The sequence below is a fragment of the Lissotriton vulgaris genome, chromosome 1_1 (assembly GCF_964263255.1).
Source record: "Lissotriton vulgaris chromosome 1_1, aLisVul1.2, whole genome shotgun sequence".
NCBI classification, from domain to species: Eukaryota; Metazoa; Chordata; class Amphibia; order Caudata; family Salamandridae; genus Lissotriton; species Lissotriton vulgaris.
Window position 1 is genome coordinate 1,156,393,306 of NC_141685.1, and position 576,716 is coordinate 1,156,970,021.

A 576,716-nucleotide genomic window follows, 5' to 3' on the forward strand; every position below is an offset into this window, starting at 1 on the left:
AGTGCTACTGTTTGGCCGTCATCCATAAGCTCCCTGATCTTTTCTGTGACCCCGAGCAGGGCCGTCTCAGTAGAAAAACCACTCCTAAACCCAGATTGGGACGAATGCAGGAGATTATTGTTTTCTACATAGGTTGAGAGTGCCTTATGGATGTGCCTCTCTAAGATTTTGGAAAAGGCAGGTAGTAGTGAGATTGGGCGATAATTAGCCAATATAGGTTTAATCCATGTTCCATCGTCCTACTGGTCCATATCCATCTGTTTTCTTTTAATGTTAGCAGACGATCTACATTGGTCCTCCTTTTTGAACCCTTCACGACCTCCAGCACAAACCATTTCTTATCTTTTGGGCCATGTGAGTTTTAAATAAAATGTTCTACTAATGGCGCTGTCAGTACCTTACATCTAATCCGAGATTGATGCTGAACTATTCTTTTCTTCACTTCTTGTGTGGTGTTCCCAATGTATGTAAGATGGCAGGGACATTGTATACAGTAAATGACATTCTTCGTCAAACAATTAGAATGATGTTTAAAAATCACTTTCTTCCCATTTAATACCCAGGATTTTGTCATTGTAGTGGTATCACATGCTACACATTGACCACACGGATAATGACCCACGACAGGTGTTAGTCCCCACTGGCTGTGTATAGTGTTAACACTAGGCTCCCTATAAGTTTTCACCAAATGATCGCGCAAGTTCCTAGCTCTCTTAAATGCAAAACGAGGGAAACTTAACTGTGGTTCAACTTTTTGTGTCAGATGCCAGTTTTTTGATATGATCTTTTTAATCTGATTGGACTCGGTGCCAAAAGTTGTAACACAGGCAATAGTGTTTTCAGCCTTATCCCTTTTCTTGTTCTCATCCAAAAGTGCTGTCCGATCATAGTACCATGCATTATTATTTCAGAGAGGCAAAAATCCTGCAAATGAAACTAGGCGCTAGACAATACCCCTGTAGGCTGGTCAAACGTGCTCTCAAACGTGCATGGTACTATGATCGGACAGCACTTTTGGATGAGAACAAGAAAAGGGATAAGGCTGAAAACACTATTGCCTGTGTGACAACTTTTGGCACCGAGTCCAATCGGATTAAAAGGATCATATAAAAAAACTGCCATCTGATACATAAAGTTGAACCACAGTTAAGTTTCCCTCGTTTTGCATTTAAGAGAGCTAGTGAAAACTTATAGGGAGCCTAGTGTTAACACTATACACAGCCAGTGGGGACTAACACCTGTCGTGGGTCATTATACGTGTGGTCAATGTGTAGCATGTGATACCACTACAATGACAAAATCCTGTGTATTAAATGGGAAGAAAGTGATTTTTAAACATCATTCTAATTGTTTGACGAAGAATGTCATTTACTGTATACAATGTCCCTGCCATCTTACATACATTAGGAAGACCACACAAGAAGTGAAGAAAAGAATAGTTCAGCATCAATCTCGGATTAGATCTAAGGTACTGACAGCGCCATTAGTAGAACATTTTATTCAAAACTCACATGGCCCAAAAGATAAGAAATAGTTTGTGCTGGAGGTCGTGAAGGGTTCAAAAAGGAGGACCAATGTAGATCGTCTGCTAACATTAAAAGAAAACAGATGGATATGGATATGGACCAGTAGGACGATGGAACATGGATTAAACCTATATGTAGAATGGCACAGTTTAGCGACCCTTTAATGTGGGCTACAATGACTACTATACCACAGTACATGTGGTGTGATTTTGTGCTATGATTACTCTGTAATTTCGACTGTAAATAGTGAGGTATTCTATGACTGGTCCATTTTAGAGGTGGTTCGCCCCTTGATTGAGGTCATTGCCTTTCCCACGTTGTTGAGTGATACTGACTGTGGTTTTTAAGCAGGTGTATACCTTAGACTCATAATGCACTTTTAGGAAATGTTGTTATATTTTTTGCGTTATATTTATTTTTGGTATATTCATGTATGCACTCTGGGCAACCCTTTCTTTCGTATGGTCTTTGGTGATTCATTTTCACCCTTCTAAGATGGCCGCCAATTTTTCACGCGCGCTGCTAAGCTTTTGCCCGAACACCACGTGGTTATGTCATATGTTAACCTCCGTAGCCGCTGAGTCGTGACGCTGATTGAGAGAGACGAGGAGTAATCCTGCCAACAGCCGGGCATACGAGTGAGTACCAGTGTTTGGCCACAGCTTAATTCAGAGGCAACCTCTGTTAACCATAGTTGGCTCTGCATATATCTGATAGTAGGCGCTTTCGTTTCTGTCTTTTAGGTGACATGGTATGCCCATAAATTCAACAGCGGACTTATCCCGATTTATTGTGCTACCTTGACACTATTGTGGGAGGTAAGCAACGCTCCAATTAATTTATAAAAACGAGCAGGTCTAGTGATATTCTGAATGGGCATTTCTTGACTTTATCTATATACAGGTGTACTTTTGAACTATAATGGTCTTCGGTGAGAAGCCCTAATTTGATCTTGAAGGCTTGTCTGATTTATATCAGTTCAGTGAGTATCAGACACCCCATGGGGGTTTGTCATTTGTGGTGCTTTTTGTATTGTCACACCGGGTGTGGTGACGGTTAGTTTAATGTTAGCAGACAATCAAGTATATTGGACATGAGTAGTAGGATCTAGTGTACTAAATGTTTATATATTGTATATTTTTGTAGATATTGTGTGCAACGTATAGTCCTGAGGATGGTCTTGGTGTGAATTTTGCGATAAAGACCGAAACGTTGACGCCCCTATACCGTTTGGTTTGCAATCACCAACAACAGGATTTGTACAAATTATTGATTAATCAGCTGACTGATGTTTCAGGAGCACTTTATGTATATATATGTCTGATACATATTGTACCAACGGTATAATGCACTACAAAAAGATGCATTGAAGATGGTAGTGTTTTCTGTTGCCTTGTCTTTGTAATAATTTTTGTAATAACTCTTGACATACATTTGTCTAAAGTGTGATATAAATTTGAACAAGAGATACCGTGTTTCTTATGTTCCTTTCAATCAATGGTACATATCTATGACTTGATAAAAAACGAATAATTGTATGAAATAATTCCTCAAGGTCCACTTAAAAGGTGGCACACTTTCAGTGCACCCCTCAGAACAGTCCTCTGCAAGGGGTAAAGGGGGACTGTCCTATGGACCCCCCAGACATCTCCTTGCAGGCAGGTGCAGTCACTCTCTGCACCCGCCTCCAAGGGGATCTCTAATCCCCTTTAAAAGTGCAGTGGGTGACACCTGCACTATGAAAACACAGAGCTGCTTTAAAGCAGCCGCTCTGTTTTTCACCTGAATGCGATGGGGCAGCGTGAGTTCGCGGCTGCCCTGGGGACAGTGCATTCATCCTAATACTGTGCATTTTCCTTGATTGCACTGAGTGCACCTTTTAAAAAGTGCACCTGGCGCAAACAAGGTAAATATGCCATATCTATAATACGTCCCAAGTGTACCCCTTTAGTTCTTGACTTTCTGAACAGAGACAAAAAGCCTTCTTTTCATTGGCTTTCTTCCAACCAAGGTTTCGGAAGTTTATAATCACATTTTTTCACCAGAAAAATGAAAATTCAGCTCATTAATACATTTGTTTCTGCCAAGATGGATTGTTGCACTGCCCTGCATGATAAATGAACCCCAAATGGTACAGAGCGCAGCAAATATGCTGATATGAAAATCAGGAAATACGACCCTTGTCCACCATGCTTAGCTATGTTACACTTCCTTATCTTAACCAAAGAATTAGGTTTTAAATAAATCACAAGGATTGGCTCATAAAGTGCTTCGTGGCCCATTCCTTTAACAAACAGATGTCATTCTACAATGTCTTAGACCTGGAAAGGTCTTTTTCTGGAAAGTTCCAAAGGTTCAGTCAAGTTACACTCTGTAGGAGAAGCTTCTTGGTGGCCACGGTGCACTGTGGGGCAGCATACTATAAGAACTGCAAGATGAAACCTATTTGTAAAGTTTAGAATACTCCCCAGGGCATTGCTTCAGCCTTTGCCTCGGCATTTTGCCTAAACTTACGGTATTTGAATAGTGATGGTTAAACAGTTTTCAGGGACTTAACTAGCACCATGGTGGGATTTCGCACTGAACAAATTAGAAAAATGAATAGATAAAAAAAAATGGTGGTGCTCTGGAGTTAGCGACCCAGAACTCAGAAAAGCACCAATGTACAAAGTATTTTTCTGTGGTGCTCGCTAGCACCAATGAGTGTGCACCCCTCAACTTGGGCACACAGCCAGCAGTCAAGTTTGGCTGCAGGCACAGTTTTCCTAAGATGCAGCTCAGCAGCCACATGCAGCAGTCATGGTTTGAGAAAAGAGTACTGTCTCCATGAGCAGCTCTGAACGGGGGAGCCGCTCACCACCACTCACAAAAGTGTCCTGCGTTCAAAAGAAGTTCCACCACCAGATTGAGCCTGAAGAGTCATCCCCAATGGGAGTGCGGATCCTGACACACCACACAGACGCTGAATGGAGATCCTCCTGGTGCACACACCCTTAGGACTAAAGATGAAACCAGGGGGGACATTTTACAATTGTCAGAGCACAGTGTTATGCCAAAATTGGTAATGTTGCACTCTGACATTTTTTTAACTCACGTGATGCGCCGTATTAACAAAAATGCAGCGCACCCCTGCGTTTCCCTTAGCGCTGGTGCTAAAAAAGCTGTCTAGCACCAGCATAGACAACTTTGCACCATGTTGCAAGTGTGCCCGTGCTGCAGGGGCAATTGTTTATGTGCGGGAAGGGACACCTTCCTACACATAAACAATCTTAAAAGGCTATTTGCTCCTTCTATGTGTGCAGCATTCTCACACGTAGAAAATGCAAAATACAAGGAGATATTAAGGATTTCTCCTCGTGTCTTCATCCTAAAACCAACTTTCATCTGGCCTTAGTTTTTAGCGCTGCTTCAGCCCTGTAAATATGGGGCAGCGTCAAAAAGCAATGGGTGTTGCGGCAGAACGCCCACTGCAACACCCATTGCACGCCCCTTTCAGACAGAGTGAAGAGTGAAAAGGGACCTTATTTACAAGGCGGCGTTAAGCTACGTAAACTGTAAATACGGAGGAGGGGATATTGCCGCCGAGCGTCACTAAAAGTGATGGTCAGGTGGCAATATCCGCTTGTAAATATGTCCCCAGGGCTTCAAAGGATTTCACTCAAATCATATCTCAGTAATTGTTAATCATAGTTATGATCTCCCCGTTTAGGCATGTGCAAAGCTAAAGGGGCTTTATTCAAGGAAGTCTCATTGTGATTGACTGTTTATGTCGCTAGGGGTGCCACACCATTTGGGGGATGCAGGCAAGGGAGAATAAAGCAGTCACAAGCCAGGGCTTCAAAAGCTGAGAACTCTGCATCCACGCCCTACATTTCTGTGTGGTTTGAGGTGTGGCAGCCAATCAGATCTCAACTTTCTCTCTGGCTACCTCCAGGCCAGGAGATAGGGCTCAGGTAACCATCAGGGCCCTACAGCGGTAGCAGATATACGGGCAGGTGCTGAGAAAAAGGGGCTCACCACAAGATTTTGAAGGTGCTGAACTTTACCTTGAGACCCAAGGAGTGAAGCTGGTACATGTTGGTTCTGCTCCTAGCACAACCTCTGGTGATCTGATACACAGTATCCACGGGTCTATACAGACAGTTAGAATCACAAGAGAACTAAGAATCGCAACCATTAACCTATAATAATTCTAGCAGGCTACAGAGGAAAAAACCTTTTAAAAGGATGGAGTCCCATCACTCACCAGTGGTGACATTCTTCATCATCTGGGTCTCCTCCTAGATAGAGGCCATCTCCCACCAGCCCAGCTGCAGAGGTGGGCAGGACGACCTTCAATTACAGATAGTGTATATCCAACCTTAGAGTTGAAACTTATCTTACTGTACTCCTTTTTTTAGCTGTATGAGCCTGGAATTTTCCATTCAGGGCGGTGCCTTCGTTGTTTTGAAATGTACTTAATGTATTATTACGCGGGTTGAAGACAGTCCTTCTGCAGCAATCCAAGAAGGCTGGTCAGACCGGAGTCCACTGAAGTGTACTTTAATAAAATACCTTTGGTTTGCATTCTCTACTGTCTGACCGACTCTTCATTTGTGAGGAAGGCTGAGAGGGGGTCGCGAGTGACCCTAATCAGGTCACTTCCTTCATTTGGTGCCCGAACAGTGGCTCCAACGGATGACCCATCCTCGCCCGTGGACGGGTGAGGAGGTCAGGCCGAGTCGGGTCGGACGGGCGGACCGGGGATCCCTGCATGAGAGAGTCTTGAACTCGCAGCTGCCCCATCTATCTGACCGGGCGGTGCCCTGCCCAGCAATCATTCCGACTGGGGTCCTGAATGGCGAAACCCTTTGTTCTGACCATTTGGTCCAAAGAGTCGGCAGTGGAGAATAAATTTGTTTGACCTGTGTGCACCAGGTGAGTTTGCTTTAGTTCTTTGTGGATATGGCGCCATTTTTGTTTGTATTTGATACGGTCTGAGGACCGTCTTTGGACAAGCGCTTGAATTTGTTTGAGTTCTTTATGTACATGGTACCACTTTGATTTGTATCTGATGAGGTATGAAGATCGCCTTTGGGAAATATATTTGCAAATATCTTCTAGACATAAGTAGTGAACCTGTTTTCTTTTGGAAATGCTGTGTCTTAGTAAGATGTTTTGTTTGGGCTGTCGTTGTTGTTCTGCTGATGCTCGATTGAAAGAAAGTCAGCCAGCGCCTCCAGAAGGCACTCCAAATTTTGATATGTTATGTTACGTTAGTATGAATTTGTAGAGCGCACGTTCAACCCAGGGTTTCTTGGCGCTGTGTGCCGCTGGGGAACCCATCCTGGCTTTCCCTGCGAGATGGTCCCTATTGGGCACCCCCAAGGTGAAGCCAGGCATCCCCAGCAGCGAGGGGGTCGTTGTGGAGATTAAGCAAGCTATTGCCCAGAGTTGCAGCGTGTGACCCATGGTTAGAGAGGCACCGAGGCGAGATTTATCGAGCCCGCTGACATTGGTTCCGTACTCTGCCGCGTCGGGAATTGAACCCTGGTCCCAGGCCGACCTCTGCTTCTGGGTCTGCCGGGACAATGCCGAGTTGCAGTGGCCGTGGATGGGCACTTTTATTGAACAGAAAATTAATTTTCAACAGGAGAAATTGTTTGCAAAAAGGAATAGGAGTCAATGTTTGATTCCCTCAGAACATGGTAGAAGGAGGCTAAACAGAGACGAATGAAAGCAGAAATATAGCCCGGAAGGGGAAAATGCAGACATCGACTCAGAAAGCTGTTGCGCATGATAGAGAGAAAATAGAAAAGGGAATAGAGTGTGCCGATAGAAGATTTCGATTACAATGTGAAAAGTCTTATCTTGCTCAAGAAGGAACCGACACCTTTGTGGAGGAACTGTTAGATACTGGACCTCCACCCCCATACGCCTGCAGAGAATATACCCTGTCATGCCACAGCCTCAGTCATCCATTCCTCCTGTCTCTGCTGCTTCTGGTTCTTCTACTATTGATCAAGCTGTTTCAACCACAGCATTTCCTGCCCTTTCTTTGACTTCGCCTTCTGCGGCTATGATGACTGCCAGTCTCCCTGCTAAGCCTATTGTTTCGGCATCCCTCTCACCAGCCCTTATACTTATGACTCAGCCTGCAGCAACATTGGTGCCTGTTACTTCTGTTGGTACTCCCACCCTATTCTTCCATCCCGACGTTATTGAGTAGTGGAACGCCGGTGCATGGACTAGGGGACGGAGACTGGGCGACAGCTAAGGAGCGACTGTGATGGATATTGATACAATCTGACTTGGGAGATGAAGAGAAAAAGGTAGTAGCCAATCCAGCCTCCCCTTGGGCTCATAACCCCATTTACAGTGTGGAAGATGTGTGGCATGTGATGAACGATTATGACCCTTTGTGCAGCAGCATGCCCTTAAGGACATGTCGGCTACTTTGTTTGGACTGTGGGAACAGTGTTTCAATGATGTAGCACCCCAGGTTATTTATGACATTAGGGGTCATGTATATGCTACTGATATGGCACATGGTAAAGTTTTTGGTAATGTCCAAGTGCCATCTGCAGTCCCTCTCAGGAGGTAGGTGGTGAAGGGCTCCCAGATTTCACAGGCTTGAGCGGGGTGGGATCAGTTCGGCATATATGGTGGAGTGGTGTGGCACACTGGTTAGAGGTGGCAGACCCGGAAGCAGAGGACAGCCCAGGACCAGGGTTCAATCCCCGATGCGGCAGGGTCGTGAACCAGAGTCAGCAGACTCGATAATTCTCGCCTCGGTGCCTACTCTAATCAGGGATCACACTCGGCAACTCTGGGCATTAGCTTGCCTCATCTCCACAAAGGCCCCCCACAAACGCCAGGGATGCCTGGTTTCACCTTGGAGAAACCCAGGAGGGAACATCTCACAGGGAAAGCCAGGACGGGTTCCCCAGCGGTCTATAGCGCCAGGACGCCTCCGGGTAGCAGTGCGCTTTACAAGACACACACATTTACATTACACATTACATATAAGTTGTTTTGCACCTGGCAATAAGTGAGATCAGCTAGCCAGTCCTTAAATTTAGGTGCCCTGCCCCTCCCCATCTGCATGCGGCTTTTCATTTGGCAATGAGGAGGCCCATCGCTAAGAATCTTTTAATACCTCCTGTGTACCCGGAGAGGTATCCTAGGAGACCCATTTCAGGAGTAAGTGCAAGCTGCTCTCCCAGGGCTGCCTTAACCTTATCCCAGTATTGAGCTATGGGCCTGCATTGCCAGGCAACATGTAAAAAACCTGCTTCCTCCTGCTGGCAGCCGTCGCTTCTGTCACTATCACGTAATGGAAGTTTATGCAGTTTCACTGGGGTGTAGTACATTCTGTGGATAAATGTATGATCCGAAATCTATTGGTGGCTGTGATTTTTTCGGTTTGCTGGCAGCAATACACCCAGGCCTCCTCTATAATTGGGTAACCCAGTTCCGCTTTCCACCCCTGTTTTGCTTTCAGAGTATTATGTGTCCCCGCCCCTATGGTGGCTTTATAGATATGTGACACGGCATGTGGTGCCCCTGCATGCAACGTTTGGTGCAGTGGAAGCAGTGTGGGGGTTTCCTCTTGGAATGCAGGCATGGTGGCTTTAACGCCCTGTCGCAAGCGAATATACAGGAATTGGTTCATAGTAGTGGGGGGGGGGGGTGTTGCCAAAAAACTCTGCTGCCCCCTTGAATTGCCTCAATTGGTACATATCTCCCCAGGTGTTCAGGCGTAGTTTTAGGAGCATGAGCTTACATATGCCTTCCTGCATGACCGAGAGATTACATTGTTCTCGTAGGGGAAGTAACAGGGAATATAGCACAGGAGTTTGGGACCGTTGAGCTATAGCGCACCATGCATTATTAGTGCAAGCTGTTGAGGACCATTTTCACCCATCTGTTTTATCGTCTGTTCCCAGGAACCCCACGAGGGGTATGGATGCCATAAGTCCCTGCTCCAGACCACCACCAAGTGTGTCATGAAGGGCGGGGGCTCAAGCCTATATGCGGCGTAGTGTGCCTGAGTGCTGAGATAGTAAAGTTCTGGGTAGGGCGCTTCAATCCTGCCCTGAGCGAACGGTAGCCTGAGGGTACTCCATTGGATCTGAGGCTGTTTCCCACCCCACGCCATACGGATGAGCTGACTCTTCAGTTTTGTAAAGAAGGGTCGGTCAGGGGAGAAGGGGATGTTTATAAATAGATATGAACATTTTGGCATGATGACCATTTTCATTAAAGCTATGCGGCCTGCAAGGGAAAGCAGAAGAGCTATCCATCTGGTGATCATGTCTTCCACCTTGCTAAGGGCCAATCCGTAGTTTGCCCTCAATAGTTTGTCTCTATCCTTGGTTAAGTTGATGCACTCCATTGCAATGGGTTGTCCATTGGGAAGGGGGTGGTACACCAGGTGAGCGTAATGACCTGAGATTTCCCCCAGTTTACAGTAATACCTGAGTAGGCCCCAAATGTTATTATTTCATGAATCATGGCGTTTAACCCTTCTGCGGGATCACGCACATATAGCATAATGTCGTCAGCATACAACAACATTTAAAAAAGTCCATGTAGGGTAGTCAGCGCATACTGTTTATGGTGCTGTCGCAGCATGGCAGCTAGTGGCTCCATTGCTATCGTGAATAGCAGGGGTGAGAGAGGACACCCCTGCCGCTTGCCTCTGGAGATGCTGAAAGTGGGAGAGCGTTCCCCGTTCAGGAGTAGTGTGGCATGGGGACAGTGGCAGAGCAGTTTAATCCACACGAGGAATCCGGGGGGAAATCCCATATGTGTCAAGACCCCTAAGAGATACCCCCATTCCAGGGAGTCAAAAGCTTTGGTAGTGTTGAGGAAGACTGCCACTGCCTGGTCCTCATGATCGATGCCAAGCATTATGGAGAAGAGGGTCTGTAGATTGTGGGAGGTTGACCGACCAGGTATGAAACCTGCTTGATCCGGTCTGATGAGGTTGCCCATTAAAAGCATGAGCCTGTTGGCCAGCACGTTGGCTAATATTTTGACGTCGCAATTTATTAGGGACAGAGGCCTATACGAGTCCGGGGAGTCAGGAGGTTTCCCAGGTTTCAACAGCGAGACCAGCATTGCTTCCCAGCCACGGCCGGCAGTGGGAGTACCTGCAGGGCGGTGACGTGGGGAGGGGGAGGGCCAGGGTGGGTGGTAGTAATGTATGGACTACGGTGTTTTACAGGTAAGTAAACATTTAAATAAATAAAATGAATTTTGTTGCGCGCACTGCATCGCATTTGGGGATGCAGTGCACTCAACGAAATTCGTTTTATGGATTTAAATGTTTACTTACCTGGGATGCTCTGTAATCCATACATTACTACCCCCCACCCTGCCCCTCCCCCTCCCCACGTCACCGCCCTGCAGGTACTCCCACTGCCGGCCGCGGCTGTTGCTTCCACATGGTGGATGGGACTGTTTCCGATTGGGCCGCTTCTTAAAATACCTCTTTTAGGAAAGGGGCCAGCACATCAATGTAGTTCTTATAAAATTCAATGACGAGGCCGTCGGATCCCGGCGCCTTGCCATTTCCTATTTGCATTATGGCTTCCCGGATTTCGTCAACCCCATGGTCGGTCCCTAAAAATTCACGCTGCCTGTTACTTAGCCAGGCTAATTCTCTCTGTTGCAAGTATTGCGAAGTTTCGGCTTGACTCGCAGCACAGGTCGAATATAGGGTTTGATAGTGAGTGGTGAAGACACCCATTATGGACGGAGTGTCCCAGTGTGTCATGCCCTCCCCATCCCGGAAGACCAACTCCTGGTTCGCTGTTTTTGGTGGTCTGATGGTCTCTGCTAGTGCTTCGCCTGGACGCTCCCTCTCACCATATCTACACGGTGTATGGTATTTACTGCTGAATAGGCATTTCCGTTCCCCTTCTGCCTGATACTCTGTAAGGAGTTCGCGTATCTTGGCCAGGACAGGACCCTCGTGTGCCCCTTAAGCTTTTGGTTCCTGCTGCTTGATCTGGTGCTCTAGGCTAGCGATGGTTGTGTGGATGGCTTTAAGGATACCCCCTGTTTTAGCCATGCTGTGTCCCTTAACTGTAACCTTCAGCGCTTCTCACACGGTGGTCAAGGATGGCACTGAGTCTATGTTGAATCGTAGGAATTCTTCTAAAGTGTCCCCCAGTTCCGTCTTAAAGGCCTCATTGAGGAGCGCTGTGGGTTGTACGCCACAATTGCAGTTAGGCCAATAAGCCCGGAGGCGTCAGCAGCATGAGCACCGGGGAATAGTCTGAATAAGTGTGCGCTAAATGACGAGTGGAGGTGGCATGTACTGCTATGTCCTGTGATGCAAGCCAAAGATCCAGCCTTGATCAGTGTTATGTACTGCTGAGTGGAATTTTCCCTCGCACTGGGTGAAATGATGGTGGCACTAGACATCCACCAGCAGGTTATCCGTCATTATTTGTTGTAGTTGTGGTTGCGCCTTGGAGTAGTGGTGTGGCAGCGGATGGGAGCGGTCTTGTGCAGGGTAAGGCGTTAAGTTGAAATCCCCTCCCCATATGAGATGGGTTGAGCCTATGTTTACTATGGCCGCCCATAAGGCGACAAAATAGTCTTCGTCATCCACATTAGGCCCATAGCTACACACTAATGTAATGGAGGCGAACGCCAACCTACCCCATGTCATTCAGTACTTGCCCTGGGGATCGAGTGCAGAGCCCTCCTCAATGTATGGCACCATTCTTTTGATTAGGATAGCCGCGCCTCTCGAGAAGGCTGAGTGAGAGGAAAAGTATCTATGGAGGCCCACTGTTAGACTTGGCATCTTTTGGCGTGTTTCCCCTGAGTTTTTGCTTTCTGCCCTCCAGGTTTTGACTCTGTTTTTGCTGGCATAGTGTTTCTGCGCACTTTTTGCACTGCTGATCAGTGGTAAAGTGCAAGTGCTCCTGTGGTAAAGTATATTATGGATTGGTGTTTCCATGATTGGCTGTTTGATTTTCTTGTCAGCCCCTAGTAAAGTACACTGAGTGTGCCAGGGCCTGGGAACCAAATACTACGCGTGGGCCTGCAGCACGGATTGTGCCACCCACGTGAATAGTCCGGAAAAGATGCCTCAGACTTGCCATTACAGAGTCTGCTCGCAGTTTGCAACTGTCATGTCCACTTGGCCCGTGCACACACTGGCCTGCCCCATACCTTCTCTTTTCTTACATGTCAGGCACCCCTAAGGTAGGCCCGAAGTTACCCTGTGGGCAGGGTGCAGTGTGTGTGGCATGTCCTGATAGTGAATTACAGCCCATTTCGTTTTTTACTATTGCAAGGCTACCTGTACCCCACAGGACAGAATGGGAAGTTTGTTTATAACATTATAAGCATAACTGGCGCTGGGAACTAGGTGGGAAAATAAAATGTAGTATGCCTGAACTCAGAATCTAACGATGCATCTTTTAGAAAAGGTGAATTTTACATTCTGTGTTTGAAAATACATCTTTTAGGAAGTAGGTATTTTCTTGCTCAGCCATCCTGTGTGGCTCTGCTGGAATGGGGATTGCATGTCTGGGTTTTGGACGACAGATGGCTAGGAAGCAAGGGTGGCTCCCGATAGTCTAGGTAGGTCAGGAGAGGGCTGAATAGACCAGGGCTGCAATGGGGGAAGAGGGAGGAGATTTCCTTGCACCTCAAAGGGCCTGGTCTGCCTCTGACAATGCCGTCTCCACCCCCTGCTGGGAAATTACACCAGAGAAGGCAGAACTGGTTCTGGCTGGGCACAGACATTCTCTGCCCAGAGGATCAAAGGATTTTTGGAAACAAATACTGGGGCCAGACCCCTGAACTTTAGAACTCACCTGGATCAAGAAGAATGCCAAGAAGAAGCTGTATGGAGGAACAACCGCTTTGGTAAGTGCTTTGCTGGGCTGACCTGCAGTGGCTGCTTCTGTCTTGGGCAGTGAAAGGCCTTGACTGGACTTTCTGCAACCTAATTTGTGAGTCTCTCCAAGGGCTTGAGCTAGAGCTTGCTCCCCTTCACCAAGTCTCAGGAACCGCAAAGACTTCAAGCTCTTCTGCCCGCAGCACTCGGGACTGTGTGTTTTGTGCTGCAACAAAGGAAAAGTAACTTTACGACGTATACAACGCTGCTGTGGACTCCATGTCCTGATGGCACCGCAGAGGACACCACCGCAAAGCAGCACTGTGACCCTGGTCTCACCGATGATGCCTGCTGATGCCACCACCGAGCCGCTGCTCGCACCATGACCTGTGGGCACAGCACTCCTCACCGCCTTGCTTCACGCCCATGCGTGGGCACTGCAGAGAGCACCGCAGAAAGCACCGATGCATTGCCGCACCGCGAGCTTGGTCTCACTGACGATGCCTGCTGATGCCGCCACTGAGCCGTTGCCCGCACTGCGACCTGTGGGCATCGCACTTTGCACCGCCACGCTTCACGACAACACCTTGGCCTCTCTGACGATGCTGCTCCATGCAGAAATTAACGCCGCTGCTTGCACCATGGTTCGAAGGCACCACTCGTAAAGCTACATGACACACCGACCTCATCCCGCACAGCAGCCTTGGCCTACCGACGACGGCATCATAGACTCTCATTCATCAGCCGACTACAGCACTTCAGGAACTTCGATGCTGCTGCTTGAACCGTGACCTGCCAGCACCGTGAAGAGTACCACCTTCACCTCACACGCAACCTTGGTCTCGCCGCCGCCGCCATCTAACGCCGCCACACAGCCGCTGCTCGCACCACAACCTGAGAGCACCACACGCTGCACTACTGCACTTCGCACCGCAGTACCCGATGTCTGCTGACGCCAGCGCTTCTGATCCCAACAGAGAGGAGCTCGACCTGCAACGCGAGTGACTTCAAGGGCCTCGCCGCCCCGCATCTCTAACAGGTACTCTTTGTGGGTCTTCCCGACACCGTAGCAGGTCCGCAAAGCCGCGACCAGCCTGAACTGAATTTGTTTGCTCACAACTCCGTGATAGCCCCAGATGGAGCTATCGACATCAAGGAACTGTTTTTAAAGCGTATTTTGATGACTGTAGATGTTTAAGTATTGCATTGTGGATTCTTATGGTTTTTGGTCTTGTATATAAAAATATAGCCTATTTTTCTAAAATTGGTGTGGTGCCCTTTTGTAGTGCTTACACTGTATTACTGTTGGTTATGTGCAAATGTTATACACACTGCCTCTAAGATAAACCTGACTGCTCGTTCCAAGATACCAAGGGGGTGAGCAGGGGTTATTTTAGGAGTGTAACTCCCTTATCCTGACTAGGAAGAAGGGTCCCTACTTGGTCAAAGGTGCAAGCCCTTGCCAACTAGAGACCCCCATTTCTAACACCCACCTAGAGGCGAACTGAGACTGTTGTGTGGGGAGAGTGTGCGTCTCCTGCAGCATAGCAATACTGACATGGTGCCTGTCCAAATAGGCTAATATGTGCCTGTTGGACTTGGCCTTTTTCCCCCAAAATTTTTCGCTTTTGACCCCCTTATCTGGATTGTCTCCCCCATGGGATTAAACCTGTATAGGCCATGAGTGGTGTGAGACCCCTTTTGAAAAATGTAAATTACCTGACATAATGTGAGACACTTTGTGAAGATGTAAAATTACATGTTGTAAATGGTGCACTTGTAAATATCCCCCATTTTGAAAACGCACCTGACTGAAATGTATTGTTTTTAAAATGGATGCCATGGCCATGGGTTTTGCCACCTGACTGACATAGGTCAGCTGTCTAGATAACATTACCCAGCTACCCCTAGTTTTGGAGGGAAAGCCTGGCACCCAGGGTGCTCACCCCCTCCCCTAGAACCAGTTTAGGCTAGATGTGCCAACATTCTAGAAGGTCCTGGCACTGCCTGGGAGGAGGGTATAAATAGGGGAAAGTGTCACCAGAGGTTTAGTCAGCGCTGGGACAAGGAAGGGAGGGGGACCTGCTGTGAGGTGCGACCGCCACATGGGCCTGTGAGCTGGGCCCTGCACCCCTATAAACCCCCCCGCTGCTGTCCCCATGGGCCCCTGACAAAGGAGGGCCCCTACCCAGGTCACTGACGCCGTTTTGGACCAGGTACCACGTCAGCGCTGCGTGAAGAAGCGCCCAGGAGGTGAGGAATGTGCCCCTGAGGAACTGCTGTGGGACTGTCTGCCCCTTTGAAGCACCATGGGGAAGATCGTGCCCCCAAAGGAAATGCTGCTGGCTGAGGTGCTGTGAGGCCCTGTGAAAGCGCTGGGCCCTGGGACTGTTGTGGCCCCCTAGAGCTGTGAAGCCTATCTGACAAGCGCTATAACTGCGAAGCGCTGAGGAAGTGCTAGATTCCTGCCCCCCTGCGTAGTCTGAGGAAGGAGCTGAGGTGGTGGGCAGAGGGAGGAGCAGTGCGCTGTGAATAGCGCCGTTTTCGCTATTTTCTGAGGAGACTGGCAGCCTGTGAATAGCGCTGTTGTGGAGGCGCGCTTTGGCCGATATAAATAATTAATTAAAAAGGGAGCCTACCCCTTGTCGCAGCTGGAGATCACCGTCGCAGCCCGGGTGCTGAGGAGACTGTGAGGGGACTTTATACAAGAAAGGGAGCCTACCCCTTGTCCTGTCCTCGCGCTGTGTGGCAGCGCCGAAAATCACCGCCGTGGCCCGGCGCCGCCTTGAGGAGACCCCCCCTGCTGGGGTGATCGTTGCGGCGGCCCCCGGTACCAGGAGAGGGCCGCCGAGGTGAAGAGAGGGCCGCGCTAGGCCCTGAGGCCGGCAGATCCCCCATCACGTGACGGGGGCCCGGCCGCGTCATCGGCCCGCCCCCGCCGCGCACTGATTGGCCTGCGCGGCCGTGACCTTTGAAGGCCGCGCAGGGATTGGTTATCGGCCGAGAAGGCCGGGAGAAGGGAAATCGAAGCCCCGGGTCCCCGTGAGGTAGGAGGGGGACCCGGGTGAAGCTCCGTTGCGGGGTCCCCATGACGAGGAGGGAACCCCGAGTGAAGCGACCGTCGCGGGAGGCTACCCCGCTGGTCTGTGCCCCCCACGAGGGGCCGGTGGAGAAGGCGGGGCCGGGGCACGCTGTCGGTGCCGGCCCGCCAGATCGAGGAGAGCGTCGCCAAGCCCTAGGTCCCCGTGAGGCAAGGGGACCCAGGTGAAGTGTTGGTGTGGGGCCCCCGTGCCGAGGAGGGAGCCCCGGATTGGAGCGACCGGAGCGGGAGGCCACCCCGCCGGTCTGCGGCCCTGAGTGAGGGGCTGGTGAGAAAGGCGGGGCCGGGGTACATTGTCGGTGCCCGCCCCGCCCCCTCCAACGAAGCCGGCTGAAGGGGCAGACTGCCTGTGGGGCTCCCACGCAAACGAGGGAGCCCCGATTGCGCTGCAGGAGCCGTGTGACGTGGGAGGAAAGCCAGGCAGGCTTCCCCCACGGGTGCCCAGACACCGTGTTGAAGCCCCAGGCCCCTGTGAGAGAAGGAGGCCCGGGTGAGGCGAGTGTGGCCGTCCAGAGGCCGTCTTGGAACCCCTGGGCCCCGGGTGACGCCGCGGAAAGGGGGGCCTCGAGGCACATTGTCGGTGCCTGGTCCCCCCCCTACAGAGGAGACCCCAAAGGACGCCCCGCAGGACCTACTGAGCCCGGTGAGTGGAACCTACGCTTAACGGTGTGGGGGACAGAGAGGGCAGCGGGGTACATTGTCGGTGCCCGCCCCGGGGACTGAGTTGCTTTATCAGGTGCCCAAATGACAGGGGGCACCTGCGACTTGGGCTCCAGATTTGCTGAACTGCCCTGACGTTCCTGAAACTAACTGCCCTTCTAGACAACTCAGGAGCAAGCTGGTTGTCCTTATAGCATATTCTGGGGTAGAGAGTTTTATTCTCCCTTAGTGCAAGTATAGGTCCCTGCTGTACGGGTTGCCCTGAGGTCCCCAGTTATTAAGGAACCCTGGGGAAGGAAATGTCTAAGGGAGTCCAGAAGTAAGGAGGGTTGACTGCTGTGTACACCCTGATGTTGATACCCCTTAGTTGATGGTAAAGGGAGCCTAGTTGAGTCCTGACAGGTGTTCCTGATCTAGGAGGAGGGCCCCTACCTGATACCTATGCTGGGCGATGTATGTTCCGCCTAGGTTGGTCAATGGGTTGGCCTGATGTTATTCCAGGCCCTTGTTATGTACCAGATTGATGGGCCAGATAGGCTGATTTATTGCAGGTGTTCCTGCCCATGTTATGCCGTGATGCCCTAATGTTTTCTTTCCCTAACAGGGTTGGGTTGGTGTTAACGTGCATGAGGTATTTCTATGCTAATGTAGAATTTTGCAATTACAGCCTTCCCTGTAGGATGAGACCCTGAGTTGGCCCCGCCAGATTGGCCCCAGGTCTAATGTTCACTTAACCAACCATTTTTATTACAGCATGGACTTTGGACTCAACCCTTTTTGTCCCATGTAAATAATTCCCCAGGATGTACTTGGCTCTGGCGCCAGTTGGCGCCTTGTTGTGATTACCAGTGTATTTTTCCTTTTTGCCTTGCAGGTTGGAGATACTAAACTGCTTAATTTTCCAACTCAAATTGGTGTCCCGCCTCTTGTGTAGTGTGCCTGGTGCGTTGACTGAGGGTACTGCGTGAGTGCTTCACATGTCCTCCAAGTTTGGCCTACCCGCTTGATGCCATGCTACCCCCTTTGAGACTTGGGCAACCCCCAATTCCAACATTTGGTGGCAGAGCGGTGGGATAGGACTTGTGCTTGCGCAGTACCACAGCGGCCACAGGTTACACTGCAAATAGAGCTTGGAGGTAATCTGAGCCTTGTTGTGGGGATTATTGTTTTTTTAATTGCTTCCTCCAGAAGAGTGTTTTGAATTGTCCCCTTGTTCCACTGGGAGGGTGTGTCCCGGGTGTACCTCGCCACGATGGGGTTGATCTACCAGGAAGTGGAACTGATGGAATACACCGAACAGGAGGTGATAGACTTCCTCCTGGAGAGAGGGATACCCCCAGTAGGGAACATTAGGAGGAACCTGTTTCTCTATGAGGCCCTCAAGAGGGGAGAGCCCTTAGAGATTGATGGGGACTTATCTGACTACCCCCCCGAGGTGTTGAAGGGTCAGTGGGTTAGAGACCAGAAAGAGGGCTCCCCATCCAGAACCCTGGGAGGTAGTTATTCCGAGGAGGAGGAAGAGTTTAACAGGGCGGAGACGCCAGTAGCTGTGGAGGACACCGAAGATAGGGAGTCTCGCACTGGGTCCAGTCCCGGGGGCACTGCCCCATCCCTTTCCCTGTCCCCAGAAGAGTGGGTAGATAGGAGGGAAGAGAGGGAGTATCAGCTGGCGCTGGCAAAGCTCAGGCATGCCGAGGGCTTAGCGCAGCTGAGGGTAGAAGAGCAGCGACTAGAGACTGAAAAAGTCCTAGCGCTGGAGAGGATGGCGGAGGCGGAGAGAGCCTTTGCCAGGGAGAGATCAGCTCAGGTGGGTAGTTTGTCCCCTGAGAGTGGTTTTAGGAGTCTGGATTCACCGAGGTGGGTGGGATCCAGTGGTGGCAGCGAGTGTAGGTCCAGTGCAAGGTGTCCCACTCCCGAAGCCCAGGAGACTGTGCCTGATTCCCCGGAGGAGGAGGACGGGTTAGTGTTGAGGGGCAGGGGAAAGCTGTCCCATCAGTCCTGGGGAGAGTTTGAGGAGGAGTGTTGGACTGTACTGGAGGATTGGGTGGTGAGGAGAGCAGTGGAGGATTGGGAAGGGCTGTGCCATGCCGTTATCCGGGAGCACATGCTGAGGAGTTGTTTCCCAAGACTGCGTCACCATCTGTTGCAGTGCGGGTTCTCAGACCCCAGGGAACTTGCACGGGAGGCAGACCTCTGGGTAAGTGCCAGAGTGTCTGGGAAGGCTGAGGGGAATGATCCCGAAGGGAGTGAGACGGGGAGGTGTCCCAAGGTACCCCAGCTGCGGCCACCAGGCCTGGAGTGTTCTTTAAGAGAACCCCAGCTTGGGAGGCTAGGCTGCCCCGATGTGTCACCCAGAGGGAGGGATCCCCTTATGTCAGGAGAACCCGGAGCATCATTAATCAGAGCTCCGGTGGTTCGGGGGACGGACCAGTCACAGGGTCTAGATCCTGGACTGGGGTTCCGGGTTCAGGAGTTGCCTGGCCTGGAGGGTGGGGTTCCTGTAAAGCAGGTCCCTACCAAGTTGACTCCCAGGGGTACCACTTCCAGTGGGAGGGTGCAGAACTCTGGGAGGGGGTGCAGAGGGAGGAAGGTCTCTTCTCTGTCACCAGCTCAGCCACAGGGCGCAGATCCCGGGTTGGGTGGCCAGGGACAGGAGTTGCCTGCCCTGGTGGGAGGGACATCTGTAATCAGAGTCCCCCCGGAAGTGACTCCCAGGGGTACTTCTCCGGGTAGGAGGGTGCAGAATTCTGGGAGGGGGTGCAGGGAGAGGGAGGACTCGCCCCTGTCACCGGTTCAGCCTGTGAGTTTCGACTCCAGGTTGGGGAGAGAGTTGTGTGAGGGTGTCCCCAGGCGTAGGAGATGGAGGAACCCAAGGAGGAGAAGTAGGGGGAGGGGAGCCTCGCCCCTAAGGGCTGGTCATTCCGAGGGTATAGACCCCAGGTGGGTGGACCAGTGGAAATTTGGAGAGAAGAGAGTGGTTCCAGAGTATCACAAGCCTGAGGCTAGTGCCTCCCACTCTAGGAAAGAGAGACATCCCACTAGGGAACACCAGTGGGGTGGTTCTGTTGGTGAAGGGAGGGTTGCGAAAGAGAACCATTGGGTTCCAGAGTGGAGGAGAGACTGCAGGTGCTCCTGTAGTTGCAGGCCTGCGTCCACCTTTTTCCGCCCCAAGCAGGGAAGCCCATCAAGGCATTGATCGGTCTACCCTGGCTTTTGGCTGGGGGGGAGTCGTGTTGGACTTGGCCTTTTTCCCCCAAAATTTTTCGCTTTTGACCCCCTTATCTGGATTGTCTCCCCCATGGGATTAAACCTGTATAGGCCATGAGTGGTGTGAGACCCCTTTTGAAAAATTTAAATTACCTGACATAATGTGAGACACTTTGTGAAGATGTAAAATTACATGTTGTAAATGGTGCACTTGTAAATATCCCCCATTTTGAAAACGCACCTGACTGAAATGTATTGTTTTTAAAATGGATGCCATGGCCATGGGTTTTGCCACCTGACTGACATAGGTCAGCTGTCTAGATAACATTACCCAGCTACCCCTAGTTTTGGAGGGAAAGCCTGGCACCCAGGGTGCTCACCCCCTCCCCTAGAACCAGTTTAGGCTAGATGTGCCAACATTCTAGAAGGTCCTGGCACTGCCTGGGAGGAGGGTATAAATAGGGGAAAGTGTCACCAGAGGTTTAGTCAGCGCTGGGACAAGGAAGGGAGGGGGACCTGCTGTGAGGTGCGACCGCCACATGGGCCTGTGAGCTGGGCCCTGCACCCCTATAAACCCCCCCGCTGCTGTCCCCATGGGCCCCTGACAAAGGAGGGCCCCTACCCAGGTCACTGACGCCGTTTTGGACCAGGTACCACGTCAGCGCTGCGTGAAGAAGCGCCCAGGAGGTGAGGAATGTGCCCCTGAGGAACTGCTGTGGGACTGTCTGCCCCTTTGAAGCACCATGGGGAAGATCGTGCCCCCAAAGGAAATGCTGCTGGCTGAGGTGCTGTGAGGCCCTGTGAAAGCGCTGGGCCCTGGGACTGTTGTGGCCCCCTAGAGCTGTGAAGCCTATCTGACAAGCGCTATAACTGCGAAGCGCTGAGGAAGTGCTAGATTCCTGCCCCCCTGCGTAGTCTGAGGAAGGAGCTGAGGTGGTGGGCAGAGGGAGGAGCAGTGCGCTGTGAATAGCGCCGTTTTCGCTATTTTCTGAGGAGACTGGCAGCCTGTGAATAGCGCTGTTGTGGAGGCGCGCTTTGGCCGATATAAATAATTAATTAAAAAGGGAGCCTACCCCTTGTCGCAGCTGGAGATCACCGTCGCAGCCCGGGTGCTGAGGAGACTGTGAGGGGACTTTATACAAGAAAGGGAGCCTACCCCTTGTCCTGTCCTCGCGCTGTGTGGCAGCGCCGAAAATCACCGCCGTGGCCCGGCGCCGCCTTGAGGAGACCCCCCCTGCTGGGGTGATCGTTGCGGCGGCCCCCGGTACCAGGAGAGGGCCGCCGAGGTGAAGAGAGGGCCGCGCTAGGCCCTGAGGCCGGCAGATCCCCCATCACGTGACGGGGGCCCGGCCGCGTCATCGGCCCGCCCCCGCCGCGCACTGATTGGCCTGCGCGGCCGTGACCTTTGAAGGCCGCGCAGGGATTGGTTATCGGCCGAGAAGGCCGGGAGAAGGGAAATCGAAGCCCCGGGTCCCCGTGAGGTAGGAGGGGGACCCGGGTGAAGCTCCGTTGCGGGGTCCCCATGACGAGGAGGGAACCCCGAGTGAAGCGACCGTCGCGGGAGGCTACCCCGCTGGTCTGTGCCCCCCGCGAGGGGCCGGTGGAGAAGGCGGGGCCGGGGCACGCTGTCGGTGCCGGCCCGCCAGATCGAGGAGAGCGTCGCCAAGCCCTAGGTCCCCGTGAGGCAAGGGGACCCAGGTGAAGTGTTGGTGTGGGGCCCCCGTGCCGAGGAGGGAGCCCCGGATTGGAGCGACCGGAGCGGGAGGCCACCCCGCCGGTCTGCGGCCCTGAGTGAGGGGCTGGTGAGAAAGGCGGGGCCGGGGTACATTGTCGGTGCCAGCCCCGCCCCCTCCAACGAAGCCGGCTGAAGGGGCAGACTGCCTGTGGGGCTCCCACGCAAACGAGGGAGCCCCGATTGCGCTGCAGGAGCCGTGTGACGTGGGAGGAAAGCCAGGCAGGCTTCCCCCACGGGTGCCCAGACACCGTGTTGAAGCCCCAGGCCCCTGTGAGAGAAGGAGGCCCGGGTGAGGCGAGTGTGGCCGTCCAGAGGCCGTCTTGGAACCCCTGGGCCCCGGGTGACGCCGCGGAAAGGGGGGCCTCGAGGCACATTGTTGGTGCCTGGTCCCCCCCCTACAGAGGAGACCCCAAAGGACGCCCCGCAGGACCTACTGAGCCCGGTGAGTGGAACCTACGCTTAACGGTGTGGGGGACAGAGAGGGCAGCGGGGTACATTGTCGGTGCCCGCCCCGGGGACTGAGTTGCTTTATCAGGTGCCCAAATGACAGGGGGCACCTGCGACTTGGGCTCCAGATTTGCTGAACTGCCCTGACGTTCCTGAAACTAACTGCCCTTCTAGACAACTCAGGAGCAAGCTGGTTGTCCTTATAGCATATTCTGGGGTAGAGAGTTTTATTCTCCCTTAGTGCAAGTATAGGTCCCTGCTGTACGGGTTGCCCTGAGGTCCCCAGTTATTAAGGAACCCTGGGGAAGGAAATGTCTAAGGGAGTCCAGAAGTAAGGAGGGTTGACTGCTGTGTACACCCTGATGTTGATACCCCTTAGTTGATGGTAAAGGGAGCCTAGTTGAGTCCTGACAGGTGTTCCTGATCTAGGAGGAGGGCCCCTACCTGATACCTATGCTGGGCGATGTATGTTCCGCCTAGGTTGGTCAATGGGTTGGCCTGATGTTATTCCAGGCCCTTGTTATGTACCAGATTGATGGGCCAGATAGGCTGATTTATTGCAGGTGTTCCTGCCCATGTTATGCCGTGATGCCCTAATGTTTTCTTTCCCTAACAGGGTTGGGTTGGTGTTAACGTGCATGAGGTATTTCTATGCTAATGTAGAATTTTGCAATTACAGCCTTCCCTGTAGGATGAGACCCTGAGTTGGCCCCGCCAGATTGGCCCCAGGTCTAATGTTCACTTAACCAACCATTTTTATTACAGCATGGACTTTGGACTCAACCCTTTTTGTCCCATGTAAATAATTCCCCAGGATGTACTTGGCTCTGGCGCCAGTTGGCGCCTTGTTGTGATTACCAGTGTATTTTTCCTTTTTGCCTTGCAGGTTGGAGATACTAAACTGCTTAATTTTCCAACTCAAATTGGTGTCCCGCCTCTTGTGTAGTGTGCCTGGTGCGTTGACTGAGGGTACTGCGTGAGTGCTTCACATGTCCTCCAAGTTTGGCCTACCCGCTTGATGCCATGCTACCCCCTTTGAGACTTGGGCAACCCCCAATTCCAACAGTGCCGTTTTTTCCTGGGATCGCCTAGCCCCCTAAGATTCCATGTGAGGAGACCAATGTGTGCTGTGGTATCAGCTCATTGTCCCTCACCCGCCATTGCCTAGTGTTGCGTGCATCTGAATGTGTTGTGTACGTGTGCCTATTTCTCAATATGTACTGTACCTACGTAGCCAGTTGTCTTGAGCACGTTTAGTAATGCCCACCCTGGTGCCCCAACCCTCCTCCCACAATGGCGACCCCAACTTGCCATCACGGTTCCCTCCCATCACAACAAAACCAGAAAAACCCACAGAATCTGTGTCACAATTCCCCCCGTGTAGACAGTCCCCCATCTATGTTGCGGTAATACAAAGCATGGGCGATATAAAGACCTGTTTACATAATGACTTGGGGGCGCTTCTAGCATGGAGGATGAATAGAGATCAGCTCTCGGGGTCACTAATGAAGCATATCTGAACTATCCCCCTATATAACCACTACAAAGGCAACAGCCTAACAGTTCAACTCCCAGTACTGAAAGAAAGGGGAGCACGCTTCGAGACGTGTGTTCCAGTGGGCGTAACAGCACCTCCCACTCTGACGTGTCGTTCAGGAGGGGGCCCCGGAGCACCGGTTTAATATCCTGCCGGGGTCACACTGTCTTCAGTGTAAAATAGTGCCAGTTGAGGAGAACACTCAAGGACAACATGTATCGTTACCTGCCACTGGGAACGAGCGACCCTGCATTCAATGTCCCCATTCAAACCTGTAGGTGTTCGTCAGCAGAGTCGCAGCATACTTTCTAGACATCTTCATGATGTGCTGATCTGTCCCTATAGCTTGACGGGGATCGCGTTGCTCTCTTGGCAGCCAGTACTGTCTTTCTGAAGAAGTTTGCTGCCTGTTGTGGGGAGTTGCAAATGTGGTGCCTGCCATCATAGGTGATTCGTAAGCGTGCGGGGTAGAGCATGGCATACTCCACTCCTTCTTGCTGCAGCTTCTTTTTAATGGGTACAAATTCCGTCCGCGCCTCTTGGACGTTAAGAGTAAAGTCAGGGTACAGAGATATAGCATGGTTCTCAAAGATGACGTCTTTCAGCTCCCTTGCCTTGCGTAAAGCAGTATCTCGGTCGCAGTAGTTCAGTAATCTAGCGACTGTGGGCCGGGGCGGTGCTCCCGGAGGGGGTCTTGCCACCAATGTGCAATGCGCCTGCTCCACGATGAGCATGTGCGAGAAGGACTCCTGTACGAAGCATGTGGTGAGCAGCCTTTCAATGTATACTTCCAGTTTCCCTGTATTAGTTGTCTCCGGGACCACAGTAATACGCATATTATGCCGCCATGAGCGGGCTTCAATGTCCTCATTTTTTGTAGCGATCACTTTTAGTAGCCGATCAATATCCGTCAGTTTCCCAGACGCCTGTTCATGTCCGTCTTCAAGGGTGGAGATTCCCGTTTCGGCCTCATTTATTCTGCCGTCTTACTTTTCGATCTTTTGGGTGATCTGATCCATTCTGGCACCATTGGAGTCCATTTTCCCTTCGATTGAGGCGAAGCTAGCTTTCATTCTATGGAGCAATGTCTTCATGTCCACCTCATCCATGCTTTGGTTCTCTTGCCCCATGCCGTTGTGATCCATGGCAGGAGGCTGCTCTCTGGGCTTTATGTGAGTATCAAACGTAAGCTTGGGTTGTTTGCCATCAGGCTTCCCCATCATCGAGCCAGCTTGGACGGGTGGCAGAGGTCCTGGAGGTTGTTTAACAGATATCTCATGCACAGGACAGCACAGTTGTGGTCCGATGGCTCCAGGATTCTCTGCAAGTGCCCTGGTGAGGTCTGATATTTCAGCGAAAAGTTCCATTAAGCATTCGAAACTCCCTGGCGCACCTTTGTCTGGCTTAACAAATGTTTCCGTTGGATTCTCTGGCGCCCCCGTTAGCAATCCAGTCTCGTGCCCTTTGCCCCTTAAAATTGGGCCTCGTGAGCTAGAAGCTCCGTTGATTTTAACCACGGGTTGTGGTGAAAATCTCTTGGGCCTGGATTTGCTCAAACGTTTGTATGCGACTTTGTATTGTTCTCCTGCGGGTGTAAAGCTTACGTTGGGAGAGAGGGTTGTCTCTCCCATGTACTTGTCTCTCGATAAGCTTCCACCGGAATTGGGTTCTCTTCCTGCGTCTTTGTGGGCGACAGGTCCCAACGATGTGAGCCTACTTGATATCTCACCATATGTTGTTCAGTTGAAATCTAATGTGCGATTGCCACGTATTCCCCAATATCGTGTCTCCCTTGATGGTGAACGAGCACTGTTAGCGATCATCTGTGATTTGATCGAGAAAGATGTTATTGAAGAGACTCGGGGAAACGTGTGCAATAGTCCTGTACTGCCTATTCTAAAACGTACTGATCCTTCGAAACCACCTGTTTATCGTTTTGTTATCGATTTACGGGAGGTGAATAAAATTGTGATTCCTCAGTTCCCCGTTGTGCCTGACATCACGGCGCTACTGACTCTGATTCCAGCTTCTGCATCGTGGTTTTCGGTGATTGACTTGAAGAATGCATTCTTCAGCATCCCGATTGCAGAAGAGAGCAGAGACCTTTTCGGTTTCTCTCTTGGTGGACGCAGCTTCCGGTTTAAACGCGCTCCTCAGGGCTACTGTGAAAGTCCATCGATTTACAGTCAAGCCTTGAAGGGTCAACTGGATGCGTTTAGGTTGCCGGCTGGTGCGGCTTTAATCCAATATGTCGATGACCTATTGGTAGCTGCTGATACTCAGGACATTTGCAAGATTGCTACGGTGTCGTTGCTGCAACATCTCTGCGAGTTAAATCACAAGGTGTCACCTTCTAAACTCCAATATTGTTGTCAAGAAGTAACCTATCTAGGTCACTTATTGTCAAAGGAGGGAATGCGGTTGACCCCAGAGAGAATTGCAGCAATTGCGCGAATGGCTGTGCCACAAACCCAAAGAGATGTGCGTGCCTTTCTAGGTATCACGTCGTACTGTAGGCAATGGATTCCAAATTTTTCATTGCTAGCGAAATCATTAGTGGCTCTTACGTGCAAGGATGTTTCAACTCCTTTACCATGGACGGAGGAATGTCAGAAAAGTTTTTCTGAATTACGTGATTCATTGTGTTCGGCTCCTGTGTTAGGTACTCCTGACTATAGCAAGCCGTTTACATTATATGTTCACGAGAGAGAAGGTTGTGCGTTGAGTGTTTTAACGCAACCTTTTGGTGGTAAGCAACGTCCATGTGCATATTTTTCCTCGACCTTGGACCCGGTAGCTAGAGCATTGCCGAGTTGTTTACGAGCAACAGCGGCAGCCGCGGTCTCCATCCGACAATCAGCAGGATTGGTCATGGATAATATGCTTACAGTGATGGTTCCGCATGCAGTCGATACTCTTTTGAATCGTACGAAAACTCAGCACTTGACGAGTGCGAGGTTGTCTGGTTACGAGTTGACGCTGTTGGCAAGCCACATTCAAATAAAACGTTGTAATGTCCTGAACCCGGCAACTTTGTTACCAATTAGCTCAGAGTCAGATGAAATAACAGAACACGATTGTTATTTGAGGACGGAAGAGGAAACGAAAGGTCGAGTGGACCTTAAAAACACCCCATTGGAAGAACCAGATGGTACACTGTATGTGGATGGTTCATGTTTCAAGTTGCCGAATGGTGATGTGACTACTGCTTATGCTGTTGTAACGTTGAATACTGTTGTTGAGACTGCAAGATTAAATCAGAATTCTGCCCAAGCTGCAGAGCTGATTGCTCTTACTAGAGCGTGTGTGTTAGCGAAAGGGAAACGTGTGAATGTGTTTACCGACAGCCAATATGCATTTGGCGTCGCACATAGTTTTGGACGTTTGTGGAGAGAGAGAGGTTTTCTAACATCGCATGGTACGAAGATTCAGCATGGTCAGCTTGTGAATGATCTTTTGGATGCACTTACGTTGCCTAAGCAAGTGGCGATTGTTAAATGTAGTGCGCATCGTAAGGTGACGGATGATGTGGGTCGTGGTAATGCGTTTGCGGATGAGACCGCTAAGGAGACTGCCCGGAACCTTAGCACTCGAATGTATGTGACGAGTTCGGTTAGGTGGCCTACAGAATCGAGTATGTGTGAGGACACTATCGAGAGTGTAAAGGCAATTCAGAATGAGGCTACCGAGACTGAAAAGACGAAGTGGAAAGAAAGTACGGGAAAGTTGGATGCGAGTGGTTGTTGGATTGATTTGTCGGATCAGAAAAGATGGATGTTACCGGATGCGTATGTACTGGCCGTTGTGACAATGGCGCATGGGTTAGCACATATTAGCGCGAAAGGTATTTGTAAATTGCTGTCCCCTGTGTGGAAGAATGATGGTATTACGAAGTGTGCTGAACGCTTGGTTAAGAACTGTATGGTATGTATGATGTACAATCCTGGCAAGGGAACCCCAACTCCTCCTGGCAGTTTTGCTCCCCCTTCATGTCCCTTTGAGGTGATTCAATTGGACTTCATCCATATGGAGCGATGCAATAACCTGAAATACGTTTTAGTTGTGGTTTGCGCATTCTCCCGATGGATCGAGGCCTATCCTCTCAAAGACAATACTGCTTTGTCTACTGCGAAAATCCTACTGAAGGAATACTTTCCTCAGTACGGAATGCCTAGAATCGTGTGGTCAGATAACGGAAGTGAGTTTGTGGGGAGTGTGATGAAGAGTGTATGCAAGGGCCTTGGAATTAATCAGAAATTCCATAGTGCCAACCATCCCCAGTCAGCTGGTTTGGTTGAAGGATATAACGGCACCCTTAAACTAAAACTAGCAAAGATTCAGGCTACGACTGGTCTTTCGTGGCCTGACGCTTTACCCTTAGCATTACTGTCAACTAGGGCGACTGTACACTCCCGAGTAGGGCTGAGTCCCTACGAAATAGTGTTCGGTCGTCCTGCGAATGTTTGGGGGGTTCCTAGGCCAGGTATTTTTCGTGATCTTGAGTATCCAATGTTGATAGATTATCTTCATGACTTGACTGCTAAACTGAGGTTAATTCACCAACAGGTTCACGAAGCATTGCCGACGCAGACGGAGGGTCCAGGCCACCAGCTCCAGCCCGGAGATTGGGTGGTGACGCGGAACTTTTCGCGCAAGACTAACTTGGACCCGAGGTATACTGGACCCTACCAGGTCCTCCTTGCCACGAGAACTGCAGTTCGTCTTGAGGGGCGGAAGAATTGGGTGCACGCCACCCACACGAAGAAAGTCCCTATCCCGTTGCCAGCAGACTCGTGGGTGAGGAAAGGCATTGCATCAACCGAAACCGAAGGATTGTCGGCGTTTGTACCTTTCAGCGACGCACAACCTGTCGGAGAATCCTCAGTGCAGCAGAAAGACACTGTTGAACATTTGTCAGCAAAAGACTCAAGACCAAAACATTCAGCTGATCAAAAGGACGCTGTCCCTTCAACGGATCCTTTGTTTGACGAACAGACACGTCCTGGGAAAACCCGATACTTTTTGCGATCTAGCACCAGAGACTAATAAAAGATCCTGTTCTGTCTTTTGATAATTGCATTATCCCGTTTTCCACGATCAGTTTGAACATTCGTACCATTGTAATTATTTTGTACATATTCATTGAGCTTTGTTCCTTACACTTTTTGCTTCCACAGCTGAGAGACATTGTTTTTGCATATACACTTGTGAAATAAAGGCCGTAGGGCCGCGCGCGTACTTCTTTCTGGTTAGTAGGTCTTGACGCTAGGTTAAAGACCGTCGGTTCCTGGGAACTCCTAGGGATTGACTATTGCTACACAGAACGAAGTGCGTCAAGAAACGTTGCGGACGGTCATAGGGAATGGCATTCTCGAAGCTGAAGAATTTGGAAGGAGCTCAGGCTCATAGATTCAAGCTGCAGCAACTCAGTCGTACCAAATGTTTTATATTCCAAATATTCGTATTGTTTTTGACTGTTTCTGCATTATTGGCGGGTGGGGTGTATTACACGATGTTTTACTTCTTACCTACTGCTACACCTACTCCTACCCCTGACCCTAAACTTACCTCCACTGCTTCTCCTCATTCTTTCCATATCTTACCTGAACACGAGCAGGCTAGACGTGCAGAATTCCGCAACAATTCCTTTATTCAGCTCCTTCATCAGCATCAGTTAGTGGTTAACACTACTAATTGTTGGGTGTGTGGGTTGATGCCACATACTACGGATAAGGGAATTCCATATCTGGTGTTACCGTATAGTTCCCAAGGGTCTGCGCCTCGAGCATTTCAGACAATGTTTCGAAGCGCACTGGGTTTCCACCCCATTCGAGAGCCACGTTCCCCCTACTCTGGTCCTACCTCGTATCAAAAACCTTTGTCTATAGCAATAGAGGATTTAGAAAGCGATATCTATGATCCCGCGCTTATTCCTGAAGAAGAGGTACAAGCTTATAGGGTCCTAAGTAGAGGCGAATATAGTGTGTTCACCAGTGAAAAGCAGCTTAAAAGCTCGCCCCCGATATGGGTCGTACCCCACATTGGTAATTTTTGTCTCATAGGTCGCGGCCGAAGATCGAAAGCCCGACTTGGAGAGAGTGCTTGCACTGAAAATTACATTCTGCCGATGGTCTCGTCCCCTGTGTTCCTGGCTGCCAAGGGTACATACTTTATCTGTCATGATCGTGCATATGCATGGTTGCCCTCTGACTTCATGGGCTCATGTTTCATCGCAAACTTGTTGCCTCCGACGTTTACTGTAGATGCAGATTATCACAAGACTAGAGTTGTGAGAGGCGTAATTAGCGAAGAGGATACTGCCGGTCAAGAGGCAGGAGACTTTTTCAAGGGTTTCCTCCCGTTTTGGGGACCTATGGTTAACAGTAGGAACCTGAGACAGTTGACTCGAGTGGTAGAATCAACCGCTAATATTACTGCCAGTGCCCTTGGTAATATCACCACTGAACTTCAGGCGGATAGGCTTATGACGTTACAAAACCGTATGGTTTTAGACGTGATCTTAGCAGATCGAGGTGGGGTATGTAAGGTGATCCATTCGAGCTGCTGTATTTTCATTCCTGATAATGCTCCGACTGTCTATCAAGCCATCTCGAAGTTGCATAAGATCTCCGAATCCATACACGTGGATGTAGGGGATTGGACGCTACTTGGGTGGTTTTGGGGCCTAATGTCGACTTGGGGTTGGAAGATTCTGATGATCATCAGAGTCGTTGTGGCGTTCCTGTTCACGTGTTGCCTTTGTGTGCAGTGCGGTCCTGCCTTATGTGGCCTCTGTGCTACAACGTGTATGAGACAGCCACCTGTTACCAAGGGGACTCGGTTGGACAGAGCTATGCTACAGCAACATCTCGATGGTTTGATGAATATCGAATATGATTCCGACTAGTGCTTGCCTACATGAGGGCAAAAGGAGCGTCTGAGGTTCCGTGACAATTGTAAGTGGTGTTTTCGACTCTCACGAATATGGTCGAGTCTGGTATCTATGAACCGTAAATGACGAGTTTAGTAAGTGTGCGCAGTTTCGCTGTGCTAACTTAAACCGTTCGTTTGTTATGTGGGTTTTTCATCTGTACCCACGGGTTCCATCTTAGATACGGCATCCATTTTGTCTCTTGCCCTCAAGTAGCCAGCGAACGGACGCTGTCCGCTTCGCGACCCTGGGACTCCCAAGATATTTGCGTAAGACACATGTTCTTTGTAAGTGTCTTTATGACGAGGGGGATGATGCTGTAAGGCAGATGGCCCCGCTCGAGGCTCATCTTGCCGTGTTGGTTTATTGTCTCAGCCGTGCATCTCATTAGGCACGTCCCTTTGATGCCTGTATCTCGTGTTTCCCGATACCTCCCCTTTTACACCCTTTCCGATCTCCCCACTGTCTCCGTCTTCCTCTGCACCTGTCTTTGTTCCTATTTCGATCTGTTTTACTGCCGATTGGAATGCACTAATGTTGGGAAGATGGGTTTTTACAGTTGGGAACCGCCAAATGTTTCCGCACTTATGTTCCGGACCTTATGTGTATCAAAGTGACCAAAGCGACCCCTCCGGGGGATAATTATGGGAACCGGGTTGTAAACCTTTGTGTATCATGTTGTCCTATGGGTAAAATCTGTATAAAAGGAGCGATCCACAGAACCAATTTGAAGCAGTCTCCCCAAGTTGCACATGTTGTACTTGTCGTGACTTCTGTGTTCCCTGCAGTAAATAAACCTTGAATCTTTGACGCCGAAGGAAGTGTCCCGTGTCTCTGTCATTCGTACGCCGGAGCAGGTTACCCACGAAGGTTTCAGGTGTTGTGCCCTGGCACCGCTGGGTCTTAAAGAACCCAGTCCTTCAGTGGTATCTCAATGTGGTGCTCGTGCGGCGTTCTGCGTGGGCTAGGTTTCCCAGGGCCATGCGCTAATGCTTGAGTACCATGAAGTGAGTAAAGCAGGTCAGGACCCAGTAGGCATGGGGTCCTCACATGCCTGGTTCTGCGGTGAATGAGAGGGCTTCCCCTTGTGCCTCAATCCATCTCTAGGGCGAGTTGTTAGTCTGGCAGCAGCCGGGAGCCGATTTGCCCAATGGAGCTTGTCCTCCGGCCTCTTGCAGCACAGGAGAAGGGTTCCCATCCAGAGTAGTGGTGCAGGGTATTGCAGGGGCTTCTGTGCCGCAGAGTGGGGCAGACTGGAAGAACTCTGGTGGCGCAGCCAGTGGCGAGTGTCGGGCGGCAGCGGGCCTGCCAACAGCCAAGGCAATATAAGCTGGCTCTGCAAGAGGGTGGCCCCATGGGGATCTTGTACATGGCTGCTGGGGCGAGGCAGTGTATTTACCTGTTGCCCTTCTGTGCATCCAGCTGGAGAGGGGGGGCTGGCCCCACGCACTTCTTCGCCCCTCAGATGCACGAAGTTGTTATCCCGCCGGAGCCTCCGGTGCACGTCGGATCCACTATGCAAGGCAGGGGCCTGGCAGTCCTCGCCCCACCCGCCGAGCAGGGAGCAGCCCCGCAGATGCAACAGGGAGGACAGGGATATTCAGTTGCGACCTGGCAGACCGAGGCTCGGGGTCCAGCCGGGGTGTTGCAGGGTAATGTGCGAACAAAGGGTGATCTTATTTTTTCAGCTTTGTATCTGTAGCCACCCGGGGCACATCACCTGCACGTCCGCAATGCAAGGTGCGGGCCCCAGGTTTGCCGATTGTTGTGGACTTCTCGCTGGGCCAGTCTTGCAGCCCGTGCAGACCACGGTAGGCGCACACCCTTCCAGACGTTGCCATGGGCCCCAGCCGCCGGGCCGCCGCTGAGGCCCAGATGGACAGTGCATCTCGCAGGAAAGGCCTGAGACTGTGGCCTCACGTGGATGTCTCTCCTGCGCGGGTGCCCCCAGGTCAGTCATCAGGCCCAGCACACTGGAGCCACCAAGCAGCTCGACCGCCCCACAGCTCCTCTGCTTCACAGTCAGGAGATCCACTGGCCGGTCACTGGTGTCCTGCAGCTGGAGTGGGCTATCACTGGAAAGCGAGCACAGCTCGTTGGTGCAGCAGCCTCTCTCCGCTCGCGGCCCAGCCGGCATCTCCTCGCTGGGCAGGCCGCAGATATGATCGGCGTCAAACTGGGTCCACTCAGCAGCCCGCACTCCGTCGAAGGGCTATGCTGCCGCCGCCGACCCTCTGCTGCTCGCCAGGAGATTCACAGCAGGAGATGGCCCCGCAGGTACAGGATGTATATTGGATTAATTCTCAGGGGCGGACGGAACCTCACTAGAGTGTGGCCATCTTGTCCGCACGCCCCCTAGTGCCCCGGAGTTGCCCATCATTTTTGGCGGCTCGGGGCAGAGATAGGGTTTCTCACTTCCCATAGGATGAAGATCGAAGATGGTCCTCTTACACATAGGCTTTTGTCAGCTTTGATACTCCCCAAGAAATTGGCGATAGTGAAGTGCAGCGTCCATAGGAAAATTACTGACAATGTGAGTAAGGGGTCTTTGCAGACCAGACAGCCAAGGAGGCAGCCCGAACAAAATTGAAAAGGATATTTAAAGCAGGTCCCGCTAGGTGGGTGCCCGAGGTCACCATGTTCGAGGATAGACCAGAGAATGTTAAAAAAAACAGAGTGAGGCAACAATAGAGGAATTAGCAATATGGCAGGAAAGCACAGCATGTTTGGACGAGGAGGGGTGTTGGACTGATAAGTCAGCGAATCAGAGATGGATGCTACCAGATGCATATGTTCTTCCCGTAAGCACCATGGCGCACGGGCCAGCTCATATCAGTGCTAAAGGCATTCATAAGTTGTTAGACCCTATATGGCATAATGATAATATCCCAAAGATAATTTGGTAAAATATTGTATGGTGTGCATGATACATAATCCTGGGAAATGCACCCCTACGACACCTGATAATTTTGCACCTCCCACTTTCCCTTTCGAGGTCCTTCAAATAGACTACATTGAAATGGATCAAGTCAATAATTTGAAATAAGTGTTAGTGGTTTTATTCTATTAATATATTGTGTGATTTTCTGCAATGCAACTGATGTAAAGTGCTCCAATACCCTTGGGTCAGGTCAACGTTATATAAAACTTCTTAAATAAAAAATATATAAATAAAAAATAGATAGCGTGTACCCAGCCTTAGAGTTTAAATGTATCCTACTGTACCCCTTTGTTTTAGATGCATGAGCCTGAAATTTTCCATTCTGGGTGGTAATTTCGTTGGTTTGAAATGTACTTAATGTATCTTTACGTGAGTTCAAGCCAGTCCATGTGCAAAAATCCAAGGAGGCTGGTCAGACCGGACTCCACTCGAGTGCACTTTAATAAAATACCTTTGTTTGTATTCTCTACTGTCTGACCGACTCTTCATTTGTGAGGAAGGCTGAGAGGTAATCGGGTCACTTCCTTCAGGATCTCTTCCAATCAAATCCTGCATGTTTCCTGCATGATGAGGGTGTTAAAAGAGATGTTTCACGGGCAGCCTTCTTGTGAGTGGTTTCAGCGAGTTTAGGTGTTGAAGTGAACTGAACTCAGATGGTCTGGCCAGATCCATGCGATACAGATGAGGGGCGCAGAACTGGGAGCACTCTGACAGTTGAATCTGGAGGCAAACACAAAGGGAGGAATTTAATGCCCCCTGCTCACAGCAGATTTGATCCCACTACAGTGAACCTCTGGGGGAAGGGATGGGATGATCCAATGTAGGCTCCAAAGTTAACTACTTATGCACCCTTACCCAAGGCCCTTCACAAGCCTGCTGCATGCAGCCACGCTTGGGGTGGGTTACAGAAACACAGGGTGAAAGGGCATACAGGCATTACTGGTCTCCAGATGTGGCAAGTGGGTCTTTTTACTGCTGATGTTCAAGGGCCATCTTAGCATTAGACTCAAAACTGAGCCTCCAAAAAAGCCCAGTAGCACTTGACCCGCATGGTAGGTAGGCAGAGTAGTTCAAAGCGTGGTCAGGGTGGTGGTGAGGATTAGAGTCTGATAACTCAGCACAGCACAACAAAATATAAAACAACGCCCAGACAGTGGTTTGTCTTGGAAAAAAATATTGTATTCTACATAAAGCTAAGCATTGCACATAGAAAATGTTAATGCACATGAACAAGCAACAAGAATTTAAAGACAGGGAGATGTTTTTTTGCAATCAGCAGTTTCAGCCTACTGACTTTAACAGAGGGTTTATCATCATAATTAATTCTGTGCTTATGAGCTTTGGCATGAGGCTGCACTATCAATGTTATGGCATCATTTTCAAATGTTATTTAGCTCTTGTGCCCCACTGACAGTCACCATTGCTGAGGCTGCTCATGATATTGCATGTTTTCTATGCTTTCAAACATGGGCGCAGCTACCAGTGATGCAGTCAGTGCAGGGGCACCGCGGCCCAGAGGAGTAAGAATGCCCTTTAAGCCACGCATCATCTGCAGCTGCTTAGGTCGTGCATACTGGAAAATGCATGCACTGTCTGTTGCGAGGCATATTGTGACTTACCAAGAACAAGAACCGTGTTGGGCAGGGAGGGGAGGCGCGGAGAGAAAAGCAGCAGACTGGCCCCAGACAAACAGCAGAATGGAGCGCAGAAGTCAGAGATTCTGGCCAAGGTTACCTGACACTTTCGTAATTCAGACCTTGTGCAAAGTGTTGTGATGGCCGTTACTTTCTGATACAAATCAGGAATTGCTTGAAAAGTTGCCTAAAGTAATACAAAGTACCACCATGTGCTACTTTGTCTCAAGGAGGCCCTCCAAGGGTGGTACATGAGCATTCCTGTGAAATCACCCATGCGTTTTGACATAAATCCCTTTCTACTAACTGTTGTAGACAGGGATTTGTGACACCTCCTCGGGGCAGGCTTAATGCAAGAGAAATGTTTCCATTTCTCCATACTTTTCAAACTTTCCATGTGTGCTGCATTGTACAGCACACTACAAAGCAGGAAAAGTGTTAAAACATAGCTTTATACTGGAAAGCTCTCCTTCCAGTACGAAACCTATGCTTGACAATATGCACAAGGGGGTGTGCTTTGGTGCATGGCAGCCTCAAATGAAATGATAGAAAATGTATATAGCACAGCTTATCACCCGTGAGGGCATCCAGGCATTGTCCATGGGCACGGGGATATTAAGTCATTTGCCCCAAATCATAGGATGTAGAGCCGACGCCCAGACTTGAATCCAGATCTCCAGCTGCCAAGTCAGCAGCCATAACTGCTGTCCCACATTGTAAATGCACCAGTGCTGGGGGAGAGAACAATGTCATATCTTAGTAGATATGGTGCAGTGCTTCCCTCTCCCATTGAAAAACAGCACAACACTTTTGGTTGCTATTTTGTGTTGAGTCAAATTTCCAATAGGTTTCCCTCACTGCATTCCCAGCAGGAAAGGGGTGGACTCCTGACTAACAAGTCCAAGTGGTTTCATAATAGGATGCCTGCACCATAAGTCACCCAATTAAACGACAGTGCAACTCTAGCGCACGCGCGGCTCAGTGCGAAGAAGGTGAAGCAGAGCAGTGACTGCTTGCATGTGGGACTGCTGAGATGGCTGATGGCTGGTCAGTGTGAGCACCTGTGTGCAAAAATGTCTGAGTGACAGGGGCAGAGTTTTACACAGAAATAGTCCTCCATTGGTCACCATGGGTAGTAATTAGAAATCGACTTCGAATTAGGTCCTTACTGGGTCAAATATTCATGGTCTTAACTTTAAAGGCAAACAAATAAAACAATGACCTTGAAATTAGTGTTAAAAACTCTTAATGAGGTCATTCTTGCCAGCGATGCAAGCCCTGTTTGCATTTCAAATGCTTCACTTTAACTTGCACTACCAAAAACGTTTTGTTTGTTCCAGATGTTGCTGTCTGCAGTTTTGTTTTTCATCGAACAATCTCTTTTGTATGCTGCATACTGAAAACTGAGGTGCCTCCAGGTAACTGGGTGGGTTTAGTTGGTGGATGAGTGTTCCTAATGAGGTACAATTGAGAGCTCTGGAGTTGAGGCTGAAAATAGTGCAAGTTTCTCACCTGAGGCCAGTCAATGGGTCATGGGTGTTCAGAGCACGCTCATTCAATCCTTGACCTCTTTGCAGAGTGCACCGAGTCATGGTTATGTATGTGGCAATTACAAACAACATTCTATAGAAAAGTTAGTGAAGGAGACATGCATAACTGTTGAAATATTGAAAGTCTCAGAAGAAAAGAAAACGGTGCGTGTGTCGGGGCATAACTATCGTGGGTGCTGCTGGTGCAGGGAATCAGGAGCGAGAGGTGGGGGCGGCCTGCTCAGTTCTAGCTTCACTCTGTTTAACTGCCATCCTCATCTTTATGTTTTTTGCCTGGGGTGCGGACCTGTGATTGGTCTTCCTGGAGTCAGTGTTACGACCAGGGAGACACAGAGGTGCAGCGGCAGTTTCCGAGGTTGTACCTGGAAAGCACAAGTGGCCCCCTGAGCCTGAATTGTAATTGCATTTTACTACCATGCAATAGTCCCGGGGGTGTGTGTGTGGGGGTCATTTTCCCATTTCCTTGCTTACACCAGGGCCCAAGGCGATCTTGCTACAGCACTGCTTTTAAAGTAGAAGCTGCCAATAGCAAGGACTTCTTTGAAGCTTGCCCTGAGCTTTATGGCCCATACCAAAAGTACCCGCCTGCAGGGTCGGACTTAAAAAAAATGTCCGGGCACCAAAATAAAAGTGGCCCCATTAGTGAATTGAATAGCCAAAAAAGCGGCCCGTTTGCAACTTGGGGCAGCTTTGATCTTGTTAAAACAATCTGTAGGTGTTTTTTTTTTTTCCCAAGGTATGGAAGAGTGCATGGAAGTGAGCTTACTGCTTACTGACCAGCGGTCTACTGTGCAGAGATACTCCTTCGGGAGTCGATGATTCTAGCGCATTACAAACCCACAAATAATTAATTAATTAATTAACTGCAGGAAATGTTTCTTTTAGTGTCTGGGAAATCAGCAATAAAAACTAGCCCAGAAGACCATAAAATAAACCCACCAACAACTTAAACAAGCATTTACAATGCAACGGTTTCGCCTTCGGAAAAGTTTGAGCTATTGGCATTGTAAATGACAAACTTTTTATTTATGTGTTGGTTTTGAAAACAGATAAATAAATGGCATTCTCATTTACAATGCCAATAGCTTACTCTGTCGCAAATGCAAGACGTATTGCATTTGCACACACACACCCACACAAGAGCCCCCCACACACACACACACAAGAGCCCCCCACACACACCACACAAGAGCCCCCCTCACACACCAGAGCCCCCCACACACACACGCAAGAGCCCCCCACACAAACACACACACGCAAGAGCCCCCCACACAAACACACACACGCAAGAGCCCCCACACACATACGCAAGAGCCCCCACACACACGCAAGAGCCCCCCCCCCCCCCACACACACACACGCAAAGAGCCCCACACACACGCAAAGAGCCCCACACACACGCAAAGAGCCCCACACACACACAAAGAGCCCCACACACACGCAAAGAGCCCCACACACATGCAAAGAGCCCCACGCAGAGGTCAGGGGTGGCACAGAAGCAGAGTTTCACCAGCTGAGGCTCGCATGAAGCCTCTAGCATGAAATAGAGGGAGGGTGAGGGAGAAGTGATGAAAGAGAGGAGGTAAACAATGAAGGGAGAGCTCCATACGTGGGGCGGGGGGTCGAACTTGGCCAGAGGTGGAGGAGGTGTACCCCAGATTCGAGGGACTGCCCCTTCCAGCAATCTAGGAAGCTCTTTTCAGGAGAATTTGTTTGAAAAAGCAGGTGGAGCAAGTTGTTCCAAGGGGAATAGCTGTTTTTATTATTACTGCTGATAAGTTATCTGTGCCACCTGCTCTTGTAAGTTTTAGCATCTCAGTTGTTTTCTTAATGATTGGTATTGAGAACCCCTCTTTGATCTCTTTATTAGCAAGAAATGTTATCAGGCTATAAAGTAGTGTCCTCCAACAGTGAGAAATGCCCTGCGTGGCCAAAACAGGTCGGTGTGACAGACTGGCTCTGTTTACTTAATTAAATACCTGAAGTGAAGGATTTCTGAGTGCGGCGTATTTTTGCTAAAAAAATATATATATATATATAATCCTGCTATTGTTGTATACACACAGCTTGTCAACTAGTAGCAAGGTGATCCTCATAGCTATATGCATTGCGTAACTCATACAAAATCATTATAGGTTTCTTTGATGAAGCAAGGTAATAGTGTATTGCCTGTTGCACAAAACGGTGAAGGTTTAAAATCATATGATGTATTAATCAATACAAGACAGGTTCCTTTTAAATCCAAGTACAGTTTGAAGTAGAAACCCCAAACTGAAACTGCATATTAAAAAGATTTAATTAAAAAAAAAAGAATGACTGGTGCAAACTAAGTCAGACTGTATTATTCATTCAACCACATATCGCTTGTTCTTTTTCAAAGAAAAGGAATACTGAAGAAAATATTTAGAGCGCACATAGAAATCATTTTTTCACCACTTAGTACAAGGTCTGGAGCAAAGTCTGCTTTGATGCCGCTAAGAATTAGGAACAACGTTTTTTTCCGTTTAACGTCCTCCGTGCATGAAAAGCATAGGACAAAATAATTCCAATGGGTTAATGTCTCTATGGTTACCAGGTCACAAGCTCAAGCTCGAATGCCATCCCAGGATCCCTGGCTGACATCAAAGGGGCTGATTTACTGTAGCTGCTACTTCCTCCAGAGGCAGGCAGATGGCGTGGCCGCCTCCACGGAAGTGTGTTCTTAATCTGGGGCCCTGAGTTTTAGCTGCGATAGTAGTTTGTGCAGGGGTCCTCAACGAAAACATACACCTTAGCGATGCCTATGCAATGCATGCATGAGGAAACATTATGCAGTACGTTGTATCGAAAATATTGGCGTTTCTGAAACCTTTAATGTTGCTGTGAGGAAAATATATATATAGAATACACAGTATCGTTCCGAAAAAGGCCACGTCGACCAAAGTGCTTTACTGCCGGTGGGAAGTCTGCGTTCTTAACTTAAACATAGAAACCTGCCACATATCACCACGGAATGCTTGTAACGTCAAATAAATATACAACAATAAGCTCCACTGCGGTGCCGAATATAAAAGCGATCATACTAAGAGTGCGTGCTGCACTTGAATGGGCGCCGTTTCTCATTGGAGAACCTGTTACTGAGTATCATCCCTGGGGTACAGGGGGAAATGCATTGTGTATGAACGTCCAATTGAAGAGTTGCTGGTGAACCCCTGTATTCTAAAGGCACAGTTGAATACAATCAGGAAGCAGTTGGCCCTCCCCTTAATCGGTAGGTAGATTACACACATCCAGAGTTGAAGGCATAGGATTCCTTCCATATCTCTGACAGCGGTGTGTGTGCAACACTACCACTGCCTACGCACACAACTTAACCATAAAGTAAACTATCCAGATGAATAGGATGAAAGACCACGAGCAATTAAGCAGATTAACGTGCAGTGTACGAATAGGGCCGACTGTGGGCGGACACCTTAGACCACAACAACGATTCCAAAAAACACACTTAGATGCGAACTAGTTCCCAAGAAGGCACTCGTCTGCTGTACAACCGATAGTAATATTGGAGAGCACGAATGGATGAAACGAACTTCTACATAAATGCACTGACTAGAAACAAACAGCCCTGCAAAACACAGTGCTTAAAACACCTGCTACCCGCCCTTCAATAAAATGTGTTAAACCCCATGGTAATGAGTCGCCTTAAACGACCGCACACACGAGTTTATAGTCTACATATTTATTTCGTGCAGGGATGGAATTGCACGACAACGTTTATAAGGGGTCAGACACATCACAATGAGAAATAAACTAACCCTCAATTCTAAGCCAAATGAGCATCTTAAACAGGGAAGCATGAATAACTATAAAAACCTATCCCAGGGCGGCGTGAACACCCGAGCAACACAGCACTCACCGTGGGCGGAGGCGCGGGGCTGCAGCTGTCCTACTCGGCAACACCTGCCCGGCAACGTCCTCCGCTTCTTCCGGGGCTCCCTCCAGGCAGGCCACGGGAGCCCCGCGTGGGCCGCCATACTTCTTGTGGGCCGCCGTCTTCCTTCTTCCCCTGGGCGGCGGGGGGGCGGGGGTCTCTAGTTGGCAGAGGTAAGTACCTTAGACCAAGTAGGGACCCTTGCTTCTAGTCAGGGTGAAGGAATACACACAGTAGATAACCTCCGCTCTCCCTCTAGGTAGCTTGGCGCGAGCAGGCAGGCTTATCCCCAAGGCAATGTGTATAATATTTGCACTCAACACAACAATAATCCCCAATCCACCACAAACTGAGACCACACAGGTAAGTATTTTATAAAAATATAAATAACTTTTATCTGGTTTGCAGGCAGAAAAAGGCAGTAATACGATAATCACTTTTTCAGGTAAAGGTTGCACTTAATCTTAGTGGTTGCAAGTAATTTCAGGAAGTTCTTATGTCATCAATTGTCTCAAGTCTTTAAAAAATATAGAACGTAGTAAATTGGTAGGATCTTAGCACTCAAAACGTGCTTCCTAATCTTTGTTCTGCATTTGTAGAAGCAGCGCTCCTGCCTCAGCTGGTTTCTCCCCTCAAATCAGGGAGATCGGGTATTGGGCTGTTATCCCCGGGTCCCACGCGCAATGTGGGGCACTCGGGAGGCGAGGCGCACGTCCGTGACGCTTTGGCGAGCGAGCGCACAGCCCCCCAGCGCTTCCTCTCTTCAGCCGGTGTCAATACCGGGTGCGGGGTGGAAGGCGATCTCCCCCAGCCAGAGGCGTAGCTAGAGCTTCTGGCGCCCGGGGCTACCCCCCAGACGGCCGCCCATGGCAGGTAGTGGCGGGGAGGGGGGGGATCTGGGTAAAACCGCAAGCAACCGGGGTGGATTGGCAGGGTTTAAGTTACGACGCCACTCTACTCCACTGCATTAAGAAAGGGTGTGAAACTGCTGCGTAAGCATAGAGCAAACCTCAAAGGTCAAGTCTCAGTTGATGAAGGCCCATCATCACTAAAATGGTAGCTAAACGCATAAGTAAATGCATCCCTACCTCCTCTTTACACCACTCCATACTTAACTGCTGCTACAAGACCAGAGCAGTAAAACCACCTACTAGACATCAAGCACAACACCGAAATCCCACATAGGTCACACTCTACACCCACCCTGTACACCACCAGAGGAGAAAAAACACTTTTACACCCTAAACAATGGCATTATGCCTTTCATGTTCACTTTCCTTCCTCCCTCTCCCCACACCCCTCAAGCTCCCGGGTGTGCTCTGGCCACCCATCTCGGCTCCTTAATCAGGCATATGTTTGACAGCCTATGTTATGTTATCTTATGTTGGGGCACTTACAGCGCAGCGACTCACACCCAAATGTGTATCTCGGCGCTTTGAATCTTGGCAGTTGGTGGCAGAGGGAGGCTGTGGTCACCTGTGTTCTTTTATTATGTGCGTACAAAGACGTTGGTCGTCAGAGGGTCTCACTGAGAGAGTGGGGGACTTTGAAGAAAGGGTGTGGGATCATTGTGGCCCATGACGCCCCCTCCCTCAGCCCCTATGTCTTAATCACGCCCATCTCTGCCATAATTTCTCACTGTCTCCCCTTATTCTCTGACCTGCCCTCTCCAGAACTCTTCTCTCCCAACGATGTATTATAAGCCATTTCATTGCGCCTTGCAGCTGTTCACCCCCTACCACTCTGAATATCAACCCCACCACCACCACACAAGTGAGGAGTTTATAATGCCTAAAAGTGAAAGTAAAGTCCAACGAAGGAAACCTTGTGATACAACCCTGTCTGTGTACACATGACACATGCAGCTGCTGCACTGCTTATCTTTCGTTTCCCTTAAACCCTTCCCAGTTCCTGTGACTCAGAGTGATGTGGCACACAACATGGTCACTGGTGGAATCTGCAAGACACAATGAGGGAGGGGGGGTATCGACTGAGGGGCTGGTGGTTCATTTCCATCACATGCTTTGAATAAAACACAACCAACTGAACGATAGGCGTATGATAAAAAAAAGAAAGACCAACACCAGTTTGCTACAAATAAAGTTTTAACCATGTCTCATCCTCGTTCTGCAGCATCACACGCTATTCCGGTATTAGGCATTATCTTCAGTGCTCACGTAAAACAAAGTATTGGAAAACATGGGGATGTGAAAGTACATTAATCCTGTCGATCACACCTAATTTATTGGGACTGGTACCCACATACACTTAACAATGCGCCTCATCCCTATCCCTCGGCAGCGCTCATTTCAATCCATATATTTCATTTTGTAAACTGCAATCCTGCCCTCTCCTCCATCAACTTGCTATTATTACAGTAGAAATGGTTAGCCCAATGAAACTCAGCCTTGACCCGTAGAAGTCCTAACTATTGCTTAACCATGCACATTTAAGCTAATACACTTCAATGCAGCACACCCTTCTATTCACCGTTTAGAGGGAAATTATTCAGGTTAAACAAATTCCGATCTACAGCTCCACATCCTATTTTTAATGTGATCGAGAATTCAATTTAAAATGAACAGGTTATGCATTTAAATACCACCTACTTACTGATGGCCAGGGCGGCCGATCAGGAGAGGCGAGCGTCACGTGTGATGCGTCACTCCTGCCGTGGTGCTGCGCTACGTTCCAGCACGAGGGCTAGCCAAACCCAGGGCCGTCATTGGTAGCGCTTTCGCGCGCTACATGATTGACGGCCCTGGGGCTTGAACCACAAACTGGGTAGGTCGCTTCTTAACAGTGCGAGGGCTTGCTGTTCACACGGGGCAGGCACTGGCGGCCGTTATCATTTATCTGGGGACACGGACACTACTGAGGAGGACTGAGCCTCCAAATAAATGATAAAGGCCGCCGCCACGGGCCACCGGCACCAGTGCTGCGCGGCCGCCGCCCGCACAATAGTGCCGCCTGGGGCGGACCGCCCCCCCTCGCCCCCCCCTAGCTACGCGGGTGCCCCCAGCTTCTGGGCCGAAGACTCACCCTCGCAGACACGGCCCCCGTCGCAGCTCCCACTGGCCTCCGCTGACGTCGAGGGTTCCCCCGGAGTCAGCCACTCACAGCGCGGCTCCCGGGGCAGATCCTGATGACGCGGCGAGGCTCCAACCAACGGCGGCGCAGCTCACGGGGACAGGCCCACTGCAGCGGCCAATCAGAGCGCGCCTCTGCCGACGAGCCTCCGAAAAGCCACCAATGCGGTCGCAGCCCCTTCGTGCCTCGGCCAAGGTGCCGAGCAGCTGCCGGTTGACCCCCGGGCGGGACGGGATACCACAATTTGTGAGGACAGGGGGGGGGGGGCGGGCGGGAGAGGACGAGGGGAGGAGGGACACAAGGCAGGACAGCAGCAAGCACGGCCCGGCCGGACACAAGGCAGGACAGCAGCAAGCACGGCCCGGCCGGAGGAGACTCGGGGGCGTTCCCGGCGTCGCGTGACGTCGGCAAAAGCCGAAGAATCTCGGGAACGCCCCCGTGTCTGGTCCGGCCATGACGGACGCCTCTCTGTTCCAATGGCTAGGCTCCATTTATGGAGCTAGCCAATGGGAAGGGGGGGGGCGTGTTCCAGAGTGCTTACTGTACTCAATAGATTTCTCTGGAGGCGGAGCCTAACGGCTCCGTCCCCCAGCGAAACCTAAAAACGGTCCACACACTGACCTGTCAGACCAGCCTATTGGGCACTGCCTGCCAGTCCGACCCTGCATGTTAAACCAAGTACACCCAAGCTCACAAGACGGGCTAGCAGTGGCGCCTAACAGCAGAGAAGCTTTCCAGATCAGGTGCACTGAGGGAACAAGGTGCATGGTCGCCACTGCTTCCCCTGCCTGGTCCTTAGCCCAGTGCCACTCCCTCATGAATCCGGTCCTACTTCCTTCACCCAGAGCCCAAATCTCAAACAAAACGCAAAGCCTAAGTGAGCGGGATTTGACTATCCTTCACAAAGTAGTGGGAGTGTGGCCCCCACGAGTGGTCTTGATGGGGGACTAGAGTTGTTTGTTGGTGCCCCCACACCCGGGCCAAGCAATGAAGGGGCTAAATAGCGAAGCACGAGACCGCTCAATTGGTGGGAGAGCTAGGGGCCAGATTTACTAACATTTTGCACTGCATTAGCTTAACTTAATCTGCACAAAATGTTTTTTTCCTAATATACTTTCCAGAGAAAACGTGTTTTGTGCTGGAAAGTACCCTGAAAGTAATGCCAAGGAGCACAAAGCACTCCGTTGCGTAACTTAGCGTCAAGGGTGAGTAACATGAGTGTTACAAAGGCGTTTCCATTCTACCACCCATTTCTTTTGATGCAAAACCCTATCTACAAACAATAGTACACTGGGTTTAGTGCCAAAAGTTAACACCATTTAAAAGGAGGTGTAAAGAGGAGACATATTTTTATTTCTTCTTTCTTTTCCAGTACACGACTTGTGCTGACTCTGCCTCGTGAGGCAGAGTCAGCACAAGTCGTGTAGGAAAGACACAGTAGGACCCCCCACTCTCCATGGTGACCTGTTGAGGCACTAATTAAAAGTACTAAAAGGTACCTTAAGACCTATTCATGAGAAGAGTTAATACATCCATCTCACTCACCATATTCCATATTAACAGCCAATACTGTTCATAGGTTACCATATTCACTGAGACGCCCTCGGTCTCTTCTCACCCTTCACTTGGTCCTGAAGGAAGCCCACTTGACCCCACCAGGCAACTAAAGGCTGAAACATGTCGACCCCTTTTTAACAATATTCAGAGTGTGTGAGAGTCGTTATCCCTCTCCTATACACACCAACAAACTTTTTAAAGAATATACTCGAATCCAGACCCATTAAAGATACTCTTCTGGCTGTACAAGTTTTTTAATAGGACTTAACCCACATATCACTGATCACTACTGTTTTAACCAAGGGTAAAACCTCCGGCTGGAGGATGCATAACTACTAACCCTGTGATTATGCAAACATGTGATCAAGCAGCGGAGAACCAAGATATACCGCTCTAACGTCAATTCTAACACGTGTATGAGGGTTTTTAATTTGGGACAAAATCGGTACGCGACCTGCATACCCGGTTATGCAGGACAAGTGATCCTTCCCCATGATTAAGAGATACTGAATATTAAGGAAGCTGAATGGATCACGTCTTCCTTCTCCCTCCACAATTGATTTTTTGTACTCCCAACCTGTACCCAGCATGCTGCTTCCCTCACCATAAATCCAGAGAAAATCTATTTGTATATATATATGTATATAGAGATAACTCTAACCACTAGTATATGTAGTAGACCTTTTACTCACTACCATTCCTATGTGATTCTTAGAGTGTATCCATTTGTATCTCTTCCTTGAGTGACTTTACAACTTGTACATTTGCAAAAATAATTCTGTTTGTGTCTCTTCCTTGTGTGACTTTACAACTTGTACATTTGCAATTTTTCCAGTTTGTATCTTTTATGTACCTCATGTAATCCTAAGTCCTTATGCATCCCAACTGTTTCTTATGTAAAGCGCTCCTACACCTTCGAGTAATGTTCACTCTATATAAAATAGCATTAAATAAATAAATGTTGAGCTGGATAAGCTCTAACAGAGGAGGGGATGTTAGATATGTGTGTGCTCTAACAGGGGTGAGGGGTTGGTACTGGGTGTGCCGTAACAGGGCAGGGGGTGGAGCTGGATGTGCTCTAACAGGAGGACGTTGGAGCTGGGTGAGTTCTAGCAGGGAAGAGAGGGTTGGAGCCTGGGGTGCTCTAACAGAGGAAGGGGGGATGGAACTGGTAGTGCTCTAACAGGAAAGGGGTTGGGTCTGGGAGGGATCTAACAGGGGGAGGATGGGTTGGAGCTGGGTGTGCTCTAACAGGGGAGGGGGGTTGGTACTGGGTGTGCTTTAACAGGGCATGAGGTGGAACTGGGTGTGCTCTAACAGGAGGGGGTTGGGACCAGGTGAGTTCTAACAGGGGAGGGAGGGTTGGAGCCGGGTGTGCTCTAACAGAGGAAGGGAGGTTGGAGATGGCAGTGCTCTAACAGGGAAGGGGTTGGATCTGGGAGTGCTCTAACGGGAGAGAAAGAGTTGGAGCTGAGGGTGCTCTAATAGGGGGTGGCTGGAGCTGGGTGTGGTCTAACACTGCGAGGGGGTTGGGGCTGGCTGTGCTCTAACAAGGGAGGGGGGTTGGAGCTAGGTGTGATTAACAGGGGAGGGGTTGTAGCTAGGTGTGTTCTAACATTGGTAGGGGGTTGGAGATGGATATGCTCTAATAGGGGGTGGGGGGTTGCAGCTGGCTGTGCTCTAACAGGGATAGGGGGTTGCAGCTGGGTGTGATCTAACAGGGGAGGAGTTGGAGCTGGGTGTGCTCTAACAGGTTGTTTGATTTTAAATGCCCTTTCGTACCGTGTAATTGTTATGCTATGTTAGGTTAGCAATGTTTGGCAAAAATAGATGCCATTTGTATTCACGTTATGTAACCCACTGAATTATCATTGCCGCATGTAGGCCTTAGTTAGCCTGTATGACTCCATTTTGTATTTCGTAACCATTAGAAGACTGCTTAGGCTGTGCTCACATCAGGCCTTGATTCCCTAACACGCTTGCCTCAACAGAAAACTGTACTTCATTATTATTCTCTTTTGTTCAAGGCTGTAATTCGACTTGCTAATTAACTGTTATGCTCTTTCACATTCCAATCTCACCATGTATTTCTGCACCCCTCTGGCAGGTGCAAGCTCATCTCTGTGTACCTCCTTTGTTCATGCCCGGCTCAAGCCGGTAATTTTTGACCAGAGGCATGGCCGAATGATCCAGAAAGGTTTATTATGTATTAGTGTACCCTGGGGAGTCAGTTCCCTCGACAGACATCTTAGGGTGAAGGTCTGACTGGGCTCCTCTGAAGAGTACATACCTGAATAAATGTAAGTTTCCATTCTCTACTGTCTGATCGACTCTTCATTTTGGGAAGGCATAGCAGGTGATCGTAAGAACCCGCGTGGCCCTAGAGGGCACCGTCCTTCAGTTGGCGCCCGAACAGGAACCCCATGAAGTGTGGCCCCCTCACCAGGATTCGGGTCGCAGGGGCCGGGATGGTGTCTGGTCTGTCTGGCGGATCGAGGCCCCACATCCATAAGACCGAGCTTGGTTCTCACAGCAGCCCCACCCTTCCGATCGGGCGGAACCTCGGCTTGTGATCACTGGCTGGGGTCCTGAGAAGGCAAAACCTTGGAGCTGACCGTTTGGATCTGAAGAGTCGGCAGTGGAGAATAACTTGACTTAACTTGTGTGCACCTGGTGAGTGATTTGATTCTTGGACATTGCGCCTTGCTTAAATGACACGAGCTTTCGGGCTGTGTCTGGAATAGTCTGCGGACTGTCTTGTCTTGGACTTGGTGGGTCTGCGGACCCTTGAGGGACACAGAGCGCTTGTGAGCAGTCTACCACACCAACTAGTAATTGGACTCTGTGAAAAGGTCTGCGATCGTTCACAGGTAATCAGCCAGACCAACTGGTAACTGGATTTGTTCTTGAAAAGGTCTGGGGCTGAGGCCTGTCCTTTTGTATCGGTACAGTCTCTGGAATGTCTTAAGTGCAGTTTGCGTACTGCCTTGCTTGAAGACATGAATCGACGGGCTGAGTCTTGGTACGGTATAATACCGTCATGGTTTCGACTTGGTGGGTTAGCTGACCCTTGTCATTCTGAGTGTGAGGCAGCCTTTGGGCTGATGCGTGATTCATTTGTGTGTATACCATTGATGAAATGCTTGGTTAAGTGAGTAGTGACTATGCTCTCCGGACAGTTGGTTGAAAGCGATTTTATTTTTTTCCTTTTAGTGAAGTTGTTAGTGTTGTTTGTTTGTTAGTGTTGACAGTGCATGTGTCTTATATTAAGATGCCTTGCTTAAGTAAGTTAGGATGTTTTGGATGTCAATGTTGTTCTACTGAAGCTCGGTTGGAAGAGAGCCAGCCAGCACCTCCGGAGGGTACCCCGATTTTTGACATATATGTCAAGCACAGTATTAGCCCTATTATGTTTAGCACATTGTGGAATAAATATACGAGGGACAATGCTGAGCTGCAATGGCCACTTACTGGCTTGTTTGATGAGCAGAAAATTATTTCCTGCAGGACAAATTATTTTCTAAGAGGAGTATGCCGTCCATGTTTGATTCCTTGAGGGTATGGCAGAAAGAAACGAAGCAGCGATGCATGCGAGCAGAGAAAGAGGTTCGAAGGAAGCAGACACAAACTATTACACAGAAGGCAGTAGCCTACGAAAGGGAAAAGACCAAGAAAAGCATAGAGTGTGCAGATAGGAAGTTTCGGCTGCAGACTGACAAAAGTTACGTTGATAGGGAGGAAGGAGATGAGCTTGTTGAGGAGGTCTTGGATTCTTGCCCCCCACCACCATATACCCCACATCGGATATATCCCACGGTCCCCATATCTTCATCTCCGACCTCCGGGCCTGTTCCTTCTGATGCTTCTGGTACTGCTGCCTCGGCCCCAGCCCCATTGGCTTCTGCAGTCTCAGCTACACCCCCACTTGCCTCCCTCATATCCCCGCCGGCCACAGGGGCGGACACTACCATTTCCCTTCTTCTATCCCTTCCCTCTCCTGCCCCGTCTCTTGGTTCTACCTCGACTACTAGGCTCCCTTTTACACCTACTGCTCTGTCTCCCTACATGATGGTGCCTGTCTTTACGTCTGCCCTTTCCCCTGTAAGTGTGACACCCCAGACACCGTTGAATGCTGAAACGCCTGTGCATGGTCTTCCTGGGGCAATTGGGCAGCAGCGCAAGACCGCATTGAGAAAGTGTTGGTGCACTCTGCTGTGGGTACTGAGAAGAAACAGATGGTGGTGAATCAGGCAGCCCAATGGGCCCAGCACCCAATCTATAGCTTGGATGATGTGTGGAGTGTGATGAAAGATTATGAGCCCTTTATACAGCAGCATGCCCTTAAGCACATCGGCCACTTTGATAGAATTGTGGGAGCAGTGTTTCCAGGGTACCGCACCGTAGATCATCTATGACATACAGGACAGAATGTTACAGACATGGCCCTGAATTAGGTTTTCAGTAATCTGTCTACGTTGGTGGGTTACCGTGGCAGGTTACTCCAGAAGGTTCTGATGCTAGGGTAACAGCACCCCATGAGGAAAGTCCATCCTATTTATCATCCTGAAATACCAGAATTGAGCTACTCTACGGATACAGTAATAAGACCGCAAGTCGATGCTCGGTTGAAGGAGCAATGGATCTATATTCCTTGGAAAAGGAGTGAGGTCCTTTACATAAAGAGCCAGTTGCCAGACCCACGGAAAAACCCAACTGCATATTGTTAAGAACTGACAGAGGTGGCGTCCTCCACAGTGATGACGTTAGCTGACATACAGTTATTTTTTGGCTTTTTGGTACTGGTAGACATATGGAGACAGGTCCACACGAGGACCATGCTCTGGAGTTGGGCGGCACATGGGACGTTTTTTGGATTTCTTTACCAGATTCGAAGGGGTGTTTCTCGACTTTAGTGGTCAGGATTAGTCACAAGAGGGTGGTGTCCGTTTGTTTGTGAACAGATTACTCACTAACTTATTCCCTGAGGTAGCACTAGGCTGCAGGCTTTGGAAAGTACTTCGACAACATCCTCCCTGTTTAATATGGGGGTCTCTAGTTGGCAGAGGTAGGTACCTTTTACTAAATAGGGACCTTAGTCAGGGGCAGGGGCTAAACTCCTAAAATAACCCCTGCTCACCTCCTTGGTAGCTTGGCACAAGCAGGAAGGCGTATCTTAGAGGCAGTGTGTAAAGCATTTATGAACATACAATAATACAGTGACAACACTACAGATGGACACCACACAGGTTGTATTATAAAAATAAGTATTTTCATGTCGACTTAACACAAGACCAAATTACAAAAATCCACAATTCTGTACTCACGATATGCTTAAAAATCGGTTGTTCACTTAAAATCAGTCTCTAGCAACAGAGAACTCCGACGTGAGTTATCACGGCGTCGTGACAGGAGAAATCCCAAAGTACAGTGCCGACCGCGAGGTGCGCGGCGTCGGGCACGGACTCAAACATACCCCCAAAGAACAGTACCTTGGAAAAGCGATGAAAAACAAAGACAGCTCACAGCATCGAGAAGGTGTGGCTTTGTTGGTGCTGCGTTGCATCATTCCTTATGACCCCAGGGGAGGTGTAGACTCAGTTCCTTACTGCAGCACAGGGGAGGTGAGACAACGGTTCCTCACTGCATCAGGGAGGTGACATTCGGATGGTGCCTAAATCACGATTCCTTACAATGTCATGCTGTCGATGGATTCTCGGGCACCCACGTCGAGGATTGGCACTGCGATGTCGATGTCAGTTTCAGAGTCGATGCGGCCCAGCAGCAGGCGTCGGGACCCCGGCATAAGTCAGAGCAGCGCTCTCGGCTTCGGGCAGGTTACGGCGTCGCTCGCTGGCATCGATGTGGCACGGCGGCCGGCGTCGCAAAAAAGTGTCACTTATATTCATTGGAATGTCACTCATAATTGAACTGAAATTATTAAAATGTCACACTTGGCAATCTCAAACCTTGGCAGTTATGGACCCGCTTGCGCCTACCTCTGAAGTCAGAGTGAAGCTGCAGCCCAGGGCCATGCCCGCCCAGCCCTGTAGTGTAGTTCCTAGTTTCCCACTAGGCCCTGCGCATTGGAATAACATAAACAGTAGTATCGACGTGGAACTGCGGATATTCCAGGCCTCCACTGACTATGCTAAACTTAATTGGGTGTGTTACCAACTAGCTCAGAGGTCACTGGAAACTTTCTTCTCTGCATGGGAAGTGATCAGCTTCCCTGGCACAGACAAGAAGGGATTCAGCTTTCCAACAACCGTGCAACATGACAACTTTGCTCCTCAGATCAAGAGTCAATCTCTAGGGTCGTGTGAAACAATAGACATGTATTTCACTCAGTCAGTTTAGTGCAGTTTACTTTCACGAGATGTAGAGAATAGAGAGACGGGCGTTTGTCAATAAAGGGTTAACATTTATTGAACAGTCTTTCTTCTCGTACAAGAGAAATGTATTGCCACAATTGCAAGACTTGTTATGATAAAAAGTACGTACAGTAAGATAAGGATTGCGAAATAGAACTGTAAAAGCATTGATATGGTTTCTTAGCCATACAATGGTTTAAAAGTAATAAAACATATATACAGTCATATATACATTAGGCTAAAATACTCAACTGGTGCTTCTAACTAAGCCTACCCCAGTGTGCCTGACCTGAGCCTAACACGTGGAAGGGGAGTAAGTAAGTAGCTTTAAGTTAAGTTGGTTTTGCCAAGGTTTGCTTCAAGAATTCTCATCTAAGGGTTTAGTCAACACCATACCTCTGAAAAGAATGATGGAAGTCTGGTATTTCCTTCAGGGGGCACTCAATATCCCAGTCACCCGCGAGGGCAGACCGGAAACGCTGGAGCTGGATTTCTCTGCAGGAGAAAGGCAGCAGCTCTTCTTCAGCGCGTCGGGAGGAGGAGGGGGGACAGCGTCCGCGGCAGCTGGAATCTGCTGGGCTTCTTTCGCAGAGGGACGGCTGTTCAGCTCCTAAGCGTACTGCACCATCGTTCGCGCTTTAGCAGCGATAATGGTATCAGTAGCTTCACCACCAAGGGACAACAGCAGGAGCGTACTGCCTGCAGCAGCAATGGGATGCACAACAGGGTGCACGGCAGCTTACGACAGCACGACAGCTCTCAGCTCACAGCTCACAGCTCACATTGCTTAAGGCAACGTTGGTAATATTTATACCTGACAGGTGCCGGGTTTGACGCAAGTTTGCTGGACATAAGACGTCAATAAAAGATGTCACTAGGAAGTGATAGCTATCAGTTGCTCATTAGAGTTCCATTACTAATCAAAACACAGCAAGCGGGGATTTCCAGGTTTGCTGAGTTTTTATCTTGTTGAAGAACTCGTAGTGTTAATCTAGGAATATCAGATAGTGACTTCTGCTCTGTCATTGCACTAATTGGTTGCAAAGGAAGTGGCAGAGAACTATGCTGGAATGTGGCTCTGTTCGTGTGAGGCCAGAGATGACTTTCTGAAAATCGCACTCGAACGGTTATGCCAATATAGGGAATAAATGGATTTATAGCCGAATAGGGGCATAAGGTCGCAGTATCGATCAGGAACCTAGATAAACACGCAACACCCACTCCACATTTTCATGTCCATCAAATTACTAAAACTAGAGCAATTAGATGCATGTGTAACATTGCCCACCCCAAAATACATAAATGCATTCGAAATAGGCGTATATTGTAATACGTGAAATTTAGGTACTGTACGTTTTTGAAGCATAGAAATCATTCAAAAATTATTGCATATGAAATCAATGAACGATTATGCAAAAAAAAAAAAAACACATGAAGTATCTCTGACAGAAGAAGGGCGAGATAAATCATCACATAAAAATGCATTGTAATAACATGTGCTAGAGGCTGATGTAATGTTGTTATGTCTCTAGATGTGATTAGAAATAGAAGTGTGAAGCTTCTGTTCTCTAAGAATAGTTTTTACGTTAAGCAAAGAATTGTTCGTGCCAAAAAAAAGGTGAATATTACAAATGTCCAATTCAAAAGAATTATTGCTTGACCGGGGAAATAGAGTTCCAACGCTTTTAGCAGTTTTTGTTGATCAAAACTGAAGGCCGAATTCAGAGTTCATGGGAACGCTGTGTGTCGGAAAGCTTCTCCAAAGTTATTGTTTCTGTATGGGTGAGAACATCGTATCAGACAGGCTCTCAAAGAATTGGTCTACAAATTCAGGTGACAGTTCAACCAAATTCGATAGTGCTGTAACTTGGCAGGTGTGAGAATGATTGCTGTCATCATGTTCGGGACCAGCAATGCTCACAGATGGTCGTACCTGTGTGATGTTGCTTTTGTCACTCGCTCCACTGTTACCACTTGGTTGTAGCACAGGAGTCTCCACGAATGCCGTCATCAGGATTGGTAGCCGCTGGGGACAACACAATGCGTGAGCCGTTATTGGACTGAGCAAAGTATTGACGTCCATTGGTACTGCTGATGGAAGTGAAAGACAGATGTCCAACACGCATTCATCGCCGCAAAGCATACATCTTAGTACCGGTAAGATACAGTTCTGCCATATAGGTCTGAATGAAAGGAACCAGGTCATGTTTAGATCTCTCAGCCTGGCCAATCCAAGGACGTTAGTTATCCTGTCCCGGTAGCGCATTGCTAGGATTGTCTCTTCCATTCCCATGGGAGCTATGTCTGAGCCGAGGCTTGCCATAACGAAGCAGGAGGGTCAAAAATAAAATCCCTGCTACAAGTCCCACAAATAATGGTATGCCGCCAAAAACAGAGTGTACAAAATTAGGAACGATTCCCAAAATTGCCTGAAAAGGTGTTAGCAGTCCCGTAAAGACTGTCTTAAATATGCCTGGGATGCTTGTTGCACTAGACATGTTAAGGAGTTGGCTCAACATTTCCACGAAATGCACGGGGCAATTTGTTGATAAAAGGTCATGAACTTCAGTAGCTGTCCTTGCAACTAGAAGATCATACGTCTCTTTTGATGACGTTATAGGCACTGTTGTCTGTAAAAGTACAGATTTCATTTTGCTTAATGTATCAATTCGTATAGAATAGAGATTCAGACGAGGCCAGATGGGAGTCACTGTGTCTGCAGGCCCACTCGGGAACAATGCTTGCATACAGCATTTGACCATGGATGTTACTCTTACTAGATAACTTTTCCCTGGCACAAGGCCCCAACATCTGTGATCCGTTCTAAGAATGTAACTCCCGTTTGCGAGTTGCATAAAGAAGGGCTCTATCTGAGTTGCAGGTGTGACTAGCTGGTGGCATGAAAGGTTGTTTGAATTTCCATCACATGCTCCGTGTAAATTAATACCCTGACACAAAAGTATACCGCTTAGTGAATGTTTACAATTTTCACCACTAAGAAATACATTTTTGTCGCTGTCACTATAGCAAGAATGTGTGTATGGTAATTTCCATTCAGATTTTACATATCGTTTACCCAATTGTTCATACTGGCCAGCAGGTATGTACTCAAGGCACTTTTTAAATCGGAAAGTTGTTATCGGAATGGTGATAATTCCGTGTATTATCCATTCAATGACAGGACTCTCTGACATTGTCAATGGTAATCTCTCAAGTTTTTCGATGCTCAGGATTGTATAGTCTGCTCCTTTCTGTGCCAAACTGATCTGTTTATCAGTAAGGTTAAAAATGGAAAATAATGACGTTGTGTTGATTAAACGCCAAGGCACATAGCCTGAACAAAGATTTTGCAGCGTCCAGCCTAATTCTATAATAGAACGTAATTGCGACTGGCCATGTTGTAACATTAGCAAGTCTCTGTCTATCACATCAAAGGCAGAGGATACAATATTGTCCAACGAATATATTCTGGAAGACAGAGTCATTAACCCATTGTCTACTACAGAAAGTGATTTCTCCAAATTAATACGATCAATTTCTCGTATTTTTTCAGCAGTTTCAATTTGCTTTACTTTCCAAGCCTCGTTGTAAGCAGCATAGATACTGGTCGCTATGAAACGCTTTTGACGCTGTTTGCGTGCTCCAAGAATGAAATCGCGCAAATCAGCACCATCTTTTAGTAAAGACAAGTGTTGCTTAATTTCAGCCAGTGTGGATGTTGTTAGCCATTCAAGGCAGAGTTTCCCTACACTGTATGTTGTTATAATCCCTGGATGTTGTCTCTGGGAATATCTCGGGTCTAGTCTGGTCATTTTTAACCCCTGTGTTTTATTCAGGAATCTATCTTGACAGCTGTTTGTGTCAGTAGGCCAGATTAGCCACTTTTTCCAATCAGGATGTGTTCTGTTGAAATGTAAAATTTGTGACACGTCTAACTCAATATCTGTAGTTGCATTTTCAGGTATTGGCTTTGGTATAGACGGTGTTTTAAGGTCTTTGATCTTAGCCAGGCCAAGACAGGATGTTTGGTGTATTGTGTCATTTAAAAACAACATTTGTTCTGGTATCATGCAGGTTCTAAATAGTGCTTCAATGCCCTGTACCTGCCAATCTTTTGTACCCCAAATGGTTTTCGTTTCAATATTATTTTTCCAATAATCAAAACCAAATGTCATCATTTTGTCATAAAATGCTTCTGAATATATCAATTTAGAATTTGTCAGCATTGTTTTCATTCCTGTTTTATCTAACAGTTTGTAATAAAATGTTTCTGCATCACTGGTGTTAAACCCTGAGAAGTATTTGAATTTCTCAAAAAATGCTTTAGAACTGCTTTTAGGTGGTGTAGAACAATGTTCCCATTGATTATACATAAAAACATTTCTAGGCTGTGCAGATTTATGCAGGTAATGATCCCCATAGTGTGTGTAACAGAATAACTGCTCATAACTAGATGAACCTTGTAAATAATCATGATCTGTGAATCTAGCTGACATTACTAAATCAGACATCATGTCATTAATACTGTTAAAGTCCCAATCATCAGAGAATGTACTAGGCGTTACAAAGTCACTTAAGGAAACCTTCAGTTGATGAGGATACTTCAGGATTTCGACCGGACCATAGATCTCATAGTCTGTTTTCTCCCATACTACCCCACCAGGTATTGGAATTGCTGTGACATTTACTGTTGACAGTTCTCTTTTCTTCACGTGGGATGATCTGTGTGGTTTCAGGACTAGGTAGATGTTCTGACTTGCTGTGTCCATTCAATTGTAATAAACTTCCCTAAAATTAAAGCTAAAATTAGGCATAGTAGGAGTATGAATACCCCTGAGATAATCCAATGCTCAATCAACGGTGAATCCAGATATAATTCTTTGATTTGTTGAAGGAGTCCTGTAGTATTTTCTTTAGAATACTTTTTTGTTTCTGGCATCACTTCGGGGTCGTTTTGATCTTCAGAGAAGTTGTCGAAGTTGATGAAATAACCAGAGGCAGTTCTGTCAATTGATGGGATTGTTCTTTCAATCTGTCTTTCGGTAGCACTTTCTGATGCCACATCATTGTAGACTGGTGTTTCTTGACGAACTGTTTCAATCTGTGTTCCAAGAGGCACGAGTTCCATGGCATTATTGCATAGTCCTTCATTGTGCACTGTAGGCTGATCGAATGTGATTAATCTTTCAGTTTGAACCTCTTGGATTGTTGCAAGTTTGGGTATTCTGTTGTTTCTTGGGAGTCCACTGGGCCTACTGTTGATTATAGGCCACATGCTTGTGGTTTTACCAGGTCGATGGACACGACTCTGTTCTCCTTTTTACCAGCAAGGGGCGGTAGCACAACTGATCTTGTTCCGGTGACTGCCTAGACAGGTATTGCTTTTCTGTAAGAAGGCCCAAATTCCTTCTTAACCGCGATCTTTTCTCTGACTAGATCCCCAATATTTGGAATCCAGACAGGCCTTGCTGGGGCTGTTGCTGGTGGTGCCTCGTCAGTGGTACTTGGCTGTTGCTTTAACTTTATGTTGCTTAAGGATTTTCTTGTTTCATTCAGTTCCTGTAAAACAGCCAAACGATCCTTTACATCAAAGTGCGTTGTTTCTTCTTGTACCACTGACATCTGACTATCGAGGTCCTGAATACGCATTCTAATTCCGAACAATAGTTCGTATGGGCTGAAACCTTTTAGAGAATTTCTTGGCATGTTGTTAAGACTAGTTTCGACACTTATTAAATGTTTGACCCACCCAGCGCCTGAACCTAATACCTTCGCTGTTATAGATTGCTTTATGTCACGGTTTTTTTCTTTCTACTACACTGTTCCCTTCGGGGTGCGACGGACAAGAATACCGCAACCCAATTCCCATGCTGGCCATGGCCTCCTTATAAGCTCGAGAGCTAAAAGCAGGACCCTGATCAGAATGGAACGTGGTAATTGCGTATGTGCCGATAAAGACTCGCAAATCTTTTATAACCGTTCTAGCGTCAGCCGAGCGCTGGGGGCCTCATTATTTAAGTGTGTTTAGCCTTAACTGTGTACAATGGGACGCGCTTATCTTCTTTGATTGCGCAGATAGACCGCCTTATGCTGTCCTGAAACTACACTGGCCTGTTCATTACTGCGATCTCTGTTGCATTTTTCACAATTTTGAGCAAAACATTGAATATCTATGCTCATTCCTGGCCACCAGTACTCTGATTGTAATTCTTTCAGAGAAACCTTAATTGTTTGGTGTCTCAGACCCAACCCCATGTGAGCTTCCAGTAAGAGGAAGCCCCTCCTGCTCCTGTTTGGAATTACTCTGTCCCCCACTCCAGGGATTCGAGCAAAAGGAACGGAGTTTGCATCGATTATGTATGCATAATTGAGTGGATAGTTTACGGGTAGTGCTGCACAGTCGCCTTTTACGGTCGTTTTTACTGCCAGCATGGTTTCCCCGTCTATGTATTTTTCTGTACGCTTTTTTGTGGCTACGGTAGCCAGTTTAGTTGCTTCCGCTGTGGCTGTATTAGCCAATGAATTCCCTGCAACGTGAACGCCATCACGTCGAAGACTCTGTGCGTGAATCACGTGAGTCTTTTGTAGTTCTTTGTCTAAAAGAGCTACCTGTTTCCATAGCAATTTATGCTTTATTGTGGCACCTGTGTCATCTTTGTAATCGTTTTCAATCCAACTCTGCAGTTTATTGTTGTAAGAGTTGACGCAAAAATGAGAATCGCACACTATAAGTGTCGGGAATTCGCGATCGGTATTTTCTAGCGCCATCTTAAATGCTACTAATTCAGCTCGTTGAGCCGAGCAATCTCCTAGAGACTGTGTTTTGGTGACCATTGGTCTAAATTTACCTTTGTGCCAGCGACCTTTAACAATCGCGCACGCAGCACTGTAAGCTTGCTTACCCCCAACCGCGGGTTGTGCTGATCCGTCAGTATATATAATACTTCCGTATTCTTCGAGAGGCAGGATTTCAATTGGCAGAGGACATTCATATTCATATTGTAAAAATTCCTGTGTTTTTAAGTTAGGATCAAATTCGTAAACTACGTCTGTTGCAGCAAGTGAATTAACCCACTGGATCCATCTCGGATGCAAAGCTTTAGCATTAGGAATGCTTGCTTTAGTTACCGCTTCTAAAGCTGGTATAGGTGTTACGATTATTATTCGTTTACCTTGTGCTAAGGGCCTTTCTTTCGCTACAGCAGTCTGAACCGCAGTTAGAATTTTCTCAGTTGAACTGAATTTTATTTCAGCCTTTGTGTACAAATGTGATTTGTAAGCTATTGGTACCTTTTCTCCCTCATTAGAGGTCAGGTACGTGAATCCGCATCTTCCTGGGATGACTCGGATTACAAGATCACGTGTGTTGTCACATGTATCTAATTTTGTTTTTGCTAACATGTCTGTTTGCAGTGATCTCAAAATTTCTGTGTGTTTTTGAGTCCAATTGATTTGTTTAAAATCAGGTTTAATTAGTTCGTAGAGAGGTTTAACCCTCTCTGCGTAATTTAGAATGTAAGTTCTTCCGAAATTCAGAAAACCTAGAATGGATTGTAAATTTTTCAGCGTTTTTGGAGCTTGGAGTACAGCGCACTTCTCTAAGAAGTTGTCCGCTAGGCTTTTCCCTTCACTTGATACTTCGTACCCTAAGAACAGTACTGTCAGATGGGCAATTCGAGACTTTTTAAAGTTGAATTTGTAACCCTCTGCTGCGAACCCAAGTATAATGGTGTTCACTCTTTTCAAGTGAGTATCCAAGTCGTCGTCTGTGAGATAAATATCATCTACGTAAGACAATGCTTCATCATCATAGATTTGTAGTAACTCTGTTACCCTAGCTGAGAATAGTCCTGGGCTGTTCTTGAACCCCTGTGGGAGTCGACAGAATTTTTCTGTGACCCAAATGCAGAGAAAGCGGTCAAATATCTGCTTTCTGGTGCAATGTTTTGACAAAAGAAACCATTAGATATATCTAGTGTCGTTTTATATTTTTTCCTAACTATGTTATTCATTAGGGCTGCACTATGCGAGTTTTGTACTGCAAAAGTTTTGCAACATGTATTAAGATGTCTGTAGTCCAAAACTAGACGATATGAATTGTCTGGCTTGGAGACAGGAAACAAAGGATTGTTCATTTGAGAGGTGCATGTTTCAATCACCCCCTGGTATTCAAGTTGATCTAAGATCTCCCTGACTTGTTTTTTAGCTTCTTGCTTTATGGGATACTGCCGTTGGGCAGTTGGTTCACTTTTTAATTGGATTTTGTGAGGAGGAGAGTCCTCATCCCATCCTACATGATTTTTATATAATGCAGGTGCCTGGGCTACTGCCCATTTCCTTGCATATGTATATTTTTTGTGAATCGGAATGTGATTCGAGAATGCAGGCATAATCACTTCTTCGCCACGAGGGCACTCCCTGACAAACTCCGGGGGCCAATCTTTTTCAGCTAACAGAATATCATAGCCTTTTGAGAGCTTATCCCAAAATAGACCCTTAATTTTCCTAGTCTTATCACCCTCTATACGTAATGTTATTTCGTATATTTTATGGGGCTCGCTAAGTCTGGTGTCGGCAGTTTCAACCTGAATGTATTCATTCGTGTCCACTGTCTCCAGATGACTCATCAAGATCTTGCGCGCTATACTGATTTCTGCTGCACTGTCCAACATTGTCAATGCCCACTCCCCGTTTTCAACTGTGTCCTCAGTATCCTCGGCATGGTTGATTACTCTAATACTGGCTACCTTCTTTTTCTGAAATTGAGATTTCTTATTTTGTGCAGGTTCCTTGTCTTTGGACTTGGTGTGCTCTCCTGGGTCTGACCGTCCTCTTCTTTCCGAATTCTGTGGAAAAGATCGAGAGGGATGTGTATCAATGCTTTGATATCTATCAGGTTTTTTCAGATTATCCCTATTTCTAAGGTTATATCTTTTCTCAGAGGGCTCCCTCTGGGGAGACTGGCGTTCTCGAGTCGGAGTTCTTTCCCTTCCGTCGAGGAGACCTTCCTCTGGACTGGAAAACTTTTTCCTTGGGAATGGATTGTTTATTTCCATCCCAGCTCTTTTTAGGAGTGTTTGAATTATTTTTAACAAATAATTTTTCTGGATTTTTGAGCAGTTGGGGCTTTACCGGTTTCCCACCCAAGCTGTCTCTACCTAATTCTTCATAGCATTTTTCTATGATTTTTGCAAGCTCAACAGGATCTTCTATAACTGTTTCCTTCAACTTCTGGCGAATCGCCACAGATGCTGTTTCTCCTTTTATGTTGGCTAATAATATAGCCGAGACCTGCTTGAAGTCTTTCAGTAATTTCATACCAAGATTTAAAGCGGGCTCTGGACCGTATTCATTTTGAATCTGTTTTAGCACTTCTGGTATTACCGCCATAGACGGAACACCGTGTGTTTTTGTGTAAATGGAAGCAAAGACTGTACCCCAAGTGTCACAGTCCTCCACGTGTGGTGCGATTCCCATAGGAAGGCAGATTGTCAAGATTCTGTGTTTCTCTATAGGGGTAGTATCAGGAAATACTGCCTCTATTTGAGTGATTTTCTGTGCTAACCAGAAAGGAATTTGTTCCAGTTTTACGGGTGTTTTACCAAGACATGACTGTATGTTCTGTGGTGTAATTTTATTAGTGTTCCCCTGATGAGGGGTCAGCTGTGGTACATTAACAGCTGGTTGGACTGTTGCAGTCCGCATTACATATTGGACTAATTGCCTATGTATTTTAATTAGTGTTTTTAGCTGTACTAACAGCTCTTCCTTAGACATTTTTACAATGTCCGGATGTGGTGTGTAGCTGGCTAGAACCGGCCACGTTGCTCCTGGTCTACCTAGTGGACCGAGCCTGGTAATGTGATCATTATGTTTTAGGGCGCCATTAAACCAGAGCAGGTGCTCTTGAAATTTAAGTGGAATTTCAATCTCCTCGAAAGGAGCGTACTCTTCCGGAGGTTCCTCTATTTTGTAATAGTGAAACTCTTTTGTTATAGCGTTTACCGCTGGAAAGTTTATCCATGAATAGAATACCTCTGTCTGCCGATATTCGTGAGCCTCTATCACGAAAATTACTGTACCACCTTGAGGTGTCAGTCCGTTATCTATAAGTTTTAATGTTATAGATCTTCTTAAGTGGACCGGGATGATAATAGCATCCGGGTCTGTCTGTAGGAGACTCGAGTCCTCCTCTATTAGTAGGGATGCCAGTCTAACTGTTTCCCTTTCTTCTTCACTGTCTGTCATTTTATATAAATGCAGGCTTTGCAGAGTTGGTCTCCAAGGAGACAAAGATTAGGTGCACAATATTTTGGAACACTGTATCCTTCAACGTTGAATAAACCAGAGCTTTACATAGGAATCTCTTCCTACTGAGTTCGGGCGGATTTTAACCTTTCACCCACTCCAGACGTCTATTGGAGTATTTACGGGAGAAAGGGGTCTGTGTGAAATATGCACGACTGAGTTACTCTAACGTCTTGCGTTAGTTTATCGCCTTACCAAACGTTTGGGCGCCATGTAGTGTAGTTCCTAGTTTCCCACTAGGCCCTGCGCATTGGAATAACATAAACAGTAGTATCGATGTGGAACTGCGGATATTCCAGGCCTCCACTGACTATGCTAAACTTAATTGGGTGTGTTACCAACTAGCTCAGAGGTCACTGGAAACTTTCTTCTCTGCATGGGAAGTGATCAGCTTCCCTGGCACAGACAAGAAGGGATTCAGCTTTCCAACAACCGTGCAACATGACAACTTTGCTCCTCAGATCAAGAGTCAATCTCTAGGGTCGTGTGAAACAATAGACATGTATTTCACTCAGTCAGTTTAGTGCAGTTTACTTTCACGAGATGTAGAGAATAGAGAGACGGGCGTTTGTCAATAAAGGGTTAACATTTATTGAACAGTCTTTCTTCTCGTACAAGAGAAATGTATTGCCACAATTGCAAGACTTGTTATGATAAAAAGTACGTACAGTAAGATAAGGATTGCGAAATAGAACTGTAAAAGCATTGATATGGTTTCTTAGCCATACAATGGTTTAAAAGTAATAAAACATATATACAGTCATATATACATTAGGCTAAAATACTCAACTGGTGCTTCTAACTAAGCCTACCCCAGTGTGCCTGACCTAAGCCTAACACGTGGAAGGGGAGTAAGTAAGTAGCTTTAAGTTAAGTTGGTTTTGCCAAGGTTTGCTTCAAGAATTCTCAGCTAAGGGTTTAGTCAACACCATACCTCTGAATAGAATGATGGAAGTCTGGTATTTCCTTCAGGGGGCACTCAATATCCCAGTCACCCGCGACGGCAGACCGGAAACGCTGGAGCTGGATTTCTCTGCAGGAGAAAGGCAGCGGCTCTTCTTCAGCGCGTCGGGAGGAGGAGGGAGGACAGCGTCCGCAGCAGCTGGAATCTGCTGGGCTTCTTTCGCAGAGGGACGGCTGTTCAGCTCCTAAGTGTACTGCACCATCGTTCGCGCTTTAGCAGCGATAATGGTATCAGTAGCTTCACCACCAAGGGACAACAGCAGCAGCGTACTGCCTGCAGCAGCAATGGGATGCACAACAGGGTGCACGGCAGCTTACGACAGCACGACAGCTCTCAGCTCACAGCTCACAGCTCACATTGCTTAAGGCAACGTTGGTAATATTTATACCTAACAGGTGCCGGGTTTGACGCAAGTTTGCTGGACATAAGACGTCAATAAAAGATGTCACTAGGAAGTGATAGCTATCAGTTGCTCATTAGAGTTCCATTACTAATCAAAACACAGCAAGCGGGGATTTCCAGGTTTGCTGAGTTTTTATCTTGTTGAAGAACTCGGAGTGTTAATCTAGGAATATCAGATAGTGACTTCTGCTCTGTCATTGCACTAATTGGTTGCAAAGGAAGTGGCAGAGAACTATGCTGGAATGTGGCTCTGTGCGTGTGAGGCCAGAGATGACTTTCTGAAAATCGCACTCGAACGGTTATGCCAATATAGGGAATAAATGGATTTATAGCCGAATAGGGGCATAAGGTCGCAGTATCGATCAGGAACCTAGATAAACACGCAACGGCCCCAGTCCTCAGGTCAGGAAGTGAGCCTACGTCCAAGGCTCAGAGCCTAAGCAGGAATGGTCCGTGGGTGGTGGAGTCTCAGTGGGTGGCGGGTGGGGATTCGGATGCCATCATTTGGAATGAGGGAGGCCATCGTGGTGAGGTCCGGCCGGGAATAAAAGGAAAACATAGTGTATGCCCACCAGGGAGTAACACAGGCCCCACATTGAGTCTGTGTTGGTGGGGGGTGCAGGAACCCTTCTCTCAGTGAACCAGCATCAAGCCTTTTCATTATTAAATAAGGTGCACAAGTTCGGGTCCCGGCCGAGCCTCTGCCTCAGAGAGGCTCTTCATTATAAATGAGATAACATACATCTCCTCACTGTTATCCCTTCCTTTCCTCATTAGGTCTTCCTATTATACCCCATCCTGCTTACAGGCACTCATCACCAACTTCATTCTTTCTCCCCACTACCTGCTCTGCTCACTTGTGTCATTTTTGTTACCTTCTTCTCAACCCTGTCCTCCTTTTCAACTTCTGAGCTCTCCATCATTTCAGTCCATTCACAACCCCTCTTCAATATCCCCTCATCTGATTCTTCTTTTCTTCTCCAAGTTTTCATTCTTTTTCTCCCCACATTGGTGGGGTCACTCATTTGGATCCATATTTAAATGTCACACACATGCGCAAACACGTCAGCACACACAAAATTTGGCAGCTATGGATATATTATGGGGTTATTTAGCCTTGGTCTAAGATATACATGGTTCCTTTTCTAATAATGCAAACTTTATTGTAATAGCCCAGGACGCAAACAGATCGAAGAGGGTAGTGACTCCAAATGCCTCCAACTGAGAAATGGAGTCAGTCAGTGGAAACATTGACACCTTTTGTGACACCCCTCTACCGGTTTCATGGCAATTAATCTAAGAAAGACCAGCGTAACTACAAAGGGTATCCAAGAATTATGGGCACAGCTCAAGTGCTTTATGTACGCAAAATAAGAATTTTGAAAGAGGACTGATATGGTCTCACTACAGATCAACCTGTTCTGTGGCCCTTTCTTTGTTCTCCAAAAGGACCATTGTCCTCCCTGAGTGAGAGTATCAAAAGAATTAAACTAATAGAAGTAAGGAAAAAAACGTGAATAAGTTCTCATGGAAATGACATAGAAATTAATGCTAGATTAGTATTCAGGTAAAGCTACAAATTTACATTAAACATTGATTAAAACTAATATATGTGCCCACCGTCTAGTATAACATAAAATAGAAAAAATACATTTTGCAAAATATGTTTTTAAACCACAAAACAGCTGGATACCTTTTCAGTCTTGCTTTGCCAGTCAAAAGGAAGTCCTGTGAATCTGAAACCAACCTCCAATGTAGGTCCCCATGCACTCATTCTCCTCAGCATTGCCTGTCATTTCCAAATTTGTATTCCATTTCATGTTCCTGATCTGTGTAGCCAGTCTTGACACTTGTCACGCACAGCAGCACTCAGATGGCTGCCACTGGGCATCATATTCACTTGCACATAGATTCCACAAACCACATATTGACACACTCTACTAAGGGTCAATTTTGCTTGCAATTATGAGGCTGACTGGCATAAGGTAACTTTCATGAGCAAAGCACTAGGTCTGTCTTGAATTTTTAATGATAGTCCAGACCTATTGGCTTTGCTAATGTTTGTTTTTCCTCAGTGGAAGAAAGGTTTTGCTGATGGTTGTAGTTTAATCCAAGATGGACTGCCTGTAGTTGCTGTGCAGGCTTGTCGGCCATAACCACTGCTGCTACCCCTTCTCCCTACTTTACGTTTTAGTCATGGAGCCCAAGGAGGGCAAGGGAATGATAGAGGGGGATAGAAACAGAACTTGATAAAATGTGCTTATGTCCAGAACATTCTTGTCAACGTTTCATATTCTCATTCTTGCATTAAAACTGTATTTAACCAATGTGAGGGCTGCTTGAACATATATTCCACATCTGCAATGTTTATTCTTCAGGTTAACACAATATCCTTAGAGGAATCCTATTCTATTTACTAATTTGCTCTGTCCCTGTATGTATTCATGTTTTACCCTATTGGGCTCCCTCCAAATGGAATTGCAACAAACAGGTGTACGTTTAATATATCCTGCCCCATCTCCTCTTGGTTTCTCTATGCTGCATATGGTAAAGGGAGGGAACCAACCTATAAGTGATTCCCCTTCATCTCTTAAGAATCGATTTTTGTATGTAGTGTTTACGACCGCAAATGTGTCTTTTCTTATCACCATCAACAAGTTACTATAAGTAATGAGTCACAGTGTTTTCATCACAGAAAGATGAGAGGCCAAGAAGGCCCTTTTAAGATTTTAGTTGGTATCTTGTTTGCTGAACACAGTACAGCCGCCATTGCTTCACCGTTTATCTTCCGACCCCCTTCTGTCTTCTGTTAGCACTGCAAAAATACTGCCTATTTGTTCATGTTTTGAGATTATGACTGGGAGATAAATTGATGCTTGGATAAGAATGCCTGTAAAATTCCACCATTGTTTTTCAACATGGCAAATCTGTCTTTGAATATTTGTATTATCTTGTAATTAGTTTACACAACTTTAAAATACTTTTAAAGTGCTTTGAACTTGTATTTGCTATTTTGTCAGCTAGAAATTACAGCAAACCTAACCACACTACACCGGATGGTTTACTCCCATTGAAGGTGAACAACATCAGAGGAGGTGATTGGGCAAAGTGGTAGGTGGTGGGCCGGGCTGCCGTTGGGGCCCCCTCCATGTGCTTTGCAGGGGGGGCATCAAGATTCGTTATGCCACTGAGGACAGGCACACTGCGACGAAGTACAAAGCGGGGCGGCCACCCAGCGGGAAGGCCCGCACAAGCATGGGGCTGTAGGTGAGACTAGCGTTGACTTCGGGCTAATTGCGGTGTTTCCTGCCGAATTCTCCGGTTGAGGCTGTGTAGTTTTATGAGCCACCACCCCCGTCGCCAGTGTAGCGGGCCTCGGGGACAAGGCAGCCTCAGCGTCGCAGTGCAGAATAGGGCTACACCCACACACCGCTTGGGTACGGGCAAAAGACCTCGTGCAGTCCTTGGCTTGCCCTTCTATTACATAGCCTCTGGCCACGCCTGGCCAGAGAATGGTACAGGGTGTCACTTCCGGGTCACACCAGCACAACGAGGGCGGTGCTCGGATCATTACATCACGCATTTAGGTAAAGCAAAAAAAAACTACAACTACTTTACAGCGAGTTGCTGGGCATTCAGCATGGTGCATTTGCTCTCGATAGACAGCAGCAAGGCAGTGGGAGAGGTGGAAAGGGGACCAGAGCTTCACTGGCGTTGGCGGGATGAGAGAGGGTGAAGGATGTGAGCAAAGGAGGCTGGCAGAAGGTAAAAGGCAAAGGGAGAAAGGCCGCAGTGGAGCCCGAGAAGTGCTGTAAATGAGGAAGCAGGGAGTAGCACATCTGGGCAGGAGGAGAAGAACGAGACAGTGCTTGATTTGTAAAAAAAAAGTTCGTTTCCCCAAGTTATTTCATTGGAGACAGTGCAGTTTACACACGCTGTGCTGCCAACTGCAGTGTGGCCATTACCTACTAACCATCGCATTTCAACAATTGTGACAATTAGAATTATTTCATGTCACCGAAGCTGTAAGAATGGTCTGGATGTGATATTCTTATTTTAATATGTGTTGAAGCTTTAAGCGATCTGATGAACTGCTCCTCTGAACAATAGACAGCGCCACCAGGTGGTGGGTTGTCGGAAATAAGTGCTGGTGTTGACAAATAAGAGCAGTGCCGAGCACCAGCAAACAGCTACACAAATTAAGCACTGGAACCAGGGCAGCAAATAACCAGGTAGAAGGAGAGGAGGGAGGAGTGCATCAGAGGAGCAGGACAGGAGGGGAGAACAGGGGAGCATGTCAGGAGAAGAGGGATCTGTGGCAACAGCGGGCAGGTGGGGAGGGATCTTAGGGGCAGTTTAGCTGGAGAGACGAGAGTGCAGGGCAGAAGTGGGGCAGAAGTGGAGAGGGCATGGTAGCAGTGTGGGAGAAGAGAAGAGGAAGAAGAAGAAGAGGAAGAAAAGGAAGAAGAAGAAGGGGAAAAAAGAAGAAGAGGGGCAAGGAAAAGGAGAATAAGAAGGAGGAGGAGAGGAGCAGTATTTAGGATGCATGTTGACGTTGGAGCAGGGCAGCAGGAGAAGGGGGTGGGGGCGAACAATTTGGGGTGGTAAACCAGGGAAAGAGAGCGAAGGAGGTGGAAAAAATGGCTAATGGGAAGAGGGAAATTAAGTGGGGGGTCACTGGAACCCGAACAACTATTTAAATGGGTGCTGGCAAGAGGCCGTGCCAGAGCTTGGACGCCTATCAAATAAGAACCAGGGGGTAGTTAGAGTGGGGTGAGGGCCAGAAAGAAGAGAAAACTCCTCAATTTGTTGCAAGAGAGCCGCGAACAGAGCGACACGAGCAAGGGAACACAAGGAAGAGAACCAATTAAGTGAGCCGAGATCACTCTTCAAATAAATGAGGGCTGAGCTGAGACCACTCCGCAAATAACTGAAGGATAGAAAATAATCCTCTGTTCAAATAAATGAAAGTCGAGATTGGGGACCACCCCTGAAATAGAGGGGACAGCAGAGGAGGGGCCTCAAATCGAGGAGATTATTACGCAGGAGTCTCTCCACGAGTAAATGAGGGGACGGCGTGGAACGCTCCTCAAACAACCCAAAAAAGCAGCGGCGACCACCCTCAAATGAAATATGTGACAACCGACAGAGGCCACGCGGAAATAAATGAGCAACGAGAAAACAGACCACTCCTCGCATAAAAATAAATTAGGCGAGAGGACAAGACCGTCCCCTAAATCAATGAGCTGACAAGGGCGGCTTCGAACATAAAGGAAAAGTGGGATGAACTGACTCCTAACAAAACTCCTCAAATAAATGAGGAGAAAGTGCACCTGAAAGAGCATTCACAAACGTCTCAATACTCCCTAATTAAAAGACAAGCAAATAAAAAAAAGAATATCGAGAGTAGAGATCCCTAATTACCATTTGTGCAGTACAGAGCTGGGAAAAAAAGCCTCACTAAATGAAAAGAGAGCTGAAGTTACTCTTCACATAAATAACGGGAGGAGGCTCTTTCTCAAATAAAGGTAGGGGTGGATGGGATCTGGTTCAAGGACCCGCTCCCAATTAAATACATGGATATCTAGTACCCCTCAAACAAATCAATAAACAGAACATAGAACACGCCAACGATTATCTGGAACCTGGGACCACTCCTCAAACAAAGGCGCAACGATGACTTACCAAATGAAACCGAAAGAGAGCAGAGAACATTCCAGAAAATACTTCCGCGGGTTTCATGCGTGCCACGCATGCATGGAAGAACTGGTAGAGCCCACTCCTGGATGCTGGAGCATTGCTGGCTCAGAGCCCCCCCACCCCTTTTGTCGTGGGGGGGGGGGGGGCGGGTGCTCTCGGTTTGTCTTCCAGGCTCTGTCACAACAGCCTGCATCACCGAGCTCAGACCCACTGCAGGACCCCAGGGGTGAGACGGGCAGCTCTGCGCGGGCTCTGCTGACACCCACCAGATTTGGCAGGAGCAGCCGAGGGCAGTGAAGGCGCCAGCTGGGGCTCCGAGGTGAGGGGCAGAGCAGAGACGGCAGCCCTCACGAGAACTCGATTTACAAAACAGCTCTGCGGGCAGGGAAAGCCAGAGAGCAGGTGGCAGGCAGAACTACAGCTCTGGAGGATGAGCCAGGCCTCTGGGAGCAGGGCCCAGTGAAAACTCAGAATCCGACCCAGAACACCTATGAAGGTAGAGCTGGGCCTGTGAGGACGGGGACCATCTTAGAACTCGGATTCTGACAGAAAGCTGTCGTTCTAAATCAGACGTAGAGAATTTCCTACCAACGTTCAGAAACTGCTCCAAACTACGCATCTCAAGAAAAAGGGCGGGAAAAGAACTCTAACCACCTTAGGACCCAGAAGCTGTCCCAGCCCGATGGCTCTAGAGCAAGGGTCGGCTTGCGGGGTAGCTCAATGGTCATAACCGGCTCCAGAGCTGAAGCAAAGAAAATGAGCGACAAGAACAAAAACTAGGCACCTGCAAGTCTAAAACGGCAGCTCCACAAGAGGAACGAGCCAATCAGGGACAGTTTAGTGCTCATAGCCAGATCAAAAACTAGAGCTGTGGAGGGAACTAGAGATCCGCTAGAGCAGGAGATCAGGCCAAGAACCTGGTTCAGAACTGCAGCTCTCGTGTGAAGGTGTGACCCGACTCAGAGAGCAGCCCTGATGGAAAAAGGTGACCCGCAGGCCAGGGGACTAGTCCACTACGAGAAGGAAGAGAATGATATGTGTGCAGTCTGCAGCTAAGCGACAGCTCCAGAATAACAGCCCTGAAGAGAGAGGGGGCAAAACAGGAGTGTTGGGGACCTGCGCCTGACCAGCTCCAAAACCACAGCATAGAGAGCGGGAACAGGCGAGGATTGGGTTCCTGAGACCAACTCCTCCTTTTGTCGAAGCAACAAAGTTGAAAGGGGAGCGCGTAAGCCAGTAGCACCCCCTCACAGACACATGGTTCATCCTCGGGGCGCGTGCTCTGGAATCCCAGACAGCAGCGGGGGGGACCGAGGGAGCCGCTGTCATCGGAGGCAGGAGGCGCAACACTGACCGACCCCCACCCCTCGCAACGCGACTCTCGGCTCGGAGAACCGGCGCACAGAGCTCAGACTGAGAAGTAAACTACCGCCCGCAGCCAGCATCTTATCCGAGCTCTGAGGGGGACCGTCAAAGAACAGGAGCTCCGGGTCCTCCCCGAGCTCGAGAGCCCAAGGGAACGCGGCTCCCGGCTCCTCATTTGATCAACTTTGAGGAGCTCCTCTCGAGAACTAGCACCTCAGACCGTATCCAGTTGCTTAGGGGGGACCCTGGAAGCATCAGAGCTCAAGCACACTCGACTCACCGGCGCTCTGACCGGGCTCCGGAGCCCCCACTCGAGCTCGAGAACCGTCACAAAAAAGAAAAGGACACTCTCTAAAGAATCCGAGCTCTAGGATTCTCGCATCACCCGAGCCGTGAAGAAGACGTGTAGCATCCGAGCCCTGAGAGAGAGGATCCGAGCGCTGGACACCATCAGAGGACCGGAGCGCGGACCAGCATTTCATCGATCCCCGAGGGAAAACTCAGACCCGAGCACTGAAAACACTCAAGAACCGGAGTGCCAGGATCCACATCTCACGCGAGCTCGGAGGGGGGGCCATCGGAGTGGAGAGGCACAGGGACTACATCTTAACCGAAGACCCCTCAAAGACCGGAAAAAGGACAGCAGCTTCCAGAAGCTCGGGCCATCGGGGCCAGAAGCGCAGTTCCAGTTCCACAAAGTTTTTGCAGCCGGCACCTGTTGTTGGGAAGCAGGAGCTGGAGCAGGAAGAGTGAGGCAGGGCTGGCGGGTACTCTGCGAGAGTCTGGGCTCTGAAGGGAAGGACTGGGGGTCTCCCGGCGAGAAGAGGGGGGGCAGGAACCGGGAGCTGGTAGCAGCCGGGGCGCCGTCTCAAGACAAGGGGCTAAGGCCACCTTTAACAGAAAGTGCTAGTTGGGCCTCTCTGCAAATGTCCTAGCGCCAACTCATCCTTCTCTGGGGGAGAGGGTTCTTTTAGAAAAACGTGTCCCCTTCTAACAAGAACAGGCCGCACCTCTCGCCCCTCTGGTACACAGTGGCCTGAGGGACTGGTGACCCCGAAAGAAAGAGCAGGTCGGGCCGGGGGGCTCAGGGGAGTACTGGAGGTAGGTGCAGAGATCTCCTGGAAGTAAGGGCAGCATTTCCAGGCTGAGGTCCGCTGACTGGCAGGGAGTGTCTTTGGGATTTTGAATCCGCGCTACTGGGCGTCTGTGGGTGATTCCGAAGTCAGGGCAGGGAGGAGCTGGAGATCCACCAGAATTAAGAACAGGTGTAGGTCTAGGAGTTCTTATAGGGGGGCAGTGGGTAGTATTTCGAGGTGCCTTGCAAAAAACAGCAGACTGCGGCTTGGGGCGAAGGGTTCTCTGGAAATAAGAGGGGTTCGGTTAAGAACTGGGGGTTCTCTGCGGTAACCGCAGGTGGGGGCGAGGGGCCATTCTCACGTAGCAGACGTAGAGGCTGGGAGTGAGCTGATAATACTGCGGCTAGGACATGGTGGTCTTCAGGAAGAGAGGTGTAGGTAGTGCCAGGGGGGTCTTGGGACAGAAGTGGCAGTGAGTGTAGGGTGTGCTCTACATTAGGAAGGAAGTAGTAGTGTGAGTAGGGGGATGCGGACACAGGGAAGGAACAGAAAGGAAAGCCAGGGGCTCTCTTCCCGGCTGAAGGGGGAGCATATCGGGGCTTTTGGGTCCTTACGAAGGTAGGATAGACTGGGCTCCCTCCCCTCGACCTGCCGGCATCCTCCGAACGCCTGGAGCCCAGATCAACTGGTTGGTGCCAGAAGCTCGTTCGTCATCAGCGTTGTCAGCAGTGTCCGTCAGTGGCCGCTTCCGGGGTTTGTAGCCAGCCCCGAGGAGGTCTTCGTCGCTGTTGATCCCTAGATGTCTGTGGTGTGCGCTCCCCTCCGAAGAACGTGGCTGCTGACTATCTACGGGTGGTCTGACCATTGAGTGACCCCTGAAACTTGTCCTTTTTGGCACTAGTGGTCTTCAGAAGTTTCTGGCCAATCTTCTTCAAGAGTTATGGGCAGGTTCCAGCATCTGGTAGTCCAGGACATCTGCTAAAGAAAGGAAGTGTTGGTCAGAAGTCCTTGGCTGGAGTAGTACTGTCCGAAGGTCATTGGCCGAAGTTCTCTGAAGGCTCTTGGCTGACACTGAGTGGGGATGTGCTCCCTGGAGGTTCTTGACTGGTGGGCCTGCTAGATACTTGGACAGAAGGTACTCATAGTGCCTTGGCAGGTGCTCCCCAAAACCATTGTCTGCGTATCCCTCGCAGGACAGCTTTTTTTGAAGTTGTGGACTTTCATGGTCTGAGGCCAGAGTGGTGTTCCTCAGAGGTCCTTGGCTGTTGTGGTGCAACACTGAAGTATTTTGTTACATTGACTCTCCTCAGAGATCATTGACTGGAGTGGTGCTCCTCAGAGGTCACTGGCCCGAGTGGTGCTCCTCAAAGATCATTGGCCGCAGTGGTGCACCTCAAAGGTCATTTGCTGGAGTGGCGCTTCTCAGAGGTCATTGGCCCGAGTGGTGCTGCTGAGAGGTCTTGACTGGAATGGTGCTCGTCACAAGTATTTGTCTGGAGTGATGCTCTTCAGAAGTCCTTGGCCGGAGTGGCGCTCTTCAGAAGTCATTGGCTGAAGTGGTTCTCCTCAGGGATCATTGGCCGGAGTGGCGTTCACCGAGGTCCTGAGCTGGGGTGTTGCTGTTGCTGGGTGCTTCTTGGCAAAGACAGGGGTTCCTCAAACCCCTTGAGAACATTTCACCATTACTTCCAAAAGTGAAGACGACTTCCTCACCCTGGCGGCCACCAGACTGAGCCGCAAGAAACGGGTGATAGGGGCGGCCATCGGCGTGGCCATGGTGTTGGTTTTGCTTGTCGCCATTCCGCTGCTGGTCCACAGCTCAAAGACCACCAACCACTATGAGATGTTGGGCAGCTGCAGGATGGTTTGCGACCCCTTCACCCCCCAAACCTCAGGGGAGTCCAGCCAGGAGCTGGCTCTGGCCTCACCACCCACCTACCTTCAGGGGAGCCACAGCAAAAAGGGCAAGCTGGGCACGAGGGGACTGCCGGGGCCACCGGGCCCTCCTGGACCGAGGGGCCCTCCAGGGGAACCAGGAAGGCCGGGGCCACCAGGACCTCCTGGACCAGGTCCTGGGGGTTACGTTCCTTCCTACTACAGCCCCAAGATCGCCTTCTATGCCGGCCTCAAGAAACCTCACGAGGGCTACGAGGTGCTCCGCTTCGACGATGTGGTGACCAACGTGGGCAACTACTATGAGCCGGCCACGGGCAAGTTCACCTGTCCTCTCCCCGGCATCTACTTCTTCACCTACCATGTGCTGATGAGGGGGGGAGACGGCACCAGCATGTGGGCAGATCTATTGAAGAACACACAGGTAAGAGGGGCCCAGTGCCCATCAAAGATAGTACTACTGCCTTTACTACTGCGTTGTAACTGCACTTACTATTGCCTCATCTCTGCCCCTTTGAGTGCCACATCACTCCTTCTGCCACTGCCTCCTCACGGTCTCACTACTGACTCATTACTGTCCCACTACTGTCTCATCACTGCTCACTACTGTCTCATCACTGCTCCTACCACTGCCTCATCACTGACTCACTACTGCGTCATCACTGCCCCACTGCTGTCTCATAACTATTCACTACTGTCTCATCAATGTGGACTACTGCCTCACCACTGCTCCTACCACTGCCCCTACCACGGCCTCATCACTGTCCCATTACTGTCCCACTACTGTCTCATCCCTGCTCACTACTGTCTCATCACTGCTCCTACCACTGCCTCCTCACTGTCTCACTACTGACTCATTACTGTCCCACTACTGTCTCATCACTGCTCACTACTGTCTCATCACTGCCCCTACCACGGCCTCATCACTGTCCCATTACTGTCCAAATACTGTCTCATCCCTGCTCACTACTGTCTCATCACTGCTCACTACTGTCTCATCACTGCTCACTACTGTCTCATCGCTGCTCACTACTGCCTCATCACTGACCCACTACTGCCTCATCACTGTCCAATTACTGTCTCATCACTTCTCACTACTGTCTCATCACTGCTCCTACCACTGCCTCATCACTGCTAAACTACTGCTTCATCACTGCCCCACTGCTGTCTCATCACTGTTCACTACTGTCTCATCACTGCCTCATCACTGCTCCTACCACTGCCTCATCACTGACTCACTACTGCGTCATCACTGACCCACTACTGCCTCCTCACTGTCCAATTACTGTCTCATCACTGCTCACTACTGTTGCATCACTGCTCACTACTGTCTCATCACTGTGCACTACTGTCTCATCACTGCTCACTACTGTCTCATCACTGTGGACTACTGTCTCATCACTGCTCACTAGTGCCTCATCACTGCTCCTACCACTGCCCCTACCACGGCCTCATCACTGACCCACTACTGCCTCCTCACTGTCCAATTACTGTCTCATCACTGCTCACTACTGTCGCATCACTGCTCACTACTGTCTCATCACTGTGCACTACTGTCGCATCACTGCTCCTACCACTGCCTCATCACGGACTCACTACTGCTTCATCACTGCCCCACAGCTGTCTCATCACTGTTCACTACTGTCTCATCACTGTTCACTACTGTCTCATCGCTGCTCCTACCACTGCTTCATCACTGTCTCACTACTGCTTCATAATGTTGACTATTGTCTCACCCCTGTTCACTACTGACTCATCACTGCTCCTATCACTGCCTGACTACTGCTTCATCACTGTACCATTGCTCAATAGTGCCTCATCACTGTTCACAACAGCCTCATCACTGGCCCACTACTGCCTCATCACTGCTCCTACGACTGCCCCTACCACTGCCTCACCACTGGCTCACTACTGTCTCATCACTGCCCCACTGCTGTCTCATCACTGTTCACTAGTGCCTCATCACTGCCCCACTACTGTCTCATCACTACTCACTAGTGCCTTATCACGGCCTCACTTGCCTCATCACTGCTTCTTCCACTGCCTCATCAGTACCTCACTACTGCCTCACCACTGTATCACTGCTGTCTCATTACTGTTCACTAGTGCCTCATCACGGCATCACTGCTGACTCATCACTACCCCACTGCTGTCTTGTCACTGGTCACTACAGCCTCGTCACTGGCCCACTGCGGCCTCATCACAGCTCCTTCCACTTCCTCATCATTCCCTCACTCTGCCTCATCACCGTATCACTGCTGTCTCACTAGTGCCTCCTCACTGCTCACCAGTGCCTCATCACTCCCTCACTGTTGCTTCATCACTGCTCACTACTGCCCCCATCCCTACCAGAGTAGCTTTGCACCCATCACTGTTCCTCCCACCGCCCCAGCATTGCTAGTACTCCGACCGTGCCCACCAATTCCTTTACGTCTACCTCCACTAGTGCCATCCGCACTGCCCCTGCTAATACTGCCCCAGCACTGCCACGACGACGGTCTCTACTGGGCCACACCTGCTCCTACTACCACTGTGCCCACCACCTTCCCTACTACTAACATAACTACTGCCCAGGACTGACCTCAGTGGCAAGTTCGGGATCGCAGGGCCTGCACGCCCCAGAGTGCGTAAAAACACGCAAAAAGGGCGCCCGACGCTCTCCACCACAGAGTAGCGGCGCTGCCCACTGGCTGCATTAAAGGACAGTGACCTTCGACCTTTTCCAGGTGTGTAAGTAACACTCTTTAGTCAGCTGTAATCAGCAGACCCAACCTAAAGTCCAGCTTTGTTTACTCTGCCCCCCCCGTGAGTGTATTCTGCTTCTTTATACAACTAAACACTCATACCCAACCCCTGAGGGGGGGGCGCTCCCCGGTGCACTCAGCGCTCACCCCAGGACGAAGGGAGCGTCTCAGTCAATGCACCTCAATGCTGCCTGGACCATGCCTGGCCGCGACAAGGGCATGCCATTCACAGGGCTCCCATGATGCACCTCTACACAGGTGAAACATTCACCAGGCATGGATCTCCCAGGAACGCCGGAAACGCGCTCTGCCTGACCTCTCCCGCACCGCTGTACCTTTACTGACATATCCGCCTAGCGCCTCTAGACCAGAGGCGCAACTAGAGCCTAATTTCGGGAGGGGCTAAGAAACGATTCGGGGCGGGGGGGGGGGGGGGCTAAACCTTTAATCACTAGGCAGAGTGGAGCTGCAGGGCCTCCAAGAAGGGGTGAAACAACAGCAAGGCCTAATTAGCATTCAAATGGTCTTTTAAAGACCTGTGAAACGTTCTGGTCTTTTAAAGACCTGTGAAACGTTCGTTCGGGTGTGTGCCCGAGATCTGTCTCATCCCGGGCTGCCACACACGACGGGGGAGGGGTGGGGGCGGAAGCCCGGTGAGTCCAATGGGTGTTATGCGCCTGCTCTAGACTGACCGTCACCGGGTACGGATCCTCACCCACTACACACTCAAAATTCACCTTCGCGTGCTCGGGTATCCCAGCATGAGACTCGGCAGAGTTATCACACTGTCCCGCTGATCTGACTTGTACCGTGCACTGACACTCACTCAGAGCGTGCACGAATGCTCCAGTATTGACACTGCGAGGGGGTTCTCATGATACAGCCATGCAAGAAGTTGCACAGTGCACTCTTTGTATCGGCCACTGATATTCCATTACTTGCACACTGGGAGGGTTCTCATGATACACCCCAGCCAGAGCAGAGACAAGGCAGTACTTTACCCCAGTATTTACACTTCTACAAGAACTTGCATTGTGCACTGACACTCCAGTATTTCCAGCCCTACAAGAACTTGCACCGTGCACTGATACTCCAGTATTTCCAGCCCTACAAGAACTTGCACCGTGCACTGATACTCCAGTATTTCCAGCCCTACAAGAACTTGCACCGTGCACTGATACTCCAGTATTTCCAGCCCTACAAGAACTTGCACCGTGCACTGATACTCCAGTATTTCCAACCCTACAGGAACTTGCACCGTGCACTGATACTCCAGTATTTCCAGCCCTACAAGAACTTGCACCGTGCACTGATACTCCAGTATTTCCAGCCCTACAAGAACTTGCACCGTGCACTGATACTCCAGTATTTCCAGCCCTACAAGAACTTGCACCGTGCACTGATACTCCAGTATTTCCAGCCCAACAAGAACTTGCACCGTGCACTGATACTCCAGTATTTCCAGCCCAACAAGAACTTGCACTTTGCACTGATGCCCCCCATACTTACACCCCTACAAGAACATTCACTGGACACTGATACTCCAGTATTTCCAGCCTACAAGAACTTGCACCTTGCACTGATACCCCAGTATTTACACTTCTACAAGAACTTGCACTGGACACTGATACTCCAGTATTTCCAGCCCTACAAGAACGTGCACTGGACACTGATGTCCCTCCCCCTATTTACACACCTACAAGAACTTTCACTGGACACTGATACTCCAGTATTTCCAGCCTACAAGAACTTGCACCTTGCACTGATACTCCAGTATTTACACTTCTACAAGAAATTACACTGTGCACCAGTTCTCCAGTATTTACAGCCCTACAAGAACTTGCACCATGCACTGATACTCCAGTATTTTCACCCCTACAAGAACTTGCACCATGCACTGATACTCCAGTAGTTACACCCCTGCAAGAACTTGCATAGTGCACTGATACTCCCTCCAGTATTTACTCCCTTACAAGAGCTTGCACTGTGCACTGATAATACCCCAGTATTTACACCCCTACAGAAACTTACACTGCGTACTGACACTCCAGTATTTACAAGCCCACAAGAACTTGCACCGTGTACTGATAATACTCCAGTATTTACACCCCTACAGAAACTTACACTGCGTACTAACACTCCAGTATTTACACCCCTGTAAGAACTTCAATGTGTACTGATACTCCAGTATTTACACCCCCACAAGAACTTGCACAGTGTACTGACTTGAATTGTGTACTGATGCTCCAGTATTTGCACCCCTACAAGAACTTGCACTGTGTATTGATGCTCAGGTATTTCCAGCCCTACAAAAAACTTGTGCTGTGTACTGATGATACTCCAGTATTTACACCCCTACAAGAACTTACACTGCATACTGACACTCCAGTATTTACACCCCCACAAGACGTGCACGTGCACTGACACTCCAGTATTTACACCCCTACAAGAACTTGCATCGAGCACTGATACTCCTGTATTTACACCCCTACAAGAACTTAAACTGTGTACTGATACTCCAGTATTTACACCCCTACAAGAACTTGCAACGTACACTGATAATACTCCAGTATTTACAGCCCTACAAGAAAGTTCACTTTGCACTGATACTCCAGTATTTACACCCCTACAAGAACTTGCATCGAGCACTGATACTCCAGTATTTACACCCCTACAAGAACTTGCATCGAGCACTGATACTCCAGTATTTACACCCCCATAAGAACTTGCACCGTGCACTGATGCTCCAGTATTTGCACCCCTACAAGAACTTGCACTGTGTATTGATGCTCAGGTATTTCCAGCCCTACAAAAACTTGTGCTGTGTACTGATGATACTCCAGTATTTACACCCCTACAAGAACTTACACTGCGTACTGACACTCCAGTATTTACACCCCCACAAGAACGTGCACGTGCACTGACACTCCAGTATTTATACCCCTACAAGAACTTGCATCGAGCACTGATACTCCAGTATTTACACCCCTACAAGAACTTAAACTGTGTACTGATACTCCAGTATTTACACCCCTACAAGAACTTGCAACGTACACTGATAATACTCCAGTATTTACAGCCCTACAAGAAAGTGCACTTTGCACTGATACTCCAGTATTTACACCCCTACAAGAACTTGCATCGAGCACTGATACTCCAGTATTTACACCCCTACAAGAACTTGCATGGAGCACTGATACTCCAGTATTTACACCCCTACAAGAACTTGCATCGAGCACTGATACTCCAGTATTTACACCCCTACAAGAACTTGCTTCGAGCACTGATACTCCAGTATTTACAGCCCTACAAGAACTTGCACCGTGCACTGATGCTCTAGTATTTACACCCCTACAAGAACTTGCATCGAGCACTGATACTCCAGTATTTACAGCCCTACAAGAACTTGCATCGAGCACTGATACTCTAGTATTTACACCCCTACAAGAACTTGCATTGAGCACTGATACTCCAGTATTTACACCCCAACAAGAACTTGCATCGAGCACTGATACTCCAGTATTTACAGCCCTACAAGAACTTGCATCGAGCACTGATACTCCAGTATTTACAGCCCTACAAGAACTTGCATCGAGCACTGATACTCCAGTATTTACACCCCTACAAGAACTTGCATCGAGCACTGATACTCCAGTATTTACAGCCCTACAAGAACTTGCATCGAGCACTGATACTCCAGTATTTACACACCTACAAGAACTTGCATCGAGCACTGATACTCCAGTATTTGCACCCCTACAAGAACTTGCATCGAGCACTGATACTCCAGTATTTACACCCCTACAAGAACTTGCATCGAGCACTGATACTCCAGTATTTACACCCCTACAAAAACTTGCATCGAGCACTGATACTCCAGTATGTACACCCCTACAAGAACATACACTGCGTACTGACACTCCAGTATTTACACCCCTACAAGAACTTGCATTGAGCACTGATACTCCAGTATTTACATCCCTACAAGAACTTGCATCGAGCACTGATACTCCAGTATTTACACCCCTACAAGAACTTGCATCGAGCACTGATACTCCAGTATTTACACCCCTACAAGAACTTGCATCGAGCACTGATACTCCAGTATTTACACCCCTACAAGAACTTGCATCGAGCACTGATGCTCCAGTATTTGCACCCCTACAAGAACTTGCACTGTTTACTGATGATACTCCAGTATTTACACCCCTACAAGAACTTACACTGTGCACTGATACTCCAGTATTTACACCCCTACAAGAACTTGCATCGAGCACTGATGCTCCAGTATTTGCACCCCTACAAGAACTTGCACTGTGTACTGATGATACTCCAGTATTTACACCCCTACAAGAACTTACACTTACACCCTTACAAGAACTTACACTGTGTACTAACACTCCAGTATTTACACCCCTACAAGAACGTGCACGTGCACTGATACTCCAGTATTTACACCCCTACAACAACTTGCATCGAGCACTGATACTACAGTATTTACACCCCTACAAGAACTTGCATCGAGCACTGATGCTCCAGTATTTACACCCCTACAAGAACTTGCACCGTGCACTGATGCTCCAGTATTTACACCCCTACAAGAACTTGCTTCGAGCACTGATGCTCCAGTATTTACAGCCCTACAAGAACTTGCATCGAGCACTGATACTCCAGTATTTACAGCCCTACAAGAACTTGCATCGAGCACTGATACTCCAGTATTTACAGCCCTGCAAGAACTTGCATCGAGCACTGATACTCCAGTATTTACACCCCTACAAGAACTTGCACTTTGCACTGATTTTCCAGTATATACACCCCTACAAGCACTTGCATCGAGCACTGATGCTCCAGTATTTAAACAAGAGGATTCCCATAATGCACATAACATTTACATAACAAAATGAGGGTTATATGCTGAAAAGGTGTGAATGGTAGGGAGAAAAAAAAGAGATGGGATATAAAATGTAACTCAGTGATTGTGGTTGTCTGTACGAACACGGCTTTATTAATTCTCAATTGACCTTCTTTACAATATTAGAATACCAACTGAGATAAAAACCCAGCAAGGTTCGAGACCCAATGCAGCAGAATGCAGCTCCTTGATGCCGGTAAATAGATCACTGTGCTTTATCATGCATGCCAAAGACCGGTTGTTTGATTAATTCAACTCCTTGCAGCAACAAACACTTCCAGTGCCTCGAGACCTTCACGGGTGATTTGCCGCGCTGAATAAGAGGTGATTGATTGATTGCAATTTATAAACTGGAAGTAACACAATGATCCCAGCGTCAAAAGCAGTAGTGCACTTATATATCTAAATAAAATACAATTCTGTGATCTGCATATTGCACGATGTGCTTCGAAGCAGGCACATTAACACGCTATCTGCTTTATGAGTCGAAACTGTGAATGGACAAAACACAGAACTCTTGTGATTCTCAATTAACCGCCAGAGTTATCTTACCCTGGTATAAACTCCTCGAAATTGCTGGCCACACGAAGATCTCTGCAGCAGGTATCTTGCCCCCATTTTAAAATGCAGCCTCTTTATGACCAAGGAATTATTCTAGAACAGATTTACTGCCACATAGGTCCTTGTTGCCAATTTCTTTGCAGCAGATTTTTTTAAAACAAATATTAAGTTGACTGTCGGAATGCTTTTCAACTTACGCCCCTTGTGACTCCACCACCTTCCCTCTGCCACACTTTGACCCACAATTTATGGGCCCCTTAAATATATTTTTTCAAATTCCAGCACTGCTCATGTACACGCCTAGAAGAAGGTGCACTGTGCACTGATATGCCTAGAGATGGGCGAGCCACTGAAAGCTGGAACCAGAAGCCTGGCTCTGGTGCAGCTCGAGGTCCTGTTGGAACTTAGTCTGAGTTACTGCACATGGAAGTGGAGAACCAGGTTCAATTTTTACACTTAATCTACCCATGCCTATAAACAATGTATTTAATGTAATGTAACTGTTACTCTTCTAAAGCGCTGGCCCTTCGGGTAGATTTTGCACTACATTTAAAAACTGCAGAAAAATACACTAAGCAGTAAAAACAAAGCCTTAATATAAGGTAAGACAAATAGAGACCCATTCACTGGTGGATCTTTACAAAGTGAAACCAGAAAACCTGGATAAATTCTGGCTTTCCTGCTTAAATTGTATGATCTTAGGCTCAAGTTCAAGTTCAAAAGACCTTTATTCGAATTTCATAAAATTCATAAAAGTACCACAGTTAAAACAGCAATTCATTTACATTTATACATGATTACAAAAATGTTATGATTAAAAAATATCATAGTTCGAAGTTTAAGTCAGTTCAGCTCTATTAGGACTAATTTCAGGGATTTTCCATCGTTTTGCGCACTCGTATTATCAATCTCAGAAAAGTGATGGTGCGGGAAAATAAGTTCATCAGAGTCCAGGGAAACCAACATTCTATAAGATTCATTAAGTGATAATGGCCTATGTTTCTTAAAATAAGGAGTTAAAAACCATTTAATATATCTGAGATAAAATTTACAAAAGAATAGGAAGTGCAAATCATCCTGTGAGCTAACACCATCGCAGGGGCACGGGTTATAATCAATACTGTGTCGGTAACCCAATGGCAAAGCCAACAGAAATTTCACTGATCCCGCTCTATGATCTTAGGCAAATATTTTATTTCATCAAAACCTTTTTTCTTCATTGTCGCACATGAATGCACTTTAAAAAATGTGAGTTCAGGCTACAAGTAGTACAGAACGATCACTTTTAATAAGCATTTTTCTGTGCCATACTTAAAGAAATACACTTTTTTGAATTTTGAAGAGACTTTATAATACTTTATCTGGTTTGTTTCATGATTTACATAACAAATATTTTCAGGGCTCGGCTCCTACTCTGCTCCAAGATCCGAGCGAGACTAGGCTCGGCTCTTGCCTGGCTCTCCCTGTTAACTTGCGACCGCACCCACCTCTATATATTCCTCTACTGACACATACAGGACTTCTAGAAATGTGCCTCTATGCTTCACTGCTCCAAGCACTCCTGTCTAACTACTGAGACTGCCATAAAAGTCTTACAGTGTCACTCTGTCCATTTTAAAACTTCCACCATTCACGAAGCCATTTTTCATGCTCTTGTCATGCACACATACTCAGACCTGCAGGCTGCATTGTGGCGCTTTAGGTAAAACACCTTTAAAAACATCACATTACGCAGGGCTTTAAGTAGGCCGGGTCCTGCCAGTGCTCTGCACCGGCAGTTCTTAACCTCATGGGTGCTGCTGACGAGCTCAGCTCGTCGTGGGGCACAGCAGAGCTGCCCTCATGATGAGCTCAGCTCGTCACGGCCGTTCGAACGTTCGCACGCGGGTATAATTTCCCCGCTGTGCTGAACGTTCCAAAAACGGGTGTGGCTGGGACGAGCTCAGCTCGTCATGAGGGCAGCTCCGCTGTGCCTCATGATGAGATGAGCTCGTCACCAGCATGGCGGAGCCGCGCGCGGCCCCATCCCCCCGCACATCGGGGGGGGAAACACCCTGCAGCGAAGGGGTTAAAAGCAGAAGTCGAGACAGGTCCCTGTCTCCATTTCGTCCTCCCTCTCAGAATGGAAAAAAATTCTTAACTCTGAAGCAGTTCACTGTTTTTGATGTAACTTGCATTATTTTACAGTTCTATATTGCAAAACTCGAAGTGCTTTACATGAGTGCCAACAAGAATATACTCATTTATTTTTTGGTAGGCACGGGCGATTAAGTGATATGACAAGAAATAAGCAGGATGTTGGGTCGACGCTGAGACTCAAACCTGTTTCCTCAGCTCCAAAGTTGGCAGCCCTAGAAATTACGCCACAACCTCTCACGCAAGAACTACAGCATTTTCAATATTATATACAACGAAGCTATAGTTGTATGTACGCATGTAGTATATTTATCTTATGCAACTAACAACCTTTGACAAAGCCAACAGTCCTGGCTTGTTGTATTTGTAATCTTACTTGTATAATATATGTGGAGGCAATAACAGAAGTACCAGTTGTGGGGCACATTATGCCGAGCACAGATTTTTAGCATAAATGTTTAAGCCACGCCCTTATTATTTCGACCACGCCCATTTGAGCGACCCCGCCGCCCCGCCCGATTTTTCATCCCACTTAAAGCCCTGACATTAGGTGATAATCGGTCCGGAGGCAGCATCTGTGTTTCAAGGCTCCTGCAGTACATTTTAAACTCCCGCTCTGATTGCCAACCAGACACAGCCCTCCCCCCTTCCATACCCATACCTCTGGCACGCGCAGTGCATCCTCGTCTAATGCCAAGACGAGGCGAGAGGCGGGTCAAACGCAAATCGTATGCAAATGAAGTGAAGATCAGCTTGAGATAGGCTTAATTACTGCGTGCCTTATTGCGCAATGACAACGCTCCGCCGTCCTCTGTTGTAGTGGTGAAGACGGAAGCACACTCCAGCTGCAGGATTGGCAGAGCGCGCACACACGTGTGATCCTTGGCAAACGGTAAAGTGCGTAACCCTTGGCAGACGAGTTTATGTTGCTGTACCTCAACGCCCCAAGTGCAACATTTGGAAATAGGTACAGGTAAATTAGCCCAAAGTAAGTCACAAAAAACGCTTCCCTCACACACAGCTAAATCGAGTGTAACGTTTATCCATGCATTATTTTAATGACGAGTTACCTAACACATGCAACGGTTAGAACCTTTTTTTTGTCTCAAACACAGCAAAGTCGACTAGGCATTCTCTCTTCAATATTCCTCAAAAAATGTTTAGAAACGATAATAAGTGTCACTCCTGGAATTAATTCAACATAAATTATAAAATATTGTCTAGTATTTTCATTTTAAGTAATTCGTCATAGTTTAGCTGTCATCTGATGTATGATTTATATGAGGGCACTGATACATTCGCCTAATTTCCCTTTGTGTAATTACGTAAAATTTCAAGAAGATTATAGAAAATTAATTACAAGTATCACAAATTCGGCCTTTGGTGCCATTTTTCAAAACGAAATGTGGCCTTCCGTCGACTGTGGGTACGAGGACGCAACCTGCATTAAAAATAGCACCAAATCACAAGTTCATGTCAAACGGCGTCTGCTTACATTCTGGTCCCTCATTTCAAGCATTAACGGTAAAAAGCGTCACGTGAAATGTCGGGAATGATGCGCAATAACACCAGGTAATGAACGTTTTGTAGGAGTTTAATTTATATAATGGGATATAGATGTTTTGGGTCATCGTTTTGGTGTGAGGACTGAACCAGGGTCCTGGCTCAGCTCTTCAGGTGAACTTACAGCCCGCCCACCCTCAACTGCCAGTTGACTGTGTAACAAGTTCTGCAGCCTCGGCTTGGTAGTCCAATACATTTCTCACGCTGGGATTTTCAAGTACGTACTTACAAAAAAGGAAAACTACAAATCCCAGAATGCGCCATTATTACCTAAATATCCGTAACGGGCTCAAGGGGCCTCGCGTGACTTCTTGGCAGTTATGAGAGTTGATTTAAAATGTAATATATGCAGGAGCCGCGTTAAAAAAAAGAAACGTTTTACTTTGTTATCATTGTACTTTTTTCTCCCATTTAGGGCAGAAGGGTTAGCAGCACGTTTATTACTGCCCATCCTTGCCCTACTGCTACTTCTGCGTCCACCACGGGCCCATCACCTCCCATATGCCATGATAGTAGTCTTTCTGCTGCCCTATCATAGTCCACACCTCTGTTCCTACTACTGGCGCTCCGACGGCCCACCTTCACTGTCCCTGTGGCTTCCCACTGCCCCTACTAGATCCCACCTCACCACCTCTCTAACAGCTACCCCACTGCCCCACTGTTACCTGTACCATGTCCCACGTCACTGCTTCTACGAGTGCCTCCACTACAGCCATCACCGCAGCTTACCACTACTTCATCACTACCCCTACGATGGCTCCCATCACTCCCCAAATGGTGCCTCGTTTACTAATGAAACAATCACTGTCCCTACTGCTGCCCTATTACTGCCGCTACTGCTTCCACTACCGTATAGCTGCACCTACGACTGCCTCTACTGGGGCCCTACAGCTTCCTCTACTGTGCCACTACAGCTTGTCCTACTGCTGCCCCTTCAGCTGTCCCTACAACTGCCTCTACTGTGGCCACTACAGCTTCCTCTGCTGTGCCCCTACAGCTTTTCCTGCTGCTGCCCCTTCAGCTGTCCCTACAACTGCCTCTACTGTGGCCACTACAGCTTCCTCTGCTGTGCCCCTACAGCTTTTCCTACTGCTGCCCCTACTACTACCCCAGGTCTGCCTCTTCTGCTGCCCCTACTGCTTCATCTACTGCTACCTCTACACCTGCCCCCACGACTGCCTCTACTGCGGCCCCCTACAGCTGCCCTACCGCTACCTCTACTACTGCCCCTACCGTTGCCTCTAGTGCTGTCCCTCCAGCTTCCCCTGCTACTGCCGCCTCTGTCACGGATTAAGTGGTGCGAGGTCTGCGATCAAGTGGCAGTGAGCGATCCTTGTTCTTGCCAAACGTGGCACCCCGCAGTGACGTGGGGTGGGGGGGGGGGGGGGGGGGAGGGAGGGTGGGAACACAATGACTGATGAAGATCGAAAGGACGGAGAGAGAACTGGTACAAAAATAAAGAACGAATCTTCTACCATATGTGCGAATGGGCGAGTGACAACTGGATTAAAACGCCATGAATGCACGAACGAAGGGAAAACGTTCGACTCACTGAAAGAAGAAACTGAAAACTAATAGCACGAGTGAAAGAGAGAAAAACTCTCGATTAAATGAATACATAAATAAAGATGAGAACGAACCTGCGCCAAAAGATTACCTAAATAGCTAACACACATAAAATGCATGCTGTACAAACAAACAAACAAACAATCAATGAATGGACGGCAGGAATGCACAGGAATTAAACTATTGAACGAATAAATTACAAAACAAACTGCTTATAAAGAAACGAACGAACTGAAAAAGAATGGATGAATGAGCAAAGAAGCAACCTGTGAACGTATATATGAAAACGAATGGCTCGTGAACCTATAACATGTTACAATTAGTAAGACGTTCACTGGACCTGCAAGGCGTGAACAAATAAAAAAGCCTTTATGACTTGACGCAGAAACAAATAAAGGAGTGAACGAACAAAAGAATGCGATTAAAAAAATAAACAATCGCACCCAGCCGATGGGGCGCCTCTAGGCGCTGCTAAGAATGTCTTACAGAGCAGGTGCAGTCTGTTGGATTTCCGTTACTTTCCAAGACATTGTCTTTATTTCAAGAGGTCCATCTGTCAGTCATCGGCCTCAACCTGGAAACAGACTACACTGTGAAAAAAACCTTGGGTGGCAGTAGGCACAAAACCAACCAATAGTAAGCCTGGCGCCACACCATCGGCGGGCACCCATGTCCCCCATTGTCGAGAGCGCCTGGCCTGTCTGATATCATTTATATCTAGCGCTCCTCTCGTACCAGGTGACGTTTTGGCGCTATACAATCAAGTGACTGGGGGAATATGCGATTGTTCTTTTTCAAGCTCGCGCAACTGTCCCTGTGGCAGCCATTACACGCACATCTAATGCCCTGGTCAGCCCGAGCTCACAAATATGTGATGCCAAAGTGGCAGTTTGGCAATATCGAAAATCCGAGTCAAGAGGACACCCAGGGCAGCTCGCGCGGGCAGTCTTGATGATAAATAGTGCCAGAGGCGCACCGCGCACCCCACGGAATGAATTGTCTCTTTGCAATTAAATAATCGGCCATAAAGCAATCTTTTACGGTTGGGTTAAAGTAGGGGTCTGTCCTGTAGGACTTCAGACCCATTATTAGTTACACAGCCACATCGCAGCAGCTGGCGCGTTAGCCTCTTGAGCTGTATTTCTGCATTGGAACCAAGGGCCCGCACCCACACACATCGCAGCAGCAGGCATAGTGACCTTTAAGCTATCTTTATTAGTTAAAGAGGGCGCGATAACCCGCGCGCCTTGTTAGGCTCCAGGCCCAACAGGCAGTGAGCCTTTACCAGCCACCTGAAGGGTGCCAGCTTTTAGCAGTACGGGCATACATATTCTCGGCAGTACACACATATTTGCCGCCCTGAAGGAACTTAAACATGCACCCCCCACATGCACACCGATTGAAATGTAAGCCCTGTGACGGCGAGCTATGGCCAACCGCCCCCACAGAACCTAACAGAGTCCACGCAGAACCATGGCTGACCAAAATGGCTGCCCATAAACCGGGTGAGGCTGACCACTAGCCTTGTGACCGCAACCGGCCAGCGCCAAGAAGTCCTACAGAGCTACCGAGAACCGCTCTGCTGTGACTGGAGCTGGTGACGCCTTCGCCGCTCGTTTCACAGTGAACGTTCAAGGCACTGAGGTGCAGAGTTCTCCCCTCCTGACCCCAACTGCGCCCTCCTCACACTTGGGACAAAATAACAGCCTCCACCTCCCGGCCTCGGCCTCCACAGCGTGTGACCCTGCCGGCTCCCCGTCCAGACTATATGAAGGTGTTTGTGTCCTAAATACTGCAGTGTGCCTGACGCATTAGTTTCAGCAGGCGTTTACAGTCTTAGAAGTGGCCCCCTGTATAAATTATGATTGATTAAAAAACATAATGGCTGAAATAGCCACACATGAACTGCATTAGGCAGCCTATGTAAACAAGCATTTGCAATGCAATAGGTCTCGCATTAGGAAACTTTGAGGTATTGGTATTGTAAATGACAATTTTTTTATTTATGTGTTCGTTTTGAAAATAGCGAAATTAATAGCTTTGTCATTTACAAAGCCAATAGTTTTAACTTTCGCAAATGTGACACCTATAGCATTTGTATTGCAATATGTGTTGTATTTACGTGACTTAGATGTATTGATATTACAATTAACAATAGCGTTTCATTTTTTTAAATAATTAATACTTAAATAAAAGTTATTGTAATTTATAATAGAAATAGCTCAAACTTTTGTAAATAACTTTTGTGGAGATTATGTTCAGTGTATTTTATGGTGACGAAAATCCAAGAACAGAAGTGAAATATTGACATCTTTTTGTGACATTTGTAATAAAGCTTGAAACATTGAGAGAACATATTTGAACCAGTTGTTGTTGAATGGTTGCACAGATTGATGCTGTGGTGGCGCTGAGTGATGTGGTAGCGACGAGTGATGATGTGGCGTTCAGTGATGCAGTGGTAGCGCAGAGTGATGTTGTGGTGCCCCTGAGTGATGATGTGGTGCCCCTGAGTGATGTTGTGGTGCCCCTGAGTGATGTTGTGGTGCCCCCGAGTGATGTTGTGGTGCCCCCGAGTGATGTTGTGGTGCCCCCGAGTGATGCTGTGGTGCCCCTGAGTGATGCTGGGGTGGTGTGATAGATAGATAAATAGAGTGAGGGCGATAGATAGACAGAGTGAGGGCGATAGATAGATAGAGTGAGGGCGATAGATAGATAGAGTGAGGGCGATAGATAGATAGAGTGAGGGCGATAGATAGAGTGAGGGCGATAGATAGAGTGAGGGCGATAGATAGAGTGAGGGCGATAGATAGAGTGAGGGCGATAGATAGACAGAGCGAGGGCGATAGATAGACAGAACGAGGGCGATAGATAGACAGAGCGAGGGCGATAGATAGACAGAGCGAGGGCGATAGATAGATAGAGTGAGGGCGATAGATAGATAGAGTGAGGGCGATAGATAGAGTGAGGGCGATAGATAGAGTGAGGGCGATAGATAGACAGAGCGAGGGTGATAGATAGACAGAACGAGGGCGATAGATAGACAGAACGAGGGCGATAGATAGACAGAGCGAGGGCGATAGATAGACAGAGCGAGGGCGATAGATAGATAGAGTGAGGGCGATAGATAGATAGAGTGAGGGCGATAGATAGATAGAGTGAGGGCGATAGATAGAGTGAGGGCGATAGATAGATAGAGTGAGGGCGATAGATAGATAGAGTGAGGGTGATAGATAGATAGATAGCTAGATAGATAGATAGAGTGAGGGCGATAGATAGAGTGAGGGCGAACAGCGCATTCTTTCTTTTTCCGTTGCAAAATATGTTCACAACTCCATCTTTTTTCTTGGTTTAAACCTTTTTATTTTTCCTCGGGGAAAAAACACTGCTTTCTCTTTGAGATCTGAAGAGGGCAAGGGAATACAAACACTACAATATGCAGAATAAAAAAGAAATATGTTGCAACAAAACCCCTTTTGAAGATACTATTAGTAGCTATATGAACCAATAAATGGATTTCATCGCCTGCACGTCCCACTGAAGCCAATAGGATGGCTGCCTAAATCTGCCTGTTCTGCTTCCTGAGGAGGTGGATCACTGGAGAACCCGTGGGTCAGCAAAATAACTCAGAAATGTACAAGAGGCCGCTTCCTGCGATGCTGAGCCTTTTTAAACCTGATAGACTGAAGAGCAAGGACTCAATAATCTCGGCGTTGACTCAACAGCCTGTGATTTTGGGCAAATCACTTAATCTCCCCGTGCCTACAAAAAACCAGACCGAGCCGCTGTACGCTCCTAAAAGCTATGGACGTCAGCAAGAGGAGAGGCGGATAGAGTATCGTTGGGGATTGAGAAATGATGGTAAGTGGGGAAGAGGAGGAAGTGGTGGTGCAAACAAGGAAGTGGATAGCAAATTGAAAGGAGGAGGGAGGAGAGGTTAGACAGAAGAAGTGGTGGTGGCTGATTGGTACACCTGTCTGTGAGATAACTGTTCAAAATATCAATATTTGCGTACAGCCATCCCGGGGAAAGATGTTCCAATCTGCATTAAGACTTCCATCGAAAACCACGTTTGTTCAAAAACATTTAAGAAACAGGGCTGCTGCATTAGAAAAACATCAAAAAGAAGACTGCTTTTTGCATGTATTGCATAAATCATTTTATGTGTGATGACTGGCTGTAAAATAGTCTGTCATGCATTTCTCATGAATTGCAATGCAAGCCTTCAATAGGCAGACTGATAACCAAACAGCCAATGCCATGGGGAGAAACAGCAATACTCCTGTGGGTGGGCCCACAATACCCCTGTAAGCATCAATCAATCAATCAATCAATCAATCAATCAATCAATCAATCAATCAATCAATCAATCAAAGCATTTATATAGTGCACTACTCACCCAGAGGGTCTCAAGGCGCTGGGGGAGGGGGGTCCGCTACTGCTCGAACAGCCAGGTCTTGAGTTGCTTCCTGAAGGCAAGGTGGTCCTGGGTCAGGTGGAGGTGAGTCGGGAGGGAGTTCCATGTCTTGGCGGCGAGGTAGGAGAAGGACCGTCCCCCTGTGGTGGCTCTTCGGATGCGGGGGACGGCGGCGAGGGCGTGGCCGGTCGATCGAAGCTGGCGTTTGGGAGCGTAGAAGTTGAGGCGGCTGTTGAGGTATCCTGGGCCTTGGTTGTGTAGGGCTTTGTGTGCGTGGGTGAGGAGTCGGAAGGTGATTCTCTTGTTGACCGGGAGCCAGTGCAGGTCTCTCAGGTGTCCGAAGATGTGGCTGCGACGGGGGATGTCCAGGATGAGTCGTGCTGAGGCGTTCTGGATCCGCTGGAGTCTCTTCTGGAGTTTGGCGGTGGTTCCGGCGTAGAGGGAGTTGCCGTAGTCCAGCCGGCTGGTGACGAGGGCCTGGGTGACCGTCTTCCTGGTCTCGGTGGGGATCCACCGGAAGATCTTACGTAGCATGCGCAGGATGTTGAAGCACGACGAGGAGACGGCGTTGACTTGTCTGGTCATTGAGAGGGAGGAGTCCAGGATGAAGCCCAGGTTGCGTGCGTGGTCTGTTGGTTTGGGTGCGCTGCCTAGGGCGGGGGGCCACCAGGAGTCGTCCCAGGCGGAGGGTGAGGATCCCAGGATGAGGACTTCCGTCTTGTCCGAGTTCAGTTTCAGGCATGTGTTTAAGAATTACTAACAAATCATTTGCTAGATAGATAAAACTGTCATTCGTCAGTTTTAAAAATATGGGGCATAGCACTTTTGAACACTTTTTGTATGCAAGTTAAAAACTGTATATTCAGCTACAGGTGAGACTGGTCGGGAATACTGCCTGTGTTGACACATGGGTGCGCACCACTAGGCCTGTCCGCACATATTGGGTAATTAGAAGCATGTGGTTACTAGTGTGCTAGATTATTTTTTACTTACAACTGTGCCAAAGACACACCATTTCCCTATTTGTTGCTAAGAAGGGAGCGGAGGAAACGGGACGGAGAATAACCATAATAACTTTAGGACTATAGGACGGGGTATCCAGGGGAATCAGTGGAAAGAAGGCTATGGCGCAAAGGATTTAAATATTATATTTACTGCAACACCTCTTTTACAGCTCTATTTCAAGGAACAGCAACCGCAAATGTACCACTACTTTTGAGTCCTTAAAAGGAAAACCCTTGTGAACAAAGAAACTACTGTATGCCCTTAAATGCTTGTGTTTAGAATAATAAGTGCTGAGCAGAAATGCTATGCTGACTGTTACCTCCTTCTATGTATGTCATCACATGCCCACACTATTGCCACGTACTTCACCAAATGCACTACTCAATCACAAGCCACATACTCCATCACAGAACTCAGCAGCCTCAGAGGGAGCTAGCCTGCACAAGCGGCATAAACGGCCATGACTACAATAAGCGCAAAAGTAATTAAACTATCCAAACTTTAAAACGCGCCCACCCAGCCTTACACATTCCACCAACGTTGATGTTTGCATCGACTCCTGAATACTGACAGGCCCTTAGCAAAAGAACGTTCTCAAAGGAGGAGGTATTAAAGAAGCAATACAATCCGAGCAATATCTAGTACATGTTAGAACTTAATTTAATATTTGCCAGTTTCACCTATTCTCCATTAAATGTTCAACAATAGGTGTTAATGTATGAAACAAATACAACATTTACAAACGTGAGCAGGCGTCTTAAAAAGTAAATTCGTCCGCACTGGTCATACTGATCATTCACCTCGAGTAGCAGAGCGGATTGCCGTTCTTCCTTTTGTCTTTTTCATTCTTTTATGTTTAAATCCACAAAATATTAATACAAACGAAATTGAAAGCGCCAGAACCCAGAACAGTAAAGCATTTGTCTCTGGAAAGAAGTGTTACAGGCGTGTTCCTAGCCTGACAGCCACTTAGCCCGCACATCTAAGACTAGTTCTTGTCGACGCTGAAGATTAAACTGTATTTGGAACGAGCATGCTCTCAAATGTGTAAACAGTCTTAGAGATGGTACGTCTACACTATCTCAAGCGCCGAGTATAGGGTCACTAGCGCTATTAGAATTTCACATGACAGCCCCTGGTGCACGATTGAGGCAGCCGGGCAGTCCATTTTGAGCACTAAGCAGGGGAACCAGATTCTCTTTCTGGCTGCATTCACGAGAGGCAACAATTACCCGCATGTGTAAACAACGGAGGTGGGTGTAGAGCCAAAAACGGTTAACGAGGACCCAGTAGAAGTGTGACTTAGACAAATAAAAAAGAATTCCCCTTCCCTTGCTCTCTGACCTACTCCTTAAAACGCTACGAAAGCTACAGCGCAGAGCCGCCACGCCTGATTAGATGGAACCTGCCCCTAAACACGCAGTCCTTCGGAGATGAGGATTTACAGCAGCAGATGCCCCTTAGTGACCCGGACAGTACCGCATATAACAGAACAGAGGCGGCGACTGGAACTTTACACTTCAAACGAACACGCTGAGGGCACAATATGGGCGGATAAGTATAGACTGAAGCAGGGGCTGCTTGAAAACCTACCTGAACTTAGATGCAAGGAGCGATGCCGTCATTAGATTAAAGAGAAGTTAGAAAGAAACCTAACTCTCTTTTAGTGGCCATATTTCAATTATGGTATTTACATACCTTTGAAACGTGAGATGCGCACAATCTAGAAGGACTTCGGTAAATGTTGTGGCCCAACAGCCACGGCTGCTGACTTTGGATCGGGAGATCCTAGTTCGAGTCTCGGACTCGGCTCAGCGTCCCTACCCAAAACAAGCATTGGCACTGCGCGGCTGTAAAAGTGACGCCGCGTGGTAATAAAAAACAAGCAATCGTGATCGGAAAACAAGCTCTTTTCAAAAATGCCCGCCCCCTTTAGCAATAACGAAACCTGATCAAAAACTAAACCTGCCGTGGGGCGGGACTTCCGTCTTCGGGAGCCCGCGCCCACGGAGTGCCTGGACAGAAAAGCAGTGCTGGTGATGCGAGGCTCCCATGCCGAGGGAGAGCCCCACGGAGGCTGCAGAGTCCGGCGATGCGGTGAGTGGGGTTGATCAGGGGGTCGTCTTTATGTGGGGGGGTCATCTTTATGTGGGGGGGATTGTCTGAGTGTGTACTCTCGTGTGTGGGCGGGGGCGGCGGCGGCGGCGGGGGGGGAGTGGCTGGGGAGGTGTGGTGTGTGTCTGTATGTGTGCGCTCGTGTGTGTGTTGTGTGTGCCTGCCTGCGTGTGCATGTGTTGTGAACAGCCTGCCGGAATGTATGTGTGTGCGCGCACATGCGTGAGTTTGGCTGTGTGTGATTGAGAGAGGCTGCGAATGTGAGGCAGGGGATGTGCACGGCGACGTGCGCGCCCTCGAGGAGGAATCTGAGACAGCAGAGGCGCGCGCACGAACGCTGTCTCAGATTCCCCCAAAACCGCCGACAATAGGTCCTTCGCTACGCTCGACCTAAAAAAAAAAGTCGAAGAAGTGGGAAGGCTCCTGGAGAGGCACACTCTCTTCTAGTATGAACCGTGGTTGGAGGACATAAGGCCCCTCATAAGAAGGGGTCGGCTAGGCCCAGAAAGTGCTGGATAACCCTCAGACAAGCCTGACTTAGGATTCGTGGTTAATAATAAGACGCACAGGCGGTAGGTCTCCTTCTCAGCACGACATGTGCAATCCTTATCTCTGAAGGTCATGGAGCAGACACGCAGCAGCGTCCATGACCGCAATGAAACAGTCAGAGTCGGGAAGAAAGGGGTCTTGAGGAAGACAAAAAGCTGAAAACGAAGAAACGCTCATCTGTTACTCTTGCATAGAAACGATTCCTATCACCTTTAATGATCCTGTGAGGTTGCGCAGGGCACGCATGCCGCGTGTCACTGATGACAACATCAGAATGTGACCGAAAGTTGCGTGACCAAACCCGAGGGTATGACCAGTCTAGATTACACAGGCTGGGAGCCCGGAGAGGTAGAGTGACCAGATTTCCAGAAGAAAAAACCTGGACAGGCCAGACATAAAAGTAGGACTAATGTCATCAATCTTACTTCTATGTCTGGCCTGTCCCAATTTTTTGAGGAAAAAAAAACCTGCACGAGCGGTACATTCGCATAACATTAGCTGTGGCAAGAATTCTAGCCTCTTCTACCCCGACTACCCCTGCCCTCATTTCCTCTCTTTCTCCCCTCTGCTGCAGTATGTATGCGGCTGAGGTCAACCTGCAGCTGCCTGAAACAGATACATTATTTAACGAAAGCATACCTTTTAATCCTCCTTTGCAAGATGACTTGACCTTTGTCCCAAAAACCGGGACATGTATTTAAAATGAATGAAAGCGTTGGAATACTTCGACAGTCCACTGAAAACTGGGACTGTCCCGGGAAATCCGGGTCATCTGGCCACCCTACGGCGGCGAGGGCCCTTTTTTCGGTCTCGCCTGAGCCAATGCGCTTGCGCATTGCTCCGGCGAGATTATAGTAAGCGGGAAAGAACAGTCTACCAAAACGGCTGTGGATCGCATACAGTTCATGTGATCTATGCGCGTGCACACATAATGCAGGCCACATAACACACCACCATTTGTCTGTGCCTCGGCATCAGACTTCCCCCGCCCCCCCCGCGTGCACATGGCGCACCACCATTTGTCTGTGCCTCGGCATCAGACTTCAAAGGCTGCAGCTCCCCAGCCCCCACCCCCCCCCGCCACAGCAATGCTGCAAGCTTGTTTCTGGACAAAAGTGAAAGCCTACCGTGCTTGTTTACAGTAGCCTTGCTCCTCAAATGCTTCTGTGTTGCCATATCTCTAGGGACACTTAGCTTGAAAACACTTGACTTGCTAGCTGCAATGCTACATCCACTATGCTTTGCCTTTGGACACGTTGATCCCTCGCAAACTGTGCTGACTCTGCCCCTCCTGATTTTGAAACTGACCAACGCAGTCACCATGCAGTCTCTTCTCTCTGTCTTATGATGTCTGCCTTGCCACCATTTACTTGGGACCCTCACCCTCACACCTCCTCACCCTCACACCCCTTCACCCTCACCTTCACACACCCTCACACATCCTCACTCACCCTCACACCCTCACCCACCCTCACACACCCTCACTCACCCTCACAACCTCACACCCTCACACCCCTCCCCCTCACCCTCACAACCCTCTCACCCTTACTCACCCCGCCCCCTCACACCTTCACACACCACATCAATCAGGAACACCACCAAATCACTCAGGGACACCACCACTTCACTCAGGGGCACGACCACATCACTCAGGGACACCACCACATCACTCAGGGACACCGCCACATCACTCAGGGACACCACCACATCACTCAGGAACACCACCACATCACTCAGGGGCACCACCACATGATTCAGGGACACCACCACATCACTCGAGAAACACCACCACATCACCCGGGGACATCACCACATCACTCAGGAACACCACCACATCACTCAGGAACACCACCACATCACTCAGGTGCACCACTCAGGGGGAGCACCATGTCACTCAGGGGCACCACCACATCACTCAGGGGCACCACCACATCACTAGGGGACACCACCACATCCCTCAGGGACACCACCAATTCACTCAGGGACACTACGACATCACTCATTGACACCACCACATCACTCAGGGACACCACCACATCACTCGGGGTCACCAACACATCACTTTGGGACACCACCACATCACTCAGGAACACCACCACATCACTCAGGGGCACCACTACATCACTCAGGGACACCACCACATCACTCAGGGACACCACCACATCACATAGGAACACCACCACATCACTCAGGGACACCACCACATCACTCAGGAACACCACCACATCACTCAGGGACACCACTTCATCACTCAGGGACACCACCACATCACTCAGGGATACCACCACATCACTCAGGGGCACCACTCAGGGGCACCACCACATCACTCAGGGACACCACCACATCACTCAGGGACACCACCACATCAGTCAGGAACACCACCACATCACTTAGGAACACCACCACATCACTCAGAGACACCACCACATCACTCAGGGACACCACCACATCACTCGGGGACACCACCATATCACTCGGGGACACCACCACATCACTCAGGGACACCACCACATCACTCGGGGACACCTCCACATCACTCTGGGACACCACCACATCACTCAGGGGCACCACCACATCACTCAGGGGCACCACCACTTCACTCAGGGACACCTCCACATCACTCAGGGACACCACCTCATCACTCAGGGACACCACCACATCACTCAGGGATACCACCACATCACTCAGGGGCACCCCCACATCACTCAGGGGGGCCACCACTTCACTCAGGGACACCACCACATCACTCAGGGGCACCACCACATCACTCAGGGGCACCACCACATCACTCAGGGACACCACCACATCACTCAGGAACACCACCACATCTCTCAGGGACACCACCACATAACTCAGGGACACCACCACATCACTCGGGGACACCATCACATCACTCGGGGACACCACCACATCACTCAGGTACCCCACCACATCACTCAGGAACACCACCACATCACGCAGGAACACCACCACATCACTCAAGGACACCACCACATAACTCAGGGACACCACCACATCACTCTCGAGCAGAGTGGTCGCTCCCCTGCCTCCCTGGCGTCCCGTGGTATCGTTGCTCCGCATATTTGATCAATTACTGCCTCATATTTGTTGCCTGCTGCCTGCACTGATCGCCGCTTTGTAGTTGCATTTGTTTAAAAAGCGCTATCACCTGTATCTGTACTATTGCGCATTTCTCCCCAAGCGCTACGCTCTGTTAACCCCTCCGCTGCCATTTTGTGTGTTGTGCTCGCCCTCTAGAGACCGCCCCGCCTCCCAGCTGAGACGCCCTCCCACTAAGTAGAAGCAGCGCTCCGCCAGCCCTTCGCGCTGTGACTCGCTTCGCTCTCGAGCAGAGTGGTCGCTCCCCTGCCTCCCTGGCGTCCCGTGGTATCGTTGCTCCGCATATTTGAACAATTACTGCCTCATATTTGTTGCCTGCTGCCTGCACTGATCGCCGCTTTGTAGTTGCATTTGTTTAAAAAGCGCTATCACCTGTATCTGTACTATTGCGCATTTCTCCCCGAGCGCTACGCTCTGTTAACCCCTCCGCTGCCATTTTGTGTGTTGTGCTCGCCCTCTAGAGACCGCCCTGCCTCCCAGCTGAGACGCCCTCCCACTAAGTAGAAGCAGCGCTCCGCCAGCCCTTCGCGCTGTGACTCGCTTCGCTCTCGAGCAGAGTGGTCGCTCCCCTGCCTCCCTGGCGTCCCGTGGTATCGTTGCTCCGCATATTTGATCAATTACTGCCTCATATTTGTTGCCTGCTGCCTGCACTGATCGCCGCTTTGTAGTTGCATTTGTTTAAAAAGCGCTATCACCTGTATCTGTACTATTGCGCATTTCTCCCCAAGCGCTACGCTCTGTTAACCCCTCCGCTGCCATTTTGTGTGTTGTGCTCGCCCTCTAGAGACCACCCCGCCTCCCAGCTGAGACGCCCTCCCACTAAGTAGAAGCAGCGCTCCGCCAGCCCTTCGCGCTGTGACTCGCTTCGCTCTCGAGCAGAGTGGTCGCTCCCCTGCCTCCCTGGCGTCCCGTGGTATCGTTGCTCCGCATATTTGAACAATTACTGCCTCATATTGGTTGCCTGCTGCCTGCACTGATCGCCGCTTTGTAGTTGCATTTGTTTAAAAAGCGCTATCACCTGTATCTGTACTATTGCGCATTTCTCCCCGAGCGCTACGCTCTGCTAACCCCTCCGCTGCCATTTTGTGTGTTGTGCTCGCCCTCTAGAGACCGCCCCGCCTCCCAGCTGAGACGCCCTCGCCCCTCCCCCTCCACCATCCATATATGACAGTTCTTCCCGCGCGCAGCGACCGCGCCCCATTCGCGCCGAAGGTGCGCCAAAGGTAAGCCCGTCTACGCCCGTCCGCGCCTGGACCGCGCCCAGCGCCAGACCCCCTGCCCCTCGTGCTGCCCAGCCCTCCCGCATTACCTACGATGCCGCCACCCTCCTAGCCCTCGACCCCGGTCGCGCCCACAACTGCGTCCAAGCCGCTCCTGGACACACCCATGGCCCTTTCTCCTGCTACTCCTGCAAATTCAGCGGCACCGACAACATCTCTGATACGACCACACCACAGATTCCCGACCCCAACCACCTACAATGCATCCTTCTCAACACCCGATCGGTCCACAGGCATGCCATTGACCTATGGAATCTACTAGACACCATTTCTCCGGACATCGCCTTCCTTACGGAAACATGGATGAATGCTTCCTCCGCACCAGACATCACCATTGCCATCCCTGAAGACTATAAGATCACCCGCAAAGACCGTACCAGCCACACAGGAGGAGGAATCGCTATCGTCCACAAGAAATCCATCCGCATCTCAACCAGCTCTGACGTCATTCTCGCCAACTCCGAACATCTTCACTTCCAGATCCACATCGACCCCAAAACAACACTCAGAGGCACTCTCCTCTACAGACCTCCAGGACCTCGCGCAAAATTCAGTGAAGACATCACGGACTTCATCACCCCACACGCGCTCCCCTCCAAAGATTACATCCTTCTGGGAGACCTCAACTTTCACCTTGAAAAGACCAACGACCGCAACACCACCACCCTCTTGGACAACCTCGCCAACCTCGGACTTAAACAACTAGTCACTTCCCCCACCCACATCGCAGGTCACACACTCGACCCCATCTTCACATCCAGCAATCATGTCTCCTTCAGCCACACCACGGATCTCCTCTGGACCGACCACAGCTGCGTTCACTTCATCTACAACAAGCCGAAACCCTTCAACCACTCCCAACCTACCCTGCAAAGAAACTGGAACAAAATCACCACAGACCAAATCTCCGCATCGCTCCTTCGAAACTCCCCAGCCATCTCTTCTAACGCCAACGAAGCCGCCGCCAACCTCACCCTATGGTTATCCAACACCGCCGACACCTTAGCTCCACTGAAAAAACGTCAAAGCAAACCTGGCAGCAAGAAAGCCTCATGGTTCAACGATGATCTCAAGAAGTCCAAGAAACTCTGCCGCTCCCTTGAAAAGGCCTGGAAAAAAGACCCAACCACCAGCACCAAGGACGCCTTCAAAAGCGCCACCCGCACTCACCACCAACTGATCCGAAAAGCCAAGAAAACAGCATTCAAGGATCGACTTGACAACAACGCCCACAACAGCAAGGAACTTTTCAACATCGTCAAGGAATTTTCCAATCCCTCGGCCAACTCCAATGACATCACCCCCTCTCAAACCCTCTGCGACTCCCTAGCCTCTTTTTTCCACAACAAGATTGCAGACATCCACAACAGCTTTGACAACCAACCCGGAAACCAACCCACCCTACCATCTGCTGACCATCTTCCCCCCGTGAACACCCTCAACGCTTGGAACCCAATCTCCACTGAGGACACCATCTGCCTGATGAATTCCATCCACTCAGGATCCCCCACAGACCCATGCCCTCACCACATCTTCAACAAAGCAGACTCCGTCATAGCACCGCACCTCCGAGACGTCATCAACTGCTCCTTCAACTCCGCTACCTTCCCAGAAGACTGGAAACACGCTGAACTCACTGCCCTTCTGAAAAAACCAACAGCGGACCCCACCGAACTCAAAAATTACCGCCCCATCTCGCTTCTTCCATTCCCGGCAAAAGTCATCGAGAAAGCCGTCAACAACCAGCTCGCCGCTTTCCTCGAAGCCAACAAATCCCTCGACCCCTCACAATCTGGCTTCCGAGCAAAACACAGCACTGAGACCGCCCTCATCGCAGCAACAGACGACATTCGAACTCTACTGGACAATGGAGACACAGTCGCCCTCATCCTCCTCGACCTCTCTGCAGCATTCGACACAGTCTGCCACAGCACCCTTCTACAGCGCCTCAATAACATCGGAATCCAAGGAAAAGCACTTGAATGGATCACCTCGTTCCTCACCGGAAGAACCCAGAGAGTCCGCCTCCCTCCATTCAAGTCCGAGGCCTCTGAAGTCATCTGCGGCGTACCTCAAGGATCCTCACTCAGTCCCACCCTCTTCAACGTATACATGAGCCCCCTCGCGGCCATCGCACGCCAACACAACCTCAACATCATCTCCTACGCGGACGACACTCAACTAATCCTCTCTCTCACCAATGACCCCAGCACCGCCAAAACTAACCTACACGATGGAATGAAAGAAGTTGCCGAATGGATGAAACAAAGCCGTCTGAAACTGAACTCAGACAAAACAGAAGTCCTCATCTTAGGTACTTCCCCCTCTGCATGGGACGACTCCTGGTGGCCGGAAGCCCTCGGAAAAGCACCCATCCAGACAGACCACGCACGGAACCTTGGCGTCATCCTGGATTCTTCACTCTCAATGAACAGACAAGTCAGCGCCGTATCCTCTTCCTGCTTCAACATTCTTCGCATGCTCAGAAAAACATTTCGCTGCATCCCCTCCGAAACAAGGAAAACAGTCACCCACGCTCTGGTCACGAGCCGACTGGACTACGGAAACACCCTCTACGCGGGTACTACCGCAAAACTCCAGAAGAAACTCCAACGAATCCAAAACGCATCAGCCAGGCTCATATTAGACATCCCACGCAACGAACACATCTCTGGTCACCTTAAAGACCTCCACTGGCTACCCGTCAATAAGAGGATCACTTTCCGACTGCTTACCCACGCACACAAATCACTCTACGACATCGAACCAGATTGCCTCAACTCTCGACTGTCCTTCTACACCCCCTCCCGCCAACTACGGTCTTCCAACCAAGCCCTCGCCACTGTACCTCGCATCAACAAGACCACCATGGGAGGCAGATCCTTTTCATACCTGGCTGCTAAAACATGGAACTCACTCCCCGCCTACCTTCGCCTCACCCAGAACCACCTAGCGTTCAGAAAGCAGCTTAAAACGTGGATATTTGACAAATAATCCTCCTCCCCTTCCTGAGCGCCTTGAAACCCTCTGGGTATGTAGTGCGCTATACAAATTTTATGACTTGACTTGACTTGACTCGGGGACTCCACCACATCACTCGGGGACACCACCACATCACTCTGGGACACCACCACTTCACTCAGGGACACCACCACATCACTCAGGGACACCACCACATCACGCAGGAACACCACCAAATCACTCAGGGACACCACCACATCACTCGGGGACACCACCACATCACTCGGGGACACCACCACATCACTCAGGAACACCACCACATCAGTAAGGGGCACCAATCAGAGGGACCACCACACCACTCAGGGACACCACCACATCACTCAGGAACACCACCACATCACTCGGGGACACCACCACATCACTCAGGGACACCACCACATCACTCAGGGGCACCCCCACATCACTCAGGGGCACCACCACATCACTCAGGGGCACCACCACATCACTCGGGGAAACAACCACATCACTCGGGGACACCACCACATCACTCTGGGACACCACCACATCACTCGGGGACACCACCACATCACTCGGGGACACCACCACATCACACAGGGACTCCGCCACATCACTCAGGGACACCACCACATAACTCAGGTACACCACCACATCACTCAGGGACACCATCACATCACTCGGGGACACCACCACATCACTCAGGTACACCACCACATCACTCGGGGACAACACCACATCACTCAGGAACACCACCACATCACTCAGGAACAGCACCACATAACTCAGAAACACCACGACATCACTCGGGGACACCACCACATCACTCGGGGACAACACCACATCACTCAAGGGTACCACCACATCACTCAGAGGCACCACCACATCACTCGGGGACATCACCACATCACTCAGGAACACCACCACATCACTCGGCGACACCACCACATCACTCGGGGACACCATTACATCACTCAGGGACACCACCACATCACTCAGGGGCCCCACCACATCACTCAGGGACACCACCACATCACTCAGGGGCACCACCACATCACTCAGGGACACCACCACATCACTCAGTAACACCATCACATCAATCTGGAACACCACCTCATCACTCGGGGACACCACCACATCACTCGGGGACACCACCACATTACTCTAATAAACCACATCACTCAGCCCAACCACAACATTACTTAGCACCACAACAGCACTGTCCTTGCTTGCTACCAACAAGCATTGCCATAGCCAATAGGACTCGCATTAGGAAAGTGTAAGCTATTGGCTTTGTGAATAACAATGCTATTCATTTATATATTTTCAAAGCCAACACAACTCAGGAACACCACCACATCACTCAGGGACACCACCACATCACTCAGGGACACCACCACATCACCTGGGGACACCACCACATCACTCAGGGACACCACCACATCACTCAGGAACACCACCACATCAATCGGGGACACCACCACATCACTCGGGGACACCACCACATCACTCGGGGACACCACCACATCACTCTGGGACACCACCATATCACTCTGGGACTCCACCACATCACTCAGGGGCACCACCACATCATTTAGGGGCACCACCACTTCACTCAGGGACACCACCACATCACTCAGGGACACCACCACATCACTCAGGGACACCACCACATCATTCAGGAACACCACCACATCACTCTGGGACACCACCACATCACTCTGGGACACCACCACATCACTCAGGGGCACCACACCACATCACTCAGGGACACCACCTCATCACTCAGGGACACCACCACATCACTCAGGGACACCACCACATCACTCAGGGGCACCCCCACATCACTCAGGGGGCCACCACTTCACTCAGGGACACCACCACATCACTCAGGGGCACCACCACATCACTCGGGGACACCACCACATCACTCTGGGACCCCACCACATCACTCAGGGGCACCAGCACATCACTCAGGGGCACCACCACTTCACTCAGGGACACCCCCACATCACTCAGGGGGCCACCACTTCACTCAGGGACACCACCAATTCACTCAGGGGCACTACCACATCACTCGGGGACACCACCACATCACTCAGGGACACCACCACATCACTCAGGGAAACCACCACATCACTCAGGAACACCACCACATCACTCAGGAACACCACCACATAACTCAGGGACACCACCACATCACTCGGGGACACCATCACATCACTCCGGGACACCACCACATCACTCGGGGACACCACCACATCACTCAGGGACACCACCACATACTCAGGGACACCACCACATCACTCGGGGACACCACCACATCACTCTGGGACACCACCACTTCACTCAGGGACACCACCACATCACTCAGGGACACCACCTCATCACTTAGGGATACCACTACATCACTCAGGAACACCACCACATCACTCAGGAACACCACCACATCACTCAGGGACACCACCACATCACTCGGGGACACCACCACATCACTCAGGAACACCACCACATCACTCAGGGGCACCACTCAAAGGGACCACCACACCGCTCAGGGACAACACCACATCACTCAGGAACACCACCACATCACTCGGAGACACCACCACATCACTCGGGGACACCACCACATCACTCAGGGGCACCCCCACATTACTCAGGGGCACCACCACATCACTCGGGGAAACCACCACATTACTCTGGGACACCACCACATCACTCGGGGACACCACCACATCACTCGGGGACACCACCACATCACGCAGGGACTCCACGACATCACTCAGGGGCACCACCACCTCAATCAGAGGCACCACCACATCACTCGGGGACACCACCACATCACTCGGGGACACCACCACATCACTCAAAGACACCACCACATCACTCGGAGACACCACCACATCACTCAGGAACACCACCACATCACTCAGGAACACCACCACATAACTAAGAAACACCAACACATCACTCGGGGACACCACCACATCACTCGGGGACACTACCACATCACTTAAGGGTACCACCACATCACTCAGGGGCACCACCACATCACTCGGGGACATCACCACATCACTCAGGAACACCACCACATCACTCGGCGACACCACCACATCACTCAGGGACACCATTACATCACTCAGGGACACCACCACATCACTCAGGGGCCCCACCACATCACTCAGGAACTCCACCACATCGCTCAGGGGCACCACCACATCACTGAGGGACACCACCACATCACTCAGTAACACCACCACATCACTCAGGGACACCACCACATCACTCGGGGACACCACCACATCACTCGGGGACACCACCACATCACTCTGGGACACCACCACATTACTCTAATACACCACATCACTCAGCCCAACCACATCATTACTCAGCACCACAACAGCACTGTCCTTGCTTGCTACCAACAAGCATTGCCATAGCCAATAGGACTCGCATTAGGAAAGTGTAAGCTATTGGCTTTGTGAATAACAATGCTATTCATTTATATATTTTCAAAGCCAACAAAACTCAGAGACACCACCACATCACTCAGGAACACCACCACATCACTCAGGGACACCACCACATCACTCAGGGACACCACCACATCACTTGGGGACACCACCACATCACTCAGGGACAACACCTCATCACTCAGGAACACCACCACATCAATCAGGGACACCACCACATCACTCGGGGACACCACCACATCACTCTGGGACACCACCACATCACTCTAGGACACCACCACATCACTCACGGACAACACCACATAACTCAGGGACACCACCACATCACTCGGGGACACCATCACATCACTCGGGGACACCACCACATCACTCAGGGACACCACCACATCACTCAGGGACACCACCACATACTCAGGGACACCACCACATCACTTGGGGACACCACATCACTCTGGGACACCACCACTTCACTCAGGGACACCACCACATCACTCAGGAACACCACCTCATCACTCAGGGACACCACTACATCACTCAGGAACACCACCACATCACTCAGGAACACCACCACATCACTCAGGGACACCACCACATCACTCGGGGACACCACCACATCACTCGGGGACACCACCACATCACTCAGGGGCACCCCACATTACTCAGGGGCACCACCACATAACTCAGGGGCACCACCACATCACTCGGGGAAACCACCTCATCACTCGGGGACACCACCACATCACTTGGGGACACCACTACATCACGCAGGGACTCCACCACATCACTCAGGGGCACCACCACCTCACTCAGAGGCACCACCACATCACTCAGGGACACCACCACATCACTCGGGGACACCACCACATCACTCGAGGACACCACCACATCACTCGGGGACACCACCACATCACTCAGGAACACCACCACATCACTCAGGAACCCCACCACATAACTCAGAAACACCACCACATCACTCGGGGACATTACCACATCACTCAAGGGTACCACCACATCACTCAAGGGTACCACCACATCACTCGGGGACATCACCACATCACTCAGGAACACCACCACATCACTCGGCGACACCACCACATCACTCGGGGACACCTTAACATCACTCAGGGACACCACCACATCACTCAGGGGCACCACCACATCACTCAGGGACACGACCACATCACTCAGTAACACCACCACATCACTCAGGGACACCACCACATCACTCAGGGACACCACCACATCACTATGGGGCACCACCACATCACTCGTGGAAACCACCACATCACTCGGGGACACCACCACATTACTCTGGGACACCACCACATCACTCGGGGACACCACCACATCACGCAGGGACACCACCACATCACGCAGGGACTCCACCACATCACTCGGGGACACCACCACATCACTCAGGAACACCACCACATCACTCAGAAACACCACCACATCACTCGGGGACACCACCACATCACTCGGGGACACTACCACATCACTCAAGGGTACCACTACATCACTCAGGGGCACCACCACATCACTCGGAGACATCACCACATCACTCAGGAACATCACGACATCACTCGGCGACACCACCACATCACTCAGGGACACCATTACATCACTCAGGGACACCACCACATCACTCAGGGGCCCCATCACATCACTTAGGGACACCACCACATCACTGAGGGGCACCACCACATCACTCAGGGACACAACCACATCACTCAGTAACACCACCACATCACTCAGGGACACCACCACATCACTCGGCGACACCACCACATCACTCTGGGACACCACCACATCACTCTGGGACACCACCACATTACTCTAATACACCACATCCCTCAGCCCAACCACATCATTACTCAGCACCACAACAGCACTGTCCTTGCTTGCTACCAACAAGCATTGCCATAGCCAATAGGACTCGCATTAGGAAAGTGTAAGCTATTGGCTTTGTGAATAACAATGCTATTCATTTATATATTTTCAAAGCCAACAAAACTCAGAGACACCACCACATCACTCAGGAACACCACCACATCACTCAGGGACACCACCACATCACTCGGGGACACCATCACATCACTCGGGGACACCACCACATCACTCAGGGACACCACCACATCACTCAGGGACACCACCACATACTCAGGGACACCACCACATCACTCGGGGACAGCACATCACTCTGGGACACCACCACTTCACTCAGGGACACCACCACATCACTCAGGAACACCACCTCATCACTCAGGGACACCACTACATCACTCAGGAACACCACCACATCACTCAGGAACACCACCACATCACTCAGTGACACCACCACATCACTCGGGGACACCACCACATCACTCGGGGACACCACCACATCACTCGGGGACACCACCACATCACTCAGGGGCACCCCACATTACTCAGGGGCACCACCACATCACTCAGGGGCACCACCACATCACTCGGGGAAACCACCTCATCACTCGCGGACACCACCACATCACTCTGGGACACCACCACATCACTTGGGGACACCACTACATCACGCAGGGACTCCACCACATCACTCAGGGGCACCACCACCTCACTCAGAGGCACCACCACATCACTCAGGGACACCACCACATCACTCGGGGACACCACCACATCACTCGAGGACACCACCACATCACTCAGGGACACCACCACATCACTCAGGAACACCACCACATCACTCAGGAACCCCACCACATAACTCAGAAACACCACCACATCACTCGGGGACACTACCACATCACTCAAGGGTACCACCACATCACTCAAGGGTACCACCACATCACTCGGGGACATCACCACATCACTCAGGAACACCACCACATCACTCGGCGACACCACCACATCACTCGGGGACACCATTACATCACTCAGGGACACCACCACATCACTCAGGGGCACCACCACATCACTCAGGGACACGACCACATCACTCAGTAACACCACCACATCACTCAGGGACACCACCACATCACTCAGGGACACCACCACATCACTATGGGGCACCACCACATCACTCGGGGAAACCACCACATCACTCGGGGACACCACCACATTACTCTGAGACACCACCACATCACTCGGGGACACCACCACATCACGCAGGGACACCACCACATCACGTAGGGACTCCACCACATCACTCGGGGACACCACCACATCACTCAGGAACACCACCACATCACTCAGAAACACCACCACATCACTCGGGGACACCACCACATCACTCGGGGACACTACCACATCACTCAAGGGTACCACCACATCACTCAGGGGCACCACCACATCACTCGGGGACATCACCACATCACTCAGGAACACCACCATATCACTCGGCGACACCACCACATCACTCGGGGACACCATTACATCACTCAGGGACACCACCACATCACTCAGGGGCCCCACCACATCACTTAGGGACACCACCACATCACTCAGGGGCACCACCACATCACTCAGGGACACAACCACATCACTCAGTAACACCACCACATCACTCAGGGACACCACCACATCACTCGGCGACACCACCACATCACTCGGGGACACCACCACATCACTCTGGGACACCACCACATTACTCTAATACACCACATCACTCAGCCCAACCACATCATTACTCAGCACCACAACAGCACTGTCCTTGCTTGCTACCAACAAGCATTGCCATAGCCAATAGGACTCGCATTAGGAAAGTGTAAGCTATTGGCTTTGTGAATAACAATGCTATTCATTTATATATTTTCAAAGCCAACACAACTCAGGGACACCACCACATCACTCAAGAACACCACCACATCACTCAGGGACACCACCACATCACTCAGGGACACCACCACATCACTTGGGGACACCACCACATCACTCAGGGACACCACCACATCACTCAGGGACACAACCACATCACTCAGGAACAACACCACATCAATCAGGGACACCACCACATCACTCGGGGACACCACCACATCACTCTGGGACACCACCACATCACTCTTGCACACCACCACATCACTCAGGGGCACCACCACTTCACTCAGGGACACCACTACATCACTCATGGACACCACCACATCACTCAGGGACACCACCACATCACTCGGGAACACCACCACATCACTCGGGGACACCACCACATAACTCGGGGACACCACCACATTACTCAGGGACACCACCACATCACTCGGGGACACCACCACATCACTCAGGGACACCACCATATCACTCAGAGGCACCACCACATCACTCAGGGGCACAATTCAGGGGCACCACCACATCACTCAGGGACACCAACACATCACTCAGGGGCACCACCACATCACTCGGGGACACCACCACATCACTCAGGGACACCACCATATCACTCAGGGGCACCACCACATCACTCAGGGGCACAACTCAGGGGCACCACCACATCACTCAGGAACACCACCACATCACTCAGCCCAACCACATGGCCACTCAGCGCCACAACAGCACTGTCCTTGCTTGCTACCAACAAGCATTGCCATAGCCAATAGGACTCGCATTAGGAAAGTGTAAGCTATTGGCTTTGTGAATAACAATGCTATTATTTATATATTTTCAAAGCCAACACAACTCAGGGACACCACCACATCACTCGGGGACACTACCACATCACTCAAGGGTACCACCACATCACTCAGAGGCACCACCACATCACTCGGGGACATCACCACATCACTCAGGAACACCACCACATCACACGGCGACACAACCACATCACTCAGGGACACCATTACATCACTCAGGGACACCACCACATCACTCAGGGGCCCCACCACATCACTCAGGAACTCCACCACATCGCTCAGGGGCACCACCACATCACTGTGGGACACCACCACATCACTCAGTAACACCACCACATCACTCAGGGACACCACCACATCACTCGGGGACACCACCACATCACTCGGGGACACCACCACATCACTCTGGGACACCACCACATTACTCTAATACACCACATCACTCAGCCCAACCACATCATTACTCAGCACCACAACAGCACTGTCCTTGCTTGCTACCAACAAGCATTGCCATAGCCAATAGGACTCGAATTAGGAAAGTGTGAGCTATTGGCTTTGTGAATAACAATGCTATTCATTTATATATTTTCAAAGCCAACAAAACTCAGAGGCACCACCATATCACTCAGGAACACCACCACATCACTCAGGGACACCACCATATCACTCAGGGACACCACCACATCACTTGGGGACACCACCACATCACTCAGGGACACCACCTCATCACTCAGGAACACCACCACATCAATCAGGGACACCACCACATCACTCGGGGACACCACCACATCACTCAGGGGCACCCCACATTACTCAGGGGCACCACCACATCACTCAGGGGCACCACCACATCACTCGGGGAAACCACCTCATCACTCGGGGACACCACCACATCACTCTGGGACACCACCACATCACTTGGGGACACCACTACATCACGCAGGGACTCCACCACATCACTCAGGGGCACCACCACCTCACTCAGAGGCACCACCACATCACTCAGGGACACCACCACATCACTCGGGGACACCACCACATCACTCGAGGACACCACCACATCACTCAGGAACACCACCACATCATTTAGGAACCTCACCACATAACTCAGAAACACCACCACATCACTCGGGGACACTACCACATCACTCAAGGGTACCACCACATCACTCAAGGGTACCACCACATCACTCGGGGACATCACCACATCACTCAGGAACACCACCACATCACTCGGCGACACCACCACATCACTCGGGGACACCATTACATCACTCAGGGACACCACCACATCACTCAGGGGCACCACCACATCACTCAGGGACACGACCACATCACTCAGTAACACCACCACATCACTCAGGGACTCCACCACATCACTCAGGGACACCACCACATTACTATGGGGCACCACCACATCACTCGGGGAAACCACCACATCACTCGGGGACACCACCACATCACTCTGGGACACCACCACATCACTCGGGGACACCACCACATCACGCAGGGACACCACCACATCACGCAGGGACTCCACCACATCACTCGGGGACACCACCACATCACTCAGGAACACCACCACATCACTCAGAAACACCACCACATCACTCGGGGACACCACCACATCACTCGGGGACACTACCACATCACTCAAGGGTACCACCACATCACTCAGGGGCACCACCACATCACTCGGGGACATCACCACATCACTCAGGAACACCACCACATCACTCGGCGACACCACCACATCACTCGGGGACACCATTACATCACTCAGGGACACCACCACATCACTCAGGGGCCCCACCACATCACTTAGGGACACCACCACATCACTCAGGGGCACCACCACATCACTCAGGGACACAACCACATCACTCAGTAACACCACCACATCACTCAGGGACACCACCACATCACTCGGCGACACCACCACATCACTCGGGGACACCACCACATCACTCTGGGACACCACCACATTACTCTAATACACCACATCACTCAGCCCAACCACATCATTACTCAGCACCACAACAGCACTGTCCTTGCTTGCTACCAACAAGCATTGCCATAGCCAATAGGACTCGCATTAGGAAAGTGTAAGCTATTGGCTTTGTGAATAACAATGCTATTCATTTATATATTTTCAAAGCCAACACAACTCAGGGACACCACCACATCACTCAAGAACACCACCACATCACTCAGGGACACCACCACATCACTCAGGGACACCACCACATCACTTGGGGACACCACCACATCACTCAGGGACACCACCACATCACTCAGGGACACCACCACATCACTCAGGAACACCACCACATCAATCAGGGACACCACCACATCACTCGGGGACACCACCACATCACTCTGGGACACCACCACATCACTCTTGGACACCACCACATCACTCAGGGGCACCACCACTTCACTCAGGGACACCACTACATCACTCATGGACACCACCACATCACTCAGGGACACCACCACATCACTCGGGAACACCACCACATCACTCGGGGACACCACCACATAACTCGGGGACACCACCACATTACTCAGGGACACCACCACATCACTCGGGGACACCACCACATCACTCAGGGACACCACCATATCACTCAGAGGCACCACCACATCACTCAGGGGCACAACTCAGGGGCACCACCACATCACTCAGGGACACCACCACATCACTCAGGGACACCACCACATCACTCGGGGACACCACCACTTCACTCAGGGACACCACCATATAACTCAGGGGCACCACCACATCACTCAGGGGCACAACTCAGGGGCACCACCACATCACTCAGGAACACCACCACATCACTCAGCCCAACCACATGACCACTCAGCGCCACAACAGCACTGTCCTTGCTTGCTACCAACAAGCATTGCCATAGCCAACAGGACTCACATTAGGAAAGTGTAAGCTATTGGCTTTGTGAATAACAATGCTATTATTTATATATTTTCAAAGCCAACACAACTCAGGGACACCACCACATCACTCAGGGACACCACCACATCACTCAGGGACACCACCACATCACTCGGGGACACCCACACATCACTCTGGGACACCACCACATCACTCTGGGACACCACCACATCACTCAGGAACACCACCACATCACTTGGGGACACCACAACATCACTCGGGGACACCACCACATCACTCAGGGACACCAGCACATCACTCCGGGACACCACCACATCACTCAAGAACACCACCACATCACTCAGGGGCTCCACCACACCACTCAAGGACACCACCACATCACTCTGGGACACCACCACATCACTCAGGAACACCACCACATACCTTGGGGACACCACCACATCACTCGGGGACACCACCGCATCACTCAGGGACACCACCATATCACTCGGGAACACCACCACATCACTCTGGGACACCACCACATCACTCAGGGGCACCACCACATCACTCAGGGGCACCACCACTTCACTCAGGGACACCTCCACATCACTCAAGGGCACCACCTCATCACTCAGGGACACCAACACATCACTCAGGGACACCACCACATCACTCAGGGGCAACCCCACATCACTCAGGGGGGCCACCACTTCACTCGGGGACACCATCACATCACTCAAGGGCACCACCACATCACTCAGGGGCACCACCACATCACTCAGGGACACCACCACATTACACAGGAACACCGCCACATCACTCAGGGACACCTCCACATAACTCAGGGACACCACCACATCACTCGGGGACACCATCACACCTTTCGGGGACACCACCACATCACTCGGGGACACCACCACATCACTCAGGGACACCACCACATACTCAGGGACTCCACCACATCACTCGGGGACACCACCACATAACTCTGGGACACAACCACTTCACTCAGGGACACCACCACATCACTCAGGGAAACCACCTCATCACTCAGGGACACCACCACATCACTCAGGAACACAACCACATCACTCAGGAACACCACCACATCACTCAGGGACACCACCACATCACTCGGGGACACCATCACATCACTCGGGGACACAACCACATCACTCAGGAACACCACCACATCACTCAGGGGCACCACTCAGAGGGACCACCACACCACTCAGGGACACCACCACATCACTCAGGAACACCACCACATCACTCGGGGACACCACCACATCACTAGGGGACACCACCACATCACTCAGGGGCACCCCCACATCACTCAGGGGCACCACCACATCACTCAGGGGCACCACCACATCACTCGGGGAAACCACCACATCACTCGGGGACACCACCACATCACTCTGGGACACCACCACATCACTCGGGGACACCACCACATCACTCGGGCACACCACCACATCACGCAGGGACTCCACCACATCACTCAGGGGCACCACCACCTCACTCAGAGGCACCACCACATCACTCGGGGACACCACCACATCACTCAGGGACACCACCACATCACTCGAGGACACCACCACATCACTCGGGGACACCACCACATCACTCAGGAACACCACCACATCACTCAGGAACACCACCACATAACTCAGAAACCACCACCACATCACTCGGGGACACCCTCACATCACTCGGGGACACCACCACATCATTCAAGGGTACCACCACATCACTCAGGGGCACCACCACATCACTCGGGGACATCACCACATCATTCAAGGGTACCACCACATCACTCAGGGGCACCACCACATCACTCGAGGACACCACCACATCACTCGGGGACACCACCACATCACTCAGGAACACCACCACATCACTCAGGAACACCACCACATAACTCAGAAGCCACCACCACATCACTCGGGGACACCACCACATCATTCAAGGGTACCACCACATCACTCAGGGGCACCACCACATCACTCGGGGACATCACCACATCATTCAAGGGTACCACCACATAACTCGGGGACACCACCACATCACTCGGGCACACCACCACATCACGCAGGGACTCCACCACATCACTCAGGGGCACCACCACCTCACTCAGAGGCACCACCACATCACTCGGGGACACCACCACATCACTCAGGGACACCACCACATCACTCGAGGACACCACCACATCACTCGGGGACACCACCACATCACTCAGGAACACCACCACATCACTCAGGAACACCACCACATAACTCAGAAACCACCACCACATCACTCGGGGACACCCTCACATCACTCGGGGACACCACCACATCATTCAAGGGTACCACCACATCACTCAGGGGCACCACCACATCACTCAGGAACACCACCACATCACTCGGCGAAACCACCACATCACTCGGGGACACCATTACATCACTCAGGGACACCACCACATCACTCAGGGGCCCCACCACATCACTCAGGGACACCACCACATCACTCAGGGGCACCACCACATCACTCAGGGACACCACCACATCACTCAGAGACACCACCACATCACTCAGTAACACCACCACATCACTCAGGGACACCACCACATCACTCGGGGACACCACCACATCACTCGGGGACACCACCACATCACTCTGGGACACCTCCACATTACTCTAATACACCACATCACTCTGCCCAACCACATCATTACTCAGCACCACAACAGCACTGTCCTTGCTTGCTACCAACAAGCATTGCCATAGCCAATAGGACTCGCATTAGGAAAGTGTAAGCTATTGGCTTTGTGAATAACAATGCTATTCATGTATATATTTTCAAAGCCAACACAACTCAGGGACACCACCACATCACTCAGGAACACCACCACATCACTCAGGGACACCACCATATCACTCAGGGACACCACCACATCACTTGGGGACACCACCACATCACTCAGGGACACCACCACATCACTCAGGGACACCACCACATCACTCAGGGACGCCACCACATCACTCAGGAACACCACCACATCAATCAGGGACACCACCATATCACTCGGGGACACCACCACATCACTCTAGGACACCACCACATCACTCTGGGACACCACCACATCACTCAGGGGCACCACCACTTCACTCAGGGACACCACCACATCACTCAGGGACACCACCACATCACTCAGGAACACCACCACATCACTCGGGAACACCACCACATCAATCGGGGACACCACCACATCACTCGTGGACACCACCACATCACTCGTGGACACCACCACATCACTCGGGGACACCACCACATCACTCGGGGACACCACCACATCACTCAGGGAAACCACCATATCACTCAGGGGCACCACCACATCACTCAGGGGCACAACTCAAGGTCACCACCACATCACTCAGGGACACCACCACATCACTCAGGGACACCACCACATCACTCAGCGACACCAACACATCACTCAGGGACACCACCACATCACTCGGGGACACCACCATATCACTCAGGGACACCACCATATCACTCAGGGGCACCACCACATCACTCAGGGGCACCACCACATTACTCAGGAACACCACCACATCACTCAGCCCAACCACATCATCACTCAGCACCACAACAGCACTGTCCTTGCTTCCTACCAACAAGCTTTGCCATAGCCAATAGGACTCGTATTAGGAAAGTGTAAGCTATTGGCTTTGTGAATAACAATGCTATTAATTTATATATTTTCAAAGCCAACACAACTCAGGGACACCACCACATCACTCAGGGACACCACCACATTACTCAGGGACACCACCACATCACTTGGGGACACCCCCATATCACTCTCGGACACCACCACATCACTCTGGGACACCACCACATCACTCAGGAACACCACCACATCACTCGGGGACACCACCACATCACTCAGGGACACCAGCACATCACTCTGGGACACCACCACATCACTCAGTAACACCACCACATCACTCATGGGCTCCACCACACCACTCAAGGACACCACCACATCACTCTGGGACACCACCACATCACTCAGGAACACCACCACATCACTTGGGGACACCACCACATCACTCGGGGACACCACCACATCACTCAGGAACACCACCACATCACTCAGGGGCTCTACCACACCACTCAAGGACACCACCACATCACTCAGGGACACCACCACATCACTCAGAAACACCACCACATCACTCAGGGGCACCACCACATCACTCAGGGGACACCACCACATCACTTCGGGACACCACCACATCACTCTGGGACACCACCAGATCACTCTAATACACCACCACATCACTCTAATACGCCCCCACATCACTCAGCCCAACCACATCATCTCTCAGCACCACAACAGCACTGTCCTTGCTTGCTACCAACAAGCATTGCCATAGCCAATAGGACTCGCGTTAGGAAAGTGTGAGCTATTGGCTTTGTGAATAACAATGCTATTAATTTATATATTTTCAAAGCCAACACATATTTAAAAAAATTGTCATTTACAATACCAATAGTTCACACTTTCCTAATGCGAGACCTTTTGCATTGCAAATGCTTGTTTTGTTTACTCACTCCATGGAACATGAGTGATAACAGAGGCCCTGGTACCTGACTGACTCCACACGGCTCATCCCAGGCCATGGAAGCCAGCCTCTCTGCGGGGATGCTTGCAATCTCCAACACTTACCTTGTCTTGAGTTCTTGCATTGATTCTTGTCACAGGTGCACTGACTTCTGTGTGGCTTTGGCAATATTTTGCTGCCCCATCAGACACTGCTCCTTGTGTGTTCTTTGAAGGGCTCTGCTGGGATCCTAGGTTGCTTCCAGTGCCAAAGGTATGGAGTCTAAACATTTATTTGAAGCTGGAACTGAATGCAGCATCCTCAGGCCACAGGTGAGTGTAGTGTGTATTTTTCCTTTGTTTTCCCGCACAGTCTGCCTGGAGAGGTCTGCCAGTGGTAGCCAGTTTGTCTCCAGACACGGGCATATATTCAAAGACAAAGTAGCATTTCCCTAAACTTTTTGCTTTTTCTGCCTGACTTTTGCTGAATCTCTTGTGGGTCTCTGGGCAATGGGCACTTTACCACTGTAAATAGTGTGAAGATGCATACACTCTTCCTACCAGTGTTGGGAGGTGGAACTGACTTGTTCTAAACCTTGGGTCGATCAGCCATCGCCGATCAGTGTTTGCGCACTACCAGCTATTGTGAATAAACTCATGAGCTGGGACAAAATACTGCATGATTATAGTGCTTTGAGACCTGTGGGTGAACTTCCAGAGTGGTTGCTAATCTTCCCTTGTTTATGACTCCCTCCTAAATAATGCTAACTTTTTGGTGCAGGTGCAAAGCCTTAAGCTTGCTCAATATTATTTTTGAAAAGAAATTCTGTCAATTGTTTCGGGTGCTCCACGGGGGACGTCTAGTCATAACTGATAAAAGTGCTTCTAATGAACCATTAGTTGCATCCCCCTGGGCACTCCTTCAGGTTCCCTGTCAAAGAATTAGGACTCCAAAAGTTCTATATCTTTGCTCAAAACGTTCACTTTATTTTTTATCCAATTTTTCAAACTTGGTTAATGAAATGTATTCATCATTTCATTCTCATTGTATGGCATCGTTGCTTTATTTAGCTCCTATGCATTTCGGGCTGGAAGCCCTTCCTCAGGGAGCATCGCTATAATTAAAAAAAATGACAATATAACCATATATACATCATCTGTTATGAATTGTCAAAAAACATGTACCTGATTCAAACAATATTGCCATACTGTCAACACCTGTATCAACCGTTATCAACGTGATCTAAAAAATGTAATTCAAAGTGAGCAATCATGTGTATGTTTTGAAAAAAGTACCGGTCTACTGTGCTTTTGTGCCCGTGTAAAGTATTAACGCATACAAAAGTACTCGCGTTTGAGTGATAACATGAGGTCAGGACTTACATGCCTTTTCCTCAATTCGTAATCGTGCTTCTAAAAAAAACTGAACGTAAAAACAACATTCTCGTCAAATGTCAACAATGCGCTTTTTAGGTCTCGGTAATATCCGGTCTGCCGAGAATGAATGTCAGTAAGAGGGCTGCTTTATCCCTCCCTCTTTTTGGCTCTCCCTCCATTGGCTGGCTTCCTAAACGGAGGCCAGTCATTGGAGGAGAGAGCCGTCCCTCCGAATAGGCTCCGTCTTTTTCGGATTTGGGGGCGTCATTTTTGCTGTTCTTTAGCTCGTGACGTAGCCCGTCACTCAGGACAGCAAAACCACGCCCCCAAATCCGAAAAATATCGGAAGCTTATGGGCGCCATTTTTCTGCACAGTAAGATGAGGTAGGTCGCCTGCTCCCGCTGTTCGTAGCTCCCGCCCCCTCCCGCTGTTCATGGCTCCCGCTGTCGCCCCTCCCGCCCCCTCCCGCTGTTCGTGGCTCCCGCTGTGGTAGGTCGCCTGCTCCTGCTGTTTGTAGCTCCCGCCCCCTCCCGCTGTTGTGGCTCCCGCTGTCCCCCCTCTCGCTGCTCTTACGACACGAAACCTGACAGGTGCTTGGGAATGAGGCGTGAATGTAAGAGGATGTCTCAAACTTCAGGAAAATATGTTGGTCCAATGACCTTGTACGGTGTTCGACACAGTACGAACCGAGGTAACAAAAAGAGACTGTGACGAACGATGCCGTCCTACCAAATGTGGCAAACATTTGCAGTTTGAAAAATGACCCTGGCATTCTACGCTTGAGGTGAACTGCCTTCTCAGCGAAGCTCCCAGTATTCTGTGTTTGAGGTGATCGGCGCGATGTGCAAAGAGCCTGGCATTCAGTGTTCGAGGTAACCTGCGGCAATGTTTTAGGTGACTTGGACCCGATCCAACTAGGAGGCGATAGCTTCCCTTAAAACAATCCCAGTGGAAACTGCAGTTTACGTGGAGAAGGGACTGGCTGATATTAGGTGGCCCTGAATTGAGCATATTTTTGGGAGGTGTCGTTAGTTGAGCTTGACGGGCCCGAAGCCGGGTTGTCAATGGTCGTCCCTTCCACAGACCATTATCGGAATCGAGCGTTTATCCACCGGGGCTCAGGAACAATCCCCGTTAGCTTAAAAGCTATGGAGGGTGTTAGACGGACCGGGAGGGTCGGCCGAGGACAAGGGGAGAGGTCTCCAGGGAGAGCCGTCTCCAGCGATCGTACAGACAAGTAACTTCCCCCCCACAGACGTACACCACACCAGATAAGGTTTAACGCTCTTTATATGCAATCTTAAAGTACGGTGAAATGGTACAAGGAGGTCTGGACTCAGGGGTCCCCTCGATTCTTAGTCTCTTGAATGGGAAAGGGGGTAGCGGGACAGTCTTACTACCAATCTGGTAGATGCGATGGTTTGATGGATAGCTCACAATCCTCGAGCTCGGCGTTCTGGAGGGTCGGGCCGCGGCGGAGCCAGCAGGTCCCGAGATGATCGAAGGTAGCGACGGTCCGCGGCGGCGCCAGCAGGTCCCGGTGAAGATGGTGGTTACAACGGTCCGCGGCAGCGCCAGCAGGTCCCGACGAGGATGTAGGTTTCAGAAGGTTGCGGCAGCGCCAGCAGGCAGGACGATAGTTCGCAAGGCAGGGCTACGGCAGCGCCAGTAGTCTGTCAAGGATGAGTTCTTCACTGCGTCTCTCGACTCCAGGATACAACTGCCTTCCTGCTCTGGAGCTGCCCCAGTTATAGGTCTGGCGCCCTTTGATGTCCGGACCCTCGCACTTGGAGGTCGGGAGGTCCGGGATGAGGGAGTCCAGACACCCAGCAGGGGGGTGGAGCCAGCACCCGGGGGAGCTGGGTGCGATCGGCACCTGGCGGGGGAGAGCCATCGACACTTCTTTCTCCCATTGACCTGCCAAGTGGTCCGCTCACCTCCTGGGTGGATGGTGGTGCCGGGATGTCGGGGCCTGGCCAGGCCCAGGGTTAGGGTCGATCTGAGGCCACGCGGCCTCGTGGTGCAGTGTCCAAGATGGCTGCCAGGCCGGGCGCGGGGGACCGGTAGGGATTCGGCCCAGTGATGCAGAGATGTCCGGGGCAGGAGTCCCGTATGGGACGGGAAGCGGGTTGCTTTTGTGGGTAACACCTAGAGGGCCGGGGCTCGGGCCCTGTCATGCGGGGAGGGACAAAGCCCTTCACGTGGCCTGTCCAACATGCGTCCCCCCCAGCTGAAGGCGGGGAGAGTCACCCATCCTCTTGGGGACTCTCCTCGTCGAGGCGGAAAAAGCGTGACAGGCCATCTGCGTTGGCGTGGTCTTGCCCAGGTCGATGTTCCACGGTGAAGTCCATCCCCTGCAGGGAGATGGACCAACGCAATAGCTTTGGGTTTTCCCCCCGCATTTGCATTAGCCACTGCAGGGGCCGATGATCCGTCTGCACCCGGAAGTGGGTGCCGAAGAGATAAGGCCGGAGCTTTTTGAGGGCCCACACCACTGCGAAGGCCTCCCTCTCGATGGTGCTCCAGCGTTGCTCTCGGGCCAGGAGACGTCTGCTGATAAAGGCCACTGGCTGGTCAAGTCCTTCGGGGTTTAACTGGGAAAGGACTGCCCCAATGCCATGGTCGGAGGCATCCGTTTGGACGATGAATTCCCGACTGTAGTCGGGGGCCTGAAGCACAGGGGCGGAGCACATGGCGGCCTTCAGCTTCTCGAAGGCCGCTTGACAGTCTGGGGTCCAGTTGACCTTCTTTGGGTGGTTTTTGGACGTGAGTTCCGTGAGGGGCCCCACAATGCTGCCATAGTCCCTCACGAACCGCCGGTAGTAGCCTGTGAGCCCCAGGAAGGCGCGGACCTCGGTCTGGGTGATGGGAGGCTGCCAGGACTGGATGGCAGCGATCTTGAGTTGAAGAGGGGCCACCAGACCGCTTCCCACCTGGTGCCCGAGATAGGTCACGGACCCCTGACCAATTTGGCATTTGCTGGCCTTGATCGTGAGGCCGGCTCGTTGGAGGGCCTGCAGGACCTCTCGGAGGTGGTGGATGTGGTCGGACCAGTGGCGGCTGTACACAGCGATGTCGTCCAAGTAGGCGGCACTGAATTCCACGAGTCCCGCCAGGACCTGGTTCACTAGTCTCTGAAAAGTAGCTGGGGCATTCTTCATGCCGAATGGCATGACCTTGAAGTGGTAGTGGCCATCAGGAGTGGAGAAGGCGGATCGTTCTTGGGCCCGGGGGGTGAGACCGATCTGCCAGTAGCCCGCTGTCAGGTCGAAGATGCTGAGGTAGCGGGCTGCTCCCATGCGGTCAATCAGTTCATCCGCTCGGGGGATGGGATGTGCGTCGGTTCTGGTTACAGCGTTCAAGCCCCGGTAGTCGACGCAGAATCGGAGTTCGGGAGTGGTGCCGGGGGCGGCAGCTTTGGGGACCAGTACCACTGGGCTGGCCCAGGGGCTGTCTGAGGGCTCGATGACCCCGAGCGTGAGCATCTTGGACACCTCCTCCTGGATGCAGGCCCGTACCCGATCTGGTACGCGGTAGGCCCGATGTCGGACCGGGGGACTGTCCCCAGTGTCAACGTCGTGCAAGCACCAGGGAGTGACCCCGGGGGTGAGGGAGAACAGAGTTGCGAACTGCAGCAGGAGGTCTCGGCAGTCTTGGCGCTGTTCCGGGGTGAGGGCCTCCGAGAGTCGGACCCCGTCCACGGAACCATCTTTCTCCCGGACCTTCAGCAGATCGGGGAGGGGCTCGGAGTCTTCTTCGGCTCCGCTGTCTGTAGCCATCAGGAGACTGAGCTCAGAGCGCACAAAGTGGGGTTTCAGTCTATTGGCGTGGAGGACCCGGAGGGGGTTCCGTGCAGATTCCATATCGATGAGATAGGTGACAGGGCTCTTGCGCTCGACCACTTTGAAGGGCCCTGTCCATTTGTCCTGCAAGGCACATGGTTCGGTGGGGGACATCACCCACACTTGTTGGCCAGGTTCGAATTCGATGGAGGAGGCATTTTGATCGTACCACTTTTTCATGTCCTCCTGACTGGCCTCTAGGTTCGCTTTTGCCATCTCCCTGAACCGCCTGGTCTGATTGCGTAGGGTCAGGAGGTACTTAAAGACATCTGGAGGGTTCTTTAGGGGGGGCATCTCCCAACCTTCTTTGACTAGGCTGAGGGGCCCTCGCACAGGGTGTCCGTATAAGAGTTCAAACGGGCTGAAGCCGAGGGACTTCTGGGGGACTTCTCGATATGCGAAGGGGAGGCACGGCAGTAGCACATCCCACTGGCGACGGAGGGGTTCTTCCAACCCCCCGATCATCCCTTTGAGCGTACGGTTGAACCGCTCGACTAGTCCGTTTCCTTGAGGGTGATAGGGGGTCGTGAATCAGTAGGTGACCCCGCACTGTTGCCAGAGGGACTTCATGTACTTTGAAATAAAGTTCGTGCCTCTGTCGCTGACGACTTCTCGGGGAAAGCCCACCCGGGAGAAGATCCCCATCAAGGCTCGGCCGACCACCGGGGCTGTTACTGTGCGCAAGGGGACAGCCTCGGGGTAGCAGGTGGCGTGGTCCACTAGTACCAGGATGAACCGATGTCCTTGTGCTGTACGGGGGTCCAGGGGCCCCACAATGTCTATCCCCACCCTCTCGAATGGGGTTGTGACAACTGGGAAAGGCTGCAGAGGGGCTTTCAGCTTGCGGCCGCTCTTCCCGCTGGCCTGGCACGTGGGGCAAGACCGGCAGTGATTGAGTACGTCGTTCCTCATCTTGGGCCAGAAAAAGTGGGTCACCAGGCGACTGTAGGTTTTGTCCTGACCCAGGTGACCAGCCAGGGGGACATCGTGGGCCAGGTTTAGCAAGAAGTCTCTGAAGCGGAGGGGCACCACTAGCACTCGACCAGCCCCTAACTCCGCGATTCTCTGTTCACTGTACAACAGGTCGTTGTCCCAATAGATCCAATGGGCTCCGGAGGTATCCCCTGCGCTCTGGGCGAGGGCTTGCTGACGGAGTCCCTCGAGGGAGGGACAGGTCTTCTGCTCTTGGCGGAACTGTTCCTGTGTGGGCCCCCCTTCCTGCCGCCACTGAGCCAGGTCGGGAAGGTCCTGGGGCTGAGCGAGCCCTTCGGGTGGTGGCTCTGGGGGGTCGGCATGGTTGGTGTCTTCTGCTGGAGCGACCGGGGGAGGAGGCGCTGGCCATTCAGGTTCTTCGGGTTGGGGGACGGTACGGGCAGCCATGGACCGGGTGGTTACGCACGCCCAGTCCGGGAGGCCCAACATCCCCAGGTGCTCTCGTCTCTCTACGGCAGCCCACGGAGAACTTTCAAGATCATTCCCCAGGAGACAGTCCACGGGGGCATCATCTCGGACCGTCACCTTCAGCATGCCGGAGACTCCTCCCCACTCGAAGGGGACGCAGGCCATCCGACACAGGCTCTCTGAATTGTCGGCTGAACGGACAGGGCAGAGAATGTTCGGCAGGATCTGTTCGGGGGTCACCAGGTGACAGCGGACGGCTGTCACACTGGCCCCGTTGTCACGTAGGGCTTCAGCCCTGCGCCCATTAATGTTCACCCACTGACTATACTTCCGGGTGTTGGCGGGAAGGGGGGCCCGCGGGACCATGTCTCTTCCCCCTAGGCACGCTAAAACCATGGCGGCTGGTTCCCACTCCTGGTGTTCCTGTTCGCATTCCTCTTGTTCTGCTGAGATTTGTTCTTCCCCCAGGGCGGCGGCAGCCATCTGGCGGGGTTTCGGAGTCTGGTTCTGTGGACAGTTCGGGTCATTTGCGTAGTGGCCGACTCGCTGGCATCGGTGACACGTGACATTGGCTCTGTACCCCGGGCGCGCCGGGGGGTTGCCCCGGTTGGCCAGGGGTGGTGTGCTGGCAGCAGAAGCGGCTGGGGCGGTGTCTCTTCCTCGTCCCTGGCCGCCTCCTCCTCGGGGACGGTGCTGACCTTGGTTGCTCCGGTTCTGTTCACGCGGCCCATTCCGGCCTACTCGGGTAATCTCCCACCGATCAGCCTCGGCGAGTTGTCGTGGATCGGTCAATTTACTGTCGAGGAGGTGCTGCCTGAGCTCGACGAAGCAGTTGTTGGAGAGGTGCTCCCACACCATGAGATTAAAGAGTTGTTCATAGGTCGTTACGTTGCTCCCCTTGATCCAACCCTCGAAGGCTCGGCTGAAATAGTTTACATACTCCACCCAAGTTGTACCCGGGATCCGGGTGCAGTCGCGGAACCTCTGGCGGTACATTTCGGGTGTGAGTCCATATCGGGTGAGGAGGGTCGCCTTCATGTGGTCATAGGAGGTCATCAAGTGGTCTGGAAGCTGTAGCAGGGCATCGCGGCCCTCATTGACGAACCTCCCCCATAGACCGGCTCCCCAGTCACTTCGATCGATCCGGTGGGAGGTCATGGCGATCTCATAGGCCTTGAACCACTGTTGTATGTCGTCATCTCGGAAATACTCTCGAACGACATCCTTGGGGATGTGTACTTTCTTGTCTGTCGCTCCGGGAGTGCGCGGTTGCTCGGGCACCCCCAGTTCTTTGTTCTGCTTTCGTAAGTCTATTTCCGCTAGCTTGCGCTCGTGTTCATACGCTAGTCTCTTTTCTTCGAGCTCTCTTTGTCTCTGTTTTTCTTCCCGTTCTTCTCGGAGCCGTAGATGTTCTAGGTTCAGTTTTTGTTCGGCTAATTTGAGTTCACCGTCCATTTTGAGCCGGGCCATCTCTAATTCATGTAGTCTGTTTTTTTCTCTCTCTTGGATCTCTTCCTGCGAGAGACCCGTTCTTCGCTCCTCGGGAACCGTGGTGTTCCTCTCTGATGCTGCAACATTTTGGTCCGGGGGTCTGACGGCCCCGGTTTCTGCCCATGACTCAATGGCGTGCTTGAAATCGTCTTTAGTACTCAGGCCGGTGGTAGCGATACCTAGTTCAATGCAGAATTGTTTCAACTCACAATGGTTGTATTCTTCCAATTTCTCCATCTGGAATTTCTCGGTGGATCCGCTTTCTTTGGTTGTCATTGTGATTCCGTCGTGGGGTGAGCTACTCTCTGTACGATTACGCGTTGATCCGGATCGCGCCGCTGGCCACCAATGTTAGACGTCCCGGGAGGGTCGGCCGAGGACAAGGGGAGAGGTCTCCAGGGAGAGCCGTCTCCAGCGATCGTACAGACAAGTAACTTCCCCCCCACAGACGTACACCACACCAGATAAGGTTTAACGCTCTTTATATGCAATCTTAAAGTACGGTGAAATGGTACAAGGAGGTCTGGACTCAGGGGTCCCCTCGATTCTTAGTCTCTTGAATGGGAAAGGGGGTAGCGGGACAGTCTTACTACCAATCTGGTAGATGCGATGGTTTGATGGATAGCTCACAATCCTCGAGCTCGGCGTTCTGGAGGGTCGGGCCGCGGCGGAGCCAGCAGGTCCCGAGATGATCGAAGGTAGCGACGGTCCGCGGCGGCGCCAGCAGGTCCCGGTGAAGATGGTGGTTACAACGGTCCGCGGCAGCGCCAGCAGGTCCCGACGAGGATGTAGGTTTCAGAAGGTTGCGGCAGCACCAGCAGGCAGGACGATAGTTCGCAAGGCAGGGCTACGGCAGCGCCAGTAGTCCGTCAAGGATGAGTTCTTCACTGCGTCTCTCGACTCCAGGATACAACTGCCTTCTTGCTCTGGAGCTGCCCCAGTTATAGGTCTGGCGCCCTTTGATGTCCGGACCCTCGCACTTGGAGGTCGGGAGGTCCGGGATGAGGGAGTCCAGACACCCAGCAGGGGGGTGGAGCCAGCACCCGGGGGAGCTGGGGGCGATCGGCACCTGGCGGGGGAGAGCCATCGACACTTCTTTCTCCCATTGACCTGCCAAGTGGTCCGCTCACCTCCTGGGTGGATGGTGGTGCCGGGATGTCGGGGCCTGGCCAGGCCCAGGGTTAGGGTCGATCTGAGGCCACGCGGCCTCGTGGTGCAGTGTCCAAGATGGCTGCCAGGCTGGGCGCGGGGGACCGGTAGGGATTCGGCCCCGTGATGCAGAGATGTCCGGGGCAGGAGTCCCGTATGGGACGGGAAGCGGGTTGCTTTTGTGGGTAACACCTAGAGGGCCGGGGCTCGGGCCCTGTCATGCGGGGAGGGAGCAAGCCCTTCACGTGGCCTGTCCAACAGAGGGGATATCCCAATCTCCTGGGAACAGCTGGTGTCTGCGGGCCCTCTCGGACTCCCTGTCGCTGGAGTGCCCTCCCTCGCCCTGCATTGCAGGGTTGGGGTTTCTAGCTGTGCAGGGACCGCCGAGGACGGCTGCTTAAATTAGTCCGAAGGAAGCAGCAGTGCTTCCCACAAATGGGCAATACAGCCGTCAGAGCCGGCCACTTGAGTCTGCAGCAGGCAGCTTGTTCCCTGGGCGGGCTTTGGTGCTCCAATCGGGCTGTCTCAGCTAGAAAGTCCTGCTCGAAAGAGCAAGGTCCGAAGTACAGCTGTAGTGAACTCTGGTGCTTGGTGACCTGCTTGCAAAGCCCCTAGTGCAAACTTGTTACCGCCTCTATGCGCTGTAGGGTGGGGCAATGGGAGGGAAAGTAGTCAAAGTACTTGGTTGTATGTTAATCGATAATGTATACACAGTTAGGCAGTAATATGGATGTGCAATGTCGGCTAGTTCTTATAATTTGATATCTGCATCTATTGAAATGGCTGCTTTTTATGAAAATATAACAGAATGAACCCATTCTGAGGAGGTTGGGAGAACACTGGCTCACATGGTAACTTGTCGCTACTAATGATGTTAATTATGTGCATTGCTGAATACACGCACCTGATTGTGAATAAATGACAATGCCATTTATTTAGGGATACAAAAAAAATAAAAAATAATGAGCAATGCCAATAGCTCTACCTATAATATTGCCGAGACCATTGCATTGTAAATGCTTGTTCAATCATGATTCGGCGCGAAAAAATAGTGCGGAATACACTCCCTGCATGTACGAAGTTCCGAACTACACAAACAGATTCTCACCGCTTTCACAAAATGCTTGCAGCGCTTCCGTGTTTCTGCCTTCAAATGCCACAATCAGATGCCTGCGGTTAGGGCTCGTACCTGTTGCATTGTGTAGTGGTGCTGAGTGAGTGTGTGTGTGTGAGAGTGGGAGTAACAGTCTGCGGACAGCCTATGCTTCATGACACTGGCCAGTGGTGCCACTTTATACGTTGACTTCATGCCAAAAGCACAGTACATTTGTCATTGGTTTTACCCATGTGGCTCCGGACCACGGTCCTGCTAAAAAGTATGTATGTACATAGCTTTGACATCGTTGTAACCCAGGGTTTCCCCTAATACCACGTAGGACTGTATTATCAGGATTGCTAGAGTGGGCCTGGGATGGCTAGCGTGTCGCATTACACAAGGGTGCACTTCTTCTATTGGAGGGGGTGGGGTGTTAGATTAGGAATTGTCCACAGTGTGTATATTATTGACATCATAACTGTACGAGTGGGTCTAGTACTGGTAGTAATATTTCTAAATGAGTTGTATGCCCAAAAGTATATGTTGTTCATGTTACAATGATTGACTACGTATGTTGATTATAAACTTTATTTACATACATCCCATGTGAAGTCTCCTTTGTGATGCTCAGTGTATTTAACGACTATGACTGCTGTGTCTTTGCTTTACATATTGCCTCTGAGGAAAGCCTGACTGTTAAGTGCCAAACTACCCCCTTTTATACCGCTTTGTTCGCCATAAGTTGGCAGGGTATGCTCAGACGTGAGTCCCTTGCTCACTTTGCCACTGGATTCAAGCAAGCCTGGCTGAAGACGTCTGGAATGCCAGAAACCGGTCCTAGGAAGCTTGTTTCCGGTCCAGGGAAGGCATGGCTTGGCAGTTTGGGCTGGACTGTTCCCATGAGGCACAGGGTCAGACTGATTTGCATATGGCCATGTCTGAACTGGGGTGGCAGAGTGGGCTAAAGAACGGTGATGGATTAAACCCAGATCTGTTGACTGGGTGTGAGTGTTTGATTGGTTCAGATGCTCCGTCCATCACCACCCCCTTATTTACAAGCTACCCAAGGGTGAGCACATATTATACGGCAAGTGTAATCACTGACCCTTGACAGGAGAAGTAGGTTCTTCCTGGCTGGGGGAATCAGACAACCAGAAAGTGCCAGTTCCAACAGCTAGGCAACAGGGTTGTAGCTGGTGGTGCAGGCCTAGGCAATCAAGTAGGCCTTGCAGCAGGACACTGACCTAAAACATGCATACACACAGTTACGGTGTCTGCAATGGCCATGGGTGACCACCTGCCCCTTTATTTATCTCCTTGGGCCGAGCCTGGCCCTCGGATTGAACGGTGGATACTTTGTATTGTAAAGGCTGGGTGGCACTCTACATTTCTCTCATATTTTGAAATGTTTGAAAATAGGGAATCAGGCCACACATGTGAAACACACAGTGGGGATCCCAGTTTGTTTGAGGGGGCAATTTACTGTCTTCAATCCTGCCGCAACTGTGCCGCCACAGAGTCCTGCCGCCAGCGCAGCCATTCCGGGACTCCAATACCCGGCAGCACCAGCGGCGAGCACGGCGCGCATACCGCCCATGACCACAGCAAGCGCCAGGCGGCGCATATAACGGGGACAGGGCTTCGGTGGAGCGGGAGCCCTATTTGTTTGAGGGGGCAACTTACTGTCTTCAATCCTGCCGCAACCTTGCCGCCACAGAGTCCTGCCGCGAGCGCCACCATTCTGGGACTCCAATACCCAGCAGCACCAGCGGCGCGCACACCGCCCACGACCACAGCAAGCGCCAGGAGGCGCATATAACGAGGACCGGGCCGGGCGAAGCCCGGGCCAAGGGTGGGCCCGTCGGAGACCGGACGAGGCCGGGCTGGGCCCATTTACTAACATCTTACCATCAGGTTAGTTTATTTGCATTGAACGCCAAATCATCTTATTCGCGCAATCTTATACTCTGTTGAACGTTGGTCTTGGTTTCTTTCATTTTGTTAAAAATGAGCAAGCGGGACGCGAAGAGGCCAGATGGCCCTATTGGTGGAAGCATTACAGGGACTTTAGATCAGTTTATAATTAGAGCATCATCGGTCCTAGAGAAGGAAATTGCGCCTGTCTTAGGACCCATATTTGTTGAAGAGATCGTCGCTAGGTCTAATTGCTGCAGCACTCTCCCCGGTTAATCCTCGGAACAACGTAACTACAGTTTTAACCCCTAATGAGGATAGTACCTCCGCGTCTGTTCCATCAAGTCCTCAGGATAACTTGGGTAAACTCCCTATAGCTGCAGCTACTGCATCCACTGTAGCTAGTGCCCCATTAAGATCATCAGCTAGATCCTTGGAAAAGAATAAAGCAAAGAACAACAAATGCTCACCTGATCCACCAATTAAAAGGAGAAGAGGGAACGGCCCTTAGAGGCCGACTATAGCAAAAGCATCAAGGATTAAATTAATACAAATGGAGGTCGCATTCAGTCAGCTCGAGCACTGAGGTAATAACATCCCCAGACTTTGATTTTAAAGCATTGGGGAGTCACTGTACGAACCCCAATGAGGACATGTGGAGAAGGCTGGAGAAACTTTTATCAACTCTACTATCCCCTATCACTTATAGACTGACCCGATTGAAAAACGACTTGTTAATGTTGAAGCTCAGGTTATATCAAGCCTCTCGGCCATTGAGGGCCTTTCCACCCATCTAAAATCCACATCGGAGCTCTCCATAAATCATTTAGCGAACTCCTTGCAAGTCCCGAATCTGTGCATTCTAATTGCCAACCTCTGCCTGAATCTGCCTCTAATCGATCTATAAGACTGACAGTAGCAATTGAGAGGAATTTACCTTCTAAGGATAATTGTGAAGTTCCAGTAGGTAATCTGTCGAGTGAGTATGCCCAGATAATTATTAGCCCGCCTGCGAATGGCAGAACCTATACGAGAACAGTATCACCAAAGGTCATCATTTGTGATACTTGTCCTCCACTAAGGCAATCAACCCATCCCATAGACAATCAACGACTAGGAGAAGGGGGATATAATGTCGCATTTTCCGGGACCTCGACCCTCCATCTCCCTCCAGCAGCCATCCCTTTAGTGGTTGTTCTAGCAAATGTACCACCATTACGGGCTAGGCAGACTGAAACTACTGAACAATTAATGTTAAAAGTTCTGCATTGGTTTACAAATAGTCTAAAGGATGCTGGGTTTTGGGAGGGGAATCTGGATAGACATGTGATAATGGCGAGACGCACATCGTGGATTGGCCACTTGAGGAAAGAAGGAAACAGTGATTGTGTAATTGTTAATTTTAATAACCCTTATATGCCTAGATTTTTATTGAATAATCTGGGAGGGGTGGATGGGAGATATATGGACACGGTGTTTATTTTACCCTTAGGGTTTTTTTATAGACCTGTGTTGTATCCTCCAGCTTTTGTGGAGAGGGCAGGCAACCCCTGGTTTTTAAAAATGATGTGCCTGGACTGTTAGAGGTTCCTCTGACCAACAGATGTACCCCTCTATCTGGCCTAGATTGTTGTGATTGACTGCTCTTGACCAGTTCTGAAAGGGGTCCATCTGGTGATAATGAGCGGCCCCCCTAGCTGTACCTTCGTTGATGGTGAACTAACTCTGATTGATATTCCCAAAAATTGTTCATTTGTAGGGCCTACCCCCAAAGATGATGTGGGAAAATTAAAGGTGTTATCTCATTCACCTCCCTATAGCCTCCCATAATCAATACTTGCCACCCTGTTCAAAATCAAGAGTCCTATCATGGAATATTGCGGGTCTGAATAATAAGATAGACGACTCGGATTGGGAATCTTTTATTGGCCAATTGGAGATCGGCATGCTTCAGGAAACCTGGGCCCGAGGGGAAGCTTTTAAGTCAGGCTTTGCATCATTTAGTACCCCGAACATCCGGGGGTAAAGGGAGACCTTCTGGTGGTCTTATGACATGGGTGGGAGTTCATTTGGGTTGTACTGCAGAAAAGATCGACACAGGTTCTAATGACATATTATGTGTCATATTGAAATTTCCATCCTCAATTTCGGTAGTCCTCCTAAATGTTTATTCTAGACCAATACCCCAGGGCAAAGAGTCTTCCACGAATGCAGGAATTAATATCATTCTTAGGCTCCATAGCTGTCAACCATATGGTGATCCGAGGTGGAGACTTTAATTGCCAGTTTGAGCCCCTAGAGGGTATGCTACGGGATATTCTAGATGATGAGGATGACTTTTGGGCAATTCCGGAGACAAGGTGCCCAAAAGTTAAAAAATGGTCACCGCTGGTGATTCAGTTGAATTCCCTTGTCCTGAAATACTCATTAAGAGCGTGTAATGGGGGGGGAGGAGCCAAGATGGCGCTCGGATCGGACGTGTAGTCCCTCGGCTCCGGGGACCTTCTCCTCCTTCGAGACTATCCTGCCGGAGATCCTGTATTGCAGTAGCCGATTTCGACAGAGGAAGCGCTCTGCCGACCCGCCGCGAAATCCTGGGGCTTTTGCTTTCCTGCAAGTGGAAGATACGCTCGGGCAAGGTTTGCACCCGCTTTGGCACGTAGGCCGGGACCTCGTGTGAACGTTGAGGCCGGCCGTCAGGCTCACGACATCGGGCTTGGCGACTGGAGAAGGTGGATCGGCATTTACCAGGGGGCAGTGTACCCTGCGACCTGCGTCCCGCTGCACCGCCGGTGCGGAGACGAGCGAGCCTGGAGATCTGTTCGCTCCAATCCTCATGCTATGGGCACCCGGATAGCTGCTTGTGTTACCTTTGCCTGCACGTCGGCCCGCTAATGGCGGCGAGCCCCCGGCCTGGCCGACTACACGGAACCTGCGAAGACGACATATTGGGCGGATTGTGCTTTGTCTACGCTCCGGCTCAGTCATCTGTTCCTCGCAATGCGGCGCTTTGATATTTTATGGTGCGCAGCCTGCTCTGACTCGGCGTTTCCCTGCCTGATGCTGTGGTGAGAATAATGTTACGCCTTCTAAAACATCGGATATGATTTGTGTTTCTGCACGGGGAGACATGTTTGGACCATTGGTTGCTACCACTCATGGCTATGGCGTCTTATTGGCAGCGGTTCTTTCCCTCCGCTCTGACCTGATACATTCTGGCTGCACCCTGATGGACAAGATGGATGACATGCTCAGTGTATCGGGCCGCTCCAAGATGGCCGACGCACAGGCACCCGACATCGCCCTTTGTTCCACCTCCTCCTGTGTTGAGATGGCGACCTCCGGCGACAGTTGTGCCTTCGTGGTCTCGAGCCTTCCACCGCCTCCCGCCGCGGGAGGTCGTCTCCCGAGACTGTATGTTCCTTCGAGCTTCTTGCCACGGCGTGAGCCTTCCCCCCGTGCCGAGCTCGCAGCTCCCCGAGACCCGACTTGGGGGGTTCTGGACACTGCGATCTCCCTCCCTGCTCCGGCTGTGTTCAACAAGTTACAGATGGCGTACTTTGCTCCTTCCCTGGGACTGCTGACTTTGCTTGATCCGGACACGTCGAGTTGCTCACACCTCGGAGGCGCTTTTCGGCTGCCCGCTACACCTGCATCGACCACATTGATTTGCGGTGGTAAGGAGAAAACGGGACAGGGATAGACATTTTTCATCTCGGACTGGCTGATTCCTCGTACTTGATGTGGGCGGCTGGAGGAACTGTTGTTAATATTGACGGAGTGGTGGGTTGACTCTGCGGTGGTAAGGCGACAATGGGACTGGGATAGTCACTTCTCATCTCGGACTGGCGGATTCCTCGTTATCGATTGGGACGGCTGGGGGAAATGCTGTTATTACTGACGATGTGATGGGTTGATTCTGTGCTTCATTCTGTGCTCTGTGAACTGCCGTTTTATTACTTACTTTTTACCACCAGACTACCACCTCCTGTTTTTGCATTGTTCTTGCGGGAGAGGGCGGCCGGGGGATAGTTTTTTCTGGGTGTCCGGGGCTCGCATTGATGGACCGTAAAAGATGGGTCGGGGGCACACGCTTGCGTACATGGCTTGGGGATCTCCTTGGTGCTGCCCTGGGCATATGTTTTGGGTGTTGTTACATTGCTTGCCTTGTGCACTGCTTTTGGGCCTCCATTTCTTCTGAGTATCGTATGTGGTATTATTACTGGGCGTCATGCTTTGTGTTGCTACTGGCCACACGGGAGAGCGGAGCCGGGGGACGGGTGGTGGGCTCCTCCCCACTTTTCTTATTTTATGAGAGTTTTAGGATAGATTCTTTTTCTTACTCTCTATATTTCGGGACTCCTTTTATTGGGCGACAAGCACACTGCTAGGGGGGGGGTAGGCCGCAGCCAGCTGCAGGGGTGCAGGGTGGGGGGGCGGACGGGGGGGGGGTTGTTTTTTATTTTTGGTTCTATGGGCCTTCTATTCTTTTTCTTTTTCTTTCCTTCGGTTTAGACGTTCCTCTTCTGGGTTATGCGCAGCGACTCCGGTGGTTTTCTTCCTGTGTGTGCTTGTATATCCTGATTATACTACACCGGAACTGACTCGTTGTGCCATGTTATCCTGCTTCAGTCTATCCTCCAGGACAAAACTTTTAAAACTAGACCTCAGCCATTCTGTAATGGATCCTTTGCGCTCTTATTATGCTGTACTGTATTGCATGTGTGAGCCCTCGGGCTCTTCGCTGAGCTGTATTTGCCTTTTTCCATCAATAAAGATCTTCCAAAAATTAAAAAAAAAAAAAAAGAGCGTGTAATGGGAGAACCCCTTCAGATACATCCAATGGTTTTACGTTCCACAGAAAAGATCGTGGTTCCCTATTAGACTATATCATAATCAACTCCAAATCATGGGGAAGATTGATTGATTTCAAAATTGTGCCACGATTGGATGCGATCACCATGCGCTTGTACTTGAACTAAAACCATTCATCTCAGGGAGTATGTCCACTTTGGACAAACCTATGGATCCCAGGTTGACAATCTCCGATTCCAGGCGGAGAGTACGATGGACTGATTTCAGTCAATCAGAAGATAAATTAAGCCCCTTATATGAAGCTATACTGCCAGTGCTTTTGACGGCCTCCACCTCAAAAACTCATAGTGGAGATGGCATAGACTTAGATACGGTTGAGATGAATCACTCTAGATTAGGTGAAGTTGGATTGAACTTTTTATCCCAAAAAAAACAATTGTCCCAGTTGGACCCCTCCCCACCCTTGGTATAACGATCTTTGCCGTAAGGCTAAAAGATTACTAGTAGCTTCTATTAAAGCCAATGATCACCCACAAATAAGATCTGCAAGGAAGGCATACAAAGTGTCAATTTTAGAAGCTAAAAAAGGGTGGGAAATAGAAAAATGGAATACATTGAGAATTGCCCTGGGAGATAGGGACATGAGGACTTTTTGCCTTGTGGTTAACACTGGTAGCTCTGTTTCAAACACACAGGTAGATCCGAACCTGAACGAAGAGATCTGGCGGGATCACTTTGAATCTCTCTATACTGAGGTAGAGACGATGAATGGTGTCTCGTCTGATGGAAGCATTTTGGGGAATTATGCTCCCCTCTCCCAAGGGGAACGTAACTTCCCAGAGGAAGACAGCTCCAGTAAAGGTATACGTTTAGATGAAGTAAATGGAGCTCTAGCAAAAATAGCCCCAGGTAAAGCTCCAGGCCTGGATAAGATTCCCGGGGATCTCTTTCGAAGCGAACCATCTGTCTGGGTTCCCTATTTTTGGGTGTTATTCAATGCAATTTTCCAGGGTATGAAGATTCCCGCCAGCTAACTTGGCGCGGAAATAATTCAGATTTTTAAAAAAGTTCACCCCTCTTACCAACTAATTATAGACCAATCAGCCTGATAGACATCTCACAAAAATGTTTTGCACATATTTTGCTACTCAGGCTACAAACCTGGATGGAAGAAAAGGGGATATTATCCCACTGACAGGCAGGGTTCAGGGAGAAGATGTCCATCCTGGACCAAGTACTTAGGCTACAAATGTTGTACTGGAAGAACGTGAGCCTGCAGGGGGGTAGTCTCTACTTAGTGTTTGTAGACCTGAGGTCAGCCTTTGACTTGGTCCAGAGGGAAAAATTATGGTTAGTATTGTGCGAGATGGGGGCTCCAGCATACTTAATCAATTTGATTAAACGGCTCGATCAGAACAACTTCGCGGAGATCAGGTTTGGTAGGGATGGGAAGTTAACTGCATCTATCCCGATCAAGCGTGGCATGGGCCAGGGTTGTGTGCTGGCCCTCACTCTATTCAGCCTATACATCAATGGCTTGATAGACTCCCTGTTAGCAGAGAAAGACCTTGATGGCCCGAAGCTAGCCTCCTGCTTAATCCCGGCAATGATGTTTGCCGATGATACTTTATTAGTATCCAAATCTCCTATGGGGAATCAAAGGGTTCTTAATAAATTTGAAGTTTTCTGCAATGAAAGAGGTTTAGAAATGAATCTACAGAAAACCAAATTTATGGCATTTAATTGTCCAAAAAGTACACGTCAAAACCCTTCATTAAATGGCAAACCTCTTGAAAGAGTATTCTCTTTTATTTATCTCGGCATAACCATCACTGAATCCATGGATTGGGGGGCCCACATTATTAATTCATCTTTAAAACTGGCACAATCATCAGGTGGCATCATGAGAGTCTTGTGCAAGTCCAGTCAGAAACCAGTCAGCTCAGCAATTGAAATATACAGCGCCCAAGCAAAGGGAGGTGCGCTTTATGGTGACGAATTATGGGGCCACTCCAAATTTGAGAATTTATCGCAGTTCGAGAATCATTTCCTTAGACAGTTGCTAAGACTCCCACGGAGCACTCCATTAATTCTGCTCCGATTAGATCTGGGGATAATGGCGATTGCAGACATACTGAATTTTAAACCTTTAATGTACTGGCGTCGCCTGTGGACACCCCTGATCTTTTATCATACAGGGAGGAACTGCTAGAAGTACTGAACTTGAGGGGGGCTGTTAAATTGCAGTGGTTGGCTCACATCAAATTTATGCTAACCAGTATGGGGTTGAGAGATTGTTGGGATGCTCCTGAGTCTGCATGTCTATTAATCACAAGAAAAGAACTGAAGGCAAACTTTGCAGAGTATAGGTTGGCTTAGCTCCATAGCTGCCCCATACAGGCAAATTAACATCAGTTTTTTTAGAAATTAAAGATACATCATGTTTCGAGCAGGCTCTAGATGTCATCAAACCTGTAGCTGCTAGAAAGCTTTACCTACAGTTTATCAAATAACAAGAACAAGGTGCCAATACTGATATCAATAATTCAAATCACAACTGGTCGTCCAAATCAAGAAAGACAATTCAAAAATGGGAATCACTATTTAATAGCAGTTTATTTCAATGTTAATACAAAACACTAATTTCTAAATTCATTACATAGTAACCTAGGAACATTGAAAAATTTATAGGACACACCACACTATCATCACTTAAAAACATCCATTCAAAAACTCAGGCATATCACAGTCAAACAAATCAACACACTCGTACAGAAATATTCACACACGTTGGAGAGACTACTAAGCCACAGTAAAAAGGACCTGGGTCTGCTTCTGTTTTTAAACTCAAAAGTGAAAAGTCACTTTACACTAGTACATTCCTATGTATCTATCATGTTTGATGACAACCAATACAATGAATCACAATAAGGTAATGTACAACATGGAGCTCCAGGTTCAATTATTTAAACACCCAGATAATCAAGCAGACCAACTAGGAATGGGCCTACGCGTTTCGAATCCCATATCATTCATGAGGGATTCTCCTCAGGGCCTCGACATATCTGTGAGAAAAAATGAAAAATATACAAAAAGCAATGTTAGAGAGGCAGTGTTTGGAAAAATAAATAAAACCAAAAGACACATCAAGAACACTACATTGCACTACTACACCAGCCTCCGCAGTCAGCTTACCCGAGTTACTAGGAGCATAGGGCGTTCCTTGGTATATACCCAAACTGGTGGAAAGGGGGCCTCGAAGGACTAATTTTGAGCCTAAAATGAAAGGGTGTCTTTTATTATAATTCTGCACGAGATGTCTAATTACATGCTGGGTTGCGTTATAGAAAAACGGGAAAAGATGTAAGCTTACCGGCGATAACATCAATGGTTTCGCGCTTGAAAATACAAGAAGGGGGTTATGACGACAGTCGAGTGGCCTAATAGATACGCATTATGAGACTCCATTAAGTCAGGGTTTAGCATAAAGTTGACAAACATCAACGATGTCCATACATAATAGTATACTCACCAATTGTACAGTGTTCTTTGACATACGAAGGACGAACTCGGTAAGCGTTTTTACCTGCAGAGGTTTAACATTAAAGTAAGCGTTAGCCAGGGACGATGCTCCGTAGCAGGGGAGAAGAAAGATTTATTGCGGGACTCTCTTACCAAGTCCTGTGTTCCTCGTATCTTCTATTTCCCGATGCTATTACTCAAAGCAATATGTGGTGACATGGCCTGAGGATGGAAATGCATGGCCAAATTATTAAACGTGATGGGAGGAATCTTTACGATTTCATATATATCCACACCAGCGAAGCGTGTCTTACCACTACTATTTTATGTGGTTGTTTCGGGACCGGTATTGATGTAAGCAGTCATACCGTTTTAACACTCGGTCTGGAATAAGATAAACATCACGTCATCTAACTGAACAGATGCGCGTTGAAGAATCAAAGTTCGAAACAAGGAGTGGTTCTTACCGCTACTATTTCATGCAGTAGTTTCGGGGCCGGTATTGGTGTAAGCAGTCGTACACTCTGTCTGGAATAAAGTTGACATCACGTTACCTAACTACATAGATAGACATGGGGAATCAAAGTTAGGAACATAGAGTGGTTCTTAGTGATTAAGACTATTGGTGTTTTAAGGGCATTAAGCGGTCCTGCAAAATGTCCAGAATATTCTCTCTTCTACGGCACCTCTACGGGAAAATAAAGTAGATAGCTGTTACGACGGTGCATTACTGATGAACCGGGAGGGGACGGGAAGCATTACTTACCCGGGGTCAGAACCTCACGACGATGTAAATGGCGTCTACACGGGCACTACTTCCTCGCGCATGCGTGCTACAAGCAGGTGCGGTAGTGTGCAATTTAACTGAACACGTCAAAATGCGACGCCCACAATGGGCGTGGCCTCGCTCGGCTGAATATTACTATCTGGCCATCAATTGGTGTAAAAAAATTTGATATATATAAAAAAGGTTTTTTTTTTCATTCACCGGATTTCATTAAATGGAATCGCAACCACTGTTCAATGCACAATCTGGGGGCGGCCGATATTCAAACAAATAAAGACCACCGTTTCATGAGGGTGCTCAATAATGCAGGTAGAAGACAAGGCTTCAATCTAAATGAGGCAGGCCTTTCTGGTACTCACCAGTATAACCCGAGGTGTTGGATACATTATACAGGACACAGTTATAATTTATAAATTTCGGACAGTTCATTTAAGCCCGACACAGCCGTGTCGAACTTGACAATAAGTAGTGCTTCCCTTTTGTATGATTTGAGATTCCAATCGCCCCAGCGGGGATCCTTTTCTACTTTGTAAATCACAGTCCACTTCAAATCACTAAGTTGATGTTGCATCTTAGCCCAGTGATTTACCAAAGGTGCGTTTTCTACCTTTCTTTTGAGTCTGGATTTATGTTGGGAGATGCGTTGGCGCACTTCTTGATTGGTTTTGCCAATATATAGGCGATCACAGGGGCAGTATATCCCATACACCACAAACTTTGATTTGCAGTTGCTGAATGTCTTGTTTTTCCAGGATATGCCTTTGTGCTGGAATACGGTCCCTTCCACTGTGGTCTCACAACACAAGCATGTTCCACATTTGTGGTGCCCTAAAATTGGGGCCAATCCCATCATTTGGCGCAGGGATGGTTTGGTTTCTAGTTGCATCGCTGCTTGCACTACATGGTTTGCAACACTATTCTCTTTTTTAAAAGCGAATAGCGGTGGGTCTTTTAGGCTCTCATCTAGATTCTTTACCAGATGCCAGTTTTGTCCAATAACGCGTTTCAGCTGGGTGGCATTGGGACAGTATGTCGTGACACAGACATGGCGTTTTAGATCTGGTTTCTTTTCACATTCAAGAAGTGTCTCTCTAGGGGTCCACCTCGCTCTTTTCATGCAATTTTTTACAAATCTTTTTGGGTACCCTTGGTCACAGAGTTTAGCATGTTGATGGTAATCTTCATTATACGTGCAATTTCTGCGCACTCGCAGAAACTGGCCATAAGGGAGGTTTTCCTTGAGGCTTCTGGGGTGGTTACTTTCAAACAGTAAAGCCTTGTTGCGGTCAGTTGGTTTGACAAACACTTCTACGTCAAGAAATGGAATTCTAGTTTCAGAATGTGAGAGACTAAACTGTATGTCGGTTGATCTTGAGTTCAACCATTGGTGGAACAGGGTCAAGTTGTTAATTCCCCCTGTCCACACCACGAACACATCATCTATGAAACGCAGCCACGTTCCAATATGATGACTGAATGGATTATTATTATGTATGTGGGTGTTTTCGTACATAGACATAAATAATACAGCCAACTCTGATGCAAACGGGCAGCCCATTGCCACCCCCTTTACTTGATAATAAAACTCCCTGTTGAAACAAAAGTAATTTTTCCTTAATGCAAAGGATGCTAGGTCGACTAGGAACTTTGTCGGCACTCTCACTGGTCTGGGACGTGAGTCTAAGAAGGATGAAAGCACTGCCACTGGTTCATCCTGGGTGACTTGAGTGTAAAGGGACGTCACATCTAAGGTGACCAATGTGTCCGTCCCTTCACAAAAATTCACTGTCTCCAATTTATTTATAAAATCGGTAGTGTCCTGTAGGTACGAGATAACCTGATTCATTAATTGTTTCAAAAAACAATCTACGTACTTAGCGATGGGCTCCAGTAGAGAACCACATCCTGCCACGATGGGTCTCCCTGGCGGTTTGTCCTGATTTTTATGGACCTTTGGCAGTACGTAAAACATTGGTGTTTTAGGATGTTTGATCTGTAAGTACTCTAGTTCTTTGGCTCCAACAAACCCTTGTTCAAATCCATCTTGGATTATTGCGAACAACTGATTTTGTAGCTCACTTGCGGGATCTTTACCTATTTTGCGATAACAACTAGGGTCATTCAGTTGTCTCATTATTTCATTCGTATAGTCGGTGGTATCCCACACTACTATTGACCCGCCCTTATTGGCCTGCTTTATAATGACCGTTGGGTCATTTCTTAGGGTTGTAAGAGCAGTCATTTGTTCTTTAGTAGTGTTGAATTTCACAAATTTCTTTTCTCTTTCCATCTCAGAAATGGCAGATAGAACACTTTTTTTGAAAATCACAAGTTCTTTAGGGATCTTATTCCCTGGTGGACAAAAGGTCGACTTGTTGCGTAGACCTGTTACTTCAGTCGAAAAGGGGATAGGATTCTCTAAGAAAAACATTGTTAGTCTTAATTTGATGCAGAATTCAATGAATTCGGTTTTCATTCTGACAAAATCCGTCTCTTTAGAGGGCACAAAGGATAATCCCTTTGATAATATACTTTCCTCCACTTGTGTTAGCACTCTTTTAGAGAGGTTGAAAATAGGGGATACTGTTAGTTTTTGTAGTGCTGGCGGCGGGTTTTCATCTCCCAAGGTATCGTATATCTCACCCTGCCCCTGGGGCGAGTCTGGCCTCTCAATAAAAAAGGATTCGGTGATTGCCCTTGTTGTTGCTGGTTTGAATTCCAATTCCGATTTCTATTAGGGCGATTATTATTACTACTAGAGTCGCTATCAGTGCCTGAAGATGATGTAGTGTCAAAAAATGAGATGAACTGTTTCCTTGATCTACCCTGATTATCAGATAGGTAGCGTCTCGAGTCTAGTTTAGTATAAAAATCCGCCTTCAAATATGGATATACGTTATCCAATGAAAAACTCTTTTTGTCTTTCTCAAATTGATGTTTTCTGCGTAATCGTATAGTCTTTAAATTCCTGTATCTCTTTCTCAACTTTTTCTTGTAATGCCTTCGCATCAACTATAGTAGGGTTTGTACTAATTTCAGCTTCTAGTTTGGCAATTTAGTCCAATTCTTGTTTCGAGATCCTGACTGCAGTCTCTACTGTCAGGACCATAAGGTCCCTGCTGCACTTGCTTTCAAACAAAGAGAAACCTTTTTTAAAAATGGGGTCTTCAGTGAAGATTACTGGGATAGTTTTAATTTGTAACCCACCTGGAATAGTCCCTTCACGTAAGTGCTGCAATAAAAAATGACCATGAAGGTCTGTTCTAATTTGCTTCTTTTTTAAGCGAAGCAGTTTATCAGATTTGTTCCGGGAAGTAGCAGACACACTCAAGTAAACTGAAGCAAAAACGGGTGGAGCGCTCAGCAGGTTCTTGATGTGGTCCTCAGTATAGGCAAACGTGTCCTTGTCTGCCATTACTAAAACAAACAAACAATAAAAAGGAAATAGGAACAATAAAGAAACAATAAGAAAGACAGAACAGATTTATAGGATGCTATGTAATCAACCAAAACCTGTAGTTGGACGGAGATCTGAATACTCCTTTACTCCAATTCAAATGGAGCTTCAAAACAAGCCTCGCAGGCGATCGCCCGCTATTATAACGCAAAACAAACACGGGCTGGCTCTAATCAGTAAGGCTGAGCCGGATATTCCAGGCGGATTTTTATACTAATCTAGACTCGAGACGCTACCTATCCGATAATCAGGGTAGATCAAGGAAACAGTTCATCTCATTTTCTGACACTACATCATCTTCAGGCACTGATAGCGACTCTAGTAGTAATAATAATCTCCCTAATAGAAATCAGAATTGGAATTCAAACCAGCAACAACAAGGGCAATCACTGAATCCTTTTTTATTGAGAGGCCAGACTCGCCCCAGGGGCCGGGTGAGATATACGATACCTTGGGAGATGAAAACCCGCCGCCAGCACTACAAAAACTAACAGTATCCCTTATTTTCAACCTCTCTAAAAGAGTGCTAACACAAGCGGAGGAAAGTATATTATCAAAGGGATTATCCTTTGTGCCCTCTAAAAGGACAGATTTTGTCAGAATGAAAACCGAATTCATTGAATTCTGCCGCAAATTAAGACTAACAATGTTTTTCTTAGAGAATCCCATCTCCTTTTCGACTGAAGTATCGGGTCTACGCAACAAGTCGACCTTTTGTCTACCAGGGAATAAGATCCCTAAAGAACTTGTGATTTTCAAAACAAGTGTTCTGTCTGCCATTTCTGAGATGGAAAGACAAAAGAAATTTGTGAAATTCAACACTACTAAAGAACAAATGACTGCTCTTACAACCCTAAGAAATGACCCAACGGTCATTATAAAGCAGGCCGATAAGGGCGGGTCAATAGTAGTGTGGGATACCACCGACTATACGAATGAAATAATGAGACAACTGAATGACCCTAGTTGTTATCGCAAAATAGGTAAAGATCCCACAAGTGAGCTACAAAATCAGTTGTTCGCAATAATCCAAGATGGATTTGAACAAGGGTTTGTTGGAGCCAAAGAACTAGAGTACTTGCAGATCAAACATCCTAAAACACCAATGTTTTACGTACTTCTAAAGGTCCATAAAAATCAGGACAAACCGCCAGGGAGACCAATCGTGGCAGGATGTGGTTCTCTACTGGAGTCCATCGCTAAGTACGTAGATTGTTTTTTTAAACAATTTATGAATCAGGTTATCTCGTACCTACAGGACACTACCAATTTTATAAATAAATTGGAGACAGTGAATTTTTGTGAAGGGACGGACGCATTGGTCACCTTAGATGTGACGTTCCTTTTCACTCAAATCCCACAGGATGAAGCAGTGGCAGTGCTTTAGTCCTTCTTAGACTCACGTCCCAGACCAGTGCGAGTGCCGACAAAGTTCCTAGTCGACCTTGCATTCTTTGCGTTAAGGAAAAATTACTTTTGTTTCAACAGGGAGTTTTATTATCAAGTAAAGGGGGTGGCAATGGGCTGCCCGTTTGCACCAGAGTTGGCTGTATTATTTATGTCTATGTACGAAAACACCCACATACATAATAATAATCCATTCGGTCATCATATTGGAACGTGGCTGCGTTTCATAGATGATGTGTTCATGATGTGGACAGGGGGAATTAACAACTTGACCCTGTTCCACCAGTGGTTGAACTCAAGAACACCCGACATACAGTTTAGTCTCTCACATTCTGAAACTAGAATTCCATTTCTTGACGTAGAAGTGTTTCCTAAAGCAGGCAAATTAGCAACATCTTTATTTGTCAAACCAACTGACCTCAACAAGGCTTTACTGTTTGAAAGTAACCACCACAGAAGCCTCAAGGAAGACCTCCCTTACGGCCAGTTTATGCGAGTGCGCAGAAATTGCACGTATAATGAAGATTACCATCAACATGCTAAAAATTTGGTATCTAAACTCTGTGACCGAGGGTACCCAAAAACACTTGTAAAAAATTGCATGAAAAGAGCGAGGTGGACCCCTAGAGAGACACTTCTTGAACGTAAAAAGAAACCAGATCTAAAACGCCAAGTCTGTCACGACATAGTGTCCCAATGTCAACCAGCTGAAACGCGTTATTGGACAAAACTGGCATCTGGTAAAGAATCTAGATGCGAGCCTAAAAGACCCACCGCTATTCGCTTTTAAAAAAGAGAATAGTGTTGCAAACCATGTAGTGCGAGCAGCGATGCCACTAGAAACCCAACCATCCCTGCGCCAAATGATGGGATTGGCCCCAATTTTAGGGCACCACAAATGTGGAACATGCTTGTGTTGTGAGACCACAGTGGAAGGGACCGTATTCCAGCACAAAGGCATATCCTGGAAACATGAGACATTCAGCAACTACAAATCAAAGTTTGTGGTGTATGAGATATACTGCCCCTGTGATCGCCTATATATTGGCAAAACCAATCAAGAAGTGCGCCAACGCATCTCCCAACATAAATCCAGACTCAAAAGAAAGGTAGAAAACGCACCTTTGGTAAATCACTGGGCTAAGATGCAACATCAACTTAGTGATTTGAAGTGGACTGTGATTTCCAAAGTAGAAAAGGATCCGCGCGGGGGCGATTGGAATCTCAAATTATCCAAAAGGGAAGCGCTACTTATTGTCAAGTTCGACATGGCTGTGTCGGGCTTAAATGAACTGTCCGAAATGTATAAATTATATCTGTGTCCTGTATAATGTATCCAACACCTCGGGTTATACTGGTGAGTACCAGAAAGGCCTGCTTCATTTAGACTGAAGCCTTGTCTTCTACCTGCATTAATGAACACCCTCATGAAACGGTGGTCTTTATTTCTTTGAATATCGGCCGCCCCCAGATTTTGCATTCAACAGTGGTTGCGATTCCATTTAATGAAATCCGGTGAATAAAAAAAAAACCCTTTTTTATATATATATCACATTTTTTTACATCAATTGATGGCCAGATAGTAATATCCACCAGAGCGAGGCCACGCCCATTGTGGGCGTCGCATTTTGACGTGTTCAGTTAAATTGCACACTACCGCGCCTGCTTGTAACACCCATGCGCGAGGAAGTAGTGCCCGTGTAGACGCCATTTGCATCGTCGTGAGGTTCTGACCCAGGGTAAGTAATGCTTCCCGTTCCCTACCAGGTTCATCAGTAATGCACCGTCGTAACAGCTATCTACTTTATTTTCCCGTAGAGGTGCCTTCGAAGAGAGAATATTCTGGACATTTTGCAGGACCGCTTACTGCCCTTAAAACGCCAATAGTCTTAATCAGTAAGAACCACTCTATGTTCCTAACTTTGATTCCCCATGTGCATCTGTGTAGTTAGGTAACGTGATGTCAACTTTATTCCAGACCGAGTGTACGACTGCTTACACCAATACCGGCCCCGAAACTACTGCATGAAATAGTAGCGGTAAGAACCACTCCTTGTTTCGAACTTTGATTCTTCAACGCGCATCTGTTCAGTTAGATGACGTGATGTTTATCTTATTCCAGACCGAGTGTTAAAACCGTATGACTGCTTACATCAATACCGGTCCCAAAACAACCACATAAAATAGTAGTGGTAAGACACGCTTCGCTGGTGTGGATATATATGAAATCGTAAAGATTCCTCCCATCACGTTTAATAATTTGGCCATGCATTTCCATACTCAGGCCGTGTCACCACATATTGCTTTGAGTAATAGCATCAGGAAATAGAAGATACGAGGAACACGGGACTTGGTAAGAGAGTCCCGCAATAAATCTTTCTTCTCCCCTGCTATGGAGCATCGCCCCTGGCTAACGTTTACTTTAATGTTAAACCTCTGCAGGTAAAAAGTTTACCGAGTTCGTCCTTCGTTCGTCAAAGAACACTTTACAATTGGTGAGTATACTATTATGTACGAACATCGTTGATGTTTGTCAACTTTATACTAAACCCTAACCTAATGCAGTCTCATAATGCGTATCTTTCAGGCCACTCGATTGTCGTCATAACCCCCTTCTTGTATTTTCAAGCGCGAAACCATTGATGTTATCGCCGGTAAGCTTACATCTTTTCCCGTTTTTTTATAACGCAACCCAGCATGTAATTAGACATCTCGTGCAGAATTATAATAAAAGACACCCTTTCATTTTAGGCTCAAAATTAGTCCTTCGCGGCCCCCTTTCCACCAGTTTGGGTATATACCAAGGAACGCCCTATGCTCCTAGTTACTCGGGTAAGTTGACTGCGGAGGCTGGTGTAGTAGTGCAATGTAGTGTTCTCGCTGTGTCTTTTGGTTTTATTTATTTTTCCAAACACTTCCTCTCTAACATTGCTTTTTGTATATTTTTCATTTTTTCTCACAGATATGTCGAGGCCCTGAGGAGAATCCCTCATGAATGATATGGGATTCGAAACGAGTAGGCCCATTCCTAGTTGGTCTGCTTGATTATCTGGGTGTTTAAATAATTGAACCTGGAGCTCCATGTTGTACATTACCTTATTGTGATTCATTGTATTGGTTGTCATCAAACATGATAGATACATAGGAATGTACTAGTTTAAAGTGACTTTTCACTTTTGAGTTTGAAAACAGAAGCAGACCTAGGTCCTTTTTACTGTGGCTTAGTAGGCTCTCCAACGTGTGTGAATATTTCTGTACGAGTGTGTTGATTTGTTTGACTGTGATATGCCTGAATTTTTGAATGGATGTTTTTAAGTGATGGTAGTGTGGTGTGTCCTATAAATTTTTCAATGTTCCTTGTTTACTATGTAATGAATTTAGAAATGAGTGTTTTGTATTAACATTGAAATAAACTGCTATTAAATAGCGATTCCCATTCTTGAATTGCCTTTCTTGATTTAGACGACCAGTTGTGATTTGAATTATTGATATCAGTATTGGCACCTTGTTCTTGGTATTTGATAATCCGGCTCAGCCTTACTGATTAGAGCCAGCCCTTGTTTGTTTTGCGTTACCTACAGTTTAGGCATGGGACTCTCCCTCTCCGTTGTTTTACATCTAAATGGAAGGGTTTGCAAGCAGTGAATTGCCCGGCATGCGACTGCCCCGAGGAATCTGTACTCCACATCTTTTTTAGCTGTCCTGGCTATGATAAAGCAAGGAGACGTTGGTTGAAGCAGATTTGTAGGAACCTTGGCAGCAGGCAATGCTCTGAGGCATTCAGGATACTGAAGTATGACACCAGTATACCGATTGTCTACTCAGTTGCAGGTTTCGTATTTTCTATGTGATGTACTCGCAGGATCTTTATGAAATGAATTCATGATGCTGCAGTACGCCGTTGAGGGGGTATAACATTAAGTGTATTCTAAACAGCTGGGAATAATATTACCCGGCAGTTGGCCCTGACATTTTACATAAAAGTTTGGCTTGTGATTGGGTAAGAATGAAATTAATCACTGGCAGTGGTTGTCTGGCTGCTAGGAAATGGCAAATTGTTAGTTTAGGTCATCAAAACTCACTAAAACTTCTGTATAAGAGTGATTTGTAGATCTGGGGTAGCCAGCGCAAGTACAAATTATTTTTTATTGGACAGATGGGAATAACGTTGGTCATTCTGATTATGATCTTATTTTTATGTACTTATTTATTTATTTATTTATTTATTATATGCACATTGAAGTGTCCTTTGTCTCCCGTTCAGAATTAATTATTGAGATTTTTATACTGTTTTCTTCTAAATATATGTAACTGTTTCCATTTTTATGCATTTTTTGTCTTTTTTTTTATTTTTTATTTTTTTTAAATTTTTTTATTCCTCATATACCAATTTGGGTGCTCTAGACGGAGATCCTCTCCCCTCCCCCTGGCATCACGATGTTATGCCCACAGAATTCGATGCCAGAGAAGGCCGGAAAAAAGATACTCCCCTCTAGTGTTTACTGTTTGCTTTATCCACCTCAGCCTCTGTGACTTGGCGACCCTCGGATTGGTTGAGGACTAAGCACCGACAGTACCCAGGTGAAATCATCGGAATACTCTCATCTGTTCCGCCATGCCACAAGGAGCTCCCAGATCTTAGACTCTGAGGAATTATCACATGCTATATCAGACTCACTAATATAAATAATATACCTTAAACAATCAGAAAAAGTGGGAGCATCTTCAGATTTCCATACTTTACATATTTCTCGTCTTGCCAATAACATCACATAGAAAATAAATTTAGTCTGCTGATTCGCAAGATGGTAATCCGTCTCCAAACCGAACAGAATCATTGCCGGTGAAACCACAATCCGTGTTCCTAGCACATCCATCAAAAAACCCTCAATTTTTTTCCAAAACAGGTTAAGGCTAGGGCATTCTACAAACATATGCAAATCATCTGCCTCTAAAGATTTGCACCTTGGGCAGCTATATTGTAGGTTTGTGATCCTTGTCAGTCTTTTTGGGGAGAAATACACCCTGTACAGTGTGAACAGATGGTTTCGTTTAAGAGGAGCTGATTTTACTATTCCGTTCACCAGACTAAAAGAATCCCCCCACAAGTCTACCAGTTTGTTACTATCCAGCCCCACAACATTTCCCCAGAGATTCTGAAGTTCCAAATCAGTAACTCCCTCTTTTTCCATCAAAGTCTCATACCAAAAAGCGAGCTCTTTATCCCAACGCCCCTTTCTATTTACAAAATCAAATTTCGGGTTAGATGTACAATCCCATATTTCCGTAGACCACCAGCTTGACAACTGGTAATATTTAAATCTTGTAAGGGTTCCTCCCGTCAACAGAGAGAGGGAATCCCACCCCAATAGCTGTTGATCATTTTGTAAATCTCTCCACTGCATTAACCCTGCTAATTTGAGAGGGGTTGACAGTTGGTCTCTAAGACATTCTGGGGTCCCTGGAGAGTCCCATATTGGGGCCTGAGAGGCGTAGTATGGAATTTGTAATTTTTTCCTGAAGAAAACCCAATTCTTCAGAGCTGTGACTAAAACCTTTAGCCTGACCTTTTTGTAAAATCTGGGGTCTCCAAACTTGAATAGGAAGTATTCGTGGCCTTGGGGGATACCATGCAATATTGCTTGAAACAAACGTCCCAAAAAAGATGTATCTGCCTTACCTGCCATAACTCTGAAATTTTTAAAGTGGAAGGAATGGGCATAATGCAAGATGTCAGGTAGCGCCAGACCTCCCATTTTTAATTGTCTTCTTAACTTTTTAGCAGAAATTCTGGGCATTTTGGAGTTCCAGATGAATTAACCTATTTTTCCTTGTAGTTTTCCCACCGCCTTTGTGTCAAAAGATAAGGGTATTGAATTAAACAAGAAAGTTACCTTTGGTAGTATAATCATCTTTATAAGATTAACCCTCCCGAAGATGTTTAATGGGAGCCCGGACCAACGCTGTAATTGTCCAAAGATTTCCTTATACACCTTGTCCAGATTAACTTTCGATATCTGAGTAATGTCCTGGACTAACTGAATCCCAAGGTACCTCATCCTTATTTTTGTTTCAGGCAACACTGCCTCCTGGTTCCATTGCATGATTTCCGTTTTATCCTTATTTATTCTATATCCAGAGGTCTTTCCAAAAGCTTCTGCATGTTCAAAAAGTCTAGGTATTGCTACCTCAGGATTGGAAGTGAACATTAAAAGGTCATCTGCATATTGGGCGAATTTTAGATCCAGATCGTTTATTGAAAAGGGTTTTATTAAATGATCTGTCCTTAATTTATTCACTAATGGCTCGATATATAAATTAAACAATAGGGGGGAAAGGGGGCACCCCTGCCTAGTACCCCTTGATATTTGAACCCAATCTGAGAGCGTCCCATTTACAAAAATCCTTGCCTTTGGGTTCAAGTACAGTGCTTTTATAGAGGTGATGAAGTTAGTAGGTAAGCCGAATGCGGACAGTACATCCCAGAGATAATCCCAATTTACCTGATCGAATGCCTTTGCGGCATCTATTGCTACAATGGTCAACGGAAGTTTCTTATCAGTAGCATAGTCTATTGCTGTGATGGCCTGAAAAGTCAACTCGTTAATCTGCCTACCTGGCATGAAACCCCTCTGATCCTCATGTACAATAGTTTTAATCACTTTGGCCAGCCTCGCCGCCAATACTCCTGCAAAAATTTTGTAGTCACTGTTCAGCAGGGAGATCGGCCTATATGATTCAATAGTCTGGGGGTCCTTATTCGGCTTCAAAATTAAAGCAACTGAGGCCTCCAACCAGGTCTTTGGAATAGGTTCACCAGCCAAATATATTTTATTAAACAAAGAAGTGAGAACTGGGACAATTATCTCCGCACCAATTTGATATACCTCCACAGGGAGTCCATCCGGGCCCGCAGCTTTCCCTTTTGCCATCTTCTTTATCTGATTATGAACTTCCCCCTCTTTTATCTCAGATTTTACAAAATCAAAGTCGTCCTCCTGACACTGCGGAAGTCTGACCCCCTCCAACCATCCATCAACAACCAGATTAGATTTATCCTTGGTTTCAGAATATAGGGTCTGCATGTATCTTCTTGCCTCTTCCGATATTACCTCATTAGCATAGGAGACATCACCAGAGCTTTGCACTTTAAGGCCGTTGATTTGATTTCTTGCTCTATCAGACCTAACCTTCCATGCAAGAAGGCGGCCACATTTTTCCCCATATGAGAAGTTGCTAAGTTTACTTGAATCCCATTTCTCTTTAATGATCTTATCAAGATTCGCCTGATATTTCGCTTTCAAATTTTCTAATTCTTGTTGTAAGATGTGTATGTTGGCATGTTGTTCGAGTGAAGCCTTCTGCAGTTGTTGCTCCTTTTGCTTAATCTCCTGTAATGAATTCCTCTCTGTTTCCTTCCTATTCTTACTTCTCTTAATCATTATAGTAGTAAAAAAACCCTTAAGTAGGTCTTGAAAGCTTCCCACACTATTTGTTCTGGAGCAGTTGCCTTGTTAAACATAAAATATTCATCCATTTGTCTCCTCAGATCTCCCCTTATTTCCTCCTGTTGTAATAACGATCTGTCTAATGTCCACCTTCTGGCCTGCCCCCCCTGTGGAATCTTTATTGACAGGGTTACTACTGAGTGGTCAGATAATATTGCTGGAACATAAGAAGTGGTCATGACTTTGGATAAGAGCTCTTGATCGATTAAGAAAAAATCTATACGTGAATGATGTTTATGCCTGTGGCTGTAAAATGAGTAATCTCTATTTTTCTGGTTTTTGACTCTCCATACATCTAACAGACTAAATTCTTTCATGATAGTTTTAAGCTCTCTCTTCGATTTAGGTAGAGAAAAAGAAACGGCCCTAGAAGTACGATCAAGTTTTGAATCAAAAACTAAATTAAAATCCCCTCCTAAAATAATAGGTGTATCTTGCTCCAACAGACTGGTTTTTAAGCTAATTAATGCATCTGGACAGTCCTGGTTTGGACCATAGTAGACTCCACATGTCAACCTTATGTTATTAATAGTTATAAAGGCAGTCAGCCATCTTCCCGTGTCATCAGTATCGTACTTTTCCACCCTTACCCCACTATTCACTCTAACAATGATTGCCACACCCCTTATTTTGCTGGTTTGATTAGAGCAGAGGAGATCTTGTATCCATCTTTGATTTTTGAAGGCAATTTTACATTCTTTCTGGTCTAAATGTGTTTCGTCTAGCATAATAATATGAGCATTTTTTTTCTTTTAAATTATATTGTATGTACTGTGTTGTACTTTATAGGTCACATTGACCGAAATACATTTGTTTGAATACGAAACACACAATCATGTCATTTCTGACTAAGGGCAGGGTTTGGCAGAAGACCATACTTCTGGCTCTGGGAGATGTTTCCAGTCCCACACGCTGCAGAACCATTGCCTCTGGTTTCCCCGGCGGGGGTGCTTGTTAGTTGACAGTGTCTATCAAGGGGCCTTTTGTTGGAGTTGTCAGGGCTTCCACTTTTGGATTGCCGTGATTTGGCACTCATCCACTGGAATGCTGGCTGTACGGATACTCCTCTGGTTGCAGTGTTTTTTCCACACATTGATCAAGGATATCTGAAACTTCCTTGAACCACAAAACATTTCTTGTGACCAGTCAGTCTCCTCGCTGTACAGTGATCATTGTTCCGTCAATCTTGTTGACCTTTTAGAACTCTGGCTCATACAGGGTGTCTGTCCTTCATTATGACTGAGGCTCCAATCCGTAGTGCGGGATCTAGCACCTCGCAATGCCGTCTAGCTTTGTTTTTGGTGACTCTTCTTTGGGCCTGGGTAGTCTCAACATCGATGTCTACAGGTAATCACTCATTGTCTGCTGGGATGCTGTCTTGGGTCCGCTTCCTGAGTAGTAGGTTTGCTGGAGCACAGTTAGTTGTGGGGTTTGTCAGTATGCCCACAAGAACTTATGCAGACAGTATTTTGCATCCTCATCAAGGGCCAACCCTATCCTTAGGACCTGGCTGAGAGTCTGCATGATTCGTTCCACCTCCCAGTTGGCTTGTGGCCATTAGGGGTGATATTCTGGTGAAGGATGGCAAGCAATTCTAGGTAGTCTTGAAAATCATGTCCCCAAGAAGGGTGGCTCATTGTCTGACTTTATTTCTTCTGGAAGGCCCATCCTCTCAGATGTTTTTTCCAGGGCAGGCTTGACATGCGAGAATGCAGTGGATGGCACCACCTTCATAATGGGAAATGTCTTGTACAAGTCTATTATCACCACAGTGATGTGTTCATCTGGAAAGCTTTTAAAGTCAATACTGACTTTTGACCAGGGCTTGAGGCAAAGTTCCTCCAGCAGCATACGGGCAGGTGATGGGTCTCTGCTCATTATGGCACATGAGCGGCAGTTGCACACCATCTCGTCGACCATTATATGATATCCCTGTCTGGGAACCACCCCTTTCTGCATAGCTGTGCTTTTGTATTTGCTGTTCCTTGGTGTCCCTGGTGAGCCAGGTTAAACGCACTGGACCATAGACTCTTTGGCATCACAATCAGCTGTTCACATAGTAGCAGACCATCTCAGCTTTCACTGAGCTCATTCCTCATCCGCCACAGATTTTGCCTCGCCATCTGTTTTTCCGGCGTCAGGGTGCACACGCGTCAAGGAAATGCTGCCATTGTCGTCCGGCCAGTGTCTCTTTCGCTCGGGTGAGGCTTCCATTGGTACTGGTGGCCTTGCAGATATCTTCAATCATCAACACCTTGTGACATGCATAATTCACAATATTTTGAATAAACTCACCTGTCTTTTCTTCTTCTGATGTCAGGTTCTTTTGTTTCTAGGGGTGACGGATGCTGTGACAGATATTCTGTGGGGTTGTTGGGCCCGGGGTGGTAGATCACATCAAATGCATAGAGCTGCAATTGCACCACCCACCTCTCGATTTATGGAAAAGCTAGACGAGTGGTACCAGCAAGGAGGTGAAGGAGGGGCTTATGGTCAGTGACAATCCTGAATTCATGGCCATAAAGATGTAGGTGAAAATGTTGGCATGCCCACCGATGGGCAGAGCCTCGTGCTTGATCTGCACATACCGAGTTTCAGTCTCTGACAGTGCCATACTGGCATACGCTACCTGGGCCTATTCCTGATCTGCTACCTCCTGCATGAGGACAGCCCCAAGGCCTACCGGGTTGGCGTCAACTATTAGTTCAGTTTTACTCTGTGGATGAAAATAGGCCATGGTGAATTTGTCAAGGCATGCCACCTTCCTGTCTCTGAAGTCTTTCTCCAATGTGGGTCTCCAGTCCCACAGGACAGCAGCACGAGTGAGTGCCTGAATCATGGCAAGGTTGGGGATAAATCTCATGCAGTATGTCATAATCCCCAAAAACTGTGGACTTAGTAGGGTTTTGTGGCACAAGTTCTCGCAGTATGGCCATGCTTTCCTTGGATTGACTTACAACCCTTCCCTCTCTAGAGAAGATGATCCAAAAAAGTCTATGGAGTCCTGATAGAAGGAACATTTACTTTTGTGCAGAGTCAGGCCACTGTCTGCCAGGCCCTGGAGGGTGGCTCTCAAGTGTACATGGTGTTCCTTTAGACTTTCTGAGAAAATGAGAATGTCATCACTCAGACTGAGGACTCCTAGCAGGCTGGAGAGGGTTTCTTTTATAGCATTTTGGAATACCTCTGCCGTGGATGATACACTGAAGCTCAGTCTCTTGTATATCCGGAGGCCTATATGTGTTGAAAAAGTCATGATGAAAATACTTTCTGGGGCAAGTTCTAGCTGGTGATTGTAGGAGAGTAGGGTCTGCAATCCTATGATCACCCAGATTTTTTGCTTTTGTTTCACTGGTTTACGACTTTCTCTGGCTGTGGGCCTGCTAATCAGACCCACAGCCTGGCTGTTCTCTTTCTAAATTACGATATGTACCCTAGGTGCATTTACCAATTGGTACTGGGCCACCTTGTCAGACCCTGTAACTCAGGGCATAGGTGTACCCAGGGCCGCCAGGGGCTGCAGCATGTATTATGCCACCCCTGGCTGGCCTCCTAAATTTGACACAACTGGCTGCATGACAGCTGGGGCGAAGTCGTGTAATCACCCTTTGCTTTAGATATAGTAGCTCTATATCTAACCATACAATGGACACCCGAGTTCCTATCAGTCACTCCTATGGCAGGCCTTGACAATCCTGAAGGCAGAGTGCATGGGCTCGTGTGAACTGTGTTCTGGCCCGAGCCGAGCCGGTTGCAGCTTGCGAAGAAAAGACCCAATGGCTGTTCCAGGATAACGCGTACCACATCGGTAACTTCGGTGTCGCGTTATCAAGACATGTCGAGTAAGGTGTCATACGAATCGGGGTGCTGCCCTCTCACCAACCCTGGCGACGAGGTTAGCATTCCGCCCTTCTAGAGGAACACGACATGTACGTAACTGTGAACCCCGGTTAAAGTTAACGAAAGCCTCAGCTCCACAAAATGGATGCTGCCACCACAGACACGAGTCTGACCTCCTGCTGCTGGGAGTCTTTCCAGCGAGGAGCGCTTGGACAAAGGGTTTCCTGTCGAGGGCGGTGTTCGCACCGTCCCAGACAGGGTTTGTGTATTCTGGGTAGGTAGGGCTTTTGCGAGAAGGTGACTGCGGAGTGGCACCCCGGTGCTCACTACGCATCTGCCGGTTAGAACCAGTTCCAGGGGCGACAGCCCTGGCCTGGGGAAAGTCCGTCAGGGGAGAGGGGTGTAACTACCCCCCTTCCTGGTCCCACCCTTAGGGCAGGACCTAGTCATGTACCCACCCCTTTCTTTAGAATAAAGACCGGAGCGGGGACCCTTCCAAATTAGATCATCTTTGAATCAAGAATACTTTCTACGAAAGGACTTCAAGACTCTTCTCAAGATTTCTCCCTTGTGGCTAAGGAGTAGTCACCCTGCATCAGCGGGCACCATCTAAGAACTCTGCGGTTTGCTGCAAGTCCTTCCTCAAGGAATCCGACGGCCCAGCTCGACGAGAACCGGCTTCCCTGGCACCTCTGACCTCTACCCACGTCATCAGCTCAGCTGTGATCTGTGGGTGCGACGAGACCTCGAGGGACCGGCCATCATCAGAACCTGCACGCTCTTAAAACCAGCACGACCATCGAGGTAACTCTCTGGTGAGTGCTCTGGGGTCCGAGAAGCCCCGACCCTGAGCCGCTCCAGCTCCGAAGTGCAGTCTCCCAGCATCTCCACGATCTGCGTGGGGCCCTTCTGCTCGCTGCTCAGCACGTTGTCTGGTCACTAGCCGCTGGCTTGTGTCCTTCTGTGACGACATCCGAGAATCATCACCGCCGGTCTGGTGGCTCCAGACTGGCCCTTGCTTCCATCTTTTCGAGAAGCACCCCGGACCCTCCTGGTCCACTCAAGACGCCATCTTAGGCCCACCACGTGGCCCTGAGATTTGCCGAGGCTTGTTGCCCCATCCTGGGCCCAGCGACGCCGACAGCATCATCCTTCGTGGGACAGCTCGCACCTCCACCGTGGTCGCCGACAACGCCTCCTGGTCCGTGAGACTGCAGAGCCTAGCGTCGCCCACTCACCTGGTCGAGGTGACGGCCAACCGGTGCCTTCCTGGTACCCTCTGACTACTGGCTAGTAGTACGAACTTGGTCCCCTCTGCTTTCAGGTTTCTTCAATCTCCGATCCAGGCTTGGATCTCTACGAACTATTCAGCACTGGTCGCCGGCCAGCAACTCCTTTTCTTCCGGCTCCTGGCTCGTCAGCGAAGACCCCGACGCCTGTAAGACTTGTGCAGCCGCAGCCCTCGTGGCTAGGTAACTCGGCATTTCGGTGCCTGCATAGCCTCCTTACTCTAGGGTCCCGAGTCCCTCGCTTCCGACTTGCCTTAACCTTTCCGTGTCCTCGGACACTTGTTTAAACGTGCACTTGAAGTATTTGCTAAAGAGATTTGGTTTGTGCTTAGTACCCTGTCCTCATAAAGAGTACAGGGCTGTTGTGATTCTTAATAAATATACTGTTTATTTTCATAACACTTGTGTGGTGTCCTTTCACTGGGTGTTCAAGGGGTACATGTGTGGTAAACAGCTGGCTTAACGCGCCCTCTCGAGTCTTTAGCCTTAGACTGCTCGTATCCACGCTACTAGGATAGCTGGTCTATAGGTTGACTTACAACCAAACACCATAAGGGTCGTTGGAACGATACATAGCGGTCGCTAGAATAGCGAACGTTGCATATCGGGCCAACTTCTCACATTGGTGAGCAGCGGTTGGGATTTGAGCTTGCTGTTGTTTTACCACACGTATCCTAAGAATATCTTGTTGAAAGATCGCACAAGTACTGTTAGTACATATAACTAAAAGCTTAGAATACTCTGAGTTCTACTGAACCAGCTGTTGTAGCTCCTCAAGGCTTAGCACACCTTGGCTACAACTCTTAGCAAGGGAACAGTAGGAAAACACATAGTGTAGGTAGGTGCATCACTTACACCACACTAGAAACAGTATGTCGGGCCAAGGAGGAAACTCTGAGTCTCCCCTTGTGTCAGTTGACCCTCCACAGGTCATCCCTTCAGGATATACTGTGCTGAGCTTCAAGGAGTTAAGACGACTGTGTCACTCCAGGAAGATTCAGCAGGGGTCTAACCCCACAACGTCTTTTCTGATTGGTCTCTTGGAGACTTATGATGCCAGGAGAGCTGAGAAACTTCGTAGCTCTTCTAATCCAGAAGGAGACATGCCTCCCCTCGAGGGAACCCGAGACGATCCTGACCTCATTCACCTCGCAACCGAGAACGAGGATGTGGAGGAGGATGAGGATGAGGATCTCTCTGGGGACGAGGCAGATAAGGGACAGGTAGAAGTCGTCAGACTAACACGGTCCAACTTAAGCAAACATGATAGCGGTACTGGGGGAACCCCGGCGCAGCTGTCAGGTCCGCTTAACATGGGAAATGGACGAGCCAGATCTCTGTCAAGAGACTCTGGCAGATCCCTTCATACCAACGGCTCTCACAACTCTTCTCAAAGAGGGATGACGTCCCCTCAGAGGAGAGTGTACGAAGCGAAGGAAAGGGCAGCTAATCTGAGGATTGAAAGGGAAGAACTTGCCCTGGCCAAGGAAAAGCTTGCTTTTGCTAGAGAGCAACAGTTAAGTGGGGTAGTCCCCACTGGTGGCAGCAACGTACCTAGTAATAGGGAAAAGAGTTTCGATACGAAACACCTTGGGAAGATAGTGCCCCCCTTTAAACAAGGGGACGACATCCACAAATGGATTACTGCTTTGGAGAGGGCCTGCACTGTGCAGGGTGTTCCCCAGAGTCAGTGGGCAGCTATCTTGTGGCTCTCCTTTGAAGGAAAAGGAAGAGACAAGCTCCTCACCACAAGGGTAGAGGACGCTAACAATTACCAAGTCTTGAGGAATACACTCGTTGAAGGGTTCGGCCTAACCACTGAGCAGTACAGGGTGCTGTTCAGGGATACCCAGAAAACGCAGTCTCAAGATTGGTCTGACTTTGTCGATTGTGCCACTAAGGCTTTTGAGGGCTGGTTGCTGGGCAGTAAGGTTACTGATTACGAAGGATTGTATAATTTGATGATGAGAGAACAAATTTTAAACAATTGTCAGAACCAGTTGTTGCATCAGCATCTTGTCGACTCGGATCTGACCTCTCCCCAAGAATTGGGAAAGAAGGCAGACAGATGGGTTCGTACGAGAGTTAAACAGAACCAGGGCCAGAATCAAGGTGGTCAGAAGAAAGCAGACCAGAAGGGTAAAGATTCAAAGGGGGAACAAAATGACCAGAAGTCTTCGACAGGTCCCCAACAACCCAAAGAGGGTGGGGGTCAGGCTCCCCAAAAGAAGAAAGAAGGCCAATCCAAAAGATGGTGCCAGTACTGTAAAAGTAAATCTCACTGGTTTAGTGAGTGCACCAAGAAAGGAGGAGGGCAGACTCCTGCCACTGCAGCCCCTAAGGCACCTGTGCCCCCTAGTACAGTCAGCAGTGGTAGTGCGCCTCCCAAGGGTTTAGTAGGGTTAACCCTGGGTTCTGAGGGGCGTGACAACTTAGTTGGTACACTCACTCAGGCTGTCCTTGTCAGTACAGGGGACGCAGACGTATCCCCTGACGTAAGCCCCAATACTTTGGGCAAATACCGACAGACGCCTTTCATAAATGGAAAGATGGCTCAGGCCTATAGGGACACTTGTGCCAGCGTCACCATGGTGACGCCTAACTTTGTGGACCCTGGACAGATCATGCCAGGCACAGAATTCCTGGTGACTAATGCAAGCAATGTCACTACCAATCACAGTATGGCAATTGTAGCTTTCTCCTGGGGAGGGGTAACTGGCCAAAAGAAGGTTGTAGTTAGTCCAGACCTCCCAGTGGATTGTTTGTTGGGCAATGATTTGGAGTCGTCACAATGGTCAGAAGTGGAGCACCGGACTCACATGGAAATGTTAGGTTTGCCAGCACATGTGTTCGCTGTGACTAGGTCACAGGTCAGGAAATGCCCCACTGAACAGGTGCTGGATCCTGGAACAACGGACCAGACACCTCCCAAGAAAAAGAGCGGTAGGGTTAAGGCTGCGCCTTCCCCCTTGCCCCAGGTCGTGGATCAAGTCTCAGAGGAGGCTGACCTACAGGAATTGAGGGAAACTGAGCCTAGGGAATTCGAACTTGATCAAGTTGAATTCTTGGGTTCAGGGGGACCCTCAAGGGAAGACCTGGGGAAGGACCAGTTAGACTGCCCTTCTCTTGAACCCCTCAGACAGCAGGCTGCTGCTGAGGCTGCTGGGAACGCCACAGGTACCCACAAGGTATACTGGGAAGATGGACTCCTGTACACTGAGTCAAGAGACCCCAAGCCTGGCATGACCAGGAGGCTGGTCGTACCCTTGTCTCAGCGTGGTTTCCTACTTACCTTGGCCCACGAGATTCCCTTAGCAGGTCACTTAGGCCAGACGAAAACGTGGGACAGGCTTGTCTCGCACTTTCACTGGCCTCACATGAACGAAGATACCAAGGAGTTTTGCCGCTCCTGTGTCACTTGCCAAGCCAGTGGTAAGTCAGGTGGCACGACAAAGGCCCCCCTTATACCAATGCCTGTGGTGGGGGTGCCCTTTGAACGGGTGGGGATCGACATCGTCGGTCCTATGGAACCACCGACAGCCTCAGGGCACAAGTTTATACTGGTGGTAGTGGATCATGCCACCAGGTATCCTGAAGCTATTCCCCTTAGGACCACTACAGCACCTGTTGTGGCAAGAGCCCTAGTTGGAGTATTCTCCAGAGTGGGCTTCCCTAAGGAGGTCGTCTCCGACAGAGGTGCAAACTTTATGTCGAGCTATTTAACTGCTATGTGGAAGGAATGTGGTGTCAACTACAAGTTCACTACACCCTATCATCCACAATGCAATGGGCTTGTTGAGAGATTCAACAGGACCCTAAAAGGGATGATTCATGGACTACCGGAAAAGCTTCGGCGTAGATGGGACGTCCTGATCCCCTGCCTCTTGTTCGCCTACAGAGAAGTCCCACAGAAGGGGGTTGGTTACAGCCCTTTTGAACTTTTGTATGGGCATCCTGTAAGAGGACCCCTGTGTTTGGTGAAGGAAGGATGGGAGAGACCTCTCAAAAAGCCTGCAGCCAACATAGTGGACTATGTGCTTGGCCTCCGCTCGCGGATGGCTGAGTACATGGAGAAGGCATCCGAAAACCTTAAGGCCAGCCAAGAACTCCAAAAAGCTTGGCATGACCAAAAGGCTGTCTTGACTGTTTACCAGCCCGGACAGAAGGTGTGGGTGTTGGAGCCAGTGGCCCCAGCAGCACTCAAGGACAAATGGTCCGGGCCCCACACCATCCTGGAGAAAAAGGGAGAGGTCACCTACCTGGTCGACCTGGGAACTCCCCGGAGCCCCCACAGGGTGCTTCATGTCAACAGGCTAAAAGCATATGTCGACAGGAAGGACATGAGTTTGCTCCTGGCCCTAGATGAGGGACAGGAAGAGGAGAGTGACCCTCTCCCCGACCTGCTCACTCAGAATCCTGACGATGGCTCGGTAGATGGTGTTGTCTTTTGTGGCAGCCTCTCCGAACATCAACAGAGCGACTGTAAACAGGTTCTTCAGTCGTTCCGACATCTGTTTTCTCTGACACCCAGCCAGACCGATTGGTGCACCCATGAGGTCGACACTGGTGACAGCTTGCCCGTAAAGAGTAAAATCTACAGGCAGCCTGATCACGTTAGAGACTGCATCAAAAGTGAAGTGCAGAAAATGTTGGAGCTGGGAGTCATTGAACCCTCGGATAGCCCTTGGGCTAGTCCCGTAGTTCTAGTGCCGAAACCTCACACCCAGGGTGGTAAGAGAGAGATGAGGTTTTGCGTAGACTACAGGGGTCTCAATGCAGTCACTAAGACTGACGCCCACCCAATACCAAGGGCAGACGAGCTTATCGATAGATTGGCTTCGGCCAACTACCTAAGTACGCTTGACCTGACAGCTGGGTATTGGCAAATCAGGTTAGCTGAGGACGCCAAGCCTAAAACCGCATTTTCAACCCCTGGTGGGCATTACCAGTTCGTGGTGATGCCCTTTGGTCTGAAAAATGCACCTGCCACCTTCCAACGGTTGGTGAATCAAGTCCTTACTGGGCTGGATGACTTATGTGCGGCGTATCTTGACGATATTGCTGTCTTTAGCTCCACCTGGGAGGATCACCTGGTCCACCTGCGGAAGACGTTAGAGGCGCTGCAAGCAGCAGGCCTCACTATCAAGGCCACCAAGTGCCAGATAGGGCAGACACAGGTTGTATACCTGGGCCACCTTGTAGGTGGAGGCCAGGTTCAGCCACTGGAGAGCAAGATACAGTCAATCAGGGACTGGGCTCCTCCAACCACCCAGACTCAGGTTCGAGCTTTCTTGGGCCTGACTGGTTACTATAGGAAGTTTGTCAGGAACTATGGTTCCATCGTGACACCATTAAATGAACTGACCAGTAAGAAAATGCCAAAAAAGGTTCAGTGGACAGCGAGCTGTCAAAAAGCATTCGATGACCTAAAGCAGGCCATGTGCAAGGCGCCTATCCTCAAGAGTCCGGACTACTCCAAACCATTCATTGTCCAAACAGATGCTTCTGAGTTGGGTGTGGGAGCTGTTCTTTCTCAACTGAATTTTGATGGTCAAGACCAGCCCATTGCTTTTATAAGCCGAAGGCTGACCCCTAGAGAGAAGAATTGGTCAGCTATTGAGAGGGAGGCCTTTGCTGTGGTTTGGGCCCTGAAGAAGCTGAGGCCATACTTGTTTGGCACTCACTTCAAGATTCAGACCGACCATAAGCCCCTCTTGTGGCTAAATCAGATGAAGGGTGAAAACCCCAAACTGCTTAGGTGGTCCATTTCCCTACAGGGGATGGACTTCACAGTGGAACATAGACCTGGTACTGATCATGGCAATGCCGATGGGCTCTCCAGATATTTCCACTTAGAACAAGAAGACTCACCTGGTCAAGGTTAGCTAGTTGTTCCGACGTTTGGGGGGGGGTCATGTAGGAGAGTAGGGTCTGCAATCCTATGATCACCCAGATTTTTTGCTTTTGTTTCACTGGTTTACGACTTTCTCTGGCTGTGGGCCTGCTAATCAGACCCACAGCCTGGCTGTTCTCTTTCTAAATTACGATATGTACCCTAGGTGCATTTACCAATTGGTACTGGGCCACCTTGTCAGACCCTGTAACTCAGGGCATAGGTGTACCCAGGGCCGCCAGGGGCTGCAGCATGTATTATGCCACCCCTGGCTGGCCTCCTAAATTTGACACAACTGGCTGCATGACAGCTGGGGCGAAGTCGTGTAATCACCCTTTGCTTTAGATATAGTAGCTCTATATCTAACCATACAATGGACACCCGAGTTCCTATCAGTCACTCCTATGGCAGGCCTTGACAATCCTGAAGGCAGAGTGCATGGGCTCGTGTGAACTGTGTTCTGGCCCGAGCCGAGCCGGTTGCAGCTTGCGGAGAAAAGACCCAATGGCTGTTCCAGGATAACGCGTACCACATCGGTAACTTCGGTGTCGCGTTATCAAGACATGTCGAGTAAGGTGTCATACGAATCGGGGTGCTGCCCTCTCACCAACCCTGGCGACGAGGTTAGCATTCCGCCCTTCTAGAGGGACACGACATGTACGTAACTGTGAACCCCGGTTAAAGTTAACGAAAGCCTCAGCTCCACAAAATGGATGCTGCCACCACAGACACGAGTCTGACCTCCTGCTGCTGGGAGTCCTTCCAGCGAGGAGCGCTTGGACAAAGGGTTTCCTGTCGAGGGCGGTGTTCGCACCGTCCCAGACAGGGTTTGTGTATTCTGGGTAGGTAGGGCTTTTGCGAGAAGGTGACTGCGGAGTGGCACCCCGGTGCTCACTACGCATCTGCCGGTTAGAACCAGTTCCAGGGGCGACAGCCCTGGCCTGGGGAAAGTCCGGCAGGGGAGAGGGGTGTAACTACCCCCCTTCCTGGTCCCACCCTTAGGGCAGGACCTAGTCATTTACCCACCCCTTTCTTTAGAATAAAGACCGGAGCGGGGACCCTTCCAAATTAGATCATCTTTGAATCAAGAATACTTTCTACGAAAGGACTTCAAGACTCTTCTCAAGATTTCTCCCTTGTGGCTAAGGAGTAGTCACCCTGCATCAGCGGGCACCATCTAAGAACTCTGCGGTTTGCTGCAAGTTCTTCCTCAAGGAATCCGACGGCCCAGCTCGACGAGAACCGGCTTCCCTGGCACCTCTGACCTCTACCCACGTCATCAGCTCAGCTGTGATCTGTGGGTGCGACGAGACCTCGAGGGACCGGCCATCATCAGAACCTGCACGCTCTTAAAACCAGCACGACCATCGAGGTAACTCTCTGGTGAGTGCTCTGGGGTCCGAGAAGCCCCGACCCTGAGCCGCTCCAGCTCCGAAGTGCAGTCTCCCAGCATCTCCACGATCTGCGTGGGGCCCTTCTGCTCGCTGCTCAGCACGTTGTCTGGTCACTAGCCGCTGGCTTGTGTCCTTCTGTGACGACATCCGAGAATCATCACCGCCGGTCTGGTGGCTCCAGACTGGCCCTTGCTTCCATCTTTTCGAGAAGCACCCCGGACCCTCCTGGTCCACTCAAGACGCCATCTTAGGCCCACCACGTGGCCCTGAGATTTGCCGAGGCTTGTTGCCCCATCCTGGGCCCAGCGACGCCGACAGCATCATCCTTCGTGGGACAGCTCGCACCTCCACCGTGGTCGCCGACAACGCCTCCTGGTCCGTGAGACTGCAGAGCCTAGCGTCGCCCACTCACCTGGTCGAGGTGACGGCCAACCGGTGCCTTCCTGGTACCCTCAGACTACTGGCTAGTAGTACGAACTTGGTCCCCTCTGCTTTCAGGTTTCTTCAATCTCCGATCCAGGCTTGGATCTCTACGAACTATTCAGCACTGGTCGCCGGCCAGCAACTCCTTTTCTTCCGGCTCCTGGCTCGTCAGCGAAGACCCCGACGCCTGTAAGACTTGTGCAGCCGCAGCCCTCGTGGCTAGGTAACTCGGCATTTCGGTGCCTGCATAGCCTCCTTACTCTAGGGTCCCGAGTCCCTCGCTTCCGACTTGCCTTAACCTTTCCGTGTCCTCGGACACTTGTTTAAACGTGCACTTGAAGTATTTGCTAAAGAGATTTGGTTTGTGCTTAGTACCCTGTCCTCATAAAGAGTACAGGGATGTTGTGATTCTTAATAAATATACTGTTTATTTTCATAACACTTGTGTGGTGTCCTTTCACTGGGTGTTCAAGGGGTACATGTGTGGTAAACAGCTGGCTTAACGCGCCCTCTCGAGTCTTTAGCCTTAGACTGCTCGTATCCACGCTACTAGGATAGCTGGTCTATAGGTTGACTTACAACCAAACACCATAAGGGTCGTTGGAACGATACATAGCGGTCGCTAGAATAGCGAACGTTGCATATCGGGCCAACTTCTCACAGTGATAACCTAAATTCAAATCTAGTTTTGAAAACTATTTCACCCCATTGAGATCTGCTACAATGCCATCTATTGTCGGTGTAATATGGCATTCAAGCCACATTGCCTGATTCAGCAGCTTCATGTCTACACACAGTCTTATGGCGCTAGGCTGTAAAGGCTTTGATGAAATGACAACTGGAGGCACCCAGGACATTGGGCCAGTCATCTTATCAATGACTTTGAGCTCCTCCAGCGCTTGCAGCTCACGCTCAACCTGTGGTTGTAAATGGAAAGGGACCCTTCAGTGTCTCAGAGCTGTGGGCTTGATGGATTCATCTATGTGCAACTTAACTTGCTTGCCTTTCAGCAATCCGAGGCCTTGGAAGAGATGCAGGTACTTGGCAAGTAGAGGTTCAGCATTTGACTCATGCACCTGCTTCACAAAAAACACAAACTCAAGGTCTTTGGCTGTGTGACAGCCAAGCAGCATACCTTTCTCACCTTTGGTAACGTGGAACTTTGCCCATGCAACACACCCATTGCAGGTGATATCTACTTCAACGGTTCCTTGGAGGGCCAATGGCTTTGTTTCTCCACAAGTGTATATCTTCGCCCAGCTGGGAGAGAGCAGCGGGCATGGTGTCAGTCTTTTGTATTGTCGAATCCATCACATTCACAGATGCGCCAATGTCCATGAGCGCTCTCTTTGAGGTACCTCTAATCTGAATGATGCACATTGGGAGTGGTCGCCGCCTGTGTCCCGCTCTTCCAGCAAACAAGACCACAAAGATGTTGTTGTCTTCTTCGTTCGGACATGTACTCACCTCATTATCTTTAGGTTCTCTCTCTGCTGTGGTGTTCTCCAGTGACAGCTGGTGCAGGGCTTCAGATGTTCCCGTCTGGTTATCGATAGCAGGCTGGAACCTCCTACCATGGCACACTTTTGCGCAGTGGTTGTATTTTCCCGTCTTTTGAACATGACTTTCCCTTGGCGGGGCACATGCATGGCACCCTGAGTTTAGGCCACAGTTTTCACAGCTCCCTCCTGGTTTCATGCTTGGCATCATGTGTGTGAGGTCTGGGTGCTAACGAATGGCATTGACCCCTTCCATTTTGATGGTGGGTGCTTTTTGGCGTCCAGAAGTGGGAGTCGCATTGCTCAGGGCTGCTTCCATCTGGTTGGACTGAGTGTGTGATGGTTCGTGGGGAAAACAACCTTTACAATGTGGTCAAAACACTGCAATACATTTACATCGCTGTTTTTAAAACACAAGTCTTTACAAAGACATCTTCTGGAGGGTGCTCTAGACTAAGGAATAGTGTAATTTACTATTCCAACACCTCCCTACTGTACGTAGACTGGAGTTGGAATAGTAAATCACACTGTTCCTAAGTCCAGCACCCTCCAGCATAAGTCGTTGTAACGACTTGCGTTGTAAAAACAGCGATGTAATGCACCGCGATCTAAATGATCGCACTGTATCATCATACATCTTTTCGTGGGAGTAGGCCAGTATGAGGATACCTTCAAGCGAGATGTCAGGTTGCCGTAGGATGAGGTGCCGACACCCTTGTATAATTTGTGGCCTGATCTCCTCTTGTTGGTCTGTGCTGGAGCAGGAGCTCGCCAACTTCCATAATCAAGCATAGAACATAACCGATTCAGTGCTAGTCTGGGAGGCTTGGTGCTATTTAAAACATTTGTAATCGGGGTTGAGTTAAGGGTCAAAGTGTTGGTTTTGCTCCTATCGCACTCATGGTGACGCATCTTCAACCTTTGATGAGTTTGTTCAGTCAGTTTTCTTTGTTCTATACAGTGCTGTAGTGTTATTGCCGCCTTGACTATACATAAGAAGATGCAGTGACCATGAGGGAGCCATGTGATAGCAGGCCGGGATTGCAGGATGACCCATGGCAGGAAAATAGTGCACACAGTCTATTACAGGTCACACTACGCTTTGCAGCCTCCATTCCCCATGCAAACCAAGTCACGTTCTGCAGCCAATTGTACCACATCTGACTTAGTGGTCTAATCAATTTGTGCAGGCCTGTGTGGGCAGCTCACATTCACAAGCTAGTAGCCGTAGTCAGCAGACACTCTTGACTTTCCCCCATTTCCAGGTGACACATGCTTCAGGCGGCAGCAGAGGTAGGGAGCAGCAATCAGGTCGCAGTGGTGAAGATATGCCCAACGGAGCACTGTGGTCGCAGCGCCGGCTGTCAATAAAGTAGGGTGCAGTAAGCCATACGAAGAGAACAGGTGGGCACGGCCGCAGAGTCAGGGGCCGATGAGGCCGCAAACAGGAGGCAGGAGGGCTTTTGCAGGCAGAGTGCCGGCAACAGAACAGGCAGGTAACTCACGGCTGCCAGGATTAAACAAATCCAGCTTCAGGTAGGATCTAGTTGAGCAGGCAATGAGATGGGGGAACAAACTGAGGCGTCCTGCTGATCATCAACTGTCGGGTGCACGCTCACCCCTGGGGCCAGTGTTGCATGGCCCCATAGGCAGCACAGAGGTGCGACACCACCCAGGCGAGTTCTCACTGAAGGAGCGAGGAAAGTAACACGCCTTGAGCAATGCACATAGAGCTGCACCGGCCTCATTGGCAGTGTAGCGGACGGAGCAGAAGCAGGCCTCGCAACAGGATGCCGACATGAAATACGCACACACAGGTACAGTGTCGGCAGTGGCATGAGCGACCATCTGCCCTTTTATTTTTCTCCTCGGACCGAGCCCGGCCCTCGGAGTGAAAGTGGATGCTTTGAGTTGTAGAGGCCATGTGTTACTCTACAAGGGTCTAGAGCGCAAGTGAAGCACCACCGTGGTATCCTTACAAAAGAAACTTTTAGCAATCTTTCTGACCCAAACTACAGAATAGGGGCTTCATTGGAGGGGAAAGGCAACGCCCTGTTCTTCCCCAAGATCAAATATGGTGTTTCTAATACTGTAGGAGCTCAGAAGAACAATGGGACTAGTACAGTCTTCCACAGAGGCCACCAGCCTCGCCAGAGGCCAAATGTGTCTTCATAGCTCTCTGCTCAAGTTCTACACTTAGAATTAACTCCCACAGGTAGGGTGACCAGGTGTCCTGGATTTTGGCTCATGTCCCGGTTTTCAGAGGGTGTCAATTGAAAGCAGTGAGAGGCACTTGTTTAACCACATGGCTGCTGGCCGTTTTCCCCGCCCTGTGCTGGAAAATGCCATTTTAGTGGCACCATGACGAGCTCAGCTCGTCATCAGCACACGACACCCCTGGGTGATGACGAGCTGAGCTCGTCATCAGCATCGAAAGGGTTAAGTGTTCAAGCACTGTGCTAGTTAGCAGCTGTTATATGTAAGCAATTTAATTAATAGGTATGATGCTGGTTGTAGAAATTACATTTTATTTATTCCCTTAGTGCCTCTTCTGTGATACTATCTTGGTGACATCTGTCATTCTGTGCCATTCTCTTGATGTACAATTGTAATCCTTCCTCTATTTTTGCAAAAAGTCCCAGTTTTTGGTTTTCAAGATCTGGTCACTCTACCCACAGGTCTTCCACCACGTCCCTCCCATAGGGCATAAAATGGGTGATTTTAGGGACATGCGGAAGAGAACCTAGAAGGAGGGGGATGATGATGTTCTAATCTAGAGAAAGCAGTTCTCCTTCTCCAGCAGCTTCCTCTTCCTTCACAGTGCTCACGTGACCACGTGTTCACATGAACTCAGAATTCCCAACGAGCCCAGGTTCCATACAAGGTGCACACGGGAATTTTAGTGCCTCCTGATCAGAGTACATAAGAAGCACCGACCAAACACACATGTACAATACAGTGCAGAACAAGGAATCAAGTGCGAAGCTTTATGCTACATAGGCACAGTGGCGGCTCCTCCACTATGGCGGAGGAGCATTGCCCTACTGCTTTTAAGAAGTGTGAAATAGAAACATAAAATGGTAGTTTTACTATTTTATGTTTCTGCTTCTCGCACTGCGAGAAAGCAGTGGTGCAATGCTCCTCTGTTTCGAAAGGAGGAGCCGGCCCAGCCCAAGCCAGGTGGTCTTAGGGGGAGGGGTGTGCCGTGGGAAAGGGAATGGGGTGCTAAGCCCCTGCCCACCAAAGTTGTTCCACTGTGCCTGACGTGGGGAGCCATATTTCTGTCTCCCCGCTGAGTTTCTCAAGATGAGTGCCGTTTTCCCAAATATTCCAAGATGTGTGTTCCCAGCTCTAGGTGAGGTGTGGATAAATGTTCCCAGCAGGCACGGTACGTCCATTGGGGCGTGGGGGCGTAGCCCCCTCGCCCGCAGCTCCCTCGGCGCGCGTTAATCTGAACTTAGATAAACTGAGTTTACTTAAGTTCAAAGATGCGACGCGGGCCAAGGCGGGAGAACTCAACTGACAATCATGTCAGTCAGCATGACGTCAGACCGCCCACCCCCTTCAAAGTCTGAAGGGGGTGGGCGGTCTGGCATCATGTTGATTGACATGATTGTCACAGGGCAACAGCCAGGCAGCAACACAAGTGCGCATGAGTTGGGACGGAGGGTGAATTTTTTACCCGTGCCCACTCCTGCGCACTTGTGTTTGCTCTTTTTTCGCATGCCCATTAGGAGCCATTCGTTCTCCTAATGGGCGTGCTGCGTACGAGTAGTAAGCTGTGTCCCAAGCCAATCCTGGCGCTGCAGTAGCGCCTCGATTGGATGAGATGGACTGCCATTCCAGTGCCACCATTCGTGACGTGAAGGCGCCAAGGGGAGCAGAGGTGGCGCGGACCCGGACCAGCGGTGAGTAAGCTAGTTTTGCTTTTGTTTTATAATTCCCCCCCCCCCCACCCCCCTGGGTGACATCCCCCTTCCCCTCTGGCGATCTTCGACTCAGCACGTGTATGGCTGTTGATAGTGATTTCTCCCGTTATCAGTCTGGGGGAGGGCGAGGTTCCAAATTCACCAACCATTATGCTATTGTCTGCTAAAAAACACGTTGTCAAATCCAGACTGCTTAACTTATCTGCCAGTGCCACTGTTGACCTGTTTGTGACCTCCCTCTTTCTCTGGTTGTCACCGATAGCTGTGTTAAAGAAAGTTGCTTATGTCTGAAGTTGGTAAAGGGGACGGGGGGCTTTGAAAGAAAGAACGAGCATTACTCAGCGCACATTTTCAGCAACACTCCTCCTGCGCCTTTTGTTGAGATGAAAACTTCTGTTTCTATACTCCCTTCCTCTTGGTGGAGCCAGCAGAAAGCTCTTTATATTAATAGTCGGGTGTGCCTCTCAGATGAATTTTAATTAAAGTGGTGGCCCATCTGTGTGCAAATCTCTCAGCATGTCTTGTTGATGGGAAGGAGAATGAGTGAGGTTGAAATGGACCAGTTTACAGGGTCAGAATTTGTCTATGTCATGCGGTCAGTATTTTAAGGGAAACAGGTGAAATGCCACTTGTTTGAAAGTTGTGCCCATGGATTCATAGGAAGATGATATCACACATTTTACTCCTGAGTACTATATGAACCATTAATAACTTGTTTTCTAGAAATTATTCCCACTGAAGTTTTTGTAATAAATTACCATCTGTGTGCCTACGAACCACTCCTTCTCATTTTACATCTGTTCCGTACTCATGAATTCTTTGTAATATGCAGCCTCAGTAGTCATCACACCAGACATCATTATCATACCAAATCTCTTTATTGATGTCATAACTACACTTTCACAGTTGCATCATTATCCTCATTGCTTTCTCAGATTCGTTTGAAAGTCCACCATTTGCCGACTCCTTTTTCTAAATTTTCTCAGGCGGAGAACCCCTCCCCCCAAAACCTCTGTACAGCAGTCGGACTTGCTCCCTACGCTCACTCGCCACCAGCCACTTACCCAAAACGTTTACGCCCCACCACTTTCAAATGTCCCCAGCCTCCACTGGTTCCCAGTCCCTGGGTGTCTCCACATACGCCCCCTCCGCGCCTCAGTTTGTCAAGATGCTCACCCCTTCTTGTGAGTATTTGTGGATGCAAGCCTGGGGAAGCCGACATACGTGGTCCCAGCTTATCCCAAATGCGAATGTGTTTCTTCTGCTCCTGAGTAACCCCAAATGTGTTCTCCTACCTGCAGATTACACCAGGATGCATACACAGCACCTTAAATCCTGGGGCACTGACCCTCTGCTCGTATTTATCCCTGGATGGTACTCTTTGCCCCTCAATATTCTGGGATGTGCACTATCTTCTCCTGAGAATGCCAGGATGCGTGCCCTCTTCGGAGTAGCCTCTTCTACTGGGGATGCCACAATGTGCACCACCTTCCCCTGAGCATCCTAGGACAGCCTCGCATTCCAGGGTGCATGATCTCTACTCCTGAGTATTATAGGGTGCATGACCTCTACTACTGAACATTCCAGGGTGCATGCCCTCTAGTCCTGAGCATTCCAGAGTGCATGACCTCTACTACTGAGCATTCCAGGATGCATGACCTCTAGTCCTGAGCATTCCAGGGTGAATGACCTCCACTCCACAGCATTCGAGGGTGCATGTCCTTTGCCACTGTCTATCCCAGGATGTATGCACACAGCTTCAGATGATCCACGAAAACATGCCCCCAGCTCCTTGTTATCCTAGAGTGTGTGCCCTCAGCTGCTGATAATCCAAGTGCTACATTCTCTCTGCTCATGATTGTCCAGGGGTTCATCGTGTCTGCTCTGATTAACCGGGTAGCACTGTCTTTGCTCCTGAGTATCCTCTTGTGGCACTGTCTGCCTCTATGTATCTGGGGGGCATTCTCTCTGCCCCTAAGTATCTGGGGGTGCATTCTCTCTGCCCCTAAGTATCTGGGGGTGCATTCTCTCTGCCCCTACGTATCTGGGGGTGCATTCTCTCTGTCCCTACGTATCTGGAGGGTGCATTCTCTGTGCCCCTAAGTATCGGGGGGCATTCTCTCTGCCCCATAGTATCTGGGGCGCATTCTCTCTGCTCTTGAGTATCTCAGGGCATTCACCCTCTGCTCCTAAGTATCCGGGATGTATTTCTCTGTTCCTGAGTATCTGGGGGTGTATTCTCTCTGTTCCTGAGTATCTGGGGATGTATTCTCTCTGTTCCTTAGTATCGAGGTCCATTCTCTCTTCTCCTAAGTATCTGGCGGTGATTTATTTCTGTTCCTGGGAATCCGGGGTGCATTTTCTCTGCTCCTAAGTATCTGGGGTGCATTCCCTCTGTTCCTAAGTATCTGGGGTTGCATTCACTCTGTTATTGAGTATCTCAGCGCATGCACCCCCTGCTCCTAAGTATCTGGGGTTGCATTCTCTCTGTTACAGAGTTTCTGGTGGTGCATTCTTTCTGCCCCCTAAGTATCTGGGGTGCATTCTCTCTGTTCCTGAGTATCTCGGGCCATGCACCCTCTGCTCCTAAGTATCTGGGGTGCATTCTCTCTGCTCCTAAGTATCTGGGGGTGATTTCTTTCTGTTCCTGAGAATCTGGGGTTGCATTCTGTCTGTTCTTGAGTATCTCGGGCCATGCAGCCTCTGCTCCTAAGTATCTGGGGTGCATTCTCTTTGCTCTTAAGTATCTGGGGGTGCATTCTCTCTGCTCTTAAGTATCTGGGGGTGAATTCTCTCGGCTCTTAAGTATCTGGGTGTGCATTCTCTCTGCCCCTAAGTATCTGGGGGTGCATTCTCTCTGCCCCTAAGTATCTGGGGGTGCATTCGCTCTGCTCTTAAGTATCTGGGGGTGCATTCTCTCTGCCCCTAAGTATCTGGGGGTGCATTCTCTCTGCTCTTAAGTATCTGGGGGTGCATTCTCTCTGCCCCTAAGTATCTGGGGTGCATTCTCTCTGCTCCTAAGTATCTGGGGTTGCATTCTCTCTGCTCTTAAGTATCTGGGGGTGCATTCTCTTTGCCCCTAAGTATCTGGGGGTGCATTCTCTCTGCCCCTAAGTATCTGGGGGTGCATTCTCCCTGCCCCTAAGTATCTGGGGGTGCATTCTCTCTACCCCTTTGTATCTGGGAGGGGGCATTTGGTTTGCTCTTGAGTATCTCAGGGCACACACCCTCTGCTCCTATATATCTGGGGTGAATTCTCTCTGCTCCTCAGTATCTGGGGTGCATTCTCCCTGTTACTGAGTATCTGGGGGTGCATTCTCTCTGCTCCTCTGTATCTGGGGGTGAATTCTCTCTGCTCCTAAGTATCTGGGGGTGAATTCTCTCTGCTCCTAAGTATCTGGGAGTGCATTCTCTCTGCGTCTGTGTATCTGGGGGTGCATTCGCTCTGTTCTGAGTATCTCAGGGCATGCACCCTCTGCCCCTAAGTATCTGGGGGTGCATTCTCTCTGCTCCTAAGTATCTGGGGGTGCATTCTCTCTGCCCCTAAGTATCTGGGGGTGCATTATCTCTGCTCCTTAGTATCTGGGGGTGCATTCTGTTTGCTCTTGAGTATCTCAGTGCATGCACCCTCTGCTCCTATGTATCTGGGGTGCATTCTCTCTGTTCCCGAGTATCTGGGGGGCATTCTCTCTGCTACAACGTATCTTGGGGTGAATTCTCTCTGCCCCTAAGTATCTGGGGGTGTATTCACTCTGCCCCTGAGTATCTGGGGTGCATTCTCTCTGCTCCTAAGTATCTGGGGGTGCATTCTCTCTGCCCCTAAGTATCTGGGGGTGCATTATCTCTGCTCCTTAGTATCTGGGGGTGCATTCTGTTTGCTCTTGAGTATCTCAGGGCATGCACCCTCTGCTCCTAAGTATCTGGTGGTTCATTTTCTCTGATCTTGAGAATCTCAGGGAGTGCACTCTCTACTCCTAATCATCTGTGGGGTATTCTCTCTGTTCCCGAGTATCTGGGGTGCATTCTCTCTGCTCTAAGCATGGGCGAATTTTGCGAATCTGGCGTTCGCGAATTTTGCGAATTTGCGAACTCGCAATCTGCAAAATCCGCGAATTCTTGCGAATTTGCGGATTTTTTTGTGTTCGCAAGGATTTCTGCCAGTTCGCAAGGATTTCTGACAGTTCGCGAGGGTTTTGTAACAGTTCGCAATCGTGAACTTACATGTCGGCTCGCAACGGTCACGATTATGTTGTTTCTGCGTCTGGTTCATCATCATAGGTTCCCAGCACCCTCTGTTTCACCCCTGCCACCCTCTGTTTTACCCATGCCACCCTCTGGTACATAAATGCCTTATGCCACCCTCTGGTTCATCATCACTGTAGATTATGGGGGGAAAAAGCAAGCACACCTGCCTGCTTCAACTGGCATGAATTAATTTGGGGTTGATTTATTAATGTGTCACTGTTTTAAAATTCCAGTCTGGCACCTGCATCCTTATCTGTAATTTGCTTTCTGTTGCAGTGCAATTTTTTTTTCCAGGACCTTTGTGGCCTACTTGTAGCTATTCTATGAGCCTGCTGTGAGGGTCAGAGCAGGGTCATACAATTGTTGCAACTAGCAACTGAACAATTGTTGCAACTAGCAACTGAACTTTGGAGGGGCCCTTGTCAGGAAGCACTACAGGGAACGGTTACTAATGATGAGTTTGAACTTTTGAACCTGCTTTCACTTTTGCAAAACTCGTTTTTCTGCAGAGCAGCATTACAGCAACTTTAATGCCCCACCAAGCTTATATGAGAAAGTTGATTTCTAATCCAAAAGTTATCCAAAGAAAATCAAAAGGCCTCAAATCTAAAAAAGTGCAGGCAAATGTCAACCTGAGGAGTTATTCTGATAAAAATAATCATTTTCAGAAGGTCTATGCTTCTTGCTAGTAGATTTCTTGTGCGGAATTGCAATTTTTGTAATTTTGCGAGTGCGAGATTGTTGCTGCCCGCCGCACCTACATGTTCGCAATTGCGAACTTACACCGCAAAGAAAAAAAATCCGCTGCGTGCGAATTTGCGTATTTTGCGGGAAATTCGCGAATCTCGCGGATTGCGAATTTACCGAAAATCCGCAAAATCCGCGAGCGTAACGGATTTTACGCCCATGCTTACTCTGCTCCTACGTATCTAGGGGTGAATTCTCTATGTTACTGAGTATCTGGGCATGCATTCCATCTGCTCCTGAGTATGTCAGTAGACAACTAAAGAGGGTTTGGCTTAAGCGCAGTAAGGCTGTGCCAGCTATATAATCAACAAAAACAATTGCCAGTACTGCTCAGCTTGTTGAGACCTGTATCAAAATGAGCAACTAATCTCTCATTTCTATAGATCACTCTTTCAGTCCAGGAAATAAATCTCAAAAAACTTTTTATTTTGGTTTTACCATTGGTTAGAATTCATTTTTGTATTACAAGAAGACTTTGATATTTGCTCAGTCAAAATATCCTTCTTTAAGACATAGGAGGGGGAGGATGGCTCCTAATACTAAAATCTATTTGTGAATGTTTACAAGAATGTGGTGCAAAGGTAAAGTTAAATATAGAGACTAACAAACATGCTATTCTGCTCAGAATCATACAACCACTTCATACAACGTTTCATTCACAGCATACATCCATGAGTATAAGAACTCAGAAAGGAAGGAAAAAGTGAAGTGTGTGTGTGAGAATGATGTGCCTGCACTAATTCTATTTGCATCGGGCAGGTGACAAAAAACCACATAGGCAAAATTCAAAGTTTCTGTTTTTGACACAATCTACAATTAAGCCATCATACAATTTTAAACATTAACCAGAGTTTCAAAAGATTGGCCTAAATAAAGAAAAAAGGGTCGACACGTTTCGAATCCCCAAGATTGGTGGGATTCTCCTCAGGACCATATGTGAAATCAATCTGGTCGGATTCTGATGTCTTGGTAAAAGGTGGAATAAATCGGAAGTGAACCCTTCTTATGTAACCTCCAAGTGCGCTGGCGCTCTGAAAATTTCTTTATGCGACGGAAAACAGGTTACGTTTGAACAGCGTTTTTCGATTCAATCAATGCCATAAGGAGACTCTACGCGTCAAACTAAAGATATGACGATATCCCTTGCTCCCTTTGCCACTGGATTCAAGTAAGCCGGGCTGAAGATGGCTGGAATGCCAGACACCGGTCCTCGTAAGCTTGTTTCCGGTCCAGGGAAGACATGGCTTGGCAGTTCGGGCTGGACTGTTCCCTTGAGGCACAGGGTCAGACTGATTTGCATATAGCCATGTCTGAACTGGGGTGGCAGAGTGGGCTAAAGAACGGTGATGGATTAAACCCAGATCTTTTGACTGGGTGTGAGTGTTTGATTGATTCAGATGCTCCGTCCATCACCACCCCCTTTTGTACCGCTTTTTGCCGCCAAAAGTGTGGCAGGGTATGCTCAGACGTGAGTCCCTTGCTCACTTTGCCACTGGATTCAAGCAAGCCGGGCTGAAGACGGCTGGAATGCCAGAAACCGGTCCTCGGAAGCTTGTTTCCGGTCCAGGGAAGAAATGGCTTGGCAGTTCGGGCTGGACTGTTCCCTTGAGGCACAGGGTCAGACTGATTTGCATATAGCCATGTCTGAACTGGGGTGGCAGAGTGGGCTAAAGAACGGTGATGGATTAAACCCAGATCTTTTGACTGGGTGTGAGTGTTTGATTGATTCAGATGCTCCGTCCATCACCACCCCCTTTTGTACCGCTTTTGGCCGCCATAAGTGTGGCAGGGTATGCTCAGACGTGAGTCCTTCCTCACTTTGCCACTGGATTCAAGCAAGCCGGGCTGAAGACAGCTGGAATGCCAGAAACCGGTCCTCGTAAGCTTGTTTCCGGTCCAGGGAAGACATGGCTTGGCAGTTCGGGCTGGACTGTTCCCTTGAGTTACAGGGTCAGACTGATTTGCATATAGCCATGTCTGAACTAGGGTGGCAGAGTGGGCTAAAGAACGGTGATGGATTAAACCCAGATCTTTTGACTGGGTGTGAGTGTTTGATTGATTCAGATGCTCCGTCCATCAGCACCCCCTTTTGTACCGCTTTTGGCCGCCATAAGTGTGGCAGGGTATGCTTAGACGTGAGTCCCTTGCTCACTTTGCCACTGGATTCAAGCAAGCCGGGCTGAAGATGGCTGGAATGCCAGAAACCGGTCCTCAGAATCTTGTTTCCGGTCCTGTGAAGACATGGCTTGGCAGTTCGGGCTGGACTGTTCCCTTGAGGCACAGGGTCAGACTGATTTGCATATATCCATGTCTGAACTGGGGTGGCAGAGTGGGCTAAAGAAGGGTGATGGATTAAACCCAGATCTTTTGACTGGGTGTGAGTGTTTGATTGATTCAGATGCTCCGTCCATCACCACCCCCTTTTGTACCACTTTTGGCTGCCATAAGTGTGGCAGGGTATGCTCAGACGTGAGTGCCTTGCTCACTATGCCACTGGATTCAAGCAAGCCGGGCTGAAAACGGCTGGAATGCCAGAAACCGGTCCTCTGAAGCTTGTTTCCGGTCCAGGGAAGACATGGCTTGGCAGTTCGGGCTGGACTATTCCCTTGAGGCACAGGGTCAGACTGATTTACATATAGCCATGTCTGAACTGGGGTGGCAGAGTGGGCTAAAGAACGGTGATGGATTAAACCCAGATCTTTTGACTGGGTGTGAGTGTTTGATTGATTCAGATGCTCCGTCCATCACCACCCCCTTTTGTACCGCTTTTGGCTGCCATAAGTGTGGCAGGGTATGCTCAGACGTGAGTGCCTTGCTCACTATGCCACTGGATTCAAGCAAGCCGGGCTGAAAACGGCTGGAATGCCAGAAACCGGTCCTCGGAAGCTTGTTTCCGGTCCAGGGAAGACATGGCTTGGCAGTTCGGGCTGGACTGTTCCCTTGAGGCACAGGGTCAGACTGATTTGCATATAGCCATGTCTGAACTGGGGTGGCAGAGTGGGCTAAAGAACGGTGATGGATTAAACCCAGATCTTTTGACTGGGTGTGAGTGTTTGATTGATTCAGATGCTCCGTCCATCACCACCCCCTTTTGTACCGGGATTCTCCTCAGGACCATATGTGAAATCAATCTGGTCGGATTCTGATGTCTTGTTAAAAGGTGGAATAAATCGGAAGTGAACCCTTCTTATGTAACCTCCAAGTGCGCTGGCGCTCTGAAAATTTCTTTATGCGACGGAAAACAGGTTCCGTTTGAACAGCGTTTTTCGATTCAATCAATGCCATAAGGAGAATCTACGCGTCAATCTAAAGATATGACGATAAGGATCAAACTGAACCACGTCGTTGTATGAAGTGGTTGTATGATTCTGAGCAGAATAGCATGTTTGTTAGTCTCTATATTTAACTTTACCTTTGCACCACGTTCTTGTAAATATTCACACATAGATTTTAGTATTAGGAGCCCTCCTCCCCCTCCTATGTCTTTAAGAAGGATATTTTGACTGAGTAAATATCAAAGTCTTCTTGTAATACAAAAATGAATTCTAACCAATGGTAAAAACAAAATAAAAAGTTTTTTGAGATTTATTTCCTGGACTGAAAGAGTGGCCTGAGTATCTCAGGGCATGCACCCTCTGCTCCTCAGTGTCTGGGGGTGCATTCTCTCTGTTCCTGAGTATCTGGGGTGCATTCTCTCTGTTCCTGCGTATCTGTGGGTGCATTCTCTCTGCTCCTGAGTATCACAGGGCATTCACCCTCTGCTCCTCAGTATCTGGGGAGCGTTCTCTCTGTTCCTGAGTATCTGGGGAGCGTTCTCTCTGTTCCTGAGTATCTAGGGGTGCATTCTCTCTGTTCCTGAGTATCTGGGGTGCATTCTCTCTGTTTCTGAGTATCACAGGGTGCATTCTCTCTGCTCTTGAGTATCTCAGGGCATGCACACTCTGCTCCCAAGTATCTGGGGGTGCATTCTCTCTGTTCTGGAGTATCTGGGGGTGCATTCTCTCTGTTCATGAGCATCTGGGGGTGCATTCTTTCTGCTCCTGAGTATCCCGGGGTGTGCATCATCTATTTGTTAGCATGCAAGGGTACATTTTCTCTGTTCCTGAGTATTCAAGCTTGCAATCTCTTTGCTCTTGAGGATCTGGGGGTGGATTCTCTTATCTCCTGAGCATCCTAGGGTGACACCGTCCGCTCCGGAGTATTTGGGAGGGCATTCTCTCTGCTCCTGTGTATCCGGGTTGCATTCGGCCTCCTAAGTACGCGGTGGGCCATTCTCTCTACTCCTGAGTATCTGAAAGTTCATTCCCTCTGCTTCTGATTTCCAGGTGTGCATTTCATCCGCTACTAAGTATCTGGAGGTGTATTCCCTCCGCCACTGAGTATGTGGGCATGCAACCTCTGCTCCTGGGTTTCTGGTGGGATATTACACTGCTCCTGAATATCAGGGTGCATTCTCCCTTCTCCTGAGTATTCAGTGTTGAATTCCTTCTGTTCTTGAGTATCCAATGGGTCATTCTCTGTGCTCCTGAGTTCCTGGGAGTGCATTCTCTATGCTTCTGAGTATCTGGGGTGCAATCTTTCTGCTCCTGAGTATCTCAGGGTGTGCATCCTCTAATCCAGAGTATCTGGGGGTGTATTCCCTCTGCTATTGAATATGTGGGCGTGCAACCTCTGCTCCTGGGTATCTGGTGGCATATTTACACTGCTCCTGAATATCAGGGTGCATTCTCTCTTCTCCTGAGTATCTGGTGTTGAATTCTCTCTGTTCTTGAGTATACAATGGGACATTCTCTCTGCTTCTGAGTGTCTGGAGGTGCATTCTTTCCACTTCTGCGTATCTGGGGATGCAATCTTTCTGCTCCTGAGTATCCCAGGGTGTGCATCCTCTACGCAAGAGTTTTGGGTGTGCATTCTCTTTACTTCTGAGTATGTTCTGGTGCATAATTTCTGCCCCTGAGAATCCAGGGTGCATTCTCTGCTTTGTAGTATCTGGTGGTGAATTTTCTCTGCTCTCAAGTATCGTGGGGTGCATTCTTTCTGCTCCTGCGTATCCGAGAGTGCATTCTCCCTAATCTTGAGTATCACAAGGTGGCCCCCTCTGCTCCTGAGTATGTGGGTGTGCATTCTCTCTATTCCTGAGTACCTGAGGCATATTCTCTCTGCTCCTAATTATCAGGTTGTGCATTCTCTCTGCTACTAAGTATCCCTGGGTGTGCACCCTTTGCTCCTAAGTATCTGAGGGTGCAGTCTCTCTGCTCCGGAGTATCCCCGGGTGCAGTCTCTCTACTCCTGGATATCACCAGGTTAATCCCTCTGCTTCTGAATATGTGGGGTACATCTCTTTGCTCCTGACAACCTGGTGCGTATTCTCTCTGCTCCTGAGTATCAGGGGTGCATTGTTTCTGTTCCTGATAATCTGGGGGTGCATTCTCTCTGCTCCTGTGTATCTAGAAGTGCATTCTCTCTGCTACGCAGTATTTCAGGGTGTGCATCATCTGTTCCTGAGTATCTGGGGGTGCATTTACTCTGCTCCAGAGTATCTTCGGATGCATCTTTCTACTCTTGAGTATCTGGAGGTGAAATCTATGTGCTTTTGAGTGTCTGGGGTGCATTTAGTGTGCTACTGACTACAGATTATATCAGAACAGAGTGCATTGGCGTAGAGTAAAGTGTTGTGGAGTGCAGTGATGCAAAGTACAGGGGTGAAAAGTGGAGAGGTGCCGAGTAGAGTGATGCAGAGAGCAGTGGTGAAGAATATAGTGGTGCAGAATAGAGTGATGTACAGTGGCATAGAGTGCATTGGTGTAGAGTGGAGTAGCATGCAGTGGTGTAGCGTGCAAGTGCATAGCGTGTTGCAGAGTAGAGTATAGTGGTGCAGAGTGCAGTGGTGCAGAGTAATGGGGTATATTGCAGTGGCGTAGAATGCATTTGTTTTGAGTAAAGTGGTAAAAAGTGCATTAGCATACAGCACAGTGGAGTACAGTAGCACAGGCTACAGTGCAGTGGCATAGAGTGGGGTTGCGCAGAGTGGAGCAGAGTGGTATAGAGTACACTGGCATAGAGTAGATACTTTCAGAGTAGAGTGAAGTGGTGCAGGGTAGAGTACAGTGGCAGAGAGTAGCCGCGTAGAGTGCAGTGGCATTGAGTGCAATGTTGCAGAGTAGAGTTGCTTAGAGTTGAGCGGTGTAGAGTGAAGTTGTGCTGAGAGAGTGTAGTGGCATAGACTGAAGTGGTGTAGAGTGTAGTGGTGAAGAGTGCTTAGATAGTAAAGTGGGGTAGAGTGCATTGGCATAGAATAGAATGGTCTAGAGTAGAGAGGTGTAGAGTGCAGTGTCATAGAATACAGTGATTCACAGTAGATTAGAGTGGCGTAGAGTGGATTGGCACAGATGGAGTGTAGTGACGCGCCATGCATTGACTTTGAGTGCAGTAGAGTGGCATAGAGTAGAGTGAGGTGGCATAGAGTGCAGTGGCATAGAATGAAGTGGCATAGAGTGCAGTGGCACAGAGTAGAGTGGTGCATATTATGGTGTCATAGAGTTCAGTGGCAGAGAGTGCATTGTTGCAAAGTAGAGTGCTGTGGAGTAGAGTGGTGTAGAGCGCAGTGGCATCGAGTGTAGTAGAATAGAATACAGTGGTGTTGTAGGAGGCTGGTTCTCTGTGCACTGTACTAAAATGAATTACAATATTAGAGAATCCCAGAATCCTCATGAAGTAAAATAGATAGTACTATCGCTCTATTTTTATGGTGGTGTGGGCAGCAAGCAGTTAGGCTTTTCCCGGGGTTGTGCTATGCATTTTTTGTCACACACAGAGGCAATAAGCGAAACACACATTCAACAATTAAGCTGAGACCAATTTGTATATAAATAACAGAGATTTTTTATATATATTTATTAAGCAAGAGTTCAGGTCGGAAAATACTTTGTACAGTGTAAAGTACTTTAGTAAATACTTTATAGACTGTAGGAATCGGAAGGAAAGAAATGAAGTTCAAAGGTATGCAGTACTTTTTGTATCTAGGCACTCGGTGGTCGATGCTGTCAATATGTCTACCCACGCAGTCGGCGGTGAGTCATGTAAGTGAATGATGTTCAGTAGCCTGCCAACACAGTTATAATCGCCGGTCGCCAGCAGCAGGTCACTGGAGTTCAATGGAGGCACCGCCAACCTAGCGGTGTCGGTTTCTAGGATGAAGATGCTGCTTTGGATGGAGGAGTACTGCTGACTCAGTTCCTGTTGAGGTCCCTGGAAGGAGGGGTCCGTCATGCAGTTCCGTAGACCACGCTACCCTGGAAGACTGGAGGTCTTCTTTTCCATCCCGATGAAGTTTGTTTGGGGCCCAGGACTTGCTTACAGCAGGCTGTTGTGAAGTACCTGATGCAGGGGTACCAGTGGTCTTGGGCAATTGTTAAAAGGGGTTCAAAGACAACCAGTAACCAAAGACCCCTTTATGTTGCCCGGCGGTGTCGCCTCTATGACCCACCAATATTAATCAATGAAGAAGCAGGCGCTGGAGACTGGAAGGCAGGAAACGAGGATTTTATTCTCTCCGGAGGAGAACACATCAATTCAGACAGCAAGTATCGTCACGAGGTGCTCTAACCACATCTCTGAGGCCTGGCCTCTTATACTAGGGTTTATGACCTTTATTGCACGTAACACATTCTCGCAACACTTTGATATTTGAAAGAACATCCTCGGAATCTCCCCTTCAGGCCCGTTCCCACATACATTTACAGTTGAATTCCCCACCCCGGTCACAACAGGTGATGATTGTCGCGCAGCAGGGCATTCCGCCGGTTCACGGAATGCGTGGAGTTGATCGGATCTCATAGGGTGGGGGCTTTGATCAGCTCGAGGGTCTTTTGATGGGGAGGGGAAGCTTCCTACTGTACAGGGTGATAAACAGTATCCGCAGGGCCAGGTGGTGGCCTGGGAACAAGGAAGACAAACGGGGACACAGGAAAAAGGGGTTTTGCATCAAAGGACCTGAGACCATGAAAGGAATGAAGGGAGGTGTCGCGCTGGGAACAGGATGGGATTCTGTGGCGGAGCTGCGCTGAAGAGGGGTTTATGACCCAAGGCATGAGAGAGCGGGGGTTGTCAGCGTGCGGGGGGATGCTTGCGAGGTTAGGAGAGAGAGAGAGAGACGCGCCGGCTATCAGCGAGGGGCAGGGAGGCCATGGTGTTTAAAATGGCTGCTGCTTATGCGCAAGGCATGTGAGAGTGGGAATGACCGGTGCGTGGGGGTCTTTCGTGAGGGTGATTCTGATCGTAATGGCTAAAATATGGCGGATGTGTATGACGAAAAGTGTGGCATCGGCAAAAGGCAAGATGGCGTAGATAATGTTCACCAAACTGTATTAATTTTCCACAGTCCTCCCTTTAACATTTCCAAGACATCTTGCTGGCCTATTTCCTATCTATACCTATTGCAGTGGTCATAAGTAAGGGAGAGGGGACTTAGGCAAAAGAACTGTACATAAACATCACATTATAAACATCACATTGAAAAATCTCATCATCTAGTAGGCGGGTTCATCGTTAAGTTGGTTGCAGAAAAAGTCATAGTACTGCAATATCAGACTAGAATTATGTAGCGAAGGCGTTGGGTACAGATCATAGATACTTATAGTCATTTGGAATAGGAACTGGTAAGTTATCATATAAGTAAGTCCTTTTTGTACTCGGCGGGAGCATAGTCAGTCCAATGGTGGTTGGGAGAGAAATGAGATATAATAAAAATAAAAATCAGAGTTCTCAGTGTCTTTGTCGTCTTCTGTTGGCACTGTTAAGCACCTGGATTACAATTCGTTCTGTCAACAGGAATGTTCATGTGGATTGAGTCGTTGGAGGTCTGCGGGCAGGGGTACATTTTGTTTTGTTTCGCCAGACCTCATAGGAGAAATGCGTTACGGTTTTGGAGCAGGTGCATTTTCTTCCGTAACCCAGAGCATAGTTATTAGGAGGCAGAAAAAGGATTGTGATGAAAAGTGCAATTGTCTTTGAGTTGTGGGGTCTGTTTGTTTCTTGAGTCTCTGTGGTGGGTATTTCCTGTTGCTTCCATCATCATCGAGGCGTTCAGCAGCGGGTAGAACCACATACTTCGTTCATCTTCTCTTTAGGGGCGACCCTTGGTGGAGTTCTAGGTCACCGTTCTGAGATTAACATAGTTCGTGGTCTACTTAGTCGGAGCTCCCTCCCTTTTGACGCAGGGAATACCCTTCTCTGGATAGCTCAGTAGGATTTGGAGGAACTTGGAAGTTCAGGTGGAAAGGTGTGTGTGTGAACAGTCCTTATGGTAGGTCGGAGGAGGAGGGGATGGAGCAGGGCCAAGTCGGGAACAGATCAGGGGGACGGAGAATTTGAGACAGGCGGGTCCATAACCAGGTTCAGAGAGCGGGGACTTTTTTGGCACACGTCGATCATAGAGCAGGGGCTTCAGGTCAGCCCTTTCCTTAGCTTTGTCTGAAACAGTGCCTCGTCCTGCGACTCCTTACTGCTGTGGTCTCGCCTTGGCCTCCGTCGCTGAGGTTCCACGATCCGCAGTCAGGCCGCGTGCTCCCACATCCGGTCTCTTTCTCCTCCGACAGTGGTACCCTTAAATGAGTTCGAAAAGACAGTCTTTAGAGATTTTGCAGAAGAAGGTAATTACATAAACCTATTTCTCTCCCAACACCAAGCAACTGGGGTAAACATCCGCTACATTGAGGTTTGCAGCCAACGTATAAACAATTGATGATGGGTTTGCTGGATTTCCTACAACTTCCCTTTGTGGCTAATTCTTTGGCGTTTTGTTGGTTATTACATTCATTTGTCGTGGTACGAGGTCTGGTACCCATTCATTGCATTCGTCTATTACAGTAGATGTCAGTTCTTCTGGTAGAGACCCATTTCCCTAGTACGAGTCTTGCAAGGCTAGGCCGGTCTTCAGGGCTTTGTATCTTACGGAAAAGTGCAACGTGCTATTCACCATAGTCTGATAGGCATCCTTCTGAGGGATGAACATAGGCTAAACGACTCTCCATTACATCAATGCGTCCTATCTTTTAGCTAAACATCCTATTTTCAACAAGGTTTACTGCAACAAGTTCTTTCAGTTTTCGATCTAATTTTAACTTTGCACACATCTTTCTAACTTTCTATATAGATTCTCGCAACCTGGCTACTACAAAAACTCGGGGGGCTTGCGATAATTATTAAACTTATCCTTGGGGTGGGTGGGATCTTATGGAAAACAACTAGGAACACAGCGAATTGGAGCAAGGGGCGTTTTTCAGATTCTCGTTCAGGGCAGCTGATACCAAACTGGGGGCATTTTGGGAAGACGGGGGTGTCTCGATCATTTCTTACTGCTTGGGGTATGGAGACAATTTGGAATGGGGAAGGTCGCATTACCACAGACATTTTTCTCTTTTTTTTTTTTATAGAAGCCACTGACAAATAGTTCCCTGACTGTGGGTCAAATTTAGGGAACCTTAGTCGTCTTACCTGTCCCTTTCCTTTTGGCCAATTTAATTTTCATCCATATTTAGCAGAAAAGGAGAGGTAGTAACGTGGTATCGATACAATTTTATTTAGGACGAATTTGTGCAAATACTTGTGGTATTTGGGGCCAATCAGGAGGTGCACCAGGTTCGCCAATTAGGTGCCAGTCGCTAGGAAGAGGGAAAGTGTGGAGGGGTGAAAGAGAGAGAGAGAGAGAGAGAGAGAGAGAGAGAGTAACAATAGGCCAAATAGTACACGTGTGACATGGAGAATGACCGTGTATTGTTTGGGCTATTCAGTGCATTACCCAACGTTAGACGTTTCGGGTCTGTGTTAGGATGTAGAAAGCATGCAGTTTTGGGACGGAAGAGCATTAGGTCAGGTACAAAAAGGTCGCGCATTGAGTAGGGCGTCTTTTTGTGTCGTCTTGCAGCGTTAGTCCGTTTTCATGCATCGGGCGTGACGTGGCTCCAGATCCTTTACGATACCCTAATCGGGACTCCAATGTAACCTGCAGAGGGAAAAAGGAGGAAAAGGGAGGGGGAACAACATTCGAGCACATCAAATGTACGGGCACGAAAGTTCTTTACTTACCACATACTCGTACTTATCTCCTCGGGATATAATCCCTAGGGTCTTGGTTTCTGAAGTCAAGGGGGCGGGCAGTGTGATAGGTGGTTCATGGGGGGGTTCGAGGGTGGCATTATGGATCGTGTGTAGGGAAACGCTAAAAAGAGGAATCAGAGGTGCCTAGCGCGAGGTACCTGGTTTTGTAGATGTATCTGGCCATCGGGATCCTTAAATCATTCCCAAAGCTGTGATGTTCTAAGGCATATCAGTTCTTCGGTCAGCCCTGTCCCTTAGTACCTTCGACCACCATACCTTTATAACATTCTATCAATCACACCGCTTTACTTTACCCATTCTCAGAAGTCGAGGTCCTTCTTCATACGTTAGTTCCTGAGCTTAGTCGCATATTTTGGAGGCAGCGTATCATACCTTTGATTCGATCATCAATCCAGGGCCGAACAACCATTTTTCAGATAACCTTAAAAAAAGAGCAGAACGGTTGCGCACAGAAAAAGCCCTCCCACCAATTCCCACATTTACAAAAGTATGTGATGCCTATTCATAGTTTGGAAAACCTTTATTTGCATAATCGTTCAGTACGTAAAATGTGAGAGTGCAATCATATTTTGGCCGGACATGTCGACGATGGAAGCACATACAGTAGGGGGTTATTTTGCGGCACAAGAACATGTTAGAAAGGCCTAATTAATTATTTGCAAGTAACTAAAAACGTTTCATTGCGTGATGAGGGATCAGGGGCATTTCAGTTCATAAATGGAAACACAGTCAAGCTCATCGTAATCACATTTCCTAGATGTATACCGTGGGTGTGCATCATAAGCGACGTTATGTACCAGTTACAATAAATATCAAAATAAATCGTTCATTGAAATCAACATTTTTACGGGACCCCTTTCAAATGTTCGTCAAGTGAACCCTCCTCCCTTTTTCATCAAGTGCGCAAAGGTTCGTATATAAATCTTAGTACATCAAGTTTCATTAGCTAAGGAACACCACGAGGCATCCGTTAGTTCCTATTGATACCGGCGCCATTTTGGGCGAGGCCGGTTTAGTCCGGAAGTAGCATCAGGGGCAAAAATGTCTCCGACGATTGGCGGTTGGACCAGGGTCCCTTTCGGCAGTTCAAAAAACCTGTGCTAACAGAGGGGCTGGTGGTGTGGACCGTCAATCAAGAGAGGGAGGGAGGTAGAGTCTTTCTTACCGGGTCATGTTGATGTTCAGCCGGAACTTACTCGAGTTCGTTAGCCCATAATGTTCCTGGGTGGTTCAGACGGAAGCTGATGCAGACACGAGAGCACCGCCATCTTGTTGCTGTGCCGTGGTTATTTCATTAGTGATCAATGCAACTGTTCCCCACCGGAAGCCTGAAGGGGCTGAGGGCTCTTGGGACTTTGGTAGAATCTTCAAAGTCGAGGGGATGTTTGTCGATGGTGGGGGCTTGCGCCCAGGTGGGCAAGTGCCCGAGTTGCAATTTCGGACAAAGTTACTCCAGCGGCCTAGACCCGCCTTCCGAGGGCCCAGACGCCATTTTGAGACCCTGCGGCAGCCGCCCTCCGTCGTATCTTTCAGGAGTGGAAGAAACTTCTTGTGGCGACAAAGACAGAACATCATGCTGTTGGAGCAGGACATTTTGGTTCGGGGCGCCAGGGTGCAGCAGTGGAGCCTTCATCTGGGGAGGTGAGGGAGGCTCGTCCGTGCCGCCTCCCTCTCCCGGCGCATCCCACGCCGTCCCTTTGAATCAGGGGTGCACATGATGACCACCCTACACCCCTGATTCCGACTCTTGGGGGACCATTGTACGTCCGGTGCTGCGTAAATATACCCGTCGGACATTGTATGTCCTGTGCTGCGGAAATATATGTGCGTCGGACATTGTAAGTTCTGTGCTGCGCAGGTATATGGCCGTCGCCCGGCTGGAGGACATCGGCGCCGGGCCAGGGCTGGGAAACCTCCTACCTGCGGAGGCGGGAGAGGCTCGTCCGCGTCGCCTCTCCCTCCCTGCCCACCCTGCATCAGTTCGATGGAGGAATTTGTGATGGCCGGACCAGGAGATACGAGGGAGGGGGTCATTTGCATCCGCCCCCTCCCTACTCGTGGCCCGGGGGACGCCATCCCTGGAAGGGTAGTATGGGAAGACCATTTCATTGCCTGCTTTGAGGAGCCTCCTGTACCTTCTCGCCGGCGATCTCTTTTGGTCTATGGCTGTTGGCAGGCCCCGCCCCACACGTGCTATGTGTTTCGGGTGGGCGGGACCGTCGAACTGTTACATTTCGAGGACTTCCGGAGTGAGCGTAATATGTTTTGTATTTCTCCTATTAGTACAGTTTGCTTTAGAGAGTGTTCTACTAGTTATTCTATTTACCGTTGGTTGTGTGTTATCTTTACCGTAATTAAATCCTAAGTTATATAACAGATGCTTGGCTTCCTTGAGTCCTTTCTCTAACGGGGGTTGTTTACACTGGCCTGTAATTGTGTTTGTTTTTCAGAGTGGGGGAGCAACAGAGAGCAATCAGTCCCAGAACTCTAACATGTCGTTAAAATTGGTCTGACGAAATCTGTGCCATCGAGCATAATCAAACGGGGTGGTTCTATCTGTTCTGTCTGCACTAGTCTGATTGGTTTTTATCTCGCGCCTTTTCCCTTTCTGTCGGCCTGTTCTTTCTGTCGACCCTCCGTTCTTACCTATGCTCTGTAGAGTCGGGCATTGGGCTTTCCAGTGCCCGAGACATCTACAGAAAGCACATTGGTTTTGTTTTAAATCTGTTCGTCCTGTGCATAGTGTCGGGGGATTACTTTCGGGTCGTTGTGTCCCGGGGTTGTCCTGTCGGCACATCCCTTTACACCGTTCCCTTTTCATGTCTACTCCTCGGAACTGTGCCATCGCTGGCCCTTCCCTTTGCCTACTAGACGTTTGGAGGGTTGTCCGTCGTGTCTCTTCACCCTTTCTGACTTCATCGCTTTCCTTTCGTCGTGTGGCTTCTTTGCGCCACATACCGAGACTATCGAGCATAATAGGTGTTGTTTCATTCCTACGAAGGGTTATTTCTACCGTTTCTATTTTGTCAAGATCGAAGGATCCTATCAGTGGCCACTGACTTTCTCGATCCCTTTTCGTATATTTATGCCACAGCTCGCTATAGGCTATAGCGATCAATCCATGCTTCATGAACATGTCCTTATTAGGGGTGCCTTCCAGCGGAGCCGGATGGTTCATCTCTAATAAGCGGTCCGGGCTAAACAGGCTACTAACCAGTGGGGAGAAGACAGGCATGACGGATCACAATGGGGATAATAGTCAGCACTACCTATCTTATCACTGCGTGCAAAGACTAGACAGAATATTTCTATTCTACGTTGTTTGCAGGCAGTGAATACCTCATGAACCAATCTTGAGCAATCAATGTTAGGTCGAAAATAAAAAATCAATATGGTCAATGGGGAGAATAAGTAGGCTCGCAAAGGTCCGCGTCACCTACCCTTTCACTATCTGCAAAGAGGGGACCTATTCTTCCCTGTTTGCAGACAGAGAATCTCCAGAAAACAATCTATAACAGTTAATCAATGGGGGAGGGGCAATTTGTTCAGTGGGGGAGAAAGATAGGTCCGACGGATGCGTACCTATCCTTCACTGTTTATAAAGGGAGAGCCTGTTGTTTCTCCGTTTGCAGACAGTGAATCTCCAAATAAATTAACAAAAAGTAATACTAGTATTTTCTCATCAATTATCAATCACTTTCGCAATTCGTCGTGTTTACACGACCTTACCCGGACCGCATGGACAGTTTCTTGTCTTCCGAATCCAGCGCCCGATCGTCCTCTTCTCTTCGTACTTCTTGTGGCACTCCTGATGGTTCCCAGTCAGGACCGCAGATCACTCGAGAGAGGTCTGTTCGGAACCAGTGAAGTTCGGATGATCGGCTGTCAGACGAGGGTCTATCGGACAGGGTACCTTCCGATCGTTGCAGTCATTCACTCTGTCGTCAGGACCTCTCCCACTGGATCCACGAGTCGCTGATGGGCCCCACGCTTGGGACGCCAATTGTTAAAAGGGGTTCAAAGACAACCAGTAACCAAAAACCCTTTATGTTGCCCGGCGGTGTCGCCTCTATGACCCACCAATATTAATCAATGAAGAAGCAGGCGCTGGAGACTGGAAGGCAGGAAACGAGGATTTTATTCTCTCCGGAGGAGAACACATCAATTCAGACAGCAAGTATCGTCACAAGGTGCTCTAACCACATCTCTGAGGCCTGGCCTCTTATACTAGGGTTTATGACCTTTATTGCACGTAACACATTCTCGCAACACTTTGATATTTGAAAGAACATCCTCGGAATCTCCCCTTCAGGCCCGTTCCCACATACATTTACAGTTGAATTCCCCACCCCGGTCACAACAGGTGATGATTGTCGCGCAGCAGGGCATTCCGCCGGTTCACGGAATGCGTGGAGTTGATCGGATCTCATAGGGTGGGGGCTTTGATCAGCTCGAGGGTCTTTTGATGGGGAGGGGAAGCTTCCTACTGTACAGGGTGATAAACAGTATCCGCAGGGCCAGGTGGTGGCCTGGGAACAAGGAAGACAAACGGGGACACAGGAAAAAGGGGTTTTGCATCAAAGGACCTGAGACCATGAAAGGAATGAAGGGAGGTGTCGCGCTGGGAACAGGATGGGATTCTGTGGCGGAGCTGCGCTGAAGAGGGGTTTATGACCCAAGGCATGAGAGAGCGGGGGTTGTCAGCGTGCGGGGGGATGCTTGCGAGGTTAGGAGAGAGAGAGAGAGACGCGCCGGCTATCAGCGAGGGGCAGGGAGGCCATGGTGTTTAAAATGGCTGCTGCTTATGCGCAAGGCATGTGAGAGTGGGAATGACCGGTGCGTGGGGGTCTTTCGTGAGGGTGATTCTGATCGTAATGGCTAAAATATGGCGGATGTGTATGACGAAAAGTGTGGCATCGGAAAAAGGCAAGATGGCGTAGATAATGTTCACCAAACTGTATTAATTTTCCACACAATGGTGGTTGGCGTTCCCCTGCAGGGGTCAGGCCACAGGTGAGTTGTATGGCAGACCGTCACAGAGGAGAGGTGGTCGTGCTGGTGTTGTGGTCATAGGCCGTCAGAACCACTGGCAGGAGGGTACAGGCTCTCAGGAACGGGGCTCTTACCAGGGTTTGTTGTCTTTCTGAGAGGATCCCTCCAGTTGATGGAGGCCTTGGAGACTGTAACCTTGCTTGGGCAGTGGAGAGTCACGAGGACACAAGTGTTCCGGTCCTCAACCGCTATGGTTTTTATACCAGCGGACCCCAGGGACTAGAGCCTCTAGCCCAAAGGAAGGTTTGCACGGTTTTGCGGAGGCTGCAAGGTCTCCCACGTTTCTTGGAGGATTTGCAGGTTTCAGAAAGGTACAGCTAGTCCAGTTGTTGAGTCTTCCTTGCAGCTGATAGGGTTTCCGCCAGCTTCTGTGCAGCAGGACTGAGTTCACAGTCTGCCAGCGGTTTTCTTCCTTCTTCTTCTTTGGTCTGTCGAATCTGAAGTCAGGTTCTCAGGGATCACCTTTAAATACTGAATTATGGGGTGTGTTTAGGTGAGGACAGGTAGTAGTCAATGGGCTGCTTACCTTTAGGGTGCCTAACCCTGTTTATGCTCACCCCACATGGGGAGTGGGCATACCCTGACTTCAAATAGGCTACTGTTCCCATCCTCAATGGGAGGATAGTGAAAGCGGGGTCTACCTCATCTGTCCCACCCACACCTAAAGGGTGGTACGAAGGAGGGGGGTACACACACCTCCTAATTTAAGTAATTTTCTCGACAGTCCTCCTGCCAATAATGGGGCAGAACTGGGAGTTGCCATCTGCTACCAGCAGATAGCTGAGGACAGGGTTCAAAGGGCAGAATGTCCTTTGAACTCCCCGCTTCTTCTGAAGCAGATCTTACAGGGCGGAAGTAGTGACCACTTCCACCCAGAGCAGACTTTGTTCTTGGACTCAGAGAGCTATGTCTGGTAGTGGCAGACTGGCTAAAACTAGTCAGGAAGCACACCAGGGATCAGTAGTTTTCAGGGGATCCTCTAGCAGGATCTCCTGGGAGAGGTTATCAATGAATCCAACACTAGGGCCAGCTAGGATTTATTATGACGAGATGTTTGGTACCAAACATCCCCTTTTACAGTGAAGCCATCATGAATGTAGGATACTCATGTTGATGGGCATCCAGCCCATGTACTCCTTATAGCTTCCCTGTGCACTTACAATACTCCAGAATGTACTGATCATTGTAGGGGCACCCCTGCTCATGCTCGGGGCTTACACCTAGGATATATTGCACCCTGCCTTAGGGCTATTAAGGCCTTCCAGAGCGGTGACCTATCTATACCTTAAGCAGTGCTACGGAGCATGGCACACGGGGCTGTGTGTCATATCAACTCTTTGGTTTGGTCCTGCAACTGGACACGCAGCCTGCGATAGCAGCACTGCCTTGTCTGCATGAGGGGTCCCTAGGGGACCTTCTCCCATCCCCGTGCCCAAGGTACCCGGAGTACCATTTACCAGGGACTTGTAGGGGAACAGAAGCTGTGCCAATCGTGGTACATATTTATGGGAAAGAGATCGGGTGCTGGTGACCTGGTTGGCAGGGCCCCAGCACGCATACAGTTTTAAGTTACATCGGTCATCAGGCAAAAAGTGGGGGCTAACCATGCAAAAAGAGGCACTTTCCTGCAGGCGTACAGTGAAATGGTGCAGAGTAGATTGACGTAGAGTACAGTGGCGTAGAGTGGTTTGGTTATGAGTAAAGTGGTGTAAAGAGCATTGGTGTAGCGTGCAATGATGTCGAGTGCAGTGGCGTAGAATAGAGTAGCACAGAGGACATTCCAGTGGCGTGGAGTGATGTAGAATGGAATGGCACAGAAGAGTGGAATAGAGTGCAGTGGCGTAGAGTAGAGTGTCAAAGAGTGCAGTGGTACAGAGAGGGTTAGAGTGGCTTACAGTGTATTGGCATAGAGTGCAGTGGTGTAGAGTGTAGTGACATAGAGTGTAGTGGTGCACAGTGAATTGGTGTACAGTGCAGTAGAGTGGCGTAGAGTAGAGTGACGCAGAGAAGAGTGCAGTAATACAGAATACAGTGGTGCGGAGTAGAGTGACATATCAATCAATCAATCAATCAATCAAAGTACTTGTAGAGCGTGCTACTTACCCGTGAGGGTCCCAAGGCGCTGAAGGGAGGGGGAGGGAGTGCTGCTACAGCTCGAAAAGCCAGGTCTTGAGGAGTCTTCTGAAGGTGAGTAGGTCTTGGGTCTGCCGTATGTGGGTAGAGAGGGTGTTCCAGGTCTTGGCGGCGAGGTAGGAAAAGGATCTGCCACCGGAGGTTGTTCGTTGGATGCGGGGGACAGTGGTGACGGCGAGGCTGGTGGAGCGGAGCTGGCGGGTGGGGGTGTGGAAGCTGAGTCTGCTGTTCAGGTAGGCTGGTCCGGTGTTGTGGAGGGCTTTGTGTGCATGGGTGAGGAGTTTGAAGGTGATCCTCTTGTCAACGGGGAGCCAGTGTAGGTTTCTCAGGTGGGGGGTGATGTGGCTGCGGCGGAGGATGTTGACGATCAGTCGGGCGGAGGCATTTTGGATGCGGTGTAGTCGTCGTAGGTGTTTGGCTGGGATTCCTGCATAGAGTGCATTGCCCTAGTTCAGTCTGCTGCTGACGAGGGCCTGTGTCACTGTTCTTCTTGTTTCAGTCGGGATCCACTTGTAGATCCTGCAGAGCATGCAGAGGGTGTTGTAGCAGGAGGAGGAGACGGCGTTGACCTGCTTAGATTGCGTGCGTGGTCGGTGGGTGTTGGTGCTGTTCCCAGTGTGGTCAGCCACCAGGAGTCGTCCGAGGCTGAGGGGGTGGATCCGAGGATGAGGACCTCCGTCTTGTCCGAATTCAGCTCCGGACGTCTGCTCCTCATCCAGTCGGCGATGGCCTTCATTCCTTCATGGAGGTTGGTTTTGGCAGTGTGTGGATCCTTGGTGAGGGAGAGGATGAGCCTTGTGTCATCGGCATAGGAGATGATTTTGAGGTTGTGATGGCTGCCCACTAGTGCGAGGGGGGCCATGTAGACGTTGAACAGCGTCGGGCTGAGGGATGAGCCCTGGGGGATGCCGCAGATGATGTTGGTGGCTTCGGCTCGGAAGGGTGGGAGGTGGACGCTCTGGGTTCTGCCGATGAGGAAGGACGTGGTCCAGTCAAGGGCCTTCTCTTGGACTCCGTCTTCTAGGTGGTGTGTCTTTAGAGTGCGATGGGAGACCCTGTCGAAGGCGGCTGACAGGTCTAGGAGGATAAGGGCTGATGTTTCGCCGTTTTTCTAGTTGGCGCCTGATGTCGTCTGTGTCGGCGATGAGGGCTGTCTCGGTGCTGTGGTTACGTCTGAATCCTGGCTGGGATGGGTCCAAGATGTTGTTGTCTTCCAGGTGGCGGGTCACTTGCATGTTGACGAATTTCTCGATTACTTTAGCCGGGAATGGGAGCAGGGAGATGGGCCAGAAGTTCGTGAGTTCCTTGTGGTCTGCTTTGGGCTTCTTGAGGAGGGCGTTGATTTCGGCGTGCTTCCAGCTTTCCGATAATGTTGCTGTTTCGAAGGAGATTTTGATGACCTTCCGTAGTTGGGGTGCGATGGCTGCGTCTGCTTTGTTGAATATGTGGTGTGGGCACGGGTCAGACGAAGATCCTGAGTGGATGGAGTTCATGACCTTGCGTGTCTCGTTGTCGGTGAGGTTGGACCAGGAGGTCAGGCGGTTCGAGCTGGTGGTGTTCACAGGGGAGGTGAAGTCTGGTGTAGTTGGGGAGGTCGTGGTGTTGAAGCTGTTGTGGGTGTCTATGATCTTGCGGTGGAAGAAGATGGCCAGTGAGTCACACAGTTCTTGTGAGGGCGGGATGTCGTTGGCGTTGGCGCTGGGGTTGGAGAGTTCCTTTACGATGCTGAAGAGCTCTTTGCTGTCGTGTGCGTTGTTGTCCAAGCGGTGTTTGAAGGAGGATCTCTTGGCTAATCTGATGAGGTGGTGATGTCAGCGGGTAGCGACCTTGTGGGCTGCGTGGCTGTCTGACGAAACCTTCACCGCCGCCGAACACCTGCACTTCCAGATACACACTGACCCCAAGACCACCCTCCGAGGCACCCTCATCTACAGACCACCGGGACCACGCACACAATTCAGAGAAAACATCGCAGACTTCATCAGCCCGCACGCCCTTCCCTCCGCCGACTACATCCTCCTAGGGGACCTCAACTTCCACCTGGAGAACAACAACGACAGAAACACCACCGCCCTGCTGGACAACCTCGCCAACCTCGGACTCAAGCAACTGGTGAACACCCCCACCCACTACGCCGGCCACACGCTTGACCCCGTCTTCTCATCCAGCAAGCACATCTCCTTCAGCCACGCCACGCCACCGGACTCCACTGGACCGACCACAGCTGCGTCCACTTCAGTTTCAGAAGAACCACGACCCACCACCACCCGCAACAGGACCCCGCCGAAGCTGGATCAAGATCACCGCCGAGCAGCTCACCGCCTCCCTCAGCCAGAACACTCCCACCAGCACAACGGACCCCAACGAAGCAGCCAGCAACCTCACCAAGTGGCTGACCGCCTGCGCCGATGACCTCGCACCACTAAAGAACCCTTCCAGCAGACCCAGTAGCAAGAAAACCCCCTGGTTCACCGACGAACTCAAGGAATCCAAGAAGAACTGCCGCACCCTCGAGAAAGCCTGGCGGCTCGACCAGACCACAGACAACAGGACCGCCCTCAAGCACGCCACCCGCAAACACCATCAGCTGATCCGCGCCACCAAGAAGACGGCACTCAAGGAACGACTGGACAACAACGCCCACGACAGCAAGGAACTCTTCAGCATTGTCAAAGAGTTCTCCAACCCCAGCGCTGGTAACAACTAAATCACTCCTTCGCAAGACCTCTGCAACTCACTTCCCTCATTCTTCCACCGCAAGATCGCTGACATACACAACAGCTTCGACGCACAGACCACGCACCCTACCACCGAACCAACGCCTGCCACCACCACCCTCTGCAACTGGACCCCGATCAACACCGAAGACACCACTCGCACGATGAACTCCATCCACTCCGGATCACCAACCGACTCGTGCCACACCACGTCTTCGACAAAGCCGATGCCATCATCGCACCCCATCTCCGAGACACCATCAACTCCTCCTTCCACACCGCCACCTTCCCGGAGAGCTGGAAGCACGCCGAGCTGATTGCCCTCCTGAAGAAACCTACGGCGGACCCCACCGACCTCAAGAACTACCGTCCCATCTCGCTCCTTCCTTTTCCGGCCACAAACAGCTTGCCGCCTTCCTCAAGACGAACGGATCCCTCGACCCCTCGCAGTCCGGTTTTCGGGCCAACCACAGCACCGAGACCGCCCTAATCGCAGCCACTGACGACATCAGAACCCTGATCGACAATGGGGAAACAGCGGCTCTCATCCTCCTGGACCTCTCTGCAGCTTTCGACACTGTCTGCCACCGCACCCTAGTGAAGCGCCTCAGCAACATCGGAATCCGAGAGAAAGCGCTGGAGTGGATCATCTCGTTCCTCACCCGAAGAACCCAGAGTGTCCGCCTCCCTCCGTTCAGATCCGAGGCCACCGAAGTCATCTGCGGCATACCACAAGGATCTTCACTCAGCCCAACCCTCTTCAGCGTCTACATGAGCCCCCTCGCAACCATCGCACGCCAACACAACCTCAACATCATCTCCTACGCCGACGACACCCAGCTCATCCTCTCCCTCACCAACGACCCCACCACCGCCAGAGCCAACCTACACGAAGGAATGAAAGACGTCGCCGACTGGATGAGGAACAGCCACCTTAAACTGAACTCAGACAAGAAGGAAGTCCTCATCCTGGGATCATCACCCTCCGCCTGGGATGACTCCTGGTGGCCCCCGGCCCTGGGCACCGCTCGCAAACCAACGGACCACGCACGCAACCTGGGCTTCATCCTGGACTCCTCCCTGTCAATGACCAGACAAGTCAACGCCGTATCATCCTCGTGCTTCAACACCCTGCGCATGCTTCGCAAGATCTTCCGATGGATCCCCACTGAAACCAGGAAGACCGTCACCCAGGCACTCGTCACCAGCCGACTGGACTACGGGAAGACCCTCTACGCCGGAACCACAGCCAAACTTCAAAAAAGACTCCAATGCATCCAGAATGCCTCCGCACGACTCATCCTGGACATCCCTGGACACAGCCACATCACCGGACACCTGAGAGACCTGCCCTGGCTCCCCGTCGGCAAGAGAATCACGTTCAGACTCCTCACCCACGCACACAAGGCTCTCCACGACCTGGGCCCCAAGTACCTCAACGACGCATGACCTTCTACACGCCCACCCGCCAGCTACGATCGACCAGCCACGCACTTGCCACCGTACCACGCATCCGCAGAGCCACCGCCGGAGGAAGATCCTTCTCCTACCTGGCAGCCAAGACTTGGAACTCCCTCCCCACCCACCTTCGGCGAACCCAAGACCATCTCTTCTTCAGGAAGCAGCTCAAGACCTGGCTGTCCGAGCAGTAACATACCCCTCTCCCCCAGCGCCTTGAGACCCTCCCGGGTGAGTAGCGAGCTTTACAAATGCCGTGATTGATTGATTGATTGATTGGTGTGCATTTGTGGAGCCATGTCTTCATCAGTTTTCGGCATGCACGTTTGGAGGCCTGGAGCTCGTTGGTGAACTATGTGGCTCTTTTGCTGCTGTGGCTGTTGGAGGGTTTCTTGAGCGAGGGGAGGGTGTTGGCGCAGTCATCGATCCACTGTCTGAGTTTGAGGGCTGCGGCGTCAGAGTTGGTGGGGTCGGTGGGTGGGTTCTTGGTGAGGAAGGTGAGCAGCTGGTCTTTGGTGACTTTGCTCCAGTAGCGGCAAGGCAGCTGTTGGGTGCGATGGTGCGTGGTTGGCTTCTTGAAGGAGAAGTGGATGCAGCGGTGGTCGAGTCTAGTGGAGTTCGGTAGTGTTAAGGCGTAGTGGGAGCCTGTGGAGAAGATGGGGTCAAGCGTGTGGCCGGCGATGTGGGTGGGTGTGGTGACGAGTTGTCTGAGGCCGAGGTTGGCGAAGTTGGCGAGGTTGGAGATCAGGGTGGCGGAGTTGGCGTTGTTGTTGTTCTCGAGGTGGAAGTTCAGGTCCCCGAGGAGGATGTAGTCCGTGGAGGCGAGTGCGTGGGTGCTGGTGAAGTCGGCGATGGAGTCGCTGAACTGAGCCCGGGGTTCGGGGGGTCTGTAGATGAGTGTTCCTCTGAGGGTGGTGGGGTCGGTGTGAATCGGGTTGTGCAGGTGTTCGGTGGTGTTGAGGGTGTCTTCTGCGTGGGTGGTGACTTTGAGGGTTGACTTGTGGATGATGGCTATTCCTCCTCCAATTCCTTTGGCGCGGTCCCTGCAGGTGATCTTACAGCCGTCCGGGATGGCTATGGCGATGTCGGGTGCCGAGGAGTCGTTCCACCAGGTCTCGGTCCGGAAGGCCACGTCTGGGGCGGAGGTGTCGAGCAGATCTCAGAGCTCGACGGCGTGTTTGCGTGCGGAGCGGGTGCTGAGGAGTATGCAGAGGAGGTGGTTGGGTCCATTCCGTGGCGTTCGCAGGGTCCAGGGGTTCTGGTGCTGGGCGAGGTCCAGGCCCGAACGGGCGCAGACTGGCGTGCCTTGGGCGCGCCTTGGGCGCGCCAGCAGCACGCCCGCTGCATGCATCCGCTGCATGCATCCGCTGCATGCATCCGCTGCATGCATCCGCTGCGCGGCCGCTTCTCGGCCACTTCTCGGCCTGCATATGAGGATGCTTGGGAGGTAGGAGCAGCTGGGAGGCGGGAGTGGGAAGTCCAATGGGTGCGCTGGGGGGCGGGCCGCAGGGAGGCAGCGGCGGGGAAGCCTGGTAGGGAGCGGTAGGGGGCGGGGGGAAGACGGCGGCAGAAGTGTATAGGAATCGACAATGCGAGCGAGTTAGCAGGTGATGAGTAGCAGTGTGGGGGCGAAGGTCGCTCCCGTGTACCATCACTCGGCCTGTATTTAGAGGAGGCCTGGGAGGGAGGAGCAGCTGGGAGGCAGGAGCGGTCGAAAGCGGGGAGACCATTGGATGCGCTGGGGGGCGGGCCGCAGGGAGGCAGCGGCGGGAAGGCCGGGTAGGAAGCGGTGGGGGGCGGGATGGAAGACGCGGCAGAAGGGTACAGGATTCGGCAATGCGAGCGGGTGAGCAGGTGACAAGTGGCGGTGTGGGGGGCGACCTGCCTGCAAGCAGGGTCAAAGGTCAGAGTTCAGTGTTCAGTGTTGGAGAGTGCAGTGCTGCAGAGTAGAGTAGAGTGGTGTGGAGTGAAGTGACATAGATTTGAGTGATGCAGAGTTGAGTGGAGTAGTGCAGGGTAGAATGCAGTGGTGTTGAGCGGACTGATGCAGAGTAGAGTGGCATAAAGTGGAGTGCCATAAAGCGCATTGGTGTAGAGTGTGACAGAGTAGTATGCAGTGGCATAGAGTGTAGTGGCATAGAGTGCGGTGGCATAGAGTTCAGTGGCAGAGAGTGTAGTGTTGAAGAAGAGGCTGTCTTAGAGTGCAGTGGTGTATTGTAGAGTGGCGTAGAGTGCATTGGAGTGGAGTGCAGTGGTGCAGAGTAGAATGGTGCAGAGTAGAGAGGCATACATAACATTGGCATCAAGTAAAATGGCTTAGAGTACAGTGGCATAGAGTGTTGCAGAGTAGAGTTTAGGGGCATAGTGTGCAGTGACGTGGAGTGATGTTGAGTGCAGTGACGAACAGTGCATTGGTTCATAGTAGTGTGGAGTATAGTGCATTGACATAGAGTAGAGTGGTGTAGAATAGAGAGGCATAGAGTGGAGTGGTGCAGAGTAGAATGCAGTGACGCAGTGTGGAGTAGTGTGGAGTGGGGTTGTGATAGTTGGTGCACAGTAGAGTGCAGTGGCATGGAACGGTGCAGACTAGAGTGGAGTAAGGAAAAGTGGAGTATGCATGGTGTGGTAGTACACTGCCATTAGTGACAACAAATCTTCAATTGAAAAACCAATACAGTACAGACATACAGTTTTTCTGCTGAAAGTATGCGGCATACAAACAATAATGTGTGGAAATATCCTCACCTAGTGTATTGATTTGTTTGGATCATATTCAAATATTTGTTTCTGCAAATGTGCTTCATTTGTGACGTCTTAATTCTGATATATTCTCACATATCTATACAGTTCATTTACCAACATTTAAATGTTGTTGTGTGCTAGAAAAAAAAATCCTACAGCCTTCCAACCAACACACTCGCACTAACCAGCATGATTGTCACATAAATCCTCTTGAAGTCAGAGAGAGAAAAGTAAACACCAAGCTTCCTCGGAAGACAGAGCCTGACATTTGACCTCTGTCTTTGAATACACAGCAAATGTGCAAGCTGAGGACAAGTTCAAAGGCCTGTTTACAGAAATTCAGTTCTAGCTGAAGAATACAGTAACTAGGTTTGGGCAAGGGAGGGATGAACTCAAGCTAGACAGCCTAAAACAAATACAGCCAGTAAATAGCCAGAAAATGTGAGTTACAAAACCATAAAGACAGTGGTAAGCAGGTCAGAATTTATTCCCAGGGAAGATTTTCGAATGTCCCAACGTGTCATCAGGAAACCAGACTGCTGCGCTGTCTGCTCGGCTTTGACCTTAAAAGGCTGTGTACAAAGACAAAACATGGCGTATGGGGTGAGTTTTGATACGTGTACTGCATACCATTTTTGGCCAATGTCAGGGCTCTTTTGGGTTTGTGATCACAGAACCATAACTAACCTTTGACTTAGATTTTTAATAATTATAAATAATTAACTATATACATGAAAAAACACACACTTGCGCCTAAATACATATCATACAGTACACACATAAATTGTCGATTTCACATAGGTGTCATGATAAATGGAGCACAATGTGTAAGTCTGAACATTTGAATATATTAATTAACTCGCTTCCATTTATAACGTATGCCTTTAGTTGCAAATTCTTGTGTTCTCCCTCCAGATTATCCGCACTGTATGAGTGCATTGTGAACTCAAGTTTTTCTTTAACATAACTCATTTTTTCCTATTCACAAAATCGCATTGTATCGTAGTTTATTGTAATTGCATGTATATAGCGCTTACTACCCCTGACAAGGCGTCGAAGCGCTATCTTATGTTTCTTCTTCGTAAAGAGGGCGAAGCTGTTAGGATAATGTCTAAAAAGAGGGACCCTAAACCAGTGGCGGTGCGTCCATTGGGGGCGTTGGGGCGTTGCCTCACTAGCCATGGACGCGACCGCACGGCACTGCCAACATTATTAAAGTTAAAGTATGCTTTTAAATAAATCTGAGCAGCGCGCACACTTAAACTGCGCACTACCGGCCCCGGCGGGAAAAGCCCGACAGAATCGGGCAACGCATTAGGAAGTGGGCCGTGGGGGGCGGGGCTGCGGCAGAGAGTGGCAGGCACACAGTGCGCAAACCCCTCTCCGTCCTCCCCACATGGAAGGTGCTAGAGCCCTGGGGTAGGTTTTTCCTGGGGTAGGCAGGGGCATAGGGTTTTTACGAATAACCAGTTTCCAAATTGCGCGCGCATTTCTGCATCCATTTTTGAGGGGTGTCCCGCAGAGGCGCAACTAGAGCCAAATTTCGGGGGGGGGGGGGCGCTAAGAAAAAATTTCGGGGGGGGGGGGCTGAACCTTTAATCAGTAGGCAGAGTGAAGCTTCAGGGGCTCTTAGAAGGGGTGAATACACTTCAAGGCCTAATTAACATTCAAATGGTCTTTTAAAGACCTGTACAACGTTCGGGTGTGGCTCTGTGTGCCCGTGATCTGTCTCATCCCGGGCTGCCACACACGATGTGGGGGGCTGAAGCCCGGTGAGTCCAATGGGTGTTGCGCGCCTGGTGTCCCGGGTGTAGGGTGACCAACCGTCCGTAAATTTCACGGACAGTCCGTAATTTTGGCTGTCTGTCCGTTGTCCGTGAAGGATTCTTTAACGGACGCCATTTGTCCGTAATTTTAACCGGGCACAGCTTCCACCCACCTCCCTTCTTGACTCTGATGCTGTATGAAAGCTCAGACCCCCAGCAGCACTGTAGAGGCACAGCGGGATGGCAACCCTCACACCTCCAGCCCTTGATGAGCTGTTAAGAGGTGCTTGAAGGTGACAGAGGGGGGGGGGGCAGCTTTGGAGCAGGAGGCATCCATTCACATGCAAACAGCCCTGAATGCGTCTTGTATCTGCTATTTAGAGGGGGGCTCACACATTCCATTTCTACCCAGGGCCCCAAACATCATAGACTCGGCCAGATTACACCGAGGCAGCACGTGGTTCTCTTCGCAGAGCTTAATTACTGTCACTAATTTGTAAGCAAACCTTGGTTCTTCAAACATGCATAATGTAATACAATAAAGAAACGGCACAATCGCACCCACACTGATTAACAAAGTATGGAGGACAATCAGTTCAATCAGTTCTCTCGGAGTATCTCCTGTAAGTACTGTATATCATAGTGGGGGATGGCATTTTGGACAGAGAGCCTGTCTTCTCGTTGTCTTGTGCAGGAGGGGGCGAGAAGACCAAGATGATACTAGAATACTGCATGCCCACCCCTGTGCCCACCCTGGTGGATCACGTTCCCTCTCCTGTGATGACTCCTGCTCCTGTCCCCCCATGTTGTGGCTCCAGTCCACCCCCGCCTGTGATGGCTCTTGTCCCCCCCTCTGGTGGATCCTGTCTCCGCCCTGGGTGGCTTCTGTCCCAGTCCTGGAACAGCCCCTGCAGCGAGGGTGAAGTTCTTGATGGGCCTCTTCTCAAAAGGGCTCAGCTCAAAATTAATATGGAAAGGTGGGCGTGTAAGTAAGTGAAGGGATGTGTGAATGGCTGGATGAATTAGTGAAAGGGTGAATGGATGAATGAAAGATTGAATAAATGGATAATGAGAGAGGATAGATGGATTGATGAGTGAGGGGAAGGATGGAGAGAAAATGTAAATAGCTGGATGTATGGGTGGAAGGTTAGCTGGATGATTGATGAGGGGAAAGATGGATGAGGGGAAGGATGATGGATGGAGGGGCAGTATGGTTGGATGAGGGGAAGGATAAATGGATGAGGGGAAGGATGGATGGATGGAGGGTAAGGATAAATGGATGGGATGGATGGATGGATGGGTGAGGGGAAGGATGGATGAAAGGAAGGATGGATGAGGGAAAGGATGATGGATGGAGGGGAAGGATGGATGGATGAGGGGCAGGAAAAATGGATGGGATGGATGGATGGGTGAGGGGAAGGATGATGGATGAGGAGAAGGATGGATGGATGGATGGATGAGGGGAAGGATGGATGGATGAGGGGCAGGATAAATGGATGGGTGAGGGGAAGGATGGATGAAAGAAAGGATGGCTGAGGGGAAGGATGGATGGATGACGGGAAAGGATGTATGATGAGGGGAAGGATGGATGGATGATGAGGGGAAGGATGGATGGATGGATGGATGGATGATGAGGGTGGGTGAAAGGATGGATGGATGGATGATGAGGGAATGGATGGATGACGAGGGGGTGGGTGAAAGGTTGGATGGATGGATGATGAGGGGAAGGATGGATGGATGGATGATGAGGGGAAGGATGGATGGATGGATGATGAGGGGAAAGGATGGATGGGTGATGAGGGAAAAGGATGGATGGATGATGAGGGGAAGGATGGATGGATGAGGGGCAGGATAAATGGATGGGATGGATGGATGGGTGAGGGGAAGGATGGATGAAAGGAAGGATGGATGAGGGGAAGGATGGATGGATGACAGGAAAAGATGGATGATGAGGGGAAGGATGGATGGATGGATGGATGATGAGGGGAAGGGTGGATGGATGGATGGATGATGAGGGGGTGGGTGAAAGGATGGATGGATGGATGATGAGGGAATGGATGGATGGATGATGAGGGGAAGGATGGATGATGAGGGGAAAGGATGGATGGGTGATGAGGGAAAAGGATGGATGGATGATGAGGGGAAAGGATGGATGGATGATGAGGGGAAGGATGGATGGATGATGAGGGGATGGATGGATGATGAGGGGAAGGACAGATGGATGGATGGATGGATGGATGATGGGTGGGTGAAAGGATGGATGGATGGATGGAGAGTGGGTGAAAGGATGGAAAGATGGATAAGTGGGTGCGTGAAAGGATGGATGGATGATGAGTGGGTGGGTGAAAGGATGGATGGATGGATGATGAGTGGGTGGGTGGGTGGGTGAAAGGATGGATCAGTGGATTGGATGGTGGGTGGGTGAAATGATGGATGAGTGGGTGGGTGGATGGTGGGTGGGTGGATGATGGGGTTAGGTGGATGAGTGAAAGGATGGATGGATTGATAAGTGCAAGGGTGAATGAATGGACATATGAGTGAAAGGGTGGGTGTAAGGATGGATGAGTGAGTGAAAGTGAGGGTAGATGAACAAAAGGATGAATAGATGTGTGAAGGAGTGAAATGATAGATGGATGAGTGATAGGGGCAATGGATGGATTCATGAGTGGATGAGTAGATGGATGGATGGGTGGGTGGATGGATGGATGAAAGGAAGGCTAAGTGAAAGGGTCGATGGAGAGAGAAAGGGAGGATGGATGGATGACTAAAAGAGTGGATGGGTGGAAGAATTAGTAAGTGAAAGGATGGCTGGATTGGTGAAAGGGTAAATGGCTGAATGGATGGATGGATGGGATGAAGAGTGGATGGATAAGTGTACAGATGGATAGGGTGAAAGGGTGGATGGATGGATGGATGGATAATGGAGGATGAGTGAAAGGATGGATGAGGGGATGGATGAAGGGATGGATGAGTGAAATGATAGATGGAAGGATACATGATGGATAGGTTTGCAAATGGTTGAATATGTTTGGAAATGGCTGGGCTTACTTATATACTATTGCGCGACCTCTGATGTGTCTGTAAAACGTACCTATTGTCCTGAAGTTTTGTCCTGAATTTTGACCTCCTGTCCTGAATTTGTGTCCTGAATTTTGACCCTTTGTCCTGAATTTTTACACTCACCGTCCTGAATTTGCACCAATGCCAGTTGGTCACCCTACCCGGGTGAATGCGTGCGTGTTTCTGTTACGGACAACAATGTGTGCGACCCCGCCCCCATCCCCAAAGGATGGCAATGGATCTGCCCACGCCTGACCTGTCAGGACTCATTGTATTTTATTTCACTTCACAGTCTGCGTTGTCCCCAGGTGTCAAGGTCGCCCCCTCACCATCCCCAGAGTCAGCCATCTCCTGCAGCAGGCCTTCCCTCCCCTTCACTCCCCCCGCGCCTCGCGCGAGCCCGTCTCGTGCAGCAGAGGTGATATTTTATTTATGTAGCTATCTTATCGGGAAATGAAGCCCTTGTTGATTCTTGTCTTATTTGCAAACTGAGAGGAGGGGCGGGTTGAATGATTGCTGGCGGTAGAAAATAAGATGTAAACTGGGACGAGATAAAGAGTCCGAGGTTAAAGGGTCTGTTTGAGGGCAGAGGGCCTGGGCCCCAGGGCATCTGGAAAACCCACAGAGGCAAATCCTCTGATATCGAGCCGCTGATCACCGAAACAGGACCCGATTCATCAGAACCAGGGAAAGTATTCAGTAAAAAAAAAGGCTTTAAAAACCCAGGGACAAGGTGAGCTACTTAGAAACAATATTGAGATATTCAGAAACAAAAGCAAGTGATGTAGGAATCGGAGGGAGTTATTTGGATACATGACTGCGATATTCTGTAGATTTCAGGAACAAAGGCACGTTATTCAGGTACAAGCAGGTTCTATCAGGTCCTCAGTTCATGCACTTCTTTAATTTTGAAGGGATAGTACTAGCAATTCTCAGCAGCAACCAGGGACTGGGACAAGGAGTACCCGCACTTCTATATTTCCATTTCAAGCACTGAGTACAAGAGGGAGAGTTTCAGGAATAGGAGTGAGGTATCTAGGAACAATGGCGAGCTCTTTAGGAGCAAAAGTGGCATGACCTGGAGTACGATGGTGGGATATTCAGAAAGGATGTCAATATTTTCAGGAAGAAGGGTCCGATGTGCAGGAACAAGAAAGAAGGTTGTTCAGGAACAATGGCGAGAAATAATATAAGAAGGAGAGGGAATTCAGGAACAAAAGCAGGGAATTCAAGAACAAGGATGGAAGATACCTGAATAACTTTAGGGAATTCACAAAAAGGGGAGCATATTCAGTAAAAAAAGGGATCTATAACCAGGGTCAAAGGGTAAAATATTCAACCTTATGTATATAATATTGCAGAACAAAGAAAATGCATTGGCAATATTATGAAGATAATAAGTGATGTTATCAAGGAAATATATAGCAAGATATTCAAGAACAAGTTTTTTTGGGGGGGAGTTTTGTGTAGCGCAAACTCGACTCGAAGGTATCAGAGCGCTTTACTTGAGCACCAGTTGCGTTACCGACGGACACATTCATTTGGTGAGGTAGGGGGAGATTAAGATGTTTGACCAGAATCACAGGAACCTCTTTACCCAGCTTCAAGGTCGTTTGCTCTGGCTGTTAGGCCACACCCTCTCCCCCAAGGAGAAAACATAATAATGAGAACAAAATATTCAGCAATGCTATGCAAGATAATCAGAAATGCTCAGAAATAATAAGAAAAGGTATTCAGAAACAGGGCCAGAATGAGAACTGAAACCGGCCGTCCCCCCTGGGGAGGGTGGGGAGGTGCGGCCAAGCTGTTTGCTAGGGCCGGTTTCACCCGATTTTGTTACAGGCTGCCGATACTACCTACCCCGGTAACAAAAAAGGCCCCCTGGGTGCCCAAAACCAACCCCCACCCTGGCGGCCCACCAGGGAAACACCCGGTGCCCGCTACGGCCAGTCCGGCACTATTCAGAAATTAAAAGTGAAAATATTAAGGGGCAACAGAATAAGATAGCTAGAAAAATAGGGAAAGGTGTTGTAGGTAAAAAGGGTAGAGTGCCCAGGAATAAAAGGTCGATATATTCATCATCAATGAGGAGGTTTTTAGGGAGGACAAAATATTCAGCAACAAGAAACAAGGTGGTCAAAAAAAAGATGAAATATAGATGAAAAGATGTTCTAGATTTTCAACCAAAAAAGAGCTAGATGTTCTGGAACAATAAGGAAAGGACATCCGGAACAGTAGAAGGAGGATTTTTAGGCAAAAGAGCAAGATATCGCTGCAGATACACTGGGTATGTGGAGACAAGTGAAAAGATATGTAGGAATTAAAAACTAAGGGGTATGTTCACAATGTCATGGCGCGGAGCCACAAGCAATTGTGCTGCGCTGAGCCATGTCATTTAAAAAATGCAGGGATGCACCGTATTTACAAGAATATGGTGCATCCCAGTACTCTTCTCTGCACACAATTAACAGCTGTGCGCAAATGGAGGCACCCTTGCACCATGTGCCTGCGTTGCAGGGATGATTGTGTTTTTGCAGGAAGGGATACCTTCCTACACAAACCCATTCATTAATGGCGTTTCGCTCCTTCTGTGTGTGCTGCAGACTGTAGCACACACAGAAAGAGAAAAAACGAAAAGAAATATAAGTATTTCTCCTCAATGCGCCATATTAACGCTGCCCCTGGAAAGGCTTTCGTTTTTGGCGTTGCCTCTGATTTATGAATCCTTGTAAATCTAGGGCAGTGTCAAAAAGCCATGAGTGTTGCGTGGGAACACCCACAGCAACACTCATGACTTGCCCTTTTGACGCAGAGGGCTAATATTACAAATCTGTGTAAAGGCATGCAAAGCAACTTTGCATGGCATTGTAAATCTGGACGAGCATGTTAAAAAATTGAAGCTTTGGTGGCACTAGGGGCTTGTAAATATGGAATAGGCCACGTTACAACGCATGCGAATATATCGCAAGCCATTACAATGCGGTCATTACAACAACCGCGTCGTTACATCGCATACCATTACAATGCAAGTCGTTACAACGACTTGCTGTAGGGGGCGCACTGAATTTTGGAATAGTATGATGTACTATTCCAACTCCAGCGTGTGCAACAGTAGGAAAGGTGTCGGATCTTAAACCCAACACCTTCTCCCCCCTACAGCAAGTCATTGTAACGACTTGCATTGTAATGGTTTGCGATGTAACAAAGCAGCCGTTGTAATGACCACGTTGTAATGGCATGCGATGCATTGCATGCATTGTAAACGATGTTTCCCGTAAAAATGCCCTTAAGTATTCAGGAACAGTGGACGATTTAAGGAAAAAATAGTGAAAACAGTTGATGAAAAAAAGAAGATATTTATTAACAAATGGGAGAACGTCAGGAAAAAAAAGATGATATTCATGAGTAAGAGGAGAAACTCTACGTAAATAAGAGTAAAATATTTAGAGAATATGAAAATATTCATTAACAAAATTGCGTGATATCTGGACAATAGGAGGATGTTCAGAAAGTAAGGCTATACATTTAGGGCCAGATGTAGGTGGGAGATTTTGGCCATTTACCGGCCGGTAACGGCCGAAATCGGCCGTTACCGACCGGTAAATGGCCATGGAGATGTAGGGGGTAAAAAACATGCATTTTCGGTAATTTTACCGAATCGGTAATTTTACCGATTCGGTAAAATTACAGAATCGTTAAAATTACCGATTCTGTATATTTTACCGAATCGGTAAATATACCGGTCGGTAAAATTACCGAAAATGCATGTTTGGTATGTAGGTGCCAATTTTAACATTGACACAGGGCTTTGAAAATCGGTATTTTACCATGCAATACAATTGCATGGTAAAATACCGATTCAGGTGTACATGCACATCTGTGCATGTACACCTGTGCCATGTGGCGCACATACATGCCCTAAGGGCATGTATGTGTGCCACATGGCACACAAGCCTAAAACAGGGGTGCCAGAGGGTGTCAAAGTGACACCCCCTGCATCCTTGCAAAATTCGGTATTTACCGATTCGGTAAATACCGAATCGGTATTTGATATTGAATCCTATGAGCTTCAAGGCCCATAGGATTCGATAGCAAATACCGAATCGGTAAATACCGAATTTTAAGGATTCGGTAAAGAATCCAGATGTTGGGACCTACATCCCATTTACCGATTTTGAAATACCGAATCGGTAAGATTCGGTATTTCAAAATCGGTAAATGGGATTTACCTACATCGGGCCCTTAGATTGCAAGTCTGACATTGATAGCAGGTCCAGTGAACCAAGGTGGATAGGCTTTGTTAATTTTTAAAATGTATTAAAGTGCAGTTCCAGTTTAAGAAAGAATTTAATGCCTCCTACGGCTCAGGCTCCACCAAGCACCGCTTTGCTTGTTTTGCAGGCTGTGGAATCTGATCTGTTTCACTGGACTGAACTCAGACCTTTCTCACAGAATAATACTGGGTATTTGTTCATGTGTTTTTATTATTTGGTCAAACTTGAGCTGTATTTCGATAAAAACGTTGTGTAACATTTTTAATGTATTTTATAACAGGGTATTTCTACTTCTCTCTACTTTAGCCATTATTAATCAAAAACGGTTAATTTAGAGAGCTTCAAAATACTTTGTAGTGAATCCTCTTATTTTGCTGTTTTAAGATTTCAAAGTCGAACAAGAACTAGCTGATTTAAAATAACTGGCATTGGCAATATAATACCAGGCTTGTTGGTTAAGTATTTGCAATGTGTCAACCACAACTGCATCAAAGAAAGAAGGAATCGCTTTCTGTGGCTAAATCAGGGACAAACATCACATGACGCAAGTTTCTGTGATGTCATCAAGGCTAAAGACCATGTGATGTCTCATTCGGTCAAGTCACAAGGTCAAACGTCATATGATGTCACTACCTCTACCCTGACATTTTGGAGAATCTGCATCCATGAACTGACAGGCACGTATTCAGAACCAATTTTCTTTTTTTTTAAATTCAATTTTACTGGTGGAAAAAAGTGGAAAGTGTCCGAATAATTAAGCTAAATTACTCACGGGGACAACAATTGCTACTACTATTGATTTATTTGAATACCTGGAACATATTTCTAGTGCCAAGAGAGCCAGAGCAGGAACATTATTAAACCATGAAGAGCTGTGCACCATCTGATCACCGTGTGCATCTACAAAGCATTTATTTGTCTGCCAATTCACGAGGTGCAGTGATGTGAGGAAAAGAGTTGATTTGCCCAGAATCACATGATGTTCAGCTGACGTCGCAAAGCGAAATCAAGGGGGTTTCCCTGTTCCAAAGTCGGCAGTTCCGCCCATTAGGCCACATCTCCTCCCCAGTTCTCATATGAAATATGACAACACTATAAGAGAAGAGGTTTTTGTGAGTAAATCAGGAGGACAAGATGAGTTTGAACTAAAGAGATGCCCAGACAACTTGTGCAAGAAGTCTTGTGTTTTTTAACTGTAAAATGTGTGTTTTCCTATTCCTGTGACTGTAACATTTTCACTTTTTAATATGTATGTGACATCATGTTTTAATAGATATAAGCTGTACTAAAGACATTGCAGCAAGTTATATGATCAGGAACAGCCCTGTTCATCAAACAAGCAGAACTGACTATAGATGAAATGCTGAAAAAGAACCCGATGTGGCCTGGACGCTTAAGTATAAATGGTTGAGTTACAGCAATACAAAACCCAACTTTAAAAATGTAAATAAAGACAGGGCTCTTCAAAACTGGAGACTAGGCACCCTTATATTTTCAATGCGTTGCTGCAAGTGTTGCTTCACCCTTACATTTTTGCCTGCAGACTTCTCCTATTTTATTTGTGAACTCAGGAGCCTTTGCGATGTAAACATTTGGATGCACAGAGCACAGCAGTTGACATGTAATGTAAGGGTGGGCAGAGAACTCCGCTCCGCCAGCAGAGTGTGCAGAGATTTGCCTACTCCGCGCTCCGCTGAGAACGCAGAGTATAGGACAAAACTCCGACTCCGAATTGGCGAGAGTAAGCCAGCCCCCCCTACTAAATAGGCTCCCCGCCTCCACCCCCAATAAAAAATATTTAAAAATCAATTTAAAAAGAAATAAAATACACTTACTGGTACTGCGGCGTCCCGGGCTGTCCTCCTCCTCCCCGCCGTCTCTCTCCTGCGTCGGACATACACGCCGAGGATGAGGAGGGCAGCCCGGGGATGCCACAGTACAGGTAAGTGTGTTTTATTTCTTTTTAAATTAATTTTTAAATATTTTTTATTAGGGGTGGAGGCGGGTGGCTGAGCGGAGTGCCACAGAGTTTTTTCGCAACTCCGTGGACCTACGCCTATTGGCACTGCGCCAGCTCCGCCTGGAATTGCACCTCTGTTCCTACTTGGTGTGGCATGCATGCCACACCGTGCAGGAACCTGCTGCAGGCGCTGTCATGGCGGCAGGCTGCATGTTAGGCTCTCCTATGAGCCTAACAGCCACTGCAGTGAGACTGCTGTCGCAACCCCCCTTTGACCAGGATTGAACCCTTAATTGGCTGGGCAGGTGCATCACGACTATGGCAGTCCTCCAGCGGATGCGTGGTGCCAGTTCCCGCTGGAGGACTGCCAAAGTTGTAATAGGGCCCTAGCTACATTATGCATACTCATCTGACACTCACCTATTCCACTGCAGCTCCATTGCAAGCGTGGCCCTGGAGCAAACGGCAGGTCACACTAATCCCCAAGCCAAATGCAGCTGCTGACCAGGAGGGCCGCATAGAATGGTCTGCGAGCTGTGCAATGAGTATCAGTGCTTTAGAGGCACTTTAGAATAGTATGAATAAGGCTTAGTTTTAGTTTCATTAACTCCAAAATGCATATGTTCGCTCAGTCTATTCAGTCTTACCCCCTTCACAGGATGAGTACACACTCTCAGGATTGTTTATATGCTGCCTGGTGTCTGATGGAGTGCCCACACACTCGGAAGAGCAGCAGTGCACCAGCAGTCATCAATGGAGGTCCTTTGGCACCAGGAACAGGGCTGTGTTCAGCGGTATTCCTGAGCTGCTTTCCCTTAGTGGTCATCTGAAGATTGACAGTCCTGAGGTGGCGTGGTCCCAGTTGGACTGTCAGAAGGTGCATTCCCATGGGGATCCTCAGGATGGGCAGTTGTATCCCATGCCGGGGCCGATTGGACAGCAGGGATGGCCCCCAACTGGCCCTTCCACACTTCAACATATGGCGCGCTGCATGAGCCGTTCAGCAATTCGGCTGCTATAGCCATGCCCGGGCTGTTCAGCAATGTCGCAGATGGAATCCCTCATGGACCATTTAACAATTTGGCAGCTGCAGCCTCACATGGCCAATGATCAACATGTGATAACAATCCCGACCGGGCCTGGGCAAGCACGTTGCCACAGAGTCACTGTTCCCACCTGGAAATGACTGGAGAGTGTGGGAGCCCCATGAGATTCCAGGGTCCTCCTAGTTCACCCTCTAGAAGTTTGCTTTTTCTGTTCAACACATATCCCTGGGGAGATTTTGGAACTCTTTCCTTCCTGGACACTCTCTCCTCTTGCGAATAGACAGTCTCCTTGCCTTGCTCAGCATACAGGCAGGTTACTAGGCCCTTCGGGACAGGTGCACAGCTCCTCAAGCAAGTGATCGAGACTTCATGGATGTCCCCTCACATCTAGGAGACTGGCTATTGACAGCCCTCAGGTTCGGTTGGAGCAATCCCTTCCTTGGTCATAGAGCTCATGAAGCTGGAACCAAGTGGCACAGTTTTAAATACCACTTTCCCACACAAACTGGCAGACAGGCGAGTAGATCAGCTGCCTCAACCTGTACAACCGGTTTGGATTGGTTCTTCTTTCAAGTATCCTTTCCAGTCTGTTCTCCAGACTCAGTTTTGTGTAGAGTGATGCTGAACAAAGCAGTCTTGTCTCCACCCTAGAGCATACACAACAGAGACACTAAGATATTACTCCATCAGGCTGTCATCAGTCCAACTGAAGAAGTAATTAGGGAAAGACAAAAGGGCAAACCTCATCTCATGCTTCCTCCTCTTTCAAAGGAGTCTGCAGCCTCATCCTTTATCCTTACCATCCACTAGACGGCAGTGTTCAGGAAGACTAATCAGAAGCTCCTTGCTAACCAAAAGTCCTTATAAAATATCTAAAGGAGCTCTGTCCCCACTGCCCCCCCCCTCAAGGTCTAGGTCGCCTCCCCCAATCTACAGCAATGTGAGCGTTACTCTTCTACTGTCTGGGAGCAGAGCCCTCAACCTCCATCTTGTGCAAGGTGAGGACAGGGGCATCCAAAATGGATACCACTTGCCTGCGTTAATCACACTCACACATACCATTCATGCACCACTTGGGCTACTCACACATACATGTTTAACATACATGCGGGATATTAGCACAAAGGACTGTGCAAGTGCATAGAAGAGAGAAGTTAAATATATGAGCCAATAGCCTTCCAATCTAATGGTACAGATAAAAAGGTCTGGTCACAGTGCTGATGCTTTAAACATGTAATGCTGTCACCTCTGCTTTACTACACTCGCTGATAGAGATAGTAGTCCTCAGGTGCAATGGGGGCATGCTTGGTGCCCAACCTCAGCTCACAGGACAAGTCCAGGACCTCTCATAGTCAGGGACAGGCCTAGGCCTCTATGCAAACGCTAAGATTAGCATGTGTCACTGTCAGATCTAAGTGAAAAAGTCAGGATACGTGAAACACGCAGTCTGGTCCTCAGGCCCTGGGAAGACACCCGATGAGGGGGCATTCCTGTCCCAACTTTAACATTTTCAGGAATAAGGAAAGGACAGTCAGGAGTATGGGTAAACTATTCAGGAACAAGCATTTACAATGCAACGGTCTCGCCTTCGGAAAAGTTAGAGCTTTTGGCATTGTAAATGGCAAACTTTTTATTTATGTGTTGGTTTTGAAAACAGATAAATAAATGGCATTGTCATTTACAATCCCAATAGCTTAATCTCTCGCAAATACGAGACCTTTTGCATTTGCACCACACCCACACACAGAGAGCCACACACACACACACAGAGCCACACACACACACACACACAGCCACACACACACACACACAGAGCCACACACACACACACAGAGCCACACACACACACACTGAGCCACACACACAGAGAGCCACACACAGAGAGAGCCACACACACAGAGAGCCACACACACAGAGAGCCACACACACAGAGAGCCACAGCCACACACAGACAGAGAGCCACACACGGAGAGCCACAGCCACACACAGACAGAGAGACACACACGGAGAGACACACACACACACACACAGAGCCACAAACACACACACACTCTCACACACACATACACACACACACACACACACACACACACACAGACCAACAAACACCCCCCCACTGCTCCGACCAGACTGTTTGGTGCATTTCGTTTTCAGGAACTGGAGAGTTGGGGAGAGAGAGACTTTTTTCTTTACCCCTTCTGTCGCTAGTTCGTTACAACTTTCATTCACGCCTTCAATCGGCTTAAAGACATTGTTTTTATTGACTTCGCTCCTCTGCCGAAGTTATTGATTGGTAGCTCTCGGATTATACATTTAAATGTAATCCTTGCATTCTGGTGTTTGACAGGTTGTTCTGCTCTCGCATTTTAGTATAGGACTTTACATCCGAGCGAACTATCTTGACGTTTTAGAAAACAAACAAATAAAGCATTTGCAATGCAATCAGTCTTACTTTTGTGAGTGTTTAAGCTATTAGCATTGTAAATGACGATGCCTTTTATTTATGTTTTAAAAACCAAATCATAAATAAAAGCCATTGTCATTTACAATGCCAATAGCTCAAACTTGAGAAAATGCGAGACCTATTGCATTGCAAATGCTTGTTTTCACTGGGTGTGGTTTTCAATGCGAGTATCATACTGGCACTGTTGAAGAGGATGCTCAGGAGTGGGGGTTGTGTATTTTTTTGGGCCTCTCTCTGCAGTTTGTCAAGGAATGTATTGAGGCATCCAATGCTTATGATGTGAAACTAGCCCAGGTATGGCATCATCACTGTGAAGATCAAACCAGAAAATTGTCTTGTTCACAGGAGTGGTACACCCCTTGTGTAGCTTGGAATAGGGCCAATTGTGAGACCTTCAGTGGAGGACTGGTAACAGACAAGCTGCCACCCAATGCCAGTTTCCAGGATACCTATTATTGGTTCAGATGGAGCTGTGCATCATCTGCATTAATATAAACACTATGTTAGAAGTTTGAAAGACTCAGCGTCTGTGTCATTGTTGAGGAGGGTGGGTCAGGTGGGCAACACTTGAGAAACTCCACAGGTAATTCAGTTTTTTGACAAAAGGGATCCAACACCACCCAAACCGGTTTTGCAAGGAACAAAGCAAGCCACTTTAGAGATGTACCTCTGATTGTCGCCAACCTAGCTAAGCACACTATTGGTTAATAATGGCTGATAATGTAACAGGTTGATGAGAAATCTAACCAAATGGCTGTGTGCGCGTCTCTCACTGCAAGTATTTACAGTATCTCTCTGAATATTTAAGAGTTGCCTGCAGAGGCTGGGAGCCATACTACAAATTGCTACACTGACAGCTGCCTAGGTAATATCACTTATTCAAGACCATGCTGCCGGCCACCCAACCAAGAATTACCACATGCTACCCCAATCTCTGCAATCCTACCTAATAGCCCTAATCAGAGCAATGCCACCATGCTCTCCTATCATTCAAAGGATCCTGAACTGCAACCATGGCAGCAATATCAACCACCCCTCACAATCTGGCAACGTTCATACCCCAAGTCTTAACAAATGTCATTCGATCCCCTTCTATTTGGTGACGTCACATGACTACCCTGCCGCAGCAATGCCACCTGTCTGCAACAATCACAAAAGGTGTACTCCATGCTGTGGGTGCAGCACTTGTACCCCCAATTAAGCAGTTCCAACAACCTAACCCTCCCACCCATCCTTGGCAGTAACACTTGCTCCACTGAATGGATGTAATATAATTTGCTTCAGACCTCACCAAACACCATCTTCCCACTCAAAATGGGGAAAAAACACCTGGTCGGTACACATTTTTTTAAAGCAGTTCTGCCACTTGTCCAACCGAGCACCCACCAGGTCTACACCACCCATTCACAACATTAGCTCAGTGACCAGCGAATCTTAAAGATCAAGAACCAGAGTACATCAACCCTTGTACAAACATCACTTGAGTCTGGCTTCTTGGTGGGGTGGAAATGGAATTCACAGTACGAGGTTCTTTGTAGTCCAGCAGCAAAGAGGAGGGGCCCTGCATCTCCGGAATCTTGGGTGGTACTGCTCCTCTCTAGCCATGCCAAAAGAATTGAGTCAGCGAGTGTACTGCTCTGTCTGGGTACATTTGTAAAGCAGTCAGTCCTACATTTTCTCATTGGCGTCTGGATTTTGGAGTCTCCATGGTCACAACCCTCATCTGAGAACTGAACTGCTCTGTGGCCACTGCAAGGACCGAATATTTTACCCGTGCTATGCTCATTTGTCATTGCTTGGACTAAGATCACACTGAACTATACGCTCCTTCGTCACCGGAAGCGCTGAAGATCATACTCGTGCTATATTTCGTCAGTGCTTGGTCATTAGCACTTTGTCGCTGCATGGACTGAGGTCTGACTCGTGCTCTACTCCATTATTGTATAGACTGAGAACCGAATCCGCGCTGTCCTGCTTTGCCGATGAATGGAATAACGGGCATGCTCGTAACCCTCCTAATAATAATAATAGTTTTGTTAAAACAATTACTGGTCGCCTCTGTGTCCCTGCACATAGCATCCCTGTGCATGCATCACTGCTTGGTAACAAGCCGTGAGCGTGCACATTCCCGAACTTCCGGTTTCGGAATGTGCACGCTCACAGCTGTCTTGGGGCGGGACTTCAGTCTTTGCGAGAAGCCCGCGCCCACGGAGTGGATGGCCCAGAGGACCGATGGCAGCAGAAGTCAGGAGTGGCGGCTGAGGCTGAGGCCGCTGATGCGGTAAGTGGGGCTTGGCACGTGTGTGTATGTGTCTGCGCGTGTGTGTGTGTCTGCGTGTGTGTGTCTGCGCGTGTGTGTCTGCGTGCCTTCGGCAGGCCTGCGTAAGCTCGTCCACAGACCCTGGTAGGCTCGTGCACCGCTCTGTCTCCCTTGAGAGGCAAGTGGGCGACAATAGGTCTCGAGAGCAAGACCTAAAAAGGCACTGGCTAGTCAATCAATACAAAAGGCTCTTAATCCAAATAAAGGCAAAACATCATTGGCAGAAGAGAACACTAAGCTAAGTTAGAAGCCAGCACCATTTACTGTCCAACACAAGGCAAATGAGAAATAAAGAGCATTTGTCATAAGCACTGCTCAGTTAACAACAGTACAGTAGAAGAGCAGAGAAGGTCTCTGGCTCATTTTACCCAAAGGGGACCTTTTTTAGACTGAGAAACTGTACAGTCAAAGTGCCCTGACCGAGACAGGAAGTTGCATTGAGGTACCTAATAGTAAAATAAAAACACATCACATGGCAATAGGTTTGTAGGCTACATCTTTTGATTAATTCTATATTATGCCCTACAATAAAAACAAGGACACATTAAAAATACAACAGCATCTCCATTTGGCCAAAGGAAGTGGACTTCTATGTGTACACACTTGTAAATCCGCCCTCTGCAGGAACATCAGGAGCAACATGAGCAGAAATGAATACATTTTAAAAGTGTAACACTGAAAACAGACCAGAGGACTGACTACTACATCGCATACATTTTATTGAAACATTGAGGGTCACATTTGAGGCTTCCCTGCACACCAAGAAAAATAAAACAAACAGGCCAGGCTGTGCTACACGGATTCGGAATGTGCACCTTTGAAGACGGGAGTGGGTCTAGTTAAAAACTCTCATCCTAATAAACACAGTTTAGGCATTGCATTTGCTGTGTTCTACTGTTAATTAGAATACAAAATTGCTAATTGGAGAATCAGTGTTCACAATCCCGTCCTGGCTTGAATACAAAACTCCAGCACCATCCGCGGTGCAATTATGAGGGGAAGCGGATATTTCAAATTTACTCCCTCACAACTGTACGTCTTGATTTCAGTAAAAAAAATATGGATTTTTCACATATCAGACATGAATACGCTTTTTTACACTGAACACTGCAGGGTCTCTAAACGCTCCAGGCTGTCGGATCATAAGGGGAGTAAGGTGCAAGAAATACATTGATTTGCCGAACTTCACATTTGGCCAAGAGTAGAAGCCGAGATTCTATTTCCATTGGCTGCAATTGTACTATTTGTCTACAGACAGAAGTGCTTCCCGGCATGGTTTCATAAGGGTGTGGGGGGCTGTGGGCTGGTGGCATCCATTTTGTGCACCCGTGAATCACTTGTATTTTGGGGGCTAGTGGATCCTCTGGGGTCCCTGCTCGTCTCTTAGGCGGGTGAGTCGGTGGCTGATGCTTGATCTGTTTCACCTCACTCTCTCCCAATGTCCGGACTCGTGTGTTTGGGCCTGGTGAGCAGTACTTTGGCACCAATGACGGCATTGGTGATGCATTAACAATTCCAAGGCTGCTCTTCGCGCCCACTATTGTCCTCGGCGACTCGTACCCCTTCCTGTGCTGACACGCGCACCTTACACCAGAGATAAACTATGAGGCGGCTCCGGGCACGCGCTGGGTCGCTTTGTCACCCTCAGTGCAGCGGCCTGTGGTACCGGGAGCGCGTAGGTAACAGCGTTGACACAAAGCAGCAGAGAGCTGGAAATAAAAGGGGCGCCCCTTAATCTCCGTGCTGTGTTAGGGTGCAAGTTTTTAACTAAACAGTTTGGCCAAAAAAGCGGCGGGACAGCAGAATGCTGCCTGCTTTTCTACTATATTTGATAACTCTGATAGAATTACAAAAGTTCCTTGTAGCCGCAAAAGCGCCATACACACCAGCTTTGGTCATATTCTAGTCTAGTATAAAATAGTGGGGTTTTAGTCTTTCAAACTTATTTTTGTAAATAATTACCCCGTGAGCGTATGAAATAATAATTAGAGACACGTATCTATCTATCTAATAGAATATATATATATATATATATATATATATATATATATATATATATATATATATATATATATATATATATATATATATATATATATATATATATATATATATATATATATAGTTTTGTATTTTAATGAAATTATAAATAATGTGTCGTATTTTCCTCCAGTGTTAAAATTACTTTGGCGTTATAAAAAGAAGAAAAGCACAAATATTCCTTGTGTTTTTGGGGAAATGAGCCTCACTGCCAATGGCCTCCAGTTTATCCTCTGGACACGCTTGCCTTTCTTGGTTACGTCCACAATGGGGGGAGACGGAGGCTGGTGTGAACGATGACACGAGGAGCGAACAGTCCAAGGTCGTGTCCGAGGCTTCGACTTTTAGTCGCAGGTGGATTTCTAAGGCGATTACAAGGCGACAAGCGATGATTCTTTAATCAGCCGAGCATCAGAACTTCTGTGGTTACACATGGGGCGATTTTATTGTTTACATTGCTGTTTTATCTTTGTTCAGCTTGTTAGCGGAAAATATTATCAATATTATTAATATAATTTTAATACGATTTTGTTGTATATAGTGACTGGAACAGTATAAAAAAATTATAATATAATGTGCCATACGGAAAATATTTAAAATGTAAAAGGGTTGAACAAAATGATCAGCTACGTACAGGGTAGTGTTGTAATTTATTATTAAGTATTTTCTATATAAAACAAGCAAATTAAAGCCACCACCTCACGTCGTTGCACCGAAGCGCTGCCTCCTCCGCCCCCCACCATGCTTCCGTAATAGCCCGATTTGCTTAATCCCCAAATTAAAAGCTATTTGGTGCACAGGCCCGGCGTTATTGCTCTCACTGCTCCGAAGAACATTTTCCCTGCCGAGGACAATTTGAATTGGCATGTGGGTATGTCCGCCCACTAGTGTACCTTCATGTGCTGGGAAATAGTTACGTTTTGTCATAAGATAAATAAAAGGCGAGATTGTCTGCCCCGAGCTGTAAACTGCTGCGTGTGCTGCTGAAAAGACGAGGTAACAATGACAGACAAACACACGCACAAAAAACAAGCATTGGCTGCGCAGCAGTAAAGCTGCACGGCCGTGAAAGGATCATTTGCACATGAAAAAAAAGCCGCGAGCGTGCACTCTCCCGAACTTCCGGTCTCGGGATGTGCACGCTCACGGCAGTCGTGGGGCGGGACTTCCGACTTTGAGAGAAGCCCGCGCCCTCAGAGTGGATGGCAGCAGAAGTCAGGAGAGGCGGCTGAGGCGGTAAGTGGGGCTTGGCACCTGTGTGTGAGGTGTGTATGGTGTGTGCGTATGGTGTGTGGTGTGTGCGTGTGCGTGTGTGTGTGTGTGTGCGCGCGCACGCGATTGAAAGGCTGACTGGCTGTGCAAAGTTGGAGCAAGAGATGTGCACGGCTGGGGGGGGCGGGGCCAGAGGGGGCGCGTCCACGAGATGTAATCGGCGCTCGTGGCCAGATCTAGGTCGCTTCACAAGGAACTCGGTAACAATAGGTCTAGCGAGACCTAAAAAGGGCTGGATATTCAGAAACAAAAAAGTAAACATTAAGGGAAAGAGCTAAGATACGCACAAACTGGGCAAAATGTTGAAGCACAACAGCAATATACTAAAGACCAAAGGCAAGAAAACACAGTACTGAGGAGCTATGACAAGACATTCAGATACCAGAGCAAGACACACTAGGACAAGGGAAGAATATTCATGAATAAAATGGCAAGATATTGAGATACAAGAGAAAGATATTCAAGAACATCAGGTTATGATAGCACAGAGGACAAAATCTTTAGGCGTAGGTGGAAAGACATTATGGAAGAACTGGGGATTTTCAGGAATAACACAACAGGATATTGAAGTGCAAAACAACCAGCAACCTACAAACAAAGAGGCAATCTAATCAGTTGACGAGCATAACATCTGTGAAAAAGGACAAAATGTTTTAAACATGGGAAAATATATATGAAGAGGTTCAAGATAAACAGCATTAAAAAAGAAGACATTCAAGTGATAGAGCGCGCAGGTCACCCGGGTCACAGAGTTTACCAATTTTCCACGCACTGGGCCCTGGCGTGCATATGACTGCCAGTGTTTGCGTGAACCGGGTGAAATCCTTAGCACGCTACTATGAGTAATTCGGGGGGTGACTTTTACACCACTTACTGTTCATGTACCTGACTTACCACAGGCACATTACTCCTGACGGATCAGGAGCTAGCAGTGGATAGGTGACAAGATTCCTAAAGGGAGCAAAACTTTTATAAACCAAATACATTTATCCACACTTTATACTGTAAAATGACCACAGACACCTGATGAGTTTTAAAGATTTATCAAGAAATGTCAGAATGAATATGTCAAGATAATGAGGCAAATACAAATCAACACATCAATTATTAAAAACTAATGCCACAATGTAACTATTGATTAGGGCAAGTACCATTAGAGTAATTGGGAACACTACAGGGTAAGAGTATTAGGAACAGAGTTATTCACCATAAGTTTAAACTAGGGCATGGGACATGAACGGGACCTAAAATGTGTACTTGAACTAGGCTACTTATGCTATTCTTACTAAGTTCACTGCAACCATGCTAAAGGGAAGGGGAAAATGGAACACACTAATATAATACGATAATTTAATAATATCCTACAGGTAGGGAGAGAAGTGTAACATTTCTAATAAACAATTGCATATAATTTGCATTCAAAAGGTGATAGGGCAATATCACAGGCAAGAGTGCTTTATTAAGAAGAGAAGAAAGAGAGATAGAAAGACGTAAACCCACAGATTAATAATTACCTAGATAGGAATGAGGACTAACCCTGGTCACGGGTCAGTTTGGAAAGACGGGGACAAGACCCTCAAGGAATGGTATACCAGAATGCGAGCAGGTACAGCTCACGGACAGCCAGGACAGGATACCCCTCAGGTTTTGGGTCAGGACTGGGCTCACCAAGGTACGACCAACACCCACAGCTTTGGATGCAACGCCTGCGTTACCCCTCTTTGCAAGTACACCGCCAGTAACCCCGATTGGGTTTTTGAATTTCCTCAGCAAAGTGCTTCGCCAGCACTTAGGACTATTTCCACCCCTAGGAGCTTGTGGAAAGTATGGACAGAGTGCTCCACAGCACTCTAGATTGATCACCTCTAGAGTTCTTAGGGTCAGTGACAGGTCTGCTACTCGGACAAGTCGGACAATTTCTCTAAGCTACACTAGGCCAGTTATACGGTTTGGGGACCCTTAGACCACCCACAAATGTTGCAAGTGACAGTTTCCCACATTATGATTGGTCAGGAGAGGTGACTTGGTCATTGTCACCTCCTAGAATTCAGTGTTCACATCATCAATATTACATTTTGCATACCCGCCCCTTGGGTTCACGTTCCCAGGCATAGGAATATAGAAGACAATGCAAGTGCACAGTATATAGCAACAGTGTAGCGCGGTCAAGGTAGACTGCAGCATCTTCGAGATGGGTTCCCAGGCGCATCGTGCTTCAGGAGCCAGCTGGCTTGTTTTAGCTTCTGCGCAGTGGGGTTTCTCCCATGTCACATGACAGGGTTCAGAAGAGCTTCGAGTATGGCGCAGCTCCCGTTCCCCCGGCCCATAGATACGGGGTACATGAAAAGTAAGCGAAAACAAATTAGAATCATACGAAAAAAATGATCACACTGGATACCGTTATAGACTTCACTGCACCCCTTACTTTATAATATCTATAGCATTAAAGTTTAGTGCAAAAAGACAGATAGGCAGAAGCAGCGGTGGCAAGCAGAGAGCGTGGTGAGAGACAAGCGGCCATGTTTGCAACAGTGCGCATGAGCAACAAAATCCCTCCAGAATGCGAGTGCGTCACATCACGTGAGTATGACCGACGCATGCGCAGACTGGATTTCTGCAAAGCAGCCATTTCCGTAGTGCAAGCATAGTTAGGATGAAAAGACACACAGGCAAGCCTCCTGGGGACACCCGCGTGTTGGGGAGATTGCTAAATAAATGACGGACAGGTTTAATTAATATGATTACAAGTTAGGCGAGGTTCTTGAATCAGATCAAGTCGCTTTACGTGCGAATCCTTGCTCCATCAATCCCCTCTTTGATGATATTTACTATCATCACTATAAAGGAAACAGATGCCAACTTTCATTCTTCCATATCATGCATTTCGATTTCAACAAACTTATTGTTGAGTTTTCTTTCGGCTTCTCTATGAGAGTGGTGATTCTTTGCTTTTTTGTAGATTTGATTCCTCAATTCTTCTAATTCTAACTCATCAATATTACGTTTTACTCCTTTCTTATTTACAGTGTACTTTTTGCATTTTTGACATTTACAGCAGATGAATATGATCAGTGCAACCACACCTATTCCAGCTATTGGCATCAGTATTTTCCACAGAAGATTTTTACCTAAGTTAGAAAACCAACTACCTATAGAGGAGAGACCTCCAGTAAGTCTCGTCCAGGCACTGTCAACCTCTAATGGTTTGAGTTCTTTTTCCAAATTAGTTATGTTCCTTACATATTTCTTAAGTTCGATACTTTTGTCAGGTATGTAGGTGCAACAATGTTGCGCCTTCAGCATTCTACAGACTCCGCCCTCTTTTGCTAATAAGGTGTCAAGAGCAAGGCGATTCTGTAAAACCATTGATCTGATCGCAACCATCTCAGTATTGACCAGCAGGAATCCAGCAGCAGTGTCAGTTGATAACCGATCCACTACTGTAGACAATTTGCAGATTCTGTGAGTATTCAGAACTACCCCCATTCCAGGTATCAGTGCACTAAAAATATCACCTATAATTTCGCCTACGCTTTCACGTTTTCTACGCGCTAAGCCATTAGTCTCTTCATTGCTTCCAGCAGCATTATTCACATGGTATACTTTCGGGAAAACAATGCCAAAGTAGCAGCTTTCATACCAGTGATCCGGCAATTTGAAATAAGCCTTGTTCCCACATATATAATAAATTCCGGGAAACACAGGTTCTGACCCATTTTTGAAACCCCAACCTCCAATTACCTTGTAATTATGTTCACACTCGCTGGAACCGATGAATACATTGTTATAATATTCTGTCCTTTCTCTATGGAGACAAAGTTTCCCTTTCCGTTCAAAATCCAGCAACAAAGCAGGAGTAGCTTCGCTTTGCGAGGTGTTGTCCATGTGCTCTGCCACCTAGGGACTCTATCCTTTTCGTCATTTGCCTTTTCTGAAACTTCTCCCTCCTTCTGTCTGCCATTTTTATAAACATCTTTTCCTGCTCTTGCAAAGAACAGGTCAGATTAGCTTGTCTTGCTTCATTTAAGTCTATGTCACCTATAGTCAGGAAATATTCTCCCATATAACGGGTTACCTCGCTCCTAATATATACAAGGTTCAGGTGTCCCCTAATAGGAAGTTCAGAAAAGATTACGTCAGCATTTGAATTGTAGTACTGTAAAGTGCTTCTATAAAACAAGCTTGCCAATATACTACAGGAAATTCCGTAGGTTAGGGGTAAGTGGTGATATGTCACACCTTCAGCTACAGAAGGGGTTGCTTCATGCAGACATAACAATCTTCTATTTCCATAGCCTCTACATAATGCACTAAAAGGTTAGCGAAAACATTTAAATGTGTCCGGTTTCTCATCTTGTGAAAATGTAGTCCACCCTCATCTGATGCTTCTAATTTTGGTCGTGTGTGTCTCAGACTAACTGGGTTGTCACGTCGTTCTAAGCTTCGTGGAGTTTCTACAGTCTGTACAACGTCTGTGTCTAACGTTTCAGGTTCAGTAGGGGACAAGTTAGGATCTTTACTCATCATAAAAGGTATGAAGACTGTTAGTCCTATCCACATCACTATCAACATAGCTACACTACATAAGCATATTTTACAGCAAGTTTTGCAACACCTAAATCTGGATCTTCCAGTTACGCTTGAATCAGATATTATAGCTTACAGGTGGCTTTTGCAACCCCTCTTTGTCTTCTTACACCAAGAGTTCACTCGGGTTTGTCTCAAGGAGGGTCTTCGTCAGAACTCCGATCAGCACTGGACTCTTCGTCACTTTTGCCACTGTGGTTGGGCTCATCAATTTCTTCCAACACCAAGTATGTCCATTCAGGGCTCCGATACAGCCTGTTCTGTTTCTTTACTCTGTCGCTCTTTCTCAGAGACTTGCCTCGGGCTGCTTTTCTTTCACTTTCAGCCCTTTTTCGGTCTTTTAGTTTTTCTTCAACTGTCTTTATTCGGAGTCTCAGCCTTTTGATGTATCGGGGTTCACCCTTGCTTCTGTGACTTTCAGTGGTCGAGGAAACTTGGCCTTCCTCGTGCACTCTTTTTATTTCACTTTGTTTTTGTTCTTTGGGTTTGACAGTGTCTATTTCCCTTCCTGTCTGACTAGTTCCAGGTCTTTCATCTATTTCTTCTGCCTGGTTTCTAGGCTAGCCTTGTTCAGGTTGGCTTTGTATGTGTTCTTTGCTTTCAGGCGATCTGGATTCTGTCTCCTGAACACGTTCATCTATCTCTATCTGCTCCTGTTCATGCACTTCGTTCCCTTCATTTTCTTCCGCATGAACTTCAACTTTAACCACTATCTGTCCCTTTCCAGACTCCGGAGTTTCAGGAGGAGTGTCGATGTCTTGATCTGTCCCTACTTGGCCTACTTCCTGATCAGGTGTGATGTGAGTCTCGCTGACCTGACCTTCGTCCTCTAGTTCTGTCTCACCTGGACTATCCCACTCACTGTCTAGGTAGGAATATTTCCTGGTTCGTATTGGATCAAGAACCTGGTCGTCGGCAGGGAACCAATCAACGTCTCGACTTGTGCTCGGCAGTTCGATGTCAGCGAGATCCGGACCCTCTTCGGGAGTCTCCTCAGCTGTGCTGCCTTCAGCTTCAGTCGCGTTTTCTCCAGTTACCCGCTTCGTGTGGCTGGCATGGATCCACTTCGGTACACCAGCACACTTTACAGCAGTAGTGGTGACAAGGATCACTTGTCTTGGCTTTCCCCACTTTGGTCCAAGGCAACTCTTCCGGGTGTGTTTCTTTAACACCACCCAATCACCTGGTTGCAGTTTATGTGCTGGAGTCTTGGGCCAGTCGTCAGATGTCTCTCCAATCTGGTGAGAGAGAGAACGCACTTGGTCACCCAGCTGCTTGCAGTATTCTAGCACCAAATCATCAGAAATGCTTAGCAGTTTGTGTCCAGGTACCCATGCCTGTCGCATCACTCTCCCCATTAGCACTTCATGGGGGCTCAGGCCTGTTTTTCGATTCGGAATACTTCTCAAACTCATCAGCACAAGGGGCAAAGCTTCTATCCAGTTCATTTTGGTGGAATCACACATCTTCGCCAGTCTGGACTTGATCGTACCATTTATCTGCTCAACTACCTCAGAAGCCTCTGGATGGTATGCACAATGCAGCCTTTGCTTCATCTTAAATGCTGTACAGAGTTCGTCCAAGACATCGTTGGCAAAATGCCCACCTTGGTCTGTTACAATCGTCTCAGGAATTCCATACCTAGGTATCAACTCCCTGAGCAACAGTTTGGCTATGGTTAGGGCATCATTTTTCTTTGCTGGGTAGGCCTCCACCCACCTGGAAAACAGGCAAACTATGACCAGGACATATCTATATCCTTTGCACCTGGGCATAGTTATAAAGTCCGCCTGCATCCTGGCAAAGGGACCTACTGCCTTTCTAATGGTACTCTGTTCTACTACAGTCCTCTTTCCTGCATTGAATTGCTGACACACTAGGCACCTTTGGCAAAGCCTTTCCGCTTGGTTCCTGAACTTTGAATTATAGAACACCTTGTCAAACACACGACACATTGCGTCTCTTCCCATATGTGTTGGTTCATGTATCATTCTGACCATGGGATCTACTAGGCTGTCGGGCAGTACAGGCACCCCTGTTGAGTTCACCACCACACCATCATTCCTTATTCTGCATTTGTTCGCCCTCCATCTGCCTTTCTCTTCCCTGTCTGTTGCCTGTTGTAAGTCTCTCAGTTCTTCCCACGTTGACACATTTTCAAACAACATCAGTTGGCAGCTGTTTCCACCACCCCATAACCCAATTTGGAGGGACATTTGGTGTCGGGCACAAAACTGGGCGATTTGGTCAGCGTATCTATTTCCGGTTGTCACATCATCATTTCCGGATCTGTGAGCCGCACACTTGACCACAGCCAATTCTCTGGGCAATTGAATAGCTTCCAGTAAGTTTTGTACCACCTTTCCATTCCTGATAGGGGTACCTGAGGAAGTCATGAATTCTCTTTGTAACCATAGTTGGCCGAAGTCATGAACAACCCCATAACAGTACTGGCTGTCGGTATAAACAGTTATTCTTTTGTTTTTACCCCCCTTACATGCTCTTGTCAACGCGATGAGTTCTGCTACTTGCGCAGATTTTACTTCGCATAGGTAAGATGCTTCCAGGGTGTTCGTCAATGTGACTACAGCATAGGCAGCACACAGACCTCCACTCTCATGTCTTAAACACGAGCCATCCACAAAGATTGTAAGATCCCCATCAAGTAAAGCTATTTCTCGGATGTCAGGACGGGGCTTAGTGCTGAATTCTGTTAAATCGATGCAGTTATGCTCCATTTCATCCTCGGCTTCTACATCCAGAGGAACAGGTAACAGTGTTGCAGGGTTTAAGACATTGCACCGAGAAATTATTACATTCTCAGCACCAATCAAAATTCTCTCATACTTAGTCAGCCGACTAGGTGTGAGATACTGGGTCTTGGTTCTCGTCAGTAGGATTACAACAGAATGTGGAACATATACGGTGACAGGATGTCCCATGACAATATTCTCACTCTGTTCTAGACTGACGCAAGTGGCAGCTACTGCCTTCAGGCATCCGGGTAATCCAGCAGCCACTGGATCTAGAGTGGCCGAAAAATAGGCCACGGGACGCCTGACCAGCCCATGCTCTTGGGTCAGGACTGAGAGAGCACAATTTTCTCTTGTGTCACAGAACAGCTCAAAGTTCTTGGAATAATCAGGCATACCCAATGCAGGAGCGGTACATAGACAATTTCGCAATGTTACCCAAGCGGACATGCTTTCACTGTCCCAACTGACTGGGTCTTCCACTCCTTTCTTGGTCATTTTTATCAAAGGTTTGGCTAGAGCTGCAAATCCTACAATCCATTGCCTGCAGTACCCCACCACTCCTAGGAACATTCTTACTTCTTTCTGAGTTCGGGGTAGGTCCATTGTTTGAATTATCTTGATTCTCTCTGTAGTGACTTTTCGGATCCCTTTCTCTATCTGGTGCCCCAGATATTTTACTGAATTTCTACAGAACTGTAATTTGTCAGGTGATACTTTATGTCCTCCCTTTCCTAGGTGATTCAGCAAGGCAATGGTGTCTGTGACACAGTCAGTTTGAGTTTTAGATGCCACTAACAGGTCATCTATGTACTGTACCAAAACGGACTCTCTTGGCAGTACTAAAGATTCAAGGCATTTCTTTAGGATCTGGTTGAAAATCGATGGACTTTCAGTGTACCCTTGAGGGACACGATTCCAGACATAGACATGGCTGTCAAATTCAAAACTAAAAAGGAACTTGCTTTCTGGGTGCAATGGGATGGAAAAGAATGCATGGCACAAGTCAATGACAGTGAACCATTCCGCATTCCAAGGAATCTGATATAGTATCACTGCAGGGTTGGGCACAATGGGACAGCAAGGTACAACAATTTGGTTTACCTTGCGTAGGTCCTGCACTACCCGGTACTTTCCACTAGGCTTTTTAATCCCAATGATGGGCGAATTGCAGGGACTGCTCATTACTTCCTGTATGATGTCTGCTTCGAGCAACCTGTTAATTTCAATTGCGACTCCTGCTTTTACTTCTGCACTTATTTTGTACTGTCTTGTTCTGGGGTATACAGCATTTGTTTTTATTGCTATTTTAACTGGGTCCACATTTGCCATTAAGCCTACATCTTTTCCCGTGAAATCCCATACTTCGGGTACCACTCTTAACTGGAGCTCTTCAGGTAAGTCTTCAACAGACAAGGGTCTAATATCAGTGTCAGGTCTCACTAACATCAGTTTGTACAAACCATCTTCATCGGGGGTCTGAATTTCGACACCTTTTGGTGTGCAAAAGATGGTGCAGTTCATTTTGCACAACAAATTGCGTCCTAACAGGTTCACAGGACTGGAATCACAGACCACAAATCTGTGCATTTCTTTAAAATTTCCTATAGAGATTTCCATGGGTTCAGTTACTGGAGTACTGATTATTTGATTGGAGACACCCACTACTTGGATTGCTTCTCCCGAGAGGGGTAGGTTAGGAACATCCACTGTTCTCACAGTGGACCGGGTAGCACCAGTGTCCAACAGAAAGGTGACGTCTTTTCCCTCAACCTTTCCTTCAATGTATGGTCCAGTCTGGTCTACCGGTAAGGAGGCGCCAAGCACGCACTCCTTGTCCTCCCCCCTCAGGCCCCGTCAATCTTGATCATCACAGAGGAAAGAATCATTTAACAAGTACTGCGGAATTGCTGCATTTCTCTCATTCTCTCCTTCCCATACCTCCGCCCTTTCATTCTGCTGACCCTGATTCTTTTAATTCTGTCTAGGAGCGCGAGGTACTGGAGGTAGCTTTACCTGTTGCTGGTTCTTTCTTGTCCCCTCTTTCTGCACCTGTGGATTTAAACCATTTATAGGGGCATTACCGGCCTGTAGGTGTGGACACTCGTCTCTCCAATGCCCTATCTGGCCGCACCCGTGGCAGGGGAACTTCTTCATAGCCTCTTCCCGACTCATTTTTACCCGGGGCTTTCCTCCTCCCCCAGCATTGGTATTCTGGGCATTATTATTAGAATTCAATTTACTTAACTGTTTTTCTTGCTGTTCAGCCAATTTCACTTGTGCCCACATAACTTTCTCCTTGAGGGCTTTCTTTTTATTTTCTATTTCATCCTCGCAGTACTTGGCGTACTTAAGGACATCATCTATGGGCTTTCCCTGCCAACTGATTTTATTGTCTCGAATCCATTGGGATATTTCAGGCCTTAATCCTAGCACGAATCTGTAACTGAAATGGGTCATGTCCTTCATGTCCACATTATCGATTCCACTGTAAGTTTTGAATACTTGTAGCAACCTTTCATAAAAGGAGTGGACAGTTTCATCGCGCTTTTGGGTAGTTCTATCAATCCGGGTCCAGTCGGTTTCCTTTGCGGGCACCTTTTTCTTGAGGTATTGTATGACTTGATCATACTTCCTCATTACTTCGGGTGAGGGAGCCCCTGTCCTGGGGTCTCTCGCATACTCATCATTGGGCCAATCAATTTCAATTTTGCATTCGGTCCACAAATCTACAGGCACCACAATGTCGAAAAACCCATCCAGGTCTTTTAGGAGACATTTCTGAACCTTTATGAAGCGTTCGACCTGTCTGTACCAATCAACTGGTTTTTCCCGTAATTTTGGAAAGTCATTTGTAAATGACACAATATCCTGTCGGGACCAAGGAACATGGACGTATTTTCCCCCCGGGACCTCTCTCATGGGACACAATTTTTCTGCGGGACCTACTTCTTTGAGCACGTATTCTGAAGTTTGAGACTTAGCCCTACTGTCTTCCTTTTTCTTTGCCCACCGGGTTCTCCATTTTCCTACATCCCCCCATTTCTGTAAGAGTTTCAGTAATTCTTTTATCTGGATCTGTTTTCCTACCACATTCAAGCTCTCTAAGTCTTTGTCTGAAAAATCTACTCTGTAGGGTTTCTGAAGGATTTTGGAGCGACTGACATCGATTCCCATTTCTGTGGCAGTGTCCATCAATCTCTCATGGAGTAATCTAGCGTTCCGGGTAAGGTTTTTGCTGATGAACAGTAACTCTTCTTCGCTAAAGGAGTTTAATCGGTCTAATCCTACATTTCCAGCCATTAGTTCCTCTATTTCTATCCTTAATTTATAGATTTCTAAGTGTTTTGGTTGGGGTGTGGTCTCTTTTTCTAACTCTTTGGTCCATCTGTCCAATTCTTCTGGAGATACGACTGTGGCACTCCTAACCCCTGATGTGCTTTCAATCAGAACTTCTTTTGCCCTACTCTGACTTCTTGCCTCTGGCATGCTTGTTCTAGGTTCCCTAATGGGCATATCCATTAAGACCACTGATTTGCATTCGCTTTCTTGATCATCATCTATGGCACTTCTTTTCTCGGGAGTGGAATGCTAGGAGTTGGCATATTTGGGGTCATAACAGGAGGTCGTGGACTAGCCAGTCTATCTCCGTAAAGAGGAATAGCCGGGCCAATAGTTACTGGGATAGTCAGTGAATCTGGATGGGGATGTATCTGGGCTATGGTCCGAACTAAATCATCTCGCTGTTTAGCCAGGGCTTCCTTCTCTCGCTCACGTAAAGCCTTTTCTGCGGAATTGTCGTGCAATACTTGGGGGACCAAGGGAGGGTAAATACTTGGGGCTGTCGGAGTAACCAACCGAGGTGGGTCTTCTCCAAACGGGCGGTAATTCGGGACCGTAGAACTAGGTTTGCAAAACCCATCCCCATCACTGGTTTTACTATCCGTTCCCGTTCCATCTGTCTCACTATCCCTCCGACATCTAGGATATCTAGAAAACGGGTTTGGTGAACTCAGGGGCTCTGATTCTGCAACATAGGGAGGGGGGTTTTTCATCAACAAATCCTCTAGGTGTTCATCTTCAGAGTCCCCCACGGCCATCAAGTGATGGGTTTTCTCTTTACATTTCCCTTTCCCTTGTTCTAATACCCCCATCATTGGAAACAATCCCTCTACCATCATGTTTTGTCTCCAGTGTTTCATTTTCTGCTCTTTGGTTTCTCTGTGGACCCTCGGATACCATTTGCTTACTCCCTTGTCCATCCGGGGTCTATCTCTTTCCAGAGCCTCAATTTCCCATTCTTCTAGGGCTTCGTACTGGGTTAATCTGGGTCTGGGATGTAATTCATTCATGCGGGTCCTCAAATTAAACAAGATTCTGCCATTAAACGTACCATCAATAGGAAATGCTAGAACTCATCTGCAGTGTACTTTGCCCAGTTCTCTAGCCATACACAGGTATGATACCCTTTTTCAAACAACATGAAGGAGGCAGGAGTATTTGGTGGAGGGATGATCACCCCCTCCCTCGTTCTAATGGGCTTGTCCGTTTTAAAAAAGTTCTTTATTTTATCGGCAAATGACATTTTTCTTTTTACTCCATACATCATGTGCGGTCTACCTCGTAAAATCTGTTCCTTATAGAAGCCTAAGTTTTGTGGATTAGGTAAGAACTCAGGATACCACATACACCTTTCCAGACCCCTCTCAAGCTCCTGTTGATTAATTTTGTTTACCTTTGTGCTTCCAATGCTAATGCGACTTTTATTTCGTAGTAACCAATCAACACTGTGATTACAAAAAAATCCTTGTCCAATGGGTGCGTGGCCTTTTCGCGAGACGAGGTCTCACGCTCCGGCACTCACCCCGCCCTTACAATTTCAGCTTCACTACACACCCGCTGTCTCGACCAATACCAGCGCGGCACGGAGTGACGTCAGAGCAGTCTTCCGACCGACTCCCTCCTTCACAAGGTAACGGAAACTTTTAACTTTTCCTAAAGTGCGAGTGCAAATTTTAGTCAACAACACACAACGTTTGCCACTGTGTCTGAGTGTTCTAAACAGATAGAAAAATTTCTTCTCACTACAAGTAAACCACTTCTGTCTACTTTTCATTCACTCCGGATAGACTTCTCTGTCTAACCTCCCACACGAGCAATATAGAACCTGCTACTCCCCTGACTCTTCCACTTCTTTCTGGGATATATACTGAGCCAGGCTTTCACCAGCGGACTAATTTACTTACCATTCAAGCCTCGGAGACCCTATTACTCCTTCCGCATGTGACCCTTACTAGGTGATATCACAATGGAAGTTTTATACAAAAGGACTCGTAGCTATCATTTATTCAGATGCAAAAAGATCCTAATTAGTGCTTCCAGGTATTCCTAACCCTGCACTAATGACTCACGACAAGTGACCTTATCAGCTAACCGGATTCTGCTCACCGTTAGCTATGTACTTCCCCGGGGATTCGGACTACACTGAACACTTACAAACAATTTCTGTTAATGTAACATGTAACACTTATAGCAGCAATGCAAAATCATATACATATACATATAAATCCTTTAAACAATTGCGCAATATTTGAAACAATGCAATCAATATAGCAGCATAGAAACTTCAGCAGCACATTTTATTTTCACGGTTTGTTTATCAACTACCCTGTCTACCTATCTTAACTAGTCCTAACCATACTACTGCTACCAGAAAACTACTGATAGAGCGTGCAGGTCACCCGGGTCACAGAGTTTACCAATTTTCCACGCACTGGGCCCTGGCGTGCATATGACTGCCAGTGTTTGCGTGAACCGGGTGAAATCCTTAGCACGCTACTATGAGTAATTCGGGGGGTGACTTTTACACCACTTACTGTTCATGTACCTGACTTACCACAGGCACATTACTCCTGACGGATCAGGAGCTAGCAGTGGATAGGTGACAAGATTCCTAAAGGGAGCAAAACTTTTATAAACCAAGTACATTTATCCATACTTTATACTGTAAAATGACCACAGACACCTGATGAGTTTTAAAGATTTATCAAGAAATTTCAGAATGAATATGCCAAGATAATGAGGCAAATACAAATCAACACATCAATTATTAAAAACGAATGCCACAATGTAACTATTGATTAGGGCAAGTACCATTAGAGTAATTGGGAACACTACAGGGTAAGAGTATTAGGAACAGAGTTATTCACCATAAGTTTAAACTAGGGCATGGGACATGAACGGGACCTAAAATGTGTACTTGAACTAGGCTACTTATGCTATTCTTACTAAGTTCACTGCAACCATGCTAAAGGGAAGGGGAAAAATGGAACACACTAATATAATACGATAATTTAATAATATCCTACAGGTAGGGAGAGAAGTGTAACATTTCTAATAAACAATTGCATATAATTTGCATTCAAAAGGTGATAGGGCAATATCACAGGCAAGAGTGCTTTATTAAGAAGAGAAGAAAGAGAGATAGAAAGACGTAAACCCACAGATTAATAATTACCTAGATAGGAATTAGGACTAACCCTGGCCACGGGTCAGTTTGGAAAGACGGGGACAAGACCCTCAAGGAATGGTATACCAGAATGCGAGCAGGTACAGCTCACGGACAGCCAGGACAGGATACCCCTCAGGTTTTGGGTCAGGACTGGGCTCACCAAGGTACGACCAACACCCACAGCTTCGGATGCAACGCCTGCGTTACCCCTCTCTGCAAGTAATCCGCCAGTAACCCCGATTGGGTTTTTGAATTTCCCCAGCAAAGTGCTTCGCCAGCACTTAGGACTATTTCCACCCCTAGGAGCTTGTGGAAAGTATGGACAGAGTGCTCCGCAGCACTCTAGATTGATCACCTATAGAGTTCGTAGGGTCAGTGACAGGTCTGCTACTCGGACAAGTCGGACAATTTCTCTAAGCTACACTAGGCCAGTTATACGGTTTGGGGACCCTTAGACCACCCACAAATGATGCAAGTGACAGTTTCCCACATTATGATTGGTCAGGAGAGGTGACTTGGTCATTGTCACCTTCTAGAATTCAGTGTTCACATCATCAATATTAAATTTTGCATACCCGCCCCTTGGGTTCACGTTCCCAGGCATAGGAATATAGAAGACAATGCAAGTGCACAGTATATAGCAACAGTGTAGCGCGGTCAAGGTAGACTGCAGCATCTTCGAGATGGGTTCCCAGGCGCATCGTGCTTCAGGAGCCAGCTGGCTTGTTTTAGCTTCTGCGCAGTGGGGTTTCTCCCATGTCACGTGACAGGGTTCAGAAGAGCTTCGAGTATGGCGCAGCTCCCGTTCCCCCGGCCCATAGATACGCGGTACATAAAAAGTAAGCGAAAACAAATTAGAATCATACCAAAAAAATGATCACACTGTATACCGTTATAGACTTCACTGCACCCCTTACTTTATAATATCTATAGCATTAAAGTTTAGTGCAAAAAGACAGATAGGCAGAAGCAGCGGTGGCAAGCAGAGAGCGTGGTGAGAGACAAGCGGCCATGTTTGCAACAGTGCGCATGAGTAACAAAATCCCTCCAGAATGCGAGTGCGTCACATCACCTGAGTATGACCAACGCATGCGCAGACTGGATTTCTGCAAAGCAGCCATTTCCGTAGTGCAAGCATTGTTAGGATGAAAAGACACACAGGCAAGCCTCCTGGGGACACCCGCGTGTTGGGGAGATTGCTAAATAAATGACGGACAGGTTGAATTAATATGATTACAAGTTAGGCGAGGTTCTTGAATCAGAGCAAGTCGCTTTACGTGCGAATCCTTGCTCCATCACAAGAACATGATTAGGAGGTCAATATAACAAGGGACAAGAGAGAGAGAGAGAGAGAGAGAGAGAGAGAGATACATTCAGGTTCAAGGGCACTATATTGAGGAAAAAAAGTGCTATTTAGGTTCAATGAAAAGATAGTGAGAAACAAGTGCAATTTGGTTAGAAATATATGGACAATATATCCAGGAACACAGGGTAAAATCTTTCAGGAACAATACCAGTATATTTAAGAACAAAGGCAAAATATTCAGGATCATAGTGAGAGATTTTCATGATCGGTAAGGCAGTATCAAGGAACAAGGCAGGAATCTACTGCTGTAGAAAAGGGGCAAGATATCCACGAAGGGTAGAGAATGAATAAAGTGACAGACATTCAAGAAGAAGGGGAAGGTTCGAATGAACAGGAATATTGTCATCAGGAATGAGGGGTAAAATCTCTGCAACACGGGCCATTTTCTAATGTACTAGGACAAGATGTCCAGGAAAGAGAAGGCAAGATACTTCAGAACATGAGCAGGTTATAGACCAAGAGAGGTGGAATTTCAAAAACTAAGGGAAGAAAGTTAGTAACAAGTGCAGGATATTTGGCAACATGGGCTAATACGTCTTGGTGCAAAAGGCTGTGCTGTCCAGGAAACATATAGAGAAATTTGAAGGAAATAGTATATATGTTAAATAGGCTGGCATATTCAAGAATAGGGGACACAATATTGTGAAACAAGGATAATGCCTTTAGAACAATAGAGGACGCTGTTCAGGCATAACAAAGCAGCATACTGTGGTGCAGTTGGGTAAGATACCAATGAATAGAAGGGCAAGGTACATTTGCTAACAAGGGCAAGATATTCAAGACAAATAGCAAGATTTTTAGGAACAAGCGGGCGCCATATCCAGGAACAGATACAAGTAATATATATGCTGGTGCTATAGCTCCAACAGTTGGGATATTTCTTTGTACTGTTGTTAAATAAAATAAAAATGAATACATTCAACTTAAAAAAAACATGTCTGAGAATAAGAGGGAGAGTATTTGGGGAAAAAGAGGGAAGATGTTCAGGAACAAAAGGGGAAATATTAAGGAACAATGGTAAATAGGCAATGGCTAGAAAAGCTCTCCCACCAGCCTTTCAGCTAATACTTTTAGGCCTCCCATCAAAAATAAAGAAGAATAAGACGGTACGTCGGGACGTATCTTAATATCCTGCTCACAAGTGTGTCTGCCCCACTCTTCAGGCATTTTCACAAACAGCTTTATTTACACTCACCATAGATTTAAACTTAATCGGCGAGGCTAGAGTCGCCCAATGCCGCTTTCTTTGCAGCCCTAAAATGTGCATCATAGGAAGATTGGGTGCTGTTCATGCTGTAGAATTTCGCAAGATCCGGAGAGTATTCGTATTGATTTAGATGTTGCAGCTAGCAACAATTGTCCATAGTTTAGCGTTGAGACAATAATGCCCCCTGCTGCTGCTACTCGGCTAATTGGTACCTGGCCATCAGCAGCTTAAGGTGATCATGTGAGAAGATAATTCTGTTAAAGTGAGGACCCATGGGAATTCTATGATCCAATCTAACCCCAACATCATGACTTTCTCGTTAATGATAATGCTTGAGTTCTCGGTGTTAAAAGGGGTTTTTTAAACTCTCATCACTTTGAGACAGTGTTCTTCCCTCCAAAAGGAACTCTGGGGGATATGGTTAAAACCAACTAAAATCCATCCAGCATACCATTTTGCCAAATGACTACGTGAGCCTTGTTGTGTCTAACATGGGGTCATAATAGATATAGACCATGAGTTGTGTGTCATCAGCATAATTCTGAATTCCTACGCCAGGATCCAACAAGGGTTGGGGCAAGAGCTTGAAAGAGAAGTTGAAAAAAGGATGGACAAACAAGATCCCTGCAGATCAAATTTGATGGTCTCGCCACTTTCTGAGCCGGCATTTGCACAAAGATTCCTTTTGCAAAGACATTATTTCAGCTATTTGCTCTAGGTAACTCTGACATTCCAGTCATCTTTCTAACTCTGTTCAGAAACAAGCATCGAATGCTGGTGTAAAATCCAGAAGCATGAGCAAAGCTAGGGCACACTTGACAGTAATGCCAGAGGTGATAGGTTGAATGCCCACTAACACTGTTTTGAAACAATCTGGTTATTCGTTTTTACTCAGTCTTGTAGTTGTGACATAGCATCTTTTTCTGTGAGTTATTACGGCCAATGAGTTTTAGATATAAGCCGGTAGTTATAGAAATAAGATCTAATCAATGATGTTTTTTCAATAGACACCTGGCCCACACCTTCCTAATGCCTCTGGATTATGAGCTCTGTTGAATGACCCTTTAAAAATGTTTCAAATAAGAGGTGGCATATGCCCACGCTCTTCCTTCTTGACTCTTGAAAGACATGGATCATCAGGGCAGGAGGTGGTGTTCCTATATTTGATAAGATCTACTGTCTCCTCCTGCACAGTGTCTCTAAAGGAGATGATAATCCTGGTCGCATCTTAAACCTACCACTCTCCTCCATACACCCTCCTCTGCCTCCATCCTCGGTTAACCGCCCACAACTTGGAATGAAAGGCATTTTGTTCAGTGGCACATTAACCCTTTGTCTTTTCCACCAAGTTCCCATTGGGAAAAGGATTAAGCGAACCTTTAAATTATCTACACAGCTCCTTTGATAAATTGTTCACAAGCTTATTTCTTACGAACACATGTTCTTTTTCAATCTATAAATGATTTTGTTTTTAGGTCTGGCTTGACAGCATTGCAGTCTGACAGACCTTTTATTACCAACTCTTTTAACTATACATGGAATGTGCTTGGCTCCATATAAAGGAATATTTCTCTCTAACCTCGTGTTATTTAGTGTAACATTCCACCTCCTGTAGAACACTGCACTGAATGAAGAACTATTTTACATCTCAAAGAATTAGCTCACGTTAAATTATGTTGCGCACAGATGCATTACATACAGAAATCGATCTTTTTGTTCCGTTTTTCGCTGGAGGATGCTTTTAATATTTTCTTCAGGTCTCGAAATTCAAGCTTGACTTATTGGCTTTGGCAATGCTTATTCAACATGTCTAGGGCTTTCTCAATTGCTCCTTAATCTAAATTCTCTCGCATTTTCTAAACTGGAAGCCCATCTCTTTTAAGTCTGAAGACAGCCATGGGTAATTGGTCTTTTTGTTGGCAGGTATTTTTAATGGGGCATAGTCGCTAACAAAGGGCCTGGGGAGTATTGTTACACCTCCCTAACTGCCAGTTTAGGGTCTCTATATCGCCTAGTTTACCCCCCTCATTCCCAATCCAGTGTTTTGGATTATGGGAACAAGACTGTGTCTATCCGGGTCTGGTGGCTCAGTAGACTAATGCATCCACTGCAGGGGCCTGTGTTCGACCGCATGGTCACAGATTCAAATCCCGGCGGGCCACTCAGCCTTTCATCCATCTAAGGTCGATAAAATGAGTACCATTGAGTTGGGTAACTATAAAGATCTGTTATTCAGCGCCAAGAGACCTATTGGTGAAAGTACGCTTTACAAATACACATTAAGTATCTTTAATAAAGCTTTGTTCGGGTACTCGTGGAACAATGCAACGCGAAATAGCGCATATATTTACTATGAATTAGAAGAGCAAAAGTGCATTGCATGCACAAGCTCCCATATAAACGTTAGTCAATATATAGCTATGTGTTTTATAGTTTCAGTATGTTACAGTCGGTAGGTTGCATGTCACAGTCGGTAGGTTGCATGCCACAGTCGGTAGGTGGCAGGTCACAGTCGGTAGGTTGCATGTCACAGTCAGTAGGTTGTATGTCACAGTCGGTAGGTTGTATGTCACAGTCGGTAGGTGGTAGGTCACAGTCGGTAGGTTGCATGTCACAGTCAGTAGGTTGCATGTCACAGTCAGTAGGTTGTATGTCACAATCGGTAGGTTGTATGTCACAGTCAGTAGGTTGTATGTCACAGTCGGTAGGTTGTATGTCACAGTCAGTAGGTTGCATGTCACAGTCGGTAGGTTGCATGCCACAGTCGGTAGGTTGCATGCCACAGTCGGTAGGTGGCAGGTCACAGTCGGTAGGTTGCATGTCACAGTCAGTAGGTTGCATGTCACAGTTGGTAGGTTGCATGTCACAGTCGGTAGGTTGCATGTCACAGTCGGTAGGTTGCATGCCACAGTCAGTAGGTGGCAGGTCACAGTCGGTAGGTTGCATTTCACAGTCGGTAGGTTGCATATCACAGTCAGTAGGTTGCATGTCACAGTCAGTAGGTTGCATGTCACAGTCGGCAGGTTGCATGCCACAGTCAGTAGGTGGCAGGTCACAGTCGGTAGGTTGCATTTCACAGTCGGTAGGTTGCATGTCACAGTCAGTAGGTTGTATGTCACAGTCGGTAGGTTGCATGCCACAGTCGGCAGGTGGCAGGTCACAGTCGGTAGGTTGCATGTCACAGTCAGTAGGTTGTATGTCACAGTCAGTAGGTTGTATGTCACAGTCGGTAGGTTGTATGTCACAGTCAGTAGGTTGTATGTCACAGTCGGTAGGTTGTATGTCACAGTCAGTAGGTTGCCTTTCACAGTCGGTAGGTTGCATGCCGCAGTCGGTAGGTGGCAGGTCACAGTCGGTAGGTTGCATGTCACAGTCAGTAGGTTGTATGTCACAGTCGGCAGGTTGCACGTCACAGTCGGTAGGTTTCATGCCACAGTCGGTAGGTTGCATATCACAGTCAGTAGGTTGCATGTCACAGTCAGTAGGTTGCATGTCACAGTCGGCAGGTTGCATGCCACAGTCAGTAGGTGGCAGGTCACAGTCGGTAGGTTGCATTTCACAGTCGGTAGGTTGCATTTCACAGTCGGTAGGTTGCATGTCACAGTCGGTAGATTGCATGTCACAGTCGGTAGGTTGCATGTCACAGTCGGTAGGTTGCATGCCACAGTCGGTAGGTGGCAGGTCACAGTCGGTAGGTTGCATGTCACAGTCAGTAGGTTGTATGTCACAGTCGGTAGGTTGTATGTCACAGTCGGTAGGTGGTAGGTCACAGTCGGTAGGTTGCATGTCACAGTCGGTAGGTTGTATGTCACAGTCAGTAGGTTGTATGTCACAGTCGGTAAGTTGTATGTCACAGTCAGTAGGTTGCATGTCACAGTCGGTAGGTTGCATGCCACAGTCGGTAGGTTGCATGCCACAGTCGGTAGGTGGCAGGTCACAGTCGGTAGGTTGCATGTCACAGTCAGTAGGTTGCATGTCACAGTCGGTAGGTTGCATGTCACAGTCGGTAGGTTGCATGTCACAGTCGGTAGGTTGCATGCCACAGTCAGTAGGTGGCAGGTCACAGTCGGTAGGTTGCATTTCACAGTCGGTAGGTTGCATATCACAGTCAGTAGGTTGCATGTCACAGTCAGTAGGTTGCATGTCACCGTCGGCAGGTTGCATGCCACAGTCAGTAGGTGGCAGGTCACAGTCGGTAGGTTGCATTTCACAGTCGGTAGGTTGCATGTCACAGTCAGTAGGTTGTATGTCACAGTCGGTAGGTTGCATGCCACAGTCGGCAGGTGGCAGGTCACAGTCGGTAGGTTGCATGTCACAGTCAGTAGGTTGTATGTCACAGTCGGTAGGTTGTATGTCACAGTCGGTAGGTTGTATGTCACAGTCAGTAGGTTGTATGTCACAGTCGGTATGTTGTATGTCACAGTCAGTAGGTTGCCTTTCACAGTCGGTAGGTTGCATGCCACAGTCGGTAGGTGGCAGGTCACAGTCGGTAGGTTGCATGTCACAGTCAGTAGGTTGTATGTCACAGTCGGTAGGTTGCATGCCACAGTCGGCAGGTGGCAGGTCACAGTCGGTAGGTTGCATGTCACAGTCAGTAGGTTGTATGTCACAGTCGGTAGGTTGTATGTCACAGTCGGTAGGTTGTATGTCACAGTCAGTAGGTTGTATGTCACAGTCGGTATGTTGTATGTCACAGTCAGTAGGTTGCCTTTCACAGTCGGTAGGTTGCATGCCACAGTCGCTAGGTGGCAGGTCACAGTCGGTAGGTTGCATGTCACAGTCAGTAGGTTGTATGTCACAGTCGGCAGGTTGCACGTCACAGTCGGTAGGTTTCATGCCACAGTCGGTAGGTTGCATATCACAGTCAGTGGTTGCATGTCACAGTCAGAAGGTTGCATGTCACAGTCGGCAGGTTGCATGCCACAGTCAGTAGGTGGCAGGTCACAGTCGGTAGGTTGCATTTCACAGTCGGTAGGTTGCATTTCACAGTCGGTAGGTTGCATGTCACAGTCAGTAGGTTGCATGTCACAGTCAGTAGGTTGTATGTCACAGTCGGTAGGTTGTATGTCACAGTCAGTAGGTTGTATGTCACAGTCGGTAGGTTGTATGTCACAGTCAGTAGGTTGCATGTCACAGTCGGTAGGTTGCATGCCACAGTCGGTAGGTTGCATGTCACAGTCAGTAGGTTCCATGTCACAGTTGGTAGGTTGCATGTCACAGTCGGTAGGTTGCATGTCACAGTCGGTAGGTTGCATGCCACAGTCAGTAGGTGGCAGGTCACAGTCGGTAGGTTGCATTTCACAGTCGGTAGGTTGCATATCACAGTCAGTAGGTTGCATGTCACAGTCAGTAGGTTGCATTTCACAGTCGGCAGGTTGCATGCCACAGTCAGTAGGTGGCAGGTCACAGTCGGTAGGTTGCATTTCACAGTCGGTAGGTTGCATTTCACAGTCGGTAAGTTGCATATCACAGTCAGTAGGTTGCATGTTACAGTCGGTAGGTTGCATGTCACAGTCAGTAGGTGGCATGTCACAGTCGGTAGGTTGCATGTCACAGTCGGTCGGTTGCATGTCACAGTCTGTAGGTTGCATGTCACAGTCAGTAGGTTGCATGTTACAGTCGGTAGGTTGCATGTCACAGTCAGTAGGTGGCATGTCACAGTCGGTAGGTTGCATGTCACAGTCGGTTGGTTGCATGTCACAGTCGGTAGGTTGCATGCCACAGTCAGTAGGTGGCAGGTCACAGTCGGTAGGTTGCATTTCACAGTCGGTAGGTTGCATATCACAGTCAGTAGGTTGCATGTCACAGTCAGTAGGTTGCATGTCACCGTCGGCAGGTCGCATGCCACAGTCAGTAGGTGGCAGGTCACAGTCGGTAGGTTGCATTTCACAGTCGGTAGGTTGCATGTCACAGTCAGTAGGTTGTATGTCACAGTCGGTAGGTTGCATGCCACAGTCGGCAGGTGGCAGGTCACAGTCGGTAGGTTGCATGTCACAGTCAGTAGGTTGTATGTCACAGTCGGTAGGTTGTATGTCACAGTCGGTAGGTTGTATGTCACAGTCAGTAGGTTGTATGTCACAGTCGGTATGTTGTATGTCACAGTCAGTAGGTTGCCTTTCACAGTCGGTAGGTTGCATGCCACAGTCGCTAGGTGGCAGGTCACAGTCGGTAGGTTGCATGTCACAGTCAGTAGGTTGTATGTCACAGTCGGTAGGTTGCATGCCACAGTCGGCAGGTGGCAGGTCACAGTCGGTAGGTTGCATGTCACAGTCAGTAGGTTGTATGTCACAGTCGGTAGGTTGTATGTCACAGTCGGTAGGTTGTATGTCACAGTCAGTAGGTTGTATGTCACAGTCGGTAGGTTGTATGTCACAGTCAGTAGGTTGCATGTCACAGTCGGTAGGTTGCATGCCACAGTCGGTAGGTTGCATGCCACAGTCGGTAGGTGGCAGGTCACAGTCGGTAGGTTGCATGTCACAGTCAGTAGGTTCCATGTCACAGTTGGTAGGTTGCATGTCACAGTCGGTAGGTTGCATGTCACAGTCGGTAGGTTGCATGCCACAGTCAGTAGGTGGCAGGTCACAGTCGGTAGGTTGCATTTCACAGTCGGTAGGTTGCATATCACAGTCAGTAGGTTGCATGTCACAGTCAGTAGGTTGCATGTCACAGTCGGCAGGTTGCATGCCACAGTCAGTAGGTGGCAGGTCACAGTCGGTAGGTTGCATTTCACAGTCGGTAGGTTGCATTTCATAGTCGGTAAGTTGCATATCACAGTCAGTAGGTTGCATGTTACAGTCGGTAGGTTGCATGTCACAGTCAGTAGGTGGCATGTCACAGTCGGTAGGTTGCATGTCACAGTCGGTTGGTTGCATGTCATAGTCGGTAGGTTGCATGCCACAGTCGGTCGGTTGCATGTCACAGTCTGTAGGTTGCATGTCACAGTCAGTAGGTGGCATGTCACAGTCGGTAGGTTGCATGTCAAAGTCAGTAGGTTGCATGTCACAGTCAGTAGGTTGCTAATACATGGGTCTTTTCCTTCCCACAACATATCAAACAGGATTGGACTGTGCTCTGACCCATCCACATCTCTAGAAAGAACATTGTCAATCATTATCCACGAAGTGAGGACCCAGCCCAATGCTTGGCCGTGAATTTCGATCGAATTCAAGTTCTTTTAGCCTCTGGCAGTCCTTTAGTGATGCCTCATCTTAGTGCTTAATTTGTAAACAAATACATGTCAAGGTCCAAGATATTGCTCAGGAGGTCATTACAGCTTCCACAGTCCAATAAATGTGAGAGTTTGGCCAATTCCAGGCCACCCAAAACAGTAGGAATGGCATAGACACGCTAGAATTATTTTTTAAATGTGTATTTCATTCTTAAACTGACTCGCTCCACTTATATAGTCAAACATCACCATCACATCACCATCATATAGTGGACTAGCATAGGTAAGTTCCAGTGTTAACAATTAAGTGCTGGAGCCAAGCACTGTCAAACACCTGCACAAATTAAGCACTGCCTTATCAGATGGATCCCAAAACCCTATTTTACACCCCCCCCCCCCCCCCGAAAAATAGTCTTAGACCTAGGAAGCCTAGTAGAAAAGCAGATCTCAAGCAGGTCGTTCTCCGTTCATATTTTTTATGAATACCATATAATGAGATAAATGCTTTTATAACACATAGCTGCAACTCCTCCACCTCATTCTTTGGTTAAATCTGCTCAAAGAGTGGTATTTGAATGTGTTCTGGTAACTACTTAAAGAGGACCTGATAACTGATTTCACCAGGTCTCTGTGTCAAATGGTATATATGCATCTTCATTTCATATAATGGTGCTGGTTTCACTACCAGTCGGTTTCCGATTTCAACGAGGGACTGAGAAAATGCCTGTGATATCAGGGAAGAATAATAACGTAGGCAACACGTATCTTCTATTGCTATTAGACACTCAGCGGTACCTGATACTTCTTAAAAGAATGACAAAATGATGGGGGCACAACAAAACATGATTTGCTTCCTTCCTCCAAAATCGTACCCATCAAGTCAAACGGGGCCCTTCATTTCAATAAAGTCCAACAATTGTAAGTGTAATTGGATTTATATAGCGCATATTACCCCTGGCGAGGCGTCGAAGTGCTTTACGGCGAGTAGCGCACTACTCCGCAACCCAAGGTTAGTAGTTAGTCCAGTGGTTATTGTTGCTTCCTGTGATAGTAATGTGAGTACAAAATACCTCAAGGGTTGGCGCTGTCACCTATAGTGTCGGTCTCTACATGATTCCCTCTTCTAGATCCTTGGTGCCCACAAAGTTGGATATCAAATGCATGCCATTGACACTCAGATTAATCTCAGTCTTGAAGACAACACTGGAGATCTACCTAACATGAGGTAGTTAAACGTCCAGCTCAGGATGCAGGAAATCTAGCACTCCTGCATGAATGTGGACCAGCCTAAGCGTCAAGAGTTTGTACAATGCAGAGGGCAATAGAACCCAGATGGAACCTTCCACCTCTTTGTTGTCCTTGCGATAGGCACTGATAGCCACATAGCCCAGTGACAAGAATTCTGGGGCAACAGGGGAACAGAATGATGGAGGGTTTGCGGATACAGGATTGGAAGTGCTAGGCTTGCTGTACAGAGAAGTGAATGGAGGAACAGTCAAGGGTACAGCTAGCACCAAGAAGACATGAATGTATCCACTTTGCAATGTGATGCAATGGTATTGCGCTCACATCTCTTGGACCATGGGAGATCTGTGAACCAGGAAAAGAATGTAACCAATCAGCAGCATACAGCAAAAGGAGCTACAAGAAGACAATGAAGTAGACAAATAAAATAAAGAGCAATAAATGAATGCACAACCTGAGGGAGAAACCAGAGGAGGTGAATACATTTATAAAGGTGCACAATGAAGGGGTAGGCTGGATGCCAACTTCAAGAAAAATCAACGCACGCTGTTGCCAGGCACTGATTGGGCATGAAAGTGGCTTTCTCCCTGACGCTACTGCATATGACCAGAAAGGGGCAGTGTTATGTGTTCCCTCTCCTTGGTAGCACTGGCGAGGTCCATGTTCTTATCATTCGAGAATAATGTATGTTGCAGTACCCAGAATGACTTCTTGCCCAGATTAAGAATACCACCCCTCCCTGGAAACATCGCCGATGTTGGTACTGCATTTCCTACACTGTAAGCGCTGTTTCTAATGGCCTCCGGGACTGCCCCGCTCCTTGCGCGTACTGCTGCTTGTAGCGCGTTTGCTGTCATGGTGAGAAGAAAGCTTGGGAAGTGCAGATGCAGTCGCTCTGGTTTATTGCTGAATGAATCATAGATGCCTCAATCCTGTCATGATTCCACACTGAGATCCTTCCTACTGGTCCAATAACCTGCTTCTCCCCCCGACCAGTCCTGAATCGCTTGACCGCACTTTCTTAGCTGTAGAATGAGCCCTGAACCTGGGGCTCGTTTTGAAACTGAGCCCTCCTTCATAACCCAAATAAATGCTATCTCTAGATAAGTCTTCTGCCACCTATGTCTTCTCAGAGTAATCCTGCCTCTCGCCAGCTCTCTAAAAAATTCACATTAGTTCAATCATTGATCATCTACCTTCTCAGCCACTGTAGTGGCATCTACAAAGGATTCACAGAAAATCACTCCCTATAATACAAGCGGTTCAGAACCATGCTGCTCGACTTAGAATTAACAAGAAACAAAACTACATCACTCCAGTTCTAAAGTCATGAAACTTACTTCCTATTGTAGAATCTTCCCAGACTGGGTACCCTCCAATGACTAATCCATACACGGATCTTAGTATTACATGTCTTTATTCTGCTGTGTGTTACTGCGAACTCAACATTCTAAAACAAGCTTTCATCGTAATGCGCTCTGACACCTACGTCACAGCTCTATGGAGTCCGTTAAGAGCCAAAAGCGTTCCGTCATAAAATATCACAAGACACTACATCTCCCCCTACATTAAATAAATAAAATAATTTTTTTTACAAAGCAACAGATAAATATATATATATAATTACATTTCTTCAGTCTGCCTTCTTGGCGCTTTAATTATTCAACCTGATCTGGGTACTGGAAGCCGGGAGCTGTCATCTTCACTGTCAGAGATTTTCAAAGATGGTGATGAAGCAACAGCAGTCATTAAGTTTTCAGGTTCAGTCTTTCTTTCACCATCTTGATCAGAAGGCCAATGACTCAAATGCCGAGGGTGAGAAGAGTCACTGGTAACAGACTTCCCAGGACGCTGAGCAGTCACTATATGTCCCTTGGTGGACTCAAAGTGGTAAGGTGAAGCATCATATGAAGCATCAGATTTTCTCCTTCTTGTCGAGTGATCACTATTTGTCCTGTCTTAAAATCAATGTTCTTTGCATGTCGCCTCATGTCGGCATACACTTTCATCTTTTCCTTATTAACCAAGTCCCTCATCCGAGTTGTTTTCTCACTTCCTTCTCTTTTGTTGGTCCATTATGGTAGCTTGGTTGTCATTGCTCTCCCGATCACCGAAGTCACAGGACTTTTAACTGTGGTTGAGTGAGGTGTTGAACAATAGGCTTGTAGGGTGGAATTCAAAACAATTTTTAAACTCAGCCTCTGAAGAGTTGCATGCTGTGCCCCTTTCTTTAGCATATTCATAAAACGCTCAACAAGTGCATTGTCCTGCGGCCACAAAGGTGTACTAATCTGATGCTTTATGTTCAGATGCTCCAGAAAAACCTTGAATTCTCAGCTGTTGAACGGCGGGCCATTAACAGACTTCAAAATGACTAGAATGCCCCATGTTGCAAAAATGCAATTGAGTGTCTCAATGACTCACTTATGAGTTGTGGATGAGAGATCCTCTATTATTGGAAAACGGGAGTACTCATCCACAGTTACCATCAGATGAAGCCCATTATCGAGTGGACCAAAGAAATCGATGGCTATTATCTCCATGCATACGTAGGGAGTTCTGACATGGTAAGAGTATGTCAAGTAGGGTTCGTAGAAAGGCAGCTACATAGATGACAGGCCTTGAGTTACTGTTTAACCCTCTAGTCTAAATATGGAAGGCAAACTTGATCTTAGAGAGCTCTCTTGGTGGAAATAATATCATAATGTCCTTTGAGAGCCACTTAAATTATTATCTGTCTCAAACTCTCCAGAATTAGGATTCTCGACCCTCTCAGTATAACTCCTTCCAGAGTTGTAGACAGTTCATCTTTAATGTTTTTGTACTTTTGGTATTCACCATCACTGGTGAGAGGTGGAGTGTGTCGGCTCCTTGACTGAATGTTATGATATCTTTTAACTTCAGCATGTCACTATCATGGCTCATGGCAGTGATAATCTGGGCTAACGATATGGCAGCTGGCATATTTGACTTTACAATGAAATTATTGTAGGCTTCAGCCGTCTTGCATGGAGTCCCTTGACCTTCTATTGGCACTCCGGAAAAATAGTCGGCAGGGTTTTGATCCTTTTCTGAATAATGCGCAATGGTATAATCACACTCTTGTAATCGTGGTCCTCACAGTTCAATGCTGAAAGGCATCTTGACTTGGATTGCCAAAGATAGTCAATAAAGCTTGATGATCAGTTATCAGCGGGAAAGGCTTTCCATACAGGAATACATGGAAGTGTTCAAAAGCCCACACCACAGCAAAACTTTCTATCTTAGGTTGTGAGTAAGAACGTTCTGTCTGGGTCAAACTTCTACTGGCACAATATGTTTTCGAGTCTGGGGGTGTCTGATGGGGTGTGCCAGGATCATGCCTAACCTGAATGGCCTAGCGTATACAACAACAACCTCTGTATGAAGCTTTGGAATGAAATAGGTAATTTCAGTAGAAGTTTCAATGGCTTGTTTGATTTTCTTGAAACTTCGCACACATTCTTGTGACCACTTGAATAAAGCATTTTTCTTTGTTAACTCTTGTAAGGGAGCATATATGGTAGCAAAGTCTTGTATGTATCTTGTACAGTAACTGGCCATGCCAAGAAATGAATGTATCATAGAAACATCTTGTCGGGGATCAGCATTTGACAGGGCTTGTACCTTGACAGGTTCCGGGGTCATACCCCCATCTGAACAAATATGACCAAAGAATTATAACTTTTTCATGTGGAACTCAAACTTATCTGCATTCAAAGTTAGGCCTGCATTAGCCAGTAAAGGACATACTTGGGTCAGAGCTTTATCGTGCGCCTTCTGTATAGCTCTGAAAATCAATATGCCATTGCTATAATTGAATGCATTCACAACCGGCTGTGTAACATGTTGAATGACGTCCTGGAAAGTTCTGCAGCTGACAGACCAAAACTGAGTCTCTATACCTGTAATCTTCTTCGAGTTCCAACTGATGATAATCTTTATTTAAATCACGGTGAGAAGATCTTTGCCCCATTTTATTGTGTTATCATGTAATCAATGTGTGGGCCTGGATGTTGTTCTCGTTCAATTGCCTTGTTTGCTTGGGGCATATCAACGCATATGCTTGCAGTTCTTTCAGCCTCCTTTTTGGGCACTACCACTATGGGAGAAACCCATAGCGGCAGACCAGTTGAACGCTCATTAATTTCATGCATAAGTAACGATCCAAGTTCTTTTTTTTTAACAGCTACTTGTAAATGAAAAGCAGCTCATCTATGTCTCTGAGCAACAGGATGGACATTGCCATTCATATGTAACTTTACTTTCATACTGTTAAGCTTTCTCAAATTATGAAACAATCAAGGAAATAGACTTACTATTTTTTGGTGAGAATTCATATTGTAATTCACAGAAATCAGCCCATATCTGCAGCTGTACTGAAACTGAGCAGACAGGATTTTGCCGCTGTCAATTGAAGCACATGGATGGGTGCTTGCACTTTCCCTTTCTTGTGTTTCATTGTCTCTACAAAGGAACCTTGCATTTTTATGGGTGTCAATGTATACACTTTGGTTTTCAATGGCGTAAGTCGAGGCAATGGAGACAATACATTGTATTTCTCTTCAGGCATTATGTTTATCGATGCAACACTGTCGATGATTAAAGGTATTGAGCATTCATTTATTTTCAATGTGATTTTCAGACAATGTTTGTGTGACTTTGGCATGTGAAGAACCAGGTTTTAAAACCCAGCGGTGCCAGGGGCACGCCCAAAGTCTTCGGGTTCACCTGTCTTAGAATACAGAGACACAGAATACTTCTCGGTGACGTCAAAGATCAAATATATTGGCTGCAACCAGGAACAGAAGTTTACGAAGTACCACTCAAGTATGTTCGTCAGAGACTGCTCAATTTTTGTAAGGCGAGACATCGTCTTTTATGCTAAAAATCACATTCCGGACAAACACCCACTAGTTACAATTTGTCCAATCATAGGTAACATTGCAAAAGGTATCGCATGACGACAAACCCACTTTTCAGTTGTCCAGCCCACCATCAATTACACGGGAAAGCCCAACATTCTTTCTCGAACAGGCCGGACAAGCCCATTATAAAAGACCACAATCCATACCATAAATAGACCATAAAAGAAGGAACAGAAACAGATGAGAAGTAGGATAAGGGGTGTGTGCGTGTGCAATAAACTCAACAATGTCCTGTTCTTTGATCCTTAATCTCGATTAGCTACCGGGCAAGGAACTGGTTTAACAAGGTCAGCTTCAGGCAACGAGGTCAGTTCGCTCAGGTCATTCAGAAAGCAGCTAACGTGTACGTGTACTAAAGACTCGTTCGGCCGTAGTCATCGGCCTATGTGAGGGCAACCACAAAATGGCTGCCATGCACAAAATGGAACCCAAGGGTTCAGAACGAAATCCCTAAATACGTAGTGAATCCATCGGTCTAACATGGCGAAATCACTCGTACTTGCCGCACTCACTAGTTACGGTTAGCTACTATCGAATTCGTAACGAAACCATGACCTTTATGAAACGGGTTCAGAATTCACGGAACCTCACATGTTGACTTTTATTTGACTGATATTTTTCTTCACATGCAACCAGATCAACATGCACACGTTTCTCTGAGGTAAACATCGACATGGCACAACTGTTGTCCTCACTTTCACTTGATATTGAGGTGGACTAACTGTTTGATGATGAGTTAGATGCCAATCTGCTTCGTTCTGTGTCAGTCTGCCTTAATGGATGTCGCTTCTGGGCCTTGTAGGAGTGCATCAACGTTGTTGCAGGATTGTTCTGGGGGCTATTTTTTGTCTTCGTGCCATGATGCACTTACGTTTTCCTCCGCTTTACAAACCATCACAAAATGGTTCTTTTTCCCACAGCCTGCAAATGTCCGTCCAATGGCGGGACTTTTACCTTTGTGTGGAAATGAAAATCCACATCTAAAACATAACTTCTTTGTATCTCTAGACATCTCTTTGTGTCCTTCAGTTTTCTCCTTTGGCTTACTTTTATACTCATGACTGATTCCCAATGGGCACCTCCGCCCTCCATGTCAGCAGCTTGTCTTTCAGCATGCTCCTCAGTTCTGGCAGCCATCAACACTCGCTTCAGACTAACCCCCAGATTCATCAAAGTCCTCTTTTGCGGGTCTGTATTAGTGATTATGAAGGAATCGCTATTACAGACTCGCAAAACGGGATGCATGTAGAAATCGCAATATTTTTTGCGATTTCTACTGCTTCCTTATTTGCGATTCGCAAATTGCTAATCGCAAATAAGGATGCGATTTCCCATTCATTCCTATGGGCCTAAAGGCCCATAGGAATGAATGGGGAGTCAATCCTTATTTGCGATTAGCAATTAGCGAATCGCAAATAAGGATGCGATTTCAAGGGTGCCAGGGTGTCCAAAGGAAACCCTGTAGCACCCCTGAAATGGAAATGTACACTGATGTTGAGCACACACATGTCCAAAGGACATGTGTGTGTGTAACATGCAACTTAGATAAATGCAGTAAAGTGCATTTATCTAAGTTTTCGCTATTTACCACGTAGTCAGACTTCGCGGTAAATAGCGGCCCCGGATTGCGAAATCACAATTTTAAAATGGTTCATGCATTGCATATAAGGAATCGCAAATTGCGATTCCTTAAATGCAATCGCAATATCAGAACTCGCAATTACCATGAACCATTGATGAATCCCAAATGCAATTTTTGCGAGCGCAAATGGCCGATTTTTGCGATTCGCACCGCTTGCGCTCGCAAAAATGCTTGATGAATCTACTTGTAAGTTTCTGTTTAGCATTCGTTGTCTGAATTAATCTGACAAGCATCCACCGATAACTCTAAGTCGCATAGCTTCCTCATCATTAAATTTATTGAATTTACACTGTTTAATGAGAGTATCGAGTCTCTCCACAAACTCCTCAATGGTTTCACCAACTTTTTGGCGCTCTTGATTGAAAACGTAACTTTCATAGTCAACGTTTGGTACTGGATCGAACTTGAGATTCAGTGTTTCTTTAATCTGACAATATGTAATTTCTTTGTCAGTTTGAGGCATTTTCTTTATGACTTCTTTCACATCATTACCAGCATGATTTTTGAGATACTTGATAATCTTTTTATCAGTATCTTCAAGTGCATCAATGAAATCATGAAATGTCTCTATCCACACAGTCCATCTATCACCAACAATTTTGTGCCTAGCACAAAGCAGGCACCCTTGCACCATGGTGCAAGGGTTTCTGCGCTGTTGGCAGGAATGTTTTTGTGCAGGAAGGGGCACGTTCCTGCACAAAAACAATCCATGGAGGTGTTTTCCTCATTCTATGTGTGCTGCAGTACACAGCACACACGGAAAGAGGAAAAAACAAGGAGAAATGTAAACACTTCTCCTCTTAATGCCTGCTGTGGCGAGGGATAAGCTTTTGGCGCTGCCAAAGGTTTATGTGATTTTTAAAATCTGGGACAGCATTAATATCCATGGGTGTTGTGTGTGAACACCCACCGCAATGCCTGTGGAACGCCATCGCTTTGCGCTGCCTTGTCATACTCCATATCTATGAGGCCATGCGAAGCCAGGGAGGGTGCCTTTGTGTGGCCTTGTAGGTATGGGTCTGCACTCTGCGCCGACGTGCATCAAAAACAGTGACGCACCAGTGGCGCAATGGGCTTGTAAATAAGCCCTTTAATGTTTTTTTTCCGTTGCCCAACAGCAATTATGTGACACTGTAACTCACACATAAAAGGCTCTGCCTTTGTTAAAAGCTTCCAAAATGGCGACCTCAGCCACCCAATTGACTTTCTTCTTCTCCTCTGTAGTGAACCTTAAGTATATGGTCTACCCTCGGTAACACATCTCGCGCCCTTGTTCAGATGCCTAATATCAGCAGCCTTGTCACCCACCCACAATTATGTGACACTGTATCTCACTCATACAAGACTTTGTCTTTGCTAAAAGCTTCCAAAATGGCGACCTCAGCCTGTCAATTGACTTTCTTCTTCTCCTCGAATATTGTTCCATCTGCCTTCACTGTATTCCCTCTCTCAGTGTCCTGAAGCTCTCTATATGTTATGTGACATTTTACAGAAACTGTAAATAAATAATATAAAATAGGAACTAAAGGCAAGATACTAAAAAACTGGATCCTCCGCCCATCAGAACGGAGTGAAACTGACGCCCCCCCCCCCCTCTCCCCCCCAATGTGGCGGCACGTCTCTTCCATGACATCAGGGAACGTTAGAAGAGGGTTATTAAGAGAAATCACTATTAATTCCCCGTGGAAAGCTCTGTATGGGGCCGGGTGGAGAAGGAGCCTCGACTACCATCCGTTATCTGCCCCAGGCCTTTATCCGGGGCTCGGATGTTCTTGAGCTCACGTACCTGCCCCGAGCCCCTTGCGGGCCAGAGGGCCAGATCTCGCTAGGAGACCTGTCAGCTCCACGAATGATTTACGAGCTCAGCTGCCTCTAAAAATGAGGCTCAAACTGTGCGCGTCAACATGCTAAATAACTGTTCAATAACCTGGGAAGATGCAGCGATGGGATCGTCAGGGCGGCAGGGCCCCGGGGGTACATGCTATTTTCATTGAGAAGCAGGCCCGGACTGCCATGTTTTTTCCACCGGGCATTTCCACGGTGGGCTGGAGCCTGAGGGTGTTTAGGAAAGAGAGAGTGGGGTGAAGAGACGAGAAAGTAACCTAGTTGCCAGCCTGCCCTGTTGAGAGCCCTTGGCACACTCTATCCTCCAGGGCTGGCTGCTGTGTAGCCCCTGTACAGAGTGTGTTCTGTCATTTCTGAGAGGCACATAAGTCAGTCTTTTGAAATGCAGGTAGCTAATATTGGGCCAGGAGGGCAGTTTTTGAGCAGCCCCCATGTATACAAACAATATGGCATCTATGTGATGGTGGGCTGACTCAGTTTGAGCCCATGTGTGCCGCTGAAACATCACATGTAAAGCCACCCTGCGTGCTTTTTCATGACCCTGTTGATATGGTGTGAGGCAAAGCAGCTCAAGCCAGTGCAGGCCTCATACTGCGATGGGGAGGCATGCCGTGGGTGTTACAATAGGTGTTATTACGTAACACCCATGGCATTTGACTCTGTCCCAGATTTACAACGTTCTCTAAACCTGGATATGCGTCAAAAGCCGACGTCTCCCCAGGGGAGGTGTTGGGGAGGTGCAACGAGGAGCAATAACTTGGTTTCTCTTAGTAAAGCTTGTAAAGTAGGTCCGCAGTCCTTTTTAGAGGGATGAGTTGCTTGTGTATGTGGGATGGGTACTGGCGTAATGAAATCAGAGGGGGGCGCCCTGCAAGGTACGTGGAGGGGCCCCCTCCGGACTCATTAAGGAGTTCTGTGGGCAGAGTACTGTGCTGAGCGGGCCCCCCTGGAACTTGGGAACCCCCCCCCCCCCCCCTGCACTGCAGGCAGGGTCTGTGTTACGCCACTGGTGATGTGTTGTTAAGGGGAGGGCTGGGATGGATTAAGGGTGTCTAGAAAATCGGCGTAACCAGACTACTATTCATGGTGTTCCCGTTCACGTCCCCCAGCCCTGAAATGGACTTTTCTACATACGGACAAAATAGCAAAACCAAAACGCAGGCTGTTTAGGGACTTAATCAGTGGGGGCGGCAGGTTATTTAAATGGAATTTGAGGTACTGGGTACCTGCACTTTCTTTAATTTGAGATGGGCAGTACCAGCACTTATCAAGAGGGCTGCAATCTTTTAAATTTAAGAGTACCGGCACTTAAAAGTGCCAAAAAGCTGCTCCGGGAGTGAGTGACTGCACTTTTATATTTCCATTTCAAGTAGAGGTGGTGATACCCTGACATCGATGAAGGGCACCTTGGATGGTGACACACCCTTCCTACAGGCCATGTTGTCCCCACTTACATCGTGCAGTAATATACCATTGGACCCGGTACAGGCCCTCCCAGGCTTGCGCACATGGGGAAGCAAACCAACCCAGCTCCTCCCTAATCCGTCTCTAGTGATCCTTGACCCCTCTACAAACCAGCATCCACCCAGAGCTAACTAAAAGTGCTGCCTTTCTATGCACTTCACTGTGGAGAGACGGCCCTTTCACAATTAATGACTTTGAATGGAACTCATGTCCACAATGGGTTGTATGGCATTACAACACGGGCTTTTACCCCGCGTGCCATTACAACGCTGTTTTTACAACGCAAGTCGTTACAACGACTTGCGCTGTAAGGGCTGGATAGTGGAATAGTTTAATTTTCTACTCCAACTCCAGCCCACGTTACAGTAGGGAAGGTGTTGGAATAGAAAATGAACTATTCCCTATCCAACAGCGCCCTCCAGCGCAAGTCGTTGTAACGACTTGCGTTGTAAAAGCAGCGTTGTAATAGCAGTGCGGGGTAATGCCCGCGTTGTAAAGGCTGTTTACCCCACAGTGGTTATCCTGAAAACCTGGCATGGGTCACACTCTCCTGCACATAACATACGTTGGAGACCACTCCACAGCTCCTTGGACTGACGGTGTCCAGAACAGTTATGTTAATATTCCTGGCAACAAGGTGTCACACCACAGAAAAAAGTTTTTTTTCTGTCTAGCTGCGGAGTGCCATGAGACCTGCCCAAATTCATTGAGTTGTGCCGTAAAGGTGATTTTGGTGCAATGAATTCCGGAAATAACGTGGTTGCAAATTCTGACCAGTCGGAAGGCTGGATACTTGACCGCCGCGAGCCCCCTGTAGACCCTGCTTTCCATAATCAGGGCCACTGCGCTACTGCGTGTCCTGCTGTCTCAAACCCAGAAACAGGGGAGTAGCTAGCATTGGTGCAGCTGGTGCAATGCACCGGGTCCAGAGGTGGGAAGGGGTCCTCTCTACCCTGCACCAGTTGATAATATTTCAGAGGCTGCCTGATCTGTTTTTTTTTTATTTAAGACACAGTGCATGTCAGAGGCTTGGCCATGTATACTTTTTAGGGAGAGGGGTACAGAGAGAGTAGAGGGTAAGGCAACCAGTAAGAAGAAAAGAAGAGAGAGGAAAGGGATAAGGTAGTTTCATTGCTTGCACTAGGGCCCCCAGGCTATGCCACTGCTCCGAAAAAAATGGGAAAACAGACCATTTGACTGGGGCTGACAAGGTGAGAATTTACGTGAAATCCAAATATCACCATATGGCAAAGAAGGACCTGATTATAAGTATAGATGGTATTTATTGCGCATCATAAATAGCAATAACTTGCGGCATGTCATTTATCGAGTGCAATATATACGACCTATTATGAGTTGTTGGGGAATAATATACAGATTTTGGTGTTCAACACACCAATATCTGCATGCTAAGGTAATACCTTATGTTTTTCCCTAGTTAAATTTCAGCAGGTTTGACCTACCAAAATTTAACAAAGGTTGAGTTATTGAATGTATCTGATAATTATCGGATGCTTTAAATCCCTAACAACTCATAATTCCAACCCGCGCATAAACAGGGGTTTATGCATGGAGTACTCCAGGGATATAGGATCCAGGCTTCAATTTGGCAATTAACGGATATATATAAAGTAAGTGAGGTAATGCAGAAAGGATTCAAACTAAGTCAGGATTCCGCCAACCAATCCCTCCCATTGACAAGAGATGCCAATAAGAGTACTGTGGTCTGCTGTATCAAACACTGCTACAAGATCCAACAGAATGAGCAAAACTGTTCCCTCTGCGTCAGCAATGCGAGCATGGTATGCTCTAAGGCCTAAACCCAGACTGACACTCACCATGCAATTTGTGCTTACGGATAAATTGTTGGGGTGGATGGCCGTGGATGACCACAAGCTTGTCTTACTCAGGTAGGGTTGGGCCAGGATGTGGCTAGAGTTAGGTGAGCCACTGAAGGGTCAAGCCAGGCTAGAGACAGATGCTTGGCTTTGGATTAGCTCAAGTTCCTCTTGGATCTTTCAGGCCAAAACAAGCTGAGCTTTTATGTGACTTCTGCGTGCCACTCATATTTTAACCTCACGTGCTAGCAAATAAAGACAAACATTAACCTTTCATGTTAAGCAGGTGAGAGAAATAGCTGCCTTGTAGAAGCTGAAATGCAGTGGCAGATCCTCCTCTACGGTGGAGGAGCTTCACCACACTGCTGTTAAGCAGTGCCAAGTAGAAACATAAAATGCTAACTTAGAGTTATCATGTTATGCTTCGTGTCCTTCTGCTTTGCGGGTGGGCGGTGCTGCTCTGCTCTCAGAGCTGTGGAGGAGTGGTTTACCCACTCCTAAGTGCGCAATGACTGTTTGGTTGACCCTCTCGGGCTGCCCAAACCAGTCATGCGCACTTTCCCCGTTCTCCATGCAGGCTGCATTACAGCCTGCATGGAGAACATGGCCACCCTCCAGCCCCTGGCTGAGCGCTATGTCACGGTGCTCAGACCAATCACAATGCTGCATTGCAGCTTTGTAATTGGCTTAAGGTGGGAGTCTGGTTGCCTGCTCCTGTTCCTGGACTCGGAGGCAGGAGAGCAGGAGCAGAGAGGTGCAACCCGGGCTCAAGGTAAGTTGAGCCACTCCACGCGCCTACCCCGCCACTCATGAGCCATGCTGGCCGCCACTGCTGAAATGCACAATGTGAAACCAGAAAACCTGGGATCAACTCCGTTTCCCTGCTTTACCATATTGTGTGATCTTAGGCAATTTTTTTTATTTTTCTCTGCCTCATATGTTTTTTTTTTGTTATTGCAAGAGAGCAACTTGAAATATTTGATTTAAGGAAATAGCTTACATATTTTGTGTTTGACATAAAAGATAATAATGTTGTTTCATGCATGATAAGAATCTAGGTCACATACAGAGTCAATGAAATACACTTTTTTCAATTTTGAAGACTTTCTCATGTTTTTTTGTATTTCTAAGTATTTTATTAGTTTTTAGGGGTTACACAAATGAGAAAGGAAGAAATAGAGGGTTGACATACATTCGTATAGAAATTAATGCTTGAGGTCTACAAATACATCCACGAATAGAGCAAAATGTAATCAAAATGTTTATCAAGATCTATAGCAGAAAAGCAGGTTCTGTAACATTAGTGAGTGTAAACTCTGGATGAGAGAAGACAGGGGAGAGAAAGACAAAAAACAAGCCCCAGGCAGAAAAAGGAAAGGGAAGAAGTATAGGGAAAGAGTGATGTCACAGGTAATTCAATCATATTAATGTGATTGTAGTTAATATTACCATTGTTAGAGAAGAAAGGTGGATTCTTCCTATCAAAGGGATTGGGGATCTAATGTGTGTGAGCTCACTGGGGCTTGTTTTTTTGTATGCATAAGTTTAGTTTGTTCCATAGTTTCTGTGATGTTTGACAATTGGAATTGTTATTTGTAAGGGTATTCTCCACGCTTATTGTGTAGTAGACCCTATGTCCACCAAGTATGACGTGATAGGTTCTGGAATGACTTCCATTCGCAAAGGATATTCTTGATTCCTATATTTAGTAGGAGGTCCATTAGACTCAAGTCTATTGTATCTAGTTTCAGGTCAGGCGAAAGGGTCCAAGGACCTAAAATCACTGTGTGGAAGTTCAGGTAAATGTCAATGTTGAAAACAGCATTCATTATGTTTGAATCTCATTCCAGAAAAAGTGATTTTTTTGTAGTGGAAAAACGTGCGACTGAGGGTTCCCCCTGAATCTTGGCATTTCAAAATACCTAATTTGGATAGTTTCAAAGGGGCCCAGTGTACTTTATGTAGTGCCCAATATTTGCATTGTGAAAGGGTGGAGGAGACTTTCTCATATTTTTAATGTGGGTTGCTTGCTCTTCTAGCCAATAATTTTCAAGGCTCTACTTGCGCGCAGGCTCTTGAAGCCAAGCTATACCCTAGCTCAACTCTCCATGTTAATTTGTTGGCTCACTCACCTCTAGATGTGGCTGATGGTATCTAGCCCCTGGATCTAACACCAATTTCTTATTATTGTTATATGACTCTTATTTATATAGCACACAAACTGATATTACATTGGCCTCTCAGACCTGCTTTCAAGGCAGTGGAAATATCACCCACTTGCATTTTTAAATCTCCCCAATCAGGGGTATTTGTTTCAGCTGCTTGAGCACTTGGGCTTTGTCATTACATTTCCCTTACAGATGATGAGTTATTTTACTTTATAATCACACACAGTCCAATAGCATTTAAGTCTTGATGATCAAAATATCCTTACTTGCTTTTTTTTTATTTCAGAAAGTTTTTATTAGGATTTTGTAGAAACAGTAAGATACAGCTGAGAAAATACAGAGAAAGCAAACCATAAAGTGGATGGTACAGGCAATCCATATAAAACCAACTTTTGATAGCACAGGTCTGGATCGGACGGGAAGCAAGAAGGCGGCCGGCTGAGGCTGTTGTAGCGGACTTCCAGGAACACAGTGAAAATGGTCAGAGCGGATAAGGAGTAGAACACTTACCGACGGGAAGTTCGGAGAGACCAAGGGCCAGATGTAGGTAATCCCAGATTACCAATTCTTAAATACCGAATCATACCGATTCGGTATTTAAGAATTGGCAAATGGGATGTAGGTAATTTTTCCTAAATAATTACAGAATCTGTAAGTTTCGGCCATTCATTCCTATGGGCCTGGCCCATAGGAATGAATGTCAATTACCGTATCGGTAAATACCGATTCGGTAATTGGGGGAAACATTGAAGGGTGGCAGGCTGTCACTTTGACACCCTGTTGAACGCTTCAATTGTGTATGGGTGCACATGTTGCAGACATACATGCCCTAAGGGCATGTATGTCTGCAACATGGCACTGTTGGAAAAGCAAAAAATATGCTTTTTCAAAGGTTTTCATTATTTACCACCAACTTCTAGGTGGTGGTAAATAACGAATCCTTAACTGAGAAATGCACTAACTTGAGTGCTTCCTACATACTGGATTCGGTAATTTACCGAATCACTATGTTAAGAATTCGGTATTTTACCGAATCCTTAAATAACCGATTCGGTAAAATACCGAATCCTTAAAAAATGCCACCTACATCTCAAAAACCCAATACCCATCGGTAACGGCCGAAATTCGGTAATTTCGGCGATTACCGGCCAGTATTGTGCGACCTACATCTGGCCCCAAATGCCCCTGGATAGCGAGGTTACAACCTCTGTCATCGAATCTCTGTCGGGGCAGGGCGGCTGCCCTGGGGCCTTGTTGGTACCGGAGTGTTATATCGCTCTGGAGTGGCTGCTGGGGCTGGTTCGTGCCTGTGCGGACTGTCGGAGCTGCCGAAGCAAAGCGTTGGAGCTGATGGCTCCAAAGATCGCCACAAAGGGAGAGCTGTTTGCACCCCGACAACTGCAGAATTGGCGAGTAAATCAAAGCAAGGATCCAAATGGACACTGTTGCTGGCGAAGCCGGTTTCAGAGAGTAAGATGGCGGCTGAGATGAGAGGAGGCAGGCCTCTTTAGGGCGACACCTCCCAAGTTCTACAGTGCTCGAGTTGCTACGGGCTCCAATTGGAAGACAGGCTGCCACTGCAGAGGCAGAACTAGAGGCTCTGGGTCCCAGGGAAGAACGGATACGGGGGAGTCAGCCTGAGAACAGTAAGGATATCGCGCAATGTTTTAGCACAGCCGAAGAGCTACACTCGGTGGTAGCGAGTCTAAGTACCTTAAAGGAGGGGGGAACACTGATGCCAAATACTGCTAAATCATTTGGACTTGGCTAAGCAGGAGGGTCCAGGGCATGTTGTAAAGTCTGTGAATTAGGATAATACGATTGAGGGACGACAACTTACTGAAGGGGAGGTACTAAAGGGACATTCCTCTGATATAGGGCCACAGCTCTTAAAGCAATATAGCAAAGAGATGCCATTGAGCGAACTCAAGTTCGGGAGGAAGGTATTATACATATAAATCCTGAGGCACAGCTAGACCCTAATGACTATTTATTTCCCTCTCTGGCGGTCCAGAGTGGTCGGCTGATGGTTCAGGATCCTCTATAGCCTCAAGCGATAATGATAGTGACCTTGATACAGCCGGGGACTCTCTTTTTGCAGCAGCACATCGGATTGGGGGAAAAAGAGCAGGGTATCATACGCAGAAGGCTACTAGTCTGAAATTGGATTACTCTCTGACGCTTTGAGTACTGGCCAAACAATAACGCCGCATGATTCCCTTGCTTCACATCCTCCGACATTAGAGACTGTCCTGAAAACGATTTTGCAACATCGAGAGGAGACCCGGATGGATGACCGTAAAAAAGAGACTAAAACCTGCAACACAATCGGGGAGTGTTAGAACTGGCTATTTCTGGTAGGCTAAGGCTGACGCCAAAGCCAGGCAGAAACCACCATTCTAGTCAGGGCAAGGAAGTCACACGCCAAGGTAACCCCTGCTCACCCCCTTGGTAGCTTGGCACGAGCAGTAAGGCTAAACTCGGAGGCAGTGTGTAAAGCATTTGCGCCAGCGCACAACAGCAACAACATACTAGGCACACCACAAAAGAGACTCCACACAAGGTTATTATAAAAATAACTTTTGTATTGTAAAAACACATCAGATAAAATCACACATATACATTGTGCCAACTGGCACGGGCAATATTCACATGGGATTATTCACAAGACAGGGCCACATGGGCCACTGTCATATTCAGATATAGCACTTCTAGAATAATAAATAATAAACCTAAAATGGTAATCACAAAGATCACAACCAGTATCCACTGGTAACAGGAACCAGGACCTTACTAGGACCACCTGTACTAAAAAGGACAACCACCTAAGAATAAAATACATTTAGGGGTATACCAGAACACATTACCCATGATGCATGTAACACATTCAGAGGAGTAATAAAGAGAAACACATGATGCCTAAAACATTCAGAGGTGTTAAGAATAAAGCACATGATGCAATAAAATACATTCAGGGGTGCAGCGCAAGAAGACACATGATGCCTAAAACATTCAGAGGTGCAGCGCATGGAAAGAAAGACACATGATGCCTAAAAACATTCAGAGGTGCCAGAACAACACAATAGCGCAAAAACACACAGTAGGCAAATACTATTATAAACATAGGAATCACATTGCGCATAACTTACATAAGCCACCACCTGTGGCAGTCCCTAGGCCAACTGGCCTTGTGGGGCAAGGATGCCCTGAGTCCAATGTCAGAGCGCGCTGCCATGCAGCTCCAGTCACAAAGAACCAAAAGCCTAAACGTGGCAGCTGCCCACAAAGTGCTGGGCAGCTGGGGAACCAGAACTGCGGCAGGGCTCTCACTAGCCCTCAGGAGCAAACTGCGCCCACGCTGGAGCCAAACATGCCCAACGTTGGAGCCACACAGGCTCTTAAACTATCTATGGCCGTTGGAGCCCTCAGGCTCTGTAAACCATGTGCCCTCGAGCCTTCTCATGGCTCTGGACACAAGCTTCTCGCAGGCAGTAGGGGGCGGGCACCGGCAATGTGCCCAGACGCCCCCGCTTAACTAACATGGCCCCCAAGAGCCCCTCATGGCTCTAAATAACGATGGGCCCCTTAAAGCCTCCATGGCTTTAAACACAAATCTTGCTGGCAGGAGGGGGCGGGCACCAGCAATGTGCCCCGACGCCCCCTCTAACAACAAATGGCCCCCGGAGCCTTCTCATGGCTCTGGGCAACGTTGGGGCGACCCGCTGCCAACCGGGGCCGCCCTGACTCTGTGCCTCGAAGCGGCACCAACATGCAGCAATGCGGGCCCTCAAGAGCCCCTCGCGGGCTCTGTAATCACGGTGGGGCGACCCACTGCCATTCGGGGCCGCCCTTACTCAGTGCCTCGACCGGCACCGCACGGAGCTCCCCCGCCCCCCGCAGCCCTTCACTCACTGGCTCTGCTGCGGGGAGGCTCCATCGTCGCGCCGCTCAGCTTCCTCAATCGGGGCTCCCTCTGCACACGGGAGCCCCAGCAGCGGCCGCCATCTTCTCTCCTTCCCCAACGTGCGGTGGGGGCGGGCACCGACAATGTGCCCCGTGCCCCCTCCGCTCTCTCCTCACGGCGGTCTCCCAGCTGTAGCAGGGCTCCCTCGCATCACGGGAGCCCTGCGATCCGGCCGCCATGCTTCCTCCTCTAGTCACCCGGGCACCCTCTCTCCTTCCCTCGGGCTGCGGGGCGGGGCTTCCGGCCGGCCGCGCTGGGATTGGCCGGCCGGCCATCCACTTCTGGGTCGCTGCGGGCAGCGCAGCGGCCCTTCTCCTTAGGCAGGCAGGCGGGGGCTGAGTTTACCAAGGAGTGGGCTCCCTCGAGTAAAAATTAAGATTAGCGGCATGGCCGCGGGGCAAATGCCGGGTGGGCACCGGCTTCAACAAATAAAGCGCTCCCCTAGTGCTAAAGGAAATTGTAAGCGCTCCATGCGCTACAAATAGCAAGTCGAGCACTTCCAAGCGCTACCACAGTAAAATAAAGCGCTCCTAGCGCTAGAAGGACAGCAAAGCGCTCTCTCAGCGCTACAGGAACAAGTCCAGCAAAGTCCTTAGCAGTCCTGGACCTCAGCAGTCCAGGAGAGGGAGCAGCATAGCCCCCAGCAGGAAAAGTCCTTCAGGCATCCAGGGGCTGGGCAGCGCCCGCCCCTGGTAGATTCAAGTCAGAAACAAGAACATTTTGGAAGGGGACACAGCCCCTTCTTATACAGTGAAAAGTTTTTGAAGTCCTTTGAAGCAGGCAGTGTGAGAACCAGCTAGAACTGGTTATAGGGAAGTCCCTTCAGTATCAGGGACACAGGTGACAGTCGCCCAGCGGGAGGTGGAGCCAGCTTTGTAGTTAGGCAGGCACAGCCCTTCACTATCAGGTGCCATCTCCTCCCACTTCCCTGGCAGCAGATGCTGCCTTTCATCCATGGGCTGACTCAGACAACCTCCTGGGCTCTCCAGCCCCTGTCATACTCAAACCAGACAGTCAATCCACAAGCAGGCCCAGGCACTCTGGGCCAGGCTCACCAGCCAATCACACGCTAGCAACAACTTACACAAATATGCCAACTCCCAAAAGTAGTACTTCTAGACTAGACACAGTCATGCCGCATATATCATTTTGCAGCATTCATTCTCACGAGTTCATACATACCAAACTCACCCCTGTACTCCCCACACATCAGGAACTACCATGGGCATACATATTCCCCATTCATTCCTATGGGAGGGCAGGTCACTCACCATACATACACAGAGAGCTCCAGCACTTTACACTGTACCACAGTGAAAAAGTGCGCAGAGGCCTAAAATCACCAACACCAGGTTCCAGAAACAGGCTAGGAAAAAGCAAAAAGTCTAGGGGTGAACCTGCCTAAAGGGCCGGGTCCAACAGGGAGTGTATGACGGAACTTGAAACCCGAATTAGCAATGTAGAGACCGAGGTAGCTGATAAGTTTACGCATTCCAAGGAACAAGAAAAGCAGATCACAGATATCCAATTGAAATTGGCGGATATGAAAATAGACAACAGTGAAATAACCTGAGGATTCTGGGAATCCCTAAGGATAAGGAGGGAACAGATATCAGAGACTATATTTTAGATCTCTTTCAGCAAGCATTCCTGGAGCTTTCAGACTGGCAATGGCAACAAGAAATACGAGTCCACAAGACACCGTTTACCTTGAGACACCCGGTCAAGGAGGGGACCAAACCAAGGGCTATTCTAGTCTTTTTTGGAAACTTTCTCTTAAGGTAGGCGGTATTCGAAAAAACAAGACCTGAGGCCCGGAGGAATTTGGGGGATGTGTCATTCTTTGTGAGACTGGACTTTTGCCATGCCACCATCGAGAGAAGGTGGCGACTTTGTCAGTTAATCAAACCCTTCCAAGACAAGGGCACCAATGCTTTCCTCAACAATCTGGCATCCCTTAAAGTGGTCTGGCAAGGCACAACGAAATTCTTTACATCAGAGATCAAGGCCGATGAATATTTGACAGGACTAAACCTTGAACATTAGCATGGTTCAGGGATAAAGTAGTCTAAGAAGAAGGAAGGGGAGGTTTAGAATGGTATTTCTTACTTTTCAGTCTTTTTGCTTCTTTATTTTTTCTCTGTATCCTTTGCCTTCTCTTTTAGTATAAGGGGTGATATTCTTCTTTAGGGCTATTAAAGTTTAAAATGCATTGGAAAAGGAAACACAAAATATCACAGTGTTGGCAATTCGCTCCTCATCACTCAACAGACCGATGTGTGGTCTGGTTCCTTCCCAAAGAGGGGGGCGGAGGGTGGGGGGGCACAAGTGGGCGGAGGTGACGGGTGGTAGGGTAGGCCAGGGTAAGGGGGTACACGGTGACAACAGGAGTGCTTCTTGTGGGAAGGGGCATGGGGGAGAAAAGTGGAGTAAAGAATCTCAGTGAGGAAACAAAAGGATAGTGAAACAGGAAGGTAAACGATCAGGAATAGCAATAAAAATTGAAATACACTACCCCTATTATGGGTAGATGAAAGGGATTGGTGGATCAATCAAGAATGGATATTTTTTAACAAATGGGCAAAATTACGATTTGTTCTGTTGATGCTGGGGGCTTAATGGATAGGAATAAGAGGCATAGGGTTATGGAGATGGTAAAGTCTATTGCCACAGATATTGTCTGCCTCCAGGAGACACACATATCATGGGACAAACGGGGTCTAACTATGGCAAAGGGGTATTCTTTATTGGCATGCTCATCTCAAAGTGCGAATAATAGAAGGGTGGCCATCTTAGCTAAAAATAGAATAGGATTGTCTAAATGTAGACTGGTTGATACTAGAGGAAGGTGGGCCCTAGTAGAGTTAGAGATGGGCATAACGATATGTACGGTTTATGACTCGAATGAAGATGAGCCCAAGGTATTAGAAGATTTGGAACTAGAACTTTCAACTTGGACCACCCCACTGGTTTTGTGCAGTGATTTTATTATTCATCTAGGAGTGGGAAGTTCTGGAGCAAGTAGATATCAAGGACAGTAACCCAGAGTATACAGAGCTCTGACATCGCTTATGATCAGCCATGGATTAATGGACGTATGGGATTCTAAATGTTCTGATCCTGAGTACACTTATTTCTCATGTCCTCATAAAAAATATGTCCGGCTGTATTATTTTTTTCTCTCAAATCAGATGTTAGATACAGTAGGGATAGAAATATTGTTGAAACTAATGTTGGATCATAACCCTATGATTCTAAAGGTAAAGGCTCAGTCAATAAACCCACAGCAGCGCCAGTGGTCATTTGATCGGAAATTGCTGGTTGATGCAGACTTTGTTGGCCATTTTAAAAAGTGGATAACAGATTTTTTAAATATAAATAGATATAGTGCATCACACATTATGTTATGGGATGTGTTTAAGGCAGGGCTGAGGGGGAAATGGTAAGCTTTGTGTCACACAAAAGACACCAGCAGGAGCTGAAGAGTAAGCAACTGCAAGCTAAGCTCCGAGACTTAGAAAGAGAACACATGGTTAAAATATTGTGGCGGGAGGATGTGGTTTCTACACAGTTGGATATCGCAATAATTAAGGCAGAGATATGTGCATAGTTCTCTCAGAAAGCACCAGCAGAATATCAGGTCCACAGGACGGAGAGGTATGAGTTTGGGGAAACAGTAGGGAGATTTCTTGCTTTAAGGACAAGACAAAAAGTAGTAAAAAGTCATATACCATCAATAATAAAAGGGGGGAGCCTACAAGGGGTGGTTAAAGTATCTAGAAGGTAGGAAAGTGGATAGAGATGAAAGCGATAAGCTGGAGACAGAACTAATATTGGAGGAAGTGCAAACTTTGATACAGCAACTAGCATCAGGAAAAGCAGTAGTCCCAGATAAGATTCCTTTGGAATTTTATAAAGTTTTTCAAACAGAACTAGCTCCTTTATTGCTGGATTTATGTCTGGGGGTGCAATACTCTGGGTGTCCGCAGGAATCTTGGGGGGGTGCTAATATTATTCTTTTCCCCAAAAAAGATAAACCACCGGACATACCTACCTCTTATAGACCCATCTTGCTGATTAATTATGGCGCAAAAGTCTATTCTAAAATACTAGCAGGCCGCCTTAGGGGGGTTCATAGCCAGTCTTGCTTCCCCTTGGCAACATGGCTTTATTCCCGGTAGGGACACAACTGATCATATAAGGCAAGCTGTAGCTTTATTTGATATTGCTAAGGACACCAACGGAAATCTGGCTATGATCCTCCTGGATGCAGAAAAAACGTTTGATTGGGTAGCATGGTAATACCTATGGGGGAGTTCTAGCCGCTAAGGGGTGTGGCCCAAGGGTGGTTACAGCAATCCAAGCAATGTATATGGCACCTAATGAAAAACTCCAATTGATGAGCAGGGAATCCGAGAGCATAAGAGTAGGAAGAAGGACAAGGCAGGGGTGTCACTGCTCCCCAGTTTGATTTGCCTTATGCATTGACCCTTTTATTCAATAGATTATGGTGAATCAAGCCATTATTCGGGCCGTAACACAGGGGTTTGAAAGCAAAGTGTTAGCCTACGCAGACGATATTGCGGTATTAACATCAAACCCAGAAAATGCAATAAAGGAAATCGAGGCTATGGCTATCACAGTTGGACAGGGTTTTGGATATCTGCTGAATAAAACTAAGATTATCCCAGAAACAGATCAAATTACAAAAATCAACTTTGACCCAGTGATCAGCAAAATATCTGCAGATCTCAGACGGGTAAATCCATTGCTTTTTACCATCATAGGGAGGATTAATGTCCTTGAAATGGTTATGCTCCCCAAGATATTATATCTATTTAGGGCAAGTCCAGTGGAAATTGAATGCTCCATTATCAAAACACTGATGCGATATTTAGCAACTTTATCTGGCAGTATGGTAAGATTAGGAGATCCCTGCAACTCTTGATGTTGCCACAAATTCGAGGTGGGTGGGCCACTCCTAATCTTACTTTTTACCACTGGGCAGCGTTACTGCAATTTATGAATATATTGCTTTTCGAAAGAGATAATAGAGACAGAATCACAGGAACTGAGGAAATACCAACAATCTATGAGTTGGCACTCTGGGAAGGGGCTAGAGCATTGCTACTCCGTCAGCTTGAACCTAGCTACTTTAAAAAAGGTGTGATTTAAAATTCTTAGGAAAGTCTGGAAAACATGGGGGGAAATTAAAAAGCACCCGAGCATTGAAAAATGTACAAGGTATGCACCTGTTTGGCGATCGCCCTTCTTTCCTCTGGCCTTTTTATGATACAATTGGGAAACAATGAGAATAGTTAGGTTTGATGATATTGGGAGGTATCTATGTAAGTGGGCAATTACATCTGTTTCCTGAGTTGCAGAAAGAATATGGAATCCCTGATAGACACTATTTTAAATATCTCAAAATCAAGGGATTTTTTGGTAAACAGAGACAGGCTATTTCGATTACACAGGTCCAATTGTTTGAGACTCTGGGAGGGTCAACTTGAAGAATCAAACCGGTATATAATATTATGATGGATGAAGCCCCTGATAATTTGGAGAGAACAGAGAGGAAATGGACTAACAGTTTAGAAAATGAGGATATAGATGAAGATATGTCACTTGAGCTGGCCAAAAGAACGCTGCTATCAGCTAACCTAAAATCTCACACTTTCAGACGATTTTTAGTCTATATTTTACACCTGCCAAACTATTCACTTGCGAAACAAGCATTGGAAATGCAATAGGTCTCGCATTAGAAAAGTTGGAGTTATTGGTATTGTAAATTACATATGTTATTTATTTGTTGGTTTTTAAAATTGCTAAATTGATGGCTTTGTCATTTACAATGCCAATAGTTATAACTTTTGCGAATGTGACACCTATAGCATTTGGAATGCAACATATTTTGTATTTACGTGACTTAGATGGCAGCTCTTGTCGTTAGGCCACATCTCTAGAGAGCAGGAGAGTGCAGCAGGGGAGAGAAGCACAGCAATGCAATAGGTCTTGCATTAGGAAAGTTTGAGCTATTGGTATTGTAAAGGACACATTTTTTATTTATGTGCTTGTTTTGAAAATAGCGAATTAATAGCTTTGTTATTTACAATGCCAATAGTTTTATCTTTTGCAAATGTGACACCTATTGTAACACAATATGTGTTGTGAGGGTGAGTGAGGGTGAGGTGTTGAGGGTGAGTGAGGGTGAGGTGTTGAGGGTGAGTGAGGCTGAGTGAGGGTGAGGGGTTGAGGGGGAGGGGTCGAGGGTGAGGGGTTGAGGGTGAGGGAGGGTGAGGTGTTGAGGGTGAGGGAGGGTGAGGGGTTGAGGGTGAGTGAGGGTGAGGTGTTGAGGGTGAGTGAGGGTGAGGGGTTGAGAGTGAGTGAGGGTGAGTGAGGGTGAGGTGTTGAGGGTGAGTGAGGGTGAGGGTGAGGGTGAGGCTGAGGGGTTGAGGGTGAGTGAGGGTGAGTGAGAGTGAGGGTGAGTGAGGGGTTGAGGGTGAGTGAGGGTGAGGGGGTTGAGGGTGAGTGAGGGTGAGGTGTTGAGGGTGAGAGAGGGTGAGGGTGAGTGAGGGTGAGTGAGGGTGAGTGAGGGTGAGTGATGGTGAGTGAGGGTGAGTGAGGGTGAGTGAGGGTGAGGGGTTGAGGGTGAGTGAGGGTGAGGGGTTGAGGGTGAGTGAGGGTGAGGGGTTGAGGGTGAGTGAGGGATTGAGGGGGAGGGGTTGAGGGTGAGTGAGGGTGAGGGTGAGTGAGGGTGAGGTGTAGAGGGTGAGTGAGGGTGAGGGGTTGAGGGTGAGTGAGGATGAGGGTGAGTGAGGATGAGGGGTTGAGGGTGGGTGAGGGTGAGTGAGGGTGAGTGAGGGTGAGTGAGGGTGAGGGTGAGTGAGGGTGAGGGTGAGTGAGGGTGAGGGTGAGGGTGAGTGAGGGTGAGTGAGGGTGAGGGTGAATGTGAGTGAGGGTGGGTGAGGGTGAGGGTGAGTGAGGGTGAGTGAGGGTGAGGGTGAGTGAAGGTGAGTGAGGGTGAGGATGAGGGGTTGAGGGTGAGTGAGGGTGAGGGGTTGAGGGTGAGTGAGGGTGAGTGAGGGTGAGGGGTTGAGGGTGAGTGAGGGTGAGGGTGAGTGAGGATGAGGGGTTGAGGGTGGGTGAGGGTGAGTGAGGTTGAGGGTGAGTGAGGGTGAGGGTGAGTGAGGGTGAGGGTGAGGGTGAGTGAGGGTGAGGGTGAGGGTGAGTGAGGGTGAGTGAGGGTGAGTGTGAGTGAGGGTGAGTGTGAGTGAGGGTGAGTGAGGGTGAGGATGAGGGGTTGAGGGTGAGTGAGGGTGAGGGGTTGAGGGTGAGTGAGGGTGAGGGGTTGAGGGTGAGTGAGGGTGAGGGTGAGTTAGGGTGAGGGGTTGAGGGTGGGTGAGGGTGAGTGAGGGTGAGGTGTTGAGGGTGAGTGAGGGTGAGTTAGAGTGAGGGTGAGTGAGGGGTTGAGGGTGAGGTGTTGAGGGTGAGTGAGGGTGAGGCATGGAGGGTGAGTGAGGGTGAGGTGTTAAGGGTGAGTGAGGGTGAGGGTGAGTGAGGGTGAGTGAGGGTGAGTGAGGGCGAGTGAGGGTGAGTGAGGGCGAGTGAGGGTGAGTGGTGTGGGTGAGGGGTTGAGGGTGAGGGGGTTGAGGGTGAGTGAGGGTGAGGGGTTGAGGGTGAGTGAGGGTGAGGGTGAGGGTGACTGAGGGTGAGGGATTGAGGGTGAGGGATTGAGGGTGAGGGGTTGAGGGTGAGTGAGGGTGAGGGTGAGTGAGGGTGAGGGTGAGGGGTTGAGGGTGAGTGAGGGTGAGGGGTTGAGGGTGAGTGAGGGTGAGTGAGGATGAGGGGTTGAGGGTGGGTGAGGGTGAGTGAGGTTGAGGGTGAGTGAGGGTGAGTGAGGGTGAGGGTGAGTGAGGGTGAGTGAGGGTGAGGGTGAGTGAGGGTGAGTGAGGGCGTGTGAGGGTGAGTGAGGGTGAGTGAGGGTGAGTGAGGGTGAGTGATGGTGTGGGTGAGGGGTTGAGGGTGAGTGAGGGTGAGGGGTTGAGGGTGAGTGAGGCTGAGGGGTTGAGGGTGAGTGAGGGTGAGGGTGAGTGAGGGTGAGGTATTGAGGGTGAGGGGTTGAGGTTGGGTGAGGGTGAGTGAGGGTGAGGTATTGAGGGTGAGGGGTTGAGGTAGAGTGAGGGTGAGGGTGAGTGAGGGTGAGGGGTTGAGGGTGAGTGAGGGTGAGGGGTTGAGGGTGAGTGAGGGTGAGGGTGAGTGAGGATGAGGGGTTGAGGGTGGGTGAGGGTGAGTGAGGTTGAGGGTGAGTGAGGGTGAGTGAGGGTGAGGGTGAGTGAGGGTGAGGGTGAGTGAGGGTGAGTGAGGGTGAGTGAGGGTGGGTGAGGGTGAGTGTGAGTGAGGGTGAGGGTGAGGGGTTGAGGGTGAGTGAGGGTGAGGGGTTGAGGGTGAGTGAGGGTGAGTGAGGGTGAGGGGTTGAGGGTGAGTGAGGGTGAGGGTGAGTTATGGTGAGGGGTTGAGGGTGGGTGAGGGTGAGTGAGGGTGAGGGTGAGGGGTTGAGGGTGAGTGAGGATGAGTGAGAGTGAGGGTGAGTGAGGGGTTGAGGGTGAGTGAGGGTGAGGGGTTGAGGGTGAGTGAGGGTGAGGGGTTGAGGGTGAGTGAGGGTGAGGGTGAGTGAGGGTGAGGGTGAGTGAGGGTGAGTGGTTGAGGGTGAGTGAGGGTGAGTGAGGGTGGGTGAGGGTGAGGGTGAGTGAGGGTGAGTGAGGGTGAGGGTGAGTGCGGGTGAGTGAGGGTGAGGGTGAGGTGTTGAGGGTGAGTGAGGGTGAGGGGTTGAGGGTGAGTGAGGGTGAGTGGTTGAGGGTGAGTGAGGGTGAGTGAGGGTATGTATGTATGTATGTATGTATGTTGAGTTTGAGGGTGAGTGAGGGTGAGGTGTTGAGGGTGAGTGAGGGTGAGGTGTTGAGGGTGAGTGAGGGTGAGGGGTTGAGGGTGAATGAGGGTGAGGGGTTGAGGGTGAGTGAGGGTGAGTGAGGGTGAGTGAGGGTGAGTGAGGGTGAGGTTGAGTGAGGGTGAGGGGTTGAGGGTGAGGGGTTGAGGGTGAGTGAGGGTGAGTGAGGGTGAGTGAGGGTGAAGGGTTGAGGGTGAGTGAGGGTGAGGTGTTGAGGGTGAGTGAGGGTGAGGTGTTGAGGGTGAGTGAGGGTGAGGGTGAGTGAGGGTGAGTGAGGGTGAGGGGTTGAGGGTGAGTGAGGGTGAGGGTGAGGGTGAGTGAGGGTGAGGGGTTGAGGGTGAGGGGCTGAGGGTGAGTGAGGGTGAGGGGTTGAGGGTGAGGGGTTGAGGGTGAGTGAGGGTGAGAGGTTGAGGGTGAGTGAGGGTGAGGGGTTGAGGGTGATAGAGGATGAGTGAGAGTGAGGGTGAGTGAGGGGTTGAGGGGTTGAGGGTGAGTGAGGGTGAGGGGTTGAGGGTGAGTGAGGGTGAGGTGTTGAGGGTGAGTGAGGGTGAGGGTGCGTGAGGGTGAGTGAGGTGTTGAGGGTGAGGGGTTGAGGGTGAGTGAGGGTGAGGGGTTGAGGGTGAGTGAGGGTGAGGGGTTGAGGGTGAGTGAGGGTGAGGGGTTGAGGGTGAGTGAGGGTGAGGGGTTGAGGGTGAGTGAGGGTGAGGGTGGGTGAGCGTGAGGGAGGGGTTGAGGGTGAGGTGTTGAGGGTGAGTGAGGGTGTGGGTGAGGGGTTGAGGGTGAGTGAGGGTGAGGGGTTGAGGGTGAGTGAGGGTGTGACCATATCCATTCCAGACACTGATAATTAATTGGCGACAAAAGTTATTATTTGACGTAGCATATCTTAATTGCTAGGTTTTTTTATTACTAGTTGATGTTTAATTTTTGTAATCATTTTTTTAAGTATGCACCTCTTAAAAAATAAATAAAAATGTTGCTTGTTATGTATTTCCATTTGTAGACCTAGAATAGTTATGGTGCATTGTAAGTAGCTTTAAAAAATAAAAATGTAGACTGCTCAATGTATTTCCGTGAATAGATGCAGGTTGCCTCTTTCTGTCAAATAATATCCCTTGTTCAACTTACTATAGTGGCGCGGCATACTATGAAGCAGAGGAGGACTGGCTGTCAGAGCCTTGCTCTTTCCTCTCTTGCCAACAGGGCTACTCCAGAATAAGACCACGAAAACCATAATTTGTGAAACATGGCCATTTGACTCGCAGCCCGGTCAGTGGAGGGGCTCCGCTTTCTGATCCGTAGAGGCTGATGCGCAGTCACTTTCTTGAAGAGGAAATGGGGAATAAAAACTTTACTTTTGCAGTGATGTCGATGAACCTGGCTTGATGTCACACTGCTGCATTGTGCTGATTTTCTAAGTAAAAACATGCATAGTGAGGAGCCGCTAGGTCCATTGCTTTAACAAATGGTGTCTTTGTGGCGCTGTTGGTTCATTAATCGTGCACTAATACGGGTTTGAGATGGTGGAAGAGCTGCTTATCTCTTATGGATATAGATTATCTGGGGGGAGGAAGGGCTCCTAATGGGAAGTGTAGACGGGGAGAAATTGAGAAAAAAGCTGAGCAGGGAGGGTGTTATTGCGGCTATCTGTTTGCCCGAGGGGAGGAGAAATGCCGGCCTGAGGCAGAGCACACGCTGAGAAGCTTGTGGGAGGGGGGCTGGGCTGCCTTTGATCTGGTAATGCGAGGCAGGCAGGCAGGCGGCTGGTGGCATTGTGCACGCGCTTTTTAGGGCTTGCGCTTGCGCAATGACCTAAAAAGCACATGCACTTGAAGAAATCGCCAGTGGTGGTTCAACACTGGATAAGCCGTAATGGAGCTTCGCCAGCGATGCGCCGAAGCGCATCAGCAGGCGAGCCCTAAAAAGGGAGGACGAAAAGTGTGCCAGGTGCGGGGTCCCAGCAGAGGCAATGCATATGTTTTACGGTTGCTCCAAATTAGAACCATTAAAAAAGGAGTGAGCTAACCCGTTCACTTACGTTGATGGGCCATGAAAAGAGCATAGGGTTGAGCCAAGGTCAGATTGGTTTCATATTTATTTCAGTGACAGTAGCAAGATTACTAATTGCCACTAGATGGAAAGATTTCGAGCCTCCTCGGTTCCAAGAATGGCTGGCTCGCTTAGTGGCAATTTATAAGATGGAACAAGCACTCTATGAATGCAAGGGATATTTGGCTAGTGAATGGGGGAAGAAACTTTGAGGACAAAGGTTTTTTTTCTGTACAGCATATATTAGTAAATGTAATTATGTTTGTAATACTTCTCTGAAAAAAAACAACAACAACTTTATAACCCTTAATAAATGGCTTTCATGCCGAGGTAGAGGGTAGGTATGCGTGTAGCTGCATATAAAGATGAGGTAGGGTTGTCTAATGTTTGCATGGTAAGAGAGTGGAGTTGTTTACTGAGGAAGGTGTGTGAAGTACCTTGTTTGTGTGCGTATGGGTATAGAGTGAAGCGAGAAGCGAGAGGAGAAAAGGGTAAGAGAGAGCAGTAGGAGTTATAGTGGAGGGGGAAGAGTAGCAGATGGGGAGGGGATGGGAGGGGATGCAGAGGTTGGGTTAGGTTAAGGGGGGAGCGGATTAGATTGGTTATCAGTGCTGCTGTAGAGACATGCCTATAAAGCTCCTTTGCACTACTGCACAAATGTGGACTTCTGTTCCCACGTGTGCACTGAATCTCATGCAGCGATGCGCCTCGTGCAGCGTGGACAAGGACAGCCCAGCCCCTTGACCTTCGGCCAAATAACACGTTTCTCTCTTTCCCTCTCTCCAACTGCACACATCGCCGAATCGATCACTCCTTATGTGTGTACATAGGTATGTGCAATGGTGTAGTGCGGGGGGGCAGGAAGGTGGTTGCTCCAGGCACAACATTCTCACGGGCATTCTTCTTAGAGGTGCAACACTTTAAACAAAAAATGGAAGGATACTTGCCTCGCCCCGGGCGCAGGCAGCACACACTACGCCGCTGGGTATGTATCTCGATATTCCATAGTTCATGCCCGAGGAGCCGGTCTGGCCCTTCCTTACTGATGGAACTCGCAGAACAAGTGAGTCTTGAGCTCCTTTCTACTCTGCAAGATTGAGGGGCATATTGCCAAGGGCCATTATCGCCGCTTTAGCGGGACTTTTTCCCGCTAAAGCGGCGATAATTTGATCGCCCTATTACCAAGCTGTCACTAACACCAGTTAGCGACAGCTTGTAGGCGATAGCGGGCATTTTGGGGCCCGCTTTGCATGTCAGCGATAATTATCGCTAATGACATGCAAAGTGGGCGTGCCAAAATGTCAGCAACTGAAAACAGTCGCTGCAATCGCTATCGCCTATGATCAACACAGGCGTAGTTTTGGAAATATTCGCGCTAAGCGCGAATATCTCCAAAAGCTAACGCCTGCCTTGACCAGTTCTTAGTCATGTTATCCAATGAGAGGTGGATAACATGGCTAAGAGCATTGTCACGGTAATGCCTGAATATCGCTGTATTGACAGCGATATTCACGCATTTCGCCCGTTTTTTATTGCTTCTGAGATAAACCTTGATAATAGCAAGGTATCTCAGCGATAAAAACTGGTGAAGGGTGGCAAAAGGAATATTCCCGCTAAGCCAACATAGCGATAATTATCGCTAGTTGTTGGTAATATGCCCCCGAGAGCGCAAAGGCTGATCAGTGATAGGAAGGTTTCGAGATCCTGAAGGCATACATGGAGAGGGCTTGGAACCTTGCTGTCCAACTGAGCTTTGTATGTTTGTGCGTTATAAATCTCAGCACATTCCTACATATTTAAACATACTTTAGATGCATACGCTCAGGTATGTAAATACATGTGTGGAAACATTCATACATCTATATATAAAAATGCACAACATGCTCACATACGTATATGTACACAAATATATATGTGCACACCTGCGTACATATAGATGTGCACATACACATACACATACCAATTACAGCACTATACACATGGTCTCGTCCATCCTTCTCACTTCTCCCACTAAACCTTGCCACTTCACCCCAGAATAGTAAAGTCTTTGAACAGTCCCAGTAGAGAGGCCACGTTTTGAGAAGAACTGCAGTTTATACTCCTCTTACGTGTTGATTACGCTTGATCACATATACCAGGTTCAGTACAGTCTTAACGCATGGGCATGCTGGGCATTTGTTCCGGGGCCCCACGAGCATAGGGGCCCCATGCAGACCAGAATTTAACACTAATTTTCCTTTTAACATTTGTATTCCTGTGAGTTGTTGTGGAGGCAGGGCTCAGTGCACTGCTTTTCCTCGGGGGGCCTATAATGCTGTTAAGACAGCTCTGACTGGGTTGTGAGCAATGTGGGGATTTGACACACATGCGTATTGTGAGAAGCTGAGATTCACTGTCAAATCCACACCCTCAATTTGCTGCTGGAGGCAATTCATACTGCAGTGGGAGATGTAAGAAATCCTCCCTCACAAGACTAGCTCACACTTGCACCCATACCTGATCACCCCTCTCCTCCCCTTCCCTCCCCTCCCCCAGATTAAGGTTAAGCGGCACTCTGAGCCATGTCTCTTACAGGATGAAGATGTCACCTCATGCTGGCTTTATGTTAATAGTGGCTGCGAGCAATGTCTCTCGGAGGGAGGGAGGACAGCCTGCACGCTTATGTCTTATTAGGGGCGGTGAGTGATGTCTCTCCTGGTGCAGGATGTGGTAGGCTTGCAGTAGCAATATGTCACCGGCTCCTGTGCATGACTGCTCGCATTAAGGAACAATAGATTCTCCCGACCTGATCTTTAGCCACTGACTGTTTCATTCAGACTCGCCCCAAATTCTGGAGGTAATACCTTGTAGCGGTAATTGGGTGCGCAACGTTAATGCTGTATAATAAATATCGTCGGTCATCGTGATGACTAGAATCTCGTGAGGCAGTATATTTCCGATATGACTATTGTGTATTTAAGTGTTTAATATTGTTTAAAAAATATTATTTGCATATTATATCATATGGAATTTTATAATTTGTACTGTTTCATGATTTTGTGTTCAATTTCAAAAGCTTTTATTCGATTTGTAAACAAATCATACAAGCGAAACATAAAATCAATTCGTTACATTAAAAAGGTTGTTATAAGATTCAAAATTTATACAGGGGAAACCAAAGTATTTCATATGGGAATAAGACACATACTGACAAGCGTTAATCATTGGATCATAATTAGAAATATAAAGATGACCAAAAGGTACGAAAGTTAAAATCGTACAGACAGGAATAAATATATTATCATGATATAAATTGTCAATATATCATTGGTAATTGTATTTTTTTGTTTTTTTATTGTTTTGGTAATAATTGTAAAGTGTTGTTTTTGTGGGGTTTTTTCTCCAAATTATTCTTGTTTATTATATTGTAGAGTGTGAAGTGTTTCCAAATATATCTTTTATCATTTCTTTGAATGTAAGCATACTTTTTAATGAGCTTATTATTATGTAAATTAACTAAGTAATAAATTATTTAATTACTATTTTTGTAAATTAATAATTAATGCGGTTACTGTAATTGGTTAATTAGAGCATTAGTTATGTAAATTATTTAATTGTATTAATTAATTGGCTTACTTTATTTCAATGTGCTATATATATTTTTTATATTTAATATTTTTTGTAAACAAAATGTATTTGTAGTGAGCTATTTAATTTTCTTTATTATTATTTACATTTTTGGTGCGTCGTTTGGATTTTAGGTGAGCGCAGGGGTAAGTATTTTTACTATAATATATTGGAAGGGTTAATTTGCAAATAAAGCTTAAATTGGTTAGTTTCTTTAATAAGTGTATTTTTTAAAATTATTTGTTAAGTACATTTTATGAGTATGTGGGTGCTTATGAAAAGTGGTGAACAAACTAATTTTTATTTTTCATATAGTGTTTCATATATTTTTATTCTATGTTTTTCTGATATTAATGTTTATGACTTAAAAAAATATTTTATGTTAATATTTTATCTTTCTTCACAACACTTTCCTCCTGCTGCTTAGGTTAGAATGCTAGTAATAAACTCGACCTCTCCAAATCCAAAGTTTTTCCTACTGTTGGTTAGGCTGGAACAGGAATAGTAAATCTGATCCCTCCAAAGTCCAACACTTCCCCTACTGTTGCAAAGGTTGGCTTGGGAATACTAATTTCCCTCTCCCAAATTCCAACATGTTGCCGACTTTTGCTTAGGTTGGACTGGGAATAGCAAATTGTATTCCTACAAATTTTACATTGTAAAATTTTTTGTTAAAGTTGGAATGTTGTTTTTAAAAAAAATGTATGTGTTTGCTTAAATATTTATTTTACTAGTGTTTAATAGTCTTAATGATATATATTTCAATTAAATTCAAAATTACTTTATTCGGATAGCGCCATATCCATAAAAGCACAATCATATTACAACAAATTAAAAGGCACAACTTCATATTTAGAATAAAACAATTTCAATAAAACATTAGTCACAAGTGCAAGATATATTAACCCCTTCCGTGCTACCGTCGGCCATTGGCCAACGGGAGCACTCCCTCCCCAGTGCTGCGGACGACCGCTGGCCGTCGCAGCCCCGCCCACTCTTTAGAACGGCCGCACCGCGGCGGAAAAACCGCTGCGGTTAAGGTGTTAAAAACGCATGCAACAAGTTCTTAAAAGAAGCCCAAGAATTCCATAATAACCATTTAAAAACCAGTGCAAAAACACATTCTTCATAAGGTGCACATTGTATTGTGATCCGTTACAGCAGTTCTCAAAAAAGTGCCAGCTCGAAAGATTAATTCATCATCTTCCAGTTTAAGTATGTTCCTATATGCATCTTCTAAATGAATAGGCAGGATTTTTTTAAACGGTATTTAAAGCCATTTTGCATATTTTTATGTTTATTAGTTTGGATGTAGAATTGTAAGTATTTGTTCCCTTTATGTTAAAATTGTATCTATTTTCATAAATGTTGTAGAATTTTTTGTATTAGCATTTTTAAATTGTAGTTATGTTTGTACTATGATTTTGCTTTTTTGTTTTTTAATATATTTTTATAAATATTGTAAAGCGTGCTTTTATTGTAATTTTATATTTGGATTTGTTTTCTTTAATTTTGGAGTAATACGAATTTTAGTAATGCAGTTTTCAATTTAATGTTAATTATTAAAGAATTATAATGTATAAAAATATGTACGTAATTTTTTTAATAACTATTCTGTGTTAATTATTTTTTAATATTAGTATTTTTATATATATAATTCATAATAACTTGAAAAATCAATTAACGTTAAAGATATTTGATTTTTTAAGTATTATTAATTGTAAATACTTTAAAACAAATATATATACTTACCTATGTAATGTTGATGTTTAGGACCACAATGTTTTGGAGACAATATTTTTGTACTTTATTTAAGTATGTAAAGATGATGTTTAGGACCATAATATTTATACCACAAATATTGCAATTTTTATGATATCGATATTATACAATAGGAGCAGTGATTGAGTTCCCGAGCTTGATGTACTGTCACCACCTATATGATGTAGTAAAACGGTGCTTTATGGGATGAAAAAGATAGGGGTCCTAAAATGGGCAGGGCTTAAGAAGGGTGTCTAAGAAACCTTTAAGAGGGGTTTAGGCGGCGTAGCTGTGCATCTAGCCTAAAACATAATAAATGGAATTCCATCTTTGAGAAGTTCTTAAGTAGAGCTTTACTGGGCAAATCATAATCAAAATCACCAGGGGTATTCATTTAAAAGTTTACATAACATCATTGCAATGGGCCATAAGAAATAAAATACTTAAATTGGAATGAAATAGAACTTTAGAACCTGGAACACTATTGATAAGCAATAGTATCCACCAACACTGCTTCGCCTGTGTCACAAAGGGGACTTCCTGTGACAGGGTGTTGCTGAGCTGGCTTGTAATAGGTGTGCTGGCAAAGTTTTTGTATCCTACGGGCGGAGGACAGATATAGAGGGCCCCTAGGACTGAATGTTTATTTTTAAGTCGAGCCTACAACACTGTGCAAGTTGTGTTGTTGAAAAAAATACTTTTGTGGGCTTACCAAGAATTTACAGGTGCTCACAGCCTACAATTAGTTGGATTTGTCACTCACATTTGTCTTCTTCTTATTCAATGGCTTTCATTGTTCTTGTGTTTGTCCAATCCACTGGTGCAAGGCCTCTTTACCATCCTCTTGACTGACTGACTGACTTGTGTCATTCCACTGTTCACTTTAAGGGAACTGCTTTTTCTTTTTTGCTAAGCATTCACTATGCAAGGAGTATTAGGGTGGATCTAGGCATGGACTACACCACACAGGCAGTGAAATGTCAGACAAAAGATTTTGACCATAATCCAGCCCACAACTCGGTGGCCTAACATAAAATAATTGCCCCCCTGAAGAAAGTGAAGAGTGGCCCGCGTCTCCTATATCTCACAGATACCCATTGGACTTGGGGCAGAAGGGAGCCACGCTGAATATTTTGGGGGCCTCCAGATGGTTGCCCACCTGAGCCGCAGGAGCTGCTTCCACTGGAACCAATACAGAGGTCCACGAGCTGACATGGCCATTGTTGTGAACACCATGATGTAAGGTGGAAGTATTGGCAGTTGATATTTTCAGCTTTGTTGTGCAAGCTGTTTTGTAAGTTGTTTTTTCTATAAAATGGTTTGCGTGGATGGCCGTGTGCATTACGATGTGATTGTACCTAGTTCCAGGGGAGTTCCCGGAGCACACTCCAGGTGCAATGGCACTTGATTGTGTGTGGCGGGTGTTTGCAGGATGTACAGCCGTTGTCATGTGTACCCTAAGACATGATTATTGAAAACTGGGCTTGTGGGACCACGGTAAGAGGCTCTGCTGACCAGCCCACCTCTAGCAATTCAGGCTCCCTGACATGGCAGAGCAGCATTTTTGGCAAACTCTGTGGAAAGGATTGATGTGATCTAGATGAAGAAGAAAGAACAGGTCTGCTCGGAGTGGTGCAAGGGATCAGAGTTGTGACCCTGGTGATGAGGCAGGGGTAAAATTATTCACAATCCTTCCTTGTGGAGAGCTGGGCCTCGCTTTACCTTTTCAATCTCTATGACAAGAAGCTAGATAGTCCCTTCAAAGTTAGCTCCTTCTGCAGCCTTTGGCAGTACAGTAAGTACAACTTGGACCCTTCTAATACTGAAACTGCATCTTTCCTTTAAGGCACCCTTAAAACAACCAAAGCAAAGGTTCATTTTACTTTAAAACACCATCTAAACAAACACAAAAGACACAATTTGATTGTATTACAAAACTACTGGTTAGTCAACAAAGATGCTGTGTAGGCAGGAAATAACATGTTAGAAAAATCTGCAGAGTGCACTGTGTTAAGAGCTCTCACAGGGAGCCGAGTTTGGGAGATTCTCTCTCACCAGAAATCACTTTATGGTGGAATTCACAGGAGGCTTACAGGCACGGACACGAGAATTATTCTATAAATAGGGATGGGGTAGCTGGTGTAATTCCCTTCAAAATGTGCCCGAGGATGCATTTTGCACTAAGAACATGGAACTAAGTGCTGCAGCACTAGAACAGCAATAGCCAGCAGTTTCCCGCTGTCTCTTAGTTTGTTGTTTCGGTGGTCCTGGGATCAGATTTTTGCCCCAGATTACTCTTAATTACTCAGGCTGATGTAATTGCATAATTTTGTTAATTTCATACCACAAAAGTAATGCATAATTATTGGAATTAAAAGATTTACTTTGAAACATGACTTTGCGAACACTATTTGAATTATATATCTAGGTCTATGGTTCACTCAATCCATCAAACTACTATTTCACTGAAATTATCAACATTGGTAACTCAGTCCCATCATTTATAAATCTCATGGTGGGGCCCTCTTTACACTATTAAAATGATATTGGTACCAACTGAACTATCCACTATATCTATTATTTCATTAAATATTCCTTGTCAAATTTTCAAGAAAATGAATTCTATTCTTCCTTCCCTTGGAATAAAAAAAAACCTTGCATGTCCCTGATGAAATTGAAGCACCCTGAGTCTGATTGTGGCATCAACTTCCCAGATTTGCACCATTATCACACAGCCTTTTTATTAAAACAATGTGTCCCCATATTATGTACCCCAAAACTAGGCCTAAGTAGCAAATTACCTTTCACCTATATTTGTCCTACATTGTTCTGCATAAGGGTTCTAGCACTGACCTTTTACCCAGTTATGTGCTGAATAAATGACGATTGGTTTCCTTGAAACTAGCCTAATTCATTATGCATTATGATTCTTAGAAAGGTCCCCTGCACATGACTTACATAACAGGATTAACATACTCTCCATAAAAGACATATCGATTGTAGTAGGAACCCTGAGGCTATCTTTATGGTGTAAAAGAACCATACTGTCCCAAGATAGACAGAGGAAACACTTCCACGCTGACACAAGACACTGAGGTCCCGGCTGGCAGAAGCTACAAAACACAGCGGTCTGAGATCCCTTGCAGGATGTCCAACTTGAGACCAAGACAGGGTCCTTCGTCCTCTCCCATCAGGTAATGGGGTGGGCTCTTTCCTAGGGGATTCTTGGCTTTACACCCACATACATGCTAGGTACACTTAGGCACACTTAGGTAGGGTTTGCATAGTAGGAGTAGGCTTGATTACCGTCAGGTATATATGCCTACATATATTCACTGTTTTAACACCATGGTACGATTCTACCTTTTATTTACTCTGTTGGTGCTTGTAATCTTTTACATTTGCTTCTGTCTGATGATTGTTGCAGCAAACATGTTTTATACTAGAATGACTCTGGTTCAATAAATTCTTAAATGCTTATTGAAAACGTCCTCATCGTTCATTCTGCGTATCTCTCTGAGACTAAGTAAGTACGATTGACTGAGCAAAAAGTACTGTACTGTTTCCACGATCCCTGAAGGATCAATGGTTGTCATGTTCGATAGTTTCCAGACACTAGTGGCTCTTTGGTAAGGTTAGGGGGCTTATAGTGGCTCTGTGAGCTAGCTGGTCTACAGATTAACATATCGTTTGGGTTGTTTGGAATCAGTCTGGACACCAATCCCTTGTTTTATGTTGTTAAACGTGCAGTTCCTATGTATTTTTAGGAACCACAGAATAGCCTGGAGTGGTGAACCTCCTGAATATTCTAAACTATGGGCAGACTTGGAAATGGCTTACATATCCCTGTTTTCCATCCGTGAATATTTAATTTTTCTAGAAAACCACAAAGTATTTCAACACACATTTTCAAATATTTAGGCAAATTAATTAATACTGTCTTACCAAACAATCCCATACATGTTAAGACGTTTTTATATTTCACTATTTGGCACAACAAGTTAATATTATTTAACAACAAACCAATTTGTTCGAAACTCTGGAGAAAAAAAGGCTTGATATGGGACAAGCAATTAATAGGTGACAATTTTATTTTGTCATTCCCGCAAGTATAACTTCATTTTGGTTTTCCACATTTCTATCAACATAAGTTTCAGAGATTACAAAATATATTTAATGTTTATAAACAGTTGCAGCTTCAAATTAATCCTACAATATCCTCCACTACTTGCTTATCAAATCTTTTTACTTGCGGCCCCTAAAGCGTCTGCAATTTATAATATTTCACAACAAATACCTGTGGACAGAGGTAAAACAATACTGAAATATCATGGCAAAGAAATTTAGAAGTAACTTGGCCCATGTCTTTATGGAGGAAATAAGTGTTAAAATCTGAAAATCCTCACACTCAGCAAATACGACACAAAAACATTTCTATATTTTCAACAGACGCTCCCCGCAACAGTAGACAAAATATATCTAAACCTCCCTCATGTCTGTTGGTCTTGTCAGTCACAACATGCAAATATAAACCATTTATTATCCACATGCCCTGTTGTCGGATCTATGTCGATACAACGCATGTTATTACAACGCATGCTTTTACATCGCAATTTTTACAACGCAAAAACTTTTACAACGCATGTATTTACAACAAATGTTTTTACAACGCAGGTACCTTTACAACGCATACCATTACAACGTAAGTATTGTTAAATATATATTAATTTTATAATCGTAAATTAATTTAAAAAAATATAATTAAATGTAATTTAATTTACATGTAATTTTAATTTATTTTTACCCTGTACCCCTGTACCCCCTAAACCCAAAACTGACCCCGAACCCCAAAAATACCCCTTTACCCAAAAACTAAAAACTGACCCTGAACCCCAAAAATACCCCTTTACCCAAAAACTAAAAACTGACCCTGAACCCCCAAAATACCCCTTTACCCAAAAACTAAAAACTGACCCTGAACCCTAAAAATACCCCTTTACCCAAAAACTAAAAACTGACCCTGAACCCCAAAAATACCCCTTTACCCAAAAACTAAAAACTGACCCTGAACCCCAAAAATACCCCTTTACCCAAAAACTAAAAACTGACCCTGAACCCCAAAAATACCCCTTTACCCAAAAACTAAAAACTGACCCTAAACCCCAAAAATACCCCTTTACCCAAAAACTAAAAACTGACCCTGAACCCCAAAAATACCTCTTTACCCAAAAACTAAAAACTGACCCTGAACCCCAAAAATACCCCTTTACCCAAAAACTAAAAACTGACCCTGAACCCCAAAAATACCCCTTTACCCAAAAACCCAACACTGACCCTGAACCCTAAAAATACCCCTTTACCCCAAACATATAACATTTAAAATATAATTATATACTTACCAATACTTACGTTGTAATGGTATGCGTTGTAAAGGTACCTGCGTTGTAAAAACATTCGTTGTAAATACATGCGTTGTAAAAGTTTTTGCGATGTAAAAGTTGCGTTGTAATAGTATCTCGTTGTAAAAGTTGCGTTGTAAGTGATGTTTCCCCCTGTTGTCCCATGACTTCTGACCAAAATTTCGGAAACAAATTAATTCCATCTTTAATTCCAAAATACCATTTTCTTTCATTAATATCTTCTTGGGAAGTCTTTCTGATCACTGGGAACACATTCAGGGCCGGACTAGCTGTAGCGGGCACCAGGCATTTCCCCGGACAATATCACTTTTGGTCTTTAACTAATCTTTTATGTTTGTAATTATTTATGCACTATCATACTGCTATAAGAGTAAACCATATATGATTTTTGCATCACGTTCATGTTATACTACATTCCTCCCCTTGCTCCCCCTTCTTTCCTGTACTGCTTTTCTCTTTGTACAATTCCTAGCATCTTTTGATAGTTCTAAATGTATTCTTTGTTTTAACTCATGACTGTATTATCTTATTGTATTTCACCTACTTATAGTAAATTTGTTATAAACGTAAAAAATTATAATGTGCATTAAATAACTAGATAGCTAAACCATACAGCCACGGAATGTTCCTTAATATGGCATATGATTTGCTGACCATAGAATTGTGTCCTCAATTACCGCATAATTACTGTGGCATCGCTGTTAAGCAGTGAGGGCAAGTGTGGTACAGTTTGGCTGCAGGAAGGGCAGCATGGCCCTATAAAAGTGCAGACGCGGAGTGCCTGGATGAACAGAATGTTTGCCAGATTAAGGGCCCGATTTTGATGCGGTTCGGAAATCATTCCAACCGAATCGGTTTGGTAATAGTTTCCGACCGACTCGGATCGGGAGGGTCTGACCGACCGATTATGATGCATCTGGATGCTTCCAGATACGATTCGGTCGGACTCCCATTGATTTCAATGGGAGCCTATGTTTTGACCGAATGCATAGGCTCCCATTGAAAAAAGGGATGGCTGGGGAAAATCGGGCACCCTGTGGTGGGCAACCCCTGGTGCCTGCTACACTGTGCATGGCTGGTAAGGGGGGAATCATGGGTACCCCCACGGGTCCGATTGGTAAAGCTCCGGTGCAGGGGCCCGCTACAGGCCCCCAAAATCTGATTCTGACTTCCGATTCAAGTCAGACGGAACGATTCAGAAAGGCTGTCCGAATCCAGTATCGTAAGCGGTCGTTTGGAAATGCGACCCATAGAGATGTACGAGTCTGCTCTGTACGGCTCAGTCATTCCGAATGTCATCGGGTTCAGATTAGGTTATTCCTAATGCCTAACTCACATCATAATCAGTCGGTCAGAAACCTTTCCAATTCGGTCGGAAAGACACGTTCCTGATCTAGTTCGGATGGAGAAAATGTCGTTAGGAGGCCTTCCAAACCGCATCGTAATCAGCTCCTATGTGTGGAAAGGTGAAAGGTTCTGTTCACCCAGAGTGCTTTAGGCCTCTCCCGGGGTGTGAAAGCACTTTAAAAATGCCAAAACAACACTTTACTGGTAGATATTTTGTGCATTTGGTGAAGGCTGTGGCTCTCAATACACACATGACATGGCTTGCAACTCATCACAGCAAGGGCACAAGACCTGGTCTACATGTTTTAAAAAAATATATACATTTATGTTTTATTGACATTTGCATGACAACAACAAAAAACAGGCATATCACAGCTTTTGTTCCCTTATTGGAACTAGAAGACCTCACACACCCAGTTAACTAGGTGTCATGCTTCATCATTGGTCTCCTGCTCCTCGTCAGACTGGCGCTGCAATGTCCGACGGGCGCCATAGGCGCTCTTTGTTGGAGTTCTTTTGTTCCAGCCAATGGTTGAGTGCGTGTGAGGGGTCTGGTGAAAGTGTAGTCGGGAGTCAGCCATGTGAATAAAGACCCTTGTGGACTGATCCACCTTCTTTTAATATCACCATTCCCTCACGACTACCCTTTCACCAGACCCCTCTCACGCACTCAACCATTGGCCGGAACAAAAGAGCTCCAACAAAGAGCGCCTATGGCGCCCGTCGGACATTGCAGCGCTAGTCTGACGAGGAGCAGGAGACCAATGATGAAGCATGACACCTAGTTAACTAGGTGTGTGAGGTCTTCTAGTTTCAATAAGGGAACATCCTGTTCCCTGCTTCTCTCTACTCCCAAACACACACATACCTCTTGTCTTTCCCCGGGGGAACTTTGTACTCTTTTGCGATTTGGTTGACTGGACAGGTACACTGGACCCCGTTAAACATTGTCCACAGGTGGTTCCCACTTTTGTATTGAATATCACAGCTTTTACCATGGTCTTGATTCCAAACAATCAGGATATGTGAGCATGTAGGCGAAGTTGTTGCCATTATTCTGCATATTTCAGAGCAGAGTCTACCAATTTCCTATGCCATTGCCAATGGTACTTAGTTACTGCGTTAAATACTGGGAATAATAACTATGAACTTACCCCCCCCCCCCTTCGGTCATGGGTTATAACAGTAACCTTGAGGCTTGGAAGCCATCTATTCTATAATATACCTTCATCATCTATGCTATGCTCTGGTGTATGGCCGCAAGTGAGGGCAAAGGGTCAGTCCCCTCTTGACTAAGGCACGAGGCAGGCACCCACTTCTCCAAGGAATCTTTTCCAGTAGCTAATTCTGTGATCAGCAGACACCAGGCCCTCACACCCTCCTCCAACCTGTCAGCCCTCTGACAGGCAGGGAGCAAGGTTTGGGCACCTCCGCGGCGTACGGGAAAGCGTGCTTCAGACGCGCTAGATTCAAAAATAAAGAATTGTTTGGTTTGGGGCGAAACCGCGATGATGTCTCTACCATTTGTTGAGACCTCGCTAACACTCACCTCACTCTTTCGTGGAAAGACCAGGAAATGCGAACTCATTGGTGGAGAGGCCACCATGTGGGGCTCCTACATCACAGTGAACGCTCCGCTCGGCACACACAGAGTATAATTCAGAAATAATATCTGTAATTTACGCGGCTCGCAAGCTGTACGTTATACAACAAAAGTTATTGCTATCTTTTGGTATTGTTATTATGAGAAAAAAAGGACCTGGAGATAAAAGTTAAAAATGAGCAGCTGTGGCATTAGCTGAAACTATTCACTCATATACACGCCCTTCCCTATAGAAATACAATACTCACCCAAAAGACACCGGCACAGAAAACAGTCTAGACTAGAGCAACACTAGCCACTACTCACATGCTTCAGACGGCTTTCGCCCATGACACTCGACTCATGCTGTTGGTATTTTCTATGAAGAACAAACGAGTTGCTGGCCCTCACATTGATTTTTTCTCTCAGAGTGTTGAGAATACAAACAAAGGTGAATCTTCTGTTTGATTGGGTTACTTTATTTCAACCCTTTGGAAATTTTTTAAATATTTTTAGATATATTTTTTCATGGGTGAGAAAAACACTTTACACAAACATTTACAGATATTTACAACTATTATACAACTGACATATATACAAGTAAATGAACATTTATACACAAACTTCTTTTACACAAAAAAATAGTGATTGTATATCCACAAATAATTATTCTTTGCGAAATTTCAAACCACTATAGTGCCCAAAATGTCAAAAAAGAGAGGCAACAAGAATTACATTTTTCTTTTTTAAATAATGTAGAATGATGAATAATCAACTCAAGGACTAGTAATTTTTGATGCCTGTTTGCCGACGCGTTTCGAATCTGGGAAAGATCGCAGATTCTCCTCAGGGCTCTTTCAATGTAGTAATCTATATGAATAGAAATATAAAGGAAGTTTGTTTCAATAACTGGAAACTAATAGTTTTAATATCCCCTATACGTACTGATAGTCACTAGACTAGTTACCTTCATAAATGGGCGGCGCAGTCCCGCGGTCCAAATATTCAGGTGGGGCTGTGGGCCAAGGTCTTTTGATTGTGACAGTGAATCTGTTATAAAAAAGTTGTGGAATGGTTACTGGACCACCAAAGGCAGCACAGTCTGATTGGCTCTACGACTAGACGGCTCAAATTTCCTACCTTTGTCCGTTGTGGCGGTAAGGCTATTGATGATTTCACACTGAAGTTAATATGCTCATGGAGCAGTGCCGATGATATCTGTAATGCACAAACATAGGTGGTGCTCAATGATGATTATTTTTCTATTTTCAACAACCACACTCTAGATTTTATGAGGGGCGAAGAGGGAAAACATACCTGTGGATTTTTTCGAATTGGAGCGGAGATCGTTGATCACATTGCCGTTACTCTAAACCTTACGCTGCCGAAGGCTTTATGGCTGAGATACCCGCCACCCCCTCTCAACACAATCCCCAAAAGGAGGGAAACCGGAAACAGTTCTTGAAGTTTTTGGAAGTGGGAGGGAGTGACCCTCCCGGCCGTATTTATTAAAACAAAATTAAAACATTAAACGTTTCATGTTATGTACAATTTCATTACCACATTGCGAAGTTTGGCTAACCTTAACATATTCTCTAATACAGAGGTTCTCCTAGCCGAACTAGCATCCTACAAAAACATTCTCTAGAAATACTGAAATTGTACATCCTAACGTTTAAGGGCCAACGGCAAGGTCATAACCGGTGTCAAGATCCCTAACCAGACTTACCCCTCCCACTTGGGAGGGGCGACAGCACAGAGGCTTACCTCAAGTGCAACTACTAACAATTTCCCTTGACTTGACGGGGGCACTTAAGACTCGACGCCATTTAAAGGTCGTTCGAAGACTCGTGTGAGGTATCTAGAAGGTATCGTGAACCTCCCCCCACCCCACACAACTTACAGCATCTGCCGTCGCAGATGACACTGGCCCCGGGAAATTCACCAGGAGGGGGCTGTAACCCCTCCTACAAAGGAAGGGGCCTTGACCGCCTTTCCTTTACTTCCGGCGACCCATCCTTAGACGGGACCGCCTCCCCATTGAGGGGCCAATGGCCACCTCTCCCGAGCGCTCCCATCCGTGTTGGGTGACGCCCACTCATAGGGATCTTCTAATTAGTGCTCACCGATCATGACCTTACCGCCTACCAAAAATAAATACGACAATTCTACTCAAACCTATGAAAACATTGGTCGCTACGACCGAAAGAGCATGCTTAAAATGCAACACTATATCAAGTCATTTTAATCGTAAAACCTAAACAACAGACACCATTCTTTATTATGATCAACATCAAACTGATACCATAACAACCTGTAAACGGAACGAAAACATACTTATAAATTCACTTTATTATAAAACAACTGGCTGTCCTCAGGGGCTGGTGGGTGGGTCAAAATTGGCTCTTTGTTCTGTCCCGAGCTCACGTGTAGCGAGGAGGTGCAGCTTCGGAGCACAAGAACAAGAGGACGTCTTCTGGTCTTGCGTCTCTTTTTATCCGTCTTCAGGGCGGGCGTAAACCCGCCCCTGCCTGCCCCGAGGGCGTGGCCGGCTACGTCGGTGTCTAGGCCAGCCCACTCTAGGGCGGGAAAAAGCGCGCCCCGGCTACGCCGCTTCGGGCATACCAGCCGAGACGCGCCTCCCGCCCAAAAAATGGCTTCCCGGGGGGATCGAGGCACTCCGCCATACGTGCGGGGGGACCGAGTGGTCGCCCCTTTCCATATGGCTGAGATACCCGCCACCCCCTCTCAACACAATCCCCAAAAGGAGGGAAACCGGAAACAGTTCTTGAAGTTTTTGGAAGTGGGAGGGAGTGACCCTCCCGGCCGTATTTATTAAAACAAAATTAAAACATTAAACGTTTCATGTTATGTACAATTTCATTACCACATTGCGAAGTTTGGCTAACCTTAACATATTCTCTAATACAGAGGTTCTCCTAGCCGAACTAGCATCCTACAAAAACATTCTCTAGAAATACTGAAATTGTACATCCTAACGTTTAAGGGCCAACGGCAAGGTCATAACCGGTGTCAAGATCCCTAACCAGACTTACCCCTCCCACTTGGGAGGGGCGACAGCACAGAGGCTTACCTCAAGTGCAAGTACTAACAATTTCCCTTGACTTGACGGGGGCACTTAAGACTCGACGCCATTTAAAGGTCGTTCGAAGACTCGTGTGAGGTATCTAGAAGGTATCGTGAACCTCCCCCCACCCCACACAACTTACAGCATCTGCCGTCGCAGATGACACTGGCCCCGGGAAATTCACCAGGAGGGGGCTGTAACCCCTCCTACAAAGGAAGGGGCCTTGACCGCCTTTCCTTTACTTCCGGCGACCCATCCTTAGACGGGACCGCCTCCCCATTGAGGGGCCAATGGCCACCTCTCCCGAGCGCTCCCATCCGTGTTGGGTGACGCCCACTCATAGGGATCTTCTAATTAGTGCTCACCGATCATGACCTTACCGCCACAGGTCCGGATAGTTGACCGGCTATCCGGACCCCCCACAAAACTCCTACCTAAAGGTCATGTTTTAACGTTTTTAACCAAGCTAAAAAGTCTCCTATGAGTAACTCATTCCCCACCCTTGACAAATGCACACCATCCCCCAAATACATACTGTCATCATAAATACAACTATGCGAGATCGAATGCAATGTCTTGGAACGGAACAACCTACTCACTTTGTTATTCAGTTTTCTAACAGAATGATTCAAAGCAGGGATCGAGATAGCCCCCCGCCACACTTTTCGTGGGATCATATGAGACCACGCAATTATGCACCCCGGAACTCTCCTCGCTAACCAACTTACCGTGGAAAGCATAGCCTCCAGGAGAAGTCGTCTACCGGTGGTGACCAAATCATTGCCCCCTAAATGCACTATGACTATGGACGGCGGTGACCTCATCCGCCCTAACAAACCCTCAAAGAATGCTTGAAACTGGTCAATACAGAGACCGCCTCTTCCGTAGAAGGACACTCTGTACCCGTATTCCCCAGGTACGTGAATCATGTCACCTGCTTTGAATACGTCTGCGGCCCGTCTCACGTATGAGTGGCCCACGACCCACACCTCCTTTCTCACAGCCGGTGATGTCTGACCGCTGGCCTGGTGTTGGGTCGACTGCATAGTCCGCCCTGCCGCGTAGGCTTGCGCAACTGAAAACAAACAAAAGACAAGAAGCGTGAGTACATGATTACAGCTTCACAACATGTGCAATCGCACATATCTCTTATAACAATTGGAGGACCAACGCCCCAGTCGTTTCACTTGTTCTACATTAAGACCCCTGGCTGTAGCTTCAGTGGCAGCCCCTATTCGAAAGGAATGGGTCCCGAATTCGCCCGGGTCCAAGCCCGCTGCGGCAATGGCCATTGCAAGCACCCGCTGAAACTGAAACCTCGTCAGCGGGGTGGCGTCTGCATGCCTCAACAATGTCCCCCCCCATGATGCCACCCTTCGTGCTAGGTAATCTTCTAAACACAGTACCGGACACATGGAGGACCCGGGGGTCCTGCGAATGATCATGCAGTCCCCCCTCCCATCTTGGTCGGTCTTGGACCTGAGAAAGGAGACAATCATCGCATCGCCCCTGATCTGAACGTGTTCCCGGCCCAACCCCCCCACCACATCCCGTTTGTTCCTTGCAACCAGCTCACTTATCCTCATAGCCCCGTGAAATGCCAGCGTAAATGCAGTCCGGAACAAACACGTCTCGAAAGGAGACGAGCATGTGGTAGGGAGTGTGGCCAGCAACTGGGACAACCTATCCAGACCTATCGGTCGTCTCACATCTACTCTGCGACCCTCAAGGCGTTGCCACCCACGCAGCGCCTTTTGTACTGCAAAAGACGCTGTCGGGTCCTGGATGTTATGGGCCCTGGCAACAAAGGAAATGGCGGCACGATGCCTTTGGGCCGTAGCCACCGACTTCCCAGCCCTACGTAAGGACATCAGAAAATGTACTACCCACTCTTCCTGACCCCAAAGTCCCCCTCTCTCAGTCCCCAAAAAGGCTAAATAGGCCTGAAACGCCCCTTCATATGCCTTCCTTGTCCTGGGTGCTAGACTCTCTCCCACGAGGTGACGAAGTTCGGGGCACCGAGAGACCAGAGAGCTTCGGGGAAGGGTGCCGGCTCTGGGTCCGCTGAAGGAAGGAAACCCGAGAAAGCCTGCATGTGAAAACGAGACAGTGCATCAGCCGCCTGATTCATCACCCCCGGGACATGTTTTGCTCTGAATATCACGTTCGGTTGCATACACAGTAGGACAATTTCTTTGAGCAGCCTCAAAATCAGATTACAACGGGCTGCCTGACTATTGATGCATGCTACAACGGTCATATTGTCAGACCAGAACACGACAGAATGTCTTTAGGCTAACCATCGCTTGGGCGATTGAGCGGGAAAAGGGGCGGGCCATTGGGATCACCCTCAAGGCAAAGTTCAACTTCCCCACCAATTGTTGCAACTGATGCAGTGTAACCTTAGATGCAGATAAACATACTTGGAGGGCTGCCCTGAATTTCAACACTTTGCTAGCTGGTAAACGGAAACACCCCTCCCTAGAGTCCAACTCGATCCCCAAAAACTCGAGGCAAGTCGTGGGACCCATAGTTTTACCTGGTGCCAATGGCACGCCAAAATGACCCATCAACACACAGAATTCAGCTAAGGCCTGGGCACATTCGGGATTTCCGGCGGGGCCAAGGAACAGAAAGTCGTCAAGGTAGTGAATTACATTTCGGAAACCCGTTTTCTTAGTGAACACCCATTGCAGGAAAGTACTGAATTTCTCAAAATAAGCACATGATATAGAGCATCCCATTGGCATACGCCTATCCATGTAAAATGCCCCCTGAAACCCGAATCCCAGAAGACGTTGGTCGTCTGGGTGTACCGGGAGCAACCGGAACGCTGACTCGATATCTGATTTCGCCATCAACGTCCCGGGCCCCAGGCGATTCAAGATGGCTACTGCCTCATCAAACGATGCGTATCGCACCGAACAAACCTCTGGATCAATTGCATCGTTCACCGAAAGACCATGTGGAGCAGACAGATTATGGATCAAACGAAACTCACCTGGGTCCTTCTTGGGGACCACCCCTAACGGAGAACAGACAAAATACGGTACCGGGGGTACACTAAACGGGCCGGCGACCCGTCCCCGGCTAACCTCTTTCTGAATCTTCTCTTGCACTACGGATGTATGCTGTACGACGGAAAGTTGGTTTTTGCACGTCCCGTCCCCTACCGGGATGCGGAAACCATGTGTAAAACCGTTCCGCAGCACCCCAGCAGAAGTACGATCCGGGTATTCGCTGAGCCAGTGAATCATTGCCAAGGTATCAATCGGGGTTGGTAAAGGCGCCCCTCGGACTATCTTAGACCTGTTTGGCGCCTCCCTTACCCCCATTCTCACTCGTTCTGGCTCTGCACGATGACTCAGGATGGGACGACCCACAAGTACTACATTCATGTTTGAATTTACACGATCCCGGAGGCCTGGTACATTTCCCTTTGTTGAAATTAAAGCAGAAACCCCCTTTCCCTGTATTGCCTGCAGGTCTCGAATAATCGTCGGTGCTCGTAGTTGGCCGAAAGGGCGTCCCCACATTTTGGCGGGAGTAATCAACAACATTGCTCCCAACCAATGGCATTTTTAACATTCCTGATTCTTTCATTTTATCCCATGTCACAGAATCGTAACAATCCCAAGTCAAACTCTTGTTATGCTCCTTTTCTTTCCTGAACAGATTGTCATAACAGAACCAATGGTTACCTTGATACGCTGTCGAGTAACCCATAATTCGTGACTGATAAATGGGAAACTCAGGAAGCAACTCGGGCCTACGTTCCCCCAAAATCGATGTAAAAATACCCCACGCATTGCCACAGTTGCCAATATTCTCATTTACCTTAAAGGCGGCCATTTTTGCGCGCCAAACACTTGGATGCATTAGGTCCTTCTGACTCTTGACATGCTCTATCTCATAATGATCGACAAGCAAGGAGAATATATTCACGTATTCCCCCGCCCAAATCTTTTCTTTTATTGCTAAAGGAACATGCTGCCCCAATCTTTCTCTACGAGAGGGTGCTGACTCGTCCCTTGCGATCGGCAATGGCCGCTTACCTGAACCGGATGCTGCTTCTGCCACTTGTGGCTTTTCTATCACCGCCACCGGCGCGGTCACCTTGGCTGCTTCTTTTTCCTTACGCAGCTTTTTTATCAGCGCCTGTGCCTCGGCAGCCGTGGCGCCCTCAGTACTATCGCCCAACCATGCTGCTAGCTGTGCTGCCAGCTCGGGGGGCATTTCCTCATTGGATGTCGGGGTGATGACAACGGGGATTGGATTCCCCTCCATCGGTAGCGGGGTCGGCACCTCGAGCGGGGTAGAGGGAGCCGGGACATCTCCCCCGGCTGGAACCCTTCTCGGCCTCTTAGGTCTCCCTCCAGCCGGTGGTTGGCCCGATCCTTCCACCCCGTCTCGCTCCGCCAGCCGCTTCTTTATGTCGGACATATCCTTGAAAAGGGCCCGAACCATCTGCTCAGTCGTCATTCTCTTAGCGCCTTTCTTGGGCATCTCTCCGACGAAGTATCTAGAAGACAAAGAAAAAAGATCAAAAACGCTCAAAATTGGCTCTTCGTTCTGTCCCGAGCTCACGTGTAGCGAGGAGGTGCAGCTTCGGAGCACAAGAACAAGAGGACGTCTTCTGGTCTTGCGTCTCTTTTTATCCGTCTTCAGGGCGGGCGTAAACCCGCCCCTGCCTGCCCCGAGGGCGTGGCCGGCTACGTCGGTGTCTAGGCCAGCCCACTCTAGGGCGGGAAAAAGCGCGCCCCGGCTACGCCGCTTCGGGCATACCAGCCGAGACGCGCCTCCCGCCCAAAAAATGGCTTCCCGGGGGGATCGAGGCACTCCGCCATACGTGCGGGGGGACCGAGTGGTCGCCCCTTTCCATTCTGACAGGCAGGGAGCAAGGTTTGGGCACCTCCGCGGCGTACGGGAAAGCGTGCTTCAGACGCGCTAGATTCAAAAATAAAGAATTGTTTGGTTTGGGGCGAAACCGCGATGATGTCTCTACCATTTGTTGAGACCTCGCTAACACTCACCTCACTCTTTCGTGGAAAGACCAGGAAATGCGAACTCATTGGTGGAGAGGCCACCATGTGGGGCTCCTACATCACAGTGAACGCTCCGCTCGGCACACACAGAGTATAATTCAGAAATAATATCTGTAATTTACGCGGCTCGCAAGCTGTACGTTATACAACAAAAGTTATTGCTATCTTTTGGTATTGTTATTATGAGAAAAAAAGGACCTGGAGATAAAAGTTAAAAATGAGCAGCTGTGGCATTAGCTGAAACTATTCACTCATATACACGCCCTTCCCTATAGAAATACAATACTCACCCAAAAGACACCGGCACAGAAAACAGTCTAGACTAGAGCAACACTAGCCACTACTCACATGCTTCAGACGGCTTTCGCCCATGACACTCGACTCATGCTGTTGTTATTTTCTAGTCATTTATTTGACATAGAGCTCTGGCTGGGGAGCAGATGTCTTCGCCTGTGATAGCAATCGTCCAGCAGCTGTTACTTACATGAAGGAAAGGGAGACATACCCTCCTCAGAGGTGGAGGGGTTCGAGTGGTGAGGGCATTGGGTGGAGTACCGCTGACAGCACCACACTCGCAAGGGACATTCACAACTGTAAAGTAGGCATAGTTCAATTTACCCATCCAGCACCTGCTTAAGGCCAAACCCACGAGTGCAGTTCGGGCCGCATCACACAGAACTACGGAATCTCCATGCAGAAACTCTAGGGGTTGGAAAGTAATGGATTGGTGCTGGAACAGAAGCACGCAAGAACATTTCCACAATGGAAGGGTTTGGGGACGAGGTCTGTTATCGGGTAGATTTTTGGGAAGGAGACCAAATTATCGTTTCTAAAGGGGTTTTTTTCGTGCAGCTGCTCGGGTGTACTACAAAGCAGGCAGAAATTAAACAAGGTACATGAAAAGGATGACTTCCACATGAATCGCCAAAAACTGAAGTATACTATATTTAGTTGAAAATTGGTGTCAAAGAGTTGGAGACGTGGTGAAAAATAAGTACTTTACATAAATAGCTATTGTACACCTGGGCAGTTGTGTGAACTGCAGACAGCTGATTTACATAAATAGCTATTGTACACCTGGCCAGATGTGTGAACTGCAGACAGCTGTAGCGTAAGGCAAAAACGTTAGGTGGATAAATAGGAAAAATAACAAGCACAACGAACGAGGGGGCAGGACAGCAAGCACAAGCAACGAGGGGGCAGGACAGCAAGCACAACCAAGGGGGGGGGTCAGGAGAGCAAGCACAACCAACGAGGGGGGGCAGGAGAGCAAGCACACAACCAACTAGGTGGGGGGGTGTGAGAAGTTGGCCTGATATATGATGTTTCCAATTCTGGAACCTCCTTGTATCAGTCCAAACAATCCCTTATGGTGTCTGGTTGTAAGTCAACCTTATTAGACAAGCTATCTTAAGCGTAGCATAGACTAAGCAGCCTTAAAGGCTTAACTCAAGAGGTCGTGTTAAGCGAGCTGTTTTACCAATCACAGTCCTGTAATATCAAATGAAAGGACACCACACAAGTATATATTATAAAAATATATGTATTTATTTCTAAAATAATCCCCAGTACTCTTTATGAGCAAAGGGGCACAAGCGTTAAATCAAAAGCACAGTATAACATACAACGTTGCACATTTATGGATGAGGGCCGGTGGCCACTCAAACCATATATTAAAAAATTGGTATAAGAGATACCAATCGAACAGTGGTTAGGCCTAGGGCCTAGGGAATCGCTGGGAGCAGTCGGGACAAGCAAGGCTGAAATCGGGAAAAGCCCGCGGGATTCGGGTGCAGCTCTTAAAGCGCGGCTTGCACCAATGCAATGTCAATGGTGCGTAAAAGTTACACAAATAGAGTTTAAGGACACCTCCGCTGAACCTAGAAGAACCAAACTTTAGACAGAGACCCTAGATGTGTGTACCAGTGTGGGAACACTGGCGTTGCAATGTTACCTCACCCACAGGAAGCGGGTGCATAGGGTCGAAGTGGCGTCGGGTTTTGACACGCAGGCTCTTGGTGCTTGGAGCTGAAGATGCTGCAAGCGATGGGTAGGAGAAGTGTCCGGTGTGATCCAAGGGTGGATCAGAGTAGAAAAGTACCTGAAAGCAGAGGGGACAGAGTCTGGGTCACTCAGCAGTGACCAGGGTAGAACCAGGACGGAACCAGGCAATGTCGGGCGCAATCAGGTGGTTGTCGAGGAGCTTCTCTCCGCTGTCACGTGGGCTCTGGGGCATCTGCGACGTCCAGGAGCAGGTCACCATCTGTCCCACGCAGGCTCTCACCGTCGGCGCAGTCGGCTTCAAGATTGGAGCAAACAGCACTTGGCAAGAGCAATCCAAGCAGGACCGGAAGATTGCTTCTCACTCAGACCAGGAGGGTCAGAGCGGGGGCTCCTTTTCAGAGGAGCTGGGGCAAGTCGGGATCAACCAGAATAGCAAGTCGGTTTTAGGTTTCCGTCGGTACAGGGGCCACAAGCCAGCTGGCAAGTGACCAGGCCAATGCATTGAGCCAAAGAAAGCAGAAGGGCCCCACGCAGCACTCGTCGAGTGTAGAGGGGTGAGCTTTGGTGCAAGAGTGGCTCAGGGTTGGGGCTTCTCAGACCCCGGTGTACAGCTTCGAGGGTCACTAGTGGGCTGCACGGTCAGCGTCTCGTGGCCTTTTCAAGATGGTGTTCCTCACGCCTCCGGTCGCCTCCACGGGTCTCAGCTCTGCAGGGACTGTGGATCGGGCTGTAAGAAGGCAGGCAAGCTTAATCTCCTTGATCTCTGTCGCTCGAGTTCTGGCGGCAACTGCAACAAAGCAAGGGTTGAGGTGCTGGATGGTGCCTGTTTGCACAGGGTGGTCACTCCTTGACCACAAGGGAGATTCTTCAGTCTTCTACGTTGAGTAGGATGTCGAAGGGTCCAGATTTTTGTTTCAAATGTTTCATCAGGATAATCTGAGTGCGTTGGCACTGCTCCCATTCTTATACCAATCTAGGGGGCTGGATTACCTGCTAGGTCCCCTCCTATGGGTGGGACCCAGGAAGGGGGTGGATATACCCCTTTCCTTTGATCCAGGCCACGCTGGGACAGGGGCTGGTGTGCCCCAGAACCGGTTTGGCCGGATTTTGCAAGGGGAAGCCTTGTGCTCCCCAGGCAGTGTCTGGTTTCTTTCAAACCTCCCTGCTACAATCCATTATCTCCTGTCTGGGGTGGTGTGACACCTCCCTGTGACAGGAAACCCTTTGTCCAGGCCTCCTCTGCTGATTTTTGGTCGGCAGCAGGAGGTCAGACTTGTGTCTGTGGCAGAAGCATCCACTTTGTGGATCTGAGGCTCTTTTTAAAATCAACCGCGCTTTAGAAAAGTAACATGTTGTCTCCCTCTAGAGGGGTGGAATGCTACCCCCGTTGCCAGGACTGGCGAGGGGGTAGTATTCCAAATCGTATGACACCTTACACAACATGTTTTGATAAAGCCAAACCAAAGTTAACATATAACCGCGAGGATTATAATGCACTTAAGAGTATATGGTATGGCATTATCCCGGAACAGCTTAGGGAATTGGTCCGGACAGCTGCAGACAGGCTCAGCTCATGCTAGAGCACCATCTCACATAAAACCAAGCACTCTGCCTCCAGGATGGTTAAGGCCTGCCATAGGAGTGACTGAGAGGTATATATGTGTCCAGATAGGTTTAGATATAGGCATACTATATCTAAGCAAGGGGTGATTACACCACCTTGCCCCAGCTGAGTGATCAGCCAGTTGTGTCAATTTTAGATAGCCAGCCAGGGGTGGCAAAAGATATGCTGCAGCCCCTGGTAGGCCTTGGATGCACCTATGCCCTGAGCACCTATAGTGCTCTGTACAGGGGCTGATAAGGTGACCCAAGCCAATCTAGTTATGCACCTAGGGTACATGGAATCCATTTTACAGAGAGAGCAGATAGCCTCGGGCCCTGATTAGCAGGGAACCAGGCCAACTAAGTCGAAAACCAGCTAAACACAAGGCAAAAAATCTGGGATAACCATAGTCAGGTAGCCACCTTCCTACATAACCCCCCCCCCCCTCCCAAACGAAAGGAGATAAGGCTATCCTTGGCCAGGTAAGCCTATATTGCCTGAGTGGCCATATAAGGAAGTACCTACACTAGCATGGGTACCCCCTGTCTCATGGTCCACTAAGCAGTCCTTCACCCTAGGGGTATTAGAGGGTCTCCACCATAGGGAATCTCTACCTTGGGTGTGTTTATGCAAAGTTAAAGGCTGGTTTGGATATGGAGTATTAAAGTGAGGCTCCACTAATTGTGGGCTCAACTTCCTCCAATTATCTTCCAACATGAGTGCCTTTCTTTCTTCAACTGAGTTGCACTGAGCTCTCAGGGTCAGCCTCTGGCTACCTAAAGCTGGAGGCTGGGTCCCTCTGTTTGGCTTGCTGGAGGGACAGTTCAGGTTTGGGCCCTTCGGGTCCCAGGTTTGCTGTGCCCAACAGAATCCATCTGTGGGAGGTCCCTAACTACTTTTAAGGGGGCTCCTTCAGGAGTTTTTAAAGTTCTCACCTTACTAGGGCTACTAGTTTTGGTGCCCCTAATCTGTTGATGGGGGTGCTTTATTTGACGGGGGCCCTCTGGGTCTCACTGTCCTTCTTGTCCTCTGCAGCCCTGGGCTGACTAAGGCAAGGTAGAGAGGGGCGGGTTACCTGCTCCAGACTGGGTCCCACCTGAGAAGGGTCCACTGCCATCAGAGGCTCTGTCAGGCCAGGCCCAACAACCTCTGGGGCAGTTCCTTCATCAGGGGCAAGATCAGTTCCCTGATTAGGCTGATCCTGTCCTAATGTCTGGTGAGGGGGAGATTTCTCTTCCTCCTCCATGCTCTCAGTTTGGGTGGAGTGATCCATCATTTCAGGCTTCACAACACACATATCTGTTTGAGTTTGGGCTGTGGCCATCACAGCCCCCCCAACCTTTTCAGGAGGAGACTCAGTTTGGGTTTCTGTTGTTATCATAACAGCTTTGCTATTCTGTTTTGGAAGAGCTTCTGTTAAAGATGGGGCAGAGAGTTGCTCAGCCCTACCAACCTTTTCAGGAAGGACATCTTGGGTTAGGGCTGTAGCCATTACAGCCCCACTAACCTTTCCATTGGAGTTTACCATTCTAGAATGGATTTCCTGTTCAACCTCAGCCCAGGCTGAGGTTTCTAAATCATTACCAAGTAGGCAGTCTACAGGCAAGTTTGGTGACAGTGCCACTCTCTTTGGGCCAGTGACACCTCCCCAGCTGAGACTTACTACTGCCATGGAATGATTTGTCGGGATTCCATCAATGTTTGTTACCTGGTATGTGGCACCTGGTAAAAGTTGCTTAGAGGGGACTATACAGTCAGCCACCATGGTGATGCTAGCCCCTGTGTCTCTAAAGGCTTCAACTTTCAAACCATTGATGATGGGTTCTTGTCTATATTTGCTCAAGGTATTTGGGCAATCAGAGAAATTGGCAAACCCCATGCCAGTCTCATAAACAAGATATTTTGGGGATGGGGACCTGGATAGGCCAGGGTCCACCTGTGCTCCAAAAGTAAACCCACCCAGATTCCTGGGTGTGCTCCCACTTCCTGGGGGATTACTGCTGACAGTAACAGGAGGTGTTGGAGCTGGCTTTGGAGGTATATTCTCTTTATTGCCATTCTTGGGACAACAGCTGTCTGTTTGTAATGCCCAACCTGTTTACAGGTATGACAATAAGGCTTTTTCTGGGTTGAAGAAGTGTCTTGGGACCCACCCCCATCCTTGGAGTTTTGGGGCCCTGGGGAAGTCTTTTCTTTACTTTTATCCCCACCCTTTTCTTGAGGCTTGGTAGCCTCCTTCTACTGGTTACTGTCCTGATTCTTAGGCCTAATCCTGGTTCTGACCCATTTATCTGCCCTCTTTCCCAATTCTTGGGGAGAGGTCAAATCTGAGTCCACCAGGTGCTGGTGTAAGAGCTGGTTCTGACAATTACGTAGGATCTGCTCCCTCATAATCAAATTATACAATCCTGTGAAGTCATGTACTTTGCTGCCATGTAGCCAACCCTCCAGAGCCTTAGTAGCACAATCTACAAAATCAGTCCAGTCCTGTGTCTGTGCCTTCTGGGTGTCTCTGAACTTCAACCTGTACTGTTCAGTGGTTAAGACAAACCCATCTATTAGAGCACTCTTCAGGACTTTGTAGTTTTTAGCATCCTCATGTCTAACAGTGAGGAGCTTATCTCTCCCTTTCTCTGAAAAGGAGTACCATAAGATTGCTGCCCACTGTTTCTCAGGAACCTGCTGTACCATGCTGGCTCTCTCAAGAGCAGTTATCCACTTGTGGATGTCATCCCCTTCTGTGTAGGGGGGCACAATCTTTGTCACTTTTCTAGTATTATAGGACCTGTTTTTCTCTCTAGGATTATTGCTGCCACCAGTGGCATCTAAGCCACACATTTTCTGTTCCCTTGCTAAAGCAAGTTTAGCTTGGGCCAGGGCTAACTCTTCCCTCTTTATCTGGAGTTCTACAGCTCTCATCCTGGCCTTATGCTCTCTTCTCTGGGGGGAAGTCATTCCCCTTTGAGAGTTTCTGGAGGCACTAGAAATGTGAGAATCCACTGAGGGAGATCTCACCCTTCTATTGCCTGTGGGAACTAGGTTATAGGATCTGAGGAGGTGCTGGCCCTCTCCATTCCCTAGTAGGTCCAAGTTGGCTTGGCTAAGCCTCCCCACTGGGACCTGGTTACCCCTCTGACTCTGAGCAGGCTCATCTACCTCTGAGCCTTCTTCCTCCTCTTCTTCCTCTTCTTCCTCTTCTGGAGTTATCTCATTCTGAGGGTGGTTCACTCCATCTCCTATAGCTAAGGGAGCTACACTCTCCTTATTTAAATCATCCATTTCCAGGATGGCTATCAGGATAGGAATGGTGGGGTGTCAGCCCCTTTTTAGCTCCCTTGCAATGCACAAGGCACTCAAGTCTTTGTGGCTATGTTTGTCATAGCTGGAAGTTGCCTTGGTAGGGTCAACTGTCACAGGGACAGAGCCTGAAGCTCCACCTGCGTCAGACATGCCTGCTAGTGAGGTGCAAGTGGTGCACTTACCTACACTAAGTGTTTTCCTACTGTACCTTGCTAGTGAGTTGTAGTCAGGGTGTGCTAATCCCTTTAATCTACAACTACTAAGTTCAGTAGAATTTAATATGCTAAGCTTTTGATTTATATGTACCTAAGGTACTTGATGTGATCTTTCAATTTGATAAAAAGATTGCAATGGTAAAACAACAGCAAGCTCAAATCCGCACCGCTGCACACCAATGTGAGAAGTTGGCCTGATATATGATGTTTCCAATTCTGGAACCACCTTGTATCAGTCCAAACAATCCCTTATGGTGTCTGGTTGTAAGTCAACCTTATTATACAAGCTATCTTAAGGGTAGCATAGACTAGGCAGCCTTAAAGGCTTAACTCAAGAGGTCGTGTTAAGCGAGCTGTTTTACCAATCACAGTCCTGTAATATCAAATGAAAGGACACCACACAAGTATATATTATAAAAATATATGTATTTATTTCTAAAATAATCCCCAGTACTCTTTATGAGCAAAGGGGCACAAGCGTTAAATCAAAATAACAGTATAACATACAAAGTTGCACAATTATGGATGAGAGCGGGTGGCCACTCAAACCATATATTAAAAAAGTGGTATAAGAGATACCAATCGAACAGTGGTTAGGCCTAGGGCCTAGGGAATCGCTGGGAGCAGTCGGGACAAGCAAGGCTGAAGTCGGGAAAAACCAGCGGGATTCGGGTGCAGCGCTTAAAGCGCGGCTTGCACCAATGCAATGTCAATGGTGCGTAAAAGTTACACAAATAGAGATTAAGGACACTTCCGCTGAACCTAGAAGAACCAAACTTTAGACACAGACCCTAGAGGTGTGTACCAGTGTGGGAACACCGGCGTTGCAATGTTACCTCACCCACAGGAAGCGGGTGCATGGGGTCGAAGTGGCGTCGGGTTTTGATACACAGGCTCTTGTTGCTTGGAGCTGAAGATGCTGCAGGTGATGGGAAGGAGAAGTGTCCGGTGTGATCCAAGGGTGAATCAGAGTAAAAAAGTACCTGAAAGCAGAGGGGACAGAGTCTGGTTCACTCAGCAGTGACCAGGGTGGAACCAGGACGGAACCAGGCAATGTCGGGCGCAATCAGGTGGTTGTCGAGGAGCTTCTCTCCGCTGTCACGTGGGCTCTGGGGCATCTGCGATGTCCAGGAGCAGGTCACGATCTGTGCCACGCAGGCTCTCACCGTTGGCGTAGTCAGCTTCAAGATTGGAGCAAACAACACTTGGCAAGAGCAATCCACGCAGGACCGGAAGATTGCTTCTCACTCGTACCAGGAGGGTCAGAGCGGGGGCTCCTTTTCAGAGGATCTGGTGCAAGTCTGGAGCAATCAGAATAGCAAGTCGGTTTTAGGTTTTCGTTGGTACAGGGGCCACAAGCCAGCTGGCAAGTGACCGGGCCAATGCGTTGAGCCAAAGAAAGCAGAAGGGCCCCACGCAGCACTTGTCGACTGTAGAGGGGGGAGCTTCGGTGCAAGAGTGGCTCAGGGTTGGGGCTTCTCAGACCCCGGGGTAAAGCTTCGAGGGTCACTCGTGGGCTGCACGGTCAGCGTCTCGTGGCCTTTTCAAGATGGCGTGCCCCACGCTTCCGGTCGCCTCCACGGGTCTCAGCTCTGCAGGGACTGTGGATCAGGCTGTAAGAAGGTAGGCAAGCTTGATCTCTTCGATCTCTATTGCTCGAGTTCCGGCGGGAACTGCAACAAAGCAAGGGTCGAGGTGCTGGATGGTGCCTGTTTGCACAGGGTGGTCACTCCTTGACCACAAGGGAGATTCTTCAGTCTTCTACGTTGAGTAGGATGTCGAAGGGTCCAGAGTTTCGTTTCAAATGTTTCATCAGGATAATCTGAGTGCATTGGCACTGCTACCATTCTTATACCAATCTAGGGGGCTGGATTACCTGCTAGGTCCCCTCCTATGGGTGGGACCCAGGAAGGGGGTAGATACACCCCTTTCCTTTGATCCAGGCCGCGCTGGGACAGGGGCTGGTGTGCCCCAGAACCGGTTTGGCCGGATTATGCAAGGGGAAGCCTTGTGCTCCCCAGGCAGTGTCTGGTTTCTTTCAAACCTCCCTGCTACAATCCACTATCTCCTGTCTGGGGTGGTGTGACACCTCCCTGTGGCAGGAAAACCTTTGTCCAGGCCTCCTCTGCTGAGTTTCGGTTGGCAGAAGGAGGTCAGACTTGTGTCTGTGGCAGAAGCATCCATTTTGTGGATCTGAGGCTCTTTTTAAAATCAACCGCGTTTTAGCAAAGTAACATGTCGTCTCCCTCTAGAGGGGTGGAATGCTACCCCTGTCTCCAGGACTGCCGAGGGGGTAGTATTCCAAATCGTATGACACCTCACACGACATGTTTTGATAAAGCCAAACCAAAGTTAACATATAACCGCGAGGATTATAAAGCACTTAAGAGTATATGGTATGGCATTATCCCGGAACAGCTTAGGGAATTGGTCCTGACAGCTGCAGACAGGCTCAGCTCATGCTAGAGCACCATCTCACATAAAACCAAGCACTCTGCCTCCAGGATGGTTAAGGCCTGCCATAGGAGTGACTGATAGGTATATATGTGTCCAGATAGGTTTAGATATAGGCATACTATATCTAAGCAAGGAGTGATTACACCACCTTGCCCCAGCTGAGTGATCAGCCAGTTGTGTCAATTTTAGATTGCCAGCCAGGGGTGGCAAAAGATATGCTGCAGTCCCTGGTAGGCCTTGGATGCACCTATGCCCTTGGCACCTATAGTGCTCTGTTCAGGGGCTGATAAGGTGACCCAAGCCAATCTAGTTATGCACCTAGGGTACATGGAATCCATTTTACAGAGAGAGCATATAGCCCGGGGCCCTGATTAGCAGGGAACCAGGCCAACTAAGTCGAAAACCAGCTAAACACAAGGCAAAAAATCTGGGGTAACCATAGTCAGGTAGCCACCTTCGTACAGGGGGTCAGGAGAGCAAGCCCAAAACCAACGAGGGGGGGGGGGGGTCAGGACAGCAAGGACAAGCAACGAGGGGGCAGGACAGCAAGCACAAGCAACAAGGGGGCAGGACAGCAAGCACAAGCAACAAGGGGGCAGGAGAGCAAGCACAAGCAACGAGGGGGGTCAGGAGAGCAAGCACAAGCAACCAGGGGGGGTCAGGAGAGCAAGCACAAGCAACAAGGGGGGATCAGGAGAGCAAGCACAACAAACGAGGGGGGCAGGAGAGCAAGCACAACCAATGAGGGGGGGCAGGAGAGCAAGCACACAAGTAACGAGAGGGTGGGGCAGGAGAGCACGCACAAGCAACAAGGAGGGGTCAGGACAGCAAGCACAAGCAACGAGGGGGCAGGACAGCAAGCACAAGCAACGAGGGGGCAGGACAGCAAGCACAAGCAACAAAGGGGGGCAGGAAAGCAAGCAAAACCAATGAGGGGGCAAGAGAGCAAGCACAACTACGAGGGGAGGCAGGAGAGCAAGCACAACCAACGAGGGGGGGGGGGGCAGGAGAGCAAGCACAACCAACGAGGGGGGCAGGAGAGCAAGCACAAGCAACGAGGGGGGGCCGGAGAGCAAACACAAGCAAGGAGGGGGAGCAGGAGAGCAAGCACAAGCAATGAGGAGGGGTCAGGGAAGCAAGCACAACGAACAAGAGGGGTCAGGAGAGCAAGCACAAGCAACGAGGGGGCAGGGGAGCAAGCACAAGCAACGAGGGGGTCAGGAGAGCAAGCACAAGCAACAAGGGGGCAGGACAGCAAGAACAACAAACGAAGGGGCCAGGGGAGCAAGCACAAGCAACGAGGGGCCAGGAGAGCAAGCACAACGAACGAAGGGCCAGGGGAGCAAGCACAAGCAACAAGAGAGCAGGGGAGCAAGCACAATGAACGAGGCGCCAGGGGGTGCAAGCACAACCAATGAGGGGCCAGGGGAGCAAGCACAACCAACGAGGGGCCAGGGGAGCAAGCACAAGCAACGAGGGAGCAGGGGAGCAAGCACAACGAACGAGGGGCCAGGGGAGCAAGCAAAACGAACAAGGTGCCAGGGGAGCAAGCACAAGCAACGAGGGACCAGGGGAGCAAGCACAACGAATGAGGGGCCAGGGGAGCAAGCACAAGCAACAAGGGGCCAGGAGAGCAAGCACAAGCAACGAGGGGGCAGGGGAGCAAGCACAATGAACGAAGGGCCAGGGGAGCAAGCACAAGCAACGAGGGGGCAGGACAGCAAGCACAAGCAACGAGGGGGCAGGACAGCAAGCACAAGCAACAAGGGGACAGGACAGCAAGCACAAGCAACTAGGGTGCAGGACAGCAAGCACAAGCAACGAGGGGGCAGGAGAGCAAGCACAAGCAACGAGGGTGGGTCAGGAGAGCAAGCACAAGCAACGAGGGAGGGTCAGGGGAGCAAGCACAAGCAGTGGGGGTCAAGAGAGCAAGCACAACCAACGAGGGGGGGCAGGAGAGAAAGCACTACCTACGAGGGGAGGGCAGGAGAGCAAGCACACAAGCAACGAGGGGGGGCAGGAGAGCAAGCACCAGCAATGAGGGGGGTCAGGACAGCAAGCACAAGCAACGAGGGGGCAGGACAGCAAGCACAAGCAACGAGGGGGCAGAACAGCAAGCACAAGCAACAAGGGGGCAGGACAGGAGGGGGCAAGACAGCAAGCACAAGCAACGAGGGGGCAAGACAGCAAGCACAAGCAACGAGGGGGGCAGGAGAGCAAGCACAACCAATAAGGGGGGGACAGGAGCGCAAGCACAACCAATGAGGGCGGGCAGGAGAGCAAGCACAACCAACAAGGGGGGGGGGCAGGAGAGCAAGCACTTCCAACGGTGGGCAGGACAGCAAGCACACGCCACGAGAGGGCAGGCACAGCAAGCACAAGCAACGAGGGGGAAGGGGCAGGAGAGCAAGCACAACCAACAAGTGGGGGGGTCAGGAGAGCAAGCACAACTAACGAGTTGGGGGGGTCAGGAGAGCAAGCAAAACCAATGAGGGGGGTCAGGAGAGCAAGCACAACGAAGAAGGGGGGGTCAGGAGAGCAAGCACAAGCAACGAGGGGGCAGGGGAGCAAGCACAAGCAACGAGGGGGCAGGAGAGCAAGCACAAGCAGCGAGGGGCCAGGGGAGCAAGCACAACGAATGAAGGGCCAGGGGAGCAAGCACAAGCCACGAGGGGGCAGGACAGCAAGCACAAGCAACAAGGGGACAGGACAGCAAGCACAAGCAACTAGGGTGCAGGACAGTAAGCACAAGCAATGAGGGGGCAGGAGAGCAAGCACAAGCAACAAGGGTGGGTCAGGAGAGCAAGCACAAGCAACGAGGGGGCAGGACAGCAAGCACAAGCAATGGGGGGGCAGGACAGCAAGCACAAGCAACAAGGGGACAGGACAGCAAGCACAAGCAACTAGGGTGCAGGACAGCAAGCACAAGCAACGAGGGGGCAGGAGAGCAAGCACAAGCAACGAGGGTGGGTCAGGAGAGCAAGCACAAGCAACGAGGGAGGGTCAGGGGAGCAAGCACAAGCAGTGGGGGTCAAGAGAGCAAGCACAACCAACGAGGGGGGGCAGGAGAGAAAGCACTACCTACGAGGGGAGGGCAGGAGAGCAAGCACACAAGCAACGAGGGGGGGGCAGGAGAGCAAGCACCAGCAATGAGGGGGGTCAGGACAGCAAGCACAAGCAACGAGGGGGCAGGACAGCAAGCACAAGCAACGAGGGGGCAGAACAGCAAGCACAAGCAACGAGGGGGCAGGACAGCAAGCACAAGCAACAAGGGGGCAGGACAGGAGGGGGCAAGACAGCAAGCACAAGCAACGAGGGGGCAAGACAGCAAGCACAAGCAACAAGGGGCCAGGAGAGCAAGCACAAGCAACGAGGGGGCAGGGGAGCAAGCACAATGAACGAAGGGCCAGGGGAGCAAGCACAAGCAACGAGGGGGCAGGACAGCAAGCACAAGCAACGAGGGGGCAGGACAGCAAGCACAAGCAACAAGGGGACAGGACAGCAAGCACAAGCAACTAGGGTGCAGGACAGCAAGCACAAGCAACGAGGGGGCAGGAGAGCAAGCACAAGCAACGAGGGTGGGTCAGGAGAGCAAGCACAAGCAACGAGGGAGGGTCAGGGGAGCAAGCACAAGCAGTGGGGGTCAAGAGAGCAAGCACAACCAACGAGGGGGGGCAGGAGAGAAAGCACTACCTACGAGGGGAGGGCAGGAGAGCAAGCACACAAGCAACGAGGGGGGGGCAGGAGAGCAAGCACCAGCAATGAGGGGGGTCAGGACAGCAAGCACAAGCAACGAGGGGGCAGGACAGCAAGCACAAGCAACGAGGGGGCAGAACAGCAAGCACAAGCAACAAGGGGGCAGGACAGCAAGCACAAGCAACAAGGGGGCAGGACAGGAGGGGGCAAGACAGCAAGCACAAGCAACGAGGGGGCAAGACAGCAAGCACAAGCAACGAGAGGGGGCAGGAGAGCAAGCACAACCAATAAGGGGGGGACAGGAGCGCAAGCACAACCAATGAGGGCGGGCAGGAGAGCAAGCACAACCAACAAGGGGGGGGGGGGGCAGGAGAGCAAGCACTTCCAACGGTGGGCAGGACAGCAAGCACACGCCACGAGAGGGCAGGCACAGCAAGCACAAGCAACGAGGGGGAAGGGGCAGGAGAGCAAGCACAACCAACAAGTGGGGGGGTCAGGAGAGCAAGCACAACTAACGAGTTGGGGGGGGTCAGGAGAGCAAGCAAAACCAATGAGGGGGGACAGGAGAGCAAGCACAACGAAGAAGGGGGGGTCAGGAGAGCAAGCACAAGCAACGAGGGGGCAGGGGAGCAAGCACAAGCAACGAGGGGGCAGGAGAGCAAGCACAAGCAGCGAGGGGCCAGGGGAGCAAGCACAACGAATGAAGGGCCAGGGGAGCAAGCACAAGCAACGAGGGGGCAGGACAGCAAGCACAAGCAACAAGGGGACAGGACAGCAAGCACAAGCAACTAGGGTGCAGGACAGTAAGCACAAGCAATGAGGGGGCAGGAGAGCAAGCACAAGCAACAAGGGTGGGTCAGGAGAGCAAGCACAAGCAACGAGGGAGGGTCAGGGGAGCAAGCACAAGCAATGGGGGTCAGGAGAGCAAGCACAACCAACGAGGGGGGGGCAGGAGAGAAAGCACAACCTACGAGGGGAGGGCAGGAGAGCAAGCACACAAGCAACGAGGGGGGGCAGGAGAGCAAGCACAAGCAATGAGGGGGGTCAGGACAGCAAGCACAAGCAACGAGGGGGCAGGACACAAGCAACGAGGGGGCAGAACAGCAAGCACAAGCAACAAGGGGGCAGGACAGCAAGCACAAGCAACAAGGGGGCCGGACAGGAGAGGGCAAGACAGCAAGCACAAGCAACGAGGGGGCAGGACAGCAAGCACAATCAACGAGGGGGGGCATGAGAGCAAGCACAACCAACAAGTGGGGGGGGGTCAGGAGAGCAAGCACAACTAACGAGTTGGGGGGGGTCAGGAGAGCAAGCAAAACCAATGACGGGGGGTCAGGAGAGCAAGCACAACGAACAAGGGGGGGTCAGGAGAGCAAGCACAAGCAACGAGGGGGCAGGGGAGCAAGCACAAGCAACGAGGGGGCAGGACAGCAAGCACAACGAACGAGGGTCCAGGGGAGCAAGCACAAGCAACGAGGGGCCAGGGGAGCAAGCACAAGCAAAGAAGGGCCAGGGGAGCAAGCACATCGAATGAGGGGCTAGGGGAGCAAGCACAAGCAACCAGGGGGCAGGGGAGCAAGCACAACGAACAACAGGCCAGGGAGCAAGCACAGCGAACGAGGGGCCAGGGGAGCAAGCACAAGCAACTAGGGAGCAGGGAAGCAAGCACAACGAATGAGGGGCCAGGGGAGCGAGCACAACAAATGAGGGGCCAGAGGAGCAAGCACAAGCAACGAGGGGCCAGGGGAGCAAGCACAACAAACGAGGGGCCAGGGGAGCAAGCAAAAGCAACGAGGGGCCAGGGGAGCAAGCACAAGCAACAAGGTGTAGGACAGGAGGGGGCAGGACAGCAAGCACAAGCAACGAGGGGGCAGGACAGAAAGCACAAGCAACGAGGGGGGGCAGGAGAGTAAGCACAACCAAAGAGGGAGGGACAGGGGAGCAAGCACAACCAATAAGGGGTGGCAGGAGAGCAAGCACAACCAACAGGGGGGCAGGAAAGCAAGCACAAGCAACAAGAGGGCAGGACAGCAAACACAAGCAACGAGGGGGTAGGGTCAGGGGAGCAAGCACAACCAATGAGTGGGGGGGTCAGGAGAGCAAGCACAACGAACAAGGGAGGGGGTCAGGAGAGAAAGCACCAGCAACGAGCGGGGGTCAGGAGAGCAAGCACAACGAACAAGGGAGGGGGTCAGGAGAGCAAGCACAAGCAACGAGGGGGCAGGAGAGCAAGCACAAGCAACGAGGGGGCACGACAGCAAGCACAACGAACGAGGGTCCTGGGGAGCAAGCACAAAAAACGAGGGGCCAGGGGAGCAAGCACAACAAACGAGGGGCCAGGGGAGCAAGCACAATCAACGAAGGGCCAAGGGAGCAAGCACACTGAACGAGGGGCCAGGGGAGCAAGCACAAGCAACGATGGGCAGGGGAGCAAGCACAACGAACGAGGGGCCAGGGGAGCAGGCACAATGAGCGAGGGGCCAGGGGAGCAAGCACAAGCAACAAGGGAGCAGGGGAGCAAGCACAACGAACGAGGGGCCAGGGGAGCAAGCACAACGAACAAGGGGCTAGGGGAGCAAGCACAAGCAACGAGGGGCCAGGGGAGCAAGCACAAGCAACGAGGGGCCAGGGGAGCAAGCACAAGCAACGAGGGGGCAGGAGAGCAAGCACAATGAACGAGGGGCCAGGTGAGCAAGCACAAGCAATAAGGGGGCAGGGGAGCAAGCACAAAGAATGAGGGGCTAGGGGAGCATCACAAGCAACGAGGGGGCAGGGGAGCAAGCACAAGGAATGAGGGGCCAGGGGAGCAAGCACAAGGAACAAGGGGCCAGGGGAGCAAGCACAAGCAATGAGGGGGCAGGGGAGCAAGCACAACGAACGAGGGGCCAATGGAGCAAGCACAACAAACGAGGGGGGGGCAGGAGAGCAATCACAACCAACGAGGGGGGTGGGCAGGAGAGCAAGCACTCAACAAGGGGGGACGGGGTGGAGGGAGAGCTTACCTGTGTCATCCAAGCTGCGGGCCGCGACCAGGAGAGACTCCACACGACCACATTTCTCCGAGGCAAAGCAGAAATGCCTCGGCGAAACAACCCGTGATTTTTGGATTCGGGGGCGTGGTTGTCTGTCTCTCCTCTTCCCATTGGCTGGAAGTTAAAACTCCAGCCAATGGGAAGAGGAGAGGAAGAAAGTAAAAAACACACCCCCGAATCCCAAAAAGACGGGGCTTAAACGGCCCTCTCCTCCAATGGCTGGCCTCCGTTTAGGAAGCCAGCCAATGGAGAAGAGGGGCGGGTTTAAGCCCCTTACTGAAAAACATAAGATCTCCCCTGCAAGACTGCGCAAGCGCAGCCTTCGCAGGCGGGGACCTAAAAACGGGAGAGGTGCTTCTTACTAGGACCCTCCCCTGCCCCCTGGGCCGGTCAACAGCATTCTGCTAGGACTGGTTGCTGCTCCCAGTCTGGCCCTGGTGACATGCCCTGTGCTGTGATTGATAATAAATGTACTGTCAGTGACATGCCCTGTGCCGTGATTGATATTACATGTACTGTCAGTGACATACCCTGTGCTGTGATTGATATTCCATGTACTATCAGTGATATGCCCTGTGCTGTGAGTGATATGCCCTGTGCTGTGAGTGATGTTCCATGTACTTTGAGTGGTTGGTCCTTTGTTGTACTGTTCCTTGTGACGTGATTGATGACAAAATTATATGGTAGACAAATCATGTGACATATTAAGAAACATTCCGTGGCTGTATGATTTGGCTATGTTGTCATTCTAATGCACCTTAATATTTTTTACGTTTACAATGAATTGAATAAAAGTAGGTGAAATACAGCACGATATAAAGTGTGTTGTGTTGTTCTCTCTACTCTGAGATATGGTCTGGCCTGTGATTGATATTCCATATACTGTGAGTGATATGCCCTGTGCTGTAGGTGATATTCCGTGTATTATGAGTGATATGCGCTGCACTGTGAGTGATATTCTGTGTACTATGAGTGATATGCGCTGTGCAGTGAGTGATATTCCTCATGATGTAAATGATAGTGTTTGAGGTCTAAAGATCCTCATTCTGATAGCGATATGCTCCTGGGCTGTGAATGATATTCCGTGTACTGTGAATAATATGTCCTGTGCTGTGAGTGATTATTCCCAGTGCTGTGAATGATTATTCCTAGGGCTGTGAGTGATATGCCCTGTGTTGTGAGTGATTGCCCCAAAAATATGAGTGATGTACCCTGTACTGTGAGTGATATTCCTCATGCAATGAGTGATATTCTCCTGCTGAGAGTGATCTTCCTCATGATGTGAGCGATATTGCTCGAAGCCTGAAGAGTACTCCTCATGTTGTGAGTGATATGCCCTCTATTGTGCGTGATATTCCTTGTGGTGTGAATTACATGCGTGGTGCTGTGAGTTATGTTTCTCATGATGGGAGTGATATTACTCACCATCAAAATGGTACTCTTCATGCTGTGAGTGATATTCCATGTACTATGAGTGAGATGCCTTGTGATGTGAGTGAAATGTCCTGTAATTTGAGTTTTTTCCCTGTGCTCTGAGTGATATTACTAGTGTTGTGAGGAGTGATGTTCCTTGTGATGTGAATGATAATACTCTAGGTCTAAAGGGTGCTTTGAGTGATATTCAATGGACTGCTAGTGATATTCCAAATACTGTGAGGGATGTTCCTTTTGGGGTGAGTGATATGTTCCGTGCTGTGAGTTTTTTTTCCCTTACACTGTGAGAGAAATACCCTCTGCTGTGAGTGGGTGTTCCCCATAGTCTAAGTGACATACCCTGTGTTGTAATTAATATTTCTCATGATGTGATTGATATAAACTGTGTTGGGAGAGATATTACCTCTATTCTGAGTGATATGCTATGTGCTGTGATTGATATTCCATTTACTGTGAGTGATATGCCCTGTTCTGTGAGTGAGGTTTCATATACTGTGAGTGAAAATGCCCTTTGCTGTTAATAATATTCCTCAAGATGTGAGTGATATAAACCATGTAGTGAGTGATATTCCCTCTACTCTATGTGATATGCCTTGTGATGTCATTAATATTGTATAAACTGTGAGTGATTTGCCCTGTGCTATGTGATAGCCCCTCTACTGTGAGTGATGTGCCCTGTGCTGTGAGTGATATTCAATGTACTGTGAGTGATATGTTCTGTGCTGTGAGTTATATTCCTAATGATGTGAGTGATAGTGTTCGAGGTCTGAAGGTGATCCTCATGCTGATAGTGATATGCCCGTGTGATATTTCACGTACTGTGAATTATATGCCCCATGCTGCGAGTGATTTTTTCTGTACTGGGAGTGATATACCCTCTGCTGTGAGTGATATTCCTTGTGCTGTGGGTGATAATCTTGTGCTGTGAGTGATACTCCACGTGTAATGAGTATATTGCTCGATGTCTGAAGAGTACTCCTTATGTTGTGAGTTTTCCTGTTCTGTGATCGATATGTCATGTATTGTGCATGATATCCTCATGGTGTGAATGACATGCCCGGTGCTGTGCGTGATATACCTCATCATGTGAGTGACATTGCTCAACGTCAAATCGTTGCTCCTCATGCTGTGAGAGATATTCCATTTATTTTGAGCGATTTTGCTCGTGATGTGAGTTGAATTCCCTGTGCTATGAGTGCTTTTCCCTGTACTATGAGTGCTATGCCCTGTGCTGTGAGCGATATTCCATGTAGTTCGAGTGATGTTCCTTGTGGATGAAGCGATGTGTTCTGTGCTGTGAGTGGCTTCCTTTACACTATGAATGATATGCCCTGTGCTGGGATTGATATTTCATTTACTTTGAGTGATATTCCTCGTGATATGAGTGGTATTCCCTGTGATGTGTTTATTCCTGTACTGTGAGTGATTTCCCTGTGTGGTGAGTGATGTTCATTGTTATGGGACTGTAGGAAGGTGGATATCTGACTATGGTTACCCCCAAACTTTTTGCCTGGTGTTTAGCTGGTTTTTGACTTAGTTGGCCTGGGATCCTGCTATTCAGGGCCCCAGGCTGATTGCTCTCTCCTCAAAATGGACTCCATGTACCTTAGGTGCATAACACAATTGGAATTGGTTCACCTTATAGGCCCCTGTAACAGTGTACCATAGGTACCCAGGGCATAGGTGTAGCCAAGGCCTGCCAGGGGCTGCAGCATGTATTGTGCCACCCCTGGCCTGGCCTCCATATTTGACACAACTGGCTGATCACTCAGCTGGGGTAAGTTGGTGTAATCACCTCTTACTTAGGTACAGTATGCCTGTGCCTAACCCTAAACTGGACACATATGTTCCTATCAGCCACTCCTATGGAAGGCCTCATCAATCCTGGAGGCAGAGTGCTTGGAAATATGTGAGATGGTGCTCTAGCATGAGCTGAGCCTGTCTGCAGCTGTCGGGAACCACTCCCTAAGCTGTTCCGGGATATTGCCATACCATATACTCTTAAGTGCATTATAATCCTCGCGGTTAAATGCTATCTTTGGTTTGGCTTTATCAAAACATGTCGAGTAAGGTGTCATACGAATTGGAATACTATCCCCTCGCCAGTTCTGGCGACGGGGATAGCATTCCACCCTTCTAGAGGGACACGACATGTGTGTAGCCTTAACCCCGGTTAAAGTTAAACAGAGCCTCAGCTTCACAAAATGGACGCTGCCACCACAGACACAAGTCTGGCCTCCTGCTGCTGACCGAAACTCGGCAGATGGTGGCCTGGACAAAGGGTTTCCTGCCTTGGGAGGTGCGAGCACCACCCCAGACAGGATTTTGTGTATTAGGTAGGACAGGGCTGAAAAGAATCAGACATGCCCGGGGCACACAAGGTGTCCCGTGCATAGGCCAGTCCAAACCGGTTCTGGGGCCTTCCAGCCCCAGTCCTGGCGCGGAGCTGGACAAAGGAAAGGGGGTGTAACCGCCCCCCTTCCTGGTTCCTCCCAGAGGAGGGACCTAGTAGGTGATCCACCCCCAGTTTGGGAATAAGAGGGGGAGCAGTGCCATTGCACAGCAGATCATCCCGAAATCAACTTAAAACTAAGAAGAAGACTGGACTTCGACATTCTGCTGCACAGAAGACTGAAGAAGAATCTCCCTTGTGGCCAAGGAGTGACCACCCTGTGAACACAGGTACCAACCAGCGACTCGACGTCTGCTTTGCCGCCGCCTCCCGCCGGAGACCGAGCCCAGAGCCCGACAAGAACCAGACTCCCAGACCTCTCAGAGCCCGATCCACAGTCCCTGCGAAGAAGGGACCCGTGGAGGCACCGAGTGACGTGGGACCGGACCTCTTGGAAGACACTCGAACAGCTGACTGCGCAGCTTCTGAGGCATCCTCGACGTTGTGCTTTGGGGATTGAGAACCCCAACCACCGAGCAGCCCTTGCACCGAAGATCAGCCCCCCAGCATCGCCACGATCTGCGTGGGGCCCTTTTGCACTGTGCCACTCGACGCGCCATCCCGGCCACTAGCCACGTGGTCAGCGGCCATCTTGGCGACGAACCCGAAGATTTAAACAGCAGGTCTGGTTGCTCCAGACCTACCCAAGCTCCTGTGAAAAGGAGCACCCGCTCTGACCTTGCTGGTCCGAGTGAACAGCATCTTTCAACTTCTGCGTGGCTTGCATTTGCCAAGGCCTGTTTGCTCCGATCAGGTCGCCGACACCGCCAACAGCGAGAAGCCTACGTGGGACAGCTCGTGACCGACTCCTGGACGTCCTCGACCCCGGGTATCCACGTGGCTGCAGAAAGAAGCTACCCGACAACGCCTGTTTGCACCCGACATCGCCTGGTTCCACTCTGGTTCCAGGGCAGTCACTGGCTAGTGACTTTGAACACTGTCCCCTCTGCTTTCAGGTCTTCAACTCTTCTGATCCACCCTTGGATCCACCGGAACTCTTCTCATCGAGCCGCCTGCAGCATCTTCAGCTCCAAGCACCATCGACCAGCGTGACGAAACCCGACACATCTTCGACCCTGTGCACCCGCTTCCTGTGGGTGAGGTAACTCAGCTCCGCCGGTGCTCCTGCACTGGTACACATCCCAAGGGCCTGTGTTTTAAGTTTCAGCTCCGTAGGTCACTCGGAAGGTTCCTAACTTTCTAACTTTGTGCTTTTTACGCACCATAGACTTTGTATTGAGAAGTGCGTGCACTTTGAACACTGCACCCGAGTCCCGTGGGCCTTTCCCGACTTAGTTAACTCCAGTCTCGAATAGCTCCAGCGATTCCCAAGGCCCTAGGCCTCTTCACTTTCCTTTAGGTATCTCTTATACCACTTATTTAGTATATGGTTTAGGTGGCCCCTAGGGCTCATCCATATTGTGCAACTTTTGTGTATTTTAAACTGTCTTGTGATTTTACGCTTGTGCTTCTGTGCTCATAAAGAGTCCAGGGGATTTTAATAGTTAATAAATCAATATATATTTTCAATATATATCTGTGTGGTGTCCCTTTCATTTGGTATTCAAGGGGGTTGTGTATGGTATAACAGCTGGCTTCACATGCCTTTCAGAGTTTAGCCTAAGACTGCTTTGTCCACGTTACCACTAGGATAACTGGTCTACAAGGTTGAATTACAACCATCATCATAAGGGTTGCTTGGCATGGTACAAAGTGATCACTAGAATTAGTGAGCATTATATACCAGGCCAACTTCTCACATTGGTGAGCAGCGGATTGGGATCTGAGCTTGCTGTTGTTTTACCATTACAATCTTTGAGATTATCATTTGAAAGATCATACAGGTACCTGCTAGGTACATATAAAACAAGACTAGTATACTTAAGTTCTACTGAACTTAGTTGTTGTAGAGCAAAGGGAGTAGCACACCCTAGCTACAACTACTAGATAGGTTTAGTAGGTAAACACCAGTGTAGGTAGATTGCAACACATCCACCCACACTAGAGCAATGTCTGGAACAGAGGGGTCCAGTGGACTTACTCCTGTTGAGAGTGACCCTCCAAGGGCACCATCCCAGTTTGCTATTTTTCCCTTTAAGGAATTAAGACAGCTTTGTGTCTTAAGGGGTCTGAAGACAGGGCCTTCCCCTACTACAGACCACCTAAGAGAGCTCTTGGATCAGTCTGAGGCTCTAAAGACCTCTAAAGCAAACCCCACAGGGGATGCTGAAGGAGGCCATCCTTCAGAGGATGACACTGTAGACACCCCTGCCCCTATCATCCTGGTAGATGAGGAAGCCTCCACCACTGGAGCTCCTCAGGTAGATGTAGAGGAAGAAGAAGAGGAGGAGGAGGTGGAAAGCAGTGAGTCAGATGATGACAGAGATAGTCAGATGCTGGTCAGTAGACTGAACCAGGCTAACTTAAGTCAACTTGGGAATGAATCAGGTAACAACCCATTCAGACCCCCAGGTGGACTTAACCAGGGCCATAGGAGGAGGAGGCATCACTCAGGTGAATCCAATACCTCCCATGTCTCTAGAGGCTCTCATGGTCACTCCAGAAAGGAGATGACTAGCCCTCAGAGAAGGGAACATGAGGCCAAGATGAGAGAGGCTGAGCTTAGGATCCAGAGGCAAGAGTTAGAGGTTGCCCTGGCTAAGGAGAAACTTGCTAGAGCAAGACAGCCTAGAGAGAGTGGATTAGGATCCACTGGTGGCAGCAATATCCAGAAGGATAAAGACAGGTCCTTTGATACAAGAAACCTGAGTAAGATTGTGCCCCCCTACAAAGCTGGGGATGATATCCACAAATGGATGACTGCACTTGAGAGAGCCTGCATGGTACAGCAGATCCCTCAGGAGCAGTGGGCAGCAATCTTGTGGCTCTCCTTTGAAGGCAGAGGCAGAGACAGACTCCTCACAGTTAGTGATGAGGATTCTAGAAACTACATGGTCCTGAAGAGTGCTCTGATTGATGGGTTAGGCTTAACCACTGAACAGTACAGGTTAATGTTCAGAGATACCCCGAAGACACAGACTCAGGACTGGTCTGAATTTGTTGAGTGTGCCACTAAGGCTCTGGAGGGCTGGTTGCTGGGAAGTAAGGTTACTGACTATACAGGATTGTATAATTTAATTATGAGAGAGCAAATCTTAAGTAATTGTCAAAATCAGCTTCTACATCAGCACCTGGTTGACTCTGATCTGACCTCCCCACAAGAATTGGGTAGGAGGGCAGACAAATGGGTCAGAACCAGGATCAGGCCTAAGAACCAGGGTGGTGACCAAAAGAAAGAGACTACCAAGCCTCAAGAGAAGGGTGGGGATAAAAGTAAGGAAAAGACTTCCCCAGGGCCCCAAAACTCCAAGAATGGGGGTGGGTCCCAAGACACTTCTACATCCCAGAAAAAGCCTTACTGTCATACCTGTAAACAGGTGGGGCATTACAAAACAGATAGCTGTTGTCCCAAGAATGGCAATAAGGAGAATATACCTCCAGGTAAGGCTCCAACACCTCCTGTCACTGTTAGCAGTGGTCCCCCAGGTGGTGGGAGCACCCCCAAGAATTTGGGTGGGTTTACTTTTGGAGGACAGGTGGACTCTGGCCTATCCAGGTCCCCTAACTCAGATACTCTTGTCTATGAGACTGGCATGGGGTTTGCCAATTTCACAGCTTGCCCAAACACTTTGAGCAAGTATAGACAGGAGCCCCTCATCAATGGCTTGAAAGTTGAGGCCTTCAGAGACACAGGGGCTAGCATCACCATGGTGGCTGAATGTCTAGTCCCCTCAAGGCAACTTTTACCTGATGCCAAATATCAGGTGACAAACATTGATGGCATAGAATCCAATCATCCCATGGCAGTAGTCAATCTTAGCTGGGGAGGTGTCACTGGCCCAAAGAGAGTGGCAGTGTCAGCAAACTTGCCTGTAGATTGCCTACTGGGTAATGATTTGGAAATCTCAGCCTGGGCTGAGGTTGAACAGCAAACCCATTCTAGAATGGTAAATCTCCATGGAAAGGTTAGTGGGGCTGTAATGGCTACAGCCCCAATTCAAGATGTCCTTCCTGAAGAGGTTGGGAGGGCTGAGCAAACCTCAGCCCCATCTTTAGATAACTTCCCTCCTGAAAAGAGTAGCAGGGCTGTACTAGTAACAGCCCATACCCAAACTGAGTCTCCTCCTGAAAAGGTTGGTGGGGCTGTGATGGCCACAGCCCAAACTCAAACTGATACATGGGTAGTGAAGCCTGAAATGATGGATCACTCCACCCAAACAGAGAGCATTGAGGAGGAAGAGAAATCTCCCTCCCACCAGACTTTAGGAAAGGACCAGCCTCCTCAGGGAACTGATCTTACCCCTGATGAAGGAACTGTCCCAGAGGTTGTTAGGCCTGGCCTGACAGAGCCTCTGACGGCAGTGGACCCTTCTCAGGTGGGACCCAGTCTGGAGCAGGTAACCTGCCCCTCTCTACCTTGCCTTACTCAGCCCAGGGCTGCAGAGGACAAGAAGGACAGTGAGACCCAAAGGGCCCCCTGTCAAATAAAGCACCCCCATCCACAGATTAGGGGCACCAAAACTAGTAGCCCTAGTGAGGTGCAAACTTTAAAAACTCCTGAGGGATCCCCCTTAAAAGTAGTTAGGGACCTCCCCCAGATGGATATTGTTGGGCACAGCCAAACCTGGGACCCTAAGGGCCCGAACCTGAACTGTCCCTTCAGTAAGCCAAACAGAGGGACCCAGCCTCCAGCTTTAGGTAGCCAGAGGTTGACCCTGAGAGCACAGTGCAACTCAGTCAGTGAAAGAAAGGCACACATGGTGGAGAGTGATTGGAGGAAGCTGAGCCCTACAGAGGAAACTCACTTCAGTACTCCATCTCAACACCAGCCTTTGACTTTGCAAAGACACACCACAGGTAGAGATTCCCTATGGTGGAGACCCTCAGATACCCTTAGGGTGAGGGATTGCTTAGTGGACCATGAGACAGGGGGTTACCAAGCCAGAGCTGGTACTTCCTTATATGGCCACTTAGGCAATATAGGCTTACCTGGTCAAGGATAGCCTTATCTCCTTTCGTTTGGGGGGGGGGTTATGTAGGAAGGTGGATATCTGACTATGGTTACCCCCAAACTTTTTGCCTGGTGTTTAGCTGGTTTTTGACTTAGTTGGCCTGGGATCCTGCTATTCAGGGCCCCAGGCTGATTGCTCTCTCCTCAAAATGGACTCCATGTACCTTAGGTGCATAACACAATTGGAATTGGTTCACCTTATAGGCCCCTGTAACAGTGTACCATAGGTACCCAGGGCATAGGTGTAGCCAAGGCCTGCCAGGGGCTGCAGCATGTATTGTGCCACCCCTGGCCTGGCCTCCATATTTGACACAACTGGCTGATCACTCAGCTGGGGTAAGTTGGTGTAATCACCTCTTACTTAGGTACAGTATGCCTGTGCCTAACCCTAAACTGGACACATATGTTCCTATCAGCCACTCCTATGGAAGGCCTCATCAATCCTGGAGGCAGAGTGCTTGGAAATATGTGAGATGGTGCTCTAGCATGAGCTGAGCCTGTCTGCAGCTGTCGGGAACCACTCCCTAAGCTGTTCCGGGATATTGCCATACCATATACTCTTAAGTGCATTATAATCCTCGCGGTTAAATGCTATCTTTGGTTTGGCTTTATCAAAACATGTCGAGTAAGGTGTCATACGAATTGGAATACTATCCCCTCGCCAGTTCTGGCGACGGGGATAGCATTCCACCCTTCTAGAGGGACACGACATGTGTGTAGCCTTAACCCCGGTTAAAGTTAAACAGAGCCTCAGCTTCACAAAATGGACGCTGCCACCACAGACACAAGTCTGGCCTCCTGCTGCTGACCGAAACTCGGCAGATGGTGGCCTGGACAAAGGGTTTCCTGCCTTGGGAGGTGCGAGCACCACCCCAGACAGGATTTTGTGTATTAGGTAGGACAGGGCTGAAAAGAATCAGACATGCCCGGGGCACACAAGGTGTCCCGTGCATAGGCCAGTCCAAACCGGTTCTGGGGCCTTCCAGCCCCAGTCCTGGCGCGGAGCTGGACAAAGGAAAGGGGGTGTAACCGCCCCCCTTCCTGGTTCCTCCCAGAGGAGGGACCTAGTAGGTGATCCACCCCCAGTTTGGGAATAAGAGGGGGAGCAGTGCCATTGCACAGCAGATCATCCCGAAATCAACTTAAAACTAAGAAGAAGACTGGACTTCGACATTCTGCTGCACAGAAGACTGAAGAAGAATCTCCCTTGTGGCCAAGGAGTGACCACCCTGTGAACACAGGTACCAACCAGCGACTCGACGTCTGCTTTGCCGCCGCCTCCCGCCGGAGACCGAGCCCAGAGCCCGACAAGAACCAGACTCCCAGACCTCTCAGAGCCCGATCCACAGTCCCTGCGAAGAAGGGACCCGTGGAGGCACCGAGTGACGTGGGACCGGACCTCTTGGAAGACACTCGAACAGCTGACTGCGCAGCTTCTGAGGCATCCTCGACGTTGTGCTTTGGGGATTGAGAACCCCAACCACCGAGCAGCCCTTGCACCGAAGATCAGCCCCCCAGCATCGCCACGATCTGCGTGGGGCCCTTTTGCACTGTGCCACTCGACGCGCCATCCCGGCCACTAGCCACGTGGTCAGCGGCCATCTTGGCGACGAACCCGAAGATTTAAACAGCAGGTCTGGTTGCTCCAGACCTACCCAAGCTCCTGTGAAAAGGAGCACCCGCTCTGACCTTGCTGGTCCGAGTGAACAGCATCTTTCAACTTCTGCGTGGCTTGCATTTGCCAAGGCCTGTTTGCTCCGATCAGGTCGCCGACACCGCCAACAGCGAGAAGCCTACGTGGGACAGCTCGTGACCGACTCCTGGACGTCCTCGACCCCGGGTATCCACGTGGCTGCAGAAAGAAGCTACCCGACAACGCCTGTTTGCACCCGACATCGCCTGGTTCCACTCTGGTTCCAGGGCAGTCACTGGCTAGTGACTTTGAACACTGTCCCCTCTGCTTTCAGGTCTTCAACTCTTCTGATCCACCCTTGGATCCACCGGAACTCTTCTCATCGAGCCGCCTGCAGCATCTTCAGCTCCAAGCACCATCGACCAGCGTGACGAAACCCGACACATCTTCGACCCTGTGCACCCGCTTCCTGTGGGTGAGGTAACTCAGCTCCTCCGGTGCTCCTGCACTGGTACACATCCCAAGGGCCTGTGTTTTAAGTTTCAGCTCCGTAGGTCACTCGGAAGGTTCCTAACTTTCTAACTTTGTGCTTTTTACGCACCATAGACTTTGTATTGAGAAGTGCGTGCACTTTGAACACTGCACCCGAGTCCCGTGGGCCTTTCCCGACTTAGTTAACTCCAGTCTCGAATAGCTCCAGCGATTCCCAAGGCCCTAGGCCTCTTCACTTTCCTTTAGGTATCTCTTATACCACTTATTTAGTATATGGTTTAGGTGGCCCCTAGGGCTCATCCATATTGTGCAACTTTTGTGTATTTTAAACTGTCTTGTGATTTTACGCTTGTGCTTCTGTGCTCATAAAGAGTCCAGGGGATTTTAATAGTTAATAAATCAATATATATTTTCAATATATATCTGTGTGGTGTCCCTTTCATTTGGTATTCAAGGGGGTTGTGTATGGTATAACAGCTGGCTTCACATGCCTTTCAGAGTTTAGCCTAAGACTGCTTTGTCCACGTTACCACTAGGATAACTGGTCTACAAGGTTGAATTACAACCATCATCATAAGGGTTGCTTGGCATGGTACAAAGTGATCACTAGAATTAGTGAGCATTATATACCAGGCCAACTTCTCACATTGGTGAGCAGCGGATTGGGATCTGAGCTTGCTGTTGTTTTACCATTACAATCTTTGAGATTATCATTTGAAAGATCATACAGGTACCTGCTAGGTACATATAAAACAAGACTAGTATACTTAAGTTCTACTGAACTTAGTTGTTGTAGAGCAAAGGGAGTAGCACACCCTAGCTACAACTACTAGATAGGTTTAGTAGGTAAACACCAGTGTAGGTAGATTGCAACACATCCACCCACACTAGAGCAATGTCTGGAACAGAGGGGTCCAGTGGACTTACTCCTGTTGAGAGTGACCCTCCAAGGGCACCATCCCAGTTTGCTATTTTTCCCTTTAAGGAATTAAGACAGCTTTGTGTCTTAAGGGGTCTGAAGACAGGGCCTTCCCCTACTACAGACCACCTAAGAGAGCTCTTGGATCAGTCTGAGGCTCTAAAGACCTCTAAAGCAAACCCCACAGGGGATGCTGAAGGAGGCCATCCTTCAGAGGATGACACTGTAGACACCCCTGCCCCTATCATCCTGGTAGATGAGGAAGCCTCCACCACTGGAGCTCCTCAGGTAGATGTAGAGGAAGAAGAAGAGGAGGAGGAGGTGGAAAGCAGTGAGTCAGATGATGACAGAGATAGTCAGATGCTGGTCAGTAGACTGAACCAGGCTAACTTAAGTCAACTTGGGAATGAATCAGGTAACAACCCATTCAGACCCCCAGGTGGACTTAACCAGGGCCATAGGAGGAGGAGGCATCACTCAGGTGAATCCAATACCTCCCATGTCTCTAGAGGCTCTCAGGGTCACTCCAGAAAGGAGATGACTAGCCCTCAGAGAAGGGAACATGAGGCCAAGATGAGAGAGGCTGAGCTTAGGATCCAGAGGCAAGAGTTAGAGGTTGCCCTGGCTAAGGAGAAACTTGCTAGAGCAAGACAGCCTAGAGAGAGTGGATTAGGATCCACTGGTGGCAGCAATATCCAGAAGGATAAAGACAGGTCCTTTGATACAAGAAACCTGAGTAAGATTGTGCCCCCCTACAAAGCTGGGGATGATATCCACAAATGGATGACTGCACTTGAGAGAGCCTGCATGGTACAGCAGATCCCTCAGGAGCAGTGGGCAGCAATCTTGTGGCTCTCCTTTGAAGGCAGAGGCAGAGACAGACTCCTCACAGTTAGTGATGAGGATTCTAGAAACTACATGGTCCTGAAGAGTGCTCTGATTGATGGGTTAGGCTTAACCACTGAACAGTACAGGTTAATGTTCAGAGATACCCCGAAGACACAGACTCAGGACTGGTCTGAATTTGTTGAGTGTGCCACTAAGGCTCTGGAGGGCTGGTTGCTGGGAAGTAAGGTTACTGACTATACAGGATTGTATAATTTAATTATGAGAGAGCAAATCTTAAGTAATTGTCAAAATCAGCTTCTACATCAGCACCTGGTTGACTCTGATCTGACCTCCCCACAAGAATTGGGTAGGAGGGCAGACAAATGGGTCAGAACCAGGATCAGGCCTAAGAACCAGGGTGGTGACCAAAAGAAAGAGACTACCAAGCCTCAAGAGAAGGGTGGAGATAAAAGTAAGGAAAAGACTTCCCCAGGGCCCCAAAACTCCAAGAATGGGGGTGGGTCCCAAGACACTTCTACATCCCAGAAAAAGCCTTACTGTCATACCTGTAAACAGGTGGGGCATTACAAAACAGATAGCTGTTGTCCCAAGAATGGCAATAAGGAGAATATACCTCCAGGTAAGGCTCCAACACCTCCTGTCACTGTTAGCAGTGGTCCCCCAGGTGGTGGGAGCACCCCCAAGAATTTGGGTGGGTTTACTTTTGGAGGACAGGTGGACTCTGGCCTATCCAGGTCCCCTAACTCAGATACTCTTGTCTATGAGACTGGCATGGGGTTTGCCAATTTCACAGCTTGCCCAAACACTTTGAGCAAGTATAGACAGGAGCCCCTCATCAATGGCTTGAAAGTTGAGGCCTTCAGAGACACAGGGGCTAGCATCACCATGGTGGCTGAATGTCTAGTCCCCTCAAGGCAACTTTTACCTGATGCCAAATATCAGGTGACAAACATTGATGGCATAGAATCCAATCATCCCATGGCAGTAGTCAATCTTAGCTGGGGAGGTGTCACTGGCCCAAAGAGAGTGGCAGTGTCAGCAAACTTGCCTGTAGATTGCCTACTGGGTAATGATTTGGAAATCTCAGCCTGGGCTGAGGTTGAACAGCAAACCCATTCTAGAATGGTAAATCTCCATGGAAAGGTTAGTGGGGCTGTAATGGCTACAGCCCCAATTCAAGATGTCCTTCCTGAAGAGGTTGGGAGGGCTGAGCAAACCTCAGTCCCATCTTTAGATAACTTCCCTCCTGAAAAGAGTAGCAGGGCTGTACTAGTAACAGCCCATACCCAAACTGAGTCTCCTCCTGAAAAGGTTGGTGGGGCTGTGATGGCCACAGCCCAAACTCAAACTGATACATGGGTAGTGAAGCCTGAAATGATGGATCACTCCACCCAAACAGAGAGCATTGAGGAGGAAGAGAAATCTCCCTCCCACCAGACTTTAGGAAAGGACCAGCCTCCTCAGGGAACTGATCTTACCCCTGATGAAGGAACTGTCCCAGAGGTTGTTAGGCCTGGCCTGACAGAGCCTCTGACGGCAGTGGACCCTTCTCAGGTGGGACCCAGTCTGGAGCAGGTAACCTGCCCCTCTCTACCTTGCCTTACTCAGCCCAGGGCTGCAGAGGACAAGAAGGACAGTGAGACCCAAAGGGCCCCCTGTCAAATAAAGCACCCCCATCCACAGATTAGGGGCACCAAAACTAGTAGCCCTAGTGAGGTGCAAACTTTAAAAACTCCTGAGGGATCCCCCTTAAAAGTAGTTAGGGACCTCCCCCAGATGGATATTGTTGGGCACAGCCAAACCTGGGACCCTAAGGGCCCGAACCTGAACTGTCCCTTCAGTAAGCCAAACAGAGGGACCCAGCCTCCAGCTTTAGGTAGCCAGAGGTTGACCCTGAGAGCACAGTGCAACTCAGTCAGTGAAAGAAAGGCACACATGGTGGAGAGTGATTGGAGGAAGCTGAGCCCTACAGAGGAAACTCACTTCAGTACTCCATCTCAACACCAGCCTTTGACTTTGCAAAGACACACCACAGGTAGAGATTCCCTATGGTGGAGACCCTCAGATACCCTTAGGGTGAGGGATTGCTTAGTGGACCATGAGACAGGGGGTTACCAAGCCAGAGCTGGTACTTCCTTATATGGCCACTTAGGCAATATAGGCTTACCTGGTCAAGGATAGCCTTATCTCCTTTCGTTTGGGGGGGGGTTATGTAGGAAGGTGGATATCTGACTATGGTTACCCCCAAACTTTTTGCCTGGTGTTTAGCTGGTTTTTGACTTAGTTGGCCTGGGATCCTGCTATTCAGGGCCCCAGGCTGATTGCTCTCTCCTCAAAATGGACTCCATGTACCTTAGGTGCATAACACAATTGGAATTGGTTCACCTTATAGGCCCCTGTAACAGTGTACCATAGGTACCCAGGGCATAGGTGTAGCCAAGGCCTGCCAGGGGCTGCAGCATGTATTGTGCCACCCCTGGCCTGGCCTCCATATTTGACACAACTGGCTGATCACTCAGCTGGGGTAAGTTGGTGTAATCACCTCTTACTTAGGTACAGTATGCCTGTGCCTAACCCTAAACTGGACACATATGTTCCTATCAGCCACTCCTATGGAAGGCCTCATCAATCCTGGAGGCAGAGTGCTTGGAAATATGTGAGATGGTGCTCTAGCATGAGCTGAGCCTGTCTGCAGCTGTCGGGAACCACTCCCTAAGCTGTTCCGGGATATTGCCATACCATATACTCTTAAGTGCATTATAATCCTCGCGGTTAAATGCTATCTTTGGTTTGGCTTTATCAAAACATGTCGAGTAAGGTGTCATACGAATTGGAATACTATCCCCTCGCCAGTTCTGGCGACGGGGATAGCATTCCACCCTTCTAGAGGGACACGACATGTGTGTAGCCTTAACCCCGGTTAAAGTTAAACAGAGCCTCAGCTTCACAAAATGGACGCTGCCACCACAGACACAAGTCTGGCCTCCTGCTGCTGACCGAAACTCGGCAGATGGTGGCCTGGACAAAGGGTTTCCTGCCTTGGGAGGTGCGAGCACCACCCCAGACAGGATTTTGTGTATTAGGTAGGACAGGGCTGAAAAGAATCAGACATGCCCGGGGCACACAAGGTGTCCCGTGCATAGGCCAGTCCAAACCGGTTCTGGGGCCTTCCAGCCCCAGTCCTGGCGCGGAGCTGGACAAAGGAAAGGGGGTGTAACCGCCCCCCTTCCTGGTTCCTCCCAGAGGAGGGACCTAGTAGGTGATCCACCCCCAGTTTGGGAATAAGAGGGGGAGCAGTGCCATTGCACAGCAGATCATCCCGAAATCAACTTAAAACTAAGAAGAAGACTGGACTTCGACATTCTGCTGCACAGAAGACTGAAGAAGAATCTCCCTTGTGGCCAAGGAGTGACCACCCTGTGAACACAGGTACCAACCAGCGACTCGACGTCTGCTTTGCCGCCGCCTCCCGCCGGAGACCGAGCCCAGAGCCCGACAAGAACCAGACTCCCAGACCTCTCAGAGCCCGATCCACAGTCCCTGCGAAGAAGGGACCCGTGGAGGCACCGAGTGACGTGGGACCGGACCTCTTGGAAGACACTCGAACAGCTGACTGCGCAGCTTCTGAGGCATCCTCGACGTTGTGCTTTGGGGATTGAGAACCCCAACCACCGAGCAGCCCTTGCACCGAAGATCAGCCCCCCAGCATCGCCACGATCTGCGTGGGGCCCTTTTGCACTGTGCCACTCGACGCGCCATCCCGGCCACTAGCCACGTGGTCAGCGGCCATCTTGGCGACGAACCCGAAGATTTAAACAGCAGGTCTGGTTGCTCCAGACCTACCCAAGCTCCTGTGAAAAGGAGCACCCGCTCTGACCTTGCTGGTCCGAGTGAACAGCATCTTTCAACTTCTGCGTGGCTTGCATTTGCCAAGGCCTGTTTGCTCCGATCAGGTCGCCGACACCGCCAACAGCGAGAAGCCTACGTGGGACAGCTCGTGACCGACTCCTGGACGTCCTCGACCCCGGGTATCCACGTGGCTGCAGAAAGAAGCTACCCGACAACGCCTGTTTGCACCCGACATCGCCTGGTTCCACTCTGGTTCCAGGGCAGTCACTGGCTAGTGACTTTGAACACTGTCCCCTCTGCTTTCAGGTCTTCAACTCTTCTGATCCACCCTTGGATCCACCGGAACTCTTCTCATCGAGCCGCCTGCAGCATCTTCAGCTCCAAGCACCATCGACCAGCGTGACGAAACCCGACACATCTTCGACCCTGTGCACCCGCTTCCTGTGGGTGAGGTAACTCAGCTCCGCCGGTGCTCCTGCACTGGTACACATCCCAAGGGCCTGTGTTTTAAGTTTCAGCTCCGTAGGTCACTCGGAAGGTTCCTAACTTTCTAACTTTGTGCTTTTTACGCACCATAGACTTTGTATTGAGAAGTGCGTGCACTTTGAACACTGCACCCGAGTCCCGTGGGCCTTTCCTGACTTAGTTAACTCCAGTCTCGAATAGCTCCAGCGATTCCCAAGGCCCTAGGCCTCTTCACTTTCCTTTAGGTATCTCTTATACCACTTATTTAGTATATGGTTTAGGTGGCCCCTAGGGCTCATCCATATTGTGCAACTTTTGTGTATTTTAAACTGTCTTGTGATTTTACGCTTGTGCTTCTGTGCTCATAAAGAGTCCAGGGGATTTTAATAGTTAATAAATCAATATATATTTTCAATATATATCTGTGTGGTGTCCCTTTCATTTGGTATTCAAGGGGGTTGTGTATGGTATAACAGCTGGCTTCACATGCCTTTCAGAGTTTAGCCTAAGACTGCTTTGTCCACGTTACCACTAGGATAACTGGTCTACAAGGTTGAATTACAACCATCATCATAAGGGTTGCTTGGCATGGTACAAAGTGATCACTAGAATTAGTGAGCATTATATACCAGGCCAACTTCTCACAGGGACTGATATTGCTCTAGGTCTAAAGGGTGCCATGAGCGATATCTCATGTACTGTGAGTGATGTTCCTTGTGGGTTGAGTGGTATGTTCCATGCTGTGAGTGGTTTCCCTTACACTGTGACTGAAATGCCCTGTACTGTGAGTGATGTTCCATATGCTCTGAGTGACATACCCTGTGCTGTGAGTGATATTCAATGCACTGTGAGTGATATGTTCTGTGCGCTATCTTCCTCATGATGTGAGTGATAGTTTTCGAGATCTGAAGGTGATCCTCATGCTGATGGTAATATGCCCATGTGCTGGGATTGATATTCCAAGTACTGTGAATGATATGCCCCATGCTGTGAGTGAGTTTTCCTGTACTGTAAGTGATATGTCCTGGGCTGTGAGTTATTTCCCCTGTAATGGGAGAGATATGCCTTGTGCTGCGAGTGATATTCCACATACTGTGAGTGACATGCCCTGTGCTGTGAGTAATGTTCCCTCTACTCTGAGTGATATGCCCTGTGTTCCTCTACTCTGATTTATATGCCCTGTGTTCCTCTACTCTGAGTGATATGCCATGTGCTGTGATTGGGGTTCAATTTACTTTGAGTTATATTCCTTGTGATGTGATTGGTATTCTCTGTGCTATGAGTAGTATTGCCTGTACTGTGAGTGCTATGCCCTGTGCTGTGAGTGATGTTCCCTGTGTTGCGTGTGATGTTCATCGTGATGTGAGTGTTGCTCTAGCCTTCACCCTTAGCTGCGGCGGCTATTCCGCCGCAGTGCTAGGGGGGGCCGCGCGGCACTCCCGTACTCGTGACGGAACCGCTCCGTCACGAGCCTCGGGTGGGCTGTGCTTGTGACGGAGCGGTTCCGTCATGGCCCCGCCCGCTCAATAGAACGCGCCACGCAGGTGCGAAATCAGCGCAGCGCAGGTGCTGCGTGCGGGCTGTGATGGAACCGCTCCGTCACCAGCTGTAACGATTGAAAGCAGCGCAAGAAATCGCATGCGCCACTAACCTGAATCCAATGCCCAGCAGGGACGACTGGATGATTGTCCTCGCTGCCTCCCACTGCACAACACCCAACAATGGGACAATCACCGCTATTGGAGCGCGCACAGCCGGAGACCGCAAGGAATTTAGGTAGAAGGATGTGGGTGTCTCTGATCCCTTCAGTTCGGTGTCTAGGTTCAGCGGCTTTACTGGGAAGACCTCCCTGGAGGTGGGTGAGAAGACAGAGAGAAAAATCTGTAATTCTGTACTGCCTCGAATAACCCCAACTTCCCCCGTGTTCCGGGACTTACCACTGTTGGGGAAAGGATACTCCGTGAAATGAAGTCTGGAGGTTATACTGGGAAGATATGTCTGATCCACAGGTGGTGAAAAGTTAACTCATTTTCCAACCCGGATTCCGCGAGGAAAATCTGGTAAGTATATCTTTTCACGGTAAGTGTTTTTAGACAAGGCAATGTTTGTAGATAAACCCAAAATACTCCTTTTGGGTAAGTATAGCAATAGCGTTGCGGCAGGCTCAAACACGCCTGTAGTTCTAGGATACCAAATGATAACAACTAAGAGTAGTGCGACCTGCACAAGTATTAACTTAGGCTTTTAAATGGACAAAAAGATAAAAGGTAGTAGAAGAGAGCGAGCCCGCTCTCCTCGATGTTTCCAAACAAGCGCGGATCTGTTATACTCACAGGAACGCGTTGGGTCACTGATAATCTGGCCACGCAGGCACTTCGTCGTCGCGGCGGGTGTTTGCTCTTCTGACCACGCAGGCACTTCGTCGTCGCGGCGGGTGTTTGCTCTTCTGACCACGCAGGCACTTCGTCGTCGTGGCGGGTCTCTGCTCTTGACAAGTAGGCTAGTCACGATTCCTCCAGGACAGAACTCCAGATGCACAACATACAGGGAACGAACCAGGAACAGGAACAGGATTGACAAGCCCCGTTTTGTTCCAAGGGCGGAGCTTAAGTAAGTTCTTCCCATTGTGCCTGTTCCCAGCGCCGCTTGGCCTTCTGGGACTGGTAGTTTTTCCGTAGATGACTTAAAACATGATATCTACGGCAACTTGCCGTTCTGCTAAGGGCGATCGCTACAGAACCCCCTCTCGAGGACTGCCGTCCCGGCGGTCGTCCTGGCTTACCGGGATAACGTTCATGGAAAAGCGCAACCAAATCAGGACAATGCAAATGATCCACAGGTTCCCATGTGCGGTCTTCAGGGCCGTAGCCTTTCCACTCGACTAAATACTGGACCCGACCCCGTACTATACGAGAATCCAGGATGGACCCTACTTCATACTCCTCCTGCCCTTCCACTTCCACAGGGCCAGGGCGCTCTGGCAACCGGACACTAGGTAGGCAAGGCCGTAGGAGTGATACGTGAAGAACTGGATGTATGGACCAAGACACAGGCAAGGAGAGTTTCATGGCCACAGAATTTATCACCTCGCAGATACCATACGGACCTATGTATTTAGGTTTCAATTTATTCACTCCTCTCAGGTGCAAGTTACGAGTAGAAAGCCAGACTTTATCGGCTACCTTATATTCGGGTTCCTGGGACCTTCGTTTGTCAGCGAAAGTTTTCTGGGCGTCTTGAGCCTTTTTCAAATTGTTCCGAGCCTCTATGAAGATTGCCCGGAGATGAGCGTGGTGTTCCTGGATGGCGGGAACTAGGGAATGAACAGGCCATTCAAAGGGAAGTATGTTTGGGTGGAATCCGTTTAGACAGAAAAAAGGAGAACATCCCAGGGTGGAGTGTACTGCATTATTGTACGCAAATTCCGCCAACCATAAAAGGGTGGTCCAGTCGGTGGCATTTTGTAAGGTGAAACATCGAAGGTATTGTTCTAGGGTTTGGTTCAACCGTTCTGTCTTACCATCCGTTTGCGGATGGTAGCTGGATGATAGGCGAGCGTCTATCTGAAGGATGGTACATAGCGCCTTCCAAAATCGAGAGGTGAATTGTGTACCCCGATCTGTTATCACCACACTTGGTAGCCCATGCAGACGTACAATGTTTTGCAAGAATACCTTCGCTAATTCTCCGGAGGTAGGCAAATCCGGTAGAGAGATGAAGTGTCCCATCTTGGTGAGATGATCTACCACCACTAAGATGACTGTTTGTTTTTCACATGGAGGCATTTCTACAATAAAATCCATGGACAAGGTATGCCAGGGTTTGGACAGAATAGGTAGAGGGTGCAACAACCCTGCTGGTTTAGCATGACACGATTTACCTTGCGCACAAACCGCACAGTTTTTTACATATTCCTTCACATCAGTACGGATATTGGGCCACCAAAAGGATTGTTCCACAGTAGCGATTGTTTTGTATACCCCCATGTGACCTCCCAGTACTGAGTCATGGGCCCATTCCATCACTTTGTTTTGCAGCTCAATTCGGGGAATGTATAAAGCATGGTGATGGTACGCTAATTGATCTTTTTCGCAGCGATGGTCTGGCTCTTCAAGTACCCATGCGGGTATGTCAAGGTCGATGAGGGCGATTTTGACGTCCTCAAGAAAGTCGTCTGAGGTGATTAACGAAATGGAGGCCTCAGTGTTCTCGATGCCCTGAAGTATAGAAGGGGTTTCAACAGGACTTAATGTGTCATCCTCCCCCAATCGAGAGAGAGCATCTGCCTTACCATTCCGAGTTCCAGGTCTATATCTGATAACGAAGTCGAAGTCGGAAAAGAAAAGGGTCCACCTCAACTGACGAGGCGTCAAGGCCTTTGCTGTTTTCAAAAACAGGAGATTGCGATGATCTGTAATGATCTCCACGGTATGCACGGCCCCAAGGAGGTAATGCCTCCACTCCCCACATGCTCTTTTAATGGCCAGGAGCTCCTTGTCCGTGATGGTATAGTTTATTTCACAAGGAGTGAGCTTCTTTGAATAAAACGCCACTGGATGAAGCTGTCCGGTGGTAGGGTGACGCTGTGACAGTATTCCGCCAAGAGCATATTGGGAGGCATCTGTTTCGAGGATGAAAGGCAGCTGGGGGTCCGGATGCCGAAGGATAGGTGCTTGAGTGAACCTCTCCTTGAGGGTTTGAAAAGCCTTTTCTGCTTCTGCCTCCCATCTGAATAAAACATTTTTCCTCAAGAGGGACGTGATTGGATGTATTATCTTGGAGAAATCCTGAACAAAGCGTCGATAATAATTGGCAAAGCCAAGAAAGCTTTGAACGGATTTGACGGTCTGCGGTGTTTTCCAAGTAAGAATGGCCTCGACCTTTCTCATGTCCATCCTAAACCCTTGGGCATCGATCACATAGCCCAGAAACGCCACCTGTTGGACGTGGAAAAGGCATTTCTCAAGTTTGGCATACAAAGAATTTCGTTGCAGCCTCTCCAATACTTCCTTGACATGGATGATGTGCTCTGGGAGAGTGGCTGAATAAACCAGAATGTCGTCGATGTAGACGATACAAAAAGACTCTAAACACCCCCGCAACACCTCGTCCATGAAGAACTGGAATGCGGCAGGGGCGTTACAGAGGCCAAACGGCATCACTCGATATTCATAGAGGCCGAATTTGGTTCTGAATGCCGTTTTCCACTCATCCCCGGTTTTTACTCTCACAAGATGGTAGGCCCCTCGAAGGTCGAGTTTGGTGAAGTACTGTGCCCCTTTGAGTTGGTCCATTAAAACGGGAATCAAGGGCAATGGATAACGATTTTTAATCGTCACCCTGTTGATGGCTCGGTAGTCTATACATGGACGTAACTCCTCACAATCCTTCTTGGGAATAAAAAACATAGGAGAAGACACAGGGGAGGTGGAGTGTCTGATAAACCCAGTGGCCAAATTGTCATCAATATAGGTTTTCAGATACTGTGTCTCCTTTTCTGTCAAAGCATACACTCTACTGCAGGGGAGATCTGCACCTGGAACAAGGTCCACACGGCAATCATATGCCCTATGTGGAGGCAGATGAGTAGCTTTTTTCTTGTCAAATAAAGAAGCGAATTCATGGTACTCAGCCGGTAAGACCGTGGCACAGCAGAATCTGTCGACTGAGCAGGCCCCCGCTAAGTAAGAGGCAGGCGAGGGTTCGGAAAAACTGTGGAGATCCTCCCTGTTCTGACAATGTTCATGGCAGTATTTGGATGTCATCCTTACCGTGCGAGTTGACCAGCATACGGAAGGGTCATGTAAGGTAAGCCAGGGCATGCCTAGAATGAGCCGGAATTGAGGGGCGTCTATGAGGTCGAATTGGATGTATTCATAATGATTGGCTCCGTATTCCATTAACAATGCCAGGGTATGCTGAGTCACAGGTCCTGATGACAGGACTGTGCCATCCACTGCCTTGACCATCTCGGGCATTATTTTCTTGTTGCAGGGGATACCCATTTTAATGGCATAAGCTTGATCAATATAGTTTCCTGTGGCCCCCGAATCCAACAGGGCGTCAACCTGGAAGGGTTTCTGATTGATCACCTGGAGAGACACATTAATATTCATGTGTGCTACTGCAGGGTGAAGGGTGTTAGCTACATAAGGGGAGACCGGAATGGACTGGAGTCTTGAATCAGTGGTCTCTGTCTGATCCAAGACCTTCAGTTTTCCGATGGCTCCTCCATCCTCAAGGTGGCCTGCGCTTTGGGAAAGGTGTTCTTCCCTGATGTAGAAGCCCGAGCTCTACATTCATTAATAAAATGTCTGCTTTTACCACAATACATGCATAGTTTGAGTCTTCTTCTCCGGTCCCTTTCTTCCTTGGTAAGGGGGCCCCGGATTCCTCCAATTTGCATGGGTTCTGGCCCTTCTTGGGGTTTGGTTTTTTCCTCACCCGTTTGTCGGGGTCTGACTAGAGGATAGGAATACCTAGCGTCCCCTCTGCTCCGATCCCCTCTCCGTTCCAACAATCTGTGGTCCAGTTGTACTGTTAGATCTATAAGTTCTTCACATGTAGAAGGCAATTGCACCACCTGAGCTAATACGTCCTTCAGTTCCCCCCGAAGGCCCTGATAGAACAGAGAGATCCGTTTCTGGGCCGGCCAGTCTGTCTCTACTATGAGACGATTGAAGGTCGTAATATAAGATAACAGATCCTGTGATCCTTGGCGTAATGTCATCAACTCCCGGTCTAATGATAACATGTGGGACTTTCTGTCGAACAGTTTTCGCAATTCAAGACAGAAATCGGCAAAATTGTGTAGTACAGGATCAATCCGTTCCAACAAAGGAATGGTCCAACTGGATGCGTTTCCTCCCATGTAGGACATTACGAAGGCGGTCTTGGATGATTCCTCCTGAAAGACTTGAGGCTTACAGAGGAAATGAAGGCGACATTGGTTTAGGAATGTCTCAAACTTTCTGGGGTCTCCATAATACCTTTCGGGAGGAGCTAGAGGTATGCCATGGGTCTGCAGTATGTGTACCGTGGGGGCGGCGTCCGTGGACGTAGAAGGGGCTGCAAACGCTCCTCCTGGTTGAAATGAAGGAGGAGGGGGTAAGGTAGCAGGCCAAATCAAAGGTTTGGCACTCGGCTCCTTATGGGCAAGATCGGACATTTCTCTGCGTAAGTCCTACACCTCCTTATATAAGGCTTGATTCTCAGCACGAGATGTCTGGACCTCGGTTTGTAACTCTGTGAAACTTTCCAACAAGGAAGTGAGGACAGTATTTGTATCCATCGTCCGGGCTGGTTAGCGTTCTTGGGCTTGTCAATCTGTAACGATTGAAAGCAGCGCAAGAAATCGCATGCGCCACTAACCTGAATCCAATGCCAAGCAGGGACGACTGGATGATTGTCCTCGCTGCCTCCCACTGCACAACACCCAACAATGGGACAATCACCGCTATTGGAGCGCGCACAGCCGGAGGCCGCAAGGAATTTAGGTAGAAGGATGTGGGTGTCTCTGATCCCTTCAGTTCGGTGTCTAGGTTCAGCGGCTTTACTGGGAAGACCTCCCTGGAGGTGGGTGAGAAGACAGAGAGAAAAATCTGTAATTCTGTACTGCCTCGAATAACCCCAACTTCCCCCGTGTTCCGGGACTTACCACTGTTGGGGAAAGGATACTCCGTGAAATGAAGTCTGGAGGTTATACTGGGAAGATATGTCTGATCCACAGGTGGTGAAAAGTTAACTCACTTTCCAACCCGGATTCCGCGAGGAAAATCTGGTAAGTATATCTTTTCACGGTAAGTGTTTTTAGACAAGGCAATGTTTGTAGATAAACCCAAAATACTCCTTTTGGGTAAGTATAGCAATAGCGTTGCGGCAGGCTCAAACGCGTCTGTAGTTCTAGGATACCAAATGATAACAACTAAGAGTAGTGCGACCTGCACAAGTATTAACTTAGGCTTTTAAACGGACAAAAAGATAAAAGGTAGTAGAAGAGAGCGAGCCCGCTCTCCTCGATGTTTCCAAACAAGCGCGGATCTGTTATACTCACAGGAACGCGTTGGGTCACTGATAATCTGGCCACGCAGGCACTTAGTCGTCGCGGCGGGTGTTTGCTCTTCTGACCACGCAGGCACTTCGTCGTCGCGGCGGGTGTTTGCTCTTCTGACCACGCAGGCACTTTGTCGTCGTGGCGGGTCTCTGCTCTTGACAAGTAGGCTAGTCACGATTCCTCCAGGACAGAACTCCAGATGCACAACATACAGGGAACGAACCAGGAACAGGAACAGGATTGACAAGCCCCGTTTTGTTCCAAGGCGGGGCTTAAGTAAGTTCTTCCCATTGTGCCTGTTCCCAGCGCCGCTTGGCCTTCTGGGACTGGTAGTTTTCCGTAGATGACTTAAAACATGATGTCTACGGCAACTTGCCGTTCTGCTAAGGGCGATCGCTACACCAGCACAGCCCACCCGAGGCTCGTGACGGAGCGGTTCCGTCACAAGCATGTACTGTGACTTATATGCCCCATGCAGTGAGTGATTTTTTCCTGTACTGTGAGAGATATGCCCTTGGCTGTGAGTGATTTCCCCTGCAATGGGAGTGATATTCTCATGCTGTGAGTGATTACTGCCTGTGGTGTGAGTGATATGCCCTCTTCTGTGAGTGATATGCTCTGTGCTTTGAGTAATGTTCTCTACTCTGAGTGATATACCCTGTGCTATGAGTGATATTCCTTGTGCTGTGGATGATATTCCTGTGCTGTGAGTGATACTCCTCATGATGTGAGTATATTGCTCGATGTCTGAAGGGTACTCCTCATGCTGTGAGTGATATTCCTTGTGCTGTGAGGGAAATGCCATTTATTGTACGTGACATTCCTTATGGTGTGAAGGATATACCTGATGCTGTGAGGGATAGTTCTCATCATGTGAATGGTATTACTCAATGTCAAAATGGTGCTCCTTATGCTGTGAGTGATATTCCATTTACTTTGAGTGATATTCCTCGTGATGTGAGAAGTATTCCCTGTGCTATGAGTCTTTTTGCCTTTACTGTGAGTGCGCTATGCCCTGTGCCATGAGTGATATTCCCTGTGCTGAGAATGATGTTCATTGTGATATGAGTAATATTGCTATAGGTGTAAAGGGTGCTGTGAGCGATATTCCAGGTTCTGCGTGTGATGTTCCTTGTGGGGTGAGTGATATGTCTCATGCTGTGGGTAGGTTCCCTTACGCTGTGAGTGATATTCCCTGTGCTGTAAGTAATTATTACTGTACTGTGAGTGATTTGCCCTGTGCTGTGATATTTCTCATGATGGAAGTGATATGGGCTGTGAGCGATGTTCCATGTATTGTGAGTGAGATACCTTGTGCTGCGAATGATATTCTGTGTACTGTGAGTGATATGCCCTGTGCTGTGAGTGGTATTCCTTCTACTCTGAGTGATATGCCCTGTGCTGTTAGTGATATTACCTTGCCCTGTGAGTGATATGCTCTATGCTGTGAGTGATCTCCCCTCTACTGTGAATGATATGTCACGTGCTGTGAGGGATGTTCCCTGTTCTGTGAGTGATATTCCGCGTAAGGTGAATCTTATTGCTCTAGGTCTAAAGTGTGCTGTGAGTGATATGCCTTGTGCTGTGAGTGATATTCCATGTACTATGAGTTATACACCCTATACTCTGAGTGATTATTCCTTGTGATGCGAGTTCATTTTGCTCTGTGTCTGAAGAGTACTCATGGTGCTGCGAGTGATGTGCTCTGTGATGTGAGTGATATGCCAAGTATTGTGTGTGATATTCCTTGTGGTGTGAATCATATGCCCTGTGCTGTGAGTAATATTACTCGTGATGTGAGTGATGTGCCCTGTACTCTGAGTGATCTTCCTCTTGATGTGAATGATATGCCCTCCATGTGGCAGGGTATTCCTAGTGGTGTTAATGATATGCCCTGTGCTGTGAGTGATATCCCTTGTGATGTGAGTGAAAAGCACTGTACTTTATGTTATATTCCATGTGGTGTGAATGATATGCCCTATACTGTGAGTGATATGGATATGCCCTGTATTATGTGTGATATTCCTCGTGGTGCGATTGATAGGCCCTGTACTGTGAGGGAAATGCCTTGTACTCTGAGTGATATTCTTTGTTTTGCTAATGGATTGCCCTGTACTGTGAGTCATATTCCTTGTAATGTGAGTGATATGCCCTGAACTCTGTGTGATATTATTTGTGGTACAAATTATTTGCCCTGTACTATGAGTGATAGTCCTAATGATGTGTGTGATATTGCTCTAGTTCTAAAGGGTGCTCTGAGCGGGATTCCATGTACTGTGAATGATGTTCCTCATGATGTGAGTGATATGCCCTGTACTGTGAGTGATATTCCTTGTGATGTGAGTGATATGCCCTGTACGGTGAGTGATATTCCTCGTGATGTGAATGATATACCCCATACTGTGAGTGATATTCCTTGTGATGTCAGTGATATGCCCTGTTCTGTGAGTGATATTCCTTGTGAAGTGAATGATATGCTTTGTACTCCGAGTGTCATTCCTTGTGACGTCAGTGATATGCCCTGTACACTGAATGAGTGATATGCCCTGCCCTTTGAGTGATGTACTTTGTGATGCTAGTGATGTACTTCAGGGTCTGAGGTGTAGTATCCGGCTTGATACAGGGCAGCTACTCGTGGACACACGTAGGCCTCAAATATGCTATTTAAGTAACAGACATGCACGCACACTCATGTAGTGTGCACCCTTTTATGTATACCTTTGGACGTGCCCGCCCTCTGGGTGACTGTACTAGCAACATTGTATAGTGCGGGCCGGGTAGCTCCGTCACTACATCCCTCCTTTTGTTTAGATGGAATGTTGACCTATTCGGGCACACAACAAACAAAGTCTCAGAGTCTCTGGCTGGGAGTCGGGTTTGGTCGGAGACCATACTTCTGGCTCAGGGAGTTTAAGGTAAGGTAAGTAATTCTTTATTTAGATATAAAGGGAGTTGTTGGTGTTCTCTATCCCAGCTGTGTCTTCTGCAGTTAATGAGGGGCTTGTGACAACTGCTGGCTGTTCCCCAGCCGAGGGTACTCACCTGTCCGGATTCCTTTGGTTGTCATTGGCATTCCTCACTGGGACGATTGGTGATGCCATTTCTCCTTCTGCTTCTTCCCCGCTTCCGTCGATACTCTCGCTCTCCACTTTCTTGAACCATGAAACGTTCCTTGTGATGGTGCAGTGTCCACATCGAGCGGAAACCATGGTCCCCTGCACCTCAGTGACTTCCCACACCTCCGGCTCGTATTGAGTGCAATATTTCCACCCGGGATGTTGATCCTTCATTATGACATGGTCTCCCACTCAGAAGTCTGGCACGTGCGCTCTTCGCAACTGACTCACCATCTCGCTAGAGATAGACCTCCGGGCTTGCACAGCATTGAATCAAGTTCTTTTGGACGCCATGATAGGTCGGCGGGAATGGAATCCCGGGGAGCCCTCCGGAACAGCAGATGTGATGAAGCACACTGTGTTGTACAGTGAGGCGTTTGGGGTTATGCGCTCAGTAACGGATGCAGGCACTGTTCGGCATCCTCGCCTCTCTCCACGCCGATTCCCAGGGCCCAGTTCAGAGTCTGCATAAAGCGTTCCACCTCGCCATTGGCCTGAGGCCATTGCTGTGTGATCTTTTAGTGCTTGATGCCGTGAGACGTCAGGTACTCTTGAAAATCTCTGCCCTGGAAGGGGGGCCCATTGTCCGATCTGATCTCCAGCTGAAGCCACATCATCGCGAAGATTCTGTCCAGGGTGGTTTTGACCTGGGGAAAAGCAGTGGATCCTATTACCTCCAAAACTGGGAACTTGGAGTGTGAAACAATGAGGACAAGTGTGCTCCACCCATCCATAAACGATCCAAAGTCAATGCTGACTTGAGTCCACGGGTCATGACACGGGTCTTCCGTGATGACGGGTTGAGGGGTCGGGTCGCTAGTAGTGCTGTTGCACGAGTGGCAGGTGGAAGTGGTGTCTTCCACCAGGGTATCCATGCCAGGAAACCACACCTTCCTTCTGAGACGAGCCTTCGTTTTGGCGATCCCCTGATAACCTGAATGCGCAAGGTCAATGACTCTCTTCTGTAAGCTTCAAGGAATCACTATCGTGGACCCTTGCAAAACCACTCCGTGTGACCCTTCACTCAACCCACTTCGAACCCTCCATAGGTGTTGGCGCGATATTCTCTCATCATCCCTAAAACCACTGGATCATTCCAGTGGTAGGCGTAGCTAGAGCTTGTGGCACCCGGGGCTATCCTTCAGATTGCCGCCCCCCCTCGGGGGTGCTGGGGAAAAAGGACAGTGAGCACCTAAAAGAGGTCTGAGAGACACGTAGTATTGCCGCTAATAGTTTCCTTGATCAATCAAGTTACATGCACATAAATGACAGGGCCCAGGGCTAGACAGCCCCCGTCCCCAAAGTAGTGCTGCCTAGGGCGGACCACCCCCACCTAGCTGCGCTGATGAAGGAAAAGCAGAAGGAAACCCAAAACTTACATCAGTTCTACCTACCCTGTTTGTGACATCTCACTCATAACATCACAGCTTGTGCAGGACCCTTGTCTCCTATCTGCCCCGTCCATGACCTAAGCAATGTCTGCAGACCGGTCCACCACACTGGGTTTGACCACAATTCCCCTGGCAGCACCCCCCTAGCTACGCCACTGAGTGTGGGAACTTGACTCTTAATAGCTGTGGTTTCACAGCAGAAGGCTTTTTTTTAAGTGCAGTGTATATTCGAGTTTCCTATATGCTTCTGAAGGCGGCGTGACCCCAGGTCTGTTTGTGGTGTCACAGCAGAGTATAACAAGGGGTCCTCAGAGGTGCCTGTGACTTCTGTCTATCGCCTCTCTTGTGCCTCCATCTCTTACACCCACACTTCTCTAGTGTCCCCTTTTTTTTGCACTCAGAGGGTGTGTTCACTGCCGATCATTCTGTGTCAACATCCCTGTGTTCATTACTTGGGATGAGTGTCCCTTTTACTTTCATCCACATTTTTCTGCTCGGGTTTAAAGTACTAAACTTGGAAAAATAAGTTTTAAAGTGATTCATTGCAGCCCAATGTTTTAAATAATGAAATAGAAAGGATTGTGAATATTGGCTTGTTCACTACAACTGTTTTGTTACAGTGATTCAGGGGTCTGCTTGGAACACCTGGGGGTGCAGTACGATGGCACCATCGGGCACCCCCACTGTAAGAACTGATGCCCTGGCAGTGATTGAGACCTGATGACTCTCTAAACCTGCGGGTTCCCAGTGTCCTTCACATTTTAAAGGTTTGCTTCTCTCACTTCCTGTGCTGAAAATAGTGGTGGTAGCCTCTGTCATCATGTGATTGCGGATGAGATGTTGCATTTTCATGTACCTTAATGTATACATTTTTGAAAGGTAAAGCATTTTTGTAATGTGATTTCAACCAGACTCCCCTATATTATGCATGTTCAGCAGGTATATAAACCAGCCAAGCGATCTTACTAGCATTAGAACAAAGTACCTCCTTGTTATCTACAGACCACCCCAGCAGGCACTGGACTTTGTGACCTCTCTCAGAGGGACCAGACTGTGAAATCTGCAGCTGACAGTTTCCATGGGAAGCGCTCTACTCACCTATTTAATTAAAGCTGCACAAGCTCTTTTTGCACAACACAATACTGAGATAAGTTTGAAGGGTTTCAAGAAGGATTTGACCCTTTCCAGATTAGTCCATTCACCCTGACACTTGTATGATGACCCCCCTACACCCCCCCAACCACCCCCCCTCCACCCCCAGCTCACCCTTTGCTCCAGCTCCTTTTGTTTCTCCCATACCTGTGTGTTTGGTGCTGCACATCCAATAAAAAACATGAAAAGTAAACACTGAAAAACAATGTTGTGCATCGTTATGCTTGACATTTAAACGAGAAAAGATTATTTTAAAGAGTTATGAAAGCACCAGAAATGTATCAAAGCCACCTAAAAAATTAACGAAACACTGACAATTGGACCCCTATACCCACACCTACACCTCAATGCCTGGATCCCATCCAAAAGGAAATGTTACACTTGCACCACATTTGCCCACTGGATGAGAGCACATGCATGGAACCCCACCCACAATACCCCTGCCACGTGGCAAACCCACAACTGCAGACAAGCTAATACCATAGACCGAAGTTAACACATAAGTGGTAAACACGTGCCAAAAAAACATCACATTACATCAAATCCGCTGTAAGATGACATCACACCCAACATGAAGACAGCTCCTAATATCCACTTCACATGGATGAGAGGCTCAGACAAAGCCTGCTGGGGTCAGAGGCTGGGGACCTGGTTAAAAGTGGCCTCTTTTAGTTAAAATCAGATACCGCAATGCATGTAGAGATGAAAGATAAAGATGGGGCATGCGAAGGGGTGGGGACGGAGATAAAGAGGAATCCTGTGTGAGAGAGGGAGGCAGAGGGAAGTGATGGCGACGCCACACCAAAACAGCCATCGCATTTATAGTAATGCGGCTTAGTTTCATTTTTCACAGGCCTGAAATCCTCCGGGGGAGGGTGGTGGAGAAAGATGCATTACTTTAAAAAGTGGCATAGTGACGCAAGGTGCTTGTAAATAAGCCCCCCCCCTCTGTTTTCCACACTAATTACATGAGAAGAGGGGGAACAACACACCCTCCTCGCACAGTAACTTCTCCGGTCTCCAACACTCCCACACGGACAATTCACCTGTAGCAGATCACACGGCGCGCTCTCTTCACACAGCACTTCCGATTGAAAATAAAATGAGGGTTTAAATGGCCGGCCCCCGCCACTACCAGTGAAGTCCCCAAGTATTTCATCCAGTGGGGGAGGTCTGCAGGGGGCAGCCCCAGAGCGCCATCCAATCACCCCCACCGGATCCAAATAAGCAGCAGCTGAAGTGAGACCCCGTTTTTTATGTGCTAGCTTTACTCATTGGGGGACCCCGCCCGGCTCCGGAGGAATGAGCAGGCCCGCGTGATCAGCACAGTCAGTCACCCACCTGATCAGCGCAGTCACCCACCTCGCAGCCTTGAAGATAGACAGGCCTGCTCCCTCCGTGACCGCTGGTCGGGGCTAGCGCACTTGCGGTCGGATCAAAAGTGCTGTTATATTGAGCAGGGTGGCCAAGTCCACATATTGGATTCGGGGGGATCAGTGGCAGTGATCCTCCTGGACCTCAGCGCTGCTTTTGACACCGTGGACCATCAGGTGCTTCTCCAACGGCTGTCGGGGTGGGGGTCACAGGTTCGGCCCTCAAATGGTTCGCCTCCTTCCTGGAAGGTCGTACATTTGAGGTGTGGGAAGGCCAGGAAAAATCATCTTCTACCCCTCTCCAGTGCGGTGTGCCACAGGGCTCTTCATTGAGCCCTACCTTATTCAACGTTTACATGGCCCCCCTGGAGAATGTGGTACGACCGCTGGGTATCAAAATCATCAGTTACGCTGATGATACTCAGCTGGTGGTAGGCCTTTCCCAGTCGGCGCACCATCCCGACCGGCTGCACACGTGTCTTGAAAAGATCTACACGTGGATGTGCAGCTCAGCCCTAAAGTTAAAGGGCTCCAAAACGGAACTGATGCTGCTGGGGAACTCCTCTCCATCTTTGCCCCCCAGCAGCTGGCCAGACTGTTTGGGACAGATGCCCCCCCCCCCCAAGCAGGAGATCAAGAGCTTAGGGGTATGGCTGGAGCAGGACCTATCATTTAAAACCCATGCCAAAAAGACTGCTGGCGTGTGCTTTGGCCTGCTCCGCTCAGCCCAGAAGATTCTGCCCCTGCTCCCAGTGGCCACTCGTAGGCTTCTCATCCAGGGACTTATCATCTCGCGGATGGATTTCAGCATTGCGCTATTCCTGGGCGCGCCCGAATCTACCCTGAATAGACTGCAGCAAGTGCAGAACGCGGCTGCCAGGCTTTTGACGGGTCTCCCTAGGCGTCAATCTGCCCGCCCGGCGTTGAGGGCACTGCACTGGCTCCCTGTGAGGGACAGGGTGAAATTCAAGTCACTCTGCATCGCCCACAAAGTTCTGCACGGGGTGGGTCCACCTATTCTGGAGGAGATGGTCCAGCCCTATAAGGCCTCTCGCTCCCTTCGCTCTGACCACCAACATCTCCTTCAGGTTGGCAGGGTGAAAAAGGCAAGAACTGGTGGCAGAAGGTTTTCAATAAATGTGGCCTCCTTGTGGAACTCACTGCCCTTACAACTGCGCTCCGAAGCCAGTCTTCTTAGGTTCCGTAAACTTTTAAAAACTTTTTTGTTCTCTGTTTAATTTTTGCATTCTTTTAGTAGTGTTATGTTCTGATAAGCGCGGGGATGCCTATTGGTAACCAGGCGCTATACAAAACTCAGAATAATAATAATAATAATAATTGTTGGCGCGAACAGCTCGAGCACAAGGAGCGTAACTGTAACTGTAGGAGCGTCACGCCGTCAGGGGCCTATGTTCGATGGTGGTGGCGTGCGCGTGCGCAGCACGCTGCAGGTGGCAGTGTGTGTTGCCCGCTTGCACTACAAACAGGGCAGCGCGCGGCCCTGGTTTCCCGTTGCTGCAGACTTTATCATTTAATTGGGAACAGTACCAAATAAATTACAAAGGCCGCCGCAACGGGACACCAGTGCCACGCGGCCGCCGCCCCAAAGTAAGTGCCGCCTGGGGCGGACCGCCCCCTCCGCCCCCTTCTAGCTACGCGCCTGAAAAGTGTTGCCAGCTGCGGTCAAGCAGCGTCTTCTTCACCTTGGCCAGGCTTTCATCATCCATGGTGGCCCTCCAGACCCCCTCCAACTTGAGCGCTATCGGGCACTCTTCTTGAGACACCATCCAAATGAACTAGTCCGTGTGTTCTTCATCGACGGACTGCCCAGCCGGTGCAGTCCTAACAGGGTGGCTTGTCAAGAAACCCACGGGGTTGTTGACACTTTGACGAAACACTACCTTGAACTGGTAGCCTGCAACTGGACGACCCATCTCTCGATTCAGGGAGGCGCCAGCCGGGCGGTGCCCGCGAAGAGAGGGATCAACGGGTTATGATCTGTCACCACACGAAACTCCTGCCTGAAGAGGTGCCGACGAAAATGATGGCATGCTCACTTAATCGCCAGGGCCTCCCTTTCAATTTGGGCATACCGTGTCTCGTGTCGGTCAGGGCTCTGCTGGCATAGGCTTCTGGGACCCACTCTTTGGATGATGTCTCTTGGAGAAGAACAACTCCTAGCCCCACGAGACTGGTGTCCACTATTAATTTGGTGCGTCTGTTGGGCTGAAAGTAAGCCATGAATATCTTATCCATGAGGGCTTCTTTGATGGCGTGGAACGCTGCATTTTCTCATCCGGTTCACTTCCACTGTGTGCCGGTCTTTGTCAGTCTCCTGAGGGGTTCAGAGAGCGACGCCAAGTTGGGAATTAAACGCCCACATTACCTGGTTATCCCCAGGAAGCTGCGGACCTCGGTGGGGGATGTTGGCCTAGAAGCGGAGCATATGGCTATAGCCTTCTTGGGGTCCACTTGAAGATATAACCGAAAAGTTCCACTAACTCCTGATAAAAAAAGCAATTGGCTCGATGCAGGGTCAGCCCATTGTCCGCAAGCTGCTGGAGCATGTTTCTCAAATGGACATGGTGATCCTCCAGAGTTTTTGAGAACACCAGGATGTCGTCACTTAAGTTGATGACCCCCTGCAGCCCTGAGAATGTCTCTCGGATGGCGTTTGAACCACCTCAGTGGCTGACAACACCCTAAAACTCAGCTTTCTGTACCTTCACAGCCCCACGTATGTAGAGAATGTTGTGATGTTTCTGCTCTCTGGTTGTAGTTCCAATTGTTGGTAGCCAGCATTGAGGTCCAATTTCGTGAACCACTCGGTCACATTGAGATCTGCCACTACATCATCCATGGTAGGTGTGTGAGCCTCATGTCCACACACAGACGAGCCACACCAGGCTGCTTTGGCTTGGGAGCTACCAACAAAGGCAACACCCAATGGGTGGGGCAGGAGACTGTCTCAATTACTCCCAGCTGTTCGAGCTTTCACAGCTCTTCCTCTACTTGAGGGCAGAGATGGAATGGCATTCTTCGGTGCTATAGCGCAGTTGGTTTGACTGTGGGGTAGATGTGCAGCTTGAATAGCTTCCCCTTGAGGCAACCCAGACCCTTAAATAGCATTGGGAAGTCCTTGAGGATGTCATGTGCGTGTAGATCATGCACTTTGTTGGCAAAGAAAACCAACTCCAGGGCCACTACTGTGTGGCAGCTAAGGAGTGTCCCCCTTTTCCCCTCGGTGACATGGAACCACGTCTGGATGCGCTGTCCCTCACTGGCCACGTCAACTTCTATGATCCCCTGCAGGGGAAGTGGCTCGGTACCCCCATACATGTAGATTCTGTCCCTCGAAGGTGTTAGCAGTGGCTGCGGGGACAATTGTTCGTACTGGTCACTGTCCATGACATTTACCGAGGCTCCATTGTCTATAAGTGCATGGACCGTGGATCCAGCCACCACAATAGAGCACATGGGCGGGGGTCGGTGACGTGGGCCATCCCAGCTCACGAACAACACTGCAAAGATGTCATCATCATCAGCACCTAATCCAAATCCTTGCAGGGCGACATCTGTTTGCTCCTGTGGGGCTTCTAGCGACAGCTGCCTGACTGCTGTCGACATCCCTCGTTGTCCCAGGGTGTTGGTTCTGTTTGTTCTGCTGCGACACACTTTTGCAAAGTGGTTCAGTTTTCCACACAAGGAGCAAGTCTTTCCCTTTGCAAAACACTGCCCTGCCGGCGGGTATTTGAGGCCGCAGTTACCACACGTGGCACTGCGTGGTGGCCTCCCGGTCCCAGGAGGTGTTGCTGGGCGTCTCTGAATGACGTCTACTCTCTCCTCTTTTATCGCTTGCGGCCGTGGTGAGCCAGTAGTGCTTGGATGACGGTGGAGCACTGCTTCCATCTCATCTGCCTGAGCTCTCGACAGCTCATGTGATCTTGCAAGCACCAGGATCTCGTCCAGTGTGATTCCAGGTTGCCTGAGTATCAGGCAGTGCAGCGTAACTGATCTACAGCCCTGGATGATCTGTGCTCTTATCTCTACTCTCTGATCGGGGACAGTACAGGAGCTCACCAGCTTCCGCAGTCATGTGTAAAAGACGTCAATAGACTCAGTCTCACCATTACTCGCCTGGCGGAGTTTGAACCTCTCAAAATCGGGGTTGATCTGAGGGTCAAAGTGCCTGTTCAGGGCCCTCACTGCTGCATCATAGTAGTTGTCAACCCCAGTATTAGGTAAAGTTTCGTACAGGTCATATAGTTCGCCTCGCCCGTAGTACATGAGTAGGGACCTCTTCACTCCTCCATCCGTCTCTCGCATCCCTACGAAGTAGTGATCTAGCCGGCCAATCCACGACTTCCACCGTGAATCGGCCGTGGCCAGATCTGCCAAATCACTGAAGGGGGCAGAGGGGCTGCTGTTGCATGGCCTGGCGGCTGCTGGGCCTGCTGCTGAGCTGGTTGTGGGGGTTGCTGCACCGGCGCGGGGGCACCTGCCCCATCCTGGTTCTGAAGATTCAACCTTCCTGGAGCACATGCGTGCGCAGGGACTTGCACAATGTTTATCTTGTGGCTGCTGTGCTGTGACGGATTGTGTAGGGTCTGCCTCTTCTGGCTCCCTTACAACCACCCAGATGCAGAGGTTCCCTTCTCCTACGCTTCATGCAGAGTTCTTGCTGTGGCAATGCGTATTGTTTGCAGAGTTGTGCTGCCTGAGGTGCTTGGGTGTGCCAGAGCTTGTTTATCAGCACGTTCTTCTGTGGGCCAACACCTGAGCCAACCTCTTTGGCCTGCAGGCTGGGGATGGCAGAGCAGTAGTGCTGGGGCAGTGGGGTGCATGCACAGGAGAGGGCCAAGCACTGGGGCACTCGGGCAGGTGACTTGCTTGCGAGCGCACCACTCCATGGGCGTCCTCAGGGGGGGGGCAAGGGGTGAAGGACTGGGTTCTTTGGACCCAGCGGTGCCAGGGCACAACACCTGAAACCTTCGTGGGTAACCTGCTCCGGCGTACAAATCACAGAGACACGGGACACTTCCTTCGGCGTCAAAGAGTCAAGGTTTATTTACTGCAGGGAACACAGAAGTCACAAGAAGTACATCGAGTGTAGTTCGGGGAGACTGCTTCAAATTGTATTTGTGGATCGCTCCTTTTATACAGTTTCTACCCATAGGATAACATGATACACAATAGTTTACAACCTGGTTCCCACAAGTCGCTCTCAGAGGGGTCGCTTAGATCACTTTGAAACACACAAGATCCGGAACATAAGTGCGGAAACATTTGGCGGTTCCCAACTGTAAAAACCCATCTTCCCACCATTAGCAAATTCCAATCAGCAGTAAAGTAGATCGGAACAGGAACGAAGACAGGTGCAGAGGAAGACGGAAACAGTGGGGAGATTGGAAAGGGTGTAAAAGGGGAGTGTCGAGAAGCACGAGATACAGGCATCAAAGGGACGTGCCTAATGAGATGCACAACTGAGACAATAAGCCCGTGCGGCAAGATGAGCCTCGAGCGGCGCCATCTGCCTTACAGTAGCATCCCCCTCGTCATAAAGACACTTTCAAAGAACATGTGTCTTCCGCAAATATCTTGGGAGTCCCAGGGTCGCGAAGCGGACAGCGTCCGTTCGCTGGCTACTTGAGGGCAAGAGACAAAATGGATGCCGTATCTAAGATGGAACCTGTGGGTACAGATGACAAACCCATATAACAAACGAACGGTTTAAGTTAGCACAGCGAAACTGCGCACACTTGCTAAACTCGTCATTTGCGGTTCATAGATACTAGACTCGACTATATTCGTGTGAGTCGAAAACACCACTTACAATTGTCACGGAACCTCAGACGCTCCTTTTGCCCTCATGTAGGCAAGCACTAGTCGGAATCATACTCGATATTCATCAGACCATCAAGATGTCGTTGTAGCATAGCTCTGTCCAACCGAGTCCCCTTGGTAACAGATGGTTGTCTCATACACGTTGTAGCACAGAGGCCACATAAGGCAGGACCACACTGCACACAAAGGCAACACGTGAACAGGAACACTACCACAACCCCGATGATCGTCAGAATCTTCCAACCCCAAGTCGACATCAGGCCCCAAAACCAACCAAGTAGCGTCCAATCCCCTACATCCACGTGTATGGATTCGGAGATCTTGTGCAACTTCGAGATGGCTTGATAGACAGTAGGAGCATTATCTGGAATGAAAATGCAACAGCTCGAATGGATCACTTTACATACCCCACCGCGATCTGCTAAGACAACATCTAAAACCATACGGTTTTGTAATGTCATAAGTCTCTCCGCCTGAAGTTCTGTGGTGATATTACCAAGGGCACTAGCAGTAATGTTAGCTGTCGATTCTACCACTCGAGTCAAATGTCTCAGGTTCCTACTATTAACCATAGGTCCCCAAAACGGGAGGAAACCCTTGAAAAAGTCTCCTGCCTCTTGACCGGCAGTATCCTCTTCACTAATTACGCCTCGTACAACTCTAGTCTTGTGGTAATCGGCATCTACAGTAAACGTCGGAGGCAACAGATTTGCAACAAAACATGAGCCCATGAAGTCTGCGGGCAACCATGTGTATGCACGATCATGACAGATGAAGTACGTACCCTTGGCAGCCAGAAGCACAGGGATCGGGGACATTGACAGAACGTAACTTTCAGTGCAAGCACTTACTCCAAGTGAGGCTTGCGAGCCACGACCCACAAGACAAAAATTACCAGTGTGGGGTACGACCCATATTGGAGACGAGCTTTTAAGCTGCTTTTCATTAGTGAACGTACTATATTCCCCTCTATTCGGTGCCCTATAGGCTTGTACCTCTGCCTTAGGGATGAGATAAGCATCATGGATCTCATCTTCCAAATCCTGTATTGTCATCGATACCACCCACTGCCATGAGGTAGGACCCGGTTTGGGGGAACGTTCTGGAGAGGGGTGGAAACCTAGTGCGCTTCGAAGCATTGTTTGGTATGCTCGAGCTGACCCTTGGGAACTATACGGTAACACCAGATATGGAATTCCCTTACCCGTAGTATGTGGCATCAACCCACACACCCAACAATTAGTAGTGTTAACCACTAACTGATGCTGATGGAGGAGCTGGATAAAGGAATTGTTGCGGAATTCTACACGTCTAGCCTGTTCGTGTTCCGGTAAAATATGAAAGGAATGAGGAGAAGCAGTAGAAGTAATGTTAGGGTAAGGAGTAGGAGTAGGGGTAGAAAGTAAGAAGTAAGACATAGTGTAATACACCCCACCCGCCAAAAATGCAGAAGCAGTTAAAAACAATACATACAATTGGAATACAAAACATTTCGTACGACTAAGTTTCTGCAGCTTGACTCTATATGCCTGAGCTCCTTCCAAATCATTCAGCTTCGAAAATGCCATTTCCCTACGACCGTCCGCAACGTTTCTTGACGCACTTCGTTCTGTGCAGCAATAGTCAATTCCCAGGAGTTCCTAGGAACCGACGGCCTTTAACCTAGCGTCAAGACCTACTGTCCAGAAGGAGGTACGCGCGCGGCCCTACGGCCCTCAATACACAATATGTATTTATTTAGCACAATAATTCAGCTGTGGAAGGAAAAAGATACAAGGAAGAAGCTTGATATATATATATATACAAAACAATTTTCAATGATACGAATGTTCAAAGTTGATCATGGGAAACGAAGATATTGCAGTTATCAATTTCAGCAAAGCAAGCAAAAATTTTATTAGTCCTTAATGTGAGATCGCAAAGAATATCGATGTTTCCCGGGACGTGTCTGCTCGTCGAACAAAGGATCCGTTGAAGAGACAGCGTCCTGCTGATCAGTTTGTTGATTTGGTCTTGAGTCTTTTGCTGACAATGTTCCAACAATGGCTTTCTGCTGCACTGAGTGTTCACCAACAAGTTGTGCGTCACTGAAAGGTACAAACGCCGGCAATGTCGCTGCTTCTGTTGACGCAATGCCTTTCCTCACCCACGGGTCTGCCGGCAAAGGAATAGGGACTCGCTTACAATGGGTAGCATGTACCCAGTTCTTCCGTCCCTCAAGACGAACGGCAGTCCTCGTGGCCAAAAGCACCTGGTGAGGTCCAACAAAGCGGGGGTCCAGATTCTTCTTGCGCGAAAAATTTCGGGTGACAACCCAATCACCAGGCTGGAGCTGGTGGCCTGGACCCTCCGTCTGCGTCGGCAAGGCGTCGTAAACCTGTTGATGAATTAACCTCAGTTTAGCAGTCAAGTCATGTAAGTAGTCAATCAACATCGGGTACTCAAGATCAACAAATATACCTGGCCTAGGAACCCCCCACACATTCGCAGGACGGCCGAACACTATTTCATAGGGACTAAGCCCTATTCGGGAGTGTACAGTCGCCCTAGTTGACAGTAATGCTAGAGGCAAAGCGTCAGGCCACGAAAGTCCAGTCGTAGCCTGGATCTTCGCTAATTTTAGTTTAAGGGTGCCATTGTACCCTTCAACCAATCCAGCTGACTGGGGATGATTGGCGCTGTGGAATTTCTGATTAATTCCAAGGCCCTTACACACACTCTTCATCAAACTTCCAACAAACTCACTTCCGTTATCTGACCACACGACTCTAGGCATTCCATACCGAGGAAAATATTCCTTCAGTAGGATTTTCGCAGTAGACAAAGCAGTATTATCCTTGAGGGGATAGGCCTCGATCCATCGGGAGAATGCGCAAACCACAACCAAAACGTATTTCAGGTTATTGCATCGCTCCATATGGATGAAGTCCAATTGGATCACCTCAAAGGGATACGAAGGAGGAGCAAAACTGCCAGGGGGAGTTGGGGTTCCTTTGCCAGGATTGTACATTATGCACACCATACAATTCTTCACCAAACGTTCAGCACACTTAGTAATTCCATCATTCTTCCACACATCAGCCAACAACTTGCAAATACCTTTCGCGCTAATATGTGCTAACCCATGTGCCATTTGCACAACGGCCAGTACATACGCATCAGGCAACATCCATCTTTTCTGTGCTGACAAATCAATCCAGCAACCATTCACATCCAACCTTCCCGTACTTTCTTTCCACTTCATCTTTTCAGTGTCGGTGGCCTCATTCTGAATTGCTTTCACACTCTCTATAGTATTCTCACACATACTTGATTCTGTAGGCCACCTAACCGAATTCGTCACATACATTCGAGTGCTAAGGTTCCGGGCAGTCTCCTTAGCAATCTCATCTGCAAACGCATTACCACGACCAACATCATCCGTCACCTTACGATGCGCACTACATTTAACAATTGCAACTTGAGCAGGCAAAGTCAATGCATCCAAAAGATCGTTCACAAGCTGGCCATGCTGTATTTTCGTGCCATGTGACGTCAAGAAACCACGTTCTCGCCACAATCGTCCGAAACTATGCGCTACACCGAAAGCATACTGACTATCGGTGTACACATTCACACGTTTACCTTTTGCTAATACACATGCTCTAGTAAGAGCGATCAGCTCTGCAGCTTGGGCAGAATTCTGATTCAATCTCGCAGTCTCAACAACAGTATTCAATGTCACCACAGCATAAGCAGTAGTCACATCACCATTCGGCAATTTAAAACATGACCCATCCACATACAGGATGCCATCCGGGTCTTCCAATGGGGTGTTTTTAAGGTCCACACGACCTTTTGTTTCCTCCTCTGTCCGCAAGTAACAGTCATGTTCTGTTACTGCATCTGACTCTGCACTAATTGGTAACAAAGTTGCCGGATTTAGGACATTACAACGTTTTATCTGAATGTGGCTTGCCAAGAGCGTCAATTCGTACCCAGATAACCTCGCACTCGTCAAGTGCTGAGTTTTCGTACGGTTCAAAAGAGTATCGACTGCATGCGGAACCATCACCGTAAGCATATTATCCATGACCAATCCTGCTGATTGTCGGATGGAGACCGCAGCTGCCGCAGTTGCTCTCAAACAACTCGGCAATGCTCTAGCTACTGGGTCTAAGGTCGAGGAAAAATATGCACATGGACGTTGCTTACCACCAAAAGGTTGCGTTAAGACGCTTAAAGCACAACCTTCCCTCTCGTGAACATATAACGTGAACGGTTTACTGTAATCAGGGGTACCTAACACAGGGGCCGAACACAATGAATCACGTAATTCAGAAAAACTTTTCTGACATTCTTCCGTCCATGGTAAAGGAGTCGAAACATCCTTGCACGTAAGAGCCACCAATGGTTTCGCTAGCAATGAAAAATTAGGAATCCACTGCCTACAGTACGATGTGATACCTAGAAAGGCACGCACATCTCTTTGGGTTTGTGGCACAGCCATGCGCGCAATCGCTGCAATTCTCTCTGGGGTCAATCTCCTTCCCTCCTTTGACAATAAGTGACCTAGATAGGTTACTTCTTGACAACAATATTGGAGTTTAGAAGGTGACACCTTGTGATTTAACTCACAGAGATGTTGCAGCAACGACACTGTAGCAATTTTGCAAATGTCCTGAGTATCAGCAGCCACCAATAAGTCGTCGACGTATTGGATTAAAGCCGCACCAACCGGCAACCTAAACGCATCTAGTTGACCCTTCAAAGCTTGACTGTAAATCGATGGACTTTCACAGTAGCCCTGAGGAGCGCGTTTGAACCGGAAGCTACGTCCACCAAGAGAGAAACCGAAAAGGTCCCTGCTCTCTTCGGCAATCGGGATGCTGAAAAACGCATTTTTCAAATCAATCACCGAAAACCATGAAGCCGTAGCTGGAATCAGAGTCAGTAGCGCCGTAATGTCAGGCACAACAGGGAATTGAGGAACCACAATTTTATTCACCTCCCGTAAATCAATAACAAAACGATAAACAGGCGGTTTGGTAGGATCAGTACGTTTAAGAATGGGCAGTACAGGACTATTGCACACGTTTCCCCGAGTTTCTTCAATGACATCTTTCTCGATCAAATCATAGATGATCGCTAACAAAGCTCGTTCACCATCAAGGGAGATACGATATTGGGGAATACGTGGCAATCGCACATTCGATTTCAACTGAACAACATAAGGGGAGATATCAAGTAGGCCCACGTCATTTGGACCCGTCGCCCACAAAGGTGAAGGAAGAGAACTCAATTCCGGTGGAAGCTTATCGAGGGACAAGTACATGGGAGAGACTACCCTCTCTCCTAACGTAAGCTTTACACCCGCAGGAGAACAATACAAAGTTGCATACAAGCGTTTAAGCAAATCCAGACCCAAAAGATTTTCACCACAACCAGTGGTTAAAATCAACGGAGCTTCGAGCTCACGAGGCCCAATTTTAAGGGGCAAAGGGCGCGAAACTGGATTGCTAACGGGGGCGCCAGAGAATCCAACAGATACATTTGTTAAGCCAGACAAAGGTGCGCCAGGGAGTTTCGAATGCATGATAGAACTTTTCGCTGCACCAGTGTCCAACAGAAAAGGCTCAACGACGCCCGATGTAGCAACTGCGACGTAAGGCCCTCTCTGATCAACCGGAACTGATACCACTCCCTCTCCTTGTCTTTGGCTGTCCTAGTAATTACTATCGTCAGTTCCCTGATCGACGTAATAATCGTCTACATTGTACTGCGCAGATCGTCCTTGCGATGATCCACGTTGGTCGAAACAATTATTAGAATTTGACGAGTTATCAGAACGGTCGTTCTGAGCACCACGACCTCTACCACGTGATGCGTGCTGTGCACCACCCCGACCTCCTCTAGACGAATTACCACCACTACGGTCATTTAAAGCAGGACAATTGAATTTAATGTGTCCCTCCTGTCTACAATAAGCACATTGGTTGTACCCCAACGAAGATCTCTGAAAAGATGAATCATTGCGCGGCTGCGATCTATTTGATTGCGACTGCGATCTATTCTGCTGAGGCGCATTCTGATTAGAATGCGGCGGATATGCTTGTTGTAACAACACTTTAGTTTTCAGCTCTTTCGTCTTTTTATCGGCACGGTCATTTTCCTCTTTTTCTCTATTTTCGTAATATTGTGCCGTAGCCAATATCTGAGCTGAGGTAGAAACGGCCCATGAACTTTCTGAATTTTTCAATTTATTGCACAAGTCGGGCAATAAATTCGATACAAATTTATCCACAAACAACCTCTGTCCACCCTCAGTACCCATATCCTGCCCACTATGATCGACGAATGTTTCCTCGAACCTCGTAAAGAAGTCTGAAACACTCTCATCTTTCTTCTGCTTGCAGGCTGACAACTTGTCCCAATTTACCCTCATAGCTGGCATAAGCGTTTTCATTAACGTAATGATTCGCTGGGGAAGAAGTTCAATCAACTGATCGGGTTTAGTAGCAGCCACTTGTCCAGCGTCTGCCGCTGTAATGGCAGCCCAATCACCACCTAATTCATTCGCGTGATCTTGGTGACGAATCTTGGCCCATACCGGTTGCGGTACGACATTGCCAAACAACATGTCGATATCGGCCAGATTCATTATCGTAGCGTCTACGAGCTGCGATAATTCTTTGTAATACCCCGCAGGATTTTTGCGAGGATCAGGCAAAGTTTGTTTCACCTGAAGCACTTCCGATCGTTTCCAAGGGAGGTGTATCCACACTCTCTGGAAATGTGCTGGTATTGGAGCATTAGCATTAGTATTATCAGCGGGTACCCAAACTGGCGGAACTTCTCGCATAGGATATTGGCCAGACCCATCTCGTTGTTCAATGTCCTCAACGAACAATGCATGAGGAATAGGAGCGGGACGAAGAGATAGCAACCGTTCAATAGCACGTCGGACATTAGTGTCGACTATCAGTCCAGTTGCGAACTGAAGCCGGAGTTCAGACAGGGCGGTCAGCACCTCGTCAGGCGCAACAGCCGCTATCTGATCATGTAAGAACTTGCACATTTCATCAAACACATATCTCTGAGTAGGTATGTTGAATTGATCAAACGTTTCGAGGACAACACGAGGTGGATTTCTAACAGGGTTTATCATCCAACCCATCGCCATATTGTATAGCGCAACACGTTCTCTATTACCAGGAAGCTGGCTACGTCTCTGTGGACCATCAGAACCAGCAGACCCAAAAACAGGTCCGAGCGACTGAAAGAAGTTTGTCGCAAGGGGAGAATCACGATTACGAGTAGAGGGAGAAGAGTAAGACACAGGACTAACAAGAGAAGGAGTAGAGACGTTAGCAGCAACAGGGGTTAACAACACAGGAGCAGTAGCGTGAGCAGTAGCGGGAACAGGAGTATGTGGAAGCGGAGGAGCAGTAGGAATAGAAAGAGGCAAAGGAGCAGGAACAGTCGGAAGAGCAAGTGCAGGTTGAGGAACTGGTGGAACAGGTACGGCAGGGACCACAGGAGCTGCGGTACCCTGTACGTACGGAGGTGGCGACTTCATAAGATAGGACATTAAAGAATCCTCAACTGCCTCTTCCTTCTTATCCGACTCCGTAGACAAAACAGGATAGCATTTGTCTATGGACATACGCTGTAATCTCTCAAACACTTCCTTATCCTTATCCTCCTTATCACGCTGAAACTGCTCAGCTTTCTTCACTATAGTAGCAACAGTATCTCGCTGACTACGTTTATTTTGTCTGATCTCTTTCTGTCGGGCTTCTTTGCGCCAGAACCGAAAGGCATCAAACATGGCCGGCCTTGATTTACGTTCGAACAACTTTATTTCCAAATTATCTAAGATCGACGCTTCGAAGCTACCGTGAGGTGGCCAACGAAGATCGCCGTCTTTCTTTGTATATTTGATCCAATAATCGTTAAAAGCAATCGGGCCTAGCCCATGTTTGCTATATAGGTCATAAGTAGGAGTTCCAACCGGAGGTATCGGACACGAGTCCTCCAGCAGGGAATCCGCACCACAAGGTCTAAAGCAACTGAACAAAGTACTGCGACCAGGCATCTTGCACACTAGCCGAGTTTCACAAACTTCAAGGGTTACGGGATTTACCAAGTCCCAGCAAGAACAAAACCCTCGGTCTTTGGCGGCTGCAGTCGTCAAACAAATACAACAACAACAAAGTACGCTAGCAAAGTGTCACCGACAAAAACACTCACACAGCGTGTACAACAAAGACACCCGCTAAAGTATCTACAACAAAAACACTCGCTAAAGTGTTTACAACAAAGACACTCGCTAAAGTGTCTACAACCAAGAACTCTGGGAGCGACCCACAAATACTTAACTCAAAGATCAATGGCGTCCTCAGGAAGGCCCGTCAATCGTCTCGCTATACCAAGGTCTACGCCAGGCGCCAAAACAGGTCTACAGTCAGGGTAGCAGTCCGTCGCAGCCGTTAGGAGGCGGGAATCTTCGCGGGAAAAGTCTTCGGGCCACTTATTTCGACAACAGGATCGATGAAGCGGGGTGCACCTTCCCTCGGAGATTTCACACGAAGTTCCTCACGATCGTCAGGCTTGGACCGGTACCACTGATGCAGCCCCACGTTGGGCGCCAACTGAAGGACTGGGTTCTTTGGACCCAGCGGTGCCAGGGCACAACACCTGAAACCTTCGTGGGTAACCTGCTCCGGCGTACAAATCACAGAGACACGGGACACTTCCTTCGGCGTCAAAGAGTCAAGGTTTATTTACTGCAGGGAACACAGAAGTCACAAGAAGTACATCGAGTGTAGTTCGGGGAGACTGCTTCAAATTGTATTTGTGGATCGCTCCTTTTATACAGTTTCTACCCATAGGATAACATGATACACAATAGTTTACAACCTGGTTCCCACAAGTCGCTCTCAGAGGGGTCGCTTAGATCACTTTGAAACACACAAGATCCGGAACATAAGTGCGGAAACATTTGGCGGTTCCCAACTGTAAAAACCCATCTTCCCACCATTAGCAAATTCCAATCAGCAGTAAAGTAGATCGGAACAGGAACGAAGACAGGTGCAGAGGAAGACGGAAACAGTGGGGAGATTGGAAAGGGTGTAAAAGGGGAGTGTCGAGAAGCACGAGATACAGGCATCAAAGGGACGTGCCTAATGAGATGCACAACTGAGACAATAAGCCCGTGCGGCAAGATGAGCCTCGAGCGGCGCCATCTGCCTTACAGTAGCATCCCCCTCGTCATAAAGACACTTTCAAAGAACATGTGTCTTCCGCAAATATCTTGGGAGTCCCAGGGTCGCGAAGCGGACAGCGTCCGTTCGCTGGCTACTTGAGGGCAAGAGACAAAATGGATGCCGTATCTAAGATGGAACCTGTGGGTACAGATGACAAACCCATATAACAAACGAACGGTTTAAGTTAGCACAGCGAAACTGCGCACACTTGCTAAACTCGTCATTTGCGGTTCATAGATACTAGACTCGACTATATTCGTGTGAGTCGAAAACACCACTTACAATTGTCACGGAACCTCAGGGGGGGCACTTGCCCCCCCTGGATCTGGTGAGTCAGTATGGCATTTATTTTCAAGAAATAGAATGGAACCGAACTTCGGAACTTTTTATTTTGTGAGCAGGCCTCTTCATTGTAGAATTTTAGGCCAGCAGCAGCACCAAAATCCCGATGACATCATGACGCCGAAGAGTGCTGCGCCTGGTGCGCCACCTATCTTACGCTGCAAAGTACCGCGCCGGGCGCGCCCGCGAGTAAGGTCACACACAGCCGGGCCCCCACCACACACACAGTGATGTTTGTTTCCAGGGCCGGCCCGGTGACACCTTCATTAGGAGCAGCCCGGCGCCGAGCAGGAATTCGGGAAAACGGCTGCTGCCTGTTCCGAGTAGCATTTAGCGAAGGTCTGCAAGTAAGAGAAATCTGTTTCTCATCAAAAATAATGGTTTGTGTGTATAATATTATCTGAAGGCGGTAGTGGGTTCACGAATCACGACCTTTCCCCCGCAGATCACAGCCCCCCTTACATCTGCTTGAGCCGCCGCCCAGGACCCATTAACTACCGATGCCTCACAGGTAATATTCATGCATGCTCTAACCTTCCTCTGATCAGCCTTCAGCTCCTACCTTAGCCCCACCATGCGCGCCGCGCTTACACGTGGTTCTGAGCCCGCCCCGCCCGTGTTTCCTAACATCACTTATGGCCCGATCTGCCATTTGTTCAACTACACGCGGTGATAATCTGACCCGTGGTCTCTAGCAGCTATCACTCACGGACCTGCCATTCTTCATATTACGCGCGCTGCTCACACACGGCTTAGTCCTGCCCCCGCGAGTTAATTCAAGCACCAACTGCTCCCGGACCTGCTATTTCACCCTGTTACCCACTCCGCAGTCACGCGATCTCAGACCTCGGAAGTGGGGATCTGGGTTCGAGTCTCGGTAACGACGCCAAAACCTCCTGTGATTCTGGGCAAATCACTTAATCTCCCCGTGCCTAAAATGAATGTGTGTCCTCATGTAAAGTAACTGGTGATATGTAAAGCGCTCTGATACCTGATTCGGTTCGGGTCTAGTTCGGGCTATATAAAACTCTGCAAAAAACCCACAAAATACCACCAAAAAAAACTGTCCACCGTCATCCATGTAGACGATGGCCCAGCCTTGCTCGTTCGCAATCGCATTCTCTAAACTAACCCCTTGCCTTACACTAGGATTTATTGATCCAATCAACGTGGCAAACAGTCCCACTCTGTTTCTCGATTGGCCCAGATGCCCACTTCCCATTTGATTTAATACTGCATTACCTGAAGCCAGTCTTTAGAGGCTTTCAAGTCTGTCTGTGCCTCATCATAAGGCCTTCCTACTCGAGTCCCGCCTGCCGCCACAATCATCTCTCTGCATCAAACACATTTAGATTTAAGAAGAAGGGGGGTTTGGCTCTGTGGGGAAGAGGGTAGGTTGGGCCTTTAAGTAATACAAAAGGGAAATTTTACCTATGCCTCTGATACTAATTGAAACCCAATTAATGCATGAAGAGAGATAAACCAAAATGTATTAGTTTACCCTGACACTTGATTTATGTTATTTACTTTTTGTTGAGTTATAAAACTTGTAACATTTCGAGCCAGAGAAAGAACATCATCAACTTCACATTATACCATACACCATTGTTGAAACAAGAAAAAAGCAATATATACAATAGATGTGTGAAAAATAAACATACAATACCAATGTGCTCTCAAATTACAAAACAAATCAATATGAACAAATCATTAAACAGTTGCCAAGGGACAGTACAAAAAAACTGCGGTTGACAAATGAATTAGATTCCCAGGGGGTAAGTATTATTTGATACCACCCACATTCCTGTTCCAATATTACTATATTGGGATATTGTTTTAACACAGGGAATGTAACAAATGCCGATGGCACAATTCCTTTAATGAATAAATGGATGCCGACGCGTTTCGAGTCTCACTGTATTAGTCACAGGACTCTCATCAGGGCAGGATGAGTCATATCATAGGAACTGTTTATAGAAAGAAAAAGGGGGGAGAATACTTTTAGAACATGGTCCTCTATCCAATAAAGATTGCTTTTAAAGAACGCATCAAAAGATGCAGCATACCTTAAGAGACCAGGAGTTTGCTGGTCTTTTTAGAATGTCATCAATTACCGTGGGTATCAACCTGCAACAGAGTGAAGTGCCGTTGAGTGTTCTGTTTCAAGAATATAGACTGCAACCACAGTTGCGGGCGGATTGAGAATCTAATAATTTTACCTTTATTCTATAGGTCTGGCGATACATCCAAATAACCTCGATGAACGAGTTGATTTTACTCCCAATGTCGAGTATTGTTTATGTATCTGAAAAGCAATGTTAAACGGCGTGTAAATAGAACAGCCAAGGAACAAAATTGATTTCCGACCCAATTTGAGCCGCGGAAGAAAAAAAAGAATTAGCTTACTTGTGAAAATACGTCAAATGGGCGGGAGGTAGTTACCGCTATCAGATGAATGACCAGAGTCTGTGTCCTACGAAGAGAACGGGGAGGAATAACTCACTTGAATCATTGTTACTAGGACCAAAAGGGGTATACTCTAAGAATGGAAGTCACAAGTCTTACCATTAGTTATGCAGCTTGACGCATTGTCAATTTCTCTCGCCGGCGGCTTGGGGCAAACAGAGTAGTGCTCTACGGCAGAGGCGTGGGTGGGAGCAGACTCTTCGCCAATGTAGTATCCGGCGTGCTACAGAGCAGCCACTCGTGGACACAGGTAGGCCTCAAATATGCTATTTAAGTAACGGACTCGCACTCATGTAGTGTGGGCCAAGACCCTGAGTGGTCATGCGCCCTTTTATTTATACTTGTGGGCCTGCCGGCCCTCCGGGTGACTGTACTAGCAACATTGTATAGTGCGGGCCGGGTGGCTCCATCCCTATATGAGGGGCACTCCTTGCGCTGCCGCGTGATGCCGTCTTAGACCAGCTGCACGTTAATTGGCCCTGTGCACGGGTCCCTGGTGGTCTTTCTCGTGCTGGATGCAGACTAATAAGTGGTGTGAGTGATGTCTCGCCGAGCGAGAGCTCCTATTTTGTGCGGGTTCTATGATAATTGGGCCTGGCAGTGAGGCCTGCTGCAGGACATTGTTACAGGCGCCTCCTGCGTGTGGAACACCCCCGGGCTCCCACAGCCGCATTTATAACAATTACTGGGAGCCGCTTCCCTCTGTCTGATCCATAAATATTTGACATTCTTGTTAAAGGAGAAGGCAATGTGTCTTCCTGCAGAACACACCTCGATCATTACAACGGGAGAACTGAATAAACACACCTGCTTGTCCTCATTCACAAACACCCACACCCTATTAGACACACACCAGAGCGCATACACATATGCCTGTGGGGCACAGAGACCAATATTTTGAATGACACCGGGGGAGGACTTCAACCAATGGGAGGGCCTGAGGTGGGCGGGGAAATCTGTATGGGACTCACAGTGCAGAGCTAGATTCTGGTGGGTAGAACCTTCAGGTTAATTGGACCTCTGTACCTCAGTCATTCTATGCAAGCGGCCATTGTATTCTGGTGCACAGAGCACAGTAGGCTGGGATTCAAAACATTGCACTTGCGAGGATACACCATTTCTGGTGGCAGCACCACCTTTCAAATCTTAATTCATTGCCACAAATGGCGTCGATACACTGGTGGGATTCCACGCGCATCAGGAAGTTTGGGTGGAGTTTTGCCACTTGTCACTATAAGCCCCTCACATCTGGAGCAGCATCAGGGCCTTCAGAACATCTCATCACCATTCACCACTTAAAAAAGATCCACTGATCCAAACAATCTCTATACCTTCTGGCGTAATCGAGTGAACCCTTTGTTATTGGTTGAAAATATATCGAAACTAAAATCGGTGCATCAATTTCAAATTACAGTGAAAACATTTGGCTCCACAGGAATGACAGAGAGGATGGTTTCCAAAACCGTGAAGGTTTATTCACAAATTAGTCAGTTACAACGTTTATTCATTCAGTAAATCCATCAAAAAGCATAACATTCAGCATTGTTAATCAGTCCTCCTATATGTACATCAGGTAAAGGACAATGCACATCACAGGAATATTCAAAATGCGAAATGAAGGTAGTATCAGTTGTATAAAGAAGCATTCAAAGAAGGCAGGGAGAAATTCTAAGCAGACGGTGTCAGTCTGAAACGAGGCAAGTTATGGTTCAGGTGAAAAGGGCAGAATTGTTCGAGAGTCTTACTCAGTAACGAGTGATAGGGATGGGATTTCGAACAGCAGAGTCAGTGAAAGGTCTTCTCCCAGCAAAGTGAGGGCTGGATCTCCTAACAACTAATCTAAGACACACAATTATAACACGTTGCACATTTCTCCAGAAGGGTTTCCCACCGGCTCCCTCCAGACTTGAACCAATCAGGTAGCACTGACTCCCTGGAGCAGGTACACTCCCCTCGTTCTCATCGTCAGACAAAGGCGCACACAGCTCCATGACGTGAGCGCATCCGGGGCCCAGACTGTATTATAACGGAGGATCTTTACTCATCCCCACGCATGGTGTAAAGCAGACTTCTCGTTAACGTATCTGTGCTAGCATTTCTATAAGCAACCAATGAACTCTTTTAATTATGTAAAGGGATCTCGTTCCTGGAAGAAAAAAAACGTAAAAGCACATTTCAAAAACAACAGTTGTTCAGCAATGAAAGCTTGGGCCTCTGTTGCCTTAGTAAACGTTAAGACCACTTAAAATTGCGCATTTGGCTAACATAGGATACAACAAGCTAATCTTCCGTTAGATAAAATGTGGCTCATTCATGAGTATATATCCACACATCTAGACACAAATGAACTTATGATTAATAAAGAATATGGAGCATAACATGTTTACTGTTTCAGAACATAAATCAACTATCAACCCAACTCCAACCTCTAAGATCATGGAAGGCAGGTGACGCGAAAACTCCAGGAATGCATTCTCGGAACTATCCTTTCCACAACCAGCTGACAGGTTTCAGATTTGCAAGGGGTACCTCAGTTGGCATCAGGGAGGTGGTCATACTCACCATGAACAAGGAAGGAAAACAGTCAGTACTCCTCAACCTGTCCATGGCTTGCCCAACTGGAGACCACCCAATTCGTCAAGAAAGTCTGGAACAATGGTGGGCTTGGCTGGTCTCGCTCTTTTACTAATCGTCTCAAAAAATCAGAATTGGGTCAGTCAAATCCTCCACACACGTACTGACATGGCTCATCCATCGCTTCTCAATAGTTTTTTTTATACATTTGTGCCTTTGAACAGATATGAGATCAATCTCACCAGAACCTTTAAACATACACTGCTGGCATGCAAATCCATTGACTGGTAAACAACACATCCTAAACAGTAACTAATATTACCTCCATCTTGGACTATGTGCTCTTTTGAATGAAGGACAGGCTTATTCGCTTGAAATGACTGCAAAACCGGGATTCTAATCATGGCTACAACAACGTCAGACTGATTTCTCTTCAAATGGCTGATGTGTTGGAACCTCTGCACCACCTTTTATGAAAGTATGAGACCTGAGGATTCTTTTTGACTCTGAATTTTCGTTTCTGACTCAATTGAACACCATTGTGAAGAGTATAAATGTTGAGTTGTTCTTACTCTGATAAATGCTGCCTCTACTTCAAGTCAGTCATTGGGTGGAATTGACAGAAGTATTTGTTCAGCATCATACACAATGGCCTTTTCAAGAAACTAATTGCTATGCTACAATGGTTACAGAACCAGGAAGCCATAACATGCATTAGCATCTACAAGTGATACCATTGCAAACCCATTCTGAAAGCACTCTGCTGACTCTGAGTAAAAGTTAGGGGTACATTTGAGGTCCTCCGCACCATCCACAAAGCATTCTGGGGCAAAGGCCAGTATACCTATAGAATCTGACATCTCACTACATACCTATTAGAAACCTCCCTCAACTACCGGCAATCTGGTTAACCATTGATTCTTTAATTGAATGAAACATGGGAATTCAAGATCCTAGAATGTGGGATACCTTCTGAGAGAAGTGGTTCGAGGTGGCTCATGCGTCCTTGGGCCACTTTACTATTGGACTCAAAGCTGAGGTCCAGATCAGCACATGAGAACCTGATCGTCAAGGTAATAAGCCAGGGTGGTCCAACTCATACTTACTTAGGGGCAGATGTACATAGAAATGGGTTTGTGATTACCTAATAGTAAATCTTTGAGATTCGCTATTAGGAAATCACAAACTGCGATGGACTACAGTGTGTTGTACCCTGTTTGTGATTCCCAATGGATTGCAAATTGACCTACCTCATTAATATTCTTTAGGTAGGTCGCAATTTGCAACCCATTGGGAATCTCTAAAATCACAGGGCTGGTGACCTGATGGGGTCAGAAGACCACCATGTCTGTGATTGCTTTTAAATAAAGCAGTAATGTTTTTATTAAATGCAGCCCATTTTCCTTATAGGGAAACGGATGTGTTTCAGAAACAAAAATGTTACATTTTCTTTTCATTTTTTTAAGAGTAAGCGGTGGTCCCTGGGACTACTGCCTGCTCTTAAAAAACGCTTTTGCAACCATTCACAAAGGTGAAGGGGTCTCTTGGGGACACTCTTCCATTTGCGAATGGGTTACCACTTGCTTGAAGTAGGCTGTAAAATGTGAATGTTTTGAGACCGCATTTGGGTCGCAAAACATTCACACATACCACTGTGATTCGCTATTAGGAAGGGACTCTCTTAACATGCCGCTTCCTAAACCTAATCGCTAACCCATTTCCCTATTCGGTAATAGGGTACCGAATCGCAAAATAGGGTTTGTTTTAAGGGAAAATGCGAATTTTTTTGTGGGCGCAAACGGCCCGATTCTGCGAGTCGGTCCGTTTGCAACCACAAAAAGCTACCTATATATGCCCCTTAGGGACCTAATGTGGCTAGAAACTCAGAACAGACAATAATAATACCACTCAAAAATGCTAACAAGCCAGCTGATGTTTTTACTTTAAAAGGAAAAAGTACTTCATTCTAAAACCTGCTAAAGACAATACATTAATATATAAATGTACACAGTGAAGGAACAATGTAAAGCAAGCTTAACATACATAAAAAGCAGACTTCTGACCTATTAGCTTTGATAAAAGGTTTTCATAATAAGCAGACATTGACTTATTGGCTATGACAATGGGTCTTCAAACTCCATTTGCCTTTTCCCTATGGACCTGGAGTTTTTCATAATAATCACAGACTTTCTCACAAGGTCTCTGGGAATTGTGTTCAGTTCAAATGGCTATAACTGTGGTTACGATTTTTCAATATCACAACCAGGAGAGGACATGCGTTAAGGCCAGAGCTGCGGACTTTGGAACATGGGAACCAGATTTGAGTCTCGACGTCAACTCAACATGTTATGATTCTGGGCAAATTACCCAATCTCCCCATGCTTAAAAAGAATACAAAATGAATGTATCCTTCTGTAGTGTAATTGGTAACATAAAAGCGCTCCAATACCTTCTAGTCAATCTTGTGCTGCATAAAACTGCAAAAAAACATTGGCAAAGCCAATAGGTTTCGCTAATGAGCTATTGCCAATGTGTTGTAGCCTTCCTGTACAGCAGCATGGATGCTTTGTAGTGTGGCTAAAACTAATATATAAAAATGCGCTATGATGCAGTCAGGGCTAATGCACTTTTATTTTTAAGTGCATTTGTACTGGATACATCATAGTCCTTTTGTATTATTATTTTTAGCCATAATGCTCAGTAGCCGTACTGCAAACAGTATGGCTACAAATCGTGCCAAAGTCTGCAATGCACATGCTTTACAGCATGAGCAAAAGGCAATGGCAGAGCAAGTAGTCTCAAAGGTGAAATTAATTGGCTTTGCCAAGGCCTTTTAGGTCTCATCACAACACTCCTGTGATTCAGAGCAAATCAGTTAATCTCCACATAAGTGAAAAAGAAAAGGAAAAGGAAACACTTGGCAAAAAATCCCATCACATGAAGAAAGCACTTGCGCACATGTCCAGGTTTTAGTGAAAATACATTTGGAACCACAAAAGATCTGTTGACATGATAAAAGCTGATAACATTTGTTGGTCACAATAAACATCCATTTCAAAGAAGAAAAGAGCTTCTTTAAAGTGCATGTGATATAATAAAACATAGCGACAAAGTGGCAAGAGGTTCAATAAGGACTATAGGGAAAAATAAAAAATTGAAAGTAGTGCCTCAATCACAGCATGATCAACAGAAGGACAGCATTCAAGCTGAAGCAATCAGCACTTGGTCCATGCTCCAGCCGAAAGAAGAAGAAAAGCCATCACACACTGGTCAATTAGAAGGCAGTAAATAAGAGTGACAATAAAGCCAACAAATGTTAAGCAGTGGGTGGCTTTCAAGTCCCTTGTTCTATAGAATATCTCTCGTGAGCAAGAGTGCATTGCATGCGCTGTTGCAGGCGAGACCTTAAAACTGGGGTCATGTTGAATGCTGCTATCTTTTACTTCACCTAAGCATCCCACAGAGTTGTTGGGAATGTGGGGGGCACACAAAGAATCCCCTGAGCGAAGATTTAAATTAAAATATCCAGCTGGGTGGATTTTCCCCTTTAGCCTTGCCTACCCAGCCCCTCTGACCACTTTCAGGTCATGAAGGGGGGCTGGGATTGCTTGTCGGTGGTTACAAGGTGTACGCTGGAGGCATGGTGGATAAGGTTTGAGAGGGTTCACAGCTTATTTCTGGTTTCCGGGGTGTTGGGGTACTCCATGCAGGCTGATCCAACCATATTCCTTGATCTGCAGATCCAGCAAGAATGGGGGTTGAGTGGGGGTTTGAGACAAAAAAGTCAGACATTACCCCCATCCTCAGCAACTAAACAAAACTGTCTGTAGGGCCACCTCTGAGAAAAGGGGTGAGCAGGATTATTCAGATTCTGCCTTTTGACTTTGAAAGGATCTGTTGCCCACACTCTCAGCTCCTTGGACCCTTTCACTTTAAAGAGAAGCCTTTGGTATACTCCAGGGCTTCTCCCAATCGACCAAGGACCTAAGGGGGCTCACCTCAGTTTGCCATCTTGTCGGCAACCTATTTAAAAGAATTTCCTAAATGGATGCCTACATTTGTCTTCAGTCAATTCAGCAAACAAATACAGGGTCGACACACACTCAGGTCCTGTATTCAATTGCACGATCTCTCTAGATCCATACCTCACACGGATGGAATGAAAGATCCAACTGAGAGAGTTGAGGTTGACCTTTTAATGGCAGAGGCCAGTGTTCATCTCTCCTAGTAAGGAACAAGTCAACAAGGACTTGTCCATTCCACTCAGAAAGAATCTTCCCACAACCAACAGTCTGACTCTGCAGGAGAGAGGGAAGTTGTACCTCCCCGAAGGAGGAGTCCCGATTGCGTGCTCTTCCTGACCTCAGAGCCACAGTCCCGTTGATAAATCATTTCACAGAGGAGACCCTCGGGGGTCATGCATTTTTGATTTGTACACTAAGGCAAAGACCTACTATGCTTTTCCTAGCAGTCTGTGGTAACTAGTTTGGGGTCCTGGGGCAATCAAGGGTTATTGACTCCCATTGTGTAGAGTGGGACATTTGACCTCTGGTGTCTTTACTATTGGAAACTGAAAGAAATGGGATTTCTGGTTGGTTAAGGCTTGCGCCAAAGCCAGGTAGAAACCACCACTCTAGTCAGGGCAAGGAAGTTACACGCCAAAGATAACTCCTGCTCACCCCCTTGGTAGCTTGGCACGAGCAGTCAGGCTTATCCCGAAGGCAATGTGTAAAGCGTTTGCGCGCGCACCCAGCAACAACACCCAAAGCCAACCACAAAGGAAACTCCACACAAGGTTATATCAAAAATAGCCTTTGTATTCTCAAAACACATTAGAATAGTAATCACATTATGTACACTGTGTCAACTGGCACTGGGCAATATTTACAAGGGATTATGTACACCTGACAGGGCCACATGGACCACTGTCAGGATCATCACAAAGTGAACTTGGCAAAGGTGAACTAAAACATAGAAGTAAAAATAGGTCATAGAACGTACAGTCAGTAAACACTGATAATCACTGCACTTGCAACAGTCTGTGCCATGAAATCCATCATACACAGTATCTTCACCAGTCTAACTACATTAGACCCTCACCACTTAAGTAAAACCTTACACTAGGGGCGGAACTCACACAGGGAAGTACAATCTCCCTAACATAAACCTAAACAGGTAAAACACCCTCCTATGCAGAAATCATATCTAGAGGCATCAAACACAGGGTGCGCAAAACATACTACACACAGTACATTTCCTAACACCCAAAGCATTAACACATAGATCACAATTAGGTCCAGGTTGCGCCGCTGCGCCAAAACCTAAACGTTGCATCTGCCCACTACTTGCTGGCTAGCTGAGGACAAGAACAGGGCCTAAACGCTGCAGCTGGCACTAAGTGCTGCACAGCTGTGGAAGGCCAAGGTAGGGGCGAAGAAGTGCGACTCACTCCTGAGTCCAAAGACATGTCCTAGAAAGGAAAACCTAAACGGTGCAGCTGCCCACTACTTGCTGGGCAGCTGTGGAATCAAAACTGCGGCAGGGGGCTTTCACTAGCCCTCTAGAACAAGTTGCGCGAACGTTGGAGCCCTCTAGGCTCTGGAACTATACTGCACATATTGGAGCCCTCTAGATCAATGCTGCACATTTTGGAGCACTCTAGGCTCTGGGAATACATGTTGCGCATTCGGTGGAGCCCTCTAGGCTCTGAACACACGTGTGTCCTCTGGAATAAAAGTGTGCTAATCAGGGGAGCCCTCGAGGCTCTAAACAAATGGTGTGCATTTTGGTTGGAGCCATCTAGGCTCTTAAAATAATGGGGGATGGTACTTTGTTGGAGCCCTCAGGCTCCAGACAATAACGGGGGCAAGGGAGCCACCTAGGCTCCTGAAGAAAACATGCCCCCTGTCTTTGGGGCGGCCCACTCGCAAGCAGGGCCACCCGGATGCCGACCATGCACCCCAATATGGCCATGGACCTAGGGATCCCCGCTGGGCCCTCTCGGCCCCTATCCCCGTGTTGGAGTGGCCCGCTGCCAGCCGGGGCCTCTCTGCGCCCGCCTCTACCCCCTCCGGACTCCCTTGAGCACTCACGGGCCAGGGTGGAGGCAGGATCTTCAGCTTCCTCAGCGTGGCACCTGCGGGGTCTCCCATCTTCTCCGGAGCACCGCTGACCTGGCGCTTCTCTGCCGGTGGCCGGCTCCGGGGCTCTCTACCGCTTGCGGGAGCCCCGGGCAGCCGGAGGCCATTACTTGGCCGGCTTCTCTTCTCGGCGGCAGCGGCAGAGGCAGGCGGGAATTCCTGTCTTCCAGCGGAAGTCCCGCCCCGCTCCAGGCATCGGCTGCCTGGCTTCCGGTTCTGCTGCAGCTGCAGCGCCGGCATCTCTTTTCAGGGGAAATAATGAGAGGTAGGCTCCCTCAGGCATAATAATAAACGTAGAAGCGGGGTGGGACCCGCAATGCCACCACGAATGCGGGCAAAGATGCAGGGTAGGCACCTGCGCACAAGTATAATTAAATAAGTGGGACTTTCTCAGATAACCAGGCATATTGCAGGGTGGGCTCCTGCTAATATCAAAATAAGCGGGGTGGGCACCTGTGCTGCCATTAATAAAGGCAGCCATGAGGGGTAGGCTCCCTCAGTCACAGGGCAAATTAGGAAAAAGCGCTTCCCAGGCCCCAGGGGGGCACAGAGACCATCAAGCCCCCTAAAGAAAGAAAAGGGCCCCCAGCAACAAACTCCATCAGCAATCCAGGGTCTGGGCAAGGCCCAGGGAGGCAAGCCTTCCCCTAGGCCCCAGCAGCAGTACGCCCCTGGTAGATTCAAGTATCAGGACACAAGAACATTTTACATGAGGTCACAGCTTCTTTTTATACACACAAATCCTTTGTCTACAAAGGTGCAGGCAAGGGTCGAACCAGATGCAACTGGTTCTGGAGCACTTTGTTTTGCTCAGCCCCTCTGCCTATTCACAGGGTGGGTCAGGGACATCAGACACACAACAGTGGGTGGAGCCAGCATTGTAGAGGGAAGGCCCAGCCCTATTCAGGTCCCAGGTGCACTCCTCCTTGCCATCAACATGCAGATCTCTCCATTCACCACCGGGGCAGACCCATCCTGACTCCTGGAGCCAGGCACACCAGCCAGCTCCAGCCAATCACAAGCCAGACAGTCAATTCACATTCACTGCATTCAAATTCAATTCACTGTCTAGTGTGGCACTTCCACACTAGACACATTAAATCTGCACACATCATCGCGCAGCATTCAATCTTATGAGTAAGCATGGGCGGAAAATCCGTTCCGCTCACAGATTTTGCGGATTTTCGGTAAATTCGCAATCCGCGATCTCTCGCAAATTTACGGAAAATCCGCAAATTCGCACGCAGAGGATTTTTTTGCTAGGTGATACAATATTGCGGCGTGCGGCGTTCACTTACCGTCATTCAGCGTTTGCCGAGTTGTTTTTCTCGAGTGCTGCGCCATTTTGGATCTTGCTGCGGGATCCCGCGGGAGTTTGGCGACGCATCGCGAGAGTTCGCAATTGCGAGCATGTAGATGCGGCGGGCAGCAACAATCTCGCACTCGCGAAATTACAAAATTTGCAATTCTACACAAGAAATCCACTAGCAAGCAGCATAAACCTTCTGAAAATGATGATTTTTATCAGAATAACTCCTCAGGTTGACATTTGCCTGCACTTTTTTGGATTTGAGGCCTTTTTGACTTTCTTTGGATCACTTTTGGATTAGAAATCAACTTTCACAAGTAAGTTTGTTTGGGGCATTACAGTTGCTGTTCTGCAGAAAAACGAGTTTTGCAAAACTGAAAGCACTCAGCAGGTGCAAAAGTTCACTCATCATTAGTAACCATTCCCTGTAGTGCTTCCTGAGGGGCCCCTCCAGAGTTCAGTTGCCTATGTTTGTTTGGGGCATTACAGTTGCTGTTCTGCAGAAAAACGAGTTTTGCAAAACTGAAAGCAGTCAGCAGGTGCAAAAGTTCAAACTCATCATTAGTAACCATTCCCTGTAGAGCTTCCCGAGGGCCCCCTCCAGAGTTCAGTTGCCTAACTTGCAACTATTCTATGACCCTGCTCTGACCCTCACAGCAGGCTCATAGAATAGTTACAAGTAGGCCACAAAAGTCCTGGGAAAAGAAATTGCACTGCAACAGAAAGCAAATTACAGATAAGGAAGCAGGTGCCAGACTGGAATTTTAAAACAGTGACACATTAATAAATCAACCCCAAATTAATTCATGTCAGTTGAAGCAGGGCAGGTGTGCTTGCTTTTCCCCCCCCCATAATCTACAGTGATGAATCAGAGGGTGGCAATGATGTACCAGAGGGTGGCATGGGTGAATCAGAGGGTGGCAGTGGTGAAACAGAGGGTGCTGTGAACCTGTGATGATGAACCAGACTTAGAAACAAGAAAGGCGCGACCGTTGCGAGCCAACAAGTAAGTTCGCAATTGCGAACTGGTACAAAACCCTCGCGAACTGGCAGAAACCCTTGCGAACACAAAAAAAATCTGCAAATTCGTGAGAATTTGCGGATTTTGTGGATTGCGAGTTCGCAAATACGCAAATTCGCGAACACCAGATTCACAAAATTCGCCCATGCTTACTTATGAGTCCGCACATACCAAACTCGACTCTGCACTCCCCACACATCAGGAACTACCATGGACACACATATCCCCCATGCATTCCTATGGGAGGACAAGCCAATCTCACACACGCACTCAGAGAGCGCACGCACTTTACACTGGGACACAGTTTTAAAGTGCGCAAAGACCAGAAATCACTATACTTAGGTAACATTAAAAGGCCAAAAGTTCATGGGTGAACCTGCCAGAAGGGCCAAGTCCAACAGAAACAAACTAAACACAAAGCACCAGATTAGCTCTTGACTCTCATGTTAACAGACCTGAGCAATGCTCAGCTTATTCAGAGAGGCGGTTCAGGCTACACAATCATAACACGCAGTAACTCTAGCACTCCGGCCAATGCTTTACTTTCAAATATAATGTACGGTGGATTTGTAGAGCGCTGCCTGTCTCCAGTGAGGATATCAGGAAAAAGGACTTTATACTCAACAACTAAACTACACATGAAAATAGATGAACATAGGGAAACAAGGAGCAATATAATACAGATTTCACACTATAAACAGGTTTCGACCTGTTCACAGAGGGTTTTCATAATCAATAGGCCAAAGCCTTTAAGCTTTAACAACAGTTAGTCACAACCAATGAAGCACATCCAATGGGGTTCTGGCAAAATGTTTCATAATCAATAGGTAACTATTTATTGGCTTTAACGAAGGATTTTTACTACCAGAAACGCTGCCTGCTGACTTTGACAGAAAGAGCGCCGTGTACAGGATCCACCTAAAATGCTGGTAACTGGCGCCAAACAGCAGCCCAAGTGCATTATGGTTTGTGTGGTCTGTGTTAGTTTCAGAGCTGTCCTGGTCCCAGGACTCAAGCTTTGTCTTGCAGTTGAAAATAGCTTGCCTAACACACAAAGCACTGCACTACGGCGTGTTACTGAGATATGGTTGTTTGGAGAATATTTGCAATGTACAGTGCTCCAATTACCTAGGGCCATGTTTGTGCTTTTAAAAACTCTTTAAATGAATAAAGAAAATGTCTTCAAATGTTGTTTGCGGAAGACCTGCTGCTGGCTGTTGCCAGTAGAACCCTCGTGGCGCAGTGGCATAGCTAGACCTTTAGCCGCCCGTGGCGGGCCCTGTGTTTGCTGCTCACGGTGGGGCCCTATGTTTGCTACCCACGGTGGGGCCCTGTGTTTGCTGCCCACGGTGAGGCCCTGTGTTTGCTGCCCACGGTGGCCGCATGGAAGAGCGATGGCGCTGGTGAATTCTGCCTTTGCCGCACTGCGACGACCACAGGTAAGATCGTGGTGGCCGCCAGCACCCCCAAAACTCATCCCACCTGGGGCAGACTGCCTTCCACCCTCCCCCTTGCTACGCCAACGTCCTGATGTTCCCGCTGTCCCACATTGCTCACATCCTTCCTCACGATCTGCAGTGTATCACAACTTATGAGAGTATGAACTCAAGTTCAGTAAGTGAATTCTCCACAAACACTCCGGCAATGAAAATGTGGCTTATGGGATAAGAATGCTTCCACATGCAGCTTGTCTGGACAGATAGGCAGTAGGTCCTAGACTTCTTACTAGCTGCTTGTGCTTGGGTTTTTAATCATTCATACAGCCCTTTGACAGGCATTCCCTGAAGGGCCGTAGGCAGCACTACTTCAGTTTATTCCATCTAAGGGAAAAGAAGTGTGAGGTGCATGGAAAAACATCCTGGAGTAAAAAGGTAAAGGTTTGAGTAAACTACAAAGAGTCAAGGGTTAATTTAGTTATTTAGAGAGCTGGACCATTCAGTGGGAAGATATTCTCAGAAAACATACACGAGAAACTGCTACCGAGATAAAAATTAAACAAATACATCACAAATGCATCACAAACTACTTATATTTATTAGACATTATAAACAAAATATTGCTCCCTGCCTAGTCCCCTGTAACTCGCACATCTTGCACTTAAAAATGTAGAGTAATTCAAAGAAAAATAGAATAACAAATATTTAAACAAAAATAGCATAAAACAACATTTTCCTAACACTATCTAAGTAATAGTAATGATAATGTTGTGAATAATTATCCTCCACCTGTGTAACTCGCACACCTTCTCTTCATCACCCTCCTCTCACTCTGTCCTAGGAGATTCTTAACAGGAGAAGCAGCTTCCAACTCCCTGGCCAGCAAACCTTGTCTGAGGTTGCTGGGACCTTATATGATCTGCTTGTGGTTGGCACATGTGTACACTGATTGGTGGTTTTATCTGGTGTTTCTATTGGGTTAGGGTTAATGTCCTTATTGGTTGGGTATTTGAGGGTTCTTATTGGCTACTGGGTCTGTGATTCAATCATTGTAGGGCTGGGACTAGGGCTAGGGTTGGGATTTCTATTGGAAGTAGGGACTAGGGCTTCCTATTTTATTGGTTGTTGGGAGTAGGGTGGGACTAGGGCTAGGGTTAGACCTTTCATTGGAAGTAGCTATTTAGGGCTTCTGGTGTGATTGGTTGTTGGACTAGTTGTGGTTTGGCTTTCTAATGGAAGAAGGGACTAGGGCTACCTGTACCATTGGCTGCTTGGACTTGGGTTGGGACTACTGGCAGGGCTAAGGCCTTTTATTGGACGTAGAGATCAGGGTTTTTGAACTGATTGGGTACTTGGACTAGGGCTAAGATTGGCTCTAAGGTCCTGGTCTCCTATTGGTTCCTAGATTTTAGGGCTAGTGTTGTGATTGTATAATGTTAGGGCTAGGGTTCCCATTGGCTGAAAGGGTCACCTGATAACTAGGGCTATAAAAGGCCAGGCTTAGGGCGTCTCAGCCCGGGCGTTGAGGCTAACGGTGGAGAGGACAAGGGTAGTTTCCTGTTTGAGCCTGTTAAGGGTGGAGAGGACAAGGGTAGTTTCCTGTTTGAGCCTGTTAAGGGTAGAGAGGACAAGGGTAGTTGCCTGTTTCAGCCTGTTCGAGACTGACCTTTTTCTCATTTAGCAATACCCCGCCCACACCATCCACGTCCACAAACAGAGCAACACACTTGCACCAAATGTACACCACGCACAACACTATGCACAGATTAATGTACAAGCATGCACCACCAACCCAACCAAACCACATCTACACACCCTACTATCCCAACTACCACACATATACACCATCACCCACAAACAGACACAACTCTATCCTATACCACTAACCAATACACTCATAACTAACACAACGCCAATCAACACCATACATAACTACATACCATTCAGACACTCTCCCTGCTGTAATTACACCTAATAGACCACCTTTTATCTCCTACTCTACCCCTCCTTGCTTCATCTGACACCTCTTTTACTATATTGATCCCCTAAAACAAACCTTTCTAAACACTTTCCTCTGAGTCCTCCCCTCCAAAACTCCAATTTAATCATCCAAAAGCATCCTCCTATTGCTAAGAACTAAAAAAAATCTTTCACTCTTTTATCCCTCCACTATCCTTTTCAATCGAAATTAACAGACTAACATGTTCACTTCTCAAATTCCATTAAAAAAGCAATACTAATATACTACCCAAATAACTGAATAACATATCCACTACTCAAATTACTTCATATTTTGTACTATACTAATTTTCAACAGTAATCCTTTATGGGTTCCGGAGTGGCTTGCTACTTGCCAGAAAAGTGCTTCAACACCCATCAGGGGTAACAAGTGCTATATGAATGCAAATCTTTCTTCCCCTTTTATCCCTCCGCTATCCTTCTTACTCCAAGTAACAGACTAATATCCACCACTGAAATTACCTCATATTTCACCATATTAATTCACCACTAATCCTTTATAGGCTTCCTGAATAGCGTGTGTCAACAAGCGATAAATAAATGCAAACCTTTGTCCTCCTCTATCCTTCTGCTATAATTCCAAATCCAAATAACAGACTAACCTATCCACCACTTAAAATGTACTTGCATGTTTCACTATACTAATTCAACACTAATCCTCTATGGGTCCCGGAGTAGAGTGCTACCCGCCGAAAAAGCGATTTGACGCCTCGTCAGGGGTAGTAAGTGCTTTATAAATGCAATTACAATACAATACAATACAATACCTCTCCCTCACTATGCCCTCTCTCTTTCACCCACACTCACTTTCACATTGTTACACAACACTTTTTTTTAGTGTTTTTAGTGCTGTCTATATTTAAACTACTGTATATAGCTCTTTCACACACTTTCACACAAAAAGGTCATTACAATTGGCACAAGCTTACCAGTTGCGCTCTGCGCTCTGCCAAGAGGTGAAGGACTATATGAGCGTGTAGTCTGAACACCTTCGCGACCCATAATGCATGGACGTCATTCGGGAGTAGTCGGAGGTCGCAGCTCCAACCTCTAACTTACTCCCTACAACTCCTGGCACTCCCTTTGCGACCTCTGGTCCCAGGAGAGCTAAAACATTTGGCTCTTCTGAGGCCAGGGGTTGCAAAGGAAGTGCCAGGAGTAGCAAGGAGCAAGTTAGAGGTCAGATCTGTGACCTTTGACTACTCCCAAATGATGTCTAGGCTTGATAGGCATTGTGAGAATTTTGCTCGTCTTTATGCTTTAAACTGCAGAGTTCACCATCGTGCCCGTCATGAATGTCTGTCCACACCCTGAAATCAACCAGTCACCTACAGGTGACACCGTTCATCAGGTATTGCATAAAAAATTACAAAAACAAGCATCTGGAAAACACAAATACCTCTAGTGAATTCAAGATGAAATAAAATGTAAAATATAAACAGGGATTGATCTCATGGATTATTTTAGGGCTTTTTAGAGGTAGAGCCCTGTCAGAACCCCTTTCCCAGGGTTTACAGGGCTAGCAGGAGCTACTGGGCCCAGCCGTGGGGGCCTGAGGCCTTATACCCCAGGGGCCTTATTTATGAAGGTCTTGCGCCACTTTTACGTGACTTTTAAAATGGGAAAAAGACACGCACCGGTGGCGCAAGGCCTTCATAAATAAGGCTGCTGATGTCCTGGGGCCCGGCCTACTATGGATCCTGAGCAACTGGGTCAAGACCCACTTCAGCACTTGACTCTCAGGAGTAGCATAGTCTGAGCAGACCAAGGCTCCCACAGTGGAGGGGATCATTAGATACAGGGAGTGAACACTGACTACTCACTTTTATGAAAAAGGAGAACTATTTATATTTTACAGCTAACGACAAAGAGAAATACGATATTCACACACAACCGCACAATTCCCCTGAGGTCAGGGTTCGAGTGTTTTCATTGGCAGTTCCCTTTTTCTCACTCCCTCCTCGCTCTGGCAATCATGGTTATTCTCATTCACTTTAAGCAACATCGAGGTTAAGCCCCACTAGTAATCCAAGTCTAAAAAGTGCACTCTGACTCTGTATCAAATCAAAAGTGTTCCAAGTCCGCAGCACTATCTAGCCAGTAAATTTCCCCAAGACCGACTGGCCTGAATTCAGTCCTACCCACAATTGAAAGACTGGAGCGTCCGGAGTTCCTGAGCGCACCCCCTGCCGGAGCGGCAGCGGCTGGTTCAGATGGGTTTACTGCACTTGGCCCGGGCGGGCTGCACTCCATGATCCCCAAGTTTCTCGTTCGTGGTCGCATACCTGCAGTGTCCCGAGGTTTCTCGCAGCTCCTCCTGGCAGGGTAAGTCTTTGGTCCATCCCACGATGGGGGACAGATGGTCCAAAGCTTCCGATGCTGATCCCTTGCCAGGGGCAGGTGCCTAGGGGTGCATAGGGATTCCCACTGTGGCCTCACTCCTCTGGCAAAACTCTTAGTCATTTCACAATTCTTTCTAGTTCCGGTGTCCCTCCCTCTGGCATATCAGTCATATATCTCTACTGTATATGGACACTCACCCGATTAGCACAGCAGATGCCTGCATGGTAGCCCTTCAGGGTATACAGGATCACCAGCTATTTACTGCATAAGGGCTACTGAGCACATGGTAACTCATGCTCAGCAGTCCCTCCTGCCATATGGGGTCGGCGATCCCTCACTGCACACGAGCTCCAGCCCGATCTGCATATCAACGATTACAGTTCACTCTTTGCCTTCTCTCCTGGCATACAGGGTTACTGATGTCTCACTGCTCTAGCCTCCAGCCCGATTAGCATAGTGTTATACAGGGCTCACTTCATGGCAGCCCTCCTTTGGCATACAGGGGTTGCCAACTGTGTCCTGTACCTTATCAGTGTAGCAGCTTTTCCCTCACATCTCGCTTAGGGAATCAATTCAGCCGTATTCCCCACTGGGACCTGGTTCCCTTCATTGCTCTCCTCTTCTTCGCAGGGCACACTGGTCTGAGCAAGCAGGCAGGCACTGATACTCAATACTTTGGGGAAGGTGGTATTGGTCTACCTGGGTGATGTCCCCTCACCTAGAAGGAAGACTGCTGGCCTAGGCCTCCCGTCCTGGTCGCAGCTAAAAATCTTGCAGAGCTTCTCCTTCTCACACAATTCGTCTGGCTGATTGATAGTTGACAATTTTTGGGGGTTCAAGCTTCCCTTCTTATAGTCCATATTCAGACACAATATGTAAGTCTGAGTCTTTGAAGTTTATGTTGGGGTGTCTGTTTTCTTTTGAAGTGCCACTCCTCTGCACTCTTCCTCCAGCGAAGAGTTTGTCACAGCAGAAGCGACTGCAACGCTGATAGCCCCACTACATAGACCATGGGAGTGACTAAAGTTACCACCTGGATGTCAGTCACAGTGATATGTGTATTAAAAGATTAGCACCGGGCCACATCCCTACACCTTATGATACTCTTATCAGCCCCTTCTCCTTCCTGAGATGTGTACAAGCCCCTTCCTTGTGATCTCTCTCTGAATCAAAGAGCACCCTTTGAAGTGTACGGGGGAAGCCTGACTGTCCCTACTCCAGTGGGCCCTACCCAGCTTACCGGAAAGCAGCAATAAACAAATCGGCCTGTATTGATTCCTCTACTTCCTCTCCACATGGTTTACAATGCAACTCTGGGTCTTACAAAATCGAGCCCATAGACTGCCATTCAAAGCACCCACACACCCAGCACATGCATGTAACATACAAGCACTGAACAGCACTGTATCCTTCTTGTAATGTACCACTCACAGTCACATACACCCAACACATGCATTTAACATGCATGCACTGCACTGTACTATAGCCTTCAAGTACTGTACCATTCACAGGCACACAAACACCCAGTAGATGCATTAAACATGTACGCATTGCACAGCACTACATCTTTCATGATGTCATTGAGAGACGGTAGGACTCACTCCAGTGACAAAAGTTAAAGAGGACCTGTTCATTCCTACTGATCACTCCAAAGAATGCTGCCACCATCGCACCCGTGCTGCTTGACTCTTGGTAAAGGTAGTGGCCTTTCATCACCATGAGGGTAGCACTGTGGGTGCCGCTCCTGGTCCAACAATACAGCAATCTGTGAGGCAGGCCTAAGTCATGGTGCACACACACAATCCGTGTTTGCCTTTGACAGCAAAAATCAGCATTAGAGATCCAGACACCAGTAACGTTGGGCACTAGGGGAAGGAGTGCCTGTTCATTATCATGCCAGGGACTTTTCAGTTCCAACAGGCCCTGTGTAGAAATATTTCAAAAGTGTGATTTTAGGTCTTGTTGTTGAACATCTATTTTGAGCAAAACAATACTTAAAGTAGCGTTTGGACCAGCCCATTGTTTACAGTTGATTTGCTTTATTGTCACTCACATTTGCTTGCTTCTTATTCAGTGGCTTTCCTTCCTCTTCTTCAGTATTCCCCCCCTCTGTGACATAGCTTCTTTACCATCCCTTTGAATGGAAGATGTGTTTCCTTCCACTGATCACATGCAGAGAACTAATTTGTGTTGCTTCTAACATACCATAAGAGTGCATGTGTTTACTTACTGTCTCCCCATGTGCTACTTTCTCCCTCACATTTTCACCCCTCCATGCGCTCCATGCTGCCCCACTTCACCCCCCAACATGTCTGTTGCTTTCATTCCCCAATCTTCCTCCTCATCCTCATAGCTTTTTGGTCTTGTTTTCCATTTTTCTTTTTTCTTTAAATTTAAACTCTTCCACCTTTTCCATTTATCCCCCCTCAATGTACACCATTATTCTCATTTCCCGACTCCTCCCCATTGCATCTTTCTTTTTATTTTCTTTTTCTTTTATTAAAGACCTAGCAGCTGCAATTCGGTGCTGGACCACTAATTTTAGAAAATGCACTTTTGTGCACATTTAGCTTTTTATTCTTTAATGTATTTACCGCTCCTAGATTAGTGTCTGCCATCTTCGAACATTAAATTTAAAAAACAACACCTGCATCATGCCGTGTGCATGGTCATCAATGGTGATGCATGTGCACGTACATCATCACACTTGACCACCATAGCGTCATGATTATTAGTCTGCATACGTGATAATGCTGTATTGCATACATGCCACCACACTTTTTAGGTCGAAGATTTCTGTTTTGCAAAGACATTTTGTAGACATTCTGAAAGCTTGTCCGGATGCTGTGGATGCAGGAGACCAACGACGCTAAAGGATGCTCTGGGTGCGGTGCAGTTGATTAGGTTGCCCTTGTAATTATTCCTCGGTATTATTACCGGTCTCCATCCACAGCGATTCCAGAGATATCCTTTGGAGGAGGCTGGTGTCCCTCTTTGGTGACCAATTTGGACTCCGTTAACAATCCTGGACTCAAGACAGGTGCAACGTTTGGCCATCGAGGATTGCCCTCTTGGGGCGTGCAGCAGCAGTCAGTTCTGATTCTTTTAAAAGTGGTTACCGACTTGACGAGCTGGGCTACTTTAGGCTTGATGGCCCTAGTGCTATTTCCAGGGGCTCAGCGGACAGACCACTGAAGTCACTGCTTTGTTCTGGGGCTTGGTAACAACTTTGCCCAGAGCCAGGAGCCATAGACACAGTCCCCTCTTCACTAGCCCAAGGTGTGGCAGGTGCAGACCAGCAGATGGTGCAGCCTCTCTTTGCCAAGTCCAGGGGTTAGCAGTTCTACAGTCCTTTATCCAGTTCTGATGTGATATGAGGTTCAGTTTGCCAAACGCCCCATTTTTATGCCCAGAAAGTGCCCTAGGGGGTTGATCCGGTCACTAGCCAATGGGCTACCAGGTCCCCTCCGTCTCTGTGACAACTTTTCTGCTATGTGTGGCATCTATAAATCCCAGAGTGCACTATTCTGCCCATTCTCAAGATGTCTGAACCCTTCCTCAATTGTTGGGAGCTTGGTAGCCCACCCTAGTGATGTGGCTACCTGTAGGCTACACACCTACAGGAAAACTGGCTTGGGCACTGATCTCCCCTCTCTATCCCCATCGCCAACCTGTGTGCCTGAACAAAGGGCAGCCCCTCAAGTGTGTGACTGCCATTCACTCTTTTAAGGTGGTTTCGCCTTTGAAGCTCACCTTTTGGGCTAACACCCTGAGTAGCTTCCTGCAAAGGGGAGGTAAAACCTTGCCCTTTAGCAGGCTGCTATTGTTCCGAAGCCTGGGAGTCATTCACGCTATTCCCCAGGAGGGTAGAAAGCTGTCTGTGGCGAGTGACTCTGTGAAGCCAATGGACAAACTGGGTCAGAGATTGGAAACTTTCTAAAAGTTGTATTTCTACAATACTGACATTAAATTCAACTTGGGCATCAAGTCGAGTTTAATGCCACAATGAATTTGATACCTTACAGTACCCATCTCAGTAGTCCCATTCAGAAGTTAGCTGGACTGAGTGATCAGTTGGTAACTCTGTGTTAGCCAATGGAGCTGCTAACTTTCCCACAGCAGAACGATGATTCGGAAGTGTTGCTGTCAGGACATATATATAAAATATGTGTCCTACTTAATAATATACAGCTCCCTGCCTTAGTGCTCAATTGAACTTCCTTAGGGGAGACTTACATATATTGTTAATGGCAAAGTCGAGCTAGCAGTGTTACCACTGCTCTTCCAATCTGCAGGGGCAGTGTGGGAGCCATTTTGCATTTTGTCACACACACAGTGGCACAAACAGTGCTCCAGCCCTGGTTAGAAACTTTGACTTACATGCCCTGGGTACCATATACTAGGGACCTATGAGTAAGTCAGTCTCTGTCAGCTGGGGGTAACCACTTCGATATACACTTTGTAAGGGGTTAGAACACTGGCACGGAAGTCTAGTTAGCAGATTCAGTGCAATCTCAGAGTCAAAAAACCAGCAGCATCAGTCCAAAAATGTGGTGGTAAACATACAAAAATAGGCATTTTATTACACCACCCCACTCTACGATACTCCATTCTACTAACCTCTACTCCACCGCACTCTACAAGAATCTATTACATTCTAGCCCACTCCACACTACTCCACTCTATGCCACATTCTCTCTGCTCCCCTCTATGACAATCCACCAATCCACAATACTCTACTCTACTCCATTCCATTCAACTACACTGTACAATATTCATTTCCACTCTGTGCCACTCCACTCTACGACACTATACTCTACATCACGACACTCCATTCCAGCCTTCACTCTAGGCCACTCCACTATACGTCACTCCACTCTATGAGACGCTGTGACACTCTTGGATACTCCACTCTACACTGCACCACTCTGTGACACTCTACAACACTCTATGCTACTCTATGCCGCTCTATGCCACCTCACTCTAAACCACTTTGCTCCACTCTACTGCACTCCACTCCACTCTATGCAAATCCCATCCACTGTACTCCACGCCATGACAATCTACACTCCTCCATTCTAAACATGACACTCTGACATTCTACTCGACTGTATGACACTCCACTCCACTGTATGCCACTCCACTCTGCACCACTCCGCTCTATGATACTCTCCTTTGTGATACTCTACTCCACTCTGACACTACACCACTTAATGCCACTCCACTCGATGCTACTCTATGACAATCTACTCCACTCTAAGCCACTCTAATTCACTCTGTGCCACTGCATTCAATGACACTCTACTCCACTCTACACCACTCCACTCCACTATATGCAACTCCATTCTTCAACACTTTACACCACTTCACTCTAGGCCTCTCTACTCCACTCTACACCACTTCATTCCTTGACACTCCACTCTACAACCCTTCACTCTCTGACCCTCCATAACACTCTGACTCTCTACTCCACTCTATGAGAATTTACTCTATGACACTCCACGACACTTTACGCCACTCCACACTACAGGACTCCACTGTACGACACTCCACTCTAAGCCACTTCCTCTATTACATTTTAGTCCACTGTGCGCAATGCCACTCCACTCTATTCCACTCTACCGTACTACACTTTATGGCACTACACTCTACCACACTCTATGGCACTTTACTCTACTCTATGACACTTTACTCTACTCTATGACACTTTACTCCACTCTGTGCTACGCAAGTCTATGCCTCTCCACTCTACATCACTTCATTTTATGGTCATGCTACTCCACTCCACTCTATGCCACTCTATGCCCCTCCACTCTAAGTCACTCCATTGTATGGCAGTCTAATCCACGCTACACCACTCCACACATCTTGACTCCACTCTATGCCATTCTACACCACTCCACTATACAACACTCCACTTTATGACAATCTATGACACTCCACTCTATGATACAACATTCTACTCCACTCTGCGCCAAGCCATATCTGTCATTCTAGACCACTTTACGCCACTCCACTCTACAACACTCTACTCCACTCTATGCCCCTCTACTAAATTCTAAGCAACACCAAAACACTCTATGACCCTCCACTATATGACCCTCCATGACAATATCTGTCACTATATGACACTCTACTCTATGACACTCCACTCTACGTCACTTCATGCCACGCCACTCTGTCACTTAGTGCCACTCCGCTTTATGGCACTCTAGGACTCTCTACAGTACTCAACTCTACACCACTCTTCTCCACTCTACGTGACTCACTCTATCCCATTCCACTCTATGACACTCTACTCCACTTTACAACACATTACTCTATGACACTCTACTCCACTCTATGCTACAACACTCTATGCCCTTCTACTCCACCCAATGCCCTCCACTCTACGCTCCTCCACTCTATGCTCCTCCCCTCTAGCCCCTCCATTCCTCGCTCCTCCACTCTACACCATTCCACTCTCTCTACTCTGCTCAACAACACTCCACTCTACTCCACAACACTCCACTCCATGACACTCCATTCTAGGCCACTCTATTCTACGCCACTATATGCAACTGCACTCCATGTCACTCTACTCTATGCCACAAACTTTGAGCCACGCTGAACAGCATCCACACTGAACATGGCAAAAACACATTGGCAAAGCCAATAGCTCTTGCATATGTGAGGCCTATTGACTTTGCCAATGCTTGTTTCTTTATATTTGTCTATGTTATTCAGAACTGGCAAAAGCCTTTTTTGTGCTGATGCAGAAGAGTATCAGCATGAAGTCTTGGCAAAGCAAGATCTGCATTAATAGTTAAAAGGTGAGACCTATTGGCTTTCCCAATGCTTGTTAATTACTACTGTGTCTGAGTACTAGCAGAACCCACCTCACTTAAAGCCATATGGCTCTCGAAGGAGGTCCCTTCATTTACATTTGTTCTACTGGTGAACTTCTCTCCAAACTCTCCTTGCTATGTAAGTTAGTTGCGGTGGTTTTTCGCTGTTCTGTATGTTTTTGGGAATGGAACCCCTTTTTTGCCTGTTTTGGTGAGTCATTTTCCCTGTGTTGAATGGGTCAGTAGGTTGTCTCCTCTTTCTGCACGTACCTGTAACCCTCTGTCGTCTACCAGTAAAACCCGCTGTACCTTGATTTCCTCTAAACAGTTCTGTATGTGGCTACTGGTTGGCTTCCGCTGTTCTGAATGTTCCATCCATTAGAATCAAGGACAGACTGGCTTTACCGGGAATCGGGTGTTTCCTGGGGAGGCTGGAAGGGTGGTGGCCAGTTTTATTCCTGGGAGCAGTTTTTTTTTACTGGAGGACGGTTTATTGCTAAGCTGGAGAGCACGTTGTTTTGCAAAGTGTTATGGGTTTAAGACCACCCACTGCAGAGCTCTTTTTATATCCATCAGTTTTCAATGGACAAAAACAATTTCAAGGTAACTCTGGTGATTATTGTTCCTGTTGGAGAGGAATCAGAGTTTTGTAGCACAGACGGTTAGTATGTCTGCTGAAAATAACCTGGACCATGCAGATCACAGAACTGTATTTTTTGTCGACAGCTGGTGGATTACTGCTTTTGTCAATGAGATCCTTTTGTAACCTGCAGTTCATAAGTTATAATCGTAATATTTCACAGTGAGCTTTGACCTGCCTTCATAGAGCTGCATGCAAACTGCATGATATGGGTTAGAAAGTTATGTTTTTCCCAGTCTTTCATTACCCTAATGTTGCTAAAAGGGGTTTGTTTGGGTAGGAATACATTATTATTAGTAAAGCCAACCCTAACCACTGTGGTACATTTTGAATCCCAAGTCTGTGCTTGTCCGGACAAAGCACTCGTATAAAATGCCTACCAGTATGGATGACATTTGAATCCTATACCTTATAGTCACCTTTGTCTTATGTAACACTTTCTTTACACTGATTTACACATGTATAATTCATTGCCTCTGTATGTATGTGATGTAAAGTGCTCCGACACCCTGCACTAGTATGAGAGGCGCTATAATATGAAATACATGTGACAGAGGGGCTATGAAGAGATGAGGGGAACTGGTGGAGAGCGATAATGAGAAAATCTGTGTAGGACTATGTTAATGGGGAGGACGCCCAAAAATACTGTTGCACTGGGTGTCAACTGAGGTTAAGCCAGCCCTGCTGTTCTGCTTATTGGAGTGGAGAATGCTTTATTCCCTCAAAATGGTATTTTATTGTGTTCTCAGATTCTTGGCATTACTTAACCTTGAATGTGTGCAATTTTGTTGCATTTAAATTCATTTTTCATGTTCATTTACTGTGGTTTGAAAGCTAATACAATTGAATATATAATTGAATAAATGTGTTGTAGAATGCAGCATTTTTACCATTTTTTCAAAAAATTTCTTGCAGGGGAAAACTCCTCAAATCCTCCCTGTAGTGGTCAAGTTCGCTCACAGATCTCACTCACTACGGGTAAAAAAGGAAACAATGGTCCCTTGAAGGGGAAGTGTAAACCTCAACTTCTCAGAAAATAGAAACTACCCATTAATTGATTGGTTTTATTAAAAATAAAACAGTTGTATCCAATTGTTCTACAAAAAAGAAAACTCATTGGGCTTTCATATTCAATTAAAGATAAATTGGTGCTCCCATATAATGCAACGGCGCAGTAAAAGTGAGATAAGTGGGTATAAATTGCGCTAGCGTTATACAGTCTATGCACATGAATAGTGACTGATTGAGGATGCAGTGTTGGTTGATACACACTCTGGCACAAATTGAAATGTTCCAGAATCAAATAAACACAGTACACTATTATTGTCAACGTTTCAACCCTATAAATTCAATTGAGCAGGGTCATCATCAGGACACAGATTGGGAAACACCTATAGAGGAGAAATCATGTGTTAGTTGGTTTATAATAGTCTATCGTCTTCTGAAAAAAAATGTATTAATCTGATGGGAGGGACAGCTAACCTACCTATCTGCTAATATGCATGTACAGAATGTCAATTAGTACATCCCCATCCCTTAAGAGTTCCGCTGCATCGGTCGGATCAGGTATGGCAAAATATTTATCCATATCTGTGGTGGAAAAAGTGTTGGTTATGTCCTATGTGTTATGGAGACTCTGTTATATGCTACAGGGACTGGTCTTACCAAATCTTCCAAGGCTGCTTGGGTTCCCAGTCCTTCCCTGATTAAAATAGTTTGTCTTCTGTATGCCCCTGCAAGGAAATCCCCTATTCTTTAAATTCCTGTGGGAAGCACCCACTTCCTCAAGTTTCTCTGGGCTAAACCTCATCTTCTGAAGTTTATGCTGGTGGAATCCCCACTACCCAGAGCGTTAAGTGGATCGGGTCCCTCCAGGTCTCAGACCTGGTTGTAATTTAAAACGGACATTGAGACAGGTCTCTTTCGGGCCCTGTACAATAAGTGTCACAAAGGTTAAGATAATCCATGTCCTTCCTGCTTATTTTTCATGTGCTTCACTTAACCTTGCATCCCCTGAGAGGGTTTGCATTTTCCAGGATGTTGTCACTTTTTTTTCATCAGTATATTAATTACTCTTGTCTAGTGCATTATTCGAACTGGGTCACATTCAGTTATCTATAAAGGGGCACAGTTGAGTTGTGGCGGAAGGCAGTGCGAGTTTCTCTCAGTGCCTATCAGTGGGGTACAAAAGTGTTCAGGCAGCGTGGTCATCCAACCTATGGCAATGCCCACAGAGCAATGTTCATATATGCTGGTTGATGTTGTAATTCTATGCAAATGTGTAGTTAGAGTGGCACTCTATGGGAATTTTAGTGTATATGTTTAAGCCACGCCTTTAATTATATAGGCTCTGCTCTTTTCAGGGACTCGACACTTTTCTCATCCCACTTAAAGCCCTGCCTCTACCCCTGTTCTGTAAGTTCCCACGGGTAGACCCCAGTCGCCCTTGCGCTGTATGTTCCTGTGGGTGGAACACCCTCTTCTGCATGTTCCCAGGAGCTTACCTTTAATGTGCATCAGGTGCAGTTACACCGGTGCCTATGGGACTCAGAGGCCCTTCTGCACTCCGATCAAGTCTAATACTACCCAATAAGTGGTCAGGAGGGCCCTTTTCCTTACCTGCATTAGGGTCCATGGCATGGTACGACACTCCGTCTCTGCCGCTGGAGCCCCCTCTTCTGAATGCTCAAACCGGTGGTCCCCCAGGTATATTCCTGTGGTGGCCTCCCACCCAAACCCGGTAGCGCTCATGCTGCGCAGCGCAGACATCTTTGTGACAGGCCCTCCCCCTCTCTCGCCCCCTCGCCCCGTCCCCCCTACCCCCGCCAAGCCCCTCTGGGACCCTAACCGCAGCGGCGAGCAGAGAATATTAAAGAGCAAATTAAATCGAACACGAGCGGTTTCGCCACAAAGATGTGCAGTTAATAGGCGCTGTGAGTGACGGCTGCGGCGAGAGAACCGGCGTCGGAGCGGCTTCTACAACCTCTTCTGCCCGCCTCTGGGAGGGCGAATCCCCAAGCGCCTAGAAGATACACTGCACGCAGAGGTGAATCGTGCACATCTGTACGCTTTTCAGAGCAGTTTTCTGCGCCCTCTCACCAACGACTGTAAATGTGTCAAAAACTATTAATATTAGCGGTCGCATCAAATCAATGAGGTGAGGCGAGGTCATGTCAGCCAAGAAAGGCTTTAAGTCAAAACTAGTACCAACAAAATTGAAGGGGGCGAAAAATTACATATTCCCCTCGGATTTTTTTAAACAATTCCATGATTTTTACGGAAATTACACTAATGCTATGAAATGCAACATTCTCGCACTTCATCACAAACAGCAAATACGAGAATGTCGGTGCTCTTGTGTAAAAGCTGTTCGCTTGTATGTGTTCTTCAAGAAGTTTAAACATTCGGGGACATATTTATCAACTATTCACACAACGCAGCAAGCCACCTTCCTGCACTGCCTGAAAGGGGGAGGGCAAGAAGGCGCCGTATTTATTATTCTACAGCGCATTCCTGCTTTCTGTCTTCGCTGGCGCACACACTGCTGCCTAGATCCAACGCAGGCACCCTCGGACCAGTGTAAGGGTGACTGCACTAGAGGCAGGATGGTTTCTGGGCACTAAGGGCCCTTTGTGCACAAAAACAATTGTAAAAGTCACTTTCAGCGTTCTAAGTGGCTGCAAAATGCAGCGCACTTATTCAGAGGAAACAACGAGGAGAAATAAAGATATTTGCCGTCATTAAGCCTCTGGTGGGGAGGGGTGCAATTCTAACGCATTTCCAGGTCTACCAGTGTAGTCTGGTAATGTGTCAGAATGCATGGGTGGAAGCTTGGGAACACCCATGCTCCGCCCATGGTACGCCTCTGGTGGGGAGGCGTGCCATTCTAACGCATTTCCAGGTCTACCGGTGTAGTCTGGTAATGTGTCAGAATGCATGGGTGGAAGCTTGGGAACACCCATGCTCCGCCCATGGTACGCCTCTGGTGGGGAGGCGTGCCATTCTAACGCATTTCCAGGTCTACCGGTGTAGTCTGGTAATGTGTCAGAATGCATGGGTGGAAGCTTGGGAACACCCATGCTCCGCCCATGGTACGCCTCTGGTGGGGAGGCGTGCCATTCTAACGCATTTCCAGGTCTACCGGTGTAGTCTGGTAATGTGTCAGAATGCATGGGTGGAAGCTTGGGAACACCCATGCTCCGCCCATGGTACGCCTCTGGTGGGGAGGCGTGCCATTCTAACGCATTTCCAGGTCTACCAGTGTAGTCTGGTAATGTGTCAGAATGCATGGGTGGAAGCTTGGGAACACCCATGCTCCGCCCATGGTAGGCCTCTGGTGGGGAGGCGTGCCATTCTAACGCATTTCCAGGTCTACCAGTGTAGTCTGGTAATGTGTCAGAATGCATGGGTGGAAGCTTGGGAACACCCATGCTCCGCCCATGGTAGGCCTCTGGTGGGGAGGCGTGCCATTCTAACGCATTTCCAGGTCTACCGGTGTAGTCTGGTAATGTGTCAGAATGCATGGGTGGAAGCTTGGGAACACCCATGCTCCGCCCATGGTAGGCCTCTGGTGGGGAGGCGTGCCATTCTAACGCATTTCCAGGTCTACCGGTGTAGTCTGGTAATGTGTCAGAATGCATGGGTGGAAGCTTGGGAACACCCATGCTCCGCCCATGGTACGCCTCTGGTGGGGAGGCGTGCCATTCTAACGCATTTCCAGGTCTACCGGTGTAGTCTGGTAATGTGTCAGAATGCATGGGTGGAAGCTTGGGAACACCCATGCTCCGCCCATGGTACGCCTCTGGTGGGGAGGCGTGCCATTCTAACGCATTTCCAGGTCTACCGGTGTAGTCTGGTAATGTGTCAGAATGCATGGGTGGAAGCTTGGGAACACCCATGCTCCGCCCATGGTACGCCTCTGGTGGGGAGGCGTGCCATTCTAACGCATTTCCAGGTCTACCGGTGTAGTCTGGTAATGTGTCAGAATGCATGGGTGGAAGCTTGGGAACACCCATGCTCCGCCCATGGTACGCCTCTGGTGGGGAGGCGTGCCATTCTAACGCATTTCCAGGTCTACCGGTGTAGTCTGGTAATGTGTCAGAATGCATGGGTGGAAGCTTGGGAACACCCATGCTCCGCCCATGGTACGCCTCTGGTGGGGAGGCGTGCCATTCTAACGCATTTCCAGGTCTACCGGTGTAGTCTGGTAATGTGTCAGAATGCATGGGTGGAAGCTTGGGAACACCCATGCTCCGCCCATGGTACGCCTCTGGTGGGGAGGCGTGCCATTCTAACGCATTTCCAGGTCTACCGGTGTAGTCTGGTAATGTGTCAGAATGCATGGGTGGAAGCTTGGGAACATCCATGCTCCGCCCATGGTAGGCCTCTGGTGGGGAGGCGTGCCATTCTAACGCATTTCCAGGTCTACCGGTGTAGTCTGGTAATGTGTCAGAATGCATGGGTGGAAGCTTGGGAACACCCATGCTCCGCCCATGGTACGCCTCTGGTGGGGAGGCGTGCCATTCTAATGCATTTCCAGGTCTACCGGTGTAGTCTGGTAATGTGTCAGAACGCATGGGTGGAAGCTTGGGAACACCCATGCTCCGCCCATGGTAGGCCTCTGGTGGGGAGGCGTGCCATTCTAACGCATTTCCAGGTCTACCGGTGTAGTCTGGTAATGTGTCAGAATGCATGGGTGGAAGCTTGGGAACACCCATGCTCCGCCCATGGTACGCCTCTGGTGGGGAGGCGTGCCATTCTAATGCATTTCCAGGTCTACCGGTGTAGTCTGGTAATGTGTCAGAACGCATGGGTGGAAGCTTGGGAACACCCATGCTCCGCCCATGGTACGCCTCTGGTGGGGAGGCGTGCCATTCTAACGCATTTCCAGGTCTACCAGTGTAGTCTGGTAATGTGTCAGAATGCATGGGTGGAAGCTTGGGAACACCCATGCTCCGCCCATGGTACGCCTCTGGTGGGGAGGCGTGCCATTCTAATGCATTTCCAGGTCTACCGGTGTAGTCTGGTAATGTGTCAGAACGCATGGGTGGAAGCTTGGGAACACCCATGCTCCGCCCATGGTACGCCTCTGGTGGGGAGGCGTGCCATTCTAACGCATTTCCAGGTCTACCGGTGTAGTCTGGTAATGTGTCAGAACGCATGGGTGGAAGCTTGGGAACACCCATGCTCCGCCCATGGTACGCCTCTGGTGGGGAGGCGTGCCATTCTAACGCATTTCCAGGTCTACCGGTGTAGTCTGGTAATGTGTCAGAATGCATGGGTGGAAGCTTGGGAACACCCATGCTCTGCCCATGGTACGTCTCTCTGTCGCAGAGTAACGCAAGGCAGCTATTTGCACTGCCTTTCTGTACTCTAGATTTATCAAGCCCACGCACAGTGGTGGCCTTGTGTTACTTGGTTAACCTTATTTATGTTTGGCATCGCCCTTGCATCCCTTTGCGTGCCTCCGGGGCCGGCTTTAGAGTTTTGCGACCAGTGCAGTGCAGCCACATCTAGCGCTGACCTCGTACACCGTGTTATAAATAACCTATGAGTTTAAAAGGACATGCTGCAGAGTTCCTTGTATGTCATACAGTTTTCAGGGAACAATAATAATGTCAGGATAACCCTGCTGATTAATGTTACTGCTGCAGAGAGTTCAGCACGTTGTCTAGTGTGAGTTTTGACTTATCATAAAGTAGCGCAGACGGTTAATGTGTCTGCTGCAAAGAACATGTACCATGCATATCACAGAACTTTATTTTATGCGGATAGCTCAGTTGGTTACTGTTTCTATTACGGAGATGCTTTTGTTACTTGCAGTTCATAAGTTACAATCCTAATATAGCACAGTAACCTATAAACTGTCATCAAAGAGCTGCATGCAAACATGGTAGAGGCTAGAGCATTATGTTTTTTTTTTCCAGTCTTTTTTTTTATCCCAGCGTTGCTAAAAAGGTTTTGATCAGGTAGGATTACATTATTTCTAGTAAAGCCAAACCCCAACTACTGCGGTCCATTTTTAACCCAGAGTTTGTGCTTCTCCAGACCAAACACTTGTAAAATAAACTGCCTATTATTGGTGACACGTGATTCCTACACCTTGTAATCCTCACTGTTTTATGGAACGTTTCCTATAGACTGATTAACAAAGGTATGATTCATTGGCTCTGTATAGTGTGTCTGTGATGTAAAGTGCTCTAACACCCTAACCTGGTATGAGTAGCGCTACAAAACAAATGAAATGCATGTGAGTGAGGCTACGAACAGGTGAGGGGCACTGATGGAGGGTTGTAGGTGAAGGAATCCAAGAAGGTGGTCATTGGTCGGGTACTAAACAAGACTGCCGCAACGGGCGCCACCAGCGTTAAAGCTGGCCCTGGGCACCCTTTATGTAAAAAATGACCTCAGCGTGTCTGAGACAGCATTCTGTCATGGAAGTCCCCCTCTAATACGCCACCGTTTACTCTTCTCATGACAATAATTACCTCCAATGTGCTAGTTCCAGAATTTTGCTATGGGTGCCCCAAAGCCAAGAATTTCCTTGAGTATGCCAGCTGCAGCATTTTTCCATGGGCACCCTGTATGATAACAACTACCTCTAGTAGGCCAGGACAAGGTATTTACCCGTATCCCAAGATCTGCCTCTAGTGCTAATTACTTTTAGTATCATAGTACCAGTATTTTAGCTTTATGCCAAGAATTTCCTTCAGTCTGCCATTATTTCATCACAGGTGTCTGTCATGCTAAGTATTGCCAGCGCCAGTATTTTGCTGTGGGTGCAACCATAGGACAGTAATTGTGCCAGGCCAAGGGCAGAGTCACTAGCATAACACCACATTCTTACTCACACTCACATTCGCTCACTCACATTCATTCTCACTCTCTTACTCACATTTGTTTATTTTCACTAACTTCCACTAATTCATTCATTGTCACTCACTGGCTTGAACTCACTCGTGCTCTCACTCCATAATTCTCACTGCCTCATATTATCACTCACTCTGACTTGAACATATACTCATTCAAATTAACATTTACTCTGACTCAATGATACTTTGTCACTCACACTCACTTACAATCACTCTTACTCACTCTTTTTGTCTCTCACTGTCCCTCATTCTCACTCACAGTGATGATTCCACTCTCTAACCCCTCCCACTCATTCATTCTCATTCATTCACTCTTACTCTCGCTCATTCTCACACACTCATACTCACCAACACTCAATCCAACAAATTATCACTCACTACCTGTCATTGGCTCATTCCCTTTCACTCATACACACATGCTTACATATACACAAGCTCTTTCTCACATAAGTACACTCTAACATATAAGCATGCACACCACATATAGCTAAAAGCCTTTTTTTGTTTCCCACCTCAGCTTCCAGGAAAAGTCCCATATAACTATAGTGAGTAATACAATATTATTCACTATTAGTGTGATTGAAAATTAGCAGAAAAAAAGGAGAGTGGAGCACCTGCCAGCACTCATAAAAGCGAGCTGCCCTGTGTTTTTGGCAGTGATTTTACCACCTCTAAGGCCAGGCAGTGTTGGGCTGGCCTTTCGGGCTGTCTGGCAGCTTGGTACTGCCAGATGGATCAGCTTATAGGAGTCAGTGTGTGGGCCATTTATTTTGGCCCATGGGCTGAGACAGGACTAGAAAATAAAACAGCCCACATGCTGGCCTTTACAAGCTAGCCCACCTGGCAGTGCCAGACTACCAGAAAAGCCAGTCCAACAGTGAGGCCAGGAGCCACAAAGGCATTACCAGGTGTACCGGGGGCAAGACATGGGTAAATGATGTTCATGGGTCTCGGCTGCAAAACGTACTAGATTTGCCAATGCTATTTTGGTCTTCGATAGCTGTACTGATATCTGCAGCATCCATCTCAGAACAGTTTTGTAAAACATAAAATGCAATAAAAGATGACAGCGGCAGATCAGAGCACTTCCGCGGTGGCCATGTTTGACTTTATTCAGTAAATTCCCTTCAAAGATGGCCACTGTTCATGGGAACGCATCAATTGCAGCCATTTTTTATCGGGATTTGCTCAAATAAAACAAAACCTAAGAAAAGATGGCCAGAGTCAATGTGTGCACATACTTGCTGGCCATGTCTGAATGAAATTTGTCACAATAGAATATAATCCATTTATAGATTCATTGATTATTTGTCAATGACTGACAGCATTTCAAGTAGCATCCCATACCAACATATCGAGAGACAAAATCTCGTACAGGTAAATGCACAAAGGGCTGTATGGATGTATTATTCTTAACTCCATAGCTACATACCTCGAAGACAAATATACCACCAATGTACGTATATGTGGAGTTAGGTATAGTTTGCACCTCTATATTATGGTAATGATATAGTGACCCTCCAATATTCTGTCTTCAGTATTCAACCATACCGACAGTCTGCCAGACAGAGTAGAAGGCACCAAACAAGCAGTTTCTAGGCACCTAAACTCTGCAAGAAACTTTGCTGGATTTAAGACTTAAGACTTAAGACTTTCTTTTCATCATTCCAGTAATTAAGGAAGTATATCACAACTCAGCTCTTCAGAAAATACCTTCCTCAAACTAAGGGACTTTCGGCAAGCTTCACCTCGATTACCTTCCCTTCCTTTGTACTTTTAAGAACTTTGCATCCAACACGTACATCTTGGATGTAAGTTTCCGAGCTCGGTGAAATGATCTGCTGCCCTCTAGATGCTTTTTATACGCACCATAGACATAATAACTTAAAATTCAGTCTATTAACTGGCAAATCTTTGAACCATCACACTATTGGTGACTGTGGCTACTGAATGCTGCTAGCCCCACGGTGCAATAGCTGGCCAGCAGCTGGCAGGCAGTCTTTGAGCTGTCCATCATCCAGCCTTGCAGTCGAAGAATGGTATACTTTCTTGTCCACTAGTCTCAAGAGAAAAGTAAGACCGGGCCACTGGTCGCCCCAGTCATTTAAAGATGGTTATTTGCCACACAGGAGTCCAGCAACGGCCCACTGGCAACCCCCTACATATCTGCCAAGTGTCCCATGTGGGACTAGTTATGCCAGTCCCATTTTTTGTTAGAATTCTGGGACATGTGGTCTTATTTAGATCAGTATAAGATGAGGACTCTAAGTCCCATAACTGTAAGAAAAAACAGAACTGGGCCAACTAGTCATGCATGGACCTGGGAAACTTGACAGGTTACAAATTGATGGGCATATTTATCTAAATGTCACGCAATGCAGCACAGCAAAACACCTTGCTGTGCTGCATTGCATGACAGGGAGAGGACAGGAAAGCACCGCAATTAAAATTGCATGCGCATTCCTTCCCTCTCCTTGCGCTGGTGCACTATGTGCTGCCTAGCGCCAAAGCAGGCACCCTGCACTCTGGTGCAAGGGTGCCAGAGTGGCAGGCAGGATTGTTTCTGTCCAGAAATGGACACCTTCCTGCACAAAAACAATCCTCTGAGTCTTTTTCCTCTTGCTATGCGTGCTGTAGAATGCAGCACACGTAAAAGGGGAAAATATGAGGAGAAATAAACATATTTCTGCCTGTTACATTTTTGACACATTTCCAGATCTACCACTCACAGTAAATCTGGGAGTGTGTCAACATCCACGAGCCGATGCGTGGAACACCAAAGCTCCATCCATGGAACACTTCCCTGGGGCAGAGTAATGCAAGCAAGCATCTCCAGATTTACCAAGTCACACAGGGGCCGGACAATGCCAACCCTTTGATAAGCATGCTCCTGAGTATCAGCAGGTTCTGCAATACAAGAGCTAGTTACTCTCTGGCCCTACGATCTAAAGTCAGTCTCATCTAATAGCATTCTGCACGCCCCTCCCATCTCTCCAAATAACCTCCACGTTGGAAGCCTTTACAATCATGGCCGGATTGGCCGTAGCGGGCACCGGGGATTCCCCCGGTGGGCCGCTAGGGTGGGGGCCGTTTTTGTTACAGGACCGTTTTTGCAGCATTGCTGCAAATTCGACCCCTGTAACATAATTGTCCAAAGCCGGCCCCGGCAAACAGCTCGGCCGCTCCCAGGGGGGCCCACCGAGCTCTGCCAGGGCCAGTTTTGCTTCCCAGTCCGGCCCTGTTTACAGTCCTAGAATTCCTCTGAACTCTCGTACGGAAATGAATTGACAGTACTGACTACCATGCCCCATCTTTACTCCGTCAGTTTTACTTGTGGGGCTAAAATGGTATCTCCTTGAAACAGAGGAGTCATTTTGGAGCATTAAGCAATGGCGAGGGACCGACATTCCACTGCTTTCGCTGCTGACGTGGGCATTGTGCCTAACGACCCTGACATAAAAAATACTTTTAAGGAAAATACACTTTCACCCTGTGGTTTTGGATGGCCCTGGCGCTTGAAGGACACCATCCCCGGGACATTTTCGTGCTACGGGGAGAGCCTTCGGTAGAAGTATGCGAATCTTTTGCAAAATGAGGGAATATTTGTGAAAATATTTTCAAATTTTTGTTAGAGTTAATGGTATATCTGCAGAAACAACAGTGAAATAATGTTTTCCGAGTTAATGCTACGAATAATAATGCAAATTACATTAAACAGACCTTGCGTTATTTCATAAATATTCTTCAGTATGTCGAAAGCACGTTAATTGACATATAAGGCCTCATTTGCTATATAATTCCTCAGCTTCTCTTTGCATATCCTCCCAACAGTCTCGCTCTGTCGTGACGCCACGTTCTCTGCTCCCTCACACAGCTCGCCTGCACACCCTTTGATGGAGTGTGCCATTGTGAGCATGGTGAACATGGTTGTGCTCGACTCACTCAGTTGTAGGGGATAGAAGTCACTGGGTGACTGCTTTAATAGGCTGGGATACTTTCCTGCAAAATCTCACTATGCTGGTACCCACCGCTAAGGCCAACCTGCACTCCAACTGAACTATTACAATTAGAACAGTGGAAGGCCAGGAGATTCACTGAAGGCCATGGAGCGGCTTAGGGCCAATAATGGCTGGTACGGACCTTCTGCTCCATCATTTCAATGTTTGTCTTTCTATTTCTCTGTTTTTAATTTAGAATATTCTAACCCGAGTGAGTGGAGATGTCTAGCAGTGTTATACCCTTCTGCCTTCTGGGACTGGTTTTTGGGGATTGGGACTCATTTTTACCTCATCAGATATTGACCAAGAGGCAAAGATACAGACGCTAAGGGAGAAAGCAGGGACTGGCAAGAGTGAGATAAAGGGGCAGCCTTGTCTGGTAGTGGATTATCGAGGCCTGAGGTAAATTCAACACCATGAAGCCTTGGTGTTCGATGTACCGTTTCTAATAGCATCGGCAGAGCAGAGCTTTGGGAAACAGCAGTCATTCTTTTACAAATTAAGCACTGTCTACCATAGACTCAGGGGCCTAGGTTAGTCAATTATATATGTGGGATGTGGATCTCAGATTTTCCAACTAAAACAGCAGTGGGCTGCAGGGTGGAGGGGTGAGATGACCAAGGCTCAGATTGTCTGTTTCCATGATAAACAGGGTCGATACAGGTTTGCATTATGTGTGCTTCTGTCTAGAGCAGTGGTCTTCAAACGTTTTAATGCTGCACCCCAAGTGGGAAAAAAAATCATCGAGGCACCCCTCAGAATTTTTCTCAATTATTCTATTAAAACTGGCAATGTTTAAATATGTCTAGACTTATTTAAATATAGCAGTTACGTTTTGTTACCATTTGCAAAATGTAATCAAATACACAATGGCTAAACATACTATTTTGGACAGGCAGGCCTTACTAAAGTGTAAAAGTATCCACAGTGTAATTTTTAGAAAAGGGGTTGAGGGATTTGAAGCATAATTGGAGTCCCTTCCCTTTTGACACAATCTCTCGGGTTAGGATATAAATGAGAAAAGATGTTAGCAGTGGCCCATTACAAAGAGTCTTACTGCCGCTCATGTTTTTCTGCTTAAAACAAAGCACTGCTATCAGCATAATTCTTCATTTGGCCATTTGACCCCAGGATCACGTGAGTTACCCCTATGGGGTCCCATCCCTAGTTTGAAGACCACCTGGTCTAGAGTGCCACAGTGGGAGAAGAACAATGGTTTGGAATGCTACCTGAGCGATTGCCACTGGCTAGAGTATTTGCAAGCATTCAGCCCATCATTTTTTGGGTGTTTGATTGCCAGCAGTATGCCTGGAAACCTGAGACTGGCACAGCTTTCAGCCTACTTTTTTCTATGGTTGTAAATTCCAAAAGTTAGTAAATTCGCACTCATTTAAAGAGTACTTCTATGGGTGCAGATTGACTATTTTTGGGGTAAACCAGTCACTATATATATCTACGTTTCTGCCCCCCTCTAAAAAAAACACGTTAAAAACTCTTAATGAAATGAGAACAACAAGAAAAATGGACAAAGAAACCATAACAAGCGTCAAACCCCAAACCACACCCCATGAAGCTACAACCATGCCCGTCCCACCTGAACTTGGTAGCTTTCCCTGAGAACTTATGACTGCTGGTATGCACAATTTAACAGCCTGAAGTTCCTGCCCTGTGATCACTTACGTTAAATGTATTTTCACTGGAAACAGTCTTCATCTCAGCTATAAGAAGCCTTCATGGTGGAGTTGTCAAATTGCTGCATGTAGTCAAAGCTCCATGTCTCAAGTCCTTGCCTTTTACAAATCATTTTATCAAGTGACTGACGGCCCTATATACTTAGCCGGAGTTGAAAGTAGAGGTGGGCGCACCAGAAAATTATTAAGACGAGCTGAGCCAGAGCATAGCTAATGGTTTGGTTTGGTTGTAAGAGTCTGAGCGTGAGCCAAGCCATGGAAATATTTGGTATGTATTTAGTGCAACAAACATAATGTAAAAATATGATACAGTATATTTAAAATGCTAAAAAATGTGTACTTCTTTAACATGAGGAAACATTTCACCTTAGTATTTCAGATTATATAGTACTGCATAGACAGCCATTTATTAAATTTGATTGTTTTTAATCATGATCTTAGAAAAATTAATGGCTAGCCCACTAATAACAATGCCATTAGTGAACTAAGACTGCAAAAAACACAGTTGATGGACAGAATGTAGAACAATGTCATACATTCACCCCAGTACAAGGATCTAATTGCAAAAAACACAGTTGATGGACAGAATGTAGAACAATGTCATACATTCACCCCAGTACAAGGATCTGGGCCTAAATCCATCGTTTTTTTGCACTCCACACCACCCTGGGTTAGACACTGGCTATATGCAAATCAGCTCTGACCCTGTGCCTCATGGGAACAGTCCAGTCCGAACTACCAAGCCATGTCTTTCCCAGACCGGAATCAAGCATCCAAGGACCGGTTTCTGGCTATCAGCCTTCATCAGCCTGGATAGCATGACTCCAGTGGTGTGGAGAGCCTGGGACTCACATCTGAGTATACCCAGCACACTCGGGGTGAAAATTGCAAAAAACACAGTTGATGGACAGAATGTAGAACAATGTCATACATTCACCCCAGTACAAGGATCTGGGCCTAAATCCATCGTTTTTTTGCACTCCACACCACCCTGGGTTAGACACTGGCTATATGCCAATCAGCTCTGACCCTGTGCCTCATGGGAACAGTCCAGTCCGAACTACCAAGCCATGTCTTTCCCAGACCGGAATCAAGCATCCAAGGACCGGTTTCTGGCTATCAGCCTTCAAATGCCTGGATAGCTTGACTCCAGTGGTGTGGAGAGCCTGGGACTCACGTCTGAGTATACCCAGCACACTCGGGGTGAAAATTGCAAAAAACACAGTTGATGGACAGAATGTAGAACAATGTCATACATTCACCCCAGTACAAGGATCTGGGCCTAAATCCATCGTTTTTTTGCACTCCACACCACCCTGGGTTAGACACTGGCTTATATGCAAATCAGCTCTGACCCTGTGCCTCATGGGAACAGTCCAGTCCGAACTACCAAGCCATGTCTTTCCCAGACCGGTATCAAGCATCCAAGGACCGGTTTCTGGCTATCAGCCTTCATCAGCCTGGATAGCTTGACTCCAGTGGTGTGGAGAGCCTGGGACTCATGTCTGAGTATACCCAGCACACTCGGGGAGAAAATTGCAAAAAACACAGTTGATGGACAGATTGTAGAACAATGTCATACATTCACCCCAGTACAAGGATCTGGGCCTAAATCCATCGTTTTTTTGCACTCCACACCACCCTGGGTTAGACACTGGCTATATGCAAATCAGCTCTGACCCTGTGCCTCATGGGAACAGTCCAGTCCGAACTACCAAGCCATGTCTTTCCCAGACCGGAATCAAGCATTCAAGGACCGGTTTCTGGCTATCAGCCTTCATCAGCCTGGATAGCTTGACTCCAGTGGTGTGGAGAGCCTGGGACTCACGTCTGAGTATACCCAGCACACTCGGGGTGAAAATTGCAAAAAACACAGTTGATGTACAGAATGTAGAACAATGTCATACATTCACCCCAGTACAAGGATCTGGGCCTAAATCCATCGTTTTTTTGCACTCCACACCACCCTGGGTTAGACACTGGCTATATGCAAATCAGCTCTGACCCTGTGCCTCATGGGAACAGTCCAGTCCGAACTACCAAGCCATGTCTTTCCCAGACCGGAATCAAGCATCCAAGGACCGGTTTCTGGCTATCAGCCTTCATCAGCCTGGATAGCTTGACTCCAGTGGTGTGGAGAGCCTGGGACTCACGTCTGAGTATACCCAGCACACTCGGGGTGAAAATTGCAAAAAACACAGTTGATGGACAGAATGTAGAACAATGTCATACATTCACCCCAGTACAAGGATCTGGGCCTAAATCCATCGTTTTTTTGCACTCCACACCACCCTGGGTTAGACACTGGCTATATGCAAATCAGCTCTGACCCTGTGCCTCATGGGAACAGTCCAGTTCGAACTACCAAGCCATGTCTTTCCCAGATCGGAATCAAGCATCCAAGGACCGGTTTCTGGCTATCAGCCTTCATCAGCCTGGATAGCTTGACTCCAATGGTGTGGAGAGCCTGGGACTCACGTCTGAGTAAACCCAGCACACTCGGGGTGAAAATTGCAAAAAACACAGTTGATGGACAGAATGTAGAACAATGTCATACATTCACCCCAGTACAAGGATCTGGGCCTAAATCCATCGTTTTTTTGCACTCCACACCACCCTGGGTTAAACACTGGCTATATGCAAATCAGCTCTGACCCTGTGCCTCATGGGAACAGTCCAGTCCGAACTACCAAGCCATGGCTTTCCCAGACCGGAACTAAGAGGCAAGTCACTAGTCATGGAAACTCTAAACACGGTGTGAATTCTTATCAGAGATGTAAGAACATTATATTCTACTAAATCAAACATAAGAGGTGCTTCTACAGCGCAGGTCCTGAACTAAAGTATTTAAAAGTGATCTCCTATGTCATAATAAAAAAATAAAATGTTTGCAGAGGAACACACAGTTTGGACAAGCAGAATGGCAGTATTTGATTCCAGGTTATCGGGTTTCACATTTTAAAATCTCTCTCTCTCTTTTCTTTCATTCTTGGCACACATTGAGATAAACTGACCCAGACATAGCAGAACCCACTAAGGGCCCCCAGAACCAGCTGCCAACCCAAGAATGCATTCATTTGTGGGGTGTCACAACCCAAACATCCCCCTGAAGCCACGCTCTTGCTTAGACTGTAAAAGTTGTTAGAGGATCTCACTCTCGCTTTAGGTCCTTGCTTGATGCTTGGGTATATACAATGAGTTCAGGTCTTTGACAACATGTATTTCCCTTGGAGCAGGCTATAATGCTTGTTTAACAAGTACCTTGATCAGGGCCAACAGCGATGCTAGCCTATCTTTATAGCGGCCACCGTGACCTCGCCCAGTCATTCATCCTTCTCTTCTCATTCTTCTGCCCACTCTCTCTGCCTTGAAATCTGGGCAGAGATAGACAATATGTGGGACACAGGAGAAGCTTCAGCTTGGTGCACAATTGCTGCCATGGTCGCCACAGGCTCTGCAGTTATGATTTGCAGCAACACTGCCATTAGAGCTGGAACACTGTAGGGATTGGGACATGACTTCACTTGTAGCTGTGCTGTTCGGTATCCCTGCATCCTGTCCCTGGGGTCTGCATCTCACTCTTACGCACTCAGGTAGGCCATGGGGCTGAACTTGTGGTTATGCTATAGGCAGAAATCTCAAACATAACAAGAATGTTAGGGAAACATACAATGATTGAATTCATAGCCCAGTTACTTACTGGTAATCTTCATTACTCTTAGTTCAACTTTCCTTCATCCTAGACGATACTACATGAGTGAAACTCACCCTGCTGCTCTGAAAGTTGAGAGGCTAACTCTTTTAAGGCAGGGGTTGAGTAGGTGTTTCCAAGAGACTATTAGACTGGCTTATTTAAATCCAAAAGAGTTAATCCCGGAAGGTATACAAGGCCGCTCATCAGATCTCTCAGCTCCTGGACTGAGAGGCAAAGAGTCTTTTTGGAGGACACCACACCTTCATGAAACATTATAGACTCCAGTGTGGAGGGAGTACAGAACAACTGTGGCGAGGGAGCATTTCAATTAGCTTTAGAGTGATTATTATTGGTTTTCAGTATGGCATTCGGGTGTATTATTCACTGCGTAGCAATTAAAGGTCAGTGGATTTGCATTATATTGCTGTTGTTGGTGATATTTGCATCAAAGGCATGTGATTGCCTTGGTATGCCTCATGTAGTAATGACTGGGACGAGAGCAAGGGGAGTAAAGATAATGGCCTGAAAACGTACTGGTACGCTTCTTTACTGTTAGTCTAACTCGTCCTCATCCCATTTGTTACAACCTGCCCGCTCTCCCTGATTCAGGCCATTGATGAGGCTTTGAGTTACCGAAAGAAACTGGTGGATACTACCCTATTTATAATACCCAGCTGAGGGTGGGAGGGCTTATAGGTAGCATTTCCTGTTTTGTTCCTGTTCCTTGTAAATGGTTACATTCCATTATGTAGCAATGACTAGGCTGAGGCCGATGGATGTAGAAGTAACGTAGAAATACACAACTGGACATGATGGATGGACAGCCAGGGCAGGTGACTTATGCTAGGTAGTAGCAGCTGGTGTCCGATAAACATGTTGGGGCAGCGCAGGGGGCAGTAACAAACAAACAAGAAAAAACACCACTTACCTTACGCTCGGCGGTCTTCTCCTCACTGCTCTTCTGCTCCTCTTGACACAGGTTCCCAGACTACCCTGCGGCCAATCCAGATGCTGCTCTCCCCATGAGAGAAGCGTTAGGATTGGGTAGAGCCCACTGGTTTTGCGCACCATCGGGAGCTGGGAGCTGGGAGCCTGTGCCTTCTGGTCTCTCTACTCAGCAGGGCAGCTGAGTTGGTGAGAAGTCAGTGTGCATGATGGTTTGGCCATCCTAAGTCGGCTGGCCAAACTGTCATACGCACTGATGGCTGTGCCCAACACTCCCCCTCCCCCTGCTGTAGTGCTGTGGTCCTGCCCACATGATTTGGACAGACGAAAGTTAAATGATAATCCTTTTTATTTTCCTCTGCCTCTGCGAGCAGGCGGGTGATGCTCCTCCGCCAAAGCGAAGGAGCTGTTCCTTATAGGCCAGCTCCACGGTCAGACAGAAAGACTGTTAGGAAGAAAAACATAAATAATTGTATTGATGTAGACTAGGCCCACCCAAACAGGAGCCTTGGCCCTCGCGGTGAGGGCTTGAAGGCAGGCGCGCAACGGCATTAGGCTCAAAGGGTTGTCTCTGTGTGAGTGCACCCGGGCTGAGACAGCTTCCCGGGCGAATACACACACACACACAGACAGTTTTAGAGATTATCGCAGCCGCACCCGAGTACTTCACAGATCTTCAAAAGACCATTTACATGTTAACGAGGCTTTGTTTATTTTTTCATCCCTTCATCTCCACTGGTGAAAGGCGACAATGGTCACCTTTGCCACCCGTTCTGCTGTAATAATTCATTTCAGTACCTTCTTCCACCCACAGGCTAAATGTGGCCTAAATGGTGGTGATGGTGGCATTGAGGATCTAGGCATAGAGGAAGTGTAATCGAGGGGTGTGGATAAAGAAAAATAGACTTGTGAGCTTGAAGCAGGAGTTTGAGGCATTCAGGGTTAACAACGCACTAGAACATCTGTTATTGGTCCAGCTTAAATAACTTTCTGCACACTTGGATTTAGTAGCACAGATGGGAGATGTCTTTTTAGTTAGGTTACTGTTACTTGTTTTCCATTGAAACCTAAATCCACCTCTGCATCTCAGAGGCTCAGCTTGCATCACAGGTTGAGTAGGAGGAAGTATGTGGGGCCCTCTTCATCAGATTAGATGAACCGTGTACGTATTGGTTCTTTTTATTGAAGATGACCTTATTTACCTCTTCTTTTTTTGAGCGCATTTAGGATGGAGCAGACAGATAGAAATTAAGAATTGTGCATGAAGTTGACATTTTTTTATAAATTCATGTTTCAATCCTATCCATAAAGAAGCATCTTAACGTGGAATGAGGTTTTCCACTTTTGTGTGACAACCATAACATGACATGTAGGATTGCCCGTTTCTGTGATTGAGGAAATGTGCAGGAAGCAGCCTTTGATTCACTAATATATTTGTGTTTTTCAGTTTTTTCACATAACCACAAAGTGAGAATTAGGTTACTTTTCCTGAGTGGTTGTTTGCTCTGAAACCCAATCTTGGCGTATAATTATTATTTCACTCTCAGGGCACAGAACAGTTGGCTGGCTGTGTTGTGGTTTGCTGGCAGACTGTCTGCTGGTAAGAGGCATGTCCTCTTTGTATTTTTTTGTAGATTTCACCTTGCTAACCGTTAACCTCACTGCCCTCATCGGAGGGTTTAAGCCTGCACTTAGGATGGTTGGAAATGTATCAGACGTTTTGCTTTGATTTGCTTATGTTTACTCCCTTTTATCTTCTACAATTTCATACTTCTCATTTGAATTCCTGTGTGCTAGTCCTTACCAATTGTGTTCATTTTTGTTTTTCATGGATATTACTTGTTATTAACTTATGAGGTCACAAAAAGATAGCTCAGTGTGCCTGATGCAAACTGTAGTCTGCCAGATGGTGGCAACGCTACGAACCTACAAGTTTGTGGCAGGGGGCACTTTATAGAAAATATACAACTTGATACAGTTCCCGACTCATTCTGTGACTAGGTCCATTCCTACTTTCCACACGCTATCACACCCGTAGAACGGTTAGTGCATGCATCTGTTGCGACAAGGGCCGCTCCGGCGTGCCTTCTTGACCAGACTCCAGTGGCCAGAGGGTTGCTATGAGCAGGTATCTGCCTCATGGAGCACCGTCTTCCACACAACGCCAGTGTCCCATGCACTCCTGGCTGCAGAAAATGTTATTAACTATTGCGCTGTTTGCTCTAAGACTAGATGGTCGTGCCTTTCTTTGGATGTCACACTCTGTGAAGTGGTTTGGCGTAGAGACTCCAGCGTGTGCCCAGGGTGCGGGCACTGTGTTTTGGGACACACAGGCTGACTGTCATGGCATTCTAAGCATTTCAAAGTTTACACCATCCAGAGCCCACCAAAGGGCGCCAACCTTCTCAGGAACCATGCACTCACTGCAGAAATCTGCATTACAAGTTATCCTGTTGTAGTCATTAAAATAAGTACTAGTGAGTTGGACAATTGTAGTTACCTGTCACAGACCCTCCAGAACCCCTTCCAGTATGTCTGATGCAGTAATATGGATTTTTTTTCTTTTACTAAAAGGCACGATATTTTTTGCCTCTTACAGCGGCAGAATAAATTGCGGGTTTGGTTTGAAAAAGAAAGGTAGCTTTAATAACACAAGCATTTGCAATGCAATAGGTCTCACCTTTGTGAGAGTTTAAGCTATTAGCATTGTAAATGACAATGCCTTTTATTTATGTTTTAAAAACAAACACATAAATAAAAAGGCATTGTCATTTACAATGCCAATAGCTTAAATTCGTGTAAATGTGAGACCTATTGCATTGCAAATGCTTGTTATCATTATCATGGCTGATGCAGGATAACAATAAGACAATACAAAATGCCCACAGAATGCTGATGATTAATGATCCTGCTGGAGAGCAATCATTTGTCTGTTAGTAGTTTTTAAATGTGGATGAACTGTATTTTATGTGGAAGCTCAGTGGGTTACTGCCTTTGTCACAGAGATCCTTGTATTACTTGCAGTTCAGAAGTTACAATCCTAACATAGGACAGTGACCAATGAACTGTCACCAATGAGCTGCATACAAACATGAATGGTATAGTAAGAACTTCGCTTTTTTTTGTTTTGTGATATAGTTAGAACTTCCTTTGTCTTCCATTATTTTAATGTTGCTAAAATGAGTATTTTAGGGCAGATATAAATTTTTATCAGTAACTCCTAAATCCTAAGGTTCTGTTTCCAAAGACCAAACCCTCTTAAAATATACTGCCCACCAGTATGGATGACATGTGATTCATACAGATTGTAATCCTCATTGGTTTATGTGACATTCCCTGTAGACTGATTTACATACTTGTATGATTCGTTGTCTCTGTATAGTGTGTGCGTGGTGTAAAGTACTGATACACACTACACTGATATGAGTAGTGCTATACAACAAATGAAATGCATATGAGAGAGGGATTACGGAAGGATGAGGGGCACTGTTGGAGGGTGGCAGTGAGGGAATCCGAGGAAGAGGTCATGGGATGGAGGGGTGAAGGGGGTGCTAGTGAGAGATAAGGGGCACTGGTGGAGGGTGGCAGTGAGGGAGTCTGAGGAGGAGTTCATGGTGGGAGTGGCTACAGAGAGATGAGGGGCACTGGTGGAGGGTGGTAATGAAGGAGTCCGAGGAGGAGGTCAATAGGGGGAGGGGCTATGGAGCAATGAGGGGCAAGGGTGGAGGGTGACAGTGAGGGAATCCGAGGAAGAGGTCGTAGGGTGAAGGGGGAGCTAGGGAGAGATAAGGGGCACTGGGGGAGGGTGGTAGTAAAAGTATTTACAGAGAAAGAGGTTATTGGTGTGGCGCCAAAAAAGACTTTCGCATCAGCGCTAAAGCCGGCCCTGTCATAGCCTTTCTGTTTTTGTTTATTTAATTAGCAGTCGAGTCATAAGGGCTACTGTGGAACATACTTTAAAAGTGTGTGCTAATTATATTTACTGCTATATTCAATGTTTTAAGTTTGAAGGTGATTTTACTCCTGTTTTTACCAGGAATAATGAAAGTGAAGCCCAATGGTGCCTGATATGGGGCTGGGGCCCAAGGTCAGCTGTGAGATAAGGTGCACTGGAGAGGAGTAGTGGATAATCAAGCCTGTAAGCGAATGCGTTGTAGAGTCCGGGGTCAGGTGGAGGGAGTAATGAAGAAGGATTCTCCCTGAAGGCTCGCACAGAGGGAGCCTGAGAAGTGTCACTTGCCTGATACTCCCACCTCAGAAACCTCCTCTTCCCATCAAAGGAACATTACATGGAAAAAAACACTTTTTTTAGAGTGATAATATTCAGAAAGAGACTTGGAAAAGAGTGCGTTTTACTGGGCCTTGTAAGACTAAGAAGAGATAAAGGAAGGCCCTGACGCAGGCCTGCCCTGACATGTATACGACAAATCGAGCCCGCAGCGGCCCACCCAAATGCACCCATGGCCCACCCAAATCAAAATTCCTGGAGCTGGGCCTGATGTAGACATGCACTACTAGGTCTGACGGGGAGAGTCTCCTCTGGACTGACAACATTGCCAACCGAGCAAGGCGTCGAGGCCGGTTTTGGCCCGTCACCCCAGGGGTTATTAGCAGAAAGCTTTTAATAAAAGGTGCAGCTCGGCTCTTTTTTATTGTCACCCACTGCATCGCCAGTTAAAACACTTAACTTCTGCGCATGCCTTCATTCTGCTTTTAAAACGAATGTCTGAGCATGAACACAAAAGAATGCAATCTTCGCCTAAATGCATGCCTGCCGCTGTTCAGAACCAGAGTCCGAGCTACACGCGGTGCAGGAGGCTTGGATGTGGAAGCAAGCATGAACCGTGCATGATACCCTTTACATGCATGCTGTGCCATATCCCTGGTAGTAGGGCTGTAAGTGGGGCGACTTTGAAAAACGGCCCGACTGGTCCCTACTTTAATGTCCTTAACTTTTCAAGGAAAAGCACTGATCCATTAATTTCTTAACAGTGTTTTAAAAAACGATTAAGGTAACTCATTTCAGAGATGCAGTCGATTTTGACATTTCACACGTTTTACTACACCTAGGGTTGCTAAGAGTATTTGCCTTTTCCCAATGTGTTTCTGTAGTTTTTTTTTGTTGCAATATATTGTAATTGCAATGATATAGCGCTCACTACCCCAGGAAAGGTGTTGAAGCACTTTTTGGCGAGAACATGCTACTCCGGAACCCAAAAAGGATTAGTGATGAGTTTGTACAGGGAAATATGAAATGTATTTGAGTGGTGGACATGTGAGTCTGTTATTTGGGTTGAAATGGATAGTAGAGAGATCTGAAGGACGGGTTTGCATTTATAAACCGCTTAGTACCCCCGATGAGGCATCAAAACGCTTTTCGAGGAGTAGCACGCTCACCCGGAACCCAAACAGGATTAGTCATTAATTAATATAGGGCAATATGACATTAATTTGAGCGATGGACTTGTCAGTCTGTTAGTTGGATTAAAAAGGATAGTTGAGGGATAGAAGAGGGAACAGGCTAGAAAGTGTTGATTTGGAGATCATAGCAGCAGGATGGTTTTGTATAGTGCATACTTTGAACTGAATAACCTCCAGACGTATGGGTAGGAGGTAGGGAGTGGAGACTGAAGACAGCGCAAGTTTCTATAGTGTGAATTCAGTGGATCACAAAGGTGTTCAGACTACATGCTCATCCAATCTTTGGCCTCTCTGCTAGGCAATAGAGTAATGGACATTGATGTGTCAATTGAAATGATGCAAAAGTGTCTGAAGGAGTGAGGTGCACAGCTGTTGAAATATGAATCGCACCAAAGGAAAAGAAAATGCAGAGAGTGGGTAGGCTGTGTACGTGCGATGGTGAGGTGGAGGAGATGAAAGTAAGTACATACAGAAGGAAAGAGTAAACAAATAGTGCTGAAGAAGTAAGAGATGATGTGAGATATGTAGGTGAGGAATTTCAGAAATGTGTGGGAAGAAAACATTGCAAATGTCTAACAGAGTCAAAGACTGCAGAGGGAGATGTGTGCAGGGTAGAATAGGAATGATTGAGACAATCAGAAGAAAACTACACCTTCCACAGACATTTGTGGTGTTTAATTCACAGTCTTACATTCTCAGAATTAAAACAAAACATTTTCAATTCCGATTATTCACAACAAAATCGATGTTGCAAATTGTTTTGATACTGCAAACAAGCATTGGCAATGCTAACATGCCTGGCTTTTTTAGGCATAAGTACATTGTTTGTTATATGTCTGGCTGCAATTACAGAAAACGTACATAGAGGCACCCAAATATTGGCCAGGTCACACACTGTGTGAAGTACATGATTTTACTTCACATATTTTAAGCCTTATCTTCAATGACATGGGCCACATCCCCTGGAAAGGATTTCTAGTGATGCTTATTTTCCCACCCCCCTTTAGAGTCCAAATCTTTTTCATCCCACTTAAAGCACATGTTAAATGCTAGATGATTTGCCAGGCGGCGGCTTATTGTATGGTGTGGGTGCTCTGTAGAAAGTGATTTCTGGGGGATGATTGTAAGGTACGTATATGGTGCTACAAAATTTCAAGATAAATAGAGATGTTGTTGCCCATGTGTTGGCCCTCTCTGCAAAAATTGGCTTACACACAATTGGCACATCTAATTTACTTGTAAGTCCATAGTAAAGTGGTACTACATATACCCAGGGACAGTACATTAAATGCTAGCAGTGGGCTTGCAGCACTGATTGTGCCACTCACTTAAGTGGCCTTTTAAACATGTCTCAAGCCTGCCGTTGCAGCCTGTGTGTGCAGTTTTAAAATGCCAGGCCTAAAACTTCCATTTTAATACATTTTAGTCGCCCCTACGTAGGTCAGAAATAGCCCATATGGCAGGGTGCATTGTATTTAAAACGTAAGACCTGCACTTTTAACTTTTAAGTCTTGGTAGTAAAAACTCTTGAATTTGTTTTTCTCTACTGCAGGGCCTACCTCTCCCATGGGATAACATTGGGTTACTTTATTACATTTAATAAGTGATCATTTTCAATTGGGAGCAGGTAGGAATATTGCATTTAGTCTCTAAAGAATTGTAATTTAGAACCATCTTTAGTGGTAAAGTCTGATTTGAAGTCACAATTCTGAAAATGCCACTTTTAGAAAGTTGGAATTTTCTTGTCCCAACCATTTGGTTCCTGTGGCCTGTATCCTGGGCATCCTTGACGTGGGGTCTTGACAATCCTCTGCAACCAGGATTTAAGGTACTTTGTTCAGCAGGCATAAATTTGCCCTTGTTCTAGCCCGCGCTCCATCACTGTTTGTCTGAACTTGTGACTTTGTCCCGATCTACCGCAACCAGATAACCACAGTTGATGCTTTACACATTGCCTCTAAGTTAAGCCTGATTGACTTTGGGCCACGCTATCAAATGGTTAAGCACAGGTTAATTTGGGGTTTGCTTGTGTTTCAACCTGAAAGAGATTGTGGTTGCTGTTTGAGTAGTATTTCTTTGTTTCACCCTGAAAGAGATTATGGTTGCTGATTGAGTAGGGTTGCACCCCCCTCAACCAGTAACCCAATTTCTTGTACCATGTATGGCTGGAGGCCACATGTGGCAGTCACGTTACCCCACTGAAACTACAAAACTCTATCTTAATCAGATGGCTACTTTTAAAACAAAATGTGAGAGGGAAAGAAAGCCTTCTTTTCTTTGAGAATTGCATCGACCTTAAATTATCCGAAGACATTTTTCACATTGTTACTAAACTTCAATCACCTAGGACCTGTTACCATTCCTCCCACTATGGAGTTTTGTGATAAATTGTGGTGATCTTCAAGGTTTTAGACTCTCCATACTCCTACTCAATCTAAACCTCTAGCTAAACTAGTGCATCCACTTATAACTTATTACATCAACACAGGGCACACATCCATTTGTTTGGCTCAACATATTGTTTACCTTCACCATCTCAGGCCAACAGAATACTTCTACATCAAACACTAACCATTACAATCTGAGCGTTGACAATGACTCAGTGGTGGATGTCCTTCAATTTCCTAAAGCTGAGTCCTCTAAAATTGAGGCTCTGCCAACCCCCCTCCCCCCCCCATCCCCCCCTAACTATTGATCGCTAGAACAAGGTTTCTTGGTCCACATCAATGAGTCCCGGACCTGCACCTGTTAATGCTGTAAGAAAATTAGGGATTTACCTTGACTCTTTGCTGTCAATGAAACTTCAGGCTACCAACGTAGCAAACAGCTGTTTTCTTCAACTCAAAGGGCTAGATGTACGTAAGTTTTGCTTAGCAACTGCCAAATAGCGATTTCATCTGCATTGCTATTAGGAAATTGCTAATGCCACTGTATGAAAGAGCAGGTTTCACAAGTTGAGAATTGGCAAGATTCGCATTTCCTATTTTATGATTTCCTAATATGGAATCCTAAAAATTGTGAATCTGTATTAGGAAATCACAAATAGGAAAAGTTGCTTTTTGGTAACAGAATGATGACATCACTAAAAGGAAGTATTCAAAAACATGCACCTCCTGGTGTTCTGTAACACAGAGGGATTGAATGAAACTGCAGAAGTGAATCTGTGGAGTCTTGAAGGAATTTTGGGCTGCAAACAACAAAAAATGCACAGGAAAGAGGCTGATTAAGATCTTGCTGCCAGACAGCCCAAGGTGTAGTTTTAGAAAAAAGGAGCTTGAGGTCCTTACTGAGAAGTGTTGCCAATAATGAGCAGTTGTTTGGAGCAATCTCTTCCACTGTGTCCGAAGCACTAAAAAACAAAACCTGGACTGACATCCGGTAGAAAATACATTTAGTTGGTGTTCTGCAGCAGACCATCCCAGAAATCAGGAATAGATGGTTCTATTTATCATTGCATACCAAAGAGAATTTAGCAAGTCGCTTGGCAGAGGCGTGTTGGCAGCCACCACCAACACCCATGGAAACTCTGATTGAGGCAACAATTCAGCCTTCGATTGATGTTGGTGTTTCCGAAATAGATACCTCAAATCAACCGTCTACATTGGAAAGTAAGATTTCATACTAATTTCATAAATTTGTGAAATTATAAGAAATATAATTTTGAGGTTTTGGCATTTTAATGCTTGTTTTAACCTTCAAATGGATTATGGGAGTTGGGGTAACAATATTAATTGATTTTTATGTGTTGAGAAACACACATACAATAGTTTTGATCGAAAGACATTTTTATTCAAAGTAGTCCGTAATGAGAGAAGTTAATGTGAGTTTCAAAATCTTTTCAATTTCCAAGTTAAACAAACTCGGTATAGTAATGTACAGCTATACATTTCTCACAGATGTATCATAACAGATAGAGTCTGACTGTGAGCAAGGTGCCACTAATGATAGTCCTTGTGAGACAGAGCAATCCGCAGACATCTCTGCCACACAGACAGATCAAGTAACATACGGAAGAGCTACAGTTTCACCGCTCCCTGATTCCTCAGATGTAGCAGATGAACCAAGTACAGCCAGGGAAACCTCCTCAAAATCTTTGAGAGGCAGACAGATGCAATGCAGGGTTTTGAAACTTTGGCATAATACCACAGCGTCTCATAATGTTGGTCTCCTGGCTGTCTGTGCAGTGCCTGCAAGGAAAAAATACGATCAAAACTTTAAATCCCCAACGAATGTGTATGAATTGGATGGTGTCACAATTGCTTGATGGCCAAGAACGTTTTAGAAAAACAGTTGCGGATGGTCAAATTATCTATACTACTATTATAAAGAGAGAACTTGCACCTTTTGGCCAGATAAACTTGGGAACCACAGCGCCAATCTACACAGCCGATACATCTATGAAAATGTCAGGGTGTGTAGATGGACATAGGCTATATAAATTTTAAAAAAAAGTAAATTAAAAAAATTAAGTTTGAAAACAAAGTAGTGCCCTGAAAGTAGCGCCGCCGGGACCTAGCGCTGGCCGTGACGTGACGTGCGTGATGACCGCGACGCGACGTGTGTGAGGACGACGAAGGAGGAGTGGCGGTGCAGTGATGAGCGGCTGTGCAGTGAGGAGCTGCGGCCAGGTAAGGAAAGGGAAAGTTAAACTCTCAGTGCGAGACTGTGTGATGCAGGGGGAGGCGAATGTTGGAGCGGGAGTGAGTCGGGCGGGAGGGGGGCTGGAGGGAGTCGGGGCAGGAGGGGGCCTGGTCCGTGTGCAGGGGGAGGCGAATGTCGGAGCGGGAGTGAGTCGGGGCGGGAGGGGGGCTGGAGGGAGTCGGGCGGGAGGGGGGCCTGGTCCGTGTCCGTGCATGGGCATGCACGGACAATGTCGGGTTGGGCGGTTGGCCCTGAAGCCTCATTGCCCCCAGGCAACGCTGGGGCGGGCTGCTAGTTATGAATGAAAACCTTGCTAGGCTCACTAAATCTATTGCCAAACTTGTTACAATAATGCAACAAGACCACACAACAGAATGGGGTAGGCATCACCAACACATGGTGTGCTTTGATACATTAAGCAGATCCGTTAACTGACACAGGCCACTATCAATGTATCCAGGTGCACTGTAAACATACAAACTGAGATTGGTCAGGGCTGTAGTGATGTAGCATGTGGCTTAGTTCAGGTTGCATCTGTCATAGAAGATCTGCAAACCAGTACTACATCAAGGGCTGCAAATTTAGGGGTAGGTGATAGTGAAGAGGTGAAAAGTCTAAGTAGCCTCTCTCTGCTTGATGTAACGAACCATGCGCGCACACGTCAACCTACATTTAGTACAGATGATGGTGGTACTATCCAGGCAGGCAATGCTGAGAAAAGTAGTGCAAGCAGAGGAAAAGAAAGCACTAATATGGTTGTTGTCTTTTCATAAGCACTTGACTTCCTATAATGCTTGTTTACAAAAAACTAAACAATATTGAAAATTATTATTCTAGATGAATGCAACACAAAATGAGTATTATTCATGATCAAAAGGAATATTTTGACTTAAAAGTATCATCAAGCATGTAGTCTTGTTTTCATTATTCCTATTCACTTTTCATTTACCTTGAAGATAATTAGTAGTGATCTCTGCATACTGTGCTCAACCCTCAGCATAATGAGTGCCATCGTGTTGGTGGTGTATTAGTGGTATTCCATCCTCAGGATGAGAATCTGATTAAATCTCCATATCGCGAAAACCCCTTCTCATAGCAAGCTTATGCAACATTGCACACATAGCTGTGATTTAGCAGCATTTTTCCGGATGGTACTGGAGGGCTCTACTACTCTTGTGCAGACACCTGAATCATCCTCTTAATATTCCAAGTGTCCTCTCTATAACAGAGCATGTAGTTTTGTGAGCACGGTTGTATCTCCGTGCAAACCTTATACTTGGATTTATATATTGTGTTAAGATCCAAGGCCATATGCATATGTGCTGCCTTCTAAAAAGTCAAGGAACTTAATGTTAGTATTGGTTATTACCTTGAATGCTAACGTGGGTGTAAAATAATTTATATCAGCTTACCAAGTACACAACTGTCACCAAAATCACACAGAGACAGCCTATTGTATATCCCTTTGTGGTAGAACATGTAGGAATCAGTGGGCTGTCTGGAAATCGAGCGTCAAGATCTGTTATTATACAGGAGGCCTTACATACAACCCAGTGGCGTCTGACATGGCTCGCGGTTGGTGGGGGTTGCACGAGTATGCGCATAATAAAACAAAAAAAATACTTACCTTCCCACCGGGTCCTGTGTCACTGCTCCCGCTCTCCTCAAGAAACATGAAGCACAGCCAGATCACACTGACCAATCAGAACACTGCAATTGGTAGGCACTCAGGCTCCACAGACCAATCACAACGCTGCAATGCAGCGTTGTGATTGGTTTTGAGCATCCTGGTTTGACGCTCAACCAGGGAACGGGTCCTGGGCGGGTTCTCCACGCAGGCTGTGATGCAGCCTGCATCGAGAACAGGGAAAGTGTGCATGACTGGTTAGGGCGGCCCCAGCGGGCGGATCCAAACAGTCACTATGCACTTAGGATTGGTGCAAACCACTCCTCCCCTGCACTGCTGCAAGAACAGAGCAGCCCCACCCACCCGCCCGCAAAACAGCACAAACATAAAATGATAATAACTGAAAGTCAGGGGATTTTATGTTTCCTTTTCTCGCACTACTTGAAAGCAGTGGGGCGATACTCCCCTGCCAAAGCGGAGGAGCTGCCATGTCACAACCTGTATATTGAGAGAGTGACTATTTTTGCGGTTTTTAAAAATAAATTCATTTGCAGATGGTAGACAGATAGCAATATGTGTACTATCAACGAATCCTATGACAATTTGTGTGTCAAATGATAAAATAATAGTTTGGTATGTGTCATTCTGAGATCTAGGAAAACAGATATATGGAGTACCTGATCCATCCTTGGAGCATGTGCTGCTGGCTCGTCTTATGGCACCAGATCCTTCCATTTTGGCTATGGTATTGGCTCACATATTCTCATGTCTTAGAGTGTTAGGGCCTGATTTAGAATTTGGTGGATGGGTTACTCCATCACAAATGTGACAGATATCCCATCCGCCTTATTGCAGTTGTACTGCATTATATGCAGGGCAGTGGAATTATGTGGCAGGGCTAGACCTAATTTTTAGGGGTGGGCGAAGAATTCTGCTCTGCCGGTAACGTTTGCTGAGTTATGCCTACTCTGCGCGGAACGAGGAGTTCAGAAAAAATCCAAGAAGTGACAGAGCAGATATTTTCTTCCAAACGGCTCGCCAACGTTAAGTTGGCAAGCACTCGCGAGAAAAGATTGCATGCTAGACCTCCTACCAGTGAGATTTCTCAATGCGGACGGTCGCAGCAGGTCGCAACTGCTCATGATAAGGAAGCTTTTACTCTGGTACAATGTCTACTCGAGCAGCTGAAATCAGCAGTGCCCTCTGGCATGATTCATAGTGCCATTTTGGCTGATTTTAGAGTGCAGGACAAACTCCCGCCACTCAAAATAAGTGCGAGCAGCTCCTCTTAAGAGACTCCGCTTCTGGCGGAATTCTGCGGAGCGCTGCAGAGTTTTTCTGGCACTTCGCAGAGTTCTGCGGAGTAAAAGTCTGTAAACTCCACCCAGGATTACTAAATATGTGGTAGGGTTTACTAAATTATGCAGCAAGAAATCAAGTTATGTAGCATAATATAGATATAGGAAAGCTTTTCATGGCGGAGCATAGGTGTTCCCAAGCATCCATCCGTGGCTTTTGACGCATCCCCAGATTTGCCATGAGTGGTAGACCTGGAAATGCGTCAAAAAGCTATGCCATCCTAGGGGAGGCCTAACAAACAGAAAAATCTTCATTTCTTCTTGTTTTTTTCTCTTTCTACATTTTACTGCATTCTGCAGCATACGTGAAAAGAGGAAAAAGCCTCAAAGGATTGTTTTTTGTGCAGGTAGGTGTCTCTTCCTCCCTAAAAAACAATCCTGTCTGTTACTCAGGCACCCTTGCTCCACAGCGAAAGGGTGCCTGCGTTGGCGCTTGGCTGCAAATTGTGCGCAAGCACAGGACAGGAATGGGTCACATCTTGATAGATATGGGAAATTCCTGTCCTCTCACTTTCACACAGGCAAGTTGTTTTGCTGCATTTCGCTGTTTTCGTGAAAATGCACAAATATGACCTGCAGCCTAGAATAATCTCGCAAGAGGACTAACAGGGTTCTCACAGACACTGCAGTCGCTAGCATGGACATTGACATATATTAGCCTAAACCAAAAGTACAAGAAGTGTACATGTATTTATGTATTTTTTTAGCAGCAATAACTTTTCTACTAGAAATGGTGTACTTGGCAACAGTGGAGGCACATTGATATAGAGAGTGGGGTATTGAACATATATGTGATACAGAAGTTAAGTTTGGATAAATTGCACCAATGACTGATAGCTGGATACAAAACACTTAGGGGCTCATTTAAAAGACCCTTGCACTGCCCGTACGTCACTTTTTTCCATATTAAAAGTGACACGCAGGCAGCGCAAGGGGCTTGTAAATGAGTCCCTTAATTACTAGTTAACAGGTCTTGAAGACGTAAACTGAGTATATTTGCAACCGAGTGGCTCAGTATATAGTTGTGTCTCTCCACTCGCTGCAGATAACGTTTTAGGGGGCTTTTGGCTTCTTGCAGAACGTGAATACACAGATTTAGGGCAGCGGGAGCTCCCAGTATAGGGGTCCATGGAGACAGAATTTACCGAACCTGAAGGCGGCACAGAATGCATTTGATGTTGCTAGATTAATATTATTTTGAATATTTTGCTGTTAGGTAGGCTGGCAGCGAGAAACATGCAGTGAAACGTAGAAGACCGGATGTGGCCTAATGGGCAGAGCTGCCGACTTGGGGAACCAGTTTCGAGCCCTGCCGTTGGCTCAACATCTTATTATTCTAGGCAAACTCACTTAATCTACCAGTATCTAAGAAAAAATTTATTCTGACCACCCTGTGTAATCTAATATATTGCTTATGTAAAGCGCTGGTTCACGTTTGTGCTTTATAAAACTGCAAACAAAGGACCTGGGCCCATATTTATCATAGTGTTGCGTCTCCATTGTGCCATTCAAGGGGCACGCAAGGGCGACACAATACTAAAGTGAGATTCATAAAGTCACATAAGGCCACCTTGCATAGCCCCGCACGGCTTGATAAATCTGGAGCAGCGCAAGTCGCTGCCTTGAGTTACTCTGCCCCAGGGAGGTATTCCATGGGTGGAGCGTGGGTGTTCCCCCGCATCCACCCGTGGATTTTGGCACATTCCCAGATTTACCATCAGTGGTATTCCTGGGAATGCGTCAAAATGCTACTCCTCATCTGGGGAGGAATAACGAGGAGAAATATCTTTATTTCTTCTCATATTTTTCTCTTTCTACATGTGCTGCATTCTGCAGCATAAATAGATAGAGGAATATGCCTCAGGGGACTGTTTTTGTGAAGGAAGGTGCACAAAACCAATCCTGACTACACTGCAGGCAGCCATTCACCGTGGTGCAAGGGTTCCTGCATTGGTGCAAGGCGGCACTTAGTGCGCTAGTGCATGGAAAGGACAGAAATGCTCCATATAATGCTAAATAGGGCGCATTCCTGGCCTTTCCCTTTCAGACAGCGCAGCGAAGTGGCTTGCTGCGTGAAAGTATGATAAATCCGAGTCACAGTATCATTGGTAAGGATTGTCCACCATGCACGGACATCCGGCAGTGTTATGTTATGTTATGTTATGTTAGGTGTTTTTTCTATAGCGCATGGCTACCCCAGCAACGGGGCGTCCCAGCGCTCAAATGCTAAATGTTAAATGCTGTAAGATATAGCCCTGGCCCCTGGCTGGAAAGCGAATCACCTGGGAATAACTAAAGAAAAGCACTTGCAGGCCCTCTGAGACCGGTACAGCTGCTGTTGTCATGGTAAATCACATAAAAGAGCAGCTGAGCCCAGGACTTGGGAACCACACAGCCAAAGACCACCACCAGAAATAAAACACACACGTGTCAGACATCAGTGAAGAGCAGACTGGCATTGACACTACGCGTAGGAAGGAGCACCGCGTCATATCACAAACAATCACAGCTAGAAATGCTAATGTGGAAAACTAAGGCTAAGAGGCAGTAGAAATTTGTAGCAAAATAAAAACTGAGAAGATAACAGTGAATTCACCCGTGACACCAGAGAAGAGAGAATTAACTCAAAGAAATTTAGAAAGATTACATTATATAGAGAAGGACGACTGACATTCAAAGCGGACTAAAATCTAGTCAGCGGCAGCTCTTCCGCTAAGGCGCAGGAGCATCATCCCACAAAAAATAAAACGATAATAACATAACGTTATTATCATTTTATTTTTACAGAACTTCCCCAGTTTTTTTTTAAGGGGCTGGGCTGTCAGCCAGCAGGGGGATGATTTGTATGTGCACTTAAGTGTGCATACCAATTTGGATAGCTGTCTCGGTCAGCCAAACCATCATGCACACTTTGCATGTTCTCCACCCAGGCTGCATTACAGCCTGTATGTATAACATGCCCAGGCTTCCACTCCCTCTCTGAGCGCCGGACCATGGTGCTCAGATCAATCACGAAGCTGCTATCAGCAGAGTCGTGATTGGCTGGGACAAAGTGGGAGCCTGAGTGCTTCTTGTTGCAGCAGCATCCTCTACGGAAGAACAACAGAGGAGAGGCGCCTGCCAGGTAAGTGCAGTTTTCTTTCTTTTTTTTAACCATCCAATGCTCACTACCCAGGGGCGGTTCCTCCACATGGGCGTCGGAGCATCGCCCCACTGCTTTCTCGCAGAGCGAGAAGCAGAAACGTAAAAAGGTATACCATTTTACGTTTCCTGCTTCTCGCACCGCGAGAAAGCAGAAGAAGGGAATTCATGGTTGGGGACGGGCGGGTGGGCAGGTCGTAACGAGTGGCTAGCTCAATGTTATGGGCGTTGACTGTTTGGTCGGCCTCAGGGCTGCCTGCTTCTGCTTCCTGTGAGCAGAGAAAGAGCAGGAGACGCAATGCGGGAGTCCGGGACCGGAGGCGACAGTAAGTTTAAAAAATGTTTTTTTTAAGTAAATTAACCCCCCTCCCTGCGCGACTTCCTGCCCCCTACCCGCGAGTCATTCTGGCCGTGACTGCCACCACCATTGCCCCATAACAGCGCCACTGCTAGCCATGTTGCCAGAACTGTCAAGGCGGAAACAAAAGGAACCCAGGTCTACAATAATGATCCGCTACCACCAAGAACCTGGCATCCCCTGCATGCGATTTAGCAAATGTAGAGCACAAAATAAGGCCTCTGTCTGGTATGCACCAAAGAAATTGGATATGTTTTGTTAACAGAGATGTATGGCGCCTTATTGTCATTTATTTGGCCTTGCTGCCCTGTTGGATTGGGAACATTCATTCCTAGGTCTCGAGGGTTTTCGCATGTTTTTTCTTTGCGTAGGCTCAGCAGTTGTGTGTTTGCCGTCCATATTCATGTACATGTCTAGTTGCTGTGTGGTTTGGTGTATAGTGAGGGATGTTTACTAATTTAGGTACATGCAATCTGAACATTTTGGTATGTGCACTGCCTGCCTTTAGGTATGTGTACGAGGTATACCTATAGGCACACACATATACACGTACACATGCATGCAAAAATCCATGCATATGGGGGGCGGAGCTTGCCAGCGTCGATGGAGGACGCGTGAGAGCTGAGCTCCTCACTGATACCCACATTATCCTGTAATTAATCCTTCCAGTTGTGTGATTTGGATGCCCCGGCAGTGAGAGCCGATGAGGAGTGGACATCGGCAGCTCCGGTGAGAAGTTCGGGCTCCTGGGGAGTGTCACACCTGCCGAACTTTGAGGTTTCCACAGGGCGGCGGACCAGGCCTGAATCCCCGACCTTTCCTACAGAGGCGCCCGCCATACGTCGCTGTGCGTGCGGCGCAACATCAGGCCGCACCCCGGGGCGCAGTGGATCGGCCGAGGTGGCGACACACGGCCACACTTTTCCCTCAGACCGGACACAACAGCGCTGCTATTCCGGAGCCGCATCCCCAAGTTGGTGTTGGCTCCGCAGACAGCGGTGAGGAGCAGCGACCTGCACAAGCTCTGAGGGCGGAGTGCCCCTAGGACACGGTCGGAGCTTCGGGCTCCCCAGGGGAAACACCAGGTCCCACAGGACAATCGTCGGAGGGGTCCGACATTAGAGCCCCCATCACAGTACTGTTCCGACTGGGGCGGGAGCCCTACGAGACTGGCACGCAGGCGGCTCATATGTGCTGAGGGCCCGAGCGCCTGAAACTAGCGCTAGGCCCTGATCCCCGGCCTCTCCTGGGAGGCGAGGCAACGCACGTGGCTGTGAGTGTGGCCCAGCGCTCGGGACGCCACCTGTGCACCACGGGCGGTTGAGAAGCCAGAAGCCACGGTAGAACACTAACTCGGAATCTTCACGGGGACACTGCACTGGGGACACTTTCTCGGAGATTGGAGCAGCGCCGCCTGCAGAAGGGAGGTGAGGAGCATGGAGGGGCTGAGAGAGCACCGTGCCCTGAGTGGGGTGCCATAAATGTTTGACCACCGCAGGCGTGTGGGGGACATATGGACAGTACCCTGAGTGCCGCATAGAGCCACCACGCGGGGAAAGAGTTGCACGGGGGCTTCGGAGGTGTGTCCGCAGCCTCTCTCATATAGCACCCATTGTACGACGAGCCCTGACCCCCCCCTGCCTTCTATTGGGGATGGAATCACAATAACCCTCGAGCGCCGGAGCCCTTATAGACGCCAGGAGAGCCCGCGAGCGAGGCTGGCACGGACAGGAGGCCTAGCAGCGTAGACTCGGTACCCCCGATCTGACCGCTCCACCGAGGGCAAAAGACCTTCACTACCCCCACGAGTAGTGCGATCCGCGCGGCGGGGGCCCTGATCCCGGGTTGACATTGGCACAAGGAACTCGTGACCCTTGGCAAGGGGCAGCGAACAGCAGCGAACAGTGGCTCACTCGACAGCCTTTAGTGAATGCACAGGATATATCTTGCGGAGTCTTGCAGCTGGGATAGCGTTGCAGAGTGCGCTTAGTAATTGTGGTGGCGAAGTGTGGCTGGACGCTGAGGTACTCTCTGAATAAAGTATTGCTCGAGCTAGATGACTGGCAGACACACCATGGGGAAGGGTGACAAGACTCAGTCCAAGCTCGCATTCGATCAAAGGCGCACGAAGGTCCCGGAATCACAGACCCCGGGGTCATCACTGCGAGCTACAGCCCCTGAGAGCGGGATGTGCTCAGAAATCAAGGGAATGCTGACAGTCATGGAGAAAGGACTGCAGGACAGCATGGCATCAATCGGCTCCAAAATTGACGCCCTCTCCTATCGTATGGACTGCATGTCAGAGAGGGTGGATAAACACGCGGAACGCCTCGACATGTCGGAAAGGAGAATCACGGAGGTCGAAGAAGCGCAATCGGAGTGGGACAAAGACCGCAAACAGTTCAGTAAACTACTACAAGTCATCCAAGACAAGTCGGAGCACTTGGAAGCGCGCTCCAGGCGCTCGAATATACGAATAACGGGGCTGGCAGAGACGACAAACACTGGCAGAATGGAGCTATTTGTTGAGAAACTCTTGACCACTCTACTGGGCGACGAAACCTTCTCACCAATGTTTATTGTGGAAAGGGCGCACCGCACCCTGGGACCCCGGCCAAAACCTGGTGCTCTAGCGAGGCCCATTATCGCCAAACTCCTAAATTACAGAGACAGGGACACGGCCTTGCGTGTGGCCAGAGAAAAGGGGAAGTTACAGTTTGAGGGAATGGAAATATCTTTATATCGGGATTTCACTGCGAAGGTTCAAGAGGAGAGACGTCATTTTGCCCCATACAAGAAGCAACTACGAGAGCTGGGCCTGGACTATGCGATGCTGTACCCTGCTAAACTCCGCATAAATAGGCAAGGCCGGTCTCACTTCTTTACGGATCCGAGGGAGCTGCAAAAAACTCTAAAAGAATGGTCAAAGGAGCAAAGGAACAGTCCGCGGAGCCAAGACGGAGACCAAGAAGAGTTCACGCCGCTGGATGAGCAGGAATAAGCGGGTGGCTTGCTTCCCACCCCCCCCCCCCTTTTTTGCACAGTCGCAAAGTGGTAATTTGCTAAGTGCATGGGTGGGGCTGGGTTCGTTGCAGTAATATTCCAGAACGATGTGGGCGGACGGACAAGTTTGCAGAGCAGTAGCCCATATGAGAGTGATGCAGCGCCAACTAGGTGAGACCTTTCCATTGATTGACTACCGGGTGATGCTCGCCGCAATGTCTGCATGTACTGTTGATAGTTGTGTAGTAACCTATGATGTGGTCTTCAACAGCGCGATTTCCCCATGTCTAAGAGTAGGAACATTTGCAGGGGCTTGGGGGAGACAACAGTGATTGTGTAGGGTGATTGGTGTAGCCCTGCGATATTAACGCTTCCTGTGATGGGGAAAGTATGGGGCAGGCAGCAGGGGAAATCGGATAGCGAGTTGTACTCACTCCGCACGAGAAAGGGATGCATAGTGAATCTAAGAATGCCGGGACTACAACACACAATGGTAGACAATATGGGTGTGTAGGTGCAGGAGCCAGATTACACAGAGATATGTTGGGAATGCGACAGTTGACAAACCTGGTGACCTCTGCCCTAGCGCCTTTGGCTATTTTGGTCCCAACTGGGGCTACTTGGGGTAAAGTTGAGGATGGGTTGGGGGTGTTTGGGGGTGGGAGGGTGAGGTATCCTGTCGGGCCAAGTTGGGGGAGGTCTGCTGTGGGAGGGGGGTTGGGGGACGGGGATTGTGTTTCAAGATGCTGCTGCCTACAAAAGTACTCAGAACTGCTCTGTGTGATGGAAAAGAACTTGGAAATTGTAGTTATGACAAATTGGTGCTGTTCGCTAAGTATGTGATTAATAGTGCATGCTCGCCCACGTTCGCATGGTCCCGCAATGTTCCATATGGTGCACGAGTAAGGGGACGCAGGTTTCACTTTATGATCCCTCCATGCATGCTGCAACACTTCCTAATTGGGTACTTCACATTGTACAGATTGAATTGTAATGACTATGGCTGAAGGGACTACTCCCAGCTTAGATGGGGAAATGGTATGTATCAGGGCCTTGACGTGGAACGTGAGAGGCCTTAACGATTATCGTAAGCTCAGAAAGGTGATGAACTACCTACAGAGACAACACATTGATCTGGCCCTCATTCAGGAAACGCACTTAGTCCCAACCAGTAAAATGCTAACAGCTAGGGGTCTAAAGGGGTGTATCACGCAGGCAGGTTTCACCTCGCACTCCAGGGGGGTACTCACCTGGGTTAACCCCAAGCCCAGGCTGCAGCTTACGCTTTTGAGTGCAGACCCGGAGGGTAGATTTGTTATCTCGAGATGCGTGGGTAAAGGTCACGACTTTATAGTTGTTAACGTATACGGTCCGAACTATGACTCCCCCGCCTTCTACACGGTATTAGCCAGATTGTGTGCCCCACATGCAGCTTCCAGGATACTTTGGGGGGGAGACCTCAACTTAGTGTTCAACCCGGAGCTAGACAGGTTGGCGGGGCCATCGCGACGCCCGGCGGCAGCGGCCCAACAGTTGCAAGCGGATATGATCACACTAGATTTGGTTAATGTTTGGAGAGACAAGTATCCGGATACAGGGGGCTTCACGCACTACTCGTCTTTCCACAACATACATACTAGAATCGACTATTGGTTAGCGTCACGGGTCATGATGAAACACGTAAAGAGATATGTGGTTCTGCCTCGCACATTATCCGACCATTCTCCTGTTCTGCTGGTGCTCGACACTCCAGTGAGGAGAATACCCCCCTTCACTTGGCGGTTCCCTCCATATTCAATTCTTGATGAGACTTTTAGGGCAGAGCTGGCCGAAGAGCTAGACTCATTCTTTAGCACTAACATTGGGTCGGTTGAAGATTTTTCCACGGTGTGGGAGACTTTTAAGGTGTTCGTGAGGGGACAGGTGATGGCCAAACACTCTAGTGTACTTAAGGCTATACGGCAACGACTAACATTCTTAGAGCAGAGTATAGCGGAGCTAGAGCGCGCACACCAAGAGAGTAATGCCAGAGCAGACATGACTGAAATGCAAGAACTACTCCAGGAATTTAATGATGAAGCAGACAGGGAGGTACGTCACCTGGGCAAATACGCCTCGGCGAGAATCTATGGCGAGGGGGAGCGCCCAAGCTCCCTACTTGCCAAAATCATGAAAGGCAGTAGGCGAGTCACCCCGCTCAAGGTACTCCACACTGAGGAGGGTGAGATCCTTCAGGACGAGGGCGACATGCTCACGGAGTTCAAAGAATTTTATTCACGACTTTACTCTGCTAGGCTGACTGATGTTGAGGATGAAATAGACAGTTACCTGAGCTATATCAAAATGCCCTTTCTGGAAAATTGGCAGAGGGAATTCCTAATGGACCCGATACAAAAAGACGAAATTGCTTATGCACTAGAAGGTATGAGAGCGGGTAGTGCCCCCGGGGCGGACGGTCTGACGGTGGGCTTTTACAAAGCCTTCAAAGATAAGCTAATACCACATCTCTCCACCTTATTTGACGAAATATGTGAGACAGGATCGATGCCCCCATCTATGCGAGAGGCTATCATAGTCACTATACTCAAACCAGGAAAGCCCCCTGAGCAATGCGGGTCGTATAGGCCATTGTCGATGATCAATGTCGACGCCAACATTTTTGCGAAAGTTTTGGCTTTACGCTTGGCCCTGGTGGCCCCGGGTTTGGTGGCGCCGGAGCAAGCCGGTTTTGAACGCAACCTGAATTACAATATTCGCACGGTACTGGGCGCGATCCAACACACCCGGCAAGACACGCAGGCCATCGCGGTCTTCTTAGACATGGAGAAGGCCTTCGACTCCGTAGAGTGGCCCTTCATGCTCAGAGTGTTGAGGAAGCTAGGAGTGGGCGAACCCTTTGCCCAAATGCTGGGAGTGCTCTATCACAGTCCAATCGGCTCGGGTACGGCTAGGAGACATGGTTTCGGATCCCTTCCCTATTAGCAGAGGAACCAGGCAGGGCTGCCCCCTTTCGCCGCTACTCTATGCGCTGATTGCGGAACCTTTGGCGTGTGCTTTCAGAGAGTATCACGGATTGGTGTCAGTACAACGCGGATTTTTACAACGCATTCCGTTACAACGGAATTTTTACAACGCAGGATCCATTACATCGGATGCCATTACAACGCATGGCATTACATAGCAGATGCTATTACAACGCATGGCATTACATCGTAAGTATAGGTAAGTATACCTTTTTAAAAAAAATGTTATTAAGTTAATTTAATTAATTTAATTTAACTAATTTAATTAAAATACATTTTAAAATAGCCATTAATTTAATTTCATAAAATAATATCTATTTAATAAATGTAATTTAAATAAAAAAGGGAAATAATTTAATTTAATTAAAATAATGAAATTAATTTAATGTACATATTTTTATAATTGAAATTAAATAAAATTAATTGAAATAATTTATTTAATTTAATTAATTTAATTTAAAAATGTAATTAATGTAATAAAATTAATTTAATTTATTAAATATAATTTAATTATCCCAAAACACAAACCTACCCCTGAAACCTACAATACCCCTGTACCCCAAAACCCAAACCCTGCCCTAAAACCTAAAAACACCCCTGTACCCAAAACCCAAACCCTGCCCTAAAACCTAAAAACACCCCTGTACCCCAAAACCCAAACCCTACCCTAAAACCTAAAAACACCCCTGTACCCCAAAACCCAAACCCTACCCTAAAACCTAAAAACACCCCTGTACCCCAAAACCCAAACCCTGCCCTAAAACCTAAAAACACCCCTGTACCCCAAAACCCAAACCCTACCCTAAAACCTAAAAACACCCCTGTACCCCAAAACCCAAACCCTGCCCTAAAACCTAAAAACACCCCTGTACCCCAAAACCCAAACCCTGCCCTAAAACCTAAAAACACCCCTGTATCCCAATACCCAAACCCTACCCTAAAACCTAAAAACACCCCTGTACCCCAAAACCCAAACCCTACCCTAAAACCTAAAAACACCCCTGTACCCCAAAACCCAAACCCTGCCCTAAAACCTAAAAACACCCCTGTACCCCAAAACCCAAACCCTGCCCTAAAACCTAAAAACACCCCTGTACCCCAAAACCCAAACCCTATCCTAAAACCTAAAAACACCCCTGTAACCCAAAACCCAAACCCTGCCCTAAAACCTAAAAACACCCCTGTACCCCAAAACCCAAACCCTGCCCTAAAACCTAAAAACACCCCTGTACCCCAAAACCCAAACCCTGCCCTAAAACCTAAAAATACCCAAACACCCCAAAACATATACCTCAGTACCCCAAAACATATACTCCTATACTCATACTTATTAAAAAAATTACTTAAATTAATATATTTAATTTATAATATTTAAAAACATAAATAAATATTTTTTTTATAATTAATTATAATTAAATCAATTATATAATATAAAATAAAATTAAAAAAAATTATATACTTACCAATACTTACGATGTAATGGTATGCGTTGTAATAGCATCTGCTATGTAATGCCATGCGTTGTAATGGCATCCGATGTAATGGATCCTGCGTTGTAATAGCTGCGTTGTAACAGCATTACGACGTAAAAGTTGCGTTGTAAGTGTTACACACCGAGTATCACAGACACAGAGCTATCAGCTTTCCGACGTACAAGATAGGGATATCCACGTATGCTGACGACACGCTGCTCTACGTTAGAGATCCTGTAAATAACCTGTCTGCGGTCTTACGAGAGGTAGTGCACTTTGGGGCACTTTCCGGACTCCGTGTGAACTGGACGAAGTCGGTGGCGTTCCCGTTAACGGCGAGCACTGACCGATTTGACATGGAGTACCCTCTAGTGTGGTCAACAGAACCGATCAGATACCTCGGCATTAAGATACACACTGACCCAGACATTTTAGCCCGCGAAAACTATGGCGTAGCCTGCAGCAAGTTGGCCAATGATGTGGAGGTGTGGTGTAAACTCCCACTTTCCCTCATGGGACGAATCGCTATCATCAAAATGGTGGTACTTCCCCGATTCCTTTTCTTATTCTACAACCTCCCCATAGTAATGCTGAAATAATTTTTCCATACTCTCACAAAGCTTCTCATTCGACTGGCATGGGGTGGAGGACAGCCTAGGGTGAAGTGGGAGGTCCTGATGCTCCCGTATGAGCAGGGAGGTTTGGGAGTGCCCAACCTTGAAAGGTACTACCGAATTGCACAAGCCATGCACTTACACACCTGGATACATGGGCGACCAGATCCCCACATGTGATAATGGAACGCCTATTTGCAGACCCCATCCCTCTACCCGCTACAGTGTGCGACCCCATGGACCGCAGAGTGGGAACGCTCGACTTCGTTATGGCCACCAACTACGCTTGGCACTCGCTACTACGTCCACAGCCCTGCGAACTCTTGTATTCCCCGCTGATGCCAATAGAATGGGCAAGATGGCTCCCCACGATCGTGGAAACTGGGGTCGCCAGGGCCTTACACACTCTGGGTATTAATGCTATGGGAGATTTATTTGAGGCTGGGAAAGTCAAGACTTGGGGACAGGTCTCGCAGGGAAGGGAGCTTCATACGCTTCTAGAAAAATTTCAATATCATAGAGTACGTAGTGCCTTTCTGGAATTGCTTGGCTCGGACCTAGCGGAGCCCTCAGAGATACCGGAGTTCACCTACGTGATAAAAACAAAGTCCCAACATAAGTTAATCACTAATTTGTACAAAATTGGGCACCTACATTCCCAAGTAAACTACACCAGGGCGAGATTGTCATGGCAAACGGACCTGGGCGTACAAATAGATGACGCTATGTGGGCCTATTGCTGTACCAGCACTAGGAGAGTCTCCCTTAACGCCAGGCACCGGCTGGTCCATTTTAAATATTTGCAACGGGTGTATTATACCCCGGAAAGGCTTCACAGATACGGACTGAGGCAATCTGCGGAGTGTGAGAGATGTCATGCGTTGGTTGCCGGCTTCATGCATATGGCATGGGACTGTCCGGGAATTCAAAAATTCTGGAAGGCGGTTTTTAGCGAAATGAGCACTATGATTGAGGAGGAGCTCCCGGCTGATCCGTCCCTGGCTTTGCTGGTTTACTCGAAATCGATCCCTGCTTCATTGCGTAGGCTAGTAGATATGGGTCTCTTAGTGGCACGGAAAGTAGTAGCGACCTGCTGGATGCGAGGGCCTCTGCCGACCCTGAAGAGATGGTCCAGGGAGATGCTTTACTGCAACACGCAATCGGAGGCTTTCGGAGAGCTACTTCCACCTTGAAGTCGCCCTAATAATTTCTGGGGCTTGTATCAGGCTTATTTAATTGCAAAGGATGCGGAGAACAACACACTGACACCTTCACAGGAGGGACGAGAGGGGTTGAGCGCTGACACACGGCACTAGATAGAAGCAGTGGGGGAGGGATACCACACTACTCCTTCTATTACAGCATTGGTGGGCTCTGAGCAGGAGACACGTTACTCGACCCGGATAGCACAGTACCAAAACGTAGAGAGGGGGAGTGGGACAGGGCAGGTTTGCACCCACTAGACTGCTGACCAATAAGCACGTCCACAGAGAACAGAGTACACATCACAGTAGGACTTAGGATTCTGATATGCGCATCTAGTTTGGTCCAGTTGGGGGTGGGGGGGGGGGGGGTGTGACAGGGGAGGGGAAGTTTGAACCAACGAAAAAGAAAATGGAAAGTTTTTTTTTTGTTTGTATGCAATATGTACTACAGTACAGGAATGTCTTAGTGCAGCTGCCTGTCATCTGTTACACTGAGGAAGAAAGTTACTATTTTACCTCTGTTATTATTGAATGATGATTTCTGATCCGACTAAGATAGACAATGCAGCCGGCCCGAGAAGGGATGTAGGCGAGTGACACTGTACTAATTACTGTTTCCAAAAAAAACAAAATCCATGCATATCAAATATACATATGCAGCTAAGCATTTTAAAAGCAACACAAGTATCTACATAGCCAAATGAATAAAACACCTCTATACGTGCACATGCATAATTAAAGTGGTGGGTGAAATTCATGTATTTTGCTTTTGCATAATTATCAAAATTATGGAAAGTTATGCAAAATTCAAATTGGTCGTTTTGCACTTTATTTTATCTTGAAATGCATTTTTGTGCCAATTTATGGCATGAGGATGCATTTAAACAGAAGCACCCCAAACAGCCGCTCATTTTCTTTTGCTCCCATTCATTCACTGTAAATTGTTACAATTAATTGGGTGTTCGCTGTACATTTCTACTATAAATGGTGCATCATTAATCAAAGTGGTGTAAAGACATAATTTCAGGGATTTTTTTGTAAGTAGTGTAATTCGAAAATTGCCATAATTATGCCCGCATAATTTAAAGTTCGCCTAGGCCTAATATTTATGCTTTAATAATAAAGTAAATGTGTACATTTTAGAAATATATATTGAGGAGATCCATTGGGTCCCAATTTGTACCCTTTGTGTGAAACCGAGCACACTAATCGGAGGAGCCTCTGGGTAGCTGGGTCTTTCAACAAAATTAAATATTCTAATTATTTTCTTGAATAATGCAAAGACCCAGAAGCTCTCCCATTTATTGGGCTGTTTTCAGGCAAGCAGTGGAAAAGCAAAGCAGACCATATTGTCAACCCCAAATACATTCCCCTACAGATACTTACAACCTGTTCGGCCCTGATGATGAGCCACCTATTATTCCACTAGAGTCGAAACATCAACTAATATCAGGTAGAAAAATCATTCCTTTGCTGTATTATGTAAAAAATACATTAGTGTCCCGCACATACATAAAACCCTCATGGCCTCTAGTTATCACATGGTGTGGAATTTTAGACAAATATCTACTTGTTCAAGGGATAGGATGCTTCTGAAATCTAATTGTCCTATAAAAAATCCAAGTGTGCCTTTTTGTGCCATGCAAAGAGTTGCAAATTATGGATTCATTTTCATAATGCAAAAGCTATGACAATTGCCTCTCTAGGGCTCATACTGCATCAATGTTTATAGTCTTAGCAAGACTTTCATTTAGCCACCTTCCTGCAAATGTACATCTAGGCTGAAAGATCGCAGTAAGATGTAATTCCAGGGCTGGAATGCCCTTTGAGACCGTAGGCACCCACAAACCTATATGTTTATGAGTATCCACCAACTGCTCTCCAATCTATTCCAACACTGAAAATGATTTAAAAATGTACTCCTCATAAAGGTAGAAGTCAAATACTTTTTTAAATTTTTTAATTTTTTTATTTATGGTATTTATACATATACATACAGTGAACAGGGTTTACTTCGTTTTGGGAAGCCAGCCTGTGAGGATACAAGATGAATAGTACATGGTAGGTTTTCCGGCAGGCCCCCTTCTGTTGCTAGTAGGAGTAATGTAGGAGGAAAGAAAGAGATAGATGTGAATAAGTAAAGAGAGAGAGGAGTTGTGGCTTAGGTCTGGCAACATCAAGGTAGCGTTGTGGCAATGGAGTACATTTCTGCTGGCTAGCAGCTCATTCAAATTGCTCGTATTTTAGGGCGGGATGATGAAACAAGCATTGGAAATGCAATAGGTCTCGCATTAGAAAAGTTTGAGCTAGTGGTATTGTAAATGACACTTTTTTATTTATGTGTTGGTTTTGAAAGTAGCAAAATTAATAGCTTTGTCAGTTACAATGTCAATAGTTTTAACTTTTGCAAATGTGACACCTATAGCATTTGTAATGCAATGTGTGTTGTATTTACGTGACTTAGATGTATTGATATTACAAATAACAATGGCTTTTAATTTTGTAAATAATTAATACTTAAATAAAAGTTATTGTAATTTATAATGGCAATAGCTTAAACGTTTGTAAATAACTTTTGTGAAGATTATGTTCAGTGTATTTTATTGTGACAAAAATCCAAGAACATTGCATTTGCACCTACACACACACAGAGCCACACACATATAGATGTGGTGCGGGTGGATCTGGGGGATATGGTGGTGGTGGATGTGGTGGTGGTGGTGATGGTGAATGTGATGGTGGTGGTGATGGTGGATGTGGTGGTGATGGTGGTGGATGTGGTGGTGGATGTGGTGGTGGATGTGGTGGTGGTGGGCAAGGTGGATGTGGTGGTGGTGGATGCGGTGGTGGATGAGGTGGCGGATGAGGTGGTGGATGTGCTGGTGGATGTGGTGGTGGTGGTGGATGCGGTGGTGGATGTGTGGTGGTGGATGTGGTGGTGGATGTGGTGGTGGTGGTGGATGCGGTGGATGTGGTGGTGGTGGTGGATGTAGTGGTGGTGGATGTGGTGGTGGGTGTGGCGGTGGTGGATGTGGTGGTGGTGGATGTGGTGGATGTGGCGGTGGTGGATGTGGTGGTGGTGGATGTGGTGGTGGATGCGGTGGTGGATGTGGCGGTGGATGTCATGGTGGATGTGGATGTGATGGTGGATGTGGTGGATGCGGTGGTGAAGTGGTGGTGGATGTGGTGGTGGCGGATGTGGTGGTGATGGTGGATTTGGTGGTGGATGCGGTGGATGTGGTGGTGGTGGATGCGGTGGATGCGGTGGTGGCGGTGACGGTGGATGTCATGGTGGATGTGGATGTGATGGTGGATGTGGTGGTGGTGGATGCGGTGGTGAAGTGGTGGTGGATGTGGTGGTGGTGGTGGATGTGGTGGTGATGGTGGATGTGGTGGTGGAGGATGCGGTGGATGTGGTGGATGCAGTGGTGGTGGTGGATGCGGTGGTGGTGGATGGGGTGGTGGTTGTAGTGGATGTGGTGGTGGGTGTGGTGGTGGTGGTGGATGCAGTGGTGGTGGATGTGCTGGATGTGGTGGTGGTGGATGTGGTTGTGGATGTGGCGGTGGATGTCATGGTGGTTTCATTCAAGTTCTACCCACTACATAGTAATACAAGGAAAACAATTCCCTTCCCATTCCTAGGGGCAAAATGCACCGCCTTAATGTCTTGGGGTGTGGTAGATAATGTGGAGGACCCATGGGCATACCTTAGGACTACAAAGGGTTTGCCCCCTGATGGCCAGGGGTGCTTGTAAAGAAGTTGGCAAACACACACACACACTTCAGATAAAAGCTGCAATTTCAAAAAACAATTTAGCTAGTGATTTTCGTCAGTGTAACCTACCCCAGGAAACCAAGAGCACCATTGTTCCTAAATACAGAAGAGAACAGAATACTGACTGCATCAGAAAAGAAAGACAATGACATTGATGAACTATGCATATAGATCAGACTGTTGCACCAATATAACAATACTGCTCGGAGACCGAAGCATGTGAACAGTACTTGATTTTCAGTAATGTTGATGAAAAATAAATACCAGCCAAAAGATGACAGATCGGGGGGGGGGGCTTTTTGAGTAGGGTGAATGTATAGCATGTTTATTAAGACCTATTTTGAGGAGCATAAGAACAAACAATTGAGCAGGATTTGTTAGCAGTCTTGAGTAAAGGTCCCATTTGTGTCATGTGGTAAAGCAGAGTACAGAGCAGACCTGTTGAAGAGCTATACGCTGGTAGATCGAGTCAGTAAAACAAGACGTTAAGTCCTTGATGCTGTAAAATGTCGGAGTTTACATTAAAGACCCATTCAAATGAACGGTGAAAGCAGAACCCAGACAGAGCAAAAAGCGCAATTGTTTACTTTTCAACCAATCACTCACGGTAGATGCACCAAGCTTCTTCTGAATAAGTTACTCGTGGTGGTTCAGTTAAAGCAGCGAGGGGACCTTAAAGGTATTAAAAACTGTTGAGAAGGATGAATCAATTCCACACAGCAGTCCTCTCAAAAACCACACGCAGTACAAGATAAAAGAATGTGAAGTACAAATAAGCCTAACATAATTACGGAGGGGGGCGCACAAGAACATGTACCACCGATAAACACTGATCGAGGACCAGGAAAATGGACCATAATGCAAAAAAAAAAACCACACACACACCTTTGCTAAATTAATAGTAAATGGCTACAAACTCAAAGAAAGGTAAGTACCTAATTGGCATTCTAAACCCTCCTAAACTTCTGGCCATCTTAACAAGTCGGGGCTGGGTGTGTGGAGGAGCAGGGTGCACATTTTAGTTAAAAAATAGTATATTAAAAAGTGGTTACTGGTCTAAACCCGCATCCCCATAAAATATACACCAATGTGTAAAAAAAATTGCATTCACATGCTATGGAAGGCTTTGCAGTATTAGGGAAGAAATATTCCCTTCTCCATTTACACTGTCTGTTTAAGTGGGTTGGGGAAGGAGCTACCACGTGTCTTCACTACGGGGTTATTTAACGAGTTTCTTAAATGTAGTAAAAGACAACAGGACAGCTGTGCCTAGACACCATCATACCAGGTTTGGAAAAAAAACGAATCTGTAAATGCATACATGACCGGGTACAGCAGCAGCTTTCGCTTTACATCGTTGCCCTTTCGGTTCAAAACGCTAAGGAGACACGGCCATGGGGGGAGGTCAAACTGAAAGTATGGCGGGCCGGACGGCCGGACGGCCGGCCGTGAATAATTAGAGAAGCTGTGGGAGGGAGGCTCCTGGGCTGCATCCCAGTGGTAGGCATGCTGTGGCAGCTAATGAAACTGCGAGTTAGAATGACGCCCTCGGAAACATGCCCCGTTCTGTGAGAGGAATCGGTGTGGAGAGCAGAGGCTTCCGCCAACAGATGGGTAGGAGAGACTCAAAGCTATCGGGCAGGGGCTGTGCTGGAGGCGGCTTGCAACCAAAGAAGCCGCACTGTAAGCGGTGATGCATAGGTGGATGACACAAGAGGCAAGCTGCGTCTTGAGCCTCCTTCTGCTCGAGGCAGAACAGACAGTTTCACGGAAGACAAGCATAGGCACACCTAGCAAAACAGACGATGCCAGAGGAGGAGGGCGACCTCTAAAATAGGCACAACATACATTTTCATGCATACAAAATCTGAAATGTGCCTCAAAAACAGAGGCAAAATGCTAAACCGCTTCTGGTAAAAGTGACCGCAGAATCCACATGCGCCTTATAGAAGCCAAGAATAATAAGCAGCTTGAAGTAATTACATTGGCTCAAAGCTCTCGGAAACAATGCCCCGTTTGGGCTAACAAAAGACCCAAACGCTTACCTTCTCATCATACCAAACAGCAGTCGCTTTTGTTAAGACTGTCGTCCCTGAAGAAATGCGACAAGGCAGGCATGGGAGGAGGCGGAGCGGGGGTGTGGGAGGAGTGCGGCTGAGGGAAAAGACGGCGATTTCAGGCTGCGATGAGGGTGTGAAGACGCAGGGGCTGCGGGAGGGAGGCTGGGCTGCCTTTGATGTGTAATGCAAGGCAGGCGGCTGGGGGCATGTGCACGCGCTTTTAATGTCAATGCGCATGCGCATTGAGCTTGAATTTCACGGGCACTGCAAGGAATCGCCATCGACTTGCAAGTTGGTTAAAGTCTGTTTAAGCCCCCATAGTCTTGCAAGCTCAATGCGCATGCGCATTGACAGGCGAGACCTAAAATAGGGGGTGTCGGGAAAGTGAATTTGTAATTGCTCGGCAGATTTTCGCATGAGCAAATATACGGACATGTTGCTCACAACAAAATGGAAATTACAAAAGTATGCTAGGAGTATGGTTTGTAGTTTTACTTCTGTGAATTCTTGTGAACTTCTGTAAGCTGTAAACCTTCCCTAATGCAAGAACATGTAATTGCGGGTGAACCCGTGTGACTATCTTTAGGAATTGGGCCCCTTTTTCATGTTCAAGTTGGCCATAATGTTGCCCACAATGTATTCAGAATGATTTTCCATTATTAATCTTTTTTGTAACTATTGGCATGCATAAAACACGTTTTGCTAAATGAAGCCTCAGAGAAATGATATTTATAATTGCACAATAGATTAGCAAAACGTTTTTTCAAGGTGCACATTTTTTTAACGTTCATTTAATTTTGTAAGCAAACAATCACCAATCTTGCTTTTATGCTTTTGAATGTAGTTGCTATAATCAGGGGGTAATCTGGGAGCATTATAAATAGCCCTAAATTATGAAATTGTGCAAATATGGGTAAACTTTTTTATACTGGAACCACAGTCAGTAATGCAAACTGAGCTCACAGCTCAGTACGCGTCCTTCGAGTGGTTGTTTTAAGAGCAAAGGCATTTGCTTTACTGAATCGTATATGCATGTTTGAACAATGGACATACATCTTACCTAAGTGACAGACACAGATTCATTCTGTGGTACTGTAAACTGGCATCCAATGGGTTTGTGCTGCAGGGGCCTTCTTGTCCAGTAAACAAAATAAACACGAAAACTTGTCTTTTACCCAAACAATATGTCGAGGGGTGCCTGGTGCTAGGAATCCCAGGACCTTGTATGTAAGTGCATTGTTGTTTCACTTTGTCATTGCACCAGCGCTGCCTTCACCTCTCACACATACTTATATTGTGGAGTTTGTAATTATGAAATATTATATGCAGAATGCAACAGTCTCTCCATTTGTTTCTGTTGCAAAATTCTCAGACTTTCCTTGTTTGTAATTACTTGAAATTTCCAAAAAATTACACAAAGTTACACAAAATGCTGAACCTACTTTTTTGCACTTTTTTAGTACAAACTGTGCCCTCGCAAATAAGTTGATGCAAAGATCCACTTTGCACCAAAAAAAGCACAAAAACACGTGTGATTGGAAGGGCGAACAGGAGCAGCCCGTGTTCTTTCTGTTTGCATTGCACTGGTTTTCCTGCAATAGGATTTGTTTTTCCCGAGCGACCCCAAATTATACCAAGTCTCACAATGGTGTCATTTTGTCTAAAAGCTCTAATACAAAATGCCTGAAATGTCGTCAGCATAACTGAAATGTCACCTTTCAGCTGAAGCTCATTGTTTCCACATTGGCTGAACAAGAATCTAGAAGCATGATTAAAAATGTATATAAACAGAAAAAAACTGATTTTGGTTCCATTTGCAGGTTAACAACTGCATTGTGGACTTTGGGTCTATGTTTGAAGTTCCCTGTACTGTGTTTGCCAATGAGTGGTTCTAAATTGACATGTCTCTCTCTTGACATGCAGGTGCGGGCCAGCGCCATTGCGCAGGATGCGGACCAGAACTACGACTACGCTAGCAACAGTGTCATCCTGCACTTGGATGTGGGCGACGAGGTGTGTATCAAGCTTGACGGGGGCAAAGTGCACGGCGGGAACACCAACAAGTACAGCACCTTCTCGGGGTTCATCATCTACCCAGACTGAGGTCCCCCACGGATGCCGACCTACCCCTGCCGCTAAAGCAGCACTATCACTAGTCACATGCCAAGCCCACCTTCTGTCTCCCAAGGACCTCAACACCTTCATCGTATACGGCTGAGTTCACCCTTGTTCTACCTGGGACTTTGATATAGACGCACTACATTCTGAGGTGCGGATGTATACCTTCTGACGTGTGTCAATGTTTACAGCTGAGTCAGCCCTCCACCCTACCAATGACTGTGATATACACGTGTAGCGCCTCCCTCATACCCACTTGAGTCCTGCCTCCACTCCCCCGAGGCGCTGGTCTAACCTGTGAAGCACACGCCCTTTATAGTTCTGAGCCCTTTCCAGCTTGAACCATGTTCTTCGATCTACGTGTGCTGTGGCACATGCTGTATTGTTAATATCTACTACTCGGTCAACCTACCGCATCATACATGGGTAGCTACATATATATGTGCTGATGGGCAGACACATGCAGTTTTGACATAATCTACTACTGTGCCAACCCACATGGTAAGGATTTCAACCTGCAAGTACTGACATGTGCATTATCTACCTTACTCAACCGAGTCAACCTAAATCATTCATGGACATCAATTTACACAAATGTATACCTTCATTGTAAGCCACTGAACCAGCCCCCGGCTTCCTCTGCTCCTGCTGCTACATTGGGACGTGCAATTCCCACACTTGACAGAGTAGCCCTTCCTGATTGGATACTGACTGAACGTGCCGCACCCCCGCCCCAATCCATGAAGCTGTATACTTCCCACTGGATCAAGTTTACCTGTGCCGCTCCCTCACATTCGATGCAGATGTACCCTTGCTACACGTGCTTCACCAGGTGCAGCACCTGATTAAACTTCCATGTTGTTGACCCATACTCGGGGCCCCCTCACACCGCCTGATGTTGAGATGCACGAGCCACAATTTGCTGTACTTTGGTGTCCACCACCTTGCTTCCTTCATCGTGCATGGGTGCCCCCTTCCACGACCGGATGTTGAGATGCATGTGCCACAATTTGCAGTATTTTGGTATCCCACCACCTTGCTTCCTTCGTTGTACTTTGGCTAACTTCACAGGCCTTGTCCCACAATATATGAAGCCCACACCTTTCCCTGCAGTTACTGTGGTCTTATGAAGCTTCTATTATGGTGTTAGCCTGGTAGGAGTTGAGGTCTCTTCGAGTAGACAAAGCGCATTTGTCTTCTACCAAGAATTATGTATTTGTTGTCTTCTCTGACGGATATTACCATCCTACAGGTGTAACTACACAAATGGATTCACTGACTGACCTCTGCACAGTTCTGAGCTGGGCTACCATGCCTGCCTTCTCTGATTGATGATGTTACGTTCGAACAGACGGTTCTGTGGTGGTTGTCTCAACGAATTCACAGTTATACATCTCTGGTAGGGGCTAGAGTGGTAGTCTTTTCTGACTGATGCTTTCCTTCTACAGGTGGGACTCTGGTGGTTGTTTCCAAAGACACAGAGTTACACAGCTCGAGGGATTGGCTGGCGCGAATGTGTTCCCGGGCTGCTCGTATCTTCCTACGGGTGGTACCTGGACGGATGTCTACAGTGACCGAGTGTTGCACACCTCTGGGAAGGTTGCTAGAGTTGTTGTCTTCTCTGACTGATGCTCTCTTTTTCCAAGTGAAGCTGTAGTGCTTGTCTCCACCAACTGAGAGTTATCTGCCATTGATTGGTGGGAGGGCAATTGTCACCTGTGGGCAGCCTAGCATATAACAGGTGGTGGCAGACGTGGCTGTCTCCCCCATTTATCTTGTAAGAACACAGGATTCTAATCAAGAACGAAACTATTTCTTGTTCTTAAGTCTTGTTACTAATATTTTTCATTCTGGTAATCATTTCCCCCATAGTTCCTTTGGAGACGTTTTTCGTGGTATGCTTTGCCTCGTAAAAATATCGTATTAACCCAATAACGCATGAAACAAGTTCACTACGAGCACGCTCACCCCGCTTTCCCTACTCCCCCTGAAATCCGGACTTCCATGAAATTCTAGACTCCCCTGAAAAGTCTGTATCTCGGAGAGGAGTCACTTCAACACTCCAGAAAATAATTACATCTGCAATTAAGGGATCTCACATTCCTTCATTTTTTTTCTTCTGCCCATAAATATTCTGGAATATACAATAAAGTACACTGTGCCCTTATTTTATATTATTTTTTTTAGATCAAAAGGAACAGTTTCGCCAGTTCCCCCCCAAAAATACTTCCTTCTCATTTTTCAAACATCCACAATCTCTAGATAAATTGCCTACTGAATACTGGGAGATTATCCATCTGCCCAGTAAAGATGCCCGTGAGAGGGACACGGTTATTTCTAGATGCGAATCAAACACTTGAACCCACATTCAGAATATATCATTTAAAAAGTTGAAAGTGAACTTCAGCAAAATTAGAAAGAGGAAGGAAAAGGGCGGAAAGCAATGTTCATCTCTTTGTGACCTTTCTTACAAGAAAGGGGAGGTTGGGGTCCCAGAATCTAGGCCAGAGCTTAGCGGGAATATGGGATGTAGGTGAGCAGAGGGCAGGAGATGCCAACTTCTTTGATGAATGCCACTGCCAACGTTAGAGACTAGGCAACCGCACTTGGGCCGCGTGGGTGAGTCAAAGGTCAGAAGAGGATGCCAAGGCCTTGGAAAGTGAGGAATAATGATACCGGTGAGGCTTTAACGCGTTCCATGCTTCATGCCCCCTCGTTAAGCGCCCCCTCACCACCTCCAATCCTAGCTGGACAGCTTAAGGTGAAGGGAGGTGTTCCAATTAAAGGCTGTTCTGAAGCCAAGCGAGACATACTGTATGGAGAGGCGATACGCAACGTTCAACACAGGGGAGATGCCATAATGAAAGGGGTGGTTCATCGCAAGACGTCATTGTCCATGCGAGAGTGTATTCAGTATAGGAGGTTTAACATGTATATCAAGATTAATTCAACACTGCAATCAATATCCATGAAACGGTTTATTCTATTCAACAGATGTCAGTCAGTCAAAAATATGTTTATTTAGATCATAATCTTTAAACAGGTGCAAAAGAATAATTAATGATTTAAAATATTCTACAGAAAAACTGTTAATGTGCGCAGAGGGTTGACAGATCAATAGCCACAAAAATGTTTATTCAGCACAAGAGTTCAATGTCCACAAAATGATTTTTTTTCAACACAACAGGTCATTGTCAGCAAGGGGGTTTATTCAATGCAACAGGTCAACATCCACTAAACGGGTTTTCACCACGACAGAACAACAACCACACAAGGGCTTATTTAACACAAGATATCGATGTCAATTAACAGGTTCATTCAACATTGCTGGTCAACGTCCATTGAAGGCTTTATTCACTAAAATGGCTCCACGTCCACAAAAGGCTACTTTCAATTCAACAGGGCAACGTCCACTGAAGGTTAATTCAATAAAAGACAACAATGCCCCAGAATGGTTTAGTCCACACTGTAGACCAACACCCGCAAACGGGGTTATTCAACAGAAAAGGACAACGTCATCAACAAAAGGGTTAAAACAGGACCGTGATGTGCACACACCACTTTTTTCAAAACAATAAGTAAATGTCCATGGAGTGTTTATTCAAGACAAGGTCAACGTCTATAAAGGGGTTAATAAATTTGAGGTCAGTGTCGAAAAAAGGGTTTATTCAAAACAACAGCACAAAAAGGTATTTAAGACAACATGTCAACATCAAAATAAGGGCGTATTTAGCACAATAGCTTAACCTCCATTAAAGGGTATATTCAATCAATCATGCCACTTGTATAGCATGACTACTCACCCGTTAGGGTCTCAAGGTGCTGAGTTGGAGGGGGTGTATCTGAGGTTCAGTCGAAGAGCCCGGTCTTCAGGTCCTTCCTGAGTTTATTCAATACAAGATGTTGATTCAATGAACAAGTTTATTCTAGAGAACATGTAATCATTTACAAAAGGGGTTACTCAGGGCAAGAGGTCAACATCCACCAGAGAATTTACTGTACACAACATGTCAACATCCACAAAAGGGTTTATTCAAAACAAGATGTTGAAATTAATGAAGCACTTTATTCAAAACAATAGGTCGCCATTCCTGTCAAGTTTATTTAACAAAAGTGGCAAAAGACCACACAAAGGTGCATTTGTTGCAAAAGATCAGCATCCACAAAAGGGTATCTTCAGTACTAGAGGTAAGTATCCATGAAAGGTTATAGTGACTACAACGGAGTGACTTCAATGAAAGAGTTAATTCATTACAAGGGGTCCATGTCCTCAAAAGTAATTTACTCATTACAAGAGGGATTGTTCAATACAAGAGTTCAGCGTCCACATAAGGGTTTAGCAACACATCAGGCCAACAGACACAAAAAATATATTTTAAGTACAACAGGCCAATATCCAAAAATAAATATTTAATTCTTTAGGTCAGCCCCCACAAACACTTTACTCAACACAATAAATCAATACGAAATAAGGGATTACTCAACAGATCAGTTACAGTTTAAGAATTTGTTCAGCACATCAGGTGACTGCAGGATGGTTTCTTTCACAGAACTATTGAACTTCCAAGAAAAATGTGTTCGAAAGGAGAGGTCAGCTTTGATAAGAGAGGTCCTTAAACAAAACAGATCGGCTTTTACACTAGCCTTCATTAAACATATCAAATCAACATTCATGTAACACATCATTCCACACTACAAGTCAAGCCCATGCAATGATTCTTTCATTTACTAATAAAAGGGATTCTTTCAATACGTAAAGTGTTGTTCGAAGGTTTTGTTCAATGTAACAGGTCAAATCAAGAGCTATTTTAATGCAGCAAGTAAACACCAGTTCATCCAACACAGCAGAATACCATGCATGGAAGTTTTATCATTTTTACCAATGTGCATGCAAAACATTGTTCAATAGAACATGTATTCTTCATCTCAAAGGTGCTTTGTAAACAACAGACCAATGTCCACAGAAGGATCTGATCAAAGTCCTGTTAAGGATTTGTTAAAGAAAAAACTGTCAATGTCTGCATAAGTGTTTCATTGAAGGTTAACGTTGTAATGGTTTTTCAATGCAACAGGCAAATGTTCATATAGTTATTTATCCAGCACAATAAACCACATCAACCTGAGAATGTATTAATCACAACAGGTAAAAATTCTGGGAAGCGTATGTTCAACTAAAGGAGCCATATCCACCAGACGGTTTAATCGAAGCACAGGGATAATGTCCCGGAAGGATTTCATCCTATACAGCTAACCAGGGATTGACCGTCATGGAAGTGTATTGGCCAATACAGCCAACCCCTTCCAAACTCTGTTCATTAAATACATTGATAAGTGGCGATGGCTTGGTTTACAATGCCAAAAAATCAAGAGGGGAATGGATCACTTGTCCTGCATAACCTAGGTTAGCAATACGTCGTGTTCTGTGTCCCAATAAAAAACCCTCACTCACGTGTAAAAGATGGATTCTGGCGGTATATCTTGATTCTCCACCTTTTATTCACGTGACAGCCTCATCATAGGGTTAGTGATCGTGCTTTCTCCACCTGGAGATATGCCCCTGGTTAGTGCAGTAGTGATCAGTGATATAGGGGTCATAAGTGAATAAAAAATACTTGTACAGCCAGTGGTAGATTTAATTGGTCTGGATTCGAGATATAGGTTAAAAATAAGAGGTAGTGCATGTTGAAATTTGATTATGGGTATCCCGCACTTCAACAGTCCTTTTTTTAAAAATGGTCGACATGTTTCAGCCCTTGTTATGCCTATGTAGGTCGGGTGGGCTTTCTTCATGACCAGGGTGAATAGTGTGGTGAGACAGAGGTGTCTCAGGGTGAATTGACCATAGAAAATAAGTTTTATTTTCAAGGAAATGTGGAAAAAAGATGTACTAACCAGTTTTCATTCAAGGTCCAAAGATACCTGTGAACAAAAAAAGAGGGGGAGAAGGAGGGGGGGGGACACAAATATAAATATATATAAAGAGTTTTGTTAACCTCTAGAGGATGCTTCTTGTAAGTGTTGTGCTTAGAGGTTAGCTGGTTAGCAACTGGAAAATGGCAATACTTAATCATAAGACCACTACTTATAATTCTTGGCAAAATCTCTCTACTAGTTCACCCAACAGTCCCGGATTGCGAAAACGCTACATGTAAAGAAAGCATTCTATCATGGCAAAATAACTCTGCTTATTCTGCACACTATATCGTTGTGAATGATCAGCCTCCTTTCCTTAGCATGTTGCTAGCAGAGGCAAAAAACAAGTGTAATCTATGACCGCCACTTGGGGATCTCGTTCTGAAAACTCATAAGTTCTTTCCATATCAATTGTGGGATTTGCACTACGATATCAGAAATGGCTCACAGAGTATAAATAGAAAGTTATTGGAGTAGGGTATTTTGGGTTTCAGTGAGCTGAGAAATAATGATGCTGAGAGTGCGGTTTGTGTTGGAAACAGCGCGTAGTCTCAAAAACATGTTTCAAGTGATTGGCTCGTGAGTCTACGTGACGTGGATCTACCTGCCAGTAATCACAAAATGCTGGTAATGCGTAACTTTAGATGCGCGTGCCTATAATCTATCATGATCCGCGTGTGATCACGTGTAGTATGAGAACTGTGCTCGAGTATACTGTTAGTCAATACGTTACAACATACCCTTGTCAACACATGCACACATACCTTTGAAGTTTTCATTAGAACTTCAGCGGGCAGTCTTTTTGCAGCCTACTGAACAAAAGAATGGATCTAGTCAGGCAAACAATGATATACGTTACGGTTTCGTTGTCGGCTTCGCTTTGCTCCATGAGGTCGCTGCTACCTGCGGCTTTCAGTCGGCACGACTTGTGCTGACTCTTCTGTCCTGGCCCCGGGTATTGCGATGTCTATCCAGGTCGGTGTTAAGTGTGTTTTGAGCAGTTCCAGTGAAGGAAGACTATGGGGGGGAGACAAGGAGTCTCTCTTCTAAAAAAATGTATTTGCCTATCAAAATAGTTTTAAAGTAAATCGATGATGGGAAATTAGTGTTAGTATTTATAAAAGAAAGTGAGATTAAAGGAACGTGCAATGATATTACATAAAAGCACATATCATTTGCAGTTGGACTGTGATAGCAGAACGCCATTGTTATCCTACAGACACTTTGTGCTTGCGTCTACCAACATTAGCAGTGGCGCTATGAATGTTAATTATGTGAGTCCAGGCTTAATGTTGAACCGTGATGTTAACATTAGGTTGACAGAGCATTGATCAAATTAAGGTTCATTAGTAGTCTTCTTAATCATCCTTTTGTTCAGTAATCCAGGCTCAGCCATGGGATGTGATCATTTAAACCCAAGGTATCTGTTTTGAGTCTGTGTACCCATCTTTGTTCTTTTTCAAACAGGATTCTTTCTGTGTTAGGGCTTTTAGTTGTGAGGGTTTCCAGTATTATCCATTGTAAGTCCTCATATGTGTTTAGTTTCAATGTAATGGTTGCTGATTTTGGGTGTGTTCCTTTTACACTTGACGTTGCTCCTGTGTTCACATATTCTCTGTTTTATTTTGCAGCATGTCATGCCTATGTACCTCATGTTGCATGGGCATGTGATCATATAGATCACTTGCGTGATGTTGCAATTTGTGTGGCTTCATATGGTCCACTCGAAGTCAGGTAAGAGTTGGATGGATTTGGTTGCTCTTGTCAAGTTGCATACAGAGCATGAGCCACAAGGATAGTGACCTGTGACTCGTGGGTGATTCCACAGTTGGGATGTTTCATCTTGGTGCCTCTTAGGGGCAGGTCTGGTGTGTACCAGCATGTCTCTGAGGTTGGTGTTCTTTTGTTGGCAAATCTAGGTTTAGGATACTTGATTGAGGTGGAGGTTAGAATTTTCCAGTTTTTAGTCACCATTTTCTTCACATTGTTGGAGGCAATATTATAGATTGTGACACAGGTCATTAGATCTTTTTCTGGTGTTTTCTGTGTGGTCTCTAGGAGGTTCTCTCTGTGTTGATTACGCGCCCTCTTTTTACATTTGGTGATAATTCCCTGTGGGTAATTTCGTTTTTTTGAGTTTCTCACAGAGATCATCTGCTTGTTTTTTATACTCTTGGACTTTGCTGCAATTACGCCTCAGCCGTAGAAACTGGCTGTAAGGGAGGTTGTCCTTTAGTGGTCGTGAGTGGAACTTTTGGTACAAGAGTAAACTATTCTTAGCAGTCGGTTTGAAAAACGTTTTGGTTTGTAGAGTGTTATTGCCAGCATAGATGGTTATGTCCAGAAAATCAAGGTGCGTTTTGTCAGCCGTGTACATGAATTTTAGACATTCATCTCTTGTATTCATCCATCTGTGAAATTCTTTTAGACTATCCATATCACCTTCCCAGATGAGGATGATGTCGTCTATGTAGCGTTTCCAGAATAATATCTGGTGCTTGAATGGGTTATTAATGTTTTGTATGTGTATTTCTTCAAAGTCACTGACGTATAGGCCGGCCACACTAGGGGCAAATGTGCTGCCCATTGAAGTTCCATGTCATTGTTGGTATAGTGTGTCGTCATATTCAAAGTAATTTTCGATCAATGCTAAGCTACAGCATTCAAGCGTATCCAAGGTCTTCGGTTGAGGGAGGCTGGTGAATAGACTTTCTACATCTAGCCCCACTAGTATCATTGTCTCTTCTGAATAGTTTAGGTCTTTCAATTTATTCAGTAAATCTCTGGTATCTTTGAGATACAAAGGTGTTTTTTGTACCATTGGTTTCAAGTATTGATCAGCGAACTGGGAGAGCGGTTCTAGGACGGAACCTATAACTGAGACGATTGGTCTCCCGGGTGGTGGTTTCCGTTCCTTGTGGATCTTTGGGAGTAAATAGAAATATGGCGTCCTTGGGGTTTGAGTCTTCAGAAAATCTGCCTCATGTTTAGAGATCCAGTTATTGACTTCCACTTCCTCTACCATGAGTGCAATGGTTCTTTGTTCTCTTTGTGTGGGGTCAGTGGTAATCTTCTTATAGAATTTCAGATCTGTAAGTAATTATTTACACTGTGAGTCGTAACCTTCTTTGCTTAGCAGGATCATCCCACCACCCTTATCTGCCGGCTTGATCTTATCTCAATTGGGATTTGGGTATTCAAGGGACAGAATTTTGATCTCCTGCTTAGAGTCGTGTCTCCATCTTGGGTGTGTTCTTCCTGGTTATTGAAGAAAGCTTTAAGTTTCAGCTTTCTGCAGAACTCTGCCATTTCACACCTCAGCTTGAAAATGTCCAGGTTGGGTGTGGGGACATATCCAAGTCCTTTGTTCAGGACTTTTTCTTCTTCAGTTGTCAGGGTCTTGTTTGTTAGATTTATGATGAGGGAGTAGTGCTCGTGCCTGGCTTTGCTGCTGTCATGTCCCTGGTGTGGACCTGTCATTCCTGGTGGGACCAAGTGACCCCTTTCCATCTCGTTCTCTGGTTCATCTGGCCTCTCCCTAAAAAAGGAAGTAGTTGTTGATAGTTTGGTCCCATTTGCTGTTGTAAGTGGGGGGCCATTGGCGGCGGTCCTTGGAAAAAAGGGTTCATCCAACCATGGAAGTGTGGGTTGAATGGTTGGTATGGTATTCCTTGTGGATGGCTATTATAATTTGGTGTGTGCCATATATTGGGTCTTCGTCGATTTGATCTTCTGTTTTGGCGTCGATTTCTTCTTGGTGTTTGGAATTCGACCCCACTCCAATGGGATCCTTCTGTTGATGACCCTGTATTTGAGGTGCTGTCTGAAGCGTTATCTGTTGCTGTGTAGTCCTCTGCGCTGTATGGATGTATACGTTCCAGGGAGAATTTCTTTAACTCTTTTCCCAGTTTTTGTAATTTGTTTTGTGCGAGGTATTCTTTTGTTTCATTCATCTCTCGATTGATTTCCTCCAATCTTTTCTTATATACCGTGATGTGAACCATGTTCTTCAATTTGGTTTCAATTACTTGTATTTTAATTGTGAGTTCTTCTGTTAGTCTTGTAGCGGTTTTTATTATTAAAACTAGATAGTCTCTTGTACATTTCCATGAAATGGCTGACCAATCTCTCCTGAACTGTATGTATTTCAGAAAAATATGGGGAACATTGGTTACCCATAGCCCTCTAGGTGCCGCATTAGCTCGTAAATATTCGGTCAGTATGATTCCATGAACAGCCGTTCTGACTTGTTCTCTCTTGTTTTCTATTAATTCATCCCAGTCGTTGGTTTGAGCTAGGGTCTGGGCGAGGTCTTTGTCCAATAGTTGTGTTACTCGTGAAAGAATTGCATCAATTTCTTCTGCTGAGTAGCTTAGGCCAAAGTTCTTTGCCATTATTATTCAACTTGAAGGTTGAATAGATTTTGTTCACAATTGTGTCTTGGGGAAATGCTCCTACAGCTGTGCACTGCTAAGTATAAATAATCAAGGAGGAGGGAGCAGGAAGAAGCTATGATCCATTCAGCTTCCTTATGCTATATCAAAAAAATCGAGAGGGGAATGGATCACTTGTCCTGCATAACCTAGGTTAGCACTTCGTCGTGTTCTGTGTCCCAATAAAAAAATTGGTTTACAATGCGCAACATCGCTCACTGGCATGCAGGTCATCTTTCCAGATATTTCTGGCATGTACGTTTTTCCACCTTATCAAATAATTTTTACCCCCAGACTATGGATAATCTCTGTCTTCACCTCCGGGTTTACTTCAGTTAATTTTCGTAAATGACCTCAGCTCCTTTATTCATAGATGGCCTCTTACTCCTTTTGCACCAGTAATGGCCTCTGTACTAGACCTGGATGAAATTTCATAAACGTCGCCATAGTCTCAAGTCATTTCCAATATTTTGTGTTACGATTGTTACATAAAATGTGTGACTATACCATGATGCCACGTTGTGTAATTGTGACTTCAATTAAACATTCTAGTGTTAGAGCACAGGGAAAGCGTAAACAAACCGAACAGGATCGGCTTTTGTTTGCATCACATACAATGTAGTGCCTTTTTTAGTACAAAAAGCATCCTCGCACCAAAAATGGATGTGGGGAAGCATTTCATGCTGAAAATAGTGCAAAATACCAAAGCCGGCATTTTTGCGCAATAAGGTATAATTTTGAATAATTTTGGGGTATTTCCCATACTTTCAGCAAAGAAATACAGCACATTTCTCCCAGGTCTCCTTTCGGCAAATGAAATTACGCACATTTCGTTCAGGCTTACTTCTGCACCCCTAAAGAATTAACCTCAGTCGATCCTAGAAATAAACTATCACCTTTTCTTCCCACTTCCAATGGACTGCGTCTGTTGACATCTAGGGATGTCCTCCACAGTCCCAATACCAAAGGATGAGTTATGTCTCCTACAGAGGGTGTGTTTTCCCTGCTCCACCCAGAGATGACCCTCAATGGGGGGAATCTGCCTCTGCTGTACTACTAAGCAATTACTGTAGAGGAATGCCCTGGAGATTGTGCTCTGTAGTGTTTGGAATAGATACATGGTGCTTACCTTCCGTTCAAGTCAAATGAATTCAAAATACTCCACAGTCCACCCAGGCCCTTTCTACGGTACAGTCCCTAAGTGAGAGGTGTGACCTCTGGCCTGGAATCAAATATTAATTCCTATTTCAAAGAAATTGACTAGTTCTCCAAAGACTGCTCGAGTCACCATATTGTTAAATTACCCCCAGGGGCCTAGCATCGGTGCAAGTGGGGGAGGGGTCTGGGGTGTTCCACCCTCCTAATAAATGTATTCTATAGTAAATAGTTGAGAACAGGTGCTTAAAATCGGGAATTGTGAGGTACTTGTCGGACTGTCACCTGGGATTTTTACACACACACACACACCTCTATGTTTTAAAAGTCTTAAAAATGGTTTATTTTATAAAAGATAAAGTTTTAAGTGCCCCTAACAATCAGCACTCCTCTCCCTTTCTACTGCTTCATAAGTCCTCCTCCTGCCCTGCTTATCATATAATGTATTTTAATCAGCGTGATTGTTGGAAAATTTGAAACTCCTCCAACGCACCCCCCCTCACCCCCCCCCCCCCCCCCCCCCCCGACTTACCGCTCAAGCTACGCCCCTGTCACCCAACTTCTCATGCCATGGCAAAGCGCAGCCTGGTCTGAAGTCTTGTCACACCTGATGCCTGATATGAACCCTAGCCATAGAGGAAGTCACAGAGGAGTATTGTATTTGCAGAACCCAGGCGCCATCTTGCTTTTCAGTGGCGTGCGTTCAGCCCCAGACTTGCAGAACCTCCACCTCCATTCATATCTGACAGAAACTTTACTTCTATGGAATGTGTTTTCCCCATTTGTGAAATGGCAGTCGCTGCCCTCAGTCCTGTGCATGGAGGACTGGGGTCGGCCAGTGTACAACGATACAGCAGCAAAAATGTCCCTTCAGACTAATTTACTCATTGTCTACTACTATATACTAATAATGATTTGTACAAAAAAAGTAAAGTAATTAAAAAATATAATAAAGTTCATCTTGTTTTCTACGCCTGAATGAGACATATTTTTATTACCTATTGGGGTATTAAGGCTAAAATGTAATTGCACGGTTCAACTTAGAAACTCCTCTTGCTTTTCCTGGCAATGACACCTGAGCCAGGGAAGCTCTCTTGCAAGTGTTATGTTATCTATTCAGTAGGAATTGTCAGGATTTTGATATAGCGAGATTGGCTACTTTGGACAGATGTGGGGGATCATACTTCCTCTTGGGTCTTGAAACTTCATCCTCAGGGACCAGTGGGCCCTGCTCACGCCAACCAGCACCGCGAGACCCTTCAGGATGGTGGGCACCATTTATATGTTATCACTTATTTATTAACACTTATCATCAATTAGTTCCCAAAGTACTGAGTTACCCTCAGGACCCTAAAGCCCATTCTCACCCTTGGGTAGCAAGAGGCTCTTGCTCAGACTTGGACTCTGGATCTCCTGCTTGCAGTGAGGTCCCCAAAGGCTACGGCTCTCTCAGTGTCCTTGAATACCTTCTTAACCTCAGGTCCCCCCATAGCTCTGTTCAACCTTAGTTCATAAAGGGCCGTGTTCATCATGGTATTCCCAGAGTCTTCCATTTACCCTCAGCTCCACTAGTGCTCTGGTGTCTCTAAGGCCCTGTGGCTCCCACTCACCACCGTAACTTCAACGCTTCACCTCGCCCCCAAGACCCTTGACCTCATACTCACACACAGGTCCCCAGAAAGGGCTAAGTTCAGCTTTCCTCTTCAAGGCTCCTGCTTAAACTCATGGGCATATGTACAAGAAAAGGCCGGAGCACCGTGCTCTGCCAAATTTGGCAGCGCCGCGCTCCGACATTTTCTAAATGCTGGGATGCACCATATTTTCAAAACTACGGTGCACCCCTTTGTTTTTCCTAGCACTGGCGCAAAAAATCTGCCTAGTGGTGCACCATGTTGCAAGGGTGCCTATGCTGCAGTGGTGATTGTTTATATGCAGGAAGGAAAACCGTCCTGCACATAAACAATCAATAATGGCGTGTGTGCTGCAGAATGCAGCACACATAGAAAGAGTAGAAACAAAAAAAATAATTTCTCCCTGTATCGAAGACCAGGTATCACCTTGCCTTAGTTTTAGACTCTGCCCTTGTAAATTTGGTGCAGCCTCACAAAGCAATGGGTGTTGCGGTGGAACGCCCACAGCAACACACATTGCACGCCTCTTTGCCGCAGTGGACTTCTTAAAAAAGGGGCATATTTACAAGGTGGCGTTAAGCCTAGTTAAGTGGCTTAGTGCCACCTTGTAATTATGGGGAAGGTGAAACACCACCAAAGCGTCAAAAAAAGTGACGCTCGGGTGGCGAAAGGGGCTTGTACATATACCCCTTAGTTTCATGAGGCTACTGCTGGCCCTCGGTTTCATGTGTTGCCTGCTCATGCTCATATCCCAAGGGCTCGCACTCCAACAAAGGCAGAGCTGTGTGATAAAGACTGACTAGCACTGGTAGGACTGTGTTTGTAGATATTAAATACACTTAAAGATCGGGGTGCATTTTTAAAACGGGTATGCAGGGGTGTGTGTGTGCGTAGGGTGTGTGTAGGTGGTATGTGTGTGTGTGCATGTGTGAGGTGTGTGCATGTGTGTGTGCACCTGCAGGTTAAGAGTGAGATGCAGGGGTGTAACATAGGCCCCCACAGCCCCTGCGGTGCAAGGGCCCATGAACTGCAGGGGCCCCTCTCAGCACAATACTCAGGCCTGAGAGCCCCTGAATAAATCTAGAATGGGGGCCCGTCCATGTGCCTTGCAGGGGAGCCCCCTCAACTTTCGCTACGCCACTGGTGAGTTGCACTGCTAGTGCTGTCACACACCAGATGTACAGGTTAGGAATGAGGTGCACTGGCAGGGTTGACCCTCGTACTGAAGGAACATGTGATGAATGGGGTGCACTGGTAGAGAGATGGGTATGTGTGCATGTCATGTTTGAGGTCCCTCAATAGAGCTTTGCATGCACATGGTGTTTGGAGATCACGGTTGAGACAAATTGCCAGAACACTCTTTGCATGTTGTACAGGGTTTAGGGCTTAGGTGCAAAGGCAGAGCTGTACAAACACAGCAAACGTGCAAGATGGTGTTGGTGTACATTGACACCGCTGTGTGCACACAGGACGTGCTGGTCAGAGTTAAGGTAGAATGGCCGAGCAGTATATCACAAGAGTGTTGAAGTGTACCGGCAGAGCTGGCTGTGCTTGTTAAATCTAGCTACAGGCCTGAAGGAAGTGAACCGATTAGGGCCAACCGGGTTACTCGCGAACACCTCTCAGCCTTCCATACAAATGAAGAGTCAGTCAGACAGTAAAGAATACAAACCAAGTATATTTTATTCAGGTACACTCGAGTGGAATCCAGTCTGAAGATGTAATATTCTGAGAAGCAAAAGGACCTCAACACTCGGAGCAATCCATATACTCAGTATCAGGAATAGAAGTTGCAAGGGATGATATAGAACCAAAAATACCCTCATCGATCTGCATCATGTTGTTAATGTCCTTCTGCAACATGACCACAGCACTTGTAGCATGAACTGGCATTTTCGGTTTAGGGGTGAGAACATTTATACAATAGGTGCAGCAGGTCGGGAGACAGTGTATACAAAGGCACATGTGAAGAAAATGCCAGCTATCACAGCTAGAAAAATAAGGATCTTCCATCCCCAGGATGTGAGCAAATTCAAGAACCTCCCTAATAGAGTCAAAGTACCATTTTCTTGGTGTATGTAGGTTAAGAGTCTATGCAATTTCTGTATAGCAGCATACACATTGGGGGCGTGGTCAGTGATGTAAGCGCAACAGCTACTGCCAATGACGCGACAGGAAACCCATGGTGGAAATGTATATACTCTACCACAGTGCAAGAATCAGCAAATGTCATGACCTGAGTAGAGAGTTGGAAATTGTAGTGTACCATAACGAACAGGTCAAACCAACTCTCACAACATCCAATGTATGACAATGGCATGGACAACAAATTATCACTTTAATGAGAAACTGAGGGGCGCAATCCACAAACCCAACAATTAGTTGTATTGGACACGTCATGATCTTGATGCAACATTTGTATAAAGACATTATCTGTGTAAGTCTTTCGGTGCTCTCCTTTGTGAGGGGCCAAAGTAACAAAAATTTGTTTAGGTGGAATGGGCGTTGTACCAACCAACTAATATATGGGATACTTCTCTAGGAACCAAGATATTCCAAGTATTCCTACTAGGGAAATCTCAACTATTAATGCAAAAACGATTTTACTCTTTGAAGACCAACCCCGTGGTGGACGTGGTGGTGCAAATAGCTGTTCCTCCTCATTAATAGGCCGACCAAATTGATACATTATGAAGCAAGAAAGAGAATGCAGTAAAGATTGACAACAAAGGAAATTGTTACCAGTGTCCGTCTGAGCCTCACTGGTACAGGCTCCTATTGTTCATCAATGTTGGCGCTCTTGAGAACCGGCGGTGGAGCTTGCTCAGTCCTAAGCTCTTTACAAATACGGCTTGATCAGGATAATGTACCCCCCTCCAAGGGAGCACGTTCAAACTATCCTGTCTAATGTGAAAACAGTGCATCAATCTCACCTCTCCCTAAACTAACTCTGTTGGTACTATAGCAAGGTACACCCTAACTTACACAGTCCATCCCTAACTAATCTGACTTCTTCTTTGGTGCACCGTTCTTCAGCCAGAACAAATTGTACCTGGTGACTCCAGGCACCGAGCGGTCAACAAAGAGGGGCTCTTTAATGACTCAAATTTCTTGAGGGACCGTTGATTTTGTACATCTATCTGGTAACTTAAAGCAAGAGCCATCGACATATAGTTCCCCTTGAGCATTAGCTAAGGGAATATCAGTCAGGTCTACCCGTCCTCTTATCTCTTCTTCCGTCCAGAAGATACAATCATGTATGTTAAACTCCTCATTTTCAGTAGGAAAGGGCAGTAACGTGGCTGGATTCAGTTAGACACAACATTTGATCGTAATGTACTTCTCAAAGAGCGTTAGATCATAACCTGTCAGACGTGCACTGGTGAGGTGTGGTGTCCTTGTCTTATTCAAAAGTGTATCTACAGCATGGGGTACCATAACTGTGAGGTCAGCATCAAGTACAAGCTCAGCCGATAGTCTGATTGAGACAGCCACATCCATGACCCCTGTTAGACAGCTCGGTAGGGCTCGCACAACGGGGTCAAGCTTCCAAGGCAGGGGTTCATGCACATCTTTTAGTGTTAGCACAAGCATGGGCTTAATAAGCAGCGATAGCCAACTATCCACTGCCTGCAATAGGAAGTGATACCTATGAAAGCGCACACCACTTTCTGAGTTTGTGGAGCAGGCATTTTAACAATGGTACTGATATGCTCAGGGGTCAATCTCCTAACCTTCTTCAACAGTAGGTGACCTCCTGTCAACAATACTGAAATTTGGAAAGGGATACTTTATGGCCATGTTGAGCTAAATGTAGCAACAATTTTACTGTACTGTCTCTGCAACCTTGTTCTGTATCTGAGGCAATGAGCAAGTCATCGACATATTGGAGCAATACATTACCAGTAGGGAGCGACATGGAATCAAGCTGACTTTTCAATGCCGACTATAAATACTCAGACTCTTTGTATACCCTTGAGGAACGTAACAGAATCTAAAACTTCTACCAGCTAGGGTGAACTTGTTGGATATGTGTCCCATGGGAAGTGAGGAACCCTCTCTCTGCCCAGAACCACCCAAAATTATGGATGACCCCAAAGGCGTACTGGCTGTCAGTGTAAATATTAACAGCCAGTTCCTCGCTCAATTCCCAAGCTCTAATAAGGGCGACCAGTTCAGCTGCCTGAGCGGACTGATAGGGAACTTGTGATGTCTCAACTACTGTATGCAGAGTAGTAAGCGCATACGCTGCAGTGGTGGTGCCATTGGTAATTTGAAACAAGAGCCATCAACATATAGTTCCCCTTGGGGGTCAGGTAAGGGAACATCTGTCAGGTCTACCGACCCTTCGTCTCTTCCTCTGTCCAAAAAATACAATAATGTATATTAACTTCTTCACTCTCAGAAGGGAGTGGTAATAACGTGGCAGAGTTCAGAGTGGCATATCATTTTATCGTGATAGCCGGGGCAAAGAGAGTTAGCTCATAATCAGTCAGACGTGCACTAGTAAGGCGCAGCGTCTTGTTCTTATTCAAAAGGGTGTCCACACCATGGGACACCATTCCTGTGAGGTCAGTATCATGTACGAGCCCAGCCAATTGCCTTATAGAGATGACCACAGCCGCGACCGCACTTAGGCAGCTCGGGAGGGCTCTGGTTACTGGATCAAGCAAAGCAGAAAAATAAGCACACTGCCATTGCTTACCTCCAAAAGCCTGTGTTAAAACAGAAAGCGCACACCCAGTCGTCTCATGTACATACAGCAAGAACAGCTTCACATAGTCAGCCATACTAAGCACAGGCGCAGAGCAAAGCACAACTTTTAATTGCTCACAAGACTGCTGACAATCAAGCGTCCAAGGCAGGGGCTCATGCACATCTTTAGTGATTAACACAAGCAAAGGCTTTATTAGTAATGAATATTTAGGGATCCAATGGTGACAGTAGGAAGTGATGCCAATAAAAGCGCGCACATCCCTCTTGAGTTTTAGGGATAGGCATTTTAACAATGGCACTGATGCACTCAGGGGTCAATCTCCTACCCTTCTTCGACAGTAGGTGACCTAAATAGGTGACCTCCTAACAACAGTATTGAAATTTAGTCAGAGACACTTTATATCCATGGTGAGCCAAATGTAGCAACAACTTAACTGTACTGTCTTAGCATCCCTCTTCAGTGTTAGAAGCTATTAGTATGTCATCCACATATTGAAGCAATACATTACCTGGGGAAAGCGAGAGGGCGTCCAATTGGGCTTTCAAGGGTTGGCTATATATGCTAGGGCTCTCAGTATAGGCCAGAGGAGCGCAACAGAATCTAAAGCTTCCGCCAGCTAGGGTAAAACCAAACATATGTTGGCTGTCAGAATGAATTGGGATTCTAAAGAACACATTTTTCAAATCAATGACAGAGAAGAATTTAGCAGAGAAAGGCATCATTGTCAGAAGGATTCAGAAAAGGGGGTGGTGATGGACAGAGTATCTGAATTAAGCAGAACACTCGTACCCAGTCAACAGATCAGGGCTTGATTCATCACCGTTTTTTAGCTCACTGCACCATCCCAGCTCAGAACCTGGCTACATGCAAATTAGTCTGTCCCTGGCCCAGTGCATCATGGGAACAGGGCAGACCAAACTACCAAGCCAATTCTTATACTGGAAAGGAAACAAGCTTCCGGGGACCGGTTTCTGGCATTACAGCCGTCTTCGGCCCGGCTTGCTTGAATCCTGATGGTGCAGTGAGCAAGGGACTCACATCTGAGTATACCCTTCCACGCTTATGGTGGACAAAACGATTCAGAAAAGGGGGTGGTGATGAACAGAGTATCTGAATTAAGAAGAACACTCGTACCCAGTCAACAGATCAGGGCTTGATCCATCACCGTTTTTTAGCTCACTGCACCATCCCAGCTCAGAACCTGGCTACATGCAAATTAGTCTGTCCCTGGCCCAGTGCATCATGGGAACAGGGCAGACCAAACTACCAAGCCAATTCTTATACTGGAAAGGAAACAAGCTTCCGGGGACCGGTTTCTGGCATTACAGCCGTCTTCGGCCCGGCTTGCTTGAATCCTGATGGTGCAGTGAGCAATGGACTCACATTTGAGTATACCCTTCCACCCTTATGGTGGACAAAACGATTCAGAAAAGGGGGTGGTAATGGACAGAGAATCTGAATTAAGCAGAACACTCGTACACAGTCAACAGATCAGGGCTTGATCCATCACCGTATTTTCTGAATCGTTTTGTCCACCATAAGCGTGGAAGGGTATGCTCAGACATGAGTCCCTTGCTCACTGCACCATCAGGATTCAAGCAAGCCGGGCCGAAGACGGCTGTAATGCTAGAAACCGGTCCCTGGAAGCTTGTTTCCTTTCCAGTAAAAGAATTGGCTTGGTAGTTTGGTCTGCCCTGTTCCCATGATGCACTAGGCCAGGGACAGACTAATTTGCATGTAGCCAGGTTCTGAGCTGGGATGGTGCAGTGAGCTAAAAAACGGTGATGGATCAAGCCCTGATCTGTTGACTGGGTACGAGTGTTCTGCTTAATTCAGATACTCTGTCCATCACCACCCCCTTTTCTGAATCATTGTCAGAAGGGCAGTAATGTCAGGGACCACCGGGAACTAAGGGACCACTATTTTATTAACTGCGCGCAAATCATTCAAAAAATTATAAACATCTGGATGGTCATCGGGGATGCTTTTTTTTTAATAGGACTATTACACACATTCACCTCTGTCTCCTCAACTACCCCCGACTCTATCAGATCTTGTATAATTTGCAGCAAAGCTTGCACCCCAGCTTTTGGGATTTTGTACTGGGGAATACGAGGCAGACTGGCATTGTACTTAATCTTAATGGAAATTCGGGGAATTTGCAATAGCACTACATCTGTGTCACCTGTTGCCCACAAAGCGGGTGGCACATCCCAAACTCAGCAGGAAGGGACGCATCTTTGGACAGACACTGCATAGAACTGGCCACTTTCGGACCCATTGTCATGTGAACACCTTCCGGAGAGAAAAAAACAGTTGCATGCAACTTCTTTAATGAATCTATGCCCATTACATTTTCTCTACAATTTAATGTCAATAGGAACTGTGAAACCACAGTAATAGGACCGATAGTCAAGACCAGAGGTATGGAAATGAGGCTTATAACTGGAACGCCTGAAATCCTACCGAAACATTATTTTGGCCAGACAAAGCTGCCCCAGGGACCACCGAACGAGAAACAGAGCTATTCATTACTCCTCTATCCACTAAGAATTTCTTAACTGAGCCTTGCAAATCTGTGGTGACATAAGGACCACACTGATCTACAGGTATCTGGACTGGTCCCTTAACCTGACCCTGGCTGTCCTAGCTGTGAGACATCCCTGTCACCTCGTCCAGATCATAATCATCATGATAATACTGTCTCCCTCGAGGGTCATCAAAATAGTTCTGGTCCGTGTGACCATGTGATGTCCTATCCTCCCAAACCCTATCTTGATCACTTTCTGCATGACCCCATCCACGAGAACCCGGTTCTCTGGAGGTGCAACTTCCTGTAATGTAAATGTAAATGTAAATGTACAGGTATTTATATAGCGCAAATCACCAACCGGTCTCTAAGCGCTTGCTTAGGGAACCCGTCCTGGTATTCCCCTACGAGATAACCCCGGCAGGGTATCCGCAATGTGAAAGCCAGGCATCCCGCCGCGAGGGGCCGTTGCGGAGATTAAGCAAGCTATTGCCCAGAGTCGCAGAGTGTGAACCCGTGAATCGAGTAGGCACCGGAGCGAGAATTGTCGAGTCCATGAACATTTTAGGACTCAAGACCCCGCCGAGCCGGGAATTGAACCCTGGTCCCGGGCTGACCTCTGCTTCCAGGTCCTCTAACCAGTGAGCCAAACTTCTCCAATAATACCGGACACTTGCTACGCAAGTACTCCTCCTCCTTACAGTATGCACACTGATTCAGCCCCACAGGCGCAATGCTCCTGCTAGTGCCGGAAAACTGCCGGGCCGGACCAACAACAGGTCCCCTTCCATTGCCCCTAGACACCTGCTGTAACAACATCTTCATCTTCAACTATTTGTGCTTTTTCTCTACCTTCTCCTTCTCCTCTTTCTCCCTGTGTTCATAATACTGTGCCATAATCAATATAACAGAAGGGGAGGATGTTGTCCAAGTGCTTGATGAACCCTGTAAACGAGTTGCTATCTCAGGAAGCAAGTTTGTTACAAATCTATTAACAAACAATCAAACACCCCCTTCCATCGACAAATCCTGGCCACTAAAATCCCAAAAGTCACCCTCAAAACGGCTGAAGAAATCTGACACACTTTTATCTTTCTTCTGACGACTTGCCGTTAACTTGTCACAATATACCCTTCTTGGTGGAATGAGAGAGTGCATATACGTAATAATTAGGCCAGGCAGAACTAGTATCTCGGCCTTAGGCTTTTTCCCAGGCTTCCTCTCCTTATCCCATGCTTTGATCTGTTCCCAGGTACCGCCCAATTCCACAACGTGGTCCTGCCTGTGCACCTGCCTCCAAATGTCGACAGGCACCAGCAGACCAGAGAACATTTTAATATCCGCAAGCGTCCTTACAGTCGATGAAGCAGCTTCAGTCAGTTCCTTATAGTATGCAGTGGGATTTTTCCTAGGGTCAGGTAACTGAGTCTTAAGGGACAAAACCTCACTCTTTTTCCAAGGAGTGTACACCCATTGTTCTGGAAACTGGCCCCTATCCTCGGTCTAATAACAGTATTCTGCTGATCTCGTACTTTCTGTAATTTAATGTGGTATATGGGATGGACTTCCCTCATCAGAAACTAGGAAACTGTCTTTGGGCTCTTCTCAAACAGCCTACTGCGATAAGCTAGCAACGTTGCAACATTACCGAGTAATTCCTCAGGCACCATACCAGCAACATATACATTGTCTCTGATATTATGAATAAACAGGGCCGCTACCATCCCAAATCAACTTCCTTTAGAGGCCTTCCACAACACGAAAATAACTAGCTGGAACAATGTCAAGGGTATTTTGGAGAGCATAGAGGAACCGCGGCAGAGACATAATTTTGAAGAGTGCAGCCCGGTCGAGTGGCGAAAGCGGGAGCTTACGTCCAATTTCGGCCTATTCAATGGGGGGATCAAATTCTGCTCATAACGAGCCACCGAGTCCAATGAAATATAAATACAGAGATATCTGAACCCCGAAGGCGTCACCTGGATGGGACAGTCACGTGGGAGAGGGGGGACCTCTCTCCACAGCACGTAAAGACAAGACTTGGTCCAATTAATGACCAGGCCAGAATTCTTACCAAAGGAGGTCAGGACATCAAATAGGTCTATCAGCAACTTCAGGGGGGATGTTAAATAAAGCAGGATATCATCCGCGTATAGTGAAATACGATCCTCAAAATCAGGGGACCACCGAATACCCTTCATCGAGGGCTCCCACCGTATCCATACCGCAAGGGGCTCAAGCGCCAGGGCGAACAGTAGCGGTGACAAGGGGCAACCCTGCCTCGTACCCCTCCCCAGACAGAACGGCTTAGAAACCCGTCCGTTAACCACGATCTGTGCCAGGGGTCTCTCATATAGGAGTTGCACCCAACCAATAAAGCCTGGACCAAATCCGAACTTAGCGAGGGCAGCCCACAAATACGGCCACTCTACGGTATCAAGCGCCATCGTGGCATCTAGAGAGGCCAAGATGGCTGGCTCACGCAACGCCGCCACCCTCGCGAGAACACCGTGCAACCGCCTGAGATTCAAGGCAGTGTTTCTGTACGGAATGAAACCCGATTGATCCGAGTGGATCAAATCAGTAATCACGGTAATTAATCGATTGGCCAATACTTTCGCGAGAATCTTAGGTTCCGCATTCAAAAGAGATATCGGCCTATAGGAAGCACACTTATTTCTCGGTTTCCCTTCCTTGTGGATCACTACGATGGAAGCCGGACGCTGATCACCTGGGAAGGAGCCTCTCTCACGCGATTCAACAAACATATCACGTATATAGGGAGCCACCTTGTCGGGACGCAATTTATAAAGTTCAATTGGGAGACCGTTGGGACCCATAGCCTTACCCAAGGAGCGTATAGCGAGAGCCACTTCATCTATTGTTATCTTTGATTCCATTTGTTCCTTATCTGCGTCAGAGAGGCACGGTAACACGATGTCGCGTAATAACAAATGCAAATCCTCTTCCGGTCGCTCCGACACAGGGGAATAGACTGCTTGGAAGTGCTCCGCAAAACACTGGGAGATCTCACCAGGGTCAGTCACCCGCTCACCACTCATTCTCTCAATCTCTGGGACCACACGACTCGCCCTATCTCTCTTGTCCAGCCACGCTATTAGTTTACCCGCCTTGTCACCAACATCATACAAACGACCCTTCTGCTCCCTATTCATGGTTTTTGCCGCATCCGTGACCAACGCCTTGTATTCCAATTGCTTAAGGCGCAAGATGTGCAACTTTTCAAGGGTAACCTCCTGCTCGAAGTCACTCTCCAAATCCACAATATCAGACTCGATCTTTACGACTACCTCATTTCTCCGTTTCTTCACACCCGCTATTAAAGACAAAGCCTGGCCTCTAATGACTGTTTTGAAAGCCTCCCAAAGGGACACCGCCGAAGACACAGACCCCTCGTTTTCCGCGAAATACAGGTCAAGAGACTTTACAAGGGCAGCACGGGTCTTAGGATCACGAAAATACCAGAGATTAATAGGGGCTACCCTTCCCTCCACACACACATGCAACTCCATCTGAATCCATACTGGGGAGTGGTCAGATATACCCAGAGCCAAATGTCTAACCTCGGTAACTGCAAGGGCTTGAGCCGCGGGCAGGAGTACATAATCAATCCTGGAAAGGCTACCATGTGCTCCTGAATGAAAGGTGTATTGTCGCTGGGAGGGATGTAACAGCCGCCAGCAGTCTACGAAGCCCAGTGTATCTATAAAGCCACGGAGCCATGTCTGAGCACTCGTGAGGTCTCTAGGCGGATGTCGGTCTTCTCTACCGGAGACAACAGCATTGAAGTCACCACCCAATACCAAAGTCCCCTCCGGGAGAGAAAGGATGACTCGCCCCAAATCAGCAAAGGTGGTTTTTTGCAGCCCCGGGGGAACATAAACAGAGACCAGGGAGTGGGTGCGACCCTCCCACCTACCAGAGATAGCAACATAGCACCCTCTAGCGTCAAGAACCGTTGCGTCGATTTCAAACGGAAGGGAACTCTTCATTAGAATGCCCACCCCTCTAGATCCAGAGGTAAAGCCTGCATGGGCGACCAAACGATAACCCCTCCTATTCATGGCCCGACAATTGTTACCTATCAGGTGTGTCTCTTGGAGAAGTACGACATCAGGGGATAAACGTTTCAACATTTGCAACACAACCCCACGTTTTATCCTATCCCCCAACCCATTCACATTCCAACTAAGTAGTTTCAATCCCCTACCCCATCCCAATAATGTAGACAGATCCATCCCTCTCCAGAACTCGGCATTACAATCAGTCGATAAAACAGTACGTTGCCTTGCAGAAAACCAAAACACACAAACCAAACCCCCCCACCCCCAACCATAACCCGTTACGAACCCCCCCACCCTGCACCCCTGCATAAGCCTAGAAAGCCACCCCAACTTGCAGTGTGCCTGTCGCCCTAGCATCAAACTAAACTACAAAAAGTAAAACAGAGGAGGAGGGGACCCACCATTAACCCCGCCACCCCCCAAATTGTCACATTGTCACTGTATTTCAGACAGCTAATATAGCGAACCACTGTCCGAGGCCAGCACAATCAAGAATCAAAGGCCGAGCACCTACTCCTGTTCCTTCGAACCGCCTTCCGCTCCTCTGGTCTGTTCATCGTGACCACGCTGATTGGGCAAAGCATCGAGCCAGTCCGCCACGACATCAGGACGATCAAAAAAGTATGTCCGCTCCTCAAATTCGATTCTCAGTTTAGCCGGGAAGAGCATCGTATACTTTAGGCCCAAGTCTCTCAGTCTCCTTTTGACGCCCATGAAGCTTAGTCTCTGCTTCTGGACTGCCTGCGTGAAGTCCGGGTAGAAACTCACGGTGGTGTTTTCAAATTTTGTGGGCCCACCAACCCGCGAAGCCAGTAGAATTGCATCTCGATCTCTGAAGTTAAAGATCCTTGAAATATTAGGCCGCGGCGGAGCTCCCAACTTTGGTTTACCACCCGGAACTCTGTGGGCCCGCTCGACAGTAAAAAACTTGCTGAGTCCTTTAGGTGCAAGATGGGAAACCACAAGATTTTAAACAAAGAGATCCGCTGCAGGATCCTCCGCTTTTTCCGGGACTCCGATAATGCGGACGTTATTTCTCCTGGCTCTTCCCTCGAAATCCTCCAGACGGCGGGCAAAGAGTTTGTTGGAGGTTCGGAGATTGCGGACCTCGGTCTGTAAATCGGTGACGTCCCCCGTCAAGCTAGTACTTTTGATGTCCAGAGATTTGACCTTTTCGTTTGTTTTGGGCAAATCAGTCCGAATCAGGTTGACATCTATCGCTACTGTGTCCAACTTGTGAGCGAGGGTCTCCATTTGCTGTCCAAGGGAGGCTTTACTCCCGTCAATGGCAGCCATCACGTCTAGCAAAGTTAGTTCCGTTGACGGGGCAGAAGCACCCCCGGTGTCTTCAATCGTTCTGCCCGATCCGCTGGGAGATCCCTTCGTTTGGGCATACCGATCCATGATATTGGACTGGGTATATCCACCTCGCCGCGTAGTCTTAGCCTTTGCCTTGTCTCCATCCGTTTTGCTTGCCATCTTGAATGACTCGGACCTCAAGGAGATATGGCAGCACCAAGTCTCTGTGATAAAGGAGCAGTGGCAACCAGAGGGGACAGGTCAGGCTTCTGTCCCACATTGCAGTAATATAAACGATCTGACGTGCTACGGAGGACTGTATCCTCCAGCCCAGGGGGACTGCGTCTGGCGAAATCACCAAAAACGAAAGTGAAAGTCAATCAGACTGCCAGCCCGTCCCTCCTCAGGCCGATGTTGATTGATTACTGCACGGGCATCATGCCAACTCAAGCCCCGGGCACCACTCCGGTGTAGGCCGCGATCTTCAGGACGTCGTATCTTTGGTTTCGGGCGTCCTATTCCAAATCTGACTGCAGGTTTCGCCTCCAGCGTGGTTCGTCTATCCGAATTCATTGATGAAAATCAGGATATATTACAGGATAGATGTGGGAGGTAGCGAGGGTCTCGGGAGCCCTGTGCTCACGCGGCCATCTTGGTTGCGCGCGAAGCTCCTCCGATAAACATATTCTTGATACTCAGAGGGACCCAAAGGCGTCCGTTTTTTAGGATGAGAAGAATAGGGCTGTTAGAAACATTATCAGTGGTCTCTTTAACCACTCCTTCCTCAATCAAATCCTGCACAATTTGTATCAAAGCTCACTCACCTGCCTGCGGAATTTTATACTGAGGGATACAGGGTAAAATAGCACCCTCCTTTACACGTATCAAAACAGGCTATATCTGCAACTATCGCACATCTGTGTCGCCCGTTGTCCACAGTGTGGGTGGCACATGTTTAAATTTAGCAGGTAGGGGCGCATCTTTGGATAGGCCCTGCTTAACACTCACCACATCAGGACCCATTGTTTTATAAACGGCTACTGGGGAGCAATAAATTGTTCTTGAGAGTTGAGCAATAAATTGTAGCATTCAATTTTTTTTAGCAAGTCCAAACCCATCAAATTTTTTCCGCAACTGGACGTCAACAAAAAAGCCGAATCCACAGTGAAAGGACCAATAGTCAACGCAAGGGGTTTCGAGATGGGGCTTAAAAACGGTACACAAGAAAAACCTACCAAAACATTATTATGGCCAGACAGAGCCACCCCAGGGACCAAGGAAAGAGAAATAGAGCTATTTGTTACACCTGTATCCACCAAAAACTCCTGAGCCGAACCGTGCACAGCCGCACTAACATACGTACAGCATTGATCTATAGGTATTGGAACTGGTCCCTCACTCTGTCCCTGGCTATCCTAGCTGTAAGACATTCCTGTCATCTCGTCCGTATCATAATCATCAAAATAATACTGTCCACCCGAGCGTCATCAAAATAGTTTGGATCTGAACTACCCAGAGAGGCTACCGCATTTTGAGTCCTGCCCTGTCCACTAACTCCTCGACCCAGTCCAAGAGAACCTTGTCCTCTAGGGGCCGTGACCTTCTGCAACAACATCAGACACTCGCTGCGCCAGTGTCCCTACTCTTTACAGTATGCACACTGATTAGGTCCTACAGGAGTAGTATCCCTGCTAGTGCGTGGGAGCTGTCTCGCCATACCACCATGTCCTCTACCGATTTCCCTAGAAACCGGCTGCAACAATACCTTCATCTTCAAAACCTTATGCTTATTTTCTGACCTCTCCTTATCCTCTATGTTCATTATACTGCACCATTGTCAGAATACCAGAAGGGGACGAGGTGGACCAGCTGCTTTCGGAAGCCTGCAATCGGGTCGCAATCCCAGAAAGCAAATTGGAAACAAACCTATTAACAAACAGTTGCACACCACCTTCAATCGAAAAGTACTGTCCACTAAAATCTAGAAACACACCTTCAAACCGAGAGAAAAAATCAGACACCCTCTCATCTTTCTTCTGACGGCAAGCCGATAACTTGTCCCAATCAACCTTCCACGGAGGAATAAGAGAATGCATGTACGTAATGATATGACCGGGCAAAGCAAGTGTTTCTGCTCTAGGCTTATCACCTGTCTTCCGTTCCTGATCACATACTTTAATTTGATCCCAGGTACCACCCAATTCAGCAACATGATCCTGCATGTGCACTTGTCTCCAAATATCAACCGGGACTAGTAGACCAAAAAACATTTCAATATCGGTAAGTGTCATAACAGTTGAAGAGGCTGCTTCAGTCAGCTCATTATAATAAGCATTAGAATTTTACCTATGGTCAGGTGACTGAGTCTTAAGAGACAACACTTCACTCCTCTTCCATGAAGTATAAACCCATTGTTCTTGAAAACGGGCCTCTATCCATGTCCTAGTCACATGATCATGCTGATCCTGTAGCTCTGGTATCTCAGGATGGTGTATAGGATCTACCTCCCTCATCGGAAACTGAGGTACAGGGTGGAGCTCTTCTCCAGCAGCCTTCCCCTATAAGCAACCAACGTTGCAAAATTAGCAAAGACATGAGCAGGCTCCATATCAGTAACATACACATGATCCCTAAAATCATATATAATCTGTGGTGCTGCACCTTGAAATACTGCTCCCAAAGACTAATCAGAGTAGCTGACATGTTGCTTTACAAAAGGCTCATAATCTTTCATCACACTCCACAGTTTTTCCACACTGTAAATGAGGTTAGGAGCCCACTGCGCAGCCTGATTAGTCACCACCCTTTTCTCTGCATCTCCCACATCCGATCGGACCAATGTCCGCCCTAGGCGCTCCTTACATTTCATCCAATCTCTATCGTCAGGGCCGCGTACCGGTGTCTCACTACTCAGTAACTTCGGATAATGGAGGAACACAGTGGGGGTGACAGAGGAGATGGACACTAATGTCATTGTCGGTTGCATTGTGGGTGCAAGTGTTGGAGAGAAAGTCTGGCCAACACTGGCCAGACGAGATGGGTACCCCCCGGTCCCAGTCAAATCAGCCCGTAACCTCTGGGTCATCATTGATGAATCGCTTAATCTCAATCAACAAGCTGCGAAGATGTCAGCTACCTGCTTTGCGATATTAAAGTGGTTGAAAAAAATGTGTTGGATGCTGCCCAAAAATACTCAAAAAACTGTCATCAATGCTTTAATAACTTCCAGACTCGACTATGCCAATGTGTTATACTTGGGGGCCAACAAGGCTACAACCCGTCGACTACAGACAGTGCAAAATGCAGCCGCAAGATTATTGTGGAAAATTCCCATCTCCACACCTACCACCAAGTACATCCGCGAATTGCACTGGCTAAAAATCGAGAATCGGGTGAAATTTAAATCTTTATGCTTTATGCATAAGATCTCTACCAACAATGCATCCAAGTACTTACAAAATCTAATACATCCCTACCGCCCATCTCGAACCCTTCGTTCAGCCACAGCCAACCACTTTGTGATTCCAAAAATTAGGCGGGCACGAATGGGCGGAAAATCCTTCTCATATCTTGGACCCTCACTTTGGAACACTCTTCCGGTGACACTTCGGCAGGAAATCAACTATATGAAATTCAGGAAGGCCTTAAAAACCTGGCTCTTTAACATCTAAAGACCTGAATCATTCAAAGCACTGGATCACTAGCGCCGGGAAACCCTTTGTTGGGTAGCTGTTGCGCTATACAAATGAAATAAATAAAATAAATAAAATAAATAAAATAAATAAAATAAATAAAATAAAATAAATAAAGATGCTGGAGCACTAGGTGTGGTGGGAGTACTAACAGTCACCATTGCCACAGACGGCAAGGGCGAGGAAAGTGCAGGAGGTGCCGTGGCCAAGGCAGTCTGATCAACAATAACAGAAGCGGAAACAGCAGGGATGGATGAACCGGGTAGCTGGGCCTGTGGGGAAAGAGCAAGATATACCCTCTGCAGGGCATAAAGAGGTGGGGGTCGAGCATCTAACAATTTTTCCACAAACGTATCATTTTCTTCTTGGGCCACATATGCTGGAATCTCCTATCTTCACATTCAATCCCTATCTCCTGCTTCTTTCTATCATCCACTACAGCTTTCTGAGTCAATGTTTGCATTCTCCCTTTCCCGGCCTCTTTCTCCACTTTCGTTTGCCTCTGTTTAACCTCCTTTTGCTGTGTTCTGATGGAGTCAAACATAGACTATTTCAGCAAACAAAGAGTAGCCGTGGGTCAAAAGAACACAATCTGTCGACTAACAATGTATCTGACATATGGAGAATGGTTATGGAAAAAACATATTTTGAAAAAATATATATATGTGAACGTTACAAAAGGTCAACAGGATACTTTCCGTATGTGAAAATACCCATCAGTTATCGACCGGTACCGCCCTTGTCATTATCTGGAATCCTTCACACCAGGAAGGTTCAAAGAAACATTTTTTTTTATCAATGTGGATGTCCCAGTGGGCTGAAGATATGTGGGCATATCGTGATAACTGAAAAGCAGTGCGTGAATATGAGTGAAGATGAAGAAAAGAGTGCAAATAAGACTAAAATTGGAAAGAAAAGAGGAAAATAAATTTAATCGGTACCTCTCTGCTTCCACGTAAATAAAATCAGTGCGATAATATAGTAGCTTAAACAAATAGCTACTATATAGAATTACAGGTCAACATGCTTCTGCAGTCTGATGGACCCAAGTAGGTGTCCGCTGCTTTCATCAGGACCAAAAGTCGCTACTGCTCGGTAAGTGGTGAATAAATAAATATTTAAAAAATATCACCTGGGTATCCTAGGTGTAGTCATTCTCCTAGCTGGTAATGTTAATCCGGTTTTGCAGGATAATCAAAGTCAGATACATAGAAAGACAAACAGAATACAAACAAACAATCATTAACATTTGGGCAAGAACTGTCTCAAATTTTACCAAATGTAGGGTGTCAAGTAAACTTTCATAAAACCCACAGTGTCAACTACATGTACACCAATACCTCATTTAGGTATTCACCTCTCGCTTACCTAATTGGCAGGAGAGAAAAGCTCCACCTCACCTGGCTGCGGTGCAGGTAAACAGAGCACCGCTCTAGTAAGAAAATGCAAAGAGAGAGAGTTACACGGACAGGTCAGACAAACTGACTTCACACACCCACTCATTCAGAGGAGCACCCACCCGATATCACTTTCTTGAAAAATATTCGGTATGCATTTAGCCTAGCAGATTTCTAGCCATAGCCATACCGATCGAGAGTCTTCCCCCCGTGGTGGCGACAATCAATGGGGCAAGAAAAATAATGCTCATGTACAAGCGACAAGACTAAGCTTCCTTTCGCACTCACTGTGAAAGACCTGTGTATCCCATCTTAGTTGTAGCGCTCTGCCATCCACAGACTGCATTAGACTATTAGCGGATTGCCAAAACTGCAATATAGTGTCATTATCGTGAACAGTCTTATGGGAAATATGGTTGGAATCTATCACGTTGGTCAAATTATGTTTCTTTAAGTGCTAACAAACCCTTTTTAGAAGTACCAAAGAGTGCCCGTATCCCCGATGTAAACACAGCCTCGCTGACAAAAGCCGTGTGTCTCATCTCCGTTAAAGTGCTCCGCCGTACACACACTGCGTTAAACAGTTAACGTACTGCTAGAACTACAACCACCATTCAGCTCACCTGACCGTTGGTACTCCGGGCATCCCTCTGGGCCGTCTCGGGGAGGTACCGGGTCTGCTGAATGATACGTATTTAGTCAAAATTCCGGCGAGGCATGACGACATAGCGAACGTCATTGGCGTGAATGGTCCCAAGAATCATGGGAAATGTAGTTGGATACTATCACGCTAGTAAAAATGATATTTCTTAAAGCGCTAAGAAATCAAAACTGCCCCGAATCCACAATGTAAACAGAGTCTTGCTGACAAAATTATTAAAAATAATAAAAAATAATGGGTCATCTATATAAACTGTATACTGACATCTCAAATCCACTTGGTGCAAAATAATCAGGATCGAGTAAACTGTCCTTACACCAAATTGCTTAGTAAAATCTTAGCCCTCGGATATTAAGGTATATATGATTCCCCAGTGTTAACTGAGTCAGTTGACTAGCTGGAGTTCCGGGTTGTAAAAAGACCATTATATCGAACTAAAAGAAGGTCAGTGTCCATTCTAGCATGCTTCTGGAAACGATTCCCACTTAGTTCATGTAATCACTAGTAGGCTATTGAAAAGATGATCGCTTAGTAAATATCAGCCAACCAGTGCGGGTATCAGATTGATAAATAACTGTTCTGTGGAACCAAAAATTTGGCAAGATTAGTTCTAGCAGTCTATTGGAGCTACTGCCAGAGAAAATGTGAGATTAATGTAGAACAAACTATATTGAAAACACTGATACAGTCTGTATCTCATTACTATAACAGTCATCATGTACTAGGGTATTTGACATGTGGGTCCCCACGCGGGAAGCTTACAAGGACATCCAGGGGATGTCTTCATTCAAACCCTCCTTATCCGAATTCAGCTTGTATATCCATTTTTACTCTTTTCTAAAGAGGAATTTGCTCACATCGGTCACCTCTGCTGGAATCAAGGGCTGCTCAATGACTGTCCAAACAAAGTCAGTGAAGGCATGACCCACCTCTAGGAAATGATTTGTCAAGCGCGTGGCCTGTTTCCGGCATCTGATGGTACTTTTGTGCTCAGAAATGCGGGTTTTAATTTTCCTAGTTGTCATGCCCACATACTTGAGATAGTAGAACAATAATAATGGTTCAGTCGGACTGAAATACACAGTAATATAGTATTTCCTGGTTTGTTACTCACAACATCCGTCCCTATAAGGGTACAACGATAGCGGTACCTATACCAATATGAAACAGAACACACTGACCACAATGAAGATTAGAGTAAAGTTTTAGTCATATACTTTTATCTTCTCTGAATTGTATTAAAACATTGATTATAGCTGTCCAGACAAACACAAAACATATATACCGCATACATTTTGAGTAGGACTCATATACATTTAAAACAACATACAAAATTGTCAAGTCACGAAATTATTAGTAGCATCAACTATAAGAGCAATAATCCACTAGGCATATCAATCAATTCTTGGTTCCTAGTAGATTTTATAAAGTTGATTTCACGATAAAGAAAATGCGTCGACGTTTCGACCCTGGGGGGCGATGTGCTGGTTGTGCGCATCAGGGGCGGGTCTTCATCAGGACTGTACGGTTGTGGGACAGCCTTTTCTGGACCTCGGCTTCTCCTGGGTACCTGGTCCTATATACGTAGTATTGGTGATCAGCCGACTCAGCCAATATCGGAATAATTCTTAGATCTCTGTATTGATTATTTATACAGCGTTGACACGATCGGTAAGGCGGTGTGTCCGTGATATGTAAAACAGGTGTCACGGTCTAACTCCTTCCTTCTGAAAACCGGATCTGCCCTACTTGAGATGGCACGGACAAGTTATTAAATATATCAGATTGGGGCTGTTGCAATTGGTAAAGCGTTTCTGTTGCCAGGGGCGGTCACTACCTATATCAATACTGATGGACTGAGAAGTTTGAGGGCAAGCAGCGCAACTACCGCATGGGTGGTGTCCCTCTATTGCCGGCAGGTCCCAAAGAGTACCCACTGCACGTGGAAGGTAGGTGTTCGGTCTTCTGTGTACCAGTTGGTCGTTAAGGTTTTGGCCACATTTAAAAGCAAGTACAAAAGGTATTGATGCATGTAATGCGGTTCGGCTTCTCTTTCGGAATTTGTGGCTCTAACAGACCTTCCCGGTTATTATTCAAGGCTCTCTTCATGGACCGTCGTATCAGTTGTTTTGGATACCTTCTTGCAACCAGATGTTTCTCTAGGGTTTTCGCATGGTCATGGAAAGTTTCTTTTGTAGAGCAATTTCTTTGTATCCTCAGAAACTGGCCGTAGGGCAAGTTATCTCTCAGTGCCTTTGGATGACAACTGTCGTAACTTAGTAACAAATTCCGGGTCATGGGTTTGCGATACAGCTCTGATTATATGCCCATTGGGGTGGCTGAGATCAGCAGATCAAGAAAGGCCAGATGGTACTTGTTATATTCCACTGTAAATTGTAGAAAATTATTTCTGCCATTAAGCCACTCATGGAACTTAACCAGATCCTCTATCGTCCCCCGCCACACCACCAAGATGTCATCAATATAGCGTTTCCAAAGACGCAAAGAACTGTAGTACGGGTTGGTGGGCGTGAGGACGTGATCCTGTTCGAATTTTTGTACATAGAGATTCGCAAGACTAGGGGCAAAAACACTGCCCATGATGGTCCCAGTCAAATATAGACTGCCTACTTCTTCTAGCAAACAACTTCTCCTGTAAGAAAACAATTTTTTGTTCATCAAAGGTGTCCGTCAAAGGCCACTGCAACTTGGCATTCTCCCTCGTACATTTGTGCCATAGCGTACTAAACATAATAGGGCCAAGGCCATGCTTCACATACATATCAAAATTCGGACTGCCTTCCGGAGACGCTTGTTTACTTTCTCCCAGTGGAGCATCAGCAGAGCAACAACGACAATAGGAAACCAAAAGCCAGCTGGACCCAGGCATTTTCAAAAGTAAGCCAAATTTGTTATGCTGCCTGGCAAAGTGTTCACAAACACTTTGTATCCAAATAGGTCCTCAGACCATAACAAAGACAAACCAAAATGGTACCATAGCCACAAAGAACCAAAACAAATTCACTTGGTGCACACAGGTCAAACAAATTTATTCTCCACTGCCGACTCTTCGGACCAAATTGCCAGATCCAAGGGTTTCACCGTTCAGGACCCCAGTCAGAAGAACCACTGGGTGAGGCACCGACCGGCCAGACAGACGTGGCAGCTGCGAGTTAAGGAACTCTCTCATGCAGGGATCCCTGGTTCGCCCGTCCGGTCCGACGTTTGCCCGACCTCCTCACCCGTCCGCGGGCGAGGATAGGTCACCTGATGGATTCCTTGTTGTGCACCAACGGAAGGAAGTGACCCGATTAGGGCCACCCGGCTCACTTGGGACTACCTCTCAGCCTTCCATACAAATGAAGAGTCGGTCAGACAGTGGAGAATACAAACCAAGTATATTTTATTCAGGTACACTAGAGCGGTGTCCAGTCTGACCAACCTCCTAGGATTGCTGCAGAGAGACTGACTTCCGCAGAACATAGAGATACATTATATACATTTCTGAACCAAGAAAGTCCCGCCTATAATGGAATTCTACTAGCAGATGCAGCTAAAACAAAGAAGTACAGTAAGATGAGTTTCGACTCTGAGGCCGGGCACACATTATCTCTATGCAAGGTTGTTCTGTTCGTGCCTATCACTAGACTACAGGGCGAAGCCACTATCTATGGGAAAGGAATGCGTTAATAAGAACAGTGTATCCATTAGCAGAGCAAGGTCTAACCGTGGAGAAATGGAACTTTCCACAGCCTGCTTCTCGAAAAAGAGAATACGCAGCTGACGACATGATTCAAAATGGCGGCTAAACATAAAATGGTGCAGCGAATACTTACTTAACATAAGAACAATGCACAAATGAAATAGCAAAAACATATTAATTTCGATAATCAACTCTTATCCCGCATTTTTTATCCCGCATACCATTAGCCCGCATACTATAATCCCGCAATTGCTTTCAGCCCGCATACCATTATACCGCATTTTTTTATAACGCATGTGCTTTTATCACGCATGCCTTTACAACGAATTACGTTGTAAAGGCATGTATGGTAAATATATTTGCGTTGTAAACCACGACGATGAGAGAGGTAAGTGGGTTTGGGTTAATTTTTAAGGGTGGGGGTCGTGCTGGGGTAGTGATTGTGTAGTGTAGTGTTGTGTTAGTGTAGTGTTGAGTTGTGGTGGTTGTTTAGTGTAGGGTCGTGCTGGGAAAAGTGTAATAGGGGTTGGGGGTAGTGTTTTAGTGGGTAGGGTAGTGTTGTAGTGTTTGCATAGTGTACGGCCATGCTGGGAGTAGTGTTTTAGGGTTTAGGGTAGTGTTTGCGTAGTGTAAGGTCATGCTGGGGGTAGTGTTTTAGGGTTTAGGGTAGTGTTGTAGTGTTTGAGTAGTGTAGGGTCATGCTGGGGGTAGTGGTTTAGGGTTTAGGGTAGTGTTGTAGTGTTTGCGTAATGTAGGGTCATGCTGGGGGTAGTGTTTTAGGGTTTAGGGTAGTGTTGTAGTGTTTGCGTAGTTTAGGGTCATGCTGGGGGTAGTGTTTTAGGGTTTAGGGTAGTGTTGTAATGTTTGCGTAGTGTAGAGTCATGCTGGGGGTAGTGTTTTAGGGTTTAGGGTAGTGTTGTAGTGTTTGCGTAATGTAGGGTCATGCTGGGGGTAGTGTTTTAGGGTTTAGGGTAGTGTTGTAGTGTTTGCGTAGTGTAGGGTCATGCTGGGGGTAGTGTTTTAGGGTTTAGGGTAGTGTTGTAGTGTTTGCGTAGTGTAGGGTCATGCTGGGGGTAGTGTTTGAGGGTTTAGGGTTGTGTTGTAGTGTTTGCGTAATGTAGGGTCATGCTGGGGGTAGTGTTTTAGGGTTTAGGGTAGTGTTGTAGTGTTTGCGTAGTGTAGGGTCATGCTGGGGGTAGTGTTTTAGGGTTTAGGGTTGTGTTGTAGTATTTGCGTAGTGTAGGGTCATGCTGGGGGTAGTGTTTTAGGGTTTAGGGTAGTGTTGTAGTGTTTGCATAGTGTAGGGTCATGCTGGGGGTAGTGTTTTAGGGTATAGGGTAGTGTTGTAGTGTTTGTGTAATGTAGGGTCATGCTGGGGTAGTGTTTTAGGGTTTAGGGTAGTGTTGTAGTGTTTGCGTAGTGTAGGGTCATGCTGGGGGTAGTGTTTTAGGGTTTAGGGTAGTGTTGTAGTATTTGCGTAGTGTAGGGTCATGCTGGGGGTAGTGTTTTAGGGTTAAGGGTTGTGTTGTAGTGTTTGCGTAATGTAGGGTCATGCTGGGGGTAGTGTTTTAGGGTTTAGGGTAGTGTTGTAGTGTTTGCGTAGTGTAGGGTCATGCTGGGGGTAGTGTTTTAGGGTTTAGGGTAGTGTTGTAGGGTTTGCATAGTGTAGGGTCATGCTGGGGATAGTGTTTTAGGGTTTAGGGTAGTGTTGTAGTGTTTGCATAGTGTAGAGTCATGCTGGGGGTAGTGTATTAAGGTACTGTTGTAGTGTTTGTGTAGGGAAGTAAAGTGCTTAATGGTAGTGTTGGGGGGTCGTGCTGGGTAGTGTAAATGTAGTAAAAGGACTGTAGTGTAGGGTAGTGTTTGGTAGTGTATGGTAGGGTAGTGTACTTTCACTTACCTTTAAAACTTTTACAATGAGTATACCTTTAACATGCATGCTTTTACGTTGTAAAGGCATGCGTGCTAAAGGCATATTCATTCTAAAAGTTTTAGTTCTTTTAGTTTGAGGCCTTATAGTATATGCGGGATGAAAAATGCTGGATGATGGTATGCGGGATGATTGTATGCAGAATTTCGACATATATTCATTAATTTCATCTGGCCCTGTGCATAGACTTGTTAGAGTTTATCTAGTGACCTAGGTCAAAACCTGTGGGTTCCTACCTTTGGCTTCCCTCAAAAAATCTTTTTGGGCATTGGGCTACTGTTATGACCGGATTCTCAGACCAGATAGGACCAGCTCACCAGAGCACCACCAACCCGGCCAAAACGTAACCACCTCCCTCCTCAGGACCCATCTATCCAGGCACCTGGGTACCTACCTGAGGATGAGGAACTTGCAATATACAAGCTCATATCATCAGAAACACCACTAAATCTATGGGATTACTAGGAATACTCACTGATTACTAAGGACATCCATGCCCTACACCACACTCATACCTCATAGTCTCGCGACCACATGGGCCCAGACTAATCTACCCTAGGGCAGTTCTGATTAGTTACCTTTACACACTGGCCACAACCAGTGCTCACTCAAGCCACGATCCTGTGGGTATAACAAGCCGCAATCCTGCGGGTATAAACACCAGTCTCCTCCCCGGTGTTCTCTTACTTGCATCCCAAGCCACAATCCTGCGGGTATAAACACCAGTGTCCCCCCTGGTGTTCTCATTAACGCCGCTTACCAACGACGATCACTTTCTTATGAATACCTTCAGCTCTCTCTCTCTCTATGTTGGGAAGTTTCTCTCACTATTCACTAGGGGTACAATAATATTATGGAATGGCCGAATTACTTAGTGTATAACTTATTCTCCTAGCTCAAGGGCTCCTCTCTCCCTAATTATTCAGTTGTTACTTACCTGATCAGGGGTAGCATCTGTTCCAGCTGTAACACCTGACTAGAAGAAAAGGTTACCTGCACTATAAGAACAAGAGGCACACACTGTATGCAAAAGTTATTCCCTGATTTAAGCGCTCCTATTTCCTTTTGATCCATCAGTTACTATACAGCATCTGGTTAGAAGAAAGGTTAGCTCTATCATAAGAACAACACATGCACATTGGTTCACTAAGAACTGGGGTATCTTTACTACAATATAACACTATACTATAACACATAGCCTGAAAAGTAAAATGGGAATAGACACATACACAGATCTGCGGGGTCTCTGTAAAGCTCTATTACTATACCACATCCACATGTAACTAACAGGGACTGTAAATAGACGGACCACATCCACATGTAACTAACAAGGACTGTAAATAGACTGCACACCGCTGAAAGAAAAAGGATTAGCAATACAATAGTAGGCTTTAGCCGAGGAAATAAAAGACAAGATTAAGGTGTAAGTGTAAAGCAAACTTGTTCAGAATACCTCACCCTATTAGAAGGAATGTTTCTCTCTCTCTCTGGTGGAATCAGGGCTCTCTCTCTCCCTCCGTCACCACAGCTTCACTCCTCTGGCTCAACTGCTCCAGCTAGCAGCTTCAACTCCTCCATCTGACTGGTAACTGCTTTAATGCATTCTGATAAACTGGCAGCTCCAGCTGACAGTTCCAACTTTGTTCATATGACTGCTCTCTCCAGCTTCAGCAATTATCTGCCTTCTCTCTCCATTCCAGAAAACCAATTGAACTGAGCTGTTCTCTTCAGCTACAGCAACCATCTTACTTCTCTCTCTCCAAGAACCAAACTGACACACCTCCTCTCCTGCACTTCGCTAATATGGAATCCTCTCCTCTAGTGGAAAGTTCCAGCCAGTAGCCTCCTCCCACCAGGTCCATGCACCAGGCTCCTTGCTCTAGACGCTCCCACAGTGATCAGCTGCTTGTTTCGTCTAGAGACCTGAGCCCAGGGACACTTCTTGATTAGATTCAGCTCTGGCCGGTTCTCTCCAGTTCGCTTAGGGCGAACAACATCTTATAACTAAAACATTACCTTTACCCTGCAAGCATCTCAGTTCTGCAGGGACAGAAAGCAAAATGGAGTCTCTCTAGTTCTGGGCCTTGTAGGCCTGAGAAGGATGAAATAACACTTAGCTCTGTCAGAGTACCTACACAAACCATACCAATATGTAATATAAAGTCAGGACTACAGGATCCACCCTCTACTATAGGTAGGATGATGAAAGGACACATAATTATGTCAACACCAATAGGCAATGGATGGATTAGAGTCAAGAATAAGGAATCTATCATCATATAAAGCAGCTATCCTCTAGTTTATGCTTCTAGGTCTGGAAAAAGCCTTAAAAGGACCAACAAGAAGCAAGAATAGAGATTCAAGATGTTAGCAAGCTTAAAGTCACCATCACTCAGAAATAGAGCCAAAAAACATGTCAGTACAGCTACTAACACTGGCAAAAACAAAGCACTTGAAAACTACCTCATAGGGAGCATAGGCCCTCCTCCGTGGAATGGGACTGGTGAAAAAGTGGCAAATTGTGCTTTTAATTAACTTAGGATCAAGTAAATTAGTAAAAAATGTATATGATTTGAATATAGGCTTTCCATTGGTTGGGGCTCCCCAGTGACAAATTGCCTTTTAACGCATATTGATGCTTCAACATGGTTCAAATCAGAAGATTACTGGTTTCTAAACCTCGCTTCATATAAATGTAGGATAATCAGTGCCATAACTGTTATTTTTAAAGAGCATTTGTTCAAAAGCACGTATGAAATGAGGCTATGTTTGAAAAACCTCTAGAGAGAGCGTGCTCCTAATACTGTCATACAAGAAAGTAGCCAGAAATTTAAAATCCCTTCACTTTGAGCAAAAGCTTTTATGGCAACCAAGCAAGTCATCATGACCCCTTCCCCAGAAGACCTCTCTGGTCAATTCCATCCCTGCATCTATCCATTCATCCTTTCATTCTGCCATGCACCCCACTGATATCCACCATTTCACATTTACATTCTGTCATCCGTTCATTCTTTCATCCATATTTCAGTCTTTCACCATTCCATCCTTCCATCCATCCGTCTGTCCATCCATCTCCAAACCTATCCATCAAACCCATTCATCTTTTTACTCATCCATCCTTTCACTCATCCATCCATCCTTTTGGTCACCTATCCATCCACCCTTTCACTCCAATCACTCACCCTTTCACTCAATCCATCCATCCTCCCTTTCACTCGCCCATCCATCCTTTCACTCATCCATCCCACTTTCATCCATCCTTTCACTAATCTGGCCATCATATCACTCATCTGTCCATCCATTCCCCCGTTCATCCATCCATTCATCCATCTTTCACTAGTCCGGCCATCAATTCACTCATCCGTCAATCCATTCCCCTGTTCCTTCATCATCCATCCATCCTTTCATCCATTCATCCACCCTCCCATTCACTCATCCATCAATTATTTCACTCATCCATCCATTCATCCTTTTACTCATCCATCCATCCTCCCTTTCACTCACCCACCCACACTTTAATCATTCATCCATCCTCCCATTCATTCACTCACCCACCCACCCTTTCACTCATCCATCCATCATTTTTTCACTCCTCCATCTTTACATCTGTCCTTTCAATTATCCAGCCGTCCTTTCATTCATCCATCTATCCTTTCAGTCTTGCATCCACCCATCATCCACCTATCCATCCATTTACACTTTCACTCATCCATCTATCTTTCCACTTATTCCTCTATCTTTTCCCTCACTCATCGATCCCTTCACTCCTCCATCGGTACATCCGTACATCCATCCATCCATCATCCACTATCCATCCACCCTTTTTACTTACACATCGATCCTTACATACATCCTTTTTCTCACTCAATTCACGCATCCACCCTTTCATGATAAATTTGAGCCTTTATCTGATGAGTTGCAGACAGACGAGGCCCATCAAGCACCCCACCCCCGCAATAGCTGAAAAAGCTGGGGGTTCATGATACCCCTGCTGTAATATTGGAATTGGAACACATCACTGCCTCAATCAGTGTTAGTACACAGGATGACCATAAGCAGTCGTGCCAGAACCTGCCACAACTGAAGCGGGCTGGATGAAGTAATTCATTTGAGGTAGCATTTCACTATCTTCGCCTCTTATGGAGCAGGGCTATAATTTTTACTAAGAACAAGTACAAAATACATTGACTTCCTGATTAAATCATTTGTCTTGTGGTAACATCCTTTGTACTTAAAGTATGGGCTAAAAAAAACTCACAGAGGAATTAATGCGATGCACATGAAAGGAGTACAGTATGTACTGTCTCTGAGGTCTTCCATTGTGCTGCCACTCTGACCCAACCTCCATCCCAAGTGGGATAGAGGAGCCGTGGGAGCAGCGGAGAGTGGTGGGGCATGAAAAAACAGCAGCCACCCCTCACAACTAGGGACTACTTTGAGGGTCTGATTCACAAAGGGCCTCCGCACTCATGGCGGGGGGCCCACAGTCGTGGGAGAGTCTCCGCATTCGGGGCAGAATCTCCACAATGAGAATTCTCATTGAGGAGATTCCGCCCCAAGTGCAGAGACTCTCCCAAGAGTATGGCGTTTCTGCCACAAAGGCAGAGGACCTTTGTGATTCAAGCTCTCTGGCCCAAACTAAAATAAGTGTCTCAAACTCTGCCCCGTGGCTGCAATGTCTAGAGCTGTACCTTAATGCTCATCCTGGGCGCAGCTTGGGTGTAGTCCACTGTGACAGCGCATAGTTCATGCTCCACCAATGTTATTCACGTTTCTTTTTAAGTCTCACCTAGGCAGCACTTGCGCTGTCTATGCAACATGCTTTATCTAGGATAAGGGTTTGAAAAAACACCCATCTTATTTATTGGTTCCTGTTGCTATCCTTTAGAAATAATGGCTTTTCATCGGTGAATACACTTAATAGTCCCTCCTTTTGGAATTTTGTAACCTTCCATGACTGACCTCTTAAATATGTTCCTATTGCTCAGGTTATTATTACTTAGATGTAACTCTTTTTTAGTTGGCCTGCCTCTTTGCTCGTTAACTGTTTTGTTTATTTGTGCAATAAAACTTTTCACCCCATGCCTCCCCCTTACCCTTCTGACAGCACGGCTTAATGTCTGCCCTCCTCCCAGCTGTGCTCCTGCCAGAGAAAAACACAATACATTATCTAGTTATCTAAGACACTTTATTAGCATTACATTGTTATGTGTGTGTCCATAAAACCTCAAGCTCAGGCAGCTGGATAAATAAAAAGATTATCACTGCTCTGTGGAGAGCACTTTTGTGTGAAAGCAAACAACTTCTGCCCATTCATAACGTGTACTTCTGGCTCCCCACATGTGGGTGGAGCCAAAGCCCCTCTTCTGGTGTTCTCATATAATTGTCTAATGACAGCTGTGCTGTCAAACCAGACCATAACAAGCATTGAAAATGCAATAGGTCTCGCTTTTGATTAAGTGAAAGCCATTTGCTTTGCTAATGGTATTGTATAGCTAAGCAAATGGCCTTAACTTAATGAAAGGCGAGACATTTTGCATTTTTAATGCTTGTTTTGTTTTGTTGCCTGCATTCAACGTATTGCACAATAGCACATGCTGTGGCACACATAAGATTTTTTGTATTGTAATTGCATTTATATAGCTCTTACTACCCCTAAAAGACACTGTTGGAGTTGCAAAGACAGACGTTAACAATTGTAAGAAGGTGGTTCTAGCATTTTTCAAACGGGAAATGAACAATGAGACGAGTGATGTTGTTCCGCTAGTATCACTGAATCAACATCCATCTGGGCGAAGCTGATATCGCTAACGAAAACTAAGAGTATGTGAGCCACGCGGACACCATTCATCTTTAAAAATGCGTCACTAATGCATCGCTCGCCGCGATTGGAACCCATGGCGCCAACATGAGGTCGCATGGGGAGGGCACCATGGTGGTTGTGGGCGTGCAGTCTCTGACCCTCAAAGGTTTAAAATGCATATATCTTGACTAAACCACACTGCATTAGCATGAGCCATTCCTACCGTGAAATGAAATATTAGGAACATCTCACGTCCACTTTACAAGATTGCTGATTTGAGCTCTGAAATGCCACTAGGAGTTTACATTGGTATGTAAACCAGTCACATTTACTTCTTTCACCCGCAGCAAAAATTCGAGGACGCTCTGGAATGGAATAGTTCTCATTGTGGTTGCATGTCAGAGTCCTAGCAGCCAATAGGGGCTAGGCCACTTTCAAAAGGGCAGAACTGAAGCATAGCCATGTTCTGCTTCTAGAGGAAGGAGCAGAGAACAACCATCACCAACCACAGACTTTTGTGAAGTTTTACCCTACTCTCTGATGCACTCTTCTCACCTCGGCATTCACTGCCCTGTAACATTCTTGGTTTGTAATAAGCAGAGACCACGATGGCCTTTGGGACAATATGGAGGCATCTGCTTCAACATTTTTCAGACCGAGATATCACCAAGTGCTGATGCTCACGTGTAGAGTGGACGCCATTGGTGAGGCTGGTGCTTACGTGCAAACCATAGCCGTAAATACACCAAGATTAAAAACAGCATGTTTATCACGCCTCGCAGCAGATGTTCCCTAGTTTCACTCCCATGCAAGCAGACTGTGTAGATTGTCAGGCTCACCTGAGGTCTCCGCAGGGACAGGAGGCAAGAGTCAGATGATAAGATCCCAACTTCCCTCTACCACCAGTCCGCCCAACAAGGTCAAAGCAGTACCAGTGAATAGGGGGAAGAGGGGAGACAAGGGAGAGAGAAAGTAGAGGCAGGGCAGGTTCAGCACACGTCCAGTACCGCAGAAGCACCACTGGGATCCGGAGGAATTCCTGCAAACAGCAGGCTAAATCAATAGTCTGCTAGACTAGGAGTTAGCATACATAACTGATGTTCTGCAAATATTCTACCTGGAAATCTCCCCTCTTCCGCTTGTGTCCACAGATAGAGAAAAAGCGCAACAGATGCAATATTCCCTAAACACAAATAAAAATAGAATTAATACTTTTTAACACTGGTTCACAGTAGTGCAGTTATGTGGTTGTTTAGTTGAGAAGCTTACCACAAACATGTGAGGAAATATACTGCAAGGTGGCCAATAAAGAAAAATATGTATTTGTGAGTTGTTAGCAGCATAACCCTCCAAAGGACAAAATGAAAACCAAGTAGGCAGCCACCTAATCCGTAGAGCCTGCAAGTCAAAATAGTGCCATATAAAGGGGGGGTAGAGGCAACTGACTTCCATTGCAAGCTCCAAACTCTGTGGTATGCAGCTATATGTTCCTTGCCTCAGGAGTCGAAGTAACTGTTCATAAGTAAGTTCATGCTGATGGAGCAAGGATTCGCACGTTACGCGACTTGCTTGAATTCAAAACCCTCGCATAACAATAATATAGTAATCAATTTGTTTCGTTTATTAATTTTGCACTTTTACACTACACGCGGGTGTCCCAGAGACGCTTGCCTATGTGTTTATTAATCCTAACTACGCTTGCAACTAATATGGTCGCTGCTATGCGGGATTTCAGTCTGCGCATGCGTCGGTCATACCCATGTGATGTGACGCACTCGTAGTTCTGGAGGGAACTTGTCGCTAATGCGCAGTACTGCTAAATATGGCCGTTTTGTTCTAACATGCTCTTTGCTTGCCACCGCTGCTTTAGCTCAGCTGTTTATTTCTGCTTAACTCCTAATGCTATAGATATTATAAAGTAAGGGGTGCAGTGAAGCCAATCATGGTATACAGTGTATTCATTTTTTTCCCGTGTTTCTAAATTGTTTTCGCTTACTTTTCATGTAACATTCTCCGGGGGCCTGGGAGGAGAGGTGCTACTCCATCTTGGAAGCCCATGTGTCACCAATCACGTGATGGGGACATGCGAGTCTTGCAGCAGTGGAACTCAGCCAGCTGGCTGCCGAAGCTAAGATGCTCCTGGAAAGCTGACCTGTGCCCAGCGAGAAGACTCAAAGTCGTACCTGCTTTTGAAACATTGTAATTGTTGTACTCTGTACGCTATTGTCTTCATATTCCTATGCCATGGGAACTGGAATGTAAGGGGTGGGTTCAAGAAATTGAATATTAATTGTGAGAACACCAAATTCTAGGAGGTGACAATGACCTAACCACCTCTCTTGTCCAATCCGAAGTTGGGGATCCTTACACTTCCAACATTTGTGGGTGGTCTACTGACCCGAAAACAGTATAACTGGCCTAGGTTTAGCTAGAGAAATTGTCCGACTTGTCCAAATAGCCGACCTGTCACTGACCCTACGAACTCTATAGGTGATTGATACAGAGAGCTGCGGAGCACTCTGTCCGTAATTTCCACAAACTTAGTCTGGGGTGGAGGAACTTTTAAGTGCTGGCGAAGCACTTTGCTGGGAGATTCGAGAACCCAATCGGGTTTATTGGCAGATTCCTTGCAGAGAGGGCGTAGCGCAGGCGTTGCATCCGAAGCTGCAGGTGTTGGTCGTACCCTTCCGTGAGCCCAATCCTGATCCAATCCTGGGGTGATCCTGTCCTGACTGTCCATGAGCTGTACCTGCTCGCCTACTGGCATTCCAAGTCCGTGAGGGTCCTTTCCGGCCTTTCCCAACTGACCCGTGGCCAGGGTTAGTCCTCATTCTGTCCTAGATAAATATAAATTATATGTGGGTGTTCGTCCATCTAAATCTTTCTCTCCTATTTTCCTAATAAAGCAATCTTGCCTGTGATTTATCTCTGACCTTTAAAACTCTGACGAAAGTATTCTTTCTAGCATGTTCCTTATCTCTCCCTTACCCTTACTTAAATGCTGAATTGTTTGCATATTTAGCATGTTCCATTGTTACCCTTCCTATAGAAATTGCATTTATTCTGAAGCATTTGTTTCCCAAAATCTCTCAGTATATTCCAATTAGCATTTAGTAGTATGTTCCCTTGTTCTTACCTATCCTTTAGTGATAAAATACAGATCTGTTAGATCTGATTAGCATGTTCCCTTCTCATAGTATCCTTCTGAAAATTAAATGATTCTCACGCTGATTCATAGTTATATTGTGTTCCTGATCTTCGTTATAGATGTTCTAATCTGTGTAAATTTTGTTCTCATGGCATACGACAACCTTTTATGATTTAGATAAAGCTTTTAAAACTTCCTGTGTTTGTGGTTATTACAAGGTTATAAACAAAATATAATGTATATGGTATTAGTGTTATCTGCCTGAGCCTTAATTTTAGCTCCTGATCCATTGTGGTCATAGGTACCTGTTCTCGAGGATTGGTAAGTCAGGTACACATGAAATATATAGAAAGTAAGAACCCCGAATTACTGATAGCGCTGTGAAGGTTACCTGATTCATGAAAAATTATTGATGGGCCCAATAGCATATATATTTGGAAAATAAGGATCGGGTGACCTGCACGCTCTATCAGTAATTTTCTGGTAGCAGAGCTATGGTTAGGACTAGTTAAGATAGGTAGATAAGATATTTGCTGATGAAACCGTGAAAAATAAAATGTGCTGCTAAAAATAAAATGTTCTTACAGTTATAGATCGATCTAAATGCTATGGTTTTGAAATGTTATAAAAGTATTATTTTATGAAATGCTGCTATATTATTGAATGTGATTAACAAATTGTTAGTGATTGTTCTATGTTGTCTAGAATCCCCGGGGAATAGTACAGCGGGTGGTGAGCAGAATCCACTCGGCTGTGAGGTCACTTGCTGTGAGGAAGGTTAGTGCATGGTTAGGCAGAACCGGAAGCGCTAATTAGGATTTCCTGAATGAATAGTTAAAAAATTATAGCAACGAGTTGGCTAATGAAACTTCAGTTGTGATATTACCTATTAAGGGTCACACGAGGACGGAGTAGTAGGTTCATCGGAGCTTGAGTGATAGCAAAGGAGTGCCTTGGTGAAACTTTAGACTTAGTATATATCCCGGAAAGAGTGGATGAGTCAAAGAAGTAACAGGTTCTCTAATGCTTGTGTGAAAGGGTAGGCAGAAGGGTCTATCCGTAGTGTATGAAAAGTAGACAGAAGAGGTTTACTTGCAGTGAAACAAAAACTTTCTTTCTTTTTAGACACTCGAGCACAGTGGCGAATGTTATACGTTGTTAACTAAATTGAGCACTTGCACTTTAAGAAAAATTCAAAGTTTCCGTTACCTTGTGAAGGAGGGAGTCGGTCGCGAAGCTGCGCTGACGTCACTCCGTGCCACGCTGGTATTGGTTGAAACAGCGGGCGTGTAACGAAGCTGGTATTGTAAAGGAGGGGTGAGTGCCAGAGCGTGAGACCACGTCTCGCGAAAAGGCCGCGCACCCATTGGTTGAGAAAATTTGCAATCCTTGTGTGGATTGGTTATTGAAAAGTTATACGACACGCTAGTATTGGAAGGGGATTTGTAAACAAAGGTCGTAGCTGACCACGGAACTTTTGGTTACGCAGTCTATGTGGTATCCCAAATTCTTACCTGATCCACAACTTTTAGGTTTTCGCAAGGATCAGATGCTAAGAGGCAGACCTTACAATATGTACGGAAGCAAGAGAAAAATGTAATTTGCTGACAAAATCAAAAATTATTTCAAGAAAGACAAGCCTATTAGAACTAGAGAAGGCGTAATCATTCCACCACCTAATACTCCCGCATCGTTTATGATGTTTGATAAAGGTTATCATACCTGCGTATGGTTGGAGAATTGGGTAAAGTATACTCAGGATGATGGAATGCTAGCATTTCTCCTAGATGGTACCTTTAACAGTGGAATTTTGTTTAATTTGAGGACCCGAATGAATGACTTACATCCTAGACCTAGGTTGAAACAGTATGAGGCTTTAGAAGAATGGGAGATTGAGGCCTTAGAGCGAGACAGACCCAGAATGGATAAGGGAGTGAGCAAATGGTACCCGAAATTGCAGCGAGATGCCAAAGAGAAAAAGATGAAACAATGGAGACAGAATATGATGGTTGAGGGACTGTTTCCAGTATTTGGTGTAAATGAACCTGTAGGAGAAAAAAGCACTGAGAAAACCCGACACCTAATGTCTGCAGGTGATTCAGAAGATGAAAACCTGGAGGATTTATTTATGAAAAATCCACCGCCATATGATGAGGAATCCAGGTCCCTGAGTTCGAAAACCCCATTTCTCAGACCCCCCAGAAATAGAAGGGCCAGTGAAACAGATACAACAGGTATAGGTAATAGGCAAACTAGTAAAGACGGATTTTGTATACCTGATGCAACTTTCCCAAATTATAGGCCATTTGGTGATGAGGGATCTGCATGACAATTCCAACTGCCCCAAGTCTGTACCCTCCTTTAGTTCCGCAAGTAATACATGAAACACCGATTGAAAAGGTTTTACAGGAACAAGAAAAGGAAGCCTTAATTAAACAACGGAATGAACTAATTCAGAAAATATCACTGTTGAATCCCAGTCCTGAAGCTTTGACAATTCCAGTAACTATTGGTCCCGTTGTTCCTCTTTATGGGGACAGACAGGCTAGTCCAAAAACTCCAGTTGCTACACCAGCTGTAGCACAACCAAGAAAAGAGCCTCTCATAGTTGACGATCAGACAAGTGAATGCGAATCTGTGGTCTCCCTGTTGGATCTGCCCATGAGGGAACCAGAGAGTAGTGTACCTCGAACGAGAACACAGACTAGTGCAAGGGAAGTCCGGTTAGACACAGCTTCAGGTACTCGAAGTGCCACAGTGGTGACTCCAGAAGAAATAGATCGATGGACCAGAGAACTAGAAAAGATAACTTCCCAGCCAAAAACCCTTGGATATTTACAAGCTAAGAATAGAGTTGGAAGAACTAATGGCTTGAAACGTGGGACTAGACAGACTGAACACTCTTAGCGAGGAAGAATTGTTGTTCATATGTAAAAGCCTTACCCGAAACACCAGAGTGTTCCATGAGAAACTAATGGACACTGCAGCTAATATGGGAATAGATGTTAGCAAATCCAAAGTATTACAAAAGCCTTATAGAGCAGAGTTTAAAAAAAAAAAAAAGAGCAGAGTTTTTGGACAAAGACCTAGAAAACATGAATGTATCCGGGAAAAAGGTGCAGATAAGGGAATTGTTAAACCTGTTGCAGAAATGGGGAGACTTAGAAAAATGGAAAGCCAGATGGGCAAAGAAAAAGGAAGCATGTAAGGCCAGACCCAGGACTTCTGAATATGTCCTAAAGGAAGTGGATAAGCCTGAAACCTTGTATCCCATGAGAGAAGTGCCAGGGGGAAAATATGTACATGTACCATGGTCCCGACAGGATATTGTGTCCTTTACAAATTACTTCCCGAAATTACGAGAGAAACCGGTAGAGTGGTATAGGCAGGTTGAGAGATTCGTCAAAGTTCAAAAGTGTCTCCTGAAGGACCTAGATGGGTTCTGCGACATTGTAGTTCCTGTAGATTTATGGACAGAATGTAAAATTGCAGTTGATTGGACCAGTGAAGAGTATGAAAGAGACTCAAGAACAGGGGCTCCCTTTCCGAATGTAATGAGGCAGTATGATAAGGTAATACAATATTTGAAGGGGAAAGTGCCAGCAAAGGAAACTGATTGGACCCGCATAGATAGAACTACCCAGAATCGTGATGACACTGTGCACTCCTATTATGAGCGATTGCTGCAGGTATTCAAAACCTACAGTGGAATCGATAATATTGAAATGAAGGATATGACCCATTTCATTTATCGATTCGTGTTGGGATTGAGACCTGAAATCTCCCAGTGGATCAGAGATAACAAAATCTGTTGGCAGGGTAAACCCGTAGATGAGGTCTTGAAGTATGCCAAGTACTGCGAAGATGAGATGGAGAATAAGCGAAAGGCCTTAAAGGAAAAAGTCATGTGGGCTCAAATGAAATTGGCAGAACAACAAGAAAAACAGTTAAGTAAAATGAATAATAACACCCCGAACACAAGTGCTGGGGGAGGAGGGAAACCCCGAGTTAAAATGAGTCGAGAAGAGGCCATGAAGAAATTTCCCTGCCACTGGTGCGGCCAGATAGGGCACTGGAGAGACGAATGTCAGAATTTACAGACTGGTAATGTCACAATTAATGGTTTAAATCCACAGGTGCAGAAAGACCCAGCAACAGGTAAAACAGAATCAGTTGCCTCGCGCTCCTAGACCTAACTATAAGAACCAAGCTCAGCAGAATGAGGGGGTCGAGGTATGGGAAGGAAAGGAAGATAGAAATGCAGCAACCTCGCAATTCCTGTTGAATGATACATTCCTCTGTGATGAACCTTACTGACGGGGCCTGAGGGGGGAGGACAAGGAGTGCGTACTTGGCGCCTCCTTGCCAGTAGACCAGACGGGGCCATACATTGAAGGAAAGGTTGAAGGAAATGACGTCACCTTTCTGTTGGACACTAGTGCTACCCGTTCTACTGTGAGAACAGCAGACGTTCCTAACCTACCCCTCTCGGGAGAAACAATCCAAGTAGTGGGTGTGTCAAACCAGATAATTAGTACCCCTGTAACTGAACCAATGGAGATCTCAATAGGAAATTTTAAAGAAATGCACAGATTTGTTGTCTGTGATTCTAGTCCTGTGAACTTGTTGGGACGTGATTTGCTGTGTAAAATGAACTGCACCATCTTTTGCACACCAAAAGGCGTTGAAATCCAGACTCTAGATGAAGACGGATTGTACAAATTAATGTTGCTAAGACCTGACTCAGAAATCAAGAAATTGACAATGCAAGATTTACCTGAAGAACTCCAACAGACAGTGATACCAGAAGTGTGGAATTTCACTGGAAGGGATGTAGGACTAATGGCAAATGTAGACCCTATTCAAATAGCCATAAAACCAAATGCAGTTTACCCGAATACAAAGCAGTACAAAATGAACGCAGAAGTGAAAGCCGGAGTTGCCCTCGAAATAAAAAGATTGCTAGAAGCAAACATAATACAGGATGTAATGAGCAGTCCTTGTAATTCACCCATAATTGGAATCAAAAAGCCTAGTGGGAAGTACAGGGTAGTGCAAAACCTGCGCAAGGTAAACAAGATTGTTGTCCCTTGCTGTCCTATTGTGCCAAACCCTGCAGTGATTTTGTACCAAATTCCAGGGAATGCTGGATGGTTTACCGTCATTGACTTGTGTCACGCATTCTTTTCTATCCCATTGCATCCAGACAGCAAATTTCTTTTCTCATTTGAATTTGACAGTCATGTCTACGTCTGGAATCGTGTCCCTCAAGGGTACATAGAGAGTCCTTCTATTTTCAATCAGATTTTAAAAAGATGCCTTGAATCATTAGTCTTACCTGGAGAATCAGTTTTGGTTCAGTACATAAACGACCTCCTGGTGGCGTCTAAAAGTCGGAACGACTGTGTTACTGATACCATTGCATTGTTGAACCATCTGGGTAAAGGAGGGCATAAGGTATCACCAGACAAATTACAGTTCTGCAAAAATTCAGTGAAATATCTGGGGCACCAGATAGAAAAAGGTATCCGGAAGGTTACTTCAGAAAGGATTAGGATAATTCGAGACATGGAATTACCCCATACTCAGAAAGACATCAGAATGTTCCTGGGAGTAGTAGGATACTGGAGACAATGGATTGTGGGATTTGCAGTCCTAGCTAAGCCATTAATAAAAATGACCAAGAAAGGAGCAAAAGATCCAGTCGAGTGGGATGATGAAAGCATGACATCCTAGATAAAATTACAAAACTGTCTGTGCTCAGCTCCTGCATTAGGAATGCCTGACTATTCAAAAGATTTTGCCTTGTTTTGTGACACACGAGACAATTGCGCACTCTCAGTCCTGACTCAAATTCATGGTCTAACTAGACGTCCGGTGCCATATTTCTCTGCTACCTTAGATCCAGTGGCTGCTGGATTGCCTGGGTGTCTGAAAGCAGTAGCTGCAACTTGCACGAGTCTTGAACAAAGTGAGTCCATTGTCATGGGACATCCAGTAACTGTGTATGTCCCACATGCAGTTGTAATCCTACTGACCCGGACCAAGACTCAGTACCTCACACCTAGTCGGCTGACTAAGTATGAAAGGATTTTAGTGGGTGCTGCAAATGTAACTATCACTAGATGTAATATACTGAACCAAGCAACTTTGTTACCGAATACACTGGCTGCAGAAGTCAAGGTGGAGGTTGAGCATAATTGCATTGATCTCACTGAGTATAGCACAAAACCACGCCCAGATATCAAGGAAACGGATTTGCCCATAGAAGACTGTGAATTGTTTGTAGATGGCTCTTGTTTAAGACATGAGGATGGAGGCCTAAGTGCTGCCTATGCTGTGGTCACTCTAGAAAAAACAATAGAAGCATCCTACCTATTTGGAGTAAAATCTGCACAAGTAGCTGAATTGATTGCATTGACAAGAGCTTGTAAAAATGGGAAAAATAAGAGAGTAACCATATACACTGACAGTCAATATGGTTACGGGGTTGTGCATGACTTCGGCCAGTTGTGGCTGCAAAGAGAATTCATGACTTCCTCAGGTACCCCTATCAGAAATGGAAAAGTGGTACAGAACGTACTGGAAGCAATCCAGTTATCAAAAGAATTGGCAGTGGTCAAGTGTGCTGCTCACAAATCTGGCAATGACAATGTGACAGCTGGTAATCGATATGCTGACCAAATAGCCCAATATTGTGCCCAAAACAAAATGCCATTGAACATCACCTTGGGGGGAGTCGGAAACAGCTGCCAACTTATGGTGTTTGAGGATGTATCAACTTGGGAGGAACTGAAAGGGTTGCAACAGGCAGCAGAGCCAGAAGAAAAAGCAAGATGGGAGAAAGATGATTGCCAACCAAGAGATAGAGATGGTATCATTGTCTATAGGGATGGTATGCCTGTGTTACCAAACAGTATGGTTGCTTCTATGGCAAGAATGATACATGGAGACTTACACGTAGGGAGAGATGCAATGGTTCGTGTACTTAGACAAACATGGTACAATTCGAAGTTCAGGAACATTGCAGAGGCACTTTGCCAGAGGTGCTTAACTTGTCAGCAGTTTAATCCTGGAAAGAAAACAGTGGTATTGCCCAGTACAATTGGAAAGGCAGAAGGCCCTTTTATCAGACTACAGGTTGACTTTATTCAGTTACCCATTTGCATAGGACATAGGTATGTTCTTGTCATAGTCTGTCTATTTTCAAAATGGGTGGAAGCTTACCCAGCCAAGAAAAATGATGCCATTACTGTAGCCAAGTTGGTAGGATACTGTAGACAATGGATTGTGGTACGGTTTTCCAGTCACGGTTGAATCAGACAGAGGTGGGCATTTTGCCAATGACGTAATAACCCAGCTCTTCGAGGCATTTAAAATTACCCAAAAACTGCACTGTGTATATCATCCAGAGGCTTCTGGAGTAGTAGAACAGCTGAATGGCACTATAAAGTCAAGACTGGGAAAGATGTGTGACTCTACTGGGTTGAAGTGGATAGATGCTTTGCCCCTTGTCCTGATGGGACTGAGAAGCATTCCAGACCGAAAAACAGGCCTGAGTCCCCATGAGATACTAATGGGAAGAGTGATGCGGCAGGCATGGGTACCAGGACACAAACTGCCAAGTATTTCTGATGATTTGGTACTAGAATACTGCAAGCAGCTGGGTGCCCAAGTGCGTTCTATCTCTCACCAGATTGGGGAAGACGCCGTCGCCAGGCCCACAACTCCAGTCCATAATTTGAAACCAGGAGACTGGGCTGTGCTTAAGAAACACACCCGAAAGAGTTGCCTAGCACCGAAGTGGGGAAAACCGAGGCAAGTGATTCTCATCACTACAACTGCAGTGAAATGTGCAGGTGTGCCAAAGTGGATCCATGCAAGTCATACCAAGAAAGTGACTGAAAAGGAAGCGGCTGAGGCTGAAGGTTGTGCAGCTGAAGGGTCTCCAGACGATGGTCCTGAAGTAGCTGAGGACGAACAACCGAGCACCAGTCAAGACGAATGGTATCCAGTAGATGATCTGGCTCTTGATCCAATAAGAACCAGGAGATACACCTATCTAGATAGAGAGTGGGATAGAGAGGACGATACAGGACTGGAAGGAGAAAATCAGATAATCCAAATCCATGACAGATCTGATGAAGAAGGAGGTCAGATAGGGACAGGACAGGTCATCGACACACCTCCCACAACACCAGAAACAGAAAAGGGACAGTTAGAAATTAGGGCGGAAGTTTATGCGGAAGAAGATCAAGGGTTCGAAGTGCATGAACAGGATCAGATAGAAATAGACGAATGTGTTCAGGAAACAGAATTTGAAACAAACAAAAGTCAAAATCAGCATACACCTGAACCAGGCCAGTTTAGCAACCAGGCAGAAGAAACTGTAGTAAGACCTGGGACTAGTCAGACAGGAAGAGAAGACGGAAGCGTCGAAATAGCTGTGCCACAACTGAATGAAAACAAAAGAGCTCGTGAAGAGAGCCAAATTACAGTGCCAGATAAAAGACTTAAAAAGAAGAAAATTAACCAAGATTCATAAAAAGACTAAAACTTAGATTGAAAACTGTGGAAGAAAAGCTAGAAGACAGAAAGAGGGCTGCCAGTGAAAAGGAAAGGGCTGGAGCCAAGCCTAAAAGACGGAGTGACAGAATAAAAAGACAAAACAAGAAATATCGGAGTCCTGAATGGACTTACCTAGTACTAGAGGAATTTGAAGACCTCGAGATAAGTGACGAGAGTGACGAAGAATCGATTGCTGATCAGGGTTCCGAAGAAGACCCCACCTGAAATTTTAACCTACATAAGCCACCTGTGTAAAGCTACAAAGAGGGGTTGAAAAACTTCTTCTAAGCCAAAAATGTCTGATTCAAATGAGAATGGAAGACCTCGACAGAATTGCTGTAAAACTTGCTGTAAAATATGCTTGTGTAGTGTAGCAATAGTACTGATAATATGGATAGGACTAACAGTCTTAATACCTTTCATGATAAGCAAAGACTCTAACCTGTACCCTACTAAATTAGTGACAAAGGACTCAGATGTTTTGCCAACAGAAGAAACACCACAAAGTGTAGAAAGACGTGAGAAAACCTCTAGCCTTAGACAGACAAAAATGGACTTAGATGCATCAAATGAGGGAGGACTACATTATCACAGAATCAAAAACAGGACGCACTTAAATGTATTTGCTAATCTTTTAGTTCACTATGTAGAAGCCATGGAAATAGAAGACTGTTATGTCTGCATGAAGCTACCCACTTCAGTAGCTGAAGGTGTGACCTATCATCATTTACCCCTAACCTATGGAATTTCCTGTAGCATTTTAGCAAGCCTCTTCTGTAGAGGAACCTTACAGTATTACTATTCTAACTCTGACGTAATATTTTCTAAACTTCCTATTCGGGGAAACCTGAACATTGTACATACCAAAAGCGATGTGACCCGTTATATGGGAGAATACTTTCTGACTATAGGTGACATAGACTTAGGTGAAGCACACAGAAATAACTTGACCTGTTCATTACATGAACAAGAGAAAATGGTTTTGAATATGGCAGAGAAAAGAAGGGAGAGTTTCCAAAGAAAGGCCAATGACAAAAGACAGAAAACTCCTGAATGGGCAGAAAACATGGAAAGCACCTCAAAGGGAGAAGAGAACGCTGCACTGTTACTGGATTTCAAAAGAAAGGGGAAACTTTGTCTTCATAGAGAAAAGACTAGTTATTATAACAATGTATTTATCGGTTCCAGTGAATGCGAACACAATTATAAGGTAATTGGAGGTTGAGGTTTCAAAAATGGGTCAGAATCTGTGTTTCCCGGAATGTATTATATATGTGGAAACAAGGCTTATTTCAAATTGCCGGATCACTGGTATGGAAGCTGCTATTTTGGCATTGTCTTCCCGAAAATATACCATGGGAATGACGCCGCTGGAAGCATTGAAAATACTAATGGTTTGATACGTAGTAGAAGAGAAAGTGTAGGAGAAATTATAGGTGATATATTTAGTGCATTGATACCTGGAGTGGGAGTGGTTCTGAATACACACCGAATTTGCAAATTGTCTACAGTAGTGGATCGGTTATCTACTGACACTGCTGCTGGTTTCCTGCTGGTCAATACTGAAATGGTTGCGATCAGATCAATGGTTTTACAAAATAGACTTGCTCTTGATACCTTATTGGCAAAAGAGGGCGGAGTCTGTAGAATGTTGAAAGCGCAACATTGTTGCACTTACATTCCAGATAAAAGTGTTGAAATTAAGAAATATGTGAGAAACATAACTAATTTGGAAAAAGAACTCAAACCACTGAAGGTTGACAGTGCCTGGAAGAGACTAACTGATGGTCTCTCCTCTGTAGGTAGTTGGTTTTCTAACATAGGTAAAAGTCTTGTGAGTAAAATACTGATGCCAATAGCAGGGATTAGTTTAATTGTGCTAATGATAATAATTTGTTGCAAATGCCAGAAATGCAAAAAGAAGTATGCTGTGAATAAGAGAGGAGTGAAAAGGAATGTTGATGAACTCGAATAAGAAGAGCTGAAAAATCAGATCTATAAGAGAGCAAAGAATTTCCATCCTAATAAGGATGCAGAAAAAAGACTCAACAACAAGTTTGTTGAGATCAAAATGAGTGAGATGTGAAAGAGAAAGTTGGCATCTGGTTCCATTAATAGTGATGATAGTAAATATCATCAAAGAGGGGATTGATGGAGCAAGGATTCGCACGTTACGCGACTTGCTTGAATTCAAAACCCTCGCATAACATTAATATAGTAATCAATTTGTTTAGTTTATTAATTTAGCACTTTTACACTACACGCGGGTGTCCCGGAGACGCTTGCCTATGTGTTTATTAATCCTAACTACGCTTGCAACTAATATGGTCGCTGCTATGCAGGATTTCAGTCTGCGCATGCGTCGGTCATACCCATGTGATGTGACGCACTCGTAGTTCTGGAGGGAACTTGTCGCTCATGCGCAGTACTGCTAAATATGGCCGTTTTGTTCTAACATGCTCTTTGCTTGCCACCGCTACTTTAGCTCAGCTGTTTATTTCTGCTTAACTCCTAATGCTATAGATATTATAAAGTAAGGGGTGCAGTGAAGCCAATCATGGTATACAGTGTATTCATTTTTTTCCTGTGTTTCTAAATTGTTTTCGCTTACTTTTCATGTAACATTCTCCAGGGGCCTGGGAGGAGAGGTGCTACTCCATCTTGGAAGTCCATGTGTCACCAATCACGTGATGGGGGACATGCAAGTCTTGCAGCAGTGGAACTCAGCCAGCTGGCTGCCGAAGCTAAGATGCTCCTGGAAAGCTGACCTGTGCCCAGCGAGAAGACTCGAAGTCGTACCTGCTTTTGAAACATTGTAATTGTTGTACTCTGTACGCTATTGTCTTCATATTCCTATGCCATGGGAACTGGAATGTAAGGGGTGGGTTCAAGAAATTGAATATTAATTGTGAGAACACCAAATTCTAGGAGGTGACAATGACCTAACCACCTCTCTTGTCCAATCCGAAGTTGGGGATCCTTACACTTGCTACATTTGTGGGTGGTCTACTGACCCGAAAACAGTATAACTGTCCTAGGTTTAGCTAGAGAAATTGTCCGACTTGTCCGAATAGCTGGCCTGTCACTGACCCTACGAACTCTATAGGTGATTGATACAGAGAGCTGCGGAGCACTCTGTCCGTAATTTCCACAAACTTAGTCTGGGGTGGAGGAACTTTTAAGTGCTGGCGAAGCACTTTGCTGGGAGATTCGAGAACCCAATCGGGTTTATTGGCAGATTCCTTGCAGAGAGGGCTAAGCGCAGGCGTTGCATCCGAAGCTGCAGGTGTTGGTCGTACCCTTCCGTGAGTCCAATCCTGATCCAATCCTGGGGTGATCCTGTCCTGACTGTCCATGAGCTGTACCTGCTCGCCTACTGGCATTCCAAGTCCGTGAGGGTCCTTTCCCGCCTTTGCCAACTGACCCGTGGCCAGGGTTAGTCCTCATTCTGTCCTAGGTAAATATAAATTATATGTGGGTGTTCGTCCATCTAAATCTTTCTCTCCTATTTTCCTAATAAAGCAATCTTGCCTGTGATTTATCTCTGACCTTTAAAACTCTGACGAAAGTATTCTTTCTACCATGTTCCTTAGCTCTCCCCTACCCTTACTTAAATGCTGAATTGTTTGCATATTTAGTATGTTCCACTGTTACCCTTCCTATAGAAATTGCATTTATTCTGAAGGATTTGTTTCCCAAAATCTCTCAGTATATTCCAATTAGCATTTAGTAGAATGTTCCCTTGTTCTTACCTATCCTTTAGTGATAAAATACGGATCTGTTAGATCTGATTAGCATGTTCCCTTCTCATAGTATCCTTCTGAAAATTAAATGATTCTCACACTGATTCATAGTTATATTGTGTTCCTGATCTTGGTTATAGATGTTCTAATCTGTGTAAATTTCATTCTCATGGCATATGACAACCTTTTAGGATTTAGATAAAGCTTTTAAAACTTCCTGTGTTTGTGGTTATTACAAGGTTATACACAAAATATAAATGTATATGGTATTAGTGTTATCTGCCTGAGCCTTAATTTTAGCTCATGATCCATTGTGGTCATAGGTACCTGTTCTCGAGGATTGGTAAGTCAGGTACACATGAAATATATAGAAAGTAAGAACCCCGAATTGCTGATAGCGCTGTGAAGGTTACCTGATTCATGAAAAATTATTGATGGGCCCAATAGCGTATTTATTTGGAAAATAAGGATCGGGTGACCTGCGCGCTCTATTAATGCCATTCAAACAATGCCCACAATGTGCGAGAGCACTCTGTATAGAGTCAAACACATAAGAAAAATGCAGATGCCTTGAAAGTGCACACCAAGAATAAACCCTACATAGCAAGCAGAGGAACAACCCAGGGGATGGGCCACTGAAGCTAGCGCTAGCCCGTTACCACCAAACCACATGGGGGTTCTGTCGTGAGGGCCGAGAGGAGCGGAGACAGGCCAAGAAAGATCCCCATGCCTCTATCAGGATATTGAAGTCTGTAAGTAGGCCACAGAACATGGCAACTCCCAGAGATGAGGCAGGTCCCGCAGACGCGACTCACCAACGCTGGAACCCAAGACCCTGAAATGGCAGGAGTGACCCGGAAGATCAGAAGCCTAGGAACAAACAACTAGAACACAAAGCACCTATGTGTCCGACGGGTCACGTTTTGTGTGGGTGGTGACTCCACCCTCACATCCTCGTTCGCTACCACGCTAGAATGGGCACAACCCTGACATAGATGTTTATTTCTAAGCTGTGGCAGCATTTCTTACACATTTGCACAAATGCACAATAATGCCTTGTCTTTAATTCAAACAACGCTACGCTTAATATTGGTCGGTAGAGCAATTAAACTTCTAACAGGATATTATGAAAAACATTTTTTCCACAAGGGCTAGTCTCTACACCTCCCCTGCAGGGTGGAGTACAGTACTGTACAGTTTAGCGAGTCAGCGGGCACGAGCATAACCTGCCATAAAGGTCACTTGCACACGCTGATCTGCAACAATGACGTACGGTCTACTGCATGCGCAGGTAACATTATGAATTTTTTATTTTGTCTTTTCCTGTGGAGACGCAGTGAAGATGACTACACAATAGCCACGTTTGAATAAGTTTAAGCAAACAAGACAGGTGAGTTGGAGATCCGATATAGTGATATAGTACAGAGGTTCTCAAATGTGTGGCCTCGTAGGAAACCATACTACTACAACTTGGCAACACTGGACTGCTAGGGGGCGATTATAACATGCTAGTCGTAGTCGAAAATGCATACGAAGGTGTTGAGCAAGGCTTTAAGTGGCCTTGAAAATAATCAAGGTGGCTCGTCTCCTGGGTGACGCGCACCCACCAATTCTTGGACTTAACGAGACGACTTGCGGCATGTTGTGCTATCTGGACGTGATCAAAGCGGAGAGCTTGGCGAAGCTCTGCTCGAGCCCATGAGAGGTAAACAAGTAGGCAGCACATTCTCCTGCTGTAGGGAGTGCTCAGGATACGCAGCCTGTCACACATTGAGACGACACCAAGGGGTCTAGAGATGCGCCCCCTGGAGTCAGACGACAGGAGAGGGAGCAGGGGTAGAATGAAGAGACAGAGGGCATGGAGTAGTGTCAGAGCAGAGGAACACATTAAAGGGAGCTTGGAGGTACGTAGCAGTATGAACACGAAAGAAAAGGGGCAGTCTGCCAGGGCAGAGTTGTTGTGGGGGTGCAGGTGGCATAAGGCTAGGTACGGGGCCAGTGGCTGAGTGAAAAGCTGAAGATACTTTAGGCCAGCAGGATGGCACATAAGGTGGGAGATTTACAGAGTCCAGCCGCAGCCCTGGACAAGCACTCGCTGGGTTCAGTGGGAAGGTGTCCCCGCAGAACCCCTGCAGACAGGAATACCTCGGTCTCTTCGTTCCAGGTACTCCGCTGCTTCCAGAAGAACCAACAGGGAGTTCTACTCCATGCCTTTCACCAGGAAGGCCATGGGAAACCGCCACGCGAAGCACCAAATGGTAATGTGAACACACTGTGACTCGAGAGTCCACGGGAGAATGTTAACAGATAGGGAGGCGCACTCTTAGTGGTCACTCGTGATGGTAACGATGTAGAAGACCAATGCTTAGCGTGTGACTCCACCTCTCCTTTTACAAAATGGCTGGATTCCTGCATGTTAAACAGCCAAGATTACCAATTGTTGGATTTAATGATTGTATAATTGCTGTTTTTTTAAATCTAAAACTCTGTACACATGAGCGAAGCTGAGCTGCTCTATCGCATGAGAAGGTGTGGATGTGTTGAACTTGAACTTAGTAAAGGGAAACGAAAAAAGTTGTTTATATGTTACATAAACACGCTTGGAGAAACCAGCTTTGAGAGATAGGGCGAGTTGATGATGCAGCAGAATTCCACATTATGCGAGAGTAGGGGGCTGAAGCAGGAGAGGCTGTTTGAGCAGCCATTACAAGCGCATGGACGGCACTGCAAATGAAAAAAAAAGTTCTTACTGTCCTTTAAAGGAATGAGTGTAAAACCACCCATAAAAGATCCAATCCCGGTGGGCGGGGCCAAACACGGATAGGGTGGTAACCAGGAGGGACTAAAAAGCCTCCTGAACAATCAGTACACCCCGTTTAGCATAATTGGTGACATCAAATGACGCACACCAATGAAAATTACGTCCGGAACTGAAAGTGAACTTCGCAAACAGTATCGATTCCAATAGTCTTGCATGGGGTTTCAGCGCATGCGCGCTGCTAACGCCAGCCGAGACCTAAAAAGGACATTTGTCCTAATGGCCCGAGCAACCATCTTTGGCACTGGTGAAGCAGTTTGAGTCCTGGCATTGGCTCAGCATCCTGCCATTCACTGCAAATATCTTAATCTCCAGTGCCTAAAAGAAAATTTAATATGACCCTGTGTAATGTAATCAGGTGGTCCAGAAAGTGCTATAATGCCCTTGGGCCAAGTTTGCTCTGTATAAAACTTGAAAAACACACTTGGGAAAATCCGTTTACACTGGGCAGGGTTGGCGTACTCTGGGAAGAATTGAGAGACACTTGGGTTGACTTAGGCCTATAACGGGAGAGGCTGTTATGCTGGTGAGAGTCTAGTTACACTGGCGGGAGTCTGCTTGCACAGGGGATTGTGGAGTTACGCTGTATATGTTCTGGAGTGTTGGATTACGCCTATGAGAGTGGATTTACGAAGTTTGAGGGCTACGGCAGCGTAGTGAAGAAGAGTTAATTTCCTCCTCCAAGATGGCAGACCTTCACATAGTATGTAAATAATTTAAAAGGGAAGTTAGCCTACATCACTTCATGTTTTTTTTCGTTTCTCTCCAGGTAATCACCAGGCACAGATAAGGGATCTTATATAATGCCATTTTACTCTTAAAACGAGGAACAACTGTGGTGGCTCTATGCTTCCTTAAACTAAGTAGTAAGAGGTTCTGCTGTAGCTGCTCCACACACAGGGTAGAGGCAGGCAGTTAAATAAGGACATGTAAGACTCCAAAAATGGTGGCGTCTCATGAGAACAGTTGGTAGCAACTGGATAAAGCGGAAAGTGCCCTCTTTCTTTTAAGAACAGCAGTCTTTGACAGCCTAGCGGCTTTAGCTTTTGGACTATCACCTTGAGCAGCTGCAACCCAGAGGTGCCAACATGGAGCAACATAGGAAGTGAATAGAAAAAAGGCAACACACAGAGGACTGTCATTCTGGCATATTTTATGAGGAGATTCCTAGGCAGTCCCTGCTATGGCCAATATTCAACAGATGATTAAATTAGCTGTGGCAGTGACTTTTAAATCATAGGACAGGCCTTCTTCCCAAAAAGAACAAGGGCAAACCAAGATGATGTGAATATGCAAACTGAGGAGGAAGATGTAAAGGGAAGGTTTAGACAAGGTGCTCAGTAACAAAAAGTTCTTCATCATATAAGAATAAACATGGCTTTCCCAGCGGCTTCTTTGGTGGAGAAGAGTGAGTGTTTCTTCTGCCACATCAGGAGCCAGAGACACTCCCCTTACATAGAGCCATTACAAATGTAATGGAAGAGGGGGCGAGGCCAACCATCATGGCCGCAAGGACGTGACTCCGACTGGCTCCGCACTGAGCCACGTGAGTTTTAACACCACGGCGTGCGGCACTCTGTGAAACCACCCAGGAATGCCAGAGCCCAGCGTGTGATAACAAGCAGACACATCTAGGAGATGGAGGGAGTGCTCAATCTGAGCCCAGACTGAGACGGAGAAGCTGTGGAGGAAATCCAAGATGGCGACAGCGCCCAGCGGGTGTTAGACACTGTTAGACAATGCAACGATAAGTCTCCCTGCAGACCACAGCCACGGTAAGATCTCCAAGACGGAGCCTGCCATGCAATGCCACCTCCCAGGGGGCGTGCCCACTAGTGCAGATGAGAAAAGGCGACTGGGCCTGGGCCCCAGTGAGACCTGCAGCGTGCTCAGTGGTCCAGCAGGCCCTGGAGGAAGATGGCCCACCAAGCAGCACTCTGGCCAGGTGGGAGAACAGTGGTGGGAAGCAGAGGGCGAGAGGAGGCGGCGGGCTAGCCCTGCACCGGTAGTCTGAACCACAGCAGGGACGTGCAGTCCGTGAGGGCTAGCTGAGCGGTTAGATGGACTATGCCTGACCCTAAAATGGCACCTTGGGGGCTCCAGGCACCGCATGTCACCAAAAGAAGAGACTGGTCCTGTACAATGGACGATTAGAGCTGAGAGGCCTGCGCTCTGCGGTGGGAGCGTGTCCCACCAATTACATAGAAAACCCTGAGATTCGGTCAGGAAACCCTGGGGGGGGCGCCGCCTGGGTCCACGCTTACGCTGCTGAAGAGCCCATCCACATACAGACCTTTACCCCCAGCCATCACGTCCGGGCCAACAGCACATACTGATCGAGGGCGGCACAGAGCAGACCGCGGCACACGTCCCTATCCCACCGAAAAAATCTCAGCCCAATAAGGTCTCCGGTTCTTTTAGTTTGACCAGGCCTGGTGTGGAGAAGAGGAAGAGAACCTAGCGGCTGAAGGGATGGCACTCACCCGGAAGGACCTACTGGCGACCTTAAAGGAGTCCAAGAGAGAAATTAGAGAGGACATCAAGCCAGACATAGATGCCTCTTTGAATTCTTCAGCGCAGAGATGGGAACAAAACTAATCGCGCTGCAGACAGACGTGGACTCGGTCGGCACCCGGACCCTGGATGTTGAGGCGAAGTGCCAGGAGCTCAAAGGCTGGCTTAAGCCCTTTGAGGAAGGAGCGAAATGTCTCATTGCTCAGCTGAACACTGCCCTGCTAAAATGCAAGGATTTATAAAATCGGTCCCCAAGAGATAGTATAAGGGTGAGAGGCCTTGCAGAAAGCAGTGAAGGATCGGACCTGGACTCTTTCATGGTGGGCCTCTTCTCGAACGTCTTGGGGGACGACGCCTCAGAGGTGCAACTGGAGTGAGTACATAGGGTGGGCCCACTACAGCAAAGGAGAGAATAGACGTCCGAGGGATATCCTGGCCAAATTTAGCTCCTTTGGGGTGAAGCAACTGGTCCTTAGGAAAGCCAGAAGCAGCGACTCAGTTAACTTTCAAGGCGTGACATGATAATTCTTCCAAGACGTGGCCCAGGCCACACTGATTTGTCGAAACAGTTCCGACTGATCACAGCTGCTCTACGAGATCGCCAGATAAAATACCGATGGACATACCCCGTCGGGATAACCTTCTTCCTTGGAAACAAAAAACATCATTTCACAGAGGTGGAGGGGGCAGCGGCCCTTCTCGGCCTTGAGAAATCACCTCCGCAGCGTGATGTAGTCTGCACACGTGCAGAGCAGCCGATGGAGTGACAGACACCTGGTCCTTGGCAGACGCCTAAGTCAGTGAAACGTTGACAATAGGCCTCCACCCACGTTTTGATACCAGGTAAAGCGATCCCACCTCAGCCGTTACTCGAGTACAGACGCCACCATGAGAAAGAGGTGACATTATGACAGAGGCACTAGGTGCCAAAAGATCCCAGAACCCGGGATCAAGGAGAAGGGAGAGCTTTTTTCTCTGTACACTGATAGAAGACCTCTCTCTGGCTCTCTTTCTTTGACTCACCCCAGCTTGCAAATACTGGCTCAGTAGGAACTAGTGTCCAAATTCGAATTCTCACTGGGCTCTGGAGGCGGGAATGGTCTTGCCCCAGAAGACACCAGAATATGGAGGCCTTTGGTGGCTCGTGGACTTCCTAATCAACTGTTATTAGTTTAGTTTATTGTTAGTGTTTTAAACGTGGTGCCTAACATGTGTAAGTTTTGTATGGGTCACTAGGGGGGTGGAGATGGGGTCGGAGGTGCTGATGACCGGGTGGACGCTACAGACCTCGGGTCCTTGCAGGAAGGATACACAACTGTATGTAAATGGTAGTTAATTTTATGTCATGGAATGTAAGGGGTCTCAACTCCCCTAACAGGCACCAACATTAGTGGAAATTCCTGGGGGACCAACAGGTGCACCTGGTTTCCGTACAGGAAACCCATCTTAGAAAAGGGAAGGCCACCGCTTGAAATATACAAATAACCCACTAATTTTTCGCTCATCCAATGTGGCGAAGCAGAACGGGGTAGCGTTGCAGTTTCACTCTTTAATTCACTTTCAACCTCACGACACCAAAACAGACAGGATGAGGATGTTTCTGATGGTCAAGAGGGAGCTGATGGGACAACCCTGCACCATTGCCATGGTTTATGCTCCCAACGCTGGGCAGTCGGACTCACATTTCTTTCTACTCTGGAGGGCTTTGCAGAGGGGTACATTGTCTTAATGGGAGACTTTAATTTTATTTAGGATCCCACAATAGACACTTCGCACTCGCAGAGGGCTGTGGGGGGGGGGGCTTTAGTAAAGTACTAAAATCATCTCCGCAACCAATGGGCCTGCTGGATGTCTGGAGGACCCTCAATCCCTCGATGCGCGATTATTGTTTCTTCTCCCACTCCCACAGATCGTACTCCAGGATTGATTATATGTTTGCCAGCCAATCACTCTTACAGTCAATCACGAGTGCCCAGCTACACCTTATGAGCTTCTCCGACCACTCCCCGCTATCAATTCCCCTAAACTGGTCGGCTCCACACTCCAAACTTGCTAGGTGGTACTTTCCCAACGCTCTATGCCACGATAGGCTCCTCCGGAATGATCTACAAAAGTCGATCACTGACTTCTTCAACACTAATGTCCCCGCAGACACCTCTCACTTAAACAATTGGGACACCTTCAATGCAGGCATACGGGGACAATGCATCGCACTGACCACCTCCTTGAAAAAGCACCAGTCTGATGAAAGATTATCACTGGAGGGAGATTTACGCGCGGCAGTGAGGGCACACAAAAACTCCCCACCCATCCACTCGCTGCGGAAAGTCACATTACTAAAACGAAAGCTCCAAACCAACTGTACCAAAAGAGCAGAAAAAACTATTTTGCGACTTCAAGCCTGGGGATAGGAGGGCAAAGATAAAATAGGCCCACTGTTGGCAAACTGGGGTAGTGTGGCGAGCAAACAAAAGTATGATGGATTTAACCCAGATCCTTGTGACTGGGGGTGAATGTTTGCATTGTCCAGCATTCCGTCCATCAATTGTTTATTTTGCATATGTCGCCCTATGTGGCAAGGGTATGTCCAAACGTGGTTCCCGTGCTCACTATACCACTGGATTCAAGCTAGCCTGGCTGATAAAGGGTAATACCCTGAAACCAGTCTCAGGATGCTTGTTTCCAGTCCAGGGAGGACCTCGCTTGGCAGTTCGGGCTGGACTGGTCCCACAAGGAACAGGGTCAAGACTGATTTGCATATGGCTGGGTCCAAACTGGGGTGGTGTGGTGAGCAAAAGAATGATCGATTTTGTCCAGATCCTTGTGACTGGGGGTGAATGTTTGCATTGTCCCACATTCCGTCCATCAATTGTTTCTTTTGCACTGTTGCCTCGACAGCTGAGATCGAAACAAGAAAAATAATATGTCAAGCAGATAGTCGACAGTAAGGGATCCATACACCTAAGTGAGATGGGAAAGTCAGAGGCCTTCTGCGAATTCTATTGCGCGCTCTATATGGCTGATCCCCACTCGAACAAGACCATCCCCAGTACCTGGACTCACTGGTGCTCCCACAGGTCTTTCCGACCGCCAACGATGAGCTTAGCCGTCCCATAACACAAGAGGAGGTACAGAAAGCAATAGATGGTCTCAAGCTCCGGAAAGCTCCAGGTCCTGATGGACTAACTGCCCAGTCGATCAAAGGTTTTCAACCGAGCTAACTCCCCACCTCACAGACCTCTTTAATGCTGTAGAAGCGAGCCAGCTTGTATCTACATCCATGGGGCAGGCTTTAATCACGATAATCCCCAAGGCAGCGAAAGACCCCCAATCATGTTCTTCAAACAGGCCCATTGCCCTACTGAATTTAGATGCTAAATTATACTCTAAGGTCTTGGCCAGCAGACTGGAGGACGTCTTACCTACTCTCATTCACTCCGAAGATCAGGCTTCATCAAAGGTCATCAGACCCACGACAACCTCCACAGACTATTCCACTTAGTAGATAAAGTCCAGAAGAAACGCATTCCGGCAGCCCTTCTTTCCCTAAACGCAGAGAAGGCCTTCAACCGTGTTCACTGGTCCTTCTTATTGCACATTCTACACCGCTTTGGGTTTAGTGAGGCCTTCATGGGAATGGTGAAAGTTAACTATGGGTCCCCGAGATACCGTGTATTGGTGAATGGAGTGGCCTCGGATTTCTTCAGCCTTCCTCAAGGCACCAGACAGGGCTGCCCCTTGTCCCCCAAGCTTTTTGCTCTCAGTATTGAACCTTTTGCGGCAAGGATAAGATCCAACCCTGGGATTAGAGGCATTAGCTTTGGCTCAGACGAGCACAAAATCTCGCTCTTCGCGGACGATGTCCTATTACTAACCCAAGTGCTTCTCTCCCAAGCCGAACTCACTCATTTTCAACAAGTGTCGGGGTTTAACGTTAATCTCTGCAAATCCTTCTTACTTATTTTGACAATGCCCCTAGAAATGCAGAGGGACATTGAGGGTGATTTCCCCTTTCGATGTTCATGCAAGGAAATCACATATCTGGGCAATAACATCACCCACAAACTGGCAGACCTCTACAAAGCTAATTCCCCCCACTCCTGCTGCGAGAACTCAAAGCCAACTTTAAAAGATGGAGCTCAGCCTGCATAACTTGGATAGGCCGAATAAATACAATTAAAATGAACGTCCTACCCCGCCTTCTTTATCTCTTCCTGGGCCTCCCCATCACAACAGACAAGCATCTGTTCAAAGAGCATCAGAGTATGGCCGCAAAATTCATTTGGCAAGGCCAGAGTGCTCACCTTTCCCAGCGTCTCTTGTCAAGACCACGGATGGAGGGTGGTCTTTCGCTCCCCTATTATCTTCTGTATTATAGAGCCACTCAATTACGGGTCCTGGGGGAATGGTTCCTTAAGACCTTAGACAAACTATGGCTACACATGGACAAGCAGATAACGGAAAAACTCTCTGGGATTTGCCCTGGAAGCCAAAATCATACAAGCCGAACAACGCCTTGGGTATTCCCACAGCAACCACATTGAAGGAGTGGGATAGTGCGACTAAAACACTGCAGGTAACAACATTCCTGCCCCCTTATACCCATATTCACTTCAACCCCACCTTGAGGAAGGGCCCTTTGATAAATGGAGGAAAGGGGGAAGCCACATGATATCGGACCTCTACCTGGCGGGAGAGGTGCAGTCCTTCGTGGTCTGTGCTGCCTGTTTCAAGCTACTGCCTACAGAAGAATACCATTATGTTCAATTGAAAGACTGGATACAGCAACCCCAGGTGCGACAAGCTGCGAACAGGGATCTGCTCCCTTAGAAAGGTTTTTCCAAACCAGTAACACGACTAAATGCTGCGTCTCCTTCATGTATGCCCTCCTTCACACTCTCGGCCCATATCAAGCTCTGTGACATGAAAGGTTTTGGTATGACATACTACAGGCTCTTATCACAGAGAAACAATGGGGGTCTCTCTACAAAGAAATCACCAAATATAACCCCTCCATGTTTTTGATGGAAGCCCATTACAAAATTATGTACAAATGGTATCTCACCCCTAGAAACTACACTTCATTTTTCCAAACACTTCCAATAGATGCTGGTGGGGTTGTGGGCTCCTGGGAGACTTCTGTCACATTTGGTGAGAATGACCCTCTATTCAGCCCTTCTGGAAAGAGATCCTCTATCAAATTAAACAAATCCTGGGTTACTCGATCCTGCTTCTCTAGAACACACACTTCTGGGATTACGTGACCCTGGCCTAAAACACCAAACACAATGGGACCCCATGATTATGTGGCTATGCCTGGGGCAATATAAATCAAGGGGAGAGCGAGTAAGTTATGGGGAACGTCCCTATCCCCAGTTCAAATACATCTGAAGCAAAGTGGACAAACCCACTGAGGAATGAATTGTGACTCACTGTTATAGTGAACAGTGCCAGGGAACCATTAGGTTCTGTTAAAAGACCCCTCACCCACCAACCTAGTTGGTGTCATGCTTCATCATTGGGGTCCCAACCGGGTGGCCGAATGCCTCCTAGTTGTGCTAATGTTGTATAACATTTTAGGACCCTATTGTAATTTTCCCGATTCATGCCCTTATATAGGTATAAATCACCATATCCTTATATACACATAGAAATCATAACCATATTTAGACATAGCTCATGCAGTCCAAATACGGCAGGCCTACTTCCACTAGTTCCAAAAATCTACAACGATTTCTTGGAAAACTCGGCTTCAGCAGCTAGGGACTTCCCCATTCTCTAATACTGACTTGTCCAAGAACTCATGGAGTTTTCAAAGAACTGAGACTCTTTAATGACGTTATTATGTCCACCATTACGTCAAACTCGGTACCTTCAAGGTATAAATATGCCCACACTTGCCATAGCAAACACACGGTGGTTTGGAGCAGTTTGACTATCTACTTGCCCGACGCAACCTGCTATAGAAAGTGCTGAAGGAAGCCGACCCTCCAGCAGACACACTGAGAGAGACGCTGTCTTTTCTCCTGCCGAGAAATCCAGCTCCAGTGTTTCCACGATACCCTTGCGGGTTGTTGGGAAATCGAGTCCTGAGACTGACCTCCTTCATTCTAAACCAAGGTACGGAACTGATTAGACCCTAAGAGAAATCTTGGATAGACTATTGGCAAAAGAAATACTGCATTCATGCTACATCTCACTTACTCCTTCCCTCGTACTAAGCTTAGGTTAGGTACATCGGGGTAGGCGTATTTTAGATGCACCAGTTGAGTACTTTTTAGCCTTTGTTATTTATGTATGTATTTATCTATGGTCTAGGAACCATACAATGCTCTTACAGTATTATTTTATTCTACTCTTTTTACTGTATGCATTATATTTTGCAACCAGTATTACGATTGTAGCAGTTCATTTCTTATGTTTGAGAAAGAAGACTGTTCAATAAATACCTTTCATTGAAAACGCCCGTCTCTCTACTTCTTTGCAACTCTGTTGAAACGAAGCATGCACAAATGACTGAGTAAAATATCTATCTATTGTTTCCACGACTCTGAAGATCAGTTTTATCTTGGGGAAACAAAGTTGTCATGTTTATGCGGTTGTCAGAAACTAAATCTCTTCTTGTGAACTCGAGAAAGTTTCTAGTGACTTCTGAGCTAGCTGGCACTCACAATTAAGTCTAATATATTCGATAGATACCTAGTAGACATAAGTCCTACGTCACATCTATAGGATATATTATTCCAATGCGTAGAGCCTATTGGAAATATAGGAACTACACTATGCTACGACGTCTGATTACAGCGGAGCTGGTGTGGTGAATTGGTGTGAAGTGGTATAGTGAAAATCTAAAAGTATCTCTGCGAATCCTTGCCTGATGTGTTTAATGATGGCGGCACAGGATACTGCTAAAAACAGATAGCACAACTACTGGAGTGAATTGCACTCTTAGTTGTCTAAATTGTGGTCTACATTTTCAGCCCTAGAAAAAAATGTGAGGGCTTTCGTCAGGACCAGGTGAAAAGTGCGTGAGTGGCAAAAATCGTGCCATTTGACAAGTGAATAATCAACACACGCGCTAAGGCGTGTTGTGGTGTTTAGTGGTGTCAGTATACTTACGGATCCACTGTGAAAACCTGTGGAGAATAAAAAGACAAGACAAGACACATAAAGAGCAGAGACAATGCAACATAAAATGCAATCTTTAGCGTATTTCTTAGTGTCTAGGTACTGATCTCAGGTCAGTTGGCACAAACAGTGAGTCTATCTGTAGTCTCAGCCAGGACGGAGAAGTGTGCTATTTATACTCAAATATCTCTCAGTAAATATGTGGCTGTGACCCTACCGGAGCATGCTAGTAAGCATGGGCGGATTTCGGGGATTCACGATCTGCGAATTTGCGGATTTGCGTATTCGCAAAATCCGTGAATTTGCGGATTCGTGTATTTTGCTGATTTTTTTAAATGGGGGGGTCTTCTGTGCGAGTTCAAGTGTCTCTTGTGTGTATAAATGGTCATAGGCCGATCAGAGCAGCAGATGAGGATAAAGAAGCTCCTGGTCATAGGAACTGCATGGGGATTGCGCTCGTGAAAGTCAAGGATGCAAGTGCCTCTGTCCAGCATCACAGCTAATTTTCGACGGTATATGTAGGGAGAAAGCACACCTGCCCAGCCACGACAAAGCTCACTATTGTTTTTGGGCTGATGAATGCGTTACTGAATTTGAGGTGCAACTTGAGCCCCTGCTTTGTCTCCAGTGACCACGTGTGTGTTACTATGCCATCGCACCGATGTGCGCAGGGGTCCCTTGAGTGAGCTGTCCATCATCCTGTAACTATTTTAGGATGGCGCGGGCAAGCTGCCAGCGCCATCCTAAAATAGTTACTAAATTAGCTTCATCAGGAAGCACTAACAGATAAAATATAGCAGGTGCTCGAGCACCTGCTTTATTTTATCTATTAGTGCTTCCTGTTGAAGCTAACTTAGTAACTATTTTAGGATGTCGCTGGCAGCTTGCCGGCGCCATCCTAAAATAGTTACAACAACTTCAAGCTTGAAGGCTTGAACTTTTGCCCCCCGGATCCGCCGCTCGAGGATTTGCAGATTTTCGGTAAATTCGCTGGAGTTCCCGGATTGCGGATTTACAGAAAATCCGCAAAATCCGCGAGCGGAACGGATTTTGCGCTCACACTTACATGCTAGTACTCATACTTGGTGTGTTTATAGCGCCTTTGCAAAATAGACTGACGTGCGGCATGCTGGTTAGGTGCTTAAAGTATCCCCAGGTGATATGAACCGAGAGGTACTGATGTGCCAGATGATCGGCACATGTGTGGTTGTGTGTGTCGGCGTTTTGCTGGGGCACGCATGGCCACTGAATCATGTGCATTAAAAAGATTGCAAACAGCAAGGGAAATAATTACACTCTATTTAGGTGTTATGCAGAAATTCAGGGTTCTGGGAGGGGTACCGTCTATTGTCACACTCTAGAGGGCAGGACACGTGTCCTAAAAAGAGAAGTGGGGGGGCACTGTCATCGGAAGTGACGTCACGACAGGATGTGACGCCACGAAAGGTGCGCTCCGATCTCGTCCCAGAGGCCTAAGAGTGAATTCCGAGTGAAGTCCAGCTGTTTGACAGGGGGGACGGTGTCCCCCCGGTAAAATAAGTGGGGGGACACCGTCCACCCGTGTGGTACCCCGATTCGAGCCCTGCTAGAGGGGAAGAAAAGAGTCGAGAGACGTCATTTAGCAATATTTACAAGTCAGCACACGCAGTGTCGAAATGCCGGTTTTGAAAAGGGGTGGATAGCCTTACTTCATCAAGACGTGTAGCCCGCTAAGAACCTGCTGTGGTCTCCCTTGATCCTGGCTGCTGGCGGGTCCCTGCCTGCAGCTGGTATAAAGGGAAAGAGGAAATGTCTTGGGCTGGTGGGCGTGAGTTTGCGGCCAGGGTACCGTACTGAGGGACCCCTGGAGCTCTGGGCTGCGGGGGCCTTATTCTCGCTACTGTGTTGAATGACAGCGATTGGAGTATGCAGGTATTTGAGGACCTCACAAGTTCGAGAGGCATTGCAGAAGGTTGAAGGAGGAGAATATGTCAAAGGGCCACCGAGCCAGGTAGTCCCAACCGGGATAGTGACAATGGATGCAAGCAGACTGGGGTGAGGAGCCACGCTAAAGGGGTCTGCAGTGCCGTAGACATGGTCAACCCAGGAGATATACATGTCATCCAACTGGGGGGAGCTCAAGGCGATTCATCTAGCTCTCTTCTGTCAGTCGCGCCAGCTGGAAAACAGCATGTACAAGTCAGAACAGACAACAGAGTTGTTATGAGTTACCTGAATCAGGGGGGTTGCCATGTGGAAGCCCTAAATCTCATTGCACAGGAGATCTGCATTCATATAGCGCTTACTACCCCAGAGGAGGCGTTTTAATCATTTAAATGAAATATCACTATTTCTATTAAAGCACTATGGCTAGAGAAAGCTTAATGCTGACAAAAGGTAACATTGTTTTATGTGTAGTGTACAAAAGTGTGAATCTTCTGCCTAAATCAGGAGGGTTTGCAAGTATACTCAAAATATGCTCAAATGTACCCATGATACAGCTGCTAAACATATATGTGAGGGCTTAAGATCTGATGTCACTTCTTGTTATGCCAGTTCCTGTGATGTCACATGCTGTGATGTCATGCGCCGCGATGTCACGTGCCGCGAGGCCAAAGCGCTGCAATGCCACTTGCATATATTGATTAATAACTAGGTTAGTCCAGCCACTTCTTATTTTTTTACGACTTTTGCCCTGCTGGTATGTTTACCCGAACGGTCATTAAACTTACAACAACGATTATTTTCGACCAAAACTGTGATATAGCAAGAACAGAGGCCAAACGTGGACCATTTCAGTTCCGTATGCCAGTCAGTGTGCGGGTTCCGCCAGCACAAAGGTAAAAAAAAAGTGCAATTCAGTGCGGGGAGCTGAAAACAAAGACCTTCCACGCTGTCCCTCGCATGAGGGGCAGTTAGTGTGGATGGTCCACACTAACCAAGCAGGGAAGCGCGCGCCGCCTCCCTCTGAGGACGCGCCGGGCACACTGAATACACCACGGCCGTTATGGCTTTTACTGCCAGCGACGCCGAACACTAAATGACAGTTTGACCTGGGAGCATGTGTTGACCTTTTCAACCGCTTGCAATTTGCATTTGCGTCCCAGGCAGGGACAGGTGACGACAACAGAATGGAGAACATATATAATTTAACAGCTGACATATATAACCAGGCTTTTAGATAGACCCCGGCTATTGATTTCCTGCCTCCGAGGGACACCTCTAACAAGAGGCAAACCCTACCAATTATCGGCGCGCAGAGGTTTCCACGTTCTCCTGCTGTCCAAGCCCAAGCAATTTTCAGTTTTTCTAATGACTAGGTTTATTCAGGGGCCTAGATTCCATCGGTGCAGCAGGTGCAGTGGCCCCGGGTCCTGAGGGTCCCAGTGAACCATGATTATTGCCGAAATTGATCATGTTAATAGCAGCCAGGATGGCATTTCCTTCCTTGCACTCGGGCACTACTAAGGGGCATATTACGAAGCAGCAGCGATAATTATCGCTGGCCGCACTCTGCGTGCAAATGTTTATCGCCGGCTATCTTTATTTATTTAATTTATTTAATAATTTTGTAAAGCGCGTAGTAACTCCGAGGAGCATCCCAGCGCTGAACTGCTTCTCCAGGGATTTTTAGCCAACTAGGGGATTATATTTGCGGGAAAAGGAAGGTTTTCAGGGTCTTTCTGAACTGGAGATAGTTCGGTTCAGTCCTAAGTTTTCGGGGTAACTGGTTCCATCGTTTTGCCGTGTGAACCGAAAAGCGGCGGCCACCGGTCTTGGCTTTTCTCACTCTAGGGACAACAATGAGATTTTCTGTGTTGGATCGAAGATCCCTCTCTGCTTTGTAAGGGATTAAAAGTTCTTTCAGAAGAGGGGGGCCGTTGTTATTGATTGTTTTATGGGCCAGGCAGAGGGATTTGAACAAAACCCTTTCTCTGATTGGGAGCCAGTGGAGAGAGTTGAGGGCCGGCCTGGCGGAGGATCTTCCAGGAGTGCCCGTAAGTAACCGGGCTGCGGCATTTTGGGCTTTCTGCAGTGAGTTCAGGGTGGCTTCAGGGGCTCCCAAGTATACAGCGTTACAGTAGTCTAATCTTGCCAGGATTAGACCCTGTATGAGGAGCCTTCTTGCAGTCTCTGGGAGCAGGGGAAAGATCTTCCTGCAGGCTCTGAGTAATCCAAAGCAAGTCCCTGCAGTTCTCTTTGCCTGGGTTTTGAAACTCATGTCTTTCTCAATCCACACACCAAGGCTCTTGACCTCTTCCTTGGGTGCGGGGGGGTCCCCTAGGCACCTGGGCCAAAGGTGCGGTGGTAGAGAGGGTCCATTATGGCCCATCAGGAGGATCTCAGTCTTGGACCCGTTTAATTTTAATGAGGAGAGATTCATCCATCGGTGGACTTCGGAGAGGCAGCCGTGGAGGTCAGATGGTGCGTGGTGAGGGTGGGAAAGGGTGACGACCAGCTGAGTGTCGTCGGCGTAGTTGATGACTGACACGCCGTACGAGCTGACCCTCTTCTCCAGTGGGGCCATGTACACGTTGAAAAGTGAAGGGCTCAGAGATGAGCCCTGTGGCACTCCACACCGGAGGGGGATGATGGACGAGCAGCTGTCGCTTTCCCGCACCTGGAAGGAGCGTTCAGTCAAAAAGGATTCTAGCCATTTCAAGGCCAGACCCGTTACTCCAATCTCTCCCAGTCGGTGGATCAGGGTGGGATGGTCTACAGTGTCGAAGGCCGCACTGAGGTCTAGGAGGATCACTGCCACTGATCCTCCTGTGTCCAAAATGCTTCTGGCCTTCTCCACTGCGGTCAGGAGGGCGATGTCAGTGCCCTGACCTGGACGAAATCCTGTCTGGGAGGCCGCTAGGAGGTTGTTGCTTTCTAGGTAAAGCGATAGTTGCCTATTTACCAGCTTCTCTGCGATCTTGCTGTTTCCAGGGAGAAGGGATATAGGCCTGTAGTTGGCAAAGTCCTGCGGGTCTAAAGAGGGTTTTTTCAGCAGACCTTTGACTGCTGCTGCTTTCCAGCTGGGTGGGACAATGCCCTCTGAGAGAGAGGAATTGATCAGGGCCGTGAGGGGAGGGATGATGGTACTTGCCACTTTTTTTAGGAAACGAAGGGGGGCAGGATCGAGGGGAGAACCACTTTTAATTGCGGCCAACGTGGCTCCTACCTCTTCCGTTGTTACGGGTCCGAAGGTGTCCAGGGAGGGTTGGGGGGCTGGCAGCAGTGGAGGGTTGGCGGTGGTGATGGTAGGGTCCGGCTGTGTGGGGTCCTGTTCGGGAGGGGGTATGGTAAGGAGAATGTTTTGAATTTTCTCGTCGAAGAAAGTGGCTAATTTTTGACATTTGATTTCAGCTGCTTTGGGATCGAGGGGTTTGAGTGGGGGGTCGGGGGCGTGGAGTAATTCTTTTAGAACTACATAGGTTTCGTGAGCCGAACAGGCCGCGTTTTTAATTCTGTCCTCGTAGAAACTGGTTTTGATGCTACGGAGCTCTTTTTTATAGGATTTTACCGCGGCGCGGAATGCTTCTTTACGTTCCTCGGTTTTTTCCTTCCTCCAGATACGTTCATATCTTTTGCATGCCTTACGCAGCAAATTGAGTTCCGGGGTGTACCAGGGTGAGGGATTAACTCTCTTGATGTGTCTAAGAGAGTGGGTTTTGGGCAAAATGGCGTCCAGCGATTGGGTAATCCAGGTACTGAATTTTTTGTCCCCTACTAAGGTGTTATTGGGGGGTGAGGAACGTTTTCTCGAAGTTTGGCTGCCCAGATGTCTGTTTCCAATTTTTTCCATTGTCTGGCATACGTTCTGATTTTTGGGGGTGGCGGGGGCACAGTGGTAATGTCCCAAACCAGGGGAACCAAAAAGTGGTCCGTCCAGGGAAGGGGGATATGGTCCAGGGATCTAAGGTTGGGGATGTTGGAAAGAATGGGGTCAAGCAGTTGCCCTTTTTCGTGAGTGGCCTGTGGATTTTTAAGATCTAGGCCCATTGAGGTGAGGTCCTGTAGTAGTTCATTGGCCGGTTTATCGTGTTGGTCCAGGAAATGCACATTCAGATCTCCTAATAGGAGGTAGTTGGTAGTAGATGTGCATTTGATGGAGATCTGGTCAGCAATTTTGGTCGGAAAGTCCCCTAAATTGCCTGGTGGACGATATATCAGCGTTCCTGATATCGAGGTGACAGGGGAGATTGTAATGGTGTAATGGTAACTTTCATAGCCCTTGATGTCGCCATAATCGCTGATAATTATCGCCATGCTAGCGCTGTATTAACAACACATAGTGCAATAGCGATAATTATCCCAGCGATAGTGATGTTTTCCATGGAACATCGCTGGTTTTTCAGCGATGTTCCATTTAAAACGGCGATAACCTTGCTGATACGACCCTGTGGTCGTTTCAGCATAATCCACCTCCAATGGTAAGTATAGCTAAATCACCATTTTAGCAGACATTTGTTTTTGGCGAAAACCGCAGTTTTTGCCAAAAACTAATGTCTGCTAAAATACATGGGCCTCCTTGTAAATATCGCAATGTGCACATCATCTATAATTTACAGGCAGTACTGCCCAGTGACGCCCAGTTTGCATCTCATTAGAAGTGCAAAGTGAGGCGTCGGGAAAAAGGGTGCTGACATGCGCTAATGCATGTTAGCATCCCCTTGTAGATGTAGGGTGATAATATTATCTCTGCTTTTTTGGCTTTCAAAGCCAAAAAAACGGAGATGAGGCCCTTGTTAGTATGCCTCTAAGTTTGTTGCATTTTGCTGGAATTTATAAAACGCCGACCACACTGGGGAGCAACGGAGCACTATAATTGGAGAAGGCGTGGCTTCACGGCTAGAGCGGTCAACCTCGAAGTTGAAGCACCAGGTTCGAGTCTCGGCAATAACGATCAACATCTTGTGATTCTGGGCAAATTACTTACTCTCCCCTGCCTAATGTAAAAAAAATGAATGTGTCTATCTGTAACAAAATTGGTGCTCATGTAAAGTGCTTTGATATCTTCGGGTCGAGTCGAAACACATTTTTCAATTGTTGTGCAGATTAGAATTTCAAATTACCTACCATCAAGAGTCTCTCTAGGTTTTGCCAGTCAAAACTTTGTGGACGTACAAAGCAAGGTAAGTAATTTTCTAATTGAAAGATACCCCCTGTAGGGGGATATTAAAAAAAAAAATGTCGGAGCGCATTGTTACTCAAAATTGCGAACGCCACGCTCTGACATTTTTTAAATGCAGGGATGCGCCGTATTTATAAAAATATGGTGCACCCCTACGTTTTCCCTAGCACTGGTGCTAAAAACGCTGCCTAGCGCTGTCACAGGCACCCTTGCGCCATGTTTTAAGGGTGCCTGTGCTGCAGGGGGGGATTGTTTATATGCAAGAAGGGACACCTTACAATTTTTACAGGCAATTTGCTGTTTCTGTGTGTGCTGCAGAAGGCAGCACTCATGGAAACAGCAAAATACAAGGAAAAATAAAATAATTCTCCTCGTATCGCCTGTTTAAGACCAGGTATTCCTGGTCTTATTTTTGGCGCTGCCCCATACCTTGTAAATATGGGGTTGGGTCAAAAACCTATGGGTGTTGCGGTAGAACACCCACAGCAACATCCATTTCCCGCCCCTTTGCCGCAGCAGAATGCTGCTGCAAGGGGCATATTTAAAAGATGGCATTAAGCCATGTAAGTGGCTTTAACACCACCTTGTAAATATTGGGCTGAGAGCAACGCCACTAGAGCGTCAGAAAAAGAAATGCCCTGGTGGCGTTAGGGGCTTGTAAATATACTTTGTAGTGTCTTTTGAATATGAGCCACATGACCTTTCTTGTCCATGATTGACTCCCCACTCTACAGGAGAGTGACACAATCAGTTGGGTGTGTCTGGGTGTGGTTAAGGATGCATGATGGAACCCCACATGCATTTCCAACACATGCCTTTACTCTGCAGTCACTACCCAGACTGCGACGTTACCACACGTTCCTTTACCAAGCAAGTCATTACAATGACTTGCCTTGGGGGGTGCTGGACTTTGGAATCGTATACATTATTTTTCAAACTCCAGTCAGTGTGTCGGTAGGGAAGGTGTTGGACTTAAAATCCAACACCAGTCTAACAAAGCACCCCCTAAAGGCAGTCATTGTAACAACTTGCATGGTAAAGGAACTCATGGTAACATCACAGTCGTGGTAGTGACTGTGGGGGTAAAGTTAGGTTGTGGTTCTGCTTACAGGATAAAGGATGTTTCCCTTTGGTTAATAAAGTTTGTGACACAGTGCGTGCAGTTAACGGTTGCACTCTGAAGAATAAAGGCGTGCACTACAGAGCTCCCTGTGTGGCGTGGTCATTTGCATTATTATTATTATTATTATTATTATTTATTTTTATAGAGCGCGTAGTCACCCGGAGGTATCCCAGCGCTAAAAGATCCTATCTCTTCAGGTCAGTGGGACAAGGAAGGAAGGGGGGGAGGGGAGGGAGGGGAGGGGGGAACAGAAGATCAGGGTTAAGGACAGGCATGATTTATTTGGGAAAAAGGTGGGTTTTGAGCCGCTTCCTGAAGCGAAGATATTGTGGTTCAAGTCTCAGGTTGCGGGGGAGTGAGTTCCAGAGACGTGCGGTGTGGACTGAGAAACGTCTTCCTCCTGAGCGGGCTTTCTTAAATCTGGGGATAGTGATGAAATTTTCCATGTCAGAACGGAGGGGTCTTGGGAATTTGTAGGGTTTGATGAGTTTCCTGAGAACAGGGGGGCCTTGGTTTTGTAGCAGTCTGTGGGCTAAGCACAGGGCCTTGAATTTGACCCGCTCCCTTATAGGAAGCCAGTGGAGGAGTTTTAGTGCAGGTTTGGCCGAAGCTCTAGCCGGGGTATTTGTGAGAATCCGGGCCGCGATGTTCTGAATTCTCTGAAGCTTGTTCAGCGTCGTTTCGGGGGCACCCAGGTAGATCACATTGCTGTAGTCAAGCCTCGAGAGTATTAAGCCTTGAATTAGCAGTTTTTGGGAATTGGGGGGCAAGAGGGACAGGATTTTCCTCAACGATTTCAGGAGCCGGAAGCAAGTCCCGGCTACTTTTTTTGCTTGCACGGTGAACGAAAGATCGGTGTCGAGCCACACACCCAAGCTTTTTACTTCTTCTTTAGGATCAGGGGGGGGACCCAGACAAGCTGGCCAGATGTTCGGGGAGAGTGTGAGTCCTTTCTGGCCGAGGAGCAAAACCTCAGTTTTCGTCCCGTTCAGTTTTAAGGCTGAACTGTTCATCCAACGTTGGACCTGCATAAGGCAGTTAAATAAATCTGCTGGTTGTTGTCTGGGGTGGGATAGTGACACAACTAGTTGTGTGTCGTCGGCGTAGCTGACGACGCTCACTCCGAACGGGGTGATGACCTCCTCCAATGGGGACATATAGATATTAAATAATGTGGGGCTCAGGGAGGAGCCCTGAGGCACGCCACATTGGAGGGGAGTTTCGGAGGAGCAGGTGTTATTCTCCCAGATCTGATAGGTCCGTTGGGCCAGAAAGGATGAGAGCCAGGTAAGGGCGGAGCCTTCCACACCGACTCTCCTCAGTCTTTTGATGAGAAGTTGGTGGTTGACGGTATCGAAGGCCGCACTTAGGTCGAGGAGGATCACTGCCACTGATCCTCCTTCGTCTAAGAGTGCTCTGGCCTCCTCTACCGCTGCCAGGAGGGCGATGTCCGTGCCCTGCCCTGGACGAAAGCCCGTCTGAGAGCTTTTTAGCCTGTTGTTGTCCTCCAGGAACTGGGAGAGTTTTTTATTAACCAGTTTTTCAGCGATCTTGCTGATTCCTGGGAGTAGGGAAATGGGCCTATAGTTAGCCAGGTTTTCAGGATCGAGGGAAGGTTTCTTTAGTAGAGCTTTAACGACTGCCGCCTTCCAGCTCGGGGGTACAACTCCCTGTTGGAATGAGGTGTTGATCAGGTGGGTCAGGGGGGGAACAATCGTGGGAGCTACCTCCTTGAGGATCCGAAGCGGGGCGGAGTCCCTGGGAGATCCGCTTTTTATGGATTTTAACGTGATTCCCACTTCTTCGGTCGTTACTTGACCCCAAGAGGAGTAGGCATGCTACCTGGCTAAGGGGGATGCTATAACTGGCGACAAGCAGGAGATACGTGCCCCAAAGAAACAAGACTGCTCTCACTGAGAGTTTGCAGAGGTCCAGTAATCAGCAGAGAGGTCTATTCACAGTCTGCCAGGAACCTGCTGGTAAGGCCTAAATAGGAGGAACAGCGCCATATTGTACCAAAGAGCCACCATAAGTACAAAACGTCAATGCTAAAGGCAGTGACAACCAGGTACAGACAGGTACAGAGAAGCACTGATGGCAGCAACAGAATTGTGCAAAAAGTGTGCCAAAAGCAGAAGCATCCAGGCACAAAGAAATGCTAAAGGCAGCAAAAACTGGGTACAAAGCAGAAGGTTGAGAATGGTGATGAGCATGTGCAAGAGATACAATTGTTACTCACCGTCAAGTAAGAACATAGTGCTGTACGACATCAGCCTGGGTAAAACAACCCAGATGTTAGCACACGGCTGATGCTTATAGGAAGTGCAGGTCCGAGTGAGCAGCAAATGTCAACAGGACAGCATATACTCTCAACATCAGTAAGTCCCAACACAAGTAATGAAGCTGCTGTGTTCCTGAAACCATCACTGTCATCCAATACCGCTAAAAAGTAGAATATTGGGAGCAGATGGACTGCATGGATCAAAACATTTGATGATTTAATTGACTTGCTAGAAGAAGTAGATGACAAAAAGATCATCCAATACTTAATGAACCTTGCAGGTGATGGAGAGAAAGAAGTGATCAAGAAAATACCACAAGCGGATTAAATATTTACCATCAAATTAAGGAGACATTAGAAACAAAGTACAATCCAATGCCATATGTTGACTATGAAAGGTACATTTTCAATCAAGCGCAACAGCAAGCTGGAGAAAAGCTGGATGAGTTTGCTTAAAAACTTAATACCCTCATCAAGCATTGCAAGTTCAATTCATTTAATGATAAAGAAGCAATATATCTCAGAGTTATCAATGGTTGCCTGTTAGATACATTCAGACGACATATGCTAAAAGAGACACTCAATCTAGAGAAGGTACTAATGGCTGCAAGAGCAGAGGAACGTGTAACTTGACAAGCTGCTGATATGGAATCTGGAATAGTCCAGATTGAATCAGAATTGAACATGAAAAGCAAGTAAACAACACAAGGCCGAGAGCCATAAAGTGATGTCTCGAAGGAATAAGAAGTTGTGCTTCCAATGTGGATTATCTTTCTTAACTGTTTGAGAAGTATTTATAGATTGGATGGATGAATGGAACATGAAAGAAGGGCTTTTAATTTATGGAAGTAAACATGTGGATTCTCGTCTGAGATTCATTATTTAATTATAAGTTTATTGCAGAGTTTTTTAAAATAGAGTTTATATATGTTTATTATTAGAAGTAGTACGGTCATTATAGACTCAGTTAAATAGGAACTTCATGGTAGCTTGTAAAATTAAGAAAATAGGTATATTGCTCACCGGTTAGGGCGCTAGCGTGATGCGCTTGTGCAGGTCTCTGTTGCTCGAGACACTCACACGTGTGGATCGCTCAGAGCAAGAAGTTGATTAAATTCATGGAGCAGCACATGTTGGCATGTGGGGAGTTATTGTTTACAAAATAAATGAAGGAGCAGGCGGTTATTATTGGGAAACTGATCGTGAACAAAGAGAAGTAAACTGAATGGAGATTGCCTCCTGTGATCTAGCAAGATTGTGGGTGCCATATTGGATTGGGCAGAATAGGATAGGATAGACAGTAGATGTGGTAAGCGTTTTTGAGGTATTTCTGCGATTTGTACGGAGGATAAGAGAGCTGATTACAGAACAGAGAGAGAAAGAGAGCATATTGAGAAAAAAGTTATTAAAAGTAGGATTCATGTTAAAAAGTACCGTGGTGAGAATAAAGGTTTTTTTACAGAGTTATTTTAAGAACTGAAATAAAGGTATAAGGGCAATATGACAACAGAAGGAAATAGTAATGTTAGTAGTATGCTAGAAGGGAGAGTAAGCGAGCGAGGATAGCTTAAGAAAGCTTATACAATCTGAGGTTAAAGCCTCAATGAGAGAAGGGATGGAGTTAGTGTGTTAGAGGAGAAAGGATTGCACTTCAGGTGAGGAATTTTGGTCTATGTCTGAGAATGAGGAGAGTGTTGTATATGAAAAGAAGGAAAAGAAGCTTAGAAAGACAAAACATATGGACAAAATACATAAGGATGCAGAGAACTCAAAAAGGAAAATGGTACCTGAAGCGGTACACAGCAGAGGTGTCCTAAGCGGCACACGTGAGGGGTCAGAAGATGAAATGCCAAGAGATTCTGATGACAATGACATTCAAGGAGTAAGTCAAACATATGATGAATATGTAATGGACATAAATCAGGATGATGACAATTTAAATGATGAAATAAAAAATTATGCATCTACTTCGATAAAGGTGATCATAAAAGACCCATTAGGGTCGCCATCCTAGAAGTGCAGACTGGTGGCCCATGGAGCACATGGGTAAATGTATAAAAAAAATGGATAAAAAGACCTCTGGAGCGAGAGGTGAGAAATCTTTTTTCAGAGCACAATGCTCAAGACCATAAATTGAAGATAAGGTTTGCTACAAACCGAATTTAGACCCAGATATGATTACATATCTTTTTAAGATGGGAAGAGACTCACGCAAGGGGCTAGAAAGATCGCTGAAACAATGTCAGGATCATTTACTTGATGTTTTTGGTCCACTGGCAAAGATTATGGACATGGCAGAGGAGGCACATCTTAATGGTGGAAGTGTAGATGTTAATCTGTTGCGAGGTTGGAAACAAAGGGCAATGGTGTTAATAGGTCATGCAAATTCTGGCCTTTTAGCAGAGAGGATATTGGTGTTAAGATATTGTGGAGATACCACAGCAGGAAAAGGAACCTGGGGAATTGAAGCTGAATCAACAGCAAATAGCAGATTTAGAGATAAAATCAATGTTAGAAAAAGGAGTGGTCTGTATGGTAAAAAAGGAATTAGAATGCTTTGTACACGTGCTGTTTTGGGTGGAAAAGAAGGACAAGTAATGGAGACCAGTCATAAATCTAAGAATTTAAAAAAATCAGTGGTATACAGACATTTCAAGATGGAGAGTATCCATCTACTGAGAGGCATGTTACAGGGACAAGACTGATTTGTGAAATTAGACCTGAAGTATGTGTATTTCACAGTACTTATGGAGGAACACAGTCAGTGCTTTCTTTAGTTCGGATGGATGAAAAAGTTATATCAGTTCAAATGTCTTCCTTTTGGTCTTTTTCCGGCACCTTGGTGCTTTGCAAAGGTGATGCGTGCAGTGGTGGCATATTTGAGAGAGAGAGGTCAAAGGTAAATTATTTATTTAGACGGCATTCTTCTGTCACAGGATGTGAAAGTGCTATTATCTCAATTGATGGTTATGATTCAACTTCTAGAAAGTCTAGGTTTTATTATAAATGTGGAGAAATCTGTTTTGATGCTTTGTCAAAGTTTAGAATTCGTAGGTTTTATAAAAGACACACGTGCAGAATTGCTGTTGTTGACAGAGAGGAAGATAAAGAGGATAAAGAAGGAGGCTTTGCATGTATTAAAAGAAGGATTTAACACTTAGAGATCTAGCGAGGTTATTAGGATTATTTTCCTCATCGATCCAAGTGATTTTTCCGGGCCCTTTGCATCATCGTGCTTTACAGAGGGTAAAATCAGATGCATTAACCAAATGTTTATGGTATGGAAACAGAGTGGGTTTATGTGAGGGAGCGAAGAAGAATTGGATTGGTGGATGCACAATCTGGAGACTTGGAATGGGAGAGCAATTTTTGTGTGCGTGCCTGATTATGTTTTAGAGATGGATGCCAGTTTAGTTGGATAGGGTGCCCGCTTGAGAGAACAGGAGACTGGTGGAGCTTGGTTAGCTCAGGAGAAAAGTTATCATATAAACTGCTTGGAGTTGACAGCAGGATTATATGCCCTAAGGAGTTTCAAGAGTTTAATACAGGGTCAGACAGTTTTGATGAAGATGGACAATGTGTCAGCGGTGGCTTACATAAACCAATTAGGGGGTTACAGGTCCCAAAAACTATCAGAGATAGCAAAGGAACTTTGTTTTTTTTTGTCTGGAACACAAAATAAGTTTGAGGGCGGAGTATTTACCAGGGAAATGGAATATGGTGGCACACTGGAATTCAAGACATGTGAAAGATTACAGTGATTGGAAGCTGGTTCGGAAGTTCTTCAGGAGGATAGACAAGGTTTTGGGTCCATTGGAGGTGGATCTATTTGCGACAAGGTTATCTTTTCAGATTCAGAGGTATTTCAGTTGGCTTCCAGATCCAGAAGCATCAGTTGTGGATGCGTTTCAGCAGAAGTGGTTAGGTATAAAGGGTTATGCATTCCCTCCTTTTGCAATGATTCCGAGGGTGCTTCTGAAAGTGAGGAAGGAGAGATGTCAGTTGGTGTTAGTGACTCCTTTTTGGGTATCTCAGTCATAGTTTCCAGCAGCGCTGGGATTGGCTTGCAAAATACCTTTGATGATATTGACAGAGGATGGACTTCTGACAAGCGAAGAAATAGAGGAGCATTCCTTGGTGTTAACTAGGGAATCGAACCATCTTGTTGGAAGGTGTCAGGAGATCTGGAGTGTTCGAAGGGCATGCGAAGGAGGCTAATGAATTACTCGAGGAATCTTGTGCACCATGAACAAGATGTAGGTATTAAGGGATTTAGAAAATATGGGTGTAGGAGAGTAGGGTCTGCTTCCTATGGTCACCCCCACTTTTTGCTGTGATTCTCTGGTTTTTCGACTTTAATGTGGTTGTGGGCCTGCTCATCAGACCACAGCCCAGCTGTTCTCTCTCTAAATTGATACCATGTACTTTAGGTACATACCAGATTGGGTATTGAGTCACCTCTGTGAGCCCCTGTATAGTGTGCCATAGGTACCCAGGGCATAGGTGCATCCAAGACCTACCAGGGGCTGCAGCATGTATTATGCCACCCCTGGCTGGCCCTCCAAACTGACACCACAAGCTGATCACTCAGCTTGGGTAAGGTGGTGTAATCACACCTTACTTAGATATAGTATACCTATATCTACCTTTACATATAGACACATAAGTCACTCCTATGGTAGGCCTCGACAATCCTGGAGGCAGAGTGCTTGGTTTTATGTGAGAGGGTGCCCTATCATGAGCTGAGCCCCTCTGCAGCTTTCGGAACCTAACTTTGGTTTGGCTTTATCAAAACATGTGATGTAAGGTGTCAAGCACCTTGGAATACTACCCCCCCCCCGCCAATTCTGGCGGCGGGGGTAGCATTCCACCCTTCTAGAGGCAAAAGACATGCAGGTTACTGCTTTACCCAGTTAAAGTTAAACAGAGCCCCGGCATCACAAACATCACAAAATGGTGCCATAGACCAGAGTCTGCCCTCCTGCTGCTGGACGAAACTCCGGCAGGTGAGGCCTGGACTATAGGATTTCTGTCCAGGCAGGTGCCTGCACCTCCCCAGACAAGCAGATGTGTATTGAGACAGGGAGGGCTGCATCAGCAGATGCTTTTTGAGACGCTGTCTGGGGCACACAAGGTGCTCCATGCATAGCCCGGTTCAAACCAGTTGCTGGGGCACTCCAGCCCACTCTGGCACAAAACTGGACAAAGGGAAAGGGGTATAACCACCCCCTTCCCAGGTCCACCCATAGGAGGGACCTAGCAGGTAATCCAGCCCCTTTTCTTAGTATAAGGATAGGAGCTGTGTACCCAGGACTTTAGATTATCCTGGAACGAAACTTTGATACAGAACTCTTGTACCTTCGATGTTCTATTTTGACTAGAAGACTGAAGACATCTCCCTTGTGGTCAAGGAGTGACCACCCTGTGCAAACAGGCACCACCAGTAACTTGCCGGTCTGCTTGGTCAACGCTCCTGCTGGAACCCGAAGACTCAGCGACACAGGTACTGGACTTTCAGACTTCTCTCACTCCGACCCACATCCACAGCAAAGCAGAGACCCGTGACAGACACAAGAGGCGTGGGACCGGACACCCTGGACATGCTGCTTTTTTACTTTTCCAATCTTTATTTCGGCCATTTGGCCATAAAAGAAAACAGTACACATATACAGTTGCAATAAGTCAAAACATTAAAACATTGGAAGTACATATGTTAAAAATACTGTAAAAACTGTGCGTCTAAAATTTTAAGGGGGACCCAACACCTTTAAAATACGGTTACGCGTATGCCAAACGTTGGTAAGAAATTTTGATACTGCGAGGACGGTTGGGCCAGAGAGATCGGATTTTAAAATCCTATACATTGGAGCATATTCCCTGCCACCCATATTCCTGATCAATGGGAGGAGCCAGTATTTCCGCGCTGCCCTATAGGCTGGGCAGAAGAAGGCCACATGTAAGTCAGTTTCCTCCAAAGCATCACAGGCCAAGCACTGTGTCGTAGTGGGGGGCGATGACCAAGTACTTGTAAAGGACCGAAAGGGCAGTGAGCCGTATCTCCATTGGAGAAACAGCTTCCTAGCAAGTACCGGAAAGATAGGATCCAATGCCCTCTCAAACCTATAAAGGTCCTTGTTTTGCAGAAACACAGAGGATAGAGACCCTTCTGCCTGGGTAACTCGGGCCCTAGCTAATTTGTGTTCGTGGTATACGTTAGTCAGGGACCTTTTAGAGATGTTCAGTGCGGCATTCGCAGGGTCAGTCCATAGGTCAGGGAGCCCTAATTCCATGCAGGTGGATTGGATGTTTTTCACCCAAGGGATACGGAGCGCTTTTGGGTGGTTCAATAGTTCTACCAATTCCACCCTGTATGCTGCTAGGTCATTACTGCTCCATAACCTACGCCAGAAGGCTATGGGTCTCAGGCTTGTTTCATCAGATAATGGTCGTAGACCGAGGTCAAGCCTCAGGGGGAGGAGCGGGGTACTGGGGGGAAGCGCGGCTATCTGTCTTATGAACTTGTTTTCTGTTAGTGACAGGCTACGGCATGGTGTGTGTCCCCACAGTTCCGCCCCGTACATGATCGCTCCCCTGGCCTGAGCCTTGTATATCTGGATTAGGGCCCCCAGCGGGTGATATGACGAGCCGGACATCATCCGGGCGATACCCCCAGTGGTTTGTATAAGTTTGAGGTTCGCCCTACTCTGGTGAGATCCCCAGGTCATGGTTTCATTAAGGGTCACACCTAGATATTCAAAGGTGGTAACCCTCTCGAGCCGTACTGCTCCCAATTGCGGATTCGGCCGCGATTTTTGGTTTGGATTTAAAACCATGAATTTAGTTTTGGCAGCATTGATTTCTAGCCCCCTGTCCGTACAGAAGGCTACAAATGCATCAAGGATCCTCTGTATCCCCATGGGGGTTTTAGATAGCAGCAGGGTGTCGTCCGCAAACATGATTGCGGGCACCCTGCTGCCATTAAGTTTGGGGGCGTCAGTATAGTCGGTGGCATTTAGGTGGGCGATTACCCCGTTGACGAAGAGGCAAAACAGGGTCGGTGCCAACACACAACCCTGCCTTACCCCTCGGTCAACGGGGAATCCATCGGTCAATTCCCCCGACCTCCCACACCTCACTCGGGCATAATTATTATGATGGAGCCTCTGTAAGATTACTAGGATGTCCGGGGGGACGCCCATCTCTGCCAAGACGCTCCAGAGTTTTCCCCTGGGCACCAGATCGAATGCGGCCCGTAGGTCCACAAAAATTGTGTACAGACTGCCGCCCTCGAATATTGTTGCCCTCCAGTAAATAAGATTCAACCTAAAAACCTGGTCCACTGTGGATACCCCCTTCCTAAATCCCGCCTGATAGGGACTAAGGGCACCCACCTCCTCCATCCAATCCTGGAGGCGATTCAGCAAAACCCTGCCAAACAGCTTCTGTGCCACGTCGATTAAGCTGATGGGTCTGTAGTTGACCGGGAGGAGCGGCGAGCCCTTTTTAAAAATAGGGACCACCTCTGCCCCCAGCCAAGGACCAGGAATTTCCATGCCGCTTAGGACTCCATTGAAGAGGGCAGTAAGGTAGGGGGCCCATACAATGGGCTCCTGTTTGAACATATCCCCAGGTAAGCCATCCAGTCCTGGCACCTTTCCAGAAGCAAGACCTGAGATGGCAGCGGTGACCTCGCCCAGCGTTATCGGCTCTCCTTCATAGCCTGGCCAACCAACCTCGGTGGCAGTAGGAGATTCTCCCGGCTCGGAGCTGTAAAGAGACTGGAAGTGAGCCTGCCACACCCCTGGGGCAATATTGGGCTCTATTGCAGATTGAAGGTGCCCCGACCCCCCATTCACTATCCTCCAGAAGAGACGTTGGTTTTGGATCGCTAGGGCCTTGCTAAGTTCTTCCCACTGATTTTCCTCCCACTCGGCTTTAGCGTGGGAACTAGTTTCTTGTAAGCCCGCCTGCTTTGTCTTAGGCTATCCCCCCCCCAGTCCCTCCTTAATAAGTCTGAGGAGTTCTGCTTTTGCCCTTCTGCATGCCGGATTATACCATGTTGTTTTACCTTGCCGCTCCTGTCTAGGTTTTCGTGAGCTGCTAGAGAGATGAGGGGCCGCAGCTTTTATAAGGTCCTCATGAGCTTTGTACAATTTAGCTCGGGAATCGTTATTGCTTGCCTCGTTGTCCAAACTCCCCACAGTTTCCAAGATGGGAGTTATCCCCTCATAGAGCATGGGGAGTTTGTTCTTTCTTGTAACCAAGTGCTCCCACCTGATTCTTCTCCTACTATTTTCCAGGAGGAGCGCAGGTAAGTTTCCTTCTGCATTGGTCACAGGGACTTGAGGGCCAGGATTGACAAGGTCAAGCTCAAGCGCATTATGGTCGCTATCTGACCGTTCCATAACCCTAAAATCCTGAATAGTCGGCCACTTCACTATTTGGGCCAGGACATAATCCAGGCGAGACTCTCTTCCCAGCCTGTTGTAGGTGGTTTTACTGGGTATATCTGATTTCATTCGCCCGTTACAGGCTCTGATTCCAAACTTTAGGGTTAGAGCTGTGATTTGTAATGCTAGTGGGGTCCAAGCCTTCGGGGGGGGAGCTTCCACTGGGGGGACTGCCCATCTGGCCTCTTCTTCCGATGAGAACCCCTCCAAAAGACCCGGGAGTGGCTCAAAATGAGAATTGAAATCCCCTCCCACCACATAGAATGAATCACTTGGTAGTTCAGATATAAAGTTCGTGAGTTCATCTATGGTCGGTGATTCCTTTGCAATTCCCACTGGCCTAGAATAGATGTTAATTAACACAAGTTTGGCTTGGTTAGGCCAGGATAATGAGACCACAAGTATGTCCTCTGAGTTAGCCGACATCCGTGTTGCCGTGCAGCCTAGATGAGATGCAACCCAGATCGTGAGCCCCCCAGACGGACGGCCCTTGCCTTCCCACCTAGCTGAGATGGAAAAGGACATGTAGCCTTGATGACCATAGTTCTCTCTAGCACAAGTTTCCTGGAACATACATACATCTCCAGTCTCGATGTAATTTACCCAGTCTGGGTCTCCCAATTTGTTGGCAAGACCAGCAACATTCCAGCAGATTAGCCTTAGATGTTCGGGGGTGTCAGTTGCCGTGCCAGAAGGGATGGAGGGAATAGGTGCAGGTGCTGTTTCGATCAATAGTTCTTGCACATTACCAATGGTGGGGGCAGATGGCTCAAGGGGACTGCAGGGGCCATTGTCCAGGAGCTCTGGTCCATTTGATAGTTCGGGAACATTGCCAACACTATGGGCGAGTGGATCAGAGAGTTTGCAAGAGCCATTATCCTGAGTCTCCATAACATTCAATAGACCAGGAGTTTTACCAGCGATCGGGGGAGATGGGTCAAGAACTCCGTCGGTGCCATTACCCAGAGTCACTGGTCTATGAACAGAGAGTCAGTCAACCCCATCCAAGTTGTTCAAGCCGTCAAAGCGGTTGAAGTGGGAATACGGTGTATCAGGCACTTGGAAGTTAGAGTGCTGTGCATAAGCTTTGTATCCGCGTCTACGTTCCACCCTTATCCATTCGTCATGCGGAGGAGCATAGTGCATGCGAATAGGAGGGAAGAAGAAGGATACCGGGAGGGTCTGGATGGTGGAATCCAGTGATCGATTTACTCCTTCACAAATATGCAAAACGGTGCCCGGGTCTTTAAAAGTTACCAGAATGCAGTCCCCTATTATTGTTTTTCTGGTCTTCCCTAACCAAGGGACCCTTCTAACCATGATAATCTCGTTATTAAAATGAGATGGTAAGGGTCGGTTCCAATTTAGCCACTTGATCACCTTTTTCTTTAGGGATTGGTAGTCTTCATTTTCGCCAGACCTTAGTTGAGGAGCGCCTGCTAACACCACCGTTAGATTGTTAGCTTCTGGCGGAAGATCAGGTCTCCGTGGTCTTGGGACTGGTCGCCCCGGGGGAAGAAGGAGGGTGCTGCCAGCTTCGGGGAGGCCATCATTAGTCCCTGTCTGAGAACTTTGGAGGGCAGAGTCTATTGGTTGTGAAGGCCTATGAGTTAGGTTATTACGCGGTGCTTGGACTGGGATAGCCATAAGTTTCTGCAGGGGGGGAGCAGTAGGAACTCCCGGGGGGGGGGGGACTATGTTGTTACCCTGTAAGGCTCCTGTTTTGGGGGGATTTCCTACAGGGGATAAGGTCCCACATCCTTGGATTGCTTGCTAACTAGGGTGTTTAAGGTAGTAAGGGATGTCTCTAGTATAGTCAGCCTTATCTCAACCTTTTTCAGGCTATCACTAATAGGCTGCAAAAGGGAGCGAAACAAGAATTCTATACTCCCTATGGATATGAGAGGGGGGTTTGTGTTGGGCGTGTTGGCCACTGGAACACTGTTGATAGCAGCTGTGCTGGGGGTTGGATCTTTGGGGGGGGGAGCGATAGGCGCGGTCTCATTGTCCTTCCCAGATTGAAGTGCATTTTTATGTTTTTTACCAAAATCTAGGTGAGATAGTTTGGTTTTCCCCCGCCCCCCCTGTGGCCTTCCTACTGCGTTTACTAGGTGGGGGCCTGTGCAACTCCACCACAACACTTTGCTTTGGCTTGCTCTTCTTATTCATATTCAGGGGGGGAGATTGGGTAACCAGGTTAACTGGGGTGTCCGATGACAGGGATGGAGTTGTGTCTGCGACTTTTTCAGGCAACATGCCAGGGGTGCTTGGGATTTCCCGAAGTAAGAGGGGGAAGTCCTCAGGGGTCGTCAGATTTAAGCTATTAGAGGGAGTACCCTCCTCTTGAGAAATAGGATACGGGATGATTTCAGTCAGGGGTCTACTCTTCATTGATTCAATGGATCGCCGACGATCTGCCCTGCGTCTCTCTAGGGAGTTTTCTTTGCCCCCATCTCCTTTGGCGGATTTAAAGTAGTTGTCTAGCGTCCCAGTATTACTACCCCCCTCCCTTGATGGAGTTTCTCGTGTTGGCGTTGAGGGCATCACCTTAGGCACAGTCAGAATTCAACCAAACTTTGGGTGAGAAAGGATAAGGGGAGTGGCCCAGCCCGGCCTCCTTTGGCCCCTGATGGCCACAGACGGTCCCGCCCTTGTCCCGGGCTTCTCCCGGTCGCTCCCGCGCGCTCCCGCGCCGCGGTCGTGCAAGCGTTCATATAAGGGAAGTGTAATTGGTGAGGGAGCGGGGCTTGCAGGGAGAGCGGCCCAGGTGTTTGCTGCCGGGCTATCAGGGACTCCTGGGATATCGAGTCCCTGACCACACTGCTCGCAACCCTGCAAGGCTTACCAACGCCCTTGGCTCCTGCACAGACTACCCTCGAAGTTCCTCTCAGCCCAAACAGCGATGCGGGACCCGCGGAGCGGGTCCGGCGAGATGTTGACGGATTCCACAAAGAGAAGGCTGCCACACCACAACGGACAGCAGGTAGACGATTGGAGGGACATGCTGCATTTTGCTAACAGCTCGACTACCGAGGTACCCTCTCAGTTGTACATTGGATTACGAGAAGCCCCAGACCCGAGCGCCATTTGCACCGAAGCTTAGCCCTCCACACTCCACGAATGCCGCGTGGGGCCCGCTCTTGCATTTCAGCTCAACACATCTTCCCAGTTGCTAGCCCACTGGCAAGTGAACCCCCTGAAGACAAACCTTTGAAACCAAGCTACTTTCCTGGTTGCTCCAGGTTTGCTCCAGCTTCCCTGCAAGGGAGGAGCTCCTCAGACCTTGCTGGTCTGACCTGAAGCCCATCTTCACTTCCTGCATGGATTGCGTTTGCCAAGACTTGTTGGGTCCAGTCAGGATACCGACACCGTAGTCAACTAAATCCTTCGTCGGACAGCTTGAATCCAGCTCCTGGTCATCATCGACACCTCCTGGTCCTCGTGGCTGCAGAGACAAGCTTCACCTCTTCAACTGAGATCATCGTGACATTGCCTGGATCCTTCTTCGTTCCTTCCTGGTCACGTGCTAGTGACCCAGACTCTGTCCCCTCTGCTTTCAAGTTCTTCACTTCATCGATCCACCCTTGGATCCACCCGGACACTTTTTGTCTGGTCGCCTACAGCACTTCTTTGCAGATCTCCATAGAAAACGACGACAAAACCGGACACCAAAAGACACCTATGCACTTGGCTTCCCTGGGTGAGGTAACACGAGTACTCCGGTGCTCCCGTGGGTCTTTAGTCTAAGACACCTATGCACTCGGCTTCCCTGGGTGAGGTAACACGAGTACTCCGGTGCTCCCGTGGGTCTTTAGCCTCAAAGTGTCCTAGTTTAAAGGGGTTGTACCGTAGTCCATCCGGAAGTGTCCTTAAACAGTAACTTTGTAACTTCTTCGTTCTCCATTATAAGTCAATAGTAACTTGTGACTGTGTTTAGACATGGCACGCGTCTCCCGTGGGTCTCCTACTTCCTAACCTTTGGTTGTTTAGTGTAGCCCCAGCGATTCCCTAGGCCCTAGGCCTACACACTACTTTTGTAGTGGTTCTTATACCACTTACTTAGTATATGGTTCGTGACGCCCCTAGGGCATAGCTATATTTGTGCAACTTATCGTATGCTAATTGAGTAACTTGTGATGTACTTCGACCTCTGACCTCATAAAGAGTGCAGAGGGGTTGTGTTAGAAATAAATACATATATATTTGATATATACCTTGTGTGGTGTACTTTCATTGGTATTCAAGGGATTATAATTGGTAAAACAACTTGCTTCACATGCTCTCTGAAGTCTTAGCCTAAGACTGCTGGTCCATGCTACCACTAGGATAGCTTGTCTATGAGGTTGATTTTACAACCACCATCAATAAGGGTCGATTAGACTGGTGCAAGGTGCCAACTAGAATAGTGGACATCGTATGCCAGGCTAACTTCTCACAATGGGTTTGTTGCTACATAGAGAGGAGTGTTGATCCCGTGGAGGCATATGTGATTGAAGTGATTAGTTTCTTGGCAAAACAATTTAGTAAAGGTTTGAGTTACAGGACACTGAATTGTTATAGACCAGCGATTTCAGCAGGTCATCCATTGGTAGGGGGAAAATCAGTTGGTAGTAATGTGTTAGTTTGTGGGATAATGAAGAGCATGAGGCTGAAGAGACCGCCAAAGTCTAAGTATGATTTGTTGTGAGATGCGAATATGGTTCTGAAGTTGTTTATGTCAGCCAGGATAGCTTGATTCCAGTGGCATGGAGAGCACGGGACTCCCGTCTGAGCATACGCATCCCACTCGGGGGGACAAATGCAAAAACAACAATTGATGGACGGAATGTTGCACATTGGCAAAACATTCACCCCCAGTCACAGATCTGGGTTTAATCCATCGTTATTTTGCTCACCACACCACCCCAATTCAGACATGGCCATATGCAAATTAGTCTTGACCCTGTGCCTCATGGGAACAGTCCAGCCTGAACTGCCAAGCCATGTCTTCCTTGGACCGGAATCAAGCATCCTAGGGCCGATTTCTGGTTATCAGCCTTTATCAGCCAGGATAGCTTGATTCCAGTGGCATGGAGACCACGGGACTCACGTCTGAGCATACCCGTCCCACTCGGGGTGACAACTGCACAAACAACAATTGATGAACAGAATGTTGCACAATGGCAAAACATTCACCCCCAGTCACAGATCTGAGTTTAATCCATCGTTATTTTGCTCACCTCACCACACCACCCCAGTTCAGACATGGCCATATGCAAATCAGTCTTGACCCTGTGCCTCATGGGAACAGTCCAGCCCGAACTGCCAAGCCATGTCTTCCCTGGACCGGAATCAAGCATCCTAGGACCGGTTTCTGGATTTCAGCCTTCATCAGCCAGGATAGCTGGATTCCAGTGGCATGGAGAGCACGGGACTCACGTCTGAGCATACTCGTCCCACTCGGGGGGACTAATGCAAAAACAACAATTGATGGACGGAATGTTGCACAGTGGCAAAACATTCACCCCCAGTCACAGATCTGCGTTTAATCCATCGTTATTTTGCTCACCACACCACCCCAGTTCAGACATGCCCATATTCAAATTAGTCTTGACCCTGTGTCTCATTGGAACAGCCCAGCCCGAACTGCCAAGCCATGTCTTCCCTGGACTGGAATCAAGCATCATAGGACTGGTTTCTGGCTATCAGCCTTCATCAGCCAGGATAGCTTGATTCCAGTGGCATAGAGAGCACGGGACTCATGTCTGAGCATACCTGTCCCACTCGGGGGGACAAAGGCAAAAACAACAATTGATGGACGGAATGTTGCACAATGGCAAACCATTCACCCCCAGTCACAGATCTGGGTTTAATCCATCATTATGTTTCTCACCACACCACCCCAGTTCAGACATGGGCATATGCAAATTAGTCTTGACCCTGTAAATGTAAATTGATACTTGTATAGCGCACTACTCACCCGCAAGGGTCTCAAGGCGCTTGTACGAATAGCGCTGTGGAACCCATTCTGGCTTTCCCTGTGAGGCGTCCACTCCTGGGCACCCCCAAAGTGGAGGCCAGGCATCCTTAGCGTTGTGGGGGCCGTTGTTGAGATTAAGCAAGCTATTGCCCAGAGTTGCAGAGTAGGACTCCATGATTGGAATAGGCACCGAGGCGAGAATTATCAGGTCCGTGGAATTTTGAGCCCAAGACCCGCCGAGGCGGGGAATTGAACCCTGGTCCCGGGCCAGACCTCTGCATCAGGGTCTGCCGCTCTAACCATTGAGCCACACTTCTCCACAAGTGCCTCATGGGAACAGCCCAGCCCAAACTGCCAAGCCATGTCTTCCTTGGACCGGAATCAAGCATCCTAGGACTGGTTTCTGTCTAACAGCCTTCATCAGCCAGGATAGCTTGATTCCAGTGGCATGGAGAGCACAGGACTCACGTCTGAGCATACCCGTCCCACTCGGTGTGACAAATGCAAAAACAACAATTGATGGATGGAGTGTTGCACAATGGCAAAACATTCACCCCCAGTCACAGATCTGGGTTTAATCCATCGTTATTTTGCTCACCACACCACCCCAGTTCAGACATGGCCATATGCAGTTCAGTCTTGACCCTGTGCCTCATGGAAACAGTCCAGCACGAACTGCAAATCCACGTCTTCCCTGGACCGGAATCAAGCATCCTAGGACCGGTTTCTGGCTATCAGCCTTCATCAGCCAGGATAGCTTGATTCCAGTGGCATGGAAATCACTGGAGTCACGTCTGAGCATACCCGTCCCACTTGGGGTGACAAATGCAAAAACAACAATTGATGGACTGAATGTTGCACAATGGCAAAACTTTCACCCCCAGTCACAGATCTGGGTACAATCCATCGTTATTTTGCTCTCCACACCACGCCAGTTCAGACATGGCCATATGCAATTCAATCTTGACCCTGTGCCTCATGGGACCAGTCCAGCCCGAACTGCCAATCCATGTCTTCCCTGGACCGGAATCAAGCATCCTAGGACAGGTTTCTGGCTATCAGCCAGGAGAGCTTGATTCAAGTGGCATGGAGAGCACGGGTCTCACATCTGAGCATACCCGTCCCACTCGATGTGACAAATGCAAAAACAACAATTGATGGACGGAATGTTGCACAATGGCAAAACATTCACCCCCGGTCAAAGATCTGGGTTTAATCCATTGTTATTTTGCTCAACACCCCACCCCAGTTCAGATATGGCCATACGCAAATCAGTCTTGACCCTGTGCCTCATGGGAACAGTCAAGCCCGAACTGCCAAGCCATGTCTTCCCTGGAACGGAATCAAGCATCCTAGGACTGGTTTCTGGCTATTAGCCTTCATCAGCCAGGATAGCTTGATTTGAGGTGGCAATAAAGAGTATTGCATAATGTTAGCCTCCATGTATTTAACGAAACCCTGATTCTCCATGCATGTTAATTTGAGAATCATCATTTTCCTTCCCACACGAAGGTAGATGTCCTACCATTGGACAAATATGCAAAGGTCACAGGAAATAAAATTATTTCATGATGATTTGCAAAGCGAAAGAGAAACCAAATGCATCACATCGAGAAGAGAAAATGGATGACAGAAAATTCTAAAAGCCCTTTAGCATGCCCACAAGGCCAAACGGCGAAAACAATTGAGACAAGTAGAAACTAAACGAAGTTGATAGTCATCAAAGTCATCTTCTAAAGTCTCAAGAAGCGGTGGTATGATATCAGGAGCATCATGAAAAAAAAGATGGCTGATCTAAATAAACAAGCCAGCCAGACAGGAGGAGGAAGGAGCAGGGCACCTGCCCTGACTGAACTTTAGCAGCTTGTGGAGTCCAGGATAGAGCCAGAAAGTGTCTGTGGAATCGGGGATGCAGACAGCTCTGCCAGAGCTGCTACCAAACAAGATAAGAAGCATGCACAGCATTCCCCCCCCCCTCTTCCCCTATCCCATATCCCCTATTGGGCTATGTGAATCCCACTCCAGTACAGGTTTTTGTTAAGACCAGCAAAGCATCATGGGAGATGTAGTCAGTGAAACCCCTATCATGACAGAAATTGCACTGAACCACAAGGCATGTGACACACATCATCGATAAGCAGCCAGAGGACAATGAGATAGTGTAGCAGAAATGTATTTTTATTAATGCAATGCAGGGCTGCAGGAACACTGAGCTAATGTACAATTTCTGTCCACATGCGAGACATCGCTCAGGACTGCTCAGGACAAGGGAGAAAGGGCGAAAGGGCACCCCGGAAGGACAGACAGAGAAGGACAGTATAAGTGCAGGGCACACAACACCACCACAGCCAGCCTCGCCACCACAGCCAGCCTCCCCACCACAGCCAGCCTCACCACCACAGCCAGCCTCACCACTACTGCTAGCCTCACCAGCAGCAACACCACCTGCAGTGGTTAGACCCAGGAGGCATGCTGTTGCCAGACTGCAGGAGTTTGAGTCATCCTCAGAAGACACGAGGGGGAGAAATATCCACTGTGTCACTGGATGGCAGCAATGCTGGTTTGCTCTCCACTTCTGAGGGAGCACAGAAGGTGCCAGACGCCGCCGCAGGGCTCGTGAAAGCAGTCCACCTCTACAGGGTTAGAGTCATAGTGTCTTGGCAGGGCTGGAGGCAAACATGCTGAATTTGCAGCGCCTACAAGGCAAGGCAATCCAGTCGGTTCAGCGACAAAGGAAGCACCTCAATCAGAACATGGTTGACATCCAGAAGGGCATTAGCTGCATGGCTGAGGGCATGAAGGAGAGTGTTGCGGGAATGCGGGACATGTCCCAGTCTGTGATGCTGCTGTGCAGCAAAATGGATGAGGACAGGGTAACGCAGTGCAGGGAGAGGCAGAAAATGGAACACCATACAAGGGCAGTGAACTGCCTAACAACTGCCACTTCTCTGCTCTGCAGGCGCTCCATGGCCATGCAGGAGTAGCTGGCGCACTGCAGCACTGATGGCTCTAGGGGGCTGGTAAAGGTAACCACTGCACTTGAAGTGCTGCTGAGAACTCAGTCTGCCACTACTGGTGCTGTGGAAGTTGGGGACAGCGAGGACATGACCAGTCAGAGCAGCATTACCCCCACTGTAACAGACACCCGGAGGAGCAGCAGACGGCTTGGGGCTGGCACTGGTTCCACAGCCAGTGATGACAGTCAGATGATGGCATCCAGCACTGTTGTGCGCGGCCACAGACTCTGATGCAGCCCACACTAACAGAACTGAATTGGGTAAAGTAACCCATTAGTTCCTTCTATGGATGTCTGGCAGTCCTAGCAAAATTCTATCAAGTCGGAAACATTCCGGATGTGTAATTGAAACCATGAACTCACCCTGGAACTGCCGCTGGAGTTCGCTAATTCGCGAGCGGAATTCCAAGATGGCCGCCAACTCGGAAGACGAGTCGGCGGTCTAGTTGTTGCTTGCTAGTAATTCTTGACAGCTGGTGAAGCGCGAGCTCTAACAGAAGTGCGCACTTCACCAGAGCCTCTTGAGGAGATAGTCGTGCATTGCCCTGTTCCCTATCCCTGCCCACAGCGTTGCATATTTCCCAACTTTGAGTCTCCGTTATTCGGACGGGAACTCTTGGCCCCTTTCTTTCCCTTTTTTGAGTTACCCACAAACAAGATTCAAGTTATCAAAGCAGAGTGTGAAGAGAATTACCAGAGCGTCCATTTCAAGGCTTCAGTTCAAATCGGAATTCAAAGGATTTCTAGTCAGCAGGAGTCGTCGCTTACAGCTTCTTGAAGGAGAATACAAAAAATACACATAAGTGACAAGAGCCAGAGCAATATACCAGTACAGTAATTGGAGTTTATAGAGAGTAACTTAATTACAATACTGAGAGACAATAGATAAGGAATATACTCACCAGATAGACAGGCTATCCTCCAGCATGAGCCTGTAATGAAAAGGAAGAATTACTTAAGAGAAATTGAAGTGGAAAAAATCTTAAATATAAATATAAATAGAACAGCTAAAGAACTCTATAAAGGTAAGAGTAGAGAAAGTAAAGAATAATAGATAGTCATCTAGAGGAAAGAATAACAGTTGGCATATATGATTGTTTTGCAGATATAGTTCTTAGAGGCAATTATCAGAAAAAAGACAGAAGAGTAGCACAAGTTCTGGAATGTTAGGTAAGATATAGAAATTAACCATCAATAGATAAGAGAATAGGAAAGGATTTGTGTTGATGTCTTTTCTCTTAATGCCTTAGGATTCCTTAAGATTCGTCAGGCAATAGACGAGACCTAGGAAGCCGAACGAGAACATTCTGGAGCAGTCTCTTCTTGTTTGTTATTTTATCCATTCCCCCTTCCCCCTTTGAGGTCCTTGAGAGTCGAGTTTTATATAACGGACTCTCGGTATCTTGGAGGCAGAGTTGGGGAAAAGGCAACCACCTGTTCCTGTGCAAGTCGTGGTAAGAATTCTCTTATAGTCTCTGACAATTTCACAAATTGGACTGCCAAGTTTGGCCATTTGTGTTGTGGCGTAGTGCCCAGATTAAAAACTACGTCATTACATACAACTGGCTTTGTCTCCTTACTTACTTAAAAATAGTTGCGTGTGATCTCTGCCCGTCTCTGTCTCCCATCTGTTGCTGGCGCAACTCCTGCTGCGTTGGGTTCTGGCTGTGCAAATTCATCATAATTGTCCTCAAAATCAGTTAATTCCACTTCTGTACCTTTCTTTGTGGCAAGGTTGTGCAGCATAGCACACGTTGCAATGATTTTGCAGCAGATGATGGGTGTGTACTGACGTGCGCCTCCACTTTTGTGGAGGCAGCGGAACCTCCTTTTCAATAGTCCAAAGTTGCGCTCCACAACGTTCCGTGTTGATTTTGTGCTACATTGTATCGTCTCTCACTCGGGGTTGATGGGTTTAGGTAGGGAGTAAGGATAAATGACCGCACGGCATATGCGCTATTGCCTAGGTGAGAAAGAGAGTGTCATTAGTTACATACACCAAAACACATTCATCTGCAGTAACTGTAAGTGTGTGTCACAGTTCTTTACCTAGCAGGTATCCTTCTCCAAATTCTCCCGCAGCCAGGCGTGTGTAGATCCCACTGTTCTGGAAGATGTATGAGTCGTGGGTGCTCCCCGGAAATTTGGCCACGATGTCAGTGATTATGATGGCAGCATCGCAGATTACCTGCACATTTATGGAATGGGTGGACTTTCTGTTCCTGTAGATATACTCAGTGGCTGCAGGTGGGCAGATTGGAATGTGTGTGCCATCAATAAAACCTATGACATGCAGGAACTGTGCCATCTGGTAAAAGTCTGTATTGGTTTTCAGCAGTTCCGCCTGTGTGTTTGGGAAGCTAATGTAGTGATGCATTCTCTGCATCATGGCATCCAGGAACTTTCTGAAGAAACGGGACAGGCAACTCTGAGACACCCTGCCTACCACAGCTATCACCCCCTGGTAACTGCCAGATGCAAGTAGATGTAGGCTACAGAGCACCTGCACATGTGGTGGTTTGGTGTGCGCCCTTGGTGTTGGGTGCTCCAGAAGTGGGTGCAGGTTCCTTATCAAGTCCAGGATGGTGTGGGGGTGTAGCCTGTACCTTTCATGGATCTCAGCCTCAGTCTGTTGGAAGAGTGTGATGCGCTGTCTGTAAATGCGCTCCTCCCATCACCAGATCCTCACTCCTGCTGCCTGTAGCCGAAGGGGCCTTGCGTTCACATAGAAAGCCGCCATAGTGGTCACACTGTTGCAATTTGGGATTGCTTATATACACTGTGGCTGATTACCACCTGCTTTCAGTCAGTGTTAATTACCGACTCCTAAATACCGAATTTCATGAAATTCGGTATTACCGATTTTTCCTACATCTCTTTTCTCGTTTTTACTGTTTCTTATTTACCGATTCGGTAAATATGGAATCGGTTATTCCGATTCGGTAATTTTGAATTCAGTAATGAAGAATTGGTATTTACTGATTCATAATTACCGAATGCTTACCTACATCTCAATTGCCTAAATACTGGTCGTAATGGTGACATTTACCGAATTTCACAGTTACCGACCGGTATTGGCCCACCTACATATGGCCCTAAGTTCTGGAGTGTCGTCAGCTGCAGAGTTTTTTCAGGGTGCCATTCGCCGCATAATACAGTCTGTCACACATGCTTTTATTAACAGTGTTGATATGCTAGTATTTGGCGCCACTCGAAAGCAACATCACAATGCCTTACACAAGTATGCCCTTTACTTACTGATGCAGGTCTCACTTTGTACACAGAAAAGTGTGAGTTTCACAAAGCAAACTCACATTCTTCAAGCACATTTCCTCTGAAAAGGGGATGGTACCAGATTCGGCTAAAGTGCAAGCCTCATCATCCACTTGTCCCCACACGATGTTCCCATGCTGCAATCTTTCCTCTGCATGGGCAGTTTATGTTCCAGGTACATTCATGACTTTGCCACAGTTAGTGCCCCATTAAGAGATTTAACAAAATGGAAAGATCTGTTCAAAATAAAACACACAATTGAGAAGTGACTGAAGTGGTCTAATTTGATTAAAAACTACATACTGAGATTGTGGTAGATGCATGCCTAGTGGGACCGGGTGCAATCCATGCCCAGCAAAATAGATACAGCAATGCTCAGAGGCACATTATGGTTTATGCTAGCAGGAGTCTGTCAGAGGCCAAATTTGCTTATTACCAATCTGAGAAAGAAAGCCTAGCTGCACTGTTGGCTTGTGAACACTTCCATGTGTTTCCATATGGAAAGCTCTTCACCCTTATCACTGATCACCAGGCGTTGCTCACCATTTTCAGAAATCCGAAAGCCAAGATGACCCCTCGCTTCGAGAGGTGGCGGTTGCGACTGCAAGAATATGATTATACTATTGTGCATAGGCCAAGGAAAGATCAAAATCCTGCAGACTATTTTTCACAAGTACCATTGCAGTGTCACAGCACAATAACTAGAGCGGCTGAGGCATATATTAACTGCATAGTCAAGTCAGGCACACCTGCAGCTATCTCTCTCTGTGGAAAACATTCTTGCTGCTACAAACACCAATTGAGATATGCTTGCCCTCAAGGACATTATTGCACAGCAATCCTGGAGGAAACATACTCAACTTCTAATGACTTTGAATATCAAAAGTTCACAAATGTGAGAGAGGAACGTTCAGTTACTTAAAAAGGCATTGTATTATGAGGTTAGAAAATTGTAATTCCTGAAAGTCTAAGAGAACAAGTCATTGAACTAGCACACACGGGTCTTTGTGGCATTGTCACCACTAAGAGAGCTCTCTGAGACCGAGGAGTCAAAAAATAATTAAAGGCCTGTAATTTGTGTGACTTCTTATCTACCAAAACCGCATCCACTAGTTATGTCCGATCTTCCGAAGCAAGCGCGGGATAGGATTGCAGTGTATTTTTTGGAACCCTCAACAATGGAGATCATCTCAAGGTAGTCATTGATGAGTACTCACGATTTCCCCTTGTGGAAGACCTATCATCGACCACACATCATTGGGACATTACATGACATTTTTCCCACATGGGTTGTTCCCTCTGTTTTTAGGTCTCGCCTAGGCAGTGCAGGTGCTGTCTCTCGAGACACACTTTAACTATTGTATGAGCTTCTAGCATGCCCATCCATTTTAATTTGTTCCTTCATGTGCCGTTCAAAATTCTATTGTTTTTGTTTGTGAATAGTTTACATTAATCCCTCTTTTTCATCCTATACCATTTTTGGTTTCATTAGCTCAAATGTCCAAACCTTAAATAATATACCTACTTAATGGAAGTGTAGTTTAAGAAGACGGCCAACAGTAGGATCAAACTATTTACATTGTGCTTGTGACAGAGTGACTATTTGGATATGATTAAATAGGTAAACAAACTGTTATTGCTCCAGTTTATGAAAATGAAAGCAGCTTTAAGTTGCACGCTTTCATCTTTTGATGCATTCTTCAATTGTTGGTGACATAAAACTAACATCAAGGGATGCCTCCTCATGCTCTCCGAACACGGTATGTATTTGAGGTTACTTAACATTGTATCCTGCAAGTAGACAGAGCAACATCACCTCATTACCACCTCAGCGTCATTGCAGCACCACTTCAGCACCAGTCAGCGTCACTCAGCACCACTTCAGCAGCACCACCACATCACCAACTGTGCATCACGCAGCAGCACCTGAGAACAACCACAACACCAGCATAGCTCCACTTCAGCATCACTCAGCACCAGTGCAGCAGCACCTCAGCCCTAGTGCAACACACCAACTTAGCACTAGCACGGCACCACCTCTGCACTGGTGCAGCACCACCTTACGACCAGATCAGCACTATATCAGCATTACGGCAGCATCACCACCTCAGCATGAATGCAGCACCAGCAGAGCATCGCTCAGCCCTACCACAGCATTACTCAGCACCACCTCATAACCAATGCAGCATCTCCTCAGCATCACTCAACGTCACCACAGCATCACCTCAGATTCAGCACAGCACCACCTACGAATCAGTGCACCACCACCAGTGCAGCACCAACTAAGCACCAGCACATCTCCACCACAGCATTAGCACAGCACCAGCACAGCACTACCTCAACAGCAACTCAGCACCAACATAGCACCAATTCAGCATTAAGGCTTCACCAACTCAGCATCGCTCAGCACCACCTCAGCATCAGGACAGCATCACCTGAGCACTACCTAGCATCACTTAGTACCATCTCAGCATCACACAGCATCATCTCAACACCAGTGCACCTCATAACCAGCGCAGCATCAGCACACCACCACCTCAGCATCAGCACACCACCACCTGAGCACGACTACAATACCACCTCAACATAAGCACAGCATTACCTTCTCATCAGTGCACCGCCACCACTGCAGCACCAACTCAGCATCAGTACAGCACCACCTGACCACCAGACCAACACCACCTCAGCACCAGCGCAGCACAACCTCAACATCAACACAACACCATCTCAGCTTCAGCACATCACCACCTACACGCACCTCCACCAGCGCAGCCCCACCTCAGCAGCAACAAAGCACCAACACACCACCACTTCAGCATCAGTGCAGCATCTCCCCAACAGAGCACCAACTCAGCATCACTCATTACCACCTGAGAACCAACACATCACCACCACCTCAGCATGGCTAAGCAACACCACAGCATCACTCAGCACCACCAAAGCATCACTCAGCACCACCAGAGCATCACTCAGTACCACCTCAGTATGGATCAGCATCAGCACAGCACCACCTCATCACCAGTGCAGCACCACCTCAGCTCCAGCACAGCACCACTTCAACATCAGCAAAGCACCATATCAGCATCACCACACCACCATCTCATCAGTGCACAACCACCAGTGCAGCCTCACCTGACCAGCAACTCAGCACCAACACAGCACCCCTTCAGAATAACGCAGCACCACTTCAGCATCACCTCAGAACAGCACCAGCTCAGCATCAATCAGCACCCGCTGAGCACCTGCGCAGCACCACCATCTAAGCATGACTCAGCACCAGCAAAGCATCACTCACCACCACAACAGCGTAATTCAGCACCAGTGCCGCATCACTCAGCACCACCACAGCATGATTCAACACCACTTCGGTATCACTCAGCACCACTTGAGCACCACCACCACCTCAGCACCACCTCAGAATCACTAAGCACCACCTCGCCACCAGTGTAGCACCAGCACAGCATCAGCACTGCACAACATCAGCAGCAACACAGCACCAACACAGCACCAACGCAGCACTACTTTGGTACCAGTGCAGGTTCACCTGAGCACCAGTGCAGCAACAACACAGCACCAATACAGTACCACTTCAGCACAAGTGCAGCATCACCTTAGCACCAGTGCAACACCACCTGCACACCACCACAACACCACCAAAGCATCACTCAGCACCACTTTAGTATCACTCAGCATTACCTGTGCACCACCTCTGCACAAGCACAATACCACCTCAGCACCATCTCAGTATCTCTCAGCACCACCTCAGCACCAGTGCAGCACCACCTCAGCACCGGCACAGCACCACCTCAGCATAAGTGCAGCACCGCCTCAGCACCAACACACCACCTCAGCACCAGTGCTGCCCCACCTTAACATCAGCACAGCACCATATCCGCATCAGTGCATCACCACCAGTGCAGCCCTACCTCAGCACCAGCGCAGCTCAACCTCAGCAGCAACTCAACACCAATGTAGCAGCAGTTCAGCATCAGCACAGCACCACCTCAGCATTAGTGCAGCATCACCTCAGCAAAGCACCAACTCAGCATCATTCATCAATATTTGAGCACCACCCCAGCACCCCCACTTAAGCATGACTCGCCACCACCAACGCATCACTCAGCAGCACCTCAGCATCACTCAGCACCATCTGAGTATCACTCAGCACTACCTGAGCACCAGTGCAGCTACACCTCAGCACCAGCACAGCATCAGCGCAGAACCACCTCAGCACAAGTGCAGCATCCCCTCAGCACCATCCCAGCATCACTCAGCACCACCTCAGCCCCAGTGCGGCACCACCTCAGCACAAGCACAGCATCAGCACAACACCACCTAAGCATAAGAACAGCACCACCTCAGCATTAGAGCAACACCACCTCAGCATCAGCACAACACCGCCTCAGCGCTATCACAGCACCACCTCAGAATCAGTACAACACCATCTCAGCATCAGCATAGCACCACCTCAACACCAGCACCAGCTCAGCATCAGCACAGAACCACCTCAGCACAAGTGCAGCACCACCTCAGTACCATCTCAGTATCATTCAGCACCACCTCAACACCAGTGCAGCACCACCTCAGCACAAGTTCAGCACCACCTCAGCACCAGCACAGCATCACTGCAGAACCACCCCAGCATAAGTGCAGCACCACCTCAGCATAAGTGCAGCACCACCTCAGCATCAGCACAGCACCACCTCAGCATAAGCGCAGCACCACCTCAGCATTAGTGCACCACCACCTCAGCATCAGCACAGCAACGCCTCAGTACTAACACAGCACCACCTCAGCATCAGCACAACACCATCTCAGTATCAGATAGCACCACCTCCTCATCAGTGTACCACCAGTAGCGCAGCCCCACCTCAGCACTAGTGCAGCCCAACCTCAGCAGCAACTCAACACCAATGCAGCAGAAGTTCAGCATCAGTGCAGCACCACCTCCGCATCAGTGCAGCATCACCTCAGCACAGCACTAACTCAGCATCACTCATCACCACCTGAGCACCAGGCCAGCACCACCACAGCATCATCACAGTACCACCTGAGCACCATCTCAGCATCAGCACAGCACCACCTCCGCCTCAGTGCACCACCAGAAGCGCAGCCCCACCTCAGCACCAGCGCAGCTCCACCTCATCAGCAACTCAGCACTAACGCAGCACCACTTCCGCATCAGTGTAGCACTTCAGCATCAGTGCAGCATCACCCCAGCACAACACCACCTCAGCATCACTCAGCACCACTATCTCAACATGCCTCAACACCACCATAGCATCACTCAGCACCAGCACAGCATCACTCAGCGCCACCTCAGCACCAGAACAGAATCTCCACAGCATCACTCAACACTATCACAGCCCCAACTCAGCATCAGCACAGCCCCACCACATCATCAGTGCATCACAACCTCAGCACCAACGCACCGCCACAGCACCAGCACAGCAGCAACTCAGCACCAATGCTGCACTACTTCAGCATTAGCACATCACAACCTCAGTATCAGTGCAGCATCACCTCAGCACCAGTGCAACAGCAACTCAGCATCACTCACCACCACCTAAGCACCAGCACAACCCCACCAGAGCACCAAAAAACATCACTCAGCACCACCTCCAGAATCCCTCAGCACCACCTCAGTATCACTAAGCACCACCTGAGTCCCACCTCCACACAAACACACCACCACCTCAGCACCATCTCAGTATCACTCAGCAACACCTCAGCACCCGCACAGCATCAGTGCTGCACCCCCTCAGCATAAGCACAGCACCACCTCAGCATCAGCAAAGCAATACCTCAACATCAGCACATCATTCTCATCTCATCAGCATAGCACCCCCTCTGCATTAGTGCACCATCAACAGTGCAGGCCCACCTCAGAACCAGCACAGCCCCATCTCAGCGCCAGTGCAAACCCACCTCTACACCATTTCAGCACCAACACAGCACCACTTCAGCATCAGCATGGCACCAACTCAGCATCAGCGCAGCATCACCTAACCTCAGCACAGCACCAACTCAGGACCACTCAACACCAGCTCAGCACATCCTGAGGACCTGTGGAGCACCACCACCTCAGCATGACTGAGCACCACCTCAGTATCACAAAGCCTTACCTGAGCACCATCACAGCACTACCTCAACATCAGCACAGAACCATCTCACCATCAGCACAACACCTCCTCCTCATCAGTGCACCAACACCTGTGCAGCCCAACCTCACCACCGCAGCACCAGCGAAGCCCCACCTCAGCACCAATTCAGGATCCACGCAACACCACTTCAGCATCAGCGCAGCACCACTTCAGCATCAGCACAGCATCACCTCAGCACAGCACTAACTCAGCACCACCTGAGCACCAGCACAGCACCACCATCTCAGCAGTACTCAGCGCCATCTCAGCATCACTCAGCATCCATCAGCACCCCCTCAGTATCACTCAGCATCACCGGAGCAAAACTACAGCACCACCTCAGAATCAGCACTGTGTCATCAGCAGCAGCACAGCATCACTTCCTCCTCAGTGCACCACCACCAGTGTAGCCCTATCTCAGCACCAGCGCAGCCCCACCTCAGCAGCAATTTTTCCCCAACTCAGCAAAAGTTCAGCACCAACACAGCAACACTTCAGCATCAGCACAGCAACACATCAGCATCAGCGCAGCATTCCCTCAAAGCAACCACTCAGCACCACCTCAGCACCAGTGCAGCCCCACCACCTCAGCATGACTCAGCACAACAGCATCTCTCAGTATCACCTCAACATCTCTGAACACCACCTCAGTATCACTCAGCATCACCTGAACACCTCCGCACCAGCACACCACCAGCTCAGCATCACTCAGCACTATCTGAGTATTATTCAGGATCACCTGAGCATCACCTCCACACTAGCACACCACTACCTCAATATCACTCAGCACCACTTAAGTCTGCCCTCTGACTCTGGCATCTGTTGATTCTCCCCTAGTGTCCTTCCGCTGCTCATGTTGTAATTCTGGTTCTATTTCCCAACCTCCACCCACCCTTTGTTTATGTACCCCATAACAAAAAAAGCTATAAAAAACAAGCATTAGAACAGACAAGAATAAGTTGCCAGCATTGCAAGAACAAACAAGCATTTACAATGCAATAGGTCTCGCAGCATTAAAGTTTGAGTTACTGGCATTGTAAATGGCAATGCTTTGCATAATTTTTTTATTTATTTGCAATTAGTATATAAACATTGTTTGTGAATGGTTAGCTGCTGCTTATGCGAAGCAAAGTTGCCAGTAATATAGAGTGCTAGTCTTGCTTGTTAGTGCACAATTAATATGCGTGTGAGCAACACCACAGAATCATGCCCACACTAGTCACAGTCACTTGCTAAAAGCCAGGAGAAATTGGGATAGCCTTCACTCCACCTTCCTTACACTCACCCCTATCAGAAATTATCTACTTTGTGATCTCCCAAAAAATTTACTTTCCTTGTTTTTCACGGACATACATGGGTTACGTTAAGGACAGAGATTCAGGCCTGGGTATGGGAATTGGTGCCTGGTCTGTACACAATCTGCCAAGACCCGGGCACCTCAGGCCTGGGGATGGGAAGCACATGGTCGATGAACAGAAGGCGACTCTTGCGCCTGCTCTGACCTGACACTAGCCCCAGAGGTCACGCACGCTGCATGACGCATGAGAGGTCATGCACACTGCATGACGCATGCAGCCCACAGTGCCAGCACAGCGGCTCCACGCATGCCACAAGCCCAGCTTGTCCTACCTGTCAGACTTGGCGAGCTTCCGGAACGCCTGCCTGGTGAGGTTGTGGTAGGACTTGTAGCTTTGCGGCTCAGCCAAGATGCCCTGCGCCCGGGTGGTCCTGGTCCCTATGTGCGGGCTGTTGGTGGGCATGGGCAGCACAGACTGGTACTAGTGCAACTTCTGCTTGAGCTCCTGGATTTCCTTGTCCTTGTGGGCCAGCTGGCTCTCCAGGTCCTGATTCGCTCCTCCTTCAGCATCAGGATACTGGCAAAGTGCTCCTCCAGGTAGCTCATCTTCTCGCCCTGCAGGAACTTTGCGATGCCAAAGGGGGTCTGAGGGGATCGCCAGGCATGGGGACAGCCTGGCACTGGTTGCAGGTGATGGGGAGAGAGGTGGGGCGGCAGAGGATGAGCAGAGAGGGAGCGCTGCCACTGATGGGAGGTGAGGGGCTATCTTCGATCCGTTCACTCCCTGCTGCCGTGAATGGGCTGGAGTGGAGGGGTGGGGCGGGGGAGCAGAGGAGTTTGAGTGCTGTGCAGCGGGGATGGGGAGTGCTGCTAATCCGCCGGGACCTCCTGCCCTCGCCCCCCGGGGAGACGGTGAGATATTCCGCTTTTAAGCTAACCTAGCATCTCTACAAGATAGTAAAGGTGAGGGAATGAGCAGCGAATCTCTTCACATGGTTTCAAAAATTCCGGAGAGAGCAGATTTCAATTCATGGTTTCAGCCTGAATGATCCGCGTATGAAAAGATTCAACAATAAATAAGTGACGAGCAGGTGGACAGGTTGCAGAACTTTATCTTTCAACCCTGAAAACGAGCCGAAAGACTACCACTTGGCTCTCACGCGTCTCCCCATTTGAATTCGCTGACAGGATGCGGCATCTTCTCACTGACCCGACTTTCTCAGCAGGTTACAATAAATTCAAAGAACTGATAACACTTTTATCGAAAACAGTGGTGACACATTCAGCGAAATGACAGAAAATGCATGGCTGAATAAAAAAATATACATATAAAAATATTTTACTTGACGTGGACCTCCGTATTACTTTCTTTAAGGCAACATAATGCTGCACCGCCACCCCTCCAGCCCTTTTCCCAACTCATATTTAATGTCCTGTGCCTAAAATTATAGGTATTACATGAGAAAGACAAGAGCAAAGAAAATACACATAAAAAAATGAAGCCCCCGAAGCCCGCTTACCGCTGGTGCTGTGGTGTGCGCCGATGAAAACTACCGTGGGGCGGGACTTCCGTTTCCTGCTGGAAGCTCGCACCCACGGAGTGGCTGGCCAGGAGAGGAGCAGTCAGGAGAGGAGCAGTGGTGACGAGGGGCTCCCATGCCTGAGGGAGAGCCCCGCAGTGGTGGCTGAAGTCCAGAGTTGAGCCGATGAGGTGAGTGGGGCTTAGTTGTAGTGGGGGGGCGGCGGGGGAGGGGGGGGGTGTCTGTGTGCGCTCGTGCGTGTGTGTGCACGCGCTCTTGTGTGTGTGCGGCGGGGGTGGTGGTGTGTGTCTCTGTATGTGTGCGCTCGTGTGTATGCGTGCGTGTATGTGCGCTAGTGTGTGTGTGCGTGCGTGTATGTCTCTGCGTGTGTGCCTGTGTGTGTGTGTGTGTGTGCGCGCGCGTCTCTGTGTGGGTGTGTGTGTGACTAGCCTGCCGGAATCGGAGTGCGTGGTTGTGCGCACCACCCGCTCCGATCCCATTCTGGCAGATGCGCGCAGCCAGGTCTTGTCTCCTGGAAAGCGAAGCCAGTGACAATAGGTCTCTGGCGAGACCGCGCTTTCGCGCGGTTAACGCCACGAGACCTAAAAAACTAGAAGACATTTTGTGAGAGGGATGGGCGGAAAGTAAAACGAGGAGGTCTTATGTGTGGCTGAATGGCTTCATTTATTAACAAAAACCCAAAACAAACAGAAAGTAACCCAACAGGAGGATCAATTTGGATGTGGTTTTGACGTTGTCTTCTTCTGTTAGGCTGGTGGTAGGCACTCTTTTCCTCCCCAAAGGACGATGATGGCACAACCCTGGGGTACAATCAATATGGCTGTCCTGTTAGATAAGGCTATCGTGAAGCAAGTCACATTCCACCACCTTAGTATTAAGGAAACCACAGAGGGAGTGAAGGGAGAAAATAGGCAAAGAAACCGGGTGATGGGGGGCGGAGCTAGCCGGCGTCAATGGTGGACGCGTAAGAGCGAAGCTCCGAGCCAGAGGCGCCAATTATCCGACAAAAATCCTTTCTCAGCAGTGAACACCGAGCGATACCGGCGGGAACTGCCGCCCCTGCCCCTGACAGACCTCCGACTGCAATCTGGGCGAGGAGCGAGCACGGAAAACCCTGTTTTGCCCGACTACTCGGAGAGCGCCGGACCAGGCCAGGATCCCCGGCCTTTCCTGCACCGCGGAGCCGAGCTGCGTCACCCGACGTGCGGCCGAGAAGAGCGGACGGCCCGGGGCTGACCGGGACCCGCTGGAGGCGGTCCTCACAGCACCCCCCCACTTCTGATGCGCACCCGAGGGGGCCCGGAACAGACTTTGGGGGTGTCCGGAACGGCGAGAGAGGCGCCGTCTCAACAACGGAGCCAGTGGAGCACCGCGTGGCACTAGCGAGACCCGGTGAAGGTACACGCACCCCTGGCCCCTAACATACAGGCCCCCCCCGCGATTCGGGGGGCGCACAGCAATGATCGGGGGGAGAAAGGCTGATTGAGGGCCCCCAACACAAGAGTAGCGCGCTGAAGCGGCCCTGGGCAGTACTGGTGAGACTGGAGAGTGCATAATCGTCGGCCAGAAATCTAGGCATACAGGCCTGTCCGCGCCCGCCAGGACACACGAACTGTGCAGACTGGTCAACGACCCCCCTGTAACGGCCCGCGAAAAGCGAGGGCCCACGCGCAGAGCACTAGAAGCCTATCTTGGACTCGAGGTGCCCAGCCTCCCCAGTAAACGCAACGATGGGCAAGGGGGACAGAACGCAGACGAAACTCTCATTCGACCAACGTCGACAGAAGGAGCCGGAACAGCCGGTTGCCCAGTCTCCGGGAGCTACAGGTGACCCGGGCGCCTCACTGTGTGCGGAAATAAAAGGGATGCTTACGACCATGGAGAAGGGCCTGCAGGAGGGCATGTCGGCCATTGGCAGCAAGATAGACGCGCTGGCAGATCGAATGGACCGTATGACGGAAAGAGTGGACAAGCATGCGGAGCGGCTGGATATGGCGGAGCGCAGGTTGACAGAGGCGGAGGAGGCGCAAACAGAATGGGACGCCGATCGCAAACAATTTGGAAGGCTGCTTCAGGTAATACAGGAGAAGTCGGAGGACTTGGAGGCGCGTTCCAGGAGATCCAACATCCGCGTCACGGGTGTGGCGGAGTCGACCCAAACGGGCAAAATGGAACTCTTTGTTGAAAAGCTACTGAAGACATTGTTGGGAGATGACACCTTTTCACCAATGTTTATAGTGGAACGCGCCCATCGCACCCTGGGGCCAAGGCCTCCCCCGGGCGCAAACCCTAGACCGATCATAGCGAAACTGCTCAATTACAGGGACAGGGACGCCGCCCTACGTGCTGCCCGTGAGAAGGGGAAACTACAGTATGAGGGAATGGACATATCGCTCTACCCTGATTTCACCACAAAAGTGCAGGAAGAGAGGCGGCGTTTCGCCCCGTACAAACAGCAACTTAGAGACCTGGGGTTGGACTACGCCATGTTATACCCGGCGAGGCTGCGCATCAACAGACAAGGACATTCGCACTTTTTCACAGATCCCAAAGAACTGCAAAAATCGTTGAAGCAGTGGCTCAGGGAGAACAGGGGGAGCCCGGAGGCACGCGTAGAGGAGCGCACTGGCAATGAGGACCTCGAGGAACAGGACTGACGAGAGAAGGGATGTCTGTGACACACAAAGGGGACTCACCTGCTTGCGCACTCAAGACACCCCCCTCCTGGGTGAAATGGAGGCTCCCACACGGAGCAACTCACTGCAGTCGCTGAACTACTGTATGCTATACTGTGGGTGAGATCTGCACGTTTTGAACTGGTTCCGGTGTGGGGCTGCGCTGACTCTACTGTAGTTATACTAAGCAGGGGAGGCCTTACGGGGACCCGACACGAGAAAAGAACAGAGTGGTGGAGGTCGGAGGGGGGGAGGGGTAGACCCAAACATGTTGATAGAATACTGTACTTACGGATTACTGCTGCACTCGCTTATGGGGGCGCTGGCGAAGGGGCATCATAGAAACATTGCACGGGAGTCCCGAAGGGACAGTGGACGGCAACAGAACTGAGTAGGCTACCTCTGCCCTAGCGCTTACAGCGGTTACGGCTCGTTTTGAGCCTGTTTGGGGAAGTGTTGAATGGAGTTGTCGATGGGTGGGGGGGAGGGACGCAGGGGATTCGGTCACACCAGGTTGGGGTTGGGTGACTGTGGGAGGTGGGAAGAGTTGGAAGTTCGGGGATCAGGGAAGCTCGGGGGGGGGGGGACTCAAAACGTGCTCTGAAATGTTACATTCCACAGGGGTGTTTGGCAGAGGCTGCATTCGGAGGGTGGAGGAACTTGTACTTGAAATGCATATGAGGTACTGTTTCACTGTCGATGGCTGATACACCTCACAAAGATTTACTGAGTGATACAGAGACCTTTAGGGCGCTGACTTGGAACGTGAGGGGATTAAATGACTATCGCAAACTCCGCAAGCTGCTACACTACCTTCAGAGACATCACATAGACCTGGCACTACTGCAAGAAACTCACTTACCCAACACCAGTAAGATGCTCACACATAGAGGGCTTCAGGGAAACTCAACTTACGCAGGCTTCACCTCGCACGCAAGGGGTGTTCTCACATGGATCAACCCGAAATCCAAATTATCCCTTACACTGTTGAAGGCAGATCCGGAAGGGAGATTTGTGCTGAGCAAATGTACAGGCAAGGGGCATAATCTACTGGTCATGAACGTCTATGGCCCGAATTACGACTCCCCTGACTTCTACGCGGCAGTAGCGGGACACTGTACCGAGTGGCCCACAGATAGAATGCTTTGGGGGGCAGACTTTAACTTCACTTTTAGCCCGGAGCTAGATAGATCGGCGGCCCCCCCCACGGCGCCCGGCGGCTGCCGCGCAGCAAATGAAAGTAGAAATGGTGAAACTGGGGCTGGTGGATGTCTGGAGGGAGAGACACAGCGCTAGGGGGGGATACACACACTACTCTGCATACCACAACATCCACACCAGGATAGACTATTGGTTGTCCACACTTACACTACTCACTACGGTGAGGGGCTGTAGGGTGCTCCCCCGTACACTATCAGACCACTCCCCTGTGTTGTTAGTACTGAACACCCCCAAGCAGAGAATACCACCGTTCACATGGCGGTTCCCACCATATTCCTTGTTGGATGAGACGTTTAGGGCTGATCTGGGAGAGGACATAGATACTTTCTTCGCTACTAATTTGGGCACAGTGGGCAGCTTCGGGACGGTATGGGAGACATTTAAGGTCTACGTCAGAGGGATGGTCATGGCTAAACACTCTAGTGTCCTGAAAGCAATTAGAAACAGATTGACGCACCTAGAGGGGCAAATAGCAGAATTTGAGCGACAACGGCTGACAGACCCAACCCCAACGGGGGATGGGACCCTGCGGGAGCTACTGAAAGAGTTCCATGAGGAGGCAGACAGGGAAGTCAGGCATCTAGGTAAATATGCGACAGCGCGCACGTATGGAGAGGGAGACCGGCCAGGTTCGCTACTAGCCAGGATAATGAAGGGCTCCAGGCGCAGGCAGGTGGTCACAGAAATGCAGTCTTCAGGGGGAGTGGTGCTGACAGCAGAGGAAGACATCCTAGCGGAATTTAAGGGATTCTACGAGGAATTATACACCAACAAGATTTCAGGAGTTGAAGACCAAATTGACAACTACCTAAGCTATATCAAAATGCCATTCCTCGAGAACTGGTAGATAAAGTGAGCAACCCAGTAAACCTTTGGGGGCTTGGGTAAAAACGTGAAAGGATGGGTAAAATTGCATCCAAAGGAGTTTGTTGTACTACAGAAGTTGTATTAGTTATGTAACTCAATTTGATAGATAACTTAATTATCCTGGGTAAAATTAATTAAAAAGGTTTCAATGAACATTCATAGACTTAACTAAACATAACAATACTTGACATAAGACAGAAACGAAAAGACATGTGTATAGGCAAAAAAAATTAATTTTATCACAATTGAATCATAAAGGGAAAAATACAAAGCATAAGGAATGTGCAAAACAGGAATACAGGATAAGTATCACAAAATAAATCAAAAAATCTCTGTAAAGCCTGTGAGCGGCCTATCCAAAATAAAGATTATGAGAAAATCTCCTTTGGATAAGGTTGAGGTCGACGTTTTGGTCTTTATGGATAACTCTTGAAGACCATCATCAGGACAGTAGGCAATTAATATTGTAAATCCCTTAAATCAATAACTTTAACTCCGCGTGGTGGAGGCAGATGATATGGAGAGCCGGGACAGAGGTAAATCTCTGAATTCACAAGGAAGTTGGCAATTGGGGCTTCTCTTACAACTTATTCGGACCGCATCAACTATTGTGGAGGGGGTCGCAAAGAGATTCAGGTCGTCTAAGGTGAACGATCTGTAAACGCATTGGGTAGAGCAGGAACGCGAGCGATTAAAGCTCTGCTCTTGCCTCCAGAGTGACGTGTACACTTCCTGCTGCCTCGGAATTGAGAACTTTCACAGATCGCGCATTTCTGGCGACTTGGCGATTAATTGAGATCTCCTCGACAAACCTACGAGGATTGACATGCAAAGAGCAGAGCTTTAATTGCTCGCGTTCCTGCTCTACCCAATGCGTTTACAGATCGTTCACCTTAGACGACCTGAATCTCTTTGCGACCCCCTCCACAATAGTTGATGCGGTCCGAATAAGTTATAAGAGAAGCCCCAATTGCCAACTTCCTTGTGAATTCAGAGATTTACCTCTGTCCCGGCTCTCCATATCATCTGCCTCCACCACGCGGAGTTAAAGTTATTGATTTAAGGGATTTACAATATTAATTGCCTACTGTCCTGATGATGGTCTTGAAGAGTTACCATAAAGACCGAAACGTCGACCTCAACCTTATCCAAAGGAGATTTTCTCATAATCTTTATTTTGGATAGGCCGCTCACAGGCTTTACAGAGATTTTTTGATTTATTTCGTGATACTTATCCTGTATTCCTGTTTTGCACATTCCTTATGCTTTGTATTTTTCCCTTTATGATTCAATTGTGATAAAATTCATTTTTTTTTTGCCTATACACATGTCTTTTCGTTTCTGTCTTATGTCAAGTATTGTTATGTTTAGTTAAGTCTATGAATGTTCATTGAAACCTTTTTAATTAATTTTACCCAGGATAATTAAGTTATCTATCAAATTGAGTTACATAACTAATACAACTTCTGTAGTACAACAAACTCCTTTGGAGGCAATTTTACCCATCCATTCCTCAAGAACTGGCAGAGGGAATTCCTGATGACCCCTATACTCCGAGAGGAGATATCAGACGCGCTAGAAGGCATGAGATCGGAAAGCGCGCCCGGGATTGATGGGTTAACGGTGACCTTTTACAAAGCGTATAAAGACAAGCTGCTACCTTACCTCTCCACCCTCTTTGACGAAATATGTGAACACGGCGCTATGCCGCCCTCTATGAGAGAGGCACTCATTGTTACAATATTGAAACCATGCAAGCCGCATGACCTTCCTGGCTCTTACCGCCCATTGTCACTTCTCAACGTGGACGCTAAGCTGTATGCGAAGGTGCTGGCGACCAGGTTGGCACTTGTGGCACCGGAGTTGGTGGCCCCGGAGCAGGCAGGGTTTATCCCGGTTAGGAACCTCACTTACAACATCCGCACGGTCATGGGAGCCATGCAGCACACCAAGCACGACACCAGGGCCGTTGCAGTCTTCCTGGATATGGAGAAGGCGTTTGACTCCGTGGAGTGGCCTTTCATGCGCAGAGTCCATAGGAAGTTGGGACTGGGAGAATTATTCCTCCAACTCCTGGGCGCGCTTTACCACAAACCCACAGCGAGAGTTAGACTGGGGGATGCCGTCTCGGAGCCGTTCGCCGTAAGCAGAGGCACGAGGCAGGGGTGCCCCCTCTCCCCACTACTCTACGCACTGGTGGCAGAGCCACTGGCAAGTGCGATTCGGGAATACCACTCTTATGAAGCCATCAACTACCCCACCTACAAGATCGGTATATCCACGTACGCGGATGACACCCTGCTATACGTCAGAGACCCGGTCAATAATCTCTCATCGGTCTTGAGGGAAGTTGTGAGGTTTGGAGCGCTCTCGGGACTGAAAGTCAACTGGTCAAAGTCAGTGGCTTTTCCCCTGACCCCAATTACCGAACCTTTCGAGATGGAATACCCGCTCCAGTGGTCCACAGAGCCGATAAGGTATTTGGGCATAATGCTCCACACGGATCCTGACGTTATGCTGAGGGAAAATTACGGAGTTGCCTATAGCAAACTCGCAGATGACGTTGAGCTCTGGATTAAGCTCCCGCTGTCGCTGATGGGAAGAATAGCTATGATGAAAATGGTTATTCTCCCGAGGTTTCTGTTTCTTTTTAATAATCTCCCGATTGTCCTCTCTAAAGCTTTCTTCACAACCATAAACAAACTCCTAGTGAGACTGGCATGGGCTGGAAAACAACCTAGAGTGCAATGGAAGGTACTTCAGTTGCCATACGAGCAAGGGGGACTGGCTGCCCCAGACCTGGAACGCTATTATAGAATAGCGCAGGCCTCCCACCGCCACACTTGGATTCATGGTAATCAGGACATCCCGCATGTGATCCTGGAAAGACTGTTTGCAGACCCTACCCCGCTCCCAGCGACTATCTGTGGCCCTAAGGACCGTAGAGTAGGAACGCTGGACTCCCTCTTGTCCACTAACCACGCCTGGCACTCCATATTGCAGAGGCAAAATAAAGAACTGATGTATGCACCCAATATGCCGATACACTGGGCACTTTGGCTCCCCACACTCACGGAACCAGGGGTACACAGGGCCCTCAGCGACTTGGGCGCACGCACACTGGGAGACCTATTCGAGCAAGGGAGGGTAAAGACATGGGACCAGCTGTCACGAGGGAGGGATCGCCCCTCCCTACTTCAGCGCTTCCAGTACCATAGAGTGCGTAGTGCACTACTAGATCTGCTAGGCCCTGACATGGAAGAACCCTCTGAAGTTCCAGAACTAGTATATGTCATAGATACTGAGTCACCGAAGAAGCTGATTTCTACGCTTTATAAGATAGGACATGCACACACGACACTGCTCTACACGAGGGCGCGCTTAGCCTGGCAGACCGACTTAGACACCCAAATAGACGACAGTATGTGGGCATACTGCTGTGCGGCCTCCAGGCGGATCTCACTGAACGGGAGGCATCGCTTGATCCACTTTAAATTTTTACAACGGGTGTACCATACGCCGGAAAGGCTGCACAGGTATGGTCTCCGTGACACGCCAAGCTGTGAGAGATGTCACGCCCAAGTCGCGGACTTTCGACATTTAGCCTGGATGTGCCCGGGGGTCCAGAGGTTCTGGACCAACGTATTCGCTGAAATGAGCACTATAGTGGAATCGGACTTAGAATTGGACCCAGCCCTCGCTTTACTGGGCTACACGAGGATGGTACCTGCCCCAGTCAGGAAACTGGTGAGCATGGGTATGCTACTCGCAAAACGAGTAGTCGCATTATGCTGGATGAGGGGCCCTCTACCTACGCTGAAACGATGGGCTAGCGACATGACGTACTGTAACACACAAGCGGAGACATACAGTGAGCTACTTCCGCCCCGTAGTCGACCCAGGAACTTCTGGGGGTTGTATAAGACCTATCTCACTTCCAGGATGGACGAGGACGACTTAGTTAAGGGGGAGGGGGAGGACCTGGGGTGTGACCCGCACTTGGATCCTGGGTGAATCAGGTAGGGCTGTCCCTTACACAACAGTGCGACATTGTACAGTAGGAGTTATAGCACCCCTGGAAGTGTGAGGACATAGGAGTGGTCCCCCGGACCAATAGAAGGTAGCATGCAGCACAAGCCACTACACACCAACAGGCCACACGCTAATTTACACGAAGAGCACAGAGTGGGGTCCAGTTGAGGGGAGGCGGGGTTCTCGGGATGGGGATCAGGTTGGGGGAAAATTTTAAAAATGAATAGATTCGTCCGTATACACACAGTGCACATCTCACCATCGATGATATTGGCCTAACGACGGAGTCCGGACTCGACCGGGCTACTTGTTCGCTTTGCAGTTGGGGTTGCCGCTTTCCATCTGTTACGCTTATGAGTCATGAAGAAGATGTGATGGCCCACTGCCGGCCCGAGAAGGGATGTAGGCGACTGGCTATTTGAGTTCTGTAATGTGCTGTTTCACGATAAATAAATAAAAAAAATAAAAAAATAAAAAGAAACCGGGTGATGCTTGGGTGTTGGAAAAATAAGTACAGTAGGAAAGAACATAAGATTAGACCTTCCTTTTTTTATTTTATTTATGTTTTCACAGCAAAAATACATTACAATTCAGAAAGCATAAATAATCATTCAAAGAAAAAAAAGTCAATGGGCACATACAAAATAACTAAAAAAAGAAGCATAGATCATACTAATAAATCACAGTTACAATATACATGCAGAGGACGGACAAAAGGAAAATGGGACTAAACCAAGAAATAAGATGCTTCCTATCATTCAATATCTGCTCTATTCATTCTTTTTCAGAAATATTAAGCCTCATAATAATCACGAAAAGCTCCCTAAATTTTCATACCCAGTTGTCTCCTCCTGGACTCCTTTACAGAAAAGAACCCCTATTCCAACTTGTATAAATTATACATTTTTGCTCGCCATTGTTGAAAAACAGGTGGATTTTCCTGTAACCATTCAGTTGCTATACACAGGCGTGCTACCGTCATAGAGAAACAAGCATTTGCAATGCAATGGTCTCGGCATCATTAAAGGTAGAGCTATTGGCATTGCTCATGACATTTTTTTTCTTTAAATCAAAAATAAATGGGCATTGTCATTAACATTGCCAATACACAGCACTCTGCACTCAACAGCACACAATGCTCTGCACACTTGCTCTGCACACTCACTCTGCACACTCACTACTCTGCACACTCACTACTCTGCACACTCACTACTCTGCACACTCACTACTCTGCACACTCACTACTCTGCACACTCACCACTCTGCACACTCACCACTCTGCACACTCACCACTCTGCACACTCACCACTCTGCACACTCACCACTCTGCACTCACCACTCACCACTCTGCACTCACCACTCTGCACTCACCACTGCACTCACCACTCTGCACTCACCACTCTGCACTCACCACTCTGCACTCACCACTCTGCACTCACCACTCTGCACTCACCACTCTGCACTCACCACTCTGCACTCTGCACTCTGCACTCACCACTCTGCCCTCACCACTCTGCCCTCACCACTCTGCCCTCACCACTCTGCCCTCACCACTCTGCCCTCACCACTCTGCACTCACCACTCTGCACTCACCACTCTGCACTCACCACTCTGCACTCACCACTCTGCACTCTGCACTCACCACTCTGCACTCTGCACTCACCACTCTGCACTCACCACTCTGCACTCACCACTCTGCCCTCACCACTCTGCACTCACCACTCTGCACTCACCACTCTGCACTCACCACTCTGCACTCACCACTCTGCACTCACCACTCTGCACTCATGCACTCTGCACTCATGCACTCTGCACTCATGCACTCACCACTCATGCACTCTGCACTCACCACTCTGCACTCACCACTCTGCACTCACCACTCTGCACTCACCACTCTGCACTCACCACTCTGCACTCACCACTCTGCACTCTGCACTCACCACTCTGCACTCACCACTCTGCACTCACCACTCTGCACTCACCACTCTGCACTCACCACTCTGCCCTCACCACTCACCACTCTGCACTCACCACTCTGCCCTCACCACTCTGCACTCACCACTCTGCCCTCACCACTCTGCACTCACCACTCTGCACTCACCACTCTGCACTCACCACTCTGCACTCACCACTCTGCACTCACCACTCTGCACTCTGCATTCACCACTCTGCACTCACCACTCTGCACTCACCACTCTGCACTCACCACTCTGCACTCTGCACTCACCATTCTGCACTCTGCACTCACCACTCTGCACTCACCACTCTGCACTCACCACTCTGCACTCACCACTCTGCACTCTGCACTCACCACTCTGCACTCACCACTCTGCACTCACCACTCTGCACTTACCACTCTGCACTCACCACTCTGCCCTCACCACTCACCACTCTGCCCTCACCACTCTGCACTCACCACTCTGCCCTCACCACTCTGCACTCACCACTCTGCCCTCACCAATCTGCACTCACCACTCTGCACTCACCACTCTGCACTCACCACTCTGCACTCACCACTCTGCACTCACCACTCACCACTCTGCACTCACCACTCTGCACTCACCACTCACCACTCTGCCCTCACCACTCACCACTAAAAATACGGAAAGCGGACACCTCCCTGTTAGAATCCGAGGGAAGCGAAGACGCGCCCAGAGATGACCACGTGAGCTCGTTCGCATGGGGAAGGAACATCGCTTAATCTTAAATACCATGAAGTGATTGTACTGTGGAAGAACGCCGCTACTCGGCCAGCATGGGCTCCAACTTGTTAAGCTCTTGGGATAACTAAATTAATTAGCGTGATTGCCCTTGCGGGAAATCAGCCCATTCTCTTGTACAAGCCGCCCGTGAATACAAAGAAAACACAGGCTACCTGATGTACGGCAGCCAACCAAAACACCAGCGGAAAGCAATTACTTTCCGTCAGGCCCGTACACTTCTCATAATAAGCGCCAATGGACGCGACATAAAGCAATCTGCAATGCATCTTTGTTCTGCGAAATAACCGCTCGTGGCCCGCATCGCTATTGTTTAGGCACTAATCAAATGCTACAGCTGGCTGCGCCACACGACGCCAACATAAATAAGGTCGGCACTTTCACACTCACCCCTTGCTTGCAGCCATTGTAACTCCACAGACCACACTTTGTCCCCAGCAGTCTCTTAGTATCGCGGCCGCCCCGGAAGTCAGGCACGGTCGCCTGTGACGGGGGCGGGGCCACGTTCAGACCGGAAGAGGAGGCAGGCGGAGTCGTTGCGTCTCGCGGCCCGGGGCTCCTGTGAGCGGTGTAGAGCCCCGGGGCCGCGCCAGCAGGAGGTTGGGCGCCGCGTGCTGAGGTAAGGTAAGTTCCAAAAGGCTGGAGCGGGATTGGTGCACGTGTGTGTGTGTGTGTATGCTCGTGTGTGTGTGTGTGTATGTATGTGTGCGACGGTGACGGCGGGGGGGGGAGGGGGGCCTCGGTGCATGTGTGTGTGCGCGCGTGTGTGTATGTGTCAGGGGTGGTGTCTCTGTATGTATGTATGTGCGTGCGTGCATGGGCGCTTGTGTGTGTGTATGCGCATGCGTGTGTGGTGCTTGCGCTTCCCAGGAGACAGCGCCTGGCCACAGCGCGCGTTCCAGTTACAAATCGCCTGGAAGGATGCGCGCGGCCGGGACTGTCTCCTGGGAAGCATAGTCGCTGACAAAAGATCTCCGGCGGAGACGCGCTTCCGCGCATTGACGCCGAGACCTAAAAAACTAAATATCGGTTTTGATATAATACATCCAACGAGCTATTTGTGGGTATTTTACCCAATAACATCATTACGGGAATAATAACTAAAGGCGTATTAATGAACATTGTCATAAACTTTTCGATGTCAGCTATAAAGCTCTGCAATTTAACACCCCCCAAAAAATATGTAAGCTATCAGCATCATCCTCCATACAACGAAAACATTTACCATCATACCCACCCCCCCATTTTTCCATGAGTACCGTGGTTTAGTATAAGTCAAATAAAGTCTTAAAAAATTGTGCTTTATAAATTTGCAGACATTAAGGATTCTTTTGCCATGATAAGCATATCTGCAACTTCAATATCAGCCCCTAAACAGTAACCCACTTCAGCCTAACTTTAGCAAGATCATCTGGCCTACCCAAAAGCAGTATTTGATACAAAATTCCAATTCTAACCTGCCTTCTTACCCCTTCCAAAACCGTATTAGTTTGCATAACAGGGTTTAGGCGAACTAAAAAAAATCGCGAATTTGTAAAAATTAAAACAAATAAGTTCTAGGAAAAGAAAACTGGGTCATTAATTCATCAAATGATTTACAAATCCCATTATCCATATACAAGTCACCGAAGTACTTAACCCCCTTCCTCTACAAATCTAAAGCAATACCATCTGAAAATATACCTGGTAGCACCCTATAAGCTTTAAGAAGAGTGTAGTATGTAATCTTCCCCATTCCAGTTAATTTTGAAATCCATTTCCCTACTTTGAGTGCGCTAATCAATACTTTAAAGCGAATAAGTTTAAAGTAACTCCTGTCCACTTCAGTGACTAGACACTGCTTAGTGATTGAACCTAGTAAAATTTCTAAAATTGTAGGGGCAGTGGCAATATTAGGGGCAGTCTCCCCCGAAATCCTTACCCTCATTTTTAGCAGAAAGCATGTAACATAATACAGAAAAAAATCGGGCACCGCCATGCCCCCTCTATCAAGAGGCAAAGTCATAAATGTCATTGCCCGTCTAGGTCTCCCTGGGCTCCATATAAATTTACCACAGATTGATTGTAAGTGCTGTATACTCTTTTTAGGTATTTCCAATGGTATTGACCGAAAAATGTAGAGAGCTTTCGGTAATACATTCATTTTTGCAATATTACACCGGCCAATAATTAAAAAAAATACAATCGTTCCCACCTATCCAGTGAAGTTTTAATTTTAGAAATCAACGCATTCCAATTAACATCCACAAGCCCAGTCATAGTTGCTCTAATTTGTATCCCTAAATACGTAACTTCTTTTACCACCCTGTCATCCTGCCATACTAAGGTGTCCGGGTATAAAATTTGCGTCTTTGATTCTTTAAGCTTATAGCCCGCTACCCTACCAAACTCCATAGCCAGCTGCTCTATTTCTATAATAGCAAGTGCGGGATTCTCTGTAGCTACCGCTATGTCGTCCACGTATGCAAAAGCAGAAAAACAATAATCAAAAACTCGAAACGGTGGAATAAGTACGCTCTGTATAAATTGTTCAATAAAGGGATTAATATATAACGCAAACAAAAGAGGGGAACAGGGGCACCCCTGTCGGGTTCCCCGAGTTATACTCAAAGAATCAGAGAGCATTCCCATGGCAGATATCTTAGCCTTTGGGGCTACATATAGTGACTGTAAAGCAACAATACATTTCTGACCAAACCCCATTTTATCCATAAGCCGCCACATGTAGTCCCACTGAACACGATCAAACGCTTTCTCTGCATCAAATTAAAATAAGCGCTAACTCTCTTTTTTCTGATCCCGCAAGGTCGAACAAGGTTATTACTTTATTTACGTGATCCACCGTTCCTCTTTTAGGTATAAAACCGTGCTGATATTGAGACACTAAGGGCGTTATAACTGTAGACAATCTATTGGCCTAAATCTTAGAATATATTTTATTATCACTATTCAGTAATGATATTGGGCCGTACGATCCGACCAAATCTGGGGGTTTGCTCTTTTTACAAAATACCACAATTGTGGAGGATAACCCTCCTGTGCCAGCCGCATTACCTTAAGCAGGTCATCCTTAATAGTATTAAAAAACTGCCTATAAACCTCCCCGGAAATCCTATCTGGCCCTGTCGCCTTTCCTAAAGCCAAACTTTTCACAGCACTTTCCAATTCCACCATAGTGATCGGGGTATCCAATTCTTCTGATTTAAAGGGGTCTAGTTGTTTCATACCCTCATCAAGCTTTCCCATCGTATCTCCTTCCCCTCTACAGTGCTCTGCTGAGTGTATAACTCAGAGTAAAACTGCTTAAAGATCTGAAGAATCTGATGAGGATCAGAATGAGATATCCCATTCACATCTCTCAATGCCTGAATGTTTCTAGCCGACTCCTTCATCCACAACCGTACCGCCAACCGTTTCCCAATGGTTTCACCAAATTCATAATTTTGCATCTTAAATATTCAGTGCTTCTAGCATTCTCTGTGCTCCAAAAACCCTAAATATTAGCTCTATCCTTTGCCACCTTATTCCCTAGTTCAGATATATTATCCGTACAAGTCGCTATCCCCCTAAAGAAGTTTCTGCCTCAATCAGCAGCTCATTATAGTGGCTTCCTTGTTTGAGTCCCAAATCCAGTTTCCTAACAGTTTGTAACTGACCTTCCACCAATACATCAGAGTCCTCAACAATTGAGCTGCCATCATCACTACAATCTAGCATTGAGAGCTGTGCTGAATACTGTTCAGCCAAATCATCACAGGAAGAACCAGAGTGTTCTGATAATGAGTAAACGTTGCCACACTCCTCTGTACTAGCCTCTAAGCCTCCATTATCACCAGCAGCTGCCCCCCTTTGCAGTCCTGGACTGCTAACAGTGCGCAATGCAGAGGGTTCAGTCCCCTCTCGAAATAGTGAGGCCTCTTTATCTTTATTCTTCCTCTTCTCCCTTTCTTTCTGCCTCTCCGCAGTTGCAGTGAAAAGCGCTGGTATTTTCTTACTGCCTTCAACTTGAGTGAGTTTCCCCTTTTCCACTCATCCAACCCCCAGATTTTGGGCACTTTCTCCCTTTTTCTGGGACTTATTAATAATAACCGCGCTTCCTTCAGCCCCCTGCATCGCCCTTCCCTTCTCACCAGCCTCTGCAGGGACATCAGAGGGTCCTTCTTCGTTTCCTTTTCTGCTTCGCGAGCCCTTCGGCGGCATCGTGCAATACTACACACCGCTAGAACTCACTCTGTTCGCTGGGGAAAGCTCATGTCCTCACGTCCTCCACCTCCGCTTACTGGCGACCTCCTTTCTCCTCACTCAACCGCTAACCGAGCCGCAGCTGCACTCTATCAGCTTCAGAGCGATACAGCGTGATACAATGTATTGCATCTTCCAGCAAACTAGTAAGCAAATGCAAATTTCAAATATCCCCGCCGCCTCCCGTTTCCTCAGCCGCTCTGCATCGCTCAGGGATCCCGCTGCCACGGCTCCACTCCAATCAGTAGAAAATTACAGAGTGCCAGAAAGCGTGCGCTTTTCTAACGCTTTTCTACTGGCTTTCCTCCAACTTTTTCAACTCCAAAAACTCATCACATCACATTTTTCAGCTTTCTTTCCTTATTCCCTCGCGTTCGCTGTGTTCACCGTGCCCCTTGTTCACCTTTCCGGGCTCGGTTCGTCAGGTCCCGCAAGAGAGGTAACGCTCAAGCGTCCTGCACGGGCGCCGTCTTGCCTCCCAAAAATCCATAAGATTAGACCTTCCTTTGTATTCAGGTCTCTCTCATATGCCAGAACCCTTTGTTTGTCAGGGGTTTGCCATTTTCTTAAACTAACCCCTAGAGGTATGCTGGGTTCAAAGTCATTCAACGCGGGTGGATCTGTGACGCTAAGGCGGGTGCTGTGCAAGGTGTTTTTAAGGATGTGAGCGGGAGTGGACAAAACAAAGAAAAGAGAATGTGGGGAAGAAGGGGTGATACGCAGGGAAAAATCGTGACCACCACACTGCCCCGAGTGCGCGGAGTCCCTCAGACTCGCCTCCCCTTCCCTATTTCACTGCCCCCGGCCCCGTTTCACGTACCGCTAGGGCCGCAGCTCTCCTGAGCTGCAGCGGTGTTATGGCGTCCTCCGTGGGTGTCCACCACTCTTCGGACCACTCCTCCCACTCAGTGTCTCCTCTCTCTTTTTTCCGTTGGGGCTCCTAGTCTGCTTCTCGTCCTGGCTCTGTATGACCTGGTCCTGTCTTCTCCTGGATACTCCACTCTTCTTTCGACGGCACTCTCCTTCCGCGTGCCTTCTCCTCGGCGTCTTCCGTGTTTTCAGCACGAGGCTCCACCCCTTGAGTCCACGACGTCTCCTGCCATTGGCCTTTGTACAGAAGAGGGCGTTCTTTGTCCTGAGTGTGAGAGGGGCCGAATGAGGTTAACTCTTTCCAGGCTGGACTTTGGCTATTGAGAGGCATTCCCATTACCCTAGGCGTTTAGCAGGGGCCACTGCAGGATGATGTCCTGGTCCTCCTCACACATTTTTATGTTAATTATTTTTTTAATAAGGCTGTTTAGTTGTAACAAAAATGTTTAAATCACTTTTTTATTATATCTTTTCAACATACTGCACAGAAGCCGCACTGCTCTACCACGGAGCTTAAAGTAATTGGTAAAACCAATTGCTCTGGCTAAACCCTTTCAAGGTCACAAAGGCAAGACCTATTGGCCAATCCAATGCCTGTTAAGTCTGACAATGACCCACCTTTCAATAGGCAGGCGTTTAAGGACTTTCTTATTAACATAAATGTTAAACATCAGAAAAGTACACCTCTCTGGCCGCAAGCAAATGGTGTTGCAGAACAATTCATGGGCACCCTAAAGAGAATTCTGCGTGCTGCGCTAGAAAGAAGTTGCCTCAAGTCAGCTTCATGTTCAGCCCTTCATGCTTACAGGTCAACTCCCCATTCCATGACAGGTGAAAGCCCATTCACCTTAATGTTTGGAAGAAACATGGGAGGTAAATTGCCACAGTGGATCAGTGATAGGTGGACAGATGCTGAGATCTGTACAATGTCTTTCTTACACAAATCCAGAATAAAGACCGATGCTGAAGACGCCAATGTGCACAGTACATGGTTTTCAAAGAAGGAGACAAAGTAACAACAAAAGAGTGTCCCTATACTGGAAGGGATGCACGGAGCACAATGAGTCAACACAAGCCCATTAGGTTTGTTTGTAAAGCCCTCACTCACCGACCTGGTCGGTGACTTGCTTCATCATCGGGCCCCACCGGGTGTGACCGAATGTCACCCCGGTGTGCTGCGACGCCAGAATTACTGCGGAGCTGGTCTTGTGAGGAGGGAGGGGCTATGTGAAAGGTGACGTGAGTAGTGTCAGAAGTGGTGGTTTAAAATTGTCTGAGATGTATCAAAAATTATTTAATCGGTGATCATCCCGGGCAAGACTTAAAAAATGTGATGGTGAACAAGGCCAACTAATTGGATGGTCTTGCACCAATAACATTAAGTGAGAGTGTGATCGGTCAACATGTTTCAGCCGTTTAAGGTATATTGACCTGGCATTCGTCAGGACCTATGGTGTAACCCCGGCGGTCTAGGCACGCTAAGGCCCATCCGCACGTGGGTCGTGAAAGTGAAAAAATTTTTGTCTGTGAAGTAAAACAGGAGGAGGGCTCCACACGCCGAGGCAGGGAGCAAGCAACCTCAGGTTTCTGAAATTCAGAAACAAAAAATTAAAACCTGTGAAGATAAGAGTACAGACAAACATACAAAGAGACAAACGAGGAGATTAAAATCATTTGTCAAATGGCTCATAGTATTTACAGCCTGTGACTTGTGCTCTGGGTGCCAGGGGGTGTATGAATCATACATACTAGCAGAGGTGCGTGACTCTGCATGTGGTCTGGACTTACAGGACTACAGCTAAGTCTTACATAGTGACAATGCAGTCTCACATGTGGACTATTAGACTTGCTAACAGTGTAGGTGAGCATAGGGGATTGTGAAAGTGATGGAGTTGGCAACTCGCAGTGTGATGGACATACACACTCAACTCTATCACACGGGCGATCAATGGGCCAATGGCCGGTGACCACTCAACATCAGAAAATGAAAGGTGAGAAAGGAGGGTTCTCACTTCACAGGGGGTGATATTACACCCCACAGACCACGGGAGGGGGGGGACAGCGCTTTTCGGCACATCCTAAAGTAAAAGAAGACAAGGGGTAGAACAAGGGACAAACACAGTCAGCGTGTTTGCGGAAAAGTACTTAGCTCGTTTTTAGTATGTTGCAGTCGCAGTATCACTCACGCCCTCTGCGCCAGTCTCCCGCCGATAAACCTGGTCGGCCCTCTGAACCGGGTCTCGTCGATCAAGGGACCGGGAGTTTGAGGCGTTTTTATTATTGAACGGGGATTGCGCAGTGATGCGTTTCCGGGTAGGCAGGTTCGCGTAGTGCGCATGCGCCAAGTACAGAGGACTAGAACGGATCGCTGACTACGGAGAGGCGGACCTGTTTCCGGGTTGAGTAGAGTGTTGTGCGCATGCGTATGGCTTAAAGTCGTGAAATGCTCGGGGAAACAGTTTCGGATGGATATGAATATCCGATCATGGAGCAGGCGGCAAAGCACAGTGATTCTCGGATGTGAAGTGTTGGAAACTAAATAGACACAGCTACTTGTTTATAGACGAGTATGTTGACATTGCGCCAAAGGTAGCGTAGAGACAGATTGAGAGACGGTTCAATGTGATATCTGACTCAGATCCATAACGGTTCAGAAGAGCATCTGGAGAGTTTAGACTGGGTTTGTATTAAAACAGTGCGAGAGGGGGGGGGGGGGGGCCTCTAGCCACAGGTGGTGAATAGTAGTCTAGGGCAGAGGTGCCAGAGGCACTGTAATTAACTGGCTAAAACAAGTTCTCAGGAGTATCTGATACAAGGTATAGGGAACAGAGTTTTTATTTCAGGACCGAGGCCCAGGATATGTCATCATTGAGGCCAGATATATGTGTCCCCAGGCGGTAAACCCACCGCTGTTCCTTTTCGAACAGTCTGTCCGAGATGTTGGAGCCTCCAGTGATTTGTTCTATCACGGTCCATCTCAGATCGTTCGTGGTGTGACTGTTCTGTAAGAAGTGGTCGCTCATTTTTGTCGTTATTTTCTTACACCTGATATTGCTCCTATGCTCACAAATCCTTTGTTTCACTTTTCTGGTTGTCATTCCGACATACCGAAGAGAGCAAGGGCATGTAACAAGGTATACAACATTTGTTGAGTTGCAGTTTGTGTGTGCTTTTTGGTGCCAGGTTTTGCCCGGTTCCAAGTCTAAAGACTTTGAGGAGACAGTCAGGTGACAGACGGAACAGTTTGCACACGGAAAATGGCCCGTCACTCTAGGGAGATTCCACGCATCAGTAATGCTTCTCATTGGAGGGACTGTCAGCTGTCTGGATCTTGTATGTACGAGAGCGTCTTTCAAGCTGTGTCCCTTTTTAAATGAAAATAAAGGTTTTTGCCAGTCTTTTTTCGTGCTTGCGATGATTTTCCAATTTTTATTTATGGATTTCTTCATCAAGTTGGACAAAGCACCATAGGTGGTCACACATGTTAATGGCACCTCTGTTGTGGTTTTCATAACCGGTTCAAGGAGGGCTTCTCGGGGTTGATTTCGAGCTCGTCTGAAACCCTTTTGGAGAATGTGATTGGGATAGCCTCTCTGTTTGAGTTTATTTGTCAGGTCGGATGATTGTGTCTTGAAATCATCTAGACTACTACAATTCCGGCGAATTCTCAAATATTGCCCATAAGGTAGATTTTCCTTCAATGGGCGGGGGTGGAAACTGGTGAACTGCAATAGGTTGTTTTTCGCAGTGGCCTTGTAATGAGTTTTAGTAGTCAATGTGGTACCACTAATTGAAATTACCACATCCAGAAAGACCACCTCCGTGGTGCTCACTGTGTGGGTGAATTTCAGATAACTACTGATGGTATTAATCCACTCAAGAAATTCCATCAGGCGTTCCATGCTGCCCTTCCAAATAAGCAGCACGTCGTCTATATATCGTCTCCAAAAAGTGATGTTTCTTGTAAACGGATTGTTAATGGACTGGATATTTTGAGCCTCAAAGTCCGATACATACAGCCCAGCCACGCTAGGCGCAAACGTGCTGCCCATCGAGGTACCAGAGCACTGTAGGAATAGCTGTCCTTTGTAAGCAAAAAAATTCTCTTTGAGAGCGATGGTGGCGCATTCTAGTACAAATTCCTTGGGGGTGTTGTAATCCCATGTGACAGAGTTGAGAGCTGTTCCAAGTACCTTTATTGTTTCATCTTGGGGGATACTGGTGTACAAGCTCTCTATGTCTAGAGTAGCTAGAATGACGGTATTGGGCTCAAAAGTGATAGTCTGTAATTCATGAAGGAGGTTTTTTGTGTCCTTTAAGTAGGTAGGGGTGTTCTGGACAATCGGTTTTAAGAACTGGTCACAGAAGGTGGATAATGGTTCTAGTAGAGAACCTATCCCTGACACTATAGGGCGGCCCGGTGGTGGCAGCCTGTTTTTGTGAGTCTTTGGGAGTGTGTAAAAATACGGGATGACCTTCTTACTGGTTGCTAGATAATCCACCTCATTTTTAGATAGGTGGCCATTTCCTTCAGCTTCCTTAACCAAGTTGGTGATACGATTTTGTAGGGTTTACCGCCTGGGGACACATATATCTGGCCTCAATGATGACATATCCTGGGCCTCGGTCCTGAAATAAAAACTCTGTTCCCTATACCTTGTATCAGATACTCCTGAGAACTTGTTTTAGCCAGTTAATTACAGTGCCTCTGGCACCTCTGCCCTAGACTACTATTCACCACCTGTGGCTAGAGGCCCCCCCCCCCCCCCCTCTCGCACTGTTTTAATACAAACCCAGTCTAAACTCTCCAGATGCTCTTCTGAACCGTTATGGATCTGAGTCAGATATCACATTGAACCGTCTCTCAATCTGTCTCTACGCTACCTTTGGCGCAATGTCAACATACTCGTCTATAAACAAGTAGCTGTGTCTATTTAGTTTCCAACACTTCACATCCGAGAATCACTGTGCTTTGCCGCCTGCTCCATGATCGGATATTCATATCCATCCGAAACTGTTTCCCCGAGCATTTCACGACTTTAAGCCATACGCATGCGCACAACACTCTACTCAACCCGGAAACAGGTCCGCCTCTCCGTAGTCAGCGATCCGTTCTAGTCCTCTGTACTTGGCGCATGCGCACTACGCGAACCTGCCTACCCGGAAACGCATCACTGCGCAATCCCCGTTCAATAATAAAAACGCCTCAAACTCCCGGTCCCTTGATCGACGAGACCCGGTTCAGAGGGCCGACCAGGTTTATCGGCGGGAGACTGGCGCAGAGGGCGTGAGTGATACTGCGACTGCAACATACTAAAAACGAGCTAAGTACTTTTCCGCAAACACGCTGACTGTGTTTGTCCCTTGTTCTACCCCTTGTCTTCTTTTACTTTAGGATGTGCCGAAAAGCGCTGTCCCCCCCCTCCCGTGGTCTGTGGGGTGTAATATCACCCCCTGTGAAGTGAGAACCCTCCTTTCTCACCTTTCATTTTCTGATGTTGAGTGGTCACCGGCCATTGGCCCATTGATCGCCCGTGTGATAGAGTTGAGTGTGTATGTCCATCACACTGCGAGTTGCCAACTCCATCACTTTCACAATCCCCTATGCTCACCTACACTGTTAGCAAGTCTAATAGTCCACATGTGAGACTGCATTGTCACTATGTAAGACTTAGCTGTAGTCCTGTAAGTCCAGACCACATGCAGAGTCACGCACCTCTGCTAGTATGTATGATTCATACACCCCCTGGCACCCAGAGCACAAGTCATAGGCTGTAAATACTATGAGCCATTTGACAAATGATTTTAATCTCCTCGTTTGTCTCTTTGTATGTTTGTCTGTACTCTTATCTTCACAGGTTTTAATTTTTTGTTTCTGAATTTCAGAAACCTGAGGTTGCTTGCTCCCTGCCTCGGCGTGTGGAGCCCTCCTCCTGTTTTACTTCACAGACAAAAATTTTTTCACTTTCACGACCCACGTGCGGATGGGCCTTAGCGTGCCTAGACCGCCGGGGTTACACCATAGGTCCTGACGAATGCCAGGTCAATATACCTTAAACGGCTGAAACATGTTGACCGATCACACTCTCACTTAATGTTATTGGTGCAAGACCATCCAATTAGTTGGCCTTGTTCACCATCACATTTTTTAAGTCTTGCCCGGGATGATCACCGATTAAATAATTTTTGATACATCTCAGACAATTTTAAACCACCACTTCTGACACTACTCACGTCACCTTTCACATAGCCCCTCCCTCCTCACAAGACCAGCTCCGCAGTAATTCTGGCGTCGCAGCACACCGGGGTGACATTCGGTCACACCCGGTGGGGCCCGATGATGAAGCAAGTCACCGACCAGGTCGGTGAGTGAGGGCTTTACAAACAAACCTAATGGGCTTGTGTTGACTCATTGTGCTCCGTGCATCCCTTCCAGTATAGGGACACTCTTTTGTTGTTACTTTGTTGTAAATCCCTGGGGACTAAGAGTGTTCGCGCCTCTCCCTATCTCTCTTTTTGTTGATGAATAAATAGCAGCGCACAGCTGTGAGAGTTTTACAAACCCCTAGGTGCTAGTGTTTTCACTAGTCACCTCTCCCTGCACAATGTCGAACTTGGGACTCACTTTCTCTGAAGCGGAAATAGATGCACTTATGGCTGATTCCAACCTTTTTGCAGACCCGGCTATCTCTCAGGCAATAGCACATACTTCAGATTGGGAAAAACTAACGGAACAAAAACGTGATCGTATACGCACGATCCTACATGGCACTATAATGAAACAGTACCTCACCTCCAACTCAGCACCCAAAGGCCTTCTGGTAACTAATGCCCCACGCATCTTTTTGAATGATGCTCAGTTTCGTAAAGATTGGGCCATGATCGCATGGCACTGCACGCGAGACTGGCTCGTACTTATAATAAAGACTGCCTTGCGCCTGTCAGAGACCCTACTAATAGAAATCCAAGAAACAGAATCAGAAATAAAAGCCACCGTGACGGGCTACAAGAAAAAACTGGATGAGATCAACCGAGAATTGACTGAATATAAGGAAAATCTCTTACAGTCCAAATTAACAAAATTTCAAAAAGATCTGAAGAAATTCGAATTTACCAAAGTCTACCCGTATGCGGATCCCGAATACACAGTACCAGCAAAGAATACCAACGAGTCAGAGGCATCTGATGATAATTCATCGAATAGTAGCGGGTCCAGCTCAAGTTCTTATAAACAAGGACGAAGGCGTGGTAACAGAGGCAACAGGGGCAATCCACGATACCAATACAATCATGTACCCAATTGGGCAATGGCACCACATGGGGGTTTTGGCCCTCCCCCTTTTCCTTTTCCACAACCACAATTCCCGATGATGGGATGGAATCCAGGCTGGCACCAACCGCCTCCACCAAATCAATACCAGCAGCCTTTTTTAGAGAGGGGCCGGAGAGGAAGAGGCAGGAACAGAAGAACCCCCAACCTCAACCAAGTCTCCTGGCAAGCAGACGATGCAGTCGGCAATCACACCAGGAGCAAGACACCCCAAGCAGGAACAAGCAACCAACAAGTCTAGTAACCAATCTCTCTGATTACCAACTTACTACTACAGAACTTACAGTATTAGAGAAGGGGCTCGGATTCGTACCTACAGCCCGCCCAGATAAGTTCAGACTACACTGTGAACTAACCGATTTCTTTCGAAAACTGAAACTTAAAGCTTTCTTCGAGGGCAAAGAGGATCCGGACGCAGATATGCGAAAAGGGGACACTGGATTGAGATTAAAATCAACATTCGTACCCCCCCCACACTCGATACCGGCTGCAATTACAGCCTTCGAACAAGCGGTATTCCAGGACTTGGAAACCAGTTCTGAACCGGAGACCTATGGGAACTTCAGCACGATCGAATATCAGGCATTGGAGAAACTCAAAAACAACAATGCAATTACAATCAAACCCGCCGACAAAGGCGGGGGTATCGTCATCCAAAACACCACGGATTATGATAAAGTATGTGAGGGATTACTGAGTGATACCAATAATTACACCCCACTTACTGCAGATCCATCTACAGATCTACAAAATCGTATCACCAACTTGGTTAAGGAAGCTGAAGGAAATGGCCACCTATCTAAAAATGAGGCGGATTATCTAGCAACCAGTAAGAAGGTCATCCCGTATTTTTACACACTCCCAAAGACTCACAAAAACAGGCTGCCACCACCGGGCCGCCCTATAGTGTCAGGGATAGGTTCTCTACTAGAACCATTATCCACCTTCTGTGACCAGTTCTTAAAACCGATTGTCCAGAACACCCCTACCTACTTAAAGGACACAAAAAACCTCCTTCATGAATTACAGACTATCACTTTTGAGCCCAATACCGTCATTCTAGCTACTCTAGACATAGAGAGCTTGTACACCAGTATCCCCCAAGATGAAACAATAAAGGTACTTGGAACAGCTCTCAACTCTGTCACATGGGATTACAACACCCCCAAGGAATTTGTACTAGAATGCGCCACCATCGCTCTCAAAGAGAATTTTTTTGCTTACAAAGGACAGCTATTCCTACAGTGCTCTGGTACCTCGATGGGCAGCACGTTTGCGCCTAGCGTGGCTGGGCTGTATGTATCGGACTTTGAGGCTCAAAATATCCAGTCCATTAACAATCCGTTTACAAGAAACATCACTTTTTGGAGACGATATATAGACGACGTGCTGCTTATTTGGAAGGGCAGCATGGAACGCCTGATGGAATTTCTTGAGTGGATTAATACCATCAGTAGTTATCTGAAATTCACCCACACAGTGAGCACCACGGAGGTGGTCTTTCTGGATGTGGTAATTTCAATTAGTGGTACCACATTGACTACTAAAACTCATTACAAGGCCACTGCGAAAAACAACCTATTGCAGTTCACCAGTTTCCACCCCCGCCCATTGAAGGAAAATCTACCTTATGGGCAATATTTGAGAATTCGCCGGAATTGTAGTAGTCTAGATGATTTCAAGACACAATCATCCGACCTGACAAATAAACTCAAACAGAGAGGCTATCCCAATCACATTCTCCAAAAGGGTTTCAGACGAGCTCGAAATCAACCCCGAGAAGCCCTCCTTGAACCGGTTATGAAAACCACAACAGAGGTGCCATTAACATGTGTGACCACCTATGGTGCTTTGTCCAACTTGATGAAGAAATCCATAAATAAAAATTGGAAAATCATCGCAAGCACGAAAAAAGACTGGCAAAAACCTTTATTTTCATTTAAAAAGGGACACAGCTTGAAAGACGCTCTCGTACATACAAGATCCAGACAGCTGACAGTCCCTCCAATGAGAAGCATTACTGATGCGTGGAATCTCCCTAGAGTGACGGGCCATTTTCCGTGTGCAAACTGTTCCGTCTGTCACCTGACTGTCTCCTCAAAGTCTTTAGACTTGGAACCGGGCAAAACCTGGCACCAAAAAGCACACACAAACTGCAACTCAACAAATGTTGTATACCTTGTTACATGCCCTTGCTCTCTTCGGTATGTCGGAATGACAACCAGAAAAGTGAAACAAAGGATTTGTGAGCATAGGAGCAATATCAGGTGTAAGAAAATAACGACAAAAATGAGCGACCACTTCTTACAGAACAGTCACACCACGAACGATCTGAGATGGACCGTGATAGAACAAATCACTGGAGGCTCCAACATCTCGGACAGACTGTTCGAAAAGGAACAGCGGTGGGTTTACCGCCTGGGGACACATATATCTGGCCTCAATGATGACATATCCTGGGCCTCGGTCCTGAAATAAAAACTCTGTTCCCTATACCTTGTATCAGATACTCCTGAGAACTTGTTTTAGCCAGTTAATTACAGTGCCTCTGGCACCTCTGCCCTAGACTACTATTCACCACCTGTGGCTAGAGGCCCCCCCCCCCCCCTCTCGCACTGTTTTAATACAAACCCAGTCTAAACTCTCCAGATGCTCTTCTGAACCGTTAT

General features: G+C 47.6%; 1 protein-coding gene across 2 annotated transcripts; it reads left to right on the top strand.

Moving 5' to 3' along the window:
- Positions 1-72,842: 72,842 nt before the first annotated feature.
- C1QL4 (complement C1q like 4) lies at positions 72,843-439,675 on the top strand. Of its 2 annotated transcripts, XM_086936488.1 has the most exons (3): positions 72,843-74,190; positions 167,766-167,772; positions 438,843-439,675. In XM_086936488.1, the coding sequence occupies exons 1-3, from the start codon at positions 73,634-73,636 to the stop codon at positions 439,020-439,022; spliced, it is 744 nt and encodes a 247-aa protein (XP_086792614.1). In that variant the 5' UTR covers positions 72,843-73,633; the 3' UTR covers positions 439,023-439,675. The 2 variants fall into 2 exon arrangements, with proteins under 2 accessions (XP_086792614.1, XP_086792613.1); XM_086936487.1 differs by lacking the exon at positions 167,766-167,772 and having other exon boundaries at positions 72,843-74,176.
- Positions 439,676-576,716: the final 137,041 nt, after the last annotated feature.

Excerpts from the sequence above, each read along its gene's own strand:
- C1QL4 (XM_086936488.1), top strand. The coding sequence starts at position 73,634 with ATGGTGTTGGTTTTGCTTGTCGCCATTCCGCTGCTGGTCCACAGCTCA.